General features: G+C 42.6%; 11 protein-coding genes, 2 long non-coding RNA genes and 4 pseudogenes across 30 annotated transcripts; 5 read left to right on the top strand and 12 right to left on the bottom strand.

Moving 5' to 3' along the window:
* Positions 1-22,753: 22,753 nt before the first annotated feature.
* LOC307191766 (olfactory receptor 2A2-like) lies at positions 22,754-23,701 on the bottom strand (annotated as a pseudogene). Its single transcript has one exon. The product of its transcript is annotated as an olfactory receptor 2A2-like (transcript).
* A 27,034-nt stretch (positions 23,702-50,735) lies between these two features.
* LOC307191283 lies at positions 50,736-182,005 on the bottom strand. 2 transcript variants are annotated; one of them, XR_013829679.1, is made up of 7 exons: positions 181,824-182,005; positions 135,306-135,406; positions 120,672-120,728; positions 106,752-106,834; positions 106,366-106,544; positions 78,254-78,414; positions 50,736-57,233 (listed from the first exon to the last, which is right to left on the bottom strand). It is a non-coding gene; the product is annotated as an uncharacterized lncRNA (long non-coding RNA). The 2 variants fall into 2 exon arrangements; XR_013829680.1 differs by having other exon boundaries at positions 106,366-106,539.
* Positions 108,725-109,802, bottom strand: OR6B1 (olfactory receptor family 6 subfamily B member 1; the record flags this gene model as incomplete). The annotated part of the gene is given in 2 exon segments (XM_079931214.1): positions 108,725-109,053; positions 109,056-109,802. Coding segments are annotated over 2 exon segments (948 nt in total). The 5' UTR covers positions 109,675-109,802.
* On the bottom strand, positions 132,889-135,289 carry LOC307191280 (olfactory receptor-like protein OLF3). The gene is given in 3 exon segments (XM_079931215.1): positions 132,889-134,573; positions 134,576-134,936; positions 134,940-135,289. Coding segments are annotated over 3 exon segments (936 nt in total). The 5' UTR covers positions 135,210-135,289; the 3' UTR covers positions 132,889-134,268.
* On the bottom strand, positions 146,103-163,599 carry LOC307191489 (annotated as a pseudogene). The gene is made up of 2 exons: positions 162,578-163,599; positions 146,103-147,555 (listed from the first exon to the last, which is right to left on the bottom strand). The product of its transcript is annotated as an uncharacterized misc_RNA (transcript).
* A 6,475-nt stretch (positions 182,006-188,480) lies between the features above and the next one.
* Positions 188,481-280,205, top strand: TCAF1 (TRPM8 channel associated factor 1). 5 transcript variants are annotated; one of them, XM_079930982.1, is made up of 9 exons: positions 188,481-189,889; positions 214,928-215,561; positions 224,333-225,327; positions 225,617-225,714; positions 226,845-227,058; positions 227,374-227,613; positions 228,663-229,000; positions 230,676-230,926; positions 233,491-238,121. In XM_079930982.1, the coding sequence occupies exons 2-9, from the start codon at positions 214,942-214,944 to the stop codon at positions 233,498-233,500; spliced, it is 2,766 nt and encodes a 921-aa protein (XP_079787108.1). In that variant the 5' UTR covers positions 188,481-189,889; positions 214,928-214,941; the 3' UTR covers positions 233,501-238,121. The 5 variants fall into 5 exon arrangements, with proteins under 5 accessions (XP_079787108.1, XP_079787107.1, XP_079787106.1 ...); XM_079930981.1 differs by lacking the exon at positions 188,481-189,889 and adding an exon at positions 205,204-205,822 and having other exon boundaries at positions 233,491-238,120; XM_079930979.1 differs by lacking the exon at positions 188,481-189,889 and adding an exon at positions 207,324-207,911 and having other exon boundaries at positions 233,491-238,120.
* LOC307191167 lies at positions 215,574-420,509 on the bottom strand. 2 transcript variants are annotated; one of them, XR_013829627.1, is made up of 4 exons: positions 420,013-420,509; positions 276,160-276,242; positions 250,536-250,683; positions 215,574-217,303 (listed from the first exon to the last, which is right to left on the bottom strand). It is a non-coding gene; the product is annotated as an uncharacterized lncRNA (long non-coding RNA). The 2 variants fall into 2 exon arrangements; XR_013829628.1 differs by lacking the exon at positions 215,574-217,303 and having other exon boundaries at positions 249,218-250,683.
* Positions 336,670-340,095, top strand: LOC307191196 (olfactory receptor 10AC1-like). Its single transcript, XM_079931030.1, has one exon. The coding sequence runs from the start codon at positions 338,940-338,942 to the stop codon at positions 339,507-339,509; it is 570 nt and encodes a 189-aa protein (XP_079787156.1). The 5' UTR covers positions 336,670-338,939; the 3' UTR covers positions 339,510-340,095.
* Positions 347,819-355,011, bottom strand: LOC307191380 (heterogeneous nuclear ribonucleoprotein A1-like). Its single transcript, XM_079931415.1, has one exon. The coding sequence runs from the start codon at positions 354,970-354,972 to the stop codon at positions 354,010-354,012; it is 963 nt and encodes a 320-aa protein (XP_079787541.1). The 5' UTR covers positions 354,973-355,011; the 3' UTR covers positions 347,819-354,009.
* LOC307191729 (olfactory receptor 2F1-like) lies at positions 358,271-359,309 on the top strand (annotated as a pseudogene). The gene has a single exon. The product of its transcript is annotated as an olfactory receptor 2F1-like (transcript).
* Positions 395,188-397,925, bottom strand: LOC307191948 (taste receptor type 2 member 60-like). Its single transcript, XM_079932292.1, is given in 3 exon segments — positions 395,188-396,617; positions 396,619-396,682; positions 396,685-397,925. Coding segments are annotated over 3 exon segments (936 nt in total). The 5' UTR covers positions 396,884-397,925; the 3' UTR covers positions 395,188-395,944.
* On the bottom strand, positions 397,930-402,814 carry LOC307191949 (taste receptor type 2 member 143-like; annotated as a pseudogene). Its single transcript has one exon. The product of its transcript is annotated as a taste receptor type 2 member 143-like (transcript).
* Positions 420,510-429,346: 8,837 nt separating the features above from the next.
* EPHA1 (EPH receptor A1) lies at positions 429,347-444,511 on the top strand. The gene is made up of 18 exons (XM_079932172.1): positions 429,347-429,441; positions 430,473-430,540; positions 434,753-435,034; positions 436,027-436,435; positions 436,889-437,044; positions 437,367-437,711; positions 437,836-437,963; positions 438,248-438,398; positions 438,870-439,026; positions 439,258-439,325; positions 440,158-440,283; positions 441,149-441,334; positions 441,495-441,556; positions 441,676-441,882; positions 442,076-442,225; positions 442,472-442,665; positions 444,019-444,174; positions 444,258-444,511. The coding sequence occupies exons 1-18, from the start codon at positions 429,360-429,362 to the stop codon at positions 444,334-444,336; spliced, it is 3,006 nt and encodes a 1,001-aa protein (XP_079788298.1). The 5' UTR covers positions 429,347-429,359; the 3' UTR covers positions 444,337-444,511.
* Positions 444,512-444,669: 158 nt separating this feature from the next.
* On the bottom strand, positions 444,670-454,259 carry ZYX (zyxin). 3 transcript variants are annotated; one of them, XM_079932170.1, is made up of 11 exons: positions 454,155-454,259; positions 453,943-454,055; positions 453,078-453,291; positions 452,395-452,594; positions 452,152-452,244; positions 451,506-452,036; positions 447,386-447,506; positions 447,071-447,240; positions 446,745-446,923; positions 445,843-445,963; positions 444,670-445,247 (listed from the first exon to the last, which is right to left on the bottom strand). In XM_079932170.1, the coding sequence occupies exons 3-11, from the start codon at positions 453,277-453,279 to the stop codon at positions 445,143-445,145; spliced, it is 1,722 nt and encodes a 573-aa protein (XP_079788296.1). In that variant the 5' UTR covers positions 453,280-453,291; positions 453,943-454,055; positions 454,155-454,259; the 3' UTR covers positions 444,670-445,142. The 3 variants fall into 3 exon arrangements, with proteins under 3 accessions (XP_079788296.1, XP_079788295.1, XP_079788297.1); XM_079932169.1 differs by lacking the exons at positions 453,943-454,055; positions 454,155-454,259 and adding an exon at positions 453,422-453,583; XM_079932171.1 differs by lacking the exons at positions 452,152-452,244; positions 453,943-454,055; positions 454,155-454,259 and adding an exon at positions 453,422-453,584.
* A 15,231-nt stretch (positions 454,260-469,490) lies between these two features.
* On the top strand, positions 469,491-476,994 carry FAM131B (family with sequence similarity 131 member B). 2 transcript variants are annotated; one of them, XM_079932331.1, is made up of 7 exons: positions 469,491-470,079; positions 472,611-472,720; positions 473,024-473,059; positions 473,373-473,466; positions 473,779-473,976; positions 475,415-475,558; positions 475,776-476,994. In XM_079932331.1, the coding sequence occupies exons 1-7, from the start codon at positions 470,052-470,054 to the stop codon at positions 476,246-476,248; spliced, it is 1,083 nt and encodes a 360-aa protein (XP_079788457.1). In that variant the 5' UTR covers positions 469,491-470,051; the 3' UTR covers positions 476,249-476,994. The 2 variants fall into 2 exon arrangements, with proteins under 2 accessions (XP_079788457.1, XP_079788458.1); XM_079932332.1 differs by lacking the exon at positions 473,024-473,059.
* Positions 476,995-479,824: 2,830 nt separating this feature from the next.
* On the bottom strand, positions 479,825-512,099 carry CLCN1 (chloride voltage-gated channel 1). The gene is made up of 23 exons (XM_079931924.1): positions 511,905-512,099; positions 508,603-508,723; positions 508,074-508,205; positions 507,348-507,476; positions 506,980-507,113; positions 505,705-505,782; positions 504,606-504,684; positions 498,324-498,449; positions 497,909-497,993; positions 497,586-497,687; positions 497,170-497,254; positions 496,746-496,895; positions 492,288-492,357; positions 491,991-492,101; positions 489,359-489,572; positions 488,991-489,124; positions 486,499-486,737; positions 486,103-486,214; positions 485,606-485,682; positions 485,333-485,371; positions 481,523-481,627; positions 481,335-481,421; positions 479,825-480,802 (listed from the first exon to the last, which is right to left on the bottom strand). The coding sequence occupies exons 1-23, from the start codon at positions 512,082-512,084 to the stop codon at positions 480,431-480,433; spliced, it is 2,961 nt and encodes a 986-aa protein (XP_079788050.1). The 5' UTR covers positions 512,085-512,099; the 3' UTR covers positions 479,825-480,430.
* Positions 512,100-516,624: 4,525 nt separating this feature from the next.
* Positions 516,625-534,148, bottom strand: CASP2 (caspase 2). Of its 5 annotated transcripts, none has more exons than XM_079931212.1 (11): positions 533,846-534,148; positions 530,477-530,627; positions 529,983-530,171; positions 529,765-529,846; positions 529,078-529,172; positions 528,628-528,804; positions 522,920-523,048; positions 522,680-522,770; positions 519,580-519,729; positions 519,330-519,439; positions 516,625-519,190 (listed from the first exon to the last, which is right to left on the bottom strand). In XM_079931212.1, the coding sequence occupies exons 1-11, from the start codon at positions 533,917-533,919 to the stop codon at positions 519,059-519,061; spliced, it is 1,380 nt and encodes a 459-aa protein (XP_079787338.1). In that variant the 5' UTR covers positions 533,920-534,148; the 3' UTR covers positions 516,625-519,058. The 5 variants fall into 5 exon arrangements, with proteins under 5 accessions (XP_079787338.1, XP_079787339.1, XP_079787335.1 ...); XM_079931213.1 differs by having other exon boundaries at positions 530,004-530,171; XM_079931209.1 differs by lacking the exon at positions 528,628-528,804 and having other exon boundaries at positions 533,846-534,019.
* Positions 534,149-534,378: the final 230 nt, after the last annotated feature.

Below are 534,378 nucleotides of genomic sequence, written 5' to 3'. Positions count from 1 at the left end.
GAAATGTAAATTGATACAGTCACTATGGGGAACAGTATGGAGGTTCCTCAAAAAACTAAAAATAGAACTACCATATGACCCAGCAATCCCACTACTGGGCATATGTCCTGAGAAAACCATAATTCAAAAAGAGTCATGTACCACAATGTTCATTGCAGCTCTATTTACAATAGCCAGGACATGGAATTAACCTAAGTGTCCATCAACAGATGAATGGATAAAGAAGATGTGGCACATATATACAATGCAGTATTCCTCAGTCATAAAAAGAAACGAAATTGAGTTATTTGAAGTGAGGTGGATGGACCTAGAGACTGTCATACAGAGTGAAGTAAGTTAGAAAGAGAAAAACAAATACCGTATGCTAACACATATATATGGAATCTAAAAAACAAACAAAAAAAATGGTCATGAAGAACCTAGGGGCAAGATGGTAATAAAGATGAAGACCTAGTAGAGAATGGACTTGAGGATATGGGGAGGGGGAAGGGTAAGCTGGCACAAAGTGAGAGAGTGGCATGGACTTATATACACTACCAAATGTAAAATAGCTAGCTAGTGGGAAGCAGCCACATAGCACAGGGAGATCAACTCCGTGCTTTCTGACCACCTAGAGGGGTGGGATAGGGAGGGTGGGAGGGAGGGAGACTCAAGCGGGAAGAGATATCGGGATATATGTATACGTATAACTTATTCAGTTTGTTATGAAGCAGAAACTAACACACCATTGTAAAGCAATTATACTCCAATAAAGATGTTAAAAAAAAAGGAGATGATTCAGTGAAAGATTATATTTAAGAATATACCTAGATCTCAACATATATAGACAAGGGATAAATTCTTTTTTTAGATGTTTTGTTATAATTTATTCTATCCATTTTTCATCCAGTTGTACTGAGTTATAATTGGCATATAACATTTTATATGTTTAAGGTATACAGCGTAATAATTTGACTTGCATACATCGTGAAATGATTACTACAGTAAGTTTACTGAGCATCCATAATTTCATGTAGATACAGAATAAAAGAAAAAAATTATTTTTCCTTGTGAGAACTTTGGGATTTCTCTCTTAACTTTCAGATATAACATACAGCAATGTCAATTATATTCATCATGTTGTACATTACATCCTTAGATTTATTTATCTTATAACTGAAAGTTTATACCTTTGGACTAGCTTCATCCAATTCCTCCTCCCTCGCCTCTGCCTCTAGTCCTACAAATCGGATCTCTTTTTCTATGTGTTTGGTGCTTTGTTTGTTTTTTAATTGAAGTATAATTGACTTGCAACACTATGTTAGTCCTAGGTGCTCAATAGAGGGAGAAATTCTTAAAATTTTCGTTTACAAGCAAGAATGACAGATTGGGATGTTAAATATAAACATGATAAAATTTCCATAGAAAGATAATCAAGGATAGTATAGAGTTCGTATTAGAAGAGGTTTCACCAGAAATGTTCCAGAACTGAAGAAAGACTGAACTTAGTCTCCAACTGATAAAATGTATTATGCAAGAGTACAATAAAGATAATGCATCCATGCGACTTCCCTGGTGGTCCAGTGGTTAAGAATCTGCTTTCCAATACAGGAGACACGGGTTCAATCCCTGGTCAGGGAACTAAGATCCCACATGCCACGGGGCAACTAAGCCTGCATGCCACAGCTACTGAGTCCGTGAGCTTTGGAGCCTGCGCCCCACAACTAGAGAGAACCTGTGCACTGCAATGAAGAGCCTGCTCACTGCAACAAGCATCCCACCTGTCGCAACTAAGACCTGACACAGTCAAAGAAAGAAAAAAAAAAAGATAATGCATCCATAAGAACTTCTGGTAACTGAAGATAAAATGAATCTTTAGATCAAAAATTTTAGATTATGATAGATAAAAAATAAATTCTCAATAAATATAAATTAACAATTAAATGTTTGGCTGTTGTTTTCCTCTTTACAAAAAACAGTTTCCTAGGGCTGCCATAACAAATTACAGTCTTAATTTTTGTTTCATAAATTTTGTAATATTTAATAAAAGCTATAATTTCATTTGCCCCTTTAAATGTTTTGTTGCATTATTTTATATTAATTGTTTCAAGATCAAAAATAAATTTAAAAAGTCACCAAAGGTAAAAGAAAAGTATCTATATAGGAACAACCATTTCACTGACAGACTTCTGATCAGCAGCACAAGATCTGAAGACAATGAGGTACTATCTTTAATGTAACAAGAGGCAGAGAAGCTCTCAGTCAAGGATTTTATAATTGCAAGATTTCTCTTGAATAAATTAGAACAAAGTAAGAGATTTTCATATGTAAATTATAAGAGTTTAGAGCCTATAGCTCTTTAGTATACTAATAAAGATTATTCCCCAATAAGGACAGAAGTGAATTCAGAATTAATCAAATACCTACAAAAACTATTGAACAGGGCTTCCCTGGTGGCGCAATGATTGAGAGTCCGCCTGCCGATGCAGGGGACGTGGGTTCGTGCCCCGGTCCGGGAAGATCCCACATGCCGTGGAGTGGCTGGGCCGGTGAGCCATGGCCGCTGAGCCTGCACGTCCGGAGCCTGTGCTCCGCAGAGGGAGAGGTCACAACAGTGAGAGGCCCGCATACCACAAAAAACAAACAAACAAAAAACTATTGAACAATGTAATTAAATATCTTATATTTAATAACCTGAGGGCTATAAAATAATCATTATGACATTTAAAAAGGATAAAAGCAAAATTTGATAAAAATAAATGAAGTAAGAGGTATTTGGAAGAGTGCAAAATTCTTGAAGAGGCTTAAATACTGAATGATTTCAAATTTATTACAATATATTATTCATTTTGATATTAGCATTTGAAGAATAGCATCAATCAAAAAATGACATAGAATCTATGGTTTCCAAAATTACAGTGCAAATGAAACATTAAAGCATTATCAATCAAAAAAAAGAAGGTAGATGGCAAAAAACAGAAAAAGGGGAGCAAAAAAAATGGACTGATATTCAGAAAACACAAAATGTCTATTTATATCCATTACTGTATTAAATGTAAATGAATTATATTTATCTATCAAAAGATAGAGAGGATCATATCATATTAAAAACAGAAAATCCATTTATGAACACTTTGCAACAGTCACACCTAAACATAAATGCATGCAGACATACACATACATACCCAAAACCAGAAAGATGGATGATAAAATAATGAAAAAGCAAGTTTCATGTCCACAGTGACTGGTAGTAGCAATATTGATATCAGACTGAAGCACAGGTGGACATATATAAGATACCACAAAGTCATAATAAAATGAACAACCTGCTGAAAGATGAAAATTCACTGTCTATTCCCTACAAAACAATTTAGCAAATTTTATATAGAAAGAAACTTTTATTAAAATCTAAACAATCAAAAACATTATTATTAATAGTAAAATATACAAAGCTTTCCCTTTGAGTTACGAAATGATTTCAACATGCTCCATTAAAAGCACTTCCCTTAATGTTGACTCAAGAACTAGCTGGCAATAAGATAAAAAGAAGAAATAGAAGTGCTAAAATTTAAAACAGAAAATAAAATAGAATTATTGACAACACACGTGTATGTGGAAAATAAAATCTTTATAGATGACCTATTATTACAAATAAGCAAATATCCAAAAATCAGGGTTCAAGGATGATGTACAAAATGGGGGGACTTACATAACTTGTTTATGGAATGAGCATCTTGTAAAGATGGCAAATCTCTCCAAATTGTTCTATTGGTTCAATAAAATCAAAATCAGAATCCAAGTTTTTTCATGTGTAGAAATTGAGAATCTTATTACAAATTTCATGTGAAATTACAAAAGATCAAGAAGAGTGAAGGCAATTTTGAAGAATGAAGTAAAAGGACTTACTCTATGGCATATTGAGACCTACAAGGTTACAGTGCCTTTATACAGTCAATGTTGTATTGGGACAAGGATAAATAAACAGACCCATGAAATAGCACGGTTAACTCAGAAATTCAGAAATGTACACATTAACATGCGCACGCACACACACACACACACACACACACACACACACACACACACACACACACATACTTGAACCAAGACAAAGGCACTGGTGTTTTTAATGAATAATGCTAGATCAATTGGCTATCTATGTGGATAAAAACTAAAACATGACTTCTGCCAGCATACCACAAAAAACAGGTAAGTTTTAGACCTATTTATAAAAGATAAAAACAAGTTTTGTAGAACATTAATTAACGGCTAATAATGAAAATCTCAGAGGGAGCAAAAATTTTTGAACAGAATTAAAACAGTATTAAAGAAAAGATTCATAAAATTAAGAATCAAACTCCTGTTTATCTAGAAGCATCATTAAGAGAGTAAGAATGTAATCCACAGAATGGAAGGAAATATTTAAAACACGTATAACCAATACAGCACTCATATTCAGAATATTTAAAGAATTCCTGCAAATTGTTAATGAAAAGAGAGATAATCCAAATTAAAGTGGGAAAAATACTTGAACAAACATTTCATGTGAAAGGTCATCCAAATGACCCGTGAGCACACTAAAAGTTTAAGAGGTACTAAACTCTCTAGGTCACCAAAGAGATGGAGATTAAAACACAAAACAATGATAGTAAAAATTCAAAAGTTTGAAACTACAAGGACTTGCCAAGGCTGTGGAGCAGGGATACATCACTGTTGACAATGTAATTTAGTGTACCCATTTGGGAAACTCTGGAAAAATTGACTATTTTTAACATAGGCATAACAATGACTCATGGATTCTACTTTCAGATATGCCCCAAATAAGTGCCTATATATATATGTTACACACATATATAAATTTATATGAATATTGTATGTGTGTGTGTGTGTATATATATATATAGTTTGTATGTGAATATTCATAAGATAATTGTAACTTTTTTTCTAACTTCCAAGGGAAAATCCTATCATAGCTTATTAAAGAAGATTGAAACAAGGACTGATCTCTTTGCTCGACCTTACAGTCCATGTGACCACACAAATATTTATTGCAGGGGCTCCTATAATTAGTTTTAGAAGTGTCTGATTTAATTGATTTATTCCTAGAAAAATTAATGGCTTTGGAAAACTACTTGACAAGAATAATCTGGTCTATTTCTCTATATAAAATTTTTCTCTAGAAATAAAAAAATGAGAGTCATAGGCACATTCCCAAAACTATGTGATCAACACTGAAATCCATAAAAAGTTCTCTGATTTCAAAATCTATGAATATATATTAACTGTTTAGTTTGTGCTTGTAATTTGAATGAAATGGTATAAATGAGAAATTTGAAAATTTACAACAAAGTATTTTTGGTGGTAGAATAACCAGCCTTCTACAAATATCTTTAATATTTTTAAATGTACAAATTATCATGTCAAGATTCTGCCCATGCATAAATTGCCTATGTTTCTGAATATCTTTTCCCATCATAAATAAATATAAATATTGGTTCAAGTTTAAGGTATATCTTGATTAGGGTTCCTCCAAAAGCCAACCCTGGTACAATTATTCAACTACAAGCAGTTTTTAGGAAGTAATCACTGGAAATACAAGTAGAGGAGTGGAAAAGGGGGACAACCAAGAAAAGACAGCCACTGAGGTCTGGATGATCAAGTAGTACAAAACTGTAGTAACTGAAGTTAGATCCTAATGGAAAAATCTTGGAGCCAGTGTAGAATATGTACCTCAGTGTTAACCCACCTGGGATGGAAGGGACCTGGAGTGTCTATATACCAACTAGTATCCACTATTGGGTGACGGCCGTGAGGCGGGTGAACCAAGTATTAGGGCTCTTTTTCCCTGTGTGATGGGCTCCTAAAGTGCCTCCTGTGGCCAGGGAACCTGCCCAGACAAAGAAATGCAGGTGGTGACATATGGAAGTCAGGCCAGTGTGCACTGAAGTGGGAAGGCAAGGTGTTAGGATGGAACACTCACAGCAACAGCTACAGAATCCCTGTCTGCACATGACCTCTGAAATCCAAAATCTGATTGGACCTAATCAGGCAGAGGAATAGGTGTGGTTTTCTGGTTCTAAATTGAAGAGGATAATTGCCAAAAATTTTAATAAATATTTTCTAATGATTTTTAAAAGTACAGTAGCATAGATATTTATCCACAGTTAAGTAAAAAGAAAGTTTAATTTTTTTTTTTTTTCCATACGCGGGCCTCTCACTTCCGTGGCCTCTTCCGTTGCGGAGCACAGGCTCCCAGCCGCTCCGCGGCACGTGGGATCTTCCCAGACCGGGGCACGAACCCGTGTCCCCTGCATCGGCAGGCGGACTCTCAACCACTGCGCCACCAGGGAAGCCCCAGAAAGTTTAATTTTTAAATTTCAAAAGTTGGCTTTACTCATACTCAACGTGCAGACCTCCTTCATATTATCTATCTCGTACCTGAAGGAATTTTATAAAACTTCTCTATTTTGATACAATACAATCTAAGGGAAACTAACTAATATTAACTCTGTTACTCACCACAAATAATATGAGAAATACATTTAAGTGCACCAGTATATGTTGAGAATGCTATGCTGTGGCAAATTTACGTAAATGAATTAAAGTTTCTGGTGTGTTTATCACATGAAACGTGTTTAGCAGATTTTCAACAATCGAAAGGCACATTTAGGATGGAACATTGATTATATATTGTGTAGAAAGTCCACTTTCAGGGGCACTCACCAAGGAAAACAATCACCGTTCAAAGCCTGAAAACTGCAGAAAAGTCTAATTTTTAATCATTGCCATTGGGGTAGAACAATAGATAATCAGATACTGATTTCAAATATGAGCTCTAACTTTAAAAAAACAAATGAGCAAATACAGCATATTGCAGATACTGATTTACTAACTTCTTAGAGTGACATATCTCTGTGTTGTGTGCCAAGGAGAATAGACCAGAGGTTTTACTATTTAATGATGGTTTCTGAGGCTCTCAAGCAGATTGAGTCAGCCAGCTTAGTAAAATGACTGTAAGCCCCTCATCCTATCTCGGTGCATGTCTCTAACATACAAGTTTTAGCTATTAATGTTACAGTTAATGTTAGCATAAACATCAAATGTTATTAGCATTAGAAGTCTCCGTGGTGGCTGCTGGTTTAATTGCCAGTTCTGGTCTGTCCTCCTGCCCTGAGTTGTCTGCTTAGGGACTTAGCAACTAAGTTTAATGTAGAATTGGCCTTCTATACAATTCAAAAGTTGACAGTTAAATCAAGTCTCCTGTAGCTTTTTCCCTTTCACCAATAGTACCCAGACAACATTGCCCAATTCTTTGGCTTCCAGACTTGTGCTCTCAAATGCCTATCTTTCTTCATTGTGTCTCCACAGAGCTCCCAGTTATCTGATATTAGCATCTATTCTAGCTCTCAAAAGATTCTATCTTTCTAACCTTTATTCTATAATTCAAGCATGTTAATATTATATGTTAAAAGAGTTCATTCATCACATTGTAGATTATATAAGAATATGCCTTACAGGAGATTCAATTAATATATTTAAATTTCTACTTAATTTTAATATATACTTAGAAATGTTTATTTAGTAAGAAAAGGATAAGCAGCATTAATAAACATTACATGACGATTATCATAGGGCTGTATGATAATCATTTGTCTTAGAACTTTTCCCATCTTACCTGGTGTCTACAGAGACTAATCACTGCTTTCCCTGACTTGCTGCAGAAGTGAAGCCCTTTGGTCCAACACCTCATACTAGCTCAATGGACTCTGACAGCTTACAAGCTCAGGTCAGGGGTACCTAGAATGCTTTTCCAGTAATTTGCTGTTAGCAAACCATCAATTTTATACAGCAGAAGTCAGATTACTATGAACATGAAAACTCTGTTAGCCTCATAATAGTAACTTGAATCTTAAGTATTATAATGCAGAAATATGGATGGAAGTAAGTAAATGATTGCAGTTTAGAGGAAGGTAGTAGGAATCCTGTGCCTCACGTAACATTACAAACACTGACAGGGTTCTCTTGATTTTATTTTTGCATTTGGTAAAATTTAATTTAATTTTACTCCTTTAAATTTAACTCCTTCCACCCATTGTCTCAGCTAGTGAGTGAGAGTAACTGTGAACATGGAAGCAATCAGATGACAATTTGTACAATCCTAATGAACACACTGAATGAGTTACTGACGTTGTGCATTTAGCTCTTTAATTTTTGCATTTGGTAAAATTTGGTAAATTTAAAAATTTCTCCCCACTGGGCAGCAAAGAAAGGAACTCCAGTGTTCTCACTTCCCTGGCAGGAGGACATTTCCAGGATGTAGTAGGAACAGATGGCCTCAGCAGAGGAAGAAATGAAAGATAGTGAAGGACAAATCACACGACATCTCCAGCTTCATCATTTGTAAGGAGAGGCAACAGCATGGCTTTTATGCCCCTTTTAGATTGAGTTTCACCAGCCCCTTCCTGTAAGTGTGACTGGGGAGGGGCCCTGACAAAGAGGAATAAGAAACCTATGTTTAGACAGCATGGGTATCAGATGTTACTCTGAGACCCCAGGCACAGTGCAAGAAAGGGGTCCCACAAAGGTGCCTTTTTCTTCTTCCTAAACCTGATGACTTCTGCCATCCTTCTGTCCTGCATTTCTGTAAATCATTAACCATTGTAAAAATAATAACAATTTGTACAAAGGGGGTTGTCCTATTTCTGGTATTTTTCTCAAATTGGGCTTGAACGTACAGGAAAACTCACAGAGATGGGGAATGGTTGGAGCTGAGTCACCTGCTTCCTGAAGCTAGTACAGTGCATTATGAATCCCAGATACCTTTTCTGCCTGATGGGGAGGACAGGACTCAGGGGGTTCTCAGGAGGTTGTAGATGTGAGGGCTTTATAGTCTGATCACCTAAAACCAACCCATTCCCCAGAGACATACCTGTGGAGACCAGGGAACAAATTACTAAGTGTCTTCTCATCATTCTCCATCTTTCCTACAAAGTAGTGCAAAACCGCAAAACCTTCCCCTCCCCTCTTGGATCTCCAGCTGTTATCCCTGAGTGTGTGTGTATCTGTGTGTGTGTGTGTGTGTGTGTGTGCATGCACACACGCATATGCACCTACTTATGGACAGAAGGAAGAACACAGGAAGAATGGCAAAGATGTCTGTATTCAAGAGGATCCTAGTATAAAAACTTTAGAGATAAGTCATTCTTTATTATGTCCCATAGTACAACTCCCAAGGATATGAAAGTATTATGTCCTTGATCTTGAAATTGTTCCTGTATCTATATCCTACTTTTGGAAAGCTTCATGATGTAATAAATACAATGCCCATGGAGCTAATTAAGGCAGCCCCTCAAAGGACTATATCTTTTTCAGGAAGTGAACAATCTGTCGAAAAGTGCAATAATTATCAAAATTTTCCATTGCAAATATTAATCATCACTTGGAAACGCATGTAGACTGAATCCTATTGCCTAAATGCTTTCCTGCTTTAAGCTGCTCCTTCAGTATTTGTCCATTTCAAAAATATATTTTCCCTAAATATATATCCCATATTTAGAGAGGCCACTGTGATCTCTGTGTTGTAAGCATAGTATTGTAAGCATTGAAATTAGTCGGTGGACGGCTTTGCCTGCATACAGAGAGCCACAGGACAACACACAGACGTGACGATTCAGATAACTCACATTCAGGAGTTTACACGTCACTTTAGGCCTTGATGCTCCCAGAAATCATACTATATTTCCCCAGTCTTCTCCCAAGTGATTTTTTTCTTATTTTCTCTTTCTTTAAACCTCCCATAACTCCCTCCACCCATTGTCTCAGCTGGTGAGTAACTGAGAACATGGAAGCAATCCGATGACAATTTGTACAATCCTAATTAACACACTGAATGAGTTACTGAATTTGTGCATTTATCTCAACTTCTCTGCTCTTACTATTGAGTTATGAGGTTTTTCCCCCAGCCAATGCCAACCTACAACTCATGCTATGACTCCCACCCCTCTTGCCTACTCAAGAGTTTCTCTCCAGCAGTTTCTGTCTCTAAAGTTTCTGCTCCTATTTTGACTTGAACACGTTCAGTCAGAATCCGAAACTCTTTATTTTAAAGACACCAATCATCTATTTGCTAGATCCAATGATCAGTTCTGTTGTCATCTGACTTGACCTGCCGGCGGCATTTGACACAATTGCTCTCTCTCTTTGCAACATTTCTTCACTTCACTGTCATGATACTGTGCCCCCCACCCCCCGGCCAGTGGTCTTTCTACCTTTATAGTTGGTCCTTCTCAGACTCCATTGCTGGATCTTCAGGTCCCTCTTCAGATCTAGAAACACTGGTATTGGTCAGGGTTTATTCTTTGTTTCTGTTCACTTTCTACAGGACCTCATGAATCCCAGGGATTTCAACACATTTCATATGTCGATAACACAAAAATTAATATTGAAGCCAGGCCTCTTCCCAAAATGCAGTGGTCCAGAATAAATGTTTATCTACTGCACATCAGAGTGAATCAGCAGGCCCTTTGACTTCCTGTCTCCTAGAGTAATTCCAATGCCCTAAAGCCACCTACAAGGAGCCAATTACAAGGTTTTCTCTCATGCATTACTCTCCCTTGTTGTTAAGAGACTGCCTGGTTTATAATAGATATGATTAGAAAAAATATATATATTTTTTAAATGCACTTTTATATACTTAAACTTCTCTTTATTTTTTTCTTATCCTAGCTGTCTTTGGTGATTTTTGTCTGTTTACATATATTTTTATACTGTTAATTACACCTAAAAATATTAGTTGTATTCTCAGATGTTGATTACAAAATTTAGTCATGATTCCACAATTTGTGTTAGAGTTTAAGAGTGTAGGATCTATGGTCTAGGTTCTAATCTTAACATCAAAATTTATACTGCAACTGTCATTTCCTTTCGATATGTCATAGGTTTATTTGGTCCTCCAACCCTGGCTACAGCTTCCAGAGGCTGTAAGGATGTTGGTTTTCACTATGATTGCAGGGCTGTTTGTTTTCTAGGGAACCACAGAGCTGGGGTGTGCATGATGAGAACAGAGAAAGTTAAAACCCTGCAGACCTCACTGTTCTTAACTAGGTCAGCAGTTCTTCTTGGATGAACACTCATCAGATTTTTGCAAGCCTTTCATTTCCTGGGTTTTGAAAAAGATGATTTTGACAAATTTTGTCAGTGTGCTTTTGCTTTTGCAGAGAATTTTGGAGGGCTTTACTCATTTATTCCCACTGACTAGTGCTTTTTTTTTTGAAGGAAATGTATATTTTTTGTCTATGCAGTGATAACATAAACTATTCTTTACACTATATAAACTTAGATTAATTTGAAGAACCTTTTCTAGACTTTCACATTACATACTCCTGCCTGAGAGCTAGGTTCTGTAGTCCTAATGACTTCTTTCATTTCAGGCCAAAATGTATTGCACTGTTCCACTGTCAATGTTTACGACACAAATTTGGGAAAGATTTAGCATACAGATGTCTTTTGCTCTTTTAAATCAATCTAATCATTAGCTTGGTTTGTAGTTTGAAGAATACATACATACACACACACACACACACACACACACACACACACACTCTCTTCGTCCACAAAATGGCATTTATTTCCCCATGGTTTTAATTAATTTTAAGGTAAAATTTGATTATGTGCTCCTTTTAATGGATCTCAAAGAACTGTAGGCTTGGGAAACTTAATAAGGAATTCTGATGTGACTGTGAGAGTTAAACTGTAAATATTTTTGTCGTTTATTCAAAGGATGACCTTATTTTCTGGAAGATCTCATTATTAAGACTTACAATTAAGAGAAAGAAATTTGTTCCCAAACTTGAAAAAAATTTTCATGGTGGAGACTTTTCTAATAGCTTTTTAAATAATCTATTCGATAACTGATTTCCATATGGCATTACTTGGCACTCTTTTAACTGACATTTATTGATTATTTCTCATAACTCTGAACTAAAGTGTTAATTTTCTTGGGGATCCATATCAAAATACCTCAGACTCCATGCTTTCAATAAGAGGAATAGGGCTTCCCTGGTGGCGCAGTGGTTGAGAGTCCGCCTGCCGATGCAGGGAACGTTGGTTCGTGCCCCGGTCCGGGAGGATCCCACATGCCGCGGAGCGGCTGGGCCCGTGAGCCATGGCCGCTGAGCCTGCGCGTCTGGAGCCTGTGCTCCGCAACGGGAGAGGCCACAACAGTGAGAGGCCCGCGTACCACAAAAAAAATAAAAATAAAAAAAATAAGAGAAATATATTTTTTTATTGTCCTAGTGGCTAGATGTCCAAGATCAAGGATTCAATGGGGTTGGTTTCTTCTGAAGATGCTCTTTGGCTTGCAGATGGTAATCTTTTCACTGTGACTTTACGTGGTTTTCCTTCTGTGTATGTCTGCATCCTAGTCACCTCTTCTAAAAGGATACCAGTCATATCACATTTATGCCCCTGCTAAAGACCTCATTTTAACTTAATGACCTTTTAAATATGCAATCTTAAGTACAGTCACATTGTGAAGTACTGATGGTTGAAACGTCAACATTTACATTTTCAGGGGACAGAATTTTCCCACAACACCTAATGATTTGTTGAGAATCAAGTTGTTAATGCAATCAGAAGTGAGTTTAGGCTTTGAATGAGTGTGTTTTACAAGTAGATGCGCAGGACAAGGCTGCAAAACTTGTTTAAAAGGAAGTACAAATAAGCCTCACATTCACATAGACTTTCTTTCAGGAGGTATTTTTCAAACAGTGCTCAAGAAAATGGATGCCAAGCAGAGAGCTGAAATCGCCAACAGAGATTGGAGTTATGGGTCAATAAGAAAGCTGGGATTTTAGGGGATGAAATTATAGAGAGAAGATTAGAAAAGGATTCCCCAAAACATGTGCCAGACGTTTTCTTAGGCATTGCTCAAGTCCTAACTTGCAAAAATGTAACTGAAATACATATGTCTTAACAAATCTAAAACCAAGCCCTAAAAGGAGTAAGGTAATCTTCAACAAATAGGGATAAAAAACAAAGTCTCATTAATCCTTATATGATGATAACATAGTCTATAGCCTTTGTAATTTACCATTCCAAATATAAAAAAGCAGGAAAAATTTATCAATTACCAAGAGATAAAAGAGCCAACAAAAGAGGTCTCAGATATACCAGACATTGAAGCTATAAGACTTCGAAATAACTGTCATTTATATCAGAGAAAATGGGAACAAAGATACACAACATTTAAAAAATAATATTTCAGTGAAGAATTAGAATCTACAGAAATAATCAGATATTCATTCTTAAGGAGTAAATAATAATATGTGAAATTAAGAAAACAATGTGTGGATTTAATAACAGACTAGACAGAGTCATGAGCAGGATCAATGAATTCAAATGGAGATAACAAAAAACATTCAAATCAAAGCATTAAAAGAAAAGTAATGAAAAAATGGAGCAGAGTCTGAAAAATATATGGGGATGTGGGTAAAAAAAGCTAACCATACTCAAGAGAAAAGCCAAATAAAATGGTAAAGGAGTGGTCAAGTTGGTGGAGGAAGACCCAGAGCTCACCGCTTCCCATGCCACACCAAAGTTGTAAGTATTTACAGAGCAACTGTTGATGAGAAGGATCAGAAGACTAGCAGCAAAGATCTTCTACAACAAAAGCTATAAAGAAGGAACCACAATGAGATAAGTAGGAGGGGCTGGGACAAGGTAGAGTCAAGATTTAGACCACTGGGCGGGTGACCCACAAGTGGGAGGATAATTACAACTGCAGAATTTCTCCCTAAGAAGCAAGGGGTCTGAGCCCTACATCAAGCTACTCTCCAGCCTGGGTTCCTGCACCAGGAAGACAAGCCCGGAATATTTGGCTTTGAAAGCCAGCAGGGCTAAATTTTGGGAGAGCTGGAGGTTTGTAGGAAATAGAGACTTAACTCTTAATGGGAACACGCAAAACCTCACAAGCTCTGTGACTCAGGGCAAAAGCAGTAATTTGAAAGGATCCTGGGTCAGACTCACATGCTAATCTTGGAGCAATTCCTGGAAAGGCAGGAGGCAAATGGAGCTGACCCTGGGGACATAGACACTAGCAGCAGCCATTTTGGGGAGCTTATTCTTTCACGAGGACACTGGTGCTGGCAAGCACCATGTTGGAATCCTCTCTCTAGCTTATTAGTTTTGGCACTGACCCTGCCTACCTGCCTGTGCCCACCATCCTTAGATGCCTCAGGGCCAAGCAGCAGGCCAGGCAGGGACACCGGGCCACTCATGAGCAGGCTGACTGCCTTACGACTCTCTGAGCCCACTGCCACCCTGGGACTCAGCCCTGTCCACCAGAGGGCCCAGGACCTGGTCCCACACCCCAACAACCTGGCATTAGCCCTAGAAACAGCCCCACCCACCAGTGTGCAGGCATCAACCCCAGGACCCCAGCCCCATCCACCAGCAGACCAATGACAGCTCTGAGACACGTTTAACCCCACAGCCAATCATGTTGGAGCTGGCCCTACTGATAAGCATGCTGACACTATATACAGGACTGTGGCTCCACAACCACCCACACTGGAACCTGTTTCTACCCACCAGTGGGCCAGCACCAGCTTAAGGATCCCTTGGTGCTTGGCAGCTAGCCACCTCCTGACCAGTCCTGCCTATCAGCAGTTGGTAGTCTCTGCACAAAGCCGGGTCTATGCACCCAACCTACTGGGGGTCAGCCATGCCTACCAGATGACTTACAGTAGCCAGCCGGCCACAACAGAAGGACCCATGCAACCTACATAGGGGGCATACCTAGAGCACATAGCTCTGATGATCAGAGGGGAGTGGGCTGCTGGGACATATAGGACATCTTCTAGAAAAGCCACATCTCCGATGTTGGAAACATAACCATCTACCAAACACACAGAAATAAAAACAGCAAATTAGGCAAAATGAGGTGACAGAGAAATAGATCCCAAACAAAGGTACAGGATAAAATGCCAGAAGAACTAAGTGAAGTGGAGGTAAGCAATCTACTCAATAAAAAGTTTAAGGTGATGATCATAAAGATATTCAAAGAACTTGATAAAAGATTAGATGAACAGAGTTAGAAGTTAAAAGCTCTCAACAAAAAGTTAAATATATAAAGAAAAAACAGAGAGATGAAGAAACAATACCTGAAATAAAAATATACTAGAAGGAAACAATAGTAGAGTACATGACACAGAGGAATGGATCAGCAAGCTGGAAGATAGAGCAGTGGAAATTACTGAAGCTGAACAGAAAAAAAAGAAAAAGAATAAAAAGAATTGGGGACAGATTAAGAGACCTCTGGGACAATACCAAGTGTACTAACATTTACCTTATAGAGGTCCCAGAAGGAGAAGGGAGAAAGGGCAGAGAACATATTTGAAGATGTAATAGCTGAAAAACATCCCTAACCTGGGAAAGGAAATAGACATTCAGATCCAGGAAGCACAGAGGGTACCACACAGGATCAACCCAAAGAGGACCACATCAAAACTTGAAAAATGTAAGACACTGATGAGAGAAAGTGAAGATGACACAAACAGAGGGAAAGATATACCATTTTTATGAATTGGAAGAATATTAATAAAATGTCCACACTAGACAAGACAATCTACAGATTTAATGCAATTCCTATCAAAATATCAATGGAAGTTTTCACAGACTAGGATAAATATTCCTAAAATTTGTATGGGAACACAAAACACCCCAAATAAATGAAACAATCTTAAGAAAGATGAACAAAGCTGGAGTTATCACACTCCCTGGCTTCAAACTATACTACAGAGCTACAATAATCAAAAGAGCATAGTATTGGCATAGAAAGAGACACATACATCAATGGAACAGAATAGAGAGCCCAGAAATAAACTCGCACTTTATGGGAAATTAATCTACAACAGAGGATGCAAGAATATACAATGGGAAAAAGACCGTTTCTTCAGTGAATGGTGTTGGGAAAACTGAAGAGCTACATGCAAAAAATCAAACTGGACTACTCTCTCACATGATGTACAAAAATAATCATTTAAAATGGCTTACATAATTAAATGCAAGACCTGGAAACATAAAACTCCTAGAAGAGAACATGGGCAGAATACACTCTGACATAAATCACAGCAATAATTTTTTGGATCTATCTCCTAATACAAAGGAAATAAAAGCAAAATTAAACAAATGGACCTAATTAAACTTAAAAGCTTTTGCACAACAAAGGAAACCATGGACAAAATGAAAAAACAACCTACAGAATGGGAGAAAATATTTGCATATGCCATGACTGATATGGGTTAATATCCAAAATATATAAACAATTCATACAAGTCAATATGAATAAAACAAACAACCCCGGGCTTCCCTGGTGGCGCAGTGGTTGAGAGTCCGCCTGCTGATGCAGGGTACATGGGTTCGTGTCCCGGTCCAGGAAGATCCCACATGCCGCAGAGCGGCTGGGCCCATGAGCCATGGCCACTGAGCCTGCGTGTCCGGAGCCTGTGCTCCACAATGGGAGAGGCCACAACAGTGAGAGGCCCGCATACCGCCAAAAAACAAAAACAAAAACCCAATCAAGAAATGGGGAGAAAGCTTGAATAGACATTTTTTTTCAAAGAAGACATACAGATGGCTAACAGGCTCATGAAAAGATGCTGGGCATTGCTAATTATTAGAGAAATGCAAATTTAAACCAAAATGAGGTACTTCCTCACACCAGTCAGAATGGCCATTATCAAAACGTCTACAAATAACAAATGATGGAGAGGATGTGGAGAAAAGGGAACATTTGTACACTGTTGGTAGGAATGTAAATTGGTACAGCCACCATAGAAAACTGTATGGAGTTTCCTCAGAAAACTAAAAACAAAGCTACCATATGATCCAGCATTTCCAATCCTGGGTATATATCTGGGAAAAATGAAAACACTAATTCAAAAAGAAACATGTACCCCAATAGCAGCACTGTTTACAATAGCCAAAATATAGAAGCAACACAAGTGCCCAATGACAGACAAATGAAGAGAAGTTATGGTATATACACACACACACACACACACACACACACACATACAATGGAATATTACTCAGCCATAAAAAAGAATGAAATTCTGCCATTTGCAGTGTCATGAATAGACCTAGAGAATATTATGCTTAGTTAAATAAGTTAGACAGAGAAAGACAAATACCATACGGTATCACTTACGTGGAATCTAAAAAACAATACAAACGAATGTATGTGCATAGCCAAAACAGACTCACTGATATAGAACACAAACTAGTGGTTATCAAGGAGGAGAGGAAAGAGGAAGGAGGCAAATTATCAATAGGGGATCAAGAGATACAAACTACTATATATAAAAGATAGGCAACAAGGATATATTGCATGGCACAGGTAATTAGACCCATTTTCTTGTAATAACTTTTAATGGAATCTGTAAAAATATTCAGTCACTAAGCTCTACACCTGAAATTAATATTGCATTATAAATCAACTATACTTCAGTTAAAAAAAAAACTTCTAGAAGAAAACATACACAGTACTCTCTTTAACAATGGTCTTAGTGATTTTTTTGGATGTGTCCCCTCAGTCAAGGGAAGCAAAGGCAAAAATAAACAAATGGGAATACACCAAACTAAAAATCATTTGCACAGTGAAGGAAACTATCAACAAAATGAAAAGGCAATGTACTAAATGGGAGAAAATATTTTTCAAATGATATATCCAATGATGGGTTAATATTCAAAATATACAAAAAACTCGTACAACTGAACATCAAAAAATCACACAACCTGATTAAAAAGTAGGCAGAGGATCTGAATAGACTTTTTTCCAAAGAAGACATACAGACAGCCAACAGGCACATGAAAAGGTGGTCAACATCACTAACCATCAGAGAAATGCAAATCAAAACCACAATGAGAGATCATCTCAAATGTGTTAGCATGGCTATTATCAAAATGACAAGAAATAACAAGTGTTGGTGAGGATGTGGAGAAAAGGGAACGCTTGTGCGCTGTTGGTGGGAATGTAAATTTGTATATCCATTCTGGAAAACAATGGGGAGACTTCTCAAAAAATTGAAAATAGAACTACCAACCATAAACAAGACGAAAAGACAACCCTCAGAATGGGAGAAAATATTTGCAAATGAAGCAGCTGACAAAGGATTAATCTCCAAAATTTATAAGTGGCTCATGCAGCTCAATACCCAAAAAACAAACAACCCAATCCAAAAATGGGCAGAAGACCTAAATAGACATTTCTCCAAAGAAGATATACAGATGGCCAACAAACCCAAGAAAGGATGCTCAACATCACTAATCATTAGAGAAATGCAAATCAAAACTACAATGAGGTATCACCTCACACCAGTCAGAATGCCATCATCAAAACTCTACAAATAATAAATGCTGGAGAGGGTGTGGAGAAAAGGGAACACTCTTGTAGATTGATACAGCCACTATGGAGGACAGTATGGAGGTTCCTCAAAAAACTAAAAATAGAACTACCATACGACCCAGCAATCCCACTACTGGGCACAAACCCTGAGAAACCCATAATTCAAAAAGAGTCATGTACCACAATGTTCATTGCAGCTCTATTTACAATAGCCAGGACATGGAAGCAACCTAAGTGTCCATCGACAGATGAATGGATAAAGAAGATGTGGCACATATATACAATGGAATATTACTCAGCCATAAAAAGAAATGAAATTGAGTTATTTGTAGTGAGGTGGATGGACCTAGAGACTGTCATACAGAGTGAAGTCAGAGAAAAATAAATACCGTATGCTAACACATATATATGGAATCTAAAAAAAAAAAAGTTCTGAAGAACCTAGGGGCAGGAATAAAGACGCAGACATAGAGAATGGACTTGAGGACATGGGTAGGGGGGAGGGTAAGCTGGGATGAAGTGAGAGAGTGGCATGGACTTATATATACTACCAAATGTAAAATAGATAGCTAGTGGGAAGCAGCCACATAGCACAGGGAGATCAGCTCAGTGCTTTGTGACCACCTACAGGGGTGGAATAGGGAGGGTGGGAGGGAGATGCAAGAGGGAGGAGATATGGGGATATATGTATATGTATAGCTGACTCACTTTGTTATAAAGCAGAAACTAACACACCATTGTAAAGCAATTATACTCCAATAAAGATGTTAAAAAAAAATCGAACTACCAAATGATCCAGCAATTCCACCTCTGGATGTTTATCCAAAGAAAACAAAAACACTGATTTGAAAAGACATGCACACCAACGTTCATAGCATCATTATTTACAATAGCCAAGATATGGAAGAAACCTGAGTGCCTATCAAGAGATGAATGGATAGAGGCGATATAGTATATATACACAATGGATATTACTCAGCCATAAGAAAGAATGAAACCTTGCCATTTTTGACAACATGGATGGAACTAGAGCTATTATGCTAAGTGAAATAAGTCAGAGAGAGAAGGACAAATATTGCATGTTCTCATTTATATGTGGAATTTTAAAAACAAAACGAATGAATAAACAGAAACAGAGATATAGATACAGAGAAAAAACAGGCGGTTGCCAGAGGGGAAGGAGGGAGGGAAGAGGAAAGAAATAAGTGATGGAGGGGATTAAGAGGTACAAACTTCCAGTTGCAAAATAAATGGTTCATGATACGAAATGTACAGTGTGGGGATATATAGTCAATAACAATATAATGTATTTGTATAGTGATAAATTATAACTAGACTTAGGCTGGTGAATATGTTGAAATGTATAGAAATATCAAGTCTCTATGTTGTGTAGCAGGAACTAACATAGTGTCATAGGTCAATTATACTTCAAAAACAACCAACTAACCAAACTCACAGAACAAGAGATCAGGTTTGTCGTTACCGTATGGGCTGGTGGGGACTGGGGGAATTGGGTGAAGGCAGTCAGAAGTTACAAACTTCCGGTTCTAGGATAAATAAGTACTAAGGATGTAATGTACAATATAATAAATATAATTAACACTGCTCTATAGTATATATGAAAGTTGTTTAGAGAGTAAATTCTAAGAGTTCCCATCACAAGGAAAAATTTTTTTTCTGTTTCTTCCATTTTTTATCTCTATGAGATGATGGATGTTTACTAAACTTATTGTGATAAAAAAATTCACTTTGTATGTAAGTCAAATCATTATGCTCTATATCACAGAGCTGTACGTCAATTATATCTCAATAAAACTAAAATTAAAAACTATAATGGCACAAATGCAAACTTTGAGGGAATTATTTTGGAGTATTTCCCAGCATGATGAAAGTTATGATCCCATGAATGCAGACAACTCAGCAAATCAGAGGCAGGATAAGTGTAACCAAAACATCGCTTGGGGATATTATAGTCACACTTCTGAAAACCAAAGAGAAGGTATTCTCAAATCTCAGAGAAAATAATTATGCCCATTACCATCAGGGAGCGTTTCTTTCAGGTGGGAAAAATATTTTGTTTAGTGTTTCTTGCAGTGCACCTACTGGCAATAAACACTTAATTTTGTTTGGTTCTTTTTTTTTCTTCTACTGGATAATTGGGATATGGTCCTTATCTGTTATTTCTCATTTGGACTTATTTCCCAGTAAATATAGGCAAATTCAGGCTCTCAGAAATTTCCTTTAATTGGCATTTATTCACCCTTTCTCTGTTCCCAGCTGTAGATTCAACTACTAATTTCGTGTAAGTTAATAAGGGATGTAAAAGCATCATTCAGTCTACCGAGCTCCTGTGCTGTAGAGTAGGAGAGTTATTTGTAAGCCTTACTCATATGATTACCTTTCAATATGCACTGTTAAGTCTCGCCTCAGGGTGAAACATAAGAGATTTAGAACAAGTATCCACTCTTCCTCCCTCCAAAATACAAAATGACAACCCTGAACTGAAAATCAACAACTCTAAAAATGAAGTTGATAAATTGTATTTAATTAAATTTAAAAACTGTTGCTCTGTGAAGGGCACTGGTAAGAATATAAAAAGTCAATACACATACTGGAGACAATCTTTCCTCATATAGGAAAAATGACTTGATTCCAAAATATACAAAGAACACTTAAAGCCAAAACCCTAACAGACATCTATTCAAAGAAGATAGACAGATGGCAAATAAGCATATGAAAAGATGCCACATATCTTTGTCATCAGGGAAATGCAAATTAAAACAACAATGAAATATCACTACATGCCTAGTAGAATGGCTAAATTCAGAATATTTACAACACCACACACTGATTTGGATGTGAATCAACAGGAACTTTCATATACTGCTGGGGGGAATTCAGTTTCATTCATTGCAAAATGGTACAGCCACCTTGAAAGGCAGTTTGACAACTTCTTAAAAAAATAAACATACTCTAATCTATGATATACCAATTGCACTACTAGGTATTTATCCAAAAGATCTGAAAACGTAAGTTTACATAAAAACCTGTAGAGAGATGTTTAAAGCAGTTAAATTCATAATTGCCTAAATTTGAAAGCACTCAAGTGGTCCGTCAGTTGGCAAATGGATAAACTGTGGTGCATCAAGACGACAGAATCTTATTTTGCACTAAAAAGAAATGAACTATCAAGCGTATAAAAAAAGACATAGAAGAAACTTAAATCCATACGACTGAGTGAAGGGAGTCAATGTGAAAAAACTACACACTTTATAATTCTAACTATATGACATTCTGAAAAACCAAAACTATGGAGGCAATTAAGAGATCAGTGGTTGCCAGGGATTAGTAATGAGGGAGGAAGAAGAGGTGATTTTTTAGGGCAGTGATACTACTCTTTATGATAGTATAACAGTGGATGCACATAATTATACACTCGTGCAAACATAGAGAATATACAACACCATGAGTGAAAACTTATGTAAGGTGTGGACTGCGGGTGATGATGTGTCAATGCAGGTGGATGAATGATAATGAAGGTGCCACTCTGTGGGGAGATGGTGATAATGGGGGAGGTTTTGCATGTGTGGAGGCAGGGGGTATATTGGTTATCTCTGTACTTGCCACTTAATTTTGCTGTGAATCTAAAATTACTCTAAAAAATAAAGTTTATTACATAAAAATGGGCAAAAATGTAGAGACACCTCACCAAAAAAATATACAGGTGGCAAGGAAGCACTTGCAAACACACTCAACATCACATGTCATCAGGGAATTTTCTATTAAAACAAGAATGAGATACCACTGCACATCTATTAGAATTGTAAAACTTCAAAAATCTCTGTATTACTGTAAAAAGTTGGGTGCTTGCTATGTTTCTCAGTGGTCGAAACATGGAGTCCAAACTGCCATTACTCCCATTCCCATCAGGGCTCAGAGTCAGGCATGACAGAAATCATGCTCGCAGGCTCCACCACCACCCGAAAAGCTAGAATGTAGTAGGCACGGTCTACTCTTCTCTTTCCCTCTTGACAAAGAGCTGGGAGTTGGGAATTTTCTCCAGATCCTAACACAGTGGGTCAGGGAGCCGAGGTGGATATGGCAATAAAATGCCATAACTTTGCCTAAAAGCTTCACTCTCTCTCTTCTTGGCTTTGTGCTAGTCTGGGGTGCTGCAGACTCCTATGTGGTTTCTGGTGTTCTCTGGAAGGCAATTTGATCTATATTATGTCCTCTTCATGGAGGAAGGGGGGGCTTGGGGATTCCTATTCTCCCATCTTTGTGATGTTACTCTTAGATAATTCTCATCCTTAAGTCATGTATTTTGTTGGAAAATTTTCTTGAGCTCTAGGGGAAAAATTCACTAAACTATAATTGTGCCTTGTGCCATATTGTTCTACTTTTCTGCAATACTCTGTGGAAAGCAGCCTTCACTTGAGCATCCCTTACACTGTAGATGAGGGGGTTGAGCAATGGGTTGAAGACAGTGTAAAACAGGAAAAGGATCTTCAGCTGCTCCTCTCATTGACTATTGCCGGGGACCATATAAACCATCATGGCGATGCCAAAGTAGAACCCAACCACACACAGGTGGGAGGAGCAGGTGAAAGAGGCTTTCTTGTGGCCCTCCTCTGACTGGATCTTCAGGATGGCCCAGAGGATGCGTACGTAGGAGACCAGCATCAGGGAAAGGGGCGCAGTTAAGATAAACACACCGTCAGCAAAGAGGAAAATTTCATTGATCCAGGTTTCACCACAGGTCACTTTGAGGACAGATCAGATTTCACAGAAGAAGTGGTTCACCTTCTGCGGCCCACAGAAGGGCAGCCTTAGAAAGAGACTTTCTTGTACTAGGGCCAGGGAAAAGCCACGTGGCCAGCAAATGATGGCCAGGAACGTGCACGCTCTCCAGTTCATGATGACAGTGTACTGGAGGGAATGGCAGATGCCACATACCTGTCACTGGACATCACCACCAAAGTCAGGTGCTCTACGGAAGCAAAAGCCAATAGAAAACCATCTGCTTGGCGCATGAGAAATAGGAGATAGTTTCTTGTGTTTCACTAGGTTTTCCAGCATATTGGGTAAATTGCTGGAAGCATAGGATACGTCAGTGATGGCCAGATGAGAAAGGAAGGACTACATGGGGGAGTGCAGTCTGGGGTCTAGGCAAATGAGTCCCAAGATCATGCCATTTGCCAGCAGGTTGAAGATATAAAATAGGAAGAAGATAACGAAGAGGAAAAATTCTATGTCTTCACTGAGCTGGAATCCCACCAGGATGAACTCTGTGACCCATGATTGGTTCCCCTCCATTCTGTTTTTTTATATGTAAATTTATTTATTTATGGCTGTGTTGGGTCTTCGTTGCTGCGCGCGGGCTTTTCTCTCGTTGCGGTGAGCAGGGGCTACTCATCACTGCGGTGCACGGGCTTCTCATTGTGGTGGCTTCTGTTGTTGCAGAGCACGGGCTCTAGGCGCAGAGGCTTCAGGCTCTACAGTGCAGGCTCAGTAGTTGTGGCACACAGGCTTAGTTGCTCCGCGGCATGTGGGATCTTCCCGGACCAGGGCTCAAACCCGTGTCCCCTGCATTGGCAGACACATTCTCAACCACTGCGCCACCAGGGAAGCCCCCCCCCCACCTCCATTCTTAATGACAGTCTGTAAAGGACTAAAGTGTGGTGGAAAGGTCAGAGCTGGATAACAATGAAAACTGGAGTTATTTATCTGAAGTGAATTCGGAGTAGGCTTCTATGCTTGTCCCTACTTCACTGAGTTTTTTCTTCAATATTTCTCTGCCTTTTTGTTTTTCTTACTTTTTATTCTAAAGTAATTCAAAATTTCAGATAAGTATCAGGAATTATAAACAATACTAGTATATACACTTTACCAATTTTTTTCATGTTTGCTTTATCATTTCTTTTTCTCTGTATATATTTTGTTAATTTTCTCTGGACCACGTAAGAGTTAAGTGCAACCATAAGGCCAGCTTATCCCTAAACTGTTTATTATTTCCAAGAACAAGGATATTCACTACTTTATTTTCAGTATAATTACCAAAATCAGGAGATATTAACATGATTCACTATTCTAGGCATAGCATTTTCAGCCCCTCTGGTCCAAGATTGAAATCCAATAAAATATCTTACCTCCTCTAATCTGAAATCGTTATTCAGTCTTTCTTTCCTTGACACTGATATTTTTGACGAGGATTAGTTCTTGTTTTGTATAATGTCTCTCAATTGGGGTTTTCCATTGATTGTCCATGTTTTAAGTTCAGATTATAAATTTTTGGTAGCAAAAAACATATCCTTCTTAATCTTAAAGCCTCTCATGAATACAGAGGTACTGTTAATTACTCTCAATATAGGTGATGCTAATGTGGATTACTTGGTTAAGATGGTGTCTCCAAGTTCTCTCCATTATAGAGTTATTAATTCATAATTTTAAGTACTTTCTTCCTGCTGGCTTAACAAATTATCCATACCCATCTTGTAGATTTCTCACTTCAGCTTGGAATCAGTTATTTCACCAAAAATATTTGGTTCCTTACTGAAGAATCATATTTTCAAAGCAGTATCTGGATTTATTGGACGTAAAGTAATATTTTTATCAGGATTGTTGCCAAATTGCTAATATCTTCATTTAATAGAGAGCGTATATAATTTGGGAGAGTACCTAAGTTGTTAAGGGGATAATGGATTCTCAACTTCACTTGCCTAATCCTAATACACCCTTACTGACTTCTTTTGGAAAACACCACTAATATAACATTACGGTTAAAGAAAATGATATCAATATTATATGGTAGTTTTTTTAGGCAAAAGTACATTTAGAATTCAAAATTATCTTGTTTATACTTTTTGTTTTTCTTTGTATTTAGCTAATTATAGGCTCTTAGAAATTTTACACTTAATAAAGTTTCAGTAGTCTGGTTCGTTGGGTGAACAAAGTGGCATCTACCTCATGAGATTTTGACATCAAGTTTTCCTAAGTCTTAGAGAAACACAACATTCAATAAAAGGCTTAAGAGATAATACATATGTGAAATCTATGGCCAACAGTGATCATTGCTAATAACTTGTACATATAGTTTTCCACTATTCACTCTACTTATATTTTCATATACTTAAAATTATATAAACATTATTCTTTCATTTAAATATTATGTACATCTTCTATGTCAAAATATTTCCATACAAATACTTTAAACATTTGCATACTATTTTATTGCATACAAATATTTAAACTGATTTAATACATTACCTTCTAACTAGGTTGTATGTACTGTAATGCCATTGATTAAATTTTATACATATATTTTTGTGTATCTTTTATTATTTTCTTGTCGTATACTCCTAGACACGGAAGTTCTCAGTCAAATCTCCCTCTCTTTCTCCACCTATCATCTTTTTATCTATATCCACCACCATCATCGTCTATAAAAAGCAAACAAGCCCAAAAAAATCAAAAAACATCATCACTGCAAGAAACCATTAAATGGTAAAAGATTTCTAATTTAACAATCATGACTCTAATCTCAAGTTCAGCTTTCCGATGAAGCTGTCCCACTTCAACCTTTCTACTTTTATCATGTTGACTCTTTTTTTTTTTTTTTTGCGGTACGCGGGCCTCTCACTGTTGTGGCCTCTCACGTTGCAGAGCACAGGCTCCTGACGTGCAGGCTCAGCGGCCATGGCTCACGGGCCCAGCCGCTCCGCGGCATGTGGGATCTTCCCAGACCGGGGCACGAACCCGTGTCCCCTGCATCGGCAGGTGGACTCTCAACCACTGTGCCACCAGGGAAGCCCTATCATGTTGACTCTTACACTTTAATACAATTTAGTCAAACCTGGTATAAAATGCAGTTCCTCAGGTTCATCCTCATCTCAGCTTCATAGTAAATCCCAAGGAAGAACAAGAATAGTTCATGGAAAGTGCAACTTCATGAAGTCTAAGTATCATCTGACTACAAAAGATGTAGCTTCTTGTTTACTGGGTTAAATCTGTCCTCTTAGTCTACACATAACCTTGAGCTATCTACTCTGATTACAAATTTATGATTAAAATCGTATTTGTCTGTGTTTCTTACTGCCCAGGATCCAAATGGTTCCATGTGGAAGTAACTATCTCAACACCCACTATTTAGCGTTTCCCCCCTAGACATCTTTTTACATAATTTGATTTAATTAACCCTACCCTACAAATTTCTCACATTGCTTCTAACCTATTGTTTCTTCTTAATTTCACTTTGGGGCTTGAAGAGACACTCCAGTTTCCTAGATGAATGACAAGAAGGAATGACTTGACATTTAAGACCTACATCATACACCACACAGAGATGTCTTTACCAATATAGTCATCACAAGTTAAATAATATTTTAATATAATTAACACCATGGCTTTTAAATACAAAATATTGCAAACTGTGATGTGACTTTGATCACTCATGGCCAAAGCATGGTTTCTACAAAACTAACGTATTCTCAGATGATATGACATAAATCTCTTAAGATAGATGATACATATAGTTTTAATTCATACTTTTGGACTTATGGAAGTATACTTTGGAAGTAATTAGTAATTAAAATATTCTGGAAATTATATATCCCTGTGAAGAATATCAGGTTTAGGCAAATGTAAATTTTGAAGCAGGCATATATTGAGCTGGAAAATGCATATGGGTCATTCAAAAGTACTAGTATGGCTACACACTATGCTTATTCACTAATCTCATTATATAAGCGTGAAGGGGTGTCCTAGAGAGCAGTGAAGACATAAGGCTCCTCATTCGAGGGATTTTCTTGTATGCCCGTAATCAATTAGTGTACAAAGAAAGACGGCAGTCTTTCTTATTCCTCTCGTCACTAAATGTCTATGTGACAAGAAGTCTATTAAGAGGGTCTTATTCTTTAAACATTTTGAGTTATGATTGGCATATAAAAAGCTGCACTTACGTAACGTATACAAGTTGATGACCTTGGAAATAAGTATTACCAATGAAACCATCACCATAATCTGTTACAAACATATCCATTACCTCCAAAATTTCCTACCACCAAGAGTATCTTTCTCTGTCCCAGGCAATTAGAGGAGATTACTATGAAGCATAGATTAATGTAACAGGCTTGGACAATTATGACAGTAAAAAGAGTCATAATCTCACTAGGAAGATCAATGTAAAAAATCAAGATGAGGTGGGGTTAATACCAACTGTCATTTATTTTAAGTGAGATGACTTAAATGGTTGTAACAGCCTCATGAGTGGGTACTATGTCATGTACATGCTTTATGTCTCATATAATAACTTGTAGAATTCTAGATAAAATAGGCACTCAACAAGTGTGAGCTAGTACGGGAGAAGAATTACGAGAAGGAATAATAAGAAAACTAATCTCCACATTTTGAAGTGGAAAGTCAAAATAAAGGGTTGAAAATTGAAGTATATGGTTTACAAACATTAAAGACTGAAATTTCATTTTCTGTGCCAATTAAGGTGTAACCAATACACCCTTCTAGCCACATGTAAACTTTATTTAAGACCATTCTAAATAAAGGATGGATTAGGGAAGGGGGGAGGGGCGAGATAGGGGTAGGAAATTAGTAAGTGCAAACTACTATGTGTAGAATAAATAAGCTACAAGGATATATTGTACAGAACAGGGAATACAGCCAATATTTTATAACTTTAAATGATGTATAATCTACAAAAATATTGAATCACTGTGTTGTACACCTGAAACTAACATTGTGAATCAACTATACTTCAATAAAATAATTCAAAAAATAAATTTCAGTTTTTACTGACAACACGCTTATGCATGTTGAAAATATTAAAATCTCTGTAGATAATCTATTTTACCAAATAAGCAAATTTCTAAAAATCTGGAAGATGCATAACATTTTATGGAATGAATGTTTTGTGAAGATTATAGATCTCTCCAAATTAATCTATAGGTTCAATGAAATCTAAATCAGAAATTAAGGAAGGTTTTTTAATGTGCGGAAACTGAATAATCTTATTTATAAGTTTCATGAGAAATTATGAAATATCAAGAAGAGTCAAGTCAATGTTGAAGCAAAATGAAGGAAAAGGACATACTCTATGAAATACTGAGAACTATAAAGTTACAGTGACTTTATACAGTCAATGTTGTAATGGGACAAAGATAAATAAATAGACTTGTGAAATAGCATGGTTAAACCAGAAATACAGACATGCACATGCCATCACCCCACAAGCACACTGGAAAGGCAGTGGTGTTTTCAATAATAATGCTGGATCAATTGGCTATCTGCGTGAAGAAACTAAAGCAAAACAGGTAGGTAATAGATCTAAGTATGAAAGATAAAAACAAGCTTTGTAGAATATTAAACAATGGCATATAGTTATGACCTGGGAGTTAGTGGAACCGAAACAGCATAAAAGATTTATAAAACTAAGAAATAAACTGCTATTTATCTAGAGGCATAAATAAGAGAGTGAAAACACAATCCACAGAATAGAAGGAAATATATATAACATGTATAATAAATTCAGGGCTCATATTCAGAATATAAAAGAATTTCTGCAACTCATTAATGAAAAGATAGATAATCCAATTTCAACTGGGCAAAATACTTGAACTTACATTTCACATGAAAAATCATCTAAATAACCCACAGCACATTAAGATATTAAGAGATACTAAATTTCCTAGGTCACCAAAGAAATAAAAATAAAACTCACAAGGAATGGCTAAAATTCACAAGTTTGAAACTACGAGGCCTTGGCAAGTGTACAAACCAGGGATACATTACTGATGAGAATGTAATTTAATGCAACCATTTTGGAAAACTCTGGAAGTATATACTGTTTTCAAACATATGCATAACAATGACCTATGGATTCTACTTCCAGATACATCCAAATAAATGTGTGTATACACATACATAAGTTATATACATATATAGATTTATACAAAGATTGTATATATATATATATAAAGTTTGTATATGAATATTCTTAAGATGATTATAATAACTTTTTTCCTATCTTCCAAGGGAAAAATTTATCTTAGCTTATAAAACAAGATTGAAACATGGACTTATCTCTTTCCTTGAACTTACAATCCATGTGAGCAAATAAATATTTCTTGCAGGGGTTCCTATAATTAGTTTTAGATATGTATGGTTTAATTTATTTATTCCTAGAAAAATTAAGTTTGGGGAAACCACTTGATGAGAATAATCTGGACAGTATCTCTTTACAAAGTCACTTTGTAGAAATAAAAAATGACAGTCATAGGCACATTCCCAAAATTGTGTGATCAACACTGAATTCCGTAAAGAGTTCCCTGATTTCAAAATCTATGAGCATCAAGAGGAGCTTCAAGACGGCAGAAGAGTAAGACGCAGAGATCACCTTCCTCCCCACAAATACATCAGAAATACATCTACATGTGGAACAACTCCTACAGAACACCTACTGAACGCTGGCAGAAGACCTCAGACCTCCCAAAGGGCAAGAAACTCCCCACGTACCTCGGTAGGGCAAAAGAAAAAAGGAAAAACAGAGACAGAAGAAAAAGGACAGGACCTGCACCAGTGGGAGGGAGCTGTGAAGGAGGAAAGGTTTCCACACACTAGGAGCCCCTTCGCGGGCGGAGACTGCGGGTGGCGGAGGGGGGAAGCCTCGGAACCACAGAGGAGAGCGCAGCCACAGTGGTGCGGAGGGCAAAGTGGAGAGATTCCCGCACAGAGGATCGGTGCCGATCGGCACTCACCAGCCCGAGAGGCTTGTCTGCTCCCCGGCCGGGGCGGGCGGGGCTGGGAGCTGAGGCTCGGGCTTCGGTCGGAGCGCAGAGGACTGGGGTTGGCGGTGTGAACACAGCCTGAAGAGTCTAGTGCACCATGGCTAGCCGGAAGGGAGTCCAGGAAAAAGTCTGGACCTGCCGAAGAGGCAAGAGGCTTTTTCTTGCCTCTTTGTTTCCTGGTGCGCGAGGAGAGGGGATTAAGAGCGCTGCTTAAAGGAGCTCCAGAGACGGGCGCGGACCACGGCTAACAGCGTGGACCCCAGAGATGGGCATGAGACGCTAAGGCTACTGCTGCCGCCACCAAGAAGCCTGTGTGCGAGCACAGGTCACTATCCACACCTCCCTTCCAGGGAGCCTGTGCAGCCTGGCACTGCCAGGGTCCCAGGATCCGGGGTCAACTCCTCCGGAAGAACGCATGGCGCGCCTCAGGCTGGTGCAACGTCACGCCAGCCTCTGCCACCGCAGGCCCGCCCCGCACTCCTTGCCCCTCCACGCCCCCCGGCCTGAGTGAGCCAGAGCCCCCGAATCAGGGGCTCCTTTAACCCCGTCCTGTCTGAGCAAAGAACATATGCCCTCAGACGACCTACACGCAGAGGCGGGTCCAAATCCAAAGCTGAGCCCCTGGGAGCTGTGAGAACAAAGAAGAGAAAGGGAAATCTCTCCCAGCAGCCTCAGGAGCAGCGGATTAAATCTCCACAATCAACGTGATGTACCCTGCATCTGTGGAATACGTGAACAGACAAGAAATCATCCCAAATTGGAGAGCTGGACTTTGGGAGCAACGAGATATATATATATATATTTTTTTCATTTTAATAACTTTATTTTATTTTATCTTCTTCTTTCTTTCTTTTATTTTTCGCCCTTTTATTCTGAGCCATGTGCAGGACGGGCTCTTGGTGCTTCAGCCAGGCGTCAGGGCTGTGCCACTGAGGTGGGAAAGCCAAGTTCAGGACATTGGTCCACCACAGACCTCCAGCTCCACATAATATCAAATGGCAAAAATCTCCCAGAGATCTCCATTTCAACGCCAAGACCCAGCTCCACTCAACACCCAGCAAGCTATAGTGTAAGACACCCTATGCCAAACAACTAGCAAGACAGGAACACAACCCCATCCATTAGCAGAGAGGCTGCCTAAAATAATAATAAGGCCACAGACACCCCCAAACACACCACCAGACGTGGATCTGCCCTCCAGAAAAACAAGATCCAGCCTCATCCACCAGAAGACAGGCACTAGTCCCCTGCACCAGGAAGCCTACACAACCCACTGAACCAACCTTAGTCACCGGGGACAGACACCAAAAACAAAGGAAACTATGCAACTGCAGCCTGCGAAAAGGAGACTCCAAACACAGAAAGTTAAGCAAAATGAGAAGACAGAGAAACACACAGCAGATGAAGGAGCAAGGAAAAACCCACCAGACCTAACAAATGAAGAGGAAATAGGCAGTCTACCTGAAAAAGAATTCAGAATAATGACAGTAAAGAGGATCCAAAATCTTGGAAACAGAATGGAGAAAATAAAGAAACATTTAAAAAGGACCTAGAAGAACTAAAGAGCAAACAAACAATGATGAACAACACAATAAATGAAATTAAAAATTCTCTACAAGGGATCAATAGCAGAATAACTGAGGCAGAAGAATGCATAAGTGACCTAGAGATAAAATAGTGGAAATAACTACTGCAGAACAGAATAAAGAAAAAAGAATGAAAACAATTGAGGACAGTCACAGAGAACTCAGGGACAACATTAAACACACCAACATTCGAATTATAGAGGTCCCAGAAGAAGAAGAGAAAAAGAAAGGGACTGAGAAAATATTTGAAGAGATTATAGTTGAAAACTTTTCTAACATGGGAAAGGAAATAGTCAATTAAGTCCAGGAAGCACAGAGAGTCCCATACAGGATAAATCCAAGGAGAAACATGCCAAGACACATATTAATCAAACTATCAAAAATTAAATACAAAGAAAAAAAATTAAAAGCAACAAGGGAAAAGCAACAAATAACATACAAGGGAATCCCCATAAGTTTAACAGCTGATCTTTCAGTAGAAACTCTGCAAGCCAGAAGGGAGTGGCAGGACATATTTAAAGTGATGAAAGAGAAAAACCTGCAACCAAGATTACTCTACCCAGCAAGGATCTCATTCAGATTTGACAGAGAAATTAAAACCTTTACAGACAAGCAAAAGTTAAGAGAATTCAGCACCACCAAACCAGCTTTACAACAAATGCTAAAGGAACTTCTCTAGGCAGGAAACACAAGAGAAGGAAAAGACCTACAATAATAAATCCAAAACAGTTAAGAAAATCGTAATAGCAACATACATATCGATAATTACCTTAAATGTAAATGGATTAAATGCTCCCACCAAAAGACACAGACTGGCTGAATAGATACAAAACAAGATCCATATATATGCTGTCTACAAGAGACCCACTTCAGACCTAGGGACACATACAGACTGAAAGTGAGGGGGTGGAAAAAAATATTCCATGCAAATGGAAATCAAAAGAAAGCCGGAGGCTTCCCTGGTGGCACAGTGGTTGAGAGTCTGCCTGCCGATGCAGGGGATGCGGGTTCGTGCCCCGGTCTGGGAGGGTCCCACATGCCGTGGAGTGGCTGGGCCCGTGAGCCATGGCCGCTGAGTCTGTGAGTCTGGAGCCTGTGCTCCGCAACAGAAGAGGCCACAACAGTGAGAGGCCAGCGTACCACAATAAAAAAAAAAAAAAAAACCTGGAGTAGCAATTCTCATATCAGACAAAATAGACTTTAAAACAAATACTATTACAAGAGACAAAGAAGGACACTACATAATGATCAAGGGATCAATCCAAGAAGAAGATACAACAATTGTAAATATTTATGCACCCAACATAGGAGCACCTCAATACATAAGGCAAATACTACCAGCCATAAAAGGGGAAATCGACAGTAACACAATCACAGTAGGGAACTTTAACACCCCACTTTCACCAATGGACAGATCATCCAAAATGAAAATAAATAAGGAAACACAAGCTTTAAATGATACATTAAACAAGATGGACTTAATTGATATTTATAGGACATTCCATCCAAAAACAACAGAATACACATTCTTCTCAAGAGCTCATGGAACATTCTCCAGGATAGATCATATCTTGGGTCACAAATCAAGCCTTGGTAAATTTAAGAAAATTTAAATCATAGCAAGTATCTTTTCTGATCACACGCTATGAGACTAGATATCAATTATAGGAAAATATCTGTAAGAAATACAAACACGTGGAGGCTACACAGTACACTAAATAACAAAGAGATGACTGAAGAAATCAAAGAGGAAATCAAAAAAATACCTAGAAACAAATGACAACGAAAACATGACGACCCAAAACCTATGGGATGCAGCAATAGCAGTTTTAAGAGGGAAGTTTATAACAATACAATCCTACCTTAGAAACAAGAAACATCTCAAATAAACAACCTATCCTTACACCTAAAGCAATTAGAGAAAGAAGAACAAAAAAAACCCAAAGTTAGCAGAAGGAAAGAAATCATAAAGATCAGATCAGAAATAAATGAAAAAGAAATGAAGGAAACGATAGCAAAGAGCAATAAAACTAAAAGCTGGTTCTTTGAGAAGATAAACAAAATAGATAAACCATTAGCCAGACTTACCAAGAAAAAAAGGGAGAAGACCCTAATCAATAGAATTATAAATGAAAAAGGAGAAGTAACAACTGACACTGCAGAAATACAAAGGATGATGAGAGATTACTACAAGCAACTCTATGCCAATAAAATGGACAACCTGGAAGATATGGACAAATTCTTAGAAATGCACAACCTTCTGAGACTGAACCAGGAAGAAATAGAAAATATGAACAGACCAATCACAAGCACTGAACTTGAAACTGTGATTAAAAATCTTCCAACAAACAAAAGCCCAGGACCAGATGGCTTCACAGGCTTCACAGGCAAATCAAACATTTAGAGAAGAGGTAACACCTATCCTTCTCAAACTCTTCCAAGATATAGCAGAGGGACGAACACTCCCAAACTCATTCTATGAGACCACCATCACCCTGATACCAAAGCCAGAGAAGGATGTCACAAAGAAAGAAAACTACAGGCCAATATCACTGATGAACATAGATGCAAAAATCCTCAACAAAATACTATCAAACAGGATCCAACAGCACATTATGATCAAGTGGGGTTTATCCCAGGAATGCAATATGCAAATCAATCAACGTGATGCACCATATTAACAAACTGAAGGAGAAAAACCATATGATCAACTCAATCGATGCAGAGAAAGCTTTTGACAAAATTCAGCACCCATTTATGATAAAAACCCTCCAGAAAGTAGGCATAGAGGGAACTTTCCCCAACATAATTAAGGCCATATATGCCAAACCCATGAATGAAATTAGAACACTCCCTAACACCATACACAAAAATAAACTGAAAATGGATTAAAGATGTAAATGTAAGGCCAGACACCATCAAACTCTTAGAGGAAAACATAGGCAGAACACTCTATGACATAAATCACAGCAAGATCCTTTTTGACCCACCTCCTAGAGAAATGGAAATAAAAACAAACAAATGGACCCAATGAAACTTAAAAGCTTTTGCACAGCAAAGGAAACCTTAAAGAAGACTAAAAGACAACAACCCTCAGAATGGGAGAAAATATTTGCAAATGAAGCAACTGACAAAGGATTAATCTCCAAAATTTACAAGCAGATCATGCAGCTCAATATCAAAAAAAGAAACAACCCAACCCAAAAGTGGGCAGAAGACCTAAATAGACATTTCTCCAAAGAAGATACACAGATTGCCAACAGACACATGAAAGGATGCTCAACATCATTAATCATTAGAGAAATGCAAATCAAAACTACAATGAGATATCATCTCACACAGGTCAGAATGGCCATCATCAAAAAAATCTACAAACAATAAGTGCTGGAGAGGGTGTAGAGAAAAGGGAACCCTCTTGCACTGTTGGTGGGAACGTAAATTGATACAGCCACTATGGAGAACAGTATGGAGGTTCCTTAAAAATCTAAAAATAGAGCTACCATATGACCCAGCAATCCCACTACTGGGCATATGTCCTGAGAAAACCATAATTCAAAAAGAGTCATGGGGCTTCCCTGGTGGCACAGTGGTTGAGAGTCTGCCTGCCGGTGCAGGGGACACGGGTTCGTGCCCCGGTCCGGAAGGATCCCGCGTGCCACGGAGCGGCTGGGCCTGTGGGCCATGGCCGCTGGGCCTGTGCGTCCGGAGCCTGTGCTCCTCAACGAGAGAGGCTACAACAGTGAGAGGCCCGCGTAATGCAAAAAAAAAAAAAAAAAAGAGTCATGTACCAAAATGTTCATTGCAGCTCTATTTACAATAGCCAGGACATGGAAGCAACCTAATTGTCCATCAACAGATGAATGGATAAAGAAGATGTGGCACATATAAACAATGGAATCTTACTCAGCCATAAAAAGGAATGAAACAGTTATTTGTAGTGAGGTGGATGGACCTAGAGACTGTCATACAGAGTGAAGTAAGTCAGAAAGAGAAAAACAATGACCACCTAGAGGGGTGGGATAGGGAGGGTCGGAGGGAGGGAGATGCAAGAGGGAAGAGATACGGGGATACATATATACATATAGCTGATTCAATTTGTTATAAAGCAGAAACTAACACACCACTGTAAAGCAATTATACTCCAATAAAGATGTTTAAAAAATCTACGATCAATTTACATTACTTAATTTGCCTCTATCATATGAACGTAATGGTATCAATGAGAATTTTTAAAACTGTAATGTAATATATTCTGTTAACCTAGTATTTTGGCGCTGGAATACCCAGACTTCTACAAATATCTTTAATATTTGTAAACATAAAAATCACCATGTCAAGTTCCTATCCATGTTCGAAATTGCCTGGGTTTGTGAATATCTTTTCCCATCATGAATTAAGTAAGTCTAAATATTGCCTCCAGTTAAAAGATATATCTAGGTTTGGGTTCCTTCAGAAGCCAACCCTGGGACAGTTATTCAACTACAAGTAGTTTTGGGGAAACAATCTCGGGAACTATAAGTAGACAGATGAATGGAAAAGGGGCACAACCAAGAAAAGACAGCCACTGAAGGTTGGATGATCAAAGGAGAAAATTGTAATAATTGAAGTTAGACCCTAATGGAAAAATCTTGGAGCCAGCGTAGCATATGCGTCACCAACTAGTATCTGTTATTGGATGAGCGCCTTGAGGTGGATGGACCAAGTAACAGGGCTCCTTTTCCCAGAGTAATAGGCTAGTAAAGTGGCTCTGGTTTCCAGAGAACCTGCCCAGGCAAAGAAATGCAGATGGTGGCATTTGGAAGTCAGGCTAGTGTGCACTGAAGTGGGAAGGCAAGGTGTTATGTAAAGGTCACCCACAGTATCAGCTACAGAATTCCTGTCCGTACATCACCTCTGTAATCCAAAATTTGATTGGACATAATCAGGCAGAGGAATAGGTGTGGTTTCCTGGCTCTAAATTGAAGAGGATAATTACAAAAATTTAATAAATATATTTTTTCTAATGATTTTTTAAATTACAGTAGCATAATTATCCACAGTTAAGTTGAAACAAAGTTTAGTTTTTTAATGTCAAAAGTTGGCTTTAATTATACTCAACATACTAGCCTCCTTTATGTTATGTATCTTGGCCCTGAGGAATTTTATAAAATCTCTCTATTTGGACAAAATGTAATCTAAAGGATACTATCTAATATTAGCTCTGTTACTCACTATAAATGAGAAAAGCTATTTAAGTGCATCAGTAATGAGAATGATGTGGTAAATCTATGTAAATGAATTAAAGTTTCTGGTCTATTTATCACATGAAAAGTGCTCAGCAGATTTTTCAGCAAGAAGGCACATTTAGGATGGGATACAGAGAATGTGTACAAAGTCCTATTTCAGGGGCATTCACCAAGGAAGACAGTCATCCTTCAAAGCCTGAAACTGCAGAAAAGTCTAATTTTTAATCATTACCATTGGGGTAAAATAATCAAACACTGATTTCAAACATGAGCCCTAAAAAAAAAATCAAATGGGCAAATACAGCATATTGTAGGCACTGATTTATTAATTTTTTTATAATGACAAATCTCTGTATTTTGTGCCAGGCAGAATCGATCAGCTGTTTTTCCTTTCTTTTTTCTTTTTAAATTGAAGTATAGTTGATTTACAATATTAGTTTTAGTTGTACAGCATAGTGATTCAATATTTTTATAGAATCATTCATTTACTTCATTTAAAGTTACTATAAAACGATGGCTGTATTTCCCTGTGGTGTACAATAAATCCTTGTTGCTTATCTTTTTTATACATAGTAGTTTGTATCTCATAATCCCACACCCTAGAGATTTTTCTATTTAATGATAATTTAAGAGTTTCTCAAGCAGGTTGAGTCCGTCAGGTAGTAAAATGATCCTAAGGCCCTCACCCTATTTCGTTGCATGTCCCTGATACCCAAGATTTAGGTACTAATGTTACAGTTAATGGCAGCATAAACATCAAATGTTATCAATGTCAGCACGAGCATTAAAAGCCTCCTTGGTGGCTGCTGGTTTAACTGCTAGTTCTGGTGTGCCCTCCTGTCCTGTGTTGTCTGCTTAAGGACTTTAGCAACTTAGTTTAATGCGGCATCTGACTTCTATACAAATTCATCTATTTACAGATAAATCAAAACTCCAGTAGTTTTTTTCCTCTACAAGCAGTAGTACCCTGACAACACTGCCTGATTCTTTGGCTCCCAGACTTGCGCTCTCAAATGCCTCTTTCTTCACCTTGTCTCCTTGGAGCTCCCAGTTACCTGATATTAGCTTCTAAGTCCAGCTCCCAATAGATTCAATATCTCTAAACTTTTTCTATATTCCTGGCATGTTGTTTTCATAGACTAAAAGAAGATATTTGTCATATTGTACATTATATAAGAATATACCTTATGGGAGATTCAGCTAATACATTTAAATTTCCACATAATTGTAATACATGCTTAAAATGTGTATTTAATTAAGAAAATAGCATTAATAAACACTGTAAGTTGATTGTAAGAGGGCTTTTTCAATATTTATTATTCCTGGAACTTCTCCCATCCTACCTCACATCTACAGAGAATAATCACTGCTTTCCCTGACTTACTGCAGAAGTGAAACCCTATTTTTTCACACCTAGTACAACCACAGAGGACTCTTTGACTTACAAGCTCTAGGGGCTACCTAGGTACCTACCTACCAGTAATTTCCTGTTAGCAGATCATTAATTCTTACCTTTTACACAGCAAAAAGCTAGGTTAATATGAATATGAAACCCTTGTTAGCCTCATAAATAGTATCTTGAATCTTATGTATTAGAATGCTAAAATATGGATGAAAAAACCAAATTATTGCAGTTTAGAGGAAGGTATTAGAAATCCTATGCCTCATTAAACATTACCAACACTAACAAGATTCTCCTGATTTTCTTCTGCATGATGTAAAAATTTAAGAACACTATATTTTCATTTGTCCCATAATTCTTTTAATTAAAATTTTTTAATTTCATTTTTTATTTGAATTTTATTTTTTTATACAGCAGCTTATTAGTTACCTATCTTATACATATTAGTGTATATATGTCAATCCCAATCTCCCAATTCATCACACCAACACCAACACCCCCGCCACTTGCTCCCCTTGTTGCCCATATGTTTGTTCTCTACATCTGTGTCTCTATTTCTGCCCTGCAAACCGGTTCATCTGTACCATTTTTCTAGATTCCACATATATGCATTAATAAACGATATTTGTTTTTCTCTTTCTGACTTACTTCAGTCTGTATGACAGTCTCTAGATCTATCCATGTCTCTACAAATGAACCATTTTGTCGCTTTTTATGGCTAAGTAATATTCCATCGTATATATGGACCACAATTTTTTTTCAGTTTTTTTTAATATCTTTATTGGAATATAATTGCTTTACAATGGTGTGTTAGGTTCTGCTTTATAACAAAGTGAATCAGCTATACAGACACATATATCCCAATATCTCCTCCCTCTTGCATCTCCCTCCCACCGTCCCTATTCCACCCCTCTAGGTGGTCACAAAGCACTGAGCTGATCTCCCTGTGCTATGTGGCTGCTTCCCACTAGCTATCTGTTTTACATTTGGTAGTGTATATATGTCCATGCCACTCTCTCACTTCATCTCAGCTTACCCTTCCCCCTCCCCGTGTCCTCAAGTCCATTCTCTACATCTCTACATTTCCTATCTACAAGTCCTTTTCCTCATTTATAAGCATAGTCTATGGGTATTCCTTCATTCAGTCAGTCATTTTTTCATACATGCATTCATTCAAAAATACTTACTTCACTATAGTACTATTCAAACACTAAGGGTAAAGATCAATTGATTACTAGAATGGACAGAAATATTGTTTTCTTAGGCTATTTAAAAAGTTTAAGTTTCTTTTAACATTATTTACACGAGCGTTTGAAATATTGAAGTTTCTCCTAATAATGTCAAAGTGATATTAAAAATTCTATACTGTGACTAAATATTGTATATGTAAAATAACATGGTAATCTGGTTGGCTTTGTTCCCACTGCCCTGGGAGATGAGTATGAACATGCTCAAAAACATTGATTGACAAGACGTTGCGTGTTTATGCTTAGTTCAGTTTCAGGTATATGGAGATTTTAAAAGAAAAAGGAAGTAGAGAAGAAGGGAGGGAGAGGGAGAGAGTTGACGGAGAGAAAACACAGGGAGGAAAAGAGAGAAGATACAGCACCTCTCCCTTCACTTCCTCACTATTACTTTACAATTCCTGCGGGGGGAGTCGGGGGGTGAGGCTGTTGAGGGGGGGGCGTGGGGCATATAACACAGGAAAGGGGAAACTGAGCGCTGGAGAGCTGCAGAGAGGTTAAAACCAAAACTGCTTCCGAAAAGTTGATAGGATTCAGATGGTTGGTGTCAAAGACGGAACTAAGTCTGGGGCACAATTTTAAAAGGCTGTTTATTTGTAGACGTTAGGCTCAAACTCATCTGCTGTTGCTTTTATGTCAGTAGGGGTACAAAATTGTTAGCAAGGACAGTAAGTTTTATACAGTAAAAAAAAGGAAACACTGAGACAAGTCTCTGGCAAACATTCTACTATGGTGGGAAGTTTTTTTTTTTTTTTGGAAGAGGGAGAGTCTTTCTAATTGGGTTTTAAGGACATTTGGTAGCTCTTGGTTGGCTGCAAGGAGGTAAGAAAGCAGTTTAGGGACACTCAAAGGCAGAAGGGTTGTCCAATGTTAGAGAGAAGTATTTTCTGTGTTCCATTTCTTGAAACAAGTGGTTGGTTGAGGTGTTTCTGGGGGGTCAAACTGCCACAATGGTCCTCACAGGGCTGGTGGCAGGCAGCCCTGTGCCATGGCAGGCAGTTGTCATTAGGAAAGAGGTGGAGACCACTCCAGCATGGAAAACAACAGGAATGAAGACATGAAGTGATAATCAACAAACAAGGGGTCTCGCTATTTAAACAGTGAGAAGACCACCCTAATGAGAGGTCATGAGAAATGAAACCTGTGCCACCAGAAGATGAAATTTGAATGCCTACGACTAGAGTTTGGATTTGAGGGACTAGACCTTTGGATATCATTTACAGGGTTTTGAAAACAAGTGTGAATAAAAAAACAAAAATTTAAAGAAGGTTATAAGAGAGACATTAATAAAGAGAGACCAAGTGACTTATAAGGGAATCACTACTAAGCACAGAGATGTTACTTTCAAAATAATTCTGGCCTTAATGATCCACATGTTCTTTGTGGGAAAGAAAAAGAAATGCTTAGCATTTAAGCCTTGGAGGAAAATACACACACACACAATTTCTGAATACGAGACTAAGGGAAAATTCTGCCCATCCTAACTAGTGGAAAATACAAAGCTAACTCCAGGAATGAAGAGTTTGTACAGATTAAGAAAAACACTTAAGTGTTACATGCTAACCGTAGGAGCCCAGTTTTAAGAAATTTTCTCAGGACTCTTTGAGTCAACTAGTTAAAAACAGCTATACAAGAGAAAGCCTTCAGAAAAGAAATAGCTTTTTCTACAGCTAAGAAAGTAGGGTTTATTCACAATGTGTGTTAGTGAATTTTATTTTTTAAGTTCATGAATAAACAGAGACTTTAACCAAATGTTTCAGATTTGTGTTCTATTCGCCATGTAAATGGCACAAGTTACCAAAGTTATTATCAATGCATCCCATTTCCCTCCAGGAGAGATTCAAACCATTCATTAACAAAGTTAAAAAAAACAACAACCTCATCTTGCATGAAATAACCACTGTCCCCTTTTGTGGACATCCTCCGAGCACTGATACCTTTAAGCGCCCAAGAGCAGTCTCCCAGTTATAAAGAAGCCATATTAGGGTCGCCCTTTGAATAACACAAACTACACCCTAAAATAAAGGAAGATTTTGGAGGTGAAAGAAGTTGCAGGCACTTACCTTCAGTCTTTCCCTCACCCCACTGCAGATTCAGAGCTGGAACGGAAACTCGGCTACCTTGGGAAAGCTGAGGTTTTCGGTTGCTGTACTTCTCAAAGACCATAATTGACTGAGATCATTGGTGACTTTGGGCAGCAAGCTTAGCAAAATACTGGATGTTTCTACCGAAGTTCCATGGTCTTTTATGACGACTCCTTTTTAGAAGAGCTCTCCCACCTACAGTCTCCCTTCTTTTTCCGTAAGCACAGCACCCTCGGGCTGCTTTCCCGCTGCCTAAATCGGCCCGTGGTTGAAGCATTTCCTCACTACCCAGATTAAAAGGCAGCTCCCACAGAGCTGTAACTGGCTATTTGATTAAAACTGGGGTTTTTTTTTACCCTTATTGGGAACATGAAAATCACCTGATGCCAATTCACAGCACCTGATTCTGATGTCGGTGTGGTGCCGAGTCCTGGCCCGTCATGCTCCGCGCGTGCTGCTAAGGACAGTGCTGAGGCTGGGAACATCGGTCAAAACAACTTCAAGGATGTTACTAGGTGTTGTGGGGAATGGGGGTGGGGGAGGAGTGATGTTTGTAAAAGTTAAACCTATTCCCCAAATAACCTCTTACTAGGAGAACCTTCAGGAGGACCGTTTTGATCAAGAGAACCTGCCCCTTCTTAGATCTATACCACCTGCAGGAATTTTAAAATGGGGAGAAGGAATCTACCTTACAGTCAAATTGCATTTGTTTTCCCCACCTCTTCGTTCTATCAAACAAGGCATTTAGGGATGGGGGGATGGGACTCGATTTTAGGAGCCAACACAGACACTTCTGGGTCAAGCCTGGATCTGTCTCCCTACCCCTTACCCTGGAGAAATTTGCTGAAGCTCAAGTAGGGGAGAGTGTCTTGACCTTTTCCTAAGGGAGTTTTGAAATATGTTCAACCAGTTCTTTTTCCAGTTTACATTGATACAATCCAATCCTTACAAAAGGTGCCAGATGACAGAGAATCAGAAGTGGCTTCTCTGGGTGAGAACCTGCTTACCACAGGGAACTTCCCACCGAGACCCTCCAGGAACCTTCCAGACACCCTCCCCCACCACAGCCTTTAACCCTCTGTCCACCCGGCACTTTCCCCTCCAGTCTGATAGTCTCCTAGCAACATGCATTTGGATTATACCCCTCTCTTAGTACACCCCCTCTCCTGGGGGAGGGAAAGCTTTGGTGTTTGGGGGCAGAAGAGAAGACGTGTGTCTGTCCTGAAGGTGATGGTCAAGAAGGGATTTTCCTTTGAGGTAGCTTATCTCGTGGGTTATTCCTTGCCTGGCACCGTCTGCATCAGCCAGAAAGTTGTTGGAAATGCAAAACCTCACAGAAACTCCAGAGTGGAGCCCAGCAATCAGAATTTTAACAAACCCTCCAGGTAATCCTGGTGCAAACTCAGGTGTGAGAACCACTGGTGTGTCGTGTCTTCTGTGTTCTTCTCCTTTCCAAGTGCAAGAGGGAGAGAGAACAAAGGGGACTTACTACTACTTTTACTTTTGTCTGGAGCCTGTAAGGAAAAGGGAGAGACAATAAACAAATAAATAATAGATAAACCCACTGAACATAGAAAAGGACACACTTGCCCATAGAAAGGATAAATAATGGCTTATTCAAGACACATTCGGTTAAAGTTCTCTTCGAGTCTCCGTAGCTGCAGCTGAGAAGATGCTTTTGTTTTCAATTAAGAAAGTTGGCCTAGTTGATCCCTAATATCTCTTCCAATGCCAATTCAATGGATCTAGGAGTTTTTAGGATTAATAAAAAGTAGCAGGGAGTAAGAATCATTAAGAATATAGGAAGGAATGCTGTATTCAATTGGGAAATATGTATATATTTAAAGACAACTTCTCAGACAAAATAGTTTTGTGCCCACATCACAGTTTTGTTTCAAACATGCTGGTAAATGAGAGGTTGCTGGTAAGCCGTGCTGCAGGTTGCCCCCTGATAGTAAAAACATTCTGTAGGAAAAAAGAGAGGCAATAACAATAAAGAAATGTATGATTAAAGATTATTAGGCCACTCATAAAATAGACTAAAATGCAGGCAAGTTTCAAAACTGATAGTCAGCTGAGCGGGTGATCCCGAAAGGATCTTGAGAGATCAGGAAAGTCCCTTAGAACTGTTGGAGTTTTATCAGGATTGTAATTGCTTTCAGCAGGGGCTGTGAATTGCCTCTTCCCCAATGGCCTGTCTCACTACAGGTTTAAGAAAACTCTTTCCTCAGTTTCTAGTTTCTCTCTTCTCACGGAATTTCTTTTTTCACTTTTGGTAAGTAATTTAATCTTCCCGAATCTTCCTGACTGCTTCGTCTATAAAGTGGGGAAAATAATTTCTTCCCCAAATGAAAGAATAAGGCTAGAAAAAAACAACTCTCTGAGTCTTCCAAGGTCTATCACTGACTAATCAAAAGTATACATTAAAGGGGAAAGTTAATATGATATAGTTTTCTATCCTTGGATTCTGATCTAACCATAATGCCAAGCCTGTGGTAGATTTATTTATTCTATGTCATGTATCAGTTAAACACTTACATAGTTTCTGCTATGTGTTTGCATGCCCTATGCATTTACAAAAGTTAACTCAATCTACATGATTACCCTACGAGGCAGGTGCAGTTTTATTCTCCTCATTTTACAGATGACAGAATTGAGAAAATGAGAGGTTAAATAACCAGCCCAGGCACAGTAGCTGCTAAGTAGCAGAACCTGGATTTGAACTCAGGAAGCTGGATCCAAAGACTGTGTTCACTAAACTGTTTACTAACTGATACCCTGTCCCTCTGCTTGATTCTCCACCAGTCAGGCTGTGCCTTGTCAGGGATCAAATGATGACAGATCTTAAATAAGTTGAACTTTAACGGGCCCCAGTAGGAGGGAATGAAATACCTAGTGCAGGTCATTAAAGCCTAGGTCATTTCCTTGTATTGAATTGTATCGCCCACTGCCCGGTCTGATGCTTGTGCATTTATAATTGTCATCTGTCCCTGGATTGACCCTTCTACACCATAGGCACTAGGATCAGCCCTTATTGAGAAGATGGTAGAGAAAGTGTCCCAGAAGCACCTGTTTTGGCAAATGAGGTTCCCTACCTGTGTACAGTTAACCCCAAATGAGGTTCCCTACCTGTGTACAGTTAACCCCAAATGAGGTTCCCTACCTGTGTACAGTTAACCCTTGAACAGCACAGGGTTGAACTGCAGGGACCCACTTATACGCAATTTTTTTTCAGGAGTAAATATTATAATACTACACAATCTGTGGTTGGTTGAATCCACGGATACAGAAGAACTACCTGTAAGGAGAGCCAACTATAAGTTACACACGGATTTTCAAAAGCCCATGTTGTTGAAGGGTCAACTGTAAATGCTGCTGGTCACCTAGCAGGTTCTCTACATTATTCTTAAGAAAAAAAAATGTACCATCTCAGGATAGAAGATATTACTGCATTGATGTTTTTAGAGCCCCTGCCATTTTCTCGAGGCTTTAAAAATACCACTTTCTCAGGTAGTACAAGAATGAAAGGATCCTTGCTGGGGATAAGAAACCAGAGATCTCTGAAGACTCTGAAGGCTAAAAAACCAATAATAATCAGGTGTAATAATGATAACTAGTAAGTATACGGCTGCTACCAACAAAACTGCTTCTGCAGGTGTGAGAGGCCCCCGAGCGGGCCCCCTGCTCTTGGATGCAGACCTCAAGTGGAAAGAGCCTTACTTCCGGGCAGCTGGACACACATGACTCTGTTCATATTGTGTCCACAGCTGGGGACAATCCTCAGGCTTCAGGCTTGACCAGTGGTCTCTGGATAGTATATACTTGAGAGTAGCATTTTCTCAGTGTATGCGTCAAGCACTGTGCTGACGCAGTATCTTATAGGCAGGTCTTAATCTTCTATGACATAAGGTTATTCCTATTTTACGGATGAGGGTCCTGTCTTTTAAGTACTCGCTCCATCCACACAGTAAGTAGGGAAAACGGGGTTCATTCACCCATTTCTCTGGCTCCAACCTAGCAGTCGGTGTCTGTTCTTATAACTTCATGTATCTCTGTATTCTTGACCTCTGATATCTGAGGTATTGCACTGCTCTCATATAATGCCAGCGTTGTGTCCAGAGGGGTGTGTGTGTGCGCGCGCACGTGCGTGCGTGCGTAGGCAGGTTGTCAGGGAGCATCTGTCTCCACTGTGACTTAGTAGAAACTTCCTAACTTTGGGAAGACCCTCCAATAACCAGAAGGCCACTACTGTAATGCAAGGTTCTATAAGCTTTACTATAACGCAGCTTACAATACAGTATTCCCAACTACATCAGAACAACAAAAACATAGCTCTAACATCTTGGAAGTATTACAGAAATGTAAAGGAAAGATGTGTGAAAGTGAAATTTTACTCTAGAAATTATTCTCTCAAAATAATGATTTTGAACCAGATGATAGTTTAGAAATGCAGTTTTTATTCCCTTATTTTAAGAATATTAACTTTTTTCTTTGATTTTTCCATTCATTCTCTCTGTAAAACAAGTAAGTTAATGGAGAAATGCTTTATATTTTTACCTAAAAATGAGCCATGTTTAATATTATAACCACATGATTTTTGATTATATAGAGAAGATAAACATTTGATTCACTGGAATAACTTTATAGTTTACAAGACTTGCTGATATTGCTGCATATACTTAAGCTTATTCAAAATATACAGCCTCACATTTTAGAATCTGAGGTACTGACTGGGCAACAGTTAAGCCAGTTTTTAAATTCGCACTGGAAGCACTGAACTGGACACTGAGATCGTCTCCAGAAATATTTTCTTTGAAGAGTTTCTAACTCTAAAACTGGTGGCAATTTATATTTCAAGGAAATATGATTATCTTGCTCAGAAAGGGGAAGAAACATAGAATTGCCTTTATTTTAAAATTATAATGACAATCATACATTGGCAGCACATGTGAACAATTTAGACAAAATTATGATGGAAAAAACCTGCAACAAAGAAGTTTGTGGATAATGATCCTCTACCAGGTAAAGTGAATTCTGTTTATTTATATGTTTATTTAGATATTGTAAGTGTCTACAGCAGCAATCTGGACTTCACCTTTTTTAATACCTATATTTGTTTACCGTGTTGACTATTATATATTTTAAGCTTTGGGCACTATATATTTTTTAAATGAAAGTTAATTATGTTTAATTTTGTAATTAATGTAGAATTTTATAACTCGAGGTAAATAAAATTTTTATGACTTGTCAGAAAATAGAGAATAATCAATATCGTTATGATACATTTTAAAATAAAAACTGAAAATCTTCTGCAAAAAAAGGAAACCATTAACAAAATGAAAAGGCAACCTACCAAATGGGAGAAAATATTTGGAAATCATATATCTGATAAGGGGTTAATATTCAGAATATATAAAGAACTCATACAACAATAGCAAAAAAAAAAAAAAAGAAGAGAGACAAGCCAGTTTTAAATGGGCAGAGGATCTGAACAGACTTTTTTCTGAAAAGGACATACAGATGGCCAACAGGTATATGAAAAGGCTCTCAACATCACTAATCATTAAGGAAATGCAAATAAATCACAGTAAGATACTACCTTACACCTATTAGAATAGCTATTATCAAAAAGACAAGAAATAATAACTGTTGGCAAGAATGTGAAAAGAACCTTTGTGCACTGTTGGTGGGAATGTAAACTGGTGCAGCCACTATGGAAAACAGTATGGAGGGTTCTCAAAAAACTAGAAGAAGAACTACCATATGATCCAGCAATTCCACTTCTATTTATCCAAAAGAACAAAAACATTCACTCAAAAAGATATGTGCACTCCCATGGTCACTGCAGCACTATTTACAATAGCCAAGACATGGAAGCAACCTAAGTGTCCATCAAAGATTAAATGGATAAAGAAAATTATATATATATATATATATATATATACACATACACACACTTACACATACATATACATAATGGATGACAGAAATTTTGCCATTGGCAACAACATGCATGGACCTTGAAGGCATAGGATAAGTAAAATAAGTCAGACAGAAAGACAAATACCATATGATCTCACTAATATGTGTAATCTAAGATAAAAGAAGACAAAAATAAAAACAAAAACCGAGCTTCTTGTTACAGAGAACAGATTGGTGTTTGCCAGAGGCAGGGGGCAAGGGGTGAAGGGTGGGTAAAATGGGTGAAGGAGGTCAAAAGTGATCAACTTTCGGTTATAAAATAAATAAATCAAGGGGATGTATTACAGCATGGTGACTGTGGTTAATAATACTATACTGCATATTTGAAAGTTGCTAAGACAGTAGATCTTAAAAGCTCTCTTCACAAGAGAAAAAATTTTGTAACCATGTATGGTGATGAATGTTAACTAGACATTGCAGTGATCTTTTTGCAATCTATACAAATAGCTAATCATAAAAATCACCACTAGCATCATGAAGACAGTTGTTCAATCTGTTTTCATAAATCCAGAGGAACTTCTGCCACCATGAAAGAGAAATAATGTTGGCTGTATCATAGCTGTCTCATGCTGCTTGGTGCTTCCCTAAAGCTCTTCAGAGAAGTTGTTTCAAAATTACAAAAATACTGGTGAGAAAAATTTCAAGAGCTTCAACAGCTGATTACTTTGCCTTATTAGAAATAATCCCACAATAAATGTAAAGTTTGAGCAATGCTCAAAACCCATACCTCCAGTACAATTTAACCATTACTAATGAATTTCCTTCATTTGACCAACCCCCTTGGGGTTACAGTGTAGACACGATGCCCGTTTACCCTAAATTCCTCATTTTTCCACTAAGAGCAAAGATATTTACTAACCTAACCACAATACAATGATCAAAATCAGACAGTTTAATATTGACATGATTCTTCAATTTATAGTAAATTATATATAATTGGCCTCTAGCCCAACCACTCCCCGTCTAGGACCCAATCCAAGGTTACATATTATATTTAATGTCATCTGTCTTTCGTTTCCTTTCATTTGGAATAGTTACTAAACCTGTCTTTGCCTTTCATGACGCTGATATTTTTTAAGAGTATAGAGCAGTTCTTTAGTAGAGTGCTCCTGCTCCTCGAGTTGAAATTGTATGAAATTCCTCATTTTCTATTCAGATTATTCACTCTCTTCAGGAAAAACAGGTATCCTCCTCGGTGTATCCATGAGTGGGTGTATGATGTTAATTTGTCCCATTGTTGGTGATGCTAACTTGGATCACTTTGTGAAGATGGTGCCTCCCAACTATCTCCATTATAAAATCGTTCCTTCTTTCCCTAATGTAATTTCTGGAGCATCCATTAAAATTAATATGTAAATATTCTGTTCCTCATAAAGCTTTCAGCCACTAATTTGAGCATCTATTGATTACTTGACTCACTCAATTATTGGTAATGATTTTTGCAAAATGCGGCCTTCCAACTCCTTCATTGCTTTTGTATTTAGTATTGGCTGTCAATTTTAGTATACGGAAAAGCGCTCTCTCTCTCTCTATCCATCTATCTATCTCTATGCATCTGTATCTATCTCTTATCTCCCTTGCTCTCTCTCTTCCTCTCTTTCATCTATCTGTCAATATGGGCTCATGAATATTTTTATCAAGGGATTACAATTATTTATTATCATTACATCTTAACTGTCCTAGATATGAACCCTGAAAGCTTACTCCTTTGTCATTTTAACATGTTCCCATAATTTTTGAGTACTTCCTTACTTCTGATAAGACATTTCAAGCTTTTTTTGTACATTCCCCACTTCAGCCATGGACACAGCCATTTCTTCAAAAAGATCTGATTACTTTCAGTAAATAATCATATAAAGCAATATCTGAATTTTAATAATTTATATTTTTATTATGATTTTTACCAATTTTTTGATGTCCTCATTGAAAAGAGCTAGCATTTAATTTGGGAATGTATACAAATTGTTACAGGGGATAACATTCTTTTAATTACTTCTGAAAACATACCCTAACTGTCTTCCTTTATGGACTCAAATCAATTTCACTAAATTGAATAATAGCTTTGAAGAAAATGGTCTTGATATTATTCAGTAGTTTATTTTTAGGTAAAATACATATTGTAGCCAGCACCCTATTACTGATCCAGTTTATACTATTCTCTCGCTTTTATTTCTATTTAGAAAATTACAGGCTTTTGAACAGTTTAATTTAGAGAGTAAAATTTTAAGAGTTTGGTTCCTTGTGTGAATAATGTGGTACCTACCTTGTATGAGCTTTTGACATCATTTCAAAAGCTTCTTTCAAAAACATTATGAAACTCTGTTTAAAAGACTAAAGAGGTAATACCCCAAAACATATAATCACAGATGATCATTGTTAATGCTTTGTATATATAGTTATACCTTTTTACTCTATAATCCACATATATATATATATAATGAATTTTACCTATTTCTTTCATTTACAAACATATCAGGAATGATTTTCCATGTCAAAATATTTCTCTGCATCATACTTTGAACAGCTGCATACTATTTCCTTGAATAAAAGTATCTTACTTTATTTAATATTTTATCTCCTCATTAAGTACATACAGTATAATAGTTCAGTGATTAAATTTTATACATATATTTTATTTTTTTCATGAATTCCTGTAATAAATTCTGAGACTGGAATGTGCTCAGTCAAATCAATCACTGTGTATGTATGCATGTATCTCTGGTTGTCCAGAAATTAAACAAGCAAAAGTCCCTCGTGTACAAAGACATCTCCCCAGTGGGAAAGGATGTCTAAGTTGACAGTCATGACTCCACAATCCTACATCTACCTTTTCCCTGTGGTTGTCCCACTCTTATGGCTTCTCCTATCATGCTGGCTCCCAAAGGGCCATTGATCCTCTTTAAACACTTTGGTGAAAGTCCACTTAACACCAACTTCCTTTGGCTCATTCTTATCTCAGCTTGATATTAGATACTGAGCAGGAAGAAAAATATTAAATGGAAATTAATATTCCACAAAGCTTAAGTACAGCCTGACTTCTCTCTTACTCTTATTCTTTCTCCACCTGCTACCTGAGCTATCTACCCTTTGAGAGAGTTGACACAATTTTATACAAAATTTGTCTGTTTCTTCCTCCCTAGGTTCCATGTGGTTCCACGTGAAAGAAACCACTCTGACACCACTATTCAGATTTCCTTTCTGCACAGCTTTATATCTATATTATTAAGAATAAGAGATACCGATTTCTCAAGTGGTATCTAATCTAGTGTTTTCTTCTCAATTCGAGTTTTTGGCTTGAGAAGAACTCCTGTTTCTCCTAGGTGATAACATCTGTAATTATTAGACTCTGTGTGTCAAAAAGAGGGAAAGGTTTTTACCTATACAAGTTAATAATTACAAGTTAACAATATTTTAATATAATACCATATCACTTTAAAATGTTGCATAAATATAATGCCATTTTATCACACATGGCTTACAGTAAAGTTTCAATAGAACAATGTATTCCCTCCCAGATAATTATGAGTTAATTCTCTTAAGATGATGGATATTATTTTAGTTCACACATTTTTTAATGTTTACGAGTATAGGATGAATTCAGCCATTTAAAATGCTGAGAATTATTGTATATCTTTTTGGGGGCTATCAGGTGTCAGTAAATGCAAATTCTCAGGCTGGTATATATTGAGTTGGAAAATGCATAGGAGTCATGCAAAAAGACCAGTGCAATTGCAAAGTGTTCTTATTACTCCTCTCATTGCATAATCCTGAAAGGGTGTTGCAGTTGGGTCATGGCCATCCTCTTTTGAACCATTTTATTGCAGTTTACTACCAGTTACTATAAAGAGAAAAGTGGCAGCCTGCTTGGTCTTCTCTAGGCCCCATTATAAGGCTAATGACCTATAAAAGGGGTCTTTTCTACTCTTGGAATTAGAGTAGATTCATATGGTGAGGCTCTTCAGGCACCTGTTAAATGTGTAGGCTTGGTCAAATATAAAAGTTAAAAGAGATATTTCCTCACTATGAGATACGGATAATCCTCAAGATAAAAATCAAAAGGTACTTATACCAAATGTCATTTATTTGAACTGAGATACCCTTTCACCAAATAATAAGTCTTACGGGTAAATCTTATATATCTTTATGTCTCATAATAAGTAGTATAATTCTAGATGAAAAAAGCACTCAGGAAATGTTTGTTAAATGGGTGATTGTCATTTTTAGTTCAAAACACGCATACACTAACTATCTTCTATTTGCCACTTTCAGTTAACCAAGACATGGCTTCTATTTTAGTAGAAAAGTTCACAGCTAGGATCTGATCACTGGGAAATGAAAGAGAGACAAAAATCATAGATCCCTTCACTTCCATAAATATGACTGCATTTCGGAGGGTTCTATATAAATGGGCATTAAGTTTGTGACATTGATTTTTGCTACAGTTAAAGAATATTTCTATATTACATAAAGTGGGAGATAGCAACATCTGTCCTGCAAAATTCTTAAGACACACTTGAACACAAAAAGCAATGTCTAACACATTTAATCTCTGAACAGAAAGGACAATAATATTGTTGAAGGTACTTCAGTCTATTAGTATTCAGTAGGAATATGTGTTTGTCAGCTTTTTGGTCTAGTTATTTTTGCCTGAATTAATAAATCTTTTAACTTTCCTTTTTCATCACCATTATTACCATTTTGTGGTTAAAAAATCATCAGCATGAAAATAAAATTGAAGATAAGCTCAAAACTCTTAAGCAGATACAGTACCGGAATAGAGAAGAAAAGATCACAAAAATGATGCCAAAAACGTCACTTTCCCAATAGAGTAAATAAAAGAATAACAGCTCAGATAACAAAAGGTTTACATGGTCAGTATGAGCAATTCTGTCTACCTGGGCAGTCCTGTGGCTCAGAATGTTTCTTGATCTATACAGGCTATTTATTTCTCCACCTCTTGTCAGGAGTGTTGGCACTCATTCTATCCTATTTGTGATAGGAAAAATATTTATATAAAATATTGTGATTTCAATCTGATAATCATCACGACAGGGTGATAACCTAGGATGGTTCCAAACAAATTAGATATATGGCAAACTTACCTCTTACATTGTTTCAGCAAAGATTTACTGTAACTGTTACTAGAATTTTATTTTCCATCAAGGGAGGCTTCCCTGGACATCAATATCTTTATTTAGGCTAGCTAATATATAAAGTCATTTTGGCTATTTCAGAGCCTTATTCAGAGACAACGCCTAGATATAGAGCCTTTCATTCTCTGAGCCCCTTTTCCTTGAGACAGTGGTGCTAGCCCAGACCGGCAGCACTCAGTTACACTGGGAGGTGATTGTGAGAGAGACGCTGAGGGAGTGCAAGAGCCCTCCACCCACAGCAGAGTAGGCAGAAGTTCCCTAAAGTCGGGGAGGGAGACATCGGTGTCTATTATTCTGCCTACAATGTACAGTATGAATTGGAGGAAAGATCACCCAGGGATGTCGTTCTTGTCCACAGAGCCATGGTGGTGTCTGCTGCTGTCCTGTCCTATCTCACCTACCTGTGCTGAAAACTACCTCCCAGGGTCAATTAATCTCTTCTGCACAAGGAGATATTAGCTCAGGATCTTCTCATGAGAATCTTCTCTGTCCTAGAATAAACCCCACAGAGGTGAGAAATGTACCTCTAAAATGAGTACAGTACCCTGCTCCCCCAGCAGCTTTCAGAGGATTAAATTCCAGATAAAAGAAGAGTTGCTCATTGGAACCCCAGGAGCATAGGTTTTATTTTAGAATCAAATTTAAAACATTCTTGAGTTTCTATTGAAAATTCAAATTCCCAGAAAGATCATAAGATATAATACATTTTTGTCTTCTCTCTAAGGAGGAGGTGGAGGGAAACTCCTGAATTTTCTCTCTGGAAGAGAGCTAAGATTATGTTGAATTGTCCTTGGAGGAAAAATTCTAGGGAACAGTCAGAGCAGACACTAGCATCATACTATTTCTACACAGATTTTCAAATATCTCTAGGGTTATAAACCAGAGACACATATCACAAATTACGGTACCCACGCCCTTAAAATGATTAGTTTTATGAACTCATGCTCCTCTACAATCCCCGTGAAGTATACATTTAGATGGTTGAAAGGTGGGTTTCCACGGAGACTGTTATGGCAACCCTGAGAGAGAACAGATCCCCCAAGCCAAGGTATATTTCTATCTGCACTAAGGGTGGATAGATACAAATGAGGAAGGATTCTAATAGCCAAAAGCAAAAATTATTAAGTCCTTCTTTGTTTCAGGATATGTGCCAGATGCTTTATACTGACTACATAGTTTAATATCATCATTATCTTCATTTTACAGATGTGGAGATTGAAGTTATATTAAATATAAATTTAAAATAAATTATAATGTATAAATTATTAATATAATTACATATATTAATATATAACAAACATAGTATACATACTTATATAAATAAATTATTTAAAAGATAAAGTTTTTGATTCTTTAAGTGGGAATCTCTGAGAATATTTCCAAGGGTCCATGGGATCAAAACTATTTTCACAATAATATTTAGACGCTTTTTGCCTTTCTCACTCTCACTCTCTTAGTGGAATCTTCCAGAAGCATCATGGCATGTGATATCGTCACACACAGAATGCAGAAGATATAAAATCCATCTGTCTTCTCTGTTAAGGCAAACATTGAAAAATTTTTCAAAAATGTAAAACATAGCTACTGTTTTCACTGTTTTTTGTTTTGTAAAAGATAGTTATTTTTCATAAAAATACACTATATTATATAATGGAAATATTTCTAAATGAATTAAAAGTAAATATTTAATAAATTCTCAGTTTTAATTTCTAACATGACACATATCAACAAAGATAACGACGTACATAAAATATGTTTGTATCCTCAGTAATTTTTAAGAGTTCAAAGGGGTCCTGACCAAAAAGTTAGTTACCATTGAAGTAAATGATAGATTACCAATCTGGCAAGGGCCAGAGCTGGAAACAAATGAATTTTATCTGACACCAAAGAGTTTTAGTTTTCTATTGCTGCTGCAACAAATTAACACAAATTTAACAGCTTAAAATAACGCATCTATCACCTCACGATTTCCACTGGTCAGCAGTCCTGGTCCCAGTCAGCTGGATTCTCTGCACGCGTCTCACAGACTGAAGTCGAGGGTTTGGCTGGATTTGCGATCCTTATCTGAGGTTCTTGCGTGAGCCCAGCTTCATCTCACAGCAGATATCTCCTGACTTCCCCCACTGATACTAGATGGAGGAAGGCTCCATCTGCTGTTAGAAGGCTTACCTGACTGGGTCAAGCCCCAAGATAACCTCCATATTTAACATCAACTGATTTGCAAAATCCCTTCACAGAAGTACCCAGATTAGCGCTTGATTAAATAGTGGGGGTAGGGGGCAGATATCTTAGGAGACCATCTTTAGAATTCTGCCTGCAGTCCAAAGCCTTTTTTCATAACTGCTGAGCAGCGCTTTCATTTTTTGGATCCTACATGTTTCCTCAGAAAGAGGCATCTTGTCATCTTTATTATCAGCCGCCTATGTCTCCACAATTCCCACCCAAAACAATCATGACCCTCAACCCTAACTCAGAATGAAAAAATGTCTATTTCTGTCTTACTCTAAGTGATAAGATTAGAACATTTTAATTTCTTTTAATTCCCAAATTACAGGAATTTAATTAACTCTTTCTACAGAGCCCACCCACCCGGACCATGGCCTAGTCTCTCTTGCAGCAAAATCATCATATTTTTCTAAGCAGTTACATTTAGAAGAGCATTTCTGTAACAGCTACAGAACAGTTAATTTAATACAATAGATACAGCAATAACATGGGTATACCTAACATTTGGAGGAGCGAGTGTAGGGTAGGGATAGCCTTGAAGAAACATGTATATCCTATAAAGCCATGATATACATTTTCATATTTTTGTACTAATTTGATTACTTGTTCCCCTTTGAGTTTGTAATAAGCTTGTGCAGAACTATTTAGTGTAGAAGTGAGCTGAATAAAGGTTAGCTAAATAAAGTTCTTCCTCAGGCCAGCCATCTTCCATTGGTATTAGATTCTGAGGCAGCTTTAACCCATCTCCCCAAACATTTGATCATCATTATCATGTGACTTATTTAAATAAGGTAGTTGAATCTTAGCAACAAGCCAATATTACACCGTATTACAGTACAGGCATGGTACAATTCAGTTTCATTACAGAACCAATCAGTAAGAATTAGAGGTCTCTGCTATGCCTTTCCAACAGATCTGGCCCTTGTCCATATACCATATTATTATTGTGGACAGGTGTCACTACAATTATCCATGATTCACTTATTTCTGGGTTTCAAGTTAGTTGGGGACAAAGCCAGTTACCCTATCTCAGTTTAAAGACTCGTACTAAAACTAGTTTCTATTGTGGGCTGTTATATAGTGGGGCCCACTTCTGTGCCTGCCCCACCGTGACAAGAAGGACGTGGCGTTATTCAGACGAGTTTCTTTTCCTCCTAACGTACTACAGATTATGTCTTCTTCTGATCTGTTCTTCGTAAACAAGAGGGCAATCACGATGCATCAATGAAAATTACAAATGCCTCCAGAGAAAAAGAATAAGTTCCAAGGTCAGTAAGATCCCCATAAGTGTACCCCTTTGGCTTCAGCAGCTAGAATGGAGGGGCTCTGCCCCATAGTTACTTTGGTCTCCATCTGGATCAAAACAGTCAAGAGGTCTTGGGTCAGAGCTGAGTCCTAGCAGTAACCAGCTTTATTTGTTGAATCTGTCTGACCCATTTCACTGAAATCTCATCATGTTTTCAGGCTGACTCCTATCCCTTGCTTTTTTCCTAGAAAGAATTCCCTCTCATCTGTTCATTCTAGTTAAGAAAATCTTTTTTCTACTGGCTGTCATGCCTCATTAAAAATGAATTCAGCTTGTTCAGTGATGTCTAGATGGCCGCCTATCTCTTTTAAAGCCACTTTTTTGTTTTGTGGGACAATCCACCATGCTTGTTGTTGCCACTGTGTACTAATAGCATGAGTGCAGTTATGCATATGTTTTGCTCCCTCACAATATTGGGTCCTGCATATAGGTCTTGATAAGTAGCCTACCTAGATGTAATTTAGTATGAGTATGTCATAAGTCCTCTTAGAATCTTCCTCCTGTCAGGGTAGGGTCATTTCCCATGAAATTCATACCCACTGTGCGAAGTCTACGCTTTATTCCTGTCAGAAACCCACTGTCTTCTCCTATTCTGTTTAGCAGCTTTCCATCCACAAAAACGGAGGTGATGTGTATCTGTCCATAGCACACTATGGACTGCTAGGAATGAAGCTGATATATTTTGTCCATTATAACCAAAGACCTTTCTAAGCATGTGATCATCAAGATTTATAGTTACACAGTGATCCATCAGCTGAGAACTGTACAACACATGGTCCGACGGCCACAGGGATAATGGCTCCCAGAAATTTCTTCCTAATGAGATCCTTTGCAGTAGAAGCAACCTGAAAAATAAACGTCAAAAGTTACTGCTATATCACTACAGTTCCATTCAGTCACCAACAATGGCGCCAACTTATCATAAGACCAACAAGGTCCCAAGTGCACTGGCACTCAGGGGTGCCTGCTTCCATTCCAGGTTCCAAAAGCAGCGTTGGTTTCGGCAAACATATGACTTCACATTTTTGTGCACGTGGCATAATCGGGTTAAGAGACAACATTCTCTAGCTGTGAGCTTTTCTTGAGGCATCAATATTAGACTTCCTTTACTGTTGTCAAATTTTTAAGAACGCACAACCTAGAAGGTGCCATTTATGTTTAATTGTGGGACATTACTGAGGACGATAACCTCAGGGAGACAGCCTGTCAGATAGCTCTGAGAATGTCGTCATCAAGCCGTCAGCACTGCAGCTGGTCGCGCACCCTGAGGGGAATTCAGGATGGAGGAAACCAGGATACTGGCCCTAGATAGTCAGGGTGCATATCAAAGGAATGATTTCAATGAGCCCAGACTCATGTATCTTCTTATACATAGAAAAGCACTGAAGTCATTAACTTAAGATATCTAGATTTTTTTGGTAAAATTTATTTATTTTTATTTTGCTTTTATAGAGCAGGGATTCATCATTTCATGAGCTTGAAGTTTACAGTTGGAAACTGTTCTTTCTTCTTCAAATTACTTCATATATTTCTTTTTTAATACGTGTTTTGAGTAAGACGGATAGAAGACAGAAATGTCCAAATCTTTTTGTGAAAGGATAGCAAAAAATGTTTCAAATCAAATTGCAGAGCAATGTGTCAGTGGAATATTTTAATGCCAGGGAATTGGTAGAAACAGAGAAAAATTACTCACAGTTGAGTTGTATGCAATTCAGAAATTGGCATGTTGATTTCAAATTGAGGAGAACCAAGAAAGCAAGAAGAAAACAATAGAGCATAATGACAGAATGGAATTTGGCACTTCGGGGACACATCAATTACTATGTTAATAAGTCCATGAATCAATCTGAATACGAAGGCTCAGGGAGCTCTTAATCTAGAGGCATGGATATTTTGTAAAACTTTTAGGCTCTTTTTGAGTAAGTACATTCTGTCATCAAGGAAAGCAAGGAACAAAAGTAATGACAGAAAATTAGATAATGACTTCAGAAAAAGTCTCATATGCATATGTTTAGAGCTAAAAAAGACACAGGAAGCTGGAAAGACTAAATTTCTTTCCAAGGAGAATGTTGGGAGTCATGGGAGACCTCCAGGAGGGGAAGTATGGGTAAAAAACTGAAACGACACGCAGGCTGAGTCAGGACCTGGGCCAGGGAAGCCTGTGTGGGCCTGAGATGGATCCTGGGAGAACAACAAGGGAAAAGCCCAGTGGGCTCAGCTGTGAAGTGAGCATCTGTGTTCCTACTGCATCCAGACCAGGGACCTAGGATAGTAGGCACAGGGATGCTTCACTATCAAATATGCAAGTTCTTTTGTTTGTTTTTGTTGGAGATTTCTACAGCGCTTTATCATAAATGGACAAATTTATCAGGGAGAAAATCAGTACAGACATAGCTGAATTCAACACCAACGACCAAATGGATATAATAAACATCTACAGACTGCTTCAACAATAGCAGAATACACATTGTCTCAAGCTCACGTGAAGTATACACAAAGACAAACCACATTCTGGGCCATAAAACACACTCTAACAAATTTAAAACGTCAGAAATCATATAAAGTCTGTTCTCAGACTGCAGCGAAGTCAAACTGGAAATCAATAACAAAAACAAAGCCGGAAAATTCCAAAATACTTGAAGATTAAGCGCTTCAATTCTTTTTTTATGTAGTTTTAAAATTTTTATTTATTTTTCCCTTTTTTCTCTTATTTTTATTTTTTCACACACACACATATTTTATTTTTACAAGAGATAAATAGACTGACACCAAGCACTGTAAATGGATGACCACAACAAAAGCAACACTGATTGCAATTACCACACACGAAACACACTCACACTGTGTCATAATATTGACATTCAGCCCAGGAATCCTCCACTGTAACAGCTCCGTTACTTTGCAGTGAAAATTGATTTGTATATTTTTTGCCTCTGAGTCCTTGTGGGATTTTTTTTTTATTCAAACAGAAAGTCACAAAAATTATAATCATCCTCATCAGTTCACTCAGTCCCATGTAATTAATTTTTTTATCTTGATCTTTTGTTAGCACTTTTATGAATTCATCAGTTTTCCATTACAGTTCTGAAAATTCTTATTCATTCAGTTCAGCAGTATAGTCAGTTACCAGAAACCCGTACTTGTCAGAGTCTTTTCCATGAATTCCTTGAAGATGAAACCCTTTTATAGGAACATTTTTGCAAAAGCATCAGAGTACACCCAGAACTGTCTGTAAATGACAAAAGACTTAAAAATGACCACGGTTAAAGATTTGATGAAAGTTCATAATAATGCAACTGACAAGGAAATTTAGTTATTTCTGAGATATACATTTTAAAGTAACAACTAGAATTATGACTTATAACATTATACCAGAATGTATAAGATTTTTAGAAATTTCATGTAATGTCTGAAACATTTATATTAACATATTTCCATACAAATAACCCAAAGAAAGTTTAGTATTAGTTGTTTTGTTTACACTGCAGGTTCTTATTAGTCATCAATTTTATACACATCAGTGTATACATGTCAATCCCAATCGCCCAATTCAGCACACCACCATCATCACCCCACTGCGGTTTTCCCCCCTTGGTGTCCATACGTTTGTTCTCTACATCTGTGTCTCAATTTCTGCCCTGCAAACCAGTTCATCTGTACCATTTTTCTAGGTTCCACATACATGCATTAATATATGATATTTGTTTTTCTCTTTCTGACTTGCTTCACTCTGTATGACAGTCTCTAGATCCACCCACGTCTCAACAAATGACTCAATTTCGTTCCTTTTTATGGCTGAGTAATATTCCACTGTATAGGGCTTCCCTGGTGGCGCAGTGGTTGAGAGTCCGCCTGCCGATGCAGGCGACACGGGTTCGTGCCCCGGTCCGGGAGGATCCCCCATGCCACAGAGCGGCTGGGCCCGTGAGCCGTGGCCGCTGAGCCTGCGCGTCCGGAGCCTGTGCTCCGCAACGGGAGAGGCCACAACAGTGAGAGGCCCGCATACAGAAAAAAAAAAAATTCCATTGTATATATGTACCAAGTTATTAGCCTCCTTTTCCCATATAATTAGAATTGTTTGACTAATCAAAGTTCATAATTCAAACAATCTGGAATTACAGAGTTTTACACATAACATTTTTTAGTAAAATATTTTTGAATGAAACCAGTGACCTAGAAAAAACTATTTTCAAATGGCAGCAATAAATAAGGAGGGAAAAAATTTCTTAGTGAAACATTTTTCATCAGGCGTGAACTCCAGACAAACCATATGTTACACTGGGTGTCAAGAGCACTTTTTACAGGTTTGTAGGAAGGTCAGGAGGAGACAGCTCTATTATGGTAGCTGTCTACACAGACTACTGTTGAGGACGTATGTGAGGACAAGATAGAAAAAATACAGTAAAATAAAGAAAGCAATTTTCTTCCCTTTCAATATGGAATGGTTTTCTGCATTTTAAAAATCTCAGTTCAAGAAGCCAGAATTTTTTTTCCCTGAGAAAAAGCCTGTGACAGATAAGATAAAGGGAAAAATACCTGAAATGAAGGTGCCTTTAAGTGTCCACCCTGCTACACCTTAAGGAAAAGGCTTTCAGTGCACAGAATGATGCAAAAGGTTTCATGAATACATCGCTCTGTTCTTCCATAGCATAAAAATGAGCAAGGACTGAAAAGAGCAAGATCCCTCTGAATAGGGATGAAAGCAGCAGGGTCAGCAGTGCTGGTGAGACCGTCACTCCCATCTCGACTCTGCAGGGGAACCACGTGACCTTGAGTCACTGATTGTGAGCCTCATTGTTTTCATCTGGAAAACAGTGACAGGGTCTAAAGGGCTGGTGTGAAGGATAAATACCATTAAACAGGTACACAGTAGGAGTTAAATAAATGTTAGCTCTTACTAATTGTATTAAAGGGACCACAATTCCAAGGGAACATAAATCAGTGGGATTAAAGATGCAACAAAATTATGGTAAACTCTTTCACATTTATCTTGCTTCTTTTCAGTTATTTCTGAGTTTAAATAGAAAACACACCCCTTTACTCTCATTTCTATTAATATTTTTATGTGCTGATTTTTTTTTTTTTTTTTTTTTTGGCGGTACGCGGGCTTCTCACTGTTGTGGCCTCTCCCGTTGCGGAGCACAGGCTCCGGACGCGCAGGCTCAGCGGCCATGGCTCACGGGCCCAGCCGCTCCGCGGCATGTGGGGATCTTCCCGAACCGGGGCACGAACCCGTGTCCCCTGCATCAGCAGGCGGACTCTCAACCACTGTGCCATCAGGGAAGCCCATGTGCTGATTTTTAAAATTAACTTTAAAAAGGAATTTAAAGAAATAGAAGGATCCTTTCAAGTAACCTCACTCCTAGACTGAAGAAAATACAGGTTTTAATAGTCAAATGGCAGTTCTGCTATGCCAAAATACCAATGTGAGAAAAAGCAGTAAATCGTATGAAAGCAAGTGGGGCAATTTACAATATTTCACACTGAGTCAAATTAAAAGTTTCTACTGATCACTCTCTCAGAGTGACTGCCCTGGGGCTGTCAAAGTCAAAGCTCTGAGGAAGCACAGAGTTGTCCAGTTTTCATAATTACTCCGATATTATTTACTCTCTGCATCTGTAACTTCAACACAGCCTGATCCTCATGAATAGCTGAGTGTAAAAAACAAACAAACATGGATTCCGACCCTGACCGCCTGGGTTCAAATCCTGGCTTTGCTGTAGGCTACGTTGGTGATCTCTCTGTTCCTCTCCATTCTTTAGTTCCCGCAGCTGCAAACTGGGGTGGATAAACCTTACCTCGGAGGACATTTGAAAAGTTAAATGAGTTATCCCACATAAGCCACTCAGAGTTTAAATATTTATTATAAGGACTGGAAGCCATTATTGGAGAGTGAATTCTGGATCTAATATCATAAGGAAGCATGTCATAGAATCATAATATTGAATATTTCTCTGCTAAAATAAGGAACAAAAAGAGAATCTGTATACCAACAGAACTGGGCAAGCAAACCACTGACCTCTTCCTTCGCAATTTTTTATTTTTTATTTGGGGAATGTCCCCTGACATTCTTTATAGCCCTTCAGCCAGATCCTGTCCTACATGGATGAATAGCTGATTCCTCTTCTCTGACAGTCATGACAAACCAAAGAGATGCCACAGAAGGGGACATAGACAGGGGTCCTGGAGGGCCAGAGGCATTAAGGCCACACCACGGGGATAGATAGTGGGCCCGAGAAATACCCTCAGGACCAAAGTCTGAAGATGGGCTCAGGACACAGGGAAGACATTCAGTCTCTAATACCTGAAGCCAGTGGTTCATTCACCCTCCCTTTCTGTTTCCACATGCCAAGCTTTCTCATGACTAATGAACTTAGAGTGCAGAATCTCTTCTTTCCTCTACAACATGGCCTCAGGCTGAGAAGAAACCTCACACAGAGGGAGAACTAGGATTGATTCTCCTCCACAGGGGCCTCATTGGGAGGTGAAGCCCAAACACACAGCTCTCAGCACAGAAATATATGATAGACTTGCTCCTGCAAGTGAAGGCTTTTTCCATCATTTGGACACAACCCTCTCCCTACAGACACAAATAATGATCAGGGGACAGAACCGTGTGTTATCACCTCTACTCATGTGCTCCTTAGAGAGATTTAACGTCCTTCCTGCTTTCCTATCAGCAGGTGAATGCATTTCCCATGTTTATTCATTTTGGTCTTTCAGTATCCCATGAGAACCGTTACGTGCATTTGTTTGGGATTTATGTGTGTTTGTGTGTGTTTTGCTTGATTGGGTGAGGCCAAGATGTCTCTAAAGTATGTAAGACCCTGGAACAGAAAACAGAAATTTCAAGATCATGTCATAAATTAACTTTTCTCAATACTTATTTTATCAGTGTTAAGGTCGCTCTACTCTCTAAATTCTCCTGTTCATAGAGGAGAGGATATATTTATTGATCTTTCATGGGAGGGGCCCTATGGACCCTGTTAAGGCATCATCTTGTGGACACAGGTATCTCCCAATGTAGAAAATGTTGTTGCCACATAATCACTGCACATTTCTCACTTTCAAATATTTGTGACTTGGCAGTTTAGATCTCTCTCCTTAATTTTCTCTGGTTTGCCATCCTTTTCAAACATCTCTAAATTTCACAGCTACGTTTTTATTTCTTCATTGCAGGTTAAGGCCTACAATTGAAATGTACACCTTTCTCTTAATCTCTCTGTCTCTATTGTCCTCTTTCTTGTGCACTCAGTGATAATGTTTGATGATTATAAAGTCCTTACAGTTCTAACTTTCTAAGTTTTGATCTTAACCTAGTTTCGTAGAGAGTCTTAGTTCTTAAACTGTGGAGGAAGAAGCACTTCAACATAAAAGTGATATATTTAATGTATTAGAGAGCAGAATAAATATTTTAAGAGGAGGCAAACTGTGGTTATTTCTTTTCTTATAGAAGTCGTGTGTCCAACAGCTCCTCAGTCCACTTACCTCCTTATTCTCCAATATATACTCTCATTTCATTCAAGTACTGCTCCCCAGTACTCCTACTCTGAAATGCTTACTCCTTGTTTCAAGTCAATTTTATCCTCGTATTACCCATTTGACATCAAACATAATACTAATCCTTCAAAGCACTCATGGAGCCTCTTCAACCACCTCAAACGAAATTGGACTCCCTTCTCTGGTTGACTAAAACGCTTATAGCATCTTTCAAGGTTGTGCTTAATTTTTTTTTTTTACATTTTAGTATTTTTATTGTCCACCTTTCCTATATTTTACAAGCAAAGCCAGATTATTACAGAAAAATACATTTAACTCACCAACAACCAGACAGAGCTAAGGATAATAATCTGGTTCATGTTCCTTCACATATGCATAGTTACCATTTTATTTAGTTTGATGAAGACAATATGGTGACATTTAACACAGCTTTATGGATACAAAGAGGTGTCATCACCATCTGTCTCCATTTTGTTTTTTTTTTTGCTTTTAATCTCTGAATTGGCTAAGGCAAAATATTTATTCTGGAAAGTCTTAGATTTCTTGTGTCTATTTAGTATTTATATTTATCCATATTTTATATTTTATTAAGAGTAAATATTACAAAGCATAATTGGCTCCATCATTAATGATGGACATGTATTAAAGGAAAGTCAATTTAGAGATAAAAGAGTTTTCAGACTACATTTAAATACATACCTACAGCTGCACCTAAATATCATTTTAATATTTCACCATCTCTGAGACAGAAATTCTTCCTACACAGGATTGAGTTCTTTCTTATTCTTTTTAACTCCTTTTAGCATATAGAATTTCAATGGGGTATTTGAAAAAGATAAATGTTATAAGCAATGATGAGAAATTATAAGTGCTGATGACTCTTTTTACCATAACTTCTGCCACAGCGCACGTTTTTAACCAGAAGAAGCTATTGTAGGATTGCTCCACCAAAACAAAGGAGTAAACCAAGAGAGAGAAAGATATGAGATTAAATATACTAAGGAGTACAATACAGTATAAAGGCAGATGCAGTTGGTAGAAAGCAACCAGTCCAGACAGAAGGAAAACAGAATCTCCTCAGGGATGGGTATATTATCAGAGGTGGCCTAGGACGTCTGTAAGGTGTAGAAACTCCTAGCCATTGGCACAAAGAATCCAAGCAGAGGGAAAAAGTAGGGAATTGGTTAACATCACCTTTATCACTTGCAGCTGTGAGCCTTTTATCGCTCCATACTTCCTGCTTAGAAAATCAGGCAACAGAAAATACTGACTAATAAAGAGTTTTCTATTCAAAGTTTCTGCCACTGCTGATGTGCTGTGGATGAATGGTTTTCAAGTGGGGTGTTGCTTCTCTTTCTTACAGCAGTTGATCTCCAGTGATTGCCTCTCCTTGATTGGGCTGATTAACAGGACCACACATTGCACTGCACTTTGCTCAGGAGTTGTAGATTTGGTGCTGACTCCCTTATCAAATGTTTACCATACACCAGTAACGTGTCAAGCACCATTTAGGTTACACGCACTAAGGGATACCACTGATCCAGAGAGTCAAAATCTGCATTCCCCTGACTCACATCCTAAGAGTAAACAGGAGAGCTGCATTCATGTTACCTTCTTTCTTTAAATTCTCCACCGTTCTTTACCATCCTCTCTCTCCACCCACTTTTAGGGGGAAAAAAAATGGAGTGTTTTTGTTGTAAAAAGGACATATGTTCCATAATACAAAGTAAAGCAATTCTGAAAAATACTAAGGAAAAATCTGAAAGTATCCCATACCAAATCACCTGAACTACCCATTATGATTAACAGCTCAATATACTGGGGATTTCTTCATGAATACATACAGATTCCAGGCTAATAGGACAGATAGATGAATACCTTAACACAATGTAATTACAGGATATTTTAGGAAAGTATTTTGACTTTTTTTGTGTGTAAATGGAATATTTTCCCAATATGAAAATAAATTAAGTAATTCAGGAAATTACAACCATATCACCCACACATTTGGTTACTGGAATCCTACATTATCACTTTGCTTTTAGAGAAATATAAACAAAAAAGGATAAACAGATAATGAGAAATATTTTTATAAAAATTGGTTCATACCCTTCATGCTATTTTAATATATATGCATTTACATATATATATACACATATATATGTATTTTTAATGTAGCAGAAAGAAAAGTACCTACTATGAAACAAAAATAATCTACTGCAGAATCCTTTTTTAACTGCCTAAATTCTTAATGCACTCTCCTTGATATAAATATAATTTTTCATTGTATTTAGATTGTAGCCATTAGGTTTTTAAACATAATGCCTTATTTTGAAAGAGTATTAACTGAATCTCTAAAATTGAAGAATGAGAAAATTAGCACATTTCAATTTTCCACTTCTCAAGATTTAAGAAGTTTTGCTTCAGAACTAAAAGTTTTTAGCAGATACTGCCAGTTGTCTGCCCTATGGCAATTAGCCCCTTCTTTACTGACCTAGAACTGATCTTCTTCAGGTATTAGGTGGTGGAGTTATCAAAGAAAGGGGCCTCACTCTGAGCCACAGGGAACTGATCTAAGTCAAGCTCTCAATTTCATCTGCTTCTTCAGTGACTGGTTTAGAGATAGCCATGTGGCCCAATTTTGCCAATGGAACGCAAGTAAGAATCTGCTGAGAGGAATTATTCTGGAAAAGATCTTCTTTCCCGATAAAAATGGAAATACATACAAAAAGAATTTTTCTTTGCTTCTCTGTCAATTTTAAATATTGTTATGTCAGAAAAATTCTCCCACCAAAACATCTAAAATGGCTCATCAACCATACTGCTCTCCCCAAATAAATCTTCATACTACTTCCATTCTTAAAGGTTATTCTGGGAATTAAAGACCTTATTTTCTTTCTACTCTTGCCTTACCTTTATTCTCCTTTGGTAATTTTGCTAACTCTTTCTCCTTCGGACAGAAGAGAGAACTGTCTATGTTTTGTGTAGAATCATTGGATCCTTAGTGTAAACTATACTTGCATATAGAATTAGCATAGCATTAAGAATACAGGCTCTGGATCTAGATTACCTATGTTTTAGATCCAACTTTTCCATATGTTATCTCAATAACCTGGGTAAGTTATGCAACCTCTCTATTCCTTGGTCTCCTCATGTTAAAAAATGGGACTTAAAAAAAGAAAAGAAAAATGTATCTGTCTCTCCTCTAACTTGTGTGCTCCTTGGTTTCAAGAAGAAGATGTGGGGATGCCTATTGGTCAGTTTGTCAACAGAGATTTACTGAGGGCCTTCTCTGTGCCTAGTTCTGCTCTAGATACTACAGACACAGCTATGAGGAAGACAAAGTGGAAACTTATAGTGATTTTGTATGTTAGAAATTGTAAACTGAAAATAAACATATGAACAGAAATAAAGGAGGATAACTTCAGATACTTAAAAATGCCAGGAAAAAGATACGCTTGAGACATATGACAGAAATTCACCTAGTCCAGACAAGTGGGACTCTGAAATATGCTGGTCTTTGAGGAGGTGACATTTGAGACCTGACACATTAGAAGATCTGGTAGAAGAGAATTCTCTGTCTTGTCTTTTCAGTCTTTTTATGCTCTTTGTTGATTAATAGACAGTCTTAATTCCAATCTAGTCAAATTTATCAATGTTTTCTCTGGTGGCTAATAATTTTGTACATTAATTTAAAAATCCTTCCCCTTCATAACTTCTAAAAGCTTTATAGTTTGCCTTTGACGCTTAGGCCTTGAAAGTGCTAGGCTTGAGCATCTGCATGGTTACTTACTTGTACCAGAACCTTTTTCTGCAAAGCCCTTCCTTTCCCCAAAGATCTTCCATGCCATGTGTCTCATATAGCAAGAGTTTATAAAGTCTTGAGTCAGCTTCTGTGCTTTGTATTTTGTTCAGTTTGTTTATTGGTCAATCCCTGGATGAAGACCACACTGTTTTACTTATTCACACTTTATAATACATTTTTATTATAAAATCCTCTCACTTTGTACTTCATCCTTTTTAATGGTGCCTGGTCTAGACTTTGCCCTTTACATTGTATTGATAGAATCAGCTTGTCAAGTTCTGCAGACACCCACACATTCTTCTGAAGTATTGTAGGACAGTGATTAGAATTATATTGAATATATTCATCAGTTTGAAGAGACTGAATGTTTGTAATATTATGTCTCTCAACCCAAGAGCCTGGCTTATCTCACATTGTATGTCTGTATACATAGTTACCATAGTGCCTCAATAAATTTTTCTAATTCTCTCTTTATAGTTTTGAACATCCTTTGTTAGATTTATTTATAAGCATTTCAAACTTAAGTCCTGTTGTTTATGATAGCATTTTATAACATTTGATCTTAATTATGAATTATATTAACAAATTAATTTATTATTGTTATTGTTTTATTTATATTTGGCAGGTAAATCTTCTTTAGGTTGCAAAGAGTCTTATCATGAATTGATGTTGAATTCTGTCAAACAATTTCTTCAGTGTATATTTTAATTTGTTAATATGACAAATTGTTTTTCATTGTTGGAAGGTTAAACAACTATTGCATTTTCAGAATAAAAACTATCATAATTTAATTTTATTTTTTATGGACTTGTTTTACTAATATTTTCTTTAAAAGGAAGTGAATACTGCCGCCATGTCCTGCCTGCCATCTGCTGCACACAGTGGGATGTTACACCAGGGCCTTCCTTCAGACAGGTCTGGACACCAAGAGGGCTAAAAATCCGCAACAGAAGCTCTCTGGTAATGAAGCAGCACCCAGCAACAAATGAGCACAGCCGTGTGGCTGACAGGGTCTTGGTGCTCCGGCCGGGTGTCAGGCCTGAGCCTCTGAGGTGAGAGAGGCGAGTACTCCCACCTCAGAGGCTCTGGCGCCACGTAATATCCATCAGCAAGAGCTCCCCCCTGAGATCTCGGTCTAAATGCTAAGACTCAACTCTACCCAACAGCCAGCAGACTCCAGCGCTGGACACCCCATGCCAAACAACTAGCAAGACAGGAACACAACCAGACCCATTAGCAGAGAGGCTGCCTAAAATCATACTAAGTTCACAGACACCCCAAACCACACCACTGGACATGGCCCTGCCCACCAGAAAGACAATATCCAGCCCCACCAACCAGAACACAGGCACTAGTCCCCTCCATCAGGAAACCTATAAAATCCACTGAACAACCTCACCCACTGGGGGCAGACACCAAAAACAACAGGAACTACGAACCTGCAGCCTGCAAAAAGGAGAACCCAAACACAGTTAAGTTAAACAAAATGAGAAGACAGACACATATGCAGCAGATGAAGGAGCAAGGTAAAAACCCACCAGACCAAACAAATGAAGAGGAAATAGGCAGTCTACCTGAAAAAGAATTCAGAGTAATGATAGTAAAGAGGATCCAAAATCTTGGGAAAAGAATGGAGAAAATACAAGAAACATTTAACAAGGACCTAGAAGAACTAAAGAGCAAACAAACAATGATGAACAACACAAAAAATCAAATTAAAAATTCTCTAGAAGGAATCAATAGCAGAATAACTGAGACAGAAGAAAGAATAAGTGACCTGGAACATAAAAGAGGGGAAATAACTACTGCAGAGCAGAATAAAGAAAAAAGAATGAAAAGAATCGAGGACAGTCTCAGAGACCTCTGGGACAACACTAAACACACCAACATTCGAATTACAGGGATCCCAGAAGAAGAAGAGAAAAAGAAAGGGTCTGAGAAAATATTTAAAGACATTATAGTTGAAAACTTTCCTAACATGGGAAAGGAAACAGTCAAGTCCAGTAAGCACAGAGAGACCCATACAGGATAAATCCAAGGAGAAACACACCAAGACACATATTAATCAAACTACCAAAAATTAAATACAAAGAAAAAAATTTTAAGAGCAGCAAGGAAAAAGCAACAAATAACATACAAGGGAATCCCCATAAGGTTAACAGCTGATCTTTCAGCAGAAACTCTGCAAGCCAGAAGGGAGTGGCAGGACATATTTAAACTGATGAAAGGGTAAAACCTACAACCAAGATTACTCTACCCAGCAAGGATCTCATTCAGAATCAACAGAAAAATTAAAACCTTTACAGACAAGCAAAAGTTAAGAGAATTCAGCACCACCAAACCAGCTTTACAACAAATGCTAAAGGAACTTCTCTAGGCAGGAAACACAAGAGAAGGAAAAGACCTACAAAAACAAACCCAAAACAATTAAGGAAATGGTAATAGAAAGATACATATTGATAATTACCTTAAATGTAAATTGATTAAATGCTCCAACCAAAAGGCACAGGCTCACTGAATGGATACAAAAACAAGACCCATATATATGCTGTCTACAAGAGACCTATTTCAGACCTAGGGACACATACAGACTGCAAGTGAGGGGATGGAAAAAGATATTCCATGCAAATGGAAATCAAAAGAAAGCTGGAGTAGCAATTCTCATCAGACAAAATACAAATCAAGACAGTATGGTACTGGCACAAAACAGAAATACTGATCAATGGAACGACATAGAAAGCCCAGAGGTAAACCCATGCATATATGGTCACCTTATCTTTGATAAAGGAGGCAAGAATATACAATGGAGAAAACACAGCCTCTTCAATAAGTGGTGCTGGGAAAACTGTACAGCTACATGTGAAAGAATGAAATTAGAACACTCCCTAACACCGTATACAAAAATAAACTCAAAATGGATTAAAGACCTAAATGTAAGGCTAGACACTATAAAACTCTAAGAGGAAAACATAAGCAGAACACTCCACGACATATACCACAGCAAGATCCTTTTTGACCCATCTCTTAGAGAAATGGAAATAAAAACAAAAAATAAACAAATGGGACCTAATGAAACTTCAAAATTTTGTACAGCAAAGGAAAACATAAACAAGATGAAAAGACAACAATCCTCAGAATGGGAGAAAATATTTGCATTGAAGCAACTGACAAAGGATTAATCTCCCAAATTTACAAGCAGCTCATGCAGCTCAATATCAAAAAAACAAACAACCCAATCCAAAAATGGGCAGAAGACCTAAATAGACATTTCTCCAAAGAAGATATACTGATTGCCAACAAACACATGAAAGGATGCTCAACATCACTAATCATTAGAGAAATGCAAATCAAAACTACAATGAGGTATCACCTCACACCGGTCAGAATGGCCATCATCAAAAAATCTACAAACAATAAATGTTGGAGAGGGTGTGGAGAAAAGGGAACACTCCTGCACTGTTGGTGGGAATGTAAATTGATACAGCCACTATAGAGATCAGTATGGACGTTCCTTAAAAAACTAAACATAGAGGGCTTCCCTGGTGGCGCAGTGGTTGAGAGTCCGCCTGCCAATGCAGGGGACATGGGTTCGTGCCCTGGTCCGGGAAGATCTCAGATGCCACAGAGCGGCTGCGCCCGTGAGCCATGGACGCTGAGCCTGTGTGTCCGGAGCCTGTTGCTCTGCAACAGGAGAGGCCACAACAGTGAGAGGCCCGCGTACCGCCAAAAAAAGAAAAGGATCTTGTTGTGATTTATGTCATAGAGTTTTCTGCCAATGTTTTCCTCTAAGAATTTTATAATGTCTGGCCTTAAGTTTAGGTCTGTTATCCACTCTGAGTTTCTTTTTGTGTATAGTGTAGGGAGTGTTCTAATTTCACTCTTTTACATGTAGCTGTCCACTTTTCCCAGCACCACTTATTGTAGAGGCTGTCTTTTCTCCATTGTATATTCTTCCCTCCTTTATCACATATAAGGTGTCCATGTGTGCATGGGTTTACCTCTGGGCTTTCTATCCTGTTCCATTGATCTATATTTCTGTTTTTGTGCCAGGTGCCATACTTTTTTTTAAATTCAAACAGAAAGTCACAAAAATTATAATCATCCTCATCGGTTCACTCAGTCCATGCAATTATTTTTTATCCTGATCTTTTGTTAGTGCTTTTATGAATTCATCAGTTTTCCAGTTCTGAAAATGCTTACTTCATTCAGTTCAGCAGTATAGTCAGTTACCAGAAACCTGTACTTGTCAGAGTCTTTTCCATGAATTCCTTGAAGATGAAACCCTTTTATAGGAACATTTTTGCAAAAGCATCAGAGTACACCAAGAACTATCTGTAAATGACAAAAGACTTACAAATGACCACGGTTAAAGATTTGATGAAAGTTCATAACAATGCAATTGACAAGGAAATTTAGTTATTTCTGAGATATACATTTTAAAATAATAACTAGCATTATGACTTATAACATTATACCAGAACAAATAAGGAATTTAGGAATTTCATGTAATGTCTGAAATATTTATATTAACATATTTCCATACAAATAACCCAAAGAAAATTTAGTATTAGCTTTTTGTTTTTGTTTTAATTTTTGAATTTTATTTATTTTTTTATAGCGCAGGTTCTTATTAGTCATCAATTTTACACACATCAGTGTATACATGTCAATCCCAATCGCCCAATTCATCACACCACCACCCCACCACCCCGCAGCTTTCCCCCCTTGGTGTCCATACGTTTGTTCTCTACATATGTGTCTCTATTTCTGCCCTGCAAACTGGATCATCTGTACCATTTTTCTAGCTTCCACATATATGCATTAATATATATTTGTTTTTCTCTTTCTGACTTACTTCACTCTGTATGACAGTCTCTAGATCCATCCACGTCTCTACAAATGACCCAATTTTGTTCCTTTTTTGACTGAGTAATGTTCCATTGTATATATGTACCATGTCTTCTTTATCCATTCGTCTGTCGACGGGCATTTAGGTTGCTTCCATGACCTGGCTATTGTAAACAGTGCTGCAATGAACACTGGGGTGCAAGTGTCTTTTTGAATTATGGTTTTCTCAGGGTATATGGCCAGTAGTGGGATAGCTGGGTCACATGGTACTTCTATTTTTAGTTTTTAAGGGAAACTCCATGCTGTTCTCCATAGTGGCTGAATCAATTTACATTCCCACCAACAGTGCAAGAGGGTTCCCTTTTCTCCACACCCTCTCCAGCATTTGTTGTTTGTAGATTTTCTGATGATGCCCATTCTAACTGGTATGAGGTGATATCTCATTGTAGTTTTGATTTGCATTTCTCTAATAATTAGTGATGTTGAGCAGCTTTTCATGTGCTTCTTGGCCACCTGTACGTCTTCTTTGGAGGAATGTGTATTTAGGTCTTCTGCCCATTTTTGGATTGGGTTGTTTGTTTCTTTAGTATTGAGCTGCATGAGTTGTTTATATATTTTGGAGATTAATCCTTTGTCCGTTGATTCGTTTGCAAATATTTTCTCCCATTCTGAGGGTTGTCTTTACATCTTATCTATGGTTTCCTTTGCTGTGCAAAAGCTTTGAAGCTTCATTAGGTCCCATTTGTTTATGTTTGGTTTTATTTCCATTACTCTAGGAGGTGGATCGAAAAAGATCTTGCTGTAATTTATTTTAAAGAGTGTTCTTCCTATGTTTTCCTCTAAGAGTTTTATAGTGTCCGGTCTTACATTTAGGACTCGAATCCATTTTGAGTTTATTTTTGTGTATGGTCTTAGGGACTGTTCTAATTTTATTCTTTTACATGTAGCTGTCCAGTTTTCCCAGCACCACTTATTGAAGAGACTGTCTTTTCTCCATTGTATATCCTTGCCTCCTCTGTCATATATTGGTATACCACAGGTGCATGGGTTTATCTTTGGACTTTCTATCTTGTTTCATTGCTCTATGTTTCTGTTTTTGTGCCAGTATCATATTGCCTTGATTACTGTAGATTTGTAGTATAGTCTGAAGTCATGGAGTCTGATTTCTCCTGCTCCGTTTTTTTCCCTCAAGACTGCTTTGGCTACTCAGGGTCTTTTGTGTCTCCATATAAATTTTAAGATTTTTTGTTCTAGTTCCATAAAAAATGCCATTTGTAATTTGATAGGGATTGCATTGAATCTGTATATTGCTTTGGGTAGTATAGTCATTTTCACATTATTGATTCTTCCAGTCCGAGAACATGGTATATCTCTCCATCTGTTGGTATCATCTTTAATTTCTTTCATCAATGTCTTATAGTTTTCTGCATACAGGTCTTTTGTCTCCCTAGGTAGGTTTATTCCTAGGTATTTTATTCTTTTTGTTGCAGTGGTAAATGGGAGTGTTTCCTTAATTGCTCTTTCAGATTTTTCATCATTAGTGTATAGGAATGCAAGACATTTCTGTGCATTAATTTTGTATCCTGCAACTTTACCAAATTTATTGATTAGCTCTAGTAGTTTTCTGGTGGCACCTTTAGGATTCTCTATGTATAGTATCATGTCATCTGCAAACAGTGACAGTTTTACTTCTTCTTTTCCAATTTGTATTCCTTATATTTCTTTTTCTTCTCTGATTGCTGTGGCTAGGACTTCCAAAACTATGTTGAATAATAGTGGTGAGAGTTGACATCCTTGTCTCCTTCCTGATCTTAGAGGAAATGCTTTCCATTTTTCACCATTGAGAATGTTGTTTGCTATGGGTTTGTCATATATGGCCTTTATTATGTTGAGGTAGGTTCCATCTGTGCCCACTTTCTGGAGAGTTTTTATCATAAATGGGTGTTGAATTTTGTCAAAAGCTTTTTCTGCATCTATTAAGATGATCATATGGTTTTTATTCTTCAATTTGTTAATATGGTTTAGCACATTTATTAATTTACATATATTGAAGAATCTTTGCATCCCTGGGATAAATCCCACTTGATCATGGTGTATGATCCTTTTACTGTGGTGTTGGATTCTGTTTGCTAGTATTTTGTTGAGGATTTTTGCACATATATTCGTCAGTGATATTGTTCTATAATTTTCTTTTTTTGTAGTATCTTTGTCTCATTTTGGTATCAGGGTGATGGTGGCCTCATAGAATGAGTTTGGGAGTGTTCCTTCCTCTGCAATTTTTTAGAAGAGTTTGAGAAGGATAGGTGTTAGCTCTTCCCTAAATGTTTGATAAAATTCACCTGTGAAGCCATCTGGTCCTGGAATTTTGTTTGTTGGAAGATTTTTAATCACAGTGCTTGTGATTGGTCTGCTTATTTGCTATTTCTTCCTGGTTCAGTCTCGGAAAGGTTGTGCTTTTCTAAGAATTTGTCCATTTCTTCCTGGTTGTCCATTTTATTGGCATATAGTGTTTGCAGTAATCTCTCATGATCCTTTGTATTTCTGCAAGGTCAGTTGTTACTTCTCCTTTTTCATTTCTACTTCTATTGATTTGAGTCTTTTCCTTTTTTCTTGATGAGTGGCTGTTTATCAATTGTGTTTATCTTCTCAAAGAACCAGCTTTTAGTTTTTGATCTTTGCTATCATTTCCTTCATTTCTTTTTCATTTATTTCAGATCTGATCTTTATGATTTCTTTCCATCTGCTAACTTTGGGGTGTTTTTGTTCTTTCTCTAATTGCTTTAGGTGTAAGGTTAGGTGGTTTATTTGAGATGTTTCTTGAGGTAGGATTGAATTGTTATAAACTTTACTCTTAGAACTGCTTTTGTTGCATCCCATAGGTTTCAGGTCGTTGTGTTTTCATTGTCATTTGTTTGGTATTTTTTGATTTCCTCTTTTATTTCTTCAGTGATCTCTTGGTTATTTAATAGTGTATTGTTTAGCCTCCATGTGTTTGTATTTTTTACATTTTTCCTTTAATTGATGTCTAGTCTCCTAGCGCTGTGGTCGGAAAAGATACTTGATATGATTTCAATTTTCTTAAATTTACCAAGGCTTGATTTGTGACCCAAGATATGATCTATCCTGGAGAATGTTCCATGAGCACTTGAGAAGAAAGTGTATTCTGTTGTTTTTGGATGGGATGGCCTATAAATATCACTTAAGTCCCTCTTATTTAATGTATCATTTAAACCTTGTGTTTCCTCATTTATTTTCATTTTGGATGATCTGTCCATTGGTGAGAGCAGGGTGTTAAAGTCCCCTACTATTACTGTGTTACTGTCAATTTCCCCTTTTATGGTTGTCAGCATTTGCCTTATGTATTGAGGTGCTCCTATGCTGGGTGCAAAATATTTAAAATTGTTTTATCTTCTGCTCGGATTGATCCCTTGATCATTATGTAGTGTCCTTCTTTGTCTCTTGTAATAGTTTTTATTTTAAAGTCTATTTTGTCTGATATGAGAATTGCTACTCCAGCATTCTTTTTGATTTCCATTTGCATGGAATATCTTTTTCCAACCCGTCACTTTTAGTCTGTATGTGTCCGTAGGTTTGAAATGGGTCTCTTGTAGACAGCATAGACACAGGTCGTGTTTTGGGATCCATTCAGCCAGTCTATGTCTTTTGGTTGGAGCATTTAATCCATTTACATTTAAGGTAATTATCGATATGTATGCTCCTATTACCATTTTCTTAATTGTTTTGGGTTTGTTATTGTAGGTCTTTTCCTTTTCTTTTGTTTCCTGCCTAGAGAAGTTCCTTTAGTATTTGTTGTAAAGCTGGCTTGGTGGTGCTGAATTCTCTTAACTTTTGCTTGTCTGTAAAGGTTTTAATTTCTCTGTCGAATCTGAATGAGATTCTTGCTGGGTAGAGTAATCTTGGTTGTAGGTTTTTCTCTTTCATCACTTTAAATATGTCCTGCCACTCCCTTCTGGCTTGCAGAGTTTCTGCTGAAAAATCAGCTGTTAAACTTACGGAGATTCCCTTGAATGTTTTTTGTTGCTTTTCCGTTGTTGCTTTTAATATTTTTTCTTTGTATTTAATTTTTGATAGTTTGATTAATATGTGTCTTGGCGTGTTTCTTCTTGGATTTATCCTGTATGGGACTCTCTGTGATTCCTGGACTTGACTATTTCCTTTCCCATATTGGGGAAGTATTCAACTATAATCTCTTCAAATATTTTCTCAGTCCCTTTCTTTTTCTCTTCCTCTACTGGGACCCCTATAATTCGAATGTTGGTGCACTTAATGTTATCCCAGAAGTCTCTGAGACTGTCCTCAGTTCTTTACATTCTTTTTTCTTTATTCTGCTCTTCTGTAGTTATTTCCACTATCTTATCTTCTAGGTCACTTATCCGTTCTTCTGCCTTAGTTATTCTGCTATTGATTCCTTCTAGAGAATTTTTAATTTCATTTTTTGTGTTGTTCATCATTGTTTGTTTGCTCTCTAGTTCTTCTAGGTCCTTGTTAAACGTTTCTTGTATCTTCTCCATTCTACTTCCAAGATTTTGGATCCTCTTTACTTTCATTATTCTGAATTCTTTTTTAGGTAGACTGCCTATGTCCTCTTCATTTGTTTGGTCTGGTGGGTTTTTACCTTGCTCCTTCATCTGCTATTTCTCTGTCTTCTCATTTTGCTTAACTTACTGTGTTTGGGGTCTCCTTTCTGCAGGCTGCAGGTTCATCGTTTCCGTTGTTTTTCCTGTCTGCCCCCAGTTGGTAAGTTTGGTTCAGTGGGTAGTGTAGGCTTCCTGGTGGAGGAAACTGGTGCCTGTGTTCTGGTTGGTGGGGCTGGATCTTGTCTTTCTGGTGGGCAGGTCCACGTCTGGTGGTGTGTTTTAGGCTGTCTTTGACCTTATCATGATTTTAGGCAGCCTTTCTGCTAATGGGTGGGTTTATGCTTCTGTCTTGCTAGTTGTTTGGCATAGGGTGTCAAGCACTGTAGCTTGCTGGTCGTTGATGTGGAGCTGGGTCTTAGCGTTGAGATGGAGATCTCTGTGAGACCTTTCGCCATTTGATATTGCATTGGTCTGGGAGGTCTCTGGTGGACAAATGTCCTGAATTCGGCTCTCCCACCTCAGAGGCTCAGGCCTGACACCTGGCCGGAGCACCAAGGCCCTGTCAGCCATTGCTAGTGTTGAAGGGTCTCCTGCAGAGGCGGGGGGTAGCTTTGGCTCACCGCGGGGACAAGGACACTGGCAACAGAAGTTCTGGGAAGTACTCTTTGGCATGAGCCCTCCCACAGTCCGCCATTATCCCCACCAAAGAGTCCTTGTTGGGCGTTTTTAAGGAAACCATCAAATTCTCCTGTAACCTCTCAACTGCTAAACATTTGGTAGAGTGCTTAGTTGACAGAGAAGTATTTCTCAAAGCATGGTCCAAGGACCTCCAGCATGAGAAGAGTACTTCACTCTTTATACGGAAGCTAAAAGACTTTGCAAACTCTAAAGCTGAAAGTAAAGGTAAGACGCTATTTTTAAAATAAAATATTTCATGCATGCAAAGAACTTTAGAGACCATAGTGTCCAAAGGTGTCATTTTAAAGATAAGAATACTGAAGCTGTAAAAGGTATGATTTCTTGAAGACTAAAGGCAGATTTAAGATAATAATCCAGGTATCTCGAATCTAGTGTATTCAAAATGTAATGGTTAGTTTTCTTCTCCTTGTCTTACCTATCACAGTAAGTTGTATCACTGCACTCTCAAGTTACTCAAGTGAGAAATGGAATCACTCTTGATTCTTCTTCCTCTTCAAAATGTGTCTTAATTCTGTTCACTTCTCTCCACCATCAGTGCCACCACCATAGTCCACAGTCTATTAGGGGGGTTAGTTCCTGGATAAGAAGAGAGGAGAGGTTTGAGCCTCATAGTTATAATGGCCTTAAATGCATATATTTAGCATTACTTCCAAATTGAATAGTGTAAACAGATATAAATTCATTACATCAACCTATATTTATTGTATAACCTTCAATTCTTATCCCATTACTGGACCATGCTGCCTATAAAATACTATAAATAATATTTTATTATCCTATAGTTACCTTATCTCTAACACAGATAGATTTTGTTATTTTTGTGTATTAAAAGCATTAATTAGTTATATGAAAACACTTTATCTGTGCCTTTCTTAACCTCTGTGAGGCTTTATTCTAGTCAGGGCCAACCAAACCCACGAAACTAATGTAAAGTCACTTAACTTGGCCTCTGGCTTCCATTCCTGCCTCAACACAAGACTTCCTCTACATAGTAACAATTATCCTTTGAAAATGCAGAACATATTGCATATGTCTCCTACTTAAAAATCTATAACATCCTCCCTTTGCACATCATAAAACCAAATTCCTTTCAAAAGTTTTGAAAGAGATAAATGGTCTGGCCCTTCCTCCTTCTTAAACCACATCTCTTTTTATCTTTCTCTTTGATTAGTGAGTTAAACCCACACTGGGCCTACAACAAGTTCTAGATCATATCAAACTCTTTCCAGCCTTGGGATTTTTTCACTCAATGATCCCTATTCCAGAGGTATGCTCTCGGTTTAATTATCACTTGTCCCCTTCTACCCCAACCACACTTCTATTATCCACTCAAGAGCACAGGTCAGAAACTACAATTCTTATGCCTTTCCATTGTTTGCATATATCTAATTGTTAGCGACAGTGCTGTGCTCTTCGCAGTACATCAGAGCATACCTGACACTGACCCATCTCACCACTGGCAGTGTTTTAATCTTGATCATCTGATTATGTTGATATCTTCCAGTTTCTCCACCACAGACTCCTGATTTTCCCTTTGTAGTTATAGAGTTTTGTAGGAGATATTCTGACATTGTACCAACATTTTGATCTTTATGAGAACTTTATCCACCAGGTTCAGCCTCAATTGATGACTTCTGTCTAAATCAATCAGCATTATAATGGTCACCAAATGACAAGTTTCTATTTCTATCATTTATCCTACATTTATGAATTATCATTCTACTAAATAAGAGCTTACACATCTTTCATTATTTTATTGGTAATTTGTTTATATCAGTATGGACTCATGGATCCATATTTTACTCAGTGGACTGTAATCTGTTACTTTCACTTTTTGTTTTTATTTGGCCAATAAGAGTTCCTTCAAGGTGACATTCCCACTGTTTTTTGAGTATTTTCTTATTTCCGGTATAAAAGATGTTACAGACTGATGAATGGATAAAGAAGATGTAATACACATACATACACACAGTGGACTATTACTCAGCCATAAAAAAGAATGACATCTTGCAATTTGCAGTGACATGGGTGGACCTAGAGAGTACTAGGCTAAGTGAAGTAAGTCAGACAGAGAAAGGCAAATATCATATGGTTTCATTTATATGTGGAATCTAAAAAATAAAACAAACGAACAAAAGAGAAACAGTTAACGATACAGAGAACAAACAGGTGGTTGCCAGAAAAGAGGGGGAGAGTTATGAGTGAAATAGGTGAGGGAAAGTAAGAGGTCCAAGCAGGGGGATGTAATGTATAACGTGGGGAATATAGTCAATAATAAGGTAGCATTTTTGTATGGTGATGAAGGTGGTCAAAATGTACAAACTTCCAGTTACAAGATAAATAAGTACTAGACATGTAATGTATCTATCACATGATAAATATAATTAATACTGCTGTAGGTTATATACAAAAGTTGTTAAGAGAGTAAATCCTAAGAGTTCTCATTACAAGGAAAAAAAAAGTTTTTTTCTATTTCTTTCATGTATCTGTATAACATGATGGATGTTCACTAAACTTATTGTGATCATCATTTCATGATGTATGTCAGTCAAAGCATTACGCGATACACCTTAAACTTATACAGTGCTGTATGTCAATTACATCCCAATAAAACTGGAAGGAAAAGAAGACATTAAAGGCTCTTGTACTTTTTTTTTTCTTGTACTTTTTTTTGAATCTTACCCTAGAATTAGCCATTTCTTCAGGAAGCCCTGTAACTTTCAGTGGAGATGAGTATTTAAAAACCAAGATCTGAGCTCTCAGTGTGTTCACTGCCAGTAGTGTGTGTTTCTAAGCCCTCTAGGCCAGCAAACAGGGGTAGGAAATAAATGTATTTACATACACACACTTACATATAAACATACATCTATAACTACTTCTGTATTAATATATTTCAAAGCATGGTTTTACATAAGATGATCAATTGTACTTCATCAAAATTAAAAACATCTGTTCTTTGAAAGACACCATTAAGAACATGAAAAGGCAAACCAGAGAGCTGAATAAAATGTTTAGAATACATATCTGACAAAGGACTTCTATCTACAACATATAAAGACCTCTAAAATTTAATAAGAATTTATTAAACCCAAGTACCAAATGGGCAAATGGCTTGAACAGATACTCCAAGGAAGTTAATATAAAAAGGGTCAATAAGCACATTAAAAGATGTTCAACATTGCCAGTCATCAGAGAAATACATATTAAAACAATGAGATACCACAATATACACATTATAATGGTTAAAAATTAAAACCCAACTGTAATGAAAATGTTGAGCAACTGAAATTTTCATATATTGTTGGTGGGAACGACTATTTTTCAGTGCCAAATAAAGTAAAATATACTTTTACATGGTGAAGTATGTAAATACTTCTAGACATTTTCCAAAGAGAATGAAGTCACACAAAGACATGTACACCAATGTTCAGTGCTGCTTTTAAAAAAAATAGCAAAAACTAAAAACAATCCAAATATTAACCAACAGTTGAATGGATTTTTAAAATTTTGATATGTCCATACAATGGAATATCATTCAATAAAAATAAATGAACTGCTAATACATGCATTAACATGGATGAATCAAAAACATGATAAGTAAAAGAAGATTAAAAAGAGAATATTCTGTGATTGCATTGATATGAAATTGTATAACAGGCAAAACTAATCTACAGTGGCAGAAATCTATAGTGGCATATCAGAGGACAGGGCAGAGGATAACAGGGCATAAATCCACTGAAAAGGGATACCAGGAGAGTTCTCTGAGTGATGGAAATGATCTAAATTTTGATTGTGTTGATTTGTCATGACTCATTGGACTGTATTCTTAAAAGAAATACACTTAATTGTGTGTAAATTATTCCTCAATGAAGCTAACTAAAAAACAAAATAAGTTCATACTGATTGCTCCATTTCAATCTTACTCTCTCTGGGTGCTTTCTACCCTATTACCATTTTACAGTTGTGAGTACCTTTTCCAGTTGCAAGTCCTCAAATTATTTCCTTACTTGCTCAATCAATTGCTTATTTGCTCAATGCATCCAATCTCCAAACCATGCTACTTCTACAATCCAGTACATGTACACAGATTCCTGACACATCACCCCACCCACATCCATACAGCTGGCCAATTGCTGATTTCTTCTTATAGGAAAAGAAGGTGGGAAAGACAGAAATATTTAATTGTTCCATTTTATACTTTTATTCTCTTTTCCTCATTATATCTGTTTCCACTGATTTCTTCTTTTCTTTTTGCATTTGTCTCTCATGGAAAAATCCATATATGGAGTTTTTACATAAGGTTACAGATGGTCCAGCTAGCCATTTTGTTGAGATTTTCTCAAATATAAATGTCTCCTGGGCTCTTTGGTTTATCCAACGAATTCTCTAACATCTTGTCTAGTTGTGAGCAGGAGGTGTAGAATGCACCTGAGTGTGAGAGAATGAGGTGCAGGGAGAGTAACTGGGGTCACCTTCTCATCCTTCAGTACTCAGACTTTCACTTAATTCCTCTGTTTGCAGACCCAGGCTTCACTGGCTCCTGCTTTGTCTGGGACACCAGAATTTAAGGCTTCTAACCTTCAGGTTTTCCATAGAATGAAATCTTTTAAATTGAATGGGCTCATTTCAATTAAATGTGCTATTGCCCAGGGTGAGATGTTACCTAGCTGTGTAGGGATGGTGCAGAAGTCAGAAGATCCAACCACTGTTAATAACAGACTTTCATTTTATCTCCATTTCACCCTTTGGGTACCCCATCCCTCCACTGTTGCTAGTGTCCTCAAGTCTCTAGCCCCTAAAGGGCTCTGAGAGGTAATTCATCTTACTTCTTAATGGTTTCCCCTTCTGCATGCTTGTTATTTGGTTGCTTCCTCTCTGATATGTTCGTTATCATCCCTCCACGTACTTTTCATATATTTTCTAATGCTGCAATTTCTCTCGTTTGCTATGTCTCCTCTGCCATTCTGTTTGTTCTTGTGGATTATACCTCTTGCTCTATTGCTATATCAGTGGTATCTTAGAAGGGAGAAAAGATACACATGTATGATCAATCTTCCTCACGCTAAAAGAGTACTTATCACTTAAAATTTTTTATTTCTATCAAGTAATTCTTCACCCTAAGAATTCTCTCTCTCTAAAGTAAATTGCATTTAATTCATCTAAATTTTTACACAAGAAAATAATCCTAGCATATTCAGGAAAATCTTTTGACTACTAGTCGTTTGCTGGCTTATTTTTTTCGAGAGGTATTTGAGAAATGGGGAAATTATTTACATTTACATAATGGTCTAACTCCTCTTTATTAAATTCCATCAGAGATATCATGTCAGTGTCTCTCCTGCCTGGACTGTCTATAATGAATTGAACTCATCCCAGGTTCTTCTTCCATTTACCTTAATCCCAACCCTGTTCCACCGGTATGTTTGATAGGTGGTTAAGTATGAAAATCAATGTAAATGCAAGGTCAAAGAACTCAGAAGAACTGGTCACATCAGCAATAAATTTCAGTCCTTTCCATTACTTGCTTCATGCACCCACACTTACTTCTACACATGAGTTTAAATTAACTGGTCTTCAGCATGAATTGCCCGACTGGTTCAATTACATGTCCAATCTGCTTTGTGCACGTATAAGCATACATATGTATTTTTTTCTTTGTTGATTTCTTGGGCATGAGGGGACCACCTGACATACCCATCAGGTTAATTAAAGCCCTGAGGTAGCCTGAGTCTGGGGACAGAGTTGGTGAGTATGTGCTTATGCTCCGCACTGTAGATCTGGTGAGCGCTGTAGGTCCCCAGTTGCCAGCCAATAGGACAGAGGCCCAACATTTGTACTCAAATATGAAACTAATTGGAAGAGTCTCACTTATCAGTGACTTATTAAAGACTTCCAAAGTACTCTCCCCCACTTCCTCCCTCCCTCAGTGACTGCAAATGAATTTGGAGAGATTCTAAGTTAAAAGGTGTGTGCACCTCTGAGCCTGCCCAGGGAAATCTCCGTTAGGGTTGCTTGGAGGTTTTCATGCCCTTACTCCCCCAAAGCTCCTGCAACTTTAGTTAGTTCTCTACAGAAGCTAAAGGCTCAGGAGCCTTTTAGAGAACTCATTAAAAAGACACAGCTGGAAAGCCGCCTCAGGCATCTTGGCAGAGATGGAAAAAAAAAAACTTTTTAATTGATCTGGAAGGAATAGAAACTATTTCAGGATCTAAAACTAGGTGTCAGAAAAAATGTCCTTGTGGAGTTCATTAAAACTTTGCCACTATTAATTACAGCAGCAGAGCTCTCCTCAGGCAGTTGCTCAAGAAAAAGTCCTCTGCTCAGCAGTGGGGCCCCAGAGTTAAGGTTTAAGTGGAGTGTGGGGATACCCTCCTTGGAGATTGGGGCTCCAAGTGTCTTATCAATGGATTGAGCTCTAACTGCAAAATATTCCAGGTACACTGTTAAGGGCTTTATATGAATTATTGTGAATTATCCAAATGATATTTTAAAGGAGATGTTTATGACCTTCCTGTTTATAAAAGCAAGTTCCATCAAGTTAAATAACTCATCCGAGGCCATATAAATGGCAGCCCCCAAATTTAAAAATGATTCTGAAGCCTTTTCCATTTTTCTGCTAATAGACTCTAGTATGAACTCAAGCACAGTCTCTAGACCATCCCACAGTCTCTAGTTCAGCTACTCAAACAGCTGCCCTGTATATTTTTTCTTAGCAACAGCAAGGAAGACAAAACAAAGCAACATTAATGGAAGATATGATGATAACCCCAGGTCTAACTCAACCATCTCCTTGCCATATATTCCATTTATACACATTTGCTGATATGCTACAATAGAACTGTCTCAATAGATTGATACCAAATCAATGGTAAATTATTCAGCCCTCTTAGTTCTTCTGTAAGCCTTAACTAAGGCTCAAGGCATGGGGGAATGCTTGAGGTTAATGAGCTACAGTGTTTGTCTGGGTCCTCTAAGAAGCAGGTGCCAAGACAAGATTAGATGTGCAAGGGATTTATTGGGAAAACACCATGAGGGAAAATGAGGGATGCAGAGAAAGCCTGAGGAGCCATCTGATGCTCGTCTGATTCCTGTGGTGGAGAGAAAGAAGGAAGGGATCAAGGCATGTGTATCACCTAGGGCCACAGTTGGAAACAGATGGCACACTCAAATGTGATAATTTGAGGAAAGTTTAATAAAGGGACTCTTTACAAAGGTATGTGCAGGGTGTGGGGAAACCACAAGGGAAAGTGCAAGATCCCATGCTAGTGCAAGAACCCGGGCTATTGATAAAGCTTTTTACAACCCCTAGGTCTAAAGGAGAAGAGATTGATGTTACTAGAACCTGGAGACAAGGAGGGCTGTGCAGAAAGAGCAGCCTGATAGAAACTGGAATCTTAAGGCAAATGGACCAGTCCACACTGATGTTGCAGAAAGTAATAAATACTTAGCCTCACTCTCCTCCCTCTCTTTGGTCTTTTGCCTTTGTTTCTAATGAGCCAAACCCAACAAGACGCCAGAGGGCAGTGAAGTCCCATGATGCAGATCAGTCTTCCCAGGCACAGAGCAGGGGAGAGAAAGGTAAAGTGTGGATGTGGAGAGGCAAATGGAAGATGCCCACACAGCATCTGATTTGTATGTTCATCATAACTGGCCATGGTTTTAGACTCCATCAGATCAGAAACCTCAAAGAAATTACACACATTTATAAATATTTCCTTATATGAATAAATAACATTTTGGATAGTAATAAAAGTACATTAATTAATAGTGATAAGAAGAGGGAAAGTTCTTCTTTAGCAAAGAATGTTAACTAACAATTGTAAAAGGACAGAATTAGAAAATCACTATTTTGTGGCCAACTTAATAATTGATTCAGGCAGTCAATGGATGCTAAAATAATTGGCTGAAAATAGTTTTAGGAGACATAATCCTCACATAATTTCCAAGATTCATGCTGCAGAATACTAATTGATTTCAAAGGAAGAAAAAGTTCCATTACAATGGAGAAATCTAATAGAAACCAGTCTACCAAATTACCAAACTTAACATTATCAATATTGGGACAGACTGACATCATGGGCCCCCTAATATGATGCACTAGGAAGAACACAACATCATCTATGTAGAATTCCTTCCAAAAAAGTTTTATCTGGCTCTAAATATGATGAATCCAAATTTCAGGACATACTACAAAGCAACTAGCCTGCATTCTTAGAAATGTCAATGATGTGAAAGACAAAGTCTGAGATTAAATGAAACTAAAGAGATAAGAAACTAAATGCAATGCATGAACTTTGATTGGATTCTGAACTGGAAAAAAAAAAATCCAAAGAACCATTTGTAGATAATAATATTGTATCAATGTTAAATTTTGTGAGTGTAATAATGGTATTGTGTTTAATATTTGTTCTTAGGAGATACATGTTATTCATTGGTGAGAAGGTTGTATGTACATATATTCTATTAAAGTTTACTCAAAATGTCTAATGTACTTAAAAGTGATTCAGCAATATATATATATGTAAATTATATACATTTATTTTGAATATACATTATATACTGTATCACATAATATATATTATATTAACACACACACATATATATATATATGTTATTTCCCTCTTTAACCTCAGCATCATTGACATTTAGACTACATAATTCTTTGTTGTGGAGTGTTGTCTGATACATTGTAAAATGGTTAGAAGCACCCGTGGTCTCCACCCAGTAGATGACTATAGCATCCCTCTCCAATTTTAACAAGCAAAAATATCTCCAGACTTTGTAGTATATCCCTTGGGGAAGGGGTACAAAATTGCCACGGATATATGTATATGAATAGCTATACATCTATATAGAGCTAGGTAGTTATCAAGAGAAAGCAAGATAGGTAAATAGATAGTTGATAGGCAATAGATAAAATATATCAAAATACTAATACTTAGCAATTAGTAAATATAGGAGGAGATATAGGTGTTCACTGCATTATTCTTTCCAAAATTCTGTGAATTTTAAAATCTTACAATAAAACATTGGTTAAAAAGAAAAATTGAATCAAATAAAACATCAACTAGACTGGCCAAAAGATGTGATCCAAAAATAAGAAGACAAAGTAAGAGCATGAGATACAAAACAGTCTGTATCTGTCAGTCTGACTCTGACCCACTTTCCTTCTCCCACCATTTACTCTGATTTACTTTGGATAGCCAAAGATCACAAAAAAATCTGTCCATATATTTTTTCTATTTCTTATACTTTTAAATTATCCAACACAGAGCAGTTACCTGGCACAGAGGTGGCCACCAAACACAAGCTGTCGTTGCCATTGTGAAACATTTAGGGTCAGCCTCATCCCTACTCATGCTCTGCTTTGGGTTTTAGAAGATGGTGTTCTATTTATGGAAAAAAAACTACTATACAAATAAAATAACCCTACCCTGAAGAATCAGTCTAATTAGTGAGTACACATTTCCAAGTCAGCCTGCTTGGGCCCCCTTACTCCAATCTTCTCTCTTTTTCTTCCCGTTTTCCAGTCTCTCTTCTCATGCTAAAACCCTGAGTTTAATAAAAAATAAAAATAAACATTATTCAAGCTGCTCTTTCCACACTTAAGGCTCTGGTAAGGTTATTTAGCTTCAGCTACTTTTAATTCCATCATTTAAGCTAAAGATTAATAATTTTACCAAGCTGCTTTTTAAAGAATCAGATTAATGTGATTAAAAGAAGAAAAAACAGTACAATATGTTCAGCTGAATTGCCTGTATTTCTCTCCTCTGCTCACTTTCTGACCACTGAGCCCTGTGGCCACCTATAATCTCTCAAGCACAAAATCCACTCATTAGCTTTCCCATGCATTGGAATTCACTTATCTTGGTTCTCTGACTTCCTGAGACCCTCTAGTCCTTCCATTTTTCCTCCCTTTCTTCTATTACTCTCAGCTGTTTTCACTTTTTTTCTCAACCTACTTATACTTCATGTTCCATCTCTTTAACAATGTTTTTAATAAATAATCTAAATCCCATTGTCCTTTCTCTGAAATTGCCTGGGAAAGACACTGCTCTTGGATCCATCCCACTCTTTTACTGTCTTTCCCTTCAGACTCAGGCTGAGCACTGCTGAAAAAATATGATCTTAGATATTTTTATCTAAAAATCTCAAAACAGGGGGGCTTCCAGCTTTAGTAATGGGATGTGTCTTAGTCTCTTTGGGCTGCTGTAACAAAATACCATCGACTGAGTGGCTCATCAACAACAAGTATGTATTTCTCACAGTTCTGACGGCTGGGAAGTCCAAGATGATGGTGCCAGTAGTTTTGGTGTCTTGTGGGGCCCTGATTTATGTGTCATAGACAAGCGCCTTCTCATTGTGTCCTCACATGGTGGAAGGGACTAGGGCATTCTGTGACGTCTAATACGGCCACGAATCCTAATCAGGAGGTCTCAGCCCTCATGACCTAATCACCTCCCAGGCCCCCACCTCCTAATACCAACCATCACCTTGGGGATTAGGATTTCAACATATGAATTTTGAGGGGACACAAATATTCAAACCATAGAAACATTTGACATTTCCACCTTCTCTTCCTTGAAGTTCTCCATAAACCTCAAAGACAATAAAAAACAAAAATTACAAACTCTATTTTGGAAAAACTAAGGTCATCGTTTTGTTATTTTGTAACTTTATTGAAGTATTATTGAAGAACAATAAACTGCACATATTTAAAGAGTGCAATTTAATGAGTTTTGACATATGCTTGCACCCATAAATAGCACCACAATCAACATCACCCTCAAAAGCTTCCTTTGAAATCCATCCTTCATCGCACCTCATTCACAGTTAATCTCAACTCTGTTTTCTGTTATGATAGATTAATTTATATTTTATAGAGTTTTATTTGAAAAGAGTCATACAGTATATATTCTTCTTGATAAAATTTTCTTCATTCAGCATAATTATTTTGAAATTTGTAGGTGTGGTTGCTTGTATCAATAGTTTCTCTCTTTGTATCAATACATAGTATTCTGTTGTATGGATGTACTATAATTTGTTTATCCATTCACTTATTGATGGACATTTGTTGATGGACAATTTTGGCTACAAATAAAGATTCTATGAACATTTGTATGCAAATATTTGTAAGGATCAATGCTTTCACCTCTCTTGGACAACGACTGGGCTGTATGGTAGGTATATGTTTAAATTTTAAAGAAACTATCAAACTGTTTTCCAAAGTGGTTGTGCTGTTTTACATTTCCACTACCACATGATGAGAGGTCCAGCTTCATCAACACTTTGTATGGTCAATTTTTTAATTTTTGTTGTTCTAATAGTTGTATATTACTATCTCATTGTGGTTTTAATTACCATTTTCCTAATAATTAATAGTATGCAGTAATTTCCTTTGTGCTCATTTCCTATATGTATATATTTCTGTGAAGTGTATATTCAAATCTTTTGCTTACTCTGTTGGGTCATTTGTCTTATTATTGAACTGAGGAAATTCTATACCTAACACAGATGTACATTTTTGGCAAATATTTTCTCCCAGCTTATAAGCTGCTTTTTCATTTTCTTTATACTGCATTTTGAAGACTAAAATGTTTCAATTTTTATAAAGTCCAACTATCAATATTTCCTTTTATAATTTGTTTTTTGGATATTATTTTAGAAATCTTTGCTAACTCAATATCACTAAATTTTCTCATATTTTCTTCTAAAGTTTTAATAACTTTACCTGTTACATTTAGAGCTATAATACATTTTGGATTAATTTCTATATGTGATGAGAGATAAGGGTGATTGAGTTTTGCTATTTTTTGTTTATTTACATATGGCTATGCAATTGTTCTAGCACAATTTATTGAAAAAATTGTTTCCCCATCGACTTCTCTTAGCACCTTTGTCAAAAATCAATTGGCATTTTAATAATAGTGAATATTCTTTTACTTGAGCATGATATATCTCCATTTCTAAGGTTTTCTTTAAATTGCCTCAAAATACTTTGTAGTTCTCAGAGTATAGCTCTCACAACTTTTGTCTCATGTTTCATAATTGTGTTGCTATTATAAATGGTTTTTGTTTTCCAAATTCAATTTTTATTTGTTTTTAGTACTTAGAAATATAATTGATTTTGTATATTGGCTTTATGTCCTGCAATCTTGCTGAAATAACTTGTTAGTTCTAGTAGTTTTTTGCAGTACCTCTCTCTGTGTACATGTACATACACACACACACACACACATTATCTGAGGATAAAGATATTTTTCTTTTTCATTTCCAATCTATATACGTTTTATTTCTTTTTACTGCCTCAATGAACTTTCTGGATACTTCGGTACAATACTGAATAAAGGTGGTAAGAGATAAGCCACAGACTGGGAGAGAATATTTGCAAAAGACAGTTCTGATAAAGAACTGTTATCCAAAACAAACAAAGAACTCTTGAAAGTCGATAACTGGAAAACAAACAACTCAATTAGAAAAATGGCCAAAGACCTCAATGGACACCTCACCAAAAAAGACATCAGATGGAAAACAAGCATATAAAACGATGCTCCATAGCATATGTCATCAGGAAAATGCAGATTCCAACAGTAAGATACCATTACATACCTACTAGAACGGCCAAAATCCAGAACAATTACAATATCAAATGCTGGTGAGAATGTGGAGCAATAGGAACTCTCATTCATTTCTGAAAGGAATGCAAAATGGTACGTACACTTTGGAAGACAGTTTGGTGGCTTCTTACAAAACAAACATACTCTTATCATATGATCCAACAACTGTACTCCTTGGTATTTACCAAAAATAGTTGAAAATGCAGGTCCAACAAGAAAAGTTGTACATGGGTATTTATAGCGCCCTTATTCATAACTGTGAAAACCTGGAAGCAACCAAGATGTCCTTCAGGAGGTGGATGGATAAATAAACTATGGTACATCCAAACAGTGGAATATTATTTAGCACTAAATCAAAATAAACTATCAAGCCATAAAAAGACAGGAAAGAAACTTAAATGCATAATTCTTTGTGAAAGAAGCCAATCTTAAAATACTACCTATGGTATGGGTCCAACGGTATGACCTTCTGTAAAAAGCAAAACTACAGAGACAAAATATATCAGTAGTTACCAGAGGCTGAGGGCGGAGGGATGAATAGGTGAAGAAAAGAGAATTTTTAGGGCAGTGAAAATATTCTGTATCATCAATTATAACAAATGTGCCACTCCAGTGGAGGATGTTGATAATGGGGGGGGGGCTATGCCCATGTTGGGGGGCAGGGAGTATATGGGAAATCTCTGTAGCTTCTGCTCAATTTTGCTGTAAACCTAAAATTGCTCTATATATAAAGCATTAAAATAAAAAAACAAGTCTAAAAAAGAAATCTAACCCTGTATTTCCCCCAGAAGTGCTAGTTCTGTATTTGTTAATTCAGTGTTCACAGCGACTTTATAGAACATAACTACTACAAATAACTAAAAATCAACTGTATTATTCTGGTTCATAAGGAAATTTCCTGTTGGTTTTGGCTCTTTCTTTACTTGTCCAGGAAAAATTTATCTGCTTCAGATAGTCCATGGGAAACAGACCAATACAGCCGATTCTCATTATTTGCAGTAGTTGTGTTCTATAAAGTCACTGTGAACACTGAATTACCAAATACCGAACTAGTGCTCTCAGGTAAAATACAGCATTAGGTTCCTGCAAACCTCTAGTCACAACATGTTTATCAACCAAAATGCCATTTGCATTATATAGGTTCCCTTACCAAAACAAGCCCATCTCATCAACACTGAAAACTTACTCTTCCACGTAACTTTTTTTCTTGTATAACACTTAGCAAGTATTCTAAAAATTCTTTCACGGTCCCCATATCTGCAGAGAATACCTTGCCTGAGCGTTTAACATTTTTCACGCTGCACTGCCTTTTGAAAACTGTGAGCCAGACAGCACTAGCTGAGAAGGGCTAACATTTTTCTGACTCTGGGTAACATGATCACAATATTTTTGGCTTTAAGCCTCACAACAATGCTGCCCATTACACCTTTTATCAGTTTTCATCTCATGAATGCACATTTTAGCCACGTTTCCATCACTTCCATAGCTTCATCGTGCACTATAGCTGTTACATTAGCATTTTAAGAGAATTCTTACATACACATCAGCAAATTTCCTCTTTGTTTTTCTGGATATACTGTATTGTTGATTCATTAACATTGGATTCAAGGCCAAGAGCTCTATAAATCATGCCTGAAGAAGGTTATCTAACCTTCATCAACCAAATTTATGGTTATTTTTTCCATAAAGTGCATCACAATCTTCTTCTGCTTAGGAACACTAGACAGTACTTCAGTGTTACATTTGGGAACCATTTTAAACAGTGAAATTACCAACAAAAGGCACCAAAATGTGAAAAATGTGGCATTAATTAGACCACAAAAGGGACACGAGTTTACAACACAAGAGCTGAAACAAGAAGGCAGAGTATCAGCTTGTTCACCTTAGCTGGAAACATGCACATTGAGAAACTAAAATATTCAGCCACTCTGCTCATGTCCATGAATGACCATGAAGGTATCCCACGTGTTTATTTGGGGTTACACATACGTTTCAGCAAGTAGACAAATTCACAATTACAGAATATTCAAATAATGAGGATTGGCTGTATCTATGAAAATACTCTGCATGAAAAAAGGAAAGAAACTAGAAAACTTAATAGGTGATAAAGAGTACTCATGAGAGAAATTTTCTCACATAATAGATAAAAATGGTAACCAAACATTTCTCCATAAAATTTTATGAAGCTCTTTTCTCTGTAAAACAAAACTTTACAGAGACTCACAACTTTGTAGAGAATCAAGAATTTAGGAAAAGACAAATGGATAAAGAAGATGTGGTATATATACACAATGGAATATTACTCAGCCATAAAAAGGAATGAAATGGGTCATTTGTAGAGATGTGGATGGGCTTAGAGACTGTCATACAGAGTGAAGTAAGTCAGAAAGAGAAAAACAAATGTCGTATATTAATGCATATATGTGGAACCTAGAAAAATGGTACAAAAGAACCGGTTTGCAGGGCAGAAAGTGAGACACAGATGTATAGAACAAATGTATGGACTCCAAGGGGGGGAAGCGGCAGTGGGGTGGGGGTCGTGGGATGAATTGGGAGATCGGGATTGACATGTATACACTGATGTGTATAAAATAGATAACTAATAAGAACCTGCTGTAAGGTTTCCCTAGTGGCACAGTGGTTAAGAATCTGCCTGCCAATGCAGGGGACATGGGTTCAAGCCCTGGTCCAGGAAGATCCCACATTCCACAGAGCAACTAAGCCCACGAGCCACAACTACTGAGCCCACGTGACACAACTACTGCAGCCTGCGTGCCTAGGGCCCGTGCTCCACAACAAGATAAGCCACCACAATGAGAAGCCCGCACACCGCAACAAAGAGTAGCCCCCGCTTGCCACAACTAGAGAAAGCCCACGCGCAGCAACGAAGACCCAGTGCAGCCAAAAATAAATAAAATAAAATTAAGTAATTAAAAAAAGAACCTGCTGTATAAAAAATAAAATAAAATTCAAAAAATAAAAGAATGTGTGTATGTGTGTAACTGAGTCACTTTGCTGTACAGCAGAGATTGGCACAACATTGTAAATCAACTACATTTCAGTAAAAAAAGGTAATAATAAAATATGGAAACAAAATGCAGTGCTAAAACTGGCCTGAACTCTTACAAAAAGTAATCAGACAAAAAGGCTGAGTATGGGGCAGAGAATACTCTTCTATATTAAAAGAAACTAAAAAGACCTAACAACCAAACATGTGAACCTTGCCTCCTGAACTGAAATAAAAAATTCTGTAAAGACATTCTTGAGACCAGTAGGGATGACACGACTGAATGGCTGTTTACTTCCTTGGATGTGATGTGGTGCTCTAATGGTGTATGTAGAGTGGTATCTCTCAGTCTCAACACTCTGGAGACAGATAATTCTCTCTTCTGGAACTTTAGCAGCATTTCTGGCCCCTGCCCACTAGGTGTCAGGAGCACCACACCTGTTCAGGTGCAATAAGCTGAAAAGTCAGTGCCGGTTTAGAATTAGGAATGAAGGTTGCATCACATCATGAATTTACTAAAGAAACACCTTAACATGGTTAAATGGTGAATTTTATGTTACGTGAATTTTTTCTCAATAAAAAATGTAAAAAGAAAAAGAATTTAGGAAAAACACAGTGATGCAGCAAAAGGAGATGAAATATGGAAATATAAAGCTTAAAATAGAAACGAAAAACTATGGAAAAAACTCCAGAAATGAAGTTGAAATTGTAATGGGGAAAAGAGAATAGAGACACTGCTGGAAACACACTAGGGAAATTGAACATAAAAATAATAAAAGCAGCATAACCAAATTGAAATAGAGAGTTAAATTGAATTAGGAAAATAAAAGATATGAAAGGCATAGGAGACAATGCTTTCATTTTCTAAAATATCTAAATCATAAAATACAAATATTTAAAAATACAATTCAAGAAAATTTTTGTGAAGTAAGAAAATAAATGAATCTAGAGACTGAAAAGACAAACTTTGCCCCTGGTAAAGTGACACAGAATGGCCATATAAGAATATATCTTAGTAATGTTATTTGATTAAAAACATAAAGAATCATGTGGTTAGAGAGCAGAAAAAACGACTTATAAAGCAAAAAAAAAAAATTCCATCTGGACTTAACACATTTCTATAGCAATATTCAATGCTAAAGTTTGTGAAGCAACACCTACACAATCCTTCAGGAAAGAAGGAATCAACCAAGTTATATACCCAGCCAAATGGTTATACAAACACAAAAGCACAGTGTAGAACATGCAGAAAATCCAAAGAATATCAGTCCTAGAAAATCTATGGCAAAAGAATTGGCAGTGAGAATTGAAGCATTTTAATTGTAGACTATGATGAATACAATTATGAGGATTAAGGTGACAGAGCAAAATTCAAATGCTTAAAACATGCCCTGACAATGCAGAAACAAATATAAGTAACAAAAGTTGACAGGAAAGAAGGAGAGGAGTTCTGTAATGCTGACTTTCTCATCTTTGGTATCTAGGAACAAAAATATTTCACTTAAATAAGAAAACCAGGTGATTTATAAGTACATTTAGTTGATGACAGTAATTACCAAGAATGATAAGATCAACTAAATGTAGGTGGAAGAAAAGAGAGAAAGAAAGAAGGATCAAGAGTAAGTAGTCAGAAAAATTTCATTATTGCCCACAGTAGGTAATTATTACCTGTGGCAGATAATCAAATTCAATGTAAAAACATAGAAAATTAAGGATGCTATACAAAGTTATAGATATAAAACATAACCTCTAGAATGAAACCACAGTTTTCCTAATTATTAATAGACATGTGCATGACAAAAATAAAATATACAACACAGTTTTTCAAGGCTATAAACCCATCAAGTTTAACATAAAATTAGATGTAGAATCCATACCAAACATTGTAGTCACAACAATAAATGTAAATAGACTTAAACTCACTTACCAAAAAAATCTTAGAGACTAGATAAGAAAATCAAAGTTCAAGTCTATGCTATTCACAAGAAACATAGGCAAAGCAGAGATTCAGAATATTTAGAAAGAAAAGTGTGGACAATGGCAAATGGGGCAAATAAAGCAAGTAAACAAGTAAAGCGTGAGTTGTAATCTCAATATCAGAGAAGGCTTAATACAGACAAAAAAAAAGCATAAATCATATAAGGGCACTCATAACACCACGCAATGTAACTAACACAGAAGATACAATAGTTATAACGATGTAACTTCAAAAGAAATAAGGTCAACCTTCACAAAGCAAAAACTACAAGTGATTTAAGGAGAAATAGAAAAACAGAAGCAGTAGGAGACATTAGTTCACGTTTCCCAGTCCCTATCAGATCACTGAAAAAATTAAGATATGGAGGATTAAAAATAGCATAATCAATAAAGTACATCATATTAATATTGCACAGACTCTATTCTGAAAATACATGAGCCTTCTTTCCAAATGCCAATAGAACACTCACATACACACAAAGGTCACATATCAAGACTTAAAGAAAACTAATTTCAAAAATTAGAACTAGGGGCTTCCCTGGTGGCGCAGTGGTTGAGAGTCCACCTGCCGATGCAGGGGACACGGGTTCGTGCCCCGGTCCGGGAAGATCCCACGTGCCGCGGAGCGGCTGGGCCCGTGAGCCATGGCCGCTGAGCTTGCGCGTCCGGAGCCTGTGCTCCACAACGGGAGAGGCCACAACAGTGAGAGGCCCACGTACCGCAAAAAAAAAAAAAAAAAATTAGAACTAATACATTATTTCCTAAACACAATCCAAAAAAATATAGAATACTGGTAAGAAAACTAAACATCCATGGTCTCTTAAAAATTAACACAACATGTAAACACTATGTCAAAGAAACTTTAAAGAATTGCTTAGTGATGCAAAAACCTGATCAAATGGAAAAACTTTTATGTTATTGAATAGGAAGTCTGAGCATTATAAATATGTCAATTCCCCTAAGCAATTCAATAACTATAATGCAATTCCAAAGTAGCAACAGCATTTTTAAATTAGATAGGACATGCTAAAATCATATGGAAAACTAAAAAGCATGAACAACTGGCAAAATTTTGTAAAAGAAGAGTCATAAGGAAGACTAAACTTTCTATTTACAAACTTCATAAGATTACAGTAATCAAACAGTATGTTACTGGTGCATGAGTAGAGAGATACATCATTGGATCAGAATAAAAAGACCATAAATAGACAAGTGTATATTGGAATTTTATGATGAAAACGGCATCTCAAATCAGTGATGCAAAGTACAATAAATGCACTAAAACCTCATCAAAACACAACACAAATTCAACCTCTTCTAAAAACTGCTTTTTATTCACTTCACTCTTAGCACATTTTTCTTATTCTTCTGAATTCTTATAGAAACTTTTGTCCAGATATTTCATTAAGTATTTTAACTCATATTGAATAATTTAAATATTTCATTGTCATCTCTGACATATTAATGTCTATTTCCTGTGCTGGCAGTAAATTATGTGAGGTCATGAACCATGCTTTATCATTCTTAATATCCCGTCTAACAGTTCATTTCACATAATAAGGGCTCAGCTTTTTGCAGACCATGAGAAACTTCTTAAACTTTCAAAATCTCAGTTTAGTAATTTGTATAATGAATTATACAGATTATATAGACCAGATGATCTTCAAGGCCTGTCTCAGTACTAACTCTCCAATGTCAATTTAATCATTGAGTATTACTCACATTTGCCACTAGATGGTACTGACACCAAATAAACACTGCTTGAGAAAACTGACTTTTTTTTAATTAAGTGAGTTGTAAAAGTAAATTATCAGAATAGGTAGCCTATTATGTATACCAGTTATAATTTGTGAAAAATCAATTACAGAGAATCATAGAATTTTTTCTACTTTTTTAAATGGACAGTTATTTGCTAATAAACAACAATAAGTATCCTCAAAACCCACATTTTTTGCAGTAATGTTTGTGAAATCAACTGAAAATAACTCGTTAAACAAATGCTTACTGAGTTCCTACTCTGAACACAAAAATATGATGGTTGTTTGAGACTACACAAAGGTAAATCATGCGTGGATGCTCTTATAAAGAAAATGAAATACAATTTTAAAAAACAAAATACAAATTGAAAATGAGTTTATTCAGAGGCTGCAGATATTACTTTCAGGTCAGAAATCAGCACTCGTCTTCATGGGGAATGGGGCATTTTATTTGGGGGTTATGGGCTCAATTTGTTGTGTCACATAAAAAACAAAAGCTTGGGGCTTCCCTGGTGGCGCAGTGGTTGAGAGTCCGCCTGCTGATGCAGGGGACATGGGTTCGTGCCCCAGTTGGGGAAGATCCCACATGCTGCAGAGCGGCTAGGCCCGTGAGCCATGGCCACTGACCCTGCGCGTCCAGAGCCTGTGCTCCACAACGGGAGAGGCCACAACAGTGAGAGGCCCGCGTACCGTTAAAAAAAAAAAAAAAAAAAAAAAGCGCTTGTTATAGCAGATAGTAGAGGATATTGAATATAAAACAAAGGTCTTTGGACTTTATTCAGACAATGAGATAAAACTGAAGACTTTTCCACACAGAGTTTCATGATCAGAGATATGTTTAAAAGTTATGACTTTCTGACTGAAAGTGAGGGGATGAAAAAGGTATTTCATTCAAGAGAACAGGGGTAGCAATACTCACATCAGACAAAACAGACATTAAAACAAAGACTGTAACAAAAGACAAAGAAGGGCATCATATAATGATAAAGGGACCACTACAGGAGGATATTACACTTGTTAACATATGTGCACCCAATACAGGGGCAGCTAAATATCTAAAGCAAATATTAACAGATATAAAGGGAGAAATTGACAAAAATACAATAATAGTAGGAGACTTTAGCAGCCCATCAACATCAATAGACAGATCATCCAGACAGAAAATCAAAGAGGAAATAGTGGTCTTAAATGATACAATAGACCAGTTGGACTTAATAGATATCTACAGGCCATTCCACTCAAAAACGGCAGAATACACATTGCTTTCAGGTGCACATAGAACTTTCTCCAAGATAGATCACATGCTACGCCACAAAATACATTCTCAACAAATTTAAGAAAATAGACTATACTCTAAAGCTATAGTAATCAAAACATCATGGTACTGGTACATAAATCAATGAAACAGAATAGAGAGTCCAGAAATAAACCCACACAGTAATGGTCAATTAATCTACAAAAAAGGAGGCAAGAATATATGGAGAAAAGACAGTCTTCAATAAGTGGTACTGGGAAAACTGGATAGCTACATGTAAAAGAATAAGATTTGAATATTTCCTCATTCCCCATACAAAAATAAACTCAAATTGGATTAAAGTTCTAAATGTAAGACCTGAAACCATAAAACTCCTAGAAAAGAACATAGGCAGAACACTCTTTGACATAAATCACAGCAATATTTTTTGTAGATCTGCTTCCTAATCCAAAAGAAATAAAAGCAAAAATAAGGATATGAGACCTCATTAAATTTAAAAGCTTTTGCACAGCCATGGAAACCACTGACAAAATAAATATGCATCTACTGATGGGAGAAAATATTTGCAAATGATATGACCAATAATGGGTTAATATCCAAAATATAAGAACAGCTCACATAACTTGGTATCAAAAAAACCAAACAACCCAATTAAAAATCGGGCAGAAGCCTGAACAGACATTTTTCCAAAGAAGATATAAAGATGGCCAACAGGCACATGAAAAGATACTCAACATTGCTAATCATCAGAGAAATGCAAATCAAAACAACAGATATCACCTCATACCTGTCAAAATGGCCATGATCAAATAGAAAACAAATAACAAGTGTTGGCAAATATGTGGAGAAAAAGGAATCCTTGTTGTATACCATTGGTGGGATTGTAAATTGGTGCAGCCACTATGCAAAACAGCATGCAGCTTCCTCAGAAAACTAAAAATAGAACAACCATATGACCAGAAGAAAATGAAAACTAATTCAAAAAGATACATGCACCCAAATGATCATAGCAGCATTATTTACAATAGCCAAGATATGGAAGCAATGTCAGTGTCCATCAAAAGATGAATGGATAAAGAAGATGTGGTACATATATACAATGGAATACTACTTAACCACACACAAAAAGAATGAAATTCTGCCATTTGCAACAACGTGGATAAACCTACAGAGTATTATGCTTAGTGAAATAAGTCACACAGAGAAAGACAAATACACTGTGTTGTCACTTATATGTAGAATCTAAAAAATAAAACAAATAAATGTGTATAACAAAATTAAGACAGATTCACAAATATAGAGAACAAAGTGGTTACCACTGTGGAGAGGGAAGGTGGGGAGGAGCAAGATAGGGGAATGGGATTAAGAGATACAAACTACTATGTATAAAATAAATAAGCAACAAGGATATATTATTGTACAGCACAGGGAAATATAACAACTACATTGTAATAACTTTAAATGAAGTATAATCTATAAAAATACTGAACCATTATGTTTTACACCTAAAACTAGTATAGTGAGCCAACTATACTTCAGTTTAAAAAAAGTTATATCTGCTCCCAAAAAGACTACATGATCTCACTGATACATGGACTCTAAAATAGCCAAATTCAAAGAAGCAGATAGTAGAATGGTGTTTGACAGGGCTGATGGAAGGGGCAAGGGGGATGATCAAAGTGTACAAAATTTCAGTTACGCAAGAAAAATAAGTTCTGAAGATCTACTACAGAACAGAGTGCTCAGAGCTAACAATACTGCATTGTATACTTAAAATTCTTCTAATAGGATAGATCTATACTAAGTGCTCTTCCTAAAAAATAACAATAATTAATAATAACAACAAAAAGGGGGTGGGAGGAAACTTTGGGAGGTGATGGTTATTATGTCATGGCTTTGATGGTGGTGATATACTTGAGGTGTACACATCCCCAGACTCATCAAGTTGAGTATATTAAATACACACAGCTTTTACATGTCAATTATACCTCAATAAAGCAATTTTTATAAAAGATATATCTGCTGGTGGTGTGGTTATTTGATGAGAATAAGAGAAAGGAAATAGGGCTACTGGTTGAAGGGATATGACAGTACATTCTTGTGAGAGATTCTGATGGCTTAGAGATGAATGATGGCAACAGGGATTGAGGGGTATAGGCCATCAAGGAACATAGTAAGGGATGGATTGAAGTGGAGAGCGAGGAAAATGAGAACAAAGATAATAACTGGGTAATAATTGGAGAAAATGAGTTAGTTTTATTTTTAAGAGTTACGAAGATATTAAAATGATTAATCTGAACATCCTGAGTTTTAGAAGCTGACACTACAGCTTCTCTCTCCACAAATCCAGTATTTTTTTCTGCTCAGCGACAGCAACAGCTCCCCATTTCTGTTTTTGTAGCATGCTACATGTTCGCTGATGATTTAAAAAGCTACTAGATTTGTTGAGTAAGCATTATGATTGCAGCGTCATCTAAAGCAAACACTCATAGCCAAGTCTTTCTTGAGTCTGTTAGTAACCGCTACAGAACTGTACATCTTTAGGATTCTTCTCATAACGAAACTTCTCAAGACATTTAGAGTAGTATTAGAGAAATACCCTGTATAACCTTCTTAGTTCCTTTCCTTTTACTCAGAAGCACAAACTCTCCCTTAATTCAGTTCAGGTTAGATTAACACTGTTAATCAGGCATCAACTATATGCCAGGGGCCGTGTTAGACTCTCGGGAGACAAAGATGAATAAGACAAGTTCCTGTTCCTTTGATATCAGGAAAGAGAATGCAGGACAGCTGACTGTGCCTCAGACAGAAAGGGAAGGGAAGGTTCCTGAAAGAGGTGATACCTAAATTGAGTTAGAAGAATGAAAAAAACAAAAACAACCCAATCACATAACTGGAGATGGCAGGATGTTTTAAGCTCAGGAAATAGCCTGAACCAGACAAGGATGCCTAAAACAGCATGTTGTGTTTATAAACTACAAGAAGTTTGAGACCAAAAATGTTAGGTGGGAATATCACTGATGCTGGAGAAGTAGGTGCCGAGGTGGGAAGCATGGGCAGGAACACAGCAGAGAGCTTTATGACCCAGCTAAGGACCTCGTCTTCATAGGTGGTGAAGAGAAACAATGAAATGTTTTAAAGAGGAGTGTGACAGGAGCACAGGAGCATTTTCATGTAGGGGGGAATAATTTTACCTTGGAAACAGGCAATACAGCATTTATTAAGCAGAAAAGCAGGAGAAAATATGAGGTACATAAAAAAAGGAGGAGGAGGACCAGAGAGAGGAGGACGAGACACAAAAATCTTGCAGTGCGTCCACTCCTAGACAAACACTTCTTCTATTTTGTATCTATATCTCTAGATTTTTTTCGTTTTAGATTATTATTGTCCACATGGCCTCAGCCCACCACGGGAACATTTCAGTGTCTCAGACTAATCATGAATCAAAAGAGAAACGCTCCAAATGTCAAATATGTTTTATGTAGAGTTATAATAACTGCTTTAGTATGCTCTCAGTTCTGAGCCCTACCGTTACCATGACAACCTTCACAGCAAAGGCAGGCTGATGAAGTTGTTCTGATCCAGAAGCTTTGCCTCGCTCTTTGATGCTTTAGATTTTTTAATATCAAATAAACCACAGCCTTTGTGCATACTCTGTTATACATTAGAAACATTAATTTGCCTGAATTTCATATTTCAATATAACTTGTTTACCCTGCGTATACACTTATGGGGTCATAACCAGCCCAACCCACAGAGGCTTCTGGGCCTCAGAAGAATCTGTCAATAAACAACAGGGAAAAAGGAAAATCGTATTTTGCCATTCATTGTTATTCTGCCTTGGTGTAGTATCACTAGTACAGAATGTAGGAAGCAGGTTAAAGAACAGCCGCCTAGTTCTCTCCAACTATATTGGGCTATTAAACCTTCATCTGATTAATATCTGACCATCTACTCTCATCTCTGCATCCTGAACATTATTAATGCTTCCTCCTTTTATCTCTCTTCATGAAAGTATACATATGCCATATATTCATGTATTTTATGAGATCATACTGTACATCATTTTTGTAATTGCTTATTTGCAAATTAATTTTTACCCAATAGTATACTACGAGCCACTTTCCGTGTCATTTTTTTTAGCTACAATATTTTCCATCACAAGGACATTTTTCTCTATCCAAGTATATTTTTTAACATGCTGGGGTTTTCTTTATTCATTTTTTTCTATTATAAACAACATTGCAATGAGAATCTCCTTAATTATTCCCACATGTATGCATTTCCTTACTGTAAATGTCTAAATTGGAATTATTCTACTACAAGTTTTACTTTACTCCCAGCATTATTAACCTTCTCCACGTAACATGCCACTCTAATTCTCACTACAAGCGGCTAAACTCATGTGTTTTGCCTATAAAACTTTGTCCCAAACAGAAACAAAAATAATCCTTTATTGAACACTTACTCTGTGCTGAACACTAAATTCATTACTTTACCTGTATTCACTTATCTTCAAACCAATGCAATGAAGTAGGTACAGTTATTAGCCTCGTTTTACAAATGAGGAAACTGAGGCACAGAAAGATTAAACTTGCCCAAGTTTACGCAGCAGGAACTAGTTTCAAAGTAGGTGGTGTGGCCCCAGAACCTGTGCTTTTCAGTCACTGGACTTTATTTGTCACGATTGGCTACTTCTCATCATTCAGGCTTTGTGTAAAATGTTACCTCCTCATAGGCCTTCCTAGACCACTGTTACTAAAGTCTTCCATCATCAAAAAGTCTACAAATAATAAATACTGGAGAGGGTGTGGAGAAAAAAGAACCCTCCTACACTGTTAGTGGGAATGTAAATTGGTGCAGCCACTATGGAGAACAGTATGGAGGTTTCTTTAAAAACTAAAAATAGAGCTACCATACAATCCAGCAATTCCACTCATGGGTATAATACCTGGAGAAAACCATAGTTCAAAAAGATGCACCCACCCCAGTGCTCACTGCAGCACTATCTACAATAGCACTATTTACAATACATGGAAACAATCTAAATGTCTATCAACAGAGGAATGGGTAAAGAAAATGTGGTATTTATACAATGGAATATTACTCAGCCATAAGAAAGAATGAAATAATGCCATTTGCAGCAACATGGATGGACCTAGAGATCATCATACTAAGTGAAGTAAGTCAGACAGAGAAAGACAAATATCATATGATGCTGCTTATATGTGGAATCTAAAAAAAATGATACAAATGAACTTATATGCAAAATAGAACAGACCCACAGACATAGAAAACAAACTTATGGTTACCAAAGGGGAAAGGAAGGGTGAGAGATAAATTAGGAGTTTGGTATTAACAGATACGCACTACTATACATAAAATAGATAACCAACAAAGATGTACTGTATAGCACAGGGAACTATACTCAATATTTTATAATAATCTATAATGGAAAATAATCTGAAAAAAAAAGATATATATGTATGTATAACTGAATCACTTTTCTGTACACCTGAAACTAACAACATTGTAAATCAACTACATTTCAATAAAAGAATAAAATAAAATATTTCCTAGCCACATGCTATTATCATGTTGCTCATTTACCACTTGCCCTGCCTCGCCCCACTGCCCCACATCTAGTCTCCAACAAATAAATAATGAACATGTGCCAACATTCATTTAGCCTGTTAGTAAGAAACAGGAAGACAAAATAAATTGTCCCAACAGCATTAAGGAACAGAACTTTACACAGGAAAGGAATACCAACATAAGACTACTGAGTTAGATATAAGCCTGGTGAACTTTTCACAGCCCAATAAACCAAATCAACTTTGGTTCAACTTTTCTAAAGAGGCTGCAGAATTACAACATCTTGTCAATGTCTGCAGGTTAACTGATAACTATATAGGGCTTTAAATTCTGCACCTTTGTTGTAAATTGTTGGTCAAATATACGGCAACGTTCTCCAAGAAAGCTCCATTAGTATCAAACAGGCTTATTAAAAAAGGCTTTGGCATAATATCAAAAAGTCAAGAAATTGTCATTCTGCCTTTTTTCCAAGTTTGAAAAAACTTTTTTAAAATAGAACAAGAGCTCTATTCTTCCTATACAGAGAGGATTGCTTATTGGCTTGTCATCTTGGACCTGGAGCTCAATGTAGCACCCATGAGAATTGGGTTGTCTCCATCCAGCAGTAGAGGGGAGCGATGGGGGAGGATTTTTTTTGGTAAGCATGAGCATCTTAGAAAATTTACCTTAGGAAATACGGTACATGGGGGTTCTAGGCAACCAAAATGGAGGAATGTAGTGGGCATTTGCAGTTCTGAGCAGCCAAACTCAAACTGCTCCCTTGTCTTGATAACAAAAATCCCAATTTCTTCTGTCTGGAATGATCTTTGCCCAGTTAATCAGATGTCTTGCTCCTTCAGCTTCTTCACATATTTGCTCCAATGTCACTTCCTCAGTGAGGATTTTCTGGAACCTCATAATTACAATTTGAAATCTTGGGCTTCCCTGGTGGCGCAGTGGTTAAGAGTCCGCTTGCCAATGCAGGGGACACGGGTTCGAGCCCTGGTCCGGGAGGATCCCACATGCCACAGAGGCTAGGCCTGTGTGCCACAACTACTGAGCCTGCGCTCTAGAGCTCGCGACCCACAACTACTGAAGCCCATGCGCCTGGAGCCCATGTTCCGCAACGGGAGAGGCCACCACAGTGAGAAGCCTGTGCACCACAACAAAGACCCAACACAGCCAAAAATAAATAAATAAAATTTCAAATCTTGGTGGGGGGCTGGTGGTGGGATGAATTGGGAGATTGGGATTGACATATATACACTAACATATATACACTAAACTAATACGTATAAAATAGATAAAAGTTCAATGGCCCACAATTTTTACTTAATGTATTACATGAAATTTTCCCCATGACAATAAATATCCTTCTAAAATATGAAACAAAAAAATAAAGTAAAATTTCAAATCTCCACCAGCACTTTCCAGTACTCTTCCATACACTGTTTTCCCCATAGCACTATTGCCACCTGAATTGGTATACATATTTGTTTCCTAGGGCTACTGTTGTTACAGTATTAACTAATTTGTTAATTAATTAAAACTTAACTAATTTGTTAATTACAACAAACTTGATAGCTTAACACCACAGATTTATTTTCTTACAATGATGGCGGTCAGAGGTCCAAAATCTGGTGCCTCCTTTGGAAGTTCTAGGGCAGAATCTTTCCCTGCCTTTTCCAGTTGTTGGTGGCTCCAAGCATTCCTTGTTTTACGGCATCATAACTCCAGTCTCTGCCTCCATCTATCTTCACATGGCCTTTCCCTCAGCCTTCTCCCCTTCTCTCTCTTAAAGGAACATATCATTGGATTTAGGGTCCACCCAGATAATCCAGGATGATCTTATCTGGAGATCTTTAATTTAATTACATTTCAAAGACGCTTTTTTCCAAATAAATTCACAATCACAAGTTCCAAGTTGAGGATGTGGACATATATTTTGAGAACCACCATTCAACCCACTACATTATGTATGTATGTATATATGTATTATAAATGTAAAAATATATTGTCTGCTATCTGTTCCTACCTACGAGGGTGACAAGTTTTTGTGTTTTGTTATTGTTATATCCCTATCACTTGTATCTAGTACATAGTAGATACTCAATAAATACTAGTTGAATGAGTTAATTAATATAGTCCCTTTAAAAATATACTGCATGTATAAGTAATATTTTTTTATTTGATGAAGCTTCTTATAAGCTTGGTTGATTATAACTAATCCTGAGGGATTATAATTAAATCCTGCTAAAACTGACTACCAGAGTTTATATTACGGTTACCTAAACCCATGCAGGCTGGCTCAAAACTTATCACTTGCTTTATGCATCTCACCTTACAAATAGCTCTCTTCTGTGTGCATTTATCCATTACACTGCTATTAAACATCTTCTCTCTGCTGAGGCTGATTCCCATCTTGGTCTGATCTGTACCGTCTACTTTTCGGAGGCCATGCATTTAGATATTCTTCTCACAAAGAGGTCAAGGCTACATTTTGCTGATTCCCATCTGCTCTTTGAAACACAACAGAATTTATGAAGAAATTCTACTTCCATGCTCTCCCTCATTCAGACACTTCTGAAAATAATAAAGAAACAAGCATCCCCTTCTATCGGGAGTCTCCCAGCTTATATACACGAAGCTCAGGCAGTGTGGACAGTTTCAGACAGGTCGAGGGCACAATCTTCCCCACCAGTTTCCTCGTGTAAACCCTCACCAACCTTCAGCTTGCTTAGGTCTCACGCTGGTCAACGTTTTTAACAATGAAGATCTTTTGCATCATGCCAGGTGATCTTCAAGACCACTGTGTAAAGGAAGCAGAGTGAGCATCATTATTCCTATTTTACACGTGAGGAATCTGTTTCAGAGAGTTTAGATGGTTTGTTTCAGCTCACATGACAAAAATATACCTGGGAATAAAACTCAGATTGTCAGCAACCAGTTGCTTGTTTACACCCCTCATTTCCTGATTTCTGCTAAAGGTGTCTTTGCCTGTTTTTCCGTGTACACATTTCATAGCCCTATATGACTGTACTGTTATGTTTTGAATCATCTGAATTATCTCAAAAATAATCACTTATCTTTATATGTTTGGGTTTTAAATGGAAATACATTTATAACCACTGCTTTATGTATGAAGGGACCAAAATATGTTCTAGGAGCAAACATTAAATCATTTCCATTATAAGAATCATGCCCTTTTGTATCTTTATTCTCTAAAGAGGTTTGCATTTTACCTTTGTTTCTTTCTTTCCTGAGGAGTATACTTCACATGTGTCCATTTTTATTTTATTAACAGTTCTCTAGATATAGTAATTGATTATTCCAACCACATCCCTGCACAATTGGCTTCCACACTAGGCTTGCTAAAGAAGCATGTTTCCTCTCTGGGGAGATCCCATGAGCTAAGAAAGGACCTAGGGCTTAGAGTGAGCGGATCTGGGTTTTGACCTCTGCTCCCCACTGTCTGTGGTTATTCATTATTTACTTCCTTCTGTTCTGGAAGTTTGTAAAATGCAGCAAAGAGCCCACCTAATGGCTCTTACTTCAGAAGAAAGAGAAAACGTTCTTGAAAGTATTGTTTGTGAAAGAGGATGCAAATTATAAAAGCCATTCTGTTTTAAACTGCTCTAATGGAAGACTTAAACTCCCACTGACATCAGCATGTTACATTGAATACAACTTAAACTATAGCTCCCTTTGCCATTGTCAGAACTATGAATCGAGAGTGGGCATATCCATGTGCCCTTCTGCAGGTGTGTGGGCTCACTTTATCAAAAAGGTAAGGCGTACATGGGTAGGGTGTCAGATAAACAAGTAGGAGAGTTGAGAGACACTGTGGTATAGGACGAAAATCTGTCAGTTCCTAAGACTGGGCGAGTTATTTGTATATGAGGTGAGGGAGTGAGCCCAGAGGAAGTAAAAGAAAACTGAAGAGGAATGAGGGAACACTGGGATCAGAAGAAAGGAGGACTGTGAGGGCAAGCTTCCGTTAGCAAATAGTATATGAGATGATATTTATTTATCAGCTATTATGTGCTCATGCACTCGAGGATACAAATAAACATACTGTGACATCTAGGAGGGAAATATGAAATTCAACACAAAACAACGGAGTAAGTTATGTAAGAAGACAAAATATCATTGAAAAAGGTCCAGTTCACTTACGGATAACAGAAAGCACTCCAGCTGTTTGAAGCAGAAAGGTACTTAACGCAGGGAAATTGGTGCTTACAAAAAGTGCTGAAAGGCGTAGAGGAACAGTCTCTAGTCTCTGCCACCAAGACTGACTCCTGGCATAACATCCAGAATGGACTGTTGAAGCAGCTGCTACCTCTGTCTCAGTCAGGAAACTGAGAAGTCAGGAAGCTGTCAGCAAATCTGTTTCCCCCGAGTGTTTAATGCTTGCTAGATAAAACAGCTAATTCACATGCTGCCATCTCTCTCTCCCACTTAACTCAGGAATTTACTCACAGTCTTAGAAACCCCACTTTGGATCAGAGCCAAAGGGAATTCTCTATTCAAGGGGTATGCCCTTAGAACACAGACTGATGCACACCTCAGGACACAGCCAAGAGCCCGCGGTTAATGTGGACGTGGTGAGGTCACGTTAACGTGCGTAATATCCAGGTAAGGCATTAAAGGAGAAAGGATGGAGGACGGGAGAGCAGGCACCAAATCAAACTACTTCTTTCTAATCAATTATAACAGACTCGCCAGATCGGATGGCCTGGCAGTAAGCCAGTTTCTTCAGAGCCTCTCTGACCTCTCGGTTCCTTAGACAATAAATGAAAGGGTTAAGAGCAGGGGTAACAATGGCATAGAAGATGGAAATAACTTTGTTCATGTTGAAGGCATGAATGGCTCGGGGCCAGACATACATGAAAATAGTAGCTGAAGAGAAGATGGTGCCCACCACGAGGTGGGAGGCACAAGCAGGAAACGCCTTCTGCTTTCCTGTGGGCATGCGTAGGATGGTGGCCAGAATGCTTCCACAGGACAGGACAGTGAGAGCGGGGGGGAGAGGAAGATGACCAGTGCCGGGACAAAGTCCCCCAGTTCAGCTGTGGACATGTCTGTGCAGGAGAGCTTAAGTACTGGACAGATATCACAGAAGAAATGATCGACGATATTGGGGCCACAGAAGCTGAGGCAAGAGATGAAGTAGATCTTAGCCAAGGAGATGCCAAAGCCATTGGTACGGGAACCAAGAGGCAGGAGGAAGCAGAGCCCATGGCTCATAATGGTGGGGCAGTGCAGTGGGCGGCAGGTGGCCACATCACGGTCACAGGCCACGGCAGCCAGGAGCACACGTTCTGTGCACGTGAGTGCAATGAAGAAGTAAAGTTGTATCATACAGTGAGTGAAGGAGACGCTGTTGCTCACGGACCAAAAACTAAACAGCAACCTGGGTACAGTCACAGAGATGCACCAGGTCTCCAAGGACAGGCTGGCCACGAAGAAGCACACAGGCTCATGCAGTGGCAGGTTCTGCTGCACCAACACGACGATGATCACATTTCCAGCCACTGTCGGAATACAGGCCACGAGCAACATGAGGAACACTGCTGCACGCACACCCCAGTTCCCAGGAAACCCCACCAGAATGAACCTGGTGACCCGTGTCTGGTTCTCCACTTCCATATTGGAGACACAGGGCTTAACTCTCCTGGGGGAAAAAATCACTTGGTCAGACTTCCATCTTTTGCCTTCTCTGACTAGTAATAACAGTAACAGATACCATGTTTTAATAGTATATTATAGGCTAGATCATACACTGGGTACATTATGCACATAATGTAGTTTGATTCTCACACAGCCTCTTTATACATGTTATTATACCCATCTTAGTAATGAAGAAACTGAGCTTTGGAAAGGTACTAAGTTACTTAACCACATTCCCACTGGCAGCAGGGCAGGAATCACATTCAAGTCCAAGTCTAAACAACATGCTCTATCTAATATCCTACACTGCCCTTCACAACCACACCCAAATTAAACAGTATCGAAGCACCATGTTCCATGTTACCATTGCCAATTCTACAAGGATACACCTGGCTTTCTTGGCCTTTCATCCACCCAGAGCTCTGGAAATTCTACCTTTACAATTCATTTATCCCTCACATACCAATACTTTCTTCCCTCTACAATCCATGGAGATGGAGTGAAACCTGTCATGTTCTGTGAGGTGCATGAGAAGGTGTGATGAGGACAGTTAGGCTTTTCAGTATTAAAAACCTGGACCTCAGTCAAGTACCAGGTTTGCCCAGAGATTGCGATATGAACCTTGAAATCTTATCCTCTCTGAAACCCAATTTCCTCTTCTGCAAATGTCAATGTTAATATTTATCTAGCTTATCTCAACGTGGATCAAAACCCAAATGAAATAATGTAAATAAAATTTTATATAAACTCTAAATGACAGTAAGTGTGAAAGGGCTCTTACCCCATATTAGGGCATTAAAAAGTAGGGATGGACTAATAGTAGTGAGGAGAGTAACTGCTATGGGCCAAGCAGAATGGTGAGCATACCTGAGCTTCCTCTTGGGGAGATTTAAGTCCTTGGGGGTGGAAGTGAGAGTCTCTCGGAGGAGATTTTTTATAAAATAAACAAACAATAAGAAATACATAATAAAATATGAGACATTTTCTACAAAGGTTAAAAAACTGAACATGATACTCATGTGATTGGGGAAGGTCTCTCTGACCTCTGGGGAGGTAACATTAAGAGAGAGAAGGATGCCAGGGCCCCAGCCCATTGAAGAGTGAGGTGGGAGGGAGCTGCACTGAGATGAGGCCAGTGCTGTGCTGTGATGGATGGGGGAGGGAGCACAGGAATAGGTGGGAAAGGTGGGCAGGGCCAGCATGAGCAAGACCCCATAGGTCGTAACAGGGGATCCGATAGTGGTCTAAAAGCAATGAGACAGATAGCTCCAAGATGGCAGAGGAGTAAGACGTGGAGATCACCTTCCTCCCCACAAATACATCAAAAATACATCTACGTGTGGAACAACTCCTACAGAACACCTACTGAACGCTGGCAGAAGACCTCAGACTTCCCAAAGGGCAAGAAGCTCCCCACGTACCTGGGTAGGGCAAAAGAAAAAAGGAAAAACAGAGACAAAATAGGGACGGGACCTGCACCAGTGGGAGGGAGCTGTGAAGGAGGAAAAGTTTCCACACACTAGGAAGCCCCTTCACTGGCAGAGATGGGGGGGTGGACGGGGGGAAGCTTCGGAGCCACGGAGGAGAGCACAGCAACAGGGGTTCAGAGGGCAAAGTGGTGAGATTCCCACACAGAGGATCGGTGCCAACCAGCACTCACCAGCCCGAGAGGATTGTATGCTCACCTGCCAGGGCAGGAGGGGGCTGGGAGCTGAGGCTTGGGCGTTGGAGGTCAGATCCCAGGGAGAGGACTGGGGTTGGCTGCGTGAACACAGCCTAGTGCGCCACAGCTAGCCAGGAGGGAGACCTGGAAAATGTCTGGAACTGCCTAGGAGGCAAGAGACCATTGTTTCGGGGTGCACAGGAGGGGGGATTCAGAACACTAACTAAACGAGCTCCAGAGACGGGTGCAAGCCGTGGCTATCAGCATGGACACCAAAGATGGGCATGAAACGCTAAGGCTGCTGCTGCAGCCTGTGTGCGAGCACAGGTCACTCTCCACACCTCCCCTCCTGGGAGCCTGTGCAGCCCGCCACTGTCAGGGTCCCATGATCCAGGGACAACTTCCCCAGGAGAACACACGTCGTGCCTCAGGCTGTTGCAACAACACGCCAGCCTCTGCCGCTGCAGGTTCATACTGCATTCTGCACCCCTCCCTCCCCCCGGCCTGAGTGAGCCAGAGCCCCTGAATCAGCTGCTCCTTTAACCCCATCCTGTCTGGGCGGGAACAGATGCCCTCAGGCAACCTACACCCAGAGACGGAGCCAAATCCAAAGCTGAGCCCCGGGAGCTGTGCGAACAGAGAAGAGAAAGGGAAACCTCTCCCAGCAGCCTCAGGAGCAGCGGATTACATCTCCATAATCAAATTGATGTACCTGCATCTGTGGAATACCTGTATTCCAGGTACAAATCATCAAATAATACAACAAATCATCCCCAAGTTGAGGCGGTGGACGTTGGGATCAACTGTAGACTTGGGGTTTGCTTTCTGCATCTAAATTGTTTCTGGTTTTATATCTATCTTAGTTTAGTATTTAGAGCTTATTATCCTTATTACCGTTGGTATATTTGCTTATTGATTTAGTTGCTCTCTTCCTTTATATTTTATATTTTTTCCTTTTTCTCCTTTTGCTTCTTTGTGTGATTTTGTCTCTACGGCTTTGCTTTTACCATTTGTCCTGGGTTCTGTTTGTCAGGTTTTATTTTTTTTATATTTTTAGTATAGTTTTTAGCACTTGTTATCATTGGTAGATTTGTTTTTGGTTTGGTTGCTTTCTCCTTTTTTTAATTACTTTCTTATTTTTAATAATACTTTTTAAAACATAATTTTATTTTCTTTCTTTTTTCTTTCTTTCTTTTTTTTTCTCCCTTTTCTTCTGAGCCAGGGGGCTGACAGAGTCTTGGTGCTCCAGCCGGGTGTCAGGCCTGAGCCTGTGAGGTGGGAGAGCCAAGTTCAAGACATTGGTCCACCAGAGACTGCCCAGCCCCACGTAATATCAAACAGAGAAAGCTCAGAGATCTCAGACTCAGCACTAAGACCCAGCTCCACTCAATGACCAGCAAGCCACATTACAGGGCACCCCATGCCAAACAACTAGCAAGACAGGAACATAAACCCACCCATTAGCAGAAAGGCTGCCTAAAATCATACTAAGTTTATGGACACCACAAAACACACGACCAGATGTGGTCCTGCCCACCAGAAAGACAAGTTCCAGCCTCATCCACCAGAACACAGGCACAAGTCCCCTCACCAGGAAGCCTACATAACCCATTGAACCAGGCTTAACCACTGGGGGCAGACACGAAAAACAACGGGAACTATGAACCTGCAGCCTGCAGAAAGGAGACCCCAAACACAGTAAGTTAAGCAAAATGAGAAGACAGAGAAGTACACAGCAGATGAAGGAGCAAGGTAAAAACCCACCAGACCTAACCAATGAAGAGGAAATAGGCAGTCTACCTGAAAAAGAATTCAGAATGATGACAGTAAAGAGGATCCAAAATCCTGGAAATACAATGGAGAAATACAAGAAATACAAGAAACATTTAACAAGGACCTAGAAGAACTAAAGAGCAAACAATGATGAACAACACAATAAATGAAATTAAATAAATGAAATTAAAAATTCTCTAGAAGGAATAAATAGCAGAAAAACTGAGGAAGAAGAATGGATAAGTGACCTAGAAGATAAAATGGTGGAAATAACTACTGCAGAGAAGAATAAAAAAAAAATGAAAAGAATTGAGGACAGTCTCAGAGACTTCTGGGAAAACATTAAACGCCCCAACATTTGAATTATAGGGGTCCCAGAAGAAGAGAAAAAGAAAGGGACTGAGAAAATATTTGAAGAGATTACAGTTGAAAACGTCCCTAATATGGGAAAGGAAATAGTCAATCAAGTCCAGAAAGCACAGAGAGTCCCATACAGGACAGATCCAAGAAGAAACATGCCAAGACACATATTAATCAAACTATCAAAAATTAAATACAAAGAACAAATATTAAAAGCAACAAGGGGAAAGCAACAAATAACATACAAGGGAATCCCCATAAGGTTAACAGCTGATCTTTCAGCAGAAACTTTGCAAACCAGAAGGGAGTGGCAGGACATATTTAAAAAGATGAAAAGGAAAAACCTACAACCAAGATTACTCCACCCAACAAGGATCTCATTCAAATTCGATGGAGAAATTAAAACCTTTACAGACAAGCAAAAGCTAAGAAAATTCAGCAGCACCAAACCAGCTTTACAATAAATGCTAAAGGAACTTCTCTAGGCAGGATATACAAGAGAAGGAAAAGACCTACAATAACAAACCCAAAACAATTAAGAAAATGGTAACAGGAACACACATATCAATAACTATCTTAAATGTAAATGGATTAAATGCTCCAACCAAAAGACACAGACTGGCTGAATGGATACAAAAACAAGACCTGTATATATGCTATCTACAAGAGACCTACTTCAAACCTAGGGACACATACAGACTGAAAGTGAGGGGAAGGAAAAAGAAATTGCATGCAAATGGAAACCAAAAGAAAGCTGGAGTAGCAATTCTCATCAGACAAAAAAGACTTTAAAATAAAAACTATTACAAGAGACAAAGAAGGACACTACATAATGATCAAGGGATCAATACAAGAAGAATGTATAACAATTGTAGATAATTATGCACCCAACATAGGAGCACCTCAGTATAAAAGGCAAATGCTAACAACCATAAAACGGGAGATTAACAGGAACATGATAATAGTGAGGGACTTTAACACCCCACTTTCACAAGTGGATAGATTATCCAAAATGAAAATAAATAAGGATACAGAAGCTTTAAATGATACATTAAACAAGATGGACTTAATTGATATTTATAGGACATTCCATCCAAAAACAACAGAATACACTTTCTTCTCAAGTGCTCATGGAACATTCTCCAGGATAGATCATATCTTGGGTGACAAATCAAGCTTTGGTAAGTTTAAGAAAATTGAAATCGCATCAAGTATCTTTTCTGACCACAACGCTATGAAAATAACTATCAATTACAGTAAATAATCTGTAAAAAATACAAACACATGGAGGGTAAACAATACAATACTAAATAACCAAGAGATCATTAAAGAAATCAAAGAGGAAATCAAAAAGTACCTAGAAACAAATGACAATGAAAACACGACGACCTAAAACCTATGGGATGCAGTAAAAGCAGTTCTAAAAGGGAAGTTTATAGCAATACAATTCTACCACAAGAAATAAGAAACACCTCAAAAAAAACAACCTAACCTTAAACCTAAAGCAGTTAGAGGAAGAAGAACAAAAAAACCCCAAAGTTAGCAGAAGGAAAGAAATCATAAAGATCAGATCAGAAATAAAAAGAAATGAAGGAAACAACAGCAAAGATGCATAAGACTAAAAGCTGGTTCTTTGAGAAGATAAACATTGATAAACCATTAGCCGGACTCATCAAGAAAAAGAGGGAGAAGACTCAAATCAATAGAATTAGAAATGAAAAAGGAGAAGTAACAACTGACACTGCAGAAATACAAAGGATCATGAGAGATTAGTACAAGCAACTATATGCCAATAAAATGGACAACCTGGAAGAAATGGACACATTCTTAGAAAACCACAACCTCACGAGACTGAACCAGAAAGAAGTAGAAAATATAAACAGACCCATCACAAGCCCTGAAATTCAAACTATGATTAAAAATCTTCCAACAAACAAAAGCCCAGGACCAGACGGCTTCACAGGCGAATTCTATCAAACATTTAGAGAAGAGCTAATACCTATCCTTCTCAACTCTTCCAAAATATAGCAAAGGGAAGAACACTCTCAAACTCATTCTACAAGGTAACCATCACCCTGATACCAAAACCAGATAAAGATGTCACAAAGAAAGAAAACTATAGACCAATATCACTGATGAACATAGATGCAAAAATCCTCAACAAAATACTAGCAAACAGAATCCACCAGCACATTAAAAGGAACATACACCATGATCAACTGTGGTTTATCCCAGGAATGCAAGGATTCTTCAATTTACACAAATCAATCAAAGTAATACACCATATTAACAAACTGAAGGAGAAAAACCATACAATCATCTCGATAGAGAAAAAGCTTTCAACAAAGTTAAACACCCATTTACGATAAAAACACTCCACAAAGTAGGCACAAAGGGAACTTACCTCAACATAATAAAGGCCATATATGACAAACCCACAGCCAACATCGTTCTCAATGGTGAAAAATTGAAACCATTTCCACTAAGATCAGGAACAAGACAAGGTTTCCCACTCTCACCACTATTATTCAACATAGTTTTGGAAGTTTTAGCCAGAGCAATCGGAGAAGAAGAAGAAATAAAAGGAATCCAAACTTGAAAAGAAGAAGTAAAGCTGCCACTGTTTTCAGATAACATGATACTATACATAGAGAATCCCAAAGATGGTACCAGAAAACTACTAGGGCTAATCAATGAATTTGGTAAAGTAGCAGGATACAAAATTAATGCACAGAAATCTCTTGCATTCCTATACACTAATGATGAAAAGTCTGGAGAGAAATTAAGGAAACACTCCCATTTACTATTGCAACAAAAAGAATAAAATATCTAGGAATAAACCTACCTAAGGAGACAAAAGACCTGTATGCAGAAAACTATAAGACACTCATGAAAGAAATTAAAGATGATACAAACAGATGGAGAGATATACCATGTTCTTGGATTGGAAGAATCAACATTGTGGAAATGGCTATACTACCCAAGGCAGTATACAGATTCAGTGCAATCCCTATCAAACTACCAATGGCATTTCTCACAGAACTAGAACAAAGTATTTCAGAATTTATATGGAAACACGAAAGGCCCCGAATAGCCAAAGCAATCTTGAGAAAGGAAAACGGAGCTGGAGGAATCAGGCTCCCTGACTTCAGACTATACTACAAAGCTACAGTAATCAAGACAGTATGGTACTAGCACAAAAAAAGAGATATAGATCAATGGAACAGGATAGAAAGCCCAGAGATAAACCCACACACATATGGTCACCTTATCTTTGATAAAGGAGGAAAGAATATACAATGGAGAAAAGACAGCCTCTTCAAGTGGTGCTGGGAAAACTGGAAATCTACAAGTAAAAGAATGAGATTAGAACACTCCCAAACACCACACACAAAAATACACTCAAAATGGATTAAAGACCTAAATGTAAGGCCAGACACTATAAAACTCTTAGAGGAAAACATAAGCAGAACACTCTATTACATAAATCACAGCAAGATCCTTTTTGACCCATCTCCTAGAGAAATGGAAATAAAAACAAAAATAAATAAAGAGGACCTAATGAAACTTAAAACCTTTTGCACAGCAAAGGAAACCATAAACAAGATGAAAAGACAACCCTCAGAATGGGAGAAAATATTTGCAAATGAAGCAAATGACAAAGGATTAGTCTCCAAAATATACAGGCAGCTCATGCAGCTCAGTATCACAAAAGCAAACAACCCAATCCAAAAATGGGCAGAAGATCTAAACAGACATTTCTCCAAAGAAGATATACAGATTGCCAACAAACACATGAAAGGATGCTCAACAACACTAATCATTAGAGAAATGCAAATCAAAACCACAATGAGGTATCACCTCACACTGGTCAGAATGGTCATCATCAAAAAATCTACAAACAATAAATGCTGGAGAGGGTGTGAAGGAAAGGGAACCCTCTTGCACTGTTAGTGGGAATGTAAACTGATACAGCCACTGTGGAGAACAGTACAGAGGTTCCTTAAAAAACTAAAAATAGGGCTTCCCTGGTGGCGCAGTGGTTGAGAGTCCACCTGCTGATGCAGGGGACATGGGTTCGTGCCCCGGTCCGGGAAGATCCCACATGCTGCGGAGTGGCTAGGCCCGTGAGCCATGGCTGCTGAGCCTGCGCGTCTGGACCCTGAGCTCCGCAACAGGGGAGGCCACAACAGTGAGAGGCCCACGTACCGCAAAAAAAAAAAAAAAAAAAAACTAACTAAAAATAGAACTACCATACGACCCAGCAATCCCACTACTAGGCATATGCCCTGAGAAAACCATAATTCAAAAAGAGTCATTTATCACAATGCTCACTGCAGCTCTATTTACAATAGCCAGGACATGGAAGCAACCTAACTGTCCACCAACAGATGAATGGATAATGAAGATGTGGCCCATATACACAATGGAATATTACTCAGCCATAAAAAGAAATGAAATTGAGTTATCTGTAGTGAGGTGGATGGACCTAGAGTCTGTCACACAGAGTGAAGTAAGTTAGAAAGAGAAAAACAAATACCGTATGCTAACCCATATACATGGAATCTAAAAAAAAAGTGGTTCTGAAGAACCTAGGGGCAGGACAGGAATAAAGATGCAGACGTAGAGAATGGACTTGAGGACACGTGGAGGGGGAAGGGTAAGCTGGGACAAAGTGAGAGAGTGGCATGGACATATATACACTACCAAATATAAAACAGATAGTTAGTGGGAAGCAGCCACGTAACACAGTGAGATCATCTCGGTGGTTTGTGACCACCTAGAGGGGTGGGGTAGGGAGGGTGGGAGGGAGACGGAAGAGGGAGGAGATATGGGGATGTATGTGTACGTATCGCTGATTCACTTTGTTATACAGCAGAAACTAACACACCATTGTAAAGCAATTATACCCCAATAAAGATGTTAAAGAAAATACAATGAGAAGCAAGTGAAAGGATTCAAGCTGAACAGGGGCACGGTATGATTCATGCTTGGAAAGATAACTTTGTCATTGCAAAAGATTCTAGGGAGGCAAGAGTGGGAGTTGTGAGACTATTGGAGGGTGCTCAGGGAAGGTGACAGTAACCTTGAAAGCGGTGGTTTCAGGGAAGTGAGTGCACTGAAGATCCATTTTAGAAGCATCTTTAATGGTAAATGATGGATTAAATATGGGAGGTAAGAGAAGAGAGAAATCAAGGAGGAATATCAGGTATATGGCTTATCATATGGAATTGTGCCATTTACTATGATGGGGAAATCTTGGGATGTTAACGGACATTTCCTCAGATTTGAAGAGATGGCAATGGGCATGAATTTGGTAGGGTTTTGTTTTGACGAGTTTTAACATGAAGCCTGAACAATCAGTCCAGAATATTCTCTATTAATAATTTATCAATTATTGCTAGATGCTGGGAAATTTGCTAAGTATTTTTTGAATATCCCATTTAATCTACAAAACCAACCAGTGAGGAATTGTTACTCTGATTTCACAGAGGACACTGTAGTTTAGACTGATTAAGTAACATTTCCAAGTTTGAGAGTAATGAAATCAGAATTACAGTGAAGCCATGGTCTGTCTGACTACAGAAGCATAGCCTCAACCGCTAGGCTCTCTCATGTACAGATAAGGAATACCAGATTTTGCCCTCAACACCTTTTTTATATTTAAAATTTCTGATAACTTTAGGAAATGTTCTCTAACTGTACTGAAATTTCATTATAGGCACAGGCTATTAGAGATGAGCTCAAATTTTAAGAAATGTGACACAGATACGTATTTAATCACACATATAAACAGCAATGAACATATAGAAATGCCTGGTAAATGTATCAGAGAAGAGATAATCATTAGATTGAGTCTTAAAATATAAATAAGTTAGAGGATGAGGCATTTTAGGCAGATGAATCAGAGTGAACAAAGGCATAGAGATAGGAAATAGCCTGACATTTTCAGGGAAGTAACTCATTAAGATTTACCTGCTCTGTGAGTGGGCAAGTTAATGAATGAACAGAAAAGGAGAGACAGAAAGTGGGGGACAGGAGAGCGAGAGAAAGGAGGTGGGGGAGAGAGAGAGAAAAGGAGAGATAAAATAGTGTTAAGGACCAGATCATGGAGACCTTCCTATGAAGTACTAAGGGATTTAAGAATTATCCCGTATTATAGACAGTAAGTAATCACTGAACGTCTTTCAGCAGCTGATAACATCCTCACATTCCACCCTGGTTACTGATGTGAGGGAGGGTGGATCTGGATGCGTCAGGGTTGCCAAATCAGAGATTAAGACACGAGTTGGAATACACCCTCATACTTTACAGACACACTCTTAAAGACACACACAAAGAAAAGAAAAATCACCCCAGTTACAATTTGTTAAAGAAAAAAGACAACCAATATTTAGACATACCTGCTCATAAGTCATACAAGCAACTCTGCACTCCTAGAGGAAGCTCAACAGAAGACCTCCCTTTCTCATCAACTAAATGAAGAGCGCATAAGCACTAACCATTGCACACAGATAGGAGGAATTAACTATATGTGTTGTCAATGTATTATCTTACCATAAACTTTGTAGACCTTTTCACTCATAGTAGTTGCTACTCCACTACCGTGTACTCAAACTTGTTACCCTCTCATTTGAGATTTTTACCAATGATCTAGAATCAAACACCTTAGCTTTTTCTCTCCATTCTTGTGCCTGCTGTGTGTACACTTTCTTTTAATTCTGTCTGGATTCTGTACAAGGGTAGATTCCAAGCAATTAAAATTTGATAAAAATATAACCTCCTTCCCTGTCAAGACAACAGCAGTTTTTGTAGCCACCATCACAAATGAATTGCCGGGAAGATGCAGCAGTCTGCAGTACATGGATGTCAGAAGGCATAACAGGAATCTGTAGGTTGGGATCAGAACCGGATGTGCTTGTTTCTGACCCAACTTCAAGAGATGCCCCTCAAAAATAGTAGGGGGAATGTGTTCTCTCTGCTCACTGCATATATGGCTGTACTTAGAGTTCAGAAGATGAGATTATCACCCTGACTGATTGCTGGAGATTGAGGGTGGGTAGGAGGGAGAAGCGTGATAACAGAATTAAAATTTTGGATTTAAACATTGCCGTGCTGTATGAACCTGAAACAGAGGTGCCTGTATCGTTAGAAGGTGATGTTCTGAGGGGACACTTACCTTGGCTCTCAGCAGCCTCTGAGGGGGTAGAATGTGAAAAGAAATTCTTCACTGATTCTAAAATAGGAAGAAGTAGAAAAGAAAGGTTCAGGTATTGAATAGCTGTGAGGAACCCACTCTCTAAAACCTACAAAGTGTGAAAGGGCACAGATTACCCAACTGCTTCCAAACTGATCGCCAGGACCAGATGAGAGGTGAGCCCTGGGCACCAGGACCACATCTGTGCCTGATGTGGCACCGGGATGACCATGCCAGCACCCTGGGGCCAGAGCACCCACTGCCTTCCTGGTGGAAGCTACAGTGGTCGTAGGCACACCAAGCTGTGAAGATCTTTGCATTCTGAGGGCTTTATGTGGTTTCAAGACTTTGCCCTACATCTCTGCAAACACCCAAGAGAAAAGTACTTTGACAATGGCAGTTCAGGCCTCTCGTGGGAGCCATGAGAAATTTCTATTTGCCTATTGTACAATCTTATTTTATACAACATTAGTTCCACAGGGGAAAGAAATTCACTCATGGCTACATGCTTTGAGAAGAACCACATTTGAATTTATTCTTTGCTGAAACACGAAAAGAAGAAAAAGTACTACTTTTAAATCTATTTATAGATTTTCAATTATTATTCAATCTTCAGTTGCTTGAAACAGGATAATCATATCAGCACTCCAGGGGAGATATTAATATCCAAAGTAAACATATTGCTAGACTTCAGTAAAATTTTAAATAAAAGCTTTTGTTTTAAATGCTTGTGCCATAATTGTATGCTAAATAAATTTATCATGATGGGATCATTATTACTTTGTCAGCTGCCTTTGGGAACCACTTGACCAGTATTTCATGTTCTGGGACAAAAACTCTAGTTTACTGAAATCATTCCTCTGTAATCTGATGAACTCTTAAGTACCCTCACAGAAAGAAAAGCTGTCAAATTCACTGGGGTTTCATAAAATGATAAATGGAAATATTGGCAGTTATAAGCAATTCAGTCTGCCACATGTGTTTACGGTTATCAAGCAGCCTTTAACATAGTTTATCTTAGGGCTGAAGTATAAAAAACAAATTGCAACAAATAAAACTAAGGCATTTCTTTCAAATCCCTGACCCCTATTTATCTCAAAATCCTAGCATCCCCCAAAATGTCTGCCATCCGCCAAAACGTTTCATTTGATATCATCCACAATTTTCCAAAATGGATTTTAAATCTATCATGATGTGGTGGTCACTAATGGAAAGAAATGGCAGAGTGTCCACCAAACAATAACTGCACTAACCACGTTCTGGTCACCTGTTGTGGTGGCAGTGTGCCAGGGAGACTAAAAAGGGGGAGCACACTTCTACTCCAAAGATAGGGAATGTCCGCCTAGTAGTTCTACGAATTACTGTGTCTGTGAGCCTTTATACAGCACGTTTAGGGTCCGAACTTCATACAAATAATCCCAAATAGGTTAGAGATGCTCATCAGATACAAACCGGCTATATTCCATGACATGCTGACACTATCTTATCCTAGCAGCTATACAGGCTTTTCTTGGAGCTGTTTTTTTATACTTGTTGGCAGTTCCAGGTTGGAGAATTTTGCAGATCTCTGTCCAGGATATGTGGGAAGCATTAAGGAAACCCAGGGAACTCACTGTCTGTTGTGTTGTCCCTCAGGTCCTGAGGTCCCTTGGCTATGTTCTTCCTTTCTTCGGTGTATTCTTGTATCTGTTCTGTTATGCCCAGATTTTTTAATTGTAAAGGACAGTTCACTTTTTTATCGCTAAGTGGTATTCCAGTATACGGATATTACCCTGTTTGTTATCTATTCACCATTTGATGGACATTTGGTTCTTCTTGAGGCATGCTTTAGACACTTACCCAAGACGTATATATCTCTGCCTTGGTCTTCACTTCCTGCAGAGCCTGAAGGTCACCCAGAGGCGAAATCCTTCTCAGCCTTTTTCTAAGCATGACTCCAGCCTTGAGCATGCCTGAAGCCTTCTCAATTCTCTGGCATGTACCTGAGGTTTTAAAAGCCCTTATTCTCCTATATGTATCCTTTTCCAGCCTCTTCCTTCCCAATCTTTTCAGTCTGGCTGTTGGCTGTCTCGACTGTTAACACTAGTGTCAGGCTGCAATACTTTTGCCCTTAAATACTTTCCGCAAACGCCACATGGAAAGCCATCCCAGCCCTAAGAACACTGAGTCAGTGAAACAAAGGCAAGCCTTTATGTCAGCCCTTCAGGTAGCTGCCAGATAAGTTGAAACAACCAAAATTCTTTGACAATAAGGTCCAGATTGCTGGTTTTAACTAGCAACCTCCACCAGGAGTATAGACTGTCACGTTCATGGCTGTCACCAATATGGGAGGTGAGAGGTAATAAGTGGGCAATTGAAATGCCCCAGCACTATTTTACCAAAATGCAGCAGTTTCAGTCTTTATTAATCTTTCCCCTTTTTGTAGTCAATTTTTTACTAGATTTCGGAGTTCTACAAAAGTTAATTCCAAAAGTTTTTGCCAGCTTATTTGCTGTTTTGTGGAGAAATAAAGTCTTGAAATTCCCTATTCACCGTTTTCAGTAATGTTTACAGAAACATTACCTTAAATATGTATAGAATATAATTTATATTTATATATTTAACCTACATATTTAAATGCATATACACACACACATACTTTGTATATTGTCTTTGCATCTTTCAACTTTGCCAAACTCCCTTATTAATTCCAAGGGCTTTATTGTAGATTCTTGGAGATTTTCTATGTAAATGATAATGTTGCCTGAGAATAAAAATGATTCTATTTATTTCTTTCTAATTTGCATTCCTTTTATTTCTTTTTCTGGCCTTATCACTTTCCAGATAAAGAAAAATGATGATCATGGACATCAGGTACTGTTCACAATCTCAAAGGGAAAATTATTCAGTTCTTCACCGTTAAGTATGACGTTAGCTATGTTATTTGTATATAAACTTTATTAGGTTAAGAAGTTTCCTTCTACACCTAGTTTGTAAAGATTTTTATAATTAATGTTGAATTTATTTACTTTTTTGCCATCTATTGAGGTGATCAATTGGTTTTCCCTTTTAGTCTGTTGATATACTGAAATATGTACACTGATTTATTTAAGGATGCTGAACTAAACTAAAATATAAACTGTTCTTTTTTTGTAAATTACCAGATTTTATTTGGTAATATTTTTAGAATTCTGTGTGTCTGTTCCTGAATGTTATTGGTCTGTGGTTTTCTTCTTGTAATGTCTTGGTTTGGTTCAGTGTGAGGGTAATACTGGCTTCATAAAATAATGTGGTGTTTACTCCTTTTCCGTTTTTTGGAAGAGTTTGAACTAGTATATATAGTTTAATAGAATTCACTAGAGGAGCCATCTGGGCCAGGAAAGGTTTTTCATTGTACCTTCAATTTCTTTTATAGGTAGAAAATTTGCAGGTTACCTATTTCTTCTTATGCAGGTTTTGGTACTTTTTGATTTTCCAGGATTTTATCTATTTCATCTAAATTCTTGAGATTATTGGCGTAAATCTATTGAAAATATTGTCTTAGTATTTTTTTGAACAAATTAATTTTTTGAAGTATAGTTGATAACAACGTTGTGTTAGTTTTTCTGATGTAGACCAAAGTGTATATATTTTTTCTTTTTCATATTATTTTCCATTATGATTTATTACACAATATTGAATATAGTTCCCTGTGCTATACAGTAGGACCTTGTTTATCTATTTTATATATAGTAGTTTGTATCTGCTAATCCTAAACTCCCTATTTATCCCTCCCCAGCCCCATTTTCCCCTTTGGTAACCCTAAGTTTGTTTTCTGTCTGTGAGTCTGTTTCTGTTCATGAATGAGTTCATTTGTGTCACATTTTAGATTCCACATGTAAGTGATATCACATGGTAACCGTCTTTCTCTTTCTGATTTACTTCACTTAGTATGATAATCTCTAGATCCATCCATGTTGCTGCAAATGACATTATTTCATTCTTTTTTATGACTTAGTAGTATTCCATTGTATATATGTACCATATCTTCTTTATCCATTCATCTGTCAATGGACATTTAGGTTGCTTCCACGTCTTGGCTACTGTAAATAGTGCTGCTATGAACACTGGATGCATATATCTTTTTGAAATATAGTTTTCTTGTGCCCAGGAGTGGGATTGCTAGATCATATGGTAATGTTATTTTTAGTTTTTTAAGGAACCTCCACACTATTCTCCATAGTGGTTGTACCATTTACATTCCCACCAACATTGTGGGAGGGTTCCCTTTTCTCCACACCATCTCCATTTATTATTTGTAGACTTTTCGATGATGGCCATTCTGACTGGTGTGAGGTGATAATCTCATTGTAGTTTTGATTTGCATTTCTCTAATAATGGAGTATGAGCAGAGGTCTAGGGTATGATCACCAAAGTTGATGATTGAAGTGGGTCAGAGGACAAAACAATGGAAAGAAATAGAAAGTCAAATAACAGAGATGCCAGGATACTGAATGGATCTTTTGCATTGATGTAGAAATTTTCACGTGTACAACAGAATTAGTAGTAAACCAGCGTAAAATAAGGAGGATGGATGGTAAGTGAAGAAAAAAAGAGGGGATGATGGTGCAACAGTCTGATACCATATGCTTCAAAGGAATTGGAGTAATTTAGGAAAAAGTAAAAAGAGCAATGGTCTGGAAGTGGCAGAGGATCAGGAAAGATACCCTCTTCACTTTCCTACTCAGTATTAGAGAAAATGAGTGTGCATTTCAGAGGACTGAGTGGAATCAGAGCTCTCAGTGAACAGTCGGCTTGACATTCAAGTACGAAAGAGAAGAATACATTTTTAAAAAGTCATTCAGAATATAGAGCATTTTGCTGATAATGGAGCACAAGTTTCAGGGGACAACTGGGAATGATTGTGATAATCAGAGCAGATTAGTATTTTGGTCAGATATTTAGGACAAATTGAGATAAAAGATGATGATGGACAAGCTGTAAACTGTGGACTTCCTGCCAAGCCTCAGATACACAGGGTTAAGAGGCATGAAAGAATTACTTGGGATAGTCTCTTAAGGGAAAGTGGTTAATCAGAGGTAATTAAGACCTCTTTCTAGACACTGGGCTATATCCAAGTCCTTATTCCCTCGGGGGGCAGCAGCTTCATTTTGTACTCCCCACTCTGGCCTTTGTTTCTTCACTTTCAACATAAAGAAATTTAGAGTTTTGGTTTTCTTTTTCTTAAAGATTTGATGAAAGTTCATAATAATGCAATTGACAAGGAAATTTAGTTATTTCTGACATATACATTTTAAAGTAATAACTAGAATTATGACTTATAACATTATAAAAGAACATATAAGATTTTTAGAACTTTCATGTAATATCTGAAACATTTATATTAACATATTTTCATACAAATAACCCAAAGAAAGTTTAGTTGTTTTTTTTCTGTTTGTTTTTTTATACTGCAGGTTCTTAATAGTCATCAATTTTATACACATCAGTGTATACATGTCAATCCCAATCGCCCAGTTCATCACACCACCATCCCCACCCCACCATGATTTTCCCCCCTTGGTGTCCATACGTTTGTTCTATACATCTGTGTCTCAACTTCTGCCCTGCAAACCAGTTCATCTGTACCATTTCTCTAGGTTCCACATCCATGTGTTAATATATGATATTTGTTTTTCTCTTTCTGATTTACTTCACTCTGTATGACAGTCTCTAGATCCATCCACGTCTCAACAAATGACTCAATTTCGTTCCTTTTTATGGCTGAGTAACATTCCATTGTAAATATGCGCCACATCTTCTTTATCCATTCGTCTGTCGATGGGCATTTAGGTTGCTTCCATGACCTGGCTATTGTAAATACTGCTGCAATGAATATTGGGATGCACGTGTCTTTTTGAATTATGGTTTTCTCTGGATATATGCCCACTAGTGGGATTGCTGGATCATATGGTAGTTCTAGTTTTAGTTTTTTAAGGAACTTCCATACTGTCCTCCATAGTGGCTGTATCAATTTACATTCCCACCAACAGTGCAAGAGGGTTCCCTTTCCTCCAAACCCTCTTCAGCATTTGTTGTTTGTAGATTTTCTGATGATGCCTATTCTAACTGGTGTGAGGTGATAGCTCACTGTAGTATTGATTTGTATTTCTCTAATAATTAGTGATGTTGAGCAGCTTTTCATGTGCTTCTTGGCCATCTGTATGTCTTCTTTGGAGAAATGCCTATTTAGGTCTTCTGCCTGTTTTTGGATTGGGTTGTTTGTTTCTTTAATATGGAGCTGCATGAGCTGTATATATATTTTGGAGATTAATCCTTTGTCCACTGATTCGTTTGCAAATATTTTCTCCCATTCAGAGGGTTGTCTTTTCGTCTTGTTTATGGTTTCCTTTGCTGTGCAAAAGCTTTGAAGTTTCATTAGGTCTCATTTGTTTATTTTTGTTTTTATTTCCATTTCTCTAGGAGGTGGATCCAAAAAGATCTTGCTGTGATTTATCTCAAAGAGTGTTCTTCCTATGTTTTCATCTAATAATTTTATAGTGTCCGGTCTTACATTTAGGACTCGAATCCATTTTGAGTTTATTTTTGTGTATGGTGTTAGGGAGTGTTCTAATTTCATTCTTTTACATGTAGCTGTCCAGTTTTCTCAGCACCACTTATTGAAGAGACTGTCTTTTCTCCATTGTATATCTTTGCCTCCTTGTCACAGATTAGTTAACCATAGGTGCGTGGGTTCATCTCTGGGCTTTCTATCTTGTTCCATTGATCTATGTTTCTGTTTTTGTGCCAGTACCATATTGTCTTGATTACTGTAGATTTGTAGTATAGTCTGAAGTCAGGGAGTCTGATTCCTCCCACTCTGTTTTTTTCCCTCAAGACTTCTTTGGGTATTCGGGGTCTTTTGAGTCTCCATACAAATTTTAAGATGATTTGTTCTAGTTCCGTAAAAAATGCCATTGGTAGTTTGATAGTGATTGCACTGAATCTGTAGATTGCTTTGGGTAGTATAGTCATTTTCACAATGTTGATTCTTTCAATCCAAGAACATGGTATATCTCTCTATCTGTTGGTACCATCCTTAATTTCTTTCATCAGTGTCTTACACTTTTCTGCATACAGGTCTTTTGTCTCCCTAGGTAGGTTTATTCCTAGGTATTTTATTCTTTTTGTTGCAGTGGTAAATGGGAGTGTTTCCTTAATTGCTCTTTCAGATTTTTCATCATTAGTGTATAGGAATGCAAGACATTTCTGTGCATTAATTTTGTATCCTGCAACTTTACCAAATTCATTGATTAGCTCTAGTAGTTTTCTGGTGGCACCTTTAGGATTCTCTATGTATAGTATCATGTCATCTGCAAACAGTGAGTTTTACTTCTTCTTTTCCAATTTGTATTCTTTATATTTCTTTTTCTTCTCTGATTGCCATGGCTAGGACTTCCAAAACTATGTTGAATAAAAGTAGTGAGAGTGGACATCCTTGTCTCCTTCCTGATCTTAGAGGAAATGCTTTCCATTTTTCACCATTGAGAATGTTGTTTGCTATGGGTTTGTCATATATGGCCTTTATTACATAGAGATAGGTTCCCTCTGTGCCCACTTTCTGGAGAGTTTTTATCATAAATGGGTGTTGAATTTTGTCAAAAGCTTTTTCTGCATCTATTAAGATGATCATATGGTTTTTATTCTTCAATTTGTTAATATGGTTTATCACATCGATTGATTTACGTATATTGAAGAATCCTTGCATCCCTGGGATAAATCCCACTTGATCATGGTGTATGATCCTTTTAATGTGTTGTTGGATTCTGTTTGCTAGTATTTTGTTGAGGATTTTTGCATCTATATTCATCAATGATATTGGTCTGTAATTTTCTTTTTCTGTAGTATCTTTGTCTGGTTTTGGTATCAGGGTGATGGTGGCCTCATAGAATGAGTTTGGGAGTGTTCCTTCCTCTGAAATTTTTTGGAAGAGTTTGAGAAGGATGGGTGTTAGCTCTTCTCTAAATGTTTGATAGAATTCACCTGTGAAGCCATCTGGTCCTGGACTTTTGTTTGTTGGAAGATTTTGAATCACAGTTTCAATTTCATTACTTGTGATTGGTCTGTTCATATTTTCTGTTTCTTCCTGGTTCAGTCTTGGAAGGTTATACCTTTCTAAGAATTTGTCCATTTCTTCCAGGTTGCCCATTTTATGGCCATAGAGTTGTTGTAGTAGTCTCTTAGGATGCTTTGTACTTCTGCGGTGTCTGTTGTAACTTCTCCTTTTTCATTTCTAATTTTATTGGTTTGAGTCCTCTCCCTCTATTTCTTGATGAGTCTGGCTAATGGTTTATCAATTTTGTTTATCTTCTCCAAGAACCAGCTTTTAGTTTTATTGATCTTTGCTACTGTTTTCTTTGTTTCTATTTCATTTCGTTCTGCTCTGACCTTTGTGATTTCTTTCCTTATGCTAACTTTGGGTTTTGTTTGTTCTTCTTTCTCTAGTTCCTTTAGGTGTAAGGTTAGATTGTTTGCTTGAGATTTTTCTTGTTTCTTGAGGTAGGCTTTTATAGCTATAAACCTCCCTCTTAGAACTGCTTTTGCTGCATCCCATAGGTTCTGGATCATCATATTTTAATTGTCATTTGTCTCTAGGTATTTTTTTATTTCCTCTTTGATTTCTTCAGTGATCTCTTGGGTATTTAGTAACGTATTGTTTAGCCTCCGTGTGTTTGTGTCTTTTACTTTTTTTCTCCTGTAGTTCATTTCTAATCTCATAGCGTTGTGGTCAGAAAAGATGCTTGATATAATTTCAATATTCTTAAATTTACTGAGGCTTGATTTGTGACCCAACACGTGATCTATCCTGGAGAATGTTCTGTACGCTCTTGAGAAGAAAGAGTAATCTGTTGTTTTTGGATGGAATGTCCTATAAATATCAATTAAATCTATCTGGTCTATTGTGTCATTTAAAGCTTCTGTTTCCTTATTTATTTTCATTTTGGATGATCTGTCCATTGGTGTAAGTGAGGTGTTAAAGTCTCCCACTATTATTGTGTTACTGTCAATTTCCTCTGTTATAGCTGTTAGCAGTTGCCTTATGTATTGAGGTGCTCCTATGTTGGGTGCATATATATTTATAATTGTTATATCTTCTTCTTGGATTGATCCCTTGATCATTATGTAGTGTCCTTCCTTGTCTCTTGGAACATTCTTTATTTTAAAGTCTATTTTATCTGATATGAGTATAGCTATTCCAGCTTTGTTTTGATTTCCATCTGCATGGAATATCTTTTTCCATCCCCTCACTTTCAGTCTGTGTGTGTCCCTAGGTCTGAAGTGGGCCTCTTGTAGACAGCATATATATGGGTCTTATTTTTGTATCCATTCAGCAAGCATGTGTCTTTTGGTTGGAGCACTTGATCCATTCATGTTTAAGGTAATTATCACTATGTATGTTCCTATGACCATCTTCTTAATTGTTTTGGGTTTGTTTCTGTAGGTCCTTTTCTTTTCTTGTGTTTCCCACTTAGAGAAGTTCCTTTAGCATTTGTTGTAGAGCTGGTTTGGTGGTGCTGAATTCTCTTAGCTTTTGCTTTTCTGTAAAGCTTTTGATTTCTCCATCGAATCTGAATGAGATCCTAGCTGGGTAATGTTGGTTGTAGATTCTTCCCTTTCATCACTTTAAGTATATCATGCCACTCCTTTCTGGCTTGTAGAGTTTCTGCTGAGAAATCAGCTGTTAACCTTACGGGAGTTCCTTTGTATGTTATTTGTCGTTTTTCCCTTGCTGCTTTCAGTAAGTTTTCTTTGCCTTTAATTTTTGCCAATTTGATTACTATGTGTCTCAGCATGTTTCTCCTTGGGTTTATCCTGTATGGGACTTGCTGTGCTTCATGGACTTGGGTGGCTATTTCCTTTCTCATGTTAGGGAAGTTTTCAACTATAATCTCTTCAAATATTTTCTCTGGTTCTTTCTCTCGCTCTTCTCCTTCTGGGACCCTTATAATGCGAATGTTGTTGCATTTAATGTTGTCCCAGAGGTCTCTTAGGCTGTCTTCATTTCTATTCATTCTTTTTTCTTTATTCTCTTCTGCAGCAGTGAATTCCACCATTCTGTCTTCCAGGTCACTTACCATTCTTCTGCCTCAGTTATTCTGCTGTTGATTCCTTCTAGTATAGTTTTCATTTCAGTTATTGTATTGTTCATCTCTGTTTGTTTGTTCTTTAATTCTTTAGGTCTTTGTTAAACATTTCTTGCATCTTCTTGATCTTTGCTGCCATTCTGTTTCTGAGGCCCTGGATCATCTTCACTATCATTATTCTGAATTCTTTTTCTGGAAGGTTGCCTATCTCCACTTCATTCAGTTGTTTTTCTGGGGTTTTATCTTTTTCCTTCATCTGGTACATAACCCTCTGCCTTTTCATCTTGTCTATCTTTCTGTGAATGTGGTTTTTGTTCCACAGGCTGTAGGACTGTAGTTCTTCTTGCTTCTGCTGTCTGCCCTCTGGTGGATGAGGCTATCTAAGAGGCTTGATGGGAGGGACTGGTGGTGGGTAGACATGACTGTTGCTCTGGTGGGCAGAGCTCAGTAAAACTTTAATCCACTTGACTGTTGATGGGTTGGGCTGGGTTCCCTCCCTGTTGGTTGTTTGGCCTGAGGCAACCCAACACTGGAGGCTACCTGGGCTCTTTGTGGAGCTAATGACAGACTCTAGAAGGGCTCACACCAAGGTGTACTTCTGAGAACTTCTGCTGCCAGTGTCCTTGTCCCCACGGTGAGCCACAGCGCCCCTCCCCCCCCGCCTCTGCAGGAGACCCTCCAACACTAGCAGGTAGGTCTGGTTCAGTCTCCCCTGGGGTCACTGCTCCTTCCCCTGGGTCCCGATGCACACACTGCTTTGTGCCCTCCAAGAGTGGAGTCTCTGTTTTCTCCAGTCCTGTCGAAGTCCTGCAATCAAATCCCACTAGGCTTCAAAGTCTGATTCTCTGGGAATTCCTCCTCCCATTGCCAGACCCCCAGGTTGGGAAGCCTGACGTGGGGCTCAGAACCTTCACTCCAGTGGGTGGACTTCTGTGGTATAAGTGTTCACCAGTCTGTGAGTCACTCACCCACCAGTTATGGGATTTGATTTTACTGTGATTGTGCCCCTCCTACTGTCTCATTGTGGCTTCTCCTTTGTCTTTGGATGTAGGGTATCTATTTTGGTGAGTTCCAGTGTCTTCCTGTTGATGACTGTCCAGCAGCTAGTTGTGATTCTGGTGTTCCCGCAAGAGGGAGTGAGAGCACATCCTTCTACTCCGCCATCTTGGTTCCTCTCCTCGAAATTTAGAGCTTTTAAAACTCAATTTTACACTCAGAAGGTTTTAGCTTGTTGCCTGTCTTATCACAACTTCAGTTTCATGCCCCCCAGTCCTTCATTTAAACCATCTTTTGTTTGAAGTTTTCACATTTTTTGTTGTATTGCCTGTAGTCTTAATGAAGGATGAATGGGTCATAATTTTGAGTTCTTGCGTATGTAAGTATGTATTTCTATCACCATTTAAAAGTGAATGATGTCAAGAGAATGGAATGACAATCCAGATGCTGAGAGAAAATTTTTGCAAAAGATACACCTGATACAGAACTGTTATCTAAAATATACAAGTAACTCTTAAAAATCAACAATAAGAAAACAAACAACCTGATTAAAAAATGGCCCAAAGACCTTAACAGACACGTCACCAAAGAATATATCGAGTTGGCAAATAAACATATGAAAAGATGCTTCATATCATGTGTCATCGGGGAAATGCAAATTAAATCAACAGTAAAATACCACTACACACCTGTTAGAATGGCCAAAATACAAAACACTGACCACACCAAATGCTGGTGAAATATGGAGCAATAGAAACTCTCATTCATTGCTCGTGGGAACGCAAAGTGATACAGCCACTTTGGAAGACAGTTTGGTGGTTTCCTACAAAGCAAAACATACCTTTACCACACGATCCAGCAATCATGCTACTTGGTATTCACCCAAAGGAGTTGAAAATATGTTCACACAAAACCTGCACACGAATGTTTATAAGCAGCTTTATTCACAATTACCAAAACTCAGAAGCAAGCAAGATATCCTTTAGTAGGTAAATGAATGAACTGTGCTACATGCAGACAATAGAATTTTATTCAGTTCCAAAAAGGAATGATTAAGCCATGAAAAGACATGAATGAACTTAAATGTAAATCTCTAAGTGAAAGTAGTCAATCTGAAAAGGCTGCATACTATACGATTCCAACTGTAAGACCTTGTGGACCACTTTCTTCCAAGTTTGCAGTGATACATAATTGACATGTACTATTTTGGTGTTTATTTTTATAACTTTTTCTGCTTATTGTATCCATTGAAAAAGAAAGACAAAATAAACAGAAGGAAAGAACTGGAGAATCAAAATTCAAAATAATCTTGGCAAGTTGGTGTGATGTGTGAAAATCAGGAACAATTAGCAGAACAAAATGCATATACCTTTGTTTAAGTTAAAAAAAAAGAAAAGAGTGTAATGGGTGTAGAGTCTTTGTAACCAGATTATAGGAACCAGGTCTTGGGAAATTAGTTGTATAAAAGACTGGTGGGCTTCCCTGGTGGCAAAGTGGTTGAGAGTCCGCCTGCTGATGCAGAGGACACAGGTTCGTGCCCCAGTCTGGGAAGATCCCACATGCCGCGGAGTGGCTAGGCCCATGAGCCATGGCCGCTGAGCCTGCACGTCCGGAGCCTATGCTCCACAGCGGGAGAGGCCACAAGAGTGAGAGGCCCGCGTACCGCCAAAAAAAGACTGGTAATGAATAATTTTGGAAATAAGATAGTGGTGATGTTTGCACAGCATTGCAAATGTAATTAACGCCACTGAAGTGTACACTTAAAAATGACTAAAACAGCAAATTTTGTTACATATTGTATGTTTTACCACAATAAAAAAAGACTACAGTGAAGCCACAGATTTCTCATCTTAAAAGCAAATGAGATCCAGCATAATGGCCTGAACAAACATTCTATCATATATTATTTATTTCAGGATATAATATCACAGTCTAGACTAAGGCACAGATGGTATTGAAAGTTTCAAAACTGATATTTTTTAAAGAGTTGAAAAAACCATTTGTGGTTATCCTGGAGGAAATTAATTTTCCTCCAATACTACAAACAACTGGAGTATTGTCATGTAGAAAGAAAAACAGACATTATCTATTCTGTTCCACAAAAGTATAAGTGAACCTAATTGGTGGAATTCATCTACCCATTCAATCCACAAACCAGGTCTGCTTGATGAAGTCATGGCTCATTTCTTTAAACACTGGTACGCTAATAAAATTTTTAAACAGGCAGATGATGTCTAAATACTACTGAATACCTGAGAGAAGACGATCTAAAAAAAGGCCCTCTGCTGAATCACTGACATGTAAATTACCTGGTATTGGCCTATATAAGGAAAGCCATTAATCACGTGGAGGAATTCTTCATTTGAAAGCGAGGGTCTGACCATAACAGTCTTCCTTAGTGTGAGTGTGGCAGTCCCACCTTCACTTATCTGATCTCCTTTTTGATTCTGCTAATAGATAGCAAGAAGTTCTTATAGTCTTTACCCTTTATCTCTGAATTTCTCTAAAAATTTATAGAGAGCAGCCATAACGTCTTTATTCCTCAAGCTGTAAATCAAGGAGTTCAACATAGGTGCCACCACAGCATAGAACAGAGCAACCGTCTTCTCCTCTTCCACTGAGGAGGCTGACCGTGGCCCCAGGTAGGTGAAGATGGCAGTCCCGAAGCACACGCAAACCACAGTGAGGTGAGAAGCGCGCGTCCCGGGCACTTTGCTACGTCTCTGAGTAGAACAGATGCGCAGAATGGCAACAACTGTGCGGCCACAGGAGACCAGAACCAGGGGAAGGGAAGCACGATCACCGGAAATACTGAGGCAACCACCATGACCTCGCTGAAGCAGACGTCCACACAGACTAGCCGCAGCCCTGCTAGGGTCGCACAGGCAAAGTGATTAATAACACTGTGACACGGGAGAAGCCGAAAGGTGATGACTGTTTCCATCAGTGAATTCACGAAACCAGCCACCAGGCAGCCGGCAGCCAGCCCCAGGCACAGCCCTCTGTGCATGACGACTGTGTAGTGCAGCGGGTAGCACACCATCACGCAGCGGTCATAGGCCATGGCTCCCAGCAGAAAGAACGCAGACCCACCCAATGCCAGGGGTGCACAGAGCTGGAGCACACAGCTGTGGAATGGGATGGACTTCTAGACTGAGAGCAGGTGGGCCAGCATTTGTGGGGCAAAACTGTTTACATAACAAAGGTCCACAAAAGATAAAACACTAAGGAAGAAATACATGGAGGTATGAAGCCTGCTGTGCAGTCCGATCAGAAGAAGAATGAGGAAATTTCCCACAACAGTCGCCAAGTACATGGCCAAGATCAAGACACAAAGGGAGACTTGAGTCCCCCAGTCACTGGACAGCCGCAGCAAAATGAACTCACTCACCCATGTCTGCGTTTTATTTCCCTGGCCCATGAGTTTCTCCGGACTGAACTAATGATGTCAAAATAACAAATTAAGGAAAATCAGAATTGGAAGGTGGCTTTTAGACCACAGGGAGAACCTACCCACCTGAACTTAAAGTTCTCCTTGAATGTCTCAGCCAAATCATCATCCAAACTCTGCCTGAACATATCCGTAGATGAAGAACACAATGGGACCCAGTTTTGCAGCTGGAAATCAAGGAGAAAAAAAGTTACATTCTTGAAATTCAATTTACTGGAAGATAATTTCTTCTCCTAAACATCTGCTCTTAAATGGAGGAAAGAAATTAATGAAGTGGTTAGACAAAATCCTAGTCAATTTAGTAGTTATTATAGGGGATAATTTCTTTCTTTCTGGTGCGACATTCTTTAGCCCACATGACTTTTTCTGAATTCTACATGATGTTCTATACCATTTTTTTTTTTAAATGTGTGTGTGTGCGCTTTTTTTGTTTGTTTGTTTTTCAGTAAATTTATTTATTTATTTATTTTTGCTGTGTTGGGTCTTCGTTTCTGTGCGAGGGCTTTCACTAGTTGCAGCGAGCGGGAGCCACTCTTCATCACGGTGCGCGGGCCTCTCACTGTCGCGGCCTCTCGTGTTGCAGAGCACAGGCTCCAGACGCGCAGGCTCAGTAGTTGTGGCTCACGGGCCTAGTTGCTCCACGGCATGTGGGATCTTCCCAAACCAGGGCTCGAACCCGTGTCCCCTGCATTGGCAGGCAGATTCTCAACCACTGCGCCACCAGGGAAGCCCTGTTCTATACCATTTAACTTTCTTGTTTTGTTTACTCTGGATACCTCAGACACAACTCTACTCACCCCTCCTTAATGAACTGTATCCATGAAATCCTGAATGTTTTAAGTGATATTCTCATACTTCTTATTACTAAGTGATTTTGAATTTATTTTCTGTAATTTGCCCTTTTAATTTGAGAGTGGCAGGTGGAAGGCCTCCTCTCCACCCACCTCATACCAGTGGCCCAGGTGGGCAAGATCAACCCAGGATGGCCAACTTCAAGACTCAGGCTGAATGAAGAGAAGGTATACAGAGCTGCTAAAGTTTATCTCTTATGTCCCCCAAGGGAAATTTAATAAAGCATGTAATGATGTCAGGTTATTACTTAATAATAATGTTTTCTCAAGGAAGGGACAACTTATTTCCCAATATAACAGGGATCAGTCCCCAGCAGAGAAGGCAGAAGGATAGATAATCAGGTCTTAATTACAGAACATGACGACAGAGACAGTAGTGGTTTTTTGACCCAAAATCAAAATTTCTTTTATGTTTGCTCACTTAAAGAAAGAAATAAGTGATCCATAACTCAAATACACAGATGGGAGTTTGAGGTCTCTGAGACCATCCTGGGACAGTGCACGAAAGAGTCACGTGAAGAGAATTACTCCCATGGCTTCCATACTATTCATGCTATAATTATAGATGGACGGCAGATTACACTTATTGAAAGTTTCCAGTTTCAGCATAAACTTTTAGAATGACTGTTACAGATCACACCACTTATAACACAGATGGTTGGAGTACTTAATATTATAGTTTATTATCATATGGTTAGTTATAAAATATTCAGAATTTAATATTGCTTTGAATAAGGTCCAAAATGTCAAGGAATTATTAAAAAGAGAGCTTTCAGAAATTGTGTATCACACAGAAATTAGTGGAAATGATCAAACAATGTCAGATACCACGTTCAAGACCTTGCACCGAAAGCTTTCAGTCACTTACACCAAAATTGATTGGAACAAGACACTCAGCTGCAACATTGGCAAAGAAATGCACAATATTTAAAGATATAAATAATATTCTTCACTACATGAAAAGATAAAGAATTCAAACTCTTGATGACAAATAGGTATAGTTTATAATCAAGAATGAGATTTTTTCTAGAATGCTGAAAATTAACAGCTTGTCAGCCTCACAGCTACAAACCAATAGTCTAGTCTTAATGATTGTGCATTCCCTTCTTTGTAATTTTATTTTGCATTTTACCTATTTATACATCAATTTCTTTTTGTTCTGCTACATTTTACACTGGAATAAAAATTATTGTCATTATACTTGTTGGAAATTTTCCTAGTCATTTCAAGCCATGATAAAAATATGGACTGGTAATATGTACAGTGCTTTCCTATTCCTATGTAAATGGACTCTGGCATTCCAATGCTTTTTAGAGATTTACCAATAGCTAGAGACCACACTATAAAATACAGCTGAATGCAAGACCCATCCATCCCTCCGCATCCATTCACTTTATTCCCAGTATATGGCTGCCTATGCTTGCAGTTTTCAGAATATTTGGACTGAGAGAGTCATCAGGCCCATTGTGACAGAAAAGGGAGTTTTCTGGAAAATTCATTATAAGTACTTTATCTGGGGATATCAGTTTTGCATCTAAGCATCTGAACTATATTTTCTCCACATGGAAGTGTTTGCTCTTCTTTTTACTTTCTCCTTCCCCACCTAATATCATGATGGCTATAGATGGCCATGATGTGTATATCTATCATATATTTGTGGTTCCACGTATTAGTGAACTCACACAGTTCAAACCCATGTTTCAAAGGTCAACTGTATATATGTGTGTATTTTTTTCAAAACTTGCTAACAACATAGATATTGAAGAAATTAATATTTTGTGTTTAATGCTTTATGTTATGATTTAATTAAATAAACAACTAGGTAAATCACTAATAAAACCTAAAACATACCAAAGTGGATGAATTGTTTCCAAGAAGTATTTCTACTGTGACCTGTTCTTTAAAGGAATACCAGTGATTTGTCCTACATTGTATGTTCAGGCCTGTCTCCCGGGGCTCAAATGTAACTGTGATGCAGGAACTCTTCCAGGTTTATCAGCAGGTATATATGTGCAGATAGGTAGCATGGATGTGACAGTGACAGTTAACGGTAGATTCATTTACACTGTTTACACTTCTATAACCAGGACTCAAACGAATGTCAATTTTTAAAAGTCAATGTAACAACAACAAAAAAATGGTGTCTTTTTACCTATCTCCAAAACCATATCCCAAAAAAAGGGTAACTGTGCTTAAAGTCATGTTGCTTTTGCTCAGTAATGAAGTCAAGCAAGTGAATTTCCAAGTGACACATTACTTGCAAGCAATTTTGTCTTTTTTAAATAAAGTACCTTTGATATTTTTAAAAAGTGATGTGTAAAGTCAAAGTAAACCTGTTTCTTTGTAAAACTGTTTCAAATAATTTAACAGGTCAATTGCCCTGTGAATCACTGAATGGTAAGGTTCAGTTTTAGAAAATGTTCTCAGTCTTGTCTATTATTTTGGAGACAGATGGCAGGAAGAAAACAAACAAGCTCCTGAAACACTTTTGCCCAGAGTGCAAAAATCCACTGGAGTGGGAAAGATGGTAAGAGAAGAAATAAGAATCATAATAACACTTATTTTTATATTGAGTTGATATAAATACTTCATTTGCTGAACACTTACTCTGTACTAGGCATCATACTACTTTATACATCTACTAATATAATATAGTATAATAATATTCACAACAACACTCTGAACTTTGGCTTATTAGCTTTGTTTTACAGATGGGAAAAGGACTAGACCATGGAGGAGTCAGCAGGTAAACAGGATTATCTGATAGCCTGGGGCACATCAATCATCCTGCTCCTACACATAGCAGACCTTGTGTGTAGCACAGTCATTTTTTAAAGGTTGTGGATTCACCTAACATGGAAATCAGAAGACATATCAAGAGGACTAACTGAGTTCCTACTTTTGATCCATTTACTTCACAGTCATGGTGGACCAGAGCAGGTACTTCTCACTCACCTATGAAGTTGAAGTCTGGCCTTCAAGCCACATCAGCAACATAAGGAAAAGAAACACAGCCCATCACCCCTATTAGGGACTCTCTTCATGAAGTATGTGATTAACTGGCCTCTTTCATAAGTTTGAAAAGGTGATCATGCTTCTACTTTGTGTCTCATATGGTGATGAAAACACAACATCTTATAATGGATACATGGCAGGAAGTTTTCTTCCTCTTATAAGAGAAAATTAAGGGCTCTAATTATGGAAAATAAGGAAGAAAACAATTTAACAGAACTGGATAAATCGAGTGCTTATTTTTTTTAATTAGCTTTCAAAAGAAGATTTGAACCTAAGGATAGTTTTCTCTAGCCAAAAATATCCCTAACAAGTAAGAGATGAGACATGACGAAGGGTCCTGGTCTGAAGGTATGAGTTTTGTCTGGTTGGGAAGCTTTGTCCCTTCTGAGCTGTCTGCCACGGGGAGCTTGGAATCTACCCTCTGTGGCGGTGGGCGCTTATAAATAGTGCCAACACATCCCCTGCTGTGTAAACAGCTACTATCGCACCAACACAGAGAGTGGGCTACGTTTCCAGGTCACTGGGCAGTCACACCAAAGGCAGAGGAAAACTGCTGAGTGGCCATGTAGCTAAGCCAAAATCATTACACAGGTGGAGGAGAGAGCCAGGAGTTCTCTCCACTCAGAGGAGCACTTTCCATAGTGTCCTCTTTGGATCCCACACATAAGCACACTCACTCACGCTCAAGCTGTTGACAAGCTCCTTTGCAAACCTACTTAGCTGTACACTCACAAACATAATCTGAAGAGCCGGAACGTATTTTTTAGGATAAGTTTCTACTAGAGGCCAATATATCAAGCCACCATACTCTTAGGTTTGAGGAGTATGGCAGGAGAGGCCATGGATCACAGGAACCTGGTTTCACAATTTATGTTGCTAAATAAGTGATGAAGACAGACTGAAAATGCCTGGCTCACCTCTGGAGAATGGAGGAGGCCATCCTGTGCCTTGGAAAGATGGCAGGGCTGGGAAAGTTATGGAATTTGAAGCAAGTGCAGTTGGAACAGGTAACTTTTTATAACTTAGTGATAAAACCTCAAGGGGCCAATTATTTTTTGTTTATTAGATTTCTTTTATTTTCCATTTCCCACTGTCTGGTCACTTCTGCATCTAACACCCTAACCTACATTTCAACTTTGCAAATGAACATTTTGTTTCCTTGTCCCTGGAGCATGGGAAAAGGAGCTTGCCAAACTTTAATTTCTCAAGAGAAGTGTGTCTGAGTCTTCAGTGATAACACTTTTGGATGGTGGGAATTTTTATCCCACTTTAGGACTGTGAAGATTAAATCGAAACTTTCTCATTCCAACTCATCCATCTCCACGTTCCTCTAAGCAATAGCTCCTGGACCGGGCAACTCACGGGACCACTGAGATGCTCTATGGTACATCATCTAATCCGAGGTTGGACAGGGAGAGTTTTTTATGCCAATCCCTAAACAGATGTTGCTTATTATTGGGCTGCTCTCAGGTTTGGAATTCTACCATCACATCCTGTAACCTTAGCAATTTCACCTTTCCCTTCACTTTAAGGAAGATGATCTTTCATATCCTGGTTTGTACTTAGGGATTTTTAGCATTGGGAACCTTTAATAAAAGTACAACCTCCTCTGTGAAAACCCTCTAGTGAGGATGTTAAGTGCTGTGCAGTGGTACCTCTAGTCCCCATTTCCCTTTCCCAGGTGTGGGAAGGGAGATTTCCACTGTACGCCTTGTCTATGTCAGAGTGCCCAGTCTGTTCTCATCCTCTGCTCAACTACCTGGCATTGCCCCAGAGAAGGGCTTATTCTAGGAGCTGGTGACAAAAGCATCTTCTGGTGACCTAAAACCATAAAACTCTAGGAGAAAACATAGGCAGTTTACTCTTTGACATCAGTCTCAGCAATATTTTGTGTGTGTTTGTCTGTCCCCTCAGGCAAGGGAAATAAAAGCAAAAATAAACAAATGGGACTACATCAAACTAAAAAGCTTTTTCAGGGCTTCCCTGGTGGTGCAGTGGTTGAGAGTCCGCCTGCCGATGCAGGGGACGTGGGTTCGTGCCCCCGTCCGGGAAGATCCCACATGCCGCGGAGCGGCTGGGCCCGTGAGCCATGGCCGCTGAGCCTGCGTGTCTGGAGCCTGTGCTCCGCAACGGGAGAGGCCACAACAGTGAGAGGCCCGTGTACCGAAAAAAAAAAAAAAAAAAAAAAGCTTTTTCATAATGAAGGAAATCATAAAATGAAAAGACAACCTACTGAACAAAGGAAAATATTTGCAAATGATATACTGGAAAAGGGGTTAATATCCAAAATATTTAAAGAAATCGCACAACTTAATATCAAAAAAAAAAACCCCAAAGAGGTCTGTTAAAAAATGGTCACAGGACCTGAATAGACATTTTTCCAAAGAAGACATACAGATGGCCGACAGACACATGAAAAGATGCTCAACATCACTAATCATCAGAGAAATGTGAATCAAAACCACAGTATCACCTCACACCTGTCAGAATGGCTATCAACAACAGTTCCTGTTGGTGGGAATGTAAATTGGTGCAACCCTATGGAAAAATGTGGAGGTTCCTCAAAAAATTAAAAACAGTACTACACAGTCCAGTAGTTCCACTTCTGGGTGTTTTCTGAAGAAAACAAAAACACTAATTCAAAAAGATATATGTACTCCTATGTTCATTGCAGCATTATTTACAGTAGCCAAGATATAGAAACAACCTAAGTGTCTACAGATAGATGAATAAATAATGAAGAGGTGATATATAGCTATATACACAATGGAATATTACTCAACCATAAAAAAGAATGGAATTTTGTCATTTGTGACAACACAGATGGACCTAGAGGATATTATGCTAAGTGAAATAAGTCTAACAGAGAAAGAGAAGTACTGAATGATTTTACTTATATGTGGAATCTAAAAAAACAAAACAAACCAACAAAAAAAACCAGAAGCAGACTTAACAGATAAAGAAAACAAACTGGTGATTGGAAGAGGGGTGGGAGGTTGGGGAAAATAGGCAAGAGAGATTAAGAGGTACCAACTTCCAGTTACAAAATAAATAAATCACGGAATGTGATGAACAGTATTGGGAACATAGTAATTTGTAATAGATTTATCTGGTGACAGACGGTTATTAGACTTATCATGGTGATCAATTTGTAATGTATATACATGTTAAACTACTATGTTTTATACTTGAAGCTGATATACTATTGTATGTCAACTATACTTCAATTTTTAGAAGTAGAGTAACAGGATTACATGGTGCAAGAACAAACGAACACATAGAATAGAATTCAAAGACAGACCCATATATAGGTAAACTTAATGTACATGAAAGTTATTAAAATGACTGAATAAAGAATAGACTGTTTAATAAATGGACCACACATGGACATAAACACTAGATCCATATTTAACAACATATGTAGAAGCAGATGTCTAAAGAAATACTAAAATACTAAAGATAAACTAAAGAAATACTGTGAAAGGTAAAAGTATAAAACTTAATTAAATAACACAGAATATATTATGACCTAGATACAGGGATTTTTTTTTTTAGAAAAACAAAACTTCGTAAGCATAAATCATTGGACAAAAATGCGATAATTTGGATTATATCAAAATGAAGGTTTTTCATTCAACAAAGGACTCTATGAATAAAACTGACAGAGAGGCGATGGATCAGAGGTATGTATTTGCAATGCCTATAACCAAAAAGGATTCATATTTATCATATACACACCAACAAGGAAATGGTAGAAAACTCAAAGGAAAAATGAGCAAAGAAGATGAACACAGAGTGTCCAGCAATAGAAACCCAAAAGGCTGACAATATGGTTCACTCAGGAAATATTTATTTGGTGCTGACTGTAAGACAGACACTATTCTATATTCTTGGTACATATATTTACCTGAACCAAAGAGCCCTGCTCTCAAGGGGCTTACATTATATTCTGGGGGCAGTGGAGGGATGACAGACAGACATTAAACAATGAGTTAACTGCAAATATGTTAGAAAAGATAAGTTCTTTGGAAAAAACTAAATAACAAGGTAAGAGGGAACAGGAGTAGGGGGCAAGAAGAAAGTCTGCAGCATCAAATAGGGCAGTGATGATAGTTAAATGAAGAATTGGAGGAGATGAGGAAGTGGCTAACTGAGAAAGAAGCATTCCAGGTAGAGAGGCATAGTTAGGAGAAAAGCCTGTGTTCATTGTAAATACTTCGGATTTAATTCTGAATAACTGCATGGTTGAAAGAAGGAAGGACGTGATTCGAGTTCTGTTTTAAAGGGACCACTGAGTGCTGGGATATAAGGAGGAAGGACGTGATTCGAGTTCTGTTTTAAAGGGATCACTGAGTGCTGGGATATAAGAATAGAAGCAGGGAAATTTGATGCAGGCAATGGCAGTAACCCAAGTGGGAAGTCAGGGCGGCTCACACTGGGGTGTAAGAGTGGAGATGCTGAGAAGTGATCATACTATGTATGTATTTTGAAAATAGAGACAACAGGCTACTCTTGCCAATTTATGAGAGAAAGACTGGGAAATTGCCTAATCACTGCAATGATGGAGTTACCACGAATTGAAGCGGGGAAGGCATGGATAGAGTGGTGCTGGGTGAAGGCAGACAAATCAGAAGTTCAGCATATGAAGACACGTTCATACTGATTACTTATCAGAGTAATGCAAAGTAAGACAATTTTATATCTTTTAGGCTAGAAAAATTCAAAACGTGCAGGCTGTGGATGGATAAGAGCCGTCAGGCACTGACGTACGAGTGTAGACTTATAAAGCCATTCTGGAGAGCATTATCCATTACCTAGCAATTGGCTCCTGTGTATATTCCTTAAATAAATTCTCACAGGTCCTTAAGTGCACATGTATTATGATGTTCATCCTCGGGCTATATGTGGGGGTAGGGAGCTGGGTACCATAGCTAAAATATGGTGAACACCGTGGATTACTCTGAACAGTTAAAAGCAATAGACTAGCAATATGTATCATTCTTAAAAATATAGTGTTCAGAAAAAAAAAAAAAAACTAAGATACAGTCTGAGTAGTTTATATTTTAAATACATAAATGTACTCTCAAACATCATTATATGCATTAAACATATCAGAATAGTTGAGGAATAAAGAATGGGATAAAACAGAATTAATTAATAAAAGAAGCCTTGTATGGGTGATAATATTTCATCTACTGAACAGTATTATGAACCAATTAACTCTGAGCCTGAGATTTTTAAAGCCTATTTACTATTATACTAAATTCCAACATGCATTATCTTCATATATTTCATAAGAGGCAACCTCTAGAACAGTAAAGAAAATTTCAATTAGTAAATCAATCAGCAGGAATTTATTAGCATTGTTAAGGCACTGGGAACACAAATAAGATAAAAGGCATAGCCCTTGCTCTCAAGAACCTTACAGTCTAACTGATGAATATAATACTTTGCCCTTTCCAAGGCAGAAACTTGAATTTTCTCCTTGTAAAACTGGGAGATCAAAACATCTCTACTCTTGAGATTTTACTCAGAAATTTGAGCCCAGTTATTCATGATGCTAATTGATAGGATTCAGAATTTCCAGTGAAAGGAATTATTTATTACTAAATTTATTAGTGCTTATTAGTAAATTACTAATACATTGGATAAGTCTCAGATTTCACATACAAAAAATGTACAGGTCTACAATTATTTTTTCCATGAATGTCTATGACTTGTTAAAAAAATTTTCCTTTTATAGAGATTTAGCCGTTTTCTTCCAACCCTTGTTAGACAAGCAGTATGCCATGAGAGCAGAGAGAGGAAGGAGTCAAAATGCAGAAGAAGAAGCAGGCGGCAGCTGGACCAAGTTAGGTCCTGTACTTGTGGAGTTTGGATTTTATTCTAAGCAGGAAAAGGATGTGACTTGATTTATTTTCTAAGATAGAGGAGACTTCTACAGATCAAATGGCCCAGGTCACTCAAATAAATTGTAGGGAAAAGAAAGAGTTGGAGGGGACCTATAGATTAATGAGATTTCAAAGCATATCAAATTGAAAAAAATGGGCAAAACTAAACTACAGTCACAGTGACTAGGGATGTTTCCTTGAATAATATAGCCATAAAGAAATGCAAGACAGTGATTACTACAGAGGTCACTAGAGCAGTTACTTTTGGGAAAAAGTTGTGATTATGATGGGGCACATGGAGTGACTGCTACAGTGGCTGGCAGAACTGTTTTTTGTTTTGTTTTGTTTTGTTTTGTTTTTACTTGAGTGGTGGTTACAAGAGGGTTTGTCTTACAGTAATTCACTAAGCTAACATTTATTTAGTGCGGTGTTCTGCCTGTGTTTTAGTTTACAAAATAAAGTCACAAAACAAATAATAATTTTAAAAATTAAAGCTGTTGTGTGCAGAGTAGAATGTAGAAAGCAGAAGTGGAAACAGAGAGACCAGTTGATCACATAGTTTGTTGACAAGCTAATGGAATCTATTGCTGGGTAGGGTGTAAAATAAAGGAATCAAGAATTACTCTGATGTATGATGGATCCTTTTACTAAAACAGTGAAGGCGTATGGGGGCAACAGGAAAGGAATAGCTTGGGATAGAGGAAGCAAGAACAACAGCTCTATTTTAACTATGTTATCAATGAGATTCATATAATGTAAGTGAAAGGAGTTAAGCAAGCATTGATACATGTGTTTGGAGATCATGAGAAAGGTCTTGTCTGGCTTGGAGCTAAAAAATACATAGATAGATAAATAGATAGAGACAGAAAAGTTGGATGGATGAATGGATAATGAATGGGTGGATGGATGGGTGGAGAGATAATAAATTGGGTGGACAGATGCCGTGGTTCTGGGTAAGGTGGCTACCTGGGCAGACACAGAACAGTGATCCACTAGAGCCACAGCACAAGCAGAACATTCACTGTGAGTCACTCTGCATAGTGTGTAGTGCTATAATTGTGTCCTACAAGCTATTTTAAAAAACAGTTGAATACCTACTCTATGGCACCACTCTACTGGGCATTTTACATAGATAATTTATAATCTTCAAAATAATCACACACACTGGATATTATTACTTCTTTTTATAGTTGAGGAAACTAGAGGTCAGTGATGTTAAGTACCTTTTTCAAAGCAACATTGCTGGTGATGGGTGGGGTCATGAAACAAAGTGTGGCTCTTCTCACCCTGAAAATTTTTACTGTTTATGTTTCATTTTCTGAGGGAATAGGTAGGAAGTATATTAAAGTAAAAGGGGGCATATGAAGTCTAGAAGGAGAGATTATCCAGCAGACTGCAGTTTAATAATTAAAGGCCTTTTTTTTTTTTTTTTTTACCGTATGTGTAACAGGTCAAAATGTGGATGAATGTGGAAAGTCAGTCTAGAAAAACTTGTTCACCACGATCTACCTTATGAGAAAATCTGAGAAGAAAGGGCATGTCCATCATTTTCTCTTTGTTTAGAATGTCGTTCTATGGGCTGTTGGAGGGAAGGAGAAATTCTATGAATCTTTACCCTTTGTCGCTAAGTTTCCCCAACACTCTTCTAGAGGTGCTCATCACTTCCTTGTTCCTCAAGCTGTAGATTAAGGGATTCAGCATTGGGGTCACCACAGCATAGAACAGGGTGACCATCTTCTCCTGTTCTGCTGAGGAGCCAGCCATGGGTCTCAAGTATGTGAAGATGGCTGTTCCAAAGCACATGGAAACCACAACGAGGTGAGAGGCGCACGTCCCAAATGCTTTGTGGCGTCCCTGGGCAGAATGAAGACACAGAATCGCAGCAACTATACGACCACAGGAGAACAGAACAAGAAAACAGGGAAGCATGATCACCAGAAATCCTGAGATGAGATGGCCACCATGACCTTGTTGAAGGAGATGTCCGCACAGGTCAGCCTCAGCACAGCCAACATCTCACAGGCAAAGGGATGAACAACCTTATGGCACAGAGGTAGCTGAAAGATGATTGTCTGCATCAGTGAGTTCATGAAACCAGCCAGCAAGCATCCAGCAGCCGGCCCCAGGCACAGCCCTCCGTGCATGGTGACTGCACAGCGCGGTGGACGGCACACTGCCACACAGCGGTCACAAGCCATGGCTTCCAGCAGGAAGAACTCTGTGCTGCTCACTGCCAAGGAGATGAACAGCTGGTGCACACAGCTGTAGAATGGGATGGACTCCTCGGCTGACCAGAAGGAAGTGAATGAGCATCTGGGGGCCAGTTATGTTGATATAACAGATGTCCACAAATGACAGGATACTGAGGAAAACGTACATGGGTGTGTTTAGCCTGCTATCCAGTCTGATAAGGAGGATGATGAGGAAGTTCCCCAGCACAGCCATCGGATATATGGCCAGGAGAAGGACAAAGAGGGAGACCTGAGTCTCCCAGCAGCTGGACAGTCCCAGCAGAATGAACTCACTCATCCATGTCTGGTCTTCCCTGCCCATGAGCTTCTGAAGACCAAACCCAAGTTATAAATCAAAAAAACTAGATACGTAAGGTGCCAGAGGACCTTATAAGGTCACTTAGACCAAACAGCCATCTAATATTAAGTGGTGTGGTTTTTCAGATTGTATGTCTCCTTCTGGGAAACAACAGAACCCACTGATGTGGCTCAGATCCAAGGAGAAGCTTCCTTAAGCAGAAATGTTTTCATTAAAATGCTTATTTGAGTTAAAAAGATTAACTGTAAAACATGATATTTTTTCTTTAAAGCCAACTCCTAACCATGGAGTTTGTTTACTTCCCTGTTAGACACCGGTTTTTCCCTCCTTACTATCTCAGAATCCATACTGAATGGAACCTAATAGGTATGAACAGGTTTTCTTTTTAATTTACTTTTTTTACTTCTGGATTCTTTGACTATGAAAATGAGATATTAAATTTCCACCCTTTTAAAATCACAAATTTGGGGTTGTAAGTTAGAAGGTAGCAAATATAAAATAGTTTTTAGTAGCTAAAAATTATCGAAAATTACATCTTAGAGTCAGTGAGATAAAAAATGAAGACCTGGGTGACCAGGCTCATTTTTGAAAAATCTTCACCTGTTTGTCTTTTACCTGGCTGAGAGAATAAGAGGAAAGAATCTGCAATATTGCATTTCTCCTCCCTTGAAAGAGCAGCAGATCACGGCGTCGACAGCAGAGTATGGCTGTCAAGAAACAAATCAAAGATGCGCTGTCTTCCTTAGTAAATGCTAAGAGCTCGAAGAGTTGCCACACGTGCTGGCCTATTAACTAAAAGGTAAGGGGAAACTGGTTGCACATTCCCTCTGATTCTATTTGTATGTATTCTAGATAGTGATTATTGTGATTTGGAGACCATATAATGTGATGGAAAAAATTAATTAGAATTAACTCAGTGAAATGACTGTTGATGATCTCTTTCCTTTAACCGTCCTTACTTTTATCTTTATCTGAAATATTTGACTATCCCCTGCCCCTTAGAAAACTGTCTTTTCTCATCCTTGTGCTATGCTCCCTCTACTGTGACTCACATGACCAGAAGGTAATACTCTACTCTGCTCAATACCATCCCCAAACTTTCTAATCCTGCTGATATATTAGTATTTCCGAAAGCTCAAGGGCTCTAGTATTCTTTCTGGAACTCTTAGTAATCTTATTTGTACCTTGTCAAATCTCAAGTGATTTCCAAAAACCTCACGGACTGAACAAAGCCCACTCTAGATTTCCCACATACCCTGTCCCTCTAATTACTCTGTCCTTTAGGTAGAGAAAGTGAAACGCATGCACTGCTGTGACAAGGAGATATTATCTGTTTGCTGTCTGTGATCAGATAGTGCCATTGAATATATGATGAGAATCATATTTTGTGTTGAGGGCATTCATGACAGTAAGGGCAGCTAACTGCAGATAAATAGGGTGCCAAAGGTGATTGGATTAGCCAGCAGAGAAGGGTCTACTGGCATTTGCATTTGATAATCTTTTATCTAGAAATGAATTAAGCTTGATAAACCATTCCTACTCTGAGAGATAATTTATGTAAATTACAAGAGGAGGCAATAAAAGTACAAAATGTTCCTTAATTCTTTAGAATTTACTCTAGAGCTTCAGATCAGCAAGCCACTTTGTAATATTTCTATCAAAGAAAGAGGAAACCTACCTTTTTATCCCCAATGAAAAGGGAAAAGTTGGAATATAAAATTATCACTGGTGAAGACCTCAGGTACAAAAGAGAGATAAGTGACTTCAAAGGGGAAAATCAGTGCCTGAGACCTGTCAGCGGAACCTGACAATGTACAGATGATAATTTAATAGATAATATTCCTAGGGAGGTGCATGCGGCAGTCTCTGATTCTGCTATAATACATGAAACAATTCATGTAACATGAGTTCACCAGGAGAGGGCTAAAAGGAAAAAAAAATACAGTGCAGGAGGTAGCTGATGATTCTTTAAGGTCTTCTCAGGTACCAGATAAGGAGACTTGACTGAAAAATCTGATGATAGTATCTTGTGGTTTTGAGTTTCCACTTCTTAAAAACTAATAATAGTTAAGGGCTTGACAAAGAAAATGTAGTAATCCCTGGTCTTGGATCAGTAATTCCGCTTAAAGGCTCAGCAAGGTATTGTTTACAAATAGAAACACTCATGGTTCACATGACACGTTTCTGTACCATCTTCATGTTTTCTAAAGTGCCTCTCCCCAGGAGTGAATGAACGACCTGCCTGGCCAATGAACTTGCATTTCCCAGTTCGACTGTCACTACTACAGCTGCTCCTCAGTATCCCTGGGATTGGTTTCAGGACTCCAGTGGACACCAAAATCCACAGATGCTCAAGTCCCTTATAGAAAATGACCTAGTATTTGCATATAACCTACACACATCCTCCTGTACACTTTAAATCATCTCTAGATTACTCATAATATCTAATTACAAAGTAAATGATAAGTAAACAGTTGCTAGCATTAAGCAAATTCAAGTTTTGCTTTTGTGAACTTTCTGGATAATTTTTTAGTATTTTCAATCCATGGTCGGTGAACCCACAGATGTAGAACCTGTGGATCTGGAGGTCCGACTGTAGCTTCTTCATCTGTCTAAAGGGAGCACAAATTCAAGTCTGTCCCAATTCGCTGGAGTGAGGGAAGTAGGGAGGATAATAGAAAAAGGGTATGACATCAATAGGAAAAAGAATAATTTTTTAACCAAAAGTAAAATGTTTAAAACACTTTTGAAAATATGGTATGTAAATAAAAGTTAAAAACAGATTTTCAAAAATAAGGTGGAGGTGTTGTAAGTGACAATAATAGTAAGATAAACAGCATTCCTAAACCACCTCTCCTTCCAAGAACTGTGATTCAAGCTTCCTAAAGTTCTACATCAGAAGTGTTCTCAAAAGAAGCCACCTGGAAAGCTTGAGATTTCCCAACAATGTTAACTGGCTAAGTTGCTATCCCCACCCCATTCCCACTTCCTAATGCATACCTACAACTACACTGCTTGGAGCAACAGAAAGTTTAGAGCCAGTCATCTAGACAAAGTTACCGTCTGACCATCACTGTTTAAGAATGAGCTGGTTAACATAAACCTGTTCTCAGATCCAAATTTCCAGCAGTGGACAAGTGCTGGGGGGAGTGCAATGTGACACAGGGAACACGACCTGTAGCAAATAAGTTCAACGTTTCCCATGAATGCAGTAAAAGCCCCAGGCTAGGTGCTTCATTTCTCAGAGGTATTCGAGAGAAATTTCTCCCCAGTTTGGCTACCCAAATGCATTTTCTTAAAACCAATTGCAAAAATGGGACCTTAATCTCTGTAGTCACCAAACTCAACCCAAGTTTCACATGAGCCCAGAAAGAAGCTGTGTATTAAGGAAATCCTTGCTTCTTGACTCATAATCCTAAGAACCCAATGGAGAGCCTCTGAGCATGACTGCCTTACCTCCAGGAAAAGAGGTCAGCATTGCCCAGGAAGAGCAGGGCTGGGCAAGAAGTGGGATTTTATTTTCCCTCAGAGATACAATCTCTACAGGCCAATTATGCTGTGCTTGTTAGGTTTCCATTGCTTTTTCACCTTCTCTGTATGGTGACTCTCTCACCTTAAACTCTCATCTGCTTTTAAAAGAATTTACAAGTGAGAATTCAGTTTTCCCTGAGCCAGAAACAGGAGAGAAGAGAATCTGAATCCCCAGTTCCCCTGGAGACATTCTCCTGTCTTTGTTGAAGTTTCACTTTGAGGTAGTTAAAACTTGCCCATGACTTTCTGTCCATGTACTCATGATTGAGACTATCTGAGCCCAAGTGCCCAATTATTTATGGACCGTCAAGGGGATCTTTGGGCAATATCTCCTGTAACAAGGTTCTGAAATTGTACATAAGCTATGATCATATATTATCTACACAACTTATGCAACTTTTTCATGGGACATATCTCCATTTTGTCTCACTATTGGGAGGTTCCTTTTAACTGGGCATTGTCATTATGTATTTTTGTATCTAGATTTTTGCCCTCATTTTCTAAAAATACTACAAAAATTTACTACCCACTTAAAGGCATCTCAAATCTGATAGCCATCCCACTGATGGATATTTAGGTGGTTTCTAATTTGTGGCTATTAAAAACAACACTGCTATGAACATTCACATAAACACACTCACACACACACACACACTCATCTTTTGTCCCAGACATGTACTGTACTCATTTCTGTTGCCTAGTAGTGGAACTGCTATATCACAGACTATGTGTGTGTCCCACTTTAGCTAATATCACCAGTTCTGTCAAAACAGATGTTTCAATTATATTCCCACCAACTCTGTATGAGTATTCCTTTGCTCTAACATTCTTTGTCCTTGGATTAAGTCTTTTTCATTTTAGCCATTCTGATGTGTACATAGTAGTATCTCACTGTGATTATATTTTACATTTCTATGATAACTAATGAGGCTCTACATATTTTTAAGTATTTACTGACTATTTGGATATTCCGCTTTCTGAGGTGTGTGTTCAATTTCTTGCCGATTTTCCTATTGGGTTATTTCTCTTTCTCTTATTGATTTTAGTTCTTTATATATTTTGAATATGAGTCACTTGTCATTTATATGTATCACAAATATTTTCTCCCACCTATTCATTCTCTAATGGTGTCTCTGATGAAGAGATGTTCTTAATTTTAATGTAGTTCTATTCATAGTTGTTCTTCATATAGTTACTGCATTTTGAGTCTTGAGTGAGAAATCTTTGTCTCTCCCAAATCACGAAGTTATTCTTCAATGCCATCTTCTGGGAGTTTTAATGTTTTACTTTTCACATCTAGATCAACAATATATCTGGAATTTATTTCTGTGCATGATACGACATAGGAACCTAGATTCATTTTTTTCTATGTGAATATCCACTTTTATTGAGAGACAATTCTTTCCTCACTATTCTCCTGTGTTACCACAAACCAAATTTTAATTTATATGTGTAGGTTTTTCTCTAGACTATTTTTTAATGATCCATTGGTCTACTTAGATCTATTATTATACCAGTACTGCATTGTCTTAATTACTGTAGCTTTATAATAAACCTTGTTTATAGCAGTATAAATCCTCCAACTTGATTCTACATTTTCAAATTGTTTCGGCTCTTCAATCTGACTCTAGAATTAGAATTAGATTTCCAGGGGAAAAAAAAAAAACTTTGTGAAATTTTAATTGGGATTTTACCTAAAAATCAATTTGGGGAGAAGTGACATTTCTATGCTATTCAGTATTCCAATCCATAAAAAAAAAACTCTCCCATTTATTTAATATCTTTCCTTTTTTCTATGTATATTTTTTCTGTGTGTTGTATATGTCTTACTAGATTTGTTCCCAGGTATGATGGTTTGAAGTGCTGTTTTAAATAGTAACTTTTAAATTATATAAAAATGTAACTGGCTTTTATATATTAAATATGTATATATGAAATTACTTTTGTGGATGAGTGGTGTTATTTCTTCCTTATATATTTGGTAGAATTCACTGGTGAAGCTACCTGGCCTGAAATGCTCTTTGTTAAAAAATTCTTAAATATGGATTCAAATTTCTTAGTATATAGGACTATTCTATTTCTTCATGTGTCCATTTTGGTCAGGTTTATCTTTCCTGGGAATTTATCTTTTTCATCTAACTTTTCAAATTTATTAGTCCAAATCTGTTAATATCTTCTTATATATTTTAATGTATATAGAATCTGTGGTAATGTCTCTTTTCTTTCCTAATATTGCCTATTTCTTCCATTTCTCTTTGTCTTCTTTTATTTGTCTTGGAAATGGATAATAGTTTACTATACACTATTTTTAATATCACTTGATGCAAGGAGAACAAAGATGGGGTAGTCCCACCCCTTAGAAAATACCACTTAACAGGTACAGGGAGAAGACAAATATTTCCTCTTTCAAGCACTTAAATCTGGAAACTATAAAAGAAATCAAACATCATGAAAAATTTCCTAAGATACAGGTGAAGAGAACAGAAGTATCCACCACCCCAAAACATAAAACTCAAGTGTCTGTAATCCAGTAAAAAATTTTTCCAAGCATACAAAGAGGCAGAAGAGTTTCCAGGCCACAGCCCAAGGAGAGGGAATGCAAACAAGCCATAATGAGAAGAAAAATCAACGAATAAAAATTATGCAGTAACAGCAGAGGTGATAAAATTAGAATACAAGCACATTAAGATAGCATTATAAATACACTTCACATTTCAAGAAGACAGAGAAAACACTAAGCATGATGAGGAAAGAAACCAAAGATATAAAAATACCCAATTCAAACTATAAGGTGATGAAAAATATGATACCTAAAATGAAAAATACACTGGATAAAATCAATAGCAGATTAGACACTGCAGAGGAAGAGATCTGAGAACTTGCAGACATAGCAATAGAAACTATCCAAAATGAAGTAGAGGAAAAAAGAGTGAAAAAAATTGAACGGTGCTTCAATAAGCTGTGAGAAATATCAAACATGAAATCAGAGTCCCAGAAGTAAAAAGGAGTACTGGGGTATAGGGGAAGACATAACCAACACTTTAAAAATATTAAACTCAAATTTCCAAATATAAGGAAGAGAAAGAACCTACACATTCAAGTAGTTCAGCAAACCTCAAGCATTTTTTAAAAATGAAGAAAAACATTACAAAGTGCTACATTATCAAAGTGCTGAAAAGCAATAGTAAGAACAAAATTATGAAAGCAGTTGTAAAAAAAATGCATTATAACAGAGAAAAAAAAATATTAACAGAAAAACTGAAAGAAAAAAAATGCCAACCTAGAATTCTATGCCCAGAGAAAATGTCTTTTAAAAATAAAAGAGAAATAAAGATACTTTCAGTTATTGATAAAAGTATTCATAGTCAACAGACAAAATATTACAAGCAAAGTTAAGGACATACACCTAAGAAAAAATAAAGATGAGAATAGAAATCAATGGAAAAGAGAAAAATAGAAAAAAAAAATCAAGATGAGTCTTTGAAGGCATCAATAAAATTGATGAACTTCTATCTAGACTGATCAAGAAAGAAGAGACGAGACACAAATTATCAATATAAAAAATGAAAGGGGTGACATCACTACTGATCCTACAGACATCAAAAGAATAAAAACAAAACCTTATGAATATAGTCTATGTTAATACATTTGACTACTCAGACGAAATGGAAAAATTTTTAATTTCTTTCACAAGTTTTGTGCTGCCAAACTCGTAAAAGAAGAAACAGATAACGTGAATGGTCCTGTATCTAAACAACAGACCAAACGGCTTTACTGGTGAATTAAACCAAACATTTTAGGAAGAAGTACTGCAAAATCTACCAAACTCTTCTAGAAACCTTCAGCAGAAGTAACTTTGCTCCTTTAATTCTTTAAATATTACCCTGATATCTAAACCAAACAAAAACATTGCAAATAAAAAAGAAAACTACAGACCAAAATCACTCATCATCATAGACACAAAAATACTTTTAAAATATTAGTAAATTGAATCCAGCTTATAATAAATATGTTATTTCCAAGTTGACTTTATCCCAGAAATGCAAAGTTAGTAAAACTTTCAATTGGTCAATATTCTTCAAAAGTGTCAAGGCATGAAAGACAAGGAAAGACAAGCTGTTACAGAATGAAGGAGATTAAAGAGAAATAATAAGCAAATGTAATGTGGGATCCTGGATAGTATTCTAAATTAAAAAAAATAAATAAATAGTGAGAAAACTGATAAAATTAGACCAAGCACTATAATTTACCTAAAAATGAAATAATATTAATTACACCAATGTTACATTCCTGGTTTTGTTATTTGTACTATGATCATGTAAGATGTTAACTTTACGGTAAACTTTCTGTACTATATTTTCAAACTTTCTTTAAGTCTAAAACTAGTTCAAAATAAAATCGTTTTTAAAAAAACTAAAAAATGTGATTTACCAAATCAAGAGTCTACAGAGATTACCTATATATGATAATATATATCTATTGAGACATATATATGATATGTATGATATCTATTGAGATATATATATGATATATATGATATCTATATGAGATATGATATATCTCAATAGACATGAGAAAAATTTTGACAAAATTCAATATCCATTAATTATAAAAACTAAGGAATCTAGAGATAGAAGAGAAAGTCCTCGGTCTGAAAAAGGACATTAACAAAGTTCTAATAGTCAACATCCTTCTTAATGGTGAATGACTGAATGATTCCCCTCTAAGATCCAGAAAAATGAAGCAGATTTACTCTCAACACCCCTATTCAACACTGTATTAGAGGTTCTAGTCACTGCAATAAAGAAAGAAAAAGAAATAAAAGGAGAATCTACCAATAACAAAAAAAAGGAAATCTAATAAGGGGTTTTAACAATGACAAAGGATGCACATCAGTATGAAATAATAAATTTTATTTCTATATTCTAGCAATGAATAAAGTGGAAACTGAAATTATAATAGAGTATCATGTAAAGTACATTAAAAATCATGGAATACTAGAAAAAGAGCTAATGAAACGTGTAAGATTTTTATCATGGAAACTACAAATTGATCAGAGACATTAAAGAAGACCTAAATAAATGGAAAGAAATACCATGTTCACGAACTGTAGGATTCAATATTGCTGAGCTGACAGTTCTCCCCTACTATTTGACTTATAAATTTGATGCAATCCTAATCAAATTTCCATCAGGCTGTTTTGAAACATTTGACAAGCTGATTCTAAAATGTATGTGGAAAACAAGGAACCTAGAATACAGACTAAGTAATTTTGAAAATGTAGAACAAATTTGGAGTGACACTCTCTGATTTAAAGACTTACTATTAAGCTACAGTACTCAATACAATCTAACACTGCTTTATCAGTAGAGGCATGGGTCAATGGAACAGACAAAAGAAGTTTCCCTTTCTAGCCAAGAGACAGAAACAGGGCTTGAACTTACCCTCCCATCAGAAAGAACTATAGATCAGGACAAAATATATTAAACTACAATTTTCATGGCACTGGACATCAGGCAATGAAGATCAATGATCCATGAGATATGGTGAAAAAATACCACGTTAACACTAATCAAAAGAAAGCTAGAGTTTCTATATTAATATCACTCAAAGTAGATTTCAGAGCAAAGAACACTACCAGGGATAAAGAAAAGCATTTCATAATAGTAAAAGATTCATCAAGAATACAGAAGAATTGTAAATACTGAGGCACTTAATAACACAGCCTCAAAACACATGAAGCGGAAACTGATAGAAATGCAAGGAGAAATAGGCAAATTCACAATTATAGTTAGAGATTTCAATACTTCTCAATAATTGATGGAACAAGTAGAAAGAAGCGAATAATAAGGAAATGGTAAGGAAATAGAAAACTTCAACAGCACTATCAACAGTGGACTAATTAACATTCATGGAATACTCCAATCAACAATTACAGAAAACACCTTTTTTTCAAGTATGTATGCGACATTTACAAAGATTGAACATATGACTGGTGATAAAATAAGTTTCCATTAAGCAAAACAATTCAAGTAAAAAATATGTTAATGCCTCATAACCCTAACAGAGGGCTTGACTGAGGAAGGGCCACACCACCCAGGGTAAGCCAACCTGGACCCATCTCTGAGCTTTTTCCGCTGGAGCTAGCAGACAAGTCAGGATTTTGTCTCTCACATCATGTTGTATATCTGGGGCCTCCAAGGGTCACTTTTTCCACCTCACAGAGGAAATCGATGAATGATAGAAAAGAACAAGCTGCACAGAGAGAAGCAAAGCCAAGAGGCAGGAAATACGAAAAAATTTAAAAAGACAAACTTCAAGAAAATCTTTAGACTCTAGATTCAGTTATTCATGATACTGATTACAATATTCCACAGTTAAGGTATTTAATTTATTTAATTTTTAGCTTTGCTTCTCCAGTTTGTTTTGGGTCTTGTCACTTGAAACTCTAACGGTCCTAACTATAATGGTAACACTACGGCTCTGTGGGTTTTTCACATCTTCACCTGAACGCTGATCCACACACAGCAGACTTAAAGTGCCAGAACTCCCTGCGGTATCCCAAAAGGCGTGTCCTTGTCGAGAGTTAGGACGCCTTTGGGTTCAGACAAGCCAAGGCTGAACTGCATCTCGGCTGTATGTGTTGATTACTCGCTGTCTGAGCTTGCATGAGTTACATATACTCAAAACTCATATTTTATCCCCAATGTGGATAATAATATCTGTATTTTAAGGAAAGGCATTAATATAAGCTTACAGAATTTAGGAGACCTTTAAAGTTTAAAATTAGTAAGTGTAGCACAGAGCTAGCTAATATTACTCTGCTCTTTCAGATTTTTATAAATCTGACTTAAATCCTATATTTATATAACTGATGGGAATTCTAATACCCCCTCTAAAAGTCTCTAGACTTCTTGGCTCCCAAAAAGTGAATAAGCATCTGTGAAACAGAACTACTTTATAACAGAACCCCGCAAAGCACAGTCATTAAATAAAAATATATAGAACAGGTGATCAAGTGTCCAGACTGCTCATAGGGGCTTGATGAGGAAGTATCACAGCACTGCCACCAGGTACTTGGCCAGAAGTTGAACAGGGTCTCCGTGACTCAGGTCCCACAGCAGGGTGAATTCACTCAACTTTCAGTTGTCCATACCTTTGTGGCTGTAAAGGCCAAAAGTAGGGGTAGAAACCAACTGGGCAGAAGGATTTGCTTAGATAGAGTAGGTCAAGGTAGTCAAGGCCCAGGGTTATAGACTAAGATAGTAAAAAACAGATGAAGCAGACATCAAGCCTATAACGAATTAACTCTAGGACTATATGTCTTCTGACCTCTGTGCTTATGATTCACTTGTGAATATTGGTGCCCAAACAAGGAATAGTTCTCTACAGATGGAGCAGTTTGTCTCAGCCCTTTATTCATCATCATCTCTCAAAGAAAACTTTTTAGACATCTTTTTCTTAATCACCCACCCCATGAAAATTTAATACCTTAGATATTCTGTATATCTGTTTAAATGGTCCCTTTGAAGGACCATAAGCCATTGCAATATCGAAGAGATATATATATATATATATATATATATATATACTTTTTTTTTTTTTTTTTTTTTGCGGTACTTGGGCCTCTCACTGTTGTGGCCTCTCCCGTTGCGGAGCACAGGCTCCGGACGTGCAGGCCCAGCGGCCATGGCTCACGGGCCCAGCCGCTCCACGGCATGTGGGATCCTCCCAGACCGGGGCACGAACCCGCGTCCCCTGCATCGGCAGGCGGACTCTCAACCACTGCACCACCAGGGAAGCCCAATACCGAAGATATTTTTGCCCCCCGCCCATGAAGACCAATTTTCACCGCTTGGGGGATGATACCTCCTACAATGAGAATGCATGAGACAGAATTTGTTCTTTGTTGCCAAAAATTAGAGGTCTGTTTTCTAGACACTATTCTGGCGTCTACTCTTCTGTCAGACCCCTTAGATTGTTTGGGATGGACTAGTGAGTTGGTCAGGGAGGATAGGAGGTGGGGGAAAATGGGTAGAACACTTTATGAGGAAAAAAACAAAGATAATAGCAAACAGTTATCAAGTGCTTTTTGTGTGTCAGCCATTTTACTAACTGCTTTACATATATTTCACTCAATACTCTCAAATTTCTCATGAGGAGCTTATTATTCTTTGTAAGTTATGAAAAAGAGAGCTGATTCTTAGAGAGGTTTTGTAACTTGCCCAGGATCGCACTTCTTGTTTTGTTATCCTGCTACACTTTGATGAGGAAGATGTAGAAGGCTCAAAGCAGTCAGGAAATAGTATGCAGACAGCGGTGAGGTACTTTCCACGAGATGGAAAACAATCTCATGATACTGAGGGTCAGATTTCACCGAGAGTGGCCTAGCCCAAATCTGGAACGACAAGGACAACCAAACCACATCAGTCTGACTTGGTTGTGTATATTTTATAGGACCTATACTTTATACAATAGGCTTAGATCTCAAAATCCTGAATTTTAGTGGGATGAATAGGGGAGAACCTGATGGTCCCAGACATCATGATAAGGGACAGTTACAGAGTGAAGCTTCAGCTTGTATGTAAGGGAATGTGTCCCCAAAAGACCTGTCACTGTGGTTAAATGCTGCTACGGCTAAGAAGTAATACAAATCATCCAATTAATATTCAACCGAGATCTAAGAATTATGCTCAGTGTGCGATTCACGTCCTCCATTCACCCATTAGTATGGAGTCCTTAGATCTTGGGTAAATGGACCTAAACGACTATGAGAAATGAGATGCTTTCTGAAATGCAAACTGAAGTGAGGGCCACTTCATTTTCTCTTAGAAGCCTTCACCATTATAACAGTCTACATGCAGCAAAGAATCCCTTCTTCCTTTGAATATCAGGACTCTTTATGAACCCTTTCTTCCTTTGAGTGTCAGGGCTCTTTATGCGCATACCTCGTGTTATAATTTTGCACTTTTGTTCTATTTCCCCGATAATGGTGTAGCAAACTATTGCCCAAAGGCCAAATTTGGCCTGCCATTTGTTTTTGCATGGCCCACAAGAATATTTTTATATTTTTAAATCGTTGAAAAAATAAAAATAATATTTTATGATGTAAAAATTATATAAAATTCAAATTTAAAATTTCAGTGTCCATATATTTAGATTTATGGCTACCAGCCACATTCGTTCTTTTTTTATGTATTATCTATGGCTATTTTACTGCTACCACGGCAGAGCTGAATAGCTGTGATGTAGAATGTATGGCCCACAGAGTCTAACATATTTTCTATCTGTCCTAATACAGAAACAGTTTCCCAACCCCTGCCCTAGAGGACTGTAAATTTCTTGAGGTAGCGGCTATACCTGAACACAACTTTGATACCCCACAATGCCAAAAGCACTGTCTACAACAAAGTCAATGCCTACAAAATGATCAACTGTAACTTTGTTTTAGAGAAGGCTGAGAATAAAGATAAAGTTGGTCAAATTAGAGGAAAAATATGACCTTTGTGACCTTGTAATTGAAGACACTGAGATGAAATTCAGACATACTTTAGGCTCAGTGATGTCCTCAGGTAAAAGGGGCACATTTGTCTACACCCATGTGGACTATTAACCTTCACCATTCTCGGACTTCCCTGGTGGTGGAGTGGTTAAGAATCCACCTGCTAATGCAGGGGACACGGGTTCGAGCCCTGGTCAGGGAAGATCTCATATGCTGTGGAGCAACTAAGCCCGTGCACCATGACTACTGAGCCTGCGCTCTAGAGCCCACAAGCCACAACTAATGAGCCCACGTGCCACAACTACTGAGCCCACGTGCCACAACTACTGAAGCCCCCATGCCCTAGAGCCCATGCGCCACAACTACTGAGCCCATGTGCTGCAACTAGTGAAGCCCGTGTGCCTAGAGCCCGTGCTCCACAAAAAGAGAAGCCACTGCAATGAGAAGGCCATGCACCACAACAAAGAGTAGCCCCCGCTCACCACAACTAGAGAAAACCCAGGTGCAGCAAAGAAGACCCAACACAGCCAAAAAAAAAAAAAAAACCTGCACCATTCTCAAGTCTCACTCCTGTATCTCTTCCTCCTTCCCCTGTACTCTCAGCCATGGGTACTCCATCTTATTTCACAGAGAAAACAGGTGCCGGTGGAAACCCTTCAACTTCTGATCACCAATGCCCAAACGCAAATCAACCAAAAGCCAACCAACTGACTTAATAATGAGACCAAAAAAAAAGAAGAGTCCCTCTTTTATACCCCTTGAAGAGAGTGAGAGGACCCACTATTACCATATTTTTTGTCTCCTTCCCTTACCTATCCCTTGTGTAATCATTTCTTTCCCCTCTTTTACCTTATTTAGGTTTATCCTCAGAGACAAGGTACACTCACAGACAATGCCAGCTCACAAGATTTACAGAGATTAAGTAGAGTTTTGGTGTGTGTGTGCGTGTGTGTGTGTGTGTGTGTGTGTGAGATGGGGAGGGGAATACAAGAAGGCCTTTAATGTGGAGACTTGAGAATAACATCTGCAGAGCAGACTGACCTATCCTGATAACACAAAACCAAAGCTGTATTATCGTTCACCAGCTTCTCCAAGAAAACTGCTTTTCTTAGATTAACTATGTCTTAACATTGTATTCATTTATTTCCTTGTTTATTTGCTTATTTTTTTCCCAAGATCTCAGAGAAAAGAAAGTTTGCTGAATTTTCAGAAATTACAATTTTACCTTTTGAATGGTACCCAATATACATGCAATAGCTTTCTTATTATTCATATGCTAATTAGCAGTAACTGAATCTCATATTTTTCTTAAATAATGTCATTGTGTACAAACAACCCTCGATTATATCCTTATCATGGTAAAATACGACTTTGGTCGATGTTTCTCCTCTCATTTATTTCCATTACGCAGACAGAGCCTGTATACCCACATGCGGTAGGTCATCCACAAAAACATTTTAGTCAGCGTTGACAGCAGCGCCCCCCTTAGGATACTGACTCACACAATTAATGAACCGGACTATATATGTCACACAATATTTTAAGTGAGTGTTCAAATATGAAAATGCATTTTGTTCCCAATGGAAATACAATAACCTCTTTAAAATGTGGTTGAATAAAATCAGTGTTCCAAGGTACGATCCAAGAATGGGTCAATGATTACAACGATTTTTCATGCTGCTATCAAAAACAATAAATGGTATTTTCCTCAAATACTCTGAGGCCATATGAACGGATACTGAGTGGTTAACAGTGGGAAGTTCTATTACAGCAGGGCTTAGTTTCTCTGAACATGCTGCTGGGACATAAAAACACCCTTACACCCCACACCCCAACCCAATCACTCAGCCTCCTACCCGGCACCACAAGTACACATTTTGTCATCTCCTTCCTGGTTGCCGGGGCAACGCAGTAACAATGCTTCATATCTGAGTTGGGTGGGAAAGCACACGAGCAAAGCTCTTTTCTCTAAGTGATGCTCATGATTCATCGAGTTGCCAGTTTTGACGTTAATCCAGATAACTGCCCTAGTAGTTTCTGAAAGGCCCCCTTCACCTCCTTATTCCTCAGACTGTAAATCATGGGGTTCAGCATGGTGTCAAAATGGCATAGAAGAGAGAGATCAACTTCTCCTGAAAGACAGAAGGGCTGGAGCGTGGTTGGATGTAAGTAAAAAGGGCCACGCTACAGCACAGGACAACTACTGCGAGGTGAGAGGCACAGGTGTGGAAGGCTTCCTTTCTCCCCTCTGTGGACTGGATCTTTAGGGTGGTGGAGATGATCTGGATGTAGGACAAGAGAACCAAGCAGAAAGGTGTCATCAGCAGAACAATACTAGAAACCATGACTGCGATCTCATTGGAGGAGGTGTCCACACAGGCCAGCCTGACCACAGCTAGGAGTTCGCAGGATATGTGATCAACATACTTGTTGTGCCCATGGGCAACTGAAAGGTGATGGTGGTCTGCATAAGAGAGCTGACAGAGGCACTGACCCAGGATGTGATGGCCAACTAGTACAGAGCCCTCCATGCATGATGACCAAGTATCTCAGGGGGTCACACACAGCCACATAGCGGTCATAGGCCATCACTGCCAGAAGAACTAACTCAATCCCACCCAGGCCCAGGGAGGAAAATAACTGGGCTGTACAGCTCACATATGGGATTCCTTTATGTTCTGCAAGAAAATGCACCAGCATCGGAGGGACAATGCTTGTGGCATAAGAGACATCAACAAGGGAGAGGTTGGTGAGAAAGAAATACATGGGAGTCTGGAGTCGGCTGTCCAGTCTGATCAGAAGAATAATGAGGAAGTTCCCCAGCACTGTCACCAGGTACATAACCAAGAACAGGACAGAGAGAGCCAGAGAGAGCAACCCGAGTGTCCCAGTCACTGGACAGGCCAAGGAGAATGAATTCTCTCACCAAAGTATGGTTATCTGCTCCCATTTAAAAATGTGAGGATTATTAATCTGCAGAGACAGAAATAACAGAATCTACTGAATCACAGAACCATAAAAATAACTTTTATCAATACAAACTATATACAATTGGCCACCCTTAGTCAGATGTTTCACATCACTCATGGGCCAACATGACAGGCTTCATCCTGATATACACTGTATCCATTCTGCATCAGAGAACAGGACAGCACCTTCCTAAGGACTTGATGTTGTCTCTGATTCTGCATCAGAGAACAGGACAGCACCTTCCTAAGGACTTGATGAGGCCCAGTTAAAGCCTGAAGATAATGCATTACAATTTTAGGAGCTGCACATCTTTACCAACTTGCCTAAGTTTCTAGGGAAAGGGAAGGATGGTAGATAACAATGGCAGGTAAATTGATAAACAGTGAAGAAAAGCTTGGTAGGAAAGTTACAAAAACTACCTTAAATATGTCAACTAGATCCATTATGATGACATGTATAAATCTATTATAAAAACAAATATTGAAAAGAGGCAGGGGCTTGTGAAAAGATCTGGAATCAGAGACTCTAGGTTTGAAAACTGATTTTATTTACCAGCTATGTGATGTGGGTTTAGTGACACTTTTACATATGAAACAGGTAATATCATACAACTCACAAGTACATTTAAGCTCACATGTAAGTAATTTATGGAGAAAGTACTCTGTGACCTATTACTTGTAGCAGTACTGTAGTAGTATGGGTATTAGTAGTCAATGATCTCTGCCTTGGCGTAAATAAAGTAGCAAACATGTTTTTCCCATGTAACCCCCCCCTCAACGATTCAGTCATAAATAATATTGGAGGCAACTTTTAATAGAACTGAGGGCTTAGGAATAGCTGGGTCACTTTGAGGGCCTGGGGACCATTTGTCTTTCTGATAGCCTTGGGTCTCTTTAGCCTCAGTGAGATACAGTGGGGTAGATGATTGTAATTGTACCTTGTTCTTTTCATTTTTCTCCTTTCAACTTGCTGCTGTTAAAAATCTACCCTTTTATATGGGCTCAAAATGAAGGAAATGAGAGTGTGAATGCTTGACTTTTTATTTACAAAAGAGAAAGGGAAGCAAATGTTTAAATACCTTTTTTTTTTTTTTTTTTTTTGCTGTACGCAGGCTTTCAAAAAAATGAATAGTCTTAGGTTAAAATTAATCAGGTAGCATACCAACGGAAGATATTTCAGCTATTTTAATAAAATACTTTGCTGTAAAACATAGTATAATAATTCTACAGATAATAAATTTTAGAAATAAGACAGGACAAGATTGTGGATTGTGTGGGAATTCTGCTCAGGATGAACTTAATTCTGTATACATTTACACATCATAGATCTGTTTGTGCATGAAAGTGATGTGAAGAAATTTGTGTTGCATGATTAACGTGGAGGCAGTGTGTAGGATGTGTGGAGTGGGTAGAGCTTACGTCAGGGAAATTTACAAGGAAGGCATTACACTTCATAAAGTGGGATTGATGAGGGCAAACGTAAGTGTGAATGAACACTAAATGAAAGATGGAAGATACGTAATTAAAACAAAGATTTATTTATTTATTTGAGGCTTAAATAAATGAGGATTTATTCTATGGAGTGGTGAGGAAGAAGAAAAAAATCAATCATGATGTGTTAGAAGAGTGGGCGAACTTTTAGTTCCATTGTCAGACATGAAGAAGTGAGGAAGGAATACAGCATGTGGGGAGATGAATGGAGATGTTCGTGAGATATTTATGAAATATTTTTTAAATTGTTGGGAAAAGCATCTGCAGCTTTGGAGGGAAGTCTAGGAGATAAATGTAGAATTGAGGGTGAGCTACATATAGTTGATAATATTACTGTAGTTAGAAATCAAAAACCCTTCAAGAAAAGAAAACTATAGAAAGAAGAGTATTAACTGTGAGCAAGAAACTTACAAAGTTCTCACAGTACTGGGGTAGGAGAATTTCGGAAAATTACCCAAGAATGCAGATGAGGAATAACAGACTGAAGGAAAATCCGATCAGAAGTGAATGATAGAGTTGAGAGTTGGAAGGAGGAATTAGTTAACACTGTTAAAAGTTAGCAATGAAAATGAAATGAAAGTTTCTGAGTTTGATGCCTGGAAGGCCATGAGTGACCTTTAAGAGTACAGTTTCTATGGATTAGTGAAGGTGAAAACTGCATTTCCATGGCTTAAATGAAGAATGTTTTGAGGAAATAAACCCAGCAAGTGGATACCAATCATTTGAGAACTCTGGATGTGAAAGAAAGAAATAATTAGAGTGAAAAATAGCAAAGATTCCTCTCTCCACGGTGAGAGGCATGTATATTTTTTATAATGTGGGAAAGGGAGTCCATCAGAAGCAGGAGAAACCCCAGGATGACAAACAGACTAAATGAAGAAATAAGATCCTGAAAGAGAGAGAGAGCATGGAATCAAAGGTTAGATCAATTATCATCACCAAATAATGGGTACCTGCCCTAATTCAGTCATTAGTATAGGAATGTTGGGTCTTCAACTGCTTAATTTCACCGATGATCCTTTCAGTAGGCCAATATTACTCACATTATATAGGTGAAGAGTAATGAGACTCAGAGAGGCCAAGTGGCTTGCTTCAGGAAGTGAAAGAGAATGAATTCAAAGCAGAAACTATTAGACTCCGAAGCTCATACCTGCACTCAGTGGCACTGTCACCTGTGTGTAATGAGGCATAAGCTGTAGTGGAGAGATGTGCAGGGTGAGTAAAAGGAGCACAGGGGGGTCACTGGCTGGCGTGTTCTCCAGGCGGCTTGCACATGCACCAGGGGAAAAAAATGATGTGATGATGATCTGTTTTGTGTCATTTCCTCTATGGATGGGTTAAGTCTCTGAACACAGGTAAATGTAATATTCACCTTGAAACACCAACATCTAGCCAAGATGAGACTTTATAGATATTTGCCAAATTAACAGAAAAAGAAATGTCTACTTTCTGCTGCAGATCTGCTATATATTCAACAAAGTGAACAGATTTTTTAAGTTAAATATTTTCTTGCAGTCTTACAATTATATCTGAAGGCCTTCTTTGAGGCAAGTAGATGTTATTTCAGCCTGACCATGTTGAAGAAAAGCAAAGCGAGGGGCGGTGGTAGAAGTATCTTGATAGAGCAGTGGAGGACATCAGGTTTGTGGACATTACAAAAGAGGTTTATGAAAATTTATGTATCTGAATCATGAAATATATGGCCATTTCTAGACCTACTTGCTTTGTTTTGTCCTTTAAGAGGTTTTCAACTTAAAAACAGAACAATTATTTTGCCAGCAAAATGGGTTTATTTGGGAGAGGGTTTATTGCAAGAGAAATCGCAATGCAGGACATGCAAGCTGTAGCAGAAGCCATAGAAGTCCCACAAACAAAGGAGAGGAACCTCATAGAGTAAAAGGAGGATGTTGGGAAGGGCTGTTTTGAACCAAAGTCCTTTGGAGGAAATTGAGAATTCAGGGTTGTGATGGTTTCTCACTGGCTGAGTTGCTGGGGTAGTCGGTTACTTACAAGAGATGCAATGTGTGTATCTTTTCCTGTTGAGGTTTGTAATTGATGATTCTTTCCCGTGGATGATTCTTCCCTGGGGCCTGTAATTGACAATGCTTCCTGTAATTTACACTGATGGTCGGCTTGAGACTCCCCATCAGGCCTCCCTTAGGCAGGGTTTTCCTTTATTAATTTTCACACAGGTAAGAGAGTTGAAGGATAGACAATATTCACTTTTCTGCTCAGAGACCCTACCCTAACCCCAAAGGGTTTGTGGATGACAGAAGCAGCTCTGTTTCTGCCCTCAAGCCCTCTTACTGCCTTATCTCCTATTTTCCTTTATTTTGTACACTGCATGAAAAGTTAGTGAATTAGGCAGGCATGGAGAAATAGTAAGAATGAATCAGTCCTATAAAAATTTTTAAAATGTAAATGGCTTCTTATTAATATTCAAAATTGACATTATAACATACAATTCTACTGAAAAAGCACTTTCTGGGTGAAAGAAAGCAAAAAAGTCAACTCCATTCCTCTGTACATCTACATGAATTCATACCTCCTTCTCTGCCTTCGACAGAGTAGCCCCCATTTGCCGCAACTAGAGAAAGCCCACGCGCATCAACGAAGACACAATGCAGCCAAAAATTAATCAAAAAACAAAAAACTGAGACCATTACAAATGACAGAGGGATGAGGAATGACACAGAAATTATAGGAAAAATCAGGCATGAGGTTTGGAGAGCAAAGACCAACTCCTCACGGTTAAAATATAACCTTTGCTGAACCTAGTTAAACATACTTCCACGTGCCTTCTCCCATTATTCCAGTTATTGATACAACAAATAGAACTAAAATGCCTTCTATGACAAAGAAATGAAAACAGAAAATTAGTTTTCAGATTCCTAATACGACATATTTTATATAATTTAATACAACTAATTAGTTCAATTTAGTCAGTTATGATTTTTTTTTGTTTAAATAAAGAAAATGTGTCCATTTAAGCTTAAACCTATTTGACCTCTGTATTGGGATTCTAAACAGTCTTGGATGGGACAAGTGAAAGCCCTGAATAAAGAAGCAGAACACGTGACTGTGGGCCCCACATATTTATACACCTGCGCCATAGCAACGCACTTTCAGTTAAAGAAAGAGTTCTCTGACTCGTGACTCGAGAGTTGGCTGATGTATACACTGAGTGTATCCACCTTGAGAAGTAGTATTTGCATCATCCTCATGTACGGAAACAGGGCCCAGGGCCCTGTGGGTGGCTGACATCTCAAAGATGAGTCTGACATGCTGAAAGAAGAATTAATTTTTTTTTCTATTTGGGGTCTTGTTAACCTCTTTAGCCTGATACGATTACTTGAATTTTTACTTAATCAAGTCCAATTTTTAAAACTCAGTTTCTCAAACACGTGCAACCTAACATTCACTTTTGGTGACATATTTTATTATGGTTTCATCATGTGAATTCTCACCTTCTTTGTATTTCTTGTCCCCTGTTACTAAGACCAGGGTTTTCTTTTGCAGTAAAATTCCCTCTGTCTGGCAAGTCTCCACAGTGCAGTCCCTACAGCCAATTCTAGAGGAACCAAGCCTGGGATGGGAGGAGACATAGATCCTAACTCCAATTCACTCCCTAAGTGCTGAAGGTCTTTGCATAAACCATTAATTGCCTTACATCTTAATTTATCTGTTATTAAAAGGAAAAACATAGTATCATGTGTAGCAAACCCTTCAGAAATAATTGAGACAGAAGGCTTTAAAGCAATTAATAATTTATCTTTTCTTGTCTGGAAATGTAATATGTTAATATTCCCACCATCTGCTAGTTAATACTAATACCTAACTAAAGATTTTATAATTCTGGGCTTTTTCCTTTAGTGTCTTTGTCTCTTTGTAACAGTACTAATAAACCTGGGAGAGGTCTGTTGAAAAATATTATACCCAAGCCTCATGCTTTCTGCAAAGCAGAATTATTTTACTATATAATTTGCTATGATACTTAGAATAAGATTTCACCAGTCATGTTTCATATCCCTAATCCAAAGTCCCTAATACGTCACATAATTTCACACTCCCACATGCTGTTGATGCCTCTCAAATATTAATCAGTGTCTAACAAAATAAACATCTCTGTTAGCATCTATGTCTAAGTGGATCTAAAGAGCTTTCCCTTCCAACAAAGAGATGGACCATGTAGAATAGAAACCCCCAAATTCCTTGGGCTCCAGGCTCATAAGTCATCTGGGACTGACTGTGATTGTGAGGAGCACTGCTGGGAGGAAGCTGACAAGAGCTCCAGAAACAGCTCCAACACAGACCTAACGAGCTTCGACAGCAGTTGCGCTGGCCAACAGATTCCCCTCGGGAGCCCCATGCATTAGAATGTTAATTGCTGCCCCCATTCCCAATTCACAAGAGCAGGGCCTCCATGCTGCCCTTCTCCCTGTGGAAGGCTGTTCTCCATCCTTCTCCCACCAACATCTTCATTATAGCCTTAAGTCATAGCCTTAAGTCACTCTAAAAAGAGAAGCAGCTTACTGAGGCTTTAGTATGTTCTCCTATAACCCAAGTCAAACTTTAGCCTTCAATGCCCCAATCTAGGGAGAAGTGATGGGGCTGCATCTAATTCTAGCGTAAATACCATTTCTCCCCTTTTGGATCCAGATGCCCTTATTTCTTCTCCTAGAGACAAGAGAGATGTACACCTCAGTCCTGATGTACGTGCAGTCTCATGGGCTTCTGTGAGCATTGGGAGTATAATGGACATCCTAGTACATTTCTCATAGTACTACGAGCTCAGAAAATAGACATCAGCATTAAATACACAGATTTTAAAATCCAGCTCTACAGAAAGTTGATAAAGGGAGCTTCAGCAACTACTGAAAAAAAATGGAAAAGCAATAAGGTCACCCAAAATCCTTAACACAGAAGGGTGAAACTTCTACACCTCTTTAAACATTTTTCCACGTTTACTGATGTATAATTAACAAATAAAATTGTAAAATATTTGATGTGCACAAAGTATTTGATATATGTATACATTGTGAAGTGATTCAAACTATTTTTTAAATTAAATTTTGTATTTTAAAATCATTGTGGATTTACATGCTGTTGTATTAAATAATACAGAAGTATCACTTGTACCCTTTTCTAGTTTCCCCCAATGGTAATATCTTGCAATTTATAAGTTTATAGCTTTACATTTAAGTCCATGGCCCACTCAGGTGAATTTCTTTAATAAGCTGTAAGACCTATGGAGCTTTTTTTCCTTTTGCCTATGGATGGATGGCCAATTGCTCCAGGACCATTTCTTGTAAAGTCTATCTTTCTCCATTAAATTGCTTTGGACCGTTGTCAAAAATTAGTACGGTACATACATGTATTTATTTCTGGGTCCCCTATTGTGTTCCACTGATCTATGCATCTATCCCACATAGACGGGATACCACATAGTCTTTATTACTGTCGATATATAATAAACCTTAAAACTGGATAGATTGATTCCCCCCTCATTTTATATTCCTTTTTCAAAATTGTTTCACTATTCTACTTCCTTTGCCCTTCTATATAAATTTTAGAACAGTCTTCTGTATACGTACAAAAAAATCTTGGGCTTTTGATAGGAATTGTGTTAAGCCTATTATAAATTTGTGGAGAATTCAAATCTTTACTGAGTCTTCCAATCTGTGAACACAGTATCTCTCATTTAAATAAGTTTTTTTCTTTTATTTGCAATATGTAGTTTTAAGCATATAAATTCTGTATATTTTGTCAGATTTACATAAAATTATTTCATTTTTGAGCTCTTGTAATTGGTATTGTATTTTTAATTTCAGTGTTCACATATTTATTGTTAGTATATAGAAATACAATGGATTTTTGCTTCTCTTATATCCTGTGGCCTTGAAGAATTTACTTACTCTAGGAGATCTGCATAGATTCCTTGGGATTTTCTAGGTAGACAACAGAAACTATCTAGTAGGGACAGCTTTATTTCATCGTTTCCAATCTGCATGCCTTCATTTTCTTTCTTACTTTACTGCATGGCTAGAATGCCTAGCACTACGTTGAATAAGAATGTTGAGAGCAGATATTACCACCCCATTCCTGATCTTAGGGGGAAATCATTCATTTATTATTTAGTTTAGTGTTAGCTGTGGGCTTTTTGTAAATGCTGTTTGTCAAGTTGAGGAAGTTGCCCTCTATTCCTATTTTTTGAGGATTTCTATTATGAATATATGTTGAATTTCATCAAATTTTTTCTGCATTAGTTGATGATTATGTAATTTTTCTTTCTTAGTCTATAAATATTGTCTATACATCGATTTATTTTCAAACGTTGAACCAGACTTGCATTCCTGAAATAAACTCCACTATGCTGTATACTTCTTTTTATATACTGATGTATGCTATTTGCTAAAACATTGTTAAGAATGTTTACATCTATTTTCAAGAGATATATTAGTTTGTGGTTTTATGTGTCTTTTTTATGGTTTTGGTATCAGGATAATACTAGCTTCATAAAATGAATTTGGAAGCACTTCTTTCTTCTAATTCTGGAAAATATCAGGCAGAATTCGTGTTAATTCTTCTCTGTCTGTAGAATTTTCCAGTAAAACCATATGGGCCTGGAGAGTTATTGGGGGGGAGTTTTTACATTATGAATTCAATTTTCTTAACAATGAGAAGATTAAAAGGAGGAGGGTACCTCACTACAGCCACGTAGGGGTGAAAGTCTAGGCTCTCCACATAGTTTCCACTGATGCCCAGGTGGAGAGGTGGCTCACTGCTGGCTGGCATGGAGGAAAATCCTGGCACCCTACTTGGTCGTCTCTAACACAACCCCAACAGGAGCTCTGCAGAAGGCCCTTGACTGAGACTTGGAACAAAGGATGAGCCTAAGACTGAGAATCAGAACGAGAGAAAAGAAACCTCTACCCCCATCAAAACTATGTGCCGGGGCTTCCCTGGTGGCGGAGTGGTTGAGAGTCCGCCTGCCGATGCGGGGGACACGGGTTCGTGCTCCGGTCCGGGAAGATCCCACATGCCGCGGAGCGGCTGGGCCCGTGAGCCATGGCCGCTGAGCCTGCGCGTCTGGAGCCCATGCTCCGCAACGGGAGAGGCCACAACAGTGAGAGGCCCGCGTACCGCAAAAAAAAAAAAAAAATGTGCTGGAAGGCAATGGAGTGACAATTGTAAAGTGCTGACGAAAGAAGAAAAGCTGTCAACCCAAATTTCAGTGAAAATATCTTTCAAAGATCAAGAAGAAACAGGAGTTCATCAGAAAAAACAAAAACAGAACTTATTGCTAGAAAACCCACACTACAAAAAAGTTCTTGGAAATTTGTCAGACAAAGGGAACATAATACCAGACAGAAATTTGGATACACACAAAGACATGAAAAGTGCTGAAATGATAAAACTGAGGATAAACATTAAACTCATTTTTAGAAAGTTTTAACAGACGACTATATAACAGTCTAAAGCAGGGTCCACTCAATGTTACCTCATGCGAAGGACACAGGAGCAGCATGTGGTCTTCAGCCTCTAGAGACCAGACCACCGCAGAGTCAGATCCAGGCTGGAGACTCAGTGTGCTTCTAACATAGTCTGCTTTTAATTTGGTGTATCCCTGATCTAATACCTAAATAGTACAAAGAATCTTTTTAAAAATTAGGATGCCAAGTGGGATTAGTCATCTGAACGTTTAATGGATAATTGATGATTTAAGGAACTACTGTTAAATTTTATTAAGTGTAATAATAGTATTTTGGTAATAAATTTAACAAGTCTCTGTCTTTTAGAGGTACATAATGAAATAGTGCTTCAGAATAATTGAAGGAAGGAAAAATGGTGGTGTTATATATAAAACAAGATTGGCCATGATTTGATCATTGTTGAAGCTGAGTGTTGTACACATATAAACACGGAGATTCATTACTATTCCTTCTCTTTCACAGATTTTTAAAATTTTGTATTAAAAATTTCTTTAATCGTATCAAGAGCCAATCATTTTAATGTAAAAATGAGTAACTCCTTATATATTAATGACATAAAAGGGATTCCAAGATATGTTGAAGAGTAAAAAAAGATATAAACAGTTTGTATGTGTACAAATTGTGTTAGAGGGGCTATTTGTATATACATACATACATACAAACTGTGTTTGCTTTGGAAGAAGACTACAGTGAATGTGTAGAAAAGATTTGTTTTTTAATATACCCTTTTGTACTATCAGAAAATTTTGTCAGCCCCAAGTAATTCAAAATAAAATATGTTCTAAAAATCAATTTTCAAAATCTTGGCTCTATCCCCTACTTGCGGTGTGGCCTTAAGACGTTTCTTAACCTCTCTGGGCCTCAGGTGCCTCTTCTATAAAGTAGGGATAATAAAAGTGTTTTCCCCAAAAGGCAATGTACTAAATGAGTTAACAGTGAAAAGTGCTTCCAACCACGGCTCATAAGAACTCAAAACTCATAATTTTACTTGTATTCTTCAGAAAAATAAGTAAGGAAATGGTCTAATGCTTAAGAGATTCAAAAGTTTCACCATGGAGCCCATAACCCTGGTAGAAGAGTCTATTGAAAAATTCGGGTATTTCCAGCTGGGAAACAATGTTTTGTGAGGGTTTTGGGTTGTATACACTGTAATCCAACGGCTCTCAACTGGGGGTGATTTTGCTCCCCAAAGGGCTTGCTTTGCAGACAACCTTCAAGGATGCCTTTATTGTTATTAAATTCTGAATCTGATTTTTATTCTCAAACATTTTTAGCGTCCAACTTTAAAAAACAAGTTTTTTCTTAATGGTTTTATTGTTTAGAATTTCCTCTTCTGTTGCTCCTGTATTGACAGCTCTCTCTCTCCTCTCGCCTACAGACCCAGAATGTCTTTCATAAGCAGCTACTAATTAGGAATGCCTGTAGCCTCCAGGTGGCCAGGAGGAATTTAATTTTTGGCACTGGCTGAGAAAATACCTCCCTGAAAAAACATAATGTCTACAAAATGAAAAAGAGAAAAACAGAAGTCAACAGATAGACTCTGTGGTACTCTGTGGTACACGGTATTATGTTTCTACATAGGTAATGCCCACTCTCAACATTTCTGTTTTCTCAGAATGAACACTGGTTGACTCTCTGAGTGAAGTGAAACAAGCAGTGAAGCTGGGTAGGGGTAAAGATATCATGGGACAGATGGTGGACAAAAGCCACAAGTACTGTGACCTCAACAGCAGTCACAGAAATAAGGATTTAGCATCTTCACGCCTTTTCTTCCTTGATGTGTCCTGTGTGCACTTGCATATTTGACCCATTTTCTTCTTTCATTCCCTTTCCCCCCCTCTTACATATAGCGTGTGCTCATGGTGCCGCATTTTTCACATTATCCCACCAATTACAGAATATCCAGAGAGGAGTTTCACATTCTAGAGAAGGAGCAGGGTCCATCTAGGGATCCTGGTCTTAGAGACGGATGAGTCCTTGATACCACTGGAGAAGTCAGCCAGCACTTGAGTTGTGCATTGTGGTAGGCGAGAGCTTTTTACAGGGGAGGAGTTGTTAAGGTTGTAAGAAGGAAATACGTCTTTTAACCCACATCTGAATATTCCCTCTCTGTTTGGGGTATCCTCCCTCATCAGAGACTAGAATGTTCTCAACATCCCTTGCAGCAGGGGCACAGGCGTGACCCAAGCTCCGTCGCTCAGGTGCTTTTGTGCCAGAATTTGGCACAAAGACCAGTAATGGTAGAGGGAGGAGCCACCCAGAATTAAACGTGATAAGGCTGGCACTATAAGCTGTAGCAAGTCCAGCACACACCACACTGTCCAGGCCCACGAAAGGCTTTTTGGGGTGGTGTCCTCATGGAATCAGTTCTGCAGAATGATTTTTGACCATTTTGCATGATGCTGGTCAACTCCAAGCCTGATTCTCAGAGACTATGTGAGCTACTTTGTACCCCTTAATAAACGTGTTTTCTGCTTTAATTAGCCAACGTTTGCATCTACTGCTTGCAACTACGAATACTGGATGATGATGATACATGTGGAAACTCGATAAATAACAGGAGTGGTATAATGACTGGGTTTTTTCTTCTTTCCAATTATCTGTTAAAATGCCGTAAGAGAAGAAAGAAAAAGAGCAAGTTTCCTTTTTTGTTTGCCCATCTGATTTTTCTTTAAAAAGCTTGGACCCAGGCTATAACCACAGGGAGGAGACCCTCAAAGAAATGTTGCAAAGATTAACCCTTGAAACTTCAAGGCAGCAAGCTCAGTTCACCGTCTTGCCGTGACCTGAAGGCACCAACAGGACAGCTTTGCCCTATAAATGGATGACTCACCACAGATAATCAGGAAAATTACTTCAAGCTATGTCAGCAATTGCCTCTGATAGTTTTCAATGCCTGCCTTCTGTCCCTGCCGGAGTCAATTTCCTAGCTTAAGCATCCAGAGCTAATTGAGAAGATATATTTGGTTTGTTTTTCTATCTACCTTCATTCTCTGGAAAAATCTTCAGTATTTCCTGCTCTCAACCTCCTCAATCTTTTTGTCCCATCCGCTTGAAACCCAGAAGACAGCTTTAGATTCATAGAGGCATGCCTTTCCTAAAACCATGAAAACACCCATGACTAGTTCTTTCCAGTCCTAAAAGCCTTTTGATTTTTTTTTCTACAGGCATACCTCATTTTCCTGAGCTTCCCAGTTACTGCATTTTTTACAAATTTAAGTTTTGGTGGCAACCCTGCATCAAGCAAATCTATCAGCGTCATTTTTCCAACAGCAATTGCTCACTGTGTCTCTGTGTCACATTTTGGTAATTCTTGCAGTATTTCTAAATTGTTCATTATTACTATATTTGTTATGGGGATCTGTGATTAGTGATCTTTGATGTTCCTACTGCAAAAATATTATGACTCGCTAAAGACTCAGATGATGATTAGCATTTTTAAGCAGTATTTTTTAATTAAGGTATGTAATTTTTTTAGACATAGTGCTATTGCACACTTAAAAGACTACAGTATAGGGTAAGCATTAACTTTTATGTGCACTGGAAACCAAAAACTTCATGTGACTCCCTTTATTTCAATGCTCACTTTATTGTGGTGGTCTGGAACTGAACATGCAATATTCCCAAGGTATGCCTGTATTCATTTTTTAAAATTGTTTATTTTCTGTCTCTTCTCAATAGAGCAGGGACTTTTGCTTGTTCAATAATATTTTTCTAGGGCCATAACGGTGATACTGTGCAAAAATTAAAATTGTATGTTGTTAGGGTGCATGTGGCTATAAAGGGGTGGCATGAGGAAGCTTTGTGGTGATGGAACAGTTCTGTACCTTGACTGTGGTGGTTACACAAATGTACACATGTGATAAAAACAGCACAGAGGGCTTCCCTGGTGGCACAGTGGTTAAGAATCCGCCTGCCAATGCGGGAGACACGGGTTCGAGCCCTGGTCTGGGAATATCCCACATGCCACAGAGCAACTAAGCCCGTGCGCCACAACTACTGAGCCCATGTGTCACAACTACTGAAGCCCACGCGCCTAGAGCCCAGTGCTCCGCAACAAGACAAGCCACCGCAGTGAGAAGTCTGCTCACCTCAACGAAGTGTAGCCCCCCCTCGCCACAAGTAGAGAAAGCCCGTGTGCGGCAACAAAGACCGAACGCAGCCAAAAACAAAAAAATAAAAACAGCACAGAACTATTTATACTGTACATACACAAAAATAAGTGAATATAAAACTGGTGAAATCTGAACAAACTCTGTGGATTGTACCAATGTCTGTTTCCTGGCTGTGATACTGTAATATAATTATACAAGATGTTACCATTAGGGAAAACTAGGTGAAGGGTACACAGAAACTCTCTGTACATCTTTTTACAACTTCCTATGAATCTACATTTCAAAAAAAATTTTTTTAATAATTGTTGAACCATTTAATTAATTAAACCCAACTTGCAACTATGTTTTTAAAAACAGGAAAAGGAAGAAAATATTTAAGGTTAAGAGTAGCTTTCTTTGGATCTTGTAATGATGGGAGGTTTATTTTTATCTTTCTACCTATCTGTTTAAATTCTTAACGGAAATATTTCACTTTCGGCTTTAATTTTTGGTCCATACCTTTATTATTCCTTTAGATATTCTTTCAGTCTCCTACCACAGAAGGAGGCCTTTAAATAACCTTTGAAGTTTAAAGATATCAACCTTCCCTCACCCACAGCCCCTAAACTGAGCCCCAAATTTGCGCTAAGGTGGAAGACCATCCACGGAACATGGTGAACCACATGGATAATTCTGGAAGCTGTTAATTATACTCTCTTTAGACAGCCTTTTTAAACTGTTTTCCTTCCTCTGCCACTGCAGTCATCAATTTGTCTTGTTGGTATTTGAAGTTCACTGAAAGAACAGGTTTGATTTTGTTAGTATGACTAAAGGAAATATTTTCTGCTTGCCCCATCCCCTGAAACAGAGAAGTTCTGAGGGCAGGTAGAAGCACGGTGTTCCTAATGCCACTGGAGAGCCCACGTCCATGACTAATTCTTTCCATTCCCAGAAGGCAGCTCAGCTTTTTAATTGTATGTATGTATTTTAATGCAAAACAACCTTCTTCCTTCTCCTGTATGCTCCTTTACCTGAAAGCCCCTTGGTGATAATTTTCAAAACCCTGTTGGAACTCGCCACCTCCAGCTGTGCAGGATGTGTCTGACAGCACTTCAGTGAAAAAGCTATGTCAGACTTGATCCTTTAAAAGAAGAAAAATCACATTTTAATAAGATTAAAATATTTTTAAGAGTTTTGTAATTTCTTTGCACCCAGCTTTATGAGTTTCTTAAGCATAGGAGCCCCATGAGCTGTGTCTATAAATCTTGTTGAATCAGAAGTGTCTCCACAGAGAACGCCAGCTCCTCAGGCCTCCAGTGAAGCCCGGCAGGAACAAAAGAGGCTTCTATGGATAATAACTCTCCTTTTTAACTCTCTTTTCCTACTTTTTAAAACTGTAGGCTGTTTACCTGTCTCTTCATCACTCCCCTGACAATGAATCTCCTTCTAAGCACATTCTGAGTGGGAAGAGTAGCACAGAAGAGGGAGATTGTACCGCTAAGAGTTTCAGGAATATGGCAAATTTCGCTTAACAGGCGTCAAGGATGAGAGGACAGATGGAAAGGTCCGTGGGTGCGGGTGGGGAGGAAGGCAGTCTCTGAGCACTCGCGTGGTTGGAGTCTCGGATCTTTGTAAATGTGTGGAACGTAGGAAGGTGTGTCTCTGGGTTAGAGACTGTGAGCCCAAAGTGGGCAAAAGTTTTCTTGACGATTATCTGTTTCTGTTGTACTCCACGTGTGTTACTCTTGCGCCTTATTTCTCATCTCAGAATTTCACAGTCCTGACATATCCCTTTTTTCCCCCTAAGGCATGAAAACTGAGGTCCAGAGAAGAAAACAGACAGCATCACATAAGGAATTAAGGATGGAGCACAGGCAGGAGTTCCCAAGTTTGCTACCTTCCATCTGCTCTTTCTGCTACGTAACCCCTGGAGCCGAATATACGCACCCCCCGTTTACACATGTTGGAGGGACTGGAGATGGCAAGCCGCCACGCAGCACTAATACATGTGGCATGCAGACCCGGGTGCAGTCTCCACTCACGATGGCAGATGTGGACGCAGCTCTCCTCTCCCGTCTACTTTTGCCATCTCACTTTCTTCCTATCCTCCCGTCAAGTCCTTCTCCTCTTTTGAAAATCAAAATTGCATTTTACATATGATTCCCTAACAACCTAATTTAGGTTGTTAATTCTAATAATTCTAACACATATATTTTGTTTTTATATAGAATAAAAGGATTTATCTAGTCTTCCTTATAAAGGGTTGTATAAATTGAAGAAATATACTTTCTGCACATTAATTTGTATGTTCAAAGTGAGATATTAGAAACCAACGGTACAATGTTCCTACATATGAACTGTTCTAGACTGAAGCAGACTAAAGAGATAATGACAATTAAATGCAACACCTGTTGCCATTTTACATATTCCTTTGTCTTTTACATTTCTAATAAAATGATAGTTGGTTTTCTCTACATTTTAAAGTATCCAATATCAAAAGAAACTACTGTCTTCTAGGCAGAGGAGTGAATCATGATGGAGTCACTATTGCCTGGGCATATGTAAATTTAACCATCTGAAATATAGGCCTTAATCGTCTTGCCATCTTTGTTGAGTTTTTCACATAGAAAATAACACAAGCAGTTGAATTTTACATTTAATTTGGAAGCCTAATTGTAGTTAAATTTTCTTCAGAGATATTGCTCTGAAATTCAACTTTCAATAAAAAGTCTAATTGAAGTGTTTGCATATAGAATAACACTTAAGGTGTGGAGTATAAATTGATCATAAATGAAGCAAGTGTTCATAACAAGAAAAACTCACAAACTCCCATATTTTCTTGTAAAGCAAGAGCCAAGTGCTTTATAGGACCTAATACAGGTAGATTTGCACAGATAGAGATGCACTTCATTTTGTCATCAAGATGCATGCAAAACCATTTGCAGCCACAGATTCTAGGTAATTCCATTTAGAAGCATAGGTAGTGCCAAATCCTTCAGAGGAGATAATGGAATCTCCAAAGGTCAGGGAGGTTGTGTGATCAATAATGAATTGGGCCAGTCTCTGATCCAAATGCCCGACATCTATTTAACAAAATCATCCAAATGACTATTAAGACACTTTGTTTAACTTCAGTACTAAAGTGAAATCCCTACAGGAGAGTAAAGTCTGTGATCTCATGCCCATCCAGTCTTCATGAATAACAAAATTTGAGATGTCCTTTCCACCTGAATCCTCCCCCAGCCAAGGTGGGGTTTGCTGCATCTCAGTCCTCTCTGCCTTTAGAAGCAAAGAGCCACCATCAGTTCAACCTGTCACCTTGTCCATCATACTCTGAGACTTAAGCTTGGGTCTAAGATGCAGTCTCAGCCGTTCTATCTTGAGTCTCATATTTCTTCCTGGCTTTGCTTTCCTCCTCTTCCATTTCAATTATACATTAGTAAAAAGAACCCCAAATGGCTCTGAGCCTGGTTATGCCAGTGAGTCAGTCAGTTGTGTTTTACTCTAAATGCCTCCTGTCTGTGCCTTAGCTGAACCAGGTCACATTTTTAGGGACTTTATTACTGCCTTACAGAAAACTCTGTATAACCTCATTGCATAATTAGAATTTTTTGCCCATTGCCTGACAGACAGTCAGAAATCTGGTATACATTTTCTCAGTCCTCTCTATTTTAGAGATCTGTATTCTGACTTACATACGATCTCATTTCTTTAGCATTTCTTCTTATCTCAGAACACTTCTGTGGAGAGCGGGAATTCTGAAATTTTGCTGTATTGTGACTTTGTTTCTGGGATCTTTGAGTAAAGAGTACTCACAGAATTGTAGATCTTAGCACTGAGAGGCCTTCAGAGATGATGTGGTCCTGCTCCTGACTTCAGGTAAGATCTTACTAGCCCCACCTGAAGCCAAGACAGCTCAAGAGACCTGCCTAGGGTCTCATAGAACAGATGGGGGATCAAAGGCAGAAGGAAGTTAGGATTTACCCAATAAAATTAGGACATTTAGGGGACTTGTCTGGTGGCACAGTGGTTAAGAATCCGCCTGCCAATGCAGGGGACATGGGTTCGAGCCCTGGTCCGGGAAGATCCCACATGCCAAGGAGCAACTAAGCCCGTGCGCCACAACTACTGAGCCTGCGCTCTAGAGCTTGCAAGCTCTACTTGAAGCCCGCGCACCTAGAGCCCGTGCTCTGCAACAAAAAGTAGCCCCTGCTCGCCGCACAACTAGAGAAAGCCCGAGCACAGCAACGAAGACCCGAACACAGCCAAAACTAACTAAATAAAAATTTTTTAAAAATTAGGACACTTGGTCACTTCCATTGTATGCAAGTGTCTGTGGTTCTTGGTGTCAAACCCTCAACTTCCTAAGAACCAAGGGCATTTCTATACAAAAACTATGCTTGTTCACTGCTGTCCCCAAAGGCCAGTTACAATTAGATGCTTCCTCCAGACTTAGCTATAAAAGGAACAATAATTACGATAATAACAGGTTAATGCCATTTTTCGATTTTCCTACTGGTTTTCTTTCTAGTTCTGAGAATTGCAAAATGAGAGCGAGGGATGTATTTCAAGCTGGAAAAGTGACAAAGGAAGAGGGAACAGAAACAAATCCTCACCAAGAAATAAAAGACAAGTAAAGGACAAAGTGAGCTTCGGTGCCTCTCGGGACAAATCCCCGCTCGGGGCAGAAGACCCGGCCCGAGGGAGCGAGCTGGAGGGCAAAGGGGCGGCAAAGAGTGACCTTCATTTTCAATCCAGCTGGGCTGCTGGGAGACAGAAGCAAAACCTCCGCCGCAGAGCAGCAGCAGGAACAGGACACATTAGACACAGAACATATCACTGTGTGCCTGGAATTTCCACTCGCTTCATTCTCCTACCAGGCGCACAGCAACACGGCAAACAAGACTGGCCTGCTCACGGGTAAGCGTCCTCGGCACCGGCACCCGCTGCTCCCAAGAAAACCGAGGTCTGACTCCAGAGCCCCACAGCATGACTTCGTTTGGACAGAGCCTCTCTGGGGAGGCAGAGGCGGCGGCTACATCCCCATCACACCTCACTGCACAGCTTCACAAATGTCCCCTTGAAGTATCTGGGCCGTTTTTAACCAATGCTCTGCCCCAGAAGTGTCACCAGGTTAAGCTCATTTACTATTTCCTGGCAATAAAAATAAAATCTGGGTAATAAAATAAGGTCTAACCTTTTTTTTTCCTTTGTACTTAGTCGGGTTTCCCTTGCTCACAGGGGTCTACGTGCTGAGGCCTCGCACCCGGCTCTTCCGACCGGAGTTCCTAGGGCGGAATGACTGCCGCCGGCACCTCGCCTCTGGCGGGCGTGTTGCAGAAGTGAGGCGAACGACACTGCATCCAAGATGGTGACCGGGGCCCGTGTGCAGAGAGGCTGCACGTGACGGCGTCATCCAAGATGGCGACCGGGGGCTGTGTGTAGAGAGGCTGCACGTGACGGCGTCATCCAAGATGGCGACCGGGGGCTGTGTGTAGAGAGGCTACATGTGACGGTGTCATCCAAGATGGCGGCAGCGGGCGTGTGCAGAGAGGCTGCACAGGACGCTGCAATTAAAGATGGCGGCAGTGGGCGTGTGCAGAGATTGCTGTGCCCGGCACTGTCATCTGCAGTCGTGAGCAGCAGATATATCAACCGCAAATCTGATTTTAAGCTAGTAACTCTTCCTAACGTCCCCATACACTAGCTTATATTTCAAAATACGCCTCTCTCTCGTTTTAGGCTCTACATGTGTTGGACTCTGGGAAGGAGAGAAAGTAGAGAAAAGCCCATTAGGCCACACATGTTTCAAACTATACCAAAACGGATTTCAATCAACATGTGGAAATACTACATAATGTTTAGAAAAGAAGATATTCAGTCCATTGGAAGTCCAGATGGATACATTTATGTTGAGCTGAAATATATCAAACATTTCTAGAGGATAATTTGGCAGTATGTATCAAAAATCTTCTAAAGGCTGTGTCTTTGGGCTCATTACTTCTGCTTCAAGGAATCCATCCTATAATCAGAATGCAGATCAAGATGTAAGTAAAACAGATGTTTTTAACCAGACGCTTTTGACTAGCAAATTTCTGGAATAACCTAATTTCAAAATGGAAAATAATTAAGTATAATTTCAGTAAATGAGTTGAACTGTTATACAGCTATTAAAAGAATATGTTTAAAGAATATTTAATGACATGGTAAAATGTCCAAAATATAAATCATGGCAAAAAGAATACAACATAGAACTGTACACAATACACACGATAATTTCAAGTTTATAAATATCTGAATATACATAAATCTAAGATAGATACCTATATAGATATAGATAAATTAAAATTGATTAGAATGTTAACCACAATTATCTCTAATATTGGGAATGCATATATAGGTGACAAATATTTTTGTTCGCTGATTTTTGGTATTGTCCCAATTTTCTGTAATGAACATGTGGTAGTTTTATAATCATGAAAAATATGTTATTTTAGTATTTTATAAATAAACCAAAATATTGACAAAGCTTTATTCATGTCTAGATTCTATAAAGTTAACATAGCTTTGGTAGTAAACCTGGCAAAGTTAGAACAAGAAAACAAACCCATAGACCAATTTGTCCCCAGTTGGTATTCCACAGAACTCTGTCCCTAGATATCCCAGAAAAAAAGTTTCATTTCTAAATAAATATAAATAGCTTAATAAATGTATAACAGCTTAATGAAAACAGAATTTACTATAACCAAGTACATACATTCCTCCAATGTAAGAAGTTAAAATCTAGAAATCTACTGGATCACTAAGAAAGAAAAGAGAAAAAGTTCAATAAGATGCTTCACCCATTCCAGATTTTATATATTTGGGTACACTAAGAAATAAAAAGATATTTCCTTAACCTGATAAATATTATATCAATTTTAAATCAATAACTAATATCATTCTTGATAGTTTCTTTAAAAAAAATCAGTAGCATTCCTTCAGACTAGCAATGACCAGTCAGAAAATGTAATGAAACCACACACACACACACACACACACACACACACACACACACACTATTTTAGTTGGGAAAAAAGCAGGATATAAATAGGATTTATACCCTGAAGCCAAACCCTCACATAATCACAGTGTTTGCATACCCAGGTTTGGGTTTGACCTCTTCAGCCCTGCTGCACCTGCCATTGGAAGTGCATCAGTCACATTGGTAGGTTGCACCATTTCTAAGGGATTGTTTTTTAGTTAATCCACATGGGTATCTAACTTAGTGAGGACGTTAATTTTTCTATCCATAAGCAAATCAAAACATAGAGGTTTGGGGTTTTGTTCTGTTTTGGGCAACAGCAGAGATTGAGGGCAGAGGATACCTTCTAGATAAAGATATCCTCTGAGGGCAGAGGATACCTTCTAGATAAAGAGGGTCACTATGAGCATGGATTGACCATTACTAGACCAGACATGGAGACCCTAGAGTGTGATGGGTTCGGGGAAGACCTTGCAGTTAACTTAAGGGTTGTGGGTGGGTTGAGAAAACAGGCTTCCCTTACATCCAAGGGTCTGTTTGAGTCTCCTGCCTTTCAGAACACACAAGTCTAGGTCAGCTTCCAGCCGCTCTGGGACTTGCTGACCTAGTATTCAGGCCCTGGTTTAAGGGGATGAGGGTAGAGCAGCTGGCTAGCTCAAGATGGATGGATGGGCTGGGAGGCTTCCCCTGCCCCAAGCTCTGCTGAGGCAGACCCCTAGTGTCTTCAGGATCTGGGAGCTTTCTCCAGTAATGGCCAGCCTAAATCTGACTTGCCCAGGGTCACATGCCTAAAATCCAGGCCCTGAATCTGAGGGAATGGAGGCCTGGGAAGAAGCTAGCTAGAGGAAAATGAGTGGATTTGGAGGCTCCCATGCCCCCAGGCTCTGGTAGTGCCATCATCAGTAACTTCTATAAGCCAAGGAGTGTCTGAGAGTGCCTCCCCAAGAGTGTCCCAGTCTGAGCCTGGACCAAAAAAAGTGTCAAGACTTTTTTTGTTGTTTTTGGATCCTGCTTTAAAATAGATTGTTTTTCTTCCCTTAGAAGGATGTTAGGTTATTTTTTTTTCTTTCTTCAAAACACCTTATTTGAATTTCTAAATGGGATTTAAAGAGAGACAGACAGACAGAGAGCAAGAGAAAGAGACTGCGGATTTAGGGTAGAGAGACTATTTATTTGAGAGACTAGGAGAAAAATTTGAGAGACTAGGAGAGACTAGGAGAAAAATAAAACTTTTTTAAGTTAATGTAAAAAGTGTGATCACTTGAGAATTCTATAAAATAAAATAGATGAAATCTTTCCAGAAACGTGTTGCTTAGCATAAATGCTTACTTCTGTTAGACGGCAGCTGTAGGAATCTCCAAGTAGAGATAGCAGAAGGAGGCCAGATCACAAAATTCCCTTCCATCAATATGTAATGAAATTAATTTAAAGAAAGGTGTAAGAGCTCAAAAGAAATATTTCTTATCGTACAGCAAAGAAGGAATGGGGGCACAACCCCATTTCATAAACTTCTGAAAGTGAATATAATTTAATAATAAATGCATGGGCCTTGCTATATACCAGGCTCTCTTCTAGCCATGTCTTATATAAAAATGGGTATTTGAAGCCAGCTTCCAGATCCTGCCTCTACAAAAAATTAGATTTTGGTTCATCCTAGAATAATGTTTAAACACTACCCTCACTCATGTTGCTAACAGCCCCAGCAGAGGCTGAGAAATTGTACTGAGGGAAGAAGGTGAGTGTATAAAATGCTAAGAATTCTCACTGCTATCATCCAGTCCTGAGACAGTGGAATGACATGGTGAGTAGCCCTGGAAAAAGTCAGAGTACAATCTTTCACGTGTAGAAACTTCTCTCTACCTCCATCATGGTCTTGGCAGAGAACAGGGAAACCTGCAGCACTCATGGTTTCCCAGGGTTCAAAAGTATCATGCCATCAGTAGAGGACACACCCAGCCCAGTGGAGAAAACCCTGGTGCAGAACACTTAACATTATTTCAGATGTTCTTGTTGTAGAGAAACATTTACCTGAGCAATTCTTCATCTTCTTTGTTTAATTCAAGTTAGCTTAAAAGTAATACTGTCGGGCTTCCCTGGTGGCGCAGTGGTTGGGAGTCCGCCTGCCGATGCAGGGGACATGGGTTTGTGCCCCTGTCTGGGAACATACCACATGCCGCGGAGCGGCTGGGTCCGTGAGCCATGGCCACTGAGCCTGCGCGTCCGGAGCCTGTGCTCCACAACGGGAGAAGCCACAGCAGTGAGAGGCCCGCGTACTGCAAAAAAAAAAAAAAAAAAAAAAGTAATACTGTCATGGAATGAACGTGTCCCCCAGAATTCATATGTTGAAATCTTAAACGCTAATGTGATGGAGGTCATTAGGTCATGAGGTTGAAGCCCTCAAGAATGGGATTAGTGCCCTAGCAAGTGGATGAAGAAATCTGAGCTCTCTTTCTCTGCCATGTGAGAACATCAAGAAGACACCATCTATGAACCAGGAAGAGGGTTCTTGCCTGACACCAAATCTGCTGGCAACTTGATCATGGATTTCCCAGCCTCCAGTACTGTGAGAAATAAATATTTCTTGTTTAATTCACCCAGTCTATATTTTTGTTGTAACAGCCCAAACTATCTAAGACAGATACCTTTTAAATTAAATAGTATGTACAGTATGGTCCTCTTTATGTTTTTCCTTTTTTCCCCATCTATTTATGCATTGTATTGCTTTCATAAAAATGAGGAAGTCATTATCCTAAAAAAAAAAAAGAGATAGCACTTAACTTTTCTTTTTAAAAAAATTCTCCAGCTTAATCAATCTTCCTCCAGTTTCTTCCTGTCCTCCCACTGTTCCTAATTTGATTATATTTATTTCTCAGTGAAGTTCCTACTTAAGACTGAGCAAACTTGATTTCCAAACACAAAATATTCCAAGCTTGAGCTTTAAAAATTTTCTTCTTTGCGTTGGTGTTTGTAATAATTCCATTTTAAACATCTATTTTAGTCCCTATAAAAGTCCACAGGGAGGGACGTATGAGGAGATGAGGAAAAAAATGGGGAGAGAAGGAAGCAACCATAAAGACTCTCCTGTAGCAGATTCCCTTGGGGTTTTATCCCAGACTAGGGTGAAGAGTTAACAACCAGTGTACTGAAATCTCCCCCTTCCACACTGGAAGTCCGTTTGCTGTACAACATAGATCTCTAATGGGTGGTGAGGAGAAAAAAAGCACGAGGAAACACGTGGAGTAAGGCCTGTCCTGAGTTCACCCTTTGCTTCTGTGAATAAACAGGAGCCCCTGTGAGGGGCTTGTATTCAGGAGTTAACAGGAGTGACCAGCAGCAGAGCCATGTAGAGGCTGGGAGCAGTGTGGGGGGCACGGGGGGTGTACATAGTGCTGGTCAGCAAGTTCCGAGTGAATAACCCAGGAGAAGGGGGGGGCCGTATTAGAGTTCTCCAGAGAAACAGAACCAACAGGATAGATGGATGAATAGATAGATAGATAGGGAGAGATCTATTGATATTATCAGGAATTGGCTCCCACAATTATGGAGGCTGGCAAGTCTCAAAATCTGCAGGGATTGTCTGCAAGCTGCAGGCCCAGGAAAGCAGATGGTGCAACGCCAGTCGGAAGGTCAACAGGCACAACACTCAGGAAGAACCCATGGTTCAGCTGGAGTTTGCGGGCAGGACAAAAGGCCACGTCCCAGTTTGAAGGCAGGAAGAATTCCCTCTTACTCAGGGGAGGGTCAGCCTTTGTGTTCATAGCACGACCTCTGCTCCCTTCTCCCATACCTCCTTTCCTCGAAACCCCGGCATGTCATGAGTCCCCTCACTTCCCTGCAAAGTCTGATCTCCCTCAGAGCTACCCTACCAGGCCTGACCTGGGATTGGAGGGCAGACAATGGGGTTCACTTCTCAGAGGTTTCCAGAAGTGAGCAACCCGGCAACCCAGGCACAGAGGGGTAGTTTCTGACTACAAAGTCCTTTGAAGGTGAAGGGAAAAGCCAATGTTTGTGCAGTTGAGTGGGGCATCCTGGGGGACCGGGTGGATGCAGGTGGGTGTCGAGGGATTGCAGACTGAGTGTTGCTAAAAGACCCGGGTTCCTTGGCCTTGAGCTCTCTCTCTCGTTCTCTCCGCCAAGACAGCTGCGTTTCTCTCTTGCCATATCCCTCCTCCTCTCAAAAACTTGACAGTCAGAAGGCAAGCACATGCCTGCCTGCCTGCCCGCCCACACTCTCTTCCCAGACAGCAGTAGAGCCCACCATTTTCAGCTGGGGTTGTTTTCGCTGTGCAACTGGTCACAGAGTTCCAGAGCTAAAACATCTCCTCCAGGTTCCACCTTTATCAAAAAAGGAATACTGAAACACAGGCAGCCGAAAGGGTGAGCACAGGTGGAGACGCAGCACGCCCTTGACATTCAGATGTCTAATTAGGCTCCAGTGGTTTCAGTACAAAATCCCTGAGGCCAAGATCACCGGCCCAGTCCTTTAGGTCCTTTAGGCTTTGCTGTGAGAGAGAGAGAGTGTGTGTGTGTGTGTGTGTTGGGGGCTGGCAGGAGACAAGGCCAGTGCAGCCTGTGAACCTCCTCCAGCCTGCAAACACAAGCAGACTACGTGGACTTCAGCCAGCAAATTCCCTGCCAGTGGGGACAGCTCCTCTCCTCCCCCTGCTGCCTCCCCCCACCCCCGGGCCCCTCGCCCCTCCTCCTCTGACGTCACCGACATGCTCTTTGCAGACTGGCTCTGGGCCTGGGGAGGAGAGTCTGGCCTTGGGGCGGGCCTGGAGAAGAAAGGAGGGAGAGAGGAGACCACGAAGACTGGGAACTTGCCTGACAGCCCCTGGGAGTCTAGAACGTCCTTCTCACACATGTCACATGTGTGCCAACAACTCTGAGAAGCAGCAGACTTTTCAGCAGCAGTAGAACAATGCAAGTGCTCTGGTGAGAAGATGTTCTACCCACAACACTTCCTACCTGTAAAAAACTAAATTATCTGGGGGACAAAGATGAACAATGTAAAAGGGACAAGAGGAACAGAAAGACCGAAGGAAATGAGCATAAAAAGGGCAGTAGATTTAGAACTGAGGGAGGCCTGCTGGGTCCAGGACATAAAGGAACTAACAGGTCAAACTCACCCAGAAACAAATGAAAGAGGAGAAGCAGAGAATGGGATGTGATGACAGAAACAGAGATCCAAGGGATGAGACTGTTGGCTTTGCAGACAGAGCAAGGGGCCCAAGCCAAAGAATTCGGGCAGCCTCCTGAAGCCGGAAAAGGCAAGGAAATGGATTCTCCCCTAGAGCCTCCAGAAGGAACTGGGAGCCCTGCCTACACCCTGATGTACCCCGTGAGATGCTCACTCGCTGGACTTCTGACCCACAGAGCTGCAGGACAGCAAATGTGATGTTTCAAGGCACCAAGTTCGTGGTCCTTTGTCAGGGCACCCACAGAAAGGAATGCACTCGCCAGCTGGTAAGCAGATGTGGCAGTGGCTTCAGGGTCCAGGCTTTCAATAGCTACACCTTTCTGTCTCTCCCTCATGCCCAATATCTGTCACCTATTTGTTGGTCAGCAAAACATTTTAACACCTTCCTGTTTTCTTTGGTTTATAGAACAATACATGTGATATTTTTTAAAAATTCAGCGGTTATGAAGTATCAATAGCCAACTTCTTCATTCTTAGCCCTTCGCCCTATATAAGCACCGTGAGATCGTCTTCTCTTATATAAGCATGTAACCATACCCTCCATTTTAAGGCAACTTCATTCTTTTAATTCAAAATATGTCTAGGACCCATAGACTTAACTCGTCCTTGGAAATAATTGTGCATTATACTATATGAAAATATATTATTATTTTCAACCGTTCACTTGTTCATAGTCTGACGGATTTCTTTTTCGACAAATGGCCCTCCTGCACTCCCAGCGCAGGGGCTGGGGTCTGCATCCTGGATTTAAGGCGGATTTAAGGCTGCATCTTCGTGCAAAAACTGACACAAAGCGGGGCCTCTGCAATTGGGGCGGCCGGCCAGGCTCCGCCCCCACCAGCGCGGCCACCAGTCAGATCCCGGAACCGCCCCCCTCTTAGCCACCCCCAACCCCCGTCCTTTCTACGTCCCAGTCCTCAGTCAGCCGCCCAGTCCCTTTTCGCCTGAGGAACTCCTGCCCCTTGGGAACCGCCGCCGCCCCCGCCTAGCTGGTGTTCTTTGCCCCCAACCCGCGCTGCAGGGAATAGCGGGGCTAAGGGTGAGTGTGGGCCCGCGATGGGTTCTGGACAGGAGAGGCCTGGCGATGACACAGGCCACGGTCCGCAGCGCGGGTGGCCGGGCGGGGAGACGGGCGACGTGGGCGATGCGGATGCCCGGGACTTGCGTTTGTGTGGGGTCCGGGAGGCGTGAGGGCTGCCGTGGGGCCTCTGCGGTACCCAAGGGGAGGCAGCAGGTGAGTGCCACAGAGGATTGCTTGCTGTTTATTTCTCGGCTCCTTATCTGGTGTCTCCCTGCAGCTCCATCTCTGTTCCCTTCTTGCTTCGTTGTTACTCACCGTTGCTGGTCTGGAGGCGCGGGACCCCCTGTTTTCTGGTGCTTTTTTGTGCTCCGCTGGGAGCCGTCGAGATTTCAGCTGAAAGGAACCGTGGAGGCGATGTCATTTCACCTCCCAGGGACTTGCTCTTGAATTCTTTGCGGGTGGCTTGCTTCTGCAGAGCGCGCAAGGTGAAAGTGCTTTCCTCCCCAAGTGCTCTACGCGCCCTCAGGCTCTGAGTGTGTCTGCGGTGGGGGAGTGAGGGGCAAGGTGCGGGAGAGTGGGTGCGGGGCGTCGGGCGGACTCTTCAGAATGCAGTGCCTTTGGCCTGAGGCAGTCAGGGTTGGATTGAACGGTTCCCAGGTAAACAGACCCGAGCTGGCCACTGACTTGGCTCAACCTGAAATGGAGGGAGAAGGCCTTATGTATAGGAGAAAAAAATTTACGAATCAGTTAATCATGGAAACTTCTTGGAGGACGTGCAGGTCTAACTAGACATAAAGGACAGAACGTATGGCTAGCTGACCATCCATCCATCCATCCATCCTTCTGTACCCCAAAATATTTGTGAATTGACTTCACTGCAGTACTTTGCTTTCTTTTTTCCTTTGGTTTGATTTTTTTTTTAATTTATTAATAAAAGGTATGTACGCTAATAAAGTGAGTGCCTGACCATCTCCTAGGTCAAGAAATAGGACATAGCAGTACCCTAGAAGCCCCTTTGTATCCTAGGTCATGCTCATCCTTCTCCCTTCCCTGAGAGATAACATCTATCCTGATTTTTTGTATTAATCATGCCTTTGCTTTCCTTTATAATTCTACCATTTGTGTGTATATTCCAAAAACATATATATATGTTGGCTTTCCCTATTTTTTACTTTAGTATTAATGGCATTGTACCATACGTATTCTTAAGTTTTTGAAGTTCACGCCAGTTGATGATTCCTTCATTTTCACTGTTTATGGCTTGAGTCTACTATAATTCATTCATTCTACATTTGTTAGTTGTTGCTCCTTTGGGGTTTATATTAGTTATCTATTGCTGTGTAACAAATTACCCCAACACTTAGCAGCTTAAAACAAAACAAACAAACAAAAAGCATATTATCTCACAGTCTCAGTGGGTCAAGAATCCAGGAGGAGCTTTGCTGGGAGCTGACTCAGTGTCTTTCTCAGGCGCTAAGCAAGGTATTGGCTAGGGCTACAGTCATTTCAAGGCTGGGTGGAGGGAACCCCTTTCAGGCTCACTCACATGACTGTTGGCAGGCCTCTTGGCCTCACTGGCTTTGGTTGGCCTCACTTCTTTGCCACATGGGCCTCTGTATAAGATCAGCATGGCAGCTTGCTTCCACCAGAGTGAAGGCTTCCAGAGACAGAGAAAGACGAAAGCCAGAGACTTTTTGCAACTTAATCTCAAAAGTGACATCCCATCATTTTTGCCGTCTTCTGTTCATTAGAAGTGAGTCACTAGTTCCAGTCCACACTCAAAGGAAGGGGGTTAAACAAGACCATGAATATCTAGAGGCAGCGATTATTGGGGGCCATTTTAAAGGCTGCCTACTACCCGGGATATTAACAAATAATGTCCTCTAACTATCTCGTACATGCCTTCTGGTTCACGTGCACCCATTCACTCTGGTTCCTTGGAATGTACACCTAGGTGTAGAATACTGGGTTTTAAGATTTGTGTATGTTCAACTTTCTTAGGTTATTGCTAAACTGTTTCCAAAGTGTTGAGCCAGTTTGCACTCTCTCCAGCAACAGATGAGAGTTCCTGTTTTTACATATACCTGTCACAATTTGGTATTATCAAACTTCATTTTTAGCCAGTCGAGCAGGCACGAAATAGCATTCAGTTTTGATTCTGATTAACATTTCTCTAATAACTAATGAAACTGACCATATTTTCATATTAACGATGAGCTATTTTCCTTTCTGTCTGAGAAATTCTGCTTCCTCTCTTTCATTCATTTTCAGGTTGGGTTGTTTGTATTTTTCGTATTGTCTATTGGAATGCTTTCTTTACATAACCTGGATGCTAGTCAATCCCTAGTTAACCACATATGCTGCAAATATCTGCTTTCACTTTGGTGCTTAGCTTTTCTTTCTCCATATGTCTGCCTATCTCTGCCAATGAATTAAGTTCTGAATTTTAATTTCACTTTTAATATACTTTCCTCTAAAAGTTTTTAAAGTTTTGTATTTGGCAATGTCTTAATCCACCTGGAAGTTTCTTGCTATACTATTTACTCCATATGAATAATCAACTGTCCTAGCACCAGTGATCTGCATGAATCAAGTTTTTCATATGTGCATGAATTTGTTTTAAGCTCCGTACTCTCTCTGATTATCTATTTGTCTAACTCTACATCAATACAAAATTGTTTTTAACTACTATAGTTTTATAATAAGTCTTTAAATCTGGTAGGAAAGATTCTCCCACCTCTTCATTCTAATTCAAGAGTTTTTTTAGCAATTCTTGGACCTTTGATCTTCCATATAAATATTTAAATAAACTTGTCAAATTCTTCAAAACAGGAAACAAACAAGCAAAGAAACAAACTTGCTGGAATTTTTATTGATACTGAATTAATTCTATGTATCAATTTTGGGAGAAATGTTCTCTTCAAGGTGAATTTTTCCATCTGTGAACTTGGTATATAATGCCATTTATTTAGCTTACCATTAATATTTTTTAATGTTTTGTAATGTTTTATAGTACCTTTCATTGTTTTCCTTTTGCTCGTTTCTGTTGACTTTATTTCTAAGTACATTATATTCTTATTGCTATTGTAAATGTTTTCTTTTATAAAAATTATATTTTGTAGCTTATTGTTTGTTGCTGGTGTATAGAAATCCAATTGTCTTTTATATATTGATTATATATCAAACTTGATAAGCTCCATTAATAATTCTAAATTACCTATAGAGTCAGATTTGCTAAAAAGGCAGTTGTATCATCTAAAAATAATGACAGTTTTGTTTCTTCCTTTCTAATCTTTACACTTTTAATTTCTTTTTCCTGTCTTACTGCATTGGCTAGGAACCCCAACATAATGTTAAATAAAAGTAGGGAGGGGTGTCTTGTTTTATCCTTAAGATAATAAAGAAAAAGATTTCACTATATCAACTTTAAATATTGCATTCATGATGGTTATTTTGTAAATGCTTTGTCCCATGATAAGAAAATTCAGTTCTTCTTTTGTTAAGCACTTTTATTATGAGTAAATTTTTCATTGAATGCTTCTCCTATAGCTATTGATTTTCTCATATGATTTTTTTCTTTAAGTATGTTAATGTGGTGAAGTTTAGTTTATTCAAAGTAATATTAAATCAACCTTACATTCCTGGAATAAACTCTCTATGATAAATATCTAATAACTTTTAGATATAGATATAAGGATAAGCATTAAATATTTGTATCTATATATGTGAATTAAGATTGGCCTGTAAATATTCTTTATGGTACTAACCTTATCTGTCGTTAATATCATTTCATAAAATAAGATGAGTAGTATTCTCACTGTTGCTATTCTCTGGAAGAATTTGTGCAAGATTGGAATTATCTGGTCAAATATTACTTTAAATCACCAGCACAACACTCAGGGTTTAGAGTTTAGTTTGTCAGAGGATATTAAACCTGTTGGTCCAATTATTTTAAAGATTATAGGACTATTTAGGTTTTCTTATGGAATCAGTTTTCATAAGTTGCATTTTCCAAGATATTTAACCAAAATTAATGGAACAAACTTGTTCACAATATTCTCTCATTATCCGTTTAAATATTTTCTATTATTATGACCCCCTTTTCATTACTAATGTGTGTATATTTTCTTTCTCTTTTTGGCTTGATTAATTTTGCCAGAACTTGGACTACTTTGTTAACTCTTTCACACATACACACACACACACACACACAAACTGTTTGTTTTCTTCATTATTATTTATTTTATTACTTCTTTCTGCTTTCTTAGAATTTTTCTGTTATTTCTTTTCTAAGCTCTTAAGGTATATGCTTAACTCATTAATTTTGAGCTATCATTCTTACATAAGCTCTTCAGGCTATAAATTTGTGTCACTGCTCTTTAGCTTTATCTCACAAGATTTGATATGAATATTTTGCTATCATACTTTAAATATTTATCATTTCTATTACGGTTTCTTGTTTGAGCCATGAAATTTTAAGAAATGTGTATTTGAATTTCCAGTCACTCCATAAAGAATATTTTGTTATCTTCTAGTAAATGTTGCCTAGCTAATTTATAATGAATTCAGAGAATTATGATACCAATTCCTTTGGATTATTGAATCTAGCTTTACATCCTACCACATTGTCAGTTTTGTGTGCTTGAAAATAATGTGTAGTCTCTAATTATAGAATGTCCTGTGTATACCTTTAAAACAAGGGTGTTAATTATGAAATCCAGGGCTGCCATATCTTCACCAATTTTTATGAGCTTAAATTATCAATACAAAAATAGATACATTAAACTCTCTCACTATGATGGTGAATTTTGAAATTTCTCATTGTAGATCTGTTTATTTTTACTTTATATATTTTGAGGCAGTGCTATTAGGGAATTGGAATAAATTGAAAATTTTATCATAATGTAGGGATATAAAATATTATGGCTAAAATATTAATGCTTTTGTTTTGAATTCTTAATGTGTTCATATATCATCAAATCAAGAGTTTCTTGATTGGTGTTTACCTCATTTATCATTCTTTCATCCTTTCACTTTAAATCTTTCTAAATCTGTGTTTTAAATATATATGTTGAATTTTGTCAAAAGCTTTTCTGCATCTATTGAGACGATTATATGGTTTTTATTTTTCAATTAGTTAATGTGGTGTATCACACTGATTGATTTGTGGATATTGAAAAATCATTGCATCCCTGGGATAAATCCCACTTGATCATGGTGTATTATCCTTCTAATGTATTCTTGGATTTGATCTGCTAGTATTTTGTTGAGGATTTTTACATCTACGTTCATCAGTGATATTGGCCTGTAATTTTCTTTTTTTGTGGCACCTTTGTCTGGTTTTGGTATCAGGGTAATGGTGGCCTCATAGAATGAGTTTAGGAGTGTTCCTTCCTCTGCAATTTTTTGGAAGAGTTTCAGAAGCATAGGTGTTAACAATTCTTTAAATGTTTGATAGAATTTGCCAAAAGCTTTTGACAAAATTCAACACCAATTTATGATGAAAACTCTCCAGAAAGTGGGCATAGAGGGAACATACCTCAACATAATAAAGCCCATATATGACAAACCTACAGTCAACATCATACTCAGTGGTGAAAAGCTGAAAGCATTTCCTCTAAGATCAGAAACCAGGCAAGGATGTCCACTCTCACCACTTTTACTCAACATAGTTTAGGAAGTCCTAGCCACAGCAGTCAGAGAAGAAAAAGAAATAAAAAGGAATCCAAATTGGAAAAGAAGAAGTAAAACTGTCACTGTTTGCAGATGACATGGTACTATACCTAGAAAATCCTAAAGAAGTTACCAGAAAACTACTAGAGCTCATCAATGAATTTGGTAATGTTGCAGGATACAAAATTAATATACAGAAATGTGTTGCATTTCTATACACTAACAATGAAAGGCCAGAAAGAGAAATTAAAGAAACAATCCCATTTACCATCTCATCAAAAAGAATAAAATACCTAGGGATAAACCTACCTAAGGATGCAAGAGACCTGTACTCTAAAAACTATAAGACCCTGATGAAAGAAATTGAAGCTAACACAAACAGATGAAAAGATATACCATGTTCTTGGATTGGAAGAATCAATATTGTCAAAATGACTGTACTACCCAAGGCAATCTACAGATTCAATGCAATCCCTATCAAATTACCAATGGCATTTTTCACAGAACTAGAACAAAAATATTTTAATTTGAATGGAAACACAAAAGACCCTGAATAGCCAAAGCAATCTTAAGAAAGAAAAACAGAGCTGGAAGAATCAGGCTCCCTGACTTAAGGCTACAATACAAAGCTACAGTCATCAAAACAGTGTGGTACTTTCACAAAAGCAGAAATATAGATCAATGGAACAGGATAGAAAGCCCAGAAATAAGCCCATGCATCTATGGTCAATTAATCTATGACAAAGGAAGGAAGACTATACAATGGAAAAAAGACAGTCCCTTCAATAAATGGTGCTGGGAAAACTGGACAGCTAAATGTGAAAGAATGAAATTAGAAAATTCTCTAAGACCATACACAAAAATAAACTCAAAATGGATTAAAGACCTAATTTAAGAGCAGATACTATAAAACTTAGTGGAAAATGTAGGCAGAACACTCTCTGACATAAATCACAGATCTTCCTCAATCTGTCTCCTAGAGTAATGGAAATAAAAACAAAAACAAGCAAATGGGACCTAATAAAACTCGAAAGCTTTTACACAGCAAAGGAAACCATAAACAAAATGAAAAGACAGTCCACAGAATGGGAGAAGATATTTGCAAACGCTGCTACCGACAAGAGATTAATCTCCAAAATTTACAAACAGCTCACACAGCTTAATACCAAAAAACAAACAACCCAATCAAAAAATGGCAGAAGACCTAAATAGACATTTCTCCAAACAAGACATACAGATGGCAAACAGGCACATGAAGATGCTCAACATCACTGATTATTAGAGAAATGCAAATCAAAGCTACAATGAGATATCACCTCACACCAGTCAGAATGGCCATCATTAAAAAGTCTACAAACAATAAATGCTGGAGAGGGTGTGGAGAAAAGAGGACCCTTCTACGCTGTTGGTGGGAATGTAAATTGGTATAGGCACTATGGAGAACAATATGGAAATTCCTTAAAAAACTAAAACTAGAGTACCGTATGATCCAGTAATCTCACTCCTGGACATATATCCAGAGAAAACCATGGTTTGAAAGGACACATGCACCCCAGTGTTCATTGCAGCACTGTTCACAATAGCCAAGACATGGAATCAGCCTAAATGTCCATCGACAGATGAATGGATGGAGAAGATGTAGTACACATATACAATTGAATATTACTCAGCCATTAAAAAGAATGAAATAATGCCATTTGGAGCAACATGGATGGACATGGAGATTATCATACTAAGTGAAGTAGGTCAGACAGAAAGACAGATATCTTGTGATATTGCTCATATGTAGAATCTAAAAAAAAAAGATACAAATGAAAATATTTACAAAACAGAACAGACTCACAGAAAACAAATTTATGGGGAAAGGTTGTGGGGAGGGATAGATTGGGAGTTTGGGATTGACATATACAGACTACTGTATTTTAAATAGATAAGCAACAAGGACCTACTGTATAGCACAGGGAACTCTGCTCAATATTCTGTAATAACCTAAATGGGAAAATAATTTGAAAAAGAATAGGTATATGTATATGCATAACTGAATCACTTTGCTGTACATCTGAAACTAACACAACACTGTAAATCAACTATAGTCCAATGTAAACTAAAAAATTTAAAAATAAAGAAATAAAAACCACAATGAGATACCAGTACATAAAAAAGCATATATGTCATAAACTTATGTGTATTTCTTTAAATCCTAGGTTTTTAAAATTTTTGTTAGACAATTTATAACATCATTGAATAATTTAATCCAGTTATATTTACTGTGATTAGTAATACAATTGGATTTACTTTTACCATCTTATATTTGCTTTTAATTTTTTCTGCTTTATCTGTCTCTTTCATTCCTAACCACTCTTTCTTTTTTCTCTTTTATTCCCCATTTTACTCCTTCTCTTATTTGGAAGTTACATGTTCTAATGTTTTAGGTCAAATGTTTTAGCAGTAATTCTAGTAGTATAGCACACTTAACTCATAACATTTATTGAAGTATAATTGAGAAATAAAACTTGCATATATCTAAGGTGTACAATGTGATGTTTAGATATATGTATACATTGTGAAATGATTACCACAATCAAGCTAATTAACATATTGATCACCTTGCATAGTTTACCGTTTTTTGGTGAGAACAATTGAGATATACTATCTTAGCAAATTTCAAGTATATAATACAATATTGTTAACGATAGTCATTGTGCTATACATTAGCGCTCCAGAACGTATTCAGCCTGCATAGCTGAAACTTTGCAACCTTTGCTCAATATTTCCCCATTTCCAACCTCTCCCCAACTCCTGGTAATGACCATGCTACTCTCTGCTTCTATAAGTTCAACTTTTTTAGATTCCACATATAAGTGAAGTTGTACAGTATTTGTCTTTCTCTTTCTGAATTATTTCAAAACTTAGCATAATGCCTTGAGGTTCATCCATGTTGTCACAAATGGCAGGATTTCCTTCTTTTTAATGGCTATATAAATTCCATTGTGTATATATGCCACAATTTCTTTATTCATTAATCCATTTGTTAGTCACTTATGTTGTTCCCATATCTTGGCTACTGTGAGTAATGCTGCAATGAACATGGCAGTGCAGATATTATTTGCAGTTACTGATTTCATGTCCTTTGAATATATACCCAGAACTAGGATTGTTAGATAATATGGTAGTTCTAATTTTAATTTTTTGATGAATCTCTATACTGTTTTCTATAATGACTGTACCAATTACATTCACATCAACAATGTGCAAGGGTTTCCTTTTCTCCACATCCTCACCAACACTTGCTATTTTTTCTCTTTTTGATATTAGCCCTTCTAACAGGTGTGAAGTGATATCTTGTGGCTTAGATTTGCATCTCCATGATGATTAGTGGATTTGAGTACTTTCCCATATACCTGTTGGCCATTTGTATATCTTCTTTTGTGAAATGTCTATTCAGGTCCTTTGCTTATTTTTAATTGGATTATTTGTTTTCTTGCTATTGAGTTGTTTGAGTTCCTCATATATTTTGGATATTATTAACTCCTTATTGGATATATGGTTTGTAAATATTTTCTCCCATTCTGTGGATTGTCTCTTTACTCTGTTGTTTCCTTCCCTGTGCAGAAACTTTAGTTTGATATAGCCCCACTTGTTTATTTTTGCTTTTATTGCATGTGTTTTTGGGGTCATATCCAAAAATTTATTTCCCAGCTCAGTGTTAAGCTTTTTTCCAATGTTTTCTTCTAGTAGCTTTACAGTTTCAGATCTTATGTTTAAGTATTTAATGCATTTTGAATTGCTTTTTGTATATGGTATGAGGGAAGAATTCAGTTTCGTTATTCTGCATGTGGATATCCAGTTATTCCAACACCATTTATTGAAGACACTATCCTTTCCTCATTGTGTGTGCTTTGCACATTTGTCAGAGATCAGTTGAATGTATGGTTACAGGATATAAAGTCAACTTACAAAAATCAGTTGTGGGGACATCCCTGGTGGCGTGGTGGTTGAGAGTCTGCCTGCCAATGCAGGGGACGAGGGTTCGGGCTCTGGTCAGGGAGGATCCCACATGCTGCGGAGCTACTGAGCCCACGTGCCACAACTACTGAAGCCCACGTGCCTAGAGCCCGTGCTGTGCAACAAGAGAGGCCACCGCAAGGAGAAGCCCGCGCACTGCCATGAAGACCCAACGCAGCCAAAAATAAATAAATTTAAATAAATAAGTGAGTACCAGTTAGTCAGGACCTAAATTAAAATAAAAAAAAAATCAGTTGTGTTTCAATACACTAACAGCAATTTAGCAATTTCCTGAAAGGGAAATTTAAAACAAGAATCCCATTTACAATAGCATCAAAAACAATAAATACTTAGGAACCAATTTAACCAAGAAGGTAAAAGACCTGTACACTGAAAACTATAAAACATTGATGAAAGTAACTGAAGACACAAATTAAAAGCTATTCTGTTCATGGATTGGAAGAAGTAATAATGTTGAATTGTCTCTGCAAGTTTATATATAGAAAAGCTTAATAAAAGAAGTTAGTCATCTGCAAACAAAGGCAATTTAACTTCTTTCTTTCCATTTTGGATGGCATTTCTTTTTTCTTGCCTCATTGCTCTGGCTAGAACTTCCAGTACTATGTTGAAAAAAAGTGAAAGGGGGACCCCTTGTCTTGTCCCTGATCCTAGAGGAGAAGCTTTCAGCCTTCACTCTTGAGTGTGATGTTAACTGTAGGCTTGCCATATGTGGCCTTTATTTTGTTGAGGTACATTCCTTCTATATCCAATCTGTTGATAATTTTTTGTCATGGAAGGGAGTTGTATTTTGTCAAATGCTTTTTCTGCATCTGCTGAGATGATTTTATCCTTCATTTTGTTAATGTGGTAGCACATTTATTGATTTGCAGATGTTGAACCATCCTTGCATCCCTGGAATAAATCCCACCTGATCATGGTGTATGATTTTTTTAATGTACTGTTGAATTCACTTTGGTAATATTTTGTTGAGGATTTTTGCATCTATATTCATCAGGGATGTCGGTCTGTAATTTCCTTTCTTATAGTCTCCTTGTCTGACTTTGGTGTCAGGGTATGGGTAAGGCTCAAACAATGCAATAAATTTAAAACCATTTATCTTCATTAACCACCATCTTGCAGCTGTGCTCTTGTTATTGTATGTTTATTATGCTTTTATATCCCACAAGACGTATTTGTTTATTTAAATATCAATATTGATATTTGCCCAGGTATTTACTCTTTCCCGTATTCTCAATTCCTCCTGTAGTTATGTACTCCCATCTGGGATCATTTTTCTTAATTTTGAAGTACTGCTTTTTATACTGTAATGCTAGCAAATTCTCTCAGCTTTTGTTTATCTAAAATTGTCTTTATTTTGCCTTCATTTTTTGAGGGATATTTTTGTTGTGCATAGAGTTTTAGGTTGGCAGATTGTCTTTTTTTTTTTTTTAACCAATACCACTATGTTCTGGTTTCTATCATTTTCTTTTGAAAAGCCAGATGTATTATTGTTCCTCTAAATGGAAAGTATCCTTTATTTCTCGCTGACTTTCAGATTTCCTCTCTGAATTTGTTTCTTAGCATTTGACTATAATGTGCCTAGTGTAGTTTTCTTTGTATTTATTCTGCTTAGGGAATGAGGAGGGTTTTTTTGTTTTGTTTTTCTTGTTTTTTTTTTTTTGCGGTACACGGGCCTCTCACTGTCGTGGCCTCTGCCGTTGCGCAGCACAGGCTCCGGACGCGCAGGCTCAGCAGCCATGGCTCACGGGCCCAGCCACTCCACGGCATGTGGGATCTTCCTGGACCGGGGCACGAACCTGTGTCCCCTGCATAGGAAGGCGGACTCTCAATCACTGTGCCACCAGGGAAGCCCGAGTGTTTTTTTTTTTAATTTGAGTTTTGATGTTTTTCATCTCTTGAGAATTTTCAATCATTAATTATTAGCATATTGCTTCTGTTTCACTGTCTCTCCTCTTCTTCTGGGAGTCTAATTACACATATGTCAAGACTTTTTACTATGTCTCATAATTCCTATTATAGTTTTACTGTATCCTTTCATCTCCTTATGCATCCTTTCTTTCCTCTGTGTGTTATTTTTAGATACTTTCTACTGATTCTTGTTGCAGTTCATCAATTCTTTGGTCATTTGTGTCTAATATGGTATTACAACCAACTATTGAATTCCTGATTTCAATGATTATGTTTTATTTCTAAAATTTCTATTTTAATATTTTACGTTTTAATTCTATACTGGTATTCTCCAGCCTGTTTCTGTTATTTTTGAACACATTAATCACAGTTATTTTAAAATCAGTCCCTGTCTAAGAACTCAAATGTCTGAACCACTTGTCTCTTTCTATTTTTTGTTGTTTCTCTTGAGTTCTTGATAATTCATCCTTATTTTTAGCCTCCTTCTAAATTTTTGATTGGATGCAGGACATCATGAATGAAAAATCAGAAAGTTCTGGTTGATGTTATTGTTTATCAAAGAGGATTTTTCTGGCGTGGGGGACAGATAAAGTACCAGCAGATTACTTTAATACTATCAGAGATTAGCTTTAAGCTTTCTTAGAACTGGTCCCTTTCAGGTTTTTCCTTTATCCAAGAGCATAGACCTTACTTCTCAGGCATTATTTTTAGTGTTGATAAAAATCAGTTACTTTGGTGGGACTGGACCTCCATATTTCCATAATAGTACAGCTACTGAAATGACTGCTCAATTGATTGGCATTTTAGCCATTATTTTCTGCAGGTTTTTTGGGTCTCTCCCTGTGCATGCATAGCTTAGGAGTCAGCCAGTGACTTAAGGGGAATTTGTACATAGATTTTTAGATTCACTTCTCTGAGGTTTCTTCTTGTCTGAAATTTCACTCCTTTGAGTTTTAACTGGTTTGGTAATCTTGAACCAGTAACGCTGACACTTCCTGCTTGGCCTCAGTTATCCTGCATTGTGAACTGGAAAATGCCCTAAAAGAAGAAGCCACAGTGCAGTTCATGTCCTGAGTTTTCCTTCCCTCAGGATTGTAGCTTCTCTCATCCTGCTTATATTGTTTGCTCTTCAAAGTCTTCCCTTGTTTCCTACATTTTATCCAACTTTTACTGCTGTTTTTAGTGGAAGCATTGTTCTAAACAAGGTATTTTCTCAATGACAGAATTGGAAGTCTCTCACCATTTTGTCTTACATCTCAGATTATTTATCTAAGATTATTTTATTTCTTCTTGAGATCTATCCTTTAGAATTTCTGTTAAAGCAGACATTTTGATAATAAATTCTCAATATTTGTGGGTCTGAAAGTAACATTTAAGACTCTTATAATAGAAAGTAGGGGACTTCCCTGGCGGTCCAGTGGTTAAGACTCTGTGCTTCCAATGCAGGGGACGCAGCTTCCATTCCTGGTGGGGGAACTAAGATCCCACATGTCTCAGCGCGGCCAAAAAATAAAAAGTAGTTTAAAGAAGGTAGTGCCGCGGTGGCACTAGGCATGAGAAAGCAGTGAGGGTAGCTTTTGGGTCACTTCCAGACTATTAAGGATGGTGCTGCTTTGAACATTCTAGTACATGTCTTTTGGTGACGTGTGTATGCATTTCTGTTGGATATATACTTAAGAGTGGTATTACTGAATAGTCTTATTTTTTATTTCAAAATAATTTTTGTAACATTTTAAAAATACAAAATATCTAAAGAAAAAATTACTGGTCAACCCTTCCCACTTCCTGAGGTAGCCAAATATATCCTTATTTTTCCTGTTAGATAAACAGAAACATACAAAAGTAGGATCATTAATTTTTCACTAAAAATATATGTTGAGAGCATTCCTCAAGGTTTGACTTGAGCTCATCTTTTTAAAAACTGCGTAACATTTTGTAGTATGGACTGTTAATAACTTCTTCATTCATTCCTATGTTGCTGAGTATCTACAGAACTTAATATCTCAAAAGTTATTTCAGTGCTTTCAGGATTTCATGGCAGTCTCTATTACTCAGGGCAGAAACTGGAAAGTAAAACAGAACCTCTAGGGGAAGTAGAAATAAGAAAGGAATCAGGGGGCTTCCCTGGTGGCGCAGTGGTTGAGGGTCCGCCTGCCGATGCAGGGGACACGGGTTCGTGACCCGGTCCGGGAAGATCCCACATGCCGCGGAGCGGCTGGGCCCGTGATCCATGGCCGCTGAGCCTGCGCGTCTGGAGCCTGTGCTCCGCAACGGGAGAGGCCGCGACAGTGAGAGGCCCGTGTACCATCAAAAAAAAAAAAAAAAAAAAAGAAAGGATACAGGATTTATACTTATACTTGAGCTAGTAAGGTAGAGTCTGAAACAGAGAAAGAGAGGATAGAACCCACTGAAATTTTGGGAGACACAGAAAACAAAAGGCTTAAGGGAGAAAATTAAAAGAGCACGAAAATGAGGAGAAAACTTACAATACAGAAAATTTGCAATTTGGTCAGTTTTCTATGTCACGGTGCTATTTGTTTCATAGAGGAGTGATCCTAGGATTGCTTTCCTCACCCCACAATCATCTGTCTTGTCCATTCAACCATCCGTTGGACATCACGGATCACCTGTTTACGGCCACATGAAGTGGAGAATCTGGAAAAGAATGACGGAGTTCTTGGCTTGGGCTTACTCTGGTTTGGGGAGTTGTAATGAAACCCTGAAGTAGTACAAGGTGTGGTACTCTATCCACTTTACCTTGAATCCACATTCCTGTGGAAGGTCCAGCCTGGACACTGTTTTGTGCTAGGGGAGAAAGCTTTGAAATTGTCTCTTCCTGAGGATAGTTTGGTCTGGGGACATCTTCTCCTTAGGTACCCAGTGTATAGGGACCAGGGTGGTGATGGGTGAGGGGTGAGGAAACAGGACAGTATACAGAGGCCCCACAGATCTTGTAGGCCTTTGGGGACAGCCATAAAAAGGGGCTGTGGTTTTCACCCTGGTTTCTAATGTTGAGCTCACCAAGCTAGATGAGCAGACACCTGATTCAAGACAACACGTGGTCAGGCATAAAGCCAGATCCTGGCTCAAAAGTCAAGTGTTGCATCCCACTCTTCCTTGATTAAAATGAGTCAGGACTAGGAACGAAATTCAGGAAACCCATACACAGGGAGAAATCATTTTTATAGGAGGGTCACTACCAGCTGCTTGAGCAAGGATATTTTATCTATTTCGTTGATTAAATGTATCTATTTTTATCACAAAATAATATATATTACCGTTGAAACGTTAATGAGGTGTATGAAGAAAAAATACAAATAATCTTCTCTTTACTGTCCAATTCTTATAGTTTGATGTATGTCTTCCATAAAATTTGTGTTCATATAAGCATATAAAAATATTTTTAAATTTATCTGTACAAAATTGCAAAATCTCCGTTTTACTACCACGTTAAATGTTTATTAAAAATATAAATATAGTAAGACAGGAATAAAGACACAGACCTACTAGAGAATGGACTTGAGGATATGGGGAGGGGGAAGGGTAAGCTGTGACAAAGTGAAAGAGTGGCATGGACATATATACACTACCAAACGTAAAATAGATAGCTAGTGGGAAGCAGCCGCATGGCACAGGGAGATCAGCTCGGTGCTTTGTGACCACCTAGAGGGGTGGGATAGGGAGGGTGGGAGGGAGGGAGGGAGACGCAACAGGGAAGAGATACGGGAACATATGTATATGTATAACTGATTCACTTTGTTATAAAGCAGAAACTAACACACCATTGTAGAGCAATTATACTCCAATAAAGATGTAAAAAAAATAATTAAAAAAAACCATTATTAGCTGTGATAAAAATAAATAAATAAATAAATATAGCCAAACTCCTGGCAAATATATATAGATTTAACACATCCTTGGAAGTAGTTGTATTATTTTATATAAAGAACTATCACTATCCACCAACTCGTTTGCTGGTAAATAGAATCACGGATTTCTTTTTCCGCAAACTGCCCTGCAGCACTGCCAAGGCGGGGGCGGGGGTTCTCCGTCCTGCATTTGCTGGGGGCATCTACGCGCAGAAACTGACACAAAGCGGGGCCTCTGCGGTTTGTGGGCTGCCGGCCAGGCTCCGCCCCCACCGCTGCGTCAGCCAATCAGCTCCCGGGACGGCCGCCTTCTCCCTCCCCCACCCCCGCCGCTGCTCACCTCTACCCGCAGCGTCCACCACCACCTCCACCAATTTTCAAATCCCGGGCTGTGTGCCCCTTCTCCTTGTCACGTCTCTGCAGAGGAGTCCCTTCCCCCTTTGAGGTAGCGGGTGTGGATATTGCTGGACTACGGGTGAGTCTTGTACAAAGATGGTTTCTGGGACCAGAGCAGGCCACGGAGCACCAACCGAGTTCCCTGCGGCCGGGCTTCGAGAGGGAGGGACGCGGCCAGGGTCCCAGGGGAGTGGGCCCAGCGGGACTGAGAAAGTGGTTGGGTTTTTGGTCTGAGACCAGTTGGGCCTAAGGAGGCAGATGTCTTTCAAAGAGGATTCCCTGCGGTTTCTCCATGTCTGTTTCTGGCTCTGCTTTTTTTTTCCACCACTCTGGCTTTTATATCTTTAGTTCTGTTATTTCTTCTCCTCCGGGAAGGTAACCATCAAAAGTCTAATGCATTCTTGCCCTTTCTAAACATTTTTCATAATAAAATCTGTCAAAGCTACAGATAAGTACAGAAAATAATATAACAGATTTATCAGGTGTTGACATTTTATCACCTTTCCTTCAGCTCTCTCTTTCTCTCTCAACGTCACTCCCCCTCTCTCCCTCTGTGTGTGTCTCTCCTCCTTTTTAAGAAACAAAATCTGACATTTAAAACCTTTTCCCCACCAAGTCTCATGCCACCATCCTGAGAGGTAAGTTAGGTTGTATCCCTCCCATGTATATTTTTGTCCTATTATTTATTTTTATGTATGCAGTATATGCATTTTTGTTTTGAAGTTTAAATTTTTCATGAAACAATGTTTCAGGTTTTACCTTGGTGCTACTAGTCTTGGCATTTCAGACCCAAAAGGGTCTTAGCAAGCAAGTCACCAGCCCTCTTTGTTTAGAAGAGGACCCTGACCCCTGGAGAAGATAAAAGACAGCCTCACCATCACTCCTTCACCGAGCAGGATCCTGAATTCAGGTCCTCTTGATTTCTGTTCCTGGCATTTCCTCTATGTAAACCCTGCCAGTGAGCTCACCTGCCCACATGCTCCTATTGAATTATTGTTCATATGATTCAATTTGGGGAAAGAGGATTGAAGGGAGATGGAGAAAGGAAATATGACTTGGATTTGGACCAAATCCTAGTCAAGATGAAAAAGTATGCATTTTCTTGAAACATATTTATTAAATCTTAGGATGACCGGAATATTTATTTTATTTAACAAGCAGTCATTACAGTCTTACTGTACATGCCAGACATTGATCTAAGAACTTTGTATTCACTCACCAGGCTTAAGCCGAGGAACAGAGGAATTAAGTAACTTGTGCAAAGTCACTCAGCCCCTAAAGTATAGCACTAAGATCTGAATCCAGGTTATCTGGTGACAGTCTGAGTTCCTAACCATTATCCTACATTATACTACCGTAGCACCTGAGCTAGGTGAAGTCACCACACAAAGTAGGAACTTGGAATTCAGAGAAGGGAGGAGCAACTGTCAACTGGTCATCAGAAAGGACTTTAGGAAAGAAAGAGGATTTGAAAAGTACACAGAAGAATCAATTTTAGCCACCTATTGTTTGCTTGAGATATATTCTTAATTTACCAGACAACACAGTAACAGTGCAAATAATGCAGCGCTATATAAAAGTTGCCCTGCACTGTTCCTCAAATTAAACAAATATTAGCAGGTAGAGACGTAGCTATCCTGTCACCCACCATAATACAAATATATAGAGGGATGCTTTTTATTATAAAAATGAAAGCATATTCAACAATTTCTGCAATTTTTATTTTCCCCTAGGCAATATGTCAAGTACATTCCTCCAACGAAATGGAGATCTAACCTCTTCATGAGAATTGAATAATACTCTGTAGACTGTGTCTATGGTTTGTTCAGCCATTTCCTTTACTAATGACTAGTCAGAGAAGTTTTGTCTTAATTAGACGGCCGTCCCCACTGCCAGAATGGGGGCCACCGCAATGCCGAGCCGACAGGGCCGGCGACACAAAGAAGTCCTGTCCCCTGCCAAGCGCCGCCCCTCGGGGTCGCGGTCCCGCCCAGGAGGAAGCGGGGAGGAGGAGACTAGTCCGGAACCCCACCCCCGCTTCGTCTCCGCCCAGCTCGCTCGCCCAGCGCCGCTTGCTGGGACGCCCCTTCCCCGCAAAACCCTGCGTCTCCCTCTGCCCCCAGCCCTCCTTCTCCCAGCTGCCGCCTTGGAAGTTGCAGGGCGACCTGGTGAGTGGCCCTCTCCGAATGCCCCGCAGGCTGGATCAGGGGCGGGTGGCCATGGACTGAGCTCGGGTAGGGAGAGGGCGGTGCCGGAGGCCGAGGGGGCGCGAGGGGGGCGCGGGCGGACCTGTGGGCCCCGGCGAGCGGCAGGTTTGCCGGTTCCCAGATAGGGGCACAATCCCTCGCTGTTGTGTCCGCCTTCCTGTGAGAGATTGTTCTGTGTTCTCCGGCTCTGCATCCCTCCTGCCGCATTGCTCCTCCTCTTGGGGTTCTAACATCTGATGTTTGTTTAATTGCTTTGTGTTGTCGAGTTGCGCACAAACATGGCCTAGAGAAACAGCATCTAATTCGCAGCTTTATCGGGTGAGACTACCCTAGCCCAGGGAGGTGGCAGGGCTTGCTCGGGGTCACACGGGGAGCTGGTGGTAGAGCATCACTTCTGTCCTACTGCCCTTTGATCTTTGCAAACACTCTCTGGGACTGAGATCCCTCGCCCACTTGCATTGCCCCCACCGAGACTTAGGGAATGTGTGTGTGTGTGTCTAAGAGGAGCCGATGGTCTGTGTACCTCCAACCAACCCAGACCTCCGTGCCAGCAGGCCTGGAGAATTCCCTGCCAACGCACGCGAGCTTTTCCGCTGTCTTCCCTCCTCTCACCCCTCCTTCTGCTGCTTCCCCCCACCTCAGCCCCCTCTCCACTCCTCTGACGTCACCGACATGCTCTTTGCAGACTGGCTCTGGGCCTGGGGAGGAAAGTCTGGCCTGGTGAAGGCGTGGAGAGGAAAGGAGGGAGGAGGATCCCACACCAGAACTTAGTCCTGACAGCCCCTCCGAGTCAAGGCCGGCCCTCTCCCATATTGTCCATTTGATAGGACACCCTCTGAAGCCAGATGATCAGCAGCTAGGAAGAGGCAACACCTGGATTTTTTTTTTTTAACTCAGGTCTCACTTATGCACTCATACTCCTACATTATGCTATTTTCCTGGGATTTACCTAGTGAGAAAAGTGAGCAAATATGAGTGAGAGAAAGACAGAGAACCCAGGGGGAACTTAGGAATTAAGAAGGGAGCGCATTAAGATTAAACTAGAGGAATAGAAAGAGCAGAGTTCTGCATCCTGCCTGTTTTTATGGGGATGGGGGGGGGGGGAACTGATTCTGGAGGGCCACAAGAGGGCCTTCAAAGATGTTAGTAACGGCCTGTTGTTTAATCTGGGTGATTGGTGTATGGAAGTTTGTTTAATTTTTAAATCGTTTTATTATTTTACCATCCAAATTCTTCCACGTGCATTACATATTCTTTTAAATGTATGAATTAAACCATTTTAAGTGAAAAATAAGTAAGATTGGGCTGGTATGAACCCACCCCAATTCTGGCTACTATTAACAGAAGATGGTGGACACTGGAAAAGATACTGGACATATAAGGAAAAATAAAGCGTTCGTGGAAAAAAAGGCATGAAGACGAGAAGACCTATAGGATTGGGTGTCTGTGATATGGGTCATTTTGCAAGGCCCGAGTGGCTATATGCTGAAGAATTGATTCAGGTTTGCCCTTACGTTCACATCCATGATTCAGTCGTCCACCTGTGGAGCACCTCTTCATTCTTGTGGGGAATCCAGATATATAAATCACGTCCCCTGCAGATACTTACTCTACTTTGGGGATTTCAGATCAAGCTACAGTGCAGGATGTCGTGCCATATCCAAGGCAGGCCCACTACCTTCTTGCCTTCTAGGTACGTCTCTTAAAGGGAGACCCCGTTTAGGTGCCATGGGGCCTCTTTGTGGAAGGGGTAAGGGATCTGTAAAGCTCTCTCCTTGAGTTACAGGTCGTGCCTGAGGTGCCTTCTACTCCCGAAGTGCCTTGGGTTCCATTAGTTAGCGGGCCTGGGGAGAGAAAGCAGGATCCACAGAAGGAGAACCAAGGATGAAGAACTTAAGGGGAGAAATAAGAGATTACCCCAGGCTATGTCCATCTGCGCTCACCAAGCTAGGAGGGCAGACAGGGATTCAGGCACAAAGAAGCAGCATTTGGTTGAAAAATTGTGTGTGGGAGTCATTGATAGCTGGTTAAAGTGGGGACAGAACCAGCTACAAAGTTCAGGGAACCTCCACAGAGGAGGAATTCACATTTATTGGTGGACAAATGCACAACTTGGGAGATGAAGGAAGACATTTTAGAATGAGTGAGATAGGATCAGTTGATGAATCCAATCATTTATATATTCAATCATTTAATGTGTTTACTTGATTGAATTTATATTACCTGTGCTATTTTTTTTTAACATCTTTATTGGGGTATAATTGCTTTACAATGGTGTGTTAGTTTCTGCTTTATAACAAAGTGAATCAGTTATACATATACATAATTTCCCATATGTCTTCCCTCTTGCGTCTCCCTCCCTCCCACCCTCCCTATCCCACCCCTCCAGGCTGTCACAAAGCACCGAGCCAATATCCCTGTGCCATGCGGCTGCTTCCCACTAGCTATCTACCTTACTACGGTTGTTAGTGCGTATATGTCCATGACTCTCTCTCGCCCTGTCACAGCTCACCCTTCCCCCTCCCCATATCCTCAAGTCTGTTCTCCAGTAGGTTTGTGTCTTTATTCCTGTCTTACCCCTAGGTTCTTCATGACACCTGTGCTATTTTTAATTGTAATAGAAATACATGCAACAATTCAAAGGATTGTTGGTGCAGACTTATATAAAGAGAAAGAATACTGTTCACCTCTTCCTTTCCTATGCAGTCAGTGTTAGCTTGTTGAAATGTGGCCTCCATAGTTTTCTGTTTATATAAAATCCTAGTAACAGGCTTATGTATTTCTGGTACTTAAGAACATGGACTCCAGTGCTAGATTTCCTGGGTTTGAATGAAGGATCCACTTACCACCTATGTGACTTAAGCAAGTAACAAATTCTCTGGCCATCGGGTTTTTTGTTTTGTTTGTTTTTTGGTCTTGCGCATTTTTAAAATTGGGATAGTGATAGTACATACCTCATAGGTCTATTGTCAGGATTAAATAATGTATGTAAAGCGCTTATAATGATGCCTGCAACCTGGTAAGCACTATATTGTCGTCACTACTACTAAAATTGCTAGTACTACTATTGTTAGTAACCTCATCCATACAAAGGTGGGTTTTTGTCCTACATATTATAGCAATTTGAAATTTTCACTTCAGATATATCTAGGACATTCTTCTAGGTAGAAGAAAAATAGGTTTAACGCTGTTCTTTATGAAAGCCTCGTGGTATTCTATAATACAGATTATCATGCTTTTCTCAAGCATTCTCCTTCTCAAAGCTTGTCTTGCCACACTCAGAGCCTTGCTATCAGACTAAGGAACAAGGAAAACCGGCAGAGAGAAGGGCGCTCAGGTGGTTCCACCCAAACCCCACGCACCTCAGGCCACCCGTCAAGCCCAGGAACCAGGTGGGAGACTCAGCAGGAAAAGCACCCCTCTTCTCCCTTGTCCCCTACTTTTCAAATCTCCAGGCCACCTGTCCATCCCTTTGTCACTTCTCTACAGATACTTCTTCTCCCATGAACTAGCTCGGAGTACAACTAGTGAGGCACAACTGCGAGTTCCCTGCTCTGGGTGTGTCTGGAGTATCAGCGCTGGGGGCAGCATGGCAGTCGTTCACAGCGTGTGTATGGGTGGCCGCCTGGGGGCTGTGCCCCGGGGTCTCAGGTTCGGTGCCATGGCCTATCCGGGGGTTACATGGAAGTTGGGTAGCCGTGACTTTGGGTTAGAGATCCTGTACCCACGGGAGTCAAAAATGGTTCTAGAGAATATTGTTTGCCATCTACCTATCTCCCTGTCTAGATTTTCACTTATCTATCTCCATTTGCAGTTTTGCTGGGCAGTGACCATCCTTGTGCGTATATCTTTAATACTGCTGTTCTTATTTTGTAAGAAAGGTTATCAGTAGGCCTGCTCATCTTAAGATGGGCACACCTTTGAAACTGAGTTGCCACTGTCAGATTGCTTTCAGATTCTCAGTCCTTCTAACAGATCGTGCTAGTGTTTCCACAGCCTTGGGGCATTGGACATTATTATCTTTACCTTTCTCTCCTCCTCTTCCTCTTTCTTTTTTGCCCCCTTCTTTCTGGACAATCTTAGGGGCAACGTACATTGTATTTAAATTGCCTGATTAGTGATATTGAGCCTATTTGCATAGATTTATTAAGTTTCCTTTTCTGTGAATATTTTCTCTCAGAAAGGTAGGATTTCAGTGGCCTGAAAGATGTGGGAGAGGGAACAGGAATAAAGAGAACGGAAAGAGAATCTAAAATGAAAGCAGGGCATGTCCAGGAAGGCCAAGTATCCTGGAAGCTGCAAGAGCTATGCTGGAAAATAAGAGGCAGGCAGCCCTGGGGGCCTTAAACCCCAAGAGGAAGCTCAGATTTTCCCCGGGGGGCAAAGGCGAAGCTCTGGGGGGTTCTTTTCTGGGAAATAACACAATCAGTGGCTGTAGAAGAATAAAGGCGAGAACAGATGCTGGTGACTTAGAAGCCGGGTCCATTTAGTCCAGGAATGAATCGCTGAGGACCCAAACTAGGTTAATGGCAGTGCGATTGGAAACCGTGAAGGACGAACGACACTGTGACCAGCTGGACATGGATCAGAAGAGAGAAGGGACACAACTGTGACTCCTTGCCGTTTGCTGTCCTGGCTGTTTGTGGACCCCAGGAGGAGCCAGGGACGTGACAGATTCTTATTAACCAACTGTTTGCTGATTGTATCTTCTCAGTAGTTCTCTGGGGTGGAGGTTACCCTCTTTAACAACTAGGGACCTCGAGCTTATGTTTTTACCCAAGAGGAGCTAACTTGGAGGGAAAAGAATAAATTTAAGACTTTTCAGTTTCAGAGACAGTTACAAATGGCAGAGTGTGCTTTTAATAGGGGTCTTGAGTTTATGGCTTATGTCAGGACCAGGGCCTTTGCATCTGTGGCCTGGGGAAGGCACAGGGAAGGCCTCTGCCAAGGGCCCGTAGAAATCCTTGAGAACTAAACAATCATCAGTATTAGTACTGGCTCCACAATATGAAACCTGTAAAGTCGAGAGTCGACAAATGCTTAATCCAGTGTTGGTAAAATCTAACATGAAGTTAGATTTGTTTTCACTTTACAATAATTCCCTATTTTGCACATACTTAAATAGCTTATTCGTAACCAAGTAATTTTAAGCAAAGATATATATATAATAATTGAACACGTATATGTGTCTACATATCTACAGATCCATATATAATACGTAATGGAAAGGCACTTAGCCTATGCTATTCCTTTCATCTTCAGAACAGTCCTATGTGGTGGATAGTATTATCCGTACTTAATGAACGAGGAAGCTAAGTTCAGCCTAACTGCAGAGCCGAAGCTCGTAACTGCTGTGCCGTAGTACCTTGAGTGAGCATATTCTTTCACAGGGAAAAAAGCAGTAAGGGCCAGAGATAAACACCTAAAGAATATCTGCATGTTCAGAAGAGGGAAGAGAAGGATAGGAATGAAGCGGTTTGAGAGGTTACACATGATGAGGCTGGCTCAGGCCGTAAGGTTGGAGGTGGTAATAGCCTCAAGGACCAGGAGAGCAGCACTGTCCAGACCCACCGAGTGGTCAGTGAGGCCTGGATGTCCTGACTATTCAACACGTCTGTCCTTGAGGGAAGTGCTTCAGTGAAGTGCATATGGAGGAGTTCAGGCTGCAGAGAGACCTTGAGCAGGGAGCTTGTGGTGAAGAAGCAGAGGGGTTTTGTGAGTACGCATCCACAGACATACACACCTTTCTCTGCTATGTCCAGGTGCAAGTAAGAATCTGCCGTAAGTTCATAAATTGTTACCTCTGCTTCTGATTGTCTGGGACCTGGACTCAAGCCAGAGGACTTCTGCTTTCCTCTTACCCAGCCTATGACTGTGACCAGAGAACCCTCTATGAGGACCCAGACTTTTCAGACTGAAATTCTGGCCCCAAACTGAGATTAATACGATCAGTGTGGAAGCCAAATGGGGAGGAGTGGGGGTGGGGAGATAGCATGCTACACCACTGCGTTGGTTTCCACTGGTTACCGCAGCAAAGTACCACAAACTGGGTAGCTTACAACAACAGAAATGTATTCTCTAACACAACGGTCCCCAGCCTTTTTGGCACCAGGGACCAGTTTCATGGAAGACAATTTTTCCACGGACGGGCGGCGGCGGGGGGGGGGGGGGGGGGGGGCGGGGATGGTTCAGGCGGTAATGCAAGAGATGGGGAGCGGCAGATGCAGCTTCACCCGCCGCTCACCTCTGCTGTGCGGCTCAGTTCCTTACAGGCTGCAGACCAGTAGCGATCCGCGGCCCAGGGGTTGGGGACCCCTGCTCTAACAGTTCTGGAGGCTTAGAAGTTTGAAATCCAAGTGTTGACAGGTTTGGTTCTTTCTGGAAGTTCTGAAGGAGAGTCTGTTCCATGCCTCTCTCCTACCTTCTGGTGTGTACCAGCAATCTTTGGCATTCCTTGGCTCATAGAGACATCACCCCAGTCTCTGCCCACATGTTCTCGTAGCCTGTGTGTCTCTCCCCTGTGTACCTGTGTCTGTGTCCAAATATCCTCTTCTTACAAGGACACTAGTCATTAGATTAGAGCCCACTCAAATCCAGTATGACCACACCTTAACTTGATTACATCTGCAAAGACCTATTTCCAAATAAGATCACACTCACAGGCGCTGGGAATTAGTACTTAAATATATGTCTTTGGAGACTCAATTCTGCCCGAATTCTTCACTTCTGTTTGCTTCCTTATGTGATGCAAAATGTCGAGCTTGTTTAGTCTGACCATGAGAATGTTAGCTGACAGCGCACAACAGGGTCTCCTGGATTGGAGACACTGAGGGCCCTGAAGAGTGCTCGAGTCAGTTCACAGTGTCGGTCTCATCTGCTTAATGGGAAGAATTGCCCCAGCTACTGGAGGAGTGAACTCTTGGCTTGTTTGTTTATCCATTCTTCACCAGGCTGAGTCTTTGCTTTCCTCTCCGCAGAAGCCGATCCAGCCATGGCGACTCCGTCTGCTGCCTTTGAGGCCCTTATGAATGGAGTGACAAGCTGGGATGTCCCCGAAGATGCCATCCCATGTGAACTGCTTCTAATTGGAGAGGCCTCCTTCCCGGTGATGGTGAACGACATGGGCCAGGTCCTCATTGCTGCCTCTTCCTATGGCCGAGGCCGCCTGGTGGTGGTGTCCCACGAGGACTACTTGGTGGAGGCCCAGCTCACTCCTTTCCTCCTCAATGCAGTGGGTTGGCTTTGCTCTTCCCCTGGGGCTTCTGTTGGTGTACACCCATCCCTGGCACCTCTGGCCAAAATCCTTGAGGGCTCTGGCGTAGAGGCAAAGGTTGAACCAGAAGTGAAAGACTCCCTGGGGGTTTACTGTATTGATGCCTACAATGAAACCATGACTGAAAAGTTGGTCAAGTTCATGAAACGTGGAGGGGGCTTGCTAATCGGAGGCCAAGCCTGGGACTGGGCCAACCAGGGCGACGATGAAAGGGTTCTGTTCACGTTCCCTGGGAACCTTGTGACCAGCGTGGCCGGCGTGTACTTCACCGACAATAAAGGGGACACGAGTTTCTTTAAAGTCTCTAAGAAGATGCCCAAGATCCCAGTCTTAGTTAGGTGAGTGCATCACCCCAGTGGGGAGCTGGTCCCAGGTTAAAAAGCAGAAGGTGGTTCTTGTCTTCAGGCTACTCCCAGGCTAACAGAAGAGAATTTGGCACTCAACGTGGACTCGCCATAAATCAACCAGAGTATTAAAATACCCTGAGGGGCAGGAGGGGCAGGATCCCTGTTGCCTCCTCAGACCAGATCACTTAGCTCTTTGAGGGGAGAAACATCTTAGTGACCATTATGTCCCCCGGCATCTTGTTTAGTAAAATATATTGCTGAATCCCAGGGTTCACATGACTAATCCAGGAAGGTGACAGGTGAAGGTTGCCTGCAACTGAAGTGTAAGGCAAAGGAAGACGGACACGAGGGGTCCAGTAAGACAAAGTCTAGAGAGCTGTGCGAAAGGTTTTGCAATGTCCAGCCAGATAGGGTTAGGATGGAAGTAAAAACTAGAGGATTTAGAAGTTGAGTTACCAGAAAGATGGCATAAGTTCTATGTGCTAGGTCTTAAATCTAGGAGTCAGAGATGATTTTTATCTCTGGAAGCAAAAGACCTGCTGATGGAGGATGAAGGAGGCAGCTGATGGGTTCCAAGACAGGCTACACAGAAAGTTCTTTGAGGGCCTTGCCCAGCCTGTTCCCTTCACATTGTGCTTCAGCACCTCATATGGTGCTGAACATGGAGCAGGTTAGTAGGTGCTCAGTAAACATGTGTTGGATGGATGAAGAGAGAGATGAGAAGCTGGAGTAGTCCCAGAAGTAGAAAAATCACACGAGGCCACACCTTATATTGTGCATGAAAACTCTCAGCATCCTTGGAGCAAAGAGCATTGGTATTTCTGTCCGGTGGGAGCAGAACGAGGTAGACTGAGTGAGGACGGTACACCAGGGTAGTACAGAGACTTAGGGAATGAGCTGTGGCCTCTCCTTGGCATGGAACTCCTGGAACACCCCACACAGCTCCATTCTCATATGTGCAATGAGGAAAGAGCTGTTCAGAGGCACAGGGATTGATCAGATTGCTCAAACTTCAGCTTACTAGTGATCTTCATTCTAAGGACCAGGAAGGTAAAACTTGGGCGTAATTCTATTTCTTAACAACGTAATCCCCTTTAGTTGCCTTAAAAGATGTTTTTCGCTATCAAAATCATACCTCTTTTTTCTTTGGCTATGCCTGTATCATCTCTCATCATCACTGAATCTGAATTTTTTGCCTTTTGGTTAAATCGTGTGTGTGTGTGTATGTGCATGCGTGCACGTGGGAAATCAACTTGAAGGCTAACGCAGGAGGAAAAATCAGACTTAATAAGGGACGTGCATAGAACCTCCTGTGGAGATTATGGGTTATTAGCGTCGGTTATTCACTAGGTAAGACGTCACTGCAACGCTTGACTCTGTGCTTGTGCAGGTAGGTATATCATAGAATTACTTACATGTTATGAGGGTCATTTTTTGACTTGTGGATGGATTCAAGATGGCAGCAATGATTTCCTAAGTTAATTGGCTGAGAAGAAATGAAGAGAAGGAAAAGGTACAAGAGAATATATGTCTGTGTGTGTGTGTCACATATATACATTTCTTAACTTATCTACATTAAGAAATACCTATGGGGCTTCCCTGGTGGCGCAGTGGTTGGGAGTCCGCCTGCCGATGCAGGGGACACGGGTTCGTGCCCCAGTCCGGGAAGATCCCACATGCCGCGGAGCGGCTGGGCCCGTGAGCCATGGACGCTAAGCCTGCGCGTTCAGAGCCTGTGCGCCGCAAAAAAAAAAAAAAAAAAAAAAAAAAAGGAAATACCTATGCATAGGTTGAGATGAGTAGGGAAAAACAGAAAAGAAAAACCTCTCCTCCTCACCCCAGTTTCCTTAATATTAGCTCTCAAGCACCCAGTATGTGTGTTCCATCCCTCCCTCCTTCCCTCTCCCTTGCTCATCCCTTATTTCCTTCCTTCTACAAAGTAATATATTCACAGAGTTCAAAAAATCAAAACAATGCTGAAAGGTCAGCATCAACCTATCTTTCTCCCACCTCCTGTTGTGGTCGTTACCAAACTATACATTTATCCAAATTCATTAATTATAAACCTAAATTGTGTGAATTTTACTTTATGTAAATTAAATCTCAACCTTTGAAAATATATTTGTTAAAATAGGACTTTAAAAAATAAATAATCTGAGATATAATCAGATTCATGTATAAGGATTGCAATTCAGCATTATTTGTTATTGGGAAGAGTAGAAATTATAGAACACTATACAATGGATTATTAACTAACCATTAAACATATTATGTTTCCAAGAATATTTAAGGACAAGGGAAAGCTCTTTGGGGATACTATTAAGTGAAATAAAATAGGATACTAATGGTGGTTCAATATGTTCCCAGTTCTGTTAAAAAAAAATATAGCTATATGTAGAAAATATTACATAAGAAGAAAGCCCCGAATGTGAGTAATAGGTAGATCTCTTGACTGTGGGATACTGAGAGATGATTTTCAGGTATAAACTTTAATTTTCAAACTTCCTATCAAATTTTTTAAGAAGGCATATATTTCATTACCTTGCTTCACATGCAATTCAGAAATCACATTTAAAATCTTCCACATCTTTATGACACACAAATGCTTTTTTATTTAATAAGCAGAAAATATTTTTAAAATTCTAACTCGTTAATAGATCACTTTTTTTCCACTTTCCTTTCTAATATTTCTGAAACATGCACACACACATGCATGTGCAGTGTTGCCAATACAGTTGACCCTTGAACAACTTGAGGGTTTGGGTCATCCCTCTACACAGTTGAAAATCTACGTATAACTTACAGTCAGCCCCCTGTATCTTCGGTTCCATATCCTTAGATTCAACCAACTGCGAAACGTGCAGTACGGTGGTATTTAGTATTGAAAAAAAAAAAACCTGTGTAGAAGTGGACCTGCACAGTTCAAACCTATGTTGTTCAAGGGTCAACTGTACTTTTGAATTATGATTCTTCTTCATTGGATACTCTTTTAGATTACTTTTTCAACATTGCTGGATCTCTTACTTTTTTAATTTTCATTTTAAAATTATTAAATCATAAACCCACAATACAACTCTCTTTTCACCTTTGCACATTATTTTCCCCACTCATTCATAATTTTGCTCCCTTGTCATCTTAGTATACATGCTATTTTGAATTCTGCTCATAAACTTCTTCATTCTATGTAATCTTTAAAATTATACTTGATTCATTTTATGCAAATGCCAGTGTATATACCTCATTTATTTAATCATTTGCCTACTGTTGAAGATTTGGATCTTTCTTTAGTCTTCTTGTAAGTATGTAATACTGTATAACATATCATCAACACATTTTCAGCAATACTAGACACCAACATGCTTCTATTAGAATTCAAGAAGGAAGATTATTTCCATCACAGGCTGTCAGGTTCACATTGAAAGTCCCTGTGGGTTTAGTTACTCTGCCCAAATATCTTGTTATTTATTTTTAAACCCACATTTGAACATGCGAGAGTGAATTAAGATAGCTTTAACCTTGCTACTTGTGCATTTCTTACTAAATTAAATTCTAAATATTAGGATGAACCTTCTAAGAATAAACTGTCCACAGGTCTTATCAAGATGAATCAAATTTTTATCAGAAGAAGTTACTAATTTTATGATGGAAAAGTAAAACCCTAAATAATAAAACCAGATGATCTACTTTTAGCCTGGTGAGAATACCTGCAGATATCAGGACACAAGTCTCATAGTCACTGCCCTCACTTCCTGCCTGGAAAGCACCATGATCTGCACTTAGAGCGCTGGCCACCATGTTGTCTCTATGGCCACACTGCCTGTACTCTGTTCCCTGAACAATTTCTAATCTTCCATCCGCTTATCCTCGGAGGTCTCCACTGTATCTCCAGATCTGAGGGCAATGGCTATTGTACTTTAAATGCAGAACCAGTCCCACCTTCTTTCTATTAAGTATTTCATTTGAACAAACACTGGATCCATTGTCATAAACACAGCCTCATTTCAAGACTCAGGATTCTAGTAAGAGATTTCATATCTACTGGGAAAAGCAGATTTTAGTCGAGGGCAAATTTAATAAGTTCCCAAGCTCTGTCTGCTGCTTGCTCTAAAACCCTGAGCCACAAGTAAGCCTCATCTCTAAAGTAGGATTAACGATGACTACCTTTAAGGGTGGTTGTGAGGATTAAATGAATTAAGAAACATGTTCAAAGTACCTAAAACACTTTAATTATTTTGACATCAGCCTTCAGGCTGTGGTAATGTAAGCGTATGAGGTCATGAATATCATTTCCAAACACTGAAAATTACTTGGCAGCCATCATTATGCTGCTTTGCCCCAAGTCATGTATGTTTCTCCAGTTGTATAAGCTATTGATTTTTTTTTTTTTTTTTGGCTGTATGCGGGCCTCTCACTGTTGTGGCCTCTCCTGTTGCGGAGCACAGGCTCCGGACGCACAGGATCAGCGGCCATGGCTCACGGGCCCAGCCGATCCGCAGCACGTGGGATCTTCCCGGACCGGGGCACGAACCCGTGTCCCCCGCATCGGCAGGCGGACTCTCGACCACTGCGCCACCAGGGAAGCCCAGCTATTGATATTTTAACTGGTATTTTTCCTACTTCATCCACCAAACTGAGGCAGCAGCATCATGATGGATTGCCATGTTTTACCCTCTTTCTACATTTAACAAAACAGGGACTAGACACTGAATTGGCTTTACCGATAAAGGGACTTGATGCTGATTAAACATATCATTAGATAACCGATCTGAGGGAGGTTTGGGGAGAATCAACCACAATAGTTTAATCTGTTTTATGGCTAAGAAGGCCCTTGTCTCATTTTAACACAAATCTCAGGCTTCTGTTAGAGTTCTAGTTCTATGTGTGTTCATTCATCCATTCATTTAGCCAGCAATTTATTCGGTATATGCTATGTCTCAGGCTTTATTTCTTATTTCAAAAAAATGATTTCCAAAGATCTGAGAATTAGAAGAGCAGAAACGTCTCCAATAACCAGGCCTGGAGGAAGTCACAAAAACCAAGTAACTGTTGTAGGAAGAGGGCTTGTGATATCAACGTTCGGTAGAACCTGGAAACCTGGGCTCGCTGCCAGCAACTGCATGCCGTGACCTTAGCGTGTGCTTTCAACTCTCTTTCCCCCTCTAAATGGGACGTGCTGGAGTAGAAGGTCCTTGCCCTCATTTCAGCCATTACTCCATTGAGACTGGTTTTCAGTCTTCAGTAATCCCTGTATATTCACGGTCATCAGAGATGCAGAGAAAAGCATGTTGAACAGTGGTCATGCTCTGAAATGTCCACGTGCTCCAAACTCCTTGGCTTGAAAACACCCCTGTGAAACCTGAATTGGCAAACGTTATCTAAATTGATGCCGTATGCCGTATGTATATATATACACACACACATATATATATGTATATAGACATCTCTACTGCATTTTGAAAGATGGCCAAGGGATATTATATAGAAAAGTCTTTGAATTTCAGATTATGAAGATTTCAGGATTTTGAAAATCGACTACTTCAAATAAGCCGAAATGCAACAAGAGAACTGCCAAATTCCTGAAGATAATCAACGTGTATGTGACTCCCCAAGTTTGAAAAACAAAAATACCTGAACAGATGTTAATAAGCTTATTTGTAACAAGGATCCACAAGTCTTTGGAGGTCATTGCTAGGATAGATAGAATGCTAACTGCAGGTGTTGGTCAGGGTCATGGCCCTGCGAGATGGGGTGAGCATACCCGCCTAACTCTGAGCGTCTTACTACAGTCCTAGCCATGTATAGTAGAATTGTATTAACTGGTTCTCACAAAATAAATTAGAAGATTTTAGAGAGTTAATTCAAGTGGGAAGATATGCCACTTTAGAAGAGAAATTGCTAAGTCACGATTCAGTTTTCTTTTCCTTTTTATGCACATTTTCCTTTTTTCAATTTCAAAATAATATGCTTACAGGAAAAAAGACAAATAGTCCCAAAGTATACAAAGTAAAAAGTGAAAGATCTTCGTCCTCCACCTCTGCCTCTTACTAATTCTTCCCAGAGGTAATCACTGCTTACAGTTTGGACTGTATCTTTTTTGATGCTAACGCTACATGAACTCTTTCAGAAAATAAGAGGAGAGGAAAGTTTTTGTAACTTATTAAAACATTATTTCTCTGATGCTAAAACCAGAAAAAGACATTGCAAGACAAGAAAACTACAGAACAATGTCCCTCATGAACATAGATACAAAAATTCTTAATAAAATATTGTAAGTAGACTGCAATATATAAAAAGGATACTACATCATGACCAAGTAAGGCTTATTCTAGGAACGCTTGGCTGGTTTAACATTCAAATATCAAATTAATTATTCTGTTAATACAGAATAAATGAGAAAAACCATATATATTCAATAGATGTACACAGACCAAAAAAAACCTTTGACAAAATTCAGTGTCAAATCATGACAAAATTTCAGCTAACTAGAAATAAAAGGGAACTTCTTCAGTGTGATGAGTCCTCTTTGAAAAACCTATAGCTAAGAACATACTTAATGGTGAAATACCCTGAGATTGAGAACAAGGCAAGAAAGGATAGCTGTTTTCACAAATGACGATTAATCCCTGTTCTTTTGTTTTCTTGATCTTCTGTTTCACCCATGTGCAGTTACAGACTCTTCTGTTCTCTTAGGTTTCTGATCAATCTGATTTCATTTGATTTATATTTCCTATAAATTCCTCCTGTCCCAGCTTGCTGATTGCACCCTTCTTGAAATATAGTGAATGTAGTGCTATCATGATTTTATTGTCTTTTTTTAATAACTTTTGCTTCATTTCAGAACAGAGAGGGAAAAGAAAAGTAAAAATCCAATTCAAGTTTTTTATGAAACATTTATCTCCCCCTGCATATAAGCCATGGCTCTCAGAAATAACAGACAGGTCTCTGACGATGCTTCCGACTCAGCAGGGAGCATCTAGGGTCCTGCTAGTGACGCAGTGTCTGGGTCTTAACTTTGCACATTCAGTATTGCTCATCTTGTCGTAACAGGCTAATGTACAAACCTTGATACCAACGTAAATCACCTCTTCACTGACTACACTTGTAAAACAATTAATTGCATGAAATTTATGAACAGAACTCGTGATAAGAACTAAAACACAAAGCACCAAGCTAATCTCCCCGTGCTATGCTGCTGCTTCCCACCAGCCAACTATTTTACATTCAGTAGTATATATATGTCGATGCTACTCTCACTTCACCCCAGCTTCCCCGTCCCACTCCAAGCCCTCAAGTCCATTCTCTACATCTGTGTCACTATTCCTGTCCTGCCCCTAGGTTTTTCATAACCTTTTTTTTTTTTTTTAGATTCCATATATATGCGTTAGCATACGGTATTTGTTTTTCTCTTTCTGACTTACTTCAGTCTGTATGACAGACTCTAGGTCCATCCACCTCACTACAAGTAACTCAGTTTCGTTTCTTTTTATGGCTGAGTAATATTACATTGTATATATGTGCCACACCTTCAATAAAGATCTATTAAAAAAAAGAACTAAAACATTTTCTATTTAATTTTGTATGCATAAAGTACTTAAATTTAAAAATGAATGTTTTTTGCTTTAGAATCAGCAAATTAAAGATATACTAGGATGTTGCTAGAGAAATATAAATGTCACAAAAAAATAGAAGATTTTGGTTTTCCTGGCCAGTGACTTCTTTCTTTAGGCAGATGATCCTGGGAAGTACTATTATTATCACAAGGTTGTTTGGTAAATTTGGAATCAGGGCACGAACAGCTAGTTGAATGATTTTAATGGCTAGTGCTTCAAGGAGGTGGAGAGTCATCTTGTAGGGTGATACCTTTATCTTCAGGAAAGGTATGTACCTGCTAAGAGGACTATAGTTTCCCCATCAGTTAATTACAGCTCTGCCAACCACAGAGAGTACAACACAAATACTGTAACTTTTTCAGTGTTTCCTTACAACGTCCTCTGACCATACGGCTGCCAGAGATTTACCTAACGAGAGTGACTTAACCAGCTCTGGGACCTCAAGCTTAGAGATCACTCTACCTCTTACCCCCTCATAATCCCACTACCTGGGGCTTCCCCCATTTTGGGGGTTATAGGTGTCCTGAAAGTCTTATAGGAGTTTGTTACCCTTAGATAGGAACAGGTGATAGCACAGATGTGTATCACCCCTGTTGAGCCGGCAACGAATGTGTGGGATTCTGGGTGTAGGCAGTCAATCCTCTTGGGTTCACGTAACAGGAGGGTCCCACTAGAGTTGAGGCCGGTCAGCTCCCTGCCCCACCTTTTGAGATAATAGTGATTCTTCACTAACGCCACTGACTGACTCAGCTCTCTGTTGACTTTATTTGTAGAAAATTCGATGCATGAAATTATAAACAAGCCTCCTTATAAGGATGAAACCATGATTTTCCATTCAGTTCTTTGTATAGTGTTTCAAAGGCTGAAACAAACACTTAAACCCAGTATATTTAAGATACGGTATTGGGTACACCCAGCAGGACTTCTTTCGAGATTTCCTTTGGAGGGTTTGCACACAAAGAGCAGAATTAATGCCGAGTGCCTCTGTCTTCCCTCCAACAAGTCTCCATACCCAGTGAGGCCGGGTCTGCCCACTTTGTTCTCCCAGTTCCCGTGTAAGAGCTAAAAATGGTATTAGTAAGTCTGACACTTGCTATGTGCTGGGTGCTGTTCTGAGCGCTTTGTAATAGAGAACACGTGTGTCTTTTGCAGTTGTGAAGACGATCTCTCCGAGGACAGAGATGAACTCCTGCACGGGATTTCTGAGCTGGACATCAGCAACTCGGACTGTTTCCCGTCCCAGCTGCTAGTGCACGGGGCTTTAGCCTTTCCCCTGGGGCTAGATTCCTACCATGGCTGTGTCATAGCGGCTGCCCGCTACGGCCGGGGCCGGGTGGTCGTGACTGGCCACAAGGTCCTTTTCACCGTTGGTAAACTGGGCCCCTTTCTGCTCAATGCTGTGCGCTGGCTGGACGCGGGCCGCAGAGGCAAGGTCGTGGTGCAGACAGAACTGAGGACTCTGAGTGGGCTGCTTGCAGTGGGGGGCATAGACAGCAGCATTGAGCCCAATCTGACCAGCGATGCCAGTGTCTATTGCTTTGAGCCCGTGAGCGATGTGGGGGTCAAGGAGCTGCAGGAGTTTGTAGCAGAGGGCGGGGGCCTATTTGTTGGAGCCCAAGCCTGGTGGTGGGCCTTCAAGAACCCAGGAGTGTCCCCTTTGGCTCGGTTCCCAGGAAACCTCCTCCTCAACCCCTTTGGCATTAGCATCACCAGCCAAAGCCTCAACCCTGGGCCCTTTCGTACTCCTAAGGCAGGGATAAGGACCTATCACTTCCGTTCCACCCTGGCCGAGTTCCAGGTTATAATGGGCAGGAAGAGAGGGAACGTGGAGAAGGGCTGGTTGGCAAAGCTGGGACCGGATGGCGCAGCCTTCCTGCAGATCCCCGCAGAGGAGATCCCTGCCTACATGTCGGTGCATCGGCTCCTGAGGAAGCTGCTGAGTCGCTATCGGCTCCCAGTAGCGACCCGAGAGAACCCTGTCATCAACGACTGCTGCAGGGGTGCTATGCTCTCCCTGGCCACTGGGCTGGCCCACTCTGGAAGCGACCTCTCTCTGTTAGTCCCAGAAATTGAGGATATGTACAGCAGCCCCTACCTGCGCCCCTCGGAATCTCCTATCACTGTTGAGGTCAACTGCAACAATCCAGGTAAGGAATGAGGGGTGGGAGGCTGGCGGGTGGGAACTGGAGGGCAATGGGTCGTGATGACTTCAGCAGCTCAGCTCCAGATCTGATCACCCCCAGGAGGCCATCTCCGTCCTCTGCCGTGCACTCTCAAGGAGATGGGGGTTGAGGTTTTAGGTGATGTTTGGAAGAGTAGAGCCAGGGCGGCACGGAGGCAGGAAGATGTGCAGAGCTCGTGAAGGGACTCTGGAAGCTGGGTGGCGATGGAATCACGGAGGAAGGGTAACGTCTACTCTTCCTTCGCTTTCGGCAGGCACCAGGTATTGCTGGATGAGCACCGGGCTCTACATACCCGGGAGGCAAATTATAGAGGTCTCGCTGCCTGAAGCCGCTGCCTCTGCTGACCTGAAGGTAAGGCATGCCCCATCTCACCACGTAACGTGGAACCCAAATACGGAAGCCAGATGCTCTTGCTTTCATAGTGGGCATCTTACCTGACCTTCCTACAAAACCAGCTGGCACTAAGGGCATGTACTTCTACCCCCTTAGTTGCTTAGGATGGAGCAGCTAAGGTGCAGAACAGCTAACTGACTGATTGAAATGCATGGATTTGATACATTTCAGCGCCCAGGACTCAAACCTAACCAGCTTCTGGCTCAAGTTTTGTGCTTTTAACTTATGTCATAGCGTGGGGAATAAGAAAGGTACCAGATGGCTGGTGCCCTAGCACAGAGTCCAATAAATCTTAGCCCACGTTCCACCCCGTGTACATTTCACATCAAAGCATGAGGTCCTTCTGACTCCAGCTTCTTCCCTGTGACACCATACACTGTTCCTAGCTTGCCCGGTCCGCGTCAGCTCTGTCACTTTCACATGCACACACGGTATTCACAACGTTAAGCTGCCGTCCTGCTCTATCCCCCTTGTGGGCCATCGTGATGGTTAGCGTCTGTTTTGTGCCTGTATCTGTCCTGGAACTTGTTTAGCATAAACCCGGGAGAGCAGTCCCAGGATGCCTCTGAGGACAGGGGTGACTCCACTGGCGCAGGAATAGGGGCCTGGGAGAACAGGTGGAACTGAATCAATCTTCCACATCAGCCGGTCACGTTTTCTCCCACTGGGCCTCTCAGGTCAAAAGGCAGGATCCCCTCTGCCCCTTCCCAGAGCCAGAATCACCACGGGGGAATAGGCAGCCCAGGATTCTGGCTGTTACAGAGACAGCAAGGGACTCTGTGTGGGAGTCGCCCACCTCAGAATTAGCATCTGGGCCACACCTGGTGCCCCTGCATCAGCGTCTCAGCGTGACCCTTTGTGGAGCTGTTTGACCCGCCCCGAGAGTGAATTTACACGATCTGGTCCATACGACCTTGAGGGATGATACAATTTCACGGGTTTAGCGCACAGGGCTTATAAATGGTGGGGTGCCTGGACTCGCCTAGGGTCATGGCCCCGTGACCCTTCCTGTCCCCATGTCCTGGGCGCTCTCCCCTTTGGCTCGTGCATGCCCCAGGGTCACTAGGTGGGGGATCTCTCTGCTCCAGGTGCAGATTGGCTGCCACACCGATGACCTGACCAGGGCCAGCAAGCTGTTCCGAGGCCCCCTTGTGATTAACCGCTGCTGCCTGGACAAGCCCACGAAGTCGATAACCTGCCTCTGGGGGGGCCTCCTGTACATCATTGTGCCGCAGGGCAGCAAGCTGGGCTCCGTGCCTGTCACGGTTAAGGGGGCTGTGCATGCTCCCTACTACAGGCTAGGTGAGTGGACGCCCTGGAGCGAGCCCGAGGGACAGGGAGAGCTGGGGGTGAGGAGGTCATCTGGGGCTGCCTGGTATGGGAAGAGGGCGATTCGGATTGGTGGAGGGAAGGGAGGGAAGCTTCCTTACAGTCAGCTTTGAGGCTGAGGGGATAAAGACCAAACTGTATCCCATCCATGGGACCTTTGTAGAAGAAGGATAGAGCAGGTATGTGGCTGTTCATGGCATTGGTATTCTCCTGCTGGGGTTCAAGTTGAACGTGTTAATGTCAGGGATTTGGGGAAACAAGTTTCAAGCGCTGTGGCCTGTCTTCCAGGGGAGACATCCCAGGAGGAATGGAAGAGGCGTATCCAGGAGAATCCAGGTCCCTGGGGAGAGCTGGCTACAGACAACATCATCTTGACGGTGCCAACCGCAAACCTTCGCACTCTGGAGAACCCTGAGCCGCTGCTACGCCTCTGGGACGAGGTGATGCAGGCCGTGGCCCGGCTAGGGGCTGAGCCTTTCCCCCTGCGTCTGCCTCAGAGGATCGTTGCCGACGTGCAGATCTCAGTCGGTGGGTGCCTGGGGCGAACCTCTGTGCATGCTGCCCCCCCTTAGGGCCTTCCTTCTTGCAACAGCCATGCAGTGGGCAGCCAGGAGGGTAGAAATGTTCTTATGGCAAGGCATATAAAATGTAATCTTGCTATTTAAATGGAAAGGGAAAAAATGCATCAAAAAAAAAAAAAAAAGACTCGCTGTGTCCCCCAACAAAACACTGGAAACTACCTAAGTGCCCACTTAGGAATGGTTATGGAATGGTTCAGTAATGTATTGTGTATACCTTCAGTGGACATTAAGGAAGATATTTAAAGTGATATTTTGATGGCATAAGGAAATATGATGAGCTTATATGACACATAAAAAGCAGGCCGTAGAACTATATGAACACAGTATGTTAAAATATGTAACAGTTTTAGTCAAGAGATGTTATCAAACAGTGGGACTGGTGCAGAAAATACATGCTGGGTTTTCACAGACTTCCATCAGGGGACTTCAAGGAGTGGATAAAACCGACCGAGGGCCTCTTCCTAGGTCACAGGTATTGGGAGAAAGCACTGAATAAAGAGATCTTTGCCAGCAGGTCAAGAGGCCTGAAAAATGAAGGGTGTATAGAAATTAAAGAACCAAGGAAATGTCTCTGGACCTTAGTTTTCTTGGCTTATGTAGATGATCACTATAAGGTAGTGTCGACGTGGGCAATTCCATGTCTAAAGAATGAGAACCACAAGTTCTTAATTTTGAGAAAAGAGTATAATGATGGGTTCACACAGACAGAGCACTCTCAGAGAAACAGAAAAATTGAATAGTAACACGAACGGCGATCTGTAACCTGCCTCAGCTCCCATAGCCAGTCAGAGCAGCGATGAAAGCATTATTACAAAATGAGAGCGTAAGGAGGAAGGCCCGGGAGGCTCTGGGTTTTGCCTTTCTGAGCATTACAGGGTTCTGGAAGTCATGGGGTCAGCGGGGACTGGGTGTTTTGGGAGATACAACAGAGAGAATCATTTTGTTAGATGGGTGGGGAGCGCTCTAACCTTCTTTTCCCCCTCCTGCATTTCCCAGGCTGGATGCACGCAGGCTACCCCATCATGTGTCACCTGGAGTCGGTGCAGGAGCTCATCAGTGAGAAACTCATCAGAACCAAGGGGCTGTGGGGCCCTGTGCACGAGCTGGGCCGCAACCAGCAGCGGCAGGAGTGGGAGTTCCCCCCGCACACCACCGAGGCCACCTGCAACCTGTGGTGTGTCTATGTGCACGAGACGGTCCTGGGCATCCCTCGAGGACGAGCCAATATTGCTCTGTGGCCCCCAGTTCGGGAGAAGAGAGTCAGAATCTACCTGGGCAAGGGTCCCAATGTGAAAAACTGGAACGCATGGACGGCCCTGGAAACGTACTTACAGGTGCTGGGCCAGTGTGGGCGGTGGTGGGAGCCCCGCAGTGGGGACCCTGAGCAGATGGTAGCGTGGTGCCCGGGGGACCTCCCGCTGACCCGCCTCCCACACCAGGTTGGGGAGGTCCTGACAGCGCCCAGGTGTGAAGGTGCTGGTTGAGGATGCTTCTCAGGGCATCACTTTGCATGGCCCTAAGGTGGACTTAATTGCCTCAGCCCCGCCCTTCACCCCAGGACTCTGAAGAGATTTTTGAGAGTAGACAGAAAGCACTGAGAAAGGTTAAAAATTGGTAGAGGCAAATGTGATGCTACAAATATAGTTGCTGTCACTGGCTTTAAACCTAGACATACCTGAGACAGAAGCCAAACTGTGCTGTTCAAATAGCTCCCTAAAGCTGAACACACCCCGACGCGTGCGCGCGCGCGCACACACACACACACACACAATATGTGGGAAAGGAGCTGTTTTTTCCCTAGGTGAGTAAACCATCTTATTATGACCTGGCTGTGCCTCGGTTTCCACCTTATAAGCAAGCCAGGTTTCCTCACTGAACTGGACATGGGGGTGGCCTTTGCCTTTTAGTTATCACACAACACCCCAGGTCCAGTCCCCCGGTCCCTGGATTAGTTCCCACCTCACTGTGGAGAGTTTCATCACCTTGGATTCTGGAACTCAGTCTCAGGCCAGCCACACTCTATTCTGGCCCTTCCACCTGCTGGAGTTCTCACTGCAGATCCCCTCCGCCACAAGAATGACGATGACACTGCTAGGAGACTGCTTTAACCTTGTCATCGGGACAGAAGTTCCTCCTCTGTGAAATCAAGTTGAGGTTGGAACTGCTTCCCTGGTGGCGCAGTGGTTAAGAATCCATGTGCCAATGCAGGGGACACGGGTTCGAGCCCTGGTCCGGGAAGATCCCGCATGCCACAGAGCAACTAAGCCCGTGCACCGCAACTACAGAGCCCGCGCTCCACAACAAGAGAAGCCACCGCAATGAGAAGCCCTCACACCACAGCAAAGAGTAGCCCCCGCTTGCCGCAACTAGAGAAAGCCTGCACACAGCAACAGAGACCGAGCACAGCCAAAAATAAACAAATTAACATGGGCTGTTTCCAACAGCCTCGGGACGGCTGCCTTTTCCCAAAATTATGCCTTACTCTTCATTCTAGCTACCTAGACTATACATTGTCTTCTGCTTCTACTGGACTCACCTTTTTTCCCAAAGGCCGTTTTTGGTCGCCTTGCAAATTGACATAGACCTACAGTTAGTGTGGATTATGTCAGGATACGGCTGGGAGTTCCCTAATTGTTGGGGTTTAACTTTGCAACTATGAAAAACAGTGGATTTTTTCACTTCAACCAATTTTAAATCCTCGTGTAATATCCTGTGACTACTTTCATGGTCTAGTGAGATAGGTGAATAATGATGTTGGTAGTAAATCCTACAGTTTTCACCACAGCTGTCTTGAGTGTCTGCTTTGTGTTGAGCCCTGTGCCGGCTCAGAGGCCCTTCTCGTCATCAGAACATGAGAGTAGCACGTGAGGCTGGCAGGTAAAACAGCAGAGGGTCAGTGATAGACATGAAACTGGTGTTTAAGGGGTGAAACGCGTTAACTCATTTAGGGTGTTTGTTGGGTCTCCTGTAGATCAGATGTCTCATCCTCCTCCTTCCTTCTCTTTCCAGCTCCAGGAGGCCTTTGGGTGGGAGCCGTTCATCCGTCTCTTCACTGAGTACAGGAACCAGACCAACTTGCCCACAGACAATGTCGACAAAATGAATCTGTGGGTGAAGATGTTCTCCCACCAAGTGCAGAAGAACCTGGCTCCGTTCTTTGAGGCCTGGGCCTGGCCGATCCAGAAGGAAGTGGCAACCAGCCTGGCCTATCTGCCTGAGTGGAAGGAAAATATTATGAAATTGTACCTCCTCACACAGATGTAAGGAGTGCCCAGCGAGGTGGCAGGTAGAGAGGTTTGGGGAGTTAGGCAGAGATGGGGATTCACTCCTCGACCTCTGTCTCTTAGGTTCTAGCCTTGCCCTCCCAAGCTCACTGCCCCTAGATCTTAGTCATATCTCTGGGGAGTGGGTTCAGAACATAGAAAAAAGTGGAATCATAATCCCTCAGGAGCAAAGCCTTCTGTTTATGAGCTCATTCCTCTGCTCTCAGCCAGCAGATGCCCTCCTGACCCTGTGCTGGGCCAGTGCTGAGAGCTTTGGCCCCTGCTCCTATGCCAGCCCTTGGTTCACCATCGTGGGCCATAGCCCAGAGGGTGGCTCTCACCCTGAGGACTCCCTGGGCTTTTATTTTGATCATTTCCCCAAAAACCTGACCATAGAACCCAAATGAAATACTAATTTACCATGATATTCAGACAGCTCCCTGATGACTCATATATTTTATGTCTTAGGTAGTTTTCCAAAAGCTGTCTGGTGTATTATGAAGAGCCCATAACTAGGGTTAGCTCTTGGGAAAGTCGTTTTATCTCTGAACTCCCATTTCTTTGTGTGTAAGGTGAGGGTAAAGATCCCTGCCTCACAGGGTTGTGGGTGAAGACAGACCGGTCATTCTGAGGAGTGTGGATACTGGGCATGCATTCTAAGGGGTGGTTTTATTTCATGATGGTCCACAGAGTAGTGAGTTTCCTACTCCCCATTCTCCTCCCACAGCCCAGGAGTTAAGGTCATCATCTCTCACAGTTGACTTACCACATCCAAGTTCTGGTTCTTTCACCAGTTAGACTCTGGGCAAGCTCCTGAACTTCTCTGTGACTCAATTTCCTCATCTATAAAATGGGATCTATTTCATAGGACTATTGTGAGGATTAAATTTTAGTGCCTCTAAAAGTGACAGTACCTGGCATTTAGTAGGTACTGAGAAATTGTCAGCTGCCACTGTTACTGTCAAATTAACTCAGTATCATTTTAGATCAGGACTGCACTTTCAGATGGCATTTACAGATGCAGTGGATTAACCCTATCCCATCCTACACTTTTATACACTGACTCTGAAAGGATTCTGGTATATTGCCCTATGATCTAAAGGAAGGTCTCTATATTTATAGTGGGGTTTAAAAGCTGCTTGGGGTTTGGTCTCCTTCTTCAATTCCATCTTTCAGGTAAAATCCCTTCTTTGATTAAGAGTGGAAGTCACTTGAAAACCAGAACAATTCCATGAGGATGTTCATCCTTAGCAAACAAGGAGCATCCGGCTGAGTGATGGTGTTTATATTTCCGCAGTGACACAGATTCCTGTCGCTGTTTGGCAGATACAGTCCATGCACAAATAGAACCTTTACACTGGAACAAGATAACTGGATGCAACTGACCCAAATTTCATTTAATTACAGTACATTCAGAGATTTTTAACTTTTCTTCCAGTCTTATTCAGAACCTCCCAATTCTTCGTAGTTTCAGCTAGAGCTGGGGCTCCAGGATTAATGCTGTGTGCGTCCAGCCAGTTTTCCTTTAGCTCGCTTCTTCTGATTTAGTTGCTTTAATGCACTGTTTTATTTGCTTAATTGGGAATTGGATGGATGCACAGACAGTAAGATTTGACCTAGACAATGTTTTTCTTTCGATTCTTTTATTGTGTCATTTCTTAATACTAGAATTATTTTCCCTTATTTCATGAGTATCTATCATCCAGGTACTTCAAACACAGATGTTAAATATTCATTCAGCATTGAAAATAATTGCTATCAATTAGTGGGTTGTTGAGTATGTGCCAAGTATATAGACTGTTTCATTTAATCTTCACAGTAACCTATGGAATGGAAACTGAACAGCTCCCATTTTTCAAATGAGTGAACTGAATTTTATGGAGATTGGGTAAATTGCCTAAGCCTTTATTGGTAATAAGTGATAGATCTGGGATCTGAACCCAGGCATTCTGAATACAAATGAGTTGTAGTAACTACAGTGCTTTGAACAAGCAAATAAATGAGGAAATGAAGAAATGAACCAGCAAACAGAAGGAACTTTATGTCCCTCCTCGCCAGCAATTTGGCTGTTTTTACTTAGCTCTCATCTAATTTTATCAGAACAGAAAGTCCTTTTGTTTACCCCGAATGCCAGTTCAAAGGAAGACTTTGAGGCTGGCTCCTGAGGTGCTCCCAATGGACAGTGCTGGGATGGTCCCTTTAGTACGGTCCCAGTCATCTGGGTTCCGGGATCTTCGGGTTTCAGTCCTTATCTCCAGGGCACCATGAAAGCATTCTACTAGCTTATTGGATTTTGAACGATGGGCTATTTTGGTAAAGTGTCTGACTCCCAAAAGTCTCAGACACTGTATGTTTTCAGAAAGGAAATTAGATCCTCAGTCATTTAGAACAATTTTTATACCCATTCTTGCCCTCCTTAGTCCATTTTCAGCAGTACAGCCCCGGGGACCTTTTAAAAATATCAAGTTATCCATGTCACTCCCCTGTCTAAAAGCTTCCAATGGGACTTTGAATTTAAGATGATGAACTGAACATGTAAGTTTACTTCCCTCCCTCCCCAGGCCCCACTGAAACCGAAGTCAAGAAATGTAAAAGAGAATTGACACATCTCAGCAAAGAAAACTGAAGGAATTTGGTTATAAGTGAAGAAGATCTCAACACATTTCTGGAAGAGAGAAAGTGGAAGAAGTGATAATGAAAGAGTGCAGCTCCTTTCAGACGGAATATAAGCTGATCTGAACATGTAACCCCAAAGAGATTTGGGCACCTGAAAAGTCTGTCTACTGAAGAATTATGTCAGTTGTGAAATTGAACCCCATCTCATTCTACCCCAACCTTTGCACAGAATACAGGCAACCTACCACTGGTTTCTGTTAAGTCTGTTGTTGTTGTTGTTTATTGTTGTTGTTTGTGTAAAGGAATCGAATAAACTGCTTGAGGAAAGGTAGGAGTTGGTGCTCCAAAATAAATTTCTCTTTTGGGGAGAAAAGTGAGCCCCTAGCAGTTAGTTCTCTACAGATGGCTGAGATCCCTACTCAAGTAACCAAGTGATTTTAGTCACAGAAAGGCTTACTGGAGAAGCAGACAGACCACACAACGGCAGAGGGAACCCACGGCAACTCCTATAAAAACAGTTATACTGATTCTTCAATGCAAATGGTCAGCTGGGAATTCCCAGACATTGAGCCTTAGGGGTAGGGGTTGGGGGAGGGACCAGGGGAGCAGCATGTGAGAAAAATAAACAATCAGGAGATTTGAAAAATATAACAGACTCTAGGGGCAACAGTTAACATGGAAGAAAATGACTTAAATATCTTCGGAGACATCTAAGGTGCATTTGTAAGATAAAAACAGGATGCTACAAAGAAAGGGAAAACGCTGAAAATAAGAGGAGCCCTTAAATTGAAATAGGACTGCCAAAAATATTTAGTAGACAGGCTTTAAAATAAGGTTGAGGGAATCTCCCTAGATATAGAGCAAAAAGAAATAGAAAATATGAAGAGAGGAAAGAGACACAGACAATATCTAACTGTTATGAGTTTCTGGAAGAGAGAACACAGGAAATGTTGTGAAGAAAAGAAAATTGAACAGAAATAAGTCTCCAAATTGAGAGGACCCTATACAACCTACATCTAGACATAATCTTGTGAAATTTTGGATATATATTAAGGATAGAGCGAAGATACTGAAAGTGCCAAGAGAAAAAAATAAAATTAGGTCATCATAATTAGCTCAACTAAAAAGGGATGAGAACTAGACTGGGAGCCGATTTTTCATCATCAACACAATGCTAGAAGCCAATAGAGAAGTGTCTTCACACATGGAAAATCTTTGTACCCAGAATTCCATAGCAAGCCAAACTGTCAAGAGTCAAGTCGAAAGGAATTTTCCAACATGCGAGTTTTCAGAAAGTCTACCCTCTTAGCACCTGGAAAGGAAGTTCTCTCTCACCTACTGAGGAAGTTCTCCGGCAAAATGAGAATGAAAATCGGGAAAGAGAAAGAAATGGAATCCAGAAAACAGTGGACCTCACCCAGGATGGCTGACTCCAGAGTGACAGTTATGCAATAGGATAGCTCACTCCAGAGTGACCATTATCCAATAGGATGGCTCACTCCAGAGTGACAGTTATCCAACAAGAAGGCTCACTCCAGAGTGACAGGTATCCAATAGGATGGCTCACTCCAGAGTGACAGTTATCCAATAGGAAGGCTCACTCCAGAGTGACAGTTATCCAACAAGAAGGCTCACTCCAGAGTGACAGGTATCCAATAGGATGGCTCACTCTAGAGTGACAGTTATCCAAGAGCCCCATTTCAGATGAGAGTACACAGTCTCAGGCTCTCTGGGGAGAATATGCATTCTGTGCCATAGATATCCTTGAGAAGCTGGAATGTTTGAGAATGTGGAGGAGATACATTCTTTAGTAAACAAGAGAACAAAACAGAAATGTCAAATTCAGGTTCAATTATGAGACAATAATAAAAAAAATCATGGAATGTAAGAAGAGACTCATTTTGATATTGGCAGTAGGTACATTTCATTTCAAGTGACACAGGAAACATGACATTGGATATGTTTGGAAGAAAATATCCTAGCTTCTACTTAGCTCCCAGTAAACAGTATTTACAAAGCCAAAATAATGTAGATACTATTGATTGGTATTCAGTGTTCTGATCAGCCTATAGGTAAAACATGAAAGGCTTAATCTTTTATTCAGAAATAAAAGGGAAAGTAATCCTGAAAAGGAAAAAGAAAGCAGAAAGAGGTTGAGAATTAGTTGGGGGAAGAGAGGTGGAGGGAAGAGTAGAATTACTTACCTATTCCAAATGGGGATGAAAAGATAAAGTCTACAGTTAATGGAACAAGGACTAAAGGATTGTTACTGTTCAAAACTGTAAACCAATAGAAGTATTAAAAATGACATCTATCAAAAATTTGGAAAAGGATAGGCAAATGAAAGGTGGGAATAGTGTAAGTTAAATCCTTATCTTTTGTAATGGGGGATTATTAAAGATTGTCTAAAGTTAATAAGTCAAGAAATTATTGTTCAAACGTTATTTAATGTTAGGAAGTTAGTTAACAGAATATCTAAAAATAGAAATTGTTAAATGCATTGCCTCTAGGGTATGGGACTAGGGTTAAAAGGGTGGGGTGGGAAACTGTGTTTTTCATTTTAAGTCCTTCTGTACTATTTAATTTTTTACCTTGTGCATGTATTACTTTGAAAATTTTTTAATAAACTTAAATAAAAACCCTTCAATGGCTTCATATTAACTAAGATACAGTCCAATCAAAACACTTAAAATGGCTTATAAGGCCCTCAAGTATTTGGATCCACCCGGTGTGTCCAAGGCTCATCACATCTCCCCATCACTCTCTAGTTCTAACCGCACTAAATACCCTCCAGCTATTCAGACACACTTCCCCTTCTCTTGTTTCTACAGGTGTTCCACAGAAAACAAATCCTGTCCCCATCTCACCATGTGTCTGCTGATTCAGCTTACTGTCTAGCAGGTTTTCAATATCTGTTGAGTGAATGAATGTGCAACAGGGTGTTCATGAAAATCACCAACTAGTGTTCTTTCCCAAGAAGGCACATGATGTTTGTCTCTATTCCAGGAGCATTTCAAGACCATGATGTACGCTTTCCTGAACTATTCATTTCACAGTTTTGATAAGTTTTAGTCATATACGAGACCAGGTGATGTCAGAGGATTTCTATCCATCTGTTAGTCTCTTTGGTATGTTCTTTGCCAAACTGCCTCAATATCATAATCGATTTTCCGCTATTTTTCCCCTGTAGTTGGGAGAAACAGCCAGCTGTCTAGTGGACATCTTCAGGCTCCCAAGTTTCATGTGTCCTGCTATGCCTAGTTTCTTGGTGGCTCTTCCTTCTTCATTAATTTACTCTCTTCTGTTGTCTACCTTCCAAGGCCAACTGGAGCTCTCTAATGAGTATTGACTGACCTTCCTGCCAATCTTCAACAACTGCATTTATTGGAAATCTTTCCTATCTCCTCTTAAGATCACTCTCTGATTTACCTAGTCCCTAAACCAATGTCCCCACCCAATGTCACAACCTCACCTAATACATGTACTTAACAGGCCAGTAAGTAATCAAATACTGCCCTAGATATTGACTATTCTTGCTGACAAAAGTAACACACCCTTCTTTCAAGACTAATTCACGCCTATGTTCTTTACTCCTTCAAAGATTTTGGACCCCTACTTGGCTTCCATTTTGAAACAGATTTCTTTCATTGACCCACATAATTGGAGTCAGTCTTCCAAGTGTGGTAGAGAAGGGGTGGAGGTTATCCTTAACTTTTCAGACATCTAGCTACAGATACACAAAAACAATTCCACATCTAATTCGAGAGAGTTACAGAAATGTTACTTATTTGGATTCTTGTCATTTAAATGCTGTAAAGAGAAGCGTTTCTTTGATAGGAAAGCTTGAGCAGTTTATTTCCAATGTTCTAGTGTCATGTTAGGTGGTTGGTTTCATAGGTGCTCATTATATTAGAAATAAATAGAATAAATAAATGAGTAAATTAAAAACAAGGTATGCGTCGACCAGTGATGACAGTGTCAGAAGCCAAGAATTATGTTAATACAAATATGTGCACCTGAAGGCCATCAGAGAGTTAATCCTGTTCATCTGCACTAGATAGGGACTCATATAATTAGTTAAGAAATATGTACGTGGAGGTACTAAAAATTTCTTTGCATGAGCTGCCTAAATTTGGACATCATAGGCACTTTCACAGATTGCCAACATTATTTAGTATAATTTGAGAACTGAGATAGTGCTGAAAGGGTAGGAGGGAGGGCAAAATGATCAAATGTACAGTATAAAAACAAGTCAAGTGGTTGGGAAGAGGCCCAGAGACATAGAGAGAAGACCCCGCTCCGCTTCTCAACAATACGGCAGCCTCTGCCTATGCCCAGTCCTCTCATCTGGGAAGTGTCTGATGTAAACAGGAGCCAAGAACCTGGAAAGATGATAAGCTCATTCCTCACCCTTTGTCAAGGTTAACAGAGACAGGAGAGGAAACTCCAACTTTTTTTTTTAATAGTTTCTCCTTTTCTTGCTATCTGTGTAGCCTTGGAACCAAATGGTTACACAGCAAACAATAACAAGCCTTAGTTAAGGCTTTTGACATTTAATCACAGGATGATCGGCACTATAAGCTTATTTATTGATGACGAACTTAATCAAAACTTAGAGCAGACTTAAATCTCAGGTCCTCATAGGGAAACTTTCAGATAAACGATAAAAGGGCAAAGATCTGACTTATCAGAAGTGTTTGAGTGACCTTTGGATAAAACCCAGTGGATCTCTGGTACTGGATAAAGAAGGGCCTTTGGGGCTTCCCTGGTGGCGCAGTGGTTGAGAGTCCGCCTGCCGATGCAGGGGACACGGGTTCGTGCCCCGGTCCCGGAAGATCCCACATGCCGCGGAGCAGCTGGGCCCGTGAGCCATGGCTGCTGAGCCTGCGCGTCCGGAGCCTGTGCTCCGCAACGGGAAAGGCCACAACAGTGAGAGGCCTGTGTACCACAAAAAAAAAAAAAAAAAAAAAGGGCCTTTGATGGGGTGGGGAGGAGAGAATATGCTCAGGTATAGCCGGTGATGATGTTAATGCCCTCCAGCCAAAGACCATCAGAAACACACCTGTAGCTGAACAAGTTGGATGTATTACTTATCACAGCTGGGGGAAATGCACAGCACAGGGAACTGTGGGAGTCTCAGTAAAAGAGTGTTAGAAAGAACCTGTTATAGGATTTGGGCTTGGGTAGGTAGTTTAAGGGAGGGTCTAAGGAAGCAAGGCTTTGTTCTGGATTGGATGCTCTCAAGAAGCAGTGGCACTTCTGAGTGAGTTTCTCAATAAATCTCATCTCTAAGGAGGGCTGACTAAAGTGAGCTTAAAGCTGGAATTGGCTTTTTTAAAAAAAGCAGCAGTTATTCACTTTAGACAAGAGAGAGATGTGTCTGGTATTTTGTGGTTGCCCAGAGATCTTGTTTCCATCTAACTTTATTTATCATAGTCTCAGAGTGACCTTGTCTGAGGTCAATGTTCTGTGAAATTTTTATGTCCGACAGGGCAAACATGGCCATGTTCTAGCTGTGAGTGTCAGACAACTTCCTGGGTGTCAGGGGCTGCTTTTTTTTTTCTTTCCTAACGCAAAAGAATAGAGAAAGAGCCTTTGTTTCTCTTACAGAAAATTCAAAACTGTACTTCTCTTGACTGAGCATAAGGGATAAGTTAGAAAAAAATTAATATCACAATTAATACCACAAGAGATATCCTGGGAAAGGATGGTTCCCTAATGATCCCCTAGACTTGGTGGAAGTCTTGGTTGTAAACCAAAATGAAGTTGGGACCGTGCTCAATACTCAAGGGGCACTCACTTATTGTCTGAAACATGCCCACTCCTTAAATGTAGGTTCTGGGCCATGCCTAGGAGGAATAGGAAGCAGTCATGAGAGTAGCAGTTTGCTTTTACATAGGAGGGATAACAACAAACCTTTACAATTCATGTAATTTCATTTGCTAACTGCTATAATTGGTGCACACAGAAGGAATTGAAATTTAAAACGGAAACTGGAAGATGCATTTCCCCAGTGCTCAGACTTCCCTTGCTAAACTTAGAATCTCTGTTGGGATAGGAGATTAAGGTAGTAAAGGTCCATGGCCTCACCCAGATTTTCAACATTTTTTTAGCACTAAACTACATGAAGCCACTAGAGAAACACTTCTCCAAGTTAAATTAAAAACCTTTTTTTTTTTTTTTTTTTGCGGTACGCGGGCCTCTCACTGTTGTGGCCTCTCCCGTTGCGGAGCACAGCCTGTGGAGCACGCGCAGGCTCAGCGGCCACGGCTCATGGGCCCAGCTGCTCCGCGGCATGTGGGATCTTCCCGGACCGGGGCACGAACCTGTGTCCCCTGCATCAGCAGGCGGACTCTCAGCCACTGCACCACCAGGGAAGCCCAACCTTCTTGTTTTATCTGCCCTCTTTTAAGAAACATTCATAACATGTTTCTTAAACATTCATAAAACCAGTATAAAATGTTGGTTTCTGAAAGATACATTTCCCACATTTGGGCATCCTCTTCTAGTCTAGCCACCAAGTCACCTAAAAATTCATTAAATAAACATGTATTGAACACAGACTGCAATGCTAATTACTGTTACAGGGTCTGGAAATACAAGGTAAACATAATAAAGCTCCTTCCCGTGTTCCAGTTAAAACATAAAAATGAACAAATAAACATATATCAGGTATGTTAAGTCCTGTGAAGTATTACAAAACAAAGGATGGGGAAGAGAGTGTTCTGGGATAGAGGAGTAGACAATGGGTAGTGAGGTCCAGGAAAGCCTCTCTGATAAGGTGACATTTGAGCAAATTCTTAAAGGAAATGATGGAGCAAAGCCTGCAGATAATTCACGGCAAAGAGAGGTAAAATTATATTTGGCATATTGAGAGCAGCAAGACAGACATGAGTTTCATCCCTAGAACAGTCAATAGCTACTTTCTCAGATGTAAGTCTTGACCACAGATTTCTGACCTTAACATTCTATTAGGGGCCATTAACCTAATGGACACTTGTAACTTTTGAATGTCTGTCCTCAAAGTCAAGCCACATTTCACAATAAATTTTGCAGCTGCTCCCCTCTGAAATTTCTCTGACTAAAAAGAAAGAGGGGCTCATCTCAGTAGTTGTTATGGCCTCTACCAAAGGGACTGAATGGAGACATGACTCTATACTTTTCTATACTAATTTCTGGGCCCCTGTCAATGACCCGATGGATCCAGTAAGTAGAATTTGGAACCAAATTCATACGGAGAAAATTGATCTGGAAACAATTGACAAAATTTGCATAGCAATGAAAATTTTAGTCGTATATGTTGATGCCCATCACGACAAATGTGTGGAGAGTAGCGGGAACCTTAGACTCAGTTACTCCTGGCTTGTCATTCTATATCCCCCCTTCCCCCTTTCCCCCACCTGCCCAAGCTGAACGATGTCCATTCGACCTCAGTTCAAATTAAAAGACACTTTGGATCACAAGTCTCAATACATAACGGGAAGACTTAAGAAGGAAGGCCTTCATGTCACAGGAACTTCAGAATAGATTCTGAAATAACATTTGCAGGAAAAGAATTATGTTGCTGGTCTTTATAAGAGTAGGAACTTTAACACACTCTTCCTCTGTAGGAATTTTGTTATGGAGATATTTGGCCTTCCATGATTCCCGATCCCCATACAACAGCCCCTCTGGCATCTTGATAGTTGTAACCCTTGTGGGATTGTGTATGAAGATGTATAAACCACACTGGTGTAGGTGCAATTATAGGAACTTGGATCTGTTGTGTGCCTACCCGTTGGGCCTGATATTTCAGAGCTGGAGGAAGAACATCCACGCAGCCTTGGGCTAAGTCAGCTCCACTGGTTCCCAGATGGCTGAAATCTTCGGTACAAAACCAAAGTTTATGTCTGACCTGGAAATGGGAGGAGTTTAGAAATGTAAGAAGCCTCCTCCCTCATTCATCAATGGAGGGAGAGAGTTTCAGCCTGGATATCTCTGGAGTGCCAGTGATTTTCTCCAAGACATCTTCTGTGGTTGGAATATTACTGGCTCCTACCATATATATTCCATATACTTATAACCCAAAAAAGAAAATATCACCCCACATTAATTTCACAAATGCACCAAAGGAGAATATGAAAACTTTTATAACTCTGAATTAGGGCTGGCCACCTGTCAAGATGGCCAGCAAACTCCAGCTTATTGCTTTAAATAAACATGCAGGCAGGAACTTGGCCCTGGAAACAGACCATGCTATAATTTGAATAAAGGTTATCATACATGTACTACAGAATGAAAAATGTGGATGAGTCTTCCTTAAATACTCTCAAGTTGATGACTTTGCTCTTTACTCCCACTACAACACAATTTTAATGAATACACTTGAGCATTTTAATGTTAGGAGATATAACAGTACTTATATTAGCCTGGGTCCTCCAAGAGGCAGAAGCCTGATGAGGTCAGGTGTACAAGAGGTTTATTAAGGGAAACACTTGTGAGAGAAGATGGAGAGAGACCCAGAGGAGGCTGGAAGAACCATCAGACTGCGATGTAGTTTTAACCTTTGTGAGGAGAGACTGAAAGAGGGAATGGTTTGCATTGTAGGTGTCAGAAGGTTTTGACAAGGCCTCTGGAGAGTCCGTGAGCCAAAGTCACAAACCAAAAAAGTCCCACGTCTCCTTAGTGCCCCCACCATACTTAATCACTGGCCAGCAGAAGCTCCTGGGCCACGTGGCTTTGGCGCCAAGGATTCTAGAGCACAGCAGCTGGGTCCGTCCGTCAGCTGCATACCCACTCCCTGCAGTTGGGAGATCTGAGCCGAGCATTTTCATAGCCACAAAAACACTCCTTCTTGAAACAGCTGTAGACACCTGTTCTGGATCATCTTAGTGACTTAATTAACCTCGCCAGTGACTCATACCAGTACAGGCACATAGGTGGATTCATCCATCTCTATTCCTAAATTAGAGTGTGGCTAATCCTTTCCAGATTCCTGAGGCCCTTTAGGGAAAGACTATATGGGACCACATTAAGTTTAACTCGTAACTAAAAATAATTGAAGAAGGAGGCCAGTGACTATTAATGCTAGCCCACAGTTGCAAAGCATGTGTATAAAGTAACCCCTGCATTTGGCGTAGTGAGAAACCGGAATTACTGCAGAGATTTTCCTCTATTTGACAAAAATGGACTGATGTAACACTAGTAACAATGAAAACTCTGATCTGTGTACGCTAGACAATTATTACATTGTTTATAACCCAAAAGGAGCCCATCGTTGCAGTGCAAAGGGCACAGATTAGCATGCCTGGCTTAAGCTAATTCGTATCTACCCTTGGAACTGGAAGTGGCTTCATTGCCCCCTGAACCTTGTAGGGGAGAGGTAGATTATCTGAACAAAATTGCGATTTGGTTAGAAAGGACAAGAGAGGTGAGGTAGAAAAGAGATGTTGAGGAGGTAACCTCAGTGTTTCTTACATGGCATTTCTTAAAAACCTTCCTACAAATTGGAGACTACAATCCAAGCTCCTTAGTATACCAGCCAAAGTCCCTTAAAATCTGGCCCAAATGCCTCGTAGAGCTAGCACTATATATACAAGTCCTGTTACCAAGCTTCACTCACAATGAACATTTTTTCTCAAACCGAGCTTTTCACACACACATCTTCATGCTGCAGACTATGACACAGCCTCGCTTTGTAATGTCTGCCACCCTCATCTGCCCACAAAGACCATACATATTTCTCCAAGGCTAAGTTTTAGTGTTACCTCTGTAAGTTCTTCTCTGATATCTTGATTAGAAATCATTGCTTCTTCCTTTCTGTTCCCTTGCACTTAATTTGCAGCCAATTCAGCATCTACATAAATCCATCTGATACTATAGTTGTTTCGTGTCTCCTCTCCTCTCTCGACTTACTGACCACAGTATCACCGTCATCTCCCAGAGTGCCTCACAGAATATGTGCCCCGTGAGAATATTCTGACTTTCATGGACTAGTTTCTGTGTTCTCCTGGGTGGGAGGAAAGGCCTGGGGGTTCACACCTTCACATGAGCAATGATCCTTAGTCACATCCATGCTGGTCACCATCTTTCATTTCCCAATTTTTTAAAATGGACTCTTATGCTGTGCCTTATGTTGCTTTGTCTCCATTCTTCAGCCAACCCTTGCTCCCAAATGGCAGGTACGTTACTGATGGTGGGTCTGCTTCTGCTCTCTGACCCTGGAAAAATCACCTTTGTTTGAAATCCCTTCTTCTGTTAGATCAACACTGAAATAGGCTCAGGAATCCTTTTAGAACAATATGGTAAAGTAAATATGGTATTTTACCATAAAGACTGAGATTGATGTAGGTAGAAACCGGTTAAAACCTAAGAGCACAAACTCTCAAAAGAGATCTTGAGCTCAGCGCTGACATGGAACTTGCTTGACCCTCCCTCAGGGCTCGTTTCCCACTTTGCTTCTCAAAGGTCAGTTGTTTGCTGGTATGAGACCAAGAACTCAACTAACTTCACCTCACATTGGGTTTCCATCCTGAAGTATTCGGAAATCCTGATCTGTTGTATCCAAACTGTCTTCCTTGCATAGGTTTCGCCATGCTCCTTCTTTCTGCAACATGACTGCATTTGGTTCTCTGCCAATCAGGTTTGCACTAATCCTCCAAAGACTTATTTACTCACCAATTCAACAGACATTTCTTGAACATTCACTATATACTTATTTATTCAACATACATTTATATATTTATTAAGATACTACATTCCAGAAATGAACCAAAATCAATGGTGGGCAAAAAGGAGACAGACTCCACACTCATACCATGAGAGCCTATGAGAGAGAACAACATTAATCAGACGAGCATACAAATAACTGTAAAATTACAACCTGGGTAAGAATAGAGGTTTATCAGAAGGACGATTTAGTACAGTTCTGGAGGTTAGGACAGTCTTTCCTTAGGAAGTGATGACTGAGCTAAGATATGAAAAAAGAGTCATTTTCTAGGAGAAGGAAATTGCACTTTGGTAGGAGGGAGTTTTGTACATCGAGCAACCTTAAAGAAAACCCCTGGAGGGGAGTTTGGCCAAGACGGTGGAGTAGGAAGACCCTGAGCTCACCTCCTCTCACGGCCACACCAAAATTACACTATTTACGAGGATAGTAGAGCAAGGACTGATGAGAAAAACCAGAATCTACCAGAAAAGATCTTCTACAGCTAAAGATATAAAGAAGGAACCACAACAAAAGGGGTAGTCGGGACAGAATCATGGTACAATCAAGACCCATACTCCCATGTAGGTGACCCACAAACAGGAGAATAATGAAAATTGCAGGGGTTCTCCCCAAGGAGCGAGGGGTCTGGGCCTCACATTGGGACTCCCCAGCCTTAGGGGTTCTGCACTGGGAAGACAAGCCCCAGAATGTTTGGCTTTGAAGGCCAGCACGGCTTACTTTCGCAATAGTCAAAGGGCTGTAAGAAATAGAGACTTCACTCTCACAGGGCACACACAAAATCTTACCCACTCCGGGACCCAAGGCAAAAGCAGTAATAGGAAACGAGCCAGGGTCAAACCTGCTTACTCATCTTGGAGAGCCTCCAAAAGAGGCAGACGGCAGCTGGGACTCATTCTGGGGACACAGATGCTGGCAGCGGCCATTCTGGGGTGCTCATCCCACGGTGAAGCACTGGTGTTGGCAAGTGTGATTTGGGGATCTGTCCTCTAGCTTATTAGAACTGGGACCTGACCCCACCAACCAGCCAGCCAGGCCCAGTCCTGAGACACCCCAGACCAAGTAGCTAGCTGGGTAGAAACACAGCCCCAGCAGACAGCAGGCCAGCTACCATAGGACCCCTTGAACCCCCAGTCACCCCAGGACACGCCACTGCCCACCAGAGGGGCCGGAACCCAGCCCCACCTGCCAGTAGGCCAGCACTAGCCCTGGCACCACCAAGGCCCTGCAGCCCCACACAATGGAGTATTACTCAGCCATAGAAAAGAATAAAATGTTGTCACTTTCGACAACATGGATGAACCTAGAGGGTATTATGCTAACTGAAATAAATCAGACAAGACAAATACTTTATGATTTCACTTATATGTGGAATCTAAAAAACAAATGAACACACAAAACTAAACAGAGGGCTTCCCTGGTGGCGCAGTGGTTGAGAGTCTGCCTGCCGATGCAGGGGACACGGGTTCGTGCCCCGGTCCAGGAAGATCCCACATGCCGCGGAGCGGCTGGGCCCGTGAGCCATGGCCGCTGAGCCTGCGTGCTCTGCAGGCTGTGCTCCGCAACGGGAGAGGCCACAACAGTGAGAGGCCCACACGCCGCAAAAAAAAAAAAAAAGAACACTAAACAGAAACAGAGTCATAGGCACAGAGAACGAACAGGCGGCGGTTGTCGAGGGGGTGGTGGTGGTGGTGAAGAGGTGAGGGAGGTTAAGAGGTACAAACTTTTAGTTACAAACTAAATCAGTCACAGGTATGAAATGTGCAGTGTGAGGAATATAGTCAATAATTATGTAATATCTTTGTACAGTGGTAGACAACTAGACTTGCCAAGGGGATCATTTTTAAACGTACAGAAATATCAACTCACTGTGTTATGTAACAAAAAACTAATACAGTGTTGTAGCTCAATGATACTTCAAAAACAAACTCCTAGGAAAAGAGATTATATTTGTGGTTACCAGAGGCTGGGTGTGGGAGGAGGGTGAATTGGAGGAAGGTAGTCAAAAGGTACAAACTTCCAGTTATAAGACAAATAAGTTCTAGAGATGTAAGGTACAACGTGATAAAGATAATTTACATGCTGTATCTCATATACAAAAGCTGTTCAGAGAGTAAATCCTAACTGTTCTCATCACAAAGAAAACTTTTTTCTATTTCTTTAACCTTGCATCTATATGAGATGATGGACGATCACTAAACTTATTGTGATAATCATTTTCTTATGTATGTAAGTCAGATCATTACGCTGTACACCCTAAACTTATATAGTGCTGTACATCAATTATAACTCAATAAAACCAAAAGAAAAAATAAAGAAAGAAAAAGAAAAGTTACATTTAAAAAAAGAAGGACTTCCCTGGTAGCTCAGTGGTTAAGAATCCACCTGCCAATGCAGGGGACACGGGTTTGAGCCCTGGTCCAGGAAGATCCCACATGCCATGGAGCAACTAAGCCTGTGCACCACAACTACTGAGCCTACGCTGTAGACCCTGCAAGCCACAACTACTGAGCCCGCATGCCACAACTACTGAAGCCCGCGTGCCTAGAGCCCGTGCTCTGCAATAAGAGAAGCCACCGCAATGAGAAGCCCTCGCACCGCAATGAGGAGTAGCCCCTGCTCGCCACAACTAGAGAAAGCCCGCACACAGCAACAAAGACCCAACACAGCCAAAAATAAATAAATAAACTAATTAATATATATTTTAAAAAAAGAACTACAGTAGATGAAAAGTATTCTCCATTCCCAAACACCCTGGAATCACTTATCAGAGGTAATCACTTATAAGAGGTAATCACTTATCAGAGGCAACTTATGGTTATCAAGGTCTTCACACACACACACACACAAAGAAGCTGTGTGTCTCTATAAAATCTTTTTCTATATTAAACAAGATAATATTACACACACTAATCAACACATTTTAAACATTAAACTTTTAAACATTTCCATATTAGTACCTGCAGAGTTACTTCATTCCTTTTAACAGTTGAAAAGTGTTCCACTGTATGATGTAGCTTAATTTAACCACTGACTTACTGTTAGAATTTACTGATTAGGTAATTTTGAGTTGTCTTTGGCTTAAAGAACAGAAATGTACTTTCTCATGTTCTGGAGACTGGAAGTTCAAGATCTAGGTGCCAGCAGGGGTCAGTTTCCCTGAGGTCTCTCTCAGTGGCTTAGGGATGTCTCCTTCTCACTGTGTCCTCATATGGCTTGTCCTCTCTGTGAGGGCATCCCTAGTGTCTCTTCCTCTTCTCACAGGGACACCAGTCTTATTAGATTAGGGCCCTACCTCACTGGCCTCATTTTAACTCAATCACAATTCAGCCCATAACAAAAAGCATTTCACAACATATTAAAATAAGTATCAGCACTTCATTCCTGATTGCCCCCACTCTCAAACAAACAAAAAAAAAAACTGCTTTAAAATCCTGAAAGTATATTTTCGTAAAGATCCAAAGAAAAATAGAATAATTAGCATTATGTTAGATTAACACCAAAGAGGGAAAATGAAGAGTCAGTCAACTACCCAGTGTACACTTAAGGGGAGGCAGGGGTGGAGCCTGGACTTGGGAAGGGAATGAAGTGGAAGAAGCAGAAGCTGGATTGCAAGGTTTGAACTTCATTCTTGGCAAAGGTGAGGGTGAGCTGCAGGAAATAAATGACATGTTCTATACAGATAGGCAAGAAATGGAGTTTACCAAAGTATATTTTTACCCAGGAAGAAGTCAAAAAGAGATTTAAAAAATGAAAATACATGAAAGGGAACTCGACAGCAAGATCCTGGAGGAGGTGCTACCTATTTTACAAAGAGAATGGGCTCGAGATCTGGTGAAGGCACCGGCCTTGATAAGCCCCGAGACAGAAGAGAATATGAGTGAAGTGTCCACAACATGTTAAAATCAACGAGGATGTAAGATTAACTGCTACTTTTAATTCATGCTTATAAAAAGACAGTCATGAACCTTTAAGAAAAATAGATACATCCGGTAACTTTATGAACAGTGCGATGATTTACAAGTATAACCAGTGTTAGCCCCAAACGGGGGTGGGGGGATTATAAAATAGGGATCTAAAGCCCCCTTCTCCATAATCACTCTCAAGTACGCACGTGTGTCCCCACCCCTACCTGTTACTCTCTCCCCCAAAACAAAACAAAAACTCCATAAAAGTTAAAACAGCGCATCTGCTGCAGAAAGCTGTGCAAAATCAGATTCGCGGCAAATTTAGAACTCTTTAACCTTGATTTTGACCTTCCCACCAGTTTTAGGTAGAAATCCAAGCAGCAGCCACTCTATAGCTTTAGCTGGAATGGACGTGTCTGGTGGTGTAAGGGGCACGTTTCCTTCCCAGCAAGCACATCACTGGGCGGCATTTCTGCCTACACTCCCAGACTCAGTTCTCTTGGGGGAGCTCCGTGGACCGCCGAGAATCCCGCCCGGCACGGGGTGCAAGGCCGGTCGCTCGCCACCAGGGGGCAGCCCCTCAACTCAGGAGCCGCCCTGAGGCGGTGACACGACAGCCTGGATTCTCCGGCGCCGCACCCCCGGACCGGAGGGGAGGGGACCCAGTTCCACGCGTGGCCCAAGCAGAGCCTCGGCCGTGGGTTACGTTACTGTTGGGGGATTCTTCGCCCCGAGTCTGCCTTATTGGAGACTTGGCGTGTGCTTTCCTCACCAACTGTGACAGCAACTTTGCGGAGCTCCCTCTCGCTCCGACGCGACCCTCGGAGAGCCCGGGGTAGCCGGTTTCGGCCCGGACAACCGAGGGCCGAGAGGCCCCACCTCCCGGGGGGGCGGGGCGGGCTGCGAACCCCGCAGGAGCCCAGCCCCGCCCCTGGCGCGGCGGGGAGGAGCCTACCGGGCACCGCCCCCTCGCCCGCACCGCCCCCTCGCCCGCACCGCCCCGCAGTTCCTGCCGCGCCGGAACCGCCTGCCGAACCTCGGCTCCGACCTCCACGCTCTGGCCTGCATCGCGCACCGCGGCCGCCCCATCGTGAGTTTGCCGATCCGAGCGGGTCCGTAGGGTGGGCCGGGGGCCGAGCACCTGGGGACACGGGTACGCCCCAAGGTGTCAGTTACAGATCCGAGAAGGTTCCCGGCAATCGGGGTGTCTGTCTTCTTAGGTTCACGTTCTTGTTCCGTTTCGCCCTTCTTTCCCTATTTGCTGTTTGTCTCAAGACACGTTTCGCTCGCCTCTTTGAATTTGTGAGTCAAGAATTTGACAAAAGATGTGTGATTGTATGTGGGTGTGATTCTGGGTGCGCGCGCGCGGGCATGTAGTTATGGAAAGCTGTGGTCAAAGTTCTGAGAACATATTACTCATCTCCTGGGTTTTTTGGTGCTTTTCCTGTAAAACTTGGGAGGCCCGGATTCGTGAAACACCTCCCTTGTCCTGTCAGAGGTGGTTGGCTCGACCTCAGGCTTCCTGATCTCTCGCTGCCTTTTCCTACCCCAAACCCGCAAGCTGAGCTCACTCACCCACGGGCTCCATACTCCAGCTGGGAACTGGTGCTTTCTTGTGAATTCACTTTACTGGGGGCAATATTAAGAGGTGGTAGATGGGAACGGCAGTTTAAAACCAAAAAAAAAAAAAAAAAGGAGCTGGAATTTTACAAGGAATACAGGGCATGCTCAGGGAGCCAAGCGTACCAGAGATTTGGTGGAGAAAGTGAAGGGAAGAAGTCTAAAAAACTGTGGAGAGCCCGTACCCTGGAGGCTTAAAATCCAGGGGGAGCCACTCAGTTTTTACCTGGGGGAGTGGATGAACCTGAGAGATCTGATTGGAAGACGTGTGAGTAGGATGGCTTGAGGGAGATTGTTGGTGGGAATGTATCCTGGGGACAGAAACCAGATTGGTTTCATCTAGATATGAATGTAAACTGAAGGGACTGATATTTGAGAGATACGTGAAAGAAGATGAACAAAATGAGGTGGCTGACGGTGTACGGAAGCAGGAGGGAGGAAGGACAGAGGCAGATGTAGTGGAAGGGAAGGGTTTGGTGTCTGTCAGTTTAGATTGTTCCCCAAAGCAAAACCTGATAGAAGGACCTGAGTGCAGGTGGTTTATCTGGGAAGTGAGCCCAGTACGGCACAGTGAAGACATGGGGAGGAAGAGACCAGGAAGGAGGGGAAGCCAGCAAGGAAGGGCTGTCGCTGAGCTCTTTACCGCTGCGGGCAGCTGGAACTCAGTTCCTTGGGTGACCTCGTGAGGGGCTCCAGAATGCACCTAGGACAGCCCTGTGGCATTTATCCGTGACGCCCTCCCCCGGGTGAAGCTTACCCTGTATCAGCTCACCGCCACTTCAGGGCACCTGCCAGGTGAGAAAGGTTTCCCAGTGTCCAGGAAAGTCCTCCAGGGCAGTTGCTGGAGTCACAGGCGGTCCGGGGCCCCCAGAGCACCTACTACATGGCTCTTGTCACTTAGGAAGCTAGAAGAGACAGCAGAGGAACAGACACTAGAGTTTTCTCAGTGCTCATTGTACACCTGACACTGGACAAGGCATTTTTATTCGCATTCTCTTCATCTTCAAAAACAATCCTCCAAGGGCTGTACTATTCTCCTTATGTAAATGGAGAGACTAAAGTGTAAGTAATTTATCGAAGAGGAGCTGCTCTGAAGGGAATAATTAACTCAGTTCTAGGCACATCAAATTTTAAAAGACCTGGTAAACCTCAGGATGCTCCCCAAGTAGAGACGGGGAGCTCCCTAGTTAGGGCAGATATGATAAATTGGGAGGCGTTTCCAATTCATTTGGTCAAAGCTACCAGAAGAAATTTAGTTTCTGAAAGGTCAACTGACTTTTTCTTCCAGAGAGGAAAATGCTAAGTCAGCTCAGGTCTCACCTCGATCTACCTGCTCCGTGGGATCCAGCCCCGCCCTCACTCCATTCAGGTCCTGCTCCTCCCTGTGTGTTCCTCCAGCCACCCTGGGGCTTCTCACAGCTAAAATGCTCTCCTGCAGCATTTCAGGCCTCAACTTAAATGTCACGCTTCAGCTTCAAGGTCACTTTTTCCTGTAGGCCTTTCCTGTCATCCAATCTAAAGTAATTTTCCGGTTGCTCGATATCATTATGTTTTATTTTCATCTAACACTTATTAATTGCTGCATTTTATCTGTTTATCTACCTAATTATTGTCCTTCCCCTTCTCAAATATTAGATTCGTGAAAGCAGGGACCTTGTCTGTTGTGTTCCTTGCTGCACCCCCAGGCCGTGGCACACAGTGGGGGACCTGACAAGTAGTTTTCATCTGAATGCATTCAGTTGTTTTTGTTTCCACTCATTCCTTCATTTGTTCTGACCAAGCTCAGTCTTTGCTTTCTTCTCCTGCAGCTGACTGAACCATGGCGACAACTCCTGCTGCTGCCTTTGAGGCCCTCATGGATGGAGTGACAAGCTGGGATGTCCCTAAAGGCCCCATCCCCAGCGAACTCCTTCTAACTGGAGAGGCTGCCTTCCCGGTGATGGTGAATGATCAGGGCCAGGTCCTCATTGCTGCGTCCTCCTATGGCCGAGGCCGCCTTGTGGTTGTGTCCCATGAGGGCTACCTGCTGGACGCCGGCTTGGCCCCATTTCTTCTCAATGCAGTGGGCTGGCTCTGTCCCTCTCCTGGGGCTCCCGTTGGAGTGCACCCATCCCTGGCATCACTAGCAAACATCCTGCAGGGCTCTGGGGTTGAGGCACAGATTCAGCCAGAACCGAGAGAACCCCTGGGGGTTTATTGCATCAATGCCTACAATGACACCATGACTGCAGAGCTGATCCAGTTTGTGAAACGTGGAGGGGGCCTGCTCATGGGGGGCCAAGCCTGGTATTGGGCCAGTCAGCATGGTCGTGACAAGGTGCTGTCCAAGTTCCCAGGGAACCAGGTGACCAGTGTGGCTGGTGTGTACTTCACTGATACCTGTGGGGACAGAAGCCGGTTCAAGGTCTCTAAGAAGGTGCCCAAGATCCCTCTCCAGGTCAGGTGAGTGGTGTTTCCCTATGGGGAGTCTGATGTATGTTCACAATAGATTTGAGCCCCCTCTTCGGTGAGCTTCCAAATACACCTGATTTTCCACTGCTTTTCAGAACCACTACAAATAGAAAATAGGACAATTAAAATGCACTGAAGCCCAAGAGCGGCTGGGTTCTCACTGCCACTCCCACCTGTGGCCAAAGCGACAGTCTAAAACTTGTCTTATTCATCAATCTGTCTAGTGCCTGAGACTTGGAGAGTGTGTGTCAATATCTCTTAAAGGAATGGAAAAGCATTTGTTTCTTTGTGTGAGGCACATACCATGTGCCAGGCCCCATGCAGAAGACCCTTGCTGTCTTGACACTTATATTCCAGTGGAAAATTAGGCAACTAAGGAAACAGATACATACTCTAGCACGTATCGATAAGAGCTACAAGGAAAGTAAAGCAGGATAAGTGACAAAGTGACAGCGAGGGGAGTGGAGAATGCTTTAGTTAGGGTCATCAGGGAAGGCTTATCAGTCAGGCCTGGTCAGCATTAACTGGTGTTTCAAACAGAAGGGATTTAATATGGGTAGCTAACTAAGCAGGCGACACATAGCTGAAAGCTGCACAGGAGGCAGCGAGGTAGCCAGGAGATGAGCAGCAGCAGGACTGGCAGAGGCAGTGGTGGTCCAGCAGCCCAGGGGCTGTAGCCACCTGGTGGAGGCCTGTCCAGCAGGAGCCGGGACCCCAGATGCGGGGACTGTCTGATGGGACCTGGAGCCTAAGAGAAGACACAGTGATGGCCAGAGACACAGCCTGAGAGAGACACATACCTCCGCTCCTTCCTCCTTCCTGCCTTCGGGCTTGGCTGACGGACTGAATGTGGAGTGAGGGGGGGGAAAGAGGAGTCAAGCATTTTGGTGGTCGAATGCCTTAAAGGTGAGTGTTGGGGCTTCCCTGGTGGCGCAGTGTTTGAGAGTCCGCCTGCCGATGCAGGGGACGCGGGTTCGTGCCCCGGTCCGGGAAGATCCCACATGCCACAGAGCGGCTAGGCCCGTGAGCCATGGCCGCTGAGCCATGGCCGCTGAGCCTGCGCGTTCGGAGCCTGTGCTCCGCAACGGGAGAGGCCACAACAGTGAGAGGCCTGCGTATCGCAAAAAAGAAGGTGAGTGTGTTGCCACGTAAGGAGCTGTGAAAGTCTATGAGAAGACAGATTAGAGGAGGTCAGGAGTTTAGTTTTGGATATCTGGGGTTCTAGGTAACTTGTTATCAGTAACTCACTGTGCTTGGCCACATGTAACAGAAGCCTTAGCATAGTGGATTGACCACGTAGGAGTTTATTTTTCTCATGTAACAAAATCCGGGCAAGATAATCAGGCCTGGGGCACTGAGTCCCTGCTTCATGATGACCAGGTTCGTTCATGCAAACCCATTCGCTCCCTTCCTCCCTCGCCCTCCATCTCTCTCTTGCTCTCTCCCCACCCCCGTGGCCCCCACCCCTCCCATCACAATATTTCACTTTTATCTTTATGGTTACAAGATTGGTACTACTGCTTCAGGCACTATAATTACACCTCCGCAAGAATAAGCTAGAATGAATACACCTGCTGAATATGTCTCTTCTAATGCAGAATATAATATATTTTCTGGGAGCCCTGACCATTAGGCTTCTATTATATTTCAGTGGCCAAAATTAGCTCACCTGGCCAACTCTAGCTGCCAGAGGGTCTGAAGGGCCGAATATTTTTAAATGCGCCCTGGCACCTCTGAAGAAATCAAGACTCTGCTACAAGGAAGGGCGTACACATATTTAGTATGCATTTAGCAGTGTCCTCAGCCCCAGGTCCTGGCTCCCTTGGTCTTCCTTCCCTCGGAGAGGGTTGGGAGGTGATGAGTTACTCAGAGAGGCAGGGTGGATCTGATTCACTCCAACTTCTCTTTAATTCTGAGGGACAAACAAGGTTAAATCCCATCAACCTAACTGCTCTTAATTGTTCCAAAGGACTCCTGTTCATCAAACTAAACCTGTTTTTCTTCATCCACGCCTACATTTGTCACCTCTGCCACTGAATCTGAAGTATGTTTTATGTTTGTTTTAACTTTTAATTATGGAAAAGTTCAGAGATATGCAAAAGTAGAACAGGACAAAGAGCCCCCATGCAGCCATGACCCAAGCTCAGTAACAGCCAACTCAGTCAATCTAATTTTATCTGTAGCCACACCCTCGCTTCACCCCAGATTATTTTGAAGCAAATCACAGACATCATATCATTCCATCTGTTTTTTAATATGTATCCCTAACGATGTAAATCGTTTTGAAAACATAACCACAAGGCACCATTATCATACCCGAAAGAAGTAATACTCTCTTAATGTCATTATTCGTTTCCATAACTGTCTTATTTTTTCACTGTTTGTTGGAATTGGTCTTTTATTAAAACCCAAATATTTTGATTGCTTGATATGAATTTTATGTCTCATATAATGTTGAGTTTCTTTTCCAATTCTTTTTATCTCTTGCTGCTTTTTTGTTGAAGAAACTAGGTACTTTGTCCTGAAGTTTCTCCACAGTACAGAATGTGTTTCCTTCAAAACAATCGGAGTTTTGCTGATTGAATCCCTGTGGTGTCATTAAATGTATTCCTCTGTTCTCTATATTTCTTGTAAATTGGAAGTTAAATCTGGATTCTACAGCAGGGATTGGCAAACTATGGCCTGTGGGCCAGCCCCGTTTACATAAATAAAGTTTTATTGGAACACAGCGGTGTCCATTTGTGTCCATATTGTCTGTGGTTGTTTGCACAGGCTCCGGATGCGCAGGTTCAGCGGCCATGGCTCACGGGCCCAGCCGCTCCGCGGCATGTGGGATCTTCCCGGACCGGGGCACGAACCCGTGTCCCCTGCATCGGCAGGCAGACTCCCAACCACTGTGCCACCAGGGAAGCCCTGTGGTTGTTTTTGAGTTACAATGGCAGAGTTGAGTTGTGTCAGTGGCAAACATGTGGCCCACAAGCCTTATAGTTATTATTGGGCTGCTCAGAAAAAGTTTCCCACCTCCTGGTTGAGAGGCTTGATCAGATGCGTGTTCGAATTTTATATAAGTCAGTGCGTGACCGCACTGGCCAATGGCTTGATCCTTGTAGAACTGGGATGGCAGGCAACATTTTTTCCTTACAGTTTGTCTTACAAAATATCAGATATTTGGAAATTCAGTTAATCGAAAAAATTACACTGGTAGCTCCGGCAAAGCTGAATATAAGACTTGGTTTTCAAATTTCTCTTCCTATTCTGGATCTTCCTTCAGCTCCTGAAAAGCCAATTTATTTTCCTTATTCAGTTTCAGCTCAAACACCCTCCTCAGGGGAGTCTTCCTCGATGACTCTTGAAACTAAGACTAAACTTCCAGTTTCACTTTTCTCCATCTCTTGCCTAAACATCAGTGATCACGATCTGTAAATACCCAACATGTGTGCTTGCTGGTACCTGTCTAGCCAACCAAAGACTAAAGTTCCACGGATGTACTGATCTTGCCTGTCACGTGTGCTGCGTTATTCTCAGTGCCTGATGTGTGAAACATGGTAGAGAGAAACAGGTATTTGTAGACTGTGTAAATTAATGAATAAATATATGAACGAATACACATCCTAAACCACGAGAAAGGAAAGGGTGGCCTGGGTACCAGGGTTGAGCCTACAGACAGCTTCATGTTATAGAATGTGCTGTGTCTCAGGCTTCCAGCCTTAGCCCAAAACTGAGCTGGAGTTGACTGACCCCATCAACTCTAAAGTCTTAAAAGGCCTGTATGGTGCCCAGGCCCTCAGCTCAGATTCCTGCCGCCTTCACGCATGTCTCCTTTGAGGTTTTCAGTGAACTTTCCTGCCAACAAATCTTGGTCAATGGCTCCTGGGCTGACCGAACAGGTTTGCTGACTTTAAATTGCTGCAGGAGGCTCTGGAGCTCCTTAAGGGAACTGCCCTGTCTGCCCAGGGGAAGAGCAGTCTCATAAAACCAACAAAAGATCCTCTCAAGGGTCCTATCCCCCAGGGCAAAAGCTGCCTGCACACCTAGTTTTACACACCTGAGGAGGTCCTGCCTGTACTTTAACGTGCAAAGCCAGACCCAAAGGCATTTGCTGCTTTTATACCAAGACACAGGAGAGTCTGGGGAAAAATTAATCTCAGATCAGCACCTCATTACTCTTACACATGGCATAACCTACAAGGTCTAGAGTGTATTAGGAGCTGCTCATATAAAAGTAAATACAAACTAGTAGCTTAGGTTTATGCCTCTCTTAAAGATGATGTGTTCTCTCTCTTGATCATCACCACATTCCCATAGAGTGCAAAGGTCTTTGTCTGAGGACTCTCAGCTTGTAAGCAGCACTGTTCTGTTTTCATATTCAAGACCCATAAATGTAGAGAGTTTCCAGGTAAAGGTAGTGTGAAATGAGCCTAGAGCCCAGAATTGCCCTCTCCATCAAATCTGACCAAGTGAATGAAAAGTAGTAAGCAAACAACTAAATGTGGAGGTTCTGATGCTGATCCCACGTACTGCGAAAGCACAGTCGGTGGGAGTGCCAGCTGACTGATGTGTGGCACGGTGTGCAGTATCTCCTGAGACTGTACCTACCCACGATGCACAACCACAGGAAAAAGTTGAAACAAATCCAAGAAGTATCACTGATGCCTTCTCATGCTGTAGAAGAATGAACAAATTGGGTGAGTAGACACTTAAGGGAAAAAATCCTCAAACGTAAAAGCAGCAAAGCTCCTTCAGAATTTGGTGGAGGCAGAAAGGGATGCTGGAGTTCGCCATCTTCCAAAGACAGTGGTGGGCTGAACACCTCCAGTGCATTCCATGCCTGGCTGGGTGGAGTAGGCCTTGCTTTAGGTCCCTAAAGAGGGGAGGGACACACCCCCAGTAAGGACAGCAATAGGCCCCAGCTGATCTTTGCCCTTCAGTTAGAGATACAGACGTTAAGCAATAAGAAAGTGGAAGGAAGCATTATACAGACCCCAATGTAATTTGAGAAGGTGGTGGATGTGGTACGTGTCTACAAACAAACTGGTCTGGGGTAACTTAGAAAGAACATCAAGAGGACCTCACCCACACGATATCAGAACATGCAAAAGATCTGCTCATGCCCATGGTGAAAAAAAAAACAACTGTGTAATAACTATATAAAAAGGCTATATTAAATTTAAAAGGGAAATATTAGACAGAAATTTAGTGTGGAAAGACAACAGAATCAATCATGGCTGGAAGAAAAATATGACCCAATGAACAGAACAGAATATTTGCAGACTATATAATTAGTGAATAAATACATGAATGAGGACACATTCACTCCTTGAGAATGCTTCATGCTCTAACAGAACTTTCTAAAAATGTATGTTATATAAAACAAGAGACAGAATGAGATGAAAAGGGGGAATTTCAGAGTGAAGAAAACAAATTAAGAAGCAAACACCCCACGTGAAACAGGTCTAGTAGCCAGCACACGGGAGAGAAGAGACAAGGCCAAGGCACGGTGACAATGACAGCAGCTCGCCTCACACTGAACTCTCTGATCATTGCTGTCGTTACTATGACAGGTTTTAAATCTCCATCAGAAAGCCATCTCCTGTATCACCTGTTTGCTCAGGTGTGATCTGGTACCTGAGCACTGCCACCTCTCCCTTCCTTTCCTCAGTGCCCTCTCTTGCACTTCCAGCTCTGAAGGAGCACATGCTTTTCCTTTTCCATAAATGCAGTATATTCACACTTTCATGTCTACTTAAAGCCTCTTTTGCACAAAATATACCTGTTGATTGCCGCATACCCAACTGTGGTCTTCATTCAAAACTCAGTAGTTGAGAGATTACTGGTGTGTGGACAACATCACTGGCTTTAGAGACAAACCACCCTGGATTTGTTTCCTGTCCTTTCCAGTTATTAGCTAAGAAACATGGGGCAAATAGCCTAACTTTTCTGTCTCATCTATAAAGCAAGAATAATAACTTTCAGGTTTATTATAATGATTAAACGAGATGATCTGTATGTGTAAATAAATGCCTAGAACATATTAAACCTCATTAAATAATAGCTACTTTCATTATGTTATTATACAAACTTAAATACTGTAAATAGATATTATACAAGACTCAAATATTGGTAAATAGAAACATCTGTTGAGAATTCCTTGACATCCCATCTTCTATGCTTGCTTGTCCAGCCTTCCTCCCTTCCTTTCTTCCTTCTCTCCTCCCTCCCTCCCTCCCTCTCTCGCTCCTTTCTTTTCTTTTGAGAAACATTTCACCTTTTTTAAAAATTTTTTTAAAGATTTTTCTTTTTGATGTAGACCAATTTTTAAGTCTTTATTGAATTCGTTACAATATTGCTTCTGTTTTCCGTTTTGGTTTTTTGGCCGCGAGGCACGCGGGATCTTAGCTCGCTGACCAGGGATTGAACCCGTAACCCCTGCGCTGGAAGGCAAAGTCTTAACCACTGGAACGCCAGGGAAGTCCCGAAACATTTCACCATTTTACAAAAAATATTTCAAAATGAATTCAAGCTTATAATGAAAAATACAAGGGCAGGAATACAGACGCAATGTAGAGAATGGATGTGTGGACACGGGTCGGGGGGCGGGAGGGGACGGGTGGGATGAACTGGGAGCTTAGGTTTGACATAAATAAGATACATAGATACCATGTGTAAAATAGATAGCTAGTGGGAACCTGCTGTACAGCACAGGGAGCTCAGTTCGGTGCTCTGTGATGACCTAGATGAGTGGGATGGGGGGGTGAGGGAGGTCCAAGCGGGAGGGGATACAGGTATACATAGAGCTGATTCACCTCATTGTACAGCAGAAACTAACACAACATTGTAAAGCAATTATACTCAAATTAAAAAATGTATAGAGGAGAGTGGCCAAGTGTCTTTCATCCCACACCACAGTTCCCAGTCTCATGCATCTGGACTAAGGCAGCCGCTCTTAGAAGTTTGATACAGATCCTGTCAATTGCTTGTCTATGCCTGTGTGTGTGTTCTAAAACATTATATCTTTAATGTATCACGTTTGAGGATGTCTTCATTTCTGTTATATTTACACAACGAACTGACAGAGCACAGCATTCTAGGCTCTCACTTTCTCACCCTCAGATTCCAGGCGATATTGCACCATTGTGTTCTGGTTCTAATCAAGTTTGTCAGTCATTCTGCTCAAATCATCTCTATCCTTTTTTTCTTTTTTTTTTTTAATTGATCCATTGGATGCTGAGAGATCTGTTACTATTTTCAAATGTGATTATGAATTCATCAAATTTTAATTTTCTTTGTAGCAGTTTTTGCTTTCAGCACTTTGTTTTTAGGCCCATAAAAATTAATGAAAATTATATCTTTGGAAGGCTTAACTTCTATTCATAGAAAATATTCATCTTTTGTTTACTTCTTTCCTCTTTGAAATCAATTGCATCTCATATTAATACCGGCACTTCTGCTTTCTTTTTGTTGTATCTTCCAGATATACCTTTGTTGATTTCCTCATTTCAATCTTTGTGTACCATTTATTGATAGTTTCAATTGTGTCTTTTGTAAGCAGCTTATACCTAGATGTTTTTAGCCCAGTCTGAGAGCATCTGTCTCTTTGTATACAAATTTAATCCAGTCCTAGATAGTGATAATTCAAGTGTATTTCTTACTCTTGCCTTGTTGTTTCCCGGTTTTGTTTTTATACTTTGTTTCTTTTTACATTTTTTCTTCGTTACAGTATTTGACCTAGTTTTCTCTACTCCTTAAATTCTCCCAGCATATTTGTAGATTATGCTTCTCAGTTCTATTTTTCCATCAGTTACCTTAACATTTAAAATTTAATTCTTAATTACCTGAGAAATATATTCATACCTTCTCCGTATTTGAAAAAAAAATACTGATGAGACAAGTCCCCTTTGAGCAGCTCTTTCAATACCAACCCCTTGTCTCCATCACACAATTCAGAATACTTCTTACACTCCTGTGATTTTTGTCCTGACTTTTTTGACATATATATTGACATATATTTATTTTGTTTTATTTTTGTCTTATATAAATTGTATCACCAAATTGTTAGTTTTTATTTTTAAAATTTTTACTCAAAAAACTGTTCTGGAACATCTGACCACGTTAGTTCTCAGAGGTCTCCCTGTAGTTTGTAACTGATAAATAGTAAGCTGTAGTATGATTAAATGCCAGGCTTTTATTTGCTCCTCCTTCATGGTACTCTGCACACCGTCTTCCCACCCCTTCCCCAGGAACCATGTTGACAACCCAGGATGTCATCTTCCATAGTTTTCCTCAGGCCCATATAATCATTTCATATATAGTATATGTATACATACATGGGTGTGCACACATGTCTCTGTATATATGCATGCCTATGTGTATATATAAACACATAAAAATACATACACACACATGTACTCCTGGATAAGTGAGAGGGTGAGTCCTTTTTCAGAAGAAAGGTGAGAGGCATTGCAGCTCAGAGGCTGCTCTCAGCCCACTGCATGTTAATTTTACATGATTGCCCCCTCATTTCTGTGGCATGTCTTACTACCGCTAGGTAGTGCTTCCCACCGGACACCACACTAGGTGCTGTTGGAACTAGAGACACACAAGATATGGTCCTACCCCTGGGTAACTTTCTGATTCAGTTATCAGTGTTTTTAAAGTAAGTCCAAGGGGCTTCCCTGGTGGCACAGTGGTTGAGAATCCACCCGCCAATGCAGGGGACACAGGTTCAAGCCCTGGTCCGGGAAGATCTCACATGCCACGGAGCAACTAAGCCGTGTACCACAACTACTGAGCCTGCGCTCTAGAGCCCGCGAGCCACAACTACTGAAGCCCGCGTGCCTAGAGCCCGTGCTCCGCAACAAGAGAAGCCACCGCAATGAGAAGCCCGCGCACCACAACAAAGAGTAGCCCCCACTCGCTGCAACTAGAGAAAAGCCCGCGCGCAGCAACCAAGACCCAACGCAGCCAAAAGTTAATTAAAAACAAAAAACGTTAGTCCAAGAATGTCAGGATACATCCAGACCAATTTTACAGATCACCTACCCCCAGAGTGTCCTGTGTGGATCAGTTTTCAGAATTGTGACTGGGTCAACGTCCTAGGGCTGCCATAACCAAGTACCACAGATTGGCTGGCTTAAACAGCAGAATTTTGTCACCGCACCACTGAAGGCTAAAAATCTGGGATCAAGGGGTTGGCAGGGTTGGTTCCTTCTGAGGTTGTGGGGAGAATAAGCTCCAGGCCGCTCTCCTGCTTCTGGTGGTTTCCTGGCACTCTTTAGCCTTCCCTGGCTTGCAGAAGCATCACCCTGATCTCTGCCTTCATTTTTACATGGCGTTCTCCCTATGTGTGTGCATCTGTGGCCAAACTTCCTCTTGTTATAAGGACACCAGTCATGGTGGATTGGGCCCACCGTATCCTAACTTAGCTAATCATATCTGCAATGATCCTATTTCCAAATAAGGTCACATTCTGAGGTCCTGGGGGTTAGGACTTCAACAAATGAATTTGGAGGAGACACAACTCAACCCATAACCCTGTATACCCTTAGTACTTTTAGGTATTAAGGTCCCTGTCTATCAGGTATGAAGTCTTTCATTATCAGATAAATATTCTGTGTGTATTTGTGTGTTTTACATACCCACTAACATGTGTTGAAGACTTACTATATATCAGATACTATGTTAGCCAACTCAGGGACGTCGTCTTTATTGAATACTCCCAGACACAAGTGGTGATAAGCAAGTGGTGGCTTGGAGAGGGGATGTAAATTTCACAGGCTCTTCCAGCTACTCTGCCAAGGGAGGAAGCAGGATCATCCTGACCAGTCAGAGCCAGAGTCCACCAATGACCTGCTCAGCTGGACAGCGGCGGTTAGACATTTTTATAAGCACATGAGTGTAAACCTTCAGGTTCCCAGTCTCATTATCACATCTCTCCATAGTGAAGGTGTTTTATCAGTAGCTGGACTTCACAAGGTGCCCGTCAGAAGATTCCAGCAGAACACTTAGTGTGGAAGCTACGTCTATAAGCTAAGTGTTGTGGCTCAACGTCATTGCCCCACAAAATAAGTCTTTAAGCCTCTACAGGTGGAAAAAAGGTACAAGCTAAACTGATGCCAGAACCCTCTTGACATTTGGCCATGTTAGTTGAAAACGGAATGATAAAATTAAAACGTGTGTCTCCATTTTCATGCTAAAGAGAAATTAAGGAGAAACTGTACGGGAGGAATTTTCTTCAGTAATGTTTTGCTACTTGAGTGACTAAACCTTTTTATTAACATTTGATTTTTATTATGAGACAAAGTTTTATAAACGTAATTAAAATCATCTAAATCCCACTAGCCAAGATGATCACTGAGGACATTTTGATAAACATACTCTGGATAATGTTTCTCTGGTCTTGTGGATTTTGTTTTTTGTTTGTTTGTTTGTTCTTGGCAGTTTGTTGTGCAAAATGTGGCTTATTTAGAGCATAGTATATTAGAATCTGACTTAAAATTTTTTCTATGAAGCATTTTCCAGTAATTATTTTAATTGCCATATGATATGCTATCTACAGTTAACCATAACTTATTTAACCAATCTCCTGTCGCTTGACAAAGTATCTACAAATGGGTTTTAAAAATTCTTGAAATACAAAATCTTTCCTCAATTCACTACATTTTGACCATTTCTCAATAAGAAGTAGTAAATATGCTCATCAGATTTAAGTGACAATATTTTAACATCTTTATTGGAGTATAATTGCTTTACATTGTTGTGTTAGTTGCTGCTATATGACAAAGTGAATCAGCTATACGTATACATATATCCCCATATCCCCTCCCTCTTGCGTCTCCCTCCCACCCTCCCTATCCCACCCCTCTAGGTGGTCACAAAACATCGAGCTGATCTCCCATGAAATGCAGCTGCTTCCCACTAGCTAGCTATTTTACATTTGGTAGTGTATGTATGTCCATGCCACTCTCTCACTTCGTTTCAGCTTTCCCTTCCCACTCCCCGTGTCCTCAAGTGCATTCTCTACATCTGCGACTTTATTCCTGTCCTACCGCTAGGTTCTTCAGAACCACTTTTTTTTTTTTAAGATTCCATATATATGTGTTAGCATATGGTATTTGTTTTTCTTTTTCTGACTTACTTCACTCTGTGTAACAGACTCTAGGTCCGTCCACCTGACTACAAATAACTCAATTTCGTTTCTTTTTATGGTTGAGTAATATTCCATTGTATATACATGCCACATCTTCTTTATCCATTCATCTGTCGATAGACACTTAGGTTGCTTCCATGTCCTGGCTATTGTAAATAGTGCTGCAATGAATATTGTGGTACATGACTCTTTTTGAATTATGCTTTTCTCAGGGTATATGCCCAGTAGTGGGACTGCTGGGTCATATGGTAGTTCTAGTTATAGTTTTTTAAGGAACCTCCGTACTGTTCTCCATAGTGGCTGTATCAATTTACATTCCCACCAACAGTGCAAGAGGGTTCCCTTTTCTCCACACCCTCTCCAGCATTTATTGTTTGTAGATTTTTTGACGCTGGCCATTCTGACTGGTGTGAGGTGATACCTCATTGTAGTTTTGATTTCCATGTCTCTCATGATTAGTGATGTTGAGCATCCTTTCATGTGTTTGTTGGCAATCTGTGTATCTTCTTTGAAGAAATATCTGTTTATGTCGTCTGCCCATTTGGGGTTGGGTTGTTTGTTTTTTTGAACTGAGCTGCATGAGCTGCTTGTATATTTTGGAGATAAATCCTTTGTCAGTTGCTTCACTTGCAAATATTTTCTCCCATTCGGAGGGTTGTCTTTTCATCTTGCTTATAGTTTCCTTTGCTGTGCAAAAGCTTTTAAGTTTCATTAGGTCCCATCTGTTTTCGTTTTTATTACCATTTCTCTAGGACGTGGGTCAAAAAGGATCTTGCTGTGATTTATGTCACAGAGTGTCTGCCTATGTTTTCCTCTAAGAGATTTATAGTGTATGGCCTTATATTTAAGTCTTTAATCCATTTTGAGTATATTTTTGTGTATGGTGTTAGGAAGTGTTCTAATTTCATTCTTTTACATGTAGCTGTCCAGTTTTCCCAGCACCACTTATTGAAGAGGCTGTCTTTTCTCAATTGTATATCCTTGCCTCCTTTATCAAAGATAAGGTGACTATATGTGCGTGGGTTTACCTCTGGGCTTTCTATCCTATTCCATTGATCTATTTTTCTGTTTTTGTGCCAGTACCATACTGTCTTGATTACTGTAGCTTTGTAGTATAGTCTGAAGTAAGGGAGCCTGATTCCCTCAGCTCTGTTTTTCTTTCTCAAGATTGCTTTGGCTACCCGGGGTCGTTTGTGTTTCCATACAAACTGTGCAATTGTTTGTTCTAGTTCTGTGAAAAATGCCAGTGGTAGTTTGATAGGGATTGCACTGAATCTGTAGATTGCTTTGGGAAGTAGAGTCATTTTCACACTGTTGATTCTTCCAATCCAAGAACATGGCATATCTCTCCATCTATTTGTATCATCTTTAATTTCTTTCATCAGTGTCTTATAGTTTTCTGCATACAGGTTTTCTGCCTCCTTAGGTAGGTTTATTGCTAGATATTTTATTCTTTTTGTTGCAATGATAAATGGGAGTGCTTCCTTAATTTCTCTTTCAGATTTTTCATCATTAGTGTATAGGAATGCAAGAGATTTCTGTGCATTACCTTTGTATCCTGCTACTTTACCAAAGTCATTGATTAGATCTAGTAGTTTTCTGGTAGCATCTTTAGGATTCTTATGTACAGTAGCATGTCATCTGCAAACAGTGACAGTTTTACTTCTTCTTTTCTGATTTGGATTCCTTTTATTTCTTTTTCCACTCTGAATACTGTGGATAAAACTTCCAAAACTATGCTGAATAATAGTGGTAAGAGTGGGCACCCTTGTCTTGTTCCTGATCTTAGTGGAAATGGTTTCAGTTTTTCACCATTGAGGACGATGTTGGCTGTGGGTTTGTCATATATGACCTTTATTATGTTGAGGTAAGTTCCCTCTGTGCCTACTTTCTGGAGGGTTTTTATCATAAATGGGTGTTTAATTTTGTTAAAAGCTTTTTCTGCATCTACTGAGATGATCATATGGTTTTTATCCTGCAATTTGTTAATATGGTGTATCACATTGATTGATTTGCATATATTGAAGAATCCTTGTATTCCTGGGATAAACCCCACTTGATCATGGTGTATGATCCTTTTAATGTGCTGCTGGATTCTGTTTGCTAGTATTTCGTTGAGGATTTTTGCATCTATGTTCATCAGTGATATTGGCCTGTAGTTTTCTTTTTTTTGTAACATTTTTGTCTGGTTTTGGTATTAGGGTGATGGCGGTCTCGTAGAATGCGTTTGGGAGTGTTCCTCCCTCTGCTATATTTTGGAAGGGTTTGAGAAGGATCGGTGTTAGCTCTTCTCTAAATGTTTGATAGAATTCGCCTGTGAAGACATCTGGTCCTGGGCTTTTGTTCGTTGGAAGGTTTTTAATCACAGTTTCAATTTCAGTGCTTGTGATTGGTCTGTTCATATTTTCTATTTCTTCCTGGTTCAGTCTCGGAAGGTTGTGCTTTTCTAAGAAATTGTCCATTTCTTCCAGGTTGTCCATTTTATTGGCATATAGTTGCTTGTAGTAATCTCTCATGATCCTTTGTATTTCTGCAGTGTCAGTTGTTACTTCTCCTTTTTCGTTTCTAATTCTGTTGATTTGAGTCTTCTCCCTTTTTATCTTGATGAGTCTGGCTAATGGTTTATCAATTTTGTTTATTTTCTCAAAGAACCAGCTTTTAGTTTTATTTGTCTTTGCTATCGTTTCCTTCATTTCTTTTTTATTTATTTCTGATATGATCTTTATGATTTCTTTCCTTCTGCTAACTTTGGGTTTTTTTTTTTTATTGTTGTTCTTCTTTGTCTAATTGCTTTAGGTTGTTTTTTTGAGATTTTTCTTGTTTCTTGAGGTAGGATTGTATTGCTATAAACTTCCCTGTTAGAACTGCTTTTGCTGCATCCCATAGGTTTTGTGCCATCGTGTTTTGTCATTTGTTTCTAGGTATTTTTAAATTTCCTCTTTGATTTCTTCAGTGATCTCTTGGTTATTTAGTAGCATATTGTTTAGCCTCCATGTGTTTGTATTTTTAACAGTTTTTTTCCTGTAACTGATATCTAGTCTCACAGCGTTGTGGTCAGAAAAGATATTTGATACAATTACAATTTTCTTAAATTTACCACGGCTTGATTTGTGACCCAAAATATGATCTCTCCTGGGGAATGTTCCATGAGCACTTGAGAAAAATGTGTATTCTGTTGTTTTTGGATGGAATGTCCTACAAATATCAATTAAGTTCATCCTGTTTAATGTACCATTTAAACCCTGTGTTTCCTTATTTATTTTCATTTTGGTTGATCTGCCCACTGGTGAAAGTGGGGTGTTAAAGTCCCCCACTATGATTGTGTTACTGTTGATTTTCCCTTTTATGGCTGTTAGCATTTGCCTTATGTATTAAGATGCTCCTATGTTGGGTGCATAAATATTTACAATTGTTATATCTTCTTCTTGGATTGATCCCTTGATCATTATGTAGTGTCCTCCTTTGTCTCTTGTAATAGTCTTTGTTTAAAAGTCTATTTTGTCTGATGTGAGAATTGGTACTCCAGCTTTCTTTTGATTTCCATTTGCATGGAATATCTTTTTACATCCCCTCAGTTTCAGTCTGTATGTGTCCCTAGTTCTGAAGTGGGGCTCTTGTAGACAACATATATATGGGTCTTGTTTTTGTATCCATTCAGCCAGTCTAGGTCTTTTGGTTTGAGCATTTAGTCCATTTACATTTAAGGTAATTATCGATATGTATGTTCCTACTACCATTTTCTTAATTGTTTTGGGTTTGTTATTGTAGGTCTTTTCCTTGTCTTGTGTTTCCTGCGTAGAGAAGTTCCTTTAGCATTTGTTGTAAAACTGGTTTGTTGGTGCAGAATTCTCTTAGCTTTTGCTTGTCTGTAAAGGTTTTAACTTCTCCGTCAAATCTGAGTGAGATCCTTGCTGGGTAGAGTAATCTTGGTTGTAGGTTTTTCTCCATCATCACTTTAAATATGTCCTACCACTCCATCCTGGCTTGCAGAGTTTCTGCTGAAAGATCAGCTGTTAAATGGAGATTCATTTGTATGTTATTTGTTGCTTTTCCCTTGCTGCTTTTAGTATTTGTTCTTTGTATTTAATTTTTGATAGTTTGATTAATATGTGTCTTGGCATGTTTCTCCTTGGATTTATCCTGTATGGGACTCTCTGTGTTTCCTGGACTTGACTATTTCCTTTCCCATGTTTGAGAAGTTTTCAACTATAATCTTTTCAAATATTTTCTTAGTCCCTTTCTTTTTGTCTTCTTTTCTGGGACCCCTGTAATTCGAATGTTGGTACATTTAATGTTGTCCCCGAGGTCTCTGAGACAATCCTCAATTCTTTTCATTCTTTTTTCTTTATTCTGCTCTGCTGTAGTTATTTCCACTATTTTATCTTCCAGGTCACTTCTCCGTTCTTCTGCCTCAATTATTCTGCTATTGATTCCTTCTAGAGAATTTTTTATTTCATTTATTGTGTTGTTCATCATTGTTTGTTTGCTCTTTAGTTCTTCTAGGTCCTTGTTAAATATTTCTTGTATTATCTCCATTCTATTACCAAGATTTTGGATCATCTTTACTATCATTATTCTGAATTCTTTTTCAAGTCGGCTGCCTATTTCCTCTTCATTTGTTTGGTCTGGTGGGTTTTTACCCTGCTCCTTCATTTGCTGCATAGGTCTCTGTCTTCTCATTTTGCTTAACTTACTGTGTTTGGGGTCTCCTTTTCGCAGGCTGCATGTTCGTAATTCCCATTTTTTTTTTTTGGTGTCTGCCCCCTGTGGGTAAGGTTGGTTTAGTGGCTTGTGTAGGCTTCCTGGTGGTGGGAACTGGTGCCTGTCTTCTGGTGCATGCAGTTGGATCCTGACTTTCTGGTGGGCAGAACCGCATCCGGTGGTGTGTTTTGGGGTGTCTGTGAACTTAGTATGATTTTAGGCAGCCTCTCTGCTAATGAGTGGGGTTGTGTTCCTTTTTGCTAGGTGTTTGGCATGGGGTGTCCAGCACTGGAGCTTGCTGGTCATTGAGTGGAGCTGGGTCTTAGCACTGAGACGGAGGAGATCTCTGGGAGAGCTCTCCCAGATATTACATGGGGCCAGAAGGTCTCTGGTGGACCAATATCCTGAATTCAGCTCTCCCACCTCAGAGGCTCAGGCCTGACACCTGGCCGGAGCACCAAGACCCTGTCAGCCACATGGCTGGAGTGCCTTCAGAGTTGGAGAAGGTGGCCTGCAGTGGCTGTCCTTCTGCGCTGCACATTAGAATCACCTCAGTGACAATTTTTAAAGAGTGAGTTTGTATAAATCTTCAAGTGTAGTATTAAATAGTTTACATGTAACATGTTCCTAGATCAGTGCTAGCACGTGGAGAGGGGGATTTGATTTTTACTGCCTTCTTTTACAGAAATGTTACTCTGAAAAATGTCTAAGTAGGACTACTTTCTCTAAGAATAACAGATCCATTTTTCTAACAATTCATTTGTATGTTTAGTAACAGGCAGACTTCGGAGATACTGCGAGTTCAGCTCCAGACCACTGCAATAAAGCGAGTCACACGAGTGATTCAAATCTCAAATCTTAGCGAGAAGAAGAAGATTGGCATGAACTGTGTATCTCTGTACCCACACAGATTGCTCTATTCAGTGAGCTCATTTCAGTGGTTCACTCACTGACTGTAGCCCCTTTGTTCCTTTTCCTTTGTCTCTTTTCCAGGTTTGGGGAGGATCTCGGGCAGGATCAGCAGGAGCTCCTGGAAGGGATCTCAGAGCTGGACATCAAAACAGGGGGACTCCCCTCGCAGCTGCTGGTGCATGGGGCCCTGGCCTTCCCCCTGGGCTTAGACGCTTCTCTTGGCTGCTTCCTGGCAGCTGCCCGCTATGGCCGGGGCCGCGTGGTTCTGGCTGCCCACGAGGGCATGCTCTGTACGCCCAAGATGGGGCCCTTTTTGCTCAATGCTGTGCGCTGGCTGGCCAGAGGCCAGATGCGCAAAGTTGGGGTGAACACACGTCTAAAAAATCTGTGTGCCCTGCTGTCAGAACACGGCCTGGAGTGCAGTCTGGAGCCCCGTCTGACTGCTGACTTGAGTGTCTACTGCTGTGTGGCTTACAGTGACAAGGAGGCTAAGCAGCTGCAGGAGTTTGTGGCTGAGGGGGGGGGCTTGCTGATCGGGGGCCAGGCCTGGTGGTGGGCCTCCCAGAACCCCGGCCGCTCCACTTTGGCTAGTTTCCCTGGTAACGTCATACTCAACTGCTTTGGCCTCAGTATCCTAGCTCGGACTCTGGAGCCAGGCTGTTTCCCTGTCCCTAACCCTGAGAAGCAGAGCTACCACTTCCGCAAGGCACTGTCTGAATTCCAGCTTATCGTGAACCGCGGGGGTGGGAACCTGGAAAAGAGTTGGCTGGCCAAACTGGGAGCAGATGCAGCAAGCTTCCTGCAGATCCCTGCAGAGGGGGTCCCTGCTTATGCTTCCTTGCACCGGCTCCTGAGGAAGATGCTGCATGTGTCAGGCCTCCCAGCTGTGAGCAGGGAAAAGCCAGTTGCCAGTGACTCCTATGAGGCTGCACTGCTCTGCCTGGCCACGGAGCTGGCACGCTCCGGCACAGACTGCTCTCAGCTGGCACAGGGGCTTGGAACCTGGTCTTGCAGCTCCAGTTCGTACCCCTCAGAACACGCCATCACAGTGGAGATTGATGGAAGCAACCCAGGTACAGAATGAGGGACCTGGGGGAAGGTGGGGCTAGCGAGATTTGCAGGACATTGCAGGTGCTGAAGCTCAGGTAGGCCAGCTCCATTCTCTAACAGGTACTTCTTCCCAGGAGACGGGGGTTGGGGTTCTGCTCAGGGATTAGGTGGGATGGATGCAAGAAGCATGGATGAGATAAGGTGCGCAGGGCAGGGCTGCACCTCTGGGAGGGGCTGTGAGGTTCCAGGTGGGGTGGAGTCAGGTGGGGGAATAACTCAGCCTTTCCTATGGCTTTTGTCAGGCAGCGGTGATTCCTGGGTGAGTACAGGGCTCTACCTCCCAAATGGACAAAATGCAGAAGTCTCCTTGTCTGAAGCTGCAGTTTTTGCTGGCCTGAAGGTAAGGCCAGAACGCCACTGCCACATCTCAGAGCCACAGAGCTTCATTCTCATCCAGCTCGCGACACTTCTTCCAGGAGTGCAGGAAGGCATTGTTCTGGTTCTGCCCACGTTACAGATTTCACAGACGAAACAGCTAAGTTTCACGGAGCCTAAGGGAGTGACTGAAGATGCCAGAGCTCCTAACATCAGATCCAGTCCTCAAACACAAGCCCTCAGGTTTCCACCTCCCGACAGGGCTATGAGGCGAAGGAGCGCCTGTTACATATTCGGAACCTCACTCATTTCTCCAACGCGGCCTTTCTGGGTTTCACCTCTTCACCCTGATCGCTGAAGGGTGTACTTAACCCTGTCACTCACAAAAATAGGCCGTCATGCAGAAGTAAAATTCTTCCTGCCTCGATTTTGAGGGTCACTTCCTACCACAGTAAGGGTCTCTTTTGGGTTAGTCTCCTTTCTCGAGCTCACTTACATTAAACCTAAGAAAAGCAGTCACAGGACTCCAGACAAAATGCACTCCATCTACCTGACCAGGAGAGGAGGCTGAGACAAAGGGGGAAGACAGAACCAGTTCTCCCCCGTCACCCCATATCCCACTGCCTCTGGATAGGCCTCCTGTCTGTGCACAAAGGGCAAATGAAGATTCCCTCTGCCTCATTCCCAGCATCGGAATCACGTCAGGGACTTGAACCCTGGAGCGAGAGCCCAGGTTCTGCCTGGTACAGAGGCACCACGGACCCTAGTCAATATCAGCCTCGGGGTTATGCCTGGTCTGCCTGATCGTGGTCCATTGTGCAGCTGCTTAAATCCCTAGAAAAATGATTCTGCGGACCTTTCAGTCCATATGGTTTTTGGAGTGCTACAAGCTCACGGGTCTGCACGCACTGCTCGTGGAAAGGGGAAGCTAGAGTTGTTTAATACCCTCCATCCACACAGCACCACACCCACAGCACACATGGTGGAATCGCCTCTCCAGGTACAGATTGGCTGCCACACCGATGACTTGACGAGTGCCAGCAAGCTGTCTCGAGCCCCTGTGGTAACTCACCAGTGCTGCATGGATAGGACCAAACTGTCGGTCTCCTGCCTCTGGGGCGGCCTTCTCTATGTCATCGTGCCCAAGGGCAGTAAACTGGGCCCCGTGTCCGTCACCATCAAGAGGGCTGTGCCTGCCCCATATTACAGGCTGGGTGAGTGGACTGAACGTGGAGGGGAGTGGGAGAGCCGGGGGTGCTGTGGTGTTGATGGGCTGGTTGAAGGAGGGGAGGGAAGAGGATTGGTGGACAGAAGGAGGAGGGACTGTCTGAGGTGCCAGTGGAGGGAGGAGATGAGGGACTCCCTGTGTCCATGGAGACTTCTGGGCAGAACAGAGGGAAGGGTCTGGGGGCCTGTCCTTCACTTCACAGCACATAGACCCACATGATAGTAGTTCATCATTTCACTGTCCTCCTCCTGGAGTTCCAGTTGTGTTTTTCAGCTCAAGGAAAGTTGAGGAAGTGGGTGACAGGTTCCATGCCCTTTATTCCCAGGTAAGACATCCCTGGAGGAGTGGAAGAGGCGTATCCAGGAGAGCACAGCTCCCTGGGGAGAGCTGGCAACAGACAACATCACCTTGACGGTGCCAACTGCAGACCTCCAGGCCCTGGAGGACCCTGAATCTTTACTCCACCTCTGGGATGAGATGATGCGGGCTATAGCCAGGCTGGCAGCCCAGCCCTTTCCTTTCCTCCGTCCAGAGAGGATTGTTGCTGATGTGCAGATCTCAGCCGGTGGGTGCTCCAGAGGGATGCTCCTAGTCTGTGGACACCATTTATTTATTATTTTGCCTTTTTTTGGCCTGCAGTTTTTTATTTTTATTTTTTGTAGTGTCTTTGTCTGGTTCTGGTATCAGGGTGATGGCGGCTTCATAGAATGGCTTTGGGAGTGTTCTATCTTCTTCCGTCTTTTGGAAGAGTTTGAGAAGGATTGGTATAAGTTCTGCTTTGTATGTTTGGTAGAATTTCCCTGTGAAGCCATCCAGTCCTGGACTTTTGTTTGTAGGGAGTTTTTTAAATTACAGGTTCTATTTCACTTCTAGCAATTGGTCTGTTCAAATTATCTGTTTTTTCTTGACTCAATTTGGGCAGGCTGTGTGTTTCTAGAAATTCATCCATTTCCTCTATGTTGTCCAATTTGTTGGCATATGTTCATAGTATCCTCTTGTGATTTTCTGTATCTCTGTGGTATCAGTTGTTATTTCTCCTCTTTCATTTATTATTTTGTTTATTGGAGTCCCCTCTCTTTTCTTCTTGTGAGCCTGGCCAGGGTTTGTTGATTTTGTTTATCCTTTCAAAAAACCGGCTGTCGGTTTTATTGATCTTTTCTATTGTTTTTTTAATCTCTATTTATTCCCTGTCTGATCTTTATTTCCTTCCTTCTGCTGACATCTATTTTGCCCTTTTTAAATGTCCAATATGTGTAAGGCATAATTTTACCAGTAAAGTAAGGGAAAAAAAGATGTTCAAGACATGGACTTTGATGGAGATGAAAAGATGTTTACATGTGAAAAGGTAAATCATGTTCATCTAAAGCGTAAGATTTCACAGGAGGGAGAACAGTCTCAGAAAAATTGGTACCAGGAGTTCAAGATGGCAGTGAGCGTTGTTTCAAGGAGAGTTTAAAACAAAAATATCTCCTTCAAACGTGTTGGCAATGAAAAGAGAGAGTAAAGAGGTTTATGTTAAGTATTCGGTGGTTTACAGGAAAGAAGGCCATCTTTAAAAAAAAAAAAAAAACAAACACGGAAATCTGGTTCCAACATGTGCAAAATTCCTCTGGACCTGTTTTCTAATCTTCAAAAAACTACAAGATTTTCACTGTTAAAAAGTATAACTCTGGCCAACAGTAGCGTACACAGGAGAAGGAACGGCACTGCCCTAGCCTCAGGGATCTCAAATTCAGACACGGGACCTAATGTTGCAGACTCACATGCAAAGAAAACTCACACAAAAGGAAGCACTGAATTATAGTGAGAATGACTATATAAAGTGTTAACATCTGGGGGGCCAGAGAGAAGGCGAGGCATAACTCCAGTGTGGAGGCCGGGAAGAAGGGTCGGGACTTTTCAGACCAAGTCAAAGAAAGCATCTGCTTTCCAATCAGCATGGAGATTCTGGAATTATGGTGGCAGCCAGGATGGCGAGAAAAAAATACACCATGGAGAGGAATGAAGGGAGATGGGTTTGGGTGGACCACGCCCACCATGCCTCACTCTTCCTTTTGCGTTCCCAGGCTGGATGCACTCAGGATACCCTATCATGTGCCACCTGCAGTCGGTGCAGGAGCTCATCAGTGAGATGGGCATGAGAAGCAGAGGTCTGTGGGGAGCCATCCACGAGCTGGGCCACAACCAGCAGCGGCACGGGTGGGAGTTCCCCCCACACACCACCGAGGCCACCTGTAACCTCTGGTCAGTCTATGTGCATGAGACGGTCCTGCACATCCCCAGGGCTCAGGCCCACCCAGCTCTGAGCCCTCCAGAACGAGAGAAAAGGATCAAAACACACCTGGGAAAGGGAGCGCCCCTGAACGACTGGAATGTGTGGACAGCTCTGGAAACGTATCTAAAGGTACTGAACAGAAATTCAGGGAGATGCGGGCCACTAGACCCTCAGTCGTGTAGCATCCTGGATCCCAGGAGCTCTCCAACTCCTTCACCACCCCCATCAGCCTGGGCCCACCACCTCCCCTGGCTGCATGGCGGTGCTTCTCAGGTCATACATCTCTAAGATGGAGATAATGATGCCTGTCCCACTCACGTACTGTGGTTTTGTGATGATATGTAAGAGGAAATGAAAAATACTGTGAAAAGAAAAGAAGCAGAGAATGTAGTCTCTGGGTATATCGGTCAAGAGCAGAAGCTCTGAGTCACAGCGCTCCCACTCACTCGTCCGTCCCTTGTCCCCAAGTAGGTGCCTTGGAAATGGCGATCGTTTTGCTTTGCTTCGTTTTCCCTCACCTTAGTTTTATGCGTCAGGTGAGTGTTGCATCCCTTCATAATTACAGTGATGTGTTAGGGGCAACTCCATTACAAGAAGGCCTCTTAGGAGGTAAATCTGTCAACGAGATTCTCATATTTCCATCACCCATTTGAACCCAAAATGTCTTTAGAATGAATAAGTAAATAACCAACCCAATAGAAGAACACCGAAGTCCCAAAGTGAGTCGATTTCCTATAAAATAAGCATAAATCCCTTTCCCCTCCCCCATCCTGCTTTGAATTTTTATATTTTCAAGTTGTCAAAGCCACTCCCCATATCAGATCTCCTATACTGTCTACCATGAGTCTTTAGATAGTGGGTATTGCCCACTTTTTATAGGCACATACTGAGTTAGAGAGTTTAAGCATCCTGTCCAATGTCACACATTTAAATGATGGACCCAGAACCTAAAATCAGGAGCTAATGACAAGCCCAGGCTTTTGCACTTCTGAACCCTCCCTTTGATTTTTTTTTCTTTTTTCACTCATTTTCTGAAGAGCGAGTGTGCGACAACCCCAGTCAATGAGATAACTGTGTAGCATCAGCTCAGGATTCTCCTAGAGCCAGTCTGAGGGTCTACAGGGAAAGGGACCTTACATGGTAGTTGCCACTGAAGTGTAAGGCAAAGCCCTAATTCCACCCTACCTACTGACCCACTCACCATGAATATCATTTTGCAATGATATTTGCAAGGGAGGGAGACCCCTCACCTCGAAGCCTGAGACTTGGTCCCAGGACAGAGAGATACCTTCTGTTTTCTTCACCTGTGGGAGGTCTGCTCACCATCATTCCTCCTGCTGTTGCCTTAGCATAGATCCTCAGGACTCTCTTCAGTTTTACAAGCCTCCTCAGTTTTTCCAGCATCTTGCTTCAACCACCTATAATCCATCTTCCACACCACTTCCAAAATAATCTGAATATTCCATGTTTAAGCTCGTCAAGTGTTCTCCTTCACACACAGAATACAATGGAAGCTGCTTAGCTGGGTGCAGAAGGCCCTTTATCATCAGGCTTTGGCCAACACCTCCATCTCCATCTCCCAATTTCCCGTCTCCATAATTATCCTGCAGTTTACCGAGCTGCTTCCCGCTATGAACACATCTTGCTGTTTTCGTTCCTATACCTCCTCACGTTTCCTTCCTGCAGCTGCAACGTGCTTGAACACCTTGTCTGTTACCTGTCAAGTCACCTGTCAAAATTCAGCTCTCTTGTCCTCTTCTCCCGACATCATCTGCTTGACAAGCCAACTTTTTTTGTAATTTGTTTACTTACACGTCTGTCTCTCCCATTGACCAGTGACCTCCAGATAAACAAGAGCCTTAATCATTTTGCCTAGTGAAATACCCGGCACATTGTAGACATTTTTTAATGTTATGTGTGTGATAAATGTTTAATTTGTTGAGTACTAATTAAGAGAGATGAGCAGGACGATTGTCAAAGGCCAAGCAGTGAGAGCAGATGAGCAGTGAGAGCACAACAGTGAGAGCAGAGGGAGGCTGATCCAAATGCCATCTGTCCTCGGGCTTTTACCCCTCAGAGTCAGAGGATTCTCCTCCACAAAAGGGGGTGGTCTCGGAAACCTCAAGATCCCGGCTAATTCTAAATCTCTATAATCTTGAAAAGAGTCTCCTGCCCATGGCTTTCAGGTGGGCTGTTCCCTGTAAAGTATGAGTCACTCTCATTTTGAGCCCCTTGTGACATACCTGCTTCTTCCTTGTTTTGTCCCAAAGGCAGTGTTCCACAGAGAAAAACAGTAGCCTTGAAAATAGTCACAGCTCTGAGACGGCTGAAAAAGAGAAAAAAACAAGGGTTTTATTCTGTCTGGAAGGTTTTATTCTGTCTGGAAGGTGTCGGAAGTGCCCAGATTTTGGCTCCCAAAATCCCCATCTCAGTCAGGCTCAAACCTGTCTGATGCCTGGGAAACACTTAGGAACTGGGGATATAATTTTTTAAAATAGGGATAATAATGATAACTGTCATTTATTGAGTATTTACCTCTTTTCACCCATTAGGGTCTTCATGTAGTCCCCTACTACATTCAGGGGGTACAGAGTTTGTGGCCAAGAAGTGGAATGAGCCAATAAGATTGTGTTTATGTGCAGGGTTGAGATGGGGAGATAAGGGCAAGCAGAGAAATGAAGCTAGTGAATGATTAAGGGGAAGAAATCACCAGAAATGAGATGCACTCATGAACACGCATGTTGCAGGTATTTTCACAAACTTGTACCTCATCCTGCCCCTTCCTTCTCTTCCAGCTCCAGGAGGCCTTTGGATGGGAGCCATTCACCCAGCTCTTTGCTGAGTACCAGACCCTCTCTGGCATCCCCAAAGACAACACTGGCAAGATGAATCTGTGGGTGAAGAAGTTCTCTGAAAGGGTACAGAAGAACCTGGCTCCTTTCTTTGAGGCCTGGGGCTGGCCTGTCCAGAAGGAAGTGGCTGCGAGCCTGGCCTGTCTGCCTGAGTGGCAGGAAAACCCCATGCAGATGTACATCCAGACTGCGGACTAGAAGATGCGCACGAAGGGGTGTGTGTGTGGGACGGGGGTGATCACTCACCAACTCTGCCACCCTCTTTCTTGCCTAGTGTACCCTGAGCCTGAATCCTACTTCCTACTTCCTTCCTACCTCCTACTTCCTACTTCCTTCCTCAGGAAGGCCTTTAAGGTCCTAAGACACAATGGGACCAACCTTCTCAGGCTGCTGTGCTTCTTTTATTGTTTCTCTGCTGGTGCTCTTGCTCTCATCAAGAGCCTTGCTTCACCATCCTCATCCTCCAGAAGAGGATGTTTCGTCTTGGCATCTTGAGTTTCTGCAGGCTCTTTGCTTCTATTTATGACCGGTAGTTCTAAAGACCATGGATTCCATTATAATCTGGTATCACTCCCTCACCCCAGCCAGCCCTGAACAAAGCTCTTAACTTCTGCTTTGAGAAGCTTTCTAACAGCAAGCGAGACAGGCTGGTATGATGGAGAGAGCCCTGAACCAGCTTTGGTTCTACGGAAAATCACTGAACTCCGTCTGCATCTGGATTCTTATCCATGACATGGGATAAAAATCTATTGTTTGATGATGGTGAACGTCTTTGAACACAACCTGCAGACGCACATAAGGGAGCTCTTCAGCTTTCACCAGGCCCCACAGTAGCCTGTCTGCCCACTTTCATGTGGACAACCTGAAAACTGAATCTCCCTTCAGAGTCAGCCTCCCTGAGGTCAGCATTCAGTCTTGTGTGAGAGTATTCAGTGAACACCAGTGCTGTTCCCAGACATGGTATCAGTGATAGTCCTCACGATCCTAGCCCATCCTATGTGTCCTTTCTTCTGCCTCTGGAAAGATTCTTGGGTATAACCTAAGCCCAAGAATGTGGTATGAACTCAAACTGGAGGTTACAAAGCTATTGGGGTTGGGTCTTCTTGGTTAGTTTCATCTTCGAGTACATTTGCTTCGACCAAAGGAAAAAATCATTCCAGCAGCCCTACCAACTCCATAAGCCCATTGGATCTTAGTACAAAACAGGTGTCTGACTCCTCTGGTCACCTTGGAATCAAGGCACTGTCAGTTATCGACAGCTACTGTGCTGAGAGGGCCATGGCCAGGACAGGCTCCAATGGAACAGGATTCCTGAGTGCAGCAGACCGAATTAACCCACACTCACTTATTACCCCACAAACCAGCATCCCCAAGCTTTCTCATAATCTCATTCCAACCCATCCCGGCTCTTTGGCTGGGTGGCATTCCAATTAGAGATGCATCCTCAGGATTAATGGGTGTACATCTACCCATTTTCCTCTAGCTTGCTTTTAAACCGTATTTTTGTTGTTTTCAATATCATTCCATTAGCTTTGTTGAGAACAGAGAGACTCCTCAGGTGGAGAACTAACCTAGGGAATGTCTTTTTCTGAAACCCATCAGCACATCCTTCTCCCAATTCTAGGATAATTTCCTTTTATTTCACTAGTGTCCTTCGTCAGGTGCTTTTCACATGAAAAGTACTCAGTAAATATTTGTTAATTGAAAGAAAAGTAAAGACACCTAACACATAATGAACAGTCTTTATGTCCCAGACATCGTGTGAGGTATTTCCTATGAGTTATCTTACGGATATTATTATCCCATTTCATAGACGAGAAAGTGAACACTTAAGGATATTAAATAGCTTCTGAAGTCACAAAGCTAATAAGAGAAAGAGTCGGGGCTTGACTGAAGCCCACAGCAATGAAAAAACTGTAGAGCTTGTCTCCAAGGATGATTTTCAATTTAGAAACAAATTCACCGAGAAAATGGAAGTTCAACAAAGTTCTGACTTATGCCATGTTCACTATTGAATTTTTATTAAATACAAAATTTAACCTCTAAGAAAATATTGGTACCTGATTTTCTGGTTGTCTCAGCATGTGATTAGCTTCCCTATAGGTAGAGAAAGGATTTGAACGCAGGCAACTCAACTCCAGAACTGGTGTTCTTACCCGTGATGCTAGGGATGAGTAAATGAATGGATAATGCTGGGTTTAAGAGGTTGCCATAGAGACAAAGACAAAACCTGACTTTTCCCCACATTCTCTGTAGTGGAAGTTGGAGCCCTTCTCCCTCTTACAGAGAGACTGTGGCTCTGCCGCTTGTTTCTAAGTTCAGAATTAATTGCGTGTACCTGTGACACTCTCAGAGTATTCTGTGTTCCAGAGCAAACTTGCTCCGAAGGATGTCTGTGCAGGTCTGGTGAATGCCATTTGCCAGGGAACTGTTATAAGTGCTTTTTATTTGTTTATCCTCACAACAGTCCTATGGAATAAGTACTATGACTGTCTCCATTTTTCAGAGAAAGAAGCAGAGATACAGAGGTAGCAAGTGGTGAAACCACATTTCTGTCCCTGGAAGCTGGACTCAGGACCCACACTTTAGCCAGCACACTATATACTACCGTACACTATGTTACTGGGTCTGCCACAACCTGTAGCTCTACTCGCATGGAACTATGGGTATGGCTACTGCGTCACAAATGACCACATAAAAACTACTAAAAACCAAACAGACTACTTCTAGTTACTCAAACAGGAATTATTTAACCATTAGGGTCATGCATCCAAGGCACACATCCCTCAATACCAAGACCCTGCCCTACCAAGTCTGAAAGGTTTTAAAGATCCTATGCTTCAAATAACAACTTCGTGGAGTCCTGGAGGAAGCTTGTCTTAACCTCAGGGCTTGTATCCAAGTGTCCTTTGCTCATTCTTAAGGATACCCAAACTTCCATCCTCATGTCTAAGACTGTTATTAGACAAAGGAGCCCATGCATTCTTATAGGTTACTAGATCGAATATCTGAAATACCGAAATTTCTAGCAAATTGGATAATTTTCTAAGGAAAGAAATCACCATAGGATACTTCAGGGAAGTAATAATGGCTACTTTAAAGTTTTAAAGGAAATTAAAAAGGACTATACCTCTATCTTATCTCCCCTGAGCACGAGATAGCCAGCGACTTATTAGAAGAATGGACAATTAATTTCAAAAAATTAAAGCATTAGTGGTTGGTCACACTAAATGGAACCACAACACCTCATACTTGTGGCAAATACTGTTGAAATAAAATAACAAGCACTTCTAAAGGGAATTAAAGTGATCTTCTATCTTGACTAAATCTCTGGCATTGTACATTCCCTCGTCGCCTATGTTGCTCTTTGTCTCCCCCTTATGGCCACCTAGAAAACCTTACAGCTCCTGACCATCAATTGTAACAGTGTAATTATTCCCATGGAGGCAAACTCTGTTTCTGTCTTAGTTTTAGTTTAAAAGACATATTCATGTGACTCTTCCCATGAAGAAACAGATTGGTCAATATGCTCTTCACTTTTAACATCCATGAAAAAAACCACCCAAATCAATTTGCTTCAACTGGAATGGAAACAAATTCATCTACTCTTTAGCTCATAACGTTGTTAAAATGGATTTAGATTCTTGGCATACAAAAGAGTTACTGCCGTTATCAATTACACATATGAAGTTTTAGTTAACACTTTTTACTAAATTTATGACTTTCATAAAATAAATGATTATTAGAACAAGCCCAAGAGGCTTCCCAAAATATACCTTTGGGGCCATCCAGACCACAGAGAAATATTCTCCCAAAATAAACATTACCTTTCTCTCATTTACACTAGCTCTTGTAAGAAAGAGGTACAAAGATTAGTAGCCTTATAACTAGTGGTAGCCCATTCAAGATTTGGTTAGGCTTCTCCAGCCTAATGCTTTGGGACATGTGTAAATTAGTGACCTCCCACTGGGGAAAAGAAGTAGTAAGATGTTTACAAGTTTTTCAGGTCACAGTACAGGCTGCCTTTCCATTTGTCTCATGCCACAGAGAAAAGGAAACTTGGCCGCTTGGTGCCTCTAAGGGCCAATTTTGGGGGGAAAAAAGCTACTCACAGAAGGACGTCAAGTGCTACAAACTACTTATTAAAAATTGAGTAATGGGGCTTCCCTGGTGGCGCAGTGGTTAAGAATCCACCTGCCAATGCAGGGGACACGGGTTCGAACCCTGGTCCGGGAAGATCCCACATGCCGTGGAGCAACTAAGCCTGTGCACCACAACTACTGAGCCTGTGCTCTACAGCCCGCGAGCCACAACTACTGAGCCCACGCACCTAGAGCCCGTGCTCCACAACAAGAGAAGCCACCGCAATGAGAAGCCCACGCACTGCAACGAAGAGTAGCCCCTGCTCACTGCAACTAGAGAAAGTGAGCAGCAACAAAGACCGCGCGCAGCAACAAAGACCCAACGCAGCCAAAAATAAATAAATAAAATAAATAAATATATATTTTTAAAAGTTGAGTAACGAAAATATCTCCAGCCACAGGTCAATTAAGGCTAATAAGACCTCTGCCAAAAAAATGTCCAAGTACATTTGGAAATAAATTCATGAGGAGTTTCATCCATATCTTGGTCATTCATCACCTCATCAAAATAGGATCCATGACCAGGGAGTTCTAACACTACTCTTAAGAGCAGAGTTCTGACCTCATGGGTCTTTAGTTTTGATTCTCTGTTCTCAAACTTTTTGTCAAGAACTTTGTGGCCCTGCTTAAGACAGCACTGAAAGCAACATCTATGTCCTGCCCAAAGATCCTGAAAGGCTGCAGAATCAAATGTTTAGGTACAAAGAAAATTCCTGCACCACCTCCGATGATCTGGAACCTGGGATCAAGCGCTAGTGTGCGGGACAATTAGTATACTGGATCCAAACTAATATAGAACAAGTAAATCTGAAAAGCGCTGGTCAAATATACAGATTAAGTACAATTTTAGTCTCATATATTGATACCAACCAAATATACATAAAAATGTGTGTGTGTATATATATATGAAAAGATTCTAAGCAGAATTATGCAGTGGATATCTTAATCAGAACTCATGTTCTAGGGAGCTCCAGCTATTCCTCTAGTGGCAAGAAATTGTTGTATGAATGTGAACAGCTGGTTGCCCTTAGAAGGATCTGAGTCAATGTATTCCTTTAATTGTTACCAAAATCCTACACTCAAGCGGAAAAGGACAAAGAAGAACAGATAGTACTGAGGGAGATTCTACTCTATTTTTCTTTGTCTTTACTTGAAGCAAGATTCCTTGATGTACACAGTTCTCAGTTTAAGGCAATAGTGATTTAAATTAATTTGACTAGGCTATTATGATTTCCTAGCAAAAATACTCAAACCTCTTGGGAACCCCTCCAGAGATAATGAGACCTTGGAGTAGGGGTTGGGAGTTGGGATATAGTCTTAAGACATTTAAAGATCAAATTTAGAGGAAACATGGAAATTCTTTCAATCTGTGCTAGGGACAGACAATTTGAATGAAGAAGCAATAAGATACAACTGAGAAGCAAGTAGGACTTTCATCTTTACTTGCCATGATCCTGTTGTTATAATACAGACTTTAACAATGGGGGGAAAAATATTTTTATGAACATTGTCATGATTTCTACACAAGTTATAATGTGCTCTAATAACTAAACTTGGAGTTTTTAGAGTCACAATAAGCAACCCAACAATATTCTTATTATTATGAAATGCATCATGCTCACAAAAAAATTGTGTAAAACATATGCACAATTCAAATAATAATTGTAGGAGGTGTGGCCAAGATGGCAGAGTAGGAAGACCCTGAGCTCACCTCCTCCCATGAGCGCACCAAAATTACACTATTTACAGAGCAACTATCAATGAGAATGACCTTAAGTATGGCAGAAAAGATTTTCCACAACTAAAGCTGTAAAGAGGAACCACAGGATGGGTAGGCGGAGTGGAAATGCAGTGCAGTCAACACCCACACCCCGGGGAGAAGACCCTTGAATGAAAGAATAATCACAACTGCAGAGGCTCTCGCAAAAGAGCCAGGGGTTCAAGCGCCACATGGAGCTTCCCAGCCCAAGGGTCCTGCACTGGGAAGATAAGCCCCAAAACAGCTGGCTTTTAGGCCTGTGGGGCCTGTGTACAGGAGAGCCAGAGAGCTGTAGGAAACAGAGACTGCTTTTAAACGGCTCATGCAAAATCTCACATGTTCAGAGATCCAGCACAGAGGTCACTAATGAGGTCGAACAGTTTCCATATATTAATTAGACATTTAGATTTTTATTTTTTGGTTTTGTTTTTGAAGTGCCCATTTAAGTCTCTCATGCATTTTTCTGTTGGATTTTCTGTGTCATGATATTTTGTGTATATAACTGTGGTCAGTTCTTTGTGTAGCTGATAACTTCTCCCACTCTGGGTTGCCCTTCTTCTTAGGGTATCTTTTGATAAACATTGTTTCTTAAGTTTATGTAGTCAAAGTTAGTAATCTTTTCCTTATGGTTAGTGCTGTCTGTATCTTAATTCATTTTTTTGTTTACCCATACTTCATGTAGATATTTTTTCTACAGTATCCTTCTAACGTTTTATAAATTTTCTTTCAATTTTAGATCTTTGAATGAGTTTTGTGTGTAGTGTGAAGTAGAAACACAATTTCAGTTTTTAAAAACATGGATTCCCAGTTATCATAGCACTGTTCATTAAAAAGCTCCCCCCCCTCTCATCTACAGGGTCAAGTGTCTGTATATGGGTGGGCCTTCCTGGATGCTCTCTCTTCCTTTCTGTTGATTAATTTTTCTATCTCTATGACAATGCTATGCTTTTGCAATATTTTTACAAAAAATCTTGATATTTGTTCTACCTTTTTTTTCCTTCAGGAACATTCAACTATTCTTGGTTCTTTGTTGCTTTCATTTAAATTTTAGAATCAGCTCATTGCGTTTCACCGAAACAAATAAGCGAACAACTACAACAATAAACTCTGCTGGGACTTGATTCTAAGTAACTTCTTAAAAATACAGGAGGAGCTTCAAGATGGCGGAAGAGTAAGACGTGGAGATCACCTTCCTCCCCACAGATACATCAGAAATACATCTACATGTGGAACAGCTCCTACAGAACACCTACTGAATGCTGGCAGAAGACCTCAGACCTCCCAAAGGGCAAGAAGCTCCCCACGTACCTGGGTAGGGCAAAAGAAAACAGAAAAAACAGAGACAAAAGAAAAAGGACAGGACCTGCACCAGTGGGAGGGAGCCGTGAAGGAGGAAAGGTTTCCACACACTAGGAAGCCCCTTCGCAGGCGGAGACTGTGGGTGGCGGAGGGGGTGCTTCGGGACCGTGGAGGAGAGAACAGCCACAGAGGTGCGGAGGGCAAAGCTGAGAGATTCCCGCACAGAGGATCGGTGTCAACCGGCACTCACCAGCCCGAGAGGCTTGTCTGCTCACACGCCGGGGCGGGCGGGGCTGGGAGCTGAGGCTCGGGCTTCGGTCGGAGCGCAGGGAGAGGACTGGGGTTGGCAGCGTGAACACAGCCTGCAGGGCATTAGTGCGCCACGGCTAGCCGGGAGGGAGTCCGAGGAAAGGTCTGGACCTGCCAGGGAGGCAAGAGACTTTGTCTTCCCTCTTTGTTTCCTGGTGAGCAAGGAGAGGGGATTAAGAGCGCTGCTTAAAGGAGCTCCAGAGACGGGCGCGAGCCGCGGCTAACAGCGCGGACCCCAGAGACGGGCATGAGACGCTAAGGCTGCTGCTGCCACCACCAAGAAGCCTGTGTGCGAGCACAGGTCACTCTCCACACCCCCCTTCCGGGGAGCCTGTGCAGCCCGCCACTGCCAGGGTCCTGCGATCCAGGGACAACTTCCCCAGGAGAATGCACAGCGCGCCTCAGGCTGGTGCCACGTCACGCCGGCCTCTGCCGCCGCAGGCTCGCCCCACATCCGTACCCCTCCCTCCCCGCGGCCTGAGTGAGCCAGAGCCCCCGAATCAGCTGCTCCTTTAACCCCGTCCTGTCTGGGCGAAGAACAGATGCCCTCAGGCGACCTACACGCAGAGGCGGGGCCAAATCCAAAGCTGAACCCCGAGAGCTGTGCGAACAAAGAAGAGAAAGGGAAATCTCTCCCAGGAGCCTCAGGAGTAGTGGATTAAATCTCCACAATCAACCTGATGTACCTGCATCTGTGGAATACATGAATAGACAACGAATCATCCCAAATTGAGGAGGTGGACTTTGGGAGAAAACATGTATTTTTTTTTTCCCTTTTTCTCTTTTTGTGAGTGTGTATGTGTATGCTTCTGTGTGAGATCTTGTCTGTACAGCTTTGCTTTTACCATTTGTCCTAGGGTTCTGTCCGTCCATTTTTTTTGTTTGTTTTTAATTTTTTTCTTAATTATTTTTTAATAACTTTATTTTATATATTTTACTTTATTTTATTTTATCTCCTTCCTTCCTTCCTTTCTTCCTTTCTTTCTCTCTTTCTTTCTTCTTTTCTGCCTTTTATTCTGACCCGTGTGGATGAAAGGCTCTTGGTGCTCCAGCCAGGCATCAGGACTGTGCCTCTGAGAGAAGAGAGCCAACTTCAGGACACTGGTGCACAAGAGACCTCCCAGCTCCACGTAATATCAACGGCGAAAATCTCCCAGAGATCTCCATCTCAACGCCAAGACCCAGCTTCACTCAACGACCAGCAAGTTACAGTGCTGGACACCCCATGCCAAACAACTAGCAAGACAGGAACACAACCCCATCCATTAGCAGGGAAGCTGCCTAAAATCATAATAATGCCACAGATACCCCAAAACACACCACTGGACATGGACCTGCCCACCAGAAAGACAAGATCCAGCCTCATCCACCAGAACACGGGCACTAGTCCCCTCCACCAGGAAGCCTACACAACCCACCGAACCAATCTTAGCCACTGCGGATAGACACCAAAAACAACAGGAACGACAAACCTGTAGCCTGCGAAAAGGAGACCCCAAACACACTAAGTTAAGCAAAATGAGAAAACAGAAAAACACACAGCAGGTGAAGGAGCAAGATAAAACCCACCAGACCTAACAAATGAAGAGGAAATAGGCAGTCTACCTGAAAAAGAACAGGAATAATGACAGTAAAGAGGATCCAAAATCTTGGAAATAGAATAGCCAAAATGCAAGAAACGTTTAACAAGGACCTAGAAGAATTGATGAGCAAACAAACAATGATGAACAACACAATAAATGAAACTAAAAATTCTCTACAAGGGATCAACAGCAGAATAACTGAGGCAGAAGAACGGAGAAGTGACCTGGAAGATAAAATAGTGGAAATAACTACAGCAGAGCAGAATAAAGAAAAAAGAATGAAAAGAACTGAGGACAGTCTCAGAGACATCTAGGACAACATTAAATGCACCAACATTCGAATTATAGGGGTTCCAGAAGAAGAAGAGAAAAAGATAGGGACTGAGAAAATATTTGAAGAGATTATACTTGAAAACTTCCCTAATATGGGAAAGGAAATAGTTAATCAAGTGCAGGAAGCAAGAGAGTCCCATACAGGATAAATCCAAGGAGAAACACATCAAGACACATATTAATCAAACTATCAAAAATTAAATACAAATAAATATTAAAAGCAGCAAGGGAAAAGCAACAAATAACATACAAATGAATCTCCATAAGGTTAACAGCTGATCTTTCAGCAGAAACTCTGCAAGCCAGGACGGAGTGACAGGACATATTTAAAGTGATGAAGGAGAAAAACCTACAGCCAAGATTACTCTACCCAGCAAGGATCTCATTCAGATTTGATGGAGAAATTAAAACCTTTACAGACAAGCAAAAGCTAAGAGAATTCAGCATGACCAAACCAGCTTTACAACAAATGCTAAAGGAACTTCTCTAGGCAGGAAACACAAGGAAAAGACCTACAATACCAAACCCAAAACAATTAAGAAAGTGGAAATAGCAACATACATATCGATAATTACCTTAAATGTAAATGGATTAAATGCTCCAACCAAAAGACCTAGACTGGCTGAATGGATACAAAAACAAGACCCATATATATGCTGTCTACAAGAGACCCACTTCAGACCTAGGGACACATACAGACTGAAAGTGAGGGGATTGAAAAAGATATTCCATGCAAATGAAAGCTGGAGTAGCAATTCTCGTATCAGACAAAATGGACTTTAAAATCATATCTTGGGTCAAAAATCAAGCCTTGGTAAATTTAATAAAATTGAAATCGTATCAAGTATCTTTTCTGACCACAACGCTATGAGACTAGATATCAATTACAGAAAAAAATCTGTAAAAAATACAAGCATATGGAGGTTAAACAATAAACTACTTAATAACTAAGAGACCACTGAAGAAATCAAAGAGGAAATCAAAAAATACCTAAAAACAAATGACAATGAAAACACGATGACCCAAAACCTATGGGATGCAGCAAGCAGTTTTAAGAGGGAAGTTTATAGCAATACAATCCTACCTTAAGAAACAAGAAACAGGGCTTCCCTGGTGGCGCAGTGGTTAAGAGTCCGCCTGCCGATGCAGGGGATGTGGGTTCATGCCCCCGTCAGGGAAGATCCCACATGCCGCAGAGCGGCTGGGCCCGAGAGCCATAGCCACTGAGTCTGCACGTCTGGAGCCTGTGCTCTGCAACGGGAGAGGCCACAACAGTGAGAGGCCCATGTACCACACCCATGTACCGCAAAAAAAAAAAAAAAAAAAGAAAAATTAATTAAAAAAAAAGAAACATCTCAAATAAACAACCTAACCTTACACCCAAAGCAATTAGAGAGAGAAGAACAAAAAAACTCTAAAGTTAGCAGAAGGAAAGAAATCATAAAGATCAGATAAGAAATAAATGAAAAAGAAATGAAGGAAACGATAGCAAAGATCAATAAAACTAAAAGCTGGTTCTTTGAGAAGATAAACAAAATTGATAAACCATTAGCCAGAGTCATCAAGAAAAAAGGGGAGAAGACTCAAATCAACAGAATTAGAAACAAAAAAGGAGAAGTAACAACTGACACTGCAGAAATACAAAGGATCATGAGAGATTACTACAAGCAACTATATGCCAATAAAATGGACAACCTGGAAGAAATGGACACATTCAGAAAACTACAGCCTTCCGAGACTGAACCAGGAAGAAACAGAAAATATGAACACACAAATCACAAGCACTGAAATTGAAACTGATTAAAAATCTCCCAACAAACAAAAGCCCAGGACCAGATGGCTTCACAGGTGAATTCTATCAAACATTTAGATAAGAGCTAACACCTATCCTTCTCAAACCCTTCCAAAACACAGCAGAGGAAGGAACACTCGTAAACTCATTCTACAAGGCCACCATCACCCTGATACCAAAACCAGACAAAGATGTCACAAAAAAAGAAAACTACAGGCCAATATCACTGATGAACATAGATGCAAAAATCCTCAACAAAATACTAGCAAACAGAATCCAACAGCACATTAAATGGATCATACACCATGATCAAGTGGGGTTTATCCCAGGAATACAAGGATCCTTCAATATACGCAAATCAATCAATGTGATACACCTTATTAAGAAATTGAAGGAGAAAAACCATATGATCATCTCAATAGATGCAGAGAAAGCTTTTGACAAAATTCAACACCCATTTATGATAAAAACCCTCCAGAAAGTAGGCATAGAGGGAACTTTCCTCAACATAATAAAGGCCATATATGACAAACCCACAGCCAACATTGTCCTCAATGGTGAAAAACTGAAACCATTTCCACTAAGATCAGGAACAAGACAAGGTTTCCCACTCTCACCACTATTATTCAACGTAGTTTTGGAAGTTTTAACCACAGCAATCAGAGAAGAAAAAGAAATAAAAGGAATCCAAATTGGAAAAGAAGAAGTAAAGCTGTCACTGTTTGCAGATGACATGATACTATACATAGGGAATCCTAAAGACGCTACCAGTAAACTACTAGAGCTAATCAATGAATCTGGTAAAGTAGCAGGATACAAAATTAATGCACAGAAGTCTCTAGCATTACTGTACACTAATGATGAAAAATCTGAAAGTTAAATTAAGAAAACACTCCCATTTACCACTGCAACAAAAAGAATAAGATATCTAGGAATAACCTAGGTGAGGAGACAAAAGACCTATGTGCAGAAAATGATAAGACACTGATGAAAGAAATTAAAGATGATACAAATAGATGGAGAGATATACCATGTTCTTGGATTGGAAGAATCAACATTGTGAAAATGACTATACTACCCAAAGCAATCTACAGATTCAATGCAATCCCTATCAAACTACCAATGGCATTTTTCACAGAACTAGAACAAAAATTTTCACAATTTGTATGGAAACACAAAAGACCCCAAATAGCCAAAGCAATCTTGAGAAAGAAAAACAAAGGTAGAGGAATCAGGCTCCTGTACTTCAGACTATACTACAAAGCTACAGTAATCAAGACATTATGGTACTGGCACAAAAACAGAACTATACATCAATGGAACAGGATAGAAAGCCCAGAGATAAACCCACACACATATGGTCACCTTATCTTTGATAAAGGAGGCAAGAATATACAGTGGAGAAAAGACAGCCTCTTCAATAAGTGGTGCTGGGAAAACTGGACAGTTACATGTAAAAGAATGAAATTAGAACACTCCCTAACACCATACCCAAAACTAAACTCAAAATAGATTAAAGACCTAAATGTAAGGCCAGACACTGTCAAACTCTGAGGGAAAACATAGGCAGAACACTCTATGACATAAATCACAGCAAGATCCTTTTTGACCCACCTCATAGAGAAATGGAAATAAAAACAAAAATAAACAAATGAGACCTAATGAAACTTAAAAGCTTTTGCACAGCAAAGGAAACCATAAACAAGACCAAAAGACAACCGTCAGAATGGGAGAAAATATCTGCTAATGAAGCAACTGACAAAGGATTAATCTGCAAAACATACAAGCAACTCATGCAGCTCAATATCAAAAACACAAACACCCAATCCAAAAATGGGCTGAAGACCTAAACAGACATTTCTCCAAAGAAGATATACAGATTGCCAACTAACACCTGAAAGAATGCTCAACATCATTAATCATTAGAGGAATGCAAATCAAAACTACAATGCGATATCATCTCACACCGGTCAGAATGGCCATCATCAAAAACTCTACAAACAATAAATGCTGGAGAGGGTGTGGAGAAAAGGGAACCCTCTTGCACTGGTGGTAGGAATGTAAATTGATACAGCCACTATGGAGAACAGTATGGAGGTTCCTTAGAAAACTAAAAACAGAACTTCCTTATGATTCAGCAATCCCACTACTGGGCACATACCCTGAGAAAACCATAATTCAAAAAGAGTCATGTACCAAAATGTTCATTGCAGCTCTATTTACAATAGCCAGGACATGGAAGCAACCTAAATGTCCATCATCAGATGAATGGATAAAGAAGATGTGGCACATATATACAATGGAATATTACTCAGCCATAAAAAGGAACGGAACTGAGTTATTTGTAGTGAGGTGGATGGACCTTACAGACTGTCATACAGAGTGAAGTAAGTCAGAAAGAGAAAAACAAATACTGTATGCTAACGCATATATATGGAATCTAGAAAAGAAAAAGAAAAAAAAATGGTCAGATGAACCTAGGGGCAAGACGGGAATAAAGATGCAGACCTACTAGAGAATGGACTTGAGGATACGGGGAGGGGGAAGGGTAAGCTGGGACAAAGTGAGAGTGGCATGGACATATATACACTACCAAACGTAAAATAAATAGCTAGTGGGAAGCAGCCGCATAGCACAGGGAGATCAGCTTGGTGCTTTGTGACCACCTAGCGGGGTGTGATAGGGAGGGTTGGGAGGGTGGGAAATGCAAGAGGGAAGAGATATGGGGACATATGTATATGTATAACTGATTCACTTTGTTATAAAGCAGAAACTAACACACCATTGTAAAACTATTATACTCCAATAAAGATGTTTTAAAAAATAAACCCTGGAGTAAAGGTAGGTATTTAGAGAAAAATGAGGAAGTCTGATTGCCGTCCTCAGGCTCTCAAAATGATTCCATAAAATGGATTAAGACTAAATTAGAGAAGGGAGAAATTATAGTGTTTTCCCTCATAGTCCCAAATGCAGACACAGGACATCACGGCACTGAAACACATCACCCACATAGCAATTCACGGGAACAGTCACCCATGCAAAAATGGGAAAAAAAAAAAAAAAGGAATGATGACACTAATAGTCACATTACATGTACGTATACCCCTGGGGTCAAGTAGGGATGAAAATGAAGAAGTCCAAGAAACTGGGAAGGAGACCGGCTAGATTACAAATAAGCTTGGACAAGAGGGCAAAGTCGGATGCTTTTCTGATTAATCTGGGACTACTTAAAATGTTCTGGGCTTCCTGGGATGGTGGGAGAGATATAATCTACAAAGAACATCGTTCATCACCTCAGTTCTTCTTCCTCATTGCTTCCTTCAGGTTGGGTGCGGTCTGGATACCCCATCATGTGCCACGTGCAGTCAGTGCCTGTGTTCCTTGATGAGACGATCATAAGATCCAAAGGCACTGGGGTCTCTTCCACGAGATGGGCCGCAACTTGAAGCATTCTGGATGGATTATCCATCCTCATACCAGTGAGGCCCTGTGCAACCTCTGGTCAGTCTATGTGAGAGAGACAGTGCTGGACATCCCTGGGAATCAGGCCCATTCTCGTCTGAGTCCTCAAAATCGGGAGCAGAGGATCAAAATGCACATGGACAAGGGAACCCCCCTGACTGGCTCTGGAAACATATCTTCAGGTACAGAGCAGAAATGGAGGGAAACGGGGACCACACTACAAGTCCTTCAACACCGCCACCAGCCATGGGCGCTCCGCCTCCCCTGGACATGGGAGACGGCTGCATGGTGGTGTCTCTCTGTGGCTCAGGTTTCACATGTCTAAAATGGATAATGATGTGTGTCCTACTCCTCCCCTCCACCTCAGAACTTTGTGGAAATAAATGAAAGTGGGTAGAATCACTGTGAAAAGTATAGCACGATAACACAGTTCTGGCCATGAAAACTGAGGTAGACTCGCAGCTTTGCCAAATACAAAATTGAGTGGTTTCTCCTGAGTTACCTTTATAGTTCAGAAGACAAGAACATCACCTCACTACAACAATGCATTACGAGGACACAGGCTGGGGAAAGTGACCTGGTAGCAAGTTTCTCAAAATGGTATCTTCTTACTCAAACCCCAAGTGTGGATAAGTCCTAGTTCCATTATAAAAGAAGTAACATGTGTAGTGTTTTTCAGCTTTTCAAAGCCTTCCCTTCCATTTCCCCCATCTAATCCTTGCCAGCCTCGTGAAACACATTAAGGACGTATTATCACAATCCTCATTTGGCAAGTGCAGAAGCTGAAGGTTAAAGGGCATAAGCAGTCTGTCATCGACCTTAAAACTGAGAGAAAGGGGAAGACCTAGAACTCAGGTGTGGTGTTCTGACTCCAGACCCCCGCGCCTTTGGCACTACCGCACGCCGTCTGGATGTTCACGATTCCAAAGATTCCAAGATTACTTCAGGCCGCACAATAAATTTGGACTGTTCCATTTTCCTTAGCAATAACTAATCTGTCTGAGCACATGCATGGAAGAGTCAGTGTCCCAGAAGCTTGACCTACAAGTTCAATTCAAAGCCCTTGGGGGCAGACTCCCTTCACTGCTCTCTACCTGGACTTCCATAGCTCTGGGGCTGGATTCAGGCCAGGCGGCCACCTCCCTGACCCCTCACCTTCCATTCCCACCACATGGTCAAAATTCAAGTCCCGGGCGTCTGTCATCCAAGCTATTCCAGTAGCCTCTTCACTAGTCTCCCTGCTTCTATCCATGACCCCAACTGACCTGTCTTCTAAAGGTGCTGACAAAAAAACATCCATTTCAGCTGATAAAGCTTCAGTAGCTCCCTGGTGCCTCCAGCGGAATGCCACACTCTTCAGTAACGGGCTCTGCCTTCTGCTCCTGCCTCGAGATCCAGATTCTTGCCTTCTTACTCATTCGCCAGCAAATCCAAACTGTTTACGGTTTTCAGAACACACTGCCATGGTCCATGTTTCTGTACATTTGCAAATATTGCTCTTTCTCACCAAAATAGTTTTGCCTTCTTTATATACCAAGAAAACTGTCCGTCTTTCAAAATCAGACCATTGTCACCTTCTCCAAGAAGCCTTCCCTGAATATGTTCCTTTGAGATATTAGTTACTTGCTCCCCCATGTTACAATTGTGTTGAAATGACCCCAGGTTGTCAGTTATTTAATTCAATTCAATTAATTAAAATTTAATGTAACTTAATAAGTTGATTATAATTAGTATTAGATATCTCCTAATGGCTCAGTCTGTGATCTCAGCTGAGCAATAATGAAAGAATGATAGTGGTGTTGGCTGAGACATTCTACTTTAACTTGTCTTCAAGGCAGTGCTTCTCCAGGGTCATAGATTCCTAAATGATGGACCAGGATTGTGTCCTTTCTAGCTCTCAAGTTCTATAATCCCAACTATCCTTTTCAGAGGGCCTTCCAGGAACTGACTCTGAGTACACATCTCTCCCTATGTCTGAGTTCATCCTAGCTCTACCCACACAAAAAAATGCATTCTTTTTACACATCTGCCTGTCTCCATAAGACAATGTGGCAGACTTACTAAGAGTCGAGTCTTCAACAAAGAACAAAAATATCTTTACATCTGGGTGGTATCTGTGTTTTCAAGTGGAAGGATTCCACTTTTCAGCTCCACAAGATGATCCTCATCTATGTCAGATTAAAATCTTTATCTACCACTAAGCTTAGGAGAAAAATACTAAAAGTAACTACCATTTATTAGAGACCAAGTAAAGTGCAAGCACAGACTCCATCTCTGAGACTGGAGTGAGGCAGAATAAGATACGACACCAGTCACTGGAATGAGCATATGAGAGAATGGAGGAGAGAGCCACTGTTGAGAATTAAATCAGTGTTAAAAGATAGCTTACAACTAAGCATTACCATGTAATGTTATGTGAGTATGTGTCAGGGGGGCGTGGCTTTTGTAGACCAGACATCTCATTCTGCCCCTTCCTTCTCTTCCCAGCTCCAGGAGGCCTTTGGGTGGGAGGCATTTGTCCAGCTCTTTCCTGAGTACCAGACCCTCTCTGGCATCCCCAAAGACAACACTGGCAAGATGAATCTGTGGTGAAGAAGTTCTCTGAAAAGGTGCAGAAGAATCTGGCTCCTTCCTTTGAGGCCTGGGGCTGGCCTGTCCAGAAGGAAGTGGCTGATAGCCTGCCCTGTCTGCCTGAGTGGCAAGAAAATCCCATGAAATCATATGCACACTACAGAAAGGAGTGAAGAATTGTAGAAATGTTCACTTTAAAACAGATCATTGGATATAACAGATCTAATCCTCACATAATCAACCCAAATTTCAGCTTTATTTTTTTTCTCAGTCTTGTTCAGAATATCCTAATTCATTTGCAACATAGAGATTAAATTAGACAGTGATTTTTCAAAATTAGTAATTTGCATAACTCAACCATGTTTTCTCTAGTTTTATTTTTTAATCTTAAGAGATTTCCTTCTTGATTTGTTTAGTGTTTTACATTTGCTTTATTGGGTGACAGGAACTGCTCAGACCCAAAGACTTAACCCCAGGAATGTCTTTCCTTGGATCCCTTTAGAGCACCTTTCTCTTTATCCTAAAATTATTTCATACGTTTCACAAATATCTTTTGTCTGCATGGTTTGAACACAGTAGTTGGTCAACAGATACTTGATGAAAATGAATAATAGGGGCTTTCCCGGTGGCGCAGTGGTTGAGAGTCCACCTGCCAATGCAGGGGACATGGGTTTGAGCCCTGGTCCAGGAGGATCCCACATGCCGTGGAGCAACTAAGCCCGTGCGCCACAACTACTGAGCCTGCGCTCTAGAGCCCGTGAGCCACAACTACTGAAGCCCGCACGCCTGGAGCCCGTGCTCCGCAACGAGAGAGGCCACCGCAGTAAGAAGCCTGCGCACCGCAACTAGAGAAAGCCAGCGTGCAGCAGCGAAGACCCAATGCAGCCAAAAATAAGTAACTAAATTTTAAAAATAAATAAATAAGAAGAAGAAAAAGAAAATGAATAATAACAACTACATGATAGAGAACTCACTGTGTGCCAGCCAGCAAGTGCTTTAACTGGACCAAGTCATTTCCTGATTGCAGCGACCCTGAGTTAGGAACTATTACAGGTCCTGTTCCAAGTAGGAAAACGTGTTCCTGGAAATTAAAGCTCTAACGTTATAATAGGTTAAACTTCATGAAGATATATTTCATATGCATAGGGGAGGGGTGCTGATTTACTACTTCACAAAATTCTTTAGAATTATTCCTGCAGCATAGAGGACCACGCACATCCATTTCACCTCTACAGATGGGAGCTGCCACACGGCCTACCAAACACCCCATGTGGTTCCTTTGGGAAATGATCAAACAATTTGCTGACAATTCAAAGCCTGTTATCTGAGAAAATTTGATGTTAGTGTCAGAAAGATTGACCAAGGCAAGCAAACGAAAGAAATACTGGCTTGATAAAAAGAAACGAAACTGAGTTATCTGTAGTGACATGGATGGACCTAGAGTCTGTCATACTGAGTGAAGTAAGTCAGAAAGAGAAAAACAAATACCGTATGCTAACACATATATATGGAATCTAAAAAAAAAAGAAAAAAAATAGTTCTGATGAACCTAGGAGCAGGACAGGAATAAAGACGCAGATGTAGAGAATGGATTTGAGGACAGGGAGGGGGAAGGGTAAGCTGGGACTAAGTGAGAGAGTAGCGTTGACATACATACACTACCAAATGTAAAATAGATAGCTAGTGGGAAGCAGCTGCATCGCACAGGGAGATCAGCTCGGTGCTTTGTGTCCACCTAGAGGGGTGGGATAGGGAGACGCAAGAGGGAGGAGATATGGGGATATGTGTATACATAAAGCTGATTCACTTTGTCATACAGCAGAAACTAACACACCACTGTAAAGCAATTATACTCCAATAAAGATGTTAAAAATATATATATATTGGCTTGTTCCATGCATATCAATGAAACCTTTGCAAGGCACGTGGTTGCGTTTTGGTCAGTATCTTCTGTGCTGGAGGATTAATGCTGCTGCAAGTCCATGCTGAATGGAGTACTGCTAAGCCACGGCTGCGTATATAATCTTCACTGGCGCACAAGGATGCTTAAACTTCAAAGTGACAAACTAACAAGTGGCAGAGCAAGGATTAACTGTAAGAACAGTTGATTTGGATTAACTGTAAGAACAGATGATCATAGCTACTCTTCCTCTAGTTACAGGAGCCAAATGTAAGCTCAAAGGAGAAGAATACATAAATGCGCCTTTCTTTAGTGGACTTACTCACTTTTTCATCTGTTCTATGACGCTTCCTCCTGAGAGCTGCCTCTACCTTCTCCATGATTGGAATGGGGTTGTCAATCAAGGGACCACAGCATTCCCATCATAAGAGCTGGCACGAGACCATGGACAACCAGAGTACTCCATCCTCTGGACCTAGTGACTGGATTGCGGATGTTCACATGACTTAAGTAGAACCAGGCAGTGTCCTTTTTTGATAAGTAATAAAGTCACTGGTAAGGAAGAACAATTTTTTTTCTGAGATCACAGGTTCCATGAGCCATTTAAGCCAGGAGCTGCCTTGTAATATCATCTTTGCATAAAGAGAGGCTGATGGACAATGAAACCCACACAAAGAAAAACAATGACAAAGACAACGATCTATATCCTTAAGGACATTGTTCAAGAATCTAGATCTAGTAGCGCTGCAAGCCCCATGGCAACACCCAGACTCTTCTGTTCCTTGAATCAATAAATTGCTTCCTTTTGCTTCTACCAGTTTGAGCTGAGTTCCTGTTACCTGTCATCAGAAATGTCCAAATAAAATTTTTCCCCTTTTTAAGTCCTCTCCAGTTTGCTATTGGAGCAATGTGACTCCTGCCTTTTCTCGGGAAGGATTTACCTGGAATAGACCCTCCTGCTTTCACATCCCTCTCCTCTACTCACAGTGGGCAGCTGCAGTATAACATGAGTTGAGACAGTGGTAACACAAGCCAGTTTTCCACTGATGGTAAAGATAAGCAACAGTCCCCAAAGCCTTCGCCTCTAGAATTCCATGATTCTGAAACCATACACTCTTGTTTTTAAAGGTACCTCTGGACAGAGAGGCTAGACACAGAATTTGGGTTTTATTTTCCAGCTTTGGAAAGACAGGAATCTGGTCGGAAAGGCTGACAATGGTTCTTTGTCTTCTCTTTTGGGTCTCAATCTAAAAGTCATTTTTTAGAGGAAACGCCATGCCCAGCTGTGTCCTGACCATGCACGCTGCTTACCAGCCGCCACGCCACCCATGCTTCACTCAATGCTTATCACATTCACATTTAATGTGTGTTTAAAGTTCTCTTCCCTCACCAGACTGCACACTTCATGAAGGCAAGGCTGCCGTCTATATTTCTCAGACTTTATCCCCAATAAATAGCACAGTTCCTGACGCATCGGAAGTTTTTTATGGATAGGTCTTTGTTGGCTGACAAGACTGATTAAGGACTCCCAACGCCTGTCCACAATGAGTATCTTATAGAGCCCTATGATATTTGCTGAAATTCAAAGAAATTCTTCCATTATTCTAGAAGGAAGCAGTAATATGACCTTAGCCTTTCCTCTATTTTTTTACACCTCATACCCGGCTACAAAAATTTTGGTCATATTTGTGGTCAGACTGGATGAGTGGGAACTTTCCATTGGTCTCCTCCCAACCACTCGTATATTCAAGATTCAGTACTTATGAGAATGTTTGTTTTTAGCAAAATTTTTGTGGGGAATGAAGATGGAAACTTTCAAGGGATGTAATCATTTTTAAAATAAATTTCTTAGGTCTTGACATTTTATGGTCTCTGTCTTCACTTCTTCGCATACCTGTTTCTTTTCTCGCTTCACTTGAACTTCAGCCAACATTAATTTTGGAGAGGTTTTCCTTTTCTCTGAATCATCACTCCCCCTAGTCCCGCTATATGCTGTTAAACTGTGGATCAAGGGCATTCCTCTAAGTCAGGATGATCCCCAAATCTTTCTATATCATCAACCAAAGTAACCCAGTCCTTTCCTGTCTGTCCTCAAGATGGCACACTGAGCACAGGCTCCAGCCTCTTTCGACTCCTGGCCAGAGATTACTAGGAAGACCAGATCTTTTCTAAAATTCTAACACAGCATCCCCTAAAAGATCCAGGGAGATGGTATCACATGGTAAAAGAAAACCAAGAACCTGCTCGGTGCAAAGTGCTTTACAGAGAGGAGTGACCACAGGAATTCTCCAAATCCAGAGAAGGTCGCTTGGGGGAACAGATCCATCTCAAGAATGCAAGGATGATGCATTTACAGTATACCTAATACGTTCGCTGAATTTACAGATCGTAAGAGAAAAACTTTACAATCGTGACAAAAAATAGTTTGACAAATTCAAGACACAGTCATGATTAAACATTTTGTAAGACAGTGAAGTAGAAACTTCCTATAACAAGTAGTGTATGCACCAGAAACCTTTAGCAAGCATTACACTCAGTAGTTAAAAAGCAGAAGCACTCACATTACACTCAAGAATGTGAAAAGAATGTTCACTCTTAGTGCTACCTTCAGCATATCCTTGGAGGTCTTTATTAATGCATTTGGACAAGAAAAACAGACTGCAAAGGAAGGGGAAAACAGTCATTATTTTCAGAAAATATGACCCTCTATGTTTTGGGATTGTATATAATAGACAGCTGATGAAGTGGATGTGACGGGGACGGGTAAAGAGAGGTCGAGGATGACACCTAGGGTCTTGGCTTGAGCCCTCAGTGGGTTTGGTTTTGTTTTGTTTTAATTTTTTGTTGAAATATAGTTGATTTACAATATCGTGTTAGTTTCAAGTTTACTGCACACCAATTTAGAGATAGGTGATAGATAGGTAGGTAGGTAGATAGGTAGATGATAGATTGATAGATAGATTCTTTTTCAGGTCCTTTTCCCTTGTAGGTCATTACAAAATATTGAGTATAGTTCCCTGTGCAATAGAGTAGGTCCTTGTTGGTTATCTATTTTATATATAGTAGTGTGTATATATATATATATATTAATCCCAACCTCCTAGTCTATCCCTCCCCCCAGCCCCCTTTCTGCTTTGGTAACCATAAGTTTGCTTTTTACGTCTGTTTTGGAAAGAAGTTCATTTGTATCTTTTTTTTAAGATTCCACATAGAAGTGATATCATATATTTGTCTTTCTCCATCTGGTTTACTTCACTGAGTATGGAAATCTCTAGGTCCATCCATGTTGCTGCAAATGAGCCCTCAGTGTTTTTCATACCTTTAACTGAGATGATGGGAAATGAGAGTATGGGATTAAGCGAAAACATGAAATAGTTTGATATATGAGTCTAGACGTTAGAGGTTTGGAGTACAAAATTAAGAGGAGTTATTAGATAGGCAGCTTGATAGATGAGTCTAGACTTCAGAGCAGAGGTCCAGTCTGAAGATATAAATTTAGAACTCATTAGAATATAGACGGTATTCAAAGCTTTAGGCCACACTGAATTCCTTAAGAAAAAGAACACTAGTATGCTGCAAGCCACTCTTTTAGTGAAAGCAAATGAGATTGGGAAAGACTAGCTTGGTGAGATAAGAAGAAAACCCAAATTTATTACAGTGTCACAGAACTGTGGAGAAGAAAATAGTTTTTTATAGCAAAGAAGCGGGGAGATGTCAACGGTTCATGTTGCTGAATGCTCGTGAAAAAATCACGTAAAACGAGTGTGGAGACAATTCTGGGGTCGGTCCTTGTGGGTGGTGGCTGAGTCAGAAAACAGGTCGAGGAGAATGGGAGGTGAGGGATTTGAGACAACCCATATTCGAAACACTTTTGACACATTTTTCTTGGTATGGAAGCAAAGAAAAAGGGTGATAACTAGAGGGATAAAGGACTAAGAAAAAATTTGTTTTTGAAGATAATGAAATACTAGAGAATATTTCTACAATGAAGATGTGAATAATCCAGTATGGAGCGAGAAATTTTGACATGTGCTTGAAGGGGGGGGGGAAGTAAATTAAATTTAGTTTTATAGGAAATTACGAAGTAGTTCTCAAGTAAAAGGAAAGAGATTAGATAGAACATGATCCGTAAGTCAGCCTAAGTGATTCTCTATTAATTCAATTGGATTTAAATTTTGTTATATGCTTGACGTTTAAGAGACTAATGTGTAAAAGACAGTTTTTCTTTTACAGATATCTAATTAGCTCAGAGATTATTTTCATTACAGTAAAATATCTGGGAGCTTTCCCCCTAGTCATAGCACCTTACTTCCCAATATATCTTTGGGTATCTAGGATAAACCTATGTTAACAAAATATTTATTAATTCATACCTAGAAACCTTCTATGGATGAAAAAGTGGAAATTTGACTAAATTTATACAGATTGCCTATTTGGTCTCAACTCAATTATATTCAATTTTAAACAGACTTTTTAGAGTTTTGGGTTTTTTTCTTGTTTGGCTGCTCTGCATTTGGACCCTCATTTTGTTTGGGGTCTTCTCAAATAGTCCAAGTCACCGTGTAAGACAAGGTTCTTCTTCACAACACACGTGCTCAAAATGCCAGATACATATACATTTCCCCTCAACCCTGTAGCTAGTAGTTGACACACGGGGAGTGTAAAGTATGGAATTAATTCTGTTGGTGGCATCCAGTGACCACAGCAGCCACATGTCAACCAAACTCTTCTTGTGGCATAATTTTTGCTGCTCTTCCAAACATCTAGATTTTGGTGCCTAGGGTATTCAGGCCCAGTTCTCCATATATAACATTAGTTATGAGAAGTACCCAAATTACTTCTAGTAAATTTCCTTCCTGCAAAATTTAGCCAAGGCTTTCTTTTCTGTTGCTATCCAGCCAAGATCCCCAAGCGCTATACTAGATATACCCACAACTGTAGGATCCCCAGGCCAACTTCACAGCCTCTTCCTCCAAGAATTCCACCCAAATCTTAGAGTCTCTGGAAGCCCAAATAGTAACTACATTTTCCCCTTTGCATTAGGTCCTACATTTCGCTCCCAATGATCAAAGTCTCGGGCACCTAAAGTTGGTTTTCGAGTTAGGCAGAGGGAAGAGAGAAAGAATGAGTACAAGAACATGTACACGCAGAGTACACATCCCTGGAAAATATAATTCATTTCCTTTTTATCTTTCCCCAATGGCTAACCAGTGCATTGCACATAAATTTTCAGTAAATGTTTGTTGAATAAGTAAATCCATTAAAAAATGAGTAAACAGTACAGAATCATGCAGAGAGAGCTGAAATAAGGGTCAGAAAACAAAGCATTCTCTTCTTTTCTCTACTACCTTGAGGTACTCTCTGGACATCATTTTCCTTATTTGTAAAATAAAGAGGCAAAATAGCTCAGATTACCTTTCAGCTCAGAAATTCTTTGATTTGGGAATAAATATACTGAAGATTGGATACTAGAACTCTGTTGTGTGCAAGTTTTTTTTAAAGAGGATTCTTTCTTTGGTGAGGAAAAAATGGGGTTATAGATCTCATTCGTTTTCCCCAGCACTCAGCACTCAGAATAAGTGTAGGTTTCAGTAATTAGTAAAATGGTACATGCCAGTGTGTCAAGTTTGAGCACAGCAGCATGAGTTCCCACAGGAAGATGCCGAGTTCCTGCCATGAGCTATACTGGCAATGTCTATGGGAAGTGTTACCTCTGAGGGGCCAAGCAAACCCATAGTCCCACAGCATTTCCTAAGACTACCTTTTCCTTCTCAGAGTTAGACTCACTGATGCAAATTGCCCAGCTGGGTTTTAACTGAAGCTCTGCACTCACTTTCCCTCGTGTTTTTCTATATGTACACTTCTCCCTTAGTTACTGCTCTCCTTCTCCCTAAGTCCCTCCACACAGGCCCATGGTGAGGCCCCAGGAACTGGCTCAAAGCCCGCTGTAAAACTTTTAGAATTAAACCCTTGAGATTTTAAGCGTTGTGATTAGAATGCATGATTTGAAGTGAACTAACATCACCCTGCCATCCAGCTGGCATGGTCCTCTGTCCATGGGTCTGCTGGGCTCTGGTGCTAAAGCCCTGGCAGAGACAGCTGTTTCCTGCCATCCACTGTCCTGCCCTGAAAGTGGTCAAAGTCTTCCTTAAACCTTTGGGAAGTGCCCCAGATTTTCTTCTTGTTGAACAATTAGGATGTGTTTGATTTTCCACTATTAGCAGCAGTTGCTCTGATGAGTGTCTATGGGGATGAGTCTCTGTATTTGTGAAGATTTCCTCAAAATAGATTCCTAGAAGTGAAATGAGAGGTGAAAAGGCCAAAATATATTTAGGACTCAATATGGATGTCAAATTCCCTTCCTTTCACTCGTTCATACAAGCAAATATGTAATAAGCATCTTTAGTGCCAGGCACTCTTCTAGGTGCTCGAATATGGCTGTGAACAGATAGACAAGGCTTCTAATCTCATGCAATACCTAATCTACGGGTTAAGGAAGACAATAAACAAGAAATAAAAAATACATAGTGTAATTATAAATGGTACCTAATGTTATAAAAATACATAAAATGGAATGATAGGGACTGGGGGTTGGCTTTTTCCCTTCTTTTGAACCCCCATACAATTTATCAGCAGGTATGGTCAGCCTTACCTACTAGATAGAAGCAGAATTCATCACTTCTCACCATCTTTGTTGTTATCTTCCTAACGCAAGTCACCACCCCCTTTTGCCTGGACCTTTGCAATACCTTCCTTTGCCCCATCTTACTTCCCTGTGTTCTACTCTCCCCACAGCAGTCTGAGTCTTTTAGCATGTAAGTGTATAAGATCATGTAACTCAGCTGCAAAAGCACTTCAGTAGCTTCCCCTTTCTCTGAGTAAAATCCAGTAATTGCCAAGGCCTGTAAAGCAGTCCATGGCCTGGACTCTACGACCTCTCTGCTCCCATCTCTACCACTCTCCTCCCGCAATGTTCTCCTCTCTAGCTCCTTGATCCTGCCTCAGGGCCTTTGCACTTGCTCTTTCCCCTGTTTAGAATACTCATTCCCCAGCTATTTCTCACTTCTTCATTTCTCTTTTAAGAGAAATAGTCACTAATTCTGCCAAATAAAATAGCATGGCATCCCATGTCTTTCTCGTTTATCCTGCTTTACTTTTCGTCATTGCATTTATTATCACTTGACATACTTATTTATACATTCTGTTTATTAACTACTTTACCCACTAAGATAGAAACATCATAGGTAAAGGACTGCTTTATTCACTGCTGTATTCACATTACCTAAATTGATACCTGGGTTCAGTGTTTGTCAAATGGATATATAAACCACCACATGCAAAGTATCAATATATTCATTAATGGCTCTGTTTCAACCTCTCAATAGATTTCTAGGGATATGCTGTTGGACTAGATAATGTATCTTATCTTGTTTTTTATTTTTATCAGTGACATGGATCAAGAAATAGTAACCAGTTTCACAAAGTGTGGTATATATGACCTGTTAACAGAATAATCTTCAACAAAGTTTCTCAAATTGTAGATCACTAACCATTAGCGGTCAGTGAATATAGTTAGCAGGTTGTGAACAGATTTTTCTTAACAAAAGAGAATATAGTCAGGTTGGAACCGAAGGGAATTAAATTAGGGAAAAATGAAATTTATCACACGTAATACAAGAAAGTTTGTTGTAATTATATGTATGTAGGCTTTTTGTACACATATCAAGATATGATGTAAAGAGTATTTCTTATAAGTCACAATTTATTTTAAGTTTTAAACACAGTGACCTAGAGTGTTGATTCATGGAAATTGTTCCAGAATTCCCAGGAAATAATATAAATAGCAACAGATAAAAAATGGAAAAACACTGAAAGAATCAATGAACCAAAGAGCTGGTTCCGTTGGAAAAAAATTAAAAATTATTAAATGACTAGCTATATTGACAAAGATAAAAAAAGAGAAAAGATATAAATTACCAATTAGAGGAACAAAGGAGGGGACATCATTGCAGATCCTACGGACATTTATAACTATAAAGATGAAATGGATATGAAGAAATATATAGATTCAATAATCTATTATGTATTTTAGAAATAGAATATGTGGTTAAAAGACCTTCCAAGAAGAGCTCTTCAGGCCAGACTGCTGTACCATCAAGTTTTCTCAAACATTTCAAAAAATGATACCAATTCTACACAAATTTTTTCCAGAAAATAAAAAAGGAGGGAATGCTATCCAACTCACTGTATGAGGCTGGCATTACTTGATATTAAAAACAGATATTACTAGAAAACTACAGACCAAATATCCCTCACAACAAAAGATCCAAAACTCTTCAATAAAATACTAGCAATTGCAAACCAACAATATGTAAAAAAAGACATTATGATGAAGCGAGGTTTGTCTCAGCATGCAAGGACAGCTGAACATTCCAAAGTTAACTGAATTAATTCACCACATCAGTACACAAAAGAAGGAAAAAATCATATGCTCATTCCAAGAGATGCAGAAAATCATCTGACAGAATTCAGCATCTATTCACAAAAAAAAACCTCTCAGGGAGTTAATAACAGAATGGAAATTCTTAAAACTAAGGAAGAACATCTACAAAAGACCTGTTAACATCATAGTTAATGGTGAAAGATCGAATGTTTTACCCCTAAGATCAGGAACAAAGCTAGGAGGTCCACTCTCACCACTCTCATTTGACATCATACTGGAAGTTCTACTCATTGCAATAAGTAGATATAAATAAGAGACATGAAGACATACAGTTTGCAATGGAAGAAATAAAAATGTTTCTCTTCACAGATGACGTGGTTGTATACTGAGAAAATCCCAAAGAATTTACAAGGAAGCTAATAGAGCTAAAAGGTAAGTTTAGCAAGGTCAATGGATATTAGGCCAATATAAGTTCAATTTACATATAGTATAAAATCAATCATGTTTCTGTATATATTCTATATATTACCCATGGAAACTGGAAAATTGCAAACAGTAACATTATAATAACACCAAAAAATACAAAATAATTTGGTGCACTGTAACACAAAAATTTTAGCAAAATATGTTTATGATCTCTGTACTGAAAACTCCAAAAAAGTGGTGAAAGAAATCAAAGACCTAAACAAATAGGAGATTTACCTTGTTCGTGAGTTGAAAGTCTTGATGTTGCTATGATGTCAATTCCCCATCAACTGTTTTATAGATTCTATGCAATCCTAATGTTACAGTGGGATATTTTTTGTACAAATTGAGAAGCTGGTTCTAAAATTTACATTGAAAAAAAATCAAAAGAACTGTAAGAGCTGAAACAATTTTGAAAAAGACAAACCTGGAGGACTACCTCATATCAAGGCATACTATAAAACTGCATTAATCAAGACAGTGTAGTGTTGGTGGAAGGACAGACACATAAATCAATGTAAAAGCGTAGAATTCAGATATAGACTCACACATAATAAGTGATCAACTTATTTTTCACAAGGATGTAAAGGGAACTTGATGAAGACTGCATAATCTTGTCATATAACATTGACATTTGTGGTTGTTTGTTACATAGCAATAGCTGACTGAAACACACACTGAAACACAGATGTGAGGTACTGCCCTAACAAAAACCTGGAATATGTGGCATTAGCTTTAGGCTATAAGGAGACTGTTGGTGGAAGCTGGAAAAAACAGAGGCAAGACATTTGGCATAAATTGTGACTCTGATAATTTGTAAGACAGAAACTGTCATTAACAAAATTATAACATTGGGCTTCCCTGGTGGCGCAGTGGTTGAGAGTCTGCCAGCCAGTGCAGGGGACACGGGTTTGTGCCCCTGTTCGGGAAGATCCCACATGCCGCAGAGCGGCTGGGCCCGTGAGCCATGGCCGCTGAGCCTGCGCGTCCGGAGCCTGTGCTCCGCGGCGGGAGAGGCCACAACAGTGAGAGGCCCGCGTACCGGGGGGAAAAAAAAAATTCCTTACCAAAATTATAACATTAAGCAAAGATGTTTTGTAGAAGAATGTTGAAAGATGAGCTGACTGCTACTAGCTACATTATTGAGGTGCTACCTAAAAGAGCTGAACTGAGGGAAGAACTGGTCAGTTTGCAAGAATTTAGACAAAATTTAGTGAGTTGGAAACGTGCAGGGTTGGGTAATGAAGCAGCCTCTCACCAAATCAAAGTATGGCAACTTTTACACAGCCTTAGAGTAATGACAAAATCTACTGTGAAATTACTGAAACATTATCAGAAGCTAATAAAATTGACTGGAAGCCCATAGAATCAGATTTGAAACCAACAGTAATAAAAGTCGTGTCAACTACAAATGGGCACTTGCCACCTACCTCTACAAGGATTAAATCATGTGCTGCTGCAGCTGCTGATTTTCAACACCCCTGAAAGGAGTTCAGGGTGGAGAGCAGAAGTGAGGCGCCTCTGGGAAAAACTGGCAGAACAGGTCTTCAGATAGATATTTTCAGGGGCCCATTTTATGATCCCAATTCTTGCATCTCCTCGTATCTAGAAAAGCGCTAAAATCTTTCATGGTGATGACTGCTCCTCACGACCAGCAAACACCTTCTGCAAAAAATGTGTGCTTGACTGCGTGTACTCCCCCTTCACCAAGATCACAAATATATACTGACCTTCCCCCCACCTCTCTGGAGCAGCTGTTCAGAGCTATCTGAAATGCTGTCTCCCAGGCTATATTACTCATTTTGCCCCAAATAAAACTTAACTAGAAATTCTCACATTGTGCAGTTTTTAAAGTCAGCAGTCATTTCTGAAATCTAGAAGGCAAGAAAACCAGAAATTGTCTAATAGAAGAAGAAATCTAGTTAGGATGCCATGGATGGGATGGAGGAATGGCAAATATCTTCAGACTTGTCTTACATCTTCTGAAGATTGAAATCTTAAGGGAAAGAATCAGTCTGGCTCAGCATGGGACACATGCCCAGCCCCTGACTGGAGAGAGCAGGACCAGTGGTTATTGTTTCATCTGACTATGAAGGAGTTAAATCCTAAAACCAAATCTGGCTGCTGTCAGGAAGGAAAATAAATGAAAAAAAAACAAAAACAAAACTATCTTCCATGCTTGGTAACCACATATGCCCTGCAGAAGATGGTGAAAGTGCTTCTCAAGAAACTTCCACTTATGCATGAGATTTACCTCTTCTTCCTCTCATACCTCACTAAAATGACAATTAAGGAATTACAAAAGGTGTAAATCTTCAAGGGGATCAAGAAAACAGGAGCGGTGATGAGAGCAACACAATTTTAGTCTTTGCAAAACAAATTGATGGGTAACCAACTTAGCGGATCAAGGGAAACAGAAACCAAGCTGGAAATATAGTAGCTCTTAAAGGCTAGATTTATGCTGCAGATTACTAGAAAGTCTCTGGAATTGGGGAAGAGTCGGGATTTGAAAGCTGAAGAAATAAGGTCTGGTTAAAAAGTCTGCACAAAAGCAGTGAGATCCATACAGTCAGTGAGCTGCCCCTACTCTGCCCCAGGTGAAGATGAAGAGCTTGAACTACAGGAACTCTGTACTCAGGGACTCCACACACATCCGAGAACAGGGGTAGTTTACAGACACTGAGTGAGGCTTCTTCCCCATTTCACCCTCAAACCCCTTTCACCCGAGATGTTGGCAGCCAGACTTATACCCTACCAGCTAGAGATATGTGAATTGCTTTCTGAGTATACTGACAAGTCAGTAGAAGAAATTTATGATCGTGACATTGAGAGGTCCCCTGTCGAAGTAGCGGAGGCACCACTCAATTGCTGAAGCCTACCAATCAGCAAGAATTGTCTGTACATACTGTGCTTCTAAACAGTTCTATTGACTCATAAATATGACAGAAAGCTAGGAAGCACCAGTCATTTTAAAAACCTCTAACATTAGAGAAAATATGCACACAAAAAATTCTCAGCAGAAAGAAAATTATTACAAAATATATATAATGCATCTCCCCAGAGAAATTACAAAAGATATTCCATCTATCAAGTGAAAACAAATAGAACATCATATCACACAAGGAAAAGAAACAACAGAGAATAAAATGCTCTTTAAAATCAGAACTTTGACAGTAGAAATGAAAAATTCAATGAGAGTTTAGGAAGATATTCAAGAAAATCTCCCTTATATAAGTAAAGAGAAAGACATACAGGAAAAACTAGAGAAAAATCATACCTGAAAAAAAAGAAAGAGGAGTGGTCCAGAGGGTCCTGAACAGAAGTTCCAAAAAGAAAGAACAAAGAAAGTGAACAGTATTATCTAACACATAATAAATGAGTATTCCTAGAAGCGAAAGCCTTGAGTTTCAAGACTGAACCCACTGAAGTACTCATGATTCAATTTTAAAATGACCCACCCACAGGCACAGTGCCATGATATGTCAGGTTATTCTGGACAAACAGAGGACACAAAATGTTTTCAGAGAGAAAGACGGAAATAGGTTATATGAAAAGGGTTGAGATTCAGAATGGAATTGGACTTCTCAAAAGCAACACTGGAGGCCAGAAACAATAGAATGATCCTTCACAATTCTGAGGAATAATGATTTTCAGCACAAAATCTTATACCCATCCGAAGTATGAATCCATTGTGTGGACAGATAGACATTAACAGATGTTAAAGACAACAACAACTTTATTTTCTCATATTCCTTTTATTAAGGAAGTTTCTAGGGGGATATTTTCCAACAAATAAGGGAATAAATGAGAGAGAGAAAAATCGGGCATCCAGGAAACAGGGACCCCAGAGAAAGTGAAGGGCCATCAATGCATAAAGGGCCATCAATGCGAAGAAGACAGATGTACATACAGTGAGCAAAGACCAACCAGCCACGCTGGAGCAGTAGTTTTCCACTCCAGGGGGGACGTCTCCATGACAATGGTGAAACTGACATATTGCTGATATGTTTAAATGTACTCAGAGCTTTACACTATTGGCTCAGTGCTCTGGGGTGAAGTACTAATAGCTACACAGAAAGCTAAGCAAACAAACAAAAATGAGGTAATTATTAACTCCAGGGGAAATGAAAGTTTTACAAGAAAGGAAATTTAACAATTGGTGATAATAGTGTAATCTACGGCTCATCATGAATACTCTGAACATAATTACAATAATGGATACAGTGAATATTGTCCTATACCAAGATAATGATGTAATTATTCTATGGGGAAAGGAAGTATGTGTGTTTGTCTTGTGTGTGTTTGTGTTGGGGAGGAGTGTAAGAAAGCCAAATTCCCATCTTCCACAATAGAAAGTTGAGAAATACGTAAAACTAAAAAAAAAAAGAAAAAAAATATCAACCAGTAATAGACTAAGATACTGAGGAGCAGACGTCAGAGGCAGACAGGGGCACAGTAGGGGAAATACTGTTTTTAGTCTTACATAATTATTTTTTAACTTTGATAAAAATAAAACTCCAGCTAAAACAGAAGTGCTTTTTCCTGCCAGGAGCCTGAGGGTGAGGTAGGGTTATGTGGTTAAGATTCATGAAGCAAGCTTACAAGGGGTCATCTAGCCAAAAGCAAGTGGAGGTAGCGGACTTGCCAGCCATCACTCCTGAAGCCACAGAGCCACGCCTTGTGGGGGCTCTTCTGGAGGGCTAAGGGCCCTGCTGCGAAGCCTTCAGAGAGCGACAAAGGGCAGGAGAGCGCTCCAGGTGAGACCACGGAAAGGAGCTGGGAAGATGTTGCCCTGCGGCCAGCAGTCGAAGACAAAAATATCTCTCTGTATTCTGGAATCAGTAACAAGACTGAATTTTAGATTCAATCCTACCTACAGGCCGTCTACATTCAAGAGATACATCCCCTGAGAACACGCAGAGGTGCAGTCCTCAAGGAAAAGAATGAGGGCCGTGCACTGCTGTTGTTCTGTGGTAAAAGCATTAGGATAAACAAGGAGATGGTAACATATGAGGTCTAGTGAGGACTCACTCTGTGCCATGTACTGTACTCACTGCACAGAATGAGTACTTTGCACCCTCCCCATAACCCTATAAATTGGCATATAGAGAACACTGACTGAGCCTCAGGTATCGGGGCCAATATTCTATTAAATCCTCAGAACAGCTCTCTGGCACAGGTATGATTGCTATTACCCCAATATTATACATGGGGAAGCAGAGAAACAGAAAAGTCCATCATTTTCCCAACAGCACACAGCTAATAAGAGGCCAAGTCAGGATTCAAAGTGTGTGATTCCAAAGCCTGTACATGGACTCCTCACACACAATACTAGTCTAAAGCAACAGATGAAAAAACTGGGGCTTGGAGAATTTAAGTAACAGCCGAGGGCCCACAGAGTGGGGTCAGCCTCAAACCCAGCCTTCTCAGAGCCCTGGGCCCACCCCGCATTGCTCTGCCTCCATAACAGAGAATCCAGTAGACTAAGAAAAGCCACCACCCTTTGTCACAGGACTAACACAGTGACTGTGAATACAATAATCAATGGCGGCGATGGAGAGTACAGAGGTGTAAAGAACAGGGATTAGCAGTAAAAAGCTCCAGACCCTGGGAATGTGGGCTGTTGAATGGATTCTCCACCCTCTAGGAAACCTCCTCTCCCTTCTAACACTAGAACTGTGGCCCAAGGTAGAAGGCAGACTCTGAAGCCAGCCCGCTCCCTGCGAATCCTGACCCTGCTACTAACCAGCAGTGTGAACCTGGGCAAGTCACTTCACTGCTTTGGGCTTCAGTTTCCTCATCTGCAAAAGACTGATAAGCCTAGGGTTGTCTCTAAGGACGAAATGATTCAGTCAGTATGAGGACAGCTTATAATAGAGTCTGGCACACAGTAAGCGCTGGAGAGTTAATTATTATTGTTGTATTTTTATTATCGAAGGACGCCCGTAAGTATTCTCTGCTCCAAACTCTGAGACCAATTCTGACTGTTGCCAGCCTTGCTCTTGCTAATGCTGAGCTCTTGGCATTCCAAGGGAGTGGGCGTCCTTATCTTCCACCCCAGGCCTGCTGCTTAGATTTCTTCCCTCATATAGTGCACCCAGGGGCTGGCCCCCACCTGCCCCAGATTCCCAACGCGTAGATCTCTAATAATTGCTAACAGAATTCCTTGTTACAAACTATTTGCCCGCTCTTACCCTACGTTACCTCCCCCATACCAGTTCAGTTCCTCAGATCCTGGCACTTTTTTTGTGTGTGTGGCTGTGTTGGGTCTTTGTTGCTGCGCACAGGCTTTCTCTAGTTGCGGCGAGCGGGGACTACTCCTCATCGCGGTATGCGGGATTCTCATTGTGGTGGCTTCTCTTGTTGCGGAGCACAGGCTCTAGGCACGCGGGCTTTAGTAGTTGTGGCGCATGGGCTTAGCTGCTCCGCGGCATGTGGGATCTTCCCGGACCAGGGCTCGAACCCGTGTCCCCTGCATTGGCAGGCGGATTCTTTTTTTTTTAACATCTTTATTGGAGTATAATTGCTTTACAATGGGGTGTGTTAGTTTCTGCTTTGTAACAAACTGAATCAGTTATACATATGTTCCCATATCTCTTCCCTGTTGCGTCTCCCTCCCTCCCATCCTCCCTATCGCACCCCTCCAGGCGGTCACAAAGCACCAAGCTGATCTCCCTGTGCTATGCGGCTGCTTCCCACTAGCTATCTACCTTACGTTTGGTAGTGTATATATGTCCATGCCTCTCTCTCGCTTTATCACAGCTTACCCTTCCCCCTCCCCATATCCTCAAGTCCACTCTCTAGTAGGTCTGTGTCTTTATTCCTGTCTTACCCCTAGGTTCTTCATGACATTTTTTTTTCTTAAATTCCATATATATGTGTTAGCATACGGTATTTGTCTTTCTCTTTCTGACTTACTTCACTCTGTATGACAGACTCTAGGTCTATCCACCTCATTACAAATAGCTCAATTTCGTTTCTTTTTATGGCTGAGTAATATTCCATTGTATATATGTGCCACATCTTCTTTATCCATTCATCCGATGATGGACACTTAGGTTGTTTCCCTCCGGGCTATTGTAAATAGAGCTGCAATGAACATTTTGGTACATGACTCTTTTTGAATTTTGGTTTTCTCAGGGTATGTGCCCAGTAGTGGGATTGCTGGGTCATACGGTAGTTCTATTTGTAGTTTTTTAAGGAACCTCCGTACTGTTCTCCATAGTGGCTGTACCAATTCACATTCCCACCAGTAGTGCAAGAGTGTTCCCTTTTCTCCACACCCTCTCCAGCATTTATTGTTTCTAAATATTTTGATGATGGCCATTCTGACTGGTGTGAGATGATCTCTCATTGTAGTTTTGATTTGCATTTCTCTAATGATGAATGATGTTGAGCATCCTTTCATGTGTTTGTTGCCAGTCTGTATATCTTCTTTGGAGAAAAGTCTATTTAGGTCTTCAGCCCATTTTTGGATTGGGTTGTTTGTTTTTTTGCTATTGAGCTGCATGAGCTGCTTGTAAATTTTGGAGATTAATCCTTTGTCAGTTGCTTCATTTGCAAATATTTTGTCCCATTCTGAGGGTTGTCTTTTGGTCTTGTTTATGGTTTCCTTTGCTGTGCAAAAGCTCTGAAGTTTCATTAGGTCCCATTTGTTTATTTTTGTTTTTATTTCCATTTCTCTAGGAGGTGGGTCAAAAAGGATCTTGCTGTGATTTATGTCATAGAGTGTTCTGCCTATGTTTTCCTCTAAGAGTTTGATAGTTTCTGGCCTTACATTTAGGTCTTTAATCCATTTTGAGCTTATTTTTGTGTGTGGTGTTAGGGAGTGATCTAATCTCATACTTTTACATGTACCTGTCCAGTTTTCCCAGCACCACTTATTGAAGAGGCTGTCCTTTCTCCACTGTACATTCCTGCCTCCTTTATCAAAGATAAGGTGACCATATGTGCGTGGGTTTATCTCTGGCCTTTCTATCCTGTTCCATTGATCTATCTTTCTGTTTTTGTGCCAGTACTATACTGTCTTGATTACTGTAACTTTGTAGTATAGTCTGAAGTCAGGGAGTGGCAGGCGGATTCTTAACCACTGCGCCACCAGGGAAGCCCCTGGCACTTGTGTAGACGTGAACTATAATGGTCTTTACTCACTGCCCACTTATTCTGGGACTGATCTCTGAATCTGGAGTTTACATTTTAGTTTGCTAACTCTAACACTCATAGCAGTAACTAATATTGGTACCGCCCTTTACAGTTTATACTGTACAAACATCATCTAAGTCAACCTTCACAACAATCCTTCGAGACAGACATTTTTATTGTATATCTATCTATCACCTATCTATCTATCTATCTATCTATCTATCTATCTATCTATCTATCTATCTATTGAGGTTCAGGAAAGATAAATAATTTGTCCAAAGTTGCAAAGTGCCAGAGATAGAACTAGAAACCAGATTTTCTAACTCCAGACAGAGTCTATTCTTTCTGGGGTACCACACTGCCTATAAAATCTGCATGGACTCTTACTACCAGCCTTCCGCCACTCAAAATCCAGCCACAAAAATTTCCAAGCTTCCATGTCCTGCCCTGCCCTCCCTCTCCTGAACTTTACACCCACATGAGCAGCTGTTGTGCATCATCACCTGAATGGCCACGTGCAGCTCAGTTCTGACCTCAGCATCCTTTCCAGCTCACTAGCTCTCTCTCTGCGTATGCCTCCATTTCTGTCAACGGTCACAAATTTTGCCTACACTCAAAAACTCTGAATAACTTGACTTATCCCTTACCCTCACCTTTCTCATTCTGTTATCTATTGAACCTGAAGGTTCTCCCGTATGTGAACTTTCTCTTTTATTCACACACCCACTGCTCAAATCCAGGCCCTCATGACTTCACCTTTCAACTATTACTATAGTGTTCTCTTTGTCTCCATTTTCTCCCTTTTCATTCCATCTTAAAACCACACCAGATTAATCCTGGTGACATGTCACTTCGTCTCCTGCAGAAAAACTTTGCATGACTCTTCATATCCTTTAAGATAAGATCAATTCCTTACCCTGGTGTTTCCCAAACCATGTGTTGAGAAACACATGCTCTTTGGATACTAGACACTTCATTTAAAATAAGGAAAGAAAGAAATGCTACCTACCGTCATCTCTTCTCCATTTACATGAACATTAGCTAACAGCCTGAATATGTGATCAAGACCGGAAACATTTTTTTAAATTTGCATTTCAAAATGCACTTGAGAAGAACACTTTTTTCAATGAAAACTTAAGAACATCTGCTTGGCACTAATGTTCCACAAAACACAGTTTATGACATCTACCTCCTCAGGTCCACATCCTTTTCTGAACTTACCTTCCACTAGTACCCTGTACAAATCCCTCCTGGCCTTTAAACTGGCTCTTGACCAAGTAAGATCAAGCCCACCTTTGAGCTCAACACTACCCTTCTCTAACTACCTTAGGCCTGTTGAGTGCTCAGCTCACTCGTCCCAGACTGTCCACATGGCCCTGGGCTTATATGATTTATTCTTCTAAATGAAGATGATTCAAACATAGCATGAAATGTGATTTTTTTGAAGGGATCTCTAAGGTAAGTAAATTCACATGTTAGGAAAAAAATCCTTTATTAAATTATATGTTCTGATTGCTGACTTATAGTTAGTTCACTATAATTATTGAGCACACCTATTTTGGTACTGCTTATCGGAGGCACTGTATGCAGTACTGTGTTGTTAATTATGCTTTATATTCCTTCATATCTCTCCTGATAGTTTGGCTCATTTATCTCTAGTACTTATTTATCTCCCAGAGTTAGCTGCTCTATAACTCAGGTTGATTATAATGATGATTCTGATGTTGCTTATCAGACTAGCTCAAGACTTTCAAATAACAAAATCCTTTTTACCCAAAATACAAATTTCAACTTTAAAGACTGCTTAAGAAAGGAATGACCTGCTTTAATTTATGGAATAAGGTCTAGTCCTTAGTGCGGCCTCTTAAAGCCACAAAATTTAAAGGAGACAGAAGATACTAGTTCCAGAGTCCTTATGACATCCATTTGCAGAACCCACTGGGCTTTTAGGCTACTACTCCTTCTTAAGACTCATCTGGTACTCAAATATCGTAACTGAAGAGCTACATGAATAATTGTTCCAGAGCAGAAAATGCACCAGTGTGTGCAGGTGCTTAGATACAAAACAAATGAGTGCACTCAATTATCTGTGTGTGAAATAACAGGATGCTCTGGGTTTGCTTTAAAACACTGCAGCAAAAGCAAATATCCAAAGGGTGTGGGGCAAAGACAGATTAAACAGGATTGGCAAAATGTTGATAACTGCTGAACTGTATAATAAACGCATGCAGGCTTATTGTACTATTCTCCCTATTTTTAAGTATATATGAAACTTTCTACAATCAAAAGCTATAAAATGTGTGGATGGCTGATGTTTACTAAAGAGGAAGGATGATGATGGTCCAAGTGCCTTGCTTATTGTATCTGTACCTCTGCCAGGTTCTACTCTTTCCACTGCCAATAATCAGACCAACCCAGGTCTTCACCTTGCTCTCACGATCACCCAGTCTGCTGCTTCGTGCTATAATTACCCCCAGGCCTCTGAGCAAGGTCAAGCCAAGATTAACTTCACTAGGAGGAGGTAAGTAAATGGTGCCAAAACTTCTTCTCTTTATCCCTTTTTTTTTGCTTTCCATCTGTTCTTCTGCCCACCAACCAACCTACTTCCCTGTCACCCTGCACACCTGCAACCAACTGCTCCCTGCACACCTTCTGCCCTTCCTTCCTCCAGCTCCATCAGTTTTTGTAAACCCTTTGACAAACTATGCCCAGACATTCATAATATTTCACCTACGACTGCAGCTATCTCAGCTCTCAATTGGTGCCAGGAATATGAACCTTCTGGCTTTCTCTACCTTCTTGTGTCCTCTTGGTTTCTCTGCAACAATGTGAATAATGACTCTGCTGCTGCCTCAACCCTGACCTTCTGTGCATGCTCTGTTTCCAATATCCCTCAGGTGGTACCCTCATATGATGCTCACCATCTGGCCTTTAAGAGGCAAGGAGAGCCAGGAAATGTGCACAGAAAGGTATGCAAGAATCAAGAATCTGTCCTGTAATACAAATGAAAGAAGAGTTTTAAGGATACGGTAGTCAAAGGGGCAAATGCACTAGAAAAATCTATGAGACTAAAAATTTAGAAGACGGTTTGGTAACTAGGAAATCATTACCAACTATGATTAGTTCAGAAATAATAGAGGTGGGTTCTAGGAACATAGAATTCAGGCAAGAAGTGGTGTTAAGATAGTGAAAACTGAAGGAGAAAGATATAATAGAATCTTATACAGAAATCAGTTCAAACTTGGGGATTTTCAAGACGAGTTAGGCAGACCTGAGCATATTTGAAGTCTGAGAAAGGAGCCAGTGGAAAGAGAGAGACTAAAGAATCTAGAGTCAGAAAACGAGAACACATGGTCTTGGGAGTGAGAGACAAGGACTGAGAATGAAATACACATTGAACTGTTGGCCCTGGAGAGGAGGAACACACCTCTTTTACTGAGATAAAAAGGATAAGAGGAGGGCTCAAATTTTAAGGAGATCAATTTTGAACAGCCTAAAGATTTTTCTTGAACGGTTTCAGTGTTCTCAGTAAAAACGTATTAAATTAAGTGAGATAACATACGTAAAATCCTTGGCACTAGGCTTAATGTATAATAATCGTTTGACATATGGTGGCCCTAGGAGACTGAATAGCAGTAGATGGTAGGAGCGGTGGTAGTAAGAACAGCAGGACACATTTACTGAGCATTTACTGTATTCCAGGAACTTTTCTAAGCTATTATATAGTGGGGATGGTGGAATTAGACAGAGCAACAGTGGCAATAATCAATAAGAAATATGTTTCAGAATAAAGTGAGCAGAGGTAAGCTTAAGAAAAATAGAAGAAGGTTGGTGGACAGGGAAACTGTGGAGATTTCATCAGCAAATGAGCAAACTATTATTAAGCATCTGTAGGAACCCACTTGAAGTTTAGCCAGGCATTGGGAAAGGTTGGGAGGTGTCCGGTCAGAAAGTAGGCTAGTATAATGGGTGAAATTTCAGTAAGTAGGCAGTCATACTACACAAGGGTGCAACTAGTTAAAAGGTTTAGTAGATGTTATCTTAGAGGAGTGTTGGTGATAGTAATGAAGTTTAAATCATCTCCTCACTACTAGTTAAGCAAAAAGGTGGAAATAGTCAAGGATGGGAAGTATGGTTAGTATATTACAACTTAAGTGCCGAAGTCACTGAAAATGCAGCAGCAGGTGAATGGATAGGAAAATCAGGGACAAGGTTCGACAGTACTGCTTCATTAACGAACGAATTATGTGACTGCAAGGAGGTTGAAACTATTGCCCTCATCCCCACGTTTCGAAGTCGTTATTATGAGAAATCATCAAAGATGGTAAAAGTAATCTTAGAAATTTGTAAACAATGGTGACAATAATTTCTGATATGAATTGGTGATACCACAGACCTCAAATGAGAAGACTCGGTGATAAGGGAAGGATCAGTCATTATTTGATATTAATTAGCTATAACAGTTATATCCTTTCCCATTCCCACTCTTTCAGGGGATAAAGGGAAAAACTAAGCCTCAGGGAGTGACGCAAATGCTAACTTGGCTATAATCACCTTCCGGCACAATTACCTTATCAGTCATGCAAGGTTCTTCTTTTCCTATTCTATTCAGGTACTCACTCATGCGTTTAATTAAGATACCTGGCATTATGCTACATCTCTTTTTCTTACTGTTTTTACTCATCATTATATTTGGAGAGTTAGTAATGTAGACATGCTTAATTCTAGCTCATTACTTCTAACCCCCTGCATGGTATTCCATTATTTGCATGTGGCACATTTTCCTACCTATTTCTCTACTATTGGGCACTCATGTTATTTCCAGCTCTTTGCTGGTTCAAACTGTGCTGCAGTAAACTTCTGAGAATTTATCTTTCCTGTCTCTCCGGAAGAGTAAGTGTGGGATATATTCTCACAGGTGAAACTGCACAGACACAGACTATTAACATGATGCAATTTCACTAATATTAAGTTGTTCTCCATAAAAACTGCACTAATTATACCTCCACTCACAGTGCAGGAGGGTTCCTATTTCTCCACAACCTCACCAGGACCTTATATCATCTGGCATTCTAATTTTTGCCAATTTGATGATTAAAAAATGGGCTTCTCATTTATTCTTGATTTTTGTTTTTGCTTGCTTGTTTCATTTAATAGTTTGTTTAGCATCTTGTAAATGTCAGGTGTGATATTCAATGTATTAAACCATCTGAGTGAGGTTGGGGTGTAGCCTCAAACTCACATTTGGTAAATATGTTATTTCACAAACTAAGGGATAAAAATAGTTCAAAAGTTATCACATGTATTTATTACTAAACTTCAAAAAAACAGGAAAAAAAACAAGTTATGTTTTCCACCAAGCTGCAACTAGTTACCATGAAAGGTCCTTGGCTCAGAGCTGTCTAATAAGAATGTGGAATCAATGAAGATAAACATGTGAGCTGCTGTCCTCATGTAAACCCAGCTTCCTTATTCTCCATGTCTAGTGTTGGTATCATACCTGCTCTGATTAGTAATTTTTATACAAATCCCTTGAGAAATAGGGCAATTTTGCTTTTGTTTCTTGACAAAAGATATCTGGATCCTGAGAAGCTAATGTGAAGATATAAAATGAAGGCCAAGGAGAGGAGCTTCAAGATGGCGGAAGAGTAAGACGTGGAGATCACCTTCCTCCCCACAGATACATCAGAAATACATCTACACGTGGAACAACTCCTGTAGAACCTACTGAACGCTGGCAGAAGACCTCAGACTTCCCAAAGGGCAAGAAGCTCCCCACGTACCTGGGTAGGGCAAAAGAAAACAGAAAAAACAGAGACAAAAGAAAAAGGACAGGACCTGCACCAGTGGGAGGGAGCCGTGAAGGAGGAAAGGTTTCCACACACTAGGAAGCCCCTTCACGGGCGGAGACTGTGGGTGGCGGAGGGGAAGCTTCGGAGCCACGGAGGAGAGCACAGCAACAGGGGTGCGGGGGGCAAAGCGGGGAGATTCCCGCACAGAGGATCGGTGCCAACCGGCACTCACCAGCCCGAAGGGCTTGTCTGCTCACCCGCCGGGGTGGGCGGGGCTGGGAGCTGAGGCTCGGGCTTCGGTCGGAGCGCAGGGAGAGAATGGCGGCGTGAACACAGCCTGAAGAGGTTAGTGCGCCACGGCTGGCCGGGAGGGAGTCCAGGAAAAGTTCTGGACCTGCAGAACAGGCAAGAGACTTTGTCTTCCCTCTTTGTTTCCTGGTGCGCGAGGAGAGGGGATTAAGAGCACCACTTAAAGGAGTTCCAGAGACGGGCGCGAGCCGCGGCTAACAGCACGGACCCCAGAGACGGGTATGGGACGCTAAGGCTGCTGCTGCCGCCACCAAGAAGCCTGTGTGCGAGCACAGGTCACTATCCACACCCCTCCTCCGGGAGCCTGTGCAGCCCGCCACTGCCAGGGTCCCGGGATCCAGGGAACACTCCCCTGGGAGAACACACGGCGCGCCTCAGGCTGGTGCAAAGTCACGGCGGCCTCTGCCGCCGCAGGCTCGCCCCGCATCCGTGCCCCTCCCTCCCCCAGGCCTGAGTGAGCCAGAGCCCCCGAATCAGCTGCTCCTTTAACCCCGTCCTGTCTGAGCGAAGAACAGCCGCCCTCAGGCGACCTACACGCAGAGGGGGGGCCAAATCCAAAGCTGAATCCCGGGAGCTGTGCGAACAAAGACGAGAAAGGGAAATCTCTCCCAGCAGCCCCAGGAGCAGCGGATTAAATCTCCACAGTTAACATGATGTATCTGATGCAGTTAACCCTGCATCTGTGGAATACCTGAATAGACTACAAACCATCCCAAACTGAGGAGGTGGACTTTGGTAGCAACGATATATATATATTTTGCCTTTTTTCTCTTTTTCTGAGTGTGTATGCGTATGCTTCTCTGTGTGATTTTGTCTGTATAGCTTTGCTTTTACCATTTGTCCTAGGGTTCTGTCTGTCCATTTTTTTGGTTTGTTTTTGATTTTTTAGTATAGTTTTCAGTGCTTGTAATCATTGGTGGATTTCATTTTTGGTTTGGTTGTTCTCTTTCTTTCTTCTTTAACTACTTTAAAAATTTTTCCTTAATAATTATTTTTTATTTTAATAACTTTTATTTTATTTTACCTTTTCCTTTCTTTCTTTTTTTCTCCCTTTTATTCTGAGCCGTGTGGATGACAGGCTGTTACTGCTCCAGCCAGGTGTCAGGGCTGTGCCTCTGACGTGGGAGAGCCAAGTTCAGGACATTGGTCCACCACAGACCTCCAGCTCCACGTAATATCAAACGGCAAAAACCTCCCAGAGATCTCCATCTCAACACCAAGACTCAGCTCCACTCAACGACCGGCAAGCTACAGTGCAGGACACCCTATGCCAAAACAACTAGCAAGACAGGAACACAACCCCACCCGTTAGCAGAGAGGCTGCCTAAAATCATAATAAGGTCACAGACACACCAAAACACACCACCAGACGTGGACCTGCCCACCAGAAAGACAAGATCCAGCCTCATCCACCAGAACACAGGCACTAGTCCCCTCCACCAGGAAGCCTACACAACCCACTGAACCAAACTTAGCCACCGGGGGCAGACACAAAAAACGACGGGAAGTACGAACCTGCAGCCAGCGAAAAGGAGACCCCAAATACAGTAAGTTAAGCAAAATGAGAAGACAAACACAGAGCAGACAAAGAAGCAAGGTAAAAACCCACGAGACCTAACAAACGAAGAGGAAATAGGCAGTCTACCTGGAAAAGAATTCAGAATGATAATAAGATGATTCAAAATCTTGGAAATAGAATGGAGAAAATACAAGAAACGTTTAACAAAGACCTACAAGAACTAAAGAGCAAACAAACAATGATGAACAACACAATAAATGAAATTTAAAATTCTCTAGAAGGGATCAATAGCAGAATAACTGAGGCAGAAGAACGGATAAGTGACCTGGAAGATAAAATAGTGGAAATAACTACTGCAGAGTAGAATAAAGAAAACAGAATGAAAAGAGCTGAGGACAGTCTCAGAGACCTCTGGGACAACATTAAATGCACCAACATTCGAATTATAGGAGTCCCAGAAGAAGAAGAGAAAAAGAACTGGACTGAGAAAATATTTGAAGAGATTATAGTTGAAAACTTCCCTAATATGGGAAAGGAAATAGTTAATCACGTCCAGGAATCACAGAGTCCCATACAGGATATATCCAAGGAGAAACACGCCAAGACACATATTAATCAAACTATCAAAAATTAAATACAAAGAAAAAAATATTAAAAGCAGCAAGTGAAGAACAACAAATAACATACAAGGGAATCCCCATAAGGTTAACAGCTGATATTTCAGCAGAAACTCTGCAAGCCAGAAGGGAGTGGCAGGACATATTTAAAGTGATGAAAAGGAAAAATCGACAAACAAGATTACTCTACCCAGCAAGGATCTCATTCAGATTTAATGGAGAAATTAAAACCTTTACAGACAAGCAAAAGCTAAGAGAATTCAGCACAACCAAACGAGCTTACAGCAAATGCTAAAGGAACTTCTCTAGGCAGGAAACACAAGACAAGGAAAAGACCTAAAATAACAAACCCAAAACAATTAAGAAAATGGTAATAGGAACATAAACGTCGATAATTACCTTAAATGTAAATGGATTAAATGCTCCAACCAAAAGACACAGACTGGCTGAATAGATACAAAACCAGACCCATATATATGCTGTCTACAAGAGACCCACTTCAGACCTAGGGACACATACAGACTGAAAGTGAGGGGATGTAAAAGATATTCCATGCAAATGGAAATCAAAAGAAAGCTGGAGTACCAATTCTCACATCAGACAAAATAGACTTTTAAACAAAGACTATTACAAGAGTCATAGAAGGACACTACATAATGATCAAGGGATCAATCCAAGAAGAAGATATAACAATTGTAAATATGCACCCAACATAGGAGCACCTCAATACACAAGGCAAATACTAACAGCCATAAAAGGGGAAATCAAGAGTAACACAATCATAGTAGGGTACTTTAACACCCCACTTTCACCAATGGACAGATAAACAAAATGAAAATAAATAAGGAAACAGAAGCTTTAAATGATACATTAAACAAGATGGACTTAATTGATATTTATAGGACATTCCATCCAAAAACAACAGAACACACTTTCTTCTCAAGTGCTCATGGCACATTCTCCAGGATAGATCATATCTTGGGTCACAAATCAAGCCTTGGTAAATTTAAGAAAATTGAAATCGTATCAAGTATCTTTTCCGACCACAACGCTATGAGACGTTATATCAATTACAGGAAAAAATCTGTAAAACATACAAACACATGGAGGCTAAACAATACACTACTTAATAACCAAGATATCACTGAAGAAATCGAAGAGGAAATCAAAAAATATCTAGAAACAAATGACAATGAAAACACGACGACCCAAAACCTATGGGATGCAGCAAAAGCAGTTCTAAGAGGGAAGTTTATAGCAATACAATCCTACCTTAGAAACAGGAAACATCTCAAATAAACAACCTAACCTTACACCTAAAGCAATTAGAGAAAGAAAAACAAAAATAACCCAGTTAGCAGAAGGAAGGAAATCATAAAAATCAGATCAGAAATAAATGAAAGAGAAATGAAGGAAACGATAACAAAGATCAATAAAACTGAAAGCTGGTTCTTTGAGAAGATAAACAGAAGTGATAAACCATTAACCAGACCCATCAAGAAAAAAAGGGAGAAGACTCAAATCAATAGAATTAGAAATGAAAAAGGAGAAGTAACAACAGACACTGCAGAAATACAAACGATCATGAGAGATTACTACAAGCAACTATATACCAATAAAATGGACAACCTGGAAGAAATGGACACACTCTTAGAAATGCGCAACATTCCGAGACTGAACCAGGAAGAAACAGAAAATATGAGCACGCCAATCACAAGCACTGAAATTGATATTCTGATTAAAAATCTCCCAACAAACAAAAGCCCAGGACCAGATGGCTTCACAGGCGAATTCTACCAAACATTTAGAGAAGACCTAACACCTATCCTTCTCAAACTCTTCCAAAATATAGCAGAGGGAGGAACACTTCCAAACTCATTCTACGAGACCACCATCACCCTGATACCAAAACCAGACAAAGATGTCACACAAAATAACTACAGACCAATATCACTGATGAACATAGATGCAAAGATCCTCAACAAAATACTAGCAAACAGAATCCAACAGCACATTAAAAGGATCATACACCGTGATCAAGTGGGGTTTATCCCAGGAATGCAAGGATTCTTCAATACATGCAAATCAATCAATGTGATACACCATATTAAAAAATTGAAGGAGAAAAACCATATGATCATCTCAATAGACGCAGAGAAAGCTTTTGACAAAATTCAACACACATTTATGATAAAAAGCCCTGCAGAAAGTAGGCATAGAGGGAACTTAGCTCAACATAATAAAGGCCATATATGACAAATCCACAGCCAACATCATCCTCAATGGTGAAAAACTGAAACCATTTCCACTAAGATCAAGAAGAAGACAAAGTTGCCCATTCTCACCACTATTATTCAACATAGTTTTGGAAGTTTTAGCCACAGCAATCAGAGAAGAAAAAGAAATAAAAGGAATCCAAATTGGAGAAGAAGTAAAGCTGTCACTGTCTGCAGATGACATGATACTATACATAGAGAATCCTAAAGATGCTACCAGGAAACTACTAGTGCTAATCAATGAATTTTTTTACTTTACTAAAGTAGCAGGATACAAAATTAATGCACAGAAATCTCTTGCATTCCTATACACTAATGATGAAAAATCTGAAAGTGAAATTAAGAAAATATTCCCATTTACCATTGAAACAAAAAAAAATAAAATACCTAGGAATAAACCTACCTAAGGAGACAAAAGACCTGTATGCAGAAAATTATAAGACACTGATGAAAGAAATTAAAGATGATACAAATAGATGGAGAGATATACCATGTTCTTGGATTGGAAGAATCAGCATTGTGAAAATGACTATACTACCCAAAGCAATCTACAGATTCAATGCAATCCCCATCAAACTACCACTGGCATTTTTCACAGAACTAGAACAAAATATTTCACAATTTGTATGGAAACACAAAAGACCTCGAATAGCCAAAGCAATCTTGAGAATGAAAAATGGAGCTGGAGGAATCAGGCTCCTGTACTTCAGACTATACTACAAAGCTACAGTAATCAAGACATTATGGTACTGGCACAAAAACAGAAATATAGATCAATGGAACAGGACAGAAAGCCCAGAGATAAACCCATGCACATATGGTCACCTTATCTTTGATGAAGGAGGCAAGAATACACAATGGAGAAAAGACAGCCTCTTCAATAAGTGGTGCTGGGAAAACTGGACAGCTACATGTAAAAGAATGAAATTAGAACACTCCCTAACACCACACACAAAAACTCAAAATTGATTAACGACCTAAATGTAATGCCAGTCACTATCAAACTCTGAGAGGAAAACATAGGCAGACCACTGTATGACATAAATCACAGCAAGATCCTTTTTGACCCACCTCGTAGAGAAATGGAAATAAAAACAAAAATAAACAAATGGGACCTAATGAAACTTAAAAGCTTTTGCACAGCAAAGGAAACCATAAACAAGACCAAAAGACAACCCTCAGAATGGGAGAAAATATTTGCAAATGAAGCAACTGACAAAGGATTAATCTCCAAAATTTACAAGCAGCTCATGCAGCTCAATAGCAAAAAGACAACCTAATCCAAAAATGGGCAGAAGACCTAAATAGACATTTCTCCAAAGAAGATATACAGATTGCCAACAAACACATGAAAGAATGCTCAACATCATTCATCATTAGAGAAATGCAAATCAGAACTACAATGCGGGGCTTCCCTGGTGGTGCAGTGGCTGAGAGTCTGCCTGCCAATACAGGGGACACGGGTTCGTGCCCCGGTCCGGGAAGATGCCACATGCCGCGGAGTGGCTAGGCCCGTGAGCCACGGCCGCTGAGCCTGTGCGTCCGGAGCCTGTGCTCCACAATGGGAGAGGCCACAACAGTGAGAGGCCCGCGTACCGCAAAAAACAAACAAACAAACAAAACCAGTACAATGTGGTATTATCTCACACCGGTCAAAATGGCCATCATTAAAAAATCTAGGAACAATAAATGCTGGAGAGGGTGTGGAGAAAAGGTAACCCTCATACACTGTTCATGAGAATGTAAATTGATACAGACACTGTGGAGAACAGTAGAGACGTTCCTTAAAAAACTAAAAATAGAACTACCATATGACCCAGCAATCCCACTACTGGGCATATATCCTGAGAAAACCATAATTCAAAAAGAGTCATGTACCACAATGTTCACTGCAGCTCTATTTACAATAGCCAGGACATGGAAGCAACCTAAGTGTCCATCGACAGATGAATGGATAAAGGAGAAGTGGTACATATATACAATGGAATATTACTCAGCCATAAAAAGAAATGAAATTGTTATTTGTAGTGAGGTGGATGGACCTAGAGTCTGTCATACAGAGTGAAGTAAGTCAGAAAGAGAAAAACAAATACCACATGCTAACACATATATATGGAATCTAAAAAAATTTTAAGAAAAGATCATGAAGAACCTAGAGGCAAGACAGGAATAAAGATGCAGACCTACTAGAGAATGGACTTGAGGACACAGGGAGAGGAAAAGGTAAGCTGGGAGAAAGTGAGAGTGGTAGTGTATATATGGACATATATACACTACCAAATATAAAATATATAGCCAGTAGGAAGCAGTCGCATAGCACAGGAAGATCAGCTCGGTGCTTTGTGACCAGCTAAGAAGGGTGGGAGGGAAGAGATATGGGGGTATATGTATATGAACAACTGATTCACTTTGTTATAAAGCAGAAACTAACACACCATTATAAAGCAATTATACTCCAATAAAAATCTTAAAAAAAGGAAAAAAAATGAAGGCCAAGTATCCAAGTCATAGCAGTGATGACGGAGAAAGAAAAAAGAGGGATTGCATGGCTATTTCAATGCTATTCTCCCTGGCTGAAAGCAATGCTGACAATCTCTTCAATGACTTCTTGTTCATTCAAATTCCTCTTCCTGAACAGCTTGATCACATCCTTTGTCCACTTTTGTTTTCTTAAAATTAATTAGTGATATTTCCTTAAATAACTCAATACATTTTTTATTATTGATGATACAAGCGTCACTTCCTGGACTATTATTTCTACTTATGTTGGTTGTCCTTTGTTAACCAAAATAGTTATATTTAATGTACTCAAATCCATCAATTTTTTTTACCAAGTTCACCTGAATTTATGGGTCTGTTTCTGAGGTGTCAATCTTTTACCAAATGCCCATTTTTTTTCTTATACAAATGTGTATCAATGTGTTTTACTAATTGATGCTTTGCAGTATGTCAATATCTGGAGGGTTACTCATCCTCTTTACTCTTTCCTCTTTGAAAAAATGTTTAAAATTTTACATTTTTATTAGTTATTTTAGAGTCTTTATTTTTCTATATGTATATTTAAACCAATATACTAATGTGCCTCATGTTTCCTATCATAATTATTACTGGAAATGCATTTAATATATCTCAAACTTGGAAAAGGTGACATTTTTACAAGGAAAAAAGGCATTTTTAATGACCCATTCATGAATATGGTTTCTACCTTTATTTAGATTTCCTTTCTTGTCCTTTACTAGAGTCTTATATATTTTTCTTTACAAAGCTCTTGTGCATTTTGTTAAATTAATTCCTATATATTTTATAATGTGTTGCTACCGTAACGGTATCTTATTTTTTATGATATTTTCTAATTGATTACTGCTGGTTTAGAAAAAATTTATTTATATGTAAATCTTATATTAGGAAATCTTGCTGAACTTTCTTATTGGTGTGACTCATTTGCCTATTAATTTTCTCGGATTTTAAATGTAACTGATCATATCGTCAGCAAATAATTATATTCTCCATATCAATTATTTTCATTCCTTTTGTATTGGCTAGAATTGTAAGTACTGTGCTGTTAAGTATCATTTATACTTATAGTATGTATCTTGCTCCTGATTTTAGAAGAAGTGCCTCAGATTCCATTAAATACCACATTTGTTGTAGAATTTTTATATGTAGTTTTTATTAGGTATGAAGTTCCTCTCTAGTTCTAGCTTTCTAAGAATTCTCATGGTTTTTTTTCATGTATATTGAGGTAACTCTGTTTTCCTTTAGTCAACCAACATGAGAGTGAATTTATAGATTTTTCTGAGGTTGAATCATCTGTGTATTCCTGGGAAAATTGTCCCTTGGTAAAAATATGTTGTTTTTTAAAAAAATGTTAAATTTCCTTGGATAATATTTTTAAATGTTTTCATCTGTAAAATTAGTGTATATGTTTTACATAATATACTAATAAGAATTATTTTAAATCTAGGTTATGCAAATGTCATAAAATGAGTTGGGCAATTTTTCTTGCTTTTTTTCATTTTCTGGAAAAACATGTGGATTATATACTTTATAGTATATTTACATTCTATTTTATTTATATTTATTATTATATTTATATTCATCTTGAAAGTTTGGTAAAGTCCATCAGTAAAAGTATTTTCCATCGGAGTAGTGAGAAGGGCAGAGGGGTTATATTTTCAGTAGCAGCTCTAGGTCATTAATGATCGTAATTCTATACAAATTTTCTATTTCTTCTTGGGCCAATTAGGCTTTTATTTTCAGATATGTGTCACCTGCATCCATAAATACTATTTAATAATATTACTTTATTATTTTTAATCTCTACTATATCTATTTTAACTTCTACCTTTTCATTTTTTAATTCATTTGTATCTTTTCTCACTTTTCCATGGTGAAAATTCCAGAAGTTTGTCTGTCTTCCTAGAATCGCCAGAGAATCAACTTAAGGTTCTGTTTATGATGTTTTGTTTCTTTTCTGTGCTCTTGATTTCTTTATGTAGCATTATAATTGCATTTATTTTTGATACTTTAAGTTTATTGCTCTTTTCCTATCACCTGTATTTCTATAAATTTACCAAAAAAATTATGCAAAACCCGCAAAGAAATTAACTTTTCCTCCTTAGGGCCATAGATATTCATCAAACTCAATAACCTGACTGACCTCTTCTCTGCTGAAGTCAGAGAGCAGCAGTATCTTTTCTCCCTAGAAGCAGGGATTTGCAATCTGGTGACAAATGGCTGAGGAATGTAGAGATGATGTAAGTATTTCCAGTCTTTGTTCAAACACAGATCCCACATAATTCTGAGTCTGAGAAAACTCATCCCAACCTTCCAAGAGGCGACAGAGGCACCAACACTCTGAGGAATCCCTGGGCCCAAGCAGACAATCCCTGTGTTGACACAACTCTTTAAATAAAGCCAGACTCCAGCCAAAGAAAATGTTATGTATAAAACTCTAAACGCCTGTCACTGGTAAATTTTGCTTTAGGTCAGGGCTTATACATCCTGTAAATTATGTCCAAGATCCTCTTGGCACCATTCCCAAAATTCTGAACCATGATACACTGCTGTTTGTGAACGGTATCGTCACATCCGTGAGTCCTGACCACTAAGGGGGCCTGTCCAGACTGAGTCCCTTCCCAACTGCTTCTCATTTTACAGGGAAACTATGGGCATAAAAAGAATGAGAATGGGAGGGTACTCTACAGGCTGAAACTCAGTGCCAGGGAAAGGCAGGATGGAGTTCTGTTTGGAAAATATGTTGATCAAGGCTCTTCAACATAATAATAATTATAAGTGACATTTATGGAGTACTTTAGGTTTTATAAAAGTTTTCATAAGTAAGATCTCATTTAAAATCTCCAAACAGCATTTTACATGTCAATCATACCTCAATAAGCTGTTATTTTGTTGTTGCTTTTTCAGTGAAGTGCTATTTTTAAAAAGAATAAGAGGAGAGGAAGTATAGAGAGCAACTGCACACAACTCTCCTAAGGATTTTCTCCAAGTACACAAAAATGGTAACTAGATGAAAAAACAGGACCAAGAAAGATTTTCTATAAGATGGGAGAAATATCAGTTTGTTTAATTCCACATATATGAAAAATCTAAAGTAGTCTAACTCATAGAAGAAGGGAATACAATAGTGGTTGCCATGGACTGAGGGATGGGGAAAATGGGGAGTTGTTATTCAAAGGGTAAAAATTCCAGTTATGCTTGGTGAGTAAATACTAGAGATCTGTTGTACAACATCATGTCTATAGATGACAACACTGTATTCAAAATCTGTTAAGAGGTTAAGAGGGTAGACCTCATGTTAAATGTCCTTGCCGCCAAAAATAAAAAGAGGGAGAGAGAAAGAGAGCAAGAGAGACCCAAAGAAACTTCTGCGAGGTGTTGTGTTATGTCTATTCCCTGAATTACGGTGATGGTATCATGGGTGTTTGCATACGTCCAAACACATCACATTGAACAAATTAAATGTGTACAGTTTTCTTTGTATTTCAATTATACTTCAATAAAACTGTTAAAAATAAAATGTCATAACAAAATCTGCTAATTAGACACAGGTTGTATTATCATTCTTATACTTAATCATGTGAACTAAGGCTCAGACAAAGTAAATTACTTCCTAACGTATACAGAGAAAAAAAAATTGGGGAAAGAAATCTACAATTTTAGAACCCAGAAGTTTTTGTTTCCAACTCTTTCCTTCACCATGGGGTTTGGGTTCTGCCCTCACTTCCAGCCTCTGGTATAACTCCTTACACTTTATGAAGAAGGGGAAAAGGGAAGAGGAAGGTCCACTGCTCCCTGTAAGAACACCATTCAACCCTCCACATTACCTTTAACAGAAGAATTATGTAGGGATTGAAATAATCGTTTGTTATCAATGGGGGAAGTCATCCTACTATATCATGGAATCATTCTCCATGTAAATATTCCATGATGGAGATGTGCAAATTTGGTGATAGGCAGACACAATTATATGGTTTACCGAGCTGAAAAATGGAGACTATAGACTCCCCGCATGTTCTCCCTTTCTGGTTTCTTTTCATCTTCCTAAAGCCCTAATTTTGGAGAACCCCTGAAATCAGTTTTGGGACCCTTTCTTTTCTCTAACTATACTCATTCCTATAACGATCTCACCCAGTTTCATAACGTAAAGTATCACCTATAATTGATGACTTCAAATTTACACCTCTAACTTGAACTTCTGTGAACTGCAGATTGTATGTCAATTAAACAGATCCACTTGGACACCCAACAGGCATCTCAAACTTAATATGCCCCACATTGAACTTCTGACCACTCTTTCTTCCCAAACTTGCTCCATCTGAGGCCTTCCTCATCTCAGGTAATGATACCTCTATTCTTCCTGTTGCTCAGGTAGAAAATCATTCTGGCCTCTCTCTTTCACATCCCATATCCAACCCATCAGGAAATTCTGCTGGCTCTACATTTAAAATGTATTTTTAAAAAAGAAATAATAAATCAAATGCATTCAAAACCCAACCATGTCTTCCCACTTCTATTGCTATTCTCATCTAGATCATATATTCCCTCACCTGGATTACTGCATTGCTGATTTCTGCTTCCACCCTGCCCCGCTAAAGTCTATTCTCAACACAGCAACCAGACTGACCTTTTTTACATCATTTCAGTCTTTCAGCCAGTCTCTCACAATCCCCTGCAAGGCACCTCTTACTGGCTGTCCACAGCCTTCTTGACCTCATCTGCCACTATTCTGTCCTCACTTCACCGCAGCCACACTGGGCTCCCTCCCTGTGCCTCAGGCACACCTGACCTGCTCTCCATTCAGGATCTCTGACTAATTCTGCTTTGAATGTTCTTCCCCCAGATAGCCACATGATTCACTTCTTTACCTCCTTCAAATTTTGCATCAAATGTCTCCTTTCCACTAAAGCCTTCCTCAAACATCCTATTTAAAATTGCGTGTCACCCCCTCACATTTCCTATCCTCCTTTATTTTTTTCCATTGGACTTACTTTCAAATATGCCATATAATTTACCTAATTTGGCTATTGTCTATCTCTTCTCCCTGGAATGTAAGCTTCATGAAGACAGACATTTTTGTCTGTTTTGCTCCTTGATCTATACCCCAGTACTTAGATCAAAGGCTGGCACATAGTAGGTACTCAATAAGCATCATGTGTTGAATAATTAAATCAAAGTATGAGTGAACGAGTAAATGAACTGCAGCAAATGACCTCTACAGTCCTGTGATTCTGGTGCATATACACAGGTGGACAGGCAGGATAATAACCGGGAAATCAAGAGCAAGTCTTCAGCTCTCAAACTTAGAGGGACCTGCCAGAGTTGTCAGGAGTATCCCGTGGTGGAAGCTTCCTAGTGCAGTTTCTGGGGTCCTTGGACACATGTGAGAGTTAAAGACAATTCATTCATGCATCTCAACATCCAGCTAGCTTCCTGCTCCACACACGGGACAAACTAACACAGCTTAGACCTATCGGGTACCCGATCCTTCTCCACAGGTTCTAGAACTACCACATGCACAGATGAGAACTGCTGTGATGACAGAGGAGTATGGAACACTCTAGGGAAAGACTGTGGCACCAGTGGGGCAGAGAGAACTCGGCAGGTGGTCAGTATGAAATAGGGAGTTGTTTCTCTCTGGACAGCTGCAAAGTCACTGCACGTGTGCCAAGCCCTCCTAGGTCTCCAACCTTGAGGAGAGATTTTATGACGAGAGAATTAATCACAGGATGCTTTTTCTCTTGCCCTCCCTCTGGAAGGGACTAGTATAACCTTCTCCTCCCCATCCTCCCAACTCTCCAGGATATAAAGCAGGCTAAGGTTATAGTACCGACCAGACACAGCGAATCAGAAACTGCTGTGGGAAATCCCCTCCAGGCGCTCGCCCCTCTCCAGCGTCTCCATCCCTCATTCTTCTCCTTTCAAGCCCTTCTCCTCTACACCTGCCCACTGCAGCTCTAGAGTCTGCTGTTTTTCATTTTGCCTGTGATCTCTCTAATCTCCAGTCACCATGATCTGAACCTCCTCTCCACCCATCTCCAAGTCACCCTTGTCTCTGAGCCCAGGTAAGAAGACTGTGGGGTAGGAGGGCAGAGGAAGAGAGGGGAACATCGAGAGCAGAGTATGAAAATAAGGAAATAAAAATACTTCCCGAGTAGGTTTACCCAAAAGAGATAACCGCTGGTGAGAGAAAGACCACCCTCCTTAGATCAGATCTGGTGCCTCACAGCAAGAAACCATGGAGCACCCGGTGCTCAAGGTGCTGTAACCCGTGGAACCCTTCAATCTTGGGTGCACTGAGGTAGGGCTGGGCTTGAGAAACACGAGGCAGCTACAAATGCCAGGACTGTTAGGTTCTGCTTCTATTTTTATTGAATGACTTTGCCCCAATGCATCTCTTCTGCCTCAGCTTTCTCATCTAAAAATGGGAGAGTTCTGTCTTCTCAAATGAACAGAAGTTTTCATGGCGAGAGGCATCCAATGATATCTTGTTTCTTTAGAATAATATGTAAGAACAGAATTGAAGAAAATATGAATTCTTCAACTCTCAGAGGCAGAAAAGAAAGTATTCAAAAAGGTGTTACCTATGATTATCATCCTACCTCATGGGACACAAAAATTTGACCACTGATGATACCATGACAGGAAAAGCTCCATGTATGCTCCCATCCTGGACAAAGCACTAAATCCCTATGCCCCGTACACCGGCCACAGGGCTTTCCTTGAAGAAGACCCAGTCCCCCATCAGAGCCCACACTTGGGCAGGCTGAATCCTGTGCATTCCATCTTATTTCATCTAGTAATTTGTTCCTCTTTCTCAGCAACCACAGGAGTCTCTTCTAGAAACTCAGGGGTAAGCAGTAGGATGGTAGGGGGAGTGTCCTATTGGAAAAGGTCCTGAAGCCAAAATTATGCACATGACTCTTGCAGATGATAGGTTTTCTGAGGCGCCCATGGCTTTCTGAGACAATATTCCAAAGATATCAGAAGCTCTCTCTCCTGGAAGGTGGCTGGCCGAGGAAATCAACATTTTTTCCTTAACCATGTTTTTTTTTTCCCATTTTAATGAATCATGAAAATACCCTGACAGAACTGAGGTAGCCTTGATTTCCTCATCCATGCAGCTGCTTTGCCCCATTACTTAGTTCCAACTCTCAGTCTGTGGCCAATAAGAAACAGAGGCTTCTGGGTTTTTGAGGGAATTCTCTATTTTGTAGCACAAGACGAAGTTAGAAATTAAAAGTATTCTCAAACCTACTAAAACCAAATTCATGGAAAACGACAGCTGATTTTTTAAATAAATTTTGAAAACAAATTAGATTTTTTTTTTTTGTCTGTGTTGGGTCTTCGCTGCTATGTGCCAGCTGTCTCTAGTTGCAGCGAGCGGGGGCTACTCTTGGGGTGTGCAGCCTTCTCACTGCGGTGGCTTCTCTTGTTGCGGAGCACGGGCTCTAGATGCACGGGCTTCGGTAGTTGCAGCACGAGGGCTCAGTAGTTGTGGCACACAGGCTCTAGAGCTCAGGCTCAGTAGTTGTGGTGCACGGGCCTAGCTGCCCCATGGCATGTGGGATCTTCCTGGACCAGGGATCGAACCCATGTCCCCTGCACCAGCAGGCGAACTCTTAACCTCTGCACCACCAGGGAAGTCCCAAATTAGACTTTTTATAGAGCAAAACTGCAAATATTTATTCAAGTAGACAAAGTAACTGACCCTTAGGCCTAGAATACTTTAAAAAATATGTAACAGCACAATGATCATGCATTTATGTGTGATAAAGTTGACCTTCACAATTCCAGAATTGGGACAGTCTCTTTGCCGGACAATTTTGATGTTGAAGATTAAAGGGCTCATGTTTGAAGCATATCCTTCTTCCTCTGGCGGAAGCCTGGGTCAGAGATATTAGTTTAAATGGGTGCTGCTTTGTTCAAGCAGAGAGTTTCTTTAAAAGCATTAAAGGCAGAGAGCCAGCTCTAAAATCAGCAGGACTCCTAGATTTGTAAGGTTCAAATGTCCTCTCCAGATGAAAATAAAAGAGACCAGCGCACCTGAAATGACACTTTACTCAAAGTTTTAATCCCACAATTGATTTCTGGAGAAAAGAGAACTAACAGTGGCAACTATTCAGGGATCTCTTAACACAAGGGCACATATTGTCATGTAACTCTGAATCGTCAGGAAACTGAGGAGAAAATGTTGGCCAAAATGCAAAACCCAAGGCAACATATCGACCCAGAGCTAGAGAACTAAAAGATTCAGAATTGTAACCATCATTTTAAGAAGGGCTCCAGAGCAGACACAGAAATATCAAGGGCATCTCATTTTTATAACATGTAGGATCAACAAATACTTCAGAAAACGCTGTAAAAGGAGAAAAGCAAGAATGTTTGTGTAAGGAAAACATTCCCTATTAAATCTACTTAAATGCTTTTAGGGGATAAAGATGCCAACAAGAAACTAGCAAGGACTTCTTTTATTTAGACTTTCAAAAGCTTTGACAAGCTATCTTACCAAATTTAGTCATGGGGACTCAGTAGACCGCTTTATCATGTAAGAGATAATGGTTCACAAGACAGAAACATCATGCCAGAAAAGAGGCTCATGTCCCAGGGTTGTCTCAGGGTTGAGGCTGAGATTATAAACGGTTGGAAGAAGGAGCACAGTGAAATTTTTACAACCAAAGATGATATTTAGCTCCTTGGAGTAAAGAAATTACCAAACTGATGAGAAAAAAAAAAACACACTGAAAGATGTGATTTTGCGTGACAAAGCAAGAAAAAGGTAAATGAGTTTTTTAATTCAAGGGATTTTATTTCAGAACACACATCTAAATTTGAAATATATAATAATGCAAATATATGTTAATTGAGTTTCAAATTATCTGTCATAAACCAAGGAAAAGGCTCATGACATAGGAAAAGGAGTCATTATAGTAATTACAGTTGTCAGCTGCTCTGCAGGTGGAGCCCAAAGGCTGACATCATACTGCAGAAGTTGGGTTATAACATGATGTGATTAATAACCATCTCTTCATGTCCGCTTTGTGCCCAGCACTGTGCTGTGAGCTTCCTTTGTAGAGTGCCGATGAATTAGATACCGTTATCTCCACTTAGATGTAAAGAGACTGAGGATCAGGGGAATTGAGTACATTACCCACAGGTAATGTGGCTAGAAGTGGTTGAGCCAGGATTTGAATTCATAGATGTCTTCTTCCATAGTCTGTACAGTCTTATAAAGATGACAGGAAACCAAAGAGAAAAAAAAAGTTGAAAGATAGAGAGGTGGGGGGAGAAAGATGATGGTAATGATAACGATCATAGATAGAGATAGACTTATTTATGTCTATCTCTACTTTTCTCCCCATGAGAAAAGTATTCTTCCCTAAATCCAGAGTACTATGTATACCTTTGTTTCTTGGATCCCAGAAAGACGGAAAAGGCACCTGAAGAGACACCATCAAGGGGTGAGGAGATTTTCACGGTGGAAAGATGAATATTCAGAAGAAATACAATCTAAGCCTGTCAAGGCATGAAGGACAGAGATGAGAATATTTTTTAGTCTTGTTGTGCACCTGCTCTGTGTGGGGTTTTGTGCTAGTTTTTGCATGCTGTCTCACGGAATACTCACACGTCCCTCCTTTGTTACAACCCCCATTCAACAGTGAGGAGGCAAGGTTTCCGAAGTGTTAATTAGCTTGTCCCCAACCCAAATCAAGCACCCATCAAATAACAAAGCAAAAATTTAGGCTGTGGGGAGCCTTTCTACTTCACTGAGGAGTAAGGAAAAGAAAAAGGAAAAATCTTTTGAATGCATGGTGTGTGTTTTCCCTTAAAAAAAAGCACTGGACAAAAATAGATTTCAGAACAATTTGTATAAATTCATAGACCAGATGCTCATGACAGGTTATTAAGTCAAATTATGGAAATTCAGGCATAGGTACAACTTTAAATTTAACCTCCTATGGGACAATGATCTGATTTTTCTGTGAACTCTCCTCTGGTGTTTTTGTAAACAATTTTAATACTAGATCAGTGGACTCAGGTCTACTCTGGAAGACAATTCTGGCAGAAATAGAACCATCAAACAGGAGTTGAGAGTCCAGTTCTGCTGCCAACAGACAGTGGTGAGGTCCCAGGCTGGTTGTATGTCCTCTATGGGGCATCTCTTGCTATAGCATGAGGATCTGGACCATTTGACCTTCAAGCTAGTTCAGCATTTTATGGAATCTTCAAGACCCAGAGGAGCCTGATCTGTCTGCCTTTCAAATCTCCCCACAACCTCTCCTTAGAAGTGTTTCAACTGGCTATTAAATGACTGATTAAAAAACATCATTATTACAGATAATTTTAATTATTCTACACAGTGAAAATCAAATCCCAGATCTATGGCCCCAGCTCAGCAAGGCTTCCAGCCGCATCCAGATGTCCCGGGCCACCAGCCAGCCATTAATCTGTGGGTGCTCCATGAAGCCTTACACAATTAGGAAAGCAGATCTGTCAGAACAGTAACAACAGGAATGAAGAATGTCAAGGCTAAGGAGAAATTATTTTTAGATTTGCTATCTTAGATGATCTGTATTACTGCTCACATCCACATGTCCTCAGAAGAAATGTCAGCAAAGGGAAATCTGAGAATAGAAATGCCTAGGAGAGTACAGGTAAGTTCTGGACAGGGGAAGGTAGGAGATGTGGGAAGAGGTTGTGTCTTATGTGAGAAGAATTTTTAGGAGAGTGATAAGTAAAGAAGACAGTATAGTGGATAAGACCATGGACTAGCAGGGACTAAACTGCTTGAGTGAAAACCTGGCTTTACTGCTAACTAGCTTCATGACATTTAACTCTTTTAGGCCTCAATTTCCTCACCGGTAAGATAGGTACAATAAGAGTTCACATACCTCATCAGATTGTTGCTAGGATTAAGTGAGTTAAATGTATTAAGTCCTTATGAGCATTTGCCTGACACTCTCTTAGCTATTACTGTTGAAGAGTGAGAATATAGACCTTCTGGCGCTGGAGGAGGAAGGGGGTGTTTTCTTTTCCCTCTGTAGCTTCTCCTACTAGGCTGGAGCCTGGTTTTGAACAGACCAAATTGTTGAAGTTGTGAAAGTGTCTGTTTCCCTTCTCCCTCCCAGGGAAAAGACATTTCTAACATACATTCCTAGAGTTTGTGACAAATCCTCCTAAAAACTCTAGACAAAGTAGAAATACTCCTCAGTCTCCTTTTGACTGAACTAAACTGTCTGGCTTGCATTCCATGGCCTTGTTTGTCAACGTGGTATACCTTGAGCTTAGAGTTACTGGAGCCACTGCCCGGCCTTCCACGTCATCTCCATTTCTGTGAAGCATGAGCATGAAGGCGAAAGAACTGGACTGTCTGTGTTTCTCTACCCCCAACACCCTGCTTCTCTAAGGAGATGAAAGGAAGAAGTAAAAGACCGAGGGGTAAGCAGAGGCAGAGCGAAGAGAGCCGGTTACTTCAACAGCTTCGTCCTGTCTGAACCTCCAGGACAGTCAGCCTTCTCTCTCTTGGTCATACCCACAGCTACGACACCTGGCAGGGAAGAGGCACTCCACGCAGGTTTGTTAAATTTGTCCAGGTGGCTGAATGTTGGGGGGAAAATGATGGGAAGTGATTCCACATCCCTCAGACCCACCCACAACCCCACCCTATTCCTCCTCCATTGCAATGCAAACATCTGTTTGAAGGCATTCCCCTCGGATGACAAAAGAGAGAGCACAGGTTGACGCCGATAGATAGAAATCCCCAGAACTATCTCAGAAAGGAGCATTAATAGCAAAAACCAAGCTCTTTGCATTCTTTCTGGTTCTTGCATCCAATTTACCTGTCGCCCGTGGCCCAGCTTTATTGCCTTTGTACTCTGTAGTGTAACAACGGGCACAAACTCCACTTCCAACACTAATTATAGACAGTGACTCAGAGTCACTAAGAGGAAATAATGGTTGAACTTACAATTAAAATTAAAAAGAGATAGCATTAAGAACTACTGGAAAAATCAAACGTCCTCCTCTAGTTGTCATGGCCTTGAATTTCTTACCACCTCATGTTCCCTGACTCCAGAGGTTTATAACAATTGCAGCCACCCTACATGCTATCAAATGTTCTCCAAATGTTGCCTGCATGAGTCACTGGATAATGCTTAGAAAGAGACTGTGTTCCGACAGCGTATCTGGAATGTACTGCTCCCTCTGAAGGGCGAGTTAAAACAGATACACATCACTTTTTCTCATGCTGGCAGAGTATTAATAAGACTGTTAGGACATATTGTTCCTGATGTGCCCGGTTAGGCCTCTCTGCTAACCATCCCGTGCTGCCTAAGTGTCTGCCTCAGTGCCAGGCACAGACTCGGGTCTCTATTTAAGGCTAAATCAATATGGACTGACTGACTGGTGCCAGTGACCTTTTTTACCAACCTCAGATGGGGTCGTGGGAATTTCTGGATTCAGCCTCAGGAATGCAGATTCTGGTCCTAACCTTCTGTGAGCAGTTAAGCCCTTCATCCTGCTCCTCCCCAGCTTTTTTTTTTTTTTTTTTTTTCTCTTTAAAATTTTGAGGCTGAATGAGATGATGGCTAAGATCCTCATCTGCATTACGTCTTTGTGATTCTGAGACACCAGACAAGCAACTCAGAAGTGGCAGAGTAGAGCAGGGAGGAGGAAATAGAGCCTAAAGACACAGCTCCTGCCTCGGGGAGCTGAGGCTGAGGTGGACTAATACCGGTGGCTGTACAGGACCCACGACATACGTGGAGTCTGAAGAGAGGGGATTCTCCATAGGCGGAGGTCAGGAGAGATGCACTGTAAAGGAAGGGCCTAAAATCAAGGTTTCTTTGGAAGCAGCATGTTGAGAAAGCACCTGTAAGAATTCTAGCCCAGAGGCAGGAAAAACTGGACCATTGTTTAGAACAAGTTAATAAGACTCCCTCATGGGGAGGGAGGATGGGAATGGACCCATCAACCCACCTCCCTCTCTGCAGCCCTACTCCCTCCTACCCTCTAAATTCCACCCAGCCCTTTCTTTACCAGCAGCGCCCGAGGAGCGTAGCCCACAACCTCTCCCTTCCCACATTTCTTTCCCACAGGTACCCCTGGGCAGCCAGTGCGTGGACAGCGCCCGCAATGCCACCATGCCCTGCAGCTTTCTCCCGCAGGGCTTCGCAGAGTCTCCCCACCTGGGGCCCATGCTCTTCCTGCTGCTGCTGGCCGTGCACCTGGCTACCCCGAGCAGGAACCTGCTCATCCTGGTGGCCATGGCCTTAGTGCCCAGCCGGTCGCCCATGCTACTCTTCCTGTGCCAGCTGTCAGCCGTCGAGCTCTGCTACATGCTGGCAGTGGTGGCCCGCTTCCTGGCCCACCTGGCCTCGCCAGGCCGCGGCCGAGGCAGCCCCATCTCCTTCCTGGGCTGCACTGTTCAGGTGCAGATGTCTGTGGCTCTGGGCGGGGCCGAGTGCTTCCTGCTGGCCGCTATGGCCTATGACCGCTACGTGGCCATCTGACACCCGCTGTGCTACGCGGCTGTGGTGGCACCTGGGCTGTGCACGCGGCTGGCCCTGGCCTGCTGCTGCCTCGGGGGACTGGCGGTGTCCGTGGGGCTCACGGTGGCCGTCTTCAACCTGCCTTTCTGCGGCTCCCACCTGCTAGTGCCTTTCTTCGGCGACATCACAGCGCTGCTGCACCTGGCCTGCACGCAGAGCTACGCGGAGGAGCTGCGTCTGCTGGGCGCCCGCCTGGTGTTGCTGCTGCGGCCCTCGCTGCTCATCCTGGCCTTCCATGGCGCCATCGCCGCCGCCCTGAGCCACCTGCGCTCCCCACGCGGCGGGCGCAAGGCTGCCTCCACCTGTGCCTCAGACCTGGCCGTCACCTTCCTCCACTACGGCTGCTCCACCTTCACGTACATGCGGCCCAAGGCCAGCTACTCCCCACGGCAGGATCGCACGCTGGCGCTGGCCTACACCACCGTCACGCCGCTGCTCTACCCGCTCATCTACAGCCTGCGCAACGGCAAAATCATGGCCGCCACCCGCTGGGTGCTGAACCCCAGGGCAGGATCTGTGTGAGCCATGATAGCCGGCAGGGACGAGGCCAGGGGGGGCGGCTCTGCTCCCTAAACTTCCCCCTATCAGCAGGTGTCTGCACTGAGGACGCCACCGGGAGAGCTCAAGAACCGGATTCAGAAAAGAGAATCTGGAAAAGTGTCCCTCTAAGAGAGTCTCCCAACAGTTTCCCCATCCTCCGCCAGTTCTGTGTGGAATAAGAACCCTAGACCTGATTTGAGTGGATCCATCAGCACCTGTAGAGTTCTTCCCATGTGCTGGGCTTGGGCAAGGTAGCAGGCTTGTAGTGACAAAGAAGGCACAACTCATGCCCCAGGGAGCTCACGGGGAGAGAGGACAGATGTGAGGAGAAAACAGGAGATGGGTGGAGGGGCTCATGCTAGACTTTTCCAGGGGAGAGGGGAGTCAGGGAAAACTTCTTGGGGGGCCAAGACGGCTCAGTGGAGAACTGTAGGATGGGTAGAGGTCAGCCAAGTGAAGAGGAGAGTGAAGAATGCTCTAAATGGAACTGGTTAAACAGGGGCTGGGGCATTTCGGGAAGGTCCTTGTAAAGGGCTGAAGGATTTGAGTTCATAGAGTGATACGACAGCTTGCCCCTCCTTGGGTGGTCACTCTGGCCACAGTGTGGCGAATGGACTGGAGGCATGGAGACCCATGGACGCTGTTGCCATATTACAGGAGAGAGGTGATGGAGTCTGGACCAGAGTGTTGACACAGCTGATTAAGGGACATGGAAAGAATAAAGAGATATGCAGGAGGAGGAAACCACAGAATCTTGGTTGGGTATGAGGGCGAGGAAGAAAGAGAAGCTAAGGATCATTTCTAACCTAGGTCACCAGGTGGATGGTGGTACAATCGCTGAAAAGGACACAGGAGCAGGTGCAAGTGAGGAGGGAGGAGGATGGGGACTTCTGCTTAGAACGTGTGGACTTGAGATGCTGCCAGGACAAGCCAGCGAAGATGGCGACTGAGGAAGCAAATACACCAGTCTAGAGCTCAGGGGAGAGATTCAAGAGGGGGGACAGATTTGAGACTACAGACAGCTACTGAGACAAGGAAGTGATGCCACCCACCAGAAAGCTAATAATTGCTCTTCATGTGATAAGATTACAGGTGATTTATATTTTATTGATTATATATTTTCCAAATTTCTCATAATCATTTTCAGTGGATATTACTCTTATATATAAAAATTACTATTTAAGACAAATAATACTGGCGTGCCTCAGTGAATCAGAGAGACTTCTTCCCCTCTACCCCCAGGATGAATATCTGAAGGATGTCTCCTGAAGGCTCTGGGGTGAAGTGGAAGGGAATCCTACCACGTAGCACAAGAGCAGGGGCGCACTGACGTGCTCTCATCTACCTCAGTAGCTGGGTGGAGATATTACCGTCAAAGATAAAGTGAGGAGACGTTAAAAGGAAGAGTTACTAAACACTCTGCCTTGTAAAACTGACTGGAGAAATTCCCTCAATGTGACTATTTCTAGGCAGTGTTACTACATCAATATATCCTATAGTAAAGCGAACAAACTGGCACAAAACTTAGGCTACATTAGGAAAATTCTAAAATTTATTCCTTCATCCATACGTGCAACAAATAACTGTTTATTGAGTGATGGTTCCATGCCGGCGACTGGAGAGTTAAGGATTCAACTCTGATCAAATGCCACTGTATACCTAACATGGCATTCCAAATTATTGGAGCGATGAAGGTGAGGCCCACGTGGAGCTTGAAATCTGCTAGGGGATTCAGGCAAATAAATAGGCACTGCATTACTAAGTGATGAGTACTATGGTGTGACAAGATCCTGCTGGAAGCATTGTGCCTGGTCTTGGGGTGGTGGGAGCATCAGGAGGTTATGGAAGAAGTAATGTGTAAGATCTAAGGGCACGTTGTGATAGCTAGAGCCAGACAAAGCTGAGAAAGGAGAGTCCAGGCAAAGGGAACAGCATGTGCAAATGCCCCAAGGTACGAGGCCATGATACATTCCAAGGACTTGTCAAGAGGACTGATTCTTATTGATGGTGATGTTGGGAAGGGGGGTGCTGTGTGCTGAGAGGTATTAAGAGGTTATGCTAGAGGTACAAATGCAGGCCAGATCGTGTAAGCCTTGTATGCCATGTTAAAGAGTTTGGATTTTACCCTAAAGAAGAATGAGAATAAAGAGGAGGGAAAGGAGAAAAAAGCAGGAGGAAGAGAAGGAGAAGGAGAAGAAGAAAAAAGAGAAACCACTGAAGATATTTAAGCAGGGGAGTGATATGATCCAGTCTGAACATTCTGACTACCGTGTAGAGAAAGAATTGAAGAAGGACATGACAGAAAGTATACTTATTAGGAAGCTAGTGTAGAAACACAGGTTAGAGATGATGTTGGCCCATTTTAGGTAAGTGGTAATGGAAATGGAGAGAAATGGACAGATTTGAGAAATATTTAGAAGGTAGATATAATAGAATTTAGTGCAGATTGAACGCTTAGGGATAAAAGGAAAAAAGGATTCACTGATGATATAGATTATCTGATCTGGAAAAGATGACACATTGGGCTCACTGAGATGGAGTACCCAGGAAGAGTGACCAGTCTGAATACAGGACAAAGTTGAAATGATGAGTTCAGTATTGATTATGTTGACCTGGGCTGTGCAGATGTACACTTGGCAGTTGGGTATGTGTCAGGAGAAACATATTTAGAAATCATCCACACATCAATGGCAACTGACACGGCTGAGATGATCCAGGGAGAGTGAGCAGAGGAAGAACAGAGCAGTTCCAAGATAGGACTCTGAGGAAGACCAACACTGAAGGATGGATGACTGTCTAAGTATGACACAAATGCATAATTTATTAACTATATTAATAAAGTAAAAACTTCATTCCTGGGACACTACCCTAAACAAAATGAAAAGAGAAAAGAGAAACTGGGAAGATCATATCTAATGTATGAAAGAGGTTCATTTCATTAATACATAAGAAACTTTTGCCAATCAATGAGAAAAAGACTAACAATCACAAAGAAAAATGGGCAAAGGATATGAATAGACAGTTCACAGAAAAGGAAATGCAAATGGATTTTAAACAGGAAAAGAGTTTCAACCTCACTCATAAGAGGAATGCAAAATAAAATTAGACAATGCTATTTAGAGCACTTCCTGCTCAAAAATGTGAACACAGAGTTCGGAGGATATTTACAACAGACTCCCTCATACAGAGTTGGTGGTATAATATATTTGTTCAATTCTATGGAGGCCAATTGTGTACATCAATTAAAACGAGAATTAAAGAACATATCATTTGTTCCAATAACTCTACTTCGGGAGTTTGACCTTACCAATGTATTTGCCTTGTGGACAAACATGTATATTCAAAAATATTTATCTCAGCATTACTTGCATCAGCAAAAGATTAAAGATTTTTTAAACAGCAGTATGTGACTGATGAAATAAATTATGGTTTTATCCCTATAATGGAATCTTATGCAATTGCTAAAGAGAATGAAGCAGTTCTATCTGTTATAGACCTGAAACCATCTCTCATACATGCTATTAAATGAAAAAGCAAGGTACATGAAAGTATGTACTAAGGAGTCATCCTTGATTCTGGCCCATCTTTGATTCTGGCCTTTTCCTTATTATGTCCACTCCTGAAATGCCGCTCTTCATCATGCAGATGCCGTCTTGGCTCAGATACTGGCTTCTCAGAGAGGCCCTCGCTGGGCACCCTACATGTCACCTGTCTGTCCTCTCTCACATTAGCACACTTTAAATTCTAATCATCTCTCATTACTGAAAATTCTCTGACTTTCTTTTAAATGACTTTCTTTTAAATTGTCTCTTCCTCCCAACAGAATATAAACTCTATGAAAATTGTCTACTTTACTCACATGGTCTTCCCGGGGTCTAAACAGTGTCCGGCATGTAGTAGCTGCTAATTAGTAAACAGCAGTAAATTGTTAAAGAATGAGTGAATAAATAAATGTTACGGTATGATAGCATTTACACATAAAAACACACAGAATATCATGTGTGTATGAGCATATGTGTGTGCTTGTGTATGTCCTATAGTTTTACACCCTCACACACACACACATTTGTAATCAAATTAAGAGTCTGTGGAACTGGGTGACAGAGGTGGAGCAAACTTTTACTTTTTTTAATACTTTCCTTAAACATATATATGCATTATTTATTCAATAAATGTTTCCAAAAAAAAATAAAGGCTAGGCAGAGGAAAAGGAATGCACAGGAGTTTTTTAAAAAGAGCAATCAAAAAAGTAGAAGAAAATCCAAGAGAACATGATGTCATGGAAACCAAGGAAAGACAATTTCAAGGATGGAGTGATCAACAGTGCCAAATGATACTGCTATTTCTAAATAATATGATGCTGGAGCCAGAGATGACTTTAGAGATGTCTAATTTGGCCCAAAGAGCACCAAGCTCACTCATACAAACCTCAGCAAAGCATGTGTAAAGGCCTGGCAGCCAAACTACACAGCCCACTTCCAGAAAGGCTGTCTAGCCAGAGATCATGCAAGGACTGCCTGACTCCAGCCAATACTGAAGAAACATGTAGAACCAACTCAAATTGTGCTTAATCACCTGCCGGAGTAGAAAGTAACACTGGCTTTCATTTTAAATGCTGAAATCATTAACACCGTTTTAAGACCTGTACCTGGGATTTGTTTTACTCTGGTATGGTAAGGTGGCAGACACAGAGACAACTGCCTTTGAAAGAAGAGCTTATAGCAAGGGAAGGGGGCAGGCCACACCACGCAGGGCCCGTGGGGAAGCACCAGGTCAGTCAGGAGGCAGAAGGAGAGAGGAGACAGCATGACCCTCAGACACTACTGTGGTTTCTGAGGAAGGAACGGATTAGGCAGTTTAGGAAAGCTGGAGGAAACTTAGGCTTGGATAGTCTGAATAATTTCGGCAGGCTCTGGGCCATAGGACTGGCCTCTAGCTGTCCAGTCTAGCTGACTTGGCCCTGAGGTGATAACAGCAGGGAAGATGGGGGCTTGGTGCCTGGGAGTTAAATGAAGGGGACTGGGATGTGGGCTTTGGATTGGTTGGTTTGCATAGGAAAACTGTAATCAAAAGGAAGTTGGTTTGCAATGTCTAGAAATTAGCCAGCTCTGAGAGGGGCAGCCTATCCCCTACAAGCAAGACCCCTAAGATGTCAAAACATCATAAAGTATGAAAAATATAAAAACATGATTAATACAAAGACAAACTCTACAAATGATACCTGAGACAGTGTGTGTGGAATCAATATAATCCTTCTCCTTGGGCTCCAGATTCCATCTTTACCCACCTCCTTGGAGGGCTCATACATTACTGACTGCTACGTCTCCCAGGCCTCGAACTCGAGCATATAAACATCTTTCTGATACGAAAATTCCAATTACTCTGATTACAAGGTCCTTTTCCTTGAAGCGGCAAGTTCCAACTGGGGAGGTGATGGCTAGATTGCTAAGAGTTAGCAGTTCCCAGTCAGTGAATACTTCCCCACCTGAGGTAGGTCAAGGGACAAGCTGGTTAGAAGAGGGCAGGGGGAGGGAACTAGAATACGGTCATCCAGAAGAGATGAAGAAAGGTGAAGTGAGAATGGAAGATGCTTATGAAATCGTTAATGAATTCCCCTATGTGTGAGATAGTTGCCCACATCTAAACTAAGGCCCACTTAACAGGCACATGAAAAAATTCCTTTAAAGACATTCCACTGATTTTAATGCTATTCAAACTAGTAGAGTAGGATTTTTAAATATATGTTTGATGGTGGTGATATTAATCATGATTACAGTATTCGCCCACTAGAATTCTTAAAAGAGCCAACCTAATATAAGCTTTGGAGTCAGACTTAGGAAATACTTGATAATGGACAAACTTTGTGTACCCTAATGGCCTCAACTTTCTCCTTCCTCAGATGAGATTGTGTCTATGAAATTGCTTGAAAGTAATGAAGCATGATATAAATATAAGGTTTTTTTCCTTTTTCAGGATAAGGAGAAGAGGAACTCCCATCTAGCAAGATCAGAGCTGGAGAGTTGTTTTTCTTCTGGGAGCCAAAGGAATTTCTTTGAATCTTTTTCGCACTGGGCCTGGAGATAGGAGAGGATGGAAGTCTGTAAGGCAGTTTCTGGGGCAGCACTCCTCACCCTCTCACCCTTTCTTCAGGACATTGGCAGTAAGTTCACTATTAAACCTGAACAGAGGCAAGACGGAAAGGGCTCTTGTCGCCTCTGTGAATAGCTCTGGACCCATATCTGCTCTTGGATAATCATTCCCAGCCCCTACACTCACTTTCCTCTTTGACCTCCCTCCAGGCTTCATTTTCCCCATGCCCACCCCTCTTGGCCAGAAGAAGGCTTCTTGGGCTGGAATCTATCCTCTCCTTTGGATCGCCTCCAGCTGCCCTCTCCAGTTCCACAGGACAGGAGCTCGGAAGTTTTCTACACTTATAGCAAAGCTTGAGCATCAGTTCCAACCAGTGTAGTTTCTTAAAAGGTACTTCCAAAACATCTCTCACAAAATCCCAAGGACGGCATGAAACACTCTGGATCTGATGCGAAGAGCTGCTGGAACAGCTTGTATTTTGCAAAAGAGAAAAGAAAGTGTTGAGTTTACAAGCCTCAACAGGATGGAAGTAAATGTATTAGGGGCGGCGGGGGGGATAGTTTCTATTTGTATCATAGGTTTGACTAGCACCTTTCTTCTAAAGTGTTGAAAGTATTTTAAACAGAAAAATATCTAACGTTGGTTGAGGGTTCATCATAGACTAGACACTGTGCTAAGGGCTTTGCATGGGTTCTCTCATTTAATCCTCACAAGAGCCACATGAGACAGATATTATCATTCTCTCCATTTTACATTTGAAGAAACTGAGGCAAAAGAGACTTTAACCTGTCCAATGTCATAAATGCACAGGGTAGGGAGCCAAGATTCTGACGCTGGCAATCAGGGTTAGGCGCCTATACTCTTAACCACCAGGCTTTGCTTCTTCCAGCAACATCATGATCTGCTAAGTAGATAAAACCACCTCTGCTACACAGAATCCATCTGAGACTTTTAAAAGGCTTAAAAGTCTTGGGAAAAGGTCAGAGCCAGGATGAGATTCCCAGGCTCCAGACCACCAGATCTCAGATCTATTGTGTTCTGGGAACTAAGAGGAACTGGCTCACTGAACATCCTGAATTCTCAGGGTATAAGCAGAAAATAACTTTATTCCTGCTCACCCCCACACCTTCAAAACCGAACTGTGGGGCTTCCCTGGTGGCGCAGTGGTTAAGAATCCGCCTGCCAATGCGGGGGACACGGGTTCGAGCCCTGGTCCAGGAAGATCCCACATGCCGCGGAGCAACTAAGCCCGTGTGCCACAACTACTGAGCCTGCGCTCTAGAGCCTGTGAGCCACAACTACTGAGCCCGCGTGCCACAAGTACTGAAGCCCGTGCGCCTAGAGCCCCTGCTCTGCAACAAGAGAAGCCACTGCAATGAGAAGCCCACGCACCGCAACGAAGAGTAGCCCCCGCTCGCCGTAACTTAAGAAAGCCCATGCGCAGCAACGAAGACCCAATGCAGCCAAAAATAAGTAAGTAAATAAATAAATAAATGTATTAAAACAAAACGAACTGTGGGGTATGCTTGGACTAAATCCATAGCATGTAGCATAATGTCCTGGTTCCCGTAGAAAATATAAAGGTTTACAGTCACTTTCAGTTCCCCAAACAGTCCCATTTCAGTACTAAAAACAGCCAATTTTGTTAGGGCAAGCTTGAGGCAAATGTAGAGACCTGGAGGTGGTAGGAAGACTCCAGAGCAAAAAGCAAGTCAGCTTCCTCATGTAAAGGCCAGGAAGACAGTTGTATCTAAGAGTAGCAGGAAACACCCGGCCAGAACTTTTCCCTGCTCCTTTTGGGTGAGAGGCATGGTTTTGCTTAACTGGGGCACGGAAGAGATCCCAACCGCTTCTCCTTCTGCTGACCTCTATGTAGTGAAGTTCAGAACATCAGGGCATGAAGAGACTTCTACACTCTTCCATTTGCAACCCTTTTATTTCAGAAAGAAAAGAATAATGGTGGCGGCAGCATGGTCTAGTGAAAAGAGTCTAAAATTTCACGGGAATTCCCTGGCGGTCCAGTGGTTAGGCTCCCGCGCTTCCACTGCATGGGGCACAGGTGCGATCCCTGGTTGGGGACCTAAGATCCCGCATGCCATGTGGCGTGGCCTAAAAGAAAAAAATGTTTTTTTAAAAAGAGTCTGAGATTTGAAACCGGTCATATAATGATTTTCATCTCAGCTGGTTCTTTACCAATCGTCTAGCTCTGGCCAAGTCTGTGCCTACCTCACAGAATTGTTACGAATTTGACAGAACACTGTTATCCTCTCCTCACTCCCCAGGACATGGCACATACCCAAGTCCCCCTTCAGGGTCGAGCCCATACCAAGCTAGGGGAACTTGGAAGTGACTCTCACAAAGAACCAAACAGGCTCTTTTAGCAAAATATTTCACGTCTTATGCTTAGTGATGACAATCTGATTGTCGTGTAGCTGCCTGATCCCATAGTCAGAGCTGCCCAGGTATAGTCCTTCAATCCCTCCTCTACCCACATGGTTCCACAGCGCCCCCAGGCAATGGCATCCATGGAAGAATGAATGGAACAGAGTGACTGCTGATTGCTAGATCAGAGTTGGGATACATATGGAGCACAGAGATTAAAGGATAGACAAGCGATAGGGGGAGGAGATCGTCAAAGGTAGAAACGTTTACCTGATCCCCACTTGGAGACCTCAAGGGAGACTGTAGCTCATGAGGCCACAGCACAGCAGTGGAAGAGGGCACCAAACAGGTCTGAGACATGTTCCCGGCTCCTAGAACATGGGATGGATGCCTCAAGCTCCTGCACGTTTCAAATGCGAGGTACAGAAGGCAGCTGAAAGTTCCACCAGAGAACCTGCCAGGGTAGGATCAACTTGGTGGAGAAAAAGGACTACGAGGTGGACTGCCCCCAAAAGGAATCATGGTCAGTTCTTGGAGGTGGTGTGTGTGTGGAAAACGGGGGTCAGAATCACATCAGAAACCCCGAAGCAGAACCATTTCAACAAAAGGATTGCCACTGAACCCTGACAAAGCCAAGACAACAAACTGCCCATGTGTCCCTCAGCCACAGACTTCAATACTGGATGCCATGGGCTAGATCGAGATTGACCATGTCTCAGCAGAAACCTGCCATGTGTACACACGCAGATAAGAGTAATTGCCCAACTGCAGAGACCAGGACCAGCATGAAACAAGAGTGATTCTACACCCTCATCCCAAGTTCCACGTTATCCCATAGTAGCAGTTTTCTCTTATACCCAGAATCCACCAATGAGAAAAGAAAGAAATAAACCATTCTGATCAAAGGCTGAACTTTGAATTAATTAACTATTTACCTGGAAAGATTATTTTTAGTCAAAAGATACTGTTTATACTGTAGGAAACTAAGATATTTTCAATTGGCAGTATTATATTGTTTGCTCTTTTCCTCTTTCCATACCAAGCATCAGAATGTAAACTTGGGATGATAAGATCACTATAGAAAACAAATAAGCTACATTTTCATATAACATCCATGAGGAGTATTTAAAGTTGTTTCACCATCACACAGGCAAGTCGATCTTGAAGTAAAGGTAGGTCTGAGCTCCTTGTGTGTGCTAGTAATCTATTAAGGAAAGACTTCTTTTCTAGAAATGAGCTGTACTGAACCTGTCTAATGTTAATATAAAATAAGGAAATTACATAAAATTTCAAGGAGATGATTCTTATAAAGCATTCAGTACTCGTTAAATATTAGTTGCCATTAGAACATTAGAATGTTCTTTCTCATTCCCACCAGCACCACCTAAGCGGTTTCCCTCAAGTCACATAGCTGCTTATGCACAAAGAGAAGACCAAATCACAGAAATCATTTTACATTTTCCTAGTGTGTTAGAGGTAGGGATCAGAGAAGTATTCAGACCCTCTCATGACAGAGATAATTTGTGATGAGTTGCAGCCAAAGCTATTGAATCAGCTGTCAAGTGTAGAGACCATCAGCCCAAGTAACCTGCTTCCTAGAAGCCGCCTCTTGACATTTCATGTGGGAAAGCTATCCCTGGTTAAGAAGAAAAAAAAAAAAAAGTAGAAAGAACTAAAAAGGGAGGTAGGTGCATAACTGAGAACCCGATAAAGTAGTTCACTGGGAGTGAACTAAACTATTCCTAGTAACAGGAAAGTCTTGTGGCAAGGAGATATCAGTGGGGAGAAGTAAGGGGTGGGGAAGCAGTAGTCGTGGGGCAATTTCAAAGGAATGAAGGGAAAGACCCAGGGAAGCAGCAGGCCTGGGGCTGCACAGACACTGCAGGAAGTGAATTATCTCCAAGGGCTAGGGATCCAAATAGTACATAAAATATTGGTTCTGTCAATGAAACTCCCTCCTCATGTGAATCAGGCTCAAAGGAGATAATTACCCCTATGTCCTCAAGACCACTCTTTGGATCCCATGAGGGTCTAACTCCTGTCTCAGATGTCAGTATCTAGGAAATATAGCCATGTCCACACTGGAAAACATAGACTTCCAGAGCTGCAGGATCCTTACAGTCTCACTGAATCTCTGTTTCACAAGTGTGGAAACTGAGGCCCAAGGAGATTAAACAGCATGCCCGAAGGCAAAGAGCTATTTACACCAAAGCCCCGGCAAACACCAATTATCTTGTCCCTAGTCCAGAGTGTTTGCCACCATAGAGTATTTACAGATTCACCTTTCATGGTATAAATGATTTTAAACCTGTAGTCATACCTACTTTGCTGAGGCAGGATTTTAATTATACCTTCCCTCCACCCCATAACACTCACCCATGTTTTCCAAAGACCATTCAGTAGTGTGGGACATTAAGCCAGCAAGTTGATTTCCCAGCATCCCTATCTCAATGTGACATATCTATATCAATAATAATTTTTAAATTTTAATTTGGGCTCATATTAGAAAAATGTTTATTATAGACATTTTTCAAAAAGAAGAAAATAAAAATACCTACAAACTCATTACCAGAGATAATCTATTGACATTTTATGATTATCCTTTCAGTTCTTTCTTTGTGTTTCTGTCTTTATGCATATCTAACTGTATGTATATATTCTTTTCAATTTACGATTGTTCTGAACCTACTATTTTCTAACCTATTGTTTTCACCCAGTTACATATTATCTGTAACCTTAGTGCTTGGAAAAGTAGGAAAGATGAATTTCTGTTTTAACAGCAAGGAAATATTTTTATTAGAAGACCACACACTATGTTGTCTGGAAGATGGTACCCGGCAGTTATTTTACACTTGAGTCACCTGTATTGATTTATACTAAGTCTATCTTTGATGTACTTCCGGAGTCCCACCTCTCAGGTGTCAATCTCTCTCTCTCTTCTCCCTCATGGTACCCTCAGACTTCTTTTTTACTTCTGCCCTCCCCTCAACTTTTGGCTCCAACTCTGTCAAACGGCCCCATCAGTTTTCAATGCTTGAGGTTGGGAGAGCTTCAGGTCCTCTGGGTCCTGGGCATAGCTGGATGGTGGAAGGAACAGAGGTGAACCTGAGATTACAGGTCCTGCACAAAGGGAAGAGCATGCAGTGAAACTACCGTTCCCCAGTCCATTGTCATTAAAGTGGCAAATCTTCAAGATAATTAAATTTTATCTTGCTAATATTGACCAATTATTACAGAAAAACTCTAATGGGTTACTTGCTAACAATATATCTGTTTCCATCTTACCAAAGACCGTGTTCTATTACTACAGAAACGGATAAGTAAATAGGAACAAAATCGAATCCCAACCCACTGTTTTCTCTGCTCCTTCTAGTAATTCCAGTGAAGAGATTAAAACTTTCATGCAATATGATCAAGAACTGGGAGATCAAGCTTAGGGAAAGCCTGAAAAACTTCTGATAGTGTGAGAATACACAACTCAACAGCTGTGTGATATTGGAGACCACCAAGGAGCCTGTGGGAGTATTTTAATGACTGTGAACTTGGGACTTCTCAATGACTTCTGGGACGTGAACATGATGGTTCTACTTGACAATTTCTACTTTACTCCCCACTCCCTGGTCGCCAAAACTAGATATGTGGAAGGAGGGGAGAAGACGCATTCATCTTCTCTTAGAAAGGAGGTCAAACTTGGATTTTAGTTCCACTTCTCCTTCCCAATTAATCTCAGTCCCTTCCCATCAGGTCAGAGGTGTAAATATTCTTGTCTCCTGACTCCTGTCGAAAGTCTCCAATAACGCCATAGCCTTGAAAAGCAGTGAAAGACCCAAAAAGAGTCAGGGAAGGGCTCTGAGAGCTAGAAAGACAATTGGAAGTTGAGATAAAACATTTTCAAAATGTTTATCCCATTGGGAACTTAGAAGAGTAGGGAGCTGTGGTTGCTAAGAAGCAGCTTGGGGGGAGAAGGAGTAAAGAAACACAGCAAGAGCAAGTAATTGCCCTCTGGGGATTCTTAGGTTCTGGAAAGTTATCAGCTAAGACTGACAAAGTAAACCTCCATCCCCAAGAAGAGGATGGACCACTGCTTCAAGGACTTCCTGAAAGATGTGCTGCCTCCCATCCAAAGTGAGTTAGTTCTGTGCATAAGGTGAGGACTCAGCCTCGGTGAGTCCTCCCCACAGGGAACAACAGGAGGAGGGTGAGACAGTAGAGCCCAAACCCCTGGAGCAGCCAGGACTGTCCTAGGATCCTCTACTTGGTTTTTCTCACTGGTTGCAGTTGGAGGCGCTTTGATTCTTCCACTCAATCAAGTCCTCGGTCTTGGTCAGTCATCCAATTAACAGTATAAACTGAAGTGCTTAGTATATACAGACATACATTCAAAGAGCTGAAGAGTGGCGATCAAAAGAGATAAGTGTCTTTTCTTAGCTTCGAGGCATTTGCATTATACTGGAGATAAAAAGAGGAATGGAGAAGGTGGGATTGGTATAAGAACAGAAGATAGACATGGACCCCTCCTTTTCTCAGGTTTGGTCCCTGATCTAGTGTTGTTATGGATTACCACACTATGTAAGAAATATCTGGGTCCAATTTTGGAAAGAATTTCATGTGTCAAAACCCTACAGGTCTTTCAGCCTTGACCCAAGTAGTTTTCCCATTTCTATTTGTATGGTGCCGTCCCTATTTCCTTAGCCTCTGGTTTTCAAGCCAACATGGTCTCTCACTCATTGGCACTTCCCCAGACAGTTATGTGTGATACGAATGCTTTGATCCCCAATCCCAGAAACCCATATCTTATTTCCTACAGCCCCACTAGCTATGCATACTTAGAGTAATCAAAGACCAAAGATTTTTTTCCCTCTTTTTATACTGCTTTAAACTACAGCTTATGTATATTCACTTACTACAGATCTTCAGAGCTGATAGAAATCTTAGTGTTTACCTAACTTATTCGTTCTGCAGATGAAGAAACTATGGCTCAGAAAGGTAGTGACCTACAACCATACCTACATGGTTTATTGATACAGGTTGAAAACCATGCCTCCTTACCACCAATCTACATACACTGTAAACCACATCCACTTTTTTTTTTTTTTTTTTTTTTAAAAAAAAGACACATTTATTCAGCGTCACGATCAGACTATTACATTTAGCAATCAACAGCATGGGTGCAAAAAAAAAAAAAATCTACATTAAAACCCTTTGTTGGAATGCTTTACACTTTCCACAGAACAGAAACTAAAATAACCTGTTATACAATTAGTCACAAATACAGTCCTCGAGTTTTTTTGCCCATACACATGAGTATTGTCTAAAACATGTCTTCTTTGTAGCAGCTAGGCCCTGCCACCACTGTGCTTGGCTGAGTTCACAAATCTGTTGTAACCTGTAGCTTCCCTGTCACTTCTCTGGCTCTCCTCTCCTGCTAAGCTTTGTTTCCTGGCAGTAATCAAAACCTTCTGCCACTGCCATAGCTACTGCTGCTGCTGGAACCACCATAGCCACCTTGGTTTCGGGGTTTGGCAGAGTATTGACCGCCACCACCATGGGGGCCAGAACTTCTGCCTCCAAAGTTTCCTCCTTTCATGGGTCCAAAATTTGAAGACTGATTGTTGTAACTGCCAAAATCGTTGTAGCTTCCACCACCTCCAAAATTGCTTCCATCATTACCGAATCCATTATAGCCATCCCCACTGCCACCATATCCACCACCACCGCGGCTGCCACCAAAGCCATCTCGACCACTGAAGTTTCCTCCACGACCAAAGTTGTCATTCCCACCAAAACCACCTCCACGACCACCACCAAAGCTTCCAGAACCACTTCGACCTCTTTGGCTGGATGAAGCACTAGCCATCTCTTGCTTAGATAGGGCTTTCCTTACTTCACAGTTGTGGCCATTCACAGTGTGGTATTTCTGAATGACAATCTTGTCTACAGAGTCATGGTCATCAAAGGTTACGAAAGCAAAGCCTCTCTTTTTGCCACTGCCTCGGTCAGTCATGATTTCAATCACTTCAATTTTCCCATACTGTTCAAAATAATCTCTTAGATGATGTTCTTCAGTGTCTTCTTTAATGCCACCAACAAAAATCTTTTTCACAGTTAAGTGGGCACCAGGTCTTTGAGAATCTTCTCTTGAGACGGCCCTCTTTGATTCCACACCTCTTCCATCCACCTTGTGTGGCCTTGCATTCATGGCCGCATCCACCTCCTCCACAGTGGCATATGTGACAAATCCGAAGCCTCTGGAGCGTTTGGTGTTTGGATCCCTCATTACCACACAATCTGTGAGCGTTCCCCACTGCTCAAAATGGCTCCTCAGACTCTCATCGGTTGTTTCAAAGCTCAAACCTCCGATGAAGAGCTTCCGCAGCTGTTCGGGCTCTTTGGGTGACTCTGACTTAGACATAACGGCAGTGGAGGGTGGGGGGAGAGGTCAACGATGCTTACTCGGCGGCGTCCACGAGCAGAAAGGACCACATCTACTTTTACAAGACGTAAATGCACTTGTTTCTTTGCTTCTACTTTAGTACTTCTACATATCTTCCCGGCTATTTACACAGTCCGACTCTATGTCTCCTGTTACCAGACTTGATACTCAAGCTTCCTCTGAAAACTCTGATAAGATCATGATAACTCATCCTCTCCATCCTCCTGCCAGGCCGAGTTGCTAGAGATGGAGACCAGACTGTATTGATCCTTCTCACCCCAGCACTTGCCACTGGACCAGGTTCTACTCAGTGCTCAGTGAATGTTTACTAAGTCAAGCTAAATGGAAAGAAATTTTCTAATTATCCCCCAAAACTGAGAACAAGCCCATCTATTAATAAAAATCAATGTTTTTATCATCTAAAAACAGCATCAAATTTTTATTGGAGAAAAATATATCGCATTTATAGTGTGTGTAGAGCATGGTACTACCCACCCGGTATAAACAGACTCTACCTTATTCTTCACTTTATTTAAACAGGGTCTTTTTATTTCTTTCTTTATTTTTTAATTTTTATTTTATATTGGAGTATAGTTGATTTACAACGTTGTGTTAGTGTCAGGTGTATAGCAAAGTGATTTAGTTAGACATAGACATATACCTATTCTTTTTCAGATTCTTTTCCCATATAGGTTATAGTATTGAGTAACAGGGTCTTTTTAATTAAGTGATTTAGGCAATAAGATGCATTGCAGAGGGGCTTTACGGCTCCCATTCTGTTAAATTTCTGGCCTTTATAGCACAAATTCATATTGTTTCTTGTCACCCGATGACCAGGCAAATTGACCTCACCCGTTGAGTATAATAACAATAGCCACTTGTGTTTACTTAGTACTTTACAAAGCCCATCCATATTCATTTCTTCATCTGATCTTACTCAGAATATTGTGAGCTGGGCATTATTATTATTCCCACATTTCAAATGGAGAAACTGAGGCTCAGAGAGGACAAGTAACTTGCCCAGGGCACATAGCAGGCTAATGGAAGAGGCAGACAGGAACTTAGGTCCCTTGACTTCTCACTCACCACACAGCATTTCTCTGCATGGCAAGATAGGTGTCCTGGGCCTCCAGTCTAAGATTCCTTAGGCGCCTCCCTTCCTAGACCAGATCCTTTTAGAACCCCTTCCCGTCCCTCACAAACAGGTTCAGTGAGAACTGAGAACGTGCAGCACAGCCTTAAGCCTGGCTCCAGGTTGTGTCCCAGGTAGATCTGACACCTGGGTCAATCACCTTACCCCTGTTCCTTGGTTTTCCTGTCTGTAGAATTAAATGGATAAAACACATGATCTCTATGATTCCTTTCATGTCTAACATTTTTTTAAATTTTCTTATATAGCAACAGGGCCCTTCTGAAGGGAATCTGGATTCATGACAGCAGCTCTAAAGGCGAGGATTCTGGATGCTGTCACAGCCTCCGGATTGTAGTAGATCAGAGCTGAACTGCTTTCTCTGCTGTTAGAAGGACGAGGTTCTGTGGGTAGCCACAGGCTTCCTGGGGCAGCGCTCAGAATCCCAACCACCAACTACTGCACTCAGGCCCCAGAGCCTTGTCTCCAATCCTGAGAATCTAAAGGCAGTTTCTATTCTTAGCAGTTTCTACAGTGACACCTGCTGGCCACTGCAGGACCAGGGCTGAGTGGAAGGCAAGAGACGCCTGATCCATCCAGGTTCTCTGCTCTCTCCCTCCACCAATCAGCACCCAGACCCCCTTCCCAGCTAGAGAGAATCTGAATTGGATTATGCTTTTCAATTCTGTTGCATTTGATTATGTGGCTCCACTCTGGTTTTCTTAACACTGATATATTGCTTTTGTCCTTTGTTACGCTGTCTCATTTGATTCTCATAGATTTTACCAAGACCCAATTTTTTTTTAAATTTCTTATTTGATTCTATGGCACTGCTGATTTTCTAAAACAAATTCCTAACACTGAAAGGCAGTATTTCCTAGAGGTTGGTTGAAAGCATAGTACCTCATATGCTCAATAAATATTTCTAAATAATTGAGTTAATTAATGTACTAATTATTCATATTTTAAGAGCAGGAAATATACCTTGATACTACATTTCTATTAAGAAAAACTGATGGCATTTAATTCTATGTTTATAGAAGACTGGTCAACATGTTGGAAGGAAAATGACCCAGGGCAAACTTAGCTAAGAAAGAATTCACTCTCCCTGAAAAGAATCAGTGGATGTCAGTCACTTCATACTCAGTAGTGACAATGTTAAGTATCATTGGTTTCCAGATGCTCTCATTATATTATTTTTTTATCATTTATTTAAACATCTAACTTACTACATAAATTGCATATTATTGAGAAATAAGGCATAACTGCAGTCATAATTTAATTACAACTGCAAATTTAATTAACCAACTAGTAACCTTGTTCTTCTCCTTCATAGCACTTAGCACAATTATACTTAATTAATTTTTGTAATCATTAATTTAATCTCTATGTCCCCGATTAAATTATAAGAACCAAAGAGCAAGACTCGCGCTTCTGCGTTTCTGGTCCACAGACAGGCGTCTGATGTCTAGCACAGTCCCTGGCACACAGCAGGGGCTTAACCTATACTGATTTCAAGTATTTAAACTTCGTCCAGACTGATGGGCACGAGAATGATGTGAGAGGACTCCTTTCTAGGCAGTGACCCAGACCTGAACCCCAGAAGAAACATACAGAGCAAATGAATTCAGTCTTTTAGGGTTGGACCCCTAGGCGCTCCTCTTGGTCTCAAGTATCTGCTTGTGATACTTTTCCCACAGCCACCCCACAGTGGAGACTCCTTCCTTTCTTCCCTGTCTTCTACTTCACTTCCCTCCTTTTCCTGTTTTCCTACCTTCCTTAGTTTTCCTTTCTCTTTTACCTTCCTTTTTTCTTTCCTATCGTTCTTTCTCCCTTTTCTCCGCCACTTTTTCCCTCTATCTTTCCTTCTATACCAATAGCTTATATCCTATATAACTGTAACTGCTGGATCCTAGATGTAAAAGGACGACCAGAACAGGGACTTCATCCTTGAGTCTAGTGTGAGAACTCAAATGTCCTTTTCCCCACCATCTTCACTGCATTCTCTCCTAAGCACCTAGGTTAAGGAACCTGACGGGGAGGTGCTCCAGTCCTGGCCCACGACTTACTCCCAGACTCCTGGAGTGAGACCTTTACTTGCCCCTCCCTGCCTCTGCTCCTCCCCTGACAGCCTGACCCACCTGCTCCATGAGGAGGGACAACCTGACCTGGGTGAGTTTGTCCTCATGGGCCTCTCCAGTGACAGGTAGACGCAGCTGGGCTCTCTGTCCTGTTTGGGGCCGCCTATCTGCTGACCCTGCTGGGCAACGGACTCATCCTCCTCCTCATCAGCTGGAAGCCCGCCTCCACCTTCCCATGTACTTCTTCCTCGGCAACCTCCATTGTGGGGTTCCCCAGATGCTGGTGCACTTCCTCCTGGAGAAGAAGACCATCTCCTTCACCCAGTGTGGAACCCAGCTCTTCTTCTCCCTGGCCCTGAGTTCCTGCTGCTGGCAGCAATGGCCTATGATCGCTATGTGGCCGTCTGCGACCCCCTGCTCTACGTGGCAGTGATGCGGCCAAGGCTCTGTGCAGGGCTGGCAGTGGTCTCCTGGCTCGTGAGTCTGGCTAATGCTTCAGTGGAGACTGTGGTCACAGTGCATCTGCCCACCTGTGGGCACCACGTGCTGAACCATGTGGCTTGTGAGACACTGGCACTCCTCAGGTTGGCCTGCGTGGACATCACCCGCAACCAGGCGGTCACAGTGGCCTCCAGCATGGTGGTGCTGCTGGTGCCCTGCTGCCTGGTCGCACTGTCCTACGCCCACATTGTGGCCACCATCCTGCGGATCCGCTCCAGCGGGGGCCACCGCAAAGCGTTTGGGACCTGCGCCTCCCACTTCACTGTGGTCTCCATGCCTTACAGGCCGGCCCTGGTTACCTACATGCAGCCTGGCTCCACAGCCTCAGGCAAGCAGGACAAGGTGGTGGTGCTCTTTCACCCCCATGTTGAATCCGCTCATCTACAGTCTAAGGAGCAAGGAGATGAAGGCTGCTCTGAGTCAGGCTCTGATGAGGCGCTCTGAATCAAAGCATTAGAATGTGACCTTGTCATAAGAGGGCCTCACTCTGAAGACGGTGGGCACTGGAGCGTGCCCTCCGCCTACTGTGTGCATGTGCATGTGCGGGCATGTGTGTGCACGTGTGTGTAAGGAAGCAGGTGAGAGAGGCCACAATCCATACTATCTTTTGAAATAATAGAGAAGTGGAATTTTATCTCTGGGCACTATTTCTGGTTCCTGACTTAGTCTAAAAAAGGTGAATTACAACAACGTAGAAATACATACAGAAGATTAAACGGAAAAAGAAAGACATACTGGCACATATGAATTAGAAAGGAAGACCGAATCAGAAGCTCGAGCAGCACACAAGATTTATGCTAAGAAAGTCTCTTTCCTAAATGCTACAACCATATGTCTAAGCTTTTCTGAAATCAGTGGAAAAAAGAGGGGACAAGCTGTAAGTTACAAGATTCACCGTGCCCATGGGATCAAACAGGTCTTAGGCCAGAGGTACAAACGTCATCATGTGATCACACGTGGTCCAGCTCAACTCAGCAGGCTGGGGTATATTCACATGGGGACTTGGAGCCAAAGTCATAGTAATAATCCCCACATCCCTGACGAGCAGGACTGGACACAGTGTGAGTCACGTGGATATCACTCTGCTCACTTCCCCTTCAGACTTGCGCAGTGGGTGGCAAGTGGCTGGCCAGAAAGTGAATGTTCATAACCTCAAACAAATATCTTTCTACATAATCAGGTCTAAGGACATGCTCTTATGAAAACTGAAGGATGTATTCAGAACACATGCTTGACTAAGAATTGTGCCACGTACCATTAGAGATAAGCCAAGCTACTTAAAAAAGAAAGAATTACAACTCCCTGTGAGTGATAATTTCACTCTACTCTTCTAACCCACAGTTAATGATTGAACTCTAAACATCCTAGAATGTAAAGTGAGAATAAAGTGAGGCAATAATACTTTATCCAGAAAAATGTTTAAAACAACTTTTAAAAATCAGAATGAAGCATCTCTTACCTAAATATTACAGATTTCTGGTTTGTCTTACCCACAAGCAAATATACAAAATATAAATTGAGAACAATTCAAACTTAGTCTGTTGAGAAAATGTCAAAAGGCTGAGGAGGAGAAAATGAAGTATCTTTGAAAACTCCTAGCAAAACTTTTTTTTAAAATTGAGGTAAAATTCACATCACATACAATTCACGATTTTAAACATTTACAATGTGCAATTCAGTGGCACTTAGTATATTCACAGTGTTGCAGAACCTCACGCTATCTAGTTCCATAACATTTTCATCACCCCCGAAGCGCACCTCATACCCTTCAAGCACTCGCTCCCCGTTCATCCCCCCTCCCAGGCCCTTACAGACACTAGTCTGCATCCTGTCTTCATGGATTTGCCTATTCCGGGTACTTCATACAAATGGAATCGTACGATATGTGATCTTCTGTGTCTGGCTTCTTTCATTTAGCATAATGTTTTTGAGGTCTATCCATATTGTTGCATGTAGCAGGGCTTCATTCCTTTTTATGGCTGAATAATGTTCCCTTGTAGGGAAATAACCACATTTTGTTGATCCATTCATCAGGTGATGGATATTTGGGTTGCTTCCAACTTTGGGCTATTGTGAATAGTACTGCTATAAACTTTCATGTACAAGTTTTTGTTTGAAAACCTGTCTTTAATTCTTTTGGGTACATACCCTGGAGTGGAACTGCTGGGTCATACAGTAACTCTATGTTTAACTTTTTAAGGAAATGCCAAATTGTTCTCCACCATGGCTGAACTGTTTTACATTCCCACTAGCAATGAATGAGGGTTCCAATTTCTCTACTTCCCCGACCACACTTACGTTCTGATTCTTTGATTGTAGCCATCCCAGTGGGTATGAAGTGATATGTTATTATGTTTTTAATTTGCACGTCCCTAATGACTAATGATGTTGAGCATCTTTTCATGTGTGTGTTGGCCATTTGTATATCTTCTTTGGAGACATGTCCAGCAAAACTTTTGTTTTTAATTTTATTGAAGACCTCCCTTTCCCTTCCCTCCCTTTCACTCACTCCCTCAGCCCCTTCCTGCCTCCCTCTTCCCCTAGGACCATGACCACCAGCCTCCATCCTCCTCTTAATCCCCTCCCTGGTCCTTTCCCCTACTGCTCCAACTCCCATCTGAGGCACTCAGCTCCATCCCCTGAGAAACATATTTTAACTCTCATTTTTAGACTTCTCATTTTTAGACTATTAATTTCTCCCCTTAAATCAACAGATTACCTTTTCCTTTCTCTATTCCTTTTCAAAGTTCTCTCCCCCAACCAAAGCCTCCACACTTAGGCATTTGCCCGCCCTTTACCCAGTGTCTGTGATTTCTACAGCAAAGAAGCCTCAGGAGTTCTTCCTCGTCAGTGAGTGAGAAAAAACCCACAGTGCTTATACTTTGATGTATTTTCCTTTACCCTCATCACATGTCTATGGAACATCCAGCTTTGAGGAGTGTGGTATTCTAGTACACCTTCTAACATAACCTGGCTACAGAAATGCTCACCAAGTAGCTGAATGAACAAACTTTGTCTATGAGGTTGGATAAAACCAGTTAAAAGTTGGAAGGAGTCAACTGATGTTCGTTCTATACTTGTTGAGCTATAATCCTTCATTAAATTATGACGTAGTTGGGACAATAATCTATTGACACCTTCTAATCCTAATAATTAAAGCATATCTTTTATATATAAAATAAAATTTAGATTGTATTGTCTGCAGCAGTAGTGCATACATCTAGTTTATCCAAAGAAGGCATTAGTTCATTAGGTTGTAGGTTAGAAAAGAGGGGGGAAATGTCCAAAATATTTTCCTACTTATCCCACTGCTTGAGTTTTAGAATTTAGAAATTTTTCTTGGCCCTTGCCTCTTTAAAGAGAGACTCAATGTATTTAAAGGGCACTTACTAATCAGGAGGAAACAACTGTTTGGTCCCTCAAAAGACCCTTCCGTTTAGAGTCATTCTTGAGCCGGTATCACAGAGCAGACTCTGAAAACATCAGTAACAAGGTTCTACACTGAGCTCCTAGATGAGAGGAGGAATTTTAAAGAAACCCTCCTCGATATGATGTTCACTCATTCATTCAGTCCACCGGCTCTATATGCCAGTCTCTGTTAGAACTAGAAAGGGCACAATTAAAAGAAAAAATACCCTCTCTACCCTTCAAGCAGTTTGTTTGCTAGAAATCAGAAAAGAGGAGTGAAAGAGCTGGGCTTAGTGCAGGGGGGTTTCCAGTTCCACCTCCTGGCTTCAGAATAAGTTAAGAGTCAAGGTATGTGGGCTCTATCCCCCCATTACACTACGGGGTGGATGTTTCCCTTTTACAGCTAAAATGGAAAGAGGTCAGCTGGTACTTGACGAACTGGACCACCAGTCCACTGATCTGTCCAAACTACTCTTCAGCCTGTTTCCCTGTGTTACATGGTGGCAGTTCAAAGTTTCCACCTGGCTCCCCAGGAGCGGCATCCAAACACCACACCTTTTCTGACGTTCCCCTCCCCCCATAAATCAAACCTGTGCTACATTTCATTCTGTGGGAATGTGGCTCCCCACTAGCAGCTGTGATACACTCTTCATGCTCCACGTGGTAACATAATGTGATGTAGCAAGAAGAAGATGGGGACTGTGGTCCTCAGATTTCAGATTCAGTTCCAGCTTTGCTTCCAACTGGCAGAATGATCTTGAGCAAACCACTTCTGCTTTCTGAGTCTCAGTTTCCTCATTTGTAAAATGATGAGGTTGAAATGGTGATCCCAGAATTTCCTTCCAGCCTACATTCTTCTCTGTGACTCTCACTTTGCATTTTATTCTCTTCAGTGGTGGGAATTTCCGTTGCTGTCTTTGGCACTCATGAGCCACATGCAGGGACCAAAGCTTGGCTACCTATTGCACTGACAAAAGAAATAGGCTCTGTGGAAAGCCAGGGGCTCCCATCCCAGGTGCAGGGTTCAGAAACTCAGCTGGGTATTGCGCCAAAGCCAGTTTCTACTCTGGGCATTTTCTACAGTGACACGTTCCGGCCACAAAAGGACTGAAAGAAGGAAGTTGTAAGTTCCAACTAGCTAGTAGGAAAGACGGAGGATAGCATCCAGCTGCTCTGCCCTCTTCACCCCCATCCAACCACAGCCCTATCTTCAAACCCTGTTAGAAAGACTTGGGGTGAACTGTTTTCATTTCCATTTCATTGGATTCTGTGACCCATCTCTCATATCTTTAATACAAATCCTTTTTATTTAGATAATGCTCTGAAGTTATGAAGGGCTTTCTCACACATTGTCTCAGTTGATACTAACTAGTTCTTCCCTTGATCTAAGACATTCTAAAACATTTGTTTTGGACAGACCTCAGAAGGCTAAAGCTAAGGGGAGACCCAGCACACAAACGGCAAGAAATGCAGGATCACTTTTTCACTATTCAGTGGGATTTGGCCTCAACTTTTTCAAACAAAGAATGAGAAGTTTAGGTCAAAGATTTTTCCTCCTCAAAAGCTCTACTGGTTTTATCTCTAAACATATTCCTCTCTCAAAAATACTACGTCTTAAGTTTTCAAAGATAAGGTTAAAAGTTCCCTCTAAAGCAGTGATTCTCAAACTTGTAATTAAAGTTTTACATTTTAGTTACCAGGAAATATTAAGAAGTTACTAACATACTAATGTCTGGGTTTCACCCTCCTGAGGTTCTGATTTAATTACTCTGGAGTGTGGGCTGGGCTTCTGGAGTTGTCAAAGCACCCCAGGTGATTCTAATGTGTAGCCAATGTGGAAAGCACCGCTCTGGTTTCCACCTTGGGTCCTGTGGGATTTTCACAGGCAAACCCTTTAACATGGAGTTTTTTCCTTCCCTCTCAAACTTTCCCAAATGGACATCCAAAAGGGCTTTCCCAGCAGTCAGACTCTTCTATGTGTCTCTGTGGTCTCTACTTACTCTCATACTAGCCAATAGCACTACCTTCTCCTGACGTGTTGTAAAGACACATGAGCTGAACATTGAAATGGGACTAGAGGGTCTTGTTATTAACAGAGAAATACAGACTATAAAATTGCTTAGTACCTTTTTACTAAAAAAAAAAAAAAAAAAGACATCTTTATCCTTTGATAGAGGCTAAAGACAAGCAAAGTAAATAGGGAGGTGTTCCAAGGGCAAACATGTCTTTGCTATGACAGAAGGATTTACACATAACAAAGCCCCAAGGGTTTCAGAGGCACTCCCTTACTGCCTTCACCAGTGGGCACCGTCAGTTTCCAAACGTCATTGCAAGTAAGTGATGTGCGCATTCATCTTACATTAATCACTTAGTTTAGCACTCAAATAAACGCCAGCATTTCACCAAGGAAACAGCAAAATCACAGAAGCTGGGACATAATTATAGTTGGTATAATGTTCTACAATGATGCCTTGATCTTATCATCCTAGGATTAAGCCTGATTCATCAGTACACTGAGAACCAAATGAAGGATTTTTGCTCTGTCACTGACCCAGCCTGGATAATGGGAGAAGCAGGAAAACCACCTGCTCCAGCATGAGTAATAAGGACAAGGGGGGGTTTCAGAATACAAGTCCTACATCTTGGGATCAGATAATAATCCTCAAGACTACTACTTTAAACTCTTTCTATTCATTTACCCAACAAAATGTTTTTATTGTGAAACATTTGTTAGAAATCTTTCTTTGTACAAAAAGAAAAATCAGAAAAGGTCCCTGACTTCAAGAAACTCAGAGTCTAACGGAGGAAAAATACAAGTACTTGCAGTCCTACTTAAAGTCCTTTGTTCAAACACAGACTGTGAATTCTGATCCTGATTCTGGCCTCTCTAACCCAGCACCTCCTCCTGCAGCCTGACCCACCTGCTCCATGAGGAGGGATACCCTGACCTGGGTGAGTGAGTCTGTCCTCATGGGCCTCCCCAGGGACAGGCAGAATCAGGCTGAACTCTGTCCTGTTTGGGGCCGCCTATCTGCTGACCCTGCTGGGCAAAGGGCTCATCACCCTCCTGATCAGCTGGACGCCCGCCTCCACCCGCCCATGTACTTCCTCCTCGGCAACCTCTCCATTGTGGGGTTCCCCAGATGCTGGTGCACTTCCTCCTGGAGACGAAGACCATCTCCTTTACTCAATGTGGGGCCCAGCTCTTCCTCTCCCTGGCTCTGGAGGGGCCTGAGTTCCCGCTGCTGATAGCAATGGCCTATGACCATTATATGGTGGGTGACCCCCTGCACTACAGGGCAGCAGTCGGCCCGAGGCTGACAGTGGTCTCTTGGCTTGTGGGCATGGCTAATTCTGTAGTGGAGATGGCAATCACCATGCACCTGCCCAGCTGTGGGCACCACGTGCTGAATCATGTTGCCTGTGTGGATGTCACACACACTAGGGTGTCCTGGTGGACTCTAGTGGAGTTGTGTTGCTGGTGCCTTGAGCTGAATGCTGGGTAGGAATTCAGTTGTAGAAACCGAGAAATACAGAAGAACTCAGAAACAGAAATAGGAGGGTTTCCCCTGAGAACAAAGAAGCTTGTACTAAGGGATAAAGTGTTTCTGCAACTGTATACACACAAGTACATGTGTGTGTGAAAGATGTACTCTTTGTTTTTGAAGGTATCGACAAATAATGACTTAAGCGCTGGAATCTTCTTTGTAACTCTGCTTTTTTCCACCGAAATTCAAAAGCAGTTTACACCAATCAGAAATGTTAAATATTTGTTGACTGAGTGAACATCAGAATAATTCCCACAACCACTTTCATCATTGTCCTAAATGTCAACTTCACCATCTAGTCAATCAGTCAAATAGCACATTTAATGAGCCTCTCTTCTGTGCTCACCCTGACTCCTTTCATCACCACAGTTGTCATCACAACTCCCTCCTAATGTTGAGAGCATCATGGTGCCCTGGAAAAAAGGCAGGACTTGGAAAGAAATATCAATCAGTAAACACATTCGTATCAAGCTCCACTGTGCTCAATACACCATGCCAGGTGCTGCAAGAGACACGCCGAGTCTAATATGAGGTCCTTCCCCATAACCTGGGGATTACTTGGAAAGATAAGAGATAAATACCAAAAAAGAAATTGCAACACAATCCAGCAATGGAAAAGTATAATTAGGCAACATTTGGTTAATTGCCAAATATGAGATAGAAATTAAAAGCCCAGGGGATTCACAAAATTCCCCCATGAAGGGAAAAAAACTGGGTCGTTTGCAAAGGAATTGAAGAGGAAGGAAAAATTAAAATGGCTACAGAAAATGGTAGAACTTGGATAGATGAGGGAGTAGAGAGAGAGAGGTTTATTCTTGGCTCATGGGGGAATGACGTAAGTCAGGTGAGGAGATAAAAAATACCAAGGTCTGTCTGGGAAAGAGTGAGCAAACCAGTTTGGTTAGAGCAAAGATTTCATTTTGAGGAGTCCTGCGGAGGAGGTAAGGCTGGAAAGTGGGGATGGTGTGCATAGTAGGGCTTTGAAAACAAGGCCATGGAATTTGCATTAGAGGCAATAGCAAGTTAGCACAGTTTCTGATGTGGGAAATAGCACATCTAATATATGATGTTCTAGAAGTTATCCTCTTCTTCTCCACCAGGACTGTTAGACTAATTGAGACAAAAATAAATAGGACAAACTTTTTTCTTCTTTTAGTCCAAAAAACTCTCTATTTCATGCTTCACTAGTGGGAGTAAGTGAATCAACTATTTATAATTCAACTTCCTCTAATTAGGGTAAACTTCATAGACCAGGCAGAGTTTAAGGTAAGGTTGAAAGACCAAGAATTGGGAAGCTAGTGGATATAGACCACAAGTTATTTAGAATACAGGGAAATGTTAGACGTAAAAATGAATGATCAGATCTTCAAATTGAGAATTGAACAGAGGGTATAACTATAGATAAAGCACTTTCTATTTTCCTTTTTTTTAATTGAGAAGATAACCATGCCATCTGAGTAACATCTGAAGACCAAGCAAAAATAAGCAGAGCTTACCTGGTGTTTTCTTTAAGTGTTAGCTCTGATATGAGCCTGTTTTTCTGTCTTATGTCACATCTCGAGCAGCAACACCCTGGTTAGATAGGCCCCACCCCTGTCAGGAGGGATTTGGAGTTTGCTTTTCTAATGCAGGTTCACAAAATGAGTCTGAGTCTCACCAAGGCACTAGCCTGGGAAAGCCTTCAAATTTATACTTTTAATGGAGAATAAATACGTGCATGAAGCCCAGGAGACAAAGCTCAGGGTCCAAGACAGGAACGAGATTAGGAGGGCATTTTACAATCACTTAGAGACAAGGCAGGGAGCAAACAGGTGTGACGCAACATGGATCTGAACACACCTGGGAATTCCCACGACAGAGGTTCCCTGACTGCAGAACCTCCCTGCCCCTCAGGCACAAATCCAATCTCTTCTACCCAGAACAAAATCTCCCCTACAGCATTCTCCGCTTCACACAATCGAGACCAGGAACACACTGGAGAGCAGGGCTTATTAGCCTGGAGCTCACTGACAGGCTTGGGGTCTGTGACCCCTCTGGAATTGTGTGCTAAAGTGGTATCTCATCCAATTTTTATCACTTCCTGAGGAAGTCCTTCTGCTAGTGGCCCTCCCCCACCCCAGCTCTCTGCCTCGTCCTCCTGTTACACAGACTCATAGGCCTCCATGCTTTCCCGTCCTCACACTTGTCCCAGTTTGTAACGACATGCTCACTTGTATGACTAGACGCTTTACTCCTGACTCCCCACAAGGCTGTAAATTCCACGGCAGGAGAGGCGTTTTCTGTGATACTACTCTATCCCCAGCTCAGGGCGTTGTCTACATGTAAGCACTCAAAACATATCTGCTAACTGAATACATTCTCAAACAATCTGTGGCCCCCACAAAAGGTTAACACGTCCCGATTTATGTATTGGTTTGTATTAACGTTTTTAAATTTTAGAAAATGTGTTTTATAAAACCTTTACTAGACAGCTGTGATATTTGCCACTGATTGATAAGATGGGGGTTTTAGATAAGCTTCCCTGATGGTACAGAACTGGACTTACCATTAAAAAATACTGCCCAAAGAGAGCATGTGGTCCAGTGTCCAACAGTCAACCTGGTTTCCCATTGATCTAATCTGATTTCTCTAATACATTTTCTTAGTCTCTTCATTTCTTTCTTCAATATAACAGTGTAACATAGCAACCTTACAAAATATAATATAGAATTTAGTTTAAAGATAATAGCTACATAATGTTTAGTAACACTCTTATTATTCCTATCATTTCATCTTTTCCCCTTTATTTCTTCAAAGGAAAAAACAAAACAAAAAACAACTCCTAGCTTTTTTCACTTCCCTCAGCTGATGTCAAAATGCTACTTAAGTAAATTATTCTCTCAGCCACACCCTCTAGTGAACTTCCAATATCCTTCTTTAGCATCAGACTTCCTTCTCAGTGATTTCTTATCCACCACAAGTGGTTTTCCTTTATCTCAGTCACACTTAGTATATTTGCCCTTTTTGGCAATTCAAAATATTGAAAAAAACAGGAGTCAGAGAAAGAAAAAGAAAAACTGGTCTTTCCTTGTGGCTAGAAAAGTCCTTGCCACACCCTAGTTCCCCTACTCTCTTCATACTGACTCAGATACAGAAAATAATTTGAAAAAATAATATTAACTATGCATTATTATAATACTATTAACAAGTTATGGTAAGTACTACTTACATGTCATGCACATATATTACACATTTCAATCTTTGCCAATTATTCTAAGACAGTTATTATTACCAAATTTAATATACCAGGAAACTAAGGCATAAAGGGTTAACTATACCTAGGAATTCACATCACAAAAAATGCAAAGATCTATATTTTAAAAAATTAAAACACTACTGAAAGTAATAAAAGAAATCTTGAACAAATGGAAATGCATACCATATTCTTGAATAGAAGACTCAATATTGTGGATGTGTATGTCTCCTTATGGTAAATTGAATAGGATCAAGTTTATATAACAAAAAGGAAATTTTTGTTTGAGACCAGACACTATTATTTTAAAAATAATAGCCAAGAAATTTCTGAAAAAGAAGATTAATGAAGAAAGACTAGTGTACTAGTTATTCGAACATCATAAATCTGAAAGAATCAAAATGCCATGGTAGTGGCACATGATTACACCAAGGCAGTGAAACATAATAGAAAGTCTGGAAATAAACCAATATAGACAGGAATTTAGTAATGATAAAAGGTAGCATTTTAAATTAGTGAAGAAAAAGATCAATAAATAGTGTTACGGAAACAAGCTAATAATCTGGAAAAAAAAGTAAAATTTATCTATACATGATAATTTATATAAGAGTAAATTCCATAGCGGTCAAATATTTTAAAAATGATAGCATAGAAGTGCTAAAAGAAACCAAAAGGCAGTTTTTTTATGATATCAATGTGAGGAATGCCTTCTGAGACAAAAATCTCAACATTTACTAAAACTGTTTTGGATAAAAAAACTCTGTGTGGCACAAGCCACTATTATAAAAGTAAGAAGCATAAACAAAAACAAAACAAAAAAACCACGAAGGGTATGGTGAGGGGCAGGTACAGATGCATAGGCACGGCACGAAGGAGTTCTTTTGTGATGATGGAATTGTTTGTGTCTTGACTGTGGTTACACAAACCTATACATGGGGTTAAACTGCATTGAATTAGGGCTTCCCTGGTGGCGCAGTGGTTGAGAGTCCGTCTGCCGATACTGGGGACACGGCTTCGTGCCCCGGCCCAGAAAGATCCCACGTGCCGCGGAGTGGCTAGGCCCGTGAGCCACGGCCGCTGAGCCTGTGCTCCTCAACGGGAGAGGCCACAACAGTGAGAGGCCCGCAAACCACAAAAAAAGAAAAGAAAAGAAAAACTCCATTAAAGTTGGGCAAATACACATTTTTCTCACTCTTAGATCTATGTTCCTTATACAGTTTTTACTCATTCATTCATTCACTCAAAAAATACTTATTGAGCACTTATATACACAGGGCACCTGTTGTAGTCAGTGGGGATATAGCAGTGAGCCAAAGAGGAAGGATTCTTGCTTTTATGGAACTTACAATCCAAGGGAACATAACTGATAATAAGCAAACACCTGAACAAGGTACTTTCATACTGTAGTCAGTGCTTTGAAGAAAAAAGAAGAGTAAAATTGCTGAGGAACAGGTGGAGAAAAAAATGTTGCTGCTTTAGACTTGCAGGCTGGGGAAGGCTTTCTCAGGGGATAACGTGGCTTAAGGGGCTGAGCAAGTAGAGCCTTCGCCATGTGTACTTCGGCTGTACTTACAATACTATTAAACCGTAATTTTATTCATTCCTTTCTACTTTTTCTTCCAAATTTATTTAGCAAAGGAAACTTCTCCAGCCAGAGATAAAGAACTCCAGCGTGTCATATGACTTTACTTTTCACGCTTGTCAAACAGGTTGTTCCAAGATCACTTCAAGTCACAAAACAGCCTCAAACCAGAAACTGGACATTTCAGTTCAGCACATTGAAAACTAGGTAACTGCAGCTTCAACCCTTCTGAGACTGGCTGATGCATAGGGAGACTGGAAAAGGAGCAGGAAGGGTCTTATTTGGACTACAACCAAAGTAATCTGGCTTTGCATTTCCCAGGCCTGGCAGACGTTTAATGCTGATTCTCTTCCTCATGGGAACTTTCAGGGCTCTGGAGGTTCCCTAATGAGCCCTCTCTCTGCAGTTCCCTGTGATGGGGCAAAAGCACTTCTATTTTGAGCGCTCCCTCAGGACTCCTTCCTCAGTCCCTAGGCATTCACCACCAAATAGTTGCTGCTGGAGTTTCCACACTCCACTGGACAGCCCCGTTAGTCAGATCTCAAGACACCCTCAAACACATGCTCTCTCCCTTGTGGCCCACAGCTGGCCCCTAACCCTGCCTCCACAATCCTAATGTAGCCACATTCTCCTGATTCTGCCCCCAAAATTACCCAGTCAGTCTGTCTCTCGTTCTCTTAATCCCTCAGGCAGAAGAAAGTCCACTGTCCCTCCCAACAGAAGAAATAACCCTATAAGCTTTGCAAGTGGCCCCATGGAAGCTCTCGACCACCACCAGGTTTGAGGTGAGGGGGAGGCATTCCTAGTCCTCCTTGGCAGAATATGGAATGGGACTCATAATGTAGCTTTTTCTAAGTATTTATTTCTCACAAAATCCTCTCTCTTCTACTGTTTCAACTCTTTTATCAAAGGGTTTCAAGAGTTATGAAAAGTTTATGTCCATTTCCTTTGAACATCTGCATATTGTGAACTGGCAACTCAGTTTGAAATCTCATATTATTAAATCTTTGCACCTGGTAGAAATTTCAACCTTTAACATCTGGTTATTTAAAGGACAAAATCAAGAAAGTCTTGTTGAGGATTTCCCTGGCGGTCCACTGGTTAAGTCTTTGTCTTCCAACACAGTGGGGTACGGGTTTGATCCCTGGTCAGGGAGCTAAGATCCCACATGCCCCGAGGCCAAAAAACATTTTTAAAAAAGCAATATTGTAACAAATTCAGTAAAGACTTTAAAAATGGTCCACATAAAAGAAAAAAAAAAGTCTTGTTGGTCATGGTAAGAAATTTGGACATTATCCCAATGTAACTGAAACCATTAGAGGGGTTTAAAGAGAGGAGTAGGATAATCTAATTTATGTTTTCAAACATATCCTCTGTGCTATTATGTAAAGAATGGAATTGAAAGAGGCAGGAGTGGAAGAGAGCAGTCAGAAGCTACTTCATTAAACTGAGTACAAGCAGAGGGCTTGTCCTCAAGTGGAAGCGCGGGAGATGGTGAATGGGCATACAATGCTGGCATATTTTGAAGGCAGATCCAATAGAATTTGCTTGATATGAAGGTGAGAGAAAGAAATCAAGGACAAATCCTAAATTTTTTATATCAGCAACCGGGAGAATTTTATGGAGCCATTTACTTCCTCACATGAGGAAGACTGAGAGAAGATGTGGGGAAACTCTGTTACCTTTATGTTAAGTTTGAGATGCCTGTTAGAGATCTGAGAAGAGATGGGAAGGAGACAATTGAAATATAAGTCTGGATCTCAGTGAAGATTTACGGCTGGAACAACAGGTTTGGGAGTCATCAGCACTTACATGGTATTTAAAGCCATTAAACCAGATGAGATCATGTGGGGAAAGAATGTAGACGGAAATAGTTAAGGTGCTGGGAGTAAGCCTTGCACTCTTCAACTTTTAGGGGTTGAAAGCCAAAGGATCCAGCAGAGGAGATTTTGCTGAAACAAATATTAGGGAGGGATTCCATTCCCTGAGTTCATGTTCAGGGACGAGAGGAGAAGGAAACAAACAAGTGGGAATGATAAACATGCTGAAGAGATTCTAGTTGTCCAGAGTGATCTGAACCCAGGGGTTTTGTGCTATGCTCTCTGGGGACATGCCCTAGGGCAGACATGTTCTAAGTTTGAGAGGCCCTTTGGTTCGGACCCAAGGTTAGCACAGAATGTCAGTGTTGAAATTGGTATCTGTCCTGTGCTTTACCCACTGACTACATCAGCATTGAAGCCCTACTTATCATTCATCCATTCAAAAAAATCTATTCGGCATGTAGCATGTACTGTCTGTCAGATGCTAGGCCAAGCACGTAGATACAAAGATTAAGGTGGTCTTGAGAGAGAAAGACAAGTAGACTTATGATGATCATTTAGCATAGTAAGTGTTAAAATAATAATTACCACTGTTTACTCAGTTCTGCTAGCATCCCCATGTACTATTCTAAGCGCTTTACAGATATTAATTTTTTGCAACTCATAAAAACTCAATGAGTTTCAAAAATGGTGCTGGGGCTTCCCTGGTGGCGCAGTGATTGAGAGTCCACCTGCCGATGCAGGGGACATGGGTTCGTGCCCCGGTCCGGGAAGATCCCACATGCCGCGGAGCAGCTGGGCCCGTGAGCCATGGCCGCTGAGCCTGCGTGTCCGGAGCCTGTGCTCTGAAATAGGAGAGGCCAAAACAGTGAGAGGCTCGCGTACCGCAAAAAAAAAAAAAAAAAAAAAATGGTGCTGTAACATCTAGGTTCCACATACAAAAGAATAGACTGGACCCCTTCCTCATACCATACTAAAAAATTAACTCAAATGTAAGAGTAAAACTATAAAACACTTAGAGGAAAACACAAGAGTAAATCTTCATGATTTTGGTTAGACAAAGCCTTCTTAGACATGACATTGAAAGAGTATAAGTGACTAAAGAAATAGATAAATTGAATTTCATAAAAATAAAAATCAAAACTTTTGTGCTTCAAAGAACGCCATCCACAAAGTAAAAAGAAAACCACATAATGGGAAAAAATATTTGCAAATCATATATCTGATAACGAGCTTGCATCCCGAATATATAAAGAATACTTCACAGCTCAACAATAAAAAGACAAGTAACCAAATTTTAAAATGCCCACAGGATTAGAATAGACATTCCTCCAAAGATGCTATACAAATGGCCAAGATATACAAATGACAAAAAGATGTTCCATATTGTTAGTCATTATTGAAATGCAAATCAAAACCATGATGCTACTTCACATGGTCTTGATTTGTCATAGCAAGTGTTGACAAGAATAGGAAGAAATTGAACCCCTCAAACATTGCTGGTAGGATTACAAAAATGGGGCTGCTGCTTTGAAAAACTGCTTGAGTTCAGCTCCTTAAAATGTAAAACAGGGACTTCCCTGGTGGCACACTGGTTAGGAATCTGACTGCCAATGCGGGGGACATGGGTTTGAGCCCTGGTCCGGGAGGATCCCACATGCCGCGGAGCAACTGGGCCCGTGAGCCACAACTACTGAGCCTGAGCTCTAGAGCCCGCGAGCCACAACTACTGAGCCCGTGTGCCACAACTGCTGAAGCCTGCACGCCCTAGAGCCCGTGCTCCACAACAAGAGAGGCCACCACAATGAGAAGCCCATGCACCGCAGTGAAGAGTGGCCCTCGTTCCCCGCAACTAGAGAAAGTCCGCGTGCAGCAACAAAGACCCAATGCAGACAAAAATAAATAAATGTTTTAAAAATGTAAAACATAGTTACCATATGATCCAAAAATTCCATCCCTAGGTATACACCCAAGAAAAATTAAAATATATGTTCACACAGAAACTAGTATATAAATATTCATAGCAGCTTTGTTCACAATAGCCCCAAAATAGAAAAAACCCAAATGTATATCAACTGATGGAGAAGCACAATGGGATATATCCATTAAGTAGAATATTATTTGGCAATAAAAAGAAATGAAGTACTGATAGGTGAATTGTATAGTATCTCAATAAAGTTGTTTTAAAAAACTGATGGACATATCCAAAAGACACAAGAAGCCTGCCTCCAGAATGTTCCATTGGGAAAATTTCAGCATTGAAATTAAAAATAATGCAGATAAAAGAAATCCAGTGAGATAGGTACTATAGTTACCCTCATTTTACAGATAAGGAAGCACAGGTACATGAGAAGTAACATCTCCTAGTTACAGCTATAGTAAGTGGCAGAGCTAGAATTTCAATCCAGGCAGTCTAACTATGTAGCTTGTATTCTTCACCTTTACAGTACCTGGTGTCTGCTCTGAAAGCATTAAAAACTGCATAAAATCTAGTGGGATGTGGAGGGGAAAGGTGAAAAACAGGTGGATCCTGGGGAGACCTTGCAAAAAGATACAAGGCTTGACTTGAAGTTTGAATTTCACATAGGATTCAGTAAGGCAGCTGAGGATGGAAAAAGGAAGGATGTAGGCTAAGGCTAAAAGATCATGATAGGAAAAAGTACAGGCAGGGAGAGCTAGCTGAAGCCAGTTCAGAATGACAGGAGTTTGAAGAAAGGTTATGTAAATAGGGAAAGAAGGGAGCAGATGTCAAAAGCGATGTCAGAAAGGTACGCAGGGGCCAGATCACAAAGCTCCTGATATGTCATTATCAGGTTCTTGGACTCTATAGTGAAGTTTACAGGAAACCATTTTTGAAAACTTGATCAAGAAAAGGAAGAAAATTCTGCTTTGGAGCACACTTCTTTGTCTTTGTGACTCCCTACACAGTCATGGATGGGATGCTTTGGGCCCAGTTAAGAGGTGGAAAGTGTTTTGTCAGCTCTGTACAGAGTCAGCACTGCTCTGGTACCCTGGAAATTGGTGACTTGGGTGCACTGAGGGACAGCCCCTTTGATATGGATGTTGGCGGTCTCACAAGAGGCCTGAGCCATAGAGGCTCCAATGGGCAGCTTCACGGGCATGGGTACCAAACAGAAAGGCAGAACTGAAAAGGAGAAACATGCTAAGCATGCTATGCAGTACTTGTTGCATGGAAACATGAGATACTGACCAATGGAAATTTCACCCCTCTACCCAGAATTGGAGAAACACATTGCAATAGAATAGAGGGCAGGGGGACTGAGGATCAGAAATCAGTGGTGGCACGGCCACCACTCCAATTTCGGCAATAACAATTAACAACAGTTCATTTTACAATCATATATTTCTCAAGGCTAGACCTACCAGTTCTACTTATAATTTCCCAGACTATTCCAAGCATCATGGGTCTGTCAATTGTAGGAATGGTTGTCTCTGTGTTATTCCCCAATACTTAGGTTAAAAAATTACAGATATTTTCGTTATGTGGATGCTTGAATATAATATTGGCACAGATATATAAATTGTGAAGTCTCACCCTCATTTAAATTCTCGTAACATTTGTAGAACACCTGTCATGTTCATCGAGCACCATGCTAAGCATTTAATCTTGATTATCACATTTTATTCTCATAAGAAATGAGATAGGAATTATCATAATCACTTTATATATAATAAAATTTATGCTCAAAATTTATGATGATGAAAAATTTCATGATACTGGATTTAACAAAGATTTCTTTGACATGACACCAAAAGCACAGGCAACAAAAGTAAAAACAGGTAAATTGGACTATATCAAAATTTAAAAACTTCTGTCCATCAAAGGACACAATCAACAAAGTGAAAGGTAACCTACACAATGGGAAAAAATATTTGCAAATCATATATCTTATAAGGGGTTAATATCCAGAATATATTTTTAAAAACTCCTGAATTCTCATGGTGATCACTTTGAAATTTATAGAAATCTCAAATCACTAGGTTGTGCACTAACATCATGTTATAGGTCAATTATACTTCAAAAACAAACAAACAAAAACTCAAACTCATAGAAAAGGAGATCAGATTGGTGGTTACCAGAGGCAGGGGATGACAGGAGGGGCAACTGTATGAAGGCGGTCAAAAGGTACAAATTTCCAGTTATAAGATAAATAAGTACTAGGGACGTAATATACAATAAATACGATAAATATGATTAACAATGCTACATTATATATGAAAGTTGTTGAGGGAAAATTCTAAGAGTTCTCATCACAAGGAAAATATATATTTTTCTATTTAATTTTGTATCTATATAATAGATGTTTACTAAACTTATTATGGTCATCATATAATGATGTATATAAGTCAAATCATTATGTGGTACACCTCAAACTTATACAATGCTGTATATTGATTATATCTCAATAAAACTGGAAGAAAAAAGGGACAAGGACTTGAATAGGTATTTTCCCAGTGGTATATGGCTAACAACCACACGAAAAGATGCTCAATGTCACTTATCATTAGGAAAATGCAAATTAAAACCACAATGAAATGCCACCTCACACTCACTAGAATGGCTATTAGCCAAAAAACAGAAAATAACAAATATTAATGACAATGGGGAGAAACTGGAACCTATGTGCTCTGCTGGGGGGAGTATAAAATGGTGCAGCCACTGTGGAAAACAGTATGACTGTCCCTTAAAAAATTAAAAATAGAATTACCATATGATCCAGCAATTCCACTTCTGAGCATACACCCAAAAGAATTGAAAGCAGGATCTCAAAAGATTTTTGTACTCCCCTGCTCATAGCAGCATCATTCACCAAAGCTCAAAAGTAGGAATACCCAAGCATCAATGGACAGATGAATGGATAAACAAAATGTTGATATACATACATTGGAATATCATTCAGCTTTTAAAAGGAAGAAAATTGTGACACATGCCAAACATGAATGAACCTTGAGAACATGCTAAGTGAAATAAGCCAGTCACAAGAAAACAAGTACTGTGTAACTAACTTATATTAGGTGTCTAAAGTAATTAAATTCATAAAAACAGAAAGTATCAATAGTATGGTGGTTATCAGGGGCTGAGGGGTGGAGGGGTGTGAAATGAAGATTTGTTGTTTAATTGTTATAGAGTTTCAATTTTGCAGGATGAAAGAGTTTTGGAGATTAGCTGCATGACAATGTGAATATATTTAATACTACTGAACTGTACACTTAAAAATGGTTAAAATGGTAAATTTTATTTACGTATATTTTACCAAAATTAAATTTTTTAAGTAAATTTTTTAAATTTATTTATTTATTTGTTTGGGGTTTTTTTTGGCTGTGTTGGGTCTTTGTTGCTGCACACAGGCTTTCTCTAGTTGTGGTGAGCAGGGGCTACTCTTCGCTGAGGTACACGGGCTTCTCATTGTCGTGGCTTCTCTTGTTGCGGAGCATGGCCTCTAGGCATGCGGGCTTCAGTAGTTGTGGCTCACGGGCTTTAGAGTGCAGGCTCAGTAGTTATGGCGCACGGGCTTAGTTGCTCTGCGGCATGTGGGATCTTTGCGGACCAGGGATCAAACCCACGGACCAGGGATCGAACCCATGTCCCCTGAATTGGCAGGCAGATTCTTAACCACTGTGCCACCAGGGAAGCCCCTAAGTAAGTAAAATTTTTAAAAGAATTTAAGTGACTGCTTCAAGGTCACTAGAGGAAGATTTTCTAATGAGTTAGATTTTCTCACTCTGAGTTCTAAGCCCTGTTCTCTACACTCTGCTGTCATCTAATCAACCACCACTGTGTGTGTATGGCTTTGAGAGTAGAAGAGAGAGAACCAAGGTGACATCCCCAAGATGATGACATAGAAGACTCCTGACTTTCCTTCCTCCCATAGATACACCAAATATACAGCTACATATGGACTGATTCCCCCTGAAAGAAATCCAGAAACTAGTTGAATGACTCCTACCCATTGGGCAACTGAGAAAATACCCATATCGAAATGGGTTCAGAAGGCTGAAACACTCTCTCATCATAAACCCCACCCTTGACATAGTGCCTTGTAATCAAGAGGGAGACCCCAACTACCAGCTTCCCCCAAAGGAACAAAGGGTTTGGAACACACATCTAGTACTCCAACTTAATTTTAAGGCTGCCATCTGAGGCACAGCCTCCCCGCCCAAATCACCTGGTTCTGAGGGCTAATGTGATTTGCATTCATAAGTCCCACAGGACAGCAGCAAACAAGGCAGTTGTTAAATGGTCACACAAGCCCTCCCCCCAGCTCTCTCTGGGCTCAGGGCAGAGGGAGCCTTTTCAATAAATGGTGCTGTGAAAACTGGATAGACACATGCAAAAGAATTAAACTGGATCCCTATCTTACACCATACACAAAAGTCAACACACTGAGCCCACGTGCTGCAACTACTGAAGCCCTCGCACTTAGAGCCCGTGCTCCGCAACAAGAGAAGCCACCGCAATGAGAAGCCCGCGCACTACAGCGAAGAGTAGCCCCTGCTCACCACAACTAGAGAAAGCCTGTGCACAGCAACGAAGACCCAACGCAGCCAAAAAAAAAAAAAATAGAGATGACAAATGCTGGCAAGGATGTGGAGAAAAGGGAACCCCCGTACATTGTTGGTGGAAACTGACACAGTCACTATGAAAAACAGTATGTAGATTCCTCAAGAATTTAAAAATAGGACTACCATATGATCCAGCAATCCCATTTCTGGGTATATATCCAAAGTAAATTAAATCATTGACTCGAAGAGATATCCGTACTCTCATGTTCATTGCAGGCTATTCACAAGAGCCAAGGTATGGAAACAACCTGAGTATCTGTTGATGGATGAATGAATAACGCAAATATGATATAGATATAAAGATATATATATACATACATGTATATATATACATAAATACACAATGCAATATTATTCAGCCTTTTAAAAAAAGAAATCCTGCTATTTGCAACAACATGGATGAAACTGAAGGGCATTTTGCTAACTGAAATAAGCCAGACAGAAAAGGACAAATACCGTGTGATCTCATATGTGTGATCTCATAGGCGTGTGGGCTTCAGTAGTTGCAGCATGTGGGCTCAGTGGGTTGACTTTTGTGTATGGTGTAAGATAGGGATCCAGTTTAATTCTTTTGCATGTGTCTATCCAGTTTTCACAACACCACTTACTGAAAAGGCTCCCTCTGCCCTGAGCCCAGAGATAGCTGGGGGGTGCTTGCGTGACCATTTAACAACTGCACATCTTTTAAAAAAAGGTTGAATTTGTAGAAACAGCGAGTAGAATGGTAGTTGCCAGGGGTTGGGCGGTGGGTTAAATGGGGAGAGGTTGATAAGAATACAGACTTTCCAGTATAAAATTAATAAGTTCTGTAACATAAAACACGGCGATTACAGTCAATAATACTGCATTGTATAACTGAAATCTGCTAAGAGAGTAGAACTTAAGTATTCTCATTAAAAAAAGGTAAATATGAAGTGAGATGTGTTAATTAACTTGATTATGGGAATCCTTTCACAATGTATATGTATATCAAATCATCATGTTGTACGCTCTCTCTCTCTATATATATAATAATTTTATTTCTCAATTATACCTCAATAAAGCTGAAAAAAAGACTGGAGTCAATCAGAAACTAACTATGAATGTTAACTAAGAAAGGTAGAACACAATATGATGTTTTTTAACTATTATATTACCATTCAAATATATATGTCTATGACAGGATGAATGGAAACAAGGATAAACACATAATTTGCAATTATAAGAAAGAGAGGGAGAGAACCAATGATACTTTTGATGCAAACTAGAATAGTCAGAATAAATATCCCCAAAGTGGCAGGCAGAGTCAGCAAATATGGTCTCTAGGACAGTCTTAGAGGACATAACATTTGTCTATAGTGGCTAAAAACAGTAAATGTGAAGTCAAGACACATGAAGGCATGCTCCTTGGGACTTATAAAAGTATAATGCCAAAACACACTGGCTGAGATTCTAGGTAGAACTGACCCATGATTCCCTCTCTGAAGAAAGGAAATGGAACATTTAAAATTTCATCACAATGTAGATTGCAAAACAATGAACAAAAGATATAATAATATGTCCTGCAATAAAATATTCAGAATCTTTGCCTTTTCAGACTGTCCTGCTGTGTTCTAGGAAGTGAGAGCACCACTATGATGGAATAATTATGAAACAACATCACCAAGTTTATCGTGTCCTAGTTCTATTTAAAATCACTGTAAAAGATTTATAATAAAAACATGCTTATTTGGCTAAGTTATTGAATAAAATATTTTTACTCGTAAGCTTTATTTTTTTTCATGTTTCATGCCATACTTTCCACAAAATATTTGGGTATCCTAGAACACTGCCATCTATGAAAAGAAATGATGATTCCTTATGAGAAATTAATGATTATTCTGCTCATTATTCATTTTATATTTTGCATGCTTTTTCACTTATAAATTTCAAAGTAGCTTTCAATACTTATTTAAAGGCTTATGTCTGTAACTGCATAAAAGGGATGTATTCATAATACATAAAAATATAAATTATTATCCCAATTTTATAAAAAATCATTTAAATGTCTGAGATATTAGCATTATTTATTTCTGTAGATGCATATATATATATAAATACAATTTTATGTGAGAAAAAAATGTCTGGAAGAAATAATGAGTGATAATTGTGGTTATCTTCAGATAATGAAAGTTTGAGTGATTTTGAAACTTCTTTACAATAGTCTATATTTTCCAAGTTTCCTACAATAATCATAAATTATCAAAAAAGAATACTAACGTTTTAAAACTAATAAACCATTTGTGATATATTTAAGTAAGGGAGACTAAATAACTATACTTTGTCTTCAACATTAACCTTGGCCTACAAGACCCTTTGATTTGAAACTAGTTAAGAACTGATTGATCGGCATAGGGCAAGGGAAGGGAAGGTAGGATAGAACTGGTAGCAGTATTCAAGGTCTCATTATTATGCAGAGTTGTATATTAACCTTCTGAAGACTGGCTTACCATTGCTTTGTTCATAGAATTATTATTCTCCTATGAACAATGGCCAAAAGGTGGAAGCAACCCAAACGTCCATCAACAAATGAATGGAGAAACAAAATGTGGCATATACAGGCAACGGAATATTGTTCCACCTTGATAAAGAAGAAAATTCTGACACATGCTACAACATGGATGAACCTTGACGACATCTGGCTAAGTGATACTAGCCAGTCACAAAAGGACAAATACTATATGATTCCACTTATGGGAGGTACCTAAAGCAATCAAATTCATAGAGACAGAAAGTAGAATGGTGGGTGCCAGGGGCTGGGAGGGAGAGGGAAATGGGGAGTTATTGCTTAATGGATACAGAGTTTCAGTTGGACAGGGTGAAAAAGTTCTTGGGAATGGATGGTGACAATGGCAGCATAACAATGGGAATGTACTTAATGCCACAGAACTGTATACTTTAAAATGGTTGAAAGGGCAAATTTTATGTTATGTGTATTTTACCATAATAAAAAAAAAAGTATTTTCTCAAAGAATATCTTCTGGGCACAACATAGGTCTTAATCTTTTAAATTCGTGCTTCAATGTGAAATGTTGCTCTCAGTCTACTAGAAAGTATGCTGTTCCCTTAAAGAACAAAGACTGTCTTCTCCAGCGCCCAACACCTCCCACACAGTGGGCACTAAGGAAATATTTGTTAAATGAGCTTGATTGCTTCCCCTTTTTAAAATAATCTTTGTGTCACCCTTGTACAAATTGCATTACTGATATATTTTGTTACAGATGTTTTCAATATTTGGTTCTTTGAGGAGACTGAGTTAGCAAGACTTTATATAAACGCTGTGATGATAGAAGCAGTAATGCTTATATCTAGCTTGGAAATGCTGAGAAGAAACATGTATGCTGTACATACAAAAATGTTTTCAGTATTACTTGTTAGAGCCCTGAAAGTCTGGTCTTGCTACTAAAGGTTGGTGATGATATTGCCCAAAAATAACAGATTAGTAAAAACTCAACCACAGTAATACATGTAACAAAAAATTTCAAACACAGATAAAGTATGTTATTCACTCACATAAATACAGTCATTGGCTTTAACTTGAGAAATGCAGCTTTCCCCCTAGCTTCCTCATGGATTTCTCTATTCAGTACAGAGGAGTCCGAATGTAAATGCTTTCCAATTCTAAAGCTTTGAACCAGATATTTTCCTTCTCCACCTGAAACTCTCCCGCAGTAAGATCAACAGTCTCCTTGAATCTGATCCCTACAGGATTGAATGGATCCTACTTTTGGTGCTGACCCAAACCTCAGGGCTCCCACAGAGTTTGCCAGCAGGGTAGGAAGCTACCAACCTCAAAAACGTAGTCCTAATCCCTTATCTTATGAAAACTATAGTTCTCCCTGAAGGAAGAATTTCCATGTTGCTCTCAAAAATCATTGCACTTTAGTTCTAATGTGATATAACAATCTGATGACAAAGGAGTCATTTTAAAAAAAAAACTGTCTTGAGAAAAACAGAGAATGAATACTATTATGTAAATAGTGTACCTTAAATAGTTAATTCAACCTCTTCTTAAAAACAGTTTAATTTTATTGAAAGAAAAATAAAAGTCCTAAAAAAAAAAATGCCACCACCCCCTCCCTGGCCTTGAGTTTCCATCACTGTAGTCCAGGACAAGTATTATTTATATATAGTTAAAAGGTATGTCAGTCAGCTTAGCCTACTGAAGTTCAAAAGGCATTCGGCTGCCCACTGCTAAAGTCCAGCTTCAAAAGCTTTTGTTACTAAGGCCAACCATCCAAACCATTGGAACTTAGATTCATTATAAGCCTGTGACAGAGGCCAGCCCCAGGAGCAGCCACCAGAAGCCACATCCTGGCTCACTCCTGCTTCACAACTCTGATCTGATTTCAGGATTCATTTCCCCTCACTACTCTCCTCCCATGTGGGCCCTTGTTCTTGTGACTTTTTTAAAAATCAAGATTATTGCCCTTCACCTGAGTGAATCACGCAAGAATGGCCAATGATACAGGCTATAATTCTATAGGAATTCAGAAAAGGAGGCCATTGGTGATATTAAGAAATGTCAAAATCAAACAGACTGGGCTTCCCTGGTGGCGCAGTGGTCGAGAGTCCGCCTGCTGATGCAGGGGACACGGGTTTGTGCCCCGGTCCGGGAGGATCCCACATGCCGCGGAGCGGCTGGGCCCGTGAGCCATGGCCGCTGAGCCTGCGCGTCCGGCGGCTGTGCTCCACAACGGGAGAGGCCACAGCAGTGAGAGGCCCGCGTACCGCAAAAAGAAATAAAAAATCAAATAGACTATTATCAAAGATAGATGGAAACTCCCCAATATCACGTATTTGAGACATATAAAAGTTGCAGCGAAACATTTTAGATAATGTTAGACAACTGTGTCTGATTAATTTCCATTTTAGAATTCTCTCTACTGAAAACTCACTCTCTCTCTCTCTTTACTATATGAACTATTAGTACTTGACAATGGTCACTAGCTCTTAACTGTTCTATATTCCTCTAACTGGTTTAGTATGCTACATGGTAGATTTCTTGAATGTTTAAATCCTGCTTTCATATCTCCATTGCACTTAGCAAGGAGATCTATACCTAGACATCCATGTCTAGATGATCAATAAATTCTTGTTCAAACGTAAAGGAAGCATAGCAGCAATTACCTATAACAACAACTGCAGAAAATATGAAGACTGAGTATTATATTAGTGAACTAGCAAAAAATCACTGAAGTGTCTGAATTTATAAGAGAATGTCCATTGACGATCCATTCTCTAGCAGCCATAGTTACTTCTACAGGCATAGAAATAATGAAACTTTGCATTAATAAAGTAATCTAGTTAATTATAATAAAATAAGGCATTCGTGTGTTCAACAAATATTTATTGTTTACCATTTGCCAGTGGGGAACAAAATAGACACAAATCCCTGTCCTTATGAAGTTTACATTAGATTGAGGGAAACAAATGATAAAAAAAAATAAGTAAAATAATAATAACGTTAAAGAGAGAAAGCAGAGCAAGGAATAGTCTTATGGAGGATTGCAATTTGGAGTGGCAATGACAATGCCAGAAATAAGAGAGGGAGTGAGCCATGCCCATATCTGGCGAAGAGCATTCCAACCAGAGATCAGCAAAGGCAGAAGCTCTGGGGAAGCATATGCCTAGCAGTCAAGGAGCATCAAGGAAGCCAAAGTGGCTAGGGCAGTGTGAGAGGACGGCGGAACTGCAGGAGGCAGCTTCAGAGGTATGAGGTGGAGGACAAAATCATAAAGGGCATTTTCGTTCGTCATGAAAACTTGGGCTTCTTACTCTAGGTTGAAAAGCAGGTGGAGAATCATGAAAGAGATGTGACATATTTTTAAAGGATGCTGTTAGCTGCTGTATTGAAAACAGACCAAAGGCAAACAAAAGCAGAAGCTGCAAAACCCATTAGGACACCATTGCAGTAAACCAAGAAAGAGATAATAGTGGCTTGCACTGAGTGGTAGCAATGAAGGTGGTGGTGAGTGGTAGAATTACAAGTTCATTTGGAAAGCTGAGTTAACAACTCTAACACTAATTTTTTCAAACCCTTGTGTCAAGGACGGACTTTTAATAGACTGCAGTGAAGGAGATGCTTGTTGCATATGAAACCCCAACCCAAAAGCAGTTTATCTAAAAATGGTTTAATGAAAAAATCCACAAATGATAAATGCTGGAGAGGGTGTGGAGAGAAGGGAACCCTCCTACACTGTTGGTGGGAATGTAAATTGGTACAGCCACTATGGAGAACAGTACAGAGGTTCCTTACAAAACTAAAAATACAACTACCATATGATTCTGCAATCCCACTCTTGGGCATATATCCGGAGAAAAACATGCTCCTAAAGGATACATGCACCCCAATGTTCATTGCAGCACTGTTTACAATAGCCAGACATGGAAGCAACCTAAATGTCCATTGACAGAGAATGGATAAAGAAGATGTGGTACATATATACAATGGAATATTACTCCACCATTAAAAGGAATGAAATAATGCCATTTGCAGCAACATGGATGGACCTAGAGATTGTCATACTAAGTGAAGTCAGTCAGACAGAGAAAGAGAAATATCAAATAATATCACTTATATGCAGAATCTAAAAAGAAATGATACAAATGAACTTATTTACAAAACAGAGACAGACTCACAGACGTAGAGAGCAAACTTATGGTTACCAGGGGGGAAGGGTAGGGGGAAGGGATAGTTAGGAAGTTTGCGATTGACATGTATACACTGCTATATTTAAAATAGATAACCAACAAGGACCTACTGTATAGCACAGGGAACGCTGCTCAATGTTATGTGGCAGCCTGGATGGGAGGGGAGTTTGGAGGAGAATGGATACGTGTATAGTATGGCTAAGTCAATTTGCTGTGCACCTGAAACTATCACAACATTGTCAATCAGCTACACTCCAATATAAAATAAAAAGTTTAAAAAAAATTAAAAATGGTTTAGCTACAAGTCAAATGGCTTAGCATCAGAATTGCTGCATGATTGTAATGTAAAATATTTTGTCCAGAGCACCTAGAAGAATGGCTGCATCCTGAAACATGAAAAATAGTAACAGAAGCATACTGAAGTGAGAAGATGTCAGGGGTTCAGTTTTGCATATGATAACTTTGAAATGCCCGTTATACAGCCATGTAGACCTTCAAGAAGCGTTATACAAATGTAGATCAGAGAGATACAATCTGAAGATCAGACCACTTAGATCAAGCTCTCTAGAATCAGAGCCTATAATGGAGGTTCTTGTGCAAGTGATTTTTTGAGGAATTGCTTTCAGGAGAAACCTATAGAAAATTAAGAGACACAAGATAGGGCAGGGACTGCTGGTGGGAATGTAAAGTGATACAGCCACTATGGAGAACAGTATGGAGGTTCCTTAAAAAACTAAGAATAGAACTACCATACGACCCAGCAATCCCACTACTGGGCATATACCCTGAGAAAACCATAATTCAAAAAGAGTCATGTACCACAATGTTCACTGCAGCTCTATTTACAATAGCCAGGACATGGAAGCAACCTAAGTGTCCATCAACAGATGAATGGATAAAGAAGATGTGGTACATATATACAATGGAATATTACTCAGCCATAAAAAGAAACGAAATTGAGTTATTTGTAGTGAAGTGGATGTACCTAGAGTCTGTTATACAGAGTGAAGTAAGTCAGAAAAACAAATACCGTATGCTAACACATATATATGGGATCTAAAAAAAAAGGTTATGAAGAACCTAGGGGCAGGACAGGAATAAAGACGCAGATGTAGAGAATGGACTTGAGGACACGGGGAGGGGGAAGGGTAAGCTGGGACAAAGTGCGAGAGTGGCATGGACATATATACACTACCAAATGTAAAACAGATAGCTAGTGGGAAGCAGCCACATAGCACAGGGAGATCAGCTCAGTGCTTTGTGTCCACCTAGAGGGGTGGGATAGGGAGGGTAGGAGGGAGACGCAAGAGGGAGGGGATATGGGGATATATGTATACATTTAGCTGATTCACTTTGTTATAAACCAGAAACTAACACACCATTGTAAAGCGATTATATTTCAATAAAGATGTTAAAAAGAAAAAAAGATAGGGCAGGGGAAGAAGCTAGACAAAAAAAAAAAAAAGTGGTTTGAGTGTTAATCTAGTCTTGGTTTGATACTATAGGGAGATCTGGAGTATAGATTGCTAGAAACTTGAACCTTTAAATTCTGTCAAATCTTCTTTATCAATAGAGGCAACTCTTCCTCCCTTATCTGAGGAAACTGGTCACTCCTTCCCTGCAGAGCCCATCATGGAGGCCCCTGTAGTAGTTTCCTTGCAAGGCATTACTGATCCTCCTAGTAACCCACTCCCCTATGGTAGTTTCCTTGCAAGGCATTACTGATCCTACTAGTAACCCACTCTATCTCCCCTCATTACTTCTAGAACTATAACCAGACTCAAGTCCCAGCATGCCGAAGAGTGTAAGACACAAAATGTGACCAGTAAGAAGGTAATACACACCAAAATCCTGTCGGGGGGTGGGGGGATTGCTGATCAAAGGGTGTACACATTAGTATATTTGATAGATATTGACAAATTGCCCTCCATATTAACTAATTTATACTCCCATCAGCAATGTGTAAGAAAACTAATTTCTCCAATAACTTGACAAAAAAGTATTTCCAAAGTTTAGGAATTTTGCCAAATGGATAGTTAAAAAAGGGTATCTCAGTATAGTTTTAATTTCCGTGTCTCTTGTTATAAATTAGTTTGACAATCTTTGTTGTGTTTAAGAACCATTTGTATTTCCTCCTCTGTGAATTACATACTCATATTATTTGTCTTTTCTTTTTCTTTTGGGTTGTTGATCTTTTCCCTAAAGACTCTAAAAGCTCTTTATATAGTAGAGATTAAACTTTGGCTATGAATGCAGATCATTTCCCAGCTTGTTATATTTTTTTGTAAATTTCTTATGAATTTTTACCATGCAGAACTTTTTCATTTTAATTAATCTTTTCTTTTACGAGCTTAAAAGATTTTCCACACACCAAGGTTTTAAAAGAATCTTCATCCTCTCACTTTTTTCCAGTAACTCTATTGGAGGTTTTTTGGTTTTTTAATATATTTATTTATTTATTTTTGGTTGCGTTGGGTCTTCACTGCTGTGCGCAGGCTTTCTACAGTTGCGGCAAGCAGGGCTACTCTTCATTGCGGTGTGCGGGCTTCTCACCGTGGTGCCCTCTCTCACTGCGGAGCATAGACTCTAGGCGTGCGGACCTCATTAGTTGTGGCACGCAGGCTCAGCAGTTGCGGCACACAGGCCCAGTTGCTCCGTGACATGTGGGATCTTCCTGGATCAGGGCTCGAACCAGTGTCCCCTGCATTGGCAGGCGGATTCCTAACCACTGCGCATGGGTTTTTTTTGTTTGTTTTTTTTTTTTCTGCTGTACTCGGGCCTCTCACTGTTGTGGCCTCTCCCGTTGTGGAGCACAGGCTCCGGACGCGCAGGCTCAGCAGCCATGGCTCACGGGCCCAGCCGCTCCGCGGCATGTGGGATCTTCCCGGACCGGGGCACGAACCCGTGTCCCCTGCATCGGCAGGCGGACTCTCAACCACTGCGCCACCAGGGAAGCCCAACTCTATTGCTTTTAACATTAAAATATTTGATCCATTTGGACTTTATCCCAGTGTATGGCAGCACCTTAATTCTTTTTTTCAGATGACTATCCTGTTATCTCAGTATCGATTACTGAATAATCCATTTACTTCTGATCTGAAATATTATTTTTATTTACTGAATTTATACTAAAGTCCCATATTATAAATATTTGTTTTCTGGACTCTCTATTCTACTGTTGTATAGTCACACACTCTTAAAATTTTGAGGTTCATACCACAAATCAAACCACGGTTTCTAATGTATGATAGAGCTTATCTACCTTTTTTTGGGGGGGGATGTTCCTTCCAGCTTCCATAATAGCCTTAGATGTTAGCCCTTTTTTAAATAGGTTTATAAAGAGGGGTAAAGTTGGCATTTTTATAGGTCTTACATTAAATTAAGAAATTAACTTAAGAGTAGCTGACATCTTTACAGTACTGAGCCTTCTCATCCAAGCACATGGTATTGTATTCCATTGATTCATATCTTCTTCCACGTTTTCCTGAGTGCTTTAAAGCTTCCTTCATGTAGGTCTTACATATTTCTCATAAAATTTATTTCAAAGTATTTTGTCTTTTTGTTGTTATTGCAAACAGAATCTTTTCTTTCATTCTAACTGGTGACTATTTGTATATATTAGAAAATTTTGATTTCTGTGCATTTATTTTTCTCCCCACTACTTTACAAAATTCTTACTGTTCTATAGTAGTTTTTAACGTTGATTATTTGGATTTTTCAACTATGCAAACATATATTTTGCCTCCCATTTCCAATGTCTATAACTAATTTCTTTCTCTTGATTACATTAGGTATTATCACTTTAAAATGTAAATAGTGGGAGGGCTTCCCTGGTGGCGCAGTGGTTGAGAGTCTGCCTGCTGATGCAGGGGACACGGGTTCGTGCCCCGGTCTGGGAAGACCCCACATACCGCGGAGCGGCTGGGCCCGTGAGCCATGGCCGCTGAGCCTGCGTGTCCAGAGCCTGTGCTCTGCAAGGGGAGAGGCCACAACAGTGAGAGGCCCGCGTACCGCAAAAAAAAATGTAAATAGTGGTCGTAGTACTCATTCTTTTAATATCTTGAGTCTTATAAGAATGTCTAAACTCATTAAATATGCTGCAGGTTTTGGGCTGACATAGATATATGCATCGTTATTGAATACATATATTATTGAGTGTTTTATCAAAATTCATATTAAATTTTTTCAAATGACAGCATTTTGGAAGGTGGTTATATGAATTTTCATTTAGATTTATTTATAAGATAATTTAATGGATTTGCTAACAATGAATCATCCTTTAATTCCTAGATTAAACTCTATTTGATAATGATTTAACGTACTGCTGGACTCTGCTTTCTAATTTTTTTTGTTTCTTAGGCTCGTTTTCATGACTATTCCATTGGTATTTGCAAAGAAGTTGTGTTTTCTGAGTGTGTACAGTTTGACATCTATCAATAAAAGCTAATTTATTTGATTATATTTATTTTTTTCTCTTTTTGACAAAGGTAAAGTCTTTTAGTGATTCTGTTTATGTTTCTTGTAATTTGTACTTTATAAGGCTGCTATGTTATTTATCATATATTCACACCAATCTAAATTTTGCATTTTACCTCTTAACATTAAAAACTTATCTCATTGATCATTTAGGTTTAAATTTATTTTGTTTGCATTTACTTGACATGTTATTTTTCATTCTTTTATTTTCAACTCCCTCTTTTTTATGGATCTTAGAAATACCATAAAGTTGTTTTTGCTTTTTCGACAATCTGAAGACCATTGTCTTTTAGGTGTAAAGCCCATTTTTATTTAATTATATATCCAATATGCTTAGTCTTAGTTCTAGCACATTATTTTATGTTTTGTGTTTTGTTTTTAAAGGGTTTCTTTAGGATTTTTATATTTGTTGCATGTTTCTTCATTTTTGTTTGTGGTTCTATTAATTCTAAGGAAAGTATGTTTTTTTGTTCTAGTGCTTACCTTTATAATTTTATATAATTTTCTTAGTCCTCTGCTTCTTTTGATCAAATCTGTTGGTTACTACCTATGAGCAATAATGAAAAAAATAATTAACTATGTTACAATAGGCTGTGACTTCCATCTTGCTGGCACTCTCTCTCGCTGACACTTTCTGTGTCACCTTCCCATTTATTAACTCTGATCTATGGAAAAGGCTGTGGCCAGGAACTTAAGGAGGCCTCCAGCCAACAGCTCATGAGGAGCTGATGTCTCAGTCCAACAACCCAGGAGAAAGTGAATCCTGCCAACAGCTATGTGAGTGATTTGGCAAGTGGCTCCTTCACAGTTGAGCCTGGAGATGACTGTAGCCTGTGAGACCCAGAACCAGAGAATACAGCTGAAATTCTCAACTGTATTATGATGTGCCTGGACTCCTGATCTACAGGAGCTATGAGTTTGTAGTAAAGGTTGTTTCTTGACTTTCTTGACTTTAACTGATCTCATCTGTGATTGGTAGTGGTATCACATATTTTGAAATTCTGGATTATTTGTCTCTTAGCTTTACTGAAAATGCAGTTTTCAAAGTCTTTTTCAACTTTCTATTGCTTTTATGTGCTTTCCAGGGAAAGAAGAGGGAAAAACACTGACTTATGCAGCTGTGTTTACAGCAGAAGTCTTATTGTTGTTTTAGTTTGCATTTCCTTGATCAACAGTGATGATAATCTTATTTTCACATGTTTACTTGGCAATCTTTATTATATATTTTCATCATTAATCAACATTCTATTAGTTTGCCTTTTTCTTGTTGATTTGTAGAAGCTCTTTGTATATTAGAGATATTAGATTTACCTTTCTGTTACTTGTCCTTTAAAATTGAAAAGGACTTCAGTGATCCTTACATTTATAGAATTTGTTATTTAAAAAGTTTAAAATTTTTCTGTAGTCAAATTTACCAATTATTTCCATTATGACAATATTTTGAGTCTGACTTAAGAAGACCTAAGAAAACAGGGGTTTAGAATTGTAGGAGCTGAAGGGTAATACATACTCTTGATGACACCCAAAAGGGTGGGGAGAAAAGAGTCAATATTTCTGTAAAATATAAAGGCAGTATTTTATGGAATAAAATATTACAAAATTAAATTATCAAGAAAGGGAAGCTTTTAAAAAATTAAATAACATTTACATTAAAGATCATCTGTGTAGGATCTAGGATAAAATGTTGGCTCTATATTTGCTGCAACACTATTAAATGACTATCTTTTCCCACACTGATTTGAAATGCCTTACTTATCAAATATAATTTTCCATGTAACTATTATCTGGATTGCCTGCTGATGTACTTACCTATTCCTACACCAATAACACAATGTTTTACATATTATAGCACTAAAGTATCACAGTTCTATCATACACTGACCATGAGACCTCAGTAAACTCCTCTAAACCTCCGTTTCTACTTTGCAGTGTTTGTTTGAGAATTAAGTACATAAAGGATATAAGTAAATAAATTTTGTGGCCCCATGCCTCACACGAGATAAGCATTCACGAATGATTGTTATTAATACCACCATAAAGCATGATGAAATTAGACTATAGGCAAAAATTAATGATAATAATATTACTATATATATATATATAATATTACTAGATATTTTTTTAACATCTTTATTGGAGTATAATTGCTTTACAATGGTGTGTTAGTTTCTGCTCTGTAATTACTAGGTATTTTAAAAATATAACAAATCCTACTTCTCTTTTATATTTCCCTGTGTGTTCAAGTTCCAAGGGAACTTCTCCCTGTGGGGAGATCATGCAGGTTCTGGTAGATGTCCCATCTCCTAGCCTAATAATACAGAGTGGAAGGAACAAAGAGTAGTTGACAGTTTGCTTAGGAAAGGTCCACTGGGTCAGTAACCAAGGGGAGAAATGGCACTTCCCTTATATTTCCAGAGGTAGGAGCTTCACAGTTGCTTAACAACATGTAAATGCATAAGAAAGAAGGAAGGTAAAGGTATCACAAAAGCAGGCAAATTTTACTCTCATCCATTTATTATTCCTACATTGTGCATAACTCAAGAGAAACAGAATATACGTTTGACCTCCAAAAACAAGCTGGCCAGTGAACGGCATACAGCTCCAATAGAACCATAAAAATGTAATTGGTAGTAGTGGGTAGCCCAGATTATATATATACAGACAAAAGTACATGTGCTTACAGCTGGATTCCAGATGCAAGAGAACCATCCTGTTCAATGTAGCAAGTATTTATAAGTGCTTCAGGGGACACATGGAAGACTATGAGGCAGCCCACACTTCCCAGAACTTTAAAATCTACTAAGGAGAATAAAATGAGTATACAGATCATACCACCACAAGGCAGAATTCATGTCACAACTGAGCATCACCTCACTTGTATGTCCTCTGAAGTGAGAGATCAAAGCTTGAGGTGTGGGGGCATCCAGAAAAGCTTCCCTGAAGAGAAGCCATTTGAATTAACCTTTAAAATTAAACAGGAGGGCTTCCCTGGTGGCGCAGTGGTTGAGAGTCTGCCTGCCGATGCAGGGGACACGGGTTCGTGCCCCGGTCCGGGAAGATCCCACAGGCTGCGGAGCGGCTGCGCCCGTGAGCCATGGCCGCTGAGCCTGCGCGTCTGGAGCCTGTGCTCTGCAACAGGAGAGGCCACAACAGTGAGAGGCCCGCGTACCACAAAAAAAAAATTAAACAGGAAAAAAAATTAAATAGGATTTTGACACGTAGATGTGGGATAAGAGAACACATTTCAGCACGTCATGGAGGAAGTTCCAGGCATGTCCAGAACAATGATAACCCAAATTTTGCTGCAAAATAGGGTTGGTTCTACTAGAATGGAAGCAGTGAAAGATAAAACTATTTCCACATTGTGGAGGTCCATGAATGCCAATTTAGGGACATGTGCTTTAATTGATAGGCACTGAACAGTGATAAGGGTGTGGGTGAAATTGTCAAGAGATCAATCTGGTAATGGTACTTTTGATTGGGGGTCGGGGGAGTGTGGGAGAGAAGACACTGTAATGAAGCAAGTGGTGAAAAAGAAATATAAGCAGTCTAGGTGGGAGAAGAGGACAGTCTAATCTAAGGTAGGATCTACAGGAACAGGAAGAAAGGAACAGATAATAGAGATACTACAAGGGTACCAATTGAAGACAAGCTGCTGATTAGATAGAAGGGGTCAGTGGAGAGTGAGGAGTGAAAACTAACTCAGAGTTGGTAAGTCTGATTTATTAGATATCAATAATAGAAAAAATAGATTCAACTGGGCAGTGGAGGGAAAGAAAGAGGAGGAAGAAAAAAAGGACAGCTGTTACAAACTTGCTAAGTTTGAAGTGCTCATGGTACTATCAGATAGAAATGCTCAGCAAGCAGGAAAAAATATAGGCTTAGAGTTTTGAGGAAGGTCAAGGCTTTGGTGATTATTCACATGAAGGTCATAATTGAAACTACATGAGTAGATGTAAACATGAAGGAAAAAGGAGAAGATTCATGTCAAGGAAGGAAGAGGGCTGGTGAAGGAAAACACCGAGTCAAGATGATGAACAGACAGTGAGGAAGACACGAAAGGAGCCGCAGAGCAGGGAACAGAACTTAGTGCAGCATCTGAGAGGCCAAGAGAAGGACTTTTAGGAAGACATGTGGGTAAGGAATTACTGGTGATGTTTATTTTCCTGCTTTAAAATCTTCTACCAAAATCAGGTATTACTTTTTGTAAAATATTTTAATCCATTTTTTTAAGAAATCATTTTCTATTAAGAGAGGCAACTACTACAGCGACACATGAAAATGGGGGCTGAGGATAATACCACCTTTAGGGATCAGGAACCCATGTGCGTCCTTTAGAAACACATTTCAACAGAAAGGCAGCAGGAGGTTGTAAGTGCCCATGGGGAGACTCTCAGCAAGTGACTGATTAGTAGGATGATAACTTGAGGGAATGAAAGAGTGGAGGGGATTTTTTTTGTGTGGGGGAAGGTAAGAGGCACACTGAAGAAGGGAAGGACAGTAAATAGGAAAAGGTTGAGGACTGGTGTAGAAGTGGGAATTCTTGACTCAGCAAGGGATAGAAAAGAGGCAGGAGAGCATGGGGCTAGGATAGCATGAATGTTAGCCCTGAAAAGCCAAAAGCAGGGACCTGTCTTCTAATACAGAGGGAAAGGGGAGGAAAAAGAGGAAATGAGGCTGAGAGATTTCAGAGAAGATACAGGGACACTGAGGGATCTCAGTTTGAATGATTCAAGAGGTCACTGAGCTTAAGGAAAGTTTGAGAAAATCTGTGAAAGGCAGAGAAGCAGTCTACATGCTTCACCAAACCAAGACGGGAGCCTCTTCTTCAATCTTATGCATCAGAAACAGACGAACCTCTCCATGTCAAAAATTTTAGTAGGTCCCAATGGTAAAATAAAAGAAGTCACATCTGGGCTCATGGACCTTAACATTTATAGAGCAGACTAACTGACTGAGCTACTGTAGAGGACATAAACCATATATAAACCATAAACCCCTAGAATTCAGGGGGATCTCCAAAGGTAATCTGTGAATATACAAATCCCAGGTAACACACACAGCTGCACACATGCACAGATCACACCATGCTCTGTACAGAGAGTTCAGACACCAGGAACTCTTGCTTGAAAGGAGAGAGAGCTTCACTGCACTAGATGGCTAGAAATCACTTAAGGATGAAAAAGGAAATATGGTTTTACAGGATGAAGCCACAGGAAAATTCACTTTCCAAAAATCTTCTCCAGTCTGATTCAACAGATAAAAAGTGAATCGTGGGCTTCCCTGTGGTGCAGTGGTTAAGAATTCACCTGCCAGTGCAGGGGACACGGGTTTAAGCCCTGGTCCGGGAAGATCCCACAGGCCACGGAGCAACTAAGCCCATGCGCCACAACTACTGAGCCTGCGCTCAAGAGCCCGTGCTCCAAAACAAGAGAAACACTGCAATGAGAAGCCCGTGCGCTGCAATGAAGAGTAGCCCCTGCTCGCCGCAACTAGAGAAAGTCCGCATGCAGCAACAAAGACCCAACACAGGCAAAAATAAATAAAAATAAAATTAATTAATTTCTTTTTAAAAAGTGAATCATGTGTCCAAATCCTTGCATCCAGTTTCCAGAGGGATAATTTTAAACACCGAGTTTAGTCACAGGGAAATAAAAGTTTCCTGCTTCTTTGGCCACATCAAGTCCCACAGGGAACATTTACTATATCAGCTACACCCTTCCTGAGTGGAAATCAGTGACACTAGACCACTAGTTCAGTACATTCCATCTCACCTTGAAATCCTATTTCACTGAAATCATGAAATGCATCAAAAAGGGAAAGAGTATTAAATGTGGCAAAGAGATTTAAAGAAGCAATGTCCCATTCTACCCAGGCCTTCTGCAGTAGAGTCTCTGAGGCTCTTCATCAAAGCAACTCAAGATGCCCCATGCCCTGAGGAGCAGCCCCTCTCTAGCACAGCTCTCGGCCTGCTGTTACTCAAGAAAAGAACAATGGGGCGGACTACTGTGCACAGATAAATCACAGCCTGCCACACCCAGTGCCTGAATTCCCGTGATGGAAACACACCTGAGGCACTGAGCACCAGTGACAGAAAATAGGAAACAAAGAGGACAGCAAAGGAGATGAGAGCCTTGATGTGTGCCTGGGTGCTGGGATCGTGAGAGCCTGAGATGGACAGGGAGACCTGCTTGGTGTGTCTTCCCAGAGGTGGAATGAGCAAAGCCATGCCAGCGATGAAGACAACAGTAGGGACTGTCCAGGTAACAATTTTCAAAGGGAAGAAGCAGAGTCTCTCATATGTTCTCACAGCATTCCCAGCGACATTCCAAGGTTGCAGAACCCTCTTTAAATAGTTCTGATCTATTCTCCGGTTGCCTATGAAAACTAGAATGGTGCTGAAGCTGGAGACCCCCACGGAGCTGAGCAGCACCCATGGAACCAACGCAGACACTATCTGCTTTAGCCAGAGGAAGACAGGGTGGGTGAAGGTTGCGATTTTCACACAGGAGAAGACACTGAGCCAGGTGGAGAACCATAACGTGACAGCATTCAAGAAGTCCCACTGAAAGGCTAGGAACTGGAATACGGTTGTATGGGAAGGCTATTGGATTCAGGAAAATATAAATGTTCTTATCACCACCCATCACAGATAGAAGCTAGAGGCTCCCAGGCTGACCAATAACTTATTGCAGGGTGACAAAGTTCTCTGCAGCAACCACTCCATGCCCAGTGCCATGGTGATTAAGCCATTACCCACCACTGCCACCAAGCACAAAAGGAATAAAATGATAGCAAAGATAAAGGCTATCTTATCAGCCAACTGAGGTCCTGGAACCACGTCCTCTCCACTCATCTCTCCTGAAGACAAGATGGGTCCCAAGACTTCAAAGTCTATTCCTGTAGGGTGGCTCTGGAAGGTCCTGTATGATGCTGGTCTCTCCAGCTTCCCTACATACAGAGGATAAAGTAGAGGATGTGGGCTATCTGAGGAGGGTGAAGAGGTTTCTTCTTCTCTGAATAGATACAAATATCATTAAGGCTCAGTTTCAAAAGTCCCCCTGCCTGCCCATGAATTTGCCTGTCCTTCCTCTGCCTACTGTCTGCCTATATCAACATTGCTGTGGATACTATATCAGGCCCTTGCATTTAGCATCCCTTACATGGGAGCTTATACCTCTCTAAGCTGACACCTAAGATATGACCACACACCTACTGGCTGCTCTGTGAGGAAATCCAGTGAGCACACCTGCTACTAACAGTCAGAGCTCAACATCCTTGGTTGGTTGGTATGTTCTGGGCATTGTCCTAAGTGATCTTCACTGTCTTTAGTTCTCACAATGACCCTATGAAGCCAGTGCCTTTAGAAAACCCCTTTGACAGGCAGAAAACTGAACAAAACCTCTACTGAGAGAGGTTAATTCAAATACTATTACTTGTGGTGACTGTTATCATCAAATAGAACATAGCAGACAATTATACATAATCAAGCAAGTGAATTTTTTAACCATATTTTATTAGTGACCTTTAAAGGCCATTTCATATAGGAAAGCCTACTATGATAGCTATAGCACTAATGGGCTATGGCAGGAAGAACTCTGGGCTAGGAATCAAGGCAAGTGTTAGTCCTAGTTCCACCATCACTGTGAGTTACTGGGTATGTCAGTAGGCCCCTCTGTGCCTCAGTTTCTCCATCTGTAAGATGTGAAAAGTATCATCTGTTCTAATTCACAGGATAAGACTAGATTCTAGGACTAGAATCGCAGTTTTCAGAGTGAAAGAAGACATTAAATGGACTGACATATATACACTAGTATGTATAAAATAGATAACCAATATATAGAACCTGCTGGATAGCACATGGAAGTCCACTTCGCTGTACAGTAGAAACTAATACAACATTGTAAAACAACTATACCCCAATAAAAAAAAAATTTTTAAACATCAGAAACATCAAAAAAGGTATTAAATAATTTTATAGATGAACAAACGAAGCCTCAAGTTATAGATTAAGACTCCCACCTAAAGTCACAGTTTGGAGAAAAGACCAAGACCCAAACTGATTCCAAGACCAGAAATCTTTGCATAGTTAGCAGCACATCTTGTATCCTATCTTCTTCATCCACAGCTGAAGGCAGAAGACCAGGCTTTGAGTTTTGTCACAGTCACTATCTACGGATCTTTGGACTAGTCGTTTAACCTCTCTGAACCCCACTTTCTTCATCTATAAAATATGGATCACAAATATATGTGAATATACATACACACACATATATGGATGTACATGTGGAAACTAGAAATCTCTACACACGTGTAAGAAATAAGTAAGGTGGTGATGACAAGTGTTATTATAATGATATCCACCCTGTGGAGGGACAAGTGGTCCAAGGAAAATTCAGGAGCATCAGGGATGCAACAGAGGTCCAAGGCACCAAATACTGGACATCTACTTTAATTAGAGGAAGGTGGAGTAAGCAAAGGCCACATTTTCAATAGGAATGAGGCTCAAAGAATCAAAAAAAAAAGCAATCAGGTGAGCGCTTACTTACTCAGGTGCGTGTGAGCAGGTTAGTGTGTCACAGAGAGTAAGGCAAGCAGAAAGGGTTCTGGGTCAGCTATGGCAATAGTGAAGGCTCAGGATCAAGCAACATGAGAGTGAGGGAGTATTTTACAGAACACTCATCTTCTGACCAGCACCATAGCCTACTATTTCCATGCACAGAACCCCACAAAGACAGAATAGAATCCAGAACTCTCAGCATCTCTTTCTAGTTCCCAGTTCACCTGAGACAAAGGTCCAGTAGAACTGTCCTTCCAACACAGAAGCCCTGCTGTGGTGAACATGGTGATCTTGGGGAAAGGAGAGGTGAACTAAGGCGACGAATTCACTCTGCCTTTCTCAGAAGATGCAAATCTCCAGGGGATAAGTTCCCAGCTGCTCTCTACCCTGCCCTTGTTCCTCTGGCTGACATTTGGCTGTTTGCTCCTGGAACACGGAGCAATAAAGCAAACTTTGAGCTCGTAGCTCTGGCGTCTGGCCAGCCACAAAGTTCTCAATATGGAAAATTTACATCTTTTCCCTTCTACTTCCTACATATTTGATGGCTCATATAATGGGAAAAATATGCTGTTAACCCTCAATTTGACCAACAACAATTAATAAGCATCTCCTGTATATCATAATGACGCTGTGAAAGGCGCTGGGGCTGTAACAATGAACTAGGTATCTGCCCTCAAAGTGCTTTCATGCACTAATCATAAACCACAAACATTTACTGGACGTACACTATGTGCAGATTAAGTTAATCCAGAAGTGTGAGCAATCATTTGTATTTTAATATGGAATATGCTTTATGGTGATTCTTTTGTTGTTTGTGCTTTTTGTTTGTTACATTTTGTTTCTCAGACTTTATTTGGTGGAAGCCAAGTCTGAGAATTTTGAAATTTTCACAGGTAGTCTTTGTATGTATGATCATGAGGGTGGTAAAGGTAGGAATCCTGAGTACATTGCCTGTGTGGGAAACACTTAGCTCAGTTCTATCTCTCAGAGAACAAAAATGGAGCACTCCCAGGCTGTGGTTCTAAATGTATGTGTCATCCTATTTCCATACCAAGAATCCGGAGAAGAATTCAGTAACATCAGCAGCCCCTTCGTTGTGGGACAGCAAAGGTGCTGTCTTGTATGTTGAAAGGACAGAGATGACACCAGTAAAGGAGATGGAAGTTTGATCATGTCCAGGAAATAGATAAGTTTGACTACAGCAGGGGATTTCCATAAGGGAATGGTGGCATATCAGGCTGAAAAGGCAGGCTGGGGAGAGATCCCAGAAGGCTTTGAAAGTCAGGATGAGATATTAGGCTGTGTCTTTGGTCAAGATGGGGCCACCAAATGCTTATGGGCTCTTATGAGCTAGAGCCTAGGAAAGGAAGGTTGAGAACATCAACCAATTAAAAACTCCTGAGATAAGCCCACTAGTCCTGACATAAATCAGAAGGCTGTGAAAATGTTGCAGAACATGAGAGTCGCACCACCATTCCCCTCCCACCCAAGACATTCAGTAAAGTTCTGGAGCTCTGTCCAAGGGAAAGCCAGTCTTCCAGGTGACATCCCTGATGCTCCTGCCTTTGCTGCCTCCACCCATCCCTCTTGTGGCTTAAGCCCCAAAATTCAGTCCCCGCAATTTATTATTGCCCTCCCAGCTCACTCATATTGCTGCCAAAAAAAAAAAAAAAAAAAAGGAAAAAAGAAAAAATTTCTTTATGATACTCCCAGCTTTCCACAGTTTCCTCTATCCAGCTTCACCCTCTCTCTACTCTTTGGGAAATCCCTTGTGCTCCTCTCCTACAATTTGGGAATCTCCTCTTTTAAAGCCCTAATCTTCTTCTTCCAAGTGAAAACTCCTCACCCCGTTACCTCATCTCTGTTCCTCTTTTTTGCTCTTCTTGCCGTAGCTCAGCCTCCAGCTAGCATTACAACAGAATGTTTTGGGGTCTCAGCTCCCAAGACTGTTGGACAACTTATCATAAACGCAGTTATTTACTTGAAAATCCTTTGTAAACTCTATTCTGTTCTGTTGTTTATTACTCCTATCTTGATTAGCTCAGACATATAAATCTGTTAACCATGTATGGTGTTTTTCCCAATCTCTTCTGGTCTCTTGGTCTCCACATTTTTTTATAGTAAACTCCATCAGTTAAAAAAAAATTATGAACATGAATTCCACCATACGCATGTTTATTTATTTTTATTATATGCTTGTAATACTCTACTAATACATTATGTACATCATAAAACACATATCAGAAATAGGGATTAAAAGGATGAGATAAAAATAAATGGAAATTGTCACGCTTTTCTTTCTATATCCAATGGATCATTTTGCACACACTCCGGGATGCAAACACCCTAATTCAGAGACTACCATCCTAGACATCGGCATCCAGGGTCCACCTCCTGGATGAGTGGACAGGAAGAGTAAGATTCTCAAAATTTAAAACTATAGCAAATTTCCTTTGTTTTCCTTTTCTATCTTCTGTTGGCCAAAGCATTTCCACATCATAAAATTCCTTTTAATTCAACATATATTGAACACACAAAACCATGGGCAGGTCCTATAGTGGCACAAAACTCATACATGCCCTCAGACATCAATTGTTCAAAAGAAAAAGCTCCATGGGTGGAACTGGTCTTAAGCAGGGCACGAAAGAAGGGAATGGCAAAAAACAGCAGAGAAAGGAAAGAAGGAGGTTCCAGATGGGCCAAAAGACCACAGGCTGCAGGCAAGAGCATGTGGGGAGACAGAAAGAAGCTTTCCTGGGCTGAAGTAGAGACTGAGCTCTGAGAGCACAGCAAGGTTGAGGAGGGCAATTGATGTGTGTGGGATGGTATGAGACAACCTATGTCACCATTCAAAAAAAACTTCAGGTTGACCACAGAACAACTGACAACCATTACAGGTCTCTGTAAAGGGAATACAGACCAAAATGACGCTTGGAGAATATATTATTAGGGCTGCTGTGTAGAGAGTGAAGGAGGCCTGTGAGGAAATGAGGCCACCATTCTAGTCCAAGGTGGTTTGGGACCCAGATGAGGGACCAGGACCACTGGAAGGGAGGGTAGAAACAGAGAGGAGTGGAAAAAGAATTAATGGGGTGTAGAAAGAGTGGGGAAGAAAGAAGGAAATGAACAGAGAGGACAACACCCAAACCTTGTGCATTCTTGCCACCCATGGGCTTGTTCAGTGACAGCAGTTACTGACTCTGATGAGACAAACTGCTCCTTGCCCAGGGCTCTCCAAGGCCTCGTCATCAGGGCCTTTCTCAGCCTGGGGCTGCCGTGCACCGAGATGCTGGAGTGCCGACAGATGCCTGCACAGGTCACCACTTCCCAGGCCCAGCGCCAGTGATTCCAGAGGGTTAGGATGTTTATAACAACGATAATCAGGCACAGGTAACGTGATGGTAGAAGGTGAGGAAGAAGGCAAGTGACTTCAGGGCCACGGTGTGAGCCCAGGTGCTGGGATCACTCGGGGCCAGGTCTATGGTCCCTCATCTGCCCCAAATGCCGGCGCAGCGAGAACACGAGAGGGTGGACACCAGGGACGGGAGAAATGGAATTGACCGCATAATAATTACACGAGGTAGAAAAAAGTACAAAGAGACAGTCTGTGTTCTACCAGCCAGGGTGCTGTTTCCATGGGAACTCTGGGCAGCAACCATCCGCACACGAATTGTGTTCCCAGTGTCTAACGGGATGGCTACCAGAGCAGATAAGATCAGGGAGCCCAGCAGCAGCCCGGGCACTGACCGAGAAATCCTCAACTTCAGCCCAAAGAAGATGGGGTGAGAGAAGAATGAGATCTTCACACAGTAGAATGTAGCAAGCCAAGCAGTAAGCCAGAAAGTGAGAGAGTTGATGAAGTCCTAGGGGATGCTGAAATAGTAAATTCTGAAACCAAAACCAAAGAAGGCCACGAGGTTGTTCAGGAGGGCCATCCCATGCAGTCAGAACCGGGAGGCGGCCAGGGAGGCCGCCGCAATCATGTCGCCTGCAAGCAGTGTCTGGCATTGTACCCACTCCCTGATCAACACAGTAACTATGAAGCCATTCTGCAGCATGGCAGCCAGCAACTCCAGGAAAAAGATGACCATGAAGATCAACATGGGTGAGGAGGGCATCTTCTCCAGGGAGGCTCTGCTCAGACTCGGCTTCTCCTCGGGGGTGCTGGGGCACATCCACAGCCTCTCTGGACAAGCCACACTCTGTTGAGACTATAGATTCAGAGGCTCTCCTTGGATTCAGGAAAAAGCGTAGCAACCAGCAAACACCACCACCTCCCCACCCCCACCCCCACCCCCACCCCTGCCGGTCCTCCAGGATTTGAAAAGAGGATCCCCGTGATTTCCCGGGGCATGCAAATCCCTCCCAGCTCAATGACATCCTGTCTCTGTTTTGCCAAACCTGTATTTGCCTGTTCTTCATTAGGGCCAGATGTAGGAAAATGGTAACAGAATAGAGGCTCCAAGGGTGATTGAAAATACCCATATTTTGCACTACATTTCTCACTATACTCTTTTCTAACTTTTCCTTAAAAGTTAGAAAAAGTCCTTATCCTGTTTGCCTCCCATGACCACAAACCTTCCCTGACCCTTCATGTCCCAAGTTAATATTTTATTCCATATCCTGCATGTATTATACATGGGTGGAATAAGAAGTCATACAGAGAAATTAAAACTTTTACAGACAAGCAAAAGCTGAGAGAGTTCAGCACCACCAAACCAGCTTTACAACAAATGCTAAAGGAACTTCTCTAGACAAGAAACACAAGAGAAGGATAAGACCTATAATAACGAACCCAAAACAATTTAGAAAATGGGAATAGGAACATACATATTGATAATTACCTTAAATGTAAATGGACTAAATGCTCCCACCAAAAGACACAGACTGGCTGAATGGATACAAAAATAAGACCCTTATATATGCTGTCTACAAGAGACCCACTTCAGACCTAGAGACACATACAGACTGAAAGTAAGGGAATGGAAAAAGATATTCCATGCAAATGGAAATCAAAAGAAAGCTGGAGTAGCAATTCTCACATCAGACAAAATAGACTTTAAAATAAGGACTATTAGAAGAGACAAAGAAGAACACTACATAATGATCAAGGGATCGATCCAAGAAGATATAACAATTGTAAATATTTATGCACCCAACATAGGAGCACCTCAATACATAAGGCAAATACTAACAGACATAAAAGGGGAAATCGACAGTAACACATTCATAGTAGGGGACTTTAACACCCCACTTTCACCCATGGACAGATCATCCAAAATGAAAATAAATAAGGAAACACAAGCTTTAAATGATACATTAAACAAGATGGACTTAATTGATATTTATAGGACACTCCATCCAAAAACAACAGAATACACATTTTTCTCAAGTGCTCATGGAACATTCTCCAGGATAGATCATATCTTGGGTCACAAATCAAGCCTTGGTAAATTTAAGAAAATTGAAATTGTATCAAGTATCTTTTCCGACCACAACGCCATGAGACTAGATACCAATTACAGGAAAAGATCTGTAAAAAATACAAACACATGGAGGCTAAACAATACACTATTTAATAATGAAGTGATCACTGAAGAAATCAAAGAGGAAATCAAAAAATACCTAGAAACAAATGACAATGGAGACACAACGACCCAAAACCTATGGGATGCAGCAAAAGCAGTTCTAAGGGGGAAGTTTATAGCAATACAAGCCCACCTTAAGAAACAAGAAACATCTCGAATAAACAACCTAACCTTGCACCTCAAGCAATTAGAGAAAGAAGAACAAAAAAACCTCAAAGCTAGCAGAAGGAAAGAAATCATAAAAATCAGATCAGAAATAAATGAAAAAGAAATGAAGGAAACAAGAGCAAAGATCAATAAAACTAAAAGCTGGTTCTTTGAGAAGATAAACAAAATAGATAAACCACTAGCCAGACTCATCAAGAAAAACAGGGAGAAGACTCAAATCAATAGAATTAGAAATGAAAAAGGAGAAGTATCAACTGACACTGCAGAAATACAAAAGATCATGAGAGATTATTACAAGTAACTATATGCCAATAAAATGGACAACCTGGAAGAAATGGACAAATTCTTAGAAATGCACAACCTGCCAAGACTGAATCAGGAAGAAATAGAAAATATGAACAGACCAATCACAAGCACTGAAATTGAAACTGTCATTAAAAATCTTCCAACAAACAAAAGCCAGGACCAGATGGCTTCACAGGTGAATTCTATCAAACATTTAGAGAAGAGCTAACACCTGTCCTTCTCAAACTCTTCCAAAATATAGCAGAGGGAGGAACACTCCCAAACTCCTTCTACGAGGCCACCATGACCTTGATACCAAAACCAGACAAGGATGTCACAAAGAAAGAAAACTACAGGCCAATATCACTGATGAACATAGATGCAAAAATCCTCAACAAAATACTAGCAAACAGAATCCAACAGCACATTAAAAGGATCATACACCATGATCAAGTGGGGTTTATTCCAGGAATGCAAGGATTCTTCAATATACGCAAATCTATCAATGTGATAAACCATATTAACAAATTGAAGGAGAAAAACCATATGATCATCTCAATAGATGCAGAGAAAGCTTTTGACAAAATTCAACACCCATTTATGATAAAAACCCTGCAGAAAGTAGGCACAGACGGAACTTTCCTCAACATAATAAAGGCCATATATAACAAGCCCACAGCCAACATCATCCTCAATGGTGAAAAACTGAAAGCATTTCCACTAAGATCAGGAACAAGACAAGGTTGCCCGCTCTCATCACTCTTACTCAACATAGTTTTGGAAGTTTTAGCCACAGCAATCAGAGAAGAAAAGGAAATAAAAGGAATCCAAATCGGAAAAGAAGAAGTAAAGCTGTCACTCTTTGCAGATGACATGATACTATACATAGAGAATCTGGCACAAAAACAGAAAGATAGATCAATGGAACAGGATAGAAAGCCCAGAGATAAACCCACGCACGTATGGACACCTTATCTTTGATAAAGGTGGCAGGAATGTACAGTGGAGAAAGGACAGCCTCTTCAATAAGTGGTGCTGGGAAAACTGGACAGATACATGTAAAAGTATGAGATTAGATCACTCCCTAACACCACACACAAAAATAAGCTCAAAATGGATTAAAGACCTAAATGTAAGGCCAGAAACTATCAAACTCTTAGAGGAAAACATAGGCAGAACACTCTATGACATAAATCACAGCAAGATCCTTTCTGATCCACCTCCTAGAGTAATGGAAATAAAAACAAAAATAAACAAATGGGACCTAATGAAACTTCAGAGCTTTTGCACAGCAAAGGAAACCATAAACAAGACCAAGAGACAACCCTCAGAATGGGACAAAATATTTGCAAATGAAGCAACTGACAAAGGATTAATCTCCAAAATTTACAAGCAGCTCATGCAGCTCAAAAACAAAAAAACAAACAACCCAATCCAAAAATGGGCAGAAGACCTAAACAGACATTTCTCCAAAGAAGATATACAGATTGCCAACAAACACATGAAAGAATGCTCAACATCATTAGTCATTAGAGAAATGCAAATCAAAACTACAATGAGAGATCATCTCACACCAGTCAGAATGGCCATCATCAAAAAATCTAGAAACAATAAATGCTGGAGAGGGTGTGGAGAGAAGGGAACACTCTTGCACTGCTGGTGGGAATGTGAATTGGTTCAGCCACTATGGAGAACAGTATGGAGGTTCCTCAAAAAACTAAAAATAGAACTACCATATGACCCAGCAATCCCACTACTGGGCATATACCCTGAGAAAACCAAAATTCAAAAAGAGTCATGTACCAAAATGTTCATTGCAGCTCTATTTACAATAGCCCAGAGATGGAAACAACCTAAGTGCCCATCATCAGATGAATGGATAAAGAAGATGTGGCACATATACACAATGGAATATTACTCAGCCATAAAAAGAAACGAAATTGAGCTATTTGTAATGAGGTGGATAGACCTAGAGTCTGTCACACAGAGTGAAGTAAGTCAGAAAGCAAAAGACAAATACCGTATGCTAACACATATATATGGAATTTAAGAAGAAAAAAAAAATGTCATGAAGAACCTAGGGGTAAGACAGGAATAAAGACACAGACCTACTGGAGAACAGACTTGAGGATGTGGGGAGGGGGAAGGGTGAGCTGTGACAGGGCGAGAGAGAGTCATAGACATATACACACTAACAAACGTAAGGTAGATAGCTAGTGGGAAGCAGCCGCAAGGCACAGGGATATCGGCTCGGTGCTTTGTGACCACCTGGAGGGGTGGGATAGGGAGGGTGGGAGGGAGGGAGATGCAAGAGGGAAGAGATATGGGAACATATGTACATGTATAACTGATTCACTTTGTTATAAAGCAGAAACTAACACACCATTGTAAAGCAATTATACCCCAATAAAGATGTTAAAAATATATATATATATATTGTAAAATATATTAAAAAAAAAAGAAGTCATACATACGCACAAGTCTTGGAAACACTAAGAAAAGGCTCCCTTTCCCTTCTAGTGGCTGCTCAGGCTGCCTAAAATTTCACTGGCAGGCTCCATACTGGAGTTCAAGGAGTCTCCACTTAAAAAGTGAGTTTCCCTAATGTGTTAACATCAAATCTGTTAGCCATTAACAGTTTAGTTTCAATGTGCTTAGAAAACCAAAATTAATCATTTCCCAAGAAGCCTCTGAGGAAATGAGAGAGAGTAGATACGTCATAACGAGAAGAAGGAAAAGACAGAGAATGGAAATAGATCAGATCCAGAGTGGACATCACAATAAGAGCCAGAGGAAGCAAGAGTTGGTGGGACGATAAGAGGAGCTAAGAATAAAGCTCAGAACAAGCCCCCAGGGAGGGACTATTGTCTGTGGGATGAACCACTTCCTATAATAATGCTTAAGATAATAACAACCACCTGTTAGAGCATCACCTTGCCATTTATAAAGTGATTTCACACGTTACATTTTGCCTCCACTGCCCACCATGCAAAGGGACACTGGTTCAGATCAGCCAACCCAGGCTCAGGTAGCCACTAAGAAAGATCCAACTAAAGTGGGTTGTAAAAGGCAGGAATGCCTGGGAACGTGAAAACAGACCAAAAAGGGGAAAAACGAAAAGAGAGAGGAGGGTATAAGAAAGCAGAGGTAAAGGTGGTGAAGGAAGGAAGATCCCGGAGTCAGGGTCCTCCCCCATGACCACTCACAGATAACAGCCTTGCTTCCCACTTCACACAGTCTCACTCAAGATTCCAAAGGTGAGAGGTCTATATGCAAAAGATTTAAAATAAATAAAACCAAGGTTAACTATTTACAGTGGAGACCTCAGGAGAAAGAGCTTATGCCGCTTGCTTGAAGAGCTGCTTTATTTTTCTCAAAAGGTTATCGAAGAGCAGATAATCCAATCTGACCAATGGTTTTGCAACAAAGCTTCAGTGATGTGATTTAGTTCTTTGCCGGTTTTCTCTGGCTTCTCAAAGACAGCAGCAATGCGTGGTTTCTGCAGGTTTCACAACATTTTGGCTCTTCTCAGAATCCTTCGGTGAAAAGCCAGCTTCATGATGTCATCAAGAAGTAAGTTGAGGCCATGGTACACACGCCCTGTTGTGGTCATATGTAACCAAGTGTTCCCTGTGTGTTCACAGGCAACTTTCATGTGACTTGCACAGTCATCAAAACATATGCTTTCCCAGAAACAGTCTTTCCCAAGACTTCCTTTTCTACAGTTAACAGCTCTACAAAGTGCATGTTTTCTCCCATTTTGATACTCTTCTATAAAAAAGTTGAAAGAGTACCGTTCCTCAGGTACCTGTTCATCCGTCTCTCAGCGCTCCACTAGACCTGTCTTAGAGAGGTCCCATGTCCCTGATAAATGGAATATTGCCTGCCATAACAGTAAACAAAGGATGTCTCAGTCATCAGCAGTTGCAGCTCACTAGGCTGTGCCGGTGATCCCTGAGGGGACTCAGGAAGGAAAGAATACCTGCTATCTAGCAGCCATCAAACTGCAGCCATTCCCCATGGTGAGCCCTGAGGAAACTCAGGATATGAAAACACAGGATACTGGCCCCAGATAGCTGAGGTGCATTTCAAAGGAATGATTTCAGTGAGCCCAGACTCCTGCATCTTCCCATACACAGAAAAGCGCTAAATTCCTTAACTTGGGATATCTGGTTTTCTTTCATTAATAATAATTTTTGACTTTCAGACTACCTGCCCTTTGTTGCAAAGTTCCTATATATCCTAGCTCCCCCCCTGCCTCCTTGGAGCAGTTCTCTCAGGGTTCCTTGAGATGCTGCCTCCTGGGCTTGAAGACCTAAAAATTCCCTCCAAATAAAACATAACCCTCAACCTTTAGGCTGTGAATAGCTTTAGTCAACATCCCATTCATCATCTGCCTCCAAAAGAGGCCACAGGCAGAGCAACCCTTTGAGCTGTTGCTAAGAGCCCTTTCAATACACAAAAGCAATCAAAAATACCAGGTGATTCCCACAAGAGTTTGGGTCGTGTTTCTCCTTTCTAAAGGTGTCTCATACTTGCAAATGAAACATACAAAATCCTTTTCTGTAGCACAATTGGCAATATTTTTTTAAGATGATGCCTGAGTCTTCTATGAAATGATGCTAGTGTCAAACACATAACAGATTCCAAGTGTATGATTCCAAAAAGATCTATTTGTACTCCCTTCATTTTGGTGCTCTACACTTGTAAAGGAGGTTTTTGGTTTCTGTTCATTAGTTTGCTTCTTTGTCTTGTTTTATTTTTTCTTATTACGTTCAAAAACTCACTGAGTCATCTTAAAAACATGTGAAAATACACATTTTATTTGGCAAGGTTTGTAAATCTTGGTGTCCATTCCCCACTGGACCTTTGAGTGACCTGCAGTGTGCAAATACTTCCACATTCTTCCATGGTTTCATCAGGTAACTGATGGTCTGTGCCACGGAAAGGTGGAGAAGGAAGGAAATAACAACGTTTTTAATGGAGAGACTGTACATAAATATGAAGCTAAATCATGCACAGTTTCGATGATGCTCATACAGAATGAGTTCTAAATAATATTTTGGCCCTACAGACTTCCTCTCACTCTTCTATTTAAGTAAATAATTTTGGATAAAACATTGGATCTGATAGCAATCCAAAATAAAACAGCATTTTAGCTCTCTAAAATTAAATTGGGAATTTCCAACATCCTCAATTATCAAAATGTATAAGCAAGTTAAACATTTTTTAATATTCAGGTAAATTTATACAGTTTCTTTTCAAATAAAAATAGCATTTTTATGATGATAAGGTTAGCCTGCAAGGAGGTCCAGATTCCAATTTTATTTCAAATCAAAATTTTTTTGAATAGTTCTTTCTCTGTCTTGCACCATTTAAACAAATTGGAAGCAATACAATTAATCTCTTAAAGAATAAATCAATGCTCCTTCCATACTGCCATAAAGTTCACTCTAATATCTACTGGAGAGAGAAATCACGTTCAACAACTTCTAAATCTGTGGTTTAGAAGCCATGCCTTCCAGGGGCTCCTTCTAGTAGTGAAGGGGCAAAGGAAAACTGAGAAAGTAGAACCACAGCTTCTCATCTTCTCTTCACACAAAGCAGCTCTGTTTATATCTACTTTCTAGACTAAGCTTCTGCATAAGATCTAAGTTAAAGACAGAACTCCACTGAAAAAACAAATTTGAAACTACTGTCCTAGATCAAAAGTTATCAAGAGGGAAAAAGACAGGTTGAGTCAATGCATCTTCTTTCACTCCCTTCCAAAACTCTTCTAAATTGACTGTAAAGGAATTTTTTAAAAATTATTTTCAAGGCACCAATTCACAATGACAGCACAAACATTTGGGAGACTGGAAAGTATGTAGATGGAAGAGTGATAAAAACAGAGCAGAGCTGAGGAGACTGAACTCTGTGCAGGCAGAAGGAAAAATCAAAAAATAACCTGACTTTTACTCAGGATTTGTGGTACCAGGTACCATCAAAGAAAAAATGGTAAAAATTAACAAAAAGTCAGTTTAAGGTTCAGATTCCCAGATCACTTCTCCCCTTTTGCATAACTGAGCAACCACTCCTGCCTACCCCAGGAAAAGACTGGAGGTGTATCCTCTGGAGAGAGTTAAACAGGATCTCTGAGCTGGGTGCATATTAAATCCATCTGAGGCAAAGGTATATTGAAAACAGTGAAATTAGGTGGACAAACGCTTTCCCCTCACTTGGAGTCCAGAACATTGGCACCCAGGCCTTCACCCTCCAGGCAGGAGGTAAGAATAGCCTTTTTCCAAGAATTTGAACTTTCCCAGAGGAAGATATCAGAGAGTCCTCAAACAACTGGCCCAGTCAATCACTCTACAGTGAAGCCTATGGTCAACAAGTCCCATTCATGAGCTTGGTTTCCAACCAGCCTTCCCATCCCTCACTCAACAGAGCAGACAACAAGGAGTTTGGGACATCTGAGAAAAGATGGAAGATAAAACCAAAACAAAGAAGTAAAATAGCTACTTGGAGGAAAAAACAAAGGAAGATAAAGAAATCTTCCCCCCACCCCCCAATATCAATATTCCCAGAGAATTAAGAGAAAATGACAAAACTATATAAAGTAAGAGAATGTTGTTTAAAAGCAACACTCAAAAATTTCAAAAGGGGAGCTCTTTGTAAATAAAAGCACATCTGAAATTTAAAACTCAGTAGAAGAGTTGGAAGATAAAATTTATGAAGTCTCTCAGAAAATACAGCCAAAAAAAAAAAAATGTACTGAAGAAACAGAGAACACCAGTCCACAATATCCAACACCCAAGTAACAGAAATTCTAAAAAGAGAGATATAATAAACAGAGGGCAGAAAGGCATCAACAAAATAAATGAAGAAAAATTCCCAGAACTAAAGGATATGGATTTTCATATTAAAAGGATCTACCAAGTATCTGGCACATCATCATAAAATTTCAGAATACTGAGCATAAAGAGACCATCCTACAAGCTTCTACAGAGGGAAAAGAGGGAGGATACCAAATTCAAAATATTAGAAATTGAGTGGTTTTAGTCTTCTTGAAAGTAATTCTGGAAGCTAAAAGGCAATGTAACAATTATCTCTAACCTAGGTCCTCTATCTGGATACTCAAGTGCAAGGTGGAAATAAAAGAATATTCAGACAAGCCAAGCCAAGTCTCAATAAAAGACTTTCTATATACTTTACTTTCCATACACTTCTATGTACTTTACTTTCTATACACTTTCTCTGGGAACTACTCCTCCAAAGCTAGCGAGTACACCATGATAAAGGAAGACATAGGGTACAGACAATACAAGATCCAAGAGAGACGCAAACAAGTCACTAGGATGACGGAAAAGGCAGATCTCTAAATGAAGGGAGGTACACCAAGCATGGGGACACGTCCATTTAGAAGCAGGACAAGAGGCTCCAGGAGAGACTTTCTCAGACAAATAAAATCTTTGAATACCTGATGAGACCAAAATTGTTGAGAAAGATTTAAACCACTGATAAAGAGCTTGAGGGACTTCCCTGGTGGTCCAATGGTTAAGAATCCGGAAGTTCACAGATTTCCTCTTAAACTCAGTGGACAAGAGAAGGAGTTAAAAAAGAGCATAGGGCTTCCCTGGTGGCGCAGTGGTTGAGAGTCCGCCTGCCGATGCAGGGGACGCGGGTTCGTGCCCCAGTCTGGGAGGATCCCACGTGCCGCGGAGTGGCTGGGCCCGTGAGCCATGGCCGCTGAGCCTGAACATCCGGAGCCTGTGCTCCGCAACGGGAGAGGCCACAACAGTGAGAGGCCCGCGTACCGCAAAAAAAAAAAAAAAAAAAGAGCATAGCCAAGATATGGGAGCAACCAAGGTACCCATCAAAGGATGAATAAAGAAGATGTGATATATATAATGGGATATTTCTCCACCATTAAAAAGAATGTTGCCGTCTGCAACAACATGGATGGGCCTACAGGGCATTATGCTAAGTGAAATAACTCAGTCAGAGAAAGACAAATATTGTATGATTTCACTTGTATATAAAATCTAAAAACAAATGAACAAACATAACGAAACAGAAACAAAGTCATAGATACAGAGAACAAACAGGTGATTGCCAGGGGAAGCGGGGCAGGGCGGGGAGGACAGGTGAGGGAGATTAAGAGGTACAAACTTCCAATTACAAAATAAATGAGTCACAGGTATGAAATGTACAGTGTGGGGAATATAGTCAATAATTATATATTATCTTTGTGTGGTGACACATGGTAACTAGACTTATCATGGTGATCGTTGTGAAATGTATAGAAATACTGAATCACTATGTTGTGTACCAGGAACTAACAGTGTTATAAGTCAATTATACTTCAAAAACAAACTCATAGAAAAAGAGATAGGATTTGTAGTTACCAGAAGCAGTCAAAAGGTACAAAGTTCCACTTATAAGATAAACAAGTGCTAGGGATGTAAAGTACAACACAATAAATACAATTAACACTGTGGTATGTTATATAGGAAAGTTGAGAGCAAATCCTAAGAGTTCTCATCACAAGGAAAAAATTTTTTTCTATTTCTTTAATTTTGTATCTATATGAAATGATGGATGTTTACTAAACTACCTGTGATAACCATTTCATGACATATGTATGTCTAATCATTATGCTATATACCCGAAACTTATATAGTGCTGTGCATCAATTGTATCTCAATAAACCTGGAAGAAAAAAAAAAAGCATTCCCAACTTTCCAGCTCCTCCTGACAATCCCGATAGAAAACTCCCATCATTTTGTCTGCATCTCCAGAAATGAAGGAAATAGAGGGATTTCAGTTGGCTGCAGTGGTAGTTTCCAACTGGGTAAACATAGGGAAGGATGGCAGAATGGTGGCAGGAACACTGGGTGAGTGTGGAACCAGTAGGGAATGGGCACTGGCCTCCCAGGCAGGTAGGCTGGCGGAGTAGTTAGTTTTTGCCCATCAGACCGTGGCAATAAAAGTAAGAGGAAAAGGAATCCCCTGGCAGTCCAGTGGTTAGGAAGTTTGGGACATCTGAGAAAAGATGGAAAAGATGCGCTTTCATTGCCAAGGGCATGGGTTCAATCCCTGGTCTGGGAACTAAGATCCTGCAAGCCACGCGGGCAGAAAAAAAAAAAAAAGTAAGAGGCGAGAAATAATTTTTAAAATCACAAGTTATTAAGTAGAAAGTTCTAGGAAAGAAATACAATCTCAAATTGAACCATCATTCACTGAAAACCTAATTTGTGGCTGGCATTAAGCTAAGCACGTTTGCATATAGCATTTTCTCATCTAATCTTATTTAACGATGCCATATGTGCTCCAGATTTTACTCTTTATTATTAGATACACTGTCTATGCCTTTGTTTTTGTTCTGCAGGAAAATATCAAGAAGCTCCTGCAACTCTGCCTTTACCCTTGATGGAAAATCAGGAAGCCACGTGGCTTGACAGGGTTTTCCATTGCCCAGTGGGGCCAGAAGAAACCAGCTCTACCTAACCTGCGATTTTTCAGTGTCTGAATCTCAAATTTCTGAACCAAGATGGCTGTTTGGAATAACTAACAAGTGTTTTGTCATCTCCCTGTTTCTCCTCTTCCCCATAATATTTCTTATTTACCACCAGGTGGCAATGAATAAATATGCCCACGCAGGCAAACATTAGGGAGAATCTAAGAAAATATGACACTCCAAAGCAATTTACAAAAATAAATGCTCATCTTAACATTCTACAAGTTTAAATTAACTTAGAGCCAGTTTGTTGTAAAGGGCATATAACTAAGTTTCAGAAGACTTGGGCTTGGTTTTATTTCTGTCATTTTCTCAACATGTAACCTAGGACTAAATCTCCTCTTTTTCAACCTCGGTGTGTACAACTTAACAATAAAAACTTGGCAAGTTTGTGAACTGTCACCAAGCAATATATATATATAAATATTTTGTCCATTGCTGAGGCCTGTATATTAGTCATTTAGCAAAACAGGCACAACCCACAAAAGATGGTACCGACAAAGCAAAAGAAACAAAATGCAAACTCAAGTTTTCTGTCTATTGTTTTCCTTTTCTGAAGGGAAACTTATTCCCACAACATTCCTGCTCCAATACCTTTCCTCATTTAAAAACCAAAATGCCTTTTGTGTCTTACTGATGAATAACTCTCAAATCTTGTAACAGCTTCTTTGTAAAGTTCTGAAATTCTGTTTCTTTCTCTCAGAACACTCAGTAGCACCTGCTTCATCCAACGCTTTCTAAAGGGGTCTCTCTTGTGGAATGGGCATCAAAGACTCAGACTAAATGTCCTCAAAGTTCTCTGACAGCCTGAGAGTCCCTGTTTCTGACTCCTCTCTTTCCCAGTCACTGTGGGAGAACTTTTTACCTCTTTCTTTTTCATCAGTCTCTCTGGGAAAATGTCCAACTTCACCATCTCTCCAATGCCTTAAAGCTACTCATAATTTTCAATATGCACAATTAAGATACCTCATTAATCCAAAAATCAGTCTAATAACAATTCTAATTATTTTGCCCTGTTCTGAACCTGATATGTGGGAAGAGTGGGGTGAGCTCTTGGAAATCATGAATGTGCCACCTCCATTAGAAGGACAGGTAAGAGCAGCTGACCCAGAGCACGGCTGCCTGCCTGGAGATGGAGGGGAGACCATGGCTCTGAATTTTCCCAGTGAACCAGAGCAGCTCTGATCCAGGTCTGGGAGCTAACTGGGAAAGAGAAAAAAGTGGAACAGAAAGAGCCGTCCTCCAGAGAGGTCATACTTCACACCCCAGCCAACCTGTGAGGACAACTCAGTTGAAATCGCTTGGGGATCTATCTTGCCCCCAAGACCTGTTCTGACATGCATGTAAAAAGGCAAATATAAAGATAGTCTTTGCTACTTTGTTTATAATAGCAAAAAATCTAGAGAAAAAAATAAAAGCATAAATGTCCTCATTAAATCATTAGTTCTCAGTGCCACCCCCCAAGAGATACCTAGGAAATTTATGCAGGTGTTGACTGTCATGATCTTTGGCGTTACCACTGGTATTTACTGGTTGGTAGCCATGATGTATCTCATGCAAGGAAGAATTTTCCCCATCCAGCAAGGACTCTTGGTGTCCTGCCACATTACTGTTGGTGAAAAACATCTAAGCCAAGAACTTAACTCCACTATATATAAACACAAAGCAAATTTTGCACAGTTTTAATATATGTTGATTTCTTAGAATAGAACCACCAAATAAACTGGGGCACATTGGAACTTTGTTTAGTTTGAATCTTTACCACGAGTTGTTCATCATCTCAGAAAAATCATGCAGTCCATGGCAATGTCATCCAGGGTGTTTAATTCAGCAACAAATCACACCCAGATCTGTCTGCATTTGGGAATGTAGCACTCACTTGAGTCTATATTGGTACAAGCATCTGTCTACTTGATGATGTCATCTGCTGCAGTGTGCCCAAGTCATTTATATATCAAAGTACATGTTAATTTATTATAAATGTTTTTTCTTTATATCCTTATATTACAATTAGAACATTATATTGATTTTTAATCATATTTTAAGTAACTTGTATTGTTTATGAATTTCATTTCAGGACAGTATGGGGGTATTCTCCGATGTTTTTATAACAAAGAGTCATTGGTCCAGACAGAGTATCTTGAATAAAATATGATACATTATATTATGGAAAACTCTGCAACACTTAGAGGAATTAGCTAAATCTGCATATATTGATATGGAAAAATCGTTAAGACAGATAGTTGAGTGAAGAAAGGTGTTTCAGAGACATGGATACGGTATATGTACAGCTAATACCAATTAAACAAAAATACATGCACACAAAACCACACTATGTATGATGACACGTATATACAGAGAAAAACTACATGGAGGAAACATCTGAAAGTCTGTAAAATAAACTTATATTTCATTCAGCCACGGGGATGGAATCAGGAATGGCAGTCAAAGTGGATTCCCACTTTATTTGTAATGCTTAAATGTGTACAGAGAATATATGCAGGTATTCATTACATAATTAAAAACTGCTAAAATTAAAATTTTGAAAAGAATTGCTGGGAAAAAAAGCTAAGCTTGAGTTCTCACAGTTGTCACTCCCTATTCTTGGCTTGAACCTCAGGGAGGCCGTCTGCACGAGCAGCCTGGGTATAGCGAGGCCACTGCCCCTGGAGCCAGCTCTCCTGCGGGAGGAACTTCACCGGCGCCAGGCAACCCGAAGGCTCTCTAAGCCCCACCTGCAGTCCCCCAGCAACAGTCAGCCACGTCTGGATTCCTGCATCCTGCACAGGAGACTGGAATAGAAAACACTTTGACCCGGGTCTCCACTGAGCCCAGGTGGAGCCCTCCACTGAGCGTGACACCCTGGGAAATGGGCTTTCCAATTCAAAGGTCTGCCACTCCAGGGAACAGCCCTGCATTTTCACCATCAGCCGTAAAGGCGGCCCTTACGTAAGCCTCCTTGCTTTGGGGCTTTACACGCAGGAGAGGAGGGCCAATTTCATGCAGCCGTCAAGACGGGACTGCGCCAAACTGGGCTTCCTCCCTCTGTTTCAGACCAAGACTCAGTGAAGCATCAGGATACCCCAGTCCCATAACAGGAAGGAGACAGGAGCATCAGAGAAGGGTTACAGTGAACCCCTGGGCCTTCTGCCATCACCATAGGATCAAGGGCTCAATGTACTCTGAGAAAGAAAGTGGGTACCTGATCCCACAGTGCCATGTGACTAAGTCGTAATGATTCGTGGTTATGGTCAGCACGAAGGGCCCCCTCTCTGAAGTTCACTGGGCTTACTGTCCATATTAAATACAACAGAAAACTTGGAACTCACCTTTTGGAAAGGCAGCTATAGCAGTAGAAGAGTACATTTAGACAGCCTAGTTTGGAGGAAGACGTTCTAAACATAACAGATCCATCTACATGCATGGTAACAGTCATTTCCCCAAGTCCCAGCAGCCTGGAGGACAGGTGACGCATCACAGTGGCACTAGGCTCCGTGTGCCCCAGCCTGCTCTGAGGATCTCCACACCCGGCCCCCCGGGCCTCCACACCCCCACACAGCTGTGCAGGGCTCTGCTCCCACGGCTGTCAGGCTCCCCACTGTTGCTGTCCATCCGGTCGCTGCTCTGCCTGCCCATGTCCTCACGTCACCACCACGCCCTGCGGTTCCCAGAGGAATGTTCCTGCCTCAGAGGAACATGCTCTTTCCTTCAACCTTCAACCTTAGACACACCTTAGACAGATAGGTCAGGACCAGAACACCTGAGAAAACTTCCCTGATGGCAAGACCCGAGTGCTATGAGAGGTCACACACCTTCCCTCTCTCCAAACCCCAATGGGAGTTCCCTGCCTTCCAGGCATCCAGTTAGGTGACATTCTTTACTGCTTTATTTTTTACCCTCAAGTCCCCAGAACCTAGCCATCACTAACAAACTCTTCACAGACATAAGATTCCTGGTGTCTACACAGGCAAGCATTAAATGTGATTTAGAATGTGAGTTCTGGCGTCAGGCCCACTAGGTTTGAAGGTCACCTTTACCATCACTTAGCTTGAGCTAGTTAACTTCCTGGATTTCAGCTTCGTCATCTATAAATGAGCGCACCACACATGTTTCTTCCAAACGTTAAATGGCAATATACGCGAAGTGCCCAGCACAGTCCTGGTTCACATAAGACTCCAAAAGAGCATCAATGCTCTGTCCCGGGGCCACCTGGAAAGAGTGCAGATGAAACCCCCACTACAACTTCCCAACGCAGAGATGCACAATTTAGAGAACTGTATTCTGATGTATATACTATCTCCTTTCTTTAGCACTGTTTTCTTATCTCATAATGCTTCTGTGGAGAGTGGGAATTCTAAAATTATGCTGGATTGTGACTTTGTTTGGGGGACTTCTGAATTAAGAATATTCATAGGATTGTAGCTCTTAGTACCCAGGGGCCTTCAGAGATGATGTGGTCCTGCCCCTGACTTCAGGTAAGATCTTATTAGCCCCAGTGGAAGCCAAGAGAGCTCAAGAGACCTGGCTAGGGTCTCACAGTAAAGGATGAGGGATCAAAGGCAGAAAGAAGTTAGAATCAATCCAATAAAATTAGGATATTTGGTCACTTCCATTGTATGTGAGTGTCCACATACAATGTATGTGAGTGGTTCTTGGTGTCAAACCCTCAACTTCCTAAGAACCAAGGGCATTTCTGTACAAAAACTATGCTTGTTCACTGCTGTCCCCAAAGGCCAGTTACAATTAGATGCTTCCTCCAGACTTTGCTATAAAAGGAACAATAATTATGATAATATTAGGTTAATGCCATTTTTCTATTTTCCTACTGGTTTTCTTTCCAGTTCTAAGAATTGCAAAATGACAGCGAGGGATGTATTTCAAGCTGGAAAAGTGACAAAGGAAGAGGGAACAGAAACAAACCCTCACCAGGAAATAAAAGACAAGTAAAGGGGCTTCTCTGGTGGCGCAGTGGTTAAGAATCTGCCTGCCACTGCAAGGGACACGGGTTCGAGCCCTGGTCCGGGAAGATCCCACATGCCGCGGAGCAACTAAGCCCATGCGCCACAACTACTGAACCTGCGCTCTAGAGCCCGCGAACCGCAACTACTGAAGCCCGCGTGCCTAGAGCCTGTGCTCCGCAACAAAAGAAGCCACCGCAATGTGAAGCCCGCACACCACGAAGCCCACGCACCGCAACGAAGAGTAGCCCCCGTTCGCCGCAACTAGAGAAAGCCCGCGCGCAGCAAGGAAGACCCAACGCAGCCAAAAATAAAAACAAATTTTTTTTAAAAAACACAAGTAAAGAACAAAGTAAGCTTTGGTGCCTCTCGGGACAAATCCCCGCTCGGGGCAGAAGACCCGGCCCACGGGGAGGATGCTGAAGACCCGGCCCGACGGAGCGAGCTGGAGGGCAAAGGGGCGGCAAAGAGTGACCTTCATTTTCAATCCAGCTGGGCTGCTGGGAGACAGAAGCAAAACCTCCGCCGCAGAGCAGCAGCAGGAACAGGACACATTAGACAGAGAACATATCATTGTGTGCTTGGAATTTCCACTCGCTTCATTCTCCTACCAGGCGCCCAGCAACACGGCAAACAAGACTGGCCTGCTCACGGGTAAGTGTCCTCGGCACCGGCACCCGCTCCTCCCAAGAAAACCGAGGTCTGACTCCAGAGCCCCACACCATGACTTCATTTGGACAGAGCCTCTCTGGGGAGGCAGAGGCGGCGGCTACATCCCCCATCACACCTCACTGCACAGCGTCACAAATGTCCCCTTGAAGTATCTGGGCCGTTTTTAACCAATGTTCTGCCCCAGAAGTGGCACGTTAAGCTCATTTACTATTTCCTGGCAATAAAAATAAAATCTGGGTAATAAAGCCTCACCTTTTTTTTTTTTCCTTTGTTCTTGGCCGGGTTTCACTTGCTCACAGGGGACTACGTGCTGAGGCCTCGCACCCGGCCCTGCGGAATGACTGCCGCCGGCACCTCGCCTCAGGCGGGCGTGTGCAGAAGTGAGGCGAACGACACTGCATCCAAGATGGCGCCCGGGGCCGTGTGCAGAGAGGCTGCACGTGACGGTGCCATCCAAGATGGCGACCGGGGGCCGTGTGTAGAGAGGCTGCATGTGACGGTGTCATCCAAGATGGCGGCCGGGGACGTGTGCAGAGAGGCTGCGCCTGGAGCTGATATCTGGAGCCGTGAGCATCACTGCTGCGCTGGAAGGGGGAGAAGTCTGTCCCGTCCCCTCTCCTCCCCGCTGAGGACATCCCTATAAAGCAGCCCCACCCACGGCCTAGGTGGGGAACACTGTGCTCTAAAGCAGAGCTTGCATCTCTCCATTTTTTGACCAGATAATAAAGCTTTCCTTTGTTTCTGAACCAAACTTGGTCTCATTCTATGGGCTCGAGCGACACCAGGCAGGAGGACCCTTGTTGGGTCCTGACTCGAAAGGGTCAGTAACAGAAGGCACCTGCCGCATGTCCGCCAACTCTCTTGTTCTCTCTCGAGCCACCTTCTTCCAAGGCCTCTCTGGTTCTCTGCCTCTCCGTCGCCACCGCCAATCCCGTTTCTCAGTTTCCCCAGCCCGCACGCCCCACTCAGCCAAACAAAATCCTCATTAATGATTCTGATTCCAACTACGGTCCTGTTCCCAATTCCTATGTTTTTTGCCACAGCACCAAACAATTCCTCAACACTGGCTGAGCATCCTACAATTCAACAGAATTCTGACATTATCTACCCCAGGTTAAGGGCTCATTCCCACCAGACTGCCCCCACTTCCAACACCAACAGCGAGTCTATAGATCAGAGGCTCCCATGACCCCCTCCTCGGGTTGGATTAATCTTCTAGAGCGGCTCACAGAACTCAGGAAAACAGTTTACTTATTAGATTACTGTTTTATTATAAATAACAAAAGACACTTTTTATCATTCTCATCAGAAGAAATTCCAAGAGTTTTAGGTGCTGGTCAGAAACAGGGACAAAGACCAAATATATATTTATTAAATTACAATATCACATTGATTCATCACCATTATCTCTAAAGCATTTAACCCAGGGGGAGGGGGAGGAGAAGAGCAGACATTCATTCCAGAACACCTACTTCCACAATGAGATATGTCTTAAAAATCAAAAATATGGGACTTCCCTGGTGGTGCAGTGGTTAAGAATCTGCCTGCCAATGCAGGGAACCCGGGTTTGAGCCCTGGTCCGGGAAGATCCCACATGCCGCAGAGCAACTAAGCCCGTGCACCACAACTACTGAGCCTGTGCTCTAGAGGCCGCGAGCCACAACTACTGAAGCCCACGTGCTGCAAATACTGAAGCCCGCACCCCTAGAGCCCGTGCTCGGCAACAAGAGAAGCCACCACAGTGAGCAGCCCGCGCACCGCAACGAAGAGTAGCCCCCGCTCGCCACAACTAGAGAAAGCCCACGCACAGCAACGAAGACACAACACAGCCAAAAATAAATAAATAAATATATACATATATATATATATTTTTAATTCAAAAATATGCCTCGGGCTTCCCTGGTGGCACAGTGGTTGAGAGTCCGCCTGCCGATGCAGGGGACACGGGTTCGTGCCCTGGTCCGGGAAGATCCCACATGCCGCGGAGCGGCTGGGCCCGTGAGCCATGGCCACTGAGCCTGTGCGTCCGGAGTCTGTGCTCCGCAACGGGAGAGGCCACAACAGTGAGAGGCCCGCGTACCGCAAAAAAAAAAAAAAAAAAAGAAGGGAAGGAAGGAGGAGTGGGAGAAAGAAAGAAAAAGAAAAGAAACAGTGCTGCCACCTTTGCTTAGTCGGTGCTCTGTCCAGATGATGGGCAGCTTGTCAACAAGAAGGCTTAAGCAGAGTGAAGCCTCTCTCTCTAGCTTGTATCAAGAGACACTTTCAAATAATGGTCATTCTTTTTTCCCAGCCAGCACCTCCTAGACGATTTGGTTTCTGCTTTTCTGTCTGTGTCTAGAACTGAAGCCAGAAGGTAAGGCAAACCCTTCATCATACCACTATGAGCCCCTCCGTCTCTTCCTTTCCCCCCAGGGTCTTACCTTCCCTCCTCTCAGAGGCTGTCATTACTGGGATGACACCGACAAGCTAAGAGAGCTACTTTCTAACCTAAAGCCTACCCATTATCATTATCATAATAATTAGAATTTTTAAAAAATCACTGTCACCTTCACATCATGCTGATGAATATCCCCAGGACATTCTAAAATTTTATAAACAGTAATTATCTGCTGATAGCATACCTGGAATTTGAGGATACAGATGCAGCTACCCACTTTCCTCACCAGGTGGCGCTCACACTTTATGACCTGTGGCCTGGGTACCTTCTAAACCCAGGGCTGTATTTGGAGAAGTGTACATTAACGTTTTAACAAAGGTGGTTGGTATCTACCATTCAAACATGTATGTTTCTGTGTGTATACATTTATAACAGTAATCTCCTAACTAGAACTTGCTGGAAGAAGTTATAGATTGTCCTATTAGAATCCCTTTATTAAAAACTTCAGGGTTTCCCTGGTGGCGCAGTGGTTGAGAGTCTGCCTGCCGATACAAGGGAGACGGATTCGTGCCCCGGTCCGCGAAGATCGCACGTGCCGCGGAGCGGCTGGGCCCGTGAGCCATGGCCGCTGAGCCTGCGCGTCCGGAGCCTGTGCTCCGCAACGGGAGGGGCCACAATGGTGAGAAACTTCTTCAAAGCAAAATTTAAAAGGAATCAAATTTATGCTCAATTAAATAGGCCCCATACTTATCTAATACTTCTTTTATAAGACAACAATAACTATTGCCTTCAGACCATAGGACCAGTAAATGAAAACTGTAAGTGTGGGTTATAACCAGCTACATCTCAGCCCTCTCTAGAGGTTAGTTCCCCAGAACTCCCAGCCTAGACTAGCAATAAAATTGGAAGCTTTACAAATAATCTTGGTTAACCAAAGCTGACGGTTTATTTCGACCTTCTCTTCTCTCATACTAGCTAAACTAAAAATGACTTGGAAACATAGCCACTTTACCTCTTTCGCTTCTCTTCCATCGGTCTAATCCGCAAACTTTTTTTTTTCTTTTTTTTTTTTTTTTTGCGGTACGCGGGCCTCTCACGGTTGTGGCCTCTCCCGTTGCGGAGTACAGGCTCCGGAAGCACAGGCTCAGCAGCCATGGCTCACGGGCCCAGCCGCTCCGCGGCATGTGGGATCCTCCCGGACCGGGGCACGAACCCGCGTCCCCTGCATCAGCAGGCAGACTCTCAACCACTGCGCCACCAGGGAAGCCCCCGCAAACGTTTTTTGATGAGGACAAAGCGATCTCTCTTCACCCAAGGAATTCTGGTTTAACAGTTGTCTCAACTTGTTCTTATTAAATTTCTGACATGCCTCAGTTCACTGAGACTCATTTGTTCTCTTCCTTCTTTTCCTCCCTCCTACCTGCCCAAGCATTTATGCAGCGTATTAATTTCTCAGGTCAGCAAAAGCAAACAGGTTAAGGTAGAAACACAACAATTTCTCATGAGACACACACAAATATCAGTATAAGGAATTCTGAGTCTTCATGTGACTGACCCTTCCACAATTTCATGTCACTGCTCCAGAAACCAAAGGAAATAACAGGATGGTTGTGAATTGGTTTTATTTTTACTTTTGAGTGAGATCAGTTAAGAATGGGAATGAGGAAGGTGTGGTCAAGCTTGTACCTAAATGCATGCTTGGATGTAATGCATAACCCCAAGAGAATTCCCATTTCACCCCCTTTGTGTCTCCCATCAGCACCAGAAACAATCTGACTTCCTTCTCTGTGTCTGCTACTACCCATTCTTCAACTCAAGTTTCCACTTCTCTGTGGCCCGTGCTGCAATGCAATGGAGGCTTACAGCTTCTCTGCCACCTTCTTGCCTCTAAGACAAACAGAATGCTTTGGAGGATGTTAATATTGCAAAGAGAGACAGGATTTTTTTAAGTGCAGGGAGAATTGCAATATGACCTTACAGTGTTAGAGTGGTTTTATTCCCATAGTGCCTCACAGTCTAAATGGCTCCAGAGCGATTTCTCCCAGCTCTTTCTTTACTCTTCTCTTGCTTCTTCTTGAGATCTGAACTTCCACATAACATCCCTTTTAATTCAGGGGCTGATGCTACTCAGACTCCGCCATCCTTCAGCAGACTTTTCCTTTGATTCTCCCAAATCTGTCTTGCAAATAACACTGTGTAGGAGGACACGAAAATGAAAAGGAAGTGGCATTAAGTTATGTGGGGTACCAGGAATATCTGTTTGCACACTTGATCATATTTATACTCTCATTTACTGTGAGGTAGGTGTTTAGGACCAACATCATTCTCACCATTTCCCCCATTTTGTAGATGAGGAAGCTGAGGCTCAGGAAAATTAGATGATTTGCCCAAGCTCGCACGGCTATGAAGTGACAATATTAGAGCTTTCTAATAGCCAGCTTTGCTCCTAACATCTCAGAGAAAACTTCAAACTGCCTTTATCTCAAAACAGTCCTACTTCTGGTATGAAGAGTTGCAGCTACTTAAACATCAGGTGTTTTCCTCTTGGCAAAGTGACAAGGAAGAGGGGAGGCACATGGTGGGGGGGAGGGAGGTAACCAGGTCGGCAGCATTGCTCACAGGCCACCTCTGCACGTATTTAATTAAGGAGCCATGGGGCTAGCAAAAAGTCTCCTTAAAAAACGGACATACCGGGCTTCCCTGGTGGCGCAGTGGTTGAGAGTCCACCTGCTGATGCAAGGGACACCGGTTCGTGCCCCGGTCCGGGAAGATCCCACATGCCGCGGAGCGGCTGGGCCCGTGAGCCACGGCCGCTGAGCCTGTGTGTCCAGAGCCTGTGCTCCGCAGCGGGAGAGGTCACAACCGTGAGAGGCCCGCGTACCGGAAAAAAAAAAAAAAAAAAAAAAAAAACCGGACATACCTTCTGGGCAGGTTAAGCAGCTTTCAGAGACATCCAGACAAGCCCGATCAACTTCGGGGGGTGCCCAGTAGATAATTCAAGGACAGTACTTTAACCACCAATCAAGAGGTCTTTAAAAATAAGGTGTTCTTTATACAATGGAATACCACACAGTGATAGGAATGAATCAGTACACAACTACGTGAATAAATCTCAGAAACAGCAGAGGAAATGAAAGAACTCAGACACCAAAGAACACAGATCAGGTGATTCCATTTTATGAAGCTGGAAAAAGGCAAACCTAAACCATGGTGTTTTAAGGGGTGGCGTGGGGAGTAGGGGGGGTAATAAAATAAAATGTAGGTGTCCCTTACCTTCTTTGCTTCTGGAAACCCTGAGTAGAGGCCACGGGCCCCCGAGTCAGACAGACCTGGGATCAAATCCTAGTTCTGCAACTGAGTGATTTTAAACAAGTAACTTAAATCCCTGTGACTCAGGTTTTTGCATCTATAAAACGGGACTAATAATACCTTCCTCAAAGGGTTGGTGTGAGAAGTAAATGAAATAATGTATGTGAAATGCCATGGCAGCGTGCGTAGGTGCTGTAATTAATGGTAACGATGAAGATCCTGCCCCTGTCACCTGATGGTAAAGCAGGATCAGAGAACAGATGGGTAAGAGCACAGACAGAAGGAAAGGGATCAAAGATGTGCAGAATCCACTCGAACGCCACATGGACAGTGCTGTTTCTTCTCTTCCCACTGCCCACACAGTCTCCCGGATAGGGCTGCCCGCAAGTGCAGGCCAGCCGGATGCAGCCAAAAGAAAGCTGCTTTGGTCCCATCCATGCTGGCCCTTGCTAGGGACCTGATACTAATCTGATAAACCGAATTGTATTGATGCTCTCATAGTGGTCGCTGGCAGCTTACTGGGTTACCCTCCTGGTTAAGCTGCATGTTATCCAGCGACTTATGGATGTACAAGGCCCTGACCTAGGCTGGGTGGATCTCATCTTATGCCAGGTCAGCAAGGAACCGGGTGTGATGGGGTGCAGTGGACAATTTCAACAGGGTAGTACTAAGGTTGGTGCTGCAGGAGAGGAGCCAGAGCCCAGAAGCTCCAGGATGTAGGGATGTGCAGGCTTCCCTTCCTGACTACAGAATGAGAACAGAGCCAGAGAACTTGGGTTCCCTCCACCTGAGAGGGGAGACAGCTGTCCCTCTGGGAAGGCCTATCAGCTAAAAGATCTATGGCTCCTGGGAGAATAGAGCTGGGGAAAACCCTTTGATTTGCATTTTGTATTGTCAACTGACATCCAAGGGCATCCCTACAGGAGAAGCAAACCGCAGTCGCCCACAACATAGATGGACTTGGGGGCGTCACGCTGAAGGGGGAAAGCCAGACTCAGGAGACTGCATGAAGTTCTGAACCAGGCAAAACAGAAAGCCTGGGGCCAGAGGTGGGATTGACAGCAAAGGGCACGAACGTTTTTGGGTGGTGACAGTGTTCTGTTACTTCACTGAGCCAGTGGTTACCAGGGTGTACGCATTTGTCAGAACCCACTGAACTGTACACCTGGGATGGGTGCGATTTATGCAAATTATCCCACAATAAAGTTGCCTTTTTTTAAAATACATTTATTTATTTATTTATGGCTGTGTTGGGTCTTCGTTGATGCACGCGGGCTCTAGGCACGCGGGCTTCAGTAGTTGTGGCATGTGGGCTCAATAGTTGTGGCACGCAGGCTTCAGTAGTTGTGGCGCATGGGCTTTGTTGCTCTGTGGCATGTGGGATCTTCCCGGACCAGGGATCAAACCCGTGTCCCTCGCATTGGCAGGCAGATATTTAACCACTGTGCCGCCAGGGAAGTCTCTAAAGTTGCTTTTAAAAGAAAAAAAAAAATTGATATCTTAGTCCTCGTGGTTGTTCCACTCTGGGAGTAACTGGGGAAGCCTGTAGGAGAAGGTCAGGAAAGTCCTGGCCTCTATCATTCTTCCAGCACATTAATGTTTGCTGTTTGTTCAGTACCTTACAGTTAGCAAAGCACTTTCTCCTCTTTTGACCGTCACACTCTCCCTATGAGGTGGGCGTGATGATTAACCCCATTTTGTAGCTAGGGAAACAGAGACACACACATGCTAAAAGGGCTGGCCTACGTCTTCTAACTCCGTATCCCAACATCTTTCCTGGAAATGGCCTCGGAGATCACCTAGGTCCAAGAAAACTAAGGTTCAGAGAGCGGAAATAACTCTACAAAGCTGCACTCTTCGTTAAGGAGAGAGGCCAAAATTGAAGGCGTGCCCCCTCCTACAACAAAGGGAATGAGGAATTGTCCAGTTGGGCTCATCCTGAATACAGGTGGCCCTTTCCTTCCCCTTCTGCAACACTTCCAGACCCGGCACAAAGAGACAGACGGAAAACAAGAGCCAGGCTCCTCTGGGCTCCACCTCTCCCTGCATGGGGCTGCCCCCGCCCTACCCCCTTGAGTCCCAAGGGCCTTGTTACTGTAACGAAGCACAGCACCGAGCCCATGCATTACCTCACCACAGTCTGGCTTATTTCCTAGGACGATTGTCCAGAGCTTGCTCCATTTCCCCCCTCTGTTGGCTGGGCACCCTTAGCCCATTCCTCCCTGCTGAAATCACAAAGCTCTGCCCCGAGTGAGCCTGCAGGAGCCTCCCCCTCCTTCCCGAAGTCCTTTACTTTAGAAAGAGGCCCATGGGGCAGAGCCTGTGTATCCTACCGCCCCTCTGTATATACATTCTAAAAACATGCGTGTGTGTTGGGCGGGGGGAGAGGGGGTTAGAGCGAGACATATATGATGGTGTGTCCATAGGGGAAAACATCCTGGGTGAATCACGATAGACGATTGATGGTGTGTAACTTTGGGGACAGGAATTGGAGGGTGGGAGGAGGGAGGATTCTACTTTCCATTTTGTTTCTTTGCTGTTCAATGTGAATTTTCCAACTAATGTACTTGGATTACATTTATTTATTTATGCCAGTGAGGCTAGTCTGGGCCGGGAAACTATGAGACATTTTCTTCTTATACTTATCTGTATATAAAAAAAGAAACACGAGAAGGATTAATTTTTGAAAATAAAATAAGCACCTAAAACGCATCACCTCCCTTCCTCCAGGGTGACCAAAACATGCAACAATTTAAATGAGAGAAAAACTATGAATAATTCACCCAAATGAGATGGAGCCAGAGAGGGCTGTAGGAAGGAGAGGCCCCAGGAGTGGAGCTGGCCGCCGTTCCTCAGTGGACGACCACTCCCCTTGGAGCCACTGTCACCCCTGATTTGCACCTCTGCTGGAGTCCTCTCCTACCTGTCATTTTAGCCATCTGTGTGCTTGCCTTACGCCCTGGCCCCCGACACTCCTCAGACAACAATTTGTTTAGGGCCAAGACTGTCGTACTCTTCTCTGAAGCTTTCAAAGCTTGCTGCACGCAGGGTAGAAACTGAAGAAACATGTATCGAATATACTGGAAGCCAGTCTCCAACAGGTGGGAGGGCCGTGGGGTCTACACCACTAGCTTCTCTACCACTCGCGCTCGGAAGCCCTCACCCGTTTCTCATGTTGCTTCGTAAAGGGCATGGTAACGTTCAAACTCCTTAACATGTTTACCGAGACCTTCCCTGACCCGGCCCACACCTGTCTTTCTGCCTGGTTCCCAAGACAATCCTGAGCCCCAGCAGTCAAACTGGTCCCTTCACTCCCGGAGGCCCCTTGAGGCTCCCTGGCTTCAGGCCCTTGCTCGCGTGTTGCCCAATCTCTACCACCGAAACCCGGCTCACACAGTCTACTCCCTGGAGACTCAGTGTGCGCCCGGCTGGGCCTGCTTCCTCTGCCAACCAACCTCGCTTTGCATTATGGTCATCCAAGCCTCCCCGACGGGAACATCAAGATGTGTCTCTTACCCGGCCTTCCCCTGAGTCTATTACAGTGCTGGGCCCTGAAGAAAGGGAGAGGGAGGAATACAAATTCGAGGTGGAATTAGGCGAAAGGCTGGATCGAGACAGGGTTGGGTTTAGGGTTAGAATTAGCACTGGGTGAGTCAGTTCCCGATCCCACCCACTAGGCGGCGCCCGCAGTCTCATTCCGGTCAAGACGCCTCCACTTTTTGAAGTTTATTACCTGTTTTACAGGTTTCCTTCCTGCCCTACTGTCCCTTTAAGAAGGTGATCCAGGTGAGGCCTGGACTCCGCCCCGGGCTCTGGCCCCGCCCCCCGCCCCTGTCCGGCCGGCCCCGCTCGCCCAGTCCTCGCACCCAGGCCCAGCCGTCCGGGCCTCGGTCCCAGATCCCGACCCCGTGCCATGGAGCGGCGCTGGCCCCTGGGGCTCGGGCTGCTGCTGCTTCTCTGCGCCCCGCCGCCCCCGGGGGCGCGCGCCATGGAAGGTACCGACCCCCGCCCCGCCCCTCCCCCTCCTCCTGGAGTCGGCATTCCTGAGGAGGCCCTCTCCAAGAGCCCCTCTCCAGCGCTCTTGTTTTGCCCGGCTGCCAGGCGATCGACTGGCCAGGCCAGTCTTTGGTCTTTAACCCCAAACAGCTGCTTTCCCGGGTCAGTCACCCCCGCCCCTGCTGGCCAGCAGTTTTCTCCTGGGGGTGGGGAGTGAGTTTCTGGCGGAAGCAGCGTCCAGACCTCCTACCCCAGCAATGGTGAGGACCCCTCATTCCCAGGCAGCCCCGGCCTCAGGCGCCCAACCCAGAGATCTGAACCCTCTGAAGTCAGAAATGGAAGTCGCTTTATGCCAACCTAGGCTGGGGGACAGAGGGACCTGCCGCTGGGGGATGGGTTAGGACTCGGGAGGCAGGGGCTCCGGAAGGCAGGGGTCAAGCCTTCCATGTGGACACTTGCATGCTCTCTGACCCTACTACCCCCGCTTCCTGGACTCTCCGCTGTGTCTCTACCCCCGGTCCACACCCCCAATCAGGGGCAAGGCAGGCCCTTTGCCAGGGGGAGGGAGCCCCTGCACCCAGGACCCCCCTCCCAAGTCCCCTGTCCACACCCAGCCCACTCATGACCCCCAGAGGCTGAGCTCCTCTCTCGCCCATCCGCCCTTCCAGTTCTGCGGCTGATGGGTCCCCCAGGCTGCACCAGCCTCGCCGAGTGAGAGGCTGCCCGTCCTCTCTGGGGCTGCTCTTCCTAACGCTTCCTGCGTTGACTTTGGTCAAAGGTCCAGCGCTCCAACCCTTGCCCCACTCTGCTTTCCTCCCTTCACACTCGGGAGAAAGACAGACTAATCATCGTAGCCCTTCACTCCTCCTTCCTGGGCCGGTTTCCTCCCCTAAATCTCAGGAACTCACAGCTGTTAACGGGATGCTGAAGGCTTGGGGCTGGGGGGCCCCAGGAAGAGGAATGTGGGTTGCACGTGTGCGGGGGGCCTTCTCCCCCAGAGATGACAGGCTCCCTTTCTCTCCACCTTCAGTCACGCTGATGGATACTAGCAAGGCACAGGGAGAGCTGGGCTGGCTGCTGGATCCCCCAGAGGATGGGGTAAGTGTCAGGGGAGGGAAGGACCTAGGGTGGCTCAAGGCTGAAGGCCAGTGTGAAATGGGGCGGTGAGGTGGGTGGAGGAACGTAGAAAAGAGCAGGAAAAACTGGAAGTGTCTCCTCTGGGAGGGGGAGGGGAGGGGAGGTGAATCAGAGCCTCCTGAATGTGTGGAGCCTTGGGGGGGGGGGTGTCAGGCTTCACCCCCTGGGGACCGATTCAAAGCCTGGCTCCTCCTCTCCCTGTCCCAGCGAGGGAGGGCTGAATACTTGTGAGGACCTGGGGGAAGATGAGAGTGACACCTCCTGGGAAGAGAATGGACCATCCCTGGGATGGTTGAGAGCTGAGACCCAAGCATAGAAGAGTGTCCTCAATCTGGGGTCCGTCCATCCCAGTGGAGTTGCATAGACAGGTTTCAGGGCGTCTGGGAGCCCCATAAAAGAGTATTCGAAGTTGTGTGGCTGTATGTGGACTTTTTTGTTTTTTTCTGGAAAAGAGAGCCAGAGTTTTCAACAAATTCTTCAAAGGGTCTTTGACTCTCCCAGAGTTAAAAGCTGCCCCATTAGAGGTCCCTCAGCCCTTGACACCTCCCCTGCCTTCCCCAGCCCAGGCACACCATGCGTTTCAAGCCCCTTCCCTCCTTGGATATTCCGAAGACCCAGTGAGCAGAGGTAGGATCTTGTGAGTCCCATAGAGCACCTTTCTGTCACTCAGCAGAGCTGGCCCTGGAAACACCGGAGCCTCCGCAGGTGCTGCAGCCTCCAGGACTCTGGCCTCAGGCCTCTTCCCTCTGGTCCTAGACCCTGTCCTCTGGGGGTTCCCTTTTCTCTTTCCTACTCCAGGAGGAATCCAGCCTGTATTTCTGGGGTTGGGGTTACTTGCTTTCTTTCCCTCGGAGTCCCAGGGCCCTGGCTCCACTCTCGGCTCTCCCACGGAGTGGCCTGTCATTAGAATGAATAGACTAAACCATAATGTATCCCACAGGAGGGGCTGCTCAGAACATCCTGGATTAGGCCAGCTCTGACAGGCACCTCGTCTCATAAAGCAGCTGATCACTCCACAGTGAGGGCTGCAGGTCCGTCTGCTGGCTCCCACAGGCCTCCCCTGCCACCCCACCCACATAGCTCTTCCCTAATTGGGCTGCAGTGGAAGCAAGGCCCCTTTTGCAGCTCAGGCTCAGCAGCTTTGTACTAGGAAGGCGAGGAGACAGCAGCAGTCACATTCCCACTGTCTGCCTTGTCCCCCCCTCCCCCTCCCCATCTTTTCAAAACACACACGCACACATTCAGATTCACGCTCCCCAGAAGGTATCTATGTAGCAACCAGAGCTGTAAGTGAAAGGATCCTTGTTGCTGATCCTGGGCAGCTGCTTCTCCCCCATCTGTCACTGCTGGAACTGGGGGAGGCGAGTCATAGCTGGGAACATCTGCTGCCCCTGGTCCAGCTGCAGCCCTGGTGGTCTAGCTAATGAGCTGCGCATGAAACCCCCACCACCTTTCCACCTGACCTTCACCCCAAGCCTTCCACTCCGGCTTCCCCGTCCCAGCTTCTTCCTAAGAAGAGGCTCTAGGTGCCTTCTATCACTGCAGCCTGGACACCCCTTGTCTGATCTTTGAACTCCCTAGCGTAGTACAAAAATACGTGCCTCACAGCAACATATACTTCTGCCCCTGCCCCCATGCCACCCCAGACTTTAGTTAAGGGTGCTTTTTCTCGCCTTTTCCCAAAGCTGCGAGTAGCAATGAAAACCCTTGGGAAAGTGAACTTTCTATGGGCCTCAGTCTCTTCTTTATAAAATAAGGGCGGTTGCAACCAAAATATCAATGGAATATTTTATAGAATTTGAGAGCTTCTTAAGTTCATCTGGCAGAGAATATACTTAAGAATGTCTGAGAATTCTTTTGAAAAAAGAAGAAGAATGAAATAGGAAACTTGTCCTACCAGATATCAGAATGTACCATACAGTACATCAATTATAATTAAAACATTTGGCATTGCACGAGAATATTCAGGTCAATGGAACAGAATAGAAAGTCCCCAAACAAACCCGCATATTAGAGATTTTAGTATGTGATAACACTGGAATTGCAAATCAATGTGGAAAGTATAGAGTAGTCAATAAACTGACAATTTGGTGTCCATAATTTTTTTTTTAAAAAAGGAAGAAGGTCAAGTTATATCTTCACACTCTACAGACAACAAAATTAATTCTAGGAAGATTAAAGTCTAAACCTAAAAACCAAACCTAAAAGAATGTTAGGAGAAATATAGAAGATCTTTATAAGTTTGGGATGGGAGAGCTTCCCAAGCAAAATACACAACACAAAAAGGAAAGAAGATAAATGGTATTATGTAAAAATTTTTAAAGTATGTCAACATCACAGACATCATTAGCAAAATTAAATGGCATGACGGAGAAAATATATGAAATATGCATTTCGAGCAAATGATTAATGTCTATAATGTAAAAAAAAAAAAAGATCCAAATGAACACTCAGAAGATAGCAGTAGAATATCAGGCAAAGTTATAAATACATAACTGCATAAAAATACAAATAGATAATGAACAAAAGAGAAACGCACAACCTCCTCCTCAAAGAAAGGTACATTAAAATGGCCAGAAGCTGTTCTGTCCATAAGATTGCCAAAAGTAAAAAGCTCATTAATATCCCCTGTTGATGAGGTTTTGAGAAAATGCGCCCTCCTGCATTGTGAAAGTGTAAATTGATAAAGCCTTTGTGGAGGACAGTCTGGCAGTATCTTCTGATAAAATTTGTACTATATTTACCCTTTGATACAGCAGGTCTATAGAAATCGTACAGGAATCTACATGTTTACTTAAAAAGTAAACAATCACTAGAAGTTACTTAAATGTCCAACAATAGATGAATGATTAAATAAATTATGGTACATCCGTACAGTGGGATACTAGTTTATGGATTGCTAAAAAAATTAGGTAGAGCCATATACTCTTGTGGACATCTTTCAAAGACTTTTTATTCGTTAAAAAAAAAAAAAAGTTATAGAAGAACACGTATATTTTTTAAAATTATGTTAAAAACACACGCACACGAAAAAAAATTCAAATGTTTCTCTAGAGGCACTGAAAATGATCTGGAAAGTTTTACTCCAAGTTGTTAAGAATGGGTGGATGGATGGGAGGACTTTCACTTCTTGTTATATGTAAGTTTTTGTTCTTTGACTTTTTGTAATAAGCACATAGAGGCATAATGATAAAGAGCATAAACTCTGGAACTTAGAGTGTCTGGGTGCACCTCCCAGCTCCTCCTCTTAATAGCTGGTGCCTTGGGCAATGTGTCCTTTAACCTCACTGTGACTCAGTTTCCTCATCGAAAGTGCTTAGAATAGTGACTGGCCCATGGTAAGCGCTACGTTAGTGCTGACCGTTATTATTATTAAGATTAAATGTAAAAGAAGTTAAGGATGGTCTGGATGGTATCTAGGGGTCCAACCAACTCTTTCCGTTGTTGATTTTTAAAATTTTTTTATTTATTTTTATTTATTTATTTATTTTTTGCGGTACGTGGGCCTCTCACTGTTGTGGCCTCTCCCGTTGCGGAGCACAGGCTCCGGACATGCAGGCTCAGCGGCCATGGCTCACGGGCCCAGCCGCTCCGCGGCACGTGGGATCCTCCCAGACCGGGGCACGAACGCGCGTCCCCTGCAACGGCAGGCGGACTCTCAACCACTGCGCCACCAGGGAAGCCCCCGTTGTTGCTTTTGATAGTGGCTGTAACTGGAAGGAATTTTGTAGAGAGTGAGATTCCCTCCTACAGAAGAGTTTTATGCTTGTTCTCACCCTCCAAAGGTCAGAGGCCTTAATATTAAACGCAGTCTCCTCGTCTCTGAACAAATAGGCAGAAAGTTTTTGTGCATGAGCTTTTGCTACAAAAATCTGCCTTTGGGGTACCTGACAGCCCTGCTGAGGGTAAAAATGGTGTTCATATTCTTGCAGTTGGAGGGGCTCATTGAAGGGTCCAGAGCTGGCCAGGGTTGTCAAGCGGGTGTTGTCTTGCCCATGCTATATCCGAAGAAGTCTCCGACCCTAAACATTTAACCTACTATCCTGGGGCAGGACAAGTAGCGTGAACCTGGGCATCTCTGACACCAGCTTCCTCGCCATCCATTCTAGAAATTGAGCATTTGGGGAACAGGTGATGATGGCTTGGAGGCTGACGCTCGTTTTCCTCTCACAGTGGAGTGAGGTGCAGCAGATACTGAACGGGACACCACTGTACATGTACCAGGACTGCCCAGTGCAAGAAAGCAGAGACACTGACCACTGGCTTCGCTCCAATTGGATCTACCGGGGGGAGGAAGCCTCGCGTGTCCACGTGGAGCTGCAGTTCACTGTGCGGGACTGCAAGAGTTTCCCTGGGGAAGCTGAGCCTCTGGGCTGCAAAGAGACCTTCAACCTCCTGTACATGGAGAGTGACCAGGATGTGGGCATTCAGCTCCGGCGGCCCCTGTTCCAGAAGGTGCTTCTACCCCTCGGGGCCATTTCAGCCCTGACATTGATCCTTGCCCCACTCCCTTCCATGACCCCACTCCACTCAGAAAAAGAGAAGGTGGCAGAAACAGGAAGAGAGCGTAGGCGTGGAATAGTGGAAAGAATGTGGGACTAGAAACCAGAAGGTCTGGATTTGAGCACCTTTTCAGCTGCGTCCTGACGTGGGGCGTGTCACTTAACCTCTCTGGGCTGTTTTTCCTTGTCTTAAAGGAGTGATAATAATATTTTATTATTAATAGTATGACTGTCAGCCTCATCTACTCCAGAGGCTTTTACAAGCATCCACTGAGATAAGAGCAGGGCATGGTGGAGGCAGGGGAGAGGTATTTGGACTTTTCCCGTCCATGCTCACTACATTCGTGTGTGACACACACCCATAAGTATCCCTAGAGTTGTGTAGGAAGACAGTTCTCTGCAGGCTACTTTTTAATCCCTTCCCTCTCTTTCCTACTCAAGAAAACATACTGGAATGCAAAAGAGAAGGGAACATATTATTATAGGACGGATTCTCATTTTTTTCCAAAGAGCAGCTGTTGTGAAGTTTGTTATTAGTCATAAATGAATGATGACACACTTTATAACTGATCACCTCGTTGGCACTGAGGTTGGGAACACCTTTGAAGAGCGGAAATTATCTGGGCTGTAGCATCCCACAGCTGGGCTCCAATCCCAGCCCCACCATGTAGTAGCTGTATCGTCTTGTTCGAGGTCTTCAACTTCTCTTAGCCTTAGTTTCTTTATCTGTCAAATGAGGAAGGTGATGCATCCCACCTTGTAGGATTATTGCACGGACTCGACAGTGTAATGCACGTAAAAATGCTTGGCTCGGTAGCTCCCGTGTAATCGGCCCTCTGTTTATGCCCGTGTAAACTGCAAAGTATTAAGCAAACAGTCGTTTCTGTTACGTGGGAAGGAAGCACGACTCTGCCATTTTTCCCTCTTCCCCACCCTTCTTCCCAGGTAACCACAGTGGCTGCAGACCAGAGCTTCACCATCCGAGACCTTGCGTCTGGAGCTGCGAAACTGAACGTGGAGCGCTGCTCCTTGGGCCACCTGACCCGCCGAGGCCTCTACCTCGCTTTCCACAACCCGGGTGCCTGTGTGGCCCTGGTGTCTGTCCGGGTCTTCTACCAGCGCTGCCCTGAGACTGTGCACGGCTTGGCCCAATTCCCCGACACTCTCCCTGGACCAGGCGGGTTGGCCGAAGTGGCAGGGACCTGCTTGCCCCACGCCCACGTCACCCCTGGACCCTCGGGTGTACCCCGCATGCACTGCAGCCCCGACGGCCAGTGGTTGGTGCCAGTGGGGCGGTGCCACTGTGAGCCTGGCTACGAGGAAGGCGGCAGCGGCGGTGTCGAGGGCTGCCTCGGTAAGGAGACTCAAGAGGTGGTAAGAACTTGGAGGGACCACTCGGGGGAGGGTCTACCGGGTGCCAAGGGAAGGAAGGAAGCCGACGCTCCATCTCAGTTTTTTTGTTTTTTTTTTTGCGGTACGCGGGCCTCTCACTGCTGTGGCCTCTCCCGTTGCGGAGCACAGGCTCCGGACGCGCAGGCGCAGCGGCCATGGCTCACGGGCCCAGCCGCTCCGCGGCATGTGGGATCTTCCCGGACCGGGGCACGAACCCGTGTCCCCTGCATCGGCAGGCGGACTCTCAACCACTGTGCCACCAGGGAAGCCCATCTCAGTGATTTTTAAACGGAGTGTCCCAAGGCCCTAGGGAGACACACGCGGGGGTGTTCCCAGCACAAGCGATTTGCGGGAGGGGTGTGATTCTCCCAGTAAAACACTGGACAACCTTGGCTCTGTGTCATTCTCTCTCCAGCCTGCCCGAAAGGCTCCTACAGGGCGGACGTGGACACACCCAGTTGTCTCAAGTGCCCCCAACACAGCACATCCGAGTCTGAAGGGGCCACCGTGTGCACCTGCGAGAGCGGGCACTACCGCGTTCCTGGGGAGGGCCCCGCCAAAGCATGCACGCGTGAGTCCGGGGCCGGGACCTGGCCGCCCGTGACGAGGTGCAGGACCTTGGCTAAACCTGTGTTGGGGTCCGAACTTTCCAGAGCCTATCAGATATCGGGGACCATCCAAGGTGCCGGCCACTTAAAGGCCCCAAACACGCACCACTGCTCTCCCTGGAGGAACGCAGAGATGCGGTTAAGCTACCTTTTCCCCACTAGGAATCGAATCTCCGGGCAAAGGCCGCGGAGGACTTGGAGAATCGGGGTTGGGAGAAGGCTAGGGGCCAGCAGCTCCGGTGAGGGCCGTGCTGCTTCCTACTGATGGCCTGTCTTCTCCCACAGGCCCCCCCTCAGTCCCCCGAAACCTGAGCTTCTCTATTTCGGGGACTCAGCTCTCCCTGCGCTGGGAGCCCCCAGTAGACCTGGGGGGACGCGAGGATGTCAGATACGATGTGGGGTGTTCTCAGTGTCGGGAAGCAGCGCCGGACGGGGAGCCCTGCCAGCCCTGCGGGGAAAGCGTGCGCTTCTCCCCGGGGCCCAGCGGGCTCACCACGGCCGCCGTGTGCGTGGATGGCCTCGAGCCCGACGCCAACTACACCTTTAACGTTGAAGCCCAGAACGGAGTGTCGGAGCTGGGTACCTCCAAGCCCGCCAGCGCCTCACTCAGCATCAGCATGGGGCGTGCAGGTGAGGGGTCTGGGGGGCCAGCAGGGCCTGGAGGAGGCCGGAGGGCATAGGACCCCAGGGACACACTGACCAGCAGGAAGCAAGGAGAGGCTTCTTAAGTGATTTCCTCCCTCTGGACTCGTAGTGACCCTGTCAGGCTTGTCCCTGAGGCTGGTGAAGAAGGCGCCACGGCAGCTGGAGCTGACCTGGGCGGCGTCCCGGCCTCGCAGCCCCGGGGGGAACCTCAGCTACGAGCTGCACGTGCTGAACCAGGTGAGCTCACGGCGGAGCACCTCCAGCGTTCCTCTCCTGGGGCGCCGGATGGGAGAGAGCTGCCCGCAGTGAACCGTGTGGCTTTCTCAGGACAGAGCCCTCTGAGGAGCCCTAGCCCGATCACTCCGCAGCCCACCCCGATCACTCCGCAGCCCACCCCGATCACTCCGCAGCCCACCCCGATCACTCCGCAGCCCACCCCTCCCACGTGTTCCCAGGGCTGCCCTTCTCCTCCACCAGGTCTGGTTTGGCGCGGCCCAGGTAACACGAGTCCCCATCCACAGGATGAAGAACGGTACCAGATGGTTCTAGAGCCCCGGGTCTTGCTGACTGAACTGCAGCCAGACACCACGTACACCGTCAGAGTCCGGATGATGACCCCTCTGGGCCCTGGCCCCTTCTCCCCTGACCATGAGTTTCGGACCAGCCCACCAGGTGGGTGGGTTACTCCGTGTTCTGTCCCAAACACACATACGACTGTCATCCCCCTGAGGTTTCTCAGACCCTGTTCCAGTCAGTGATCTTCCTTCCTCGTCCACGCACACACACGCACACGCACACGCACACACGCGCACACACGCACGCAGGCACACACACACGTAGACGCTGCCTGGGCGGATGGCCCCGTGCAGTCACACCACACCTCCTCCTCAGACGCACATTCTGATGCCTATACCGCCAGCCAGCATCCTGTCCCATCTCCTAACCCCTCAGGTTAGTGTCCATTGGCAGACCGAGCAGGCTGGTGCTCCCTGGGTGGGGCCCTTTCCGCGGGCTCTCTCACCCACGCTCACACCCATCTCCCTGGTTGGGGAATGCACACCCAAAGCCACCGAGAGACCGCCACACACACACACACACACACACACACACACACACACACACACACCCCGTGTGCCCTGCCAGCCTCCATCATCCCTGGGGGCTCTGAGCACCTCCAGACTTCTTCACCCCACGTGCCTATAGTTTCCAGGGTCGTGACTGGAGGAGAGATCGTGGCCATCATCTTTGGGCTGCTGCTGGGTGTAGCTCTGCTTCTCGGAATGCTTGTCTTCCGTTCCAGGTGCTGTTCCTGCCCCCCCACCCCACCCCCTGCTTCCACCACCCTGGGTCCCTTTGCCCTGGCAGAAGCTGCTGAATGCTGCCCAGCAGCCCTCCCACCCCTAGTACCAAAGTGTCCCCGCACCACCCGCTCCCCACCCCCTGCCGTTTCTGGGGAAATCTCAGCTGCAGCACGTCTGGGCCCCGGAGGTGGTCCTGGGCCCCTGAAAAACCTGGTCCCCAACCCTCACAGGAAAGCTCAGCGGCGACGGCACCAGAGGCGGCAGAGGCAGCGTGATTGTGTCGCTGATGGGGACAGAGGTGAGTCAGGAGCACCTGTGTGTGCACACGTGTGTGTGTTGGGAGGCACCACTGGGACGGGACCAAGGGACCCACATTTGCTAGGACAACTCTGGGGGCACAGGTGGGCTCTCTCGTCCCCAGGGCTCTTGTGTTTTGCTACTTAATTAACTTTGGTTAATTAACTTCGTACTGACAGTCCCCCGGAGGCTCTGTGCAATCGCCCGTTAGCTGTTGGTGCCACTGCACCGGCACCCGGGCTCCGGGCAAGCCTTCCTCATCCTCCCTGGCTGGGTCTGTGGGCTGAGGCTGGCTGGGAGGGTGACTGCCCGCAGGCTCCCTGAAGCCCTCCCAGGCATGTGGGCTTCCTGCTGGTCACCTCTTAGGTGCCCCACAAAAGGGGGAGTCTAGGGGCCGTCCAAGTAACAGAGCGGGAGCGAGGCTTGTCTGGAATGTGAACGAGCTGTGAGTGACCGAGCTGTGAGTGACCGGAGGGAGTGACCGGAGGAGTATGGTGAGCAGCGGGGGGGAGGGAGGCGAGGAATTAGGGTCAATGAGCCATGGGACGATTGGGTAACTTGAGGCCGTGAACACTTTCGGGTCTGGGTTCCGGGCCCCAGCTCTGGGCCCTGGATGGTGAGGACACACGAGCTTTGCATGTAGACGGCAGGAGGAATGACTGCGCTATGCAGACGTCGTTGCTGAGGATAGAGACTGTCTTTCACTTCAGCCAGGACAGGACTCCTCGGGGAACAGAAGAATGAGCACCGGGGTCTGCCGGCCCCTCCCTCCCCCTCCCCCCAGTACTCCTGAGCCCTGGAGTTGGGCTGAGCCCTCTCTGTTCTCCCCGCAGAGGACAAGCTGTGGCTGAAGCCTTACGTGGACCTCCAGGCATATGAGGACCCTGCCCAGGGAGCCCTGGACTTCACCCAGGAGCTCAACCCGGCCTGGCTGGTTGTGGACACCGTCATAGGGGAAGGTGAGCCCTGTGGTCCCCTCTGCCTGTGTGGCAGCGCAGAGCGGCCAGCAGGCCCCTTCCTTCCGGCCCTTCCCAGTGGAGCCCAGCCGGCCTCTCCTCTGGCCCAAGAGCTCCCAGATGAGTTTCCTCCCTGCTCTACCCCGTGTCCTGCAACCACTGTGTTCATGTTTTAACCCCCTTATCAGGTGTCCTGGAGCAGCTCCCGCCTCCTGCACCATCTGCTTTTGTGGTTATGGAATTTCTGATAAAGAGCGTTAAACACATCATCTTTGTCAGGAGAGGGGGTCGCTGTGCCCAGGCTCAGGCTGTTCTCAGATGGTTCCCAAACATGGGAGGGACTCAGAGCCTCCCTAGCCCCACATTCCACCCCACCAGGGGCCCAGTGTCCTTGGGCTGCCCCGATCCCTTGGGTCACCAGGGAAAATGGATCTGAACAGAGAACAAAGCTCAGCAGTGTCTTTGCCGATTGTGTGGCCAAGTGACCGGAGGAGCTTGCGGAAGAGAGGCGGCAGTGGTCAGCCTCCCCGGCCACTTGTGTACTGGCCCTGACCAGCCTGCCCTTCGCGAACAGAACCTAGCCCCACTGCATGACCCCCACTCACCCAGCACCTCCTGAGTATCAGGGCTCTGCTAGCTGGGGAGACAGTGCCGAACAGTTTGCAAAGCTGCACTCCTGTTCCAGACTCCCGGCCCCTGGCCCTGGGAAGTACAGCCAAGCCCTTGTCTCAGGGAGGAAGGTACACCATGTTTCTGATCCTCTGGTCCAGAGAAGAAAAGGGAACTGGAGGACTGGAGATATCGCTGCCTCTCCCCCTGGGGAGCCTGACCATGCATCTGGCCATGACCCTGTTTTCTTTCCACCCAGGAGAGTTTGGGGAGGTATATCGAGGGTCCCTGAGAACCCCCAGCCAGGGTTCCAAGACTGTGGCCATTAAGACCTTGAAAGACACATCTCCCGATGGCCAGTGGTGGAACTTCCTTCGAGAGGCAACTATCATGGGCCAGTTCAACCACCCGCACATTCTGCACCTGGAAGGCGTTGTCACAAAGAGTACGACGAGGGGTGGTGTCCAAGAGCGTGCGGGGAGGGAGTGGTAGAGGAGGGGTGAGGCCACCGGAAGTGGAGGGAGACGTGCTGTCAGAGGCAGGAAGTGTGGTTCTGGGTGGAGACGGGGTGGAGGCTGCCATGTGATGTGTGCTTTGTGTCTCAGGAAAGCCCATCATGATCATCACGGAGTTTATGCAGAACGGAGCCCTGGATGCCTTCCTGAGGGTAAGGAGGGCGGAGGACCAGCTTGGAAGGGGGATGAGCCACGGAGCCCTGGGCATTGGCTCTGGGTCCAGGAAGAGGAGACCCAGCCCATCCCCTCACTTGCCCACTCCCTGCTGCAGGAACGGGAGGACCAGCTGGTCCCTGGGCAGCTGGTGGCCATGCTGCAGGGCATAGCATCTGGCATGAACTACCTCAGTGACCACAGTTATGTCCACCGGGACCTGGCCGCCAGGAACATCTTGGTGAGTCAGAACCTGTGCTGCAAGGTGTCTGACTTTGGCCTGACCCGCCTCCTGGACAACTTTGACGGCACCTATGAAACCCAGGTTAGAGCCTTGTACTAATCACATACACACACACACACACACACACACACACACACACACACACACACACACACGCCGTACATACGGTCAGTGTGTGCACAGTACATGATGCATGCTCACGTGGACACAATAACTTCCCATGCCCTTCTGTGCCCTGAAACACATCAGCCTTCTGCCCCACGTGCCCTATTAGGGAGGGAAGATCCCCATCCGTTGGACCGCCCCCGAAGCCATTGCCCACCGGATCTTCACCGCAGCCAGCGACGTGTGGAGCTTTGGAATCGTGATGTGGGAGGTGCTCAGCTTTGGGGACAAGCCCTACGGGGAGATGAGCAATCAGGAGGTGAGCCCAGGTGTTTCCCTGCCCAAATCCTCCACGGCCCTTTCCTGCCAATGGCCTCATTTCTTCTTTCTGACCCACAGTCTGTCTGCATTCCTATCCACTCTCGTCCCCTTCACCTCATGCCCTGTTGTCTTGACTATGGCCATCCTGGTCAGGGGGTCTAGAGGCTCCACTACGATGATCTCGTGTGAACAGAGCTTCCTCGTGGCCTGCCGGGTTAGCTTCTTACCCTCTTCCTCGCTGCAGGTAATGAAGAGCATTGAGGATGGGTACCGGCTGCCCCCGCCCGTGGACTGCCCTGCCCGCCTCTATGAACTCATGAAGGACTGCTGGGCCTATGACTGTGCCCATCGGCCCCCCTTCCACCAGCTGAAGGCACAGCTGGAGCATCTGCATGCCAACCCCCACTCCCTGCGAACCATTGCCAACTTCGATCCCAGGTAACCACCCCGGGGAGGGCAGATCTAGGAGAACGGAAATGGACATTTGGCCACATCCACCGAGCGCTGGGCCTGTGGAGCTCCCAACAGAGTCAGGCATAGGAGGCAGCCCCAAATCTGCACCTTTGGGAAGACAGCGCTCTGATGGAGGAGATGCAGTGTCTCGCCCTCGAGAGCTCTGGTTTGATGGAAGATGGGAAGCAAACACGCTAAGATGCAAAGTACATATAAGAGCTACCAACCTGATACCCGCTCCAGTGAGCTTGGCCACTTAGAATGGGGTGGGGAAGACAGAGAAACCAACAGGAGGCAGACGGGGGGTGCGCGTCGTGACTGAGAAAGGGCAACCTTGTGGGATCTGGGAAGGCGCCCAGATCCCGTAGCCATCAAGGGTTGGGGAACTGAGGGCATGCCAATTGCAAATAGCGCAGGGTGCAGAGAAGTCTGGACTTTATCCTGAGCCTAGAGAACTACTGACCAATGTTTTAAAACTGTCCATGGGAGGGACATGATCATTGTGTTTTACCAAAAACATTGCCAGAATATGGAGAATCAACTGTTTGCGGGGGGGGGGGGGGGTAAGATGGGAGAGACGGGCAAGGCTTCAAATGCTTTATCGGGTAAAGCAGCCCTGGCATGCTGGCCTCTGTATCAAACCACCATATATAACCTTGTTTCTGGGAGAAAATGTGCTCCGAGTTCCAACTTTTGGAACTATCTTTTGGAGCACAACTCCCTTATCCACTGGAGACCGCATGTGCTAATCTTTCTGGAATGCTGGATATTTTCCCCCAGCAGATTTACTTTACTAATGGTTTCTGGCTCTGGCTGGCTTTAGGACAGGAACACTCATTGTATTGTCGGTGTCAGAGTGCAGGAATAACAGCCAGGGTTGGAGGTGGCGAGCAGGGGGCTGCTCCCAGAACTCGGGGGGCCACCCTGAAAAAAGCCGAGACCACGCTGGCCTTCCAGGGCCTCTGCTCACCTCGTCTCCCTGCTTCCTCTCAGCTGGGATAGTCGATACTTCATGTCTTTATTGGCCCCCATCGGTTGCCCAAAGCTGGCCACTGCAGTGCACGTGGGCTGGTGGTACCTTCCGTTTGGACCTGCGAGGCTGCCGCTTGCCCCAGGTCTGTCAGCGCAGCGGGACTGTCAGCCTGCCCGTTGCTGTTGCCAGGAAACCGGCCAGGAAGTGGGTTCACTGACAATGGCCGGGCTAATCCACAAAGTCTAGATAATCTCTGTGCTCAGACAGCCAACTTGAATGCTGCCTGCAGATGCAGAGGCAGAGCCCCGGTTTCAGGGAAGCCCTGCATCCCCCTGCATGGGACTGAGGCAGCCCATGTCCCACAGGGTGACCCTTCGCTTGCCCAGCTTGAGTGGCTCAGATGGGATCCCCTACCGGAGCGTGGCTGAATGGCTGGAGTCCATCCGAATGAAACGCTACATCCTGCACTTCCACTCCGCCGGGCTGGACACCATGCAGTGTGTGCTCGATCTGACGGCCGAGTGAGGACCCTGGGGGCCCGGGCGGGGGACGCCTGCTGGGGCTTGAGGCCCAAGACTCACCGATTCCCCCTCCTTGCCCACAGGGACCTGGCGCAGATGGGGATCACACAGCCCGCACACCAGAAGCGCATTCTCTGCAGTATTCAGGGGTTCAAGGACTGAGCCTTCCCCTCACCCACCCTGTCCTCAGGGAGCACGGAGGGACCCTCGACCTGTAGGACTTTGGTGCCGCTGCTGTCCACCCTTCCCTGAGGAACTGCCTCTGGAGCCAGGAAGCCTATTGTTTTAAAAAGGCTGGGGTGGGGCGGCGGGTAGAAGTAAAAAGATAATTGTGGGAGCTGGGGGAGGGTTTAATATATATTATATACATATACATATATATTTTTGTAAATAAACAGAAGCTGAATTTTCAGCTTTACCCCAGGGTTTTTATCCCTCTCTCTCCTCCATCTCACCCTCAAGGGCTGTAGGCACAAAAGAGTCAACTGCTAAGAATTCTGGAAAACACCTTTTATTTGTAGCTGTAGCCACAACCTGGCAGCACAGGGGTGGGTGGGAACGTCCAGGCTGGTGAGCCCAGCCCAGCCTCCCAGCAGGTCAGGGCGTTTCCTGGCCCTCAGCAAGCAGAGTAAGAGGCTGCTGGAGGGCCAGCTGAGGGCATCGGTGCAGCAGTGAAAGCAGCAGCGCTCAGTCTGGTGCCCCCTCAGGTGGGGTACCTAGACGATGGTGGGTGGTCCCTGCAGGATCGGGGAGGACTGGACCCCAGGGCTGGGACTCTGCAGCCCTAGGCCATGTTGGGTGGGGCCCTGGATCAGGGCACAAGGGATACTGGGGTGGGGTCCGGCATGGAGGGAGGGGCTCGACATCAAAAATTAACTGTGGGGAGGGTGAAGGGGGGAGGTGTTCTCATTGTGGGTGGTCTGCTAATGGGGAATGGATTTGCAGTCAAGAAGGGAGCCAGTCCTCACTCAGGTCTGGGCTCTGGTGGTGTGGCATTTCCGGCAGAGCACGTGGCCATCCAAGGGGAAGCAGCCGTTGTCGTCCGCCTCGATGGACAGTGGCTTCCCACAGTCCTGGGAGAAGGAAAAAGAGTGCACTGGCGGGGAGGCCCCCTAAGCACCCCACCTCCCCTCTTTAAATTAGGAAGGCCGGATGCTTCACGGCTCAGCCATGCCCTCGTTGTCTGTGTCCCCCAAATCACAGCCGCCTCCACTCCTATCCCCGCCTCCATCACCACACTTTCACTGTTGTCCCCTAGGACTCTCCCCAGGAGGACGGGCAGTGGGTAGAGCCGCTTCCGAGGCGCCCGCCCCAATAAAGGATGTGCGGCCTCTCCCACCTGTCTCACCTCTATTCTGACTCTCCTTTAACCTCACTGAGACCCCCAGCCCTACCAAAACAAAACAACACGCTTCCCTCCCATCGGTCCGTCCCCTTTCTTAGTTTATCGGCAACTCAGTGACCTCACACCTGTGGGACCAGAGGACCCACACCCTGCAGTCCTGGAGTGACGGGGAAGCATCTCTGCTGGGTGGGCGTGGATGCCGTCTCTGTCGACCCTCAAAATTGCAGCACTGATTTACTCCAGCACCCGGCGCTGTCCATCGCTCAGTTGGTGAGCAGCGTCCCACCACCTCCCATCCCCAGGGGGCCGGGGTGATGGCCGACCTCACACTTGTAGCACTTCATATGGAAGTTCTTGTCCAGAGCGACCACACGCACGGTCTCCTCTCGGCCAGGCTCGGGCATGATGGGCTCTGTGCAGACGGAGCACCTGGGGGCATACTGCCTGCGGGGCAGAGAGCCGGGTGCGAGTCAGAATGGGGGCGAGGGGCACCGGCGCTGCCCCCAAGAGTGCAGGGAAATGAGATGGCAGACTGGTCCTTACCTCCTGCCACACCCACCCTGCCGCTCCTGCAGAAAGCACCCCATACCTGGGACCCCACACCTGGAACCCTGCCCCTCGCCTACCCCGCACCACGTGGCTGCCTCTGCCCAACTGCTGAGGGGCACAGAGGGGTGTGACGTGCTGGCCACCCAAGGTGGAGCCCCGAAACGTACACCTCCCACACACTCAGAGGTGGGAATCCGAGTCTGCAGCGTCCCTGCTCCCGCCCTTTAGCTGCGTCACGGGATCCTGCCAGTGGCCTGAGCAAGTCGCCACCTTGTAAACACCGTTTCTAAGGGGAAACCCGAGTTCCAAACAGCTGATCTCCAAAGGAACTTTCAGAATCCAGCCTGTGTGCGAGGTGAAGTCACTGCAGCACACAGTGCTGAATGCAAGACCACACCCAACATAAAGAGCTGGGCCGGGGGAAGGGGACGAGCCGGGGGAAGGGGACGGGCCGGGGGAAGGGGACGAGCCAGCTGCAAGGCTCGCCATCCAGGCCAAAGGCCGCCGGACAGCTCAGTCCAAAAGAACTGGTGTCTGCTGTCTACAGACAGGACGTGGGGACAGAAAGCAAGTCCAGGCGTTTGGAGCCGTCTTGGGGTCAGGGGGCAGCCTGGCTCCCAGAAATATGGGAGCTGGCGCCCAGAGGAGAGCCCGGCGGGGGGCGGAGGATCCCCACCTGTGGTAGTCGGGGACGCAGTGGGGCCGGCTGGCCGGGTCCACGATGAAGGCCGTGCCCTCGAGGGGGCAGGCGCAGACGACACAGGTGAAGCACTGCGGGTGGTAGGCCCTGCCCGTGGCCCTCAGCATGCGGTCAGTGATGGGCTGCCCGCAGGCGCTGCACTTCTCCAGGGTGTCCTGAGGAGGCAGCAGCAGGAGGCTGGCCGGGAGCCGGCACCCACGGGCCGGCTGCCAGGGCACGGCTGCCCCACGCTCGCCCCCCACCCCACCCCCACCCCCACCCCGGGCTGAGCCCCGGGGGTCCCCAGCCCGACCCTGACTCACAGTATAGCAGCCCTCACAGTACGGCGCCCCCTCCAGGCTGTAGAACTGCTGTCCCTGCAGCCGCTGCTCACACTGATGGCAGGTAAAGCAGGCGATGTGGAACAGCTGCCCCAGAGCGCGCACCGCGGGTTGAGCACGTGCCAGGGGCTGGTGACACCGGCCACAGGACTCTGGGAAAGCCGCAGAGACGGAAGTGAATGGGACGAAGGGCGTGAAGCTTGCAGGGGCTGAGCTGGCCTGGGCAGGGAGTGGAACCACAGACAGCGGAAAGCACGGGAACGGAGGAGATGTCCCTGCGGGCGGGCGGGGGCTCACCGCTGGCGGCCACGTTCTGCCTCTGAGGATGCTCCATGTCCTGCATCAGCTGCTGCGTCAGCTGCTCCAGCTCCTCTACCTCTTTCAGAGTCAAGGCTCCTGGGGCCCCAGAGGAGCGCACCTGCAAGCCCAACACTTTCCTCACACTCTCTGACGGGTCACGCCCTCCAGGGACCCGCCCCAGCGGCCTTACCCACTTCCTTCCAAAAAGGACCAGCTCCCCTCCCGTTTCCCAGATACTCAAGTTGGCTGGACCCAAAAGGCTGCTCGTCCTCCCTCCCCAAGGCCCAGCACCACACAAGGAAGGGGAAGAGGACGAGACTTCCACCCGCTTTGCCCGGAGCCCCTGGGCAGTCACAGGCAGGCCAGAAGGACGGAGCGGACGCAGGCCACGCACACAGCAGCGCAGGTCACCGAAGCACTGAACACACCAGGCCACGCGTCAACTCCACAGAGCATGCTGGGACATGGCCCCCGTGAAGAGACCGGCACGCGAGGGCGTGTGCACCCACACGCGCGCACACACCTACCCGTCCCGCCGGCTGCCGAGCAGCCCCTGTCAGCGTGAGGATACAACACAGGCGGGAGTCAGGTTAAACCGCAGGGCTGTCTGCAGGAGCCCAGCCCGCAGCTCCCACGAAGAGGTCCTGGGGTCCCTCCTTAGAGAGGGTCCCTCCCCAGTAGGCCTCAGAGAAGGGCCACTCTCTAGGCCAGCCTAGCCCTCCTGTTAGGGGATCCTGAGACAGCTGGAGACTGGGGGTGGGGGTGAGGTTAGGGGGGCAGTGCCAGGAACCCTGAGATCTCCCGGGAGGAGGCGCTGCAGGGGCTGTCCGGCCTGTAGCAGCATTTCCAGGACATGGTCCCACGGGAATGCTGGGTGGGTCTCCATTACTAAGTCCACCCGGGACCGAGGCCCCCGACACTGAATGCTCTACCTGCCCATGCCTTCACCCCCCTAACACCCGGAACTCAAAGCCTCCCAGCCCCCTCCTCCCGTGGCCACCTTCCCCTCAGCCCTGGCTCTACCACCCTCACACCTGTCTGCGTGGAGAGTTGCATCCGCCCGGGGAAGCACAGATCCATCGATGCTCCGGCTCTCAGCCATTTGCCCCGCGGACTCCTGCTACCTCCTGCCTGTAGCTGACTGTGTAAGTCCCCTGTAAGCCCCCGCTTCTATGTAAGCTTCCCCTTTTCCTCTCCCGGTCATCCCTTCTCGGGGACAGACAAAGAGGACACAGCCAGCCCTTTCTCTCTGGTGCCACTTAAATGCCTCTTCCATTCTTTGGAAGTATGAACCATTCAAGCATCAGCCCTCCTTGGGTACCCACGCTCCCCCACGACACACCAGTCTGGCCACTGTTTTCCCTCTCTGCCTGCGAGCACCGGTGTCCCAGCTTCAACATGCATGGCACTCAGACCTCTGCAACTCCAACAGCTCCCAACGTCCCTCCAGCTCAGGCACCTTCCACCATGGGACACCCTGTACCTGAGATTTCTTGGTCTCTGCCTCCAAGACCCTGGGCGTGACCTCCCAACCATCACCTCCTCCCCCTTTTCCCATCCACATCTACTGAACGAACCTGCTCAGAAAGGCTTTGGTTCCTCTGCCTCGCAACCCTCTCCACGCGCCTTCTACATCCAGCCATTCTGGCTTGCCTCCCCTGAAGCCCAGCCCCTCGACAATCGACTCCTACAAGGCTCTCGTGGCCACTCTTGCCACCTTCAGCCACCACCACTTATCTGATCCAATCTCAACCCTGGGTCACGCCACCACCCGCTTCCTGCTTCTGCCTCCCAACTGCAGAAAGTAGGTGGAGAGATCCCTGAATGCTGCAGAGGGAGTTCACCAAACACGGCAGCGCCCTCCGGCCCTCCAGCCTCAGCTCGGCTGTCTGGTATCTGGCTCCTATGGGTTCCCAGTCGCCTTCCCCATGGCAGCTGTTCCAAACCCTTGCATCTCCTCCAGCCCCCAACTGCGTCGTCGCGCCCTGGCTCTCACGGATGACCTCACCTCCTACGTGAGCGAGGAACTGGGAGCTGGCCGGCTCGAGCTCCCTCTCGCTCCTCTCTGCCCAAGACTGCGGCCACACAGTCCAGGGTCTCTGGGCTGGGAAAGCCCTGGGGGCGGGGCGGTCACCAGCAGCGCTCTGCTCCCCGCTCTCAGGCAGAAGAACCCCTCTTCCACGGGCTTCTTCCCCCTGGTTCCCCCCCCCCCCCCCCACACACACACACACACACACACGCCTTCCCCTCCCTGCCAACCTCTGAGAACAGGCCACTCTATCTCCGGCCTTATTTTAGTCATCATGCTTCTCAGACCCCCACTGAAGAGCTCCTCGGCCATCATCCTCTTCTCTGAGATGCCACCCTGATCTGTGACTCTCCTCCTCCTGCCATTCTTCCCCCTGGTCCAAGGTTCTTCCCAGGGACCCGGCCCCTCCTGTGTAAGTGTCCCCGGGCCTTCAGTATCACCACATACAACCAACGCACATATGCGCACCTCAAGCCCAGGCCCTCTCCTGCCACCCATCCCCCATTGCTAACTGAATGACAGTTCCAGCTGAAAGAAGGTCCTCCTGGAACCTGTTGCTCAACATGCTGACAGCTGGACCCACCTCTTCCGGTCCACACCATTTCCCCTTCTGGACTTCTCTATTTTGTCAGCAACACTGTCATTCCCCAAAACACCAGGGCTTTTTTTTTTAACCCCTCCCCCTCCTCTGGCAACTGTGTCAGTTACTGAGCCTGGAGGCTCTTCCTCCTCTCCGGGCCTTATTTTTCATTTCCACTAATGTTACTGCCGCCCAGGAGTGAATCCCCACACGTCGCTGACCTCCTGCGTCTAGGCCACACCTCTGCTGGAAAAACTTTTCCAAAAGCACGGCTGTCACCAGACCTCCCCACCCAGACACACACCACCTCAAAAATCATTACTGCCTCTCCAGGACCCACAGGCTCCCTGGGTGCGCTATTTCATCTCCTTCCCACTAAGCGCCCTCCCACCTCTCTAAGCATGGCTCTGTAATTTCCCCACAGGGACCTTCCACTTTCTATCCTCCAGACACCCCTGGTGCATCTGTGCCCTTGAGTTTTGTTCATGCTGCTCCCACCCGAATGCCTGTCCCTCTCCTCTCTGGATTCTTAAGTCCCACCAGCCTTCGAGGCACAGTAGCACCATGATGCCTCTTCCTAACTTCCCAGCCTCAACAGTGGCTCCCTGTGTGGAGTTCCTGTAACGTAGGATTCTGCACAACCCATTGGCACTTAGCATCTCTTCCTACCCTGTGCCTGTACACACACAGACATCCATGCGGTCAGTTAACTCCGTGGCTGGCTGGACTAGATAGATGACTGGCAGGGTCCCTTCAACCCAGAAGATCAGCCTCCTGAACTGGAAGGCAGGAATGGTCAGGCAGGAGTGATAACTGTTCTGCGCTGGGCGTTCCTGTGCTGGATACAGACCCACAGCACTTTCCACACTGTAGCTCACTTAACCTTCCCAACCATCGTAGGGATGGATAGTGAACTGAGGCTCAAAGTTCACCTAACTTGCCTGGGGTCTTGGGAGCCACAATTCTATTCCAGGTCCACTGACGCCCTCGGGCTCAACCTCTTTGCGATCTCTTCCCTCCCGAGTACAGAGCACAGTGCCTGGCACTGAGCAGAAGCTGGCTGGCTCAGCCAGTGTTTACCAGTGGCTCTTATCACCAGATGGGCCCTCAGGCAGTGAAAGCACTCAGAGGAGCAGAGATTAACTCAAGACTCCAAGAAGGGGGAAGATCTGAAGTTGGACTGCTGATGATCTCATCCCTCCTCTTCAACTTTCTGGGGCAGGGCGCAAGGGAAGGTCGACCAAATCCTCCTCCTAACTCAGAGCCTGTGTGCTCCCCCTGACTCCCAGTCGGGCCCCACCCAGCCCCAGACCCTGCCAGGCTCTCCTCCAGAAGCGCTTTCTCTTGCCATTGTCCCACCATTCCAACCGCAGAGGCTGAAAACTCCTATCCCACCACCCCACATCCACCCCACTTTCCGGGACCACCTCCCTCCTCATCCTCGGGCTCCTGGCTTAGCCATGCCCCCAGCCCCCTGGTGTCAGCCTGGTCTTCCCACCCTCCCTCACCTGGTTTTGGTTTTGAGCCGGTGGGGGCACTGCGTGCTGCTTCTCCTGCACTTGGGGCTTCTCCTTCTGCTGAGCATAGGTGAAGCTGGGGGGCTGAGGGGAGCCTGTGCCAGTGGAAGAGGGAGCTTCAGGGGGCCCCAACTTCTGAGTGGGCTGTGACCCGGGTCCACCTGGAGCTCCAGCGCTGAACTTGGAAGCCACAGGAGTAAACTTGGGAGTCACTGGAGAAAACTTAGGGGTTGGAGATGGGGCAGGGGGACCTCGGGGCTGGGTGTTAGCCAAAGGCACAGGCTGCGGCTGGGGCTGGACATGCATCTGGACCTGAGGCTGGGCCTGGGCCTGGGCCTGGGCCTGGGGCTGGGACTGCACGTGAATATGTGTCTGGCTCTGAGGCTGAGCCTGCGACAGAGGCTGGGAGCTAGCAGGGGACTTCCAGGGAGGCAGGGGAGCTGTGCCCCCAGTTGCAGGCTTAGAACTGGACTTGGAAACGAATGGAGTGGTGACCGGTGGGAGTACATATCCAGATGACACCTGCAAGGGAAGGCAGAGGGGAGAGAGGAGTGCCTTAGAGAGGCTTCTGCCCTCCATAACTCCATCCCCATGCCCTTCCTCCCTGCCCTGCCTTTCCTACTCTCCTGCCCCTTACCCGGGCTTTGAAGGGATCATTCTTGGTCATGTCATCCAGCAATGAAGACAGAGAGTCGATCTCCAGATCAATACTGCTCACCTTCTCCCTGGGCTAGAGGGTCAGGGGTCAGAGCACCCATCCCAGTTCTCCACTGCCACCCCACCCCCCATGAGGGCAGAGATGCGGGGAGGTCAGCGGAGAGGATCCTCCTCTCCTTTCCTTGGGGTGTCCACTGTAGCTGCCTCTCCCAGGCCTCCATACCTGTGGTGGGAGCTGTATGGGGGCCTCAGGCCCTCCCTCCTCCACTAGCGGAGGCGGTGGGGAAGGGAAGATCTCCTCCTCCAAAGGCGCAGGGGGAAACGGTTCCTCGATCGGGGGAGGGGGAGGGGGGAAGGCACCTCCCAGAGCGCCCTCGGCGTCGTCGGCCTCCCCAAGCACAGGAGGAGGCGGTAAGGGAAAGTCTGGTGTCGGAAGGAGAGAGAGGACAGTCAGCAGGGACCCCTCTACGCTTCCTTCAAGTTCCCTTCCTTGAAGTAGCAGCTCTAACCCCCAACCCAATAACTCTCTCGAGGGTCCTGGAGCGTACGGGAAGTTAACGGGGTGGGGGGCTGGGCGCAGGACGCCCTGGGAGCACTGGGTCAGGAAAGGCCGGGGCTCAGCCGAGGAGTGGTACATCTCCCATTACACTTCGGAAAACGGACCCAGAGGGGAAGATTCGTGCCCCACATTCCCGCCTCCCACCCCCAGGCGGGGGACCTGGAACAGTCCCAGGAGCCCTGGCCCCCAGCCATGAGCTCCACGATGAGGTAAGAACATCTGCTCGGGACTCGGTGGCTGCGCCCAGCCCCCTCCGCTGCGACCTCTCCAGACATCCCCAAATTCCCGAAACCACTCCCCCCAGGCCGGCGCCCGCCGAGGTCCAGCCCCCAAGCTCGACCACATACCTTCCGGGGGCGGCGGGGGAATCTCGCCCACGCGGCCCATCTGTGCGCGTTGGGCCCCAGCGGCCGAGGAAGGCTCGCCGTCCCCGGGCCGGAAAGGATTCACTTTGGGCTTTGGGGCCACCACCGGGCCGAACTTCTTCTGCGGGGCGTAAAAAACTGGAGCCGAGACGGAGATCGCGCGAGGCGGGCGGGGGGCCGCCATGGCCAGGCCGTGCTGCGGGGGGTGGGTGGCCGGGTTACGCAGCGCCGAGCCGGGCAGAGGACCCCCTCGCCGGCCCGGCTCCCCTCTGCTCCCCCGTCTCCCGACCCCGTGGGCGGCCGCGGAGCGGCTCCCCGCGCCTCACCGCGGGTCGGAGCGTGCGCGCCGCGTCTCGGGTGGCCGCCTCGCAGCCGGGTCCGCGGACTCTGCGTCCCGGTCCCGAGCCGCCTCCAGCCCGGCGGGGAGGGACGCGGGAAGAGGGAGGGAGGGAGAGGGCGGGGAGAGAGCGGCGCCGAGACCATACAAGGAGCGGCCCGGGGAGGGGGCGGGGAGAGGCGGGGAGGGCGGACGGGGCAGGAAACTCCCCCAGGAAGGGGCCCTGATCCTGCCCCGGGGCCGGAGGCTTCAGCAAGGTCCTCCCGCCCCCGCCACCCCCCCGCCCCCGCCGCCCCGGCCGGGCACGGACCGCCCCTCCCCAAACACAGGCCTCTGATGTCATTTCCTGACTTGACCCCCTCCACACTCCCGCGGGTGCCCGAGATCTGACTCACTGTCCCCACTCCGGGCTACGCCGGCGGAGGTCGGGCGGGGGCCCCAGAGGTGCCCAAGCAGCCCGGTGGCGCCTCCGCCCCGGCCCAGCCCCCTCCTCTCCGGGCCTGCAGTTACCTGCCTCCGCCACCTCCAGCGGCTCCTCCGCCTTCCCAGCCAGCGGCCAGCCCCGCGCCCCAAATCCCCTCCGGGTCAGCCCAGACAGGCGGGACTGGGATGGAACTGGGCTCCTAGGTGGACGGGGATGGTGAGTGGGGGGCGTCCTCCCCGCCCACGGCCCCCTAGGCCCTCTGTGCCCTGGGGCAGGGGTGGGCGGTGTGGGCACGAACCTCAAGGATCCTTTGGGGGATCCTAACCAAATCCTGGGCAGCTACTTAAGGCTTCGAGGAATTCGCATCACCCGCGACCCGCCTGCGGATCGGTTAAACATTGCAGGAGGGAGAGTCGCGGCGGGTGGGGCCGGGCAATGGAGGTGGGAGGGCGGGGCGGAGGCGAGCGCGGACAGCGCGCTTGGGGCGGGGGAGAACCGACGTGGGCGCGGGCTGCAAGTCTGCGCCCGTCCTTTTTCGCCCACCGTGACCCACCCCTCGAGGAGGCGGTGCGCGGCCGGGCGGCCCTCGGGGGATTCGGAGACTGCGCTCGGTGGAGCCCCCCATTGGTCCGACCGGATTCCTCAGCCTTCTTGTGTCCTAGGTCACAGGAAAGGGACAAACCTGGGTTCGTTCTTTCTTTCTCTTGTCTTTTTTTTAATTGAACATGGAAACTTACCGAATTGCCTCCTGAATCCTTCCACACTCACTACCTACAAACTATGAATTCACATGGCCTTTTGGCTTGTAAGTCCAGCGTATCACCCTCAGACGCTTCCTTTTCTCTCACTCTGTACTGCCAGACTGCACTGCCATCTAAGGCAGTCCCCTCGTGCACACTCTACTCAGTGTTTCCTTCCAAATTGGCTACACCCTACGGTCAACGAGCATCTGTGCTACGCTCTAGAGATTGTCCAGACTCACTCCTTACATTTCCCATGAGAAAACAGGCTGGGAACTTAAGAGGTGGGCCCAGGGTCATGCCCAGTAAGCTGCAGGATCTAGACTAGAACTGTGTCTCTTTGAGGGCTCTGATGTCAGAGCTCATTCCTCTCCACCCTGGTGTCAGGTGAAGCAACCCTGGGTACAGGAGAGCAACGTGAGGCAGCCGGAGTGCCCAAACTAAGGGACAAGTCTCTTTGTTCTCTCCACATCATTTTCTCCATGGATAAAAGAGTGATGATATTTAATCCACGTACCTTATTGAATTATATAAAGAAATAAATGCAATATCATATCTGAAAATGCTGTGTAATACCCAGTATTATTATTCAATTCGCAGTTCTGACAGGTTAACCTAAGGCCATTTTCCCCATATGTCCCCTTCCAGGTTTCCAGGCACGTCTCTCATGGGCCCTGGTTTATGCATGCCGTCTCCTTCCTTCAACTTGATCAAATATTTAATCACACCTAAGACTACCTCTTTGTCTCCTTCTCAGACCCCACCGATCTTTCTTTTCTCTGGTGTCTTATTGCCTTTGTCACCGGTATTTCTCACAGCCACAAGCATGTGTAGCCATGTGTAACATGAAGCATGCAGTGCAGACCTTCTCTGACACGTATAAGCTGGTCCTGGGCCTGTCCCTGTGAAGATCTGCTAGAAATTCGATACTAGATTTCCTGTGAGACCAAAAGTCTCATCGCCAATCCTTCAAAACATACCCACTTAGGAAAGTTAGGAAGGTGGTTTCCAGAAAGCATCACGACAGTAAAAGCCATCTGCCCTCTCAATGTCTCCTTAAGGAATGTGCATGTGCAAAATATAGTATATTTAATTGTTAGGCAGCTGAACCTATTTATAAATCAAGGATAGAAGAGTGCATAGGCAAGCGCAGTTTGACTGACAACTAAGAGCATTCGGGATGCAGAATGCTATTCGGGAAGCTAAGAGTTTTAAGCCAGGCATTCTAAATACAGGTAGAAACACACAGAGTGTCCCAGAAGGACAGATTCACTAGGCCAGGATGTCTCAAGTGGAGTTGCAAGGTCAATGCTTTTAAAATGCACACGACCAAAATAAATTAATTAATTTAATTAAGTGCACACAATGAATAAGAGCAGTCCTGATGATTTTTAGCTATTTTTCTTTTTTTTGTTTTTTGTTTTTTTGTTTTTTTGTTTTAGTTATTTTTCTTAAGTAAGCAATTCTAATTGATCTCCTCAGGTAGTGTGTGTAAAGTGTAGTGCATAAGTACACGTTCTGCCTAATCGTTTCCAACAGCTTGAGGCCAGACAAGAGAGAGGAAGAAAATGGGCAGTGACCTTTGCTACTTAAAACATCTCTACACACCTCCAAGGATTTATATCCACCAGGTGCCAGAAAGTCTCCTTCAAGGGCGCACAACATAAAGAAGTTAGAAAGTAGTAAAGAAAAAGAAGAAAAAAAAAAAAAAAAGGAAGGAACAAGGGCAATGGCAAAAAAATAAATTCTGAAATGAGAAGAGGGATGCGATCACGAGGTTCTTTCCATATGCTGGCTGCAGACGGACTGAGGGTCAATTATGTGCCAGGTGCTGTGCTAGGTGCACAAACAACAGCAAGGACAGCAACCACCGTAACAACCACAACAATAACAGCACGCACCTAGATAAAGCTCAGCATGGGTTGCTAAGCACAATACCTATTACCCCACTTAATCTTCACAATTAACCTGTGAGGAATGTACATTATTATCCCATTTTTCAGTTAAGAAAACTGAGGCCAACTGGATGTTAGATTTTCCACCTCCTAAACTGCAGAAAGTTTCTTGCAATGCAAGTATTTTATTATTTGAATACAGCCCTGCCCCCTACTTACGTCCTTGCAGTGCATCACTTGCTCCCTCAGGAGCCCCCGCTGGTGCATCTACAGCCTCTTCAGGTCAGCCTCCAACTCCATCCCCCACTTTAAGTCCTTGGGCCACCATTTTCTTCTTCCATTACATCGTATCATCAAATTCTGTCTGTCTGTCCATCTGCATATGTGTATACACACACACGTTTTGTGTATGTGAGATATATATATGTATTATATATTTGTGTAATAGAACATTTCCAGAGGCTTCTCTAAGAATTGTTAACAGTGGTTGGTGTTAGGACATAGAATTGGGGGAATGCGGAGGTCTTTTATAACTGTCTTTTTCTCCATGAATATGTATTACTCTTATCATTTAAAAAAAAGGAAAAGAAAGGAGAGAAATGACAGAGACATCATCTCTTTTTCCTTATATCAGAGTGTTTTCTTGCACTGAATACTGGGTGCAAGTGGTCTACAGCTTTCCCAGATTTACTCCTCTCTTAGTCCCACTTGCATCTGCTTGTCAGGACAAAAGAATCTCTCATCCGTGGGACTGCAGGCATGATGGAGGGTAGGGTGGGAATGGAGGTGGGGGTGGGTGAAGTCCCAGCAAGGCCCAGGGATGTTTGTGGCAAAGCCAAGGAAGAGCAGCTCCCTGCTCTGCCCAGGGGCACCCACACCCCACGCCCCACCCCTCCAGTCTACCCCTCATCCCCCTCCCTACGCCCACCTCCACAATGGAAGGGATGAACTTAAAGCCACAAATAACCCCCCTTTTCCTCCTTTCTTCCTGACATCAGAACACCATCGTCTGTGCACTTTCTCTTCCATTCCCCAACCTCAGTTTAACCAATATTTACCAATAACGTCTATGCTATAGGCACCCGGGATATAGAGATAAATAAGCCCAGTTCTTTCCTTCAAGGTACTCGATCTAGAGTAAAAACACTTAAGTAGGTATTTTTAGTATAATCAAGTAAGTGCTAAGATGAGATAACAAAGTTTTCACCCACCCAGTAGTGCTGGCTTGGTATGGCTACACTAACTACAATAGCTGGGTGGACTTCTCATTATTTAAACCTCATTATTATATCTCACCAGGTCTGAAGCAGCAGTGAGGATTCCAGGACTAGGGGAGCAAAGCCTGCATAGGGCGTTTAGGGAACAGAGGTCCAAAGAGACACGGGGGCTACCCTGGTGGCGCAGTGGTTAAGAATCCGCCTGCCAATGCAGGGGACACGGGTTCGACCCCTGGTCCGGGAAGATCGCACATGCTGTGGAGCAACTAAGCCCACGGGCCACAACTACTGAGGCTGCGCTCTAGAGCCCATGAGCCACAACTACTGAGGCTGCATGCTACAACTACTGAAGCCCGCGCGCCTAGAGCCCGTGCTCCACAACAAGAGAAGACACTGCAGAAGCCCGCGCACCGCAAGGAAGAGTAGCCCCCTCTTGCCGCAACTAGAGAAAGCCCGCGCGCAGCAACGAAGACCCAACGCAGCCAAAAATAAATAAAGAAAATACATTTTTAAAAAGAGAAGAAGAGGCACAGAAGTCTCCATACACCCCAAGGTCTGAGCCAGATGGGCACCCAAAGAGCCTGCCAGCATCAGTCAGGCAGAGATGTGTGGTGGTTACAGGGGCAGAACGAGGCAGATGGTCAGATGGCAAAGAGTCAGCAGCCAGGGGAGCTGGGAAGGGCAGGCAGGAAAAGAGGCCCAGGGTACCAACAGTAGCACAGGCAGGTTGCTGGCGCTGAGGCCACCGCTAGCGGAGCATCTGCTGCTTCCCTTCCCCCTGAACCCAGGGGAAGCCAAAACATCAGAGAGAGCCAGGGCTAGAAGCTAGATTGTTTGTCACTGAAAATAGCCGACTAAGTCACTACAGGAAGTAGACATGTCAGGGAGTGGGGACGTTAAATACAGATAAATAACCTAGTTGCCTCCCCACCCCGGTCCCTTTAATAAGGTGGTCCTAATGTAAAGAAACCCACCAGGCTAGCCTGACGCAGGAACTGAGTGCCCCTGAGCCAACCCTCAGCGCTCACTCAAGGTTCCTCAAGCGCCTTCCTGCCACCCATTTAGTTGTTGTTGACCTCGCCATCCAGATATATGCTGCTTCAGAACGTGGCCAATGGGTGCCCAGTCTCAGATAAAGGGACGGGGACCCACCCCGAACAGCGGGTGGCTTCATGACGAGGCTTCTCAGCATGCTTGAGAGAGCTGGAGACGGGCCTTCTGTTCCCATGTGTGAGACGCTCCCGGAGGACACTCAGGCCACAGAGCAGCCTACCCATTTCCAGCACAGCAGAGGAGGCCTGCCACCAAGCCAGGACCTCAGATACACTTACTGACTGAAATAGAGTTCCAGAACCATTGAAATCTCGTACTAGATCAAGGGAGATCCTGCGTTTGAGAAAGCTTAAAGGCTTTCTATAACATCTTCGATCATTCGTTTACTCAACAGGTATTTATTGAGGATCTACTAGGTGTGGGACACTTTGGTAGGTGCTGGAAATGTAATATTGAGCAAAACCAGACGTGATCTCAAGCTCTCACGGAGGGTCCGTGCCCTCAGGGAGTCGGCCAGGGGAGATATTAATCAAATAATCACAAACAAAATGTAAAACTGCCACTGTTACCAGAACCTCAGGAGAAAGATTGATGATGCAAGTGCTTGAGCACATAACTAACTGGGAGATGTGTCCTGGCTGGGGAGCTCCAGGGAGGGATGTGCAAGCTGAGATCTGAAAGATTAGGAGGCCTTAACCAGGCAAAGTGGGAGGGGAAGCATTCCACGCGGAGGGAGTAGCATTTGCAAAGCCCTGGGATGGCGATGAGCACAGGCTGTCCTTGCTTGCACTGAAGGAGGCAGGCATGACTGGGGTGTCTGAGAGCGAGGTGTAGACACAGGCTGCAGCAGAGCTGGACAGGTGGTTGTGCAGATGCTGATCGCGTTAAAGCATTTTGACTTTGTCCTGAGAACAGGGAGGAGTTGCTGCAGAGTTTCAGGTTGAAAAGAATGGCATGAAAAGGCTTGAGAGCTTTGAAAATCTCCCAGGATTTCCAATCTTGGGACAGTGTGGAGAATAACAGAAAGGTCCAGTACAGATGTGGACAGACCAGTTCAGAGGCGATGGTAGAGCTCTAGGTGCAATGGGGAGGCTTGTGGAGGTGGATAGATTAGAGGGCTATAGAGGACATGAAATCGTCGACGGAACCGAGTGATGGATTGAGTTCGCGGCTGGGGGTTGGTAGGCGGGGAGAAAGAGACGTCAGGGATCCAGCGCAGCTGCTGGCTCAGAAGGTGGTGCTCTCTGCTGAGAGGAGCAGGTCTGGGAGGAAGACTGTGTGTTTGGCTGTGGACGTGCTGAGAAAAAGAGGGTGTATGGTAAGCAGTGGGATATCCAGGTCTAGAGCAGAGAAAACAGGACTGTGCTGAGAATCCACATTTATGAGTCATCGGCCTCCAAGTAGTTGTTCGAATCTGTTATTGGATGACAAAGTCGCCTAGCGAGTATTACCTGCGAAGCTGAGAAAGCTTAGGATGGGCTCTGATGGATGATAGTGTTTGATGGATAGCTGGAAGAGGTAGGCCTGACTCTCACAGTAAGGAAGCCCTTCCGCAGACTCCACAGACTACGCTCTCCAAGCCTCCGTGTCTCCTCCAACAGGAGTGAAGAAAGGACCCCTCTTTCCCTCTAATCCTCTTACACTCACTGCCTTGCCTCCATGTGCCCTGCTCCGAGACCACCAGAACTAATTACATTAAGCCCCTTAACCCCGATTTGTCAGTCAGCCTTTCCCTCTCTACTTGTTCCTTCTCATCAGTATACTGATAGGCTATTGTTTGCCCCACCTTAAAAAAAAATTTTTTCCCCTCCCTGCCACTCCATTTCTCTGCTCATTTTTGCACAAAACTTGAGTTTTCTATACTCGCTATCTCTGGTTTCTCTTCTCTCATTTTCTCTTAACTTGCTGCAATTATCTTTTTTTATATAAATTTATTCATTTTTGGCTGTGTTGGGTCTTCGTTGCTGTGCATGGGCTTTCTCTAGTTGCGGCGACTGGGGGCTACTCTTCGTTGCAGTGTGCAGGCTTCTCATAGCAGTGGCTTCTCTTGTTGCGGAGCACAGGCTCTAGGCTTGCGGGCTTCAGTGGTTGTGGTGCGCAGGCTCAGTAGCTGTGGCGCATGGGCTTAGTCGCTCTGCGGCATGTGGGATCTTCCTGGACCAGGGCTCAAACCCGTGTCCCCTGCATTGGCAGGTGGATTCTTAACCACTGTGCCACCAGGGAAGTCCTGCAATTATCTTTTACCCCTACCACTTCACCGAAATTACTCTTCTCAAGGTCAGCAATGACCTCCATGTTGCTAAACACAATAAACGCTTGGTTCCCACTTTTCTTGCCATATCAACTATATTTGATTCAGTTGTTTGCTCTCTCCTTTGTGAAACAGTCGTTGGTTGCCTCATTTTCTGCACATCACATACTCCTACTTTTCCGTCAACCTCACTGGTCCATGTTTCTCAGTCTCCTTGTTTGTCCACAACTTCTCTGCTAAGCCTCTAAATGTTGGGGTGCCCCAGGGTTGAGTCTTGGTACCTCTTCTCTTCTTTTACTCTTTCTTTGCTGATTATACCCAGTCTTAAGCCCCTAAATGCCATCTATATGCTAATAATTCCCAAATTTATATCTCTGTGTTGGACCTTTCCTATGACCTAACAACACATATATCCAAACTCTTACTCACAATTCCCACTTGATTATTTTTTTTAATATTTATTTATTTTATTTATTTATTTATTTGGTTGCACCGGGTCTTATTTGTGGCTTACTGGCTCCTTAGTTGCGGCTCACTGGCTCCTTAGTTGTGGCACATGGGTTCCTGATTTGTGGCATGCAAACTCTTAGTTGTGGCATGCATGTGGGATCTAGTTCCCTGACCAGGGATCGAACCCGGGCCCCCTGCATTGGGAGCACGGAGTCTTAAACAACTGCTCCACCAGGGAAGTCCCTCCCACTTGATTATTGAATAGACATTTCAAATGAAATATGTCCAAAACTTAATTCCTACTCTTTCCCCCTAAAACTTGTTCTACCCATAATCTTCTTCGTGTCACTACTAGAAATTCTATTCTTTGGCTCAGGCCAAAAACTTTGGAGTCGTCATCAACATCGCTCTTTCTTTGGCGCTCCGAATCCATCCCATCCTGTTGATTCTGTCTTCAAAACATTTCCAGAAACTGACCACTTCTCACCATTTCCACCACTGCCTTTTTGGTCAAAGACTCCATCATTTCTTCTGATTTACTGCAATAGCTCACATCCCTACAATCTACTCTCAGTATAGCAGCCAGTGTTATCCTTTCATCTTACTTAAGAGCATGTTATTCTGATCAAAACTCTTCTTCCCTATTTCACTCAGAATGAAAACCACAGTTGTTTTTTTTAACATCATGTCTTTTTTCATTTTCATTATTTTGGAAATAATAGGTATGCATAAGTGCTTTGATGTATATTTTCTATAATATACCTATGTCATATATATTAGCATATATATAAACATATATATGTGTGTATATATATGAAGTAAATATTTTAAGTATGATTCAAATTTTCAATGTCTGTTTTAAATTGACTGCAATTTTTTTCTTTGCCTTTTGACCTCCTTCACCCTTTTCTCCCACTCCTTACCCCCCACCTCTGGCAACCACCAATCTGTTCTCTGCATCTGTGAGCTTGTTTTTTGTTTTGGGTTTTTCTTTTTAGAGTCCACATATAAGAGAGTTCATATGGTGTTTGCCTTTCTCTGTCTGACAAATTTAACTTAGCATAATGCCCTCAAGATCCACCTATGTTTCCACAAATTGGCAAGATTTCCTTTTTTTTGGCTGAATAATATTCCATTATATATATATATATATATATATATATATATATATATATATATATATACACATACCACAATTCTTTATCCAGTTATCTATTGATGGACACTTAGGTTGTTTCCATATCTTGGCAACTGTAAATAATGCTGCAATGAATATGGGGGTGCAGATATCTTTTTGAGCTAGTGTTTTCATTTTCTTAGGATAAATACCCCGAAGTGGAATTGTTGGGTCATATGGTTGTTCTATTTTGAATTTTTTGAGGAATCTCCATACTGTTTTCCATGGTGGCTACACCAGTTTACAGTGCTCAGGGGTTTCCTTTTATCCACATGCTTGCCAACACTTGTTATTTCTTATCTTTTTGATAATAGCCATTCTAACAGGTATAAGGTGATATTTCATTGTGGTTTGGATTTGCATTTCCCTGGTAATTAATAACGTTGATCATCTGTTCATGTACCTATTGGCCATCTGTATGTCTTCTTTGGAAAAATCTCTATTCAGATCTTCTGCCCATTTTTCAATCGAGTTTTTTGTTTTCTTTGCTATTGAGTCGTAGGAGTTCTTTATATATTCTGGGTATTAGACCTTATCAGATATATGATTTTCAGATATTCTCTCCCATTCCAGAAGTTGCCTTTTCATTTTGCTGTCTGTTTCCTTTGCTGTGCAGAAGCTTTTCAGTTTGATTGACTGAAGTTGACTACTTTTCAGTAGTCCCACTTATTTATTTTTGCTTTTGTTGCTTTTGCTGTCAGATTCAAAAAATCATCTCCAAGACCAATGTCAAGGAACTTAAGACCTGTGTTTTCTTCAAGGAGTTTTATGGTTTTAGCTCTTACATTCAAGTCTTTAATCCATTTTGAGTTAACTTTTGTGTATGGTGTAAGACAGTGGTCGAGTTTCATACTTTTGCATGTCACTGCTCGGTTTTCTCACCACTATTTATTGAAGACTGTCCTTTCCCCACTGTATATTCTTAGCTCCTTTGTCAGGGAGCAAAGTTACAGCAGAGTACAAGGCTCTCCCCAGACTGGCCCCACCTATTCTCTGAGCTCATCTCCTATGACTCATTCTGCTTCAGCCACATTGTTCTCTCTGCTCTCCTTCCAATGTGCAAAGCACACTCCCACCTCTGAGCTTTGCACTTGCTGTTCCCTCTGCTTGCAAGGCTCTTCCCCAGACATCTGCCTTGATCACTCTAGTATCTCCTTGATCACTCTATTATCTCCTTCTTGTCTTTCTTCAAATGCCACCTTCTCGGTGAGGCCATCCCTGACCACTGTATTTAGAACTACATATACCAACACGCTTTACTGGTTATCCTCCTTTCCTTCACTTTTCTTCATATCATTTATGACCTTAAATATATTATTCAGTCCTGGGTTTCAGCACCAAAACCCACTACATCACTTATCTAATTCGTTTATTGCTGTCTCCTTTCCACTACTTCTCACTAGACCCTAAGCCCCATAAAGGTATGAGTTTCAGCCTCCACCACCTAGAATAGTACTGGTATATAGTAGAAGCTCAATAAATACCTGTAATATAGAATGAATGAATGGATGGAATGAACTAATGAGCAGTCAGAAAGGCAGGTAGAAAACCAGGAAAGAGTGGGGACAAGGGAGCGTGGAATGCTCCTGGTGTGCAAAGATTAGAAATGAACAAAATCTACTGACATAGAGGATAGAGCAGACCCCTGTGCGAGCTGTTTCAGGAGAGTGAAGACGCCAGACTGGAGTGGGATGAGGACTGAATGCAGGTGAGGAATTGAAGATGAATGTCAGCAGCTCTTTCAAGAACGTTGGCTGTGGAGGAAACTTGAGAGATACAGGGAGAGAAAGATCAAGTGGCAAATTCCAGCTCTTACCTCAGAATGCAGAAATTACTCCTACTCCTTCCCTAAACCCAGTTTTCTGGTCACTGTGGCTAGAAGAAGCGACTGCCTGATGTTACCTATTTGATTCTTCCTTGCTCTGTCAGTGGCTCTGGGATGTATGAGTGCTGAGAACTCACTTGATCTCCAAAGATCCCATCTGGTCCAGCTCTCTGGGATTGATGAACTCCAGTGTTGATTGCCTACCTGGCCTCTGACTTATGGTTGCCCAAACTCTAGGCCTGCTTCCTTGGTCCTGGCATCCTGCCTGGTCTGCTGCTGCCTATGACCAGGACGTGATGATGGTACCCTGAGCCCCTGCATATGCTTTGGGGCAGGAAGCAGTAAAGCACTGACACCGTTCCAGGTCCTCTGGGTTAAACCCTCCCCTTCTCTGAGAGAGACGTAGGAGCCCATCAGCCCAGAACCCAGGCTTTTCTCATCAGAATGTTTGGATAATACCCCCAAATCTGAAGTGATTCTGTTCCAGACTTTCCCACAGTCCTGTTTCTCCAAGAAAAGACAGGGCAAATGCATTCCCTTGATAATCTAAAGAAGAGACTGTTAGAGTCACCGGGGAAACATTTGTTCAAGCATTCTTCTCTGCTGAATGGGAATCTTAGGATCCTTCCTGCAAAATGTGTACTCAGGCATGCTGACCCGCCCATGGAAGCTTTAGCGCATGCGTGGAGGTGTATATCTGGGGACAGAACCAAGGTGGGCAGGGGTGAGTGGGGAGCCACCGCTGCCCGCGTTACTAAGCTTCCTTTTCGTACTCCACACTGGAATGAGCTCACCTTAAATCCCTAATATTTTGCAAAGGTTTCAAACCTCATCTAAAAAGTCAAACGCACAATAACCTGTGCTGGTGTAAAAGGTTTTATCTTCCTTGATTGATTGATTGATCAAATTGATTGATCAGATTGATCAAATGAGACCTTTAGGCTCATTGGAAACCAGAGAATTTCTGCTATGGAACATGTCATTCTGCATAACTAGCTGCCCTGAGAAGTCCTTCCTTCCTCAGTAAACTTGTTCTGCTCAGGAAACCCCCTGCCCCAGCATAACAGCCAGGAACCTCATCTACTAATTACATTGGAAATCCAGAGGACGGTGGGTGTGGGAAAGAGAGCTCCACAGACCACCAGCACAGCTTCTGTGGCCACTTCCTACTCTGTGGAAATACAACTTACACACTACCAACATTCCCACCGTGGACCCATCCGTGACTTAAGTCTGAGTCTTCCTTGATGTGTCAGCAACCCAACGCCCAAGCCCCATTCTTCGTCTTCCTGTTCACCGGGTATTGAGGAAATTAATCCCTTTTAAAAGAATACAGACTTCCATCACCTTTCTTAGACTCTTCTGATTTCCACCCAGACCCCATGCTATTCCAGGCAACTCAGTGCCAAACAATCTACCCCAGCCCTGTTACAGAGCTCCTCTAGTATCAGCACACCCACTTCTGGTGTCTTAAGCAAATAGGGCCTCCCATGAGCCACTAAGGGCTTCCCACAAGCTGACTAAATTTGGAAGCAGCCTGAATCACCTGCTTGTTGCGTCGAGATACAGACCCAGATACGATACACAGATGTTTCTGTGATAGTACAGGTCTTTGCTGTCATGTTTTAGAGCTGCCTCTCCAGTTTTGGGGGGCAGGCCTGCCTTTGGTGTGTCTCTTTCAGTCCTGCAGATAAAAAGGGACATATCTTTGTTCTTGGGGACCCAGTCTTCAAAATGGGATGATGAGTATCTTGCTTGGTCCTTTAAGTTGGTACTATTAACCAGACTATTAAGCTCTGGCAGAATTAGAGACTTCCACCACCACTATCACCACCAAATATGTACTTAGAGGCCAGGGGTTCTTAAATTTTTTGTGCCCTGGATCCCTTGTCAATCTGGAAAATCCATGGTTTCCCTCTCAGAATAATATTAAATGCATAAAACAAAATACAGATTACAAAGGGTACCAATTATATAAAAATAGTTATAAAATTGTGGTATAGTAGTATATCTGCTTCTTTATAAAAGCATTAAATAAGTAAACGTAGAGGCAGGTTCAATACTACTATAATTTCAAAGTAGTGATGAACATAAAGAATGTTGTAAAAAATCTGCCACAACTATTGTATAATAGAAACATCTGCAATTTTCATGGCTGATAAAGACACAGTACAATACCTCTGATACAACTGTGGTTTGCTGCCTACGTGCCTAATTTAAGTGGATGGGGAATTTCGGTTACAAGTTAGTGAACGTAATTTTTTTTCCCATCCAAGGTTATGGATTCTGGATTCCGTCCATGAATCCTGGGACAAGAGTCCCCATTTTAGGCAGTACTAGCTCTCAGCTTGGTTTGTCCTTCTGTCCAAGACCTGTCCACAGGAGATTAGGAGCACGAAGCAGCAACCACAGAGAGGATGGAAGCATAATTTCACCTTGGTGTTGTGTCCCAAAGAGAGCCAATAAGGAAGATGCCAGTGTCATGCTGGGGCACTCTGCCAAAGTCCTATATTTTTAGACTTTGGAAATGGACTGATTAATATTGTAATTTCATTGAGAGTCAATCTGTAACTGATGAGTGGAACTGGACGTTTGTAAAATATAAGCTTTCTTCAAGGAATCCCATAAATTATTTGGGATGGAAAGCCTGACAAAAGGCAGGAGAAGAATCTATGTGTGTGTGTTTGTGTGTGTGTGATTTTCAAACAAAAATTGATACACTGTAATTCTTATAGCCTGCTTTTTTATAATATCACAATGTATCATGAATAATTTTCAACGAATACAGTTATAAGATAGTATTAATGGCTGCAAAATATTCTATTATAGGCATATAGCATAATTTACTTAATTAAGCCCCAGGTTTGAACATGTGGGCTGTGTTCAAATAATCTGTGTTCATAATAATCTTTATAATTATTATGAAATTGTACTCTGATGGATGCTGTAGATTTCATCTTCGTCCACATTCTATTTTTATTTTCTTAGACTATTTCTATAAATGGAATTGCTGTGTCACAATTTAGTAACAATAGTAATGCATGTTTTGAAGATTTTTTGATCTGTAGTGTCAAATTGTCCTCCAGAAAGGTTGTTCTGTTCATAACAGAACTAGAATCTTTGACCTTGGCTCACAACACAGCAAAGAGACTGGAAGAATCTCTCTAAATGGTGAGAAGTAAGAAGATTCAGTACAAGAAGCAGGAAGGAAGCATGCCAGTGTTGTGCCTATGATAGTCTCCTTTTCTCTGATGCTGGAAATACCTTTAAGACAGAATATGGGATGGGACTGAGTCTTCTAGACCTGGGATCCCTTGTGTTGACTTGATTTAAACCATTTGGATAAATCCAGCCTTATACAGCTGTGCTAAGGGGACCCAAGGAAGGGTTCGTATCCATGTTTGGACCAGATTAATACTGAGAATAGTGGAATCAGAAAGCACCCCAAGGGCTTCCCTGGTGGCGCAGTAGTTGAGAGTCCGCCTGCCGATGCAGGGGACACGGGTTCGTGCCCCGGTCCGGGAAGATCCCACATGCCGCAGAGCGGCTGGGCCCGTGAGCCGTGGCCGCTGAGCCTGCGCGTCCGGAGCCTGTGCTCCGCAACGGGAGAGGCCACAACAGTGAGAGGCCCGCATACCGCAAAAAAAAAGAAAGAAAGAAAGCACCCCAAGGGAAGAGCAGTTTCAGGTGAGAAGGCATGAGCAGAGCTGGCCACCTGGTCCATTACTGCTGACCTGGAGAGTCAGCGCCTTCTCTGCTCACACAGTAGGGGTTTGGGAGCATTACTATAGTAATGGAGGCTGTTTCTTCCTTTTATCTTTTTTTTTTTTAACCATCTTTCCATTTTCTTTCTTTTGCAGCTAGACGCTATATTCCAGGAGGGCAGAAACCACTTAGTACCTCTTTTGTATAACCAACAAAAGCTGATCTGGGGGGTGGAAAATACTTTCTAATTCCCTCCACTGTCAAAATAAGAGAGCAGATCCTGCCACAAAGTGTACTGGACAATTAAAATCTAAGCCCACCCGCCACTGACCTTTCTCTCTTCTCTCTCATGGTTCTATAGATGTAGACTTGGTTTGTTTCTTCATGCACAGAGACCAAAGATTAGTTCCCTTTCCGTCATCCTATCTCCTAGATCTGCAATTAAATTATTAGTATCTTCCCCTACATCTCTCATCTGGGATTCCACAGAAGGCAGTGGTTACCACCCTAAAGTTTAGCTTCCTATTCATAATCTAAAGATCAAAAAATTTCATCCGTTAAGACTTGGTCTCTCTCCCTGTTCCAGGTCCTCACCAGGGCCCCCTGGCCCACTGCCCTACTACTCCCTGTCCAACCTCAGGAGGGACATAAGATCAGGTGGGCAGCAAACAGATCCTAGATTAGCATTTGCTTCTGACATTGGTGCTCACCAGGTAGGCTCCCTCGACCTTTGGGGTACTGCTTAGATAAAAGGGTCTCCTTTTCTCATGCGACTTTTCTGGATCCCACTTCTTGCCTGCTGTAACTGTAGTGCCCACCTAACCCTTGCCACTTAGATGTCTCTCCGTCTCTTACCCAGGAGGCCCTTGGTACCTACCCCATCCGACCCCACTAGCCTGAGGGCAATCCACCCCGCTCTTGCCCGCCTCTGACATCCTTGCGCTCATTTGTCAGAGAAGGCCAAGGCTCAGAAAAGTTACACTGGATATAAAACTGTCTCCTAGCCAGCCTCGGGCCCTGACATTTTTATTTCCCTCGAGATGGGATCGAATTATCTTCTATCCCCATCCCCGATCAGAACTGGAGTAAGATTATCTGCACCATCCCCACACCCATGCCCGATTTTCCCGCGAGCGCCGAGCACCGGCAAGTCTAAAACACGATCCACTTGCGAAGACTTCGCGATCTGTTTGGGTGGATAAAACAGCGCACAGGAAACGCAGAGCAACCGGAGCTGCATCCAATCACGCTCCCGTTTGGGTCCCAGATGCAGCCCCAGGAAGAAAACAAGTGTTTGCGGAATTTAGCGGCCAAGGCCCTTCATCCAGGCTTTATTCTCACTCCTGCCCCACTTTCTCTCTAGACATCCCCAACCCCGAGCCTCAAAATCAATCCCCCAGATCCGAAGGGTGGGCCCGGGGTTCTTTACCCGGCTCCTGAGACCCAAGGCGGGCATCCTCCGGGTCTCCAGCAGCCCCCGGGCGCGAGCCCAGCGGGGACCCGGCGAGCAGCCCCCGAGCGTCTCTGGGGAAGGGCGAGAGAGGCAAGCGGCGTCAAGGCCCCCAGACAGCCCGGCTCCCCGAGGGAGCGCCGCGGCGGGGTCAGGGGCAGGGGGGGGAGGCGCCGGCGCAACCAATCCCCGGGCCGCCCCCTCCACGCCGCCGCGAGCCGAGCCGGGGCGGGGGAGCCAGGCGGCGGCGGCGGCGGCGGCGGCGGCGACGACGGAGGCTGCCGTGGGGAGGGATGGAGAGGGGAGGGGGGAGCGGAGCCGAGCGGAGACAGCCGCGGCGCTGCAGAGCGGCTGGGGCGGCGGCGCGGCTCCCGGTGCTCCCCCCGGCGCCCGCCCCGCGTCGGTGAGGGCCCGGCCTGGAGGCCCGGAGCCATGGGCTGCATCGGCTCCCGGACCGTGGGTGGGTACCGCGGCGGCGCGGGCGCGGGCGGAGGCAGGACTCGGCGGGGTCCGGTCCTCCGGCCCCTCCCCCACCAATCCCCGCGCCCCTCCGGGTCCCTCTCTCCGCACCGCCCGGCCCCGCCGCGCTCCCTCACTTTCCCTCTGTGCCCTCGCGGTCCCTGCCTTCCTCTCTCCTCCCCGTTCTCCCCTCGCGCCTCCGGGCCTCGCATCCCTCTGGACTCAGTTCTCTCCGTCTCCCTCCGGCTTCCTTCCATTGCCCTTGCCCAGGCGCGGTCCCTCTCCATCATCTCCCCGCCAACCTTCTCTCTCCTCCGTCGCCCTCCCCGACTCTCCCGTTCCCACACCCTCCATCTCCAGGCCATCGGCCTCGACTTTGCCTTCCCCAGCGCCTCCTCGCCCCCCCTCCATTTCTGGAGCAGCCCCCGTTTTAAGGACCCTCAGTCTCAGTCTCAGCCCCGAGTCCCTTTCGCACGCCCCCGCCCCCGCTCCGCCTCCATCTGGCTTGGGTGTTTTGCCCCCATCTCTTTCCCTCTCCGTTGCCTTTTTCGGTCGTTTCTGCCTCCCCCGATTTGCTTTGTTCACGTGCATTTTCCCTCCGGGGCGGGGGCGGGGTGAGCCTGGTGCCTCGGGGAGGGGAAGGGGTTCCACGGCCGGAGGCAATGGGTCCGGGCTGGGTTGGGGTGGAAGAGCCGGGGACGCCGGGGGGAGGCCGGGGGTTCGCGGGCTGGAGAGGGGTCGGGAGCCCGCTCCGAGGAGGGTGGGGCTGGCCGAGCGAGGGAACCCGGGGACCTGGCTGCACCTGTCGGCGGGGGCTGGCGGGGCGGGGCCAGCTCTTTATTTACCTTTGACGGGGGGAAGGAAGAGAGGCGCCTCGGAATTCTTCTCCCCTCAGCATTTGCCTTGCTACCCAGTGCCTTCTCCTGCACCCCGTACACCCACTCCGCTCTCACAGCTCAGCAGATTGATTCAACCCTCTCCCAAAACCCCCAATTTTTCCCATTCCGACTCCCAATTTCTCCCGCCTACATGCCCCAGTGACCTCAGGCGGAGAGAATAATCCGTATTATTATCACAAACAAACTCACTCTCCGGAAGCCTGATGTCTCTGAGACCCGATTTATTTCCATGGATACCCCCACTTCCTCCTCTGCTTTCACCTCTTCTCTGGGTTCTTTCCCTCCCCCTCCCTGCCCCCCATGGCTCTGACTCAGCTCTCCCTCTTCTACAAAGGCCACCTCCCCTCACCCCTCTCTCCCACTCTGCCCTCGCCATCTCCCTTCCCCTCAGAGGTTGTCCTCTGCCTGCCCATTCCTGCTCTGTCCGCCCAGATGTCCATCTTTCCTCTTCCCTTCCAGCCACTGGTCTGACCCATCTCACCATTCCCCTGTAGCCCCAAGGGAGAGTGTGCCCGCTTCGGAGGGGCCTTACCTCTCTCAGACCTGTCAAGCACAACCCCTTCCTCTTGCAGCAGCTATGCTGTTGCATGCCGAATGCCTCCTGGTGCCCAAGACCCCATTCACTTCACCCCTCCTCAAGAGTGGACGCCTAATCCTAAATTCAGAATCAAAAAACTTTATGTGTAGAAAAGATCTATAAGGTCAGGTGGTTCACTTGGGTCTACCACCCAAGTGATTCTTCCCCAAGGCTTCCAGCTGGCATACCCACCCCTCACGGCAGCAGTCCCCCTTTATGAGGAGCTGTGGCCTCGGCTGCAGAATTACCATCTTCCTAGGTCCTCCAGTTTGCCAGTCAGCCCTCAAACCCTGTCCACCCTCTCCCATTGTCTTTTGTCTTCTCTCTGACTCGAATTCCTATTCTTTTAGTTCCTATTTTAAAAAGTCCCCTGCTCTCCTCCTGCTGTCCCCCTTCTCTCCTCTTTAATCCATCACTTGTCTCCCAAGAGTCAGGTAAAATGATTCCATCTCACTCTTTGCTTTCTCTGCTTTCATTGCTTCTAGGTGTACACACCCAGCTCTTGCCTCTATCCCCACCAAACCTCCTTCCTGTCAGACGAATCCACCAACTCTTCTGGGGGATCCACTAGGGAAGATGCAGTCCTTGCACCTCACAAATAATAAGGCCAACACTTAGGGAAGCTTGCCCCTGGAAAAGTTCTGCCCTTATTTGTAGGAACATAATAGAGGAAAAGCACAGCTCCCGTGCACTCCCATACAGAAAGCCTCAGAGATTCCTCAGGATAGAATGGAGACCTGTTTTCCTTCTAAAACCCAGCCACTGACCCTTCCATTTAAACAACAACAAATGAGGCCATAGAACACTTTTTCCGAGTGTGCTATTCCTGACTGAGCTCAGCATTATTATCTCTCCTAACAAAAATTTGGGGCGAGTGGGGATGTAAATGAAAATAGGCAATCAGAAGAGGGAGTGGTAGTGCGAGGGCAGGGAGGGGTCTGGAGGGCCTGGCCCCCATCTGTGGCCTCAGCGTTCTGAAGGAAAAGGACGAGGACGGGCCTTCGGGTTGGGCATAGGGAGGTGAAAGGGAAGCAGCTAACCATCTGTCCATCTCAGGAAATGAAGTGATAGCCGTGGACTGGAAGGGCCTGAAGGATGTGGACCAAATCAACATGGACAGCACCAGCTCGCTGCACGGGAGCAGCCTCCACCGGCCATCCACTGAGGTGAGGCCCTCCGTGCTCAGCCCCCCTCCCAGAGGACCTCGAAAACACCCCCAGAACCACCATGCATAAGCCTAGTCCTTCGGCCACCTTCCTAAATTCCAGGACAACCTCCCAGACACACCTTCAGACTGACGCCCTCACAGAACATTTCTCCTCCTTTCCTCAAACACAAGCCAAACGCTCCACGCGGAGATCCCAGTTCCCTGTGTTAATCTCAGGAAAGCCCTCTCTACCTCACGCTCTTCTGGAAGCCCCTCTGAGGAAGTGCCCCGGGTACCCACTCCCTCTCCTCTTTCCTCACAGCAAACCCGGACTGACTTCTCCTGGGATGGCATCAATGTGAGTGCAGCTCCCCCCAGGCCTCTGCAGCCCACCCTACCTCCTCTTCCTTGGCCTCTCCCACCTGCTGCCGTAGCACACAGCGCCCCCTTCCTCCAGCGGGCACTGGGAGCCCTCACATTCTTTAGCCACCCCCAAACTCTCAAGGGTGGTTGGGGGATAGGCCTCCTAGGGACCCCCCGGGTACAATGGTAGCCTGATCGCCCGCCCTGGCTCATATCCTTACTCCTGGAAACCGTGGACTGTCCTCCACATATAAAGCACCTCATAGCCTCTTATTCCTCTGCCCCTCCTCCCACATTCCCTGTCCCAGCTCTCCATGGAGGACACCACTTCCATTCTTCCGAAGCTTAAGCGAAACTCTAACGCCTATGGCATTGGGGCCCTGGCCAAGTCCTCGTTCTCAGGTGAGACTCCGACCTGGGGATGCGTGCAGACAGGAGACTCCCTAGGGGCTCATGCTTTCAGTGTCCCTGCCCCTTCAGGCCTGAAGAAGACCCTCATCCCCAGACCCCGGACCTATTTGCCCTTTCTGTCAAGCCTCTCCCATCCTCCAGGCGGCCCCTCATAGACAGAGTCTTAGGACATACCTGCCCCCTTCATGGGGTGGAGTCCCACGGGGACTAGGGTGGGGGTGATGGCGGGGGCGGGGGAGGGACAGATCTGGTGCAGGTATTGTGTGATGTTCTGGAGCACCTGGGGAATGTCTGGCCCCTCAGGGATTTCGCGAAGCATGAAGGACCATGTGACAAAGCCCACAGCCATGGGGCAGGGCCGGGTGGCTCACATGATCGAGTGGCAGGGCTGGGGGAAGGCACCAGCCATTCAGCCGCAACACAGCCACGAGGCCGTGCGCAGGGATACAGATGCCTACTCCGACCTCAGCGACGGCGAGAAGGAGGCACGTTTCCTAGCAGGTACTTGTTCCCCAGCCCCTCAAGAGACACATGTTCAGGATGGCCAGAGACTGACCCTTCAGCCTGATCCCCTATGGCAGGATTGGCTCTGTTCATGTGATACCATCAGACTTAATTTCCCAACTAGCTCTAATTTCAAGGACTCTGACTTGTTTATTCTAAGTACCCTCAAACTTATTTTTATTATCGCCTCAGAAGTTGAGGGGAGTTAACACGGGATTGTGGGTCCACCTGATGCCTTCTCTCCTACATGGTGGGACTGTCCAAACCCTGGGTTCCCTCAGTACAGGAGGAAAAAAAAAAAAGGCAGGTATCTTAGGCTTCAAAAGTCTGTGCTTCTACTCATGTTTTATGATGAAAATGAAAGAAAAGCCTTGGGGTTCTCTTCTCGCCTTTGCCCATCAGCACACTGCAGTCATGAATGCAATTACAGGTCACATTACTCGTGACAACCACCAGATCAAGGGACCTGGGAAGAGCTTTTAAAAGAGCTTTTAAAATTCAGTATAGGTACGAGGCAGGCATACGGTGTACCTACAACCCTGCCTGAGCCCTAGTGGCAGATCTCGATAAGATACCTAGGAAAAATGATAGATCTGGAATAGACAAGAGGGTTCTTTGGTTGGTGGTGTGGGTGGTGGAAGAAATATCAGTGGGGAGGGGAGACAAACATGTAGTGGGTAGTGTAGGGCAGCTAGCAATGTAAGCTTCAACTTACTCATGGCTTTGACCAACATGGGAACCCCAAGTCTACCCATCTTCATTATTCTATCCTTCCTCCCTTGTCCTTCCCAGACCTTGAACTTGATACCACTGTGGACCTACAATCCCTCCCATTTAGACTCCTCTGGCCTTGACTACCTAGCACTAGCTACCATTCCTAAAAAAATTCCAAAGCTAAACTTCTGGAAATCCCCGATTTCAATCCCTTAGGATATCTCACCAGAAGACCCCCCCAACTCTTTCCCCTAGGAATCCTAAATCTGACCTTCTGGGAAGTCCCCCACGATTTTGCCTTGTTTCGGGGCATATACCAAGGCTGTGCTGTCCAATACAGTAGCCACTGGCCACATGTGGCCATTGAGAACTTGAAATGTGGCTAGTCCGAATGGAGATGTGCTGTAAGTGTAAAATATCGACTGGATTTCAAAGATTTCGTATGAATAAAAGAATGTAAAATACCTCAATAGTTTTATATGGATTCTACATTGAAATGATAATGTTTTATATAGATTAGGTTAAATAAGATGTATTGTTAAAATTAATTTCACCTATGTCTTTTCATTTTTTTTTAATACGGCTACTAGAAAATTTAAAATTGCATAAGTAGCTTGCGTTATATCTCTATTGAACAGCGCTGCACTGACGTCCCCCTGCCCCATGCATGTGTCTCAGGCTTCCCCGAGGTATCTCGTGCTAACTACCTTTCTTCTCCCAGGCGTCATGGAACAGTTTGCTATCTCCGAGGCCACTCTCATGGCCTGGTCCTCCATGGATGGTGAGGACATGAGTGTCAACTCCGCCCAGGAGCCATTGGGCTGCAATTACAGTGACAACTACCAGGAATTGATGGAGAGTCAGGGTGAGGGATGGTTCCAGAATCCGACCCCAGAGGCCTAAGAGGCCTCCTCAACTATCCAGGCTACCTCCATGCACCTCTGTTCTAAGACTTTCTGTTCATATAGGCTTTCCTACTCCCCCCCTCACCCACCGCCCCACACCTCACCCTCAATTCTCTGTGCTGTTGTTACTGCCTTTGATATTTGTGACCCCACCAACCGCCGTGATTCTCTTTACAGATGCCCTTGCTCAAGCCCCAATGGATGGATGGCCTCACTCCTACGTGTCCCAGGGCATGTACTGTCTGGGGTCATCGGATGCCTGGGAAGCAAGCGACCAGTCCCTCATTGCCTCTCCGGCCACAGGATCCTATCTCGGCCCCGCATTTGATGACTCACAGCCTAGCTTGCACGAAATGGGACCTTCCCAACCTGCTTCGGGATACGCTGCTCAGGAGCCTCCAGCCTTGCTGGGGGGAGACACTGACTGGGCTCCAGGGGTGGGCGGGGTGGACCTGGCCAGGGGCCCCGCCGAGGAGGAGAAGAGGCCATTGGCGCCCGAGGAGGAAGAGGATGCGGGATGCCGGGACCTGGAGTCGCTTTCCCCACGAGAAGACCCCGAGATGCCCACCGCTCTCAGTCGGAAGGTGTCTGACGTCACATCCTCAGGCGTGCAGTCCTTTGATGAGGAGGAGGGAGAGGCCAACAACTAGCTTCCTCCCACTGAATGCCCCACCTTCCACTCCCACCTGAGGGGCACGGCTGCAACCACACCCTCCCTTCCCCCAGCAGTACGGCCGAAACCTGGGCAGAAGACTCTCACGAGCCCAGGAGTCCTGGCCAGCAAAACGGAGGGCCGGGGTAGGATTTTATCCAGGCTTGCACTGTAGAGACCACAGGTCCAGGAACTGAGGCCCAGGCAAGCAGATGGCCATGAACTTCGCTTGGCTGCGGGCTTCTGGGTCTGTGGTGGTGGAGCTCCGGTGTGTGTCCTGAGCACAGGAGCGCAGAGCGGCCCGTGGCCGGCCCCTGGATCTCAGTTCTTTGCTCCCTGATCTCGTCTTCCAGGAGCCTTGACTGTAGCTGCCTGAAGGCCTCCTTTGTCCACGTCACTCTTGCTTTTCCCAACTCTGTTTTCTTGGCTGTGGCCCAAGCTCATCCCTCCTATGAGGAACAGACCTCAGGGGCTGTGGGACATGGTTCGATGGGCACAGGGGAAGCAACGTACAGACCCCGTCTCCTCAGAGTGAGGTGGCTCTGCCCTCAGAGGTAACTTGGCTTCTGAGACCAGGAGTCACGGAGGAGGTGGACGTGGCCGCCGGGATGCACAGGGGCACAAGGCCTGTCCAGAGACCAGGCGGTCACTGGTGAGACCGAGGACAAACATGGCCACTTGTTCTGGGATCTTGACTATCCTGTGGCTGGAAGGAGGACCCTAAGGATATGGGAAAGGACCCCGCCAGGGCTGGCGACTCCAGCTCTTGCTTCCCTTTTCTGCCTTCTTCTGTCTCCTGCTCTGGGAGCCCCGGGGCCCCGAGGCGGTGGGGGGGGAGGGGGGTGACACAGGATGCAGGTGTCTTGGCTAGATGGGGAAGCATGAGGCTGTGTCTCCCTCCATCTACCCCTAATTCTCTGGAGCTGTTTACACTTTTCTCTCTGCCTTTTCTACATTTTTATAACTTCTTGGGGACTCAGGGGTGAGTAGGGTGGAGGGAGGGGTCCGGTGCTGTCAGGCCCCCAGCCGGGGCAGGGTGTCTGCCAAGGAGGAGCGTGGGCTCTGGGCTCCCTTGGCCCCTCTTCACCTCCTCCCAGGACTCCCAGGAGGGCCTCACAGGTGTCCCCCCACCCCCGCCGCCCTCCCCAGGCCTCCTGAGGAGAAGGAGAGGAGGATCTGGGTATTCTTCCTTCCAGGATGTTGTACAATGAGGCATAAGCCCCTGAAACTGCTTGCCCTCCGCACCCACTCTCCATCCTGGTGGGGACTTCTGCGCAGCCCTGGAGCCCCAGCACTCCTGTAAGACGTCCTGAGGGCAGAGGACAGGGTCGAAGGGTAGAGTGAAGAGACGGCAGCACCCTGCCCCTCCCCTGCTGCAGCGGTGTCCCAGAATGAGGAGGTTGAGAGTTGGGGTGCTTCTGTCCATCTGTGACCCCGCTTCCATCAAGCCCACAGTGTCGTACACTTGCGCCCCTGAAACGCAGCCGAGGCCAGGTCCACATCTTCTGGGGAGGGGGAGGATGGCTACCTGAAGTTGGTTCTTGGAGGAAACAGGACTAGGCATGGCGAGCACAGGTAGCTGAAGTCACCTCATTTAATACTGTTAAAGGGTTGTGCGTGCTCACGTGGCCTCACTCAGGCCCTCGCTGCTGGCCTCGCCCTGCACTCCTGCTGCAGGTCCTTGGGGTTTTGCATGTCACAGTTCCCTCCTCTCACGGGGTCTCCGTTTCCTTATCTTGTGCAAACTGCCCTCTCTAAGGCATCATCCTTTTCTCTTAATCTCACCCCCTTCGTGTCCCATATTCCGCCCCCGGACCACAGCGGACATCCAGTCCAGGGAGCGGGTTCACGCAGCACGGTTCCTCTTTCGCTCAGGGCTCTGTGGAGTTAGGAAAGGTCATCTAAAGCAGTGTTCTTTCCTCCCACCTTCACTGCGGAAGCCAAACGGTCCCTGCTGGTCCCTGCCAAAAGACGACTAAAACTCAAGGGTTCTAGCAGAGTTCGGACGTGAGCGTGAGCGTGGCCCAGCATCCCTGGGTGCTGGCATCGCTGCTGACCAGAGGTCGGGCGGGGGTGGTAGGGGGAGGCGTCTCCACTCTGAAGAGGGAGAAAACCTGAGGAGCTGGCCTGAGACCCTCTCAGGACTCTTCTGGAGGGAGGAACTGCCTCTCTGGTGCTGGGGGGGGGCCAGGGTGCATGGGGTTTGCTTATAGCCTATTTTAGGGGGAGGGGAGGGGCATGTGCAGGAAGAGGCTGTTGGGGGATGGGGGAGGGTTGCTTTTCCCTTGGGGTTAAAGGCTGTGCCGCACGTTTTACAGCAGTCCCAGAACGGGGCTGTTTTCATATCATGGTGAATGAAACTTCTCTTGCTAAATGATTTTCTTCTGGTGTGTGGGGGGGGTGCCCTTTCATTTTGAGTTCACTTTATTAAAGGAAAATCCAAATCTTCCATCCCTCCCCTCCCCCCCCGCCCCCCCCCCCACCCACACCTTCCTTCTTATCCTTGTGTCAAGGAGGGAATCTTGGTGAATGAGTTTATTACCTCTTCTCACCCCCACCTGTACATCCCATACTCCGTCTTCCAGGTCTAGGGAATATCCATTTTTATGGCCAGTCTTAGCATGTTTTCTTAATGTGACATTTCCACCCCAAGCCCAAGAGAGATTCTATGACATATATTACAGAGAGAATTATATATAAATATATATATAAATATTATAGATTATATACACATGGGCTTGGGCTCGAAGGCCCACTGCCAGCCCCCCTCCCCAGGCTACAGCCTCTCTCTCTTGGCCTGGGGAGGCGGAAGGGCTGTATTGCTGGAGAGGGCTCCGGGCTGTGTTCAATGGCACTAAACGACGTGGTGGCACCTTCGGCTATGAGTGTCTTATTTGGGGGATGATGGAGGCCGGGCACAGGGTGGGGAAGGAGGAGAATGCTGGGGAGGGGGCACAACTGCAGAACTAAACGAGGCATAAAAGAAGGGATGGACAAAAGCCCTGGGGGTGGGAGCAAGGGTCTCTGGCCGCTCAGAGCACCTGGGACCACTTATAGAAAAGGCAGGGTGATGGCAGTCTCCCTGTCGCTGGCTTGGGGACGATAAGGATCTGACTTCCCAGGTGTGGGAAGCATGAAAAAGGTCTGCCATCTTGACGCTGAACCCCTAGAAGAGAAACACAAAGAGCCAGTCCCTAAGAAGGTATAGTCTCTGCGTGAACCAGCGGCCCAGCTGCCCTGAGCTCCCACTCTTGGAAGGAGAAGCCCCAGCTAGAGCACCTCAAGGGCAGAGCTGACCCTTGGGCAGGACAGATCAAGGACTACAGCGGAGAGGGAGTGACCTGGAAACTGGAAGCTGTGATGTGAGATGGGAGGAATTTCTGCCAGAGGGAGTTAAGTAAATCCATTGGCCGCAGGACGGTTGGGTACTGCCCCTTTCACACAGAGCCTTCCTGCGACCTTTCCTCTTCCAGGCTGTTCCCCACAGGCTCTTTATCCATGCCTCACTGCTTAAATGGAGGACAAAGGAGGGGCAAGTGGGACTGGCCTTTTCCCGCCCTGGTAATGGCTCTGCCCGGGGACAGATAGTGGGAGCCAGGATGGAGTCTGGAGGCAAATTTCAGGGAATGGCTGTGGGCAAGTGGAGGACGGGGTGGGGGGCTCTGAGAGAAGGGGCTGTGGACAGTTCGCAGGTACACTCTGGTGTCATCAGTCCATGAGGCCATGAGGTGACCCCGTCTCCTCCTCCCACCAGTCATCCTGGGCCTGCCTTAACCCCACCCGCCCCCCGGGAAACTGATGGGGGATGGGCAAGGCCAGGAAGACACTGGGACAAGAACACTGGGGAGTGTGGGGGAGTGAGGGGGGCCAGGCAGAGGCAGGCATTCCCCACCCGCACACAGGCAAACTCAAGAAGCCCGTGGACTACCAGGGGCCCTTCGCAGGGGTTACAACCACCGCCTGTCTGGGGACGGGGGGACACGCCCAAATGATTGACCAAGGCTACTCCTGCCCAGATCCTGGCTCCTTCTCCAACACGATCAGGATGACATTTAAAAATTCCTAGCAAAGGCCGGATATTGGTGCGATCTCTCCGGCTTCAGGAAATACCCTCTTCCACACAGGTCCACCCTCTAGCCTGGGTCTCTGGCTGGTCTTTATGCGGCGGTCTGGGAGGCGCTCAGAGGACCATTTCATCTTCATCCTCATCATCGGTGGATCGCAGACTGGGGCCCTGCAGGATGTCGGCCAGCTCCCCCTCCGGCCCCGGAGCCCCCGCCAGCTCCAGTTCCTCCAGCTCACTCTCTGCCTTGGCCGGAGCCCAGGAGAGAGGGGGCTCTGGGGAGGCGGATGGCACAGGGGTCTCTGGGGAGGCAGGGGCCACATCCCCTGCCCCAGTGGCCCCACTTCCATCCTGAGGCAGGCTCCAGGCCTCTGCAGCAGGGAGTGGGCCCCCAGGAGTCTTTCGAGTCGAAGTTGCACTCCGGAAGCTGGCAAGGGGAGGGCGGAGCTGCACCCCAGACTTGGTGTGCCCCTCAATGGCCTTCTGCAGCTGCGGGGCAGAGGGAAGGGGAGAGAGGGTACAACATGGGGAGGAAAAGAAGAAAGGGGCAGTGAGAGAAACAGACACGAGAGAGGAGCAGACGATAAAAGGAAAAAGCATGGGAAAGCAAGGTGCACGGCGAGGATGGATCAAAAGGAGACAGAAAAAGGAAAAAAGGGGCATGATGGACAAAAAGCCCCACCTACAGAGCAGTGAATCTCAAGACCCCTGACACAGGACCTCCTTCGGCCCCTTCCTAGCAACGCTCAGGCCTTCTTCAGCCACTTCCCATCTCCTCCCCCTTCCATGCACCACCACAGCGCACCCCTATGAAACCATGACTCGGGCCCTGAACCCCCATCCCAAGCCCATGCCGTCCTTAGAAGGGCACAGGGCTGCACTTCCGCCCCCCTCCAGTCTCTGCATGAAAAACAGGAGAGGAATCTGGAGGAACTTCCCGGATGTTAAGGCCACCCCTGCCCCCACCCCGTATCCTGTGCCCCACTCTTCCTCACTGCTCAAATGGGACCATCGCTCTTACCTCCTCCAAGGCCAGCACCCCCGTGAGCTTCCCCATGCTGGTCACATACGCAAGGTGGAGGCCGAGCAGGGAGAAGAGCGTGTGAGTCTGCGAGGAAAGGGCGGCAGGTCAGCACGCAGAGGCCCCGCACGTCCCGGCCCTCCCAGCAGCCCTGCTCGGTGGGCGGTGGGCATCGGGCAAGGACTCGCCTTGTGCAGCGACGTCTGCTCCACCAGCTGGAAGGGGGACTGGTCAATACAGCAAGAGTCAAAACAGACAGGCTGGCTCAGCTGCTCTTGTTCCCAGGCCTCAATCTGCCGGAGAGGAGGGCCGTCACCCAGTATCAGACCCCCCTTAAACCTCAGATCTTGACCCCAAACAGCCCTCCTCGCCCTGGCCCAGAAGCCTGAAATATACAGTGAACCGTCACAGCTCCTCCAGACCACTAGCCCTCTTCCCTTTCCCCCAGGGAGCCGCACCGCTCTCTTCCCTCCTCCAGCCCCAAATCAACCTTCACCCTCAAGGTGCTCAGAACACGCTCCTTCTTCCTGGTGCCCCAAACACTTATTTCCAACCCATCTTTCCAGCCTTATTTTCCACTACTCCTGTAACACCCACAGCTCCAGTGAAGCCAGATGTGCTTCTGCTTCTGCGACTGCTGTTCTGGGTTTCCCCAAGAACCCCACCCTGCGCCCATACCCTACGCCTGACACTCCGGGTCAGACGTGCTCTGCCAGGCTCTCCTTTTCATCTTAGCTGGCGTGTGTCTTAATTCTGCCCCCTGGGCGGAACTCCTGTGTGCTGTGTGCTATCAGTTGCTGTGTGTCATGGAGAAACCAGTACACTGACCTTTTACACAGCAGATCATGGCAAAGATCTGTTGGATTGGAAGAGCTGTCCTGGGTCACGTGGCACTTTGTTGACTCAAACAAGCCGTTTCTGTGTGTTTGGTTTGGTTTACATTGTTTTGTCTATGACCGAAGCGTTAAGGCAAAAGTTGAACTTTCCTCTGGATTTTAGGTGTGCACGTCAAAAATCCCCAAGGTTCTAAATAATCCAGTATCGCTCTGGTTCTCATAAATCACGTTTAAATTTTCCGTAATCTCTTTTCAGGCAGTCCCTTCCGAATGAGGTACTACTTTGTTTTCCTGTTCGCCCAAATCTATACGTTTCAAGCTTCAGAGGACGTCACCGAAGGCCATCCCCTAGTTCTCGTGTCCCGTGTTTGGTCCACAGTGCTGTGCTTTCCATCTGTCCCGTCCTGCTCTTTCTGGACTGCAATCACACCTCCTCTAAACTCTCACCTTCCCTGACTATAGGTTCACACAAAATTCTCACAGGATGGATGACCACTTAGCAGGTATGTTGCAGAAAGGATTTACTTATAGGACGGGGGGCAGCCCCTTGCCAACCCGGGTTTGGCTTGTCCTGTCTTCCTGGAGCATTCTATGATCATTTCTGGCCTCCCTGGTTCCTTTTTTGCCTGCCCTTAGGGAACAACACTAACAGAACCATTTCTAGTGCATATGCACCAAGCCCTTCCTCGGTGCCAAGCATTATTCTAATTGCTTCACTCATTGAATCCTCTGCAACAACCTTATCATTATCCCCATTCTACAGATGAGAAAACAGAGGCATGGAGTGCTTAAGTGTCTGCCCAAGATTACACAGAGGTGGGCTTCTGACCTTGACTGCTGATCGTGTTCCTGGGACCCCCAGCTGTTTTCTGCTCTTTGTCTGATGTGTTCCATGACTTGAAAACTCTCAGCATCAAACACAAACCAGGGCTCTAACTGTGTGTATCCCTAACAGAGCAGCAGAATTAAACAAGACAGAGGACTTCCCTGGTGGCTCAGTAGTTAAGAATCTGCCTGCCAATGCAGGGGACACGGGTTCGAGCCCTGGTCTGAGAAGATCCCACATGCCGCGGAGCAACTAAGCCCGTGTGCCACAGCTACTGAGCCTGCATGCCGCAACTATTGAAGCCCGGGCGCCTAGAGCCTGTGCTCTGCAACAAGAGAAACCACCGCGATGAGAAGCCCATGCACCACAACGAAGAGTAGACCCCACTCGCCGCAACTGGAGAACACCCGCGTGCAGCAACGAAGACCCAACACAACCAAAAATAAATTAAAAAAAAAAAAAAGCCATAGCAAGGACTTCTGGCAACCTAGAACGGAATTCTTTGACTATTCCCCAAGGTATCATCTTGATGTTGTCAAGGGTGTCATCTTGATCTAGCCTGAAAACTGTGTTAAAATATCCTGAAGTTTGACTCCTACTGAATCTTATCCTTTCAAAAAGTCTTGGTGGTTCCCATGGGAGTTGAGAGCTGCTTAAAATCTTCCTTGAGAAAGATATCACCTAAAAATGTATGATCTATCTTCTTTTGATCCCTAGTTGCATTTTATTTCCAGCGGTCATTAAATAAGCTCACTGATCAGCTAGTTGGCTTTCTTCAGTGTATTAAAAATAAAAAGTATTGGGCTTCCCTGGTGGCACAGTGGTTGACAGTCCGCCTGCTGATGCAGGGGACACGGGTTCGTGCCCCGGTCTGGGAAGATCCCACATGCCGCGGAGCGGCTGGGCCCGTGAGCCATGGCCGCTGAGCCTGCGCGTCCGGAGCCTGTGCTCCGCAACGGGAGAGGCCACAACAGTGAGAGACCCGCGTACCGCAAAAAAAAAAAAAAAGTATTATTGGCTTGAGCACCCTAGTAAGGCACTCCTTAATTGTAGTTATGGCCTATCTGATTCCTGCTTGTGGGCAGAAGGAATAGTTCGATTTTTTCCTTCTGTGATCATCCATTTGATTTTTTAGGTCATTTATCAAAAATGTGTGTGTCTCGAGGGGTGTCAAGGGGAGAAGGGGAAGACTGCCTTTCTCTCTTGTCACTCACCACCCCCTCCTCCAACCCTGAGTACTTTTAATTCTTAGCACATATATATTCTGGATATCCAGTGGATGTTTATTTAAAGATAATACACATTATGGTATTTTGTCAGCTACATACTTTTTTTCTTTTTTTGCAGTACGCGGGCCTCTCACTGCTGCGGCCTCTCCCACTGCGGAGCACAGGCTCCGGACACGCAGGCTCAGCGGCCATGGCTCACGGGCCCAGCCGCTCCGCAGCATGCGGGATCTTCCCGGACCGGGTCACGAACCCATGTCCCCTGCATCGGCAGGCGGACTCTCAACCACTGCGCCACCAGGAAAGCTCAGCTACATACTTTTAAAGCTCTACCTTTCAGCCTTCGAAGCAAGCTGCATTCCTTTACTAAGTGGAATGGTTGCTAATGGATGCTGTCGGTGTCTCTCCACACGCCGGGGTAGTTCTGATGGGCACAGCTCAGCCACCTGCTCCCACTCACTGTGCCACGTTCTGTTCACTCGGCACAACCAAACCCACTCAGTGCTTGATTTTCCCTCTCATGGATTCTATAGGGGATAGTGATTTGTCCCAATGAGGCGCCACTGTCAAAATCTGCCCTCAGTTTGTGGTTCTTCCCAGTCTCGCTTCCTGGAATCTTCTCATTGTCCACTGTCTCAGGACCCTGGTCAATCCAGCAGAGTAACCTCACCAGACACGGAATGCCCCATCTTAGTTTCAATGCTGTTCTTCCACATTGGTTTGCGTAAGTGCTGGCAGCCAGGCGCCATTTTCCTGCAGGTAAATCTCACCCATCCCGCAGAGCCTCTGCCTGGTCTAGAACTTCCCTAATGTCTAAAAGCTCTAAGGGTCATCCTAGCACCACGGGCGCATCTACACACAGAGGTTCAAAACTTCCCTCTCCTGAAATGACGCCGGTCCCCATGAGGACACCGCCATGTTCCCCTACCTCCGAGCAACGTGCTCAGTACTGTCTCCATGGTCACACCTCATTTCCAACCTCTCAGAACGCTTTCCTGCCTAGACTCACATGTTACTCTTACAACAACACAATGAAGAAGGTCGAAAAAAGTGAGCAATATGTTCATGTGACAAAACAACCCACCCCAGGTTCCTGTTTCCTTTACTTACCTCTTCAGGTGACATGTTATCCACTAAATCCTCTGAATCCTAGAGAAGAAAGACATAGGTCCAAGTTCCTTCCCTTTTCTTCCAAGTGGAACCACAGCCATCTCTCCCTGGCCAAGCCACAGATGCCTCTTTCCAACCCATCATCCCTTCCATATGATGAAGCTTCTTCTTGGTGGGACCTCTTCTCTCCTGATTTAAGGATCATGGGTTTCTTGCTCCTCAAAGACAAGCTCCCTGTCCCATGTCCCCCGCCCCCAACACATCTCCTCTCACCTGGGTCATTTTCTTTGTGGGGCGAGCTCTGCCCAGCAAGCAGCGTAGCAGGGACTGAAAGATGGAGGGTCTTTGACCTGAGAGGAGTGGTGAGTGAATGGAAATGGAAAGAAAGCAATATCCATCCTGGGAGGAAATGGTCAGGGGCTTCAAGTGGTCCTGACACTTCACCACAAAAGGTCCATACTTCTAGGTGCTTCACCTCCACGGGAACTCTCCCCTTCCATCCTCCTAATCCAGCCCTTGCCCCCATGCCTTGGGATGGTAACACGGAGACTCGAAGAATAGAAACCCCCTCCCACCATCCTCAGGCCTCACCCCTCCTCATAGTAGGAGCCCTTAGGTTGAGGAGTGCCCAGACACAACCACAAGGCATGAGGCAAGGGTGAGGTGCATGATGGGAGAATCTTTACCTGCAGTCTCAAGGGTGAGGTGCATGATGGGAGAATCTTTACCTGCAGTCTCAAGGGTGAGGTGCATGATGGGAGAATCTTTACCTTCAAGCTCCGGTGCTTCCAACTGCTGTTTGTGGCCGGGCAGGGGCCCGTTGGGCTCTTCGGGGGGCAGTGGAGCAGTAGGAAAGGAGTGAGGAGGAGGAAGAGGAGGCAGCTGTAAAGAATAGAAAAAGTTCTCAGTCCCAGAGAAGAGGCTACCTTTTCCTGTCTTTACCAGGTGGTGTCCTGGGAAACCCATCTACCTCTATTCAGTTCAGAAGTCCTCATAGCACTTTGAATTCTCACGGTACCATCAGTTGCAAACTTATCTCCTTCAGTCCCTGGACCCAGGGGCACTTGTCTCTTTGACTTTGTCAATAATCAGCATCTTCCCTCTCTCTTCCTATTTTCCCTTTGCCCCATCTATCCTGTTCACCCGGCCCCTCCCAGCCCACTCACCTCGGGCTTCCCATAGAGGTCCTCATCTTCATCCTCATCCACAAAGGCAAAAGACTCAGGTCGACCCTGGACGCCACGGCGCCCCTCCCCAGCCTGCCGCACCTTCCCGTCGAAGGGCAGCTCTGACAACTTCCTTGCCATGTCCTGGGCTAACTGCAGCCTCCGTTCAGGACACAGGTGATGCTGCAGAAGGGACTGCAGTTCTGAACGCTCCACGGAGCCCAGCAGGATCATCGAATCTGGGGGAGATCCAAGCTCAGCCTGAGGGCCCGCTCAATTACCCTCCACCCCCACCCTGCTCGGCAGGATGGAGTCAGGGACAGAAGCCCAGCACCAATCTTTTTTCAGCTCTTACCCTCTCTTCCTAAAAACTCATTTCAAAAGTCTTCCAGGATTGATCTCACTCAATCCCTATTATTTCACCCATTTAGCACTTAGAGCCCCAACTGGTAGTACACTAATTGGTGCTAATTTGTACTTATTTTGATGCAGCCCTTACATAGATTGTTTGTAAATAGGTGAACCTGGTATTAAAATAGGCTAATCAATACTGTCTCCAAAAGAAGACACATTAAAAGCCATTCATACTGAGATGAACGAATATACTTTGAAAGAAGTCTACAAGGACATCTGATGTTTAATCACTTAAAGACTCTGGGTCCTTGTAGGTATAAACAGAATGCCTACTTTTCCTGGGAAGGTCTTTTATGTATTTATCAGAATTCTGCTACTATAATTAACATTTTCATTAAGTTTTGAGGCCATAAGATCGCAGCAGTGTTACTGAGACAAATCTTACCATGAGGTCTTAGTCATTATTATGAAAACCCTGCAGCCCGTCGGCTGTACCCCTATTCCAGTGAGAAACCACTGCGTTAGAGGCCACTGAAAGGTGTTTGGGATTTGGGAAAATATTAAAACTAAGCTAATTTGAGTAGTTTGGATACTCTGATGATCTGAACTTAGAGCTAACAAGTTAAATGGCTCCAAATATCCCTAAATGATTCTATTACACTAATACAATCATTAGACACGTATTTATTTAATATCCAGTAAATACCTATAAGGAGACAGTCTGAGTGAGACAGGTGTTATAGTCTCTGCCCTCAAGGGATACACAATCTACTGAGGAAGATAAGACACAGATATAGAAACCACAATAAGAAATAATACAAAGCAAGATTAAGTGCCAAAGGTGGGCAGAAAGGATGGTGAAGGAGGTGAAATCACTGCTCATTAAACACGTTCACTCCTTCATATGGAACATCTGCTCCTCAAATTGGGCATTAAAGAACAGCTATCACTTAGCTAGGTAGCAATGAGAACCACATAAGGGGCCGTAAGATTTCTAGCCAAGCCTCATTATTCTCGGATTCCCTATTTGTGAATTCACCTACGGGCTTAAATATCTTTGTAACCCAAAATCAATATTTGCAGTACTTTTCCCATCATTCATAGACATGTGCAGAGCAGCAAAAATTTGAGTTACCCCACGCACACATTCCAAGCTGAGTCTGAACAAAGTGATGCTCTGCCCTTTTTTTTTCCAGCTTTCATATTGTAAAAAATGTTCTTTCGTGGTCCATTGAATGCCATGTTTTTTGCATTTTTTGTGTTGGTGATTTTGCTGTTTTTTAGGGTTTTTGTTTTTTAAATTTATTTATTTTATTTATTTATTTTTGGCTGCCTTGGGTCTTCGTTGCGGTGCGCAGGCTTCTCATTGTGGTGTTGCGGAGCATGGGCTCTAGAGTGCAGGCTCAGTAGTTGTGGCACATGGGCTCAGTAGTTGTGGCTCATGGGCTCTAGAGTACAGGCTCAGTAGTTGGGGCACACAGGGCTTTGTTGCCCAGCGGCATGTGGGATCTTCCCGGACCAGGGCTCGAACCCGTGTCTCCTGCATTGGCAGGCAGATTCTTAATGACTGTGCCACCAGGGAAGCCCAATTTGGCTGTTTAAAATAGCCCCTAAGCAGGAAGGCTGTGCTGTGCCTTATGGAGAAAAGAAGTGTGTTAGATAAAAGCTTTGTTTAGCCATGAGCTAACCTTCTGTTGGTCATGGTGAGTTCAATGCTGATGAATTAAATAAGGTGTCTTTAAGGAGAAACACACCTAAGACAAGTGTATGCTTTGATTACTTGAAGAAAGTGTTGTGACCAGAGGCTTGCAGGAACCTCACCCTCAATTTCCTCTAGGAGCAATGGTTCAGTATAGTGTCCCTAATTCAGTGTTCTTGGAAACTTTATAGAACATAACTACAAGGACTAATGAGAATCAACTGTATTTCTTTCATTGGCTTTTTTAACTGTCTTCTTGTGCTTGTGTTATGGCTGTGTTTTTCCTTCCTTGAAGATGACCATGTTCCCTAAGGCTGAGCGTTCTGCAGCAGCCTGGGTGGCCCCTTAGACAAGCCCACACCACAGTGCCGCCTCCACTTCTGTGGAGCCCTTGTTCAGGTCACTAGCTCAGGAATCTGCTTCCTTCCCTCCCACTGACCTTTTGAATCGACCAGTGGTAAAGTCTTGACTGTGGTGGTCTGGAGCAAGTTTCGCAACTCCCCATAAGTGCAAGAAGCTGAAACAAACTTCACGTCCCGTACCATGATGTCCTCAACAAAGACTGTAAATTTGCTGCGGAGGGAGAAAGCACCGGCAGGGTTAGCCTTACCCCATGCCTGTCCCTTCCACTCCTCCCGTCAGGTCTGCCATGCATTTGATCACTCATAATATTTATGAAGTGCGTGGGAATATAAAAATAAGTAAAAAGCAGTGCTTCCAGACGTTGACCTTAACCTCATGCTCAATCTCAGAACCTCCCACACCAACCCCATCAAATCTGAACTAATTCCAGCTGGTGCCTCTGACCTGAGCTGGTTCCAGCCAAGGTCAGGCAAGTAGGGTAGCTTCTTGACCTGGATGATGCTGTCATAAAGGGAGGGCTGCAGGCTCTGAGCCACCATGTTGGCCAAGATAACAGCCACCATCATGGGTAGGATGTGAGCGATCTGACCCGTTAGTTCGAAGCAAATCACGGCTGTGGAGACTGTGTGGGATACTGCACCAGTCAGCGCTGCTGCTCCTAGAATGAGACACAGGAGCGTACCGGTGGGTTAGGGCTCCCTTTCTTGTCATGGGGGCTACATGGGGATGCGACGGGAGTGACACAGGGTGGGGACACATGATCCTGGGCAGTGCCAACACTCCTGAGATAACCATTTGTCAGGAGTAAAGGGTTAGAATGCTGAACTGTTAGAAACTCGTCGTTTTGATCTCATTCTATGACCTTCGGCAATTTACAAAAATTTTGTGTGTGGCCAAAGTTTCATTTATAAAATAAAGATGGTGATGTGGCATCTATTCCTTGCTTTGAAAAGTTTGGATCACTCTTAACTGAGCATTTAAAAACCCATTTACAGTGTTTTCCCTTGGACCTCAGGTTTTGTTCTGTTTTGTTTATAAGTTTATTTATTTATTTTGGCTGCGTTGGGCCTTTGTTGCTGCGCGGGCTTTCTCTAGTTGCGGCGAGAGAGCTACTCTTCGCTGTGATTCGCGGGCATCTCACTGCGGTGGCTTCTCTTGTTGCGGAGCATGGGCTCTAGGCGCACAGGCTTCAGTAGCTGTGGCACGCGGCGGGCTTAGTTGCTCTGCGGCACGTGGGATCTTCCCGGACCAGGGGTCGAACCCGTGTCCCCTGCGTTGGCAGGCAGGTTCTTAACCACTGCACCACCAGGGAAGCCCAGACCTCAGGTTTTGATGCCAACAATTTATGAGTGGATAGAGTCAAAATTCAGGAATCATGCTGTAGACTTGGATCAATGAGATCCTGATTCTACTATTTCTCAATTGTATGAATAGAACTTAATTCTTCTGGAATCCTATGCTCTCATCTCTAAGGTGAAAGGGGTCCTTAGATAAGTTCTAAGGCCCTTGCAGATCTAAATCATTATGATTCCATAAGCTCTTAGACAATAGAATCTGTCTTACTTGTTTTTGGTTATGTTTTCCCACCAACCAAAATAGTCCCTAGTGCATTAACTATATTTGTTATTTAAATATGGGAAGAGGGCTTCCCTAGCGGCACAGTGGTTGAGAGTCCGCCTGCCGATGCAGGGGACACGGGTTCGTGCCCCGGTCCGGGAAGATCCCACATGCCGCGGAGCGGCTGGGCCCGTGAGCCATGGCCGCTGAGCCTGCGCGTCCGGAGCCTGTGCTCCGCAACGGGAGAGGCCACAACAGTGAGAGCCCCGCGTACCGCAAAAAAAATAAAATAAAATAAAAAAATAAACATGGGCAGATATTCTATGAGAAAAGATGCTGGGGAAGCCATACATCAAAATGGAACAAGAAAAAGTCACAAAAGGGAAATATTGGGAGGAATGATTCTCCTGGATGGTATACCCAGTATCCTTCAGAACATAAACTAACACAGGAACTATACTGGCAAAGGTCCACCAGGGAGATTGGGGGGATACCTGAGAGGCATGAAGATGGGGAATAAGAGCAGATGACTCTTATTGATGAAGGAGGTTTTTGTAAAGAACTATGACGGGGGAGTAAGGTCCCTGTATGCACTATAAAGCTGGTTAGTTCTAAATCAAAGGGAGGCATGGCCGTAGATGTTACGGGATTTCAGTGAGGAGGGGAGGGAGGGAGGAAGCATAATAATTCTGGGGCATACACTGGTCATTTTGTTAGACATGGCTTTTGGTTGGAAGGGACTATAGATTTAACGGAAAAAGATTATCTCAGACTCTCAAAATGTTAGGGCTGTAAGACACCTCAGAAGTCATTTTAGAATAAAGAAACTAAGGTGCAGAAAGGCCACTAACTTGCTCCATGGTTATCCAGTGACAAAAGACAGGGATGAGTCCAGAGCCCATGTTTCTTAGCTCTTAGTCATGTGCTCTTAAGTCCCATTAACAAGAGCACATCTGCAGGTTAAGAGTATTCAAGCCAGTCACCTGCACTGTTGTTTCCACGATTCTTTGGGGAAAAAAAAAGCCCTTACCAAGCATTCAGAGGTGGTCCTAGGTGCTCTCACCCTTGTTATCTCATTTAATCCCCATAATCCCTTTTCTACATGAAGAAACTAAGGCTCTTGGGCTTCCCTGGTGGCGCAGTGGTTGAGAGTCCGCCTGCCGATGCAGGGGACATGGGTTCATGCCCCAGTCCGGGAAGATCCCACATGCCGCAGAGCGGCTGGGCCCGTAAGCCACGGCTGCTGAGCCTGCGTGTCCGGAGCCTGTGCTCCGCAACGGGAGAGGCCACGACAGTGAGAGGCCCGCGTACTGAAAAAAAAAACAGAAAAACAAAAAACTAAGGCTCAGAGATGTTTAATAAGAGCTAATGAGAGTCAGAGCCAAGGGTTGATTATGTGAATAAAAGTTGAATTAAACAGCATTAAATTAAAACCATATTGTGTAGCCTGGAATACAGATATCATGGGAGAGTTCGAGTGTGGGTATTTGGGGTGACAGGAGGGTGGAATGTGTCTCACCAATTACTGCATAGCCCCCAGGTAGGATCTTGTAGATGATGTCATCAAATAAGATACCATCTGGGAAAAGAATGGCCATGATCTCTCCTACCAGCCTTCCAAATGCAGCTCCTAGGGAGAGACAAAAGGAAGGAAGGTGTTGAGAGATTCAAGGTCTTTATCCTCTTTCTTCAGAGCCATACCTCCTTGGGCGTTAAGACTAAATACAAACCCCCAGCCTTCCAGGCCTTTCCTTATTTTCTCAGTACACTAGATTGCAGCCATCAGTAAGATCCCAGGCTTCCCATCAGAACTTACCGAGCACAAACACAGGCATGAAGCCTCCGCAGGGTATGGGCATAGTGGTGGCCACGATGGACATCCAGAACTGGGGTAAAAAGAGGCGTCAGGACACCCTCTCAACTCTGCCCAATACACACACACACACACACACACACACACACACACACACTCTCAACCTCCTTCCCCCTATCCTCCTCCTTCTTGCTTCAAGAGTTACAGACATCCTGGGATAGCTAATCCTTCTGGAAGCCATCCTGTCTGTCACCCTTCCTCCAGAACCAAAACCACATGGGGCGCTCCGGCTAAGAGCTCACCAAAGACAACACTATAAGAAGGTTCAACCCAAATTGTTCCTACCTGGAGTGACAATATTTGCCTTTAGGCAATAAAAACAAGGAGTGAGGCCCCAGAGGACTCCTCTGTCACTGCCCCCAAAAGGGCCCTAGCCTACTGTATCCTCTTAGCCCACAAAGGTCACCTCAGCTAAGCAGCCTGAGCTCTTGAACGTGGAGGATACCTTTTCCTGGCCAGACTGTTTCTGAAAAAAAAGCCCCAGCTCTAAGTGGCAGACACCTTAAAGTCATAGTGACTTACTGCATGATTGCTTTAGCTTCACTACGATCATTTATTTACAAAGCCATCTATATGGCAAGCCTCACAAGGGAACCCGGAGTGAAGAGAGTCCTGCCTGAGCATTTCCTTTAACATCAAATCACCTTCAACAAAGGATCAGAAAATCAGATCTGTCCTGACCAACCTGCAAGAGCCCATTGAGAGAGCCAGCTAAACCAGCCAGCGTGATAGAAAGGACCTCCAAGGCCAAGGTAGTATTCCAACAGGAATTGGGATGATTTGAGCAAAAGCAATATGTACATTCTGCAGCAAAGAACGCAAAGGAACTGAGAAACCGAATGGAAAAAGGAGGAGTGGTTGACCTTTTGAAATATCTGTAAAAGAAATAAACATATGAGACATGATATGAAAATTAAGCAACAGGTTTACATATCATTTCCCAAATAAGTAAGCCGATCTTAGAAAATGATCTCAAACTAATCTGGTGAAAGATGACAACAGCTAAAGGTCAAAAAAAAATTCCCAGGCTCAAAATATTTACAATTTAAACACTGCACGAACTTTATTGTAAACTAATGAGAAATAAGTTTCCTAATTTTCTGAACCTTAGAGAGAGAGTCTTTTGAGCCAGGGCTGTCCTCAAGAGACAACCTCTGAGAAGAGGCAAAATACATATGTCACCATTTCAGAATAGGACTGTTTAAAACAGTGGAGAGCAGCAAAGTTAAACGTACAATTGAAGAGGATACAGATTGCAAATTCTTCGAGTGTGTAACAACAGTGTATCTTGTTGTGTTTGCCTTCTCTCAGCACTGGCACAGTGCTCAGTAAATGCAGGCAGGATGTAGGTAGGTAAGTTAAGTAAGTAGGTAGGAAGGAAGGAAGGATGGAAGGAAAGAAGAGAGTTTGGTCAAACAGTATTCATGCAAAGCAGAAACATGTAGAGCTAATATTTGCTTAAAACATCCAACAGTAATGCTTTCAGGGGAACTTGTTTAAACTGCGGATGACCAGACACCACTGGAAGCTACCCCATCAGACTGTCTGGAGACAGAGTTCTAGGCGCTTGGAGGCGTTTCTTAAGTGATCCTGACATACAACATTTTGAGACCCCTTGAACGATTCTGTACTGTCTCTTAGGAATAAGTACATGAAAGCCATAGGGTTTTTGTAGGCTCAGGTTAATCTGAAAGCTCCAGTAATAAAGACAATAGGTGGCTGACTGGTCTGATTTCAGAGGATGAACTTCAGATTATCCTCCAAGATAAGTGTAAGAATAGCAACAGGATCAGGGGACACTGAAGTTATCAACTCCTATAGCACAGAGAATGACCCGAGACTAGCATTCTTTTTGAGCTGTTAGCACATGAAAGGGAAGATCCAGAAGCAGGGTAAGTGATCTGGAATACCAATAATTCCCAAGATTTTAGACAGCCAGTTCTAGAGAACTGGGAAACTAGAGACCCCTTATCACAGATTCTACTTTATTTAAACCCTTCACAGGAAGGAACCATAGGAAGATTAGGCAAGAATGCTACAGAGCCTCAGGCAGTACTGAGAACTCAGGGATCTAGGTAATAATGTTAGACTTATTAAAAAGGAAACTGAGATGTTGTAATTATATTCATACTCATTAGAAACACTCCAGAGTTACAACATGGTGATGCCTTCCATGTCTTAAAATTGAGAAGATGGAAGTTCCCCTCATCAATGTTATAAAGAGCTGAACTGAGAATCTTATCCGTGAGCACTGAGACTGCCAGAAGACCACATAAGCTAAATTTCAAATCAAACTGTGGACAAATAGTTCTAAGTCACTTGTATGTTTTAATGTGCCTACGCACCCTATTGTCCACACTTTGGAAATAACAAGGGTATGGTTATGCGTCCAATGAGAAGACAGTGAAAATGCTGGAAGCAGTGATTACTAGGTAATATCATGGATTTATAGCAGTGAATGGTTTCACATTTAAAATATTATAGAATAGCATAGGCCTGCTTCAATCTGTTGGGCTTGAAATACAGCCCAAGAAATGTGAGTTTCTTCTCGATTCACTTATTATGTAGACATTGTTGAGGATGTGATTCAGTGAGAAATTAATAAGAATGACATAGAGTTGAGTCCTGCTATATAATCCAAGTAGGTTTCTCAGAATAAATTTTAATCTGTACGGTGAAATCCAGAGATATACTTGGGAATCTGAGGAAATGAGGTCAGGTGGGAAGGAAATGTTGAAAATACATACAGAATTTTGTTTCTCCAAAAATTTTCAAACGCTTAACATTTCAAAAGTATATATGATCCCAAAGTAACCATACAGCTCAGTCTAGAGGAGTATCAGAAAAACACCATTGTTATCATTGAACAAGAAATTCTGAGATGCCATCAAAACTTGGACTTGGTTACTGCAGATGGGTTTGTATGCTCAACAACCAATTACAGGAAGCCGGGGTTTATAAATTAGAGACGATAAGCTCTGTAACGAAAGTCCCCAAATCAGACCCCTAACAAGACACTGAGAACTTCTTTATGATAAAAATATCAAATCTTTTGAAGGAAGAAATGAAAATGATCTAATTAATAAAGTGGGTGTGCAAAATATGGAAGCCACAGACCCAATTAATCCCCCTGGAATGGAATGAAAAAGAACATACATAAATACAGCCTCCAGAAACCCCACAGCAAATCCTGAGAACGTAAGTGACAGAATTGGAACCTGGTATGTCAAGCACCTGGTATCTCTAAGGATAAGACCATTGACAAGCACATTAAATGAGCAGCAAAAAACCATGAAGGAAATTTTAAAATAATTTTTTTCAACCATAAGCGTTAGATTCACCAAAGATCAATAATCAAGTATTACATATTTGGCACACAGTAGGTTCATGAGAACATTTATTGAATAAATGAACCCACTACAGCTATTACAATATAAATATAACTTAGTGACTCATATCCTGGGGAAATATAGATTCACAATAAATATCAAGAATAAGTTAATAGCAAGGTATGAAAAAACATGAAAGATTAATGTGGACAGACTTTCAAATGAAGGCCCTAATATATAGAGGAAAATGTTGGGTTATTCAAGCAAGACATACTATGAATAATCAGGCAATCATCAAAAAAGAGAAAAAAAAGGCAATCAGCAATTATAACAGATGTCACAAACAGTGATGGAAATAAAAATATACTTGTATAAGGCAGTAATTGAGAAGTCTATAAACACGTGATCCTTAATGGGCAAATATGAAAAAGAACAGTTATAAAAGAGATCAGCTTTTGTTTCCTAATTGAAGTTAGAAGAAAATGGTTTAAGAATGGCAAAATCCTCACAGTCTCACTACCTAAATAGAGAATAATAACAGTTATAAAAATTATTTATAGTCACTAATAAAGTGGATTTAAATATTTTATCCCTTTTGTAATTCTAGAAAAGAGATCATCCACTAGACTGGGGAAAAAATGGATATGCAAATCATCTGAAAATGGATAATCAGATGCATGGAGAATGAAGTACCTAATTATCTAACATGTGGGGGGATTTGGTTAATTTATCTGAGGTCTTTGCACAGCTATCTGTATTGCTAAGCTCTGTATTGCTAAGCTCTTGTCCTTACTTCCTTGGCTGCTGTCTCAATAATTTAGAAAGCGGAACCTTTAGAAGGGTTATAATAATTATGGCAACATCACTAAGCTGACATGAATGGAACATTAACCCAGATATTGGTTCACTTCTCTAGATGAGCAACTTACTTACGTTCTGGTTTCCAAACTGTTTTTTTTTTATTAGGTTGGACGAAGACCAAATGAAGTTTTACCGTTCCCTACCCTATGCACACCCCGGTTCCTAGGTTGAAAACAGAAGCCCAGGGAGCCAGGAATGTAGGGAGAGGTACCTTCATGATGAAGAAGAGGATGATGATGATGACGACATTGACTTTTGGGTGGATCCACACAGCTGACTGGCCCAGGCTTTCAGGGTCCCCTTCATGCTTTACCCACGTGTTGTTGTCAAACAGGGTACTGATGGCTTCGCGAGGCATCAACTGTGAGAGGAGGAAGCAAAAGGGAGCAGTTCTCCAGGGATGTTCGGTACTTCCATTTTTTTAAGAGAACCAATTCCGCAGTTTCATTTTTCACGGGACCCTTTTGCTTTTTTCTCAGGGAGAGAGTCTATCCTTGGGCAAAAGCACATATGCTCAGAGGCCTGAGGGACACCTGTGCTCTTTCCTCCTTTCCATGTGGCCCCGTCCTGGCTTTGTCCCAGTCATGTGCTCAGTGACCTGACTCCCACCCTCAGAGGTCACCCTTGGAGCTGACCTCTCCAGCCATGAATTGTCCCATTCCTGGTGGGAAGGTGAAGGAGGCGATGACAAAGGTAACAATTCCAGGATAGAGCAGGCGGCTGAAAAAGAAACAATTAATCCTCACCCTAATTTAGTCAGGCCATAGTGGACAGCTCTCTGGACTCTGGTAAGCCAAAGTTTTACTGTCGTCTACTACAGTAAAACTGGAGTCTACTGTAGTCTCAGGCCATTAGACAGAGAATTCTCTCCACCAACAAGCAATCTTTAAAGGGGAAACTACACCATTCGTCCTTGTACAGTATCAGGGCTTCTATATTGTATCACAAGCCACCTAAAGGCATTTAACGCCTTCCACAAAGATTAAAAGGGAGGAACTCTTGGAGAAACCACAAGGTAAACAGGTAGGGCAGAAGACGGGCGGTGACTCACTGCTTCGCCAGAAACTGGCTGAGGGCCTTGTGCTTTCGGACACCGAGCATGACTTGGCGATGCAGGTACACAAATACAGCTCCCAGGAAACCACAGCAAATCCTGAGGGTGTAAGTTATGCAGAAATGATACCGTCATCCCTCGGACCTGGCTACCGCAGGGAAACAAATACCAGGCACACACCTTCCCTTTCTACCCACCTCCTCCCAACAGTTTACACTTCACCCACACCAACCCCACCTTCCCAATTGGGTCCCTTCCAATGCAAAGCCACGCCCCAGCCCTGGTTCCCCACTGTCCTCCGAGCAGACAAACCCACTGACCCGATGGCTGCAAAGGCTGGGAGCTCCTGCAGGTCAAAGGGGAAATCCATTCGGAAATTGGTTCTGAAGAGAGCTGTGATGGTGACTATAGGATGGAAAGGCCAAGGATTACGGTGGGAGCATCACAGAAACGCACCGAGAAGGAACCAGGGTCACAGGTTTTAAGGATTAAAGCTTCCTCCCATCCCAATGTCTCCTCTTCTATTTGATTTCCTTTTTCTAACACTCCTGGCTGAGACACTCTCCCCTATTCCATGACCTGTATCCTTGCCCTATATATACGCTTGGGCCTTGGTCTCACTTCCCAGATGATGCCATCCACTCTTTTTCTGCACTGCCCCACAGAACTTCCCTCCACGCCCCATTACCAGCCTCCCTATTTCACTCCGCCTCCACCCCAGGGCTCCCCTGTTACCAGCATCCTTGTTCCACACGGCTAGCACTCGGAAAACAAAGGCGCTGAACGTGGCTGCGAAGAATCCTCGCCAGTAGTTCCTCACGGCGAAGTAGGTAGAGGTGACCTCGATGCTAAACAGCACTCCTGTAGGGGCCAGGAGGTAGGGTCAGGTGCAGACAAAAGTGCGAGGCTGTCTCCCGCGCTCCCACCCCGTGGACCCAAGGAGCTTTTGCTGAAACTTCAATGACAGGGGGAGCAGAACTGGGAAGTGATGATCTCTTAGAGTGCACCATGCTCTAAACCATATACCTGCTCATGCTAGCAGTTTTCTGCAGGCCAGGGATGTGGTTCAACAAGATACAGAGAGGATGGGAAAGGAGGGGGTTTAACCCACGAAACCTGAGGGTCAGGTGGTCGTGCCCTTTCCATCCCTTAGCAAGCAAGGTTGGGTGGGATTCACAGTTGTCTGGTATCCACAGGGATTTGAAAAATTTCTGCAAGAAAAGTTACAGAAGAGAAAGCTTCCAGGGCAGGTGCTCACCGGAGTGCCAAGCAGAGCTCAAGATTTACAGGGACTCTCCTTAACACCCCCCTCAATCTCTCCTGCCTTCTCCCATGCACCACGTACCATGCAACTTTTAGGGAAGAAATGAGAAAAATGAATAGGAAAGGGCTTTGTGAGAGCTGACAATACTCAATATTGCAAGAAAGGAAAGAGGATTCATCCACATTTTTTTTAAAAATTAATATTAAAAACCTGACTGAAAAGGACCAAATCCAGGGGGAAAACCAAGAGGCCAGAAGAAGCTATAAACAATTATGCTTAAGAAAGGTGGGTGATGATCCCCGGTCAGGGAACTAGATCCCACATGCGTGCCGCAACTAAGAGTTCGCGGGCCGCAACTAAGACCTGATGCAACCAAATAAATAAATTTTTTTTTAAAAAAAAAGAAAGGTGGGTGAGGTAGAAGGAAACCTAATTAAGAGTCCTAAGTTGTACTGTTTCTGAGAGTAGTTGCTGGAACACAAATGAGAAGGTAAATAGATAGAAAAATAGCAAGAGTTGGTGGAGACAAAGTAAGGAAGCTAATAAGGGTATAAAAGATAGACTTAAAACATGCAAAGAGAGCTTCCCTGGTGGCACAGTGGTTAAGAATCCGCCTGCCAATGCAGGGGACACAGGTTCGAGCCCTGGTCCGGGAAGATCCCACATGCCGTGAAGCAACTAAGCCCGTGCGCCACAACTACTGAGCCTGTGCTCTACAGCCCATGAGCCACAACTACTGAGTCCACATGCCACAACTACTGAAGCCCGCGGGCCTAGAGCCCATGCTCCGCAGCAAGAGAAGCCACCGCAATGAGAAACCCGCGCACTGCAATGAAGAGTAGCCCCTGCTCGCCGCAACTAGAGAAAGCCCGCGTGCAGCAACGAAGACACAAAGCAGCCAAAAATAAATAAAGGAAAAAAAAAGATGCAAAGAAAATAGTCTTTAAACATACCAAGAATCAGGGAATAGACTGTGATTAGATGCAAAGAAAAAACTTACAAGAGAATTACCTAACACCTGGCTAAGCCTCATTTTTATCGGAAATGAAGAAGGAAAACAAGGAAATGCAGCCCATAATTCGATGAATGGAGAAGAGGCCCAGACCTGGGAAAGCCCGTGAACTAGATAAGGTTCGTCTCCCCTTGCTCTCTGCGAGAATGGCTGCTGGCCAGCCCAAGACCCCCAGCCCTCTCCTCCGTAGGTGACAGTCAGCGATGATAGGAAGTCATTTATGCCAAGGGAGTGTGGTTACTTCCTCGTGGAGGAGCTGCTGCATCTGGACAGGGATCCCTCATGGTTAGCTCAATGGCGCCTTCTCTGGGAAGGTATCCCCCATCCCCCTCCGCAGGTAAAAACAGTCCTTCCCTTCCCTTGTTCTCTCGGAATTCTGGACTATCAGAGCACTTAGCACTTTCAGGTATAGTTATTTATTTACATCTCTGAGTTCCCCCAGGATTGAAAGTTCCTTGGAACCCAACACCTAACACAGTGCCTGGTACATAATCAGGGCTCTAGGCCTGTTCTACGGATGCACAGAAAGGAGAGGGGAGAGGGGGACGGGGAAGGAAGAAAGAGAGCAGAAGAGAATAGATGGGGGGCATTTCAGAAAGCAGGGAATCTGAGGGACAGAGCTTTGCTAACCACCTCTTGCCCCTGCTCCCCAAATCTTATCCGGTAAGGCAGCTGTTTCCTTGGCCTAAAAGGACTTGACACAGTGGGGAGTCAGGTAGAGCAAGTCTCTCCTTTTCTTTTCTTTCTTTTTTTTTTTTTTTTTGTGGTACGCGGGCCTCTCACTGCTGTGGCCTCTCCCGTTGTGGAGCACAGGCTCCAGACGCGCAGGCTCAGCGGCCATGGCTCACGGGCCCAGCCGCTCCGCGGCATGTGGGATCCTCCCGGACCGGGGCACGAACCCACGTCCCCTGCATCGGCAGGCGGACTCCCAACCACTGCGCCACCAGGGAAGCCCCTCTCCTTTTCTTTACCAGTAACAAAACCAAAGTCGGCTTTGATTTGTCGGATGTAAACTATCCAACTCATGAATGGTTTACGACCAGTTTTTGAAATCCTAGGCTAGATTTTCTTTCCTGCGATGTGGTTCTGGGACACCTTCTCTAACAGTCTGTCACTGTGTACTTCGGAGCGAGAGCTCATTTTCATATTCGCCTGAGCCAGACAGAAAATGTGCTGCTAAGAGGAAACAAAGCATTAAAAACACAAACAGCATTTGGAAACTCTCTAGTCTCCTAGGTTCTGTAATATTGCTCTCTTTCCCACCCTGAAGGCTCCTCTCTGCCTTCTCCCTGGCGCCTTTGCCTCTGCCCAGCCAGCGCCTTGTCCTTGGTCTCCAACAATTGCTACTCATAGACACACTTTCTCGATTTCATTCATGCCCATGGCTTCAACTACCACCTCCATGCTAACCTACTGGTTAACAAAGCAATGCTTTCAGCTCAGTTCCTGAACCTCAGACTCATCAAGCCAGCTGCCTATTTGGTATCACTTGGAGACACCACGGGAACTTCAAATGCAACGTATTCAAAGTGAAATGTATCAGCTCCCCCAGACCTGTTTCACTTCCTATATTCCCTATCTTTTTTTTTTTTTTTGCGGTACGCGGGCCTCTCACTGTTGTGGCCTCTCCCGTTGCGGGGTACAGGCTCCGGACACGCAGGCTCAGCGGCCATGGCTCACAGGCCCAGCCGCTACGCGGCATGTGGGATCTTCCCGGACCGGGGCTCGAACCCGCGTCCCCTGCATCGGCAGGCGGACCCTCAACCACTGCGCCACCAGGGAAGCCCCCTATATTCCCTATCTTGCTTGCAGCATCACTATCCACACCATTTCCCTCGTTGTAAAATTGGAAGTTAGCGTAGATTCCTCCTCCTTTCTTACCTTTCACATCCTCACATAAATCAGTCACCAGGTCCCATCGATTTTATTTTCTATCACCCATATATATCATCCTGTTCTCTGTCTCTTCTGCCTCTGCCCAGTTCAGTCTCTCATTATCTAGCATCAGGACTATGACAATAGTCTTCTTGTTAATCTTGGATAAATCCTGTTAATCCACAGGCCAGTTCTATCCTGCACAGATTTGCCAGAGTTGGCCACGTCACTTCCTTATTTGAAATTCTTCCATGGCTCCCCTTCAGCTGTGACAGCGTTCCCCAAAGTCAGGTCCATGAGATACTATGAGTTCCATAAGAAGGTCCTTGCAAAAAGAATTCTGTGGGAAATGCTACACTTGGGATATTCACAATACATGTCAGCATATCAAACGTTCTGATAACTCTTCCAGTTTAAAAAACTACCCTTTGGGGTTTCCCTGGTGGCGCAGTGGTTGGGAGTCCGCCTGCCGATGCAGGGGGCACAGGTTCGTTTCCCAGTCCAGGAAGATCCCACATGCAGCGGAGCGGCTGGGCCCGTGAGCCATGGCCGCTGAGCCTGCGCGTCCCGAGCCTGTGCTCCGCAACGGGAGAGGCCACAACAGTGAGAGGCCCGCGTACCGCAAAAACAAAAAAACTACCTTTTGAACCCAGTATTTTTCAACTTATCTTATGTTGGAACACTGTTTAAGGGTTATGTCTGTTAACACCATGAACTGTGTTCCATAAAACACATTGGGGCTAATTCTAGCCTAGAGAATGAAATTGACATTCTTGTGCATTTCCTAGGAGGACCTTCATGATTCGGCCCCCAGGTACCTATCCAGACTCATTTCCTGTCATTCCTTCCCCTGTATCCTCTAGAAATGCACATATATGTTAATTTTAGTCCCTTACATCTTGACTTTGCAATGCTGTCTCCTCTCTCTCCAGAATATCTTCCTTGCACTTTGCCCAGGCTGCCACTGGGACGCTTCTTGAGTGAAGTGTGATGGTCTGCTTGCCTTTCTGTCCACCCTTTCAGCCGTGGGTACCTGAGAGCACAGGAACCAGCACAGCGCCCAGAGGGCTCACGGCAGAGGGCACATATGGAAGCAAAAACATATTTGCCATTTTAGCCAAACAGTGAAGCAAATTTCTTTCATCGGTGTAAGGAATTAAGAGTTGAACATATAGTGAATAAATTATTCTAATTTTTAAATTTTAGAATTAGTCTATGTTCATAAAATAAAGGCAATCAAGTAATGTTATCTGCAAATTCATTTAATATTTGCCACTTATTACAAACATCCTGAAAACAGCATTTTGACTTTTCAATGCTTCACATTTTCTCAGGAGCCACGTTTTATCTGTAACTTTTCTATTTGCCTCTCCCGTTCTCTACACGGGATCATGAAGAACCTTCCTCATTCACCCCAGAAATTCTAGTTTTATGCAAACAATTCATATTCTCTTCACTTTAAAAGAATCTGATTAGAAACAAAAACAAAAAAAAATGCTACCTTTCTAAAAAACGTTCTTCAGACCTTCTGGATTTGTAAGACAAAAGACCAAATAAAGGTGAAAGCGGGTATAAATGCAAGTGTGAACATTTAATGTGTGCAGAAATTCAAACACACGACCCTTCACTGGCTGATGACTATGACTTTAATGACAAGAGCTGACAACAAAAGTGCAAACAGGATGCCAGCTGACGTGTTCGCTGACATTGGTTCAGTGTCAGTTCAAGTGAGCATGGTACGTTTTCATTAACTGTACACGTTTATCCATATATCGTTCCTGAGCCAAGTCATCTTAGTTTCCTGAAGACTCCTCTGTGCAAGGACTGATTACGTGTTCATAATTGAAAGACACCTCTAACAGCTGGTGCGTTTAAGAAGCATATGCCTTTCCTGCAGTTTTGCTTCTCAGATTGTCAACATGATGTCTTTTTTATCACCAATGAATCCAATGAATGATCTTTATAATCCTTGCTCTGTTAATCTGGTTATAACTGTTATCAATGAGTAAATAAACAGATACAACAGCTTTCTCTGACCATGCCCACTTGTTAGTTATTCAAGACAAGGAAAATAATCTGAAAGGTTACCCTATGTCTAACATTAGTAGAAAGAGCTAAACTCAATCTTAAATTGCTGGCAAGGAAAAACGACACTTTACTTCCACCTGTAGTCCTCATTTAAAGCTGATTATTGGGACTTCCCTGGCGGTCCAGTGGTTAAGACTCCACGTTCCCAATGAAGGGGGCACAGGTTTGATCCCTGGTTGGGGGACTAAGATCCCGCATGCCCCAAAGCGCGGCCAAAAAATAAAAATAAAGCTGACCATTAATCTAAGTAAGGTCTGCCTAAACTTCTGTGTCATTAACAACATACAACCAAAGGTAAGTCTTCCCTTGGAGAAGAAAATACACAGAGGTGTCAATTATACTTCAATTAAAAACAATGACAAAAATGAATTATTCAAGAGCAAAAAACCAAGAGGAACATCCACAGGAGTCCCCTGTTAGAAGATGTAATAAGTGAAAGGCAAAAATATCCAACAATACGAAGGGTTTTAATATAAGTACGGGACCCATAAAGGCTGCCTCGTTTTTCCTTCCTGGCTCTACCACTTATTAACAGGATGACCTTGCTCAAGTCACTAACTCTCCCTCTCTTCCTTAATGTAGATCTCATCCAGCTTTGGACAGGAAGGGATGTAAAGTCCTTAGAACACTGCCCGCGCATAGTAAATGCTCACTAAAAGCTATTCTTGCTTTACTCTTGTTTTCACTGCTCATAATAGAACTTGGGGATGCTGACGAAAACTGTTTTGGGAGTAAGACCAGGCAAGTGGACAGACGCAGGCGGGGGTAAATCACTTGCCTCCAAGCGGTGTCCCAAAGCAACAGCCGACTCCTACTGCACAGCCCACGGTCAGCATGTCAGTGTAATAGTATGGCTGCTACTGGGGGAGACACAGACAAAGAGCCAGATGGGAAGGATGGGCAGGGGGGCAGAAGAGGAAAGGACAACAGGCAAGGTGGGGAATAAAGAAGGAGCGGCTTAAGTCACAGGGAATCACAGTGGCCCCGTCTCCCCCCTGCGATCCCAGGCCAAGAGAAACTCAAGTTAGTTTGGCAAACAGGAAGTGATCTCCTAGCACAAGGTCAAACATAGAAAATGAAATAAATGTTAGGCAAATATATGGAAGGAAGGTCAGCCAATCAATGGTCACCAGAGAGGGGCTGGAGATGGGGACAATCATGGCAAGAAGTGTCAATAGCAAGAGAGACAGGAAAGGACTTCAGACAAACAGCACCAATAAGGCCGGCAAGAAACAGCCACCAGCCTCAAAAGAACAGACAGCTCTCTGGTAAAAAAAAAAAAAAAGCGCGGGTGCCTGGAGTCCAGGGCCTGTGATCCAGGGTCACACCCTGAAGGCCCACCCACCAGTCCCTTCCGCGAGCACCCCTCTCCACCCCAAAGCTTGTGGCAACCGCTCCAACCCCTCGGGCCACCGGGGTAGGGAGGAAGTGGGACTTGCCTCCGACAGGGGCTGCAAAGCAGCATCCCACGCCCACCGCGCAGGCCGACACCAGGAGATCAAGCTGCCCAGGCACAGTCTGCAACAGAGAAGCTCGCGGCCAGGGCGGGGGAGCGCGCACGAGACGGGGTGGAGGGGCAGAAACAACAAAGGGACGGGGCGGCACCGGAGGGGAACTGACACCCGGGCGGCTGAGGAGCGGACCACGTGCCGAGCCCCGATGCGGGGGCAGGGATCGGGGTGGGGGTGGGGGGCGTCAAGGAACGGGTACAGGCTAAACAGCGGCATCGCGTGGCTGCAGTAGGCGGGTGGCGCCACGTGTGTGGGGACGAGGGAGCGTGGGTTAGCGCAGTGCCCGGCTCAGCATCACGGCCAAGGCAGCCCTGCCCCACCCGCCAGCGCGCACAGCCCCAGCTCCTTTTGCCTTCTCAGCCTTACCTCGTACACCCCACAGAGCACGGACATGAACTTGCTGAGGACAGCGGCGCAGATGCTGGCAATGTGGACAAAAGGGCCCTGGGAGAGAGGAGGGGGACGAGGGGTCAGGGGCAGGGGGCCGGATGGGGGGCTTGGCGGCATTCTTGGACAGACATTGGTTGCTCCAGGCACTGTACCAGGGGCTGGAAATACAGACGTGAGCAAGATAGAGGTTCTGCCTTCGCAGAGCTTCATCCCAGGGAGGAAGGGGGGTGATACACCAGCATATTATCATTTCAGAAGATGTCCCCCGCTCGCCACGAGAGAAAGCCCCCGCTCAGCAACGAAGACCCAACGCAGCCATAAATACATATATACATACATACATACATTTGTTTCAAAAAAAAAGGGAGAAAAAGGAAATGCTAGGGGCTAAGAAGAAATTGAGGGAGGGTCAGAGGAGAGAGAGAGAGACAGGAAAACTGAGGGCGGGATGGGGAAGGTCACAACTGAGTAAGGCCTTGATGGAAATGAGGCATGAGCCGCTTGGGCACCGGGAAGGAGAATGTTCCAGGCTGAGGGGACAGCAAGTGCAGGAGCCCCACGGGGGGGGGGGGGGGGGCAGGCTCGAGCAGTTGAGTGGCAGGAAGTGCCTGTCACTCAAGTTCGGGGGAGGAGGGGCAGCCTGATCCCCACAGCCCCCCTAGGCCCCAGGAATAAGTGTGGACCTCATTTGAAGAGGAATGGAAAGCCATTCAAGTTCCTGACCAGAGGGCAGACATTCCTGATTCCATTTTGAAAAGATAACTCTGGCTGCAGGGGGGGGCGAGAAGGTACAGGAGCATAACCTTGAAAAAAAACAGCCTCTTTTAGGTCTCAGTTTTCACAGAATGTGTCTGGATTGTCTCTAAGGCAGTGGTTCTCAACTGGGGGAGATTTTGCCCCCAGGGGACCTTTGGCAATGTCTGGAGACATTCTGATTGTCACAGCGGGGGTTGGGGGCGGGGAGAGGACGGCTGCTGGCATGTAGGGGGTAGAGGCCAGGGAGGCTGCTAGTCGTCCTACAATGTACGGGACGGCCCCCCAGAACCAAGACTTACTCAGCCCCAAATGCCCACTGTGCCCAGGATGCGAGATTCTGCTCTAAGGTGCTCCCAGCGCTGATGAGGACCTTCCCATGTATCTCTCCTCCGGAATCCCCATGGTCCACGGCTGCCCCCGGAGCTCCCTCTAGACTCAGTGCCGCCCTCTGCCTGAGGACCTGCCTAGCTCACCCCACAGTAACTGGAGTCCTACCTCTTTCCCCACAGGGATGCCACTGCCCAGCCCCGCAGTCAGGGCCACAACCTTGGCCACGAAGGCCTTGAGGGTGAGATATTCCTTCAGGACAACCCCGCGAAGTATTGTCTTCATTTCAGGGATTCCAGAGCCTAAAAGGGTTTTTAAAAAAACGATTGTGTGCAGGTTCAAGCTGGAGGTTAAGGGTAGACGGACATCCAGATAGTGGACATGGGGGTGGGGCGAGAGGTCTATGGGGGGAGGACAGTAGCAAAGCGGCAAAAGGACTGGCAGGGGGGTGGGGGAGGGAGGGAGGGGAGCGCGAGGTCTACAGGCCAATGAGATTCTGCTGGATTATGTTGATGGCATGTTGGGGAAGTTCTCACCGACAGCCTGGGGAGAGATGAGGTGGCAGAAGAGGGCACTGAAGAGGATGAGGACGAGTGGGAAGCTGACCCAGACCAGGAACTGCAGAGGCAGGTTGGGCTGCATCTGGTAGTAGGTCCACTTGTAGGCTGCAGAGACAGGCGTCTGGGCTTAGTCCTATGTGGATGGCATGTTGCTGCCATCCCACCCTCGCGGCATGGAACAGCGTGCTAGGAGCGTGCTCCCGCCATGGCTGTCCCGTTCGACCTCAGAGATGGCACTGTTCTCATCTGACACAGTGGGGGGGGTCTAAGCTGGGGGATGAGACGTGACCCGTTCAAGTTCCCACCACTTGTAGGAGGTCAAGTGGGCGCCAGTGCAGCAAACCACACTCCGTGGGCACGTCATTGGAGGCTGTGGCTCACCCAACCACCCCGGTTAACCTGGCACTGAGGGGCTCCTGGGACTCCAGGTGTTTCCAGTTGCCTGAACTGAAAAGTCCTAGGAGAGCTAGGACAAGTTGGTCACCCTGTGAGAGGGGTCCCCACAGCTTGGCTGGTAGCAGGTGGGAGGGGCAGAAAAAATGGATCTGGGTCTGGGTCTGGTCTCATCCTGGGCCAGAGCTACACCTGATCTCCTCTGTGCCCCATCCTCCTCCCAAAGCCCCCCCAGCTTACCCTAGGTCGAAACTCTAGAACAACTGCAGTATGGGGAGGGCTGAGGGCAAAGGGCCAGGTTAAACCTACCCTGAAGGGTTTTGGCACTGACATAATCCATGCACCAGCTAACCAGAGCCATAAGCAGCCCCAGAAGCAGCAGAAAGATCCAGTCTTCCCCTAATTTTCTTCTCATCACGAGTCCCAGACGGTGGATACAACCTAGGAAAAGAAAGTAAAGGGGAGCAGGTAACCAGTCACTACTGTGTGTGTGTGGCTGAGGACGGGACGTGCAGGGCCCTCGGGGTCTTGTCTCTATGTCTCATTCCCTGAGTTTCTTCTCACTGCTCTGCCCTTCAGAAGGCACCAAAGTCCAATTCCCCATTGGCTACTTGATTCCTTTCTAAACCCTAGTTTCTTGGGGCTGCGTGGAAGGGATAGTAGGAAGGCAGAGTGAGAAGGACATGGGAGCCATGTCTTCTCCTTAATACCTGGAGGAGGGCTTTGGTGTGCGTGTGGGGATGGCGAGCCAGAAATATGCAGCACGTCTTCTGAGCTAGTGTCCTAATCCCTGTACCTCCTTGCATTGCACATTCCTTTATCCCCCGGTCCCCATCACCTTGACATTTAGAATAGTGATCCTCTTCCGTGCTGTCCATGGAAGCACTGGAGTCCATCGTCTTGGGCATCCCCGTGTCCTGCTCGTTGTCTGAGAACTGCGCTTTGTGATGGCCATAGATCTGGACAGAGGGAGATGGGAAAGGTCTGTCTTGTTGAAGAGTTAAAAGAAATAGAGGGAAGCATATAGATCCACAGATAAAACAAACAAACAGCTTTTAAAAATCCTGGGTGTTGGGCTTCCCTGGTGGCGCAGTGGTTGAGAGTCCACCTGCCGATGCGGGGGACACGGGTTCGAGCCCCGGTCCGGGAAGATAACACACGCCGCGGAGCGGCTGGGCCCGTGAGCCATGGCCGCTGAGCCTGCGCGTCCGGAGCCTGTGCTCCGCAACGGGAGAGGCCACAACAGTGAGAGGCCGGCGTGCCGCAAAAAAAATAAATAAATAAAAATAAAATAAAATAAAATAAAATCCTGGGTGTTGAGGGCCTTGGGCAGGGTCACTTTGTGGTTATCCGTGCCCTCCACTCCCCATTCTCCGCCTGCACTTTTCCCACTCCTCACCCTTGTCTATCCATCCACACCTTTGCACATCTGTAGTCATCTTGGTCAACAGCAGCCTTCATCAAGGGGACCAATTTCTACTCTGAAGTAGGGATACAAAAACTGTGCTGAGGGCTTTCCTGGTGGCGCAGTGGTTAAGAATCCACCTGCCAGTGCAGGGGACACAGGTTCGAGCCCTGGTCCGGGAAGATCCCACATGCCGCGGAGCAACTAAGCCCATGCGCCACAGCTACTGAGCCTGCGCTCTAGAGCCCGCGAGCCACTACTACTGAAGCCTGCGCGCCTAGAGCCCGTGCTCCACAACAAGAGAAGCCACCGCCATGAGAAGCCGGCACCACGACGAAGAGTAGCCCCTGCTCGCCACAACTGGAGAAAGCCCGTGCACAGCAATGAACACCCGATGTAGCCAGAAATACATACATACATACTTATATACATAAATGTATTTTTTTAAAAAACTGTTGATACTGGGCATCTGCATCAATTACATGTTTTTGTGTCACTGCTTCCTGTGTCTCAGCCTCTCTCTTGTTTCCCCAGACCCCTCACACTGATGTGGACGGGGTAAGGAAAGACCAGCAGGTGACTCTTCGTTGCTCTTGGCCTTGCTGTGTCTAGCTTCAATGAGGCCCCTCAGTTGCCCTGCCAGGCTTAGAGAAAGCCCGCCCACCTCCCCTTCCTGTGCTCAAATGCACAAACTGGACCCAGCCCGGATAAAGCAAGGCAGTCCGCTTCCTCCTGAAGTAGAGCTTGCGTGTTTGGGGTGTGCGTGTGTGTGTGTGTATGTGTGCAAGGTCTCTAACTGCCCCACCTCCACTGCACTAACTACGTCCTCTGTAGCCAGGGTCAGGCCAGGCCATGTTGCTGGTTCTGGGAGAGCCTGGGTGGAAGAGATCTGATTTCACAATACAAGAAGTAGAGTTTATGCCTGAGTCCTGGACAGGCACGCACTAATACCCGGCTCATGGCTCTTTCGTCTTCTGGGATGTGACTGAGAGAAGCCGTGTTTCCCTCTGTGCCCTACCTGGCCCCCGAGAGAAGACATTACCCACGGGGGGCCAGCACACGGGCTGCCTCAGCCCCCTTGGTTCCCAGGCTAGTGGAGACGAGAAGAGGGTGCTCCATGCCAAACTGGGCTGGGAAACACTGAAAGAGCCGGATCTGTGCTGGCTGGACCAGTGTGCACCAGTCGAGCAGGGCTGGGGGGGCAGGGAGAAGGCAAGCCTGAAAGCATTCGCAGCGTCCAGATTCCTTAACAAAAACACCCGTGTGTGGGGGGCTGGGGCTGGGGCTGGGAGGATGGGTGAAGCGATGCTGACAAAATACTGATGACTGACCATCGGGCAAGGGGTACTTGGGCACTCATTACACTCCGCTCTTTCTGTTTTTGTATGAGTGTGAAATTTCCATAATAAAATTTCAACAGAGGAAAACTTAAGTCCAAACTCCCCTTCTTTGCTTTCAGGGCCCTTTGGAACCCTACTTCCCAAGTCACCTCAGCATTCCGTTGCAACAGGACGCTTCGCGCTAGTGTACCTGGTTTCCTCACTGTCACCAGAAGATGCCATACCTGCACCTTTACGCAAGTCGTCATCCCACCCAGACCGCCTACACGGTGACAGTGAGCCCAGGGCCATGAGCAGAGGTCTTTCTGTCCAACCCCACACAGTGTTCCAGGGTCCCCTCCTCCAGGAAGCCCTCTCTGACTCACCATTGGAGCCTCTGCTGGCTTTTGTGTCCCGGTCCCCACCTGATTCTCCGGGGCTGCCCTTACCCACCACCCTCGGGATGGATCCGGGCTGAGACGCGGATCCTCTTGACCCCGGCGCTGAGATCACCAGCCCAGGCCAGCCCTCAGTTTCCCCGTCCTGTCTAGACCCCGTAAACTAGAGGAACCACGGTCCACCCCCTCGTTGGCTAAAACACTGTTAAATCTTGATTTCCTGGTCCTCCTGACAGGTTCCATCCTGTCGCTCTCTGCATGCACAGCCACTCGCTAATCCTAACCTGTGTATTTATCTGCGACAAGCTCCCAGCCTGCCTTTCAGCGGTGCTCATCCCATTGCCCATTCCTAGATGTCTAGAAGCCCTGGGGGATATCTATCCCTGGACATCCCTAATTAGTTCACAAGCCCCTCTCTCTGGGTACAGATCTCTGTACCTGTCCAGGTGCCTGCCATTTCATCGGTTCTTAATTAATCCTCCCACCTGAAAGTTTGATTATATTTCTTCTGCTCGTTTGACACTGGTCTACCTTTGATCACTGATATGCAATTCAGTCCATTTTCTCCACTCATCCCAACTCTTCTGCCTTCTGCAGAAGTGCTGATTTGTGTGTGTCCTGCCGAGGGTGGGGAGGGAGAAATCCGGTGGTGTCTGCGTGCGGGTGAGGGTGTAAGGACAGCTCACGCACACAGAGGTGTGGTCCCCTCTGCCACTCACCTCGTGTGGGTTACGTAAGCACGAGCTCGTCATGCATGTGTGGCTCTGCCCTCTCCCCCCAGGATTCGGGGGTTCTGTTAGTAAAGCTTGTGTTAAAGTACCCGTGTATCTCTGTATAAGGAGCTCACAAGGCTGAACCCAGACTTTTGAAGAATGTTCATATTTTGAACACATGACTGTGTACTTTTTCAAGTTAAAAAGATCACAGTGCTCCCTCTTTTCACCTGATTCCTCTTTGCCCCCAGTCCATGGTACCACCGTCTCCTCGAATCCACCGCCCCCTCCCCTTAGGACTTTACCTGTGTGGGGCGGGCGTTGGGACGGGAGCCTGCATCCCTCCGGAGCCTGTGCTGCAGGCCGCCACTCTTGGAGGGCAGTCCGTAGCTGGTGCAGTGTTCAAAGGGCATGTACTGGTACTGGGGGGCGCTACCCCACCAGCTGGGCTCGGCCCCATGCCTCTGGGACCCAGATGGCTCCATGCTCCCTCCCCCAGCCAGACCTCTGCCTGCTTGTCCCTGCCCTCCCCCCAGTACAGCTCCTTAAGCCTGCCCTCCTGCCTGTCCCCAAGGCGTCTGGGGCAGCGTGCCCACCCCCAGCTATTTATAGCCATCTCTCCGTCACATGACACCCCCCCCCCCAGCCACATTTGATCTGCTTGGGGTCGAAGCAGGTGTGAGAGCCGTGTGGGGGAGGGGTTGGGATGAGAACCTGTGGGACAGCCCCGCAGGGAATTCCCTCAGCAGGGCCAGCACTGTCCCCCTCCTTAGTCACTAGGAGGCTCCCAGCCCCAAGCCACTGGTCCGGCTGTAAACATTGCCCAGACCAGGATGGAAAACGGCTTCGCATGCTCTCAGACCTGTGTGCTGCCCCGGGTCTGCCTCCTCTAAGCAACCCACCTCTTTTCTTCAGTCTGTGGGGACATGAGGGCTGAGGAGCTGGATGGAGTGGTCCTAGGGTCCCGAAGCACCGGGGGGCAGCTCACCTGGCAGAGTAACCGGCGCCTCTCTGCCATCTTTCCCTGCGGGCTTGTTCCCGGCTCTGTGTCTTCCTGAGGTTTAGTTCTCTTCTGTGGAACCAGCTCTCCCCCAACCCAGCCAGTGTTCGGCTTTCTCCTCCAGCTCTGCCTTTTCTGTCTGCCAGAGGCTGCTGGTGTTGCTTTGGGGTCATCCCCTTGACCACACCTTCATCACCCCCTGGGTGTGGGACACAGGGGTAATAGCCTCGCGTTCTGGCATTTCTCCCACGTCCCAGACTGGTACACGTCAGCCACACCAGCAGCCTGGATGTACAGGGAGGGACTGAGCCTCCGTTTAGACCGTGGAGCATCCCTCGGAGGTCTATCAGGGCAGGTTAGATAACGGGGGAGACGGGGAAGTGGGCCAGGGGAACGAGGGAGGCCGAGGAGGGAAGGGAAAGGGCGTTTCTCGCGATGAGCCCGACACACGTAAAAGATGACAGGGAAGTACTCTGATATTCTTCCCTTTTCAGGTCAATAAATAATTTTTGGCCAAGGCCAAACTACTCTACCTGGCATCACACTTTTTTTTAAACCAGTTTTCCTAGTACAGTCCTTCCCCTCTGAGCTCTTCACTATAGAAAAAAATTGATAAACGTGAGCCAATGTGTGGTTTAGGATTCATCCCCAAGTGAGGTCTGTCCCAGGACAGCCAACGTTCAGGGGCTGCAGGGTAGGCACACCAAACATCTGGGCTGCAATTACATTTTGTTCTAGGCTGAATGGGACTGTCCAAAGCAGGTGAGAAAATGAATTCCATTAAAAGTACCTTTTCTAACATAAATCTGAAGGCCTATAATCTACCCACGAAGATTAAAAATGTGTGATTTGAGGGCCTGGAGGTTCTGTAATATCTCACTCCTCTGCAGGCAGAATGTAAGAAAAGAGATCTAAGGGGATGGCGTGAGATGAAAGAAATACTTTCTTCATAAAGAAGATAGAATGCCGAAGTGCAATTATATTCTTTGCGGGGGGCTTCAGAAACAGAAAAGGTTTCCACGCCTTTGTGGAGTATGGCTCCCCTGAAGGTAGCCAGTTTCTGTAGGGGCGTCATAATCCTAAGAAACAAGTATCTAGGGCAATTGCAATTTCTTCACCGTTCCTGAGAAAATCAGGTCCTGGTTGTGGATTCCAAAATTTGAAGGCAGGGTTTGTTGGCACTGAGAAAACCCTCATACTCCACCAAGCCACCTAGAAGAACGAGCAGCAATTCTAAAAACCAGATTCTGAAATCACAAGGGTCGAGGAAGTCTGTAGCCGCTCGTGCTGGAGGGCAAGGATTTGAGAGGAATGATCTTGAGTCTGAGATTAGAGCTAGTTAAAATCTCATGGGCTATCAGCCTGCAAGAGAGGAAAATAAAATGTAAACGGTGCCCCCCTCCATGCCAACACCCCATGGGTGACAGCGCTTAGGCTCTTAGTTGGAAGGCCAAAGATGGGTTTCTGGGGAGTTCTTTGAAAAGCTCCTAAATTTGGAAACAAATTCATAAGCATGCATTTATCTATGAGATATGTGTACCGTATATGTATTCTTTTGGGGTTTTAAGTAGACTTTCTTGAGGTCCATGAGACTAGAAGGTTAAAACCTATAGGCTTATAGAATTTCTATTTGAAGAAATGTTGTTGAAATGACCATCTGGGTCACAGGTGCAAGGGAACGTGTGTTAGGGTATAGGTGGTCATGAACAAGCCAGCCCCTTGGCATCCCCACATCAATTTAAGCAGGAACTTTCTCCCTGGGTTAAACCCTTGTTTTCAGACTCCCACCTCTTCAAGTCTGGCCTCTCCAACCATTGCATGATACACCATTACATTCTCTCTAAGGCGCTTTCGGTCATGACTTCCCCTCTGCACATCCAGTCTAGCATGGAACCCATGACCACCTACTTGCTGAAACTTCACCTAGGCAACTGCAACTTCCTCTGAACACACTTTCCCTTTACAGTTGTCCTCACTGGCAGTCATTTCTCCTCTACTGCTTCTTGGACCTTGCCTTCCAGATCCTTCAAAAATCCCTGGTCCCTTCCCATACCTTGCATATGAGGCCTTCCCGAGAGCGCTGGACAGGGCTCTTTCTTTCTCCCCTTCTGTATTTTTGAACACGATACAGTACACTTTTTCCCTATTCTCTACCCCAAAAGGGCTAAGATGGAATAAAGTCTTTGGTCTCAGGCTCCTTCTCCCAGCTCAGTGGGAAAAATCTCTGGCCCCAAAAAGTGAGGAGGGAGAAAATCTCATGCTAAGAAAAAAGTCACAGAAGCAATATTGTTAGCTGAGAGCATGAACTCAAGTTGCCAGATTGTTTCCCATCCTGGCCTCCGTTTCCTCAGAAAGGCAGTAACTTAACGGGGTTACAGAGAGAAAAGAACGCACGTGAAAGTCATAGTGCCTGCCCCAAGGTGAGCTCTGAATGTTAACTTGTGTCATTAAACTGAAGTTTATTCTGTGAGATGGTTAACAGCCATCTCAGATGTCCAGAGAGGTAGGTGTACACATGCAGGTGGGCTATGGGGTTAACAGATGGTTAACAGATGTGTAATGTGCTAACCCTGTGGGATCCACCATGCATCCTCATAGGGTAGCATCCTTCATCCTTTTAAGGTAGCAATGATTTCCCTGTGTTTAGATAAGGGTGAGATTAGGTACCTTAGCCACGGTCTCTGATACCTTAAGAGGCCAAGCCACCATTTGCCATCTATTTAATTCTAGAGTCCATGTCCTTAAAGCTACATCTTTTTTTTTTTTGGATAATTGAAGTCTCTGAGCCTCATTTTCCACTTCTGAAAGAGAACCAGGGAGATGACGCCCTCCTGGCCTGTGGGAGGATGGTGTAGAGCTGCACAGCGCCTGGGAGATGCACTGAGCGCTCGGGCAACTAGAGCTGTTAGGAACCTCTTCGCCTCAGACCACTTTCCCCCTCTGCTCATATCCCATCTGCCCCATTTCTTCCTGTTTTCCTCTTCCCTATTACAGGAAACAGGATGGGGGAGGGCAGCAAACGGCCACCCCCAGCTCAGGGATGGGGTATAATTTTAGAAAATCCCCTGGCAGAGGGGACAGAGCTCTGAAATTCAACCTGATACCCTTATTCAAGGGTGGGGCAGGACAGACGTGGAATCCGGCTCAGCATATGCTGCTCTCTAATCCCCAACACACCGGCCTCCCAAACTCTTTCCTCCCACTATTCCAGTGCCCCTCCCTGGGGCTGTGTCTCCACCTCCCACCCCTGGAGAAGGTCCCCGGGTCCAGCCCGCTCCGCAGGTCAGTGCCCCTCCTCCACCCAGTGGTGTTTCAGCTCAGCTTCATCCCTGTTAACCCTTCCTCCTCTGGATTCCTGGACAAGCTTCCTTCCCCCAAGGTCCACGGCAGCTTCCTACCACAATGCTCCAACAGGACGTGTTAGCCCCCCGTAGCCCATCTGCATGCGTACACCCACCTCTCTGGGCGTAGACACACCACACACCAAGAACTCCCAGGTTACACAGCCCACTACTTAGACCTCTTCCATGCTGCCCGAGAATTCTCTTATGACCTATGCCCACCCTGGAAAACCTTAAATCCAAATCGGATCACGTGAGATCGGAAATTCTAGGATCCTCATCCTATTCTAGCTCAACCTGTTTCTCCAGCCTCCATCCCATAATCTAAGCAATCCAGAACTAACACTGCTTGCCAGTGACTCTTCCATCTCTTCTGACCATGAGGAGTCCCAGTGCTGGTAGCCATATTTTGGGGTTGCCTGTGGCCATGACAATGGAGATGGGCTCATCCAAGGTGTGGATCTGGTTGTATAAAAAAGATGTGGCAGGGCTTCCCTGGTGGCGCAATGGTTGAGAGTCCGCCTGCCAATGCAGGGGACACGGGTTCGTGCCCCGGTCCGGGAGGATCCCGCATGCCGTGGAGCGGCTGGGCCCGTGAGCCATGGCTGCTGAGCCTGCGCGTCCAGAGCCTGTGCTCCGCAACGGGAGAGGCCACAACAGTGAGAGGCCCGTGTACTGCAAAAAAATAAAAATAAAAAAGATCTGGCAGCAAAACAAGAGGTGTTCGGCTCTGGGTATGCCTTGTGAGGTGGTGAGAAACGCTGTAAGCTAAGGCAATGGAAGTAAGTGGGCTTTAGACACAGATTATCTACAGCTACAGAGACGTCAGGCGCACATCGGTAATAAACATGAGCGTTTATTTGGCACCAGATGGCAATACAAAATCCTGGCAGTGGGAGGAGGAAAGGTTCTGTCACCCAAACACTTCCATACGATACCGAGCCCAGGGCAGGACCTGGCACCAAGTCTCCGACGCCCTGCAGAACAAGTATTCACCGAGCACCTGAACCACGAGAGGCTGAGCAGTGTGCCCGGAACCACACGAGGTGTGGAAAAGGTTGTCCTACGTGCGACTTCTGTCTTCAGGAGCTAATAATACGAGTGGAGGAAACAAAACATGTGGGAAAATACAGAGTACAAGTACTAAACTGGGTATTTTGCCAAAAGGGAAATTTTGTCAAAAAGTAGGAGTCTAGCTAGGGTCGCTTCCTTCCTTCCGCAAACATTTATTGAAGATCCAAGACATGTCAGGCACTGGGTACATGTTAGTGAACAAAAGAGACAAGGTTTCTGCTCTCATGGAGCTTAAAGTGGAGACGGGAATGAACAAGTGAAGCACGCTAATTGATGATTACGCACTGTGATAAGTGCAATAAGGGGGATTAAACAGGACACAGTAATAAAGAAACATGATTCTTAGAGACAGAATGGCCTGGGAAGGCCTCCACAACAAGGTGGCATTTAAGCTCAGATTTGAAGGATAAAGAAAGAAGCCACCAGAGACAAGAGTGGACTCAGTGGACCCAGGAGTGTCTGATGGCCTTGGGCAGGAAAGGCCTCAGAATGTCTGAGAAACTGAGGACAGCAGTGGGTTACGGGGAAATCAGCACTTAGTGAAGCCCTGCAGGCCAAGGTAAAGAGTCTGGATTTTATTTGAGGTGTGATAGGAAACCAGAGGATTCCAAGCAGGGGAGTAACAGCATCAGATTTATACTTAAAAACCCAAACCAATGGGCTTCCCTGGTGGCGCAGTGGTTGAGAGTCTGCCTGCCGATGCGGGGGACACGGGTTCGTGCCCCGGTCCGGGAAGATCCCACATGCCGCGGAGCGGCTGGGCCCGTGAGCCATGGCTGCTGAGCCTGCGCGTCCGGAGCCTGTGCTCCACAACGGGAGAGGCCACAGCAGTGAGAGGCCCACATACCGCAAAAAAAAAAAAAAAAGAATAGGGAAGTTTCATAAAAGCACAGATAAAGATGGCTTCTAGGGTGAACAAACAACATATACAGCAGTGGTCTCCCTGAAATGGAAAGTCATAACAGGAAGGGGAAATTGGCCACATAAAATCAAGAAGGGATTTAATACTGAAGCAGAAAGGGAACAAGGTACTACATCACATCCTTGAGCAGCCAAATGATCCAATTAAGCAGTATTTTAGACAGAGCTGGTGGCAGCAGTAAACAGGATGAGACGAAGGTGAAGAGGGGAGAAACAGGAAGCAGGGAGATAACTAGGAAGCTTTTATAGAGGGGACACTTCATAGGAAGAAAAACGAGGATAAGGTGACAGATTACAGAGTATGAACAAGCGTACCACTCTTATCTGCCTCTGCTGACACTCCCTGCAGGGCTCATTTCAGGTACAAAGCTCGGAGAAAGGACAACCAATTAAAAGATCTTTGAAACTTCCGTGGGCAAAGATCAACAGGCAACAGATACAAGGCATCCAAACCCTAACCTCTGCTGAACGCTGGATTCCCTGAGCCCCAAGGAGCCAAGAGTGGAGTTGAGAAGACAGTCCTTCCGGGGGGTGACATTCTGGAACCGAAGGGAATGAATGCACAGGTACGGGCCCACCTACAGCAGCAGAGAGTGACTCCTGTCCTGCTTGGCCTTTTGAAACCAAATGAAAAAGGTCTATGTTAAACCAGGACACCTTCCAAACTCACTCTGAGACAAATGGGGCTGGGATGTGACAGAAAAGATGGGAGATGACCTCTGAGACATCTCAACTAAAGTAATAAAAGCAATCACCAAACGCTTCCTACAAGAGCCCTGGGGGCAGAAACTGAACACGAACATGGAGGAAACCCACATGCCCTCTCCCCACCCATCGAGACACTATGTTCGTAACATCACTTGCCAGGTCCCTCAACTGAGGCCAAACGCTCCAGGCAACAAGTCCAGCCGGAGCTGGTTCCACAGGGAGAGAGCCTCCCATGGGAGTAGCCGGCCTGTAGTCCCAGGTCAAAGATGGAGACGATGGGCGTGTGAAATGAGCCTGGGATATTCCCAATCCCTGAGGGGGAGGGACAGAAACCGTGCGTCCTGGAGACAGGAGGCTCTATCACACCTCCCGTGGTCCAGCGGCCTCCACGTGGCCCAGGTGATGGGAGGTGGCATCACGTGGGAGGGTGTCCCGGGAAGAGATAGAGGTGGCGGCACAGAGTGCTACAGTACTCGGACATCTCCTTGCATCGGTGGAACTCCGTGCCCGGGGCGTAGCCTTCACGCTCCTTGATGAGCGCGTTCACCTGCAAAGGCAGAAACCCAGGGCCCATGGTTTGAGAATCAGGTGTTTCCATGATCCCAGAAGAGGAAGGGTAGGGAGACTGTGAAAAACAGGGCAAGGGCGGAGGAAGGTAGGTTCCTGGCACCACTGAGCCGACTTACCTCCACGAGCATGTCGGCCACATGCTTGTCACAGGCCCTCTCACAGAACACCTGAGTGAGGGCCTCCACGTACCAGGAGCCCCGCTTGGTGTTGCGCATGGCAGCGGTCCCTGCAACCAGGACAGCAGTGAGCACACAGGGAAGGTCCCGGGCACCCTCACACAGCTGGACGGACCTCGCCGACACCCGCTCCCTCCGCAGTCAGAGAGAGACACCACCTTTGGGATCTCTCCTTTGGGACTCACGATACCTCTGAGGCAGGCGTAGCCACAAATCATGTCCGAGCGAGTGGGCAGTCGCATCTTCAGCCCCTCCTCTTTACTGGCATCGCTCTCCTCGCACTCGAGGGATCGCTCATGGTTCTTCCCGTCTTGCTGGTCGACCCCACGATCCGTCTCATCTGTACAAAGGCAGACAGAGTGGACAGAGATGTTATTTCCTCTCTTGGGCCTGTCACAGGCAAGCCCGAGTTCCCTGCAACCTTGACTGGGAAGAACCATTTCCAGCTGTTGCCTCCAACCTGTGGCTGATGAATTAAAAAACAAACAAACAAACAAACGAACACCATTACTCCCGTTCCTCCGCCAGAGTACACCGATCACACAGAGGGTGCCCATGACAGGCCAGACACCACGCCCAAGCACACGCACATACACACAGTCCGAGCTCTGTCCACGCTGTGTAAGACAGGGCAAGTGCTGAACCAAATACTCCTTGTAAACAGAATGAAAAGCCATCTGTGTCCATGATTCACTTGTTCAATTGTCAATATTCCTGGAAGTCAAAGTGCTCCTTATTGCAATACACAATAAAATATTGATATATTTCGTTTTATTATGTAAAAAAAAAAAGAAACCAAAAATATGATTACTACATTTATGCCATATGAAAACTACAACCTCAAATCTATCAATAAACAAATTATAAAACTAAGCATGATCAGCTGTTTTCAGGGTGTTCTGGGTATTTTTAAATCATTTATTGTTTATTAATTTCATAAGCCAAGTTGTAGCTGGCGTGCAAAATTTGAGAAATTTAAAGAAACTTAAAATTGGGATAATCTGACTATTTTCTCCTACACAATGTAAAAAGAACACTATTATTCAATATTAGCAGTAGATTCTCAACATACCCTGAGCACATGTCCAACCTCCTGACCTAGGCCTTATCTACCCCAAGACATGTTCTCTTTCTGATGCTGTTGTCGTGGGGGTCATAGCAGAGACACAGGACACACGGCTGTCACGCCGAAGCTGAAGGAGTAAGTATGCTTTCTTACACCTCCCTCTCCATAGGACCCCCAAGACAGCCTGAAATGGGAGTAAGGCTTGAAGGTCTGTGCAGAAAATGACCAAGGTTCACTGATCCAATAAAAATTTACTGAGCAACTTCCATATGCCAGGCACTGTTTTTGTTTGAGGCCCTAGGGATATAGTGAAAAGTCCCTGCTGTTCTGGAGCTTACACTCCAGTTTAGGAGCCAGTCATCCGGGGTGGGGTGGTCCTTCTAACAGGCATCAATTATGTTAACTGAATAGAGCGGAAGACAGTTGAGCTCAGGCTTTCAAAGGAAGAGCTGGCTACTGGTCATGCCTTGAAGGATTTAATTGTAGAGAAGATTCACGTTAGCCCAGAAGAGCGCAATTCTTCCCTATCCAGGTCTAGTATTTGTATATAATCTCTGAACACAGGAGGAGAAAATGATCATGAACATGTTTATTTCCTTTTACTTTGCTAGTGACACCTCCTAAGGGAAATAGGCCAAGCTGAATGTGTCCCTCAAGAGAAAGGAGCCTCCTCCCTTGTCTTTGTGTCTCAGATCTGTTAATCAATCAATGTTTTTTTCACAGTATCCCCATATATGTTTTTTATATTATTGCTACACTTTTTAGGCAGGTTAATTTCCATCCATTCATTCAATATTTATGAAGTGCTACTACATGTCAGGTAGTGCTCTGAGACTGGGGATACAGCAGGTGCATAAAAAAGTAAGCTCTTGCCTGCACATACTGTTTTCTTAGCACTTTTCCCTGCCATGGTAATCGTCCTGAAAAAAAATGTATCGCATTATTTCTTACTTAAGCTCCCAATAGCTCTGTACTATTATCTGTCAAAGTCCGAAGTCCAAAATCTGAGCTGTAGCTAAAGGTCTATGATCACGTGGTCAGCCGCATCCCATTACATACGACTGATGCAGATGCGGTTTTTAAATTAGATTCGGGCATACTTCTGGCTCAGCACGCCTTTTCTTTGGCGGGGGGAAGGGGATATCTTTTTAATCTTGGTATGCTTGTCACTGCATTCCCCCCTTTTCCCTGAAAGGATCTATCTGTTACTCCACACCCATGTAAAAAATGTATTATTTGAATGCTTGGACAAAGTGACCTTTAAATCAAACTACAAGCCCCTTAGGGGCACGGATCATGTCCTAACAGTCAGAGCAGGTACTTTCCGCGGATCTCCTATGGGCCAGGTACTGTGCTAAGTAAGTCCTTCATACGAACCATTTCACTTAAGCATCACAACAGCCTGACCTTATGAAGTAGGTCTGATGATTATCTACATTTTATACTGAGGAAACTCAGGTGCAGGGACATCGAGCAACTTCTCTAACCTGACATAACTAGTCAGTGGTAGAGGCAGAATTGGACTCCACATTTAGAGCTTTTAGTTATTACTGTTTTCCTCCAAGATGAGAGGCAGGCCTCCATGTCTTCTGAGCCTAGTCGGGGAGTCCTGGCTCTTCAAGGGGTAAAAGAGACTGCGTGCAAGAAAGAAGAGGGGCGGCAGCAGCTCACGGAAGAGCACGAGCCAGAGGCTGACACGGGGCTTCTGCGCTGCTTTCCTGTGTGACACGTGAGTGACACAGAGAAGGGAGGAGACGAGAACGCAGTGTAGCTGAGACGAGAAGTAAAAGGAGAAGGTGGAAAGGGGGAGGAGAGGTGGAGAAAAAAAAGAGGAAGAGCATAAAGTGAGAGGGCTAGGAAGCAGAGATAGCCGGAAAATCCTTAACTGGAATAAGTAACCAAAAAAGCGCATCAGCGTTAATAAGCACAGAAAGAAGGAAGCGTCCTCAGGAAAGAAGGCGAAGACACTGGCAGAGAGCGTCTGGCAGGACAGGATGTGGCAGGTGCACAGGGCTGACCAACCTGAGAGCCAGGGGCTGCCCAAGTCCCAGCACACCCCATGCATTGGGAGACACTTACAGAGCAAGAGAGGCGGTGGCAGCAGTGAACAGAAGGAGGTGCCCAAGGGATCCGATAGCACCTGAGAGGAGCAAACAGGAAAGTGAGAGCTGGTGGGAGGCTGCCCAGGAGCCACACCCAGGTGCTGGTCTGCCAGGGCACTCACCTCCACGGCAGGCCTGGATGAAGAACATTTTCGGTTTGTTCTGTAGGCTCGGGCAGTTGGCATTGTCAAACAGCCGGAAAACCTCTTGTAGCTGCCAGAAACAAACAAGGGAGAAGGGAGGTTGGTGGTCAGTGGGACCTCCTGAGTCCTACACGCAACAGCAGCCGTCACTGGAGAGAGGGGCAGGCGGGAGGTGAAGCGGCCCAGCTTGCAGAGCTGCGGCCACGGGACGGCACGCACCTGAAGCAGCATGCCGTCCACGCCATAGACACCGCCCTCCATGCCGTGGGAGAGGAGCGCCACTATGCAGGAGTCCATGACACGGTGAGCGGGTAGCTGGGCAAAGTCCCGGAGCTTCTCTTGCATTTCCTAGAAGAAAGACACCTTTCAGCGTTGTTCACTAGTCAGCACCAATGTAAGCTTTTCTTCAGTGTCTGAAACCCTAAGCTATTAGAAGGTACAGTGTGTTCCCTACATTCCTGTGGTCGATGGTAAGTGAAGTCAGAGATGCACCAGAAAACTGCATGACTTCAGACAAAATTCTGAATATAATTTTACAATTCACAGGCTCACTGAGGTATGTTAAGAACTCCTGGATTAAAGCAAGTTATTAATGAAGGAGCTAGCTAACTTTATCCATTCTCCAATCATCAACCCGATCCTTCTTCAGAGCATATGCCCTTGTATATAAATGGCACAAGGGGGACCGCCGGGTAAACTGTAACAGCTACAAGAACTGCTGTGTGACAGAGGGCTCACAGGATCGTGAGAGTAGAGAACAGCAGTACTCCTTTGCTGTTGTCTGTCCGAGAATTTAAGTTCCCGGAGACAGTGATGATGTCTGTATAAAACGCTTTGTCCATGGAAGAACACACTCTATGGAGGATTCTGTACAGGGTCATGACTACATATATGGGCCAAGGGATCAGAGAGACCTCAGCTGGATCCCTAGGTTCATAAATTAGAACAAGTTATTTAGCCCCTCAAAGCTCTAGTACCCATTTTGTAAGACAATTAAGCGTACATTTCCTCCAAGTTTGTACAGATTAAATGAGATATGGCACAGAAAGGACTTATCACTGTGTCTGGCACATACTGCAAAGATCTGCCATTACAATGTGCTTGTCTAATGAAGGGTAACAATATTATTTTTTCAAAGAAACCGTGTAGTCTAACTTAAGAATCTTTTTGATCTTGCACTAGACTGACATATATGAATAACACTCTAACTGAAGCATTATACCTAACAGTACAATAATATGATACCAACTTTTAAACCTATGTCTCCCTCTACAACTCTAGATGTCTGGATTGTCTCTGAGATGAGCAGAGAGAAAACAGGCTCATTTTACTATGAACTTGATCAAAATATAATGAAGAATATGCTATCTAGGCAGAACAGTTACAGTACACATATATCTAACAGTCCATACACAGCCCCCAGTAAAACACACACTTGTGTAATACATTGCGGTGGTTCTCCAAGTGCGGCCCCTAAAACAGCAGCATCAGCGTCACAGGGGAACCTGTAAGAACTGCAGAGTCTTGGCCCCCAGCAAACTGTTTTCACAAGCCCTCCAGGTAATTCTGATGTGCTAACGTTTGAGAACTGCTTACCTGTTTGGAATAGTTCTGTCTGCACATAATTGAGACTTAATAAGAGACTTGAAAGTCTGCAGTTTCACTGGGAATGGAGAAACTGGCTGTGCTGAAAGAGCATGTGTATTTTCTGAGCAAACAGAACCCAACCATAATACTGGAGATCTTAAGGTAATAAAAGATATCCAAAATTCATTCATTTTAAGAATATATCATCTCAAGAGCCTACTGCCCCTCTGGAGTTGACTGTAACAGAATTTAACGTGTAATAGGTGAAGTTCATTTTGCTCCAAGGAGGGAATATACAGGTTAGGCACTCAGGAGCATTTTGCACTTAAGTGAGATTACTAGGTCAGTAAATAGAAGACAACAAAGCCCGAAGTTAAGAACACATGGGCTTTGTAACTGAATTTAATAAGATTAAACCATTCAATCAATGGGGGTTAGTCATTTGGGGAAATTTTTCCGAAAGTAGCGTAGCTTAAAATAGGATCTCTAGATCTATTTCTGATAAAATTACAGAACTTCTATAAATAGCAGGGCTCTTAACACTTCCAAGTGTTTTTGGCTGGGGGACACAGAAGAAAAGAATAACCTGTGAACTCCCTGAAATGATACCCCAAATTTTACTGGCAGCTGTATTTTCCAGAGATGACCCACAGCTTGCCCCTATACCCTCAAATCCGTCTGTGACCAAATGCAAGTTACAAACCAATACCACGACATGGTGAAAGGAAACCTGCCACTTTAAAGTGTATCTCATTTCCTAATATACAATAAACTGTAATTCTAGAACTAGTAAAACTCATGAGGTAGTGCAAGAAGAAAAGACTCTGATGATGAACAGAAGCACTGAACACCTACATGAGCGGTGAGGATAATAGCGTGCTCTCCAGCACTGTCAGGCGAAATGGTTCTCTGAGACTACACTGTCTCCAATTTTTCAATGGAATTATCTCTAAAGCAAAAAGGAATAATATGGGGAGAAAAAGAGGATCTAAATTTTCTTGGTTCTGTCTCTTTGCTCACCAAATAATTATATAAAAGACTTGAGGGACTTCCCCTGAGGTCCAGTGGTTAAGACTCAACGCTTCCACTGCAGGGAGCACAGGTTCAATCCCTGGTCGGGGAACTAAGATCCTGCATGCCTTGTGGCATGGCCAAAAAGTTTTAAAAAAAAAAAAAAGAATTGAGCCCCTTGAGATGTTCTATCAGAAAGATAGTATCCTGTACAGATGCCTAGCGCACCAAATTATCACACCCACTGTCACTACCTGGTTTTAACTGCATCTGAAAGTTCGATTGGCCACTGTCAGAAATTGGTCCTGCAATGTCCTCCTCCTGCTTCTGAATCTCCAGAGCTGAGGACTAGCGTACATGGAGGGTGATATCCCGAAGATTCAGTCCTAGCCCTTTTGCTTTTTCTCAAGGATCATGATCTCTCATTACTTGAAGTCTTTTTCCTATACAAGTAGTCCCCAAATTTACATCTTTGGCCCTGACTTCCTCTGAGGCCCTCAATTCCTTACGTTCTCCATCTTCTTCCATAGGTAGTTATTTAATCACAAAGCACTGACAGTACAATCATGCCATTATACTATTTTTCACATATATTCTTTTCCTTTTGGTCCACTATCCCGTCCAGGCCCCCACCATCTCATACTGGCATTATGATATTAACTCCAAACTGTATTCCCTGCCACTGGTCTCTACCTCATTCATTACTGTCATATTAATCTTCCTGAATCATCACTGTGAATGCGTTACCTTTCTATTCAAAAACCACTAACGATGTGCTAATGTCAACACAAGGAAGTCCAATTCCTTTGGGAAGACATTCAAGGCCCTGTGCATTCTGGTCCCTTTTTCCCCAATCTTGTTGTTGGAACTCCTGTGCCCTAGACATTTGGTTCACCCACAAGGTCCCTAACACACACATTTCTAATCTGTATGCTGTTCTCCTTGTGTAGGACCCCTTCACTCCTCCTCTCTTGCCTCAGTAGCTTCCATCCTTCACGGGCAGCTTAAGTCTCACATCCTCCACTTATCCTTCTGACCACATCTACCCAGGTGATGGTTTCTTCCTCTTAACTACTGTAGAAGACACTGTCTCTAGTCTTTTGTTGTCCTTAGGAAATAAGGGGATGTGCCTCTTTTTTTTTTTTTAAACTGATGTCAAGACTCCCTCATCTAAATGAGGTCCCTTGAACTCAAGGTCCACATTAAAAAAAATCTCTGGCAGCTAACATAGTTGCCCCCTGTTATAAGGTGCTCAAAATTGAACTCCACTGCGATTCAAGTTATAGAACAACGTAACCAGAGAATCAGAATCCGACAGGTCCTGGAATCTGCATCAGGGAATGGCATTTGTGAAGTGGGCCCGTAGGCCCATCCAAGCTACTGTCTCTAAGATAAGAATCAGTAGTACACAGCTGACCTGCTGCTTAGTGATGCATCTTTAACTATCAAGCACATAAAATCCCTTATCAACTGCATAAAATTTGGAAAACCGTGACATAATAAATTCCTAGTAAAAAAAATGACTAGACCAAAAGCTGTAAAGAAATGTAAATCGCATTCATTTTGTTAAGTGACCTTCTAATAGGATTCCCTCTGTAAGAATTACAGCTGTTGTCCCACGTTTATTCCCTTCATGCCCAGCAGATCTCTCAGGAAAGCATATAACCTACGTGAATACTTGATGTAGAAAGGAGCTGTTCCAGCCATGGCTTTGAAGCAAGGGTGGGTTTACTTCTTTGCCTGAGCTATTATTGGGAAGCTGGTAATAGCATGTAAAGAACAACATTCAGGTCCCTACCAATGAATCTGGCCTTATCCCAAATTTAGCAAATACACAATTATTCTCACAGAAGCAAGACAGCTGAGAAATAGAAATGAAGACCACAGACAATGCTGACCACCCTACCTCAACAGACCAAAGAGAATCTTCTAGAAACCTTAATTTTACCATGGATATTCCCAAAGGCAAGTTTAGGAAAGCACTATTATTCTGAATCAAAATAAAGAATTAGTGTTAATTTACCAATGGACTATTTTCAATTTCAAAACAGAACTACCTAAAGGTAACAAAGTCAGTGGTACAGCCCGGTAACTGAGGCTGAAGGGGACTAACTCCTAACAAGAATGCTTAGGACCTGCAGGAACCTAGCTCAGAAGTAATCTACGCTAAGCTCTGTCTTGTGGCCACACAACTGATGAGAATAGGTTATGTTAGGGACTTCCCTGGTGGCGTAGTGGTTAAGAATCCGCCTGCCAATGCAGGGGACATGGGTTTGAGCCCTGTTCTGGGAAGACCCCACGTGCCGCGGAGCAACTAAGCCCGTGAGCCACAACTACCGAATCCCGCGCACCTAGAGCCCGTGCTCTGCAGCAAGAGAAGCCACCGCAATGAGAAGCCCACGCACCGCAACGAAGAGTAGCTCCCGCTCGCTGCAACTAGAGAAAGCCCGCGCGCAGCAACAAAGACCCAACACAGCCCAAAGAAAAAAACAGAATAGGTTAATTCATGAAATGACCACAAACTTTCATTTGTAAGAATTTTATCTGCCAACGTAATCTTGAGAACTGGACTCCTAGGCAGCAACGTCAACCAAGAAGTCACTGTCCTGTGTAACCCTGACTTATAAATATCTTTTCTTAGTTGGTTGGGTGCATATCAGTATCTCACCTCCTGAGGGACTGGGAATCAAGTTGCTGAGCATGTAAAAGTGAGAACCCGACCCTGGACTATTCTTACTCAGGGAGCGCACAGCCACCCTGAGAAGTCAACACCCAGGCAGCTGGCTGGCCTGAATCCTTTCTCTCTTTTCTTTTGTTTTCTTTTTATTATTTATTTTTTGGCTGTGTTGGGTCGTCGTTGCTGCGCATGGGGTTTCTCTAGTTGCGGCGAGCGGGGGCTACTCTTCATTGCGGTATGCGGGCTTCTCATTGCAGTGGCTTCTCTTGTTGCGGAGCATGGGCTCTAGGCACAGAGGCTTCAGTAGTTGTGGCAGGCGGGCTCAGTAGTTGTGGCTCGTGGGCTCTAGAGCACAGGCTCAGTAGCTGTGGCGCATGGGCTCAGTTGCTCCACTGCATGTGGGATGTCCCCTGCACTGGCAGGCGGATTCTCAACCATTGTGCCACCAGGGAAGCCCTTTTTTTTTTTTTTTTTTTTTTTAAAAAAAAAACTAGATTGCAAGATGGGCGGCAGAACACAGCAAGTAAAAGGTAGGGAGAGAACATAACTCTAGTAAGGCACAACCCAGCAGGCAGAGGAGCATGGACGTTTCTGGCCCCCAAGTGTTGTCCCGTTCTCTAATGCACACGTCAGCATGTCCTGCCTCGGGTACCTGTGCAGTCTGGTCAAGAAGAACATGAACTTTGTAGCCCAAGAGCTTGAAGAGGGTGACTAGAGTGCTGTGGTCCACATCCCCTCCAGAGCGGAATTCCAAGTCTTTCTCGCCAGTGAAGTGCACGTTGCTCAGCACCAGTGCCAGGCCACGAGGCCGAGACTGCAACCTATAGGCCTGGGGAGGGGAGGCCGATTAGACCGTGAGCTTCTTGAGGACAGAAACTATGCCTCCCCCACTAGACGAGGCATTTCAAGAAAACACAGACATCACGTTCTTCTTCTTAATCCCACCAGGTCAAGTATAGAAATACCCACAAAACACAATCAGCAATTATTTTCTGACTAATAAAGGCAGGAAAGAAATGTATATACACAAACTAAGTTCAGATGCCCAGGAAGGGTATCTCATTTCCCAACGCTTTTCCTCTTGCCATTTTGCAAGACTTACCAGCTGGTAGTGCGCTTGATAAAACTCAGGAGTGCAAGACTTCACCTGAAGGCTGGGAGGCCCATCTCCATGGTCTAGGGAGTGTTCCACTGTATCTGCGGCATAGAGAGCAGAAAAGCTAGCACACAACCTACACAGCAATCCTAGTGCTTCACTGTAACTTCAGGCACCCTTTTCGTAATTACTGGTCTGGCTCACGTCCCTTGTCTGTAAGCTCTATGGGGGCAGAGACCCTGTTTGCTTTTGTTCACCACTGGATCCTCTGCACTTAGCCTGCGTATAGTAGTAGGTGCTCAACTCAGTAAATGACTGAATGGGGTATATGATAAAACCCTTGTTCTAATCACTAGAATACTCAATCAGCAGGGTAGAGGCCCATAATGTAGTCTTTCCTCATCGTAAAATAACTAAGCTTTACAGAGGAGATAGGCCAATTATGTGCAGGAACTTCCTACCTGCACAAGTTGCTCCAAGGGCCGATCACCATTAAAAAACCATCTATGACGGAAGAAGAAAAACAGGCCCAACCCAGAGCCCATCTGAACTGTCCTGCTGGTCCCTAACAAATTCACTGAGGAAACCGTTCCAATATGAACGAAAATAGGTTTCACACTGGGGCAAAGTCAGACGCCAGTCAAGGAAGCGGAAGTCGATCTGCAGGACCCATTTTACGCCATCAGTTCTCACCTGGGGACAGGCGGCGCTGCTTGCGGGGGGGGCAGGACTCACACACCGGGAAAGGGAGACGCAAGTGGTAGTCGCAGCGCAACTGTAAGAAAGCAGGACCCCCCGTACCAGGCCTTAGGGAGCTGGTCCAGCCCAAATAATACAGAAATCTAGTCCCGTTCCCCACTTCACCAGTCTCAAAAATGCCCTTCCCACCAAACCAACCCTTCCTAACATACCACGTGTCTAGGGCTCCATACCGGTGGGGGTATGTGCTGAAGACCAGCCAGGGTTGTGAGCAACAGGTCCTCCAGGTGACCCTGCTTGGTCTCCCTCAGGGCCACACAGAAGGCATCAAAAGCCTGGGGGCCTCTCTTGGGCAGCAAGTTGAGGAGTTCCACATTCTGGCTGAAACTGCACACCCTGGCCTACGATACAAGAATAAAACATGACATCACATTTACTTATCCAGCTGTAATTCTGTTTCTCCAGATGAGCTTCCTAGTAACAGCATCATCCATCTCAAGAACTCCTTTTACAGAAAAATATGTACGTGGGAAGCCCTTCCCCCACTATTCTTGAATTATATGTCTTTTCTGTTAAATGCTCTAGGGTAGAAGAGCATTTTCATTTCCTTAGTAAAGCACTACATCTTTTTCACACTTTACTATGCTCTGTTCCTCTTCCTACCGCTAATATATTCACTTGGCTTTTCTCTTTTGCCTTCAGATACCTGAATGTGCTCCCTCATTTCCAAGGTGATAATGTCCTTCTCCAGGAGATGTTCTAACAGTTCGCTCAGCAACAGCTGTTTGGCCAGCACCACTCGGTTCTTTTTGAGAGCTTCCTGATGGTCAGGATGCATGCCATACACTCCCAGTATCCTACAGATAAAAGACAGAAAAGCTGTCAAGTACAAGATCTGGCAGAGAAGTGGAACAGAAGAGGTGTGGGTAGGAGAAATATAAAGAACAGGACTTACGATAACTAAAATGAGACATATTTTATTGAATGTGCTTAAAATCATAGAAGTGTTAAGCAGTAACACACTGATCATAAGGAAATGATATACAATCCTTTATGGAGGATGTTCAACTGAGACCATCTTCTGAGATGAATGGTCTGACGAGGGGAAATATCTATCGTGACAAAAATAATACACACACGAGTAGACATACTCACAAGAAGGAACATTCCTCCAACTGACCGACCAATTTTCATTAAGGAGTATTCCAGAAAACATTTCACACTACTTATCTAAGCCGCTGACAGTGATATGAGTCTAAAATAATCCTTTTTATATATATATATAAATTTATTTTATTTATCTATTTAGTTTTGGCTGTGTTGGGTCTTCGTTGCTGCGTGCGGGCTTTCTCTAGTTGCGGTGAGCGGGGGTTACTCTTTGCTGCAGTGTGCGGGCTTCTCATTGCGGTGGCTTCTCTCGTTGTGGAGCACGGGCTCTAGGGGCTTCATTAGTTGTGGCATGCGGGCTTCATTAGTTGTGGCTCGCGGGCTCTAGAGCACAGGCTCAGTAGTTGTGGTACACGGGCTTAGCTGTTCCGCGGCATGTGGGATCTTCCCAGACCAGGGCTCGAACCCATGTCCCCTACACTGGCAGGCGGATTCTCAACCACTGCGCCACCAGGGAAACCCCACAACTATGGTTTTTAAAACGGTAAGTTCCTGTGACAAAATAACACTAGAAATGACCAGGATCCTATAAGAACCGAAAGTAAAAAATCTGACGGAAAGTCACAGTAGATAAATGCCAATGATGAAAACAATAAACATAACCTGAAATCACTCAAAGAGTTAAAGCATGTAAAGGCGAAATTATTTTGGGAATTTAGTTTACGAGGGATGTCTTCATTTCAAGGATTCCTTAGTTTTGCTATGCATTTGGAAAGAGTTCAGCTTCTGTTGATGAACTCAAAGAATCCCATGTCCAGGTGAGAGGGAGACACAAGAGGGAGGAGATATGGGGATATATGTATACGTATAGCTGATTCACTTTGTTATAAAGCAGAAACTAACACACTATTGTAAAGCAATTATACTCCAATAAAGATGTTATAAAGAAAATAAAAGAATCCCATTTCCAGTGTGTAACATCTATGTGCCTAATTTATATAAATCCAGGGTGTGCCAGCCTGCTTAGTCACAGTTTCCAAGTACATGACAACAGTAAAGACCTGATGGCAGTGAGAAAGGAATATGGTACCAGCTTCAGATTATAACTTAAAAAACCTATTTTAAAATGCATTCCGGGGGTTTCCCTGGTGGTGCAGTAGTTAAGAATCCGCCTGCCAATGCAGGGGACACGGGTTCGAGCCCCGGTCTGGGAAGATCCCACATGCCGCGGAGCAACTAAGTCCCTGCACCACAACTACTGAGCCCGTGCTCTAGAGCCTGCGAGACACAACTACTGAGCCCATGTGCCACAACCACTGAAGCCCGCACGCCTAGAGCCCGTGCTCCGCAAAGAGAAGCCATGGCGAGAAGCCCGTGCACCGAAACGATGAGTAGACCCCGCTCGCTGCAACTAGAGAAAGCCTGCATAGCAACAAAGACCCAACGCAGCCAAAAATAAATAAATTAATTAATTAAAACAAAAACAAAAAGAATCACCTTGGAACATACCAAAGCAGTTAACAATGACAACGTGTATGAACTCTGGTAAAAATAAGTGTTGGGCTTCCCTGGTGGCGCAGTGGTTGAGAGTCCACCTGCCGAGGCGGGGGACACAGGTTCGTGCCCCGGTCTGGGAAGATCCCACATGCCGCGGAGCGGCTGGGCCCGTGAGCCATGGCCGCTGAGCCTGCGCGTCCGGAGCCTGTGCTCTGCAGCGGGAGAGGCCACAACAGTGAGAGGCCCACGTACCGCAAAAAAAAAAAAAAAAAAAGTGTTAATAGTTCAATCGCAAAATAACATCGTAGCTGGATTCTGGGTATTTCCTCAGGATACACACCAATGGTGGGGTGGGTTTACTCGACTTTTTCCCCTTAATTTACCAGTAGCATTTTCTCCTTAAAACTTTCTCCTCCCTTGGTTTCCATGACACCATTCTCTCCAGTTTCCCTCTCTGCTTACTAGGTCCCCGTTTCCTTCACAGGACCTTTGGCCTGCCCTTAAATGTTGACATTCCGTTAGGAAGCCCCCTCAAAAAGCCTCTCCCTACTCAGTATCATCCACACAATTCACTAATCGACTCCCCGTTCTTAACTCTAAGTTGTAGACTTGAATTTTCAATCAATAACTTATTAGGTTTAATCTGAAGCAGTATCCATTCTACACACACCTGCTCCTTGCAGGATTCCATACTACGGGGAGTCTCAAAGGTGGACTTTCCAAAAGTAACCACAATCACCTAGAACTTTAGAACACATCGGGAAAGGGGGGAGCGGGTGGAGGAAAGGACACAAAGACGATTCTTAAGTCTTGATTCTGTGTCCTTCTGCAGGTTCTGGTTCCAAAGTCCTCAATTCATCACCTGGGTCTGGACCGGGAGGCATTAAAATATGTTATCCTGGGCGATGTCTGCCATGATACGATTTAACTGGGGCAGAGGCTGAGACACTCGGAGCCTCGGGAACTTCCTTGTCTCAGAGTACACCCAAACCCCAAAATCTGTGTTGACTGCTGTGAAAATCTGGTCATTACACCCAACGCAATACGGATCATGATATATTCAATCCGAAACAAATGCACATCAGGCAGAATTCCGAGATCTGCAGGTCTCATCGGTGTTTATGAGTACAGAGTTTAGTTCCTCAAAAGGGAACCGAGGAAAAGAAAGAATCAAGAATCTTTTAAGAGAAACCGAGATTTGACAGGACTGGAAAGAGCTCGCCTGGTTCAGAGCCTCCGGGATTGGAAGAATGGAGGCTGGGGAATCTTTGCTCGAGAGGGACGAGGCCCAGAAGAGATTCGCCCGCCCGCGCTCCCCTCGGGGGCTCAGCCGGCCTCCCACCCTTGGCTGGAAGCTTGGACACCGCGGCTTCCAGGGGCTCCGAGGGGAGGGGCGCCAGGGCCATACGCCTGAAACCCGCGTCTCCCTCCCTGGGTCCCATTACGGACCCCTGGGACCCTCCCCACTCACCTGCGCCCCCTATCAGCGGTCACCAGCCCCTTTTGCTGGAGGGCGGACCGGGGGCCTGCGCTCGGCGCCGCCATTTCCCGCTTTTCCCGGGCTGTGCGCGCACCGCCCACAACCCAAACAAACCGCGAGCCCTCTGGTCCACCGCATCCCTCCCACGTCCGCCGGCGCGCAAAGCGCCTGCGCGCTGCTATCCCAGCTCCGCCCCCACGCGAGGCCGGCCGCGCCGTCGCCGGAGCGCGCGCAGGCGCAGAACCCACGCGGCGGACTCGCTGTCCAATGGGATGAGCGAGCGCGCTCGGCGGAAGGGGAAGCGAGGAGCCGCCCCGCCCTACTTGGCCATCCGATTGGTCGTCGGTTCCCGCGGAAATCACAGCTCCCTCCCCGGAACCGCCCACCTCTCCTCACCCGCCTGTTGCAAGAACTGTATGGAGATGGGTGTGGCCGGGCTTTTCACTTTATTAAAGTTAACTGTTGGGACCAGGGTAAGGAGGACAAGGACAGAACTAGAAGGCGCTAGACAGATACCCGCGCAA

Source organism: Stenella coeruleoalba, assembly GCF_951394435.1.
Source record: "Stenella coeruleoalba genome assembly, chromosome: 9".
Taxonomy (NCBI): domain Eukaryota; kingdom Metazoa; phylum Chordata; class Mammalia; order Artiodactyla; family Delphinidae; genus Stenella; species Stenella coeruleoalba.
The sequence above is the reverse complement of the archived record's forward strand: the minus strand, read 5'-3'. Positions and strand labels throughout refer to the sequence as shown.

What these genes read in the sequence shown, in the direction of transcription:
- CASP2 (XM_079931212.1), bottom strand. Translation starts at nt 533,919, where the DNA reads ATGGCGGCGCCGAGCGCAGGCCCCCGGTCCGCCCTCCAGCAAAAGGGG. An exon ending in AAATGAGGGAGCACATTCAG is followed by an intron (nt 530,172 to 530,476) that starts GTATCTGAAGGC and finishes CTTGTATCGTAG; the next exon opens with GCCAGGGTGTGCAGTTTCAG. An exon ending in TGGCCGACATGCTCGTGGAG is followed by an intron (nt 519,191 to 519,329) that starts GTAAGTCGGCTC and finishes CTGCCTTTGCAG; the next exon opens with GTGAACGCGCTCATCAAGGA.
- LOC307191380 (XM_079931415.1), bottom strand. Translation starts at nt 354,972, where the DNA reads ATGTCTAAGTCAGAGTCACCCAAAGAGCCCGAACAGCTGCGGAAGCTC.
- EPHA1 (XM_079932172.1), top strand. Translation starts at nt 429,360, where the DNA reads ATGGAGCGGCGCTGGCCCCTGGGGCTCGGGCTGCTGCTGCTTCTCTGC. An exon ending in ATGCTTGTCTTCCGTTCCAG is followed by an intron (nt 439,027 to 439,257) that starts GTGCTGTTCCTG and finishes CAACCCTCACAG; the next exon opens with GAAAGCTCAGCGGCGACGGC. An exon ending in GGACACCGTCATAGGGGAAG is followed by an intron (nt 440,284 to 441,148) that starts GTGAGCCCTGTG and finishes CTTTCCACCCAG; the next exon opens with GAGAGTTTGGGGAGGTATAT.
- LOC307191196 (XM_079931030.1), top strand. Translation starts at nt 338,940, where the DNA reads ATGGGGAGGGAGGATGGGAATGGACCCATCAACCCACCTCCCTCTCTG.
- FAM131B (XM_079932331.1), top strand. Translation starts at nt 470,052, where the DNA reads ATGGGCTGCATCGGCTCCCGGACCGTGG. An exon ending in GGAGGCACGTTTCCTAGCAG is followed by an intron (nt 473,977 to 475,414) that starts GTACTTGTTCCC and finishes TTCTTCTCCCAG; the next exon opens with GCGTCATGGAACAGTTTGCT. An exon ending in GGAATTGATGGAGAGTCAGG is followed by an intron (nt 475,559 to 475,775) that starts GTGAGGGATGGT and finishes TTCTCTTTACAG; the next exon opens with ATGCCCTTGCTCAAGCCCCA.
- CLCN1 (XM_079931924.1), bottom strand. Translation starts at nt 512,084, where the DNA reads ATGGAGCCATCTGGGTCCCAGAGGCATGGGGCCGAGCCCAGCTGGTGG. An exon ending in CGTGTGGAACAAGGATGCTG is followed by an intron (nt 497,994 to 498,323) that starts GTAACAGGGGAG and finishes TCCATCCTATAG; the next exon opens with TCACCATCACAGCTCTCTTC. An exon ending in ACCACTGGTCGATTCAAAAG is followed by an intron (nt 486,738 to 488,990) that starts GTCAGTGGGAGG and finishes GATCTCCCCCAG; the next exon opens with ATTCGATGATCCTGCTGGGC.
- TCAF1 (XM_079930979.1), top strand. Translation starts at nt 207,641, where the DNA reads ATGGGGGCCACCGCAATGCCGAGCCGACAGGGCCGGCGACACAAAGAA. An exon ending in TGCTCCCTACTACAGGCTAG is followed by an intron (nt 227,059 to 227,373) that starts GTGAGTGGACGC and finishes CCTGTCTTCCAG; the next exon opens with GGGAGACATCCCAGGAGGAA. An exon ending in CCCTGGAAACGTACTTACAG is followed by an intron (nt 229,001 to 230,675) that starts GTGCTGGGCCAG and finishes TTCTCTTTCCAG; the next exon opens with CTCCAGGAGGCCTTTGGGTG.
- ZYX (XM_079932170.1), bottom strand. Translation starts at nt 453,279, where the DNA reads ATGGCGGCCCCCCGCCCGCCTCGCGCGATCTCCGTCTCGGCTCCAGTT. An exon ending in TCCCCCGCCGCCCCCGGAAG is followed by an intron (nt 452,595 to 453,077) that starts GTATGTGGTCGA and finishes TTCCGACACCAG; the next exon opens with ACTTTCCCTTACCGCCTCCT. An exon ending in CGGCTCAAAACCAAAACCAG is followed by an intron (nt 447,507 to 451,505) that starts GTGAGGGAGGGT and finishes TTGGGCTTGCAG; the next exon opens with GTGCGCTCCTCTGGGGCCCC.